We start from the raw sequence: 470,784 nt of genomic DNA, 5'->3' as shown, positions 1-470,784 counted from the left end.
GATTGAGAAGTGCTCGGTGCAGAGAGCTTCCGAAGACAGATGGTTCTGTTCGGAAATCATCATGGCAAAGAATGGTGTGTTTGAGGCAACCCAAGGGACTGAGAACAGCGGGAGGAATGCAGAGAATGTAATAACAGAAGGAACACGTGTTGGATGGAGCGCTGGTGGCAGCAAGGCCGTACCTCGGATGAGACCGCAGTGCAGATGCGGAGCAACAGCAGCATGACGCAACTTGGGCCCAGAGCTGTCTGTATTAAGAAAGAATATGAAGACTGTAAATGTCATCTGGTGTCTTCGCTGCTCAGTATGAGCCACCAAGGCATGAGAAGGATCTGATAGACAACGTTCCTTGCCTTCTGTTTCACTGTAGGCAGTCTTGACCGGACCATTTGGACACATGTCTTGGTGCTAGAGAGTATGTGAATGTGCAAGAATGAGTGGGTGAGATAAGTCTTGAAAATAAAAATCACCTTCCCTGTCTACGTGGTCCTGCATCGAGTCTTGCTAGCTTGGTTGCTACAAACCTGATGGAAGCGGTTGCTGAGTTGAGCCTCCCCGTCTGTGTTGCTAACTGTTCTGCCATGAAATCAGAGCGGCCAAGGTGATGATGGTGGAAACAATTGCTCCTCAGCCTTCTCTTTGTGTGCAACGTGTCACTTGTGAAAGGGAGAGCTGGTACAAGTCGTTCTGTGATTCTGGGGGCTCTCACAAAAATTAATAAAGGCCTCTCCGCAGCTGCACCAAAGAGCCTGGGCAATGACAATAGCTGTTCCATATGAACAGTTTACCTGTATTTGGGATGGAGAACGTACAGGTTATTATTCAGAGGAGCGGTGTAGTGCTGCACTAGTTCCAGTCTGGAGTCGGGCACTGTTTCATTGTTAGCAGAGACTTGGGTTTTGTCTATGTGGATGATCAAAGAAAGAGGGTTTTTCTTTTTCTCTTTTACTGATTGACCGCAGTAGTCAGCAGCACCACTGCATTAACATTTCCCAACAAGACAGTGTGATCGGGGCTTTTTTTAATCTCAAAGTGAAATGGTATTCAAGTAAACTCCACAGAGAATTGCCTGCTCTGTCTTATCTGTCAACCAATCGATGCCAGTATTAAATAATAATGGCAAACAGGATGTAGCTGTGCTGAACTTCCAGGCCATGTATTTACCATTAAGTCTCCCAGCTTTTCATTTGTTTCATGTTCTGTTTTTAATAGCATTTTCCAGAGATGCTTAGTTGCTTTATCAGATCTAACAAGCTTCCTTGCTGGCCCGAATCAAAGACCTGACTGAGAGTTATAAAAAGGACAGTAGCTGCCTTATTATGTTTGCCCTTCTTCTAAGAAGCCATTTCAAAAAAATGGATCAGGTGAGAAGCAAAAGGAGCAGCCCTAAAGCTGCCTTGTGTGTCCCTCGGTTGCCTTAAACAGGGACTCAAGACTGTAATAGCGAAATAAAACCTTCCTGTGAGCCACAAAAATGGGGTATACTGACAGAGGCTGTTCTCCTCTGTCATCCTGCTGTAGTAAATGTAACAAAAAAATCATTTCCCACTCGTAGATTACGTTTATGGATTTGGTGACATCAAGAACACATGCACATGTCTGGCAACAACACTTGCTTCTTTCAGCAGTGCTGGGGTGTTACAAATTTGTGATGATTTTTGTTGCAGGGCATAGGTGGGAGTTAATCCTCACTGCTTGGTTTGCTTCATCAGCTGTAATCAGAGCTTTGAAATGAGTTAACCAAGCTAAGGGATGTTACCTGGGGGTGTCCCGAGGCGCCTTTCCAAACGCCAGCGGGCTATGAGGCAGATATCTTCCTTCTGTAAAGGAAGGTGCTCGGCTAGGATCCTCCTTCCTCCTTCCCTGCCCGTCAATTCATCTTAAAATGATGAATTACAGTATGGCATTTTGAAAAGTGGTTAATTCCCTGACCTCTTTATGGGCTAAAACAGCACTGCCTTCTGCTGCGGACCCTACAAAGTCTCGCCGTCACCACCGTAGCTGTGTGCAGGGTTGCCAGCAGCCAACGCTGCCAGCCTGGTACAACTCTACTCCTATTCCCCATCGGGGAATAAGGGAAGGGGAAGTTCAACTTCGTTTTGGTGGGTCTGAGCACATCAGAACCCACACAAATGGTTTTGTCCGGCTTTAAGAAGAGCTGCTGAGTGCGTCCAACAGGATTCATCTACTGCTGACAGCAAACTGAAAACCATGGGTATGGTAAAAGGAGGCAGGAACGAGCTAATCCATCGGGAGGGCTCGGGGGTGTCTTGCAGGACCTCTGCCCAGCTGGGGACTGCAGGGGGAACCCTGGAACTTTCTGCTGAAGAACATGGCGCTCACGAACACTCGTGAGCGGGATGCTCGGGCTGTGTCACGTTGTTTGTATTGCTGCTGCTCTGTCGTGCCCGTGAGTGATGGAGATGAAGAGGTATGAGCTTGTAGTGCGGGGACGGTCATACCTGTAAAAGGGGCTTCTGCTGGTTTGGCTCCGTAAATGTGTAGGAATAGGCAACACCTACATAAAGGCACCTTTGTCTGGATGCAGCTGCATCTGAACTGGGAGGGATCCTGCTTTAATTATGCTATCTCGTAACGGGAAGGATTTAAAACAGTAAAAATATTGTGTGTCAGCATATTCCGAAGGCTAGACGAAGTCCTCAGTGGAGGTTGATGACCAAAGCGAGCGGTCTCTGTTTCTCTGACAGTCTTTTGAAAAGCAACCAAAGGTTATAAATTCGTGCTGAGGTTACTGAACCTTCATTAGGGTTCAGGGGAACCCGAAAAACTCTGTTTATTCCCCCTCCCTACACGTGTACTCCTCAGCCACGGAAGGGGCAATGACTTTGCCATAGTCATTGCCACAGTCGCTGCGTTTCCATTTTTCAGAAAACCCCCGTACTACCTGTGTGCGGTCTGGATGCTCTTGAGGGTCAGGTGAACCCCAGAATTACTTCTGTGGGACCAGCAGTAAGTCACCTGGACAATTAGCGCTCCCTGTGTTTCGTATCTTCAGCCTGCAGTGCCCTCCTATCAGCAGCAGATTTGTGCCAAGAAGGCCCCTGGAGGTTTTGGGTGCCTCCTCCAGGTTTTTGCCTACTTGCAGCGAGGGTTTGGGGCAGTTCCTAGCACTCTGTACTCTCCCATTGCAGCCACTTGACATCTAATATTTCTTGGCAGATTCTTCAATAGCAGCTGGAGTCAGGGGACTGGTGGGAAATCTAATGCATCACTTATCTCTCCTAGTGCTATTTATTTAGTGTCTATCAGCTCCTCGTGCGCAGCAATATTTTAACAAACAGGCTAGAGGGAGGGTTGCTAACTTGTGAATTATCTTGATAGTTGTTCCTCTTCGTTTTTTCTTCTCTCTCTGCGGATGTTATTGAGTTTGGAGGCAGCGAGACCCCGGAGATTACGGGGGTCGCTGTGCATCAATCTCCTGCCACCAGAACTGGCTGGGAGATGTAGACGCTCTGCTGCTGCTTAGCTGGTCACATACAGCACAGACACCCTCCCTAGGCTACCTGATTTTGGTCTCCAGTTCCTGAGGGTCCTTGCTTTCAAGGGTTTCCCCTGCAGGGAAAGAGCCGAGACCACGAGCTCAAAATAAACCAGCTTGCAGGAAGCCTGGGGTGGGATTTTGCTGGCAGCGAGGCCAAGGATGCCCACGGCAAGCAGGAAGCCAGGCACAGCGTTTTCTCACGTGGCTGCTCGGGTTGCCAAGATCAGCAGACCCCTCTCTCCGGCGGCACATTTCATCGATCAAAGTAGGAGCAGGCCGGCGATTCATGGCGTACAGCAGCCCGAAAAGCAGTGCTTTTCACCAGGCGCTGCCGTACACGGAGGCGAGATGGCCAAGCCAGCTGCTGCTGGGCCTTTGAAAGCCGGCTTCTTCCTAGGTGGTCAGCACCAGACCCTGGCTGCAGCGGCTGCAGCGCCATCCAAACCCTCCTCCGCTGGGACGACTTGCTCCGAGGCAGCGTGGATCACACGAGGAGTTACCCTTGCTATAGGACCAAAGGAAGATTATTTGCCAATGTGTCTTTCTTTGATGGATTCGTGTTTATATGAACGTGAATAGCTAAAGCTATAGCTTTTCCAGCCTCTCAATCTTTAAGCATCTTCCCAGGACATGAAAGCGTGTAAATAAATCTGCCAGCCGCAGTTTCCCCTTTCGGCCCCAACTTCTTAACAAATACCGAAAAGTCTCCATCAAGTCCATCAGGATTCGATGCTCTATCGCTAACAAACCATTTGCTTTTCTCCTGTCCTGAAAAAAAGGGATGTGATGATATAAAGGCCTCTTGACGCACTGACATGTTTTTATGGGGTCATTTATACCCTTTGTTTCAGCAACCTGTACCTCGCCGGTCCCAAGGCACACCTGATGGATCCAACTTGCTGCAACACATCAGACACTTATTCCGCAGCACCTCGTGGGCACAGGAACGTGCAGGCTTTGTAATTCTGCTTTGCAGAGCTGCACCCTCGGCAGTACTTTGCCACTACTTTTGCTGGGTTTCGTTCAAGGGTTTGCCGGGCAGGTTGGCAGATTTCTCTGCCGTTCATCCTGGTTTATCCGTGGTTTATCCGTGCGGCAGTGCGTGCTGCACGGAGCAGGGCGAAAACACACAGGGGCAATGCAATCCCAAAGGCATACCCACTGATTTTTGTTTTTTGGAGTCTTTGTTCTCCAATTGAGCTCCTTAAAGCACAAGGGTGGGAATATTTTGCAGTCTTTTGCGTGTCTCTTACTAGGAGCAACACAACCCTTTGTAGCGGGATTCAGAGCTGGACCTTGGCCAGGCAGCGACCCCCCAACGCAAATCTGATCTAGGAAGCTGTTCTCATCCCTTGTACATCTCCTTTCCAAGAGCATCTTCTCCTTTTCTTCTTTTCTACCTCCTGCTAACTTGTCGATCCCCTCGGAGACGCGGCTGGGAGTTTGGGAGCGTCGGGGCACATCGCACGGGGCTGTGCAGAGCTGCCAGCGTCCCTCCAGCCCCACCACCAGGCTCCTCCAAGGAGCAGCGACCCCCACCTTGCTCTGCTGGGACGTGGCTGGGGACGAGCTGGGATGGCTGAGTTTGGTTCTTAGGGAGCAGCCTTTACACTTGGGCATTTGTATTTGTTCCCTGTTTTACAAGTGAAGACATCAACACACCAGAGCAGTCATTTAAGCGGGTGGTGGGGTGTCGTACGACACCCCCAGTTTCCAAACCTTGTTTTGCAACTCGTTCGGGGGACTGGGGCAAAATGCAAAACGCCCCTTTTGGGCCTCAGCGGGTTATCTGCATTTACGCCTCCTCTAGCTGCACACGTGTACAATTTCCGTGCAGCCCGAGGTGTTCCCTCCGCAGGTGGTGCCGAAAGCCGCGTGCTGGAGGCAGGGGCAGCCCTCAATGGGAGCAGTGTCCCTCGTGTTTGCCTTTCACGCCTGGGTTCCCGGCCATTTCGGAAGGTGAAGGCGTGGAGTTTTTCCTCCACCCCAGCGTCCTGGCTACGTCTGAAACCTGACCCAGCCTGGCAGCTCTTGCTCTCTCCTTTAAGGAATTACCCCTTAAATCTCCGTCACAAGACACGTCTTCAGCTGGAACCAGGCTTCCAAAGAGAACTGCTTGAAAGATGCAGCTAGGGAAGGGATTTCCCCGGTGGCGTGTCCGGATGCGCATCTCCAAGCCTGCCTGGGAGCTGCTGGGGCCGGCAGTCGAGCAGCTCGGCTGAGCAGTGCCTCCGGAGGGACCAGCGCCTCGTTTCATCGGGACCATCTGCTCGCAACAGCCTCAGTCTGCCCCGAGTCCTCCAGCAAGCTGCTTTCGTTGCCGGCTGGAAATGGTGTGAAAAATCCCAGCGCTATAGCTAAACACGGGCCGAGGACATGGGATACAGCCACCGGGGAGCTCTGTCGCCAGCGGGCGTTTACAGCACGTCCCAGGGCACGGCACGGCCCCGTGTGAGGCTCAGGAGCTGGGGCGGGGTGCTGCTGGTCTGGAAACGTAGACCCATGTCAGTTTGGGGGTCATTTTTTGCTTTTACTTTTTGTCTGTTCTTTATTTTGGCTTTGGTGGGATTTATCTGAACGGCTCACACAGCTCCACGTCACATAACAAGGTGAGGCAACCGCTGACAGCTCGGTGGCCAGCTCCCATACTTTGTTCAGGAGTAAACGGAAGAGACAAACGGGGTTTAGTTATTGCGTCCTGCCTCCTGGGACGTTTTCACTAAGATTTAGTTGTAATGAGGTGGGAAACGTGGGCCTTTGCGTGCCGCGGATGTACTCCTCCTTCTCCAGACAAACTTGCCATCAGGTAGCTTCCACGGGGACGAACATCTGCTTCCCTGGAGCTCGTCAGCAGTCAGGATTCGCTAATTTCCTTCCACCACCTGCTCGGCTGATGCTACCACGCTACACACAACCGGGACGGCGGGCACGTGGCCGCACCGAGCTACCCCAACCAAAACCCCGCAGACCTGGCGCATCCCTGCCGCGGCGCGCGCTGCGGCGCCAGCCCTGGGGAGGAGATCTGCTTCTTGCTTGGAGCAGCTCGGGCATCGTTCCCCTTGCACCCGGCCCGCACCCGCCCCGCACCCTTCTTCTCACCCCACGGCAGGGTGTTTTTTCCACGGCTCGCGGCAAGGTTTTGTAATTCCCATAGAAACCTCCAAACATCGCAGCGTGGGGGAACGGCGCCGTGCTCCTGCAGCGGCTGCTTCCTCGGGACGCTTTGGGGTTTCGGTGGTGCCGTCAGCCCCGCAGAGGAGCGCGTTGGATGTCTCAGCCCCAAATATTCTTCCGATCACTGCTGTTACCGCAAAATGCAAAACCCCAGGGGGGCGGCACAGGCGGAGCAAGCTCGGCGGCCTTAAATTAGCAACGTGCCAGCGTTCGCCAGCTCCTGGGGCGCGGGGATCCCGGTGCTGCTGAAACACCGGGGGCTTGGGGAGCCTCGCGCCTTGCCCCCGTGCAGGACGCGTGCCCCGACCCCGCAGACGGCTCAGCCTCGTGGCTCCGCGACTCCTGCCTGCACGCCGGGGCCGCGGGAGGGGAAAGGGCCCCGCGATGGCCCATTTATTAGGACGGAGCTGTAGGATGAGACAGATGGCTGCGGTTTGTTGGCAGGGAACCCCGCTCGTGTTTGTTTAATTAGTCACAAGACAGACTGAGCGGGCAAACCCTTACGCAGGGTGAGCCGGACCCTTTGTGCCTGACGTCCAGGAGCACCGCGCGGAGCAGGGATCCCCCCTGGCTGCCCTTCCCGCAGCACCCACCAGCACGCAGCCACTTTTGGGGAGCGGATTTGGGGTGAGGGGGCTTGCCAAGGCTTTGCCTCAATCCCTTCGCTTCTTGCTCCCCCTGCGACTTCTGACGCCGGAGTGCTGCGCCCCTAAAGCAACAGGGATGTGGGACGGCGGCAAGGTACGGGTGTCCCTTGTCCTCAAGCTGGGCACAGATCAAGGCTCTGACATCCTTTCCCCATGACCCCAAAGAGCCGCACTCTGCGCCTTTACTGGTGCTTTGCGGGGCGCGATCCCAATTCTGCCCCACATCTGCCGGCTCCCTGCGGGCGCTTGTTTTCCTTTTTCCTCCTTCCTAGGTGTACCGGCACCACTCCTCCCATGAATGCCAAAGAGATGGAAGCTGCAGGGCAAAGCCACAGCCCCAAACCCACCCCCTGCCCCTACAACCCCCCCCCATCCACCCCCATCGCCTGCACGCAGCTGTGGGTTCACCCCCGGGCGTGCAAAGCGGCCTTAAAAAAATGTAAAAAATAAATATATGGAAAAAAAAAAACACCCTTCCTTGCGGCACGAAGCAGGGCTCCACCTCCTCCGCCCCAAACCACCGAGACCCCCCAAAAATCCCCCAAACCCCCCCCCGAAGCCGCCGTTCCCCCCGCGCTCCGCTAGGTGGAGGCTTCCTCCAGGCTCCGCGGGCAACCCGCGGCCCTCGGCGCGTGGAGGCGGGGGGGGGGGGGACGGGACACACAATCCGGCTTGGGGGGGGGGGAGGGGGGGCGACTTTGGGTTCATTTTCGATTTTTTTTAGCATTTTTTCATTTTGGGGGGGGGGGCTCGGCTCCCCCGGGGGCGCTGCGGGGGATGGGGGGGGAATTGCGCGGGAAGGGGGCAGGGAAAAGGCGCGCCCCCCGCCCCGGCCACGCCCCCTCGCTCTATGACGTCACCGGTATGCAAATGAGCGGCATGTGGGGAGCGGGGGCCCGGCGCGCCGCCGGCCTCAGTCTCGCGCCGCGGAGCCGCCGCCGCTCGCGCCCCGCGCCCCCCTCCCCCCCCCCGGCCTTCCTCCTCCTCCTCCTCCTCCTCCTCCTCCTCCTCCCCCCCCCCCTCCCCCCGCCATGGCTCGGCCCCCCCCGCGCCGCCGCCCCCCCACCCCCCCGGCCCCGGCCCCGCGCTGAGTGAGGTGAGTGCTTCGGGGGGATCGAGGGAGGGGGGGAAGGGGGGCAACTTTTTTATTAAAAATATATGATTTTTAGTAATTTGGGGGTTTGGGGGGGGCGATGTGCTTTGGTGCAATCGCCCACCCCCTAACAGCAAAGGGGGGTGATTATGGTGTGTGTCCGCCCCCCCCCCCCCGCCGTGGGGGTGCGTGGGGAGGGGGTGCTTGGGTGTCCTGGGGGGGGCACAAAATGGGGGGGGGGGGCACAAAATGGGGGGGTCCTGGGGGGGGGGGAACAAGATGGGGGGGTCCGGGGGGGGGGCACAAAATGGGGGGGGTCCTGTTGGGGAGGCACAAAATGGGATTGTCCTGGGGGGGGGGGGGGGCACAAAGCAGGGCCGGGGCTGGAGGAGCGGGAGGCTGCGGTGCCTGGGCTGCTGCGGGCCTTCCTCCTCCTCCTCCTCCTCCTCCTGCTCCTCCTCCTCTTCCCCCCCCCCCGCTGACCCCCCCCTCTCTCTTCCAGGTGCGAAGCCCCCCGCCGAAGCGCCAGCCCCGCTCCCGTGCCTTGCCCACCCTCGCCGCCCAGCCAAGGGCCACCTCCGCTCACGCAGCCTCCGCCGGCCTTCTCCTTTTTCCCTTTCTCCCCCGTTTTTGACCATTTTCACACCCCCCCCCCCCCCCAACCTCCGCCGCCTCCACGTCGCCTCGGGGGACCCCACCGCTGCTCCCGAGCCAGAAGAAGGGGACCCAGACCCCGCGCCGAGCCCCGCAGCCCCCCGCCACCAACCCACCCTCGCGCCGCAGCCGAGATTATTTTTTTTTCCTCCCCTCCGGTCCCCCCCCGCAGGCGCCACGAGACGGAGGCGAGAGCTGGAGGGCGGGGGGGGCAGAGGCTCTCCCCTTTATTTATTCTCTCCCCCCGGCCCCTCTCACCATGATGTTTCGCGACCAGGTCGGCGTGCTGGCCGGCTGGTTCAAGGGCTGGAACGAGTGCGAGCAGACTGTTGCGCTGCTCTCGCTGCTCAAGCGCGTGAGCCGGACCCAAGCCCGCTTCCTGCAGCTCTGCCTCGAGCACTCCCTGGCAGACTGCACCGAGCTGCACATCCTCGAAGGGGAGGCCAACAACCCCGGTGAGTCCTCGCTGCAAAAAAATCCCCCCCCCCCCCCTTTTTATTCCTTTTATTCTTATTTTTCCCCTTGCCGACGCTGCCTCGGTCTCCGGTCGGTGCTGTAATGCTGGCTTAAAAAAAAAAAAAGAGGTTTTGGAGCCAGGTCTCCCCACCATGACTGCACCGAGAGCTTTTTCCTCTTACGTTTTAATATTCAAACCCATGACGGCTCCTTTCGGTTGGGTTCCGCGCAGCGAACTACTCGGGTCTGTTGCGTGGTGTAACTACGGTAGCATGAATGATTGGTGGCTTTGCTTTTTCTCCGTTTTCTTTTTTTTTTTTTTTTTTCCTTTTCCTCCCCCCCTTCCTCCTTCCATGCAGTTTCCTGTGCAATAACTAAGTCAGGTCACGTAGAGTCTGGATTTTCTAGGCTTCTTTTGGCCAACGTGGCTTGCTCGGCTCCCTGCAACACGGAGCAGCAGCCCGTCGCTACCTCAGACGAACTGTTATTTTCGCAAGCTCTGGCCGGGCTGGGTTCTCCTAAATTTTAATTTCTTTTCTTTTATTTGTTGAAATGCGGCAATTTCGATTTCATCACTCAGATCCTGTTTGGACGCATTTTTTCCTGCGGCTCTGAATACCCCCTTGTGTTTGAGAAAATCCGAGGAGACTGCTGGCCGTTGCACAGAAATGTGCGTGGTTACAGAAGCGCCTTTTGGCCGCTACAAGTCGCGCATGTAAACGGGGCTGGAGCAGGGTGAAAAATCCCCTAAATTCTGCGGGTTGCTGTTGTGTTTTGGGGCGCGGGTATCCCGGGCCATCCGTGCGCCTTGGCAGCATCTGCGCCGAGATGCGAGTTGAGCAGAGTTTGTTAAACGTGGAGCGCGAGGAGGGGCGGCGAAACCTGCCTGGAAGTTGCGTGGCTTTTTCCCCCAACACCCCAAAAAAAGAAAAGGGGAAAAAAGGAAGAAAAAAAAAAAAAAAGCCTTGCTGCAAAGCATCCCCGGTGGTCAAAACCCCTTGTGGGGCCGGCAGCCCCCGTGCCGCTGCGTGCAGGGAGAAGCATGAGCAGCCGGCGGGGCGTTTTGGGGCTTTTTTAGGGCTTTTTTTGGGGCGGTGGGAGCTCGGGGTTGGCGCTGGCCCCGCTGCGTTTGATGACGAGGTCCCCGGAGGGGAGCTGGGAGCAGGAAACCACCCCGGGGCGCGGAGGGAGAGGAGCTGGAATTGGCCGCGTTGCCTTATATAGCTCTGGGGAATGAGGCAGGAATGCCGCGGGGCGCGTTGCGGGCAGTGCTGGTTTTCATAAACAGCCCAAGGGCCGGACCTCGGCCACTCGGCTGGGGACGGAGCAGCCGAGCTCCTCCGGCAGAGCCGTGCGGCGCCACCGCCGCCCTGCTGCTGCGTGCCGGGGCCGGAGCCCTCCCTGCGCCTTCCTTCTTCGTCTGCGTCGTGGTTTTTGGTTCTGTTTCGGATGGAGCCACGTCCCCTAGGTTCCCGGGGGGATGGTTTGCAGAGATCCCAAGTCTTGCTGTTGATCCTCTTGTCGGGGCTTTGCCTTTGGGAGCGGGAGCTGGGTACCCGTGAGCATCCCGCTGCTTTCCGAGCACGGTAACCCCGTGGTGGCGGAGGGCCGGGGACCCCAGCTTTTGGGCCCCACTCTTAGCACTGCCTTCTTCATAAATCCACCCGTGTGCTGTTGGATTATTTCTTTTTGAATAGCCCTTATTCGCCGCCCATTTGCGGTCTGGCGTTTGCCTCTTGGCTGGCAGTGGGACCGCACCGAGTTGTGCACCAGGCGCCGTCCTCACCTCGCCTTGTGTCACTCGCTGCTCCTGAGCCCCCCGTGCCTGCATGGGCTCCGTCCCCGCCGGGCTGGGGGCTGCGATGGCTCCCGCCGAGTTGTCCTGGGTGTTGGGGACACGGTAGCATGCCATGAGATGGGTGCAGGAGCTCATCTCCCACGGGTGCTTTGGTAAGGGGCATCACCGTGAGCCCAGAGATGCCGCTCGGAGCGCGCCGTGCAGATCTGATGTAGCAGAGCAAGCGCCCGAATTGGCTTCAAAAGTGGGTTCGGCGCGAGAAGGGAGTTGGTTTGTGCCACTGGAGAGGTACTGCTGCACGTCTGCCTTCGAGGAGAGGCGTCTTGCAGGATCCCCAAGCGTCCCCGAGATGTGGCAGCACGGTGCACGGCCACCTGAAACCCCGGTGCATTAAAATTTGGGGGGCTGCAAAGGTAAAAGGGAAGTAAGGAACGAATGCAGGAAGGGAAACGTGCAGCTTGTGGCCAGGAGGAGCCTCGCTGAGGTTTCATGGTTCACCTGGCGCACGACGCGGGTTGCTGTTAATTCGCTTTGAGTGCGAACGCCTTCCTGCTGTGCAGGGGTATGGAAACCATATTATCGATGCGCAGAAATAGGAGCCGCAGGTATTCTATAGCGCTGGTTAAAAGTCTGCTATAACTTCCTTCCTTCCTCCCTTCCAGCCTGGCTGCTGTCGGACGCCGCCACCTCCTCGGCGGCGCAGGGCACAGCCTGGTTAGGGCACGGGGGCTGCTCTTGCCCCCAAAAAACCACCTGTGGGGTTTGGGCATCGAGCACGGGACGTGCTCCTGCTGTGATAACGAAGGGTAGGACCAGGGGCTGCTCAGGGATGGTCCCACGTGCAGCCAGCCCCACTGGTGGCAGTGCTGGAGCTGCTGTGGCCTCTCGGCTCCTGCAATTCCTGCTGGAGATGCCCCAAAGCTCCCCAAAACATCCAAATTCCCGTCTGCATCCTCTGCAGCGGGGTGACAGCTTCACACCCTCGGTCGGAAGGGCGCTGAGCTTTCTTTTCACCGGCCGCTGGCTCCTCTGCATGCTAAGGCCGCAATCTTTATTTCCTTTCAGCAGCCTGTCGAGTGCCACGGTGAGAGCACCAAAATGACCCAGATTCCTTGTCCCGGCAAGGGCTGGCCGGAGGAAGAGGCAGGGGTAATGTCTTTAATTAGACCAAGTGATGCAGCTGGAAAAAATGGCCAAGCGGGAAGGTGCAGAAGCTCAAAGGAGGGCTTGTGTGGTTTATTTTTTTTCCAGCTGTACCAGCTGGTCTAATAAAAGGCATTACATGTTCCTGCAGACCTCGTGTACCTTTAGGTGGCTGCGGCTCCAGCCCTGTGGCCGCTGCTGCTGCCCCAGCTGCGGGCGCCCATCGGAGGCAAACACCGCGGTTCCTCCGCAGCAGCCCCTGCCCGTGGAAAGCCACCCCAGTGCCCAGCTTTTGGGGTTTTTTTTTGGCTTTCCTGCGATGCTGAGGTCCGGTTAGAGTGCTCTTGGGACAGGCTGGGCGGGAGCACTGCGTTGGGGATCGCTGGATGGGGTGGGAGGTGACATCTCCTGCTCCCCCCGCACGCTTGTGTCTGTGCAGGGAGGGTGTCCTTACGGATCGTGGCCTGCACTTGCAGTATTCTTTGCAATTATTTGGGTTTTGATTCTTTACCAGAAGAACCAAAACCGGTGGTCACCTGGCTGATGGTGGGTGAGCATCATGGTGCAAGCTGGAGCCCTCTTTGCTCTTCCCTCCTGCTTTTCTGCTCTCGAGTTGATGGGACCTAGAGGAGGCACTCCTGGACTCGTGCTTAACCCTTCTGCGTTTTAATCTCTTGGCTTAAAATGCCTCCCCTGGGCTGCTTGGTGCCACCCCTCATAGTCAGAATGAGGTGCAGGGAAGTGTTTTGGGCATCGTTGCAGAGCAGAGTCGGAGAATCCTGTCTGATCTCTACCCAAAAGCAGCCTCCTGCGCACGTACCTTGTGCTCGTGCTTGGAGAAGCCGTCGGGACTTGGTTCTCCCCCGAGAGGTGGGCGCAGGAGGGCGAGGAGAAGCTGTGCCGGGCATCTCCTGAGGCCTTCTGGCAGCCTTGGGTCCGTCAAGATGCGGGTGGATGGGAGATGGCTTTACATGGGGAGCTGAATAAGGACAAACTGTACAGCCATAGGTTCAAATAATCGAATTTGCAAATGCATTTATCCTCAAATGGGATTACGTGGGGGAGCGGGGAAGCCTCTCGGCCGGCGCAGCCCAGTGCCAGTGGGTGACGGTTTTCGTGGTCTTTGCCGTGTGAATGATGCTGTGCGCTGCTCTGGCCGCTCACATTGTCCATGTTTGTGCTCGGGCCACTTGTTTGTAAAATGGTCGGTGCCCCAGTCAGCCACGTAAGACCCCTTGGGACCAAACCACTGTCACGACGTACCCGTTTGGTGGAGCGCTCAGCTTTGAGACCCCAATCTCCGTGGGTGGAAAGCGAAGGTGCTGAGCTAGCAGGCGGTGACGGGATCATTGGCCTCTTTCTGTTCCAGGGTGCAACTGACCTGTCGCTGCTGCAGGAGAAGGAATTGGCTTTCCACCAGCTAGGTTATTTCTAATTTTTTTTTCCTTGCAAAGTTCTGTGCAGCGCTCCCTGAAGCGGCTGGTGATGGTTTCTGGGGACCAAGCGGATCGCGGCGTGAGTCCCCAGCTTCCTGCAGTTCCTCAGGCCCTGGCCTTTCTTCTTGTAATCTCCCTTTGAAAAAAAAAAAATACCACCATTATTAATTTAATTTGTAGCCCATGGACGCAATTTTTTCCAGGCTGGGAGTTATGTTTGCAATCAGTGTGACTCACTGAAATAGTAATTAGTGTGAACACTTGCTTTATTTTAAGATACATTCGTCAGTGCCTCAGCTCTCCGGCTTCGTGCTCGGGTCTAATGTTACGGCAGATAACCGTGCAGGAAAGGGCACCCCTCGCGCCGCCGGCGCCCCGAGCTGCAGGGCTCGGAGCCGGGAGCTCCACGGGGCTCAGCTCCACCGGGGTGCAGAAGCTGTGGGATTGCAGCGGCCACCGGGCAATATTTTGGGGTTCCCCACCCGGCCACCCCACTTCTTGCACAAGTGCAGGAGCCCACGGCTGAGCACGGCGATGTGTGAAGCCCTCGGTGCCCGCAGAAGCACGGGAGCGGGGCTCGGCACCGCGGGCTGCAGCTGGGACGAAGCCTTGCATGAATCATGTGTGCATGCGTGTGCCGCTGAGTGTGCATCGCCCCTTGTATTTTCTCGTTCTATTTTCAGTGAATAAACAAGAGCATTGCTTTGCTGTTAACCCTCGCTTTCCCGAGAGCTGCTGAAGGGCCCTGAGAGATGCTGGAACGCGGGCCCCGATGCAGGGGACACACGGCTTGCACACCCCTCGTCTCCTAAGGGCGATGCGCTTCTCTTTGCAGCGCTCTGGCCCCGAGGAGGAGACCCAGAGGCTTGCAGAGGTCACTGCTGAGCCTGAGTTTGGTAATGGCGAGCGGCCAAGCCGGTGGCTTTCCATCTTGGCCCCAGCAGTTACAGATAAAGCTCGGGTTGGAGCGAGCAGGCCCGCTCCCGGCTTTCCACCCGTGTGCTGCTTCCTCTTCCGCAGCAGATGGGTGAAGCGGAGGGGCAGGATTTCATCGAACCAGGGTCAGGTCGTTTCCCTTTTGGAGAAAGCAATGAATGACAGCTTGGTGGGTTTTTTTGTTTGTTTTTTGGTTTTTTTTGAAGGGGCTTTATGGACGGGGTGGATTGCTTTGCTGGCCCAAGGGGCTCACGAGCTCGGGGTCTTGTCCCCAAGCAGAAGGCTTGGGGTGGTGCTGCTCAGCGGGAAACAGCCCTGCGGTCCTGCCTGCTCCATTTTGGGGTGATAAACAGGAAAAGAGCCCTCTCTGGAGACAGAAAGCTGGTTGTCACAGAATCACAGAACCACAGGGTTGTAGGGGTTGGAAGGGACCTCAAGAGACCATCGGGTCCAACCCCCCTGCCAAAGCAGGTTCCCTGGAGCAGGCTGCCCAGGTAGGCGTCCAGATGGGCCTTGAATATCTCCAGAGAAGGAGACTCCACAACCTCCCTGGGCAGCCTGTCCCAGTGCCCTGTCACCCTCACCGTGAAGAAGTTCTTTCGCATGTTGGTGCGGAACTTCCTGTGCGCCATTTTGTGGCCATTGCCCCTTGTCCCGTCCCCACAAACCACTGAAAAGAGGTTGGCCAAATCCTTCTGTCTTCCACACTTAAGATATTTGTAAACATTAATAAGTTCCCCTCTCAGTCTTCTCTTCTCAAGGCTGAACAGCCCCGTGTCTCTCAGCCTTTCCTCGCAGGGGAGATGCTCCAGGCCCCGTACCATCTCTGTGGCCCTCCGCTGGACTCTTTCCAGGAGATTCCTGTCTTTTTTGTGCCCCTGTACCTGGCAGGAGCTAGCTGCCTGCCACAGGTGTGCGGGTATTTCTTACCCTTCCCATGCAAGAGGCGAACGAGCAGCTGTAAGCGAAGGGTTTATCAGCGCGGGTTTGTGTGTCAGCTGCCTGCCTCCCAGCCCTGTCCGCATGTGGCGACCCCATTGCGTGCTAGGGGTGTATCGAAGATTTTGTAGCATTGTGGTTTTTGTTTCTTTTAACCATCTTGCAAGCACGCAGCACTTCGTTTGGGTCTTCCCAGGCTCACGGCTCCCGTGTGGTGCGAGTGAAGGCTCCGCTCACCTGCGGGCCCTCAGGCCTCTGCGATCTGCCAGCGGAGCCCTGGGCGACGGCCACGGGTCTGCTATTATTAATTCTGCTGCCCTTTGCGGCCCTTTCTGGGCGTACGCGGTGCTGGAGCATGGTGCGGCTTGAGTCTGTCTTGTGTTACATACAAATAAAAATCCGCAAGGCAGAAAAAAAAACCTTGCACGTTAACGTGCTCGAACGAACTCACGGACATTTTATGTCTGAGCGAGGGACTTGCTGTTGCCGGGATGGTTCGGGTGCGTGGCACCCGAGGCCGAGCCAGCCTCTGCCGCCGTCCCTGCGAGCCTTGCCTGACATTTGCAGGAGCTGGACGCGGCCCAGCGCCTCGAGCTGGCACGCCTGGAGATGTTACTTTACGTAGAGCAATGTTCATGTTGCAGGCGTTCGGCAGCTCCGCTCCGCTCTTTGCTCTCGAGCGAGAGGCAGCCCTGGAGGGGAAGCACGGGGCGCTGCAAAGCTCTTCTGTGCCTGATCCCCACCAGTAATTGCTTCCAGATTGCTTTTGCTTTCCTTTTTTTTTTTTTTTTGGATGAAACTTATTTCAGACAAACCACAAACCTGCCTGGCTTTTAACCTGTTAGTTCTCCTGCTCCTCGCCTGTGTTGCTGCCGGATGGGACAGGGGCCAGGGTTACATTCGGTGACTTTATTATTGTAAGAAGTCTTTGACCAGGTTTAGCATGGTGAAACACTCTAAAATTCCCTTTCCGTGCTACTACATTTTTTTTTTCTTATTCCTGTGGTTGCAAAGAGAAAACCGGGACCGTCGTGGATCAGTTGTCCTCACCCTGTTTTTTGTTGTCCCTGCTCTTTTGTCCCTCTTGTGCGGCACTAACTGGGGGGGGGCGATGTAGAAGACGAAAAATCATGACTTTGGTTGTTGTGGGGAAACTTGGCTAGTCGCGCTCGTGCAAGCAGAACATAGTGTTTCTGCAGCAGCTGGACTCTACATTCGTGCGTTTCCCCGGGTTATGTAGTTTTTTTTTATGTTGGGATATTCCTTTTGCTTCTCTTGCAGTCAGTGTGTTGTGGTTTTTTTTTTTTCCTCCCTCTTTTTGCCTGTTCCCCTGTGAGCTCCGATCACCCGTGGGGTCAGCTCGTGTTTTTTTTTTTAAAATCTTGCAGTTCAAAAGAGGTGGGTTATTTTTAAAAGGAAAAAAAAAAAAAAGAAAAAAGTCCCCAGGCTGTTTCCCTCCAGATAGTGTGAGCGTGGATGCAGTGCTGGGTTATAACTACCTGAGTGACCTTTTAAGATAAGAATTGTTATTGACCGCTGGTATTATGTTAAACTGATAAGAATTCTTTTTAAAAGAAGGGGAAAAAAAAAAAAAGAAAGAAAACACCCTTCAGTAACCATAACAACGGACTCGGAGACAGAGGCGGGCGCTGGCGTCTCGAGGGTGTCTCCGTCAGGATCCCAGGGAGCTGGAAAACCTCCCCGGAGCTCCGGGTCGGTGCCGCCAGCGATACCCTCAGCTTGGGGGGCCGCTTCCATCGGTGCCGGCCCCCAAATTTTTCCCCGTCTGCAGCAAATTGGGGCCAGATTGGTGCTGGGCTCGGCCCCGTGCTGGTGAGTGCGGTGGGCACGAGGGGAGGATGCTGCGGGGAGCTGGGGGGGTGCTTTGGAGGATGCTGTTTGGGGCCCTCCCCGCAGGTGTGAGGATGGAGCCCCCATGCTTGGGGCTGCTCCGAGGGTGCTGGGAGCCGGATGGGAGCGTGCACAGACCTGAAGCCTTCCCTTGCACCCTGCTTTGTGCGTTTGCACGTGCCCATCCTGGGGGTGCTGGCAATTTTAAGGGGGATTCACGTGTTTGCCAGCAAACGTGGTTACGTTGTGTTGTCGCCGGTGGCTGCTGTGGTGGTTGGAGCAGCAGAAAACCATCTGGGAGCCATTGTTTTTTCCTGCCACCTGCTTTTCTGCCTTCCCCCATCCCCTTGCTCTTACATTGCCCATGTGCAGGTGGTGTCTGTGTGTCGTGAAGGTGTCTGTCCATCCTCGTGGCGCCCAGCTGAGGTGGAGCCAGAAGGTGAACAGGCAACCAGCAGCGAAGGGCAGAGACCCCGGAGATCTGGAAGGAGAGGGCATAGGCCCGGTATGGCAGAAAATACCCAGAATGTTTTAGAACGAGGTCTTAAAAAATATATATAAACCCACTTTGAATACGTATCAGCCAAAGAGGCAAAGGTATGCAGCTCAGCGTGCTCGGGAAATCAATTACTTAAGTCCGGTTGGTTAAAAGAGTCGTCACAGCAGCATGGGTTCGTTTAACGATAGCTCTTAGCGTGGCGTAAAGGTGTCGTCTTGGGCTGCACTCGCCAACCTTTCATCGCATTATTCCGAAGCAGCCAGTTGGAGGCTGAACGCTTTTTGTAGCCGATGTCAAATCTCGGTCAGCCGGAGAGCCTTTATAAATAAAGGTGTCTGCTGTATTCAGGCGTACGTGGATAATAGCTGCTGTAATTCAGCTGTCCGCCTCAGCCAGCCGGCTTTTATAAATGACTGATCAGAGATTCCACCGAGAAGGGGTGTTTAAAGAGGTGGAGCTGCTAAAAGTGGTCTCCGTGCTAAGGAGCGAGCGAGCCTCCCCAGCCGGGACAGGTGGCCGGCACTGCCGTCCTGCCGCTGCACCCAGGGTTTGTGGTTCAGGCAAAGCAAATGCTGCATTAATAAAACTTCTGTGCTGCAGTTTAAATGCAAGAGGCTGCATCGTTTTGTTTTTTGCAAGCTGCGCTTGAATCTTTGTTTTATTCCTTTTTTTAAAAAAAAAAAAAAAAAACAAAAACGGGAGCGGGTGAACGCTCGGAGATCTCCCTGGACGAGCCGCAGCAGCTGGAGGATACTGGTTTCTCTATGGAGCGGAGGAATTTCATCAGAGCAGCTATTGTTCGGCTGTGTTCTCAGCATTTTGGCAACTGTTCTTTAGATTAACCCTACAGAAAGGCGAGGGTGCTCTTTGCCGGGTCTGAAATAATTGCAAAAATGTGGGCAGATGCTTTTGCATTGTTAGAAGTCGATACTGGCGGCTAGCGGGCAAGCATCGTGTGGAATTAGAGAACGAAGGAGCCGAGTTCTTTAAATCCCTCCTAAAGCCCAGCTGGATGTTCGCACCGATGCTCAGTTGTTTTCTGGGGTGTTAAAATAGAAACAGCCCGTTTCTGCCCCCCTACCTCGAGCAGTCAGCGCTCTGCGGTGCGGATGCCTGCGGCGCGGCGCTGCTGGGGCCTCGGTGCCTCCTGATGTCCAAGGACCTGGGCGATCCGGCTCCCTGCTGCTATCGCGCCGTCATTTTGGTGGATTCGCTCCCACCTCAGCGGATTCTCTCCTCTCAGCCACTCTGCATTTATAGGAGCACGGGGCTGTTCTGCGCCCACCCTGGTACGAAGGTGGGTGCAAAGCCAGCCGGGTTTCCCGCTACACGTCCCCGTTTCTCTGCCGTGGCACTGGGCTGGCACCCGGTCACTGTGCCACATTGTGGGATGGACAGGGAGAGGGAGCAGGTCCTGGAGAGAGCCGGTTTTGGAAGCGGGAGGGATGCGGTCTGGTGCCCGAGCACGGCCCCGCTGGAGTCGGCGATGCTCTCGCTGGGCGCAGTCCCGGTGGGGTCTGGCTCATCCCAGATAAGTTACCTCGACCTTTTTCTTTGCGTGTTGTGCAGTTATTCTGGATATGTCCTGCGGAGTTTGCCTCCCTGGCACTGTTGGGAGACTGGGAACAACCTTGCGGATTCTGTTAGGACCGCTGCATTTGTCGGTGCTCGACTGGGCTGGGACAAAACTCTTGGTGATGCTGAGTCTCCTTTTCCACCAAGGCAAAGCACAGAATATCCCAAGTGGGAAGGGACCCCCGAGGACCATCGAGTCCAACTCCTGGCTCCACACAGAACCACCCAAACCCTGTGTCTGAGAGCAGTGTCCAAATGTTTTTCAATCTCCAGCAGGCTCGGTGCTGTGCGCACTGCCCTGGGAGCCTGTCCCAGTGCCTGGCTACCCTCTGGGTGAAAAACTTTCCCTAAATCCAACGTGCTCGAGTTAATAAGTAACTCTGCTGGCAAAAGGCTCTGGGCTCCTTGCCCCACGCCTGTGCAGCATGGCAAGGGCTCCCTCCTGGCCTGGGCACGCTGCTCGTGGGCTGTTCGTGCTCGACGCACGCGAGGAGGACGTGCAGGAGTTTGGCCCCAGCTGGATCTGTGCTGCCACCCACACCGGCTGGCATCGCCGCGGGGCACCTCAGGAGTTAAAAACCTGTGGTTTGCCTCGCCGCTGCTTCCCCTGCCTGCACCCTCAGCCCCTGGCTTCGTGCTCTGCAGAACCTCACCGAGGGGGGTTTTTAATCCGACGTGCGGATTTTGGTTCAGTTTACACAGACGCCGTTACTCCGATTCGCTTTATGACACCCGAAGAGATTACAAACGCATCTGGCGGGGAGGATTACAAACCGGTGATCTGGCTGCTAGGAGCAGGCAGCGTTGTAGGATTTCCTTTCTAGGTGTGCGGAGCCCTGTAATGTAAGCAGCTCTGATCCTTTGTTGTTGCCGTGTTCGCAGGGAGAGCTCGTTAAAGCTAGCAGGATTGTTCAAGCAAATGAGAAATGAATGAATTTAAAATATGACTAAATGCTGCCACGTTAAAGCAGCAGTCGTGATTTGTTAAGAGCCTAATTTTTTTTTCTTTTTTTTTTTTTGCATGTGAACCTGGAGTAATAGGGCTGCTTTACCTTTTAAAGGATTTAACAAGTCGCTCTCATTTTCTTTTAATGTTGCTGTGCCTCAAAATAATGCAGGGTCAGACCGAGCGTAACTAATTCCAGCTTGAAAGCGGAGGGCAGCCTGCTTCTCAATAGGCTTGCAATTAGGGAAACAATCCTGTCTCAGGGAAGGCCGTTGCAGGAAACGAGGCTGTTGGGATCTCTGTAAATAAAAATACATGCCTGGGGATTTTTTCTTTCCTTTTTTTTTTTTGGGGGGGGGGGAGAGCAGGAGGAGGAACCCTGCAAAAGCCCAGGTTACGCTTCGTTTTGCTCACTTTGTGTTTTTCACCCAGGAGGACTGGCAGCGGGGTCCCAAGAGCTTCTCCCGGTGGCTGGGCTTTTGGGGCGCGTTGCCTCGCTTTTTTGGGGCAAAATCTTGGTGCTGCATCATTAAAACTTGCTGTAGGAACTTCATAATCTTGCTCCCCAAAAACAAGCCGCCCGGCTATTTGTGCATTTGTTGCGCTGCCCATTCCGGCTGTGCTGTCCCCTGGCATTTCAGGTGCTGCCCAGGCTCAGCTCTGCCTCGCCCCCTTGAATTTTTTTGCTTCACCCCTGCTGTGCCACTGGCTGGGAGCATCCCCTTGGGGTGGGAATCCCAGCCTGAGCTCGGTGCCTGCGCGCTTTGCTTGGCAGCAAGGCCGTGCGCTGCTGCTCCCGAGGGAGACGAAGGCAGCCCCAGCTTTTGCTCGCCGTTGGCACTAATTTGGGTGGCGAGAAAGTGCCTTGGGGTTTGCTTTTAGGAATCGAGCGCGTCCTTACCGACGGCACCGGTTTTAGTCCCCAATAACTCAATAAGCTGAAGAATGCGGCAATATCTGGAATTAAATCTGTTCTTAATTGCTCGCTTATAAATGGCAGCGTTTCTCCAAATGGAATTAATTTATTATTTTTAAATTACCGAAACAAGGCTCAGCAGCACAAACTCGACAGTTAGCATTAGCGCGATAATAAGACGCTTCCAAAAGGTGCGCTTGGCATTTGTAGCGCATAATGCGATCTAACAAACCATAAACTGTGTCAAAATACTGCTAAGGTGGTAATTAAAACTTTAAAAATGCAGAATAGATGAATACCCTCCTAATTGTGACTTTTCAATGAAGCTCTTTCATAAAAAACATTGTTTCTTGCCAAAACAAATTCAAAGGCATTTTTGTAATTTCTTCTGGGGAAAGGAGGAGTGTTTACCCAGCCTTTCATGTTGGCTGGGCTTTTTGACTTGTATTAAAAAAAAAAAAAAAAAAAGAAGAAACTAGTGAAAAAAGAGGCATTTTTCTGGATATTCCTTAAAAAGCTGCACTGGCAGCTGCTGGTCGTGGATGGGGATGAGTGTGGGGTTTAGGAGGGGGCTCTGCAGTGCCCCAGGACCCGCTGGGGGCAGGAATCCCCCTGTGGGTTTGGGGACGGGATGGGGACGGGATCCCCCGCTCGCCCTGCAGAGCATCTTCAGCAGTGACAGGCACCCGGCCAGCGCACAAAGCAGAGCTGCTTGCGGTATTTATAGTTTTCCCTTCTGATTCTTATCCTTCCAATTTTGGACACGTTTTTGACAGCTTTTACCTGCTGAGTCACCATTCAACCCCTTGCACGGGAGCAGCTCCTGACATACCAGTTCCCCGAGCAGGCTTGGGCAACTGGCATTTAAAAATAAATCCTGCAAGGGAAATGGTTTTGTGTTTTTTTTTTCCCCCCCCTTTTTTAAAATTTTCAACTGCTTTTCCTGCTGCGTGCTAGCTTCCTTGTCCAAGATGGCTATTTCGTAGAAGCGATGCCTGGGAGGATGCCCTCACGATTTATCGCCGCAGCGCGGAGGAACTGGATGGTGAAACCAGATAACGGCGCGACTTGGAGCGGCGAGTGCATCTGATCCTGCAGCAAGCCCTCTGGTTTTGCTGGAGATGGATTTTTTCGGTGATAAACCACGACTCGAGCACAAACTGTATGATTCTCGTCGCTCCACTTAATAAGAACTCCCGGCGCTGGAAGCAGCCGTGGGAGAGGACCGGGCTCTCCAAGGGGAGCCTGGGTGCAGGGGTCGCAGCCTTCCTCCTGATGCTCAGGTCGAGGTGACAGGAGTGTTGACAGCTGTTTTTGCAGCGTTGCTTGGTGCTTAATCTGCGACACTTGCTCGCAGGCTGCCTGTCGGCGACCAGAACGTGGGGGCCGGCTCTCCAGAAACCGCGTGGAAATAGCTCGGATGCGTGCGGTGGCGCTCAGCTCGGGTGCCGAAATACCCGCCTTCGTTTTGCTTTGAGCGCTTTCTGCCCTGAAAAGGCATCTTGGGTTTTTTGGGGGGTGAGCGGCGGTTTTGTGCGTGGCGTGGTGACCGTCGGGGTTGGTGTCAGCCCCTTGCAAATTCACGCACGCGTTGATCCGGCGGATAGGAGGGGGAGGCGTTAGGGTGTGCACAGCTGTCATGTTCCTTATTCTGCGTGCTCACACAAATTCCCCTGTTCCCTCTCTCTGCGGAATAACCTAGAAATCAGTCATTCTGGACTTATTTTCCATGAATCCCCCAGGTAGCTGCGTTTCACTGGCACGCAACCACTAGAGGAACACTGGCTCTTGGGGAGATGCGTTCGCGCTTCATTCCGCATGCTGTCCCATGTGTCCCCAGCTTTGGGTTTTGCGGGGAGGAAAGATGGGGTGTGCTTAACGAGAGGCAACTGGGGAACAACCTCTGCCTGACATCGAAGCCGCTTTAGGAAGAGGAGGCTGGGGATGAAGGGCAGCCGGGTCGAGCGGGGCTCCCGGGCACAGTTGCTGGGAGATCATCGGGGGGAGATTTATGCGCGAGGAAGCATTGGTGGGATTCCTCGGCCCGACTTCCTTCACCGAGCGGCTCGGCGGCGGACGGGAGCTTCCTGCCTCCGCAGCAAAATGTAATTTCGGTGTGGATATATTTAGGATGCTGCGAGGCGCCACGAATAGCCCCGGGGCGCAGGGATCGGCTCCGAGGCAAAGAACCGGCGGCTCAGGCTCACGGCCAGCACTGGTTTATCGATATCTGAGTCTCATCCCCCATGTTGTCTTTCCTTTTTTCTGGGTTCTTCTGATCTTTTCCATATCTCATCGTTGAATGCCTTGGGGATATGCTGCCTCAGTCCACCAGTAAATCCACGACCCAAAATTCAGGGCAGCACGGGCCCAGCAGGAGCAGGCTTCAGGTGGGAAACCCCCGGGGTGTGTTTGCAGTCCTTCGTGCAAAGTTTGGCCCTTGCCTACACAATCCCCTCTTGTCGTTCTTGAAGACAACAAGATGTGCTCTTTTTTAAAATCTGAACGAGTAATTAAATAATAAATAGCTGTTCACTGCTTTCCCGCGAAGGAGGAACCCTGTCTTTTTAAACCCTTTCTATTAGAAATGGATAGTGAGCTAATTTCTAATTGTGCACAACTACCCAGTGCTTGAACATGAGGCTTCCCTTTCCCATTGCAAGTCTCTTTGGTGATAGCAACCTCCAGCATATGGTTTTCTGAGAATTTCACATGTAGCTCAGCCACGTGGTGACACCCTCTCCATCTTCTGGGCGCGTGCTAGTCTAAAAGTGGTCTTTTTTTAGTTTCCAGGATGCTTGTGAAGACTTAGTGCTAGGAAGGAAAACAAAAGGCCCACCAACACCAACAGTTTCTGCAAAATAAGGTTTCTAAAAATGCATCTCCTAGCGAGGAGAACACATGTGCCGGGGTTACAGCACAAAAATTGTTGACGTGTTTTGCTAAATTTTGCTAAGGGATTTTCGGCGCTGAGGATTTCTGTGTTTTAACAGTTAGAAAAAGTCTGTGGAGCTGGGGGCCACACGCAGTGCTTTTCCCTCCCGCCTCCCCCTGGTGCCACCCGGCTCTCTGGCGCTGTCCCCGCGTATAAAGGAAACATTCCCCGTTGCTTTTTGGGTGCCCCTTTGGCTGGAGGCGTGTGGCAAAGAGGAGAAAAAAAGAAGGGAAAGTCTTACTCTATCTCGCGCTGCCAGAGCAAGGAGAGGGCTGCGGAGATGTCGAGCTAGACGAAGGGGAGCGTGGGGATGGACTCCCTCCCTCCCGGCACACAGCTCCGGGTTTGGCTCTTGTTTCAAAGCTCCTCTCTGTGTTGGCTGTTTTAAATTTAGGAGCTGGAGCATGCGGGCGTCCGGGGCCAGTGGCTGTGCTGTGGAGCAGGAGCAGGACCAGGCATCTGCAACAGCAGGTGCTGCTGAGCCCGCTGCCATCCGCCACCCAAATCTGTATCACACCGGGGAAGAGAAAAGGTGCTGAGAGCTGCTCCTGCAGCGTTTTGAGGTCTGGGCACTGACATCCCTGTGTCCCATGGTGCAGATGTCCCCTAGTTGTGCTCAGCCTATAAATCATGCTCAGGGACCCGCTGGCAGCTCTGCCACCTCCTGGGGCATCCATTTGGGAGCCCGGGCAGGGACCACAGCTCCTTGCTCGAAGATGCCACCAGATCCCCTCCTTCCCTCGTGTGGGACAGCTGAACCCACCTCAGGACGGGGCACTCAGTGCTTTTGTCGCCCCTGGATGGTTTTGTCCAGACGAGGAATAAAATTGGGTCTGCAGTTTGCAAGAGGAGACTTGGGTAGCGGGATGGCTTCATCTTTGTTTCCTGATCCTCTCCTCCCTGTTCATAAGAGGCAGATAATCTACCTGGCAAGGGTGCTGGGAAGCTAAATGAATTCACGCTGAGGTCTTTAGACAGAAAGTGCTGCAGTAAGCACAAAGTGGGGGTGTGGGCACGGTGCTGTACAGCGCTTGGATGCAGCGCGCTAACGTACGCGCACAAATGTGCTGAGACCTTTCAGCAGAGCTTTAAAAATCGCCTGTGCCATCGCAAGGGTAAATAGAGGAAGAATAATGAGCCCAGCATTGCTCTTTTTGACCTCTACTTCCGAAGCAGGGCCGTTTCTTTCCCTTTGTTTCGTGCTTGTGTCCCCGCCGGGTGCTGCAGCCCCACTGGGGAAGGGCGCCTGGAGCACCTCTTATCAGCCCTGTGTGGGCAGGGGAAAATAATAAGGTGCCCACCTGAATTTCCTTTTTCTTATTTTTTTTTTTTGTAAGAATAGCTTGGAAGAAATGGTCCAAAAAATAAGTACTGAGGTGTCTGAGCAGCGTATAGGAACTTCAAGCACCGTGTGGAAGCAGGAGGCTGCAGTAGCTTTGCTGGGCCGTGGCACTTCATGAATTTGCTCTGCAGGTCAGTCACAGACTCACAGGCTGGTTTGGGTTGGCAGGGACCTCACAGCCCATCTAATCCCAGTCCTTGCCATGGGCAGGGACCCCTGCCCCCAGCCCCATCCAGCCTGGCCTTGGGCACTGCCAGGGATGGCGCAGCCACACCTTCTCTGGGCAGCCTGGGCCTGGGCCTCACCGCCGTCACTGTGAAGAATTTCTTCCTTATATCTAATGTAACACTACCTTTTCTAGTGTAAAACCAACCCCGTTTGTGCTGTCAGTATGCTCCCTGCTGAAGAGTCCCTCCTCAGCTTTCCCATAGGCCCCCTAAGCAAAGGGCAGAAGAAATGGGGACGAGTGGTTCTGCGTGGTGCTATGGCCATGCACATCATCGCCAAAAATCTCACAGGACCCCTGGCTTCTCCAGCCTGCAAGAACTATTTCTTCGCCTCGTCGGCACGTAGCCGCTGGGTGCAGGGGAAGGGGCTCCGCAGCCCCTCCGTGCCCCTGAGCTGGGCTTTCCTCCATTTCCTCCACACGATTGCGCCCCATCCTTCCCGCAGCCCAACTCCCGCGTTTTGTGGGAGCCGTGCTTTATTTCAGCATTTCCTATCAGCTCTGCAAAACGGGAATCAGCTCTCTGTGGTGGGCACCGCGCTACTCTGGCCGGGACCTCATCCTCGCCTCGCCGACGGTGCCCCTCAGCAGCACGCGGGGCTTTTATCAGCTCCGCGCCTCAGGGGATGGCAGCTCCTGCTCTGGGAGCACCACGTTGGGGCTCATCCCACCCCACCCCATCCCAGGAGAGGACGGGGACGATCACAGCACCAGCTCTCCCTGTCCCTTGGGTGCCCGGCAGCAGCAGATCCCCTCAAGGGGTGTCCCCATCCGGAGCAGGCTCACGGCAGGCCCGCCTGCTTCGGCTGGGCCCGGCGGGTTTTCTCTCGCCAGGTCGAACGATAAAGGCCCCCTTGTTAACGCGGGTTGCCTTGAGCTATGTTTCCACAGCTTTCAGTCTGTTTACAGAGTATTCAGACATGTAATTCCACCGGATCTGGCTGCTTACGGAGAAGGCTGGATTATTTGTGTTTCATAAATAAGGCCAGAAAATGCAAGGCCCGGAGCCCTGAAAATCAGCTCTGCGTCGCTCGTAATGGGGGCTTCTTTTTTGGTGCCGCTGTCCTGCCTTTTGCTCTTATTTATTTATTTTCGTTAAGTATACCTCCCCTTCTCTCTGTCCGTGCCCACCCTGTTACCACCCTCTCCCAAAACTCACCTAAGCCCTGCGAGCCAACAGTGCTGCCGTCGGCAAGAGGCGAATCTGCATCCCTGGGGAGCAGCGCCCTGGTGGCCCCCTGCTCCCAGCATTGCTGGGTCAGCCTTGGCTGGATCCTGACGGTGTTTTTTCATACATCCGAGTGTATTTTGCTAGGAGCTGAGTTTGTGTGCAATTAAACCTGGGCCTCCAGGAGGAAGGAGGATGCATCCGTGGACTGTCGCGTGTGCCATTTGGTCACCATTCACGGTCCCATCCCCTGTCACCTCTCCCATTTGTCCTCCTGGCTGTCCTCAAACCACCAAAGGGCTGAGGCTGCTTTAAAGCAGCACCTCCACGAGCTCTGGAGCCCACCGGAAGAGCGGCTTCGTACATGTAAATGAGCGGTTTGGTTAATTAGAGCTCCCTGGCCCTCTTCCAGCTGGACATGGGCACCGTGGCCCTGGAAGCACGGGGTGGCATGTCCTCGGGACGGGCACCTGGGCCAAAGCTCACACCCAGACCCTGCCGAGATGCTGAGAAATAGGCTAACCTAACACTTTTTTTTTTTTTTCCCCATGAAAGGGTCTCTAATGGTAGTTTAGTGGTTTAAAGCACCTTGTAAGGACTATTAACGTGAAAGCAGCGCTGGTACAAAAGCCATATGTGTAACTGAGCGTGGAGGTGTCAATTCAATTAGCGAAGTGCTTGGAGGGACATCTGTGAGCAGTCGGAGAGGCTTCCTTCCTTCCCTCCTGTTCCAGTTCCACCAGCACCACGAGTCCTGCCCCTGGCTGACCCCAGCCAGGCTCAGTGTTGCCATCTGTGAAATGGGAGACAGTGTCACCAGCCTGCCCAGCTTCCCAGGGTGAAAATTTCTTCATCTTTTTGAAAGAATTGCTTTGGCTGAGCTTGGGGTCTGGATTTGTGTCCTGCTGGAGCTGGCGAGCACCAAACGATGGGGGTTACTTGCCCTGCGCCCCAACGGGTGCTGCTGGCACCCTCGGGATGGAAATCCGGGAGCATAACGGGAGCTGCACCTGTGTAGGAGCATCCTGCAGCCTTCTCGGTGCTGTGTCACCCAGCCTTGATGCCACATCTGGGCTGGGGTTGTCCCTGCAGGACGGGCACGTGCCCAGCACCGCTGCTAACAGCAGTGTCGTGCCCTCAGCAGCCGCTAGTGGACACGCGGGAAGTAGTCGCAGTAGCATGGCCTGTAAAGTGATGTCTTCCTGGTGTAAGCCCTCGTTTTCCAAAAATCGGCATTTCTGGGGGAATTCTTAGGTTCCAGCCAGACCAATAGCTTGGGACACCAGCCCCGTAAGCAGAACAATAGGAAGCTGTTTGGGCGGCCTCTCTTCCAGTGGAAAATAGGCCTAAGGACTTCGGTATCTCTCTCTGGGGGAAGTCGATGAGTCCCTGGAGCTTGGCGCGCTCTCTCTGACTTTTCAGCCCAGCAGTTAAGACAGACACCCCATTTTAGAGGTATCGGTAGTGAAGAGCACCTGTGGTGTCGGGCTCGATGCCTCGCAGTGGTTGGGGTGATGCTGGCAGCACTCAGCATCTTCTGCTAACGGGGGCTGCGGTGGGCAGGGGACGGGGACGGTCGGATGGAGCGTCCACAAAGCACCCCATAGCTGTGAGCTGGTTAGCACCAGGCGTACGGACCAAACTGTGAACAGCAGGGGAGAGATGCGGACCCCAGGGCTTGCTCGCCCTCTGCCTTGATGTGCTGCTGCATCGCAGTGCAGAGGCAAGGAAACATTTGGCTCTGTGACACCTTTGATGCCAGAGGCTTGTTTTGAAGCCGTGACCCTCCCGGAGAAGCTTTGGTGCTGCTCAGCTCCCAGGTTTCCTGTCTCAATTCATCAAGAGCGACCCACGAGGTGTGCAAGCAGTGCAAACTTCAAGTGGGCTACGTCTGAGAGGCTGCGGATGCTGATAATAAATCCGATTAGACTTCCATGCTGTTGTTTTAAATGCTCCGTGTGATGTTTCCAACGGCATTCTAACTTCCTTGGTAGGACAGCGGTAGGATCTAGAAATATCCGAGGCGTTAACCGTGTCTGTCTGTCTCTGCCTTCCCGTCCAAAGATAACAAGAGCCGCAGGCGAGCCCTTCCCCCAGAGCCGCCGGGCTCGTGGTGCTTCTCAGTGCATGTTTTGGCAGCGAGAAAATAGCCTCGAAGTACGGCAAGAGACAGAAACACGCCGGAGCATCAGGAATGAAACCGGTCTCTTTGAGGACAGAGCAAGAGGACATAAAAGATTTTTTTCTTCCTTTCTAAAGGTGTTGGGAGCAAAGCCTTTTTTTTTAGGGGTGGAGGATCGCAAAGCCCTCGCCTGGACCAGAGAAGTGATTCAGGCTGGCAGATTTCAAAATGAAAACACAACTGGGGAAAAGCTGACTTTTTAAGAACGACTGCTCGCACAGGTTTAAGAAGAAAAATCGCCTTCTCTTTGCACTTTTGCTGACGTTATTCCTCAGGCTGTGCGTTAAGGACCTGAAGGCAGCGCCAACTTCTTGGCTCTGCCGTGGGTTTCCGAGCCTGTTTGGGGCCGTGCTCTCCCTCGTGTGGTCCAGCTGGGGGCCGGGGCAGGAGCTGAAGGTCGAGGCTCATTGCTGTTCTCTCTGAGAGGTTCCCCAAAACCCCAAGACCTGCTGCTGTGCCCTCGGAGGGTTTGTGTTCCCTTCTGTGCCCATCTCTATCAGAGCAGGCTCAGCCAAAGTGTGAGAGGTGATGTTAATCAGGCTGGGTCACTCAGTGATGAGCACAGGGAAGATTTAAAGAATTCTCCCTCCTAAAAAATAAAAAACAAACAACCCTACATCTTGAAGACCTGTGAGCTCAGCCCACCTTTTCCAGCCCCCAAGCCCCCTCCAGGCTGCTCACAGGGCTGCTGGCTCCAGAACGAGCTGCCAGGCACAAACCATCCGGGGGGCATCGAGGGCTTCCAAGCTCCCTGCAAAGCTGGCCGGGCTCCACCGGGTACCAGCAACGCTTCCCTGGGGGCAAACCCAAGCACAGGCAATGAATAATAAAAGATGCATCAGCACGCAAGATTGTGCTCCGTTTTTTAGTGGATATTCAGTTTTTGCTACAACTGTACCCATCGTTGTGACCCTGGAGTGGTGACAGTAAGATGCAAAGAGAGGAGGAGAGAAAAATGCCTGTTGTAGTAGTAGTAATAATAATAATAAAGCTCTGATTTAAACAAGACCTCTGTAGTTCGGAGGAGAAAAAGCCAAGAGGCAGAGAAGAACTACATGATGTGTCAGAGATGCCTTCAGCAAAAAAAAATAATAAAATTTTAAAGTGAGCTGCTCCCTCTCCACTGCCACGTCCCTGTGTGCTTTCCCAGGCAGCGCCCTGCACGCAGCGCTGCCTCTGCCATCCGGGTTTGCTGCTGGGCAGTGCCCAGCCACGTCCGTTTGTGATTTGGCCTTCTGCAGAGGGACGTTTTTGCCAATTTTGGAACCAAATCTTAGGTCTTTCAGAGGTGAGGTGGCTCGAGATGCCCGCGGGTGTTGTTGGATTCTTGGCGTAGCGCCGGTGAGCGCAGGCAAGATGCGGGATGCAAATACACAGCGGGGCAGCTGAAAATTAAAAAAAGGTGAGATCTGTTCCTCCTGAAACCTCGAGGCTCCGACCAGGAAGATCACCCGTTTAAAAATAAGAAAAAAAAATAAGAAAAAATGATAAAAGCGGGTAGTGAGCTTCACACCCCTTACTTCTTCCACACGTATTTCACGGTGCCGAAGTCACCTTGTCGTTCAGCTCTTGGGTTTCCACTTGAGCGAGGTTTATCACATCCCTGAGTGATCCCGTAGTAAATACGGTGATTCATCCTTCCTGCCGTAGTGAAAAGGGGAGGTGGGGATGCCTGTCAAGTGCCGCAAGTCCCGGAATTAAACGTGGAGGGATTTTGAATAACCTCTGGGTTCGCAAAGAGAAGCGCTAATTTTAGTGTCGAGGTGATATTTAATGGAAGAGCAGCCGAAGGGACATGCTCGTTTTTAGGCACCCAACAAAAAAAAAAAGTATAAATACAAAAATAAGTTTAAAATAAAGTAATTGGAAATTAATTGAAATTTAATTTTAATTAGGTGCCTGAAATTGGATCGTCTGGGTCCCTGGGGGTCCTATCCCTGTCTCTTCCTTTTTTTTACCTTCTGTAAGGAAAATGCCAATTAATTTTGTAAAAGTGCTTTAAATAACTTCGTGTCTGCCACCTGTTGCACGTCAATGGGACTCAAATGTTCAGGCATTTAGGATCCCACGTGCAGTCGTAGTTACAGAATAGCTGCAAAGGAGGAGAAGCAGTTGGGTCTTCGCATCTCTAAGATGCCAAGTTTTCCTTAAAAGCAAGAAAAATGGATCTTGTTCTGCGCTGGAATATCTCCCACCTGGGTTTCCCTTTGGCTGGAGCCAGGGGTCGGAGCCCTGTGAAATCTCAGTTTCAGGACCCACGTTGCTCGGGGGGTGTGCACGTGCACGTCTGTGTTTTGGGGCTGGGGGTAGCATTTTGTGGAGCAAGCCCCTGCTTCCCCCGTGTTGGGCACGTTTCAGACTTTAGCTTCTCGTGGTGAGCTCCTGAAGCCGTCGCCATTTCCTTCCACCTCTCCAAGCTCCCCAAAAGATGCGTTTTGCTCAAGAAGCCTGACCGGCGGTGTCATTTATAGAAGAATTATTTGCACCTGAATAACCTTGGCGTTTGCTTGCAGCAAGCCTGGGGATCAGCTTCCCCACACGCTGCAGCACCGCTGCCGCTGGACCTCGTGGTGTTTTCCTGGGCCGGCTCCATCCATCCCTCCCCAAAGCCCTGCCCTGCTCCTTCCAGGGGCTGTACTTGGCTGGAACTCGCTGCTGAAGGCTTGGGCTCTTCTTTTGGGTATGGCTTTATCAGCTGCTGATAATCATTGCTGGGCAAAATGAGCATCACTGGAGTGCTGGACTCGATGCTCAGCAGCCCAATGCCTTCACCCGCCTCTAACCCACCTGGAGCCTCCCTTGAAATCCCTCTCCGGTGATGTGAGATGGGGGCTTTGGGGGGTCCTGGGGCACCCCTGCTCCCTCCGGGCACAGGCACGAGGTGCGATCCCCACCGGGGATCACCCCAGCAGCAGTGCCTTTGCTCAGAAATCCACCTTGGAGGCATCTCCCCGTGCACATAGGGTAAGGCACCCACCCCGAAAAGCTGATGGAGCCCCGTGCCTCGGAGCTGCCGGCTTAAGGGAAGGCACAAGTGGCTGTTTAGCTGCATCTTACTCATGTTGCTGGTTTCCACATCTCGGCCCTGAAGTGAAATCATCCCTCAGCATTTAACTAATGGAAACTTGTTTTGGGTGCCAAGATAGGTCCTGCTGCCTCTGAAACTGTTTTTCCAAAAGTGCTGGAAACATCGTGCAGCCACAGCTACCAGACGTGAGGCGGGGTGGAAACGTTCGAACCGAGCTGGGTACCTCTGATACCGATTTTCCAGAGATAAGGTTTGAGCCCCCCGCATCGTATGGCAGCGGAGTGGGGCTTGTTTGTCGCTTTGGTCACAAGGGTTTGTTTTTCAAGCCAAATCATTTCATTTTGGCCGAGCGGAGGACCTCAGAAGATGAATGGATTTCTTCTGCCTGCTTTCCTGTGCTCTCTCTCATTGTCAGAGCAACGTAAAGGCTCCTTGGAGTAATTAGGAATCTAGCCCTTCATTTTTCTTGTCTCTTTCCTTCCTTAAATCAGGGGAGAGTGCTCGTTCCTCCTGTCCAGCTGAGACTGCACGCGAAATAAAATCCTCCTCGGTGCAGCGCAGGGCTGGGTAACGCAGTGCTTAACACTGACTTGAGCGTCTGCCTTCCCAAATGCGGGAGTCGAGAAGAAAACTGATTTCTCTTTACTTAAAACGAGGTGTGTGGCTGCTCGGGTAGGGCTTGGGAACCCTCTGGGGCTCCCGGGTGCTGCGTGTATGCGTAACCATCACACACGCTTGGCTGTTTGTCCTCGCTGCTAATTTAAAGGTCAAAGCCTCGGAGGTTTCCCAGTGTGTATCGTGTGCCGTGATTAGTTTTTCCATGCAAAAAAAAAAGTTAAATTTGCCAGTAACGTTTAATTATTTTCCAATTAATTTAAGCTCTGCTGGAGGAGTTGATGTTTGCACCGGGCAGCGGCGGGGGCATCCCCAGAGCGAGAGCCGCGCGTTCCCTGGAGCTGCCTCGGGTACAGGAGCAGGACTTTTTTTCTTCTTTTTTTTTTTGTTTTTTCCTAAAAAACAAATTGAGTCTCAAGTATGAAAGTCTGATGAGGAGAAATAATGCACCAGAAGATTTGCTTGTGGTTTTTCTCTCCCTCCCTTTCCCTGTGCGTGCCTGTAGGATAGGGCGAGCGGCGCCGCTGGGATGGGGGCAGGCAGTAGCCTGATGCGCCGGCTGCTTTTTGGGATGCTACGGGGTGGTGGGGTGGCTCAGAGGTGGGTCTGGGGGCTTCGACTTGCCACTGTGGGGATGGAAGCTCCTCAAAACGAGCAGCTTCTCGTCTGCTGGTCCCCAGCAGCTTCATGTTTGGGCCAGGTGACGGGGAGGCTGGAGGGTGGCAGCAGCTCCGGCGGGATGGTGCCATGTGCGAGTTTGCCGTGGCGAGACGAGGGGAAGGGCTGCTTATCTAATTACCCCCGAAGGCTAATTATAGCAAGGAGCAGGAGTCGAAGGAATGAACTTTCTGGGCCTGACTCATCCCCTTTGCTCCTCTCTGGCAGCTCTGAGAGCGCAGTGGGTGGGAATGTCCCCAGAGATGCTTCCCACGTCTGACGGTGTCCTTGGACGCGGGGCGACGGCTTCGCCCGAGCCATCTGCCCGGCATCCCTGGGGCTGCCTGAGGATGCTCTCGCCTTCACTCGGCGCAGGATTGCCCCATGCTCGCTGCAGCCCCGGGAAAAGCGAGGAAAAAGCCCGTTGTTCTCTTCCCACCCCCCGCAGTTTTGGTATTTTCGCTCCGAAGGGAGCCGGAGGGTTTGTCTGGCGTGACCTCTTGCATAACGCGGGGCTGGAGCCTTCCACTCGGTAATTCCTGAGTCATGTCCCGGGCGTGTTTGAATTGGGCCATGTGCACCTAATTAGGGCAGAGCCTCGTTCCAAGGGGCTCCTTTTCAATGAACGCTGCTGGAAGGTGTGCTCCTTATCCAAGGCAGCGCCGTCCGACCCCAAACCATCACCGGAGAGCCTCGAGCGAAAGATTCCCCATCGCCCGTCCGATTATTCCCAATTCCCATTTTATTCACTTTCACCTGCACTTTTCCAACCTCCCCCCGCCCCGTTAACCACCGAAGGAATTAAAACGTCGGATCGCCCCCCCAGCAGCCGATTTCCGCCGCCGTGCTGTACGAATGGCTAGCAGTGATGTACCAGTGAAGGAATGCAGCTAACCGCTGTCGGCCGGGATCTTCTCGCGTCCTACGGAAACTCCGCATTCTTCGGCCAGCTTGCGGCATGCCAGCACATTCCTGCTCCATGAGGTGGAAGCAATCCTGGTAGTGTGAGCTGTGATTTCTGTGACTGGGGTGGGGAAGCGCCGCTTTAAAAATACTCTTAATTATATTCCTTCTCGGCAACGCATCAGCGCCGTTTTTAGCCCATTACGAACGCTGCGATTTTTCTCTTAAATCACGCCTATTATCTGATTGACCTAGTTCTTATTTGATTCTTTATTTTTTTTTTTGCCATCGCGAAATGTTCTATTTTCAGGCACTTACAGCCCTTTAAGAAGGAGAAGAAGGAGGGGGGAGAAAAAACAGAGCCTAGCCCTGTGCCGTACCCATCCATTCGGCACCTAGGGGCACGGATGCAGCACCGATCCCTGTCGTGGCCACATCTCTGTGCTTCTTCTTCATCCCTGACTTCATCTCCTTCGTCTTCTCTCTCCACGTGCCACCTCTGCATCCATCCCTGCCAGCACCCATCTGCCAGAGGGGGACCAGGGCAGGGAGCAGGTCTGGGGGTGCTCACGGAGGTGGTGAGGGGGAGATGTGAGAGCCTCAGCCCAAGAAGAGCTCTTCTCCATGGGCAAGCCGTGTCGCAGCAAGCCTTCCAGCTCTTCATTTTCGTGCAGAAGGAGCCAAAACGAGCCCAGGTAGTGGCGCCGACGCTCACCCCATGGTACAGATGATGGATGCTGCATGGAGCCAAGCAAAAGACTGAAGAAGCCCAGCGGCGTCAGGCTCACCGCCCCAGCTGGTCTGGCTCTGCCACGGTACCTGGAGCACGTTTTTAGGTCTGCGGTCATGTTTGCCGTGGATCTGGTGGCCAGTCCTAGGGGTCCTTTCCCTGGAAGCCACAGCAAAAAAAAAAAAAGCCCTGCGGGGCTCCTAGCAGCCTGCTGGGTTTTTCATTGACCTGTGAAGACAAAAAATCCCATTTGTGGTGATGCAGCCCATACTGATGTATTGTAAAATACACTGCAGCACAAATGTGCTCTGGGTTTTTGATGTTTTGTATCATCCTTTCTTAGGAAACGTGTGTAATTGTCCAAATACACGTACACACACATACATGTACGTATAGTCAGTGCTGCACCGAGCTTTTTCGTGTGACCTCTTCTAGTCGTGGGGATTTTGTCTGTTTGCTCCAGCTACTTGCAGATTCCTGCCCAAAAACCCTGTTTATCAGGTAAAAATAAAATAGTCAGGCTGGTATCCCTTTCCAGCCTGTGTCCTGGAAGCAGGGGTTTTCTTTGGAAAGATGCTAACAACGGGAGCTTGGATTTCTTTCCCATTCAACACGTGGAGGCTGGGAGGACGGACGCCCTTTTCTCTCACCTGCGAGCTGCTGCCTCACCTGTGCAGGCACGAAGATGTTAAGGGAAAGGGCAGCGTGGTACAAAGCATGTCGACGGGATAGCTGCAAACCCGAATGTATCCACTCCAAGAGATGGAAAATCATTCACAAATCCCCGGGGGATAGCACATGCTCCTGAGGAGCTGCTCTAGACAGGCTTTGTGCACGGCAGACAGATAGATGGGAGCACAACGTTTGCTCGGGAATAAGAAATGGAAAAACCTCACCCCAACCTTTTAATACCGACTCCTCTGGATTACATTTTTATTGACTTGTTTAAAATACGACGCAGGCAAAATCTGTTTCTCAAGAGTGACTTATGCTGGAGTTAAAAAACAGAAAGCAAATCTTGTCTGCCAGCCAAGCAAAACTTGGATTGGCTATTAAAACCCGGGTGTTGTTGGCTAGCATTGTATCTGATTACATGGAAGTGTGGGAGCTAATGCTTTCTAAAGCTATTTTTCCAGCCTTTCAGATGTTCAGTCCTATCACCTACTGTATTTGATCAGCGAGGCTTCCCTCCCCAGCAGCCCTGTGCCTTCTAATCAAACCCGCGTGTCTCGGCGAAGCGCAGGAAAAGCACTTTTTGTTCTAAATATTTATTTTTAGGTAAACGTAGCTGTCGCTGCGGACAAAGGATCTGCAAAACGATTCTGCTGAAGTGCAAAGGAGATGGAGAAACTTGTTGATGGCAAGCATCTGACTGACTGTGCAGTTTTTACTGCCGGCGGTGAGGAACTGTCTCAGCAGGTGGAAATTACCCCGCTCCTGCTGAGCGGGCCGGAGCTGACCGTCGGGCTCAGCCAAGAGGATCTGCACATCTCTTCTCAGTGCAACAGGCTTTAGTTTTGTCCCTGCAGAAGACGCAGGTGAAAGCGTGCAGTCCTGCCCTGCTCTGCAGGGGGAAACGGGTTGATGTGTGCGGGACCCTCAGGCAGAGCAGCTGCCCCTTCCACCGCTTAATCTGGGGTTTCCTGATTGAATAATTCCCTGTCTGTGTGAAGCTACTGGAGACAACTCCTGTGTGGACTGCTGGAAGGAGCCTGGAGATGTCTGTCTGTCTTTCTGGCAGTGTTGGAGTGCCCTGGACACGTGTCTGCTCTACTCTTAATGTCTTCCCGTAAAGAAGATTCTCCAAGTTCCTTGTCCCAGTGCTTTGGTGTCCTTACTGCGGACAAATTTTCCCTAAATACACTGAAGCTCCTTCCAGCACGTTGCACCGAGTCCTCTCTGTGCCACCGGCTAACTTTCATTCCAAAACGACAGCAGATCTTTGGGACCTCGGTTTCTGGAAGACACCTGGGGCTGCGGATGGGAGAGGGACTTAACTAGCAATGGCTCCGTGGGAGCTCCCTGGGAGCGTTTTTGGTGCTTTGGACCGTGGTTGACAGAGGTGATGCCTTCCACCGCTGCTCCTCAGCGTCATGAGGAGCTCTGCTGAGAAGCGTTCGTCTTGTGACCGGCGTTATCTTTGTATCCCGTGTGATAACACACACACCACGGGGAGCTCCTGGCCGGAGCAAAGGTGTTGGTTTGCCGCAGCAGTGCAGGGACGATGACAAGGATGCCGTGGCATGGTGGAGCTTATTTGGGGGAGGTTTCCCAAATGTGCCTCTCCACCACTTGCCTACAGACCGTTCGCCCTCATCTGGCTGCTGGTGCATTGCAGGAGCTGCTCGGGTGGCTTTTTCCAGGTTGCGTTGAGTTCCCCACCGCTGTGCATAGCTGGTGGGTGGTTTAAAGCTGCTTGGGTTTTATGTCCCCGTGCATGTGTCCCACAGCTCTCGTGCTGCTGCTGAAGTCCTCGGTGCGCTCTGTAGTGTACGTTTTTGTGATAAGAATTAAGGAGATGTGGTTTATAGTCCCCTTCTTGTGACCAGACATTTTTTGCTGGATGACACCAGCATACAGCTGGTGGTAGCTGGGGAGAAGGAGCAGGGGTTGGGTTGACACAGCGAACGTGAACGTGCTGCTTCTGAGAAATTCAGTAGCAGGTTGAGCTGTTTAATTACCCTCTTTGTCCCCTGGGCTAGAGCTTGTTTATGAAAGATGGGTTTCGTCGAAGAGCTGCACCAGGCTTTGTGTGTTTTCACACAAAGCGTGTGCCTTGTTCCCTTATTCCCACCCCACCGACCTCTTGTGGGGCGGGCTTGGACGTTCCTAAAGTAATGATCTGTCCTGTCCTGTCTCCCCACATTAGTTTGTTGGGCAAAGTACTAGAAAACCAACATTTCCCGGTGTTTTTCATCATTGGGGCTCTCTGCATCAAGCAGGCAGCAAGGCTGGCTTTCCTGGTCTTGGCTCTTAGGTGAGGCCTTCTTGCCTGTTGGCGCTGAAGTGTGGAGGAAATTGGTGCCAACAGCTCGGATCTGGCTCCAGTCACATTCCCAAAGAACCCTTTTTTACCTTCAAGGCCTCACCCCGTGTGCCGTGAAGGTGCCAGGGGCATAACAGCGGCCACAAAGCTTGCACAAAGGCCAGGAGGAGATGACAGACGTGTCCTCCCCCAACGTGACGCGCTGGCTGATCAGGTGGGACTCCTTATCAGCATGGTTCTCCCCCAGCAATCCTTCAGGAGGAGGCTGAAGATATCCCCCAAAGTCAAAGGGTAGGAGACTTCTGTGAAGAAATGGCACAGAGAAGCCCCAGCTCCGCTCACCTGGAGAATCCCAGAGGGCTTCTGCTGCCCCGTAGGTTGAGCAGGAGGTGGGCCCAGCTCTCCTGTCCCCATCCTGCAGCAGCCCCGCTGCTCGTGGAGGGTGCTGCTAATGGAGAGCCATTACGAGGATGTTACGGATGAATAATGTAGAAAGTCTGAATAAGCAATATTGCTATAGGAAGCATTTGGAGAGCTGGTTCATCTTTAGAAGCGAGGATGCTTCATTAATCTCAGTGAATAACGCAAGGCCGTAAATTATGCTCATAATAGACGTATTTGCGTAATGAAAAGTAACTTTTCTTTGTCTTACACGGCCAGAGATAAGAAAAAACGGCATTTTGAGGCAGCCCATCCCACCCTTAGGAGCAGAGGATGGCAGAAGGAGGCAGCCGTGCCCCGCAGCCCTCCGTGTGCCTCCGCTGTGCCCTTCACACCGTGGCTTGTGCCTGTCCTGCCACATAGAAAATCCGAAGAAGAAGAGTTAAAGAGAACTGCCGGGGCTTGCAGGGAGCAGGCCTCGCTTTCGGCATCAGAAAATATGAAAACCAGCCCGTGCAGCGCAGACCACAACAGAACTCAGAGGCTGCGGCGCGAGTCTGCAGGAAGCTGGTCTGTATGGCGAGGCCACGTCTCTGTAACCCAGTAATCCCTCAAGCTCGGAGGGCTGGAAGCGGGTTGCATTTCAGAGCGGGGAAGCTGTTTGGCCAGGCTGGAGAAACCGACGTTTCCTTGCAAAAGCGGGGGAAGAGGGAGCTCATCTGAAGGCGAGCGTTGCACAAGACGCGGCCGCGCTGCCGGGGTTATGGGGTACCTCCGATTTCCATGGGTTTGCCCAGAAAACACCCCAAACAAAAGTAAATGGCAGAAGTGCTGTCAGTCTTCCAGTTGTGGTGTTTTTTTTCCCTTTTTTTTTCCATTTTTAACATTCACACGTTATCTTCTTTCCCTCTGCTCGTGTCCTGCGCTCTGCTTGCAGAGACACGATCAGGGCTTTGGGCATCTCAGCAGCAGCTTCCCATCACCTGTGGGAGATGCACGGCCGGATTTACCCATTGCAAAACCCCACTTTGCAGCTCTCTTGATGTACTAGGTTTCTGTGTGTTCACCACCGTGTTGCCGTGGGGCTGTGGTCGTCACTCGTGCAGAGCAGCGTGGGCTGTTTCTTTCCGTGCAGGTTTTTGCAACGCGTTGCTGCTGCCCAGGGGAGAGCAACAGGATGCCCGGGAGGCGATTTTCCTGTGCAGGAAGGTTTGTGCCTCCCTCTCCCTCCTCAAAAGCACCTGGCTCCCCTTTTGTTGGGAGTTTCTTCCCAAATGCTATGCAATTCGTTCGAGAAAATGAAAGCTGAAATCCTTCGTCTTGTGGTTTTTTGGTAGTTGAAAAAAAAAAAACCTAGGGCAGGGGAGGAGGAGGAAGGATTTCATTAACTGGAAGAAGCTTGGCAGGTTTCAGGCACTGCGAAGTGTTGAAATCTCCATCGGTAAGAGCTGGGAGAGCAGGTGCTTTTCTGTGCTTAGTCTTCAGGCTCAAAAAGTGCTTTTAAATGGAGATTTTCCCACCGTACAGAAAATCTTGCCTTGTTTCAGCAGGTGGTGAAGGACGGTCTTGGCTTTTGCTCCCAAAAGGTGTAATTAATTTACAAGGGCATCTCTGCGCCGTTGTTCATTAATTTAAATGTCCATGCTGTCCCGTGTGTGTCGTGGTGTGTTCCTGGTGTGAAGAGCACCAGGAAACCTCCTCGGGGACTCCCCTGTGACAGCGGTGCTGCCGGATCCTTGCACCCCCCCATCCCCAGACCGAGCCGCACAGCTCCGGGGATGCTCTCGTGAAACAGAAATCAAAACCGGGCGTGTGGCGGTTTTATTCCGGAGGAACAATGCTGCTCTTTGTTTTGAGGTCCTGCAGCGTTTCGTGGGTCTACAAGGAGCAGAATGTGAAAGTGCTGGGCAGGAAAGGCAAGCCGGCTGCTCGAGCGTGCCAGCCGCCAGCGGTGAGGGGCGCGTTTTCAGCCATGTCTCTACCTTGGGAGCGAAAGAAATCTGGGGAAGATCCAGGGAGCGCTGCTCCGGTACAAGCTGCTAACCGATTGTACTCAGCTCTCCCAGCCCACTTGGTTTTTTTGGCTTTCGGAGCCGTTAGTGAGGGCTGTCCAAAAACAGAGGAGCCCCATCCCTCTCCGTTAATTCCTCCTCTGCAGTAGACGCACAGATTCCTCCCCGTGTCCTCTCTGACTCAGCCCCATCTCTCCCCTCCTCTTCCACGCTGTCACTTCAGGGCATGACGGAGGGGGTGGCAGGAGGGCTGCCCCCGCCACCAGCGCCGTGACTCAGCACCGGGAGGGAAGGATGCCCACGTTGCCCAGCTCCATCTCCTCCATCTCTCAGCTGGCCTTGACTCGGCTGCCAAGCCGGCATCATTTTCCCTTCACCACCCGTGCAGAGCCCAAGCCGAACGCGCAGCTCGTTACCCAGGCAGGAAATGTTGGCGGATCTCAGATCCGATCGGATCGATGGAAGGGCAGCCTGGCCCTAATTGCTTTTTTTTCCGCCGTTCCCCGCGCAGCGGGAAGCAATGAGCAGTCGAGCCGTTTCCCCACACCTCCCGCAGGGCAGTGAAATTTACACCTCGAGCGCTGCACAGAAATGTTTTTTTTTTTTTCTTTTTCTTTTTCTTTTTTTAAACCCATGTCTGTTTTCCCTGGGGAACACCTTCGTACAGCAGAGCAGGCTCTAGCAGGGTCCCAGTCGCAGCCAGTGCGCATCAGGGCACACGCAGCACGAGGCACTCCCAGCACACCTGCATCGCATGCCACTGCTTTCCAGCAGTACAAGTAAATACACTGAGAATCAAGCCAAACCTCAGGCTGAACCGCAACCTTTCTCATCTTTTTAAACAGAAAAAAAAGAAAAAAAAGTCCGGGGAGAGCTGCGCAATCTTTGCGCAAGCAGGTTTTGCGCAAGGACTTTGTCGTAGAAGGGTCACCTGGCGGGCAGGGCCGCTTTCCCACCCGCTCCAGAAGCTTGCGAAAATGTTAACGAAGAGGGGAAAATCATTGTTTTAGTTCGGCCTGTGCCATGTGCGGTCCCCCCGGGTGGTCCCAGATGCTGGGATGGGGATGGGGACCTGGTGTCCGTCCTGAGCCCTGGCGCGGCAGGGACCCCGGGTTGGTTAGGGGTGCGTTCGCCTGCTTGGGGTGCAAGAAGCAGAGTGCCAGCAGGCGTGGGCACGGCGTGGCACAAACCTTCCCCAGATCCTGCACTCCTCTTTCCGCAGGGGACCCCTCAGGGCTGGAGGCAGCTCGGGCCCGAGGACATTGTGCAGCAATTTCGAGCAGCAGATTGCGCTGGTGCCTTCTGTTAGCAGCACTTGGGTGTGCAGGCAAGGAAAACTTGCCTTAAAACTCCTCTCCTTTTTTCTCCAGGCGTTGCGTTTCCTCTTAATACGTGGAAATTACATTATTGGCCAGCGTGGTTCCAGCTCTCGTTTTATTTTTAACATTTCCATGTCTGCTGTGCGACAGGAAGCAACAGTGGCGGCCCATAGCATCCCAAGATAGGAACCAGTTTGTTTTATCTTTCCTTTTGGCCGTGCTGAGTTCTGCTGAGCGCGTCTTGGCCAAGCTCCAGGACGCCGGACCAAGCCCACCGTATTCAGAGGGAATTGAATAATCGCTGCTTTGCGGTAATTGTAATGTGGGGAGGCACCAAAAAAAAAAAAAAAGTGTTTGCGAAACGCTTTGAAGATAATGACAGCCCGCGCTCGCTTTTGAGGAGTGCCGGCGTTGGGGAGCGCGCTGCGGATAGCTCGTTAACGCGCGGTGATTAGAGGACGGGACGAGAGAAACGCCGCTTGCAGTGGTGCCCCGTTTGGACTTCCTTTAAGAAGGGAGCGGCGAGAGGGAGGGCTCCGCCGAAAATAACCGAGCATCCCCCCGGCAGATGGTCCTATTCACAGACCTAAAATTACTCGGGACGGGGATGAAAGGAATTAGCATCTGGTGGCGAGGGTCGGGCAGCGTCCCTTGGCGTGGGGGTGACCAGATGGCCCCGGCTCCGCCGCCCGTGCGGCCCCGTGCGGGTGTTTTCAACCTTTCCCCGCTTGCGGACCTCCGGGTATTTATATATTTTTCTTCCTCCAGGGGAGGTGCGGATTCCTGCAGAGCAAATGCAGGCTCGCTGGCAGGAGGCTCGCTTCTCCCGGTTCCCTTTTATGGACCTTCATCACCCCGCTCCTCGCAGCCGCCGTGGGGCCCCCGCTGCGGGCTGGGACCTGCCGGCAGCGCCGGGTGCTTCGCTCCGGGAAAAACCCTACGGAGGCTCACACCTGGCTGCCCGGTGCACGAGCTGGGGTGCCAAATCGATATCCTGGCCAAAATGAAGCATGGGGAGGCGCAGTTTGTGGCCACGCAGGACGCTCGGGCTCTGTCCTCCTGCATCGCACGTGGACGCGCGCTGGCCGTTCCCCAGAGCAGAGTTTTGGGGTGCTTGTTTAAAGAGCTGCTTCCCCTTCTCAGCTGGAGCAGCAGAAGCCTTGAGCATCAGCAGCCCGACCTAGGTTAAAAATGACCTTTTGGAGTTTATTGCCTCCCCTTCCCACTGTTATTTTTAGCCGGATGGTCTGGTTCGTGGCACAGCCCCGCAGAGGGCTCAGGGCGCACAGCCCCATGCGCACAGCGGTGCCGGGGAGCCCCCAGCGCCCGACTCCAGGAGCACCCGTGGCAGGCATCATGCAAAAAGCAAAACGCATTGCAAAACCACGCTGCAGTGCAAGAGAACACCCAAGAGCTAGGATTTACATCCCTCTCGCCCTCCTCGTGCATGGGGGGGATGTTGGCAGGGCCTGGATCCGGCCCAGCGTTTGCGCACGTTAATTCCACGGGCTCGCCGCGCTCTGCGAAAAGGACGGGGCAGGAACCTCGGGAAGAAGCCGCTGACGAGCGGGGGGTTGCCTTCCTACGTAGCCGCACTTATTTTTATTTTCCTTTTGAGCTAGTATTCCAGGAAAGCCCATTAAAAGCTGGCAGCCGCGCGCCGGCGAGCAGCTTGCCGGAGCCCAGCGCCGGCGTTGCGATGCCGGCGGAGCCGCGCGTACGGCTGGGGATGACGGATGGCGTGAGGTGCCGGTGGAAAGGAGGGGAAAACGGGGATGTTCTCACTCCGCTGAGCTTCCTTCCTTTGTGTTTCCCATTAAGCCCGGGGAGCCGCGCTGATGCGGCTGCTTTTGCAGCCTTCCAAGCTGGAATTTAATTGCGGATGATTTCATCCCGGCCTTTTTTTTTATGTCGAAGCCAGTGGCCTGCGTCATGCAGCAGTGAATTTAGGCAGATTTTATTTGCATGTGAGTCATTGAGCTTTTCCAGCTGAATGTCACCAACTTGGAATTTTTTGTCTGATTTTGTTTTTGTCTCTTGGTGTTTTTCCACCGGGCTCTGCCGCTGCCCCTCGCTGCCTTCGCCCCCGCGCAAAAAAAAAAAAAAAAAAAAGAAAAAAAAGAGGAAAAAAAAAAAAAGGAGGAAAAGGCTAAAAGTGACTCGAGCCGGGCTTCGAGTTGGCAGTGCGAAAGGCCGGGATTATGAATGCTCGGGGGGGGTGGGAGGCAGAAAAAGGATGCTTTATGTTGCTCCCAGGGAAGGACCGAAGCCAAGTCAAATTGAGGGCTCTAATTTGGGAGTGGTGTTATTACAGGTCAGAGGGAGTCAGTTGCCGGCTAAATTGGGAGAGCTGTCACATGCAGGAGCTGCAAATGCTGCTGGTCACACGGCCGTAGCACGCAGTCGCTTGTACAACTCGCTTTGGTTTTGTTGACAATGCTGAAAAAAAAAATAATAATCTGTTTATTTTCCCTCAAAATACAGGCTCGGTAGCAGCGGCCCTCTGCCTTCGCTGCCTGCTCGCCCCGGCCCTCGCCTGCCCTTTGCACAGGGAAGTTTATAAATAGAGCAACTCCTCCATTATGTGCAGCTTCAGTCTCTTTATTTTTATACTGGAATCTGTTCAATGATTAACAGTTTCAACCATGTGCTGTATATCAATACCTTACATACCCTTCATAACTTATTTTTAGTATTATTTTTTCCCCTTCTAAATCCTTTATCCATGTTAGGCAACACAGTTATGACATTCAGATGATTTTTTTTTTCTTTTTTAGCCTTTGAAGAAACTTATCTGCATTTCAATTGAGCTTTTGCTAAAAGGCTTTTTGCAATTGAAATTCAGAAGTCAGAGGAGTATTTCCTCAGCGCGTGTGCTCGTGCCTGTAATCTCCGCAGAGAAAGCGAGGAGGAGTTGGGCTTTTCGATGGGTTAGGCTTGCAGGAGAGCTGCAGAAGTCCCACGTTTTGGTGTTGTTCGGTTGCCTTCCTGCGCCCTAGGAGATTCCAACTCAAAATCTGGACTGGAAGGGCGCGCGGCGCCACGCGAGCGGTACCACCCCAAGGCAAGGGGGAGCAGGCACCGAGCCCACCTCCCACCCCTACCCCAGCTCGCCAAAAGCACCAAAACCGGTGACATTTTGCTGCTGAGGCCCCGGAGGCGATGGTGCTCCGCAGCGCCCCGTGTCGTCGCGCCTCCAATCCTTGCCGACCCGTCCCGCCGCCACGGGCCAGGCTGCCTCTGCCCGTGAAACCTTGCACGGCAGCCAGCCAAAGGCATCTGACCCGGGCCCTCGCGGGGATATCTTTGTCCTGCGGGAGGGACGGCCGGCTCGGTATTTCTGTCTCCGCACCGCATGCGCAGGATGCGATGGATTCCCTTCCTCTCCTCCTCCTCTGACCCGCGAGCGGCAGCCAGCCCGGAGGCAGTTTTGGTGCGGTTTCTGCTGCCGTAGCTCTCTTCCCCCTTTCCCTTGCAGAAGGTCCTCTTGTTTTTCCGCTGCTTTCCTGCACCAGCGGGTCCAGGTGGATAAAATATTTCCCCGGTGGAGTCCGCAGCATTTATCCGGGGTGCAGCTAAAGGGCACTTGGTGCTTTTGCAGCTCTGCACGCTCCCCGCTGCCAGGCGGGCTCCAGGCCCTGTATTTCGGCAGTCTCAGAACACCGACCTCCCCATCCGAGGCCCGGGAGCCGGGCTGCTTGTGCTGATCCGTGTCCGCCGCCTGTCTTTTTCCCTGTGTCCCGGTCAGCATCTCGCCGCCTCCTGGGTGAGACGTCCGGAGGTGGTACCTCAGCTGGCTTCTCAGCTGGCTCCGGGCTCCCGTTTCCGACGCTGAACCCTTTTCCCACGTTTTTTCTGTCCAAGCTCGGACAGAACTTGTGGGATTTCCGCCCGTCGGTCCTGTTGCACATCCGTTGGCACCGCTTCCCTCCGCGGAGTCATTGCTCAACGAGGCCGTGCCTGCTGGACGGCGGCTGCTGAAATCGGGGACGCAAAGTCGCCCTTCCCAGGTGTCCTCCGTGCCCCTGCGTGAACCTCACCTCGAGACCGAATGCCGTCACGCACCGGCCTGGTTCAGGTCCCCGTGGCACCTGTGGGGCTTTTGATGAGGTTTCCCAGCGTGTCAGCTTTGCTCTGACTCAGTGAGATGCTCCCAGCCTCGCAAAGCTCTGCACTGAATTAAAAGGCACGTTGCTAGGGAGTGTTACGATGATACACGGTATTATGCTCCCTAGCAAAAGTGTGCAACAGATAGGGGCTAGAAAACAAACCCATAAAACTTCCCACCAGATGCATGGTATGAAAACAGAGCATGCTTCTGCTCGCTATTAAATATGTCATGGAAAAAGACTCCCGCTCCTGAATTTCCTGGAAGTCTGCTCTGGGCTGCAAGCTGTAGTGGCTGCAGCCGGTTTAGAAAAGGAAAAATCCCTGCTCTCGTTGCCGTCTGCAGAAGCACACTTAATGATTGTGCCATGCGATTCTCCAGTGCTAAAAATACATTGCCTCTGGGTTTGTACAAGCGGCCTCACAATAACGGGAGCTCTGGCAAGCTCGCTGGGTGTAGGGGGAAAATAGCGTTAAAAAAAAGCGATTTTTTTTTCCCCCTTTTACTCATTCTGCAGCACAATAGAGCCAGGCTCTTCTGTCCTTGCAGCTCCGCACGAATTAAGGGACGTTTCGTGCAGGGACCTCCCAGTTCATTCTGCTTCTGAGCAAAATAATCGGCGTTTTGCTCCCTTCTGAGCTTACGACTTGCACGGGGAGCGCTGAGCTCCCTGCCCTGCTCTGTGTCTGCTGCCGTGGTTGGGGCTTCATCGGGCTGCCGGGGGTGGCAGGACGAGAAGATCTAACGGGGGGGAGTGTTGGAGGTCACCGCAGTGCCTCGGTGTCACCTTTTGCTGACGTTGTCCCTGAGCTGCTGTGAGATCAAGGAGTGCCACCAGAGCTTGAGACACTGGAGCATCCTTTGCACCGATCTCTTTGCCCCAAGGAAGGGACCGTACGCTACGAAACGGACCCTTGGCGGGGCTGCCAAAGTTTTGGAGAGCTCGCTGGAGCTGCCAGCGCCGAACAGCTGAACGTGGTGCCCGGGGAGAGCTGCCTTCAAAAGGGCAAAGAGGGGAGCAGGGCTCGTGTCTCGTCCTCCGTAGGGTTGCTCTTTGTTTTGCTGCCGTTGCTGCTGTTGTGTTGGTTTGTTTTTTTTGTCACAAGCTGCGTGTCATATGGTCACCAGCGCCGTAGCCTGGCTTCCAACGAAGAATTGCGAGAACTTGGCTCTTTTTCAAAAGCGAAGCGCACTGGAGAAGCAGCAGCCAGCTCCGCGATGCTTCTCCGCATCCACCTCACCTCTGCGGCCGGTTACCTCTGTTTTCTGCCCTGCCCAGCCCTGGTCCCATGGGGACCTTTCCCGGAGCACACAAAGAAGGCTGACGATGGCCAGGGTGCCTTCTGCAGCCCGCCTCTGCCAGCCCCATCCCTGCAGATGGGTGCTGAAGAATTTGCCCGTTGCACCCAGGGAGTGCAGGGGCCTGTTGCTGCAACGCTATTGCTTTCGGGCAGAGTGGTTTGCAGTGGTTAAATAGACACGGTTACGTTTCGCGAGTCAAACTGTTGTTAATTTACACGGAGCCTCTTAATCTCCATCATTAAAGCTGGAGAAGAACCTCCTTCGTGCAGCCCTCTGTGCTCCCGTAAGCACCAAATCCTGGGGTATAATCAAAAACGCTTCGCTTTTTCTGTCCGTGGGACTTTGCCTTTGTTTTTCCAAGCAACTCGTGTTGCCTGCAGCGGGGACTTCCCCAGCCACCTCCATTTTAGGGCCATGCTGTGCCCATCGCTCGTTTTCGTGGCATCTCCTCTCCCTTCCCCGCATCCGCCACGGTCTGTTCACCTCCCCTCCCGCTCAGAGCTTCTCCGCAGCGATCGCTCGGGTGGAAACGAAACATTAGGGAAGAACTCAGTGTATTTTTAGCCTCCTTGAATGCGAGGTAGCTGCTGGAAACACGGAGGAGAGCTGCAGGGTACCACCGGGAGGTTTTCCGCTGGGCGCTGGTGCTCCCGGCACCGCCACGGAGCCCGGGGTGTGTGGTCCTGGCGCTGCACAAGGGATGTTGAGCACGGGATTTTCCTGGGTGGTGGTGCACATGGCCGTCTGTCTGTCCTCTCCTTACGGGTGCTGATGACAAAAGGTCCTTCTGGCCTTCCCAGAGATGATCTGCGTGGAAGCTGACAGCTGGAGAAGGGGCAGTTCAGCGATCACCTTGTTGATCTCGTTACAGGGGTGATGTGGGACCCTTGGGTTTGTAGGTGATGGGGTGGGTGCTCTGGGAAGGGAAGGGCAGTGCCCGGATGGACACGGAGAGCAGTGCACAAACCCTCCCGGTGTCCCATCCTCGTTTGAAGACCTCCTGGCTTTTCCCAGCTCCTAGCCAGCACTTGTAACGGGAAAAGATCACGGCCACTGCTTCCCAAATGTCTCCCCAAGACCTGCATGGGAAGAAGAGGGAGCGGAAAGCAAGCTGGGAGGTTTCCTTGGCTTTTCCCCTGTCAAGTTCCCCATCACCCCCTGGGATGAGCAGTCCCCAGGGCGCAGAGCTTGCTCCAGCAGGCTCGGGTGCTGCCTGGCACCTCTCCCACGTGCTTCAGACGTACAGGATGAGATCCTCCTGCTGAGCAGGCATAAATTCAACCCCCTTGGAACATAGCAGGGGGAGACTGGTGGAGGTGACACAGTGTGTCCACCAGTAAATGTGCGTGGAAACATCACCGGTGTCGTCTCACCTGTGCTAGCCGCGGTTTTGCCTCAGTTTTGGTGAGAAGAGGAGCGGGATTTGGCTCCACCAGCGCTCACGCAATAGCCACGCTCACAGCTTGCATCTGTCTGCTGCCATTGGCAAGTCTGCAAAAATCTTTGTCGTCGAGATACGTGTTTTTTAATTAGCGTCGGTTGCCATAAAGAAAAGGCACATGCTGAAATGCTTATTATTGGCCTCTCATGGAGGGGAAGGCTGCCAGTTTTTGGCGGCGGGGGTATTGATGTGTTCTGGATGGGGTACAGAGAAGGTTTCCAGCAGGGTTCTCGCTCTGTTTGCCTGAATGTTGCTCTTTTGATTGGGAGTGATTTAAGGAGAGAATGATGTAAGTTCACCCAAACAAAGTGCTGCAAAGCGGTTCTGCGTGCAGGTGCTAATTACCGCAAACGGTAATTGAAATCCCTTCCCCTGGAAGCACGCTGCACCCTCGGTCAGAGCGCGGGACCTGCATCCTCAGCGGTGCAGGAGGCCAGCAGCGGGAGGAGGAGACCTGCGGGGTGGGCGGTGTGGGCTCAGACCTCCTTGTGGACCAATAACTCCTGCCAAGTCCTTGATCGGACCGAATTTGGACTGAAACGTGGCCTTTTGTTGCTCTTTTGGTGTAACTTTGCTCCAGACTGCTCTCTGTGGGGCTGGGTACGGTCACCCCGCACCACTCGGGTTTCCAGCCAGCCAAGTAATACCTGATGGACGCGGCTGCTGGAGATCATGGAGGCAGCAGAAGTGTTGTAAGGGGCTCGGGATTAACAAACACAGAGCCACAGCCTTCCAGGGACACAACATTTAGCTTCTGCTGAAGTTATCAGAAACAGGAGTGGAAGGAGACCGGAGGAGAGCAGATTCCCGAGTGCCACCACTCGAGAAGACGCAGGACATCTTCTTAAATCAGCCTGCAATTTATCCAGAAGCTAAAACCAGATAAATTCAAGCTTAAATCACCTAAATCCCACTGGAAATCAAGGCAGACTGAAGCGTCTGGGAACAAATGGCCAGTAAGCGTAGGGGTAGGGATTGTCTCTTGGTTGGTGGCGCGTCCCTGGGGGATGACTTTTTGGCCGAGCAGAGGTTACAGGGCTGTGGCAATAGGCGGGGTGAGGTTTCTTGATCTCTTTTGCCCTGAGCTTCGTGAAGCAGGAGTCCAAGTGCTAACTTGTACGCAGAAAAGAGCGGGTGGGTGCCTCAGCTGAGCTCTGCCCCGCACCGGTGCCGGTGCCGCATCGGCAATACAGGAAGCCGCAAACAATGGGCAGCTCTTCTGGGAGCGCCGCCGAGGAAGGGCTCCCCTTCACGGGCATTTTTACCCTTCCTGCACATCCCGAAATAACCATCGCCTGCACCAGGGTGGCCGACTTCGGGCTGGCGTGAGGTTGTTGCAGTGGCATAAACAGAACGAATTTCTTCTTAGGGTTCACCACTCGCTGTAGTCCATCCCTAGCAGGACTCGGTAGCTGAACAGGAGAGCTCAGTTCCTCCTTCTAGTCCCTAACACATCCCTTGCAAGATCAGGGATCCCAGCCTCAGTTTTTGGTACAAACTCTGTTTTTTTCTCCTTGGGTACATCGGGGAGCGCCGTTGTGCAGAGGTATCTGCTTAGTCAGTGCCCTTCAGATACGAGCAGCTAACTCTTAGTCATTTCTTGCTTGAACAAATTATCTGAATGCGCTTTTGAGAACTTTTTATGGAAAATGTTGTTAAACTGAAAACAAGGGTATAATAAAACCGTAATTTAAGAGCAATTTACTGACAACTGGAGCCCTTGAATGCACTGACTTACCATTGTGGAGCGATGATACCGAGCCTGCTATTTAAACACACTCTTTGTCACTCTGAAAATCCTTGGGCAGTTTTTAAAACACTTCCAGTCTTTAATTGTTGTCCTTGTTACTCATTATAGGCTGTTGTCTGGCTGATAAATCACACATCATTCATATCACCGAAGCCCCAGCTGACACATTTGTCTACTTCACTTGTGAAATGTGCTAACTCCTGTATGACAATAGGGTAACCCAGTTTCTGCCGCAACGCTCTCCGTTCTGCTTTCAGAAGGAAAGGGTTTATCTTGGTTAGGGTGGTGGTGTTTTGTTTTTAATTTTAAGCACTTGGGAGATACCGTGCCTCTCCTTTGTTCCTTGGAGACACCTCACCTAATGAGACAGAGACAAATGCATCCCCGTGCGTGCGCTGGCAGCTCCTCTCGCCCATCCCTCTGTGCAGGGTCTCTGTTTTCGAAGTGGGAGCCAGAGGTCTGTTTGCAAAAAAATCTAAAGCGGAAAAAAAAAGCCACAAAAATAGGTGTTGACACAGCTCGAGGTTTCCAAACGCAGGCCCCTGCACCAGCGTGCTGTGCTGCCAGTGTTGGTTTCTGCACCCATCCACAGCGACTGTGGGCTGCTGGCTGTGCGTGTCTGTGCGTCTGTCCACCCAGACTGGCTTTACCCTCTGCAAACTGCGCCTGTGTCTTCCCTGCACGTCCTTAATGGCTCCGGGAGCTCCCCGGGCCTCCTTGCAGCTGAAATAACCGAGTCAGCTAGCAGGAGACAGGTTCAAAGTGAAGGAAAGCGTGGAATCCCCCGCCACGGGATGCTGAGGGCATTAGCAGCTCGCGTGCATCCAGAAGCGATGATAAGCGTGGCTGTGAAAGGGCAATCCGATGGATGCTTAGTAGGTGGAAAAACGTCACCTCTTTCTCTAGCCAGAAGCCACGTTTCTCGGGGACAGCGTGGCAGGAAACATCACAACACCCGTGTCCTGCTGTCACCCTGTGGGACCTGCCGTAGGGCACCACAAGCTTCAGCCTGGGGAGAAGGTCCCAGCGACGTCGGGTGCTGTGGTTATACGCCGGCACCCTGCGCGTGCACGGGCTGTGCTGTATGGCAAAGATATATCACATTGGCTAAGTAATGATAAATTAGAGGGCGGTTTCACATACCACCTGGTGTGGTTTCACATACCACCATATGTGGTTCGCGTTTTTAACTTTGGGGCTTCCCCTATGCTCAGATTCATTGGGCTGCTGCAAATAGTCATAGCCCTGCCATCCCTTAGAGCAGCAAAAGGTGTTTTTGTTTTGTTTTGTTCTGTTTTTGCTTTTTTTTTTTGTGTGTGACAGAGAGCATCAGGCATCCTTGAAGCAGCAACCAGAGGAATTAATAAGGCTCTTATCTCATTAGTGTCCGCACCTGCGACCCCCTGAACACCACAGGTAGTGTGCAGGGACCGTGGGAGCCAGAGGCTGGGGTGCGTCTTAGCCCCATCCGACCATGGGGGGCTGATTTTTGCAGTGAAGGGAGAGGCATCCCGATGTCTGGGCATGTGTGACAACAGGCAGGGAGCTGAAGCAGGCGATGCTGTGTTAGGGGGGAGGTCGGAGAGGGGTTCTGGGGGTCGCCAGCCCCTGTGCCCCCCACAGAGGCAGCCCCAGCTGCCCACCCCACGCTGCCCTCTCCAGATCCCCTGATTTCTGGCAGATAGGATTACGCCTGACCTTCCGCCCTGTCTCAGAGAGAGCCAAACCTCTTTCGGATCTAATTATTTTCCATTTTTGTTTAATTGTGCACATCCTGCTGCTGGCTGAAAAGGAGCACGGCTCCTGCCGGGGCCGGGAAGGACGCCCGCCCCTCGTCCACAGAGGGCTTTTGGATAAGCTCTCCATCTATTGGGGTTTGTTATTAAAACCCCTGTATCTCTCGGAGGTCCAAAGCAAGTTTCCCAGGCAGTGGTTTTGGCACTGTCTGGGGTCTCTCCAGTGGTGGCTTCAGACTCAGCCCTTGTGCAGGGAAGAGGAGCCCGGCCAGGGCCACCTTCATCCCCCCATCCTCCTCCTCCTCTGCAAGGCGTTGCACTGGGCTCTGCTTTTCCTGCAGGTTTTGCTACATCCATAGTTCCTACGCAGCGAATTCCCCTAGCAGTGCGTTGCATCCTTTTTTTAGTGATCTTTTTATTTCTCAGCTTATCCACGCTGCTGCAGAATCCCATGGACTGTGCCAAGCTGGGGGCCAGAAGTGCCTACCTAAAGGGCTGCCAAATTGACCCAACAGCAGTTAGAAATGTGGGGATGACGGGAGAGACCTGAGATCCTTCTGCAGGAGGAAGGGAGAAAACAAGCCGGGTTTTATTGCACCAGGGGCTCGCCCTGCCGCAGGTCTGAAAAGCACGTAGCATGTGCAGAAGGTGTCGTGCACAACCAGTTGCTCTTAAAAATCAAGCAGCCTGGCCAAGCAATTGCCTTTGTCCACAGTAGGTGATAAAAGGCATGGTGTCGTGCCCATGTTTGGTTTCCTGGTGCTAGCGGTGGGGGCTCGGAGGTGGTCACAGGAGGGGTGGTGAGAAGTGACTCGTGTCGAGCTGCAGCCGCTGCTGTTTGCAGTCATCCTGTCGTCCTTGCAGCACAAATCTGCCTTCGTCAGCTTTGTAAAATAATGCTTCAGACTCGTGTGGACTTATGCACACTCTGGAACCGATGGAAAAAAATAGCGAGAGCAACGAGTAATAGTAATGAGACTGGTCCGCAGCCAAGACCGAGTGCTTCAGGCGAAGGAAAGCTGCACAGGCTGCTCTCGCAGAGGAAGTTATCCCAAATTCCCACCAGCAAGGGCGGAGGGGAAAGCAGGGATGGGACCCTCCCCACTGCAAAGACGCCTGAAGGCGTTGGGTGATGCTTCTCTGCCTGCAGCCTTGCCCCTCTGCGGGACCACCATCGGTGGGCACGTGGTGGCAGGCAGGGGCGGCAGGGATGTGACAGCATGTCCTGTGGAAGGCCTGAGATGCTGCATCCCACCTAAGTGCTTCCGAAAGCAAAGGGTCTTCAGCACTAAGGCTTTCCTCTTGCTTTCCTGGCCTGTATGCGTGTTTAATTACTGTGTGAAACAGCAGAGCTGCCCCGAGGTGTTTTGAGGGTGCTCCTGTCAAAGTACCCCGTGCTCGGTGCCCAGCTCAGGGCAGGGGGGTTGTGCGTGGATCCCCCAGAGGGTGCAAGCAGGCTGAGCTCAGGACGGAGAGTTAAGACCCAAGATACAAGCTGCTTTGCATTGCCTCATAAGCTGTGTGTGTCGTGTGCCCGCAGCAGAGGGGACCTGGAGGCCCACTACACCTGTGTGTTCTTCACAAGCTCGCTTAGGTTAAGCTCACTTTTCCAAATCCGGTTCTGAGACACCAAAACAACAGCAAACGGGGTGTGAATCCGCAGCATCTCCGCAGGCACAAAGCTCTGACATCTCCGTCCTGCCACAAACGCCGCGGTTCCTTCCCTACCGAAGCTGCGTCATGGCGTTTCCCCACGGCTCGGCGTGGCGGCGGCGAGCAGCCGGGGAGGAGGCCGGGGCTGTGGAGAAGTACGCACCGACCGCCACAGAAAGTTCCAGCGGGAGCCACCGGCGCTTCCAGCAAGCCATCTAGTGGCTTGCTATTAAAACAGTTGCACGCCTCGAAACGGGAATGCGAAGTGGAGCGAGTGCCGTTCGGGGCGGGGGGGGGGGGGCAGCCTGCAGGGTTTGGCCCTGGATGTGGTAACGAAATGCGAAGTGGCGGCTTTTTTAGGGTCACGGTGTGAACGGGTGTTGGGAGTGTAGGGTTAGCTGCGGCTGCGCTTGGGTCTTCCCAGGAGAGAACCTACAGGCGGACATCCAGAGCTTCATTTCATGGGAGGGGGTTCAGTTACCTCAGAAATACATAGTCAAAGATTTAGAGCAGCTTCCTCTACCGTATGGGTAGGAGATGTCTGACAGAGGCAGAGAACGCGCAGAGGAAGGTCTGTGTTTCTGTGGTGTTTTTTTTTTTTATAGCATGAGAACTCAGGGTTTCACTTGGTAAAATTTGGGGTCAGGGTGTTTACAGGAAACAGAAGGAAATAATTTTTCAGAGACACTCTCAGGCGTGACCTGCTACAGTGACAGAAAGTGTGAGGGCTCCGCAGAGGGCTTTGGTAGGCTGCGTGAGACAGCTGTGGCTGGGAAGCATCGGCAGGGCCTTCGAGGGAGATCCTGAGCTGTCCCGGGCTGTTATTTTATAAGCTGTCCAGAAAGACCTCGGGGTGGAGATTTCACAACATCCTTAGGCGATCTCTCCCTGGGTGTCCCCATCCCTACCCGTAGGAAGTAGTTTCTTCTCATCTGACCTCATTGTCCCGTGCTGCAATTGAAACCTCTTACTAGCATCCTCAGGAGACACGGAGAGCAGCTTGTCTGCGTCGGTCTCCCACACCTCAGACAAATGACAGCCTGGCTGATGCGTTTTTTGTGCGCAACGTGGCATTTTGACTGATGTTCGCTCTGTGACGCTTCCTAACCCCAGGCTCTTCCCCGTGGGCCTGTTCTCCGGCTGCTGCAGCACAGCGGTTCCTTCCCACCTGCGTGCACAAGTTTGTACCCTACATAATGCTCTTTTTTTCCAAATTGCCTCTGGTTCTGAAGATTGTTTTGCTTCTAATCCAGTTTACTGGAGTGTTTTCATTTCTCCCAGTGCGATACCCGCGCGCTGAACGCATTTATCACATCACCCATATCACCAACGAAACGCCGGGTAGTGTCGCACCCGGGACAGGGCTCCTTGCTCAGCGCATCCTCCCCGTCTGACGATGAATCACCAGTAACGACTCTTCCCATATGGTTTTCTGATGAGTTGTGTGCCCACATTACAGTAGTTTCGTCTGAGCGTGTCTCTCTGGTTTGCTGGCGAGGAAGCCATGTGCAGCAGTGTCTAATGAATATCAAGATATATGACGCTTACTGCTCCTCCAGTTATTCACAGGCCAGTTACTCTGTCGCAGAGGGAAATTAAATTGTTCTTGACAAATCTGTGTCAGCAGTCACTTATCATCTTGTTATCTTCTGAGTACTTACAAATAGCTTGTTTCATTATTTGTTCCATCAGTTTTCCAAGAGTTCGAGTTAAGTGACCAGTTTGTAATTCCCTGGCTTCTCCCTTTGCATATTTTTAAAGCTAGATCCCGCATTTGTTTCTGCTTGTCTTCTAAAACCTCTCCTATCTGCGGTGAGCTCACAGACCAGCAACAGCTCTGCAGTTGCTACAACTGAGCCCTTCCCTGAATTCCTCTGGGGCAGGTTGTCACGCCAGGCCGGTGAGCGAACCAGCACCTTGGCTCGCTGGTCGTCCCTCTCCCGATGCCCCTGTGGGATGCCTGCTTTCTGTTAGGGCTCTTGCCCATGCCAGCTCCTTTTCTGTTTCCTAACCAGTGCTTTTAAAAGGTGAAGCTTATCATCGAAAAGGTTAGGCATAATATTTCGGTGCTTTTAAAAGGTGAAGTGTATCAATGAAAAGGTTTTGCATAATATTTTGCGTAGTCTGCAGTGATGCTGGAATTGAGCTGAATTATGGCTTGGATTAACAATAACACAACTTCACTGAGCAGCAGCAGAGCTGTGTGGCCACAGAGGTGGGTACAGGCAGTGAATTTCAGAAGTGCCCGGTAGCTCTTGGTGCCGATTTCGGCTCACCTCGCCCTTAGCTTGGTTGTCGGAGAGCGGTGACCTCCTGCCTGGGAGAGGCATGTTTGACAGAGCCTAGGAGACGTTCGTGCAGTGGCATCAAGCGTGCAGGGATCCCTTTGTCGTGTATTTACCCTGCTTGAGTCTATTTATTTATTTATTAGGTCTGTTTGCTCATTTCTCAATTCTCTCTCTCTCTCTTTTTTTTTTTATTAATTCCTTCAACAGGAATCATTAACCAATGGCAACAGGAATCCAAGGATAAAGTGATTTCCCTATTGTTAACCCACCTGCCTTTACTGAAGCCCGGAAACATCGAAGCAAAAGTCGAATACATGAAACTCTTGCCTAAAATCCTGGCCCACTCGATCGAACACAACCAACACATCGAGGAGAGCCGGCAGCTGCTGTCCTACGCCTTGATACACCCCGCCACCTCGCTGGAGGACAGGAGCGCTCTCGCCATGTGGCTCAACCACCTGGAGGACCGCACGTCGGGGAGCTTCGGCGGCCAGAGCCGGGGCCGGTCGGACTCGGTGGACTACGGGCAGACGCACTACTATCACCAAAGACAGAACTCCGACGATAAACTCAACGGATGGCAAAACTCTCGAGACTCGGGCATAAGCGTCAGCGCTTCCAGCTGGCAGGACAAAAACCTGGCGTGCGAGAACGGCCATCTGCCCCTCTACTCCTCCTCCTCCGTCCCCACGACCATCAACACCATCGGCACTAGCACAAGCACGAGTAAGTACCGACAGCAGCGCTGGTGGGAGCCGCTGGGGAGCTGGTCCCCCCCCATACCACTAGAAAACATTTCTTTGCCGTGTTTAGCAAACGGGCTAGTTTCATCCGGGCCATAGAAAACTCCCCTTTATTTTTTTTTCCCTACCTGCTTTTTTTTATTTCCTGCCTGCCTTTTTTTCCTTTTTACTTTTTTTTTTTTCTCTAATCCTGTGGGATTTTAAAAGAATTGGCAGCCGGAGAGGAGGGAAAAACAGCCAAGAAGCTGTAAGAGCAAAAACGCGTGTTATGGAAGGCGGCCCCTTTTGTTTCATGTAGCTCCAGCTAGGTTTGCAGCTCACTTTCCAAAAGTTCCCAAAGCGAGCGGGGAGCTAATGCTTCGTTTCCAGAAGTGATCTGGGGACATGAGAGCCTCCCTGGAGGGAATGGGACTGGGGCCCCGAAGCTCAGGCATCATTTTGGGAAGCGGGGCTGGGATCCGGGATCTTCAGGGCGTATCTGAAAACATCTCCCCTTATTTGCAGTGCGTAGAGGCGCGAAGCTGATGGCGATCGGTGGGTTTAGACGCACATTCCTCCACCTTTTCCAGGAGGTGGAGAGTTGGGAAGCTCTCCCCCTTCCTCTGGCCCTGCCAGGCTTTGGTGGGAGCGGTGGACGGTGCCGAGCCCATCCCCAGGTTTGGACACTTGGCGGTGCTGCAGGGTGCTGCTGTTGGAGCTTTACCGGTGGTCGTTCGCGGAGATGTGGTGCGGCCAGGACTCTTTAAAGCAGCCGTTGGTGCCTGCAAGTTGTCCTTGGGAGAGGAGGAGCAGTACATCCTCCTAGTGAGGCTCGGGAGCCCCTCTGCCCACCCGTGCTCTCTGTGGAGGACTCGAGCAGAGGCCGTTGCATCCTTCCTCACAAGGCGGTGCGGCCAGCACCCGGTGACCTCTCTTGGTTTCCATAACACGTCACTGGGTCACGCTGAGCATGGGGAAGCCAGGCCAGCTCGTTCCTCCAAAACATGTTTTTTATCCCCATTTTAGTGCAGCCTTCTCAACCCGCCCTTTCCACCTGTCCTTGGGACGACGTTGTCCCTAGCGATGCCGTAAGGGATGCAGAGAGCGCTTCGGGGAGGAGAGGCCTCTTGTGGCGAGGGCGCTGGCTTTTCTATCAGCATGTGGAAACCCACAATTGAATAGCTGGAAGCTCTAAAATGCTCACTTAAGGCTTCTGGTTTTCTTCCATTCCTGTAATCGGTGCTTTTTTTAGGTGGCATTTCAAATCGACGATATGAGATGCGGCTCTGGGTTTATTGCCGTAGCGGCCCGGTCCCTGCCTCTCTGGTCTCCACCCTTGTCACCCAGAGATTTAGCAGAAAGGTCTCAGCTTCTCCACAGGCTCCAGATGACATTCCCATCCCGTCCCCAGTGTGTATCTCTCCCAGCCCCGCGTAGGTCAGGGCATCTCTGGCAGCACGGGTGGCTTTGGAGCAGAGTCGGATGGCATCGGGCTGGCAGGCGCAGTGGTGCGAGGTTTGATTTGAAAAAATTACCTCCTGGTGATTTTTCTGGGGGGCCCTACCTCGTGGTTTTTGCATGCCTGGCAGTTCAGAGGCTTCTCGTCCCCAGGAAAGGATTAGAATAGGTGGATTCAGAAGGGATTTGGGTCCTCGTGTCGTGAGCAAAAAGCAGGGAGGACCGAGCGTAATCCGTGGACGAGGATGATGATGGGTGAAGGTGACTTCCCAGCCCTGCTGAGGAGCTGGGATTGAGCCGTGCTGACACCACCTCCGCAACAGGACGAGACCCGAGATGTCAGTGAGGTTTGGGGTGTTTACCTAAGAGGGGAAAGGCCTGAATGACGCCAAATGGGGCCTGCAGGAAAAGGGCCTGCGCCCAAACGAGCCTCGCACCGGGTGCAGCAGGTTAATCATTGATGGTGGCTGAAGCTCCGCAAGAAGCGCTGGGTCTTAAAGGACGCCTCTCAAAAATCCCTCAGTGTTTCTGTCAGCCTTTCTGTGCACAGATTCTCTCTGGGCAAAAGCAGTGACCCTCCTCCAGCCCAGTGGGTCCCCAAGCGTTGGCACCAGACAAAGCAGTGCCCAAGATGCTGCGTGGCTGAGATGTCTCCTAAATTCTCCCAGAAATGAGGTGTGCGCTGTGGGGCTGGGATAAGAGCAGCTGTGGGGCTGGCAGATGTTCAGCCCTACCCGCTACCCCGGTCCTTTTTCGGATGGCCATGTCCCTTTGCCACAGTGGTCCCGGCCATGAGCCCCTGGCACAGCGTCCCCTGCCTGGTCCAGGTCCCAGAGGTGCCACTTCCCATGGCACCAGCACAGCCCTCTGATGCAGCTGGGGGATTTACAAAGCCCACACGAAGGGAACCTTCTCAAAACACCGATTTCTAAGGCCGAGCAGGTTTGTGGACACATCCTCAGCCCGATCTAGACATTCAGCTGTAGCTTGCACAAACCACCCCATGGTTCCCCGGAACCCCAATAATGCATCAGGATGGCTTCAGCTCAGATTTTTATTCCAGCACGCAGACAAAAATACACATCAAACAGGCAAAGCAGACTGCATTTTGCACAGAGGGTTAGCAGCAGCAGCCTCCTCCAGGTAGTGTCACCCAACCAAGTGTTTTGTACCAGAGGCTGAGCCTCACAGCACCCAAAATTGCTGACACTGACGCCTTCTTTGGGTTGGAGCTCCCGCTGATGTATTTGGTGGCAGCGTGCTCAGACAACAGCCAGAGACCACGCTCCATGTGTTAGGTCGGGAGCTTCCTTAACGCAATATTTGCTTGGACGCGAGCACAGTAAGTCCACAAATAGATGCTAAAAAACAAACACGGCTGGTCAGCCTTTGTCCCAGCCCCTTGAGTCGCTCAATATGTCCGCAAATCCTTTATTCCAAAGCAAAGCCCTCAAGCCATCACTGTTTGTTTAGGTTTTCTTGCTATTATTTTTGAGCTCTCCTCTCCCTTGGAGGTGTTGATCTGGGCAGGGGCTTCACCCAGCAGCAGGTTCCAGGCGCAGCCCATTGCTGCAAAGCTTCCGACACCGAGATGGGGCGAAGCCCTTCCCAGGGGAGCCGCGTGCTGATCTTGGCCGAGGTGCTTGCGCCTGGCGTGGTGGCACAATGAGACGTAAAAATATCATGGTGAAGGGTTTAAATGTGGGTTTAAATGTGGGTAGCTGACGTTCACGTGAAAATTCGCCCTGTGCTGTCCTCTGCATCTCTGGCTCAACGTAGACCCCGGTTCGCATGGTGCAAGCAGCTCCGGCTTTCTCTGCTGGCTGCTCAGGCTTGCAGCTCGTTTCTAGCTTTCTCTGATGGCATCGACTGATGTTAGCAAAGGGGCGAGCAGGCAGAAAGCGGGCAGAAAGGCAAAACTGCCCCGGGTTCAGTGGGACGGGTGAAGCAGAGAGTCCTGGCACTGCGGCCAGCGCAGGCGGCAGTTACCAAACGCCCGGCTTGCAGAACGTCTTCGCTTGCAGCACTTTCTTAAAAACACGGTTTAGTAAGAGAGGCACGAGCCTTTGGCTCTTTGCTCAAAGATCTGTGACGAAGGGGCATGCGATGGAACCTGCAGCCCAGCGGCTCCGACCCCTTCTCTCCCCGATGTAATCGGTTCCACCTGGGGGTGATCTGGCTGCACGCCTGCTCTCCTTTGTCGAGGGGAAGCCCGGCGCTGCTTAACCCCATGCTTTCCACTCCTCTGCTCCCAACATATGACCTGGGATAACAGCGTTACTTCTTCCGGTGATTTAAGGTGAAATTTTGCTGGGTTCTCAGCCGTGGCGTAGGGCCAGGGCACTTAAACTCCGTGGAGATCCCATGGCGGCTGCTTGCTCTGAGCAAGCCCGGTGCCGGCCCCTGGACGCTGCTGTCCTGGCAAGGGCTTTCTGTCGTGTTGCTCTTCGTCAGAGGAGGGTCAATCCCAGCTGCCGCTGTACAGGTGGATCTGCAGCTACTGACCTGTGTGTTGGCGTGCCTGTGCGTGACGTTGCTTGCTGGATTTTGCCTAGATTTGCCCCAATTCTGGACTCCCTAGTGAGAGAGCAGATGAACAAGACGGTGCGGCTCTTCCCCAGGTTATCAAGCAGTTAAGGTGGAAGAAGCAGCACCAAAAAAGTCATGGACTTGTCGTGGACTGAGTGTGAGTATCCTGGCTCTCCTACGGGGTTGTGCAATAGATCATTGCCTGCCTCTGGGGAAGAACCCCTCACTGCACCCAGTATCCTCACTGAGCCCGCTAACAGGATGGGAGCTGCGTGTTTTAACCCGTAAAACACCCAGATTCCTGCTGGGTTGTTGGGCAGCTGGCAAGTACGGCGCTGTGCCATGCGTAGATTTGCCACCCCAGATGAAGGGGATTGTGTGTCATCAGTGTATGGCCAACTTACACCGTGTGGCATGTTTCTTCCCATGGGAAGTTACCAAAACCGTGAGATTACAGCAGTGAAGCAACCAAACGGGCTGTTCTTGCCATCAGGGGATCACTTTGTGTTCAGGAATTGTCTTCAGTGACTTCCCCGTCCTCTGGTTTCCCACCGGGCCGGGCCGTGCGCCAAGATGGAGCGCCCTGCTCCAACCCTGCTGCGTGGGGACACCGCGGAAAGGAAGGACAAGGCTGGGACGGCACGTGGCAGCAGCCCAACGCCGAGCCAGCGCCTTTCTGACGTTAATGGGGTGGTGCCCGAAGCACACCGTCATCTTCATCGCTGGCCCCACCAGCGACAGGGTGTCCCGGCACGCGCAGAGGCTGTAAAACCTTTGTCTGGCTCTGATGGTTGCTTCTTTTCTCTCTTTTAGTGATGGACTGAGTAAAGCTCGTTGGCCTTTGTTGCACTCGAGCCTTTCAGCTGTGGTCTTGCTGTTGCTCATGCCCTCTAGTGTTGCACGTACTGTTGGAGAACACTTTGCCAAGGTCCCTTCGCTTCGATATCCCACTAATCCTGTAGAACAAGAGTGATGGAGCTCTGGAGAACGAGAGCCGTGGCCTTTTGGGGTGTCAGCAAGGCCAGGAAGGATCTGCTGCTGCTCTTTTATGGTCGCTGCAGAGCTCTGCTTTCTAGCCAGTAGCCCTCCGTGCTGCTGAGGCCGTGCTGTTTGCTGTTCCTCACCCTCTGGTTATCAGGGAGGGCGTCCAAAATCCCAACGGAGCACGCTGTGCCCCTTCTCCGTGTGCCGGTCTGCTGAGCAGGTTGGTTTTTAGCCGATGGGCCACTTCTCAGTGCTCATCCCAGCACCAGCCCTGCTCCCTCGCCGCCCAGACGCGGTGTCCAAGCAGGGCCACCCAGCCCTGCCACCGCTGCGGCCTCAGGGGTGGGCTCTGGGGGGGCTTGGGGCAAAACGGCTCCCGCTGGGTGGGATCCAGCAGTGGTTTCGTGCGTTATCCTGTGGTCCTGTCGCCAGTGAATCACGCTTTTGACCCCGGAGCGGCACAGAAAATGCCAGCACGGCTGATTGATGCCCGCTGAGCTGTGAAGTCAGACGTCCCCGGTAATTCTTGCAGCCCCCTCGGCTGTTCCGCGTGTCGTTCGGCCCAGAGGTTTTCTTGATGGACGGACCCTCCCAGACAGGGGTGTGTTTTACCAGCCACTCTGGTGCCTGCTGGACGCCGGGACAGACGGCAGTAAGCTGTGGTTACTCACTGCATCGAGCTTGTCTCTCCCCCAAGGGAAGATTTGCTTTGCCCGATGCCCTGTGAGCTCCCTCGGTCCCAATCTTAAGTCAGCATCGCCACCAGGACCCACGGCTGTCAGCCCCATACCCAGGGATGCTCCCCAGCACCTTGACTGCTGCCTTGGGCCCTTAAAGCATCCAAGGAATAATCCCTCCAGCTGGCTGACCACAAGCAGGCCTTGCTCTTTCCACCCCACCCCTAGTTTCCAGCCCCTGTAACCAGGGGCTATTTTTGGGGTGCACAGGCAGAGGAAGGGTCTGTGCTGGCCAAGGCATGCACATTCCCCCCAAAAACCCTTTTCTGCCCCTCCACGACAGCCTCCAGACACCCCCTTTCCCCAGCCTCCCCTCGTAACATCACGTAAATCGGTTTTGTGATGCTTTCCTGAGCATCCACATGTGGCAGGGAGCCCTGGAGAGAATCACGTCCCCTTCGCTGACCGCTTGAAACCCCGAAACTCTTGGATCCGATAAAAAAAAAAGAGAAGGATCAGCCCTCCTCCCCCCTGCCAGCAAATAGCAGCTACAGAGGACTGCAGGAGAGCAGCGGTGCGTGCACACGCGTGCTGGAAGCGGGGAGGGGAAGGCTCTGGTTTGTGTTAATCTGGAGTGAATCCAGTTCCTCCCGACTGCAGCGCTGCGCTGGGACTCGCCGCGTTATCCCGACTCGGTAACATGCTGCTATTTAATTAACTTCTGACTTCTGGTTTGAAGGAGCAGCGTGCAAAATAGTTATTTACTTCATTTGGAAATTCTTTTAATCGTTCCCATAATTACAGCTTCCTGCTCTTTTTTTTTTTTGGATATTTTTCTTAGCAGGGGGAAGGGAGGGAAGGAGGGGGAATATTTGCCGTTCTCCTTGTGGTTATCACATCCTTCAAATTACTAAAAGAGGCTGGGATAATAGGTCTAGTGATTATATATAGGCACCATCTGCTCTGTGGCTGCTTCCTATCAAAGTGCAGTTAGGAGAGTGCAAGAAGGATATTTTCTCTCCAGCTATATTAAGACTCTGTTTCCATCTCGGCTCCAAAGCAAAGCTCTCTGAATGCAAATGGATCAAATGCGCTGTAATCAATGGCTCATTTTTGGCAGCCTCGAAGCTGAGCCTTTTTTTTTTTTCCCTTTTTTTTTTTTTTTTTTTTTCTCCCCTCAAATTTGCTGTTCCCATTCGTTACGCAATTCTCCCAGAGGCTGGGTGCTCGATGTTTTCTTGTAGCTGTAGTCCGCCCCGGCTGCTGAGCACTACGATCTGTGCCGTAACCCGACGGCGAGGAAATGCCTGAGGAATTGGGGATGTTTCAGTGCCTGAGGAATTGGGAATATTTCAGCGCCTGAAGAACCGGGGAAAGTTTCAGTGCCTGAGGAATTGGGAAACGTTTCGGAGGATGAGCAGGGCGGATCTGTGGCACACACGAGCAGAGGGGGCAGAAAGCTGAGCTGGGTTGATTTGGGGCAATAATGGGGAAAAGTTAGGGAAAATTAGGGAAAAAGTGTTCAGCGATGACTACCCTGTTGCTGCTGGGGCTGGTCGGGGAGCACGGCGAAGCTTGGTATTTGGGGCGGTGAGCGGAGGCGCGCTATGGCGAAGCCACCAGTCCTGTCCCTTTCAGACGAAAAACGTCTCTTCCAGGTGTGATGTATGTCACATAAGGCATAAATTGTCCTCCTGCGTTTTGTCACTCGTAAAGGCACGCTGTCGTCCGGCACAGAGTCAGCTTTACAGGTTTTTAATGAATTTTTGGGGATTATTGGATCCTTTGGAGGGCGGATCCTTTAGGGCACCAGTCCTGGGGCAATTCTAGAGGGCGATTCATTCACCTTGGCTGCCTCGGGGTCCCTCTTTTCTTACCCTACAGGCTGCGTATTGCTACACAGAGGCACGTTGCTGACTCCTCTCTTCCAGCTTGGTCTCCAGAAATGATTTAGTGGAAGGAAGGGGTTCTCCGTCTGCAGGGTAGTGTGTCATAGCAGCTCCTGCAGTCAGCGGTCTCGGCAGGCAGGTGCTTCTCAAACCGGGGACCTTGCAGCACCCAGCACAGGGCAGCAGCACCCCCACGACCTCCTGGGTGCCACTGAGGGGTGACAGAGCCAGACTGCAGAGCAGATGCCCTTGGGCATCTCTTGGAGTTCGGGGGCAGCAGAAAGGAGAGCTTCGGTGTCACACCACGGTTTACCCGGCTTGGTGAGCCAGCAGGGGAGGAATTTCCCCCTGCGAGCCCCTAGCAAAAATCGGGGAGTTCTGGGCTAACGAGCAAGGCTCGGATCGGCACAGCAGCGTTGTTATTAACAGGCCGGGATTCCCCAGGGGCGAACGCTGTTTTTCTGCGGTTTGCCTATAAATGTAGGAGAGAAACCGCGTTTCTTGGCCTGGAGATCAGGGCGTTACGTTCACCCTGGCTCAGGGCAGAGCCCGCTGCGGAGTTCCTCCACCCCAGCGCCGCTTCCCCGCTCCGGCCTCGCGCACCCTTGTGCTGCACGTTCAATCCCGGACGGATGGGCTGGGGAAAACCCCGTGCAAAAAACCTCAACAGCAGCTCCGGGCTGCTGCTCCTCGGCGGGACGAGCCGGGCTCCCCTCCAGCAATGAGAGATGGGACGGGGGAGCCGCAGCGAGCTGTATTTCCACCCGGCAGCTGTGGATGCGTGCACGCCCAGCCCGCGGCACGCAGGGGCGGGTCGCGCCGAGCATCCCGGGGCCCCGCTCCTGCTGCGAGGCGAAGGAGTGAATAATGCTCGGCCTGATTCCTGCACGCAGAGCTGTCTCCGGAGCCGGCCGCCGCTCGGCACAGACGTGTCCCCTTCCCCGGCCGAGCCTGGATGGGGCCCCGCACACACCGCTCGAAAAGAGCGGCGGCGGCACGAACAAACGGGTTATTGTTGCGCTGTCCAGTCCTCTTCTTGAACAGGAAACGGCGTTTTTAAAAGTCTTTTTTGTTTGCTTTTTAAAGTTTGCATGACGTGCTCTTTAGCAGTCCGGGCTTCTTCCTCCTTTCTCTGCTCCAGGCAGCACTGTGCTTATATTTTGGTTTTTCTCCTAATGCACAGAGCTTGCACTTAGCACCATTTCTCCCCCCATGGCTTATGTCAGCCCGGGGTTCAGAGGCAAGGACGCGGCTTGCCCGGCACTGCACGAAGCTAAACTCACAGCCACAAAATCCAAAGGGGAAAAAAATGCACAAAGGAGGGAGTCCGAGGGTCATCGTGTTGAAAAATGCTCCTTTCAGTTCTTCTTGAGACGCACTGGGGGGGTTTTTGGCTGCTGTTTAGGGGATGCTTCCCGACCCAAGTGGCAGCAGGCAGGAGGAAAGCACCCACCCGAAGCTGCCGGCTGCTTCATGAGGATTGCAGGAGCCCGACAACCTCTGCCCAGCCTCGGTGGATTAAGGACATCCGCGTTTGTACAGTGAATCTTTCAGGGTCAAGCTGCTGCTTCAGATACCCGCAGACCAGAAAACGAGTTGTACATGATCAGACGCCGCCTGGGGATGCACCGTGACAAGCTTTGCAGCCAAGAGGTGCCATTCTTAGACTAAAACCAGAAACTCATCTCCAGAGGAGCTCGATGTGCACCCTGCAGCGCTATTTTCTTTCAACAGTGACAGGGGGACGATATTCTGCTTTGCAAACCTGCTGTTTGGGCTGTACACTGGTAAAAGGGACGCGAGGCTGTTTTAAAGGTCCTCTGGGTGTCAGGGACCCGCTGGGGACCGTGCAGCAGTGAAGGGCATTGCCAGGGCAGCGTGTGGTCTGGAAAAAACCATACCCAGCGGTAGGTGTGAGGCTGCTCTCGGAGGAAACGCTCACACCAGCAGCTTGGTGTGTTGCTCCAAAGGCACTTTCGCAGCACTTTTTTTCTTCTTTTTTAAGCCAGATTTTGCTACGGGTGCACCGGGCAGAGGGAAAGCGAGTGTCCTACAGCTGTCGCACGCTGCTTAGAGGAAGGTCTGACTGCAGAGCCCAATTCCTCTGCTCTAATTACAGGAATGGGTGGCTTTTTCCTTCTGAGGCACCAGCTGAGAAATTGGCCCGAAACCCTGAGAAACCACAACACAAATGTCTGACGCTGTTCCATGTGGTCTTTGGTGAACAAAAACACTCTTGAAATTAGCCCTTGTGTACCAAAATAGGCAACACCACTTCAAAAAGGAAGAGAGAAAAAATAAACCCCGGGCTTGGCTGCCCAAGAGCCGGAGCTGGAGGGCTGCAGCCTGCCCGGGGCTGAACGGAGCCTGGTTTGTAGGGGAAACAATCCCACGCCCTGCAGCCCCAGAGTTTCTCTAAATCCCTCGTGGTGGCTTCCAGCCTGGCCAGCGTTTGGGCTGAAATAAAGGCAGCATTACCTGGGGAGGCACGGGGATAGAGCAAAGTCTCTCCTGCATCCGCAGCATCCGTGACATCCCTCCTCCTGCCGCGCTCGCTCGTAACCCTGGCTCCCTCCCTACCCCTTTATTTTTGTCCCCTGGAAATTTGAAGCTTAGCTCGGCTGGAAACCTAAGAGCACCTCGGCAGCACCTCGCGTTTCTCCGTGCTGGCTCCGGGTTATTTATTACGTTTTTCCCCAGGATGCCACACATCTCAAGCTGATCTCAGAGGACATATATTTAGCAGCGACTGCCGGGTTTTGGCCGGCCGCAGTTCGGGTGCATTTGGGTGGGCCAGGGGAGCTTTCTTTGCAGGGAAGCACGGTCTGGTATGGCTTGAGCACCCGTGGACATTCGGAGCTGGCGTCGAGGTGCAAGCAGGTGGTGCCGATCTGCACAAAAACGGGCTGCCACGTGGAGCTGGGGCTGTTCAGGTGTGGGTGGAAGGAGCCAGGCTGGGCAGCGCAGCGATCCCCAGGCAGAGGTGCTTCTCGTGGGACATCCGCTATGCACGGTGGTGATGTAGAAGAGGAGGTAAGACTTGTCGTGCCCTCCTTTGGATTTATTTGACAGCTCTCGCTTGGGTCAACGAAGGCAGAAGGAAACAAATGTGAGTGACAACGGGGCTCCGACCAAACACGCCGGCGGGTGAGAAAGGGCAGAAAATCGCGGAAGCGCTCCGGTGAGCTGGGTTTTCCGCTCTTTGCGCAGATCTGCTCGCACGTCCTTCGAATTTTCCAGTGCGGATGCGGGCGGGCAGGAAAACCCTCGCAGCCCGGCAGCGGGACGCGCTCGGGGGCTGCAGCGCTCGCGTGTGCCGGCTCGGCCCCGCGGCCGCCCCTCGGCGCGTTTCCTCTCTTTGTTCGTGGCTCGAGTTCCTCTGGCTGCACCATGGAAGCCGGTCGTGCCCTGGAAGAATATATTAGCTTGCTTTTTAAATTAGAGCTTCATATTTTCACAGGGCAGGAGAAGAGGAGGCAGGCGCTCTTGTCCCTGCTGCTGCTGAAGCGTGCATGGGGCATTTATTCCGGTAAGAGGCTGAAGGAGCAAATTGTCCCTGCTCAGCCATCAGCAGCTCTTGGCTTCACCCCGGACCATCCAAAAAGTGCTCCAAAAGCAGGGAAGGAACTGCTCTGAGCTGACACTTTGAAGATCATTAGCTGCATCTGCTGTTTAAAGGAATCGAGGGCTTGAGTGCGAGCAGCAGGATTGGTAAAGGTGCCAATAAATGGGCAGGGACACCGTGCTCTGCACCGGTCCGGAGCAGCAAGCACGTGTCACGCTCCTGGCTCGTTTAGGAAGTGATTGCCTTAAAGCATTGCCTGCAGGCTCCAGGCTCTCTTACCACCACTAAAAAGCAAGATTATAAAATGTACATCAGAGGTGCTAATAGCAACAAGTGCAGCCGGGGCGGTTTCAAAGCGCTGGTGACTTTCTGTGCCCGCAGCATCCTCAACAGAGGAATTGCCCCTACCGCATCGCTGGGAAGCTGCGTGAATTGACTCGGAGCCTAGTAAAGCTGCTTGTGGCTTAGCGAAATACAGCCTGCCAAACTCCGGCTTCACGTTATCTCAGGAAAAGAAGTGGAACTAATTCTTACAGGTTGCACCGGCTGATTTCTAATTGTTGCTGACCATCCTGCGGCGTTCATTATTTCTCCACCAGCCGACGACGGCTTCTAATTAGGGGAAGGAAAATGAAGATGGAAGAGCAGCAGTTTGCAAGGGTACTGCTGCTCAGGAAGGAATCCGGGCTGGATTGAAGCCAAAAACATCCTCTTGTTTGGAAGGTTTTGTTGGGGCCGAGGACAGCGCAGGCGCAGCAGGGTGAGAGCTGTCACGCAGCACCGACGGAGCAGCCCTACACGTCCTGCGAGTGATCCCGTAGCCACCCTACAATCGGCTCCTGTCCTGCGAGCTCGTAGGCAGTGGTACCCAGCTGCCCGTGCCCGTTTCCTGCACCTCTCCTTCACCCATAGGGCACAGATATTTCCTCACACAGAATTTCTCCCACAAGAATTTGGGGTGGCTTCAGCCCCCTGGGCGTTGCAATGCGGTGTGGCCGTGTGCCCCGGGGCACAGCAGGGACGATGCAGCTGCAGCGCTCAGCAACGGTGTTGCTTTTCAGCTCGTTTAACTAGTTTCATCCCATATTTTCCCCCCATTTTTTATTATTTTTTTAATGCTAGATATTTCTTTCCCCTGGGAGGGCGACGTGACATCTCCAGGGCCCTGTGCCGGTGCTACTTTGGGAGTGCCACCACAAAGCCAGGAGCTGCGGTGTTTGCCCTCCCAGCTGAGCTGTCAGTGCTGAAATATCTCGTCCAAGAAAACCTTAAATATATCTCTTTTCCCGGCAGGAAACGCCGCAACTTTAGGAAACTTAGCTCTGCTCTGAAAACAATTCCAGGTCCTCACTGACATCCTCTTCTCCCAAGAGGCTTCTGCAGGACATTTCTGTAGTTGTTGAATGGAAAGGGAACAATTTCTTTAGCATGAGCCGTTCCTGCTGCGCAACGTTTATGGTACGTGCCGGGAGGGGAAAGAAAGCGCTTTCAGAGGCAGGAGCGATGGAGACGTTGCAGAAATCTGCAGGGTTTCAGCCTCATCCATCAGCTGCGCGCGGCACCGGCTGCTTTTTACAGGTGCCTAATAAAAGCAAACGAGCTCTGGGGTTTTTTCTCTCCCCTCCTTTCGTAACCCGGCTACCTGCTCGTTTTCATTACGCTTTTGGGCAGCGGGGATGGCTTTGATGGTGTGTTCCCCCCCGGGCATTAGCTGGGAATTGAAACCTGGCGTAAGTTCTGCGGCACGTTACACCTGGCTGGTAGTTTTCCACCAAGACTCGTTTGCGTTAGGAAATAACGCGCGGAGCCCGCAGAGGTTTTGCTGCGCTCCTAGCAGCGGAACGAGGTGGTTAGGGAGGCGCTTCACGTTGGCGCTTTTGGGGGAAAAACAACAAGAATGATGCGTTTCCCTGAGGTTTTGTACAGATTTAAGGAAATCGGTTTTGAAGGAAAAAATTGAACAGTTTTTGCTGCAGTCCCATATGGGCTGAAATGTCATTTTAACGCCCTGTGCCCTCTGATTTCCCTGGGCCAGAAAATCTGCTTTTTCATTTCTTCCGTGTGATGAAGCTTAGGGCTGCTAATTTCGAGAAATCAGTGTCGTTCTGCAGATTTGCTCTGATCTCTAGACGTGAATCTCTTGTAACAGAACAGCACAAGATGTTTTCTGGTAGCAATCCCGATGTGAACCGCACATCTACGCCCAGGCACACTGCAGACAGCAGCAGCGCCTCGGCTCCGTGCAAAGCGATGCGGGGTGCAGGACCTGTCCCAGCAGGCAGCAAACCCTGGCTTTTTCCCCAAAGCGATCCTTTGGCAGCCTTACAGCAGATTTTCTCACTGAACGTGCAGATATGTGGCGTTTCCCCATGCTCCTTCATTCAGAAAGCTGTGCTCAGGGAGCGCACGGGCGCTCGTGCCGTCCCACCAGCGCGGTGGAGCGATGACCGAATGCAGGGATTTTTTGGTCTCGGTTATCTGGAAACAGGCCCCAGGAAGTCCAACTGATTTCATTGAGTGGAACTGCAGTAAAGCATTAAATAAGTGTTTTCTATCCTAAATCTGTACATTGAAATACATTAACTACACTTCTGGTTTAACCAGCATAAGGCAGTTTAATGACTTTGTGAACGATGGGATTTGAATTTTGCTATGCCAACAGACGGAACTTTTCCTGTATTTTTCATCGACAGGAAATAAGTAATTCGTCCATATCCATCTTTTTCTCTAAATAGCTTGCATTACCCCTGTTAAGGAACAGATCAAAGAAAAGGATGTGCAAAATCTTTGCAGAGATAACTGGAAATGAATGATGCAGCATGTAAAGGGACCAGTGAAAAATGGAGTAATGTGAAGCATAGACCATTCAGTAAAGATTGTATTTAAAAATATACTCAAATGGGAACTTTTCTACCAAGAAACGTCAGAAAATCTAATATTTTGTTTTGATGGTGGTTTAAAATGCCTAAGACATACTCATCTACTTGACTGAGAGGCAAGTAAATACCTATGTGTTGTAAATCCTTTCTCAAGAAATGATTTGAAATGACAGGAGTCAGTGCACTGCTCTTTTCCTAGTCTTGTTACAATTATTTGTTAAAACCAAGTCGAACTTGGTGGTATTAAAAGCTCAGCCGGGAAATACACACATGCATAAAAAGGGGAGGAAAAAGAAATACAAAGCCTTCCAAAGAGGATCCTGGAGGGACTCGGACGCACCTCTTTGTCGTGGCTGTGTTTGTACCATCGCTTTGCATTTTGCTTCTTCGGGGGGGTTGAAAGGCAGCGTGCAGATGAAAGCACACCTGCTGGGCTGAGGAGCGGGGATGCTCTCATTACTGACGATAGCTCGACTGCGTGCAGGAGCTCGATAGGACTCAAAAGAGGCTGAGACATTTATTCGGATAATAAGTACCTCCACGGTTACCTTAGGCTGATGAGTAAATGCTCGTGCTTCAGGGCATAAGCCAAGTCCTAACCCAGAGAGGCTTCCCCTGTGTCTGTCTGTGACGGTTTTCCCATTCTGGGAATTTCTATGCCTTTCCCAGGAAGGTTTGGTTCTGGGGCAGGATACGCGTCCGGATGATTTTAGCTGGGCGACTTTAATGAGCTCAGTGTAGCTGCTTGAAAATTCCCATTCCCCCCGAAATAACATCTGCAGCTTTCCTGCAAGACAGACGTCAGCCCCTATTTTTTTTTTTTGCTAGGGAGAAATCCATGCAACGCCCTTCCTTAGGCAACCCCAGCAAGCTCGGGTAACCCCATCCTGTTGCAGGTACGCCCGTCCCCTTCCCATCCCAGGAGGCCCAGAGAGGTCAGGGTAGGATCCGAGTAGCCCTGGGCACCGTGAAACCATCAGCACCGTGCCGAACCACCACGCATCTGATTTTTTTTTTTTAATTATTATTATTTTTTCAGGGGACTCTGCTGCATCCCGGGCCGCGAGGGGGGAATAACCTGTTTGATTTTATTTTTTTTCAGTTCTCTCAGGCCAGACACACCACAGCCCTTTGAAACGCTCTGTGTCCCTTACCCCACCCATGAATGTGCCAAACCAGCCTCTAGGACATGGATGGATGTCTCATGAGGACTTACGAGCTAGAGGACCCCAGTGCATCCCTTCCGATCATGCCCCCCTGTCTCCACAAAGCAGTGTAGCCTCTTCGGGAAGTGGTGGGAGTGAACATTTAGAAGATCAGCCTTCCGCTCGTAACACATTCCAGGAGGAAGGGAGTGGTATGAAAGGTGAGTGACAAATGAGATGCCTCCCCCCCCAACCCCCCCTTGCCCCCGCCTGGCCCCAGGACCGAGGCTTGGACGTTTTGGGCCCTTTGGGGCCGTTTTGGGGAACGCGGGCTTTGGTCGTGGTTGGAGCCTCAGGGACAGCGTTGGTCTCGCCACCGTGGTGTAGGGTGATGAGTTAGGTTTTCTTCTAGAGGTGCGTGTTCCCTCCCCGAAAAGCTGAATCTTCTCCACAGCCTGTGGATTTTAGCTGCGAGTGGTGCTCTCTTCCTCTTTTTTTTTTTTTTCTTTAATTACAGTGAAAAACAGTTAAGTTTAGCAAGGCATGGGCAATTTATCATTGTGGTGTTTGGTGTGACTAGAAACCCACCAAGTATTTGGGGAAGTTTTGGCTCAGGATGCTTGTTTGGACTGAATTTATCCTGCATATTTCAGTTGTTTTTCCCCTCATGCTTGCTTTTCACAGAGACTTTTAGCAATGGAGGTTTGTAATCCTGTTAGTAAATAAGGCAGAAATGAAACCCCATCGCTGCAGTCATGGAGGGAGAGCAAACTTGAGGCTGTAGGGGAATAAATAGATGTAACCGCACAGAATGGGCGAACGCACAGCCCCTGTGCTCTTCTGAGCACAGAAAATGACTGAAAATGGACCCCCAGCTATCAGAGACTCGTTTAAACCGCTGCTGTCAGGTGTATGGCATAACACTGCGCCAGCAGAGGCGGTTGCTTTTTATTAATGCCAAGCAACTCTATCACGTGGAGCCCGGTGATAAGGAAATCTGGTTTTTTAAATAGCCACGAGGGCTGATTTTATTCGAAATGCAGACGAATTTGGGTATGCACGGGTCTCTCTAACGCGGAGCTGTGTTTGAGCTGGCACTGGCCATCTTTGTGTGATTTGCATGGAAGAAATGCATGAAAACAATCTCACGGGTTGCCCTGCGAGGCAGATGCTTGGCGCTGAGCCCTCCGCCTGGTTGGGCTTTGCACCAGAACGTTGCCTTGGGGTAACGGCCGCGGGCTGTGGATGTGACGGGAGAGTTTTCTAACGGGCTCTGCTCGCTAACGAGCTCGTAATCAGGGAGAGCATCGTCAGGAGCCGACGGCACGGAGGGGTCTGCTTCACGTGTCCTTTCTCCAGGTTTCTGCTGGGGGAGCTGGGGAAGAGACCGCGCTGCGCTTGGCTCCGGGTGATGCAAAGCCACAGCGCTGGGACCTGGGTGGGCAGTAATTTTCCAAAGAAACGTAACAAATCCCCCCCATCCTAACCCAGATGGGGCCAAATCCGCCCCATTTCCTTGGGAGAGCCAAATGGGACACCCAAAGGCACTCTTGCCCAAGGAGCCCTCCTGCCCCAGCCCGATCTCTTGTCCCCTCCTCGCCACTGCTTGCGAACGTCGCCGCTCGATTCCCCCCGCCGCTGAGCCAGCCGCTCCGCTTTTGTCCTGCTCCCCGGGGACATGCGAAACAGATGTCCACAGCCTCTGGTTTCGTGCCTGAAGACTGTCGTGTCGTCTCCCCTCGGCTGCGTTTCCTTCAGACTGAACCAAGCCAGTTTCTCCCCAGATGCTATTTTCTAAACTCGGGGCTGTTCTTGCTTTTCTCCTCCGTTTTGTTCCCCCCACCCCCCCCAGAAAGCCTGTATCCTTTTGAAGGTGCGCTGCCCAAAACTGGACGCGGTATCGGGGATGAGCGGGGAAGACGGGGTTGCCATACAGACAGGGCTCCTGTTGCTGTGCGGCTCATCGTTCTCAAATAACACAACACCGCTGGCCGCGTGTGACCCCCTGTATCCCCAGACCTTCCCCGCACAAAGTACTGCCCGTTCCCTGCCCTCAGCTTGTGCCGTTTATTGTTCCTGCATCAATGCACAGCTTCGTGCATTTTTATTGGATTGCGTCTTATTTCATCCAGACCGCTTTCTGGGTTTGCCAAGTTCGTTCTGAATTGCAGCCACGTCTCCCCAAGCGCCTGCAGGCTCTCGCGGCGTGGTGTCATCTCATCTGCACCTTCCCCGAGCTTGCTCCCTCCGGGGTGTCCGGGGACACGGCGGGTGAAAGCAGACCCACCAGGGACCCCCGTGCGATACGGCGTAGCACATCCCTCCCATTTGTGGTCCAATTCCCGTAACGTCACGTATTTCCCTGATCTCTCTTTGTCTCCACGCCGAAGGAGACATTCCCTTCGGCTTTTTCCCGGTGGTTTCTCCACTTGCTGCAGCGAGGCGAGACCACGGGACCTCCAGGTCCCCCTCCAGTGCCTGATGAGCCTCTGGGATGAGGACCCGCGGTGTCTGTCGGTCCATCCAGCCGTTCCTTCCCGGGCACAGCTTGGGGCACACCAGGGGGAGAGTTTGGGTAGAGCTGGGGGGTTTGTGCCGCACATAGCAGGCTCAAAATGGGCTGGGATGTGGGATGCTGTAAGGGCACTTCGGAAGGCATCCATGTATATGTTGGCCGCAGGATGAATCGTTCCCCTTCAAAATTTCTTCTGAATTTCCATTCCAGCACCCAAATATGCGTGTGCTGCCCAAGCTCTGGCATTTAACGCATTTGGAGGACAGTGCCCACGAGCAGTGTGGAAATCCTCATCTTGCTGCTCGCCTCAGGCCCAGCGTTTCTGGCACTCATGCCGTGACTTAGCAATTAGGTCCCGATAATTGGTGATTAAAGAGGAGCTCCGTTTGCGGATGGCTAGCTCATGGCTCCGTGGGGATCGTTGGGAAGTTGGACTTCCACGGACCATGAAATCACCTTGAACAGCCTCACACCTCCTGACTGCCTCTTCTCTGTGGAAGGGGAATTTTCTGCTGGGTTTATGTGTGTGTGAAGTTGCTTCTCTCTTCTGAAAGTGGCCAGTTGGGCTTTCCATTGACATGGACATATGCCAAATGTCCCCAGGGGACAGACGAACAGGCAGGCTTTTAATGTCATCGCTATAATAGCACATTTCCATAAAATGAAGTTGAGATTCAAACCTGCCAGTCCCTGCTCTCCCCACCTGCACTGGGAAGGGGGCTTCCTCTTTATACCTTTAATGTTTTTAAGCAGAAATTGGTTTGAAGCTTTAGATGGTTGGTTTTGGGATGGTTACACGTTGGGACTTTTGGAAAATGGCATTCCTGAGCTTGTCTGTGCTCGGCAACTGCTATGCCCCGTGTTTGGTATGGGGTTGGTCTCCTTCAAACACAGTATTTGAGGAATTTCATTGAAACACGAATACCAACCTGTGTCAGGGGACAGAAGGCAGTGGTTTGGGTCCGTGGCCTCATGCTTCCCATGTGGAGGTCCTGAGCGACCTAGAAAACTTTGAGGTTGGCCGTGTTCCTGAAGGTTGTCCTTGTACTGGCCTTGGGGTTGTGAGCAGGGCTCTGGCACCCACAGCAGTCGAAGCGTGTATTTTGCAGACAGAAGTGCCTCCCAAAAGCCAGCAAGCCCTGGCACAGCTACACTGTCAGACCCACCGGTCCCACCAAGTGGGTGGGAGCTTTGACGTTTGCAAATGGAAGCTCACCTGGCACTCAGCTGACGTGAGCTGAGCAGGGTCTCTGTAGGGGGGGCGTGTAGGGTCTCGGTCCCACCACACAACCCAGCCCTTTTTTGGGGTGACCCTCCTTTGGCAAGTGACCGTGGGGCTCCATGGGCGCAGAGGCTCAGGGAGGGTGGGTTCCTCCTCCCACCTCGGTGAGTACATTCTGCAGGCAGACCCCAGAGAGCCAGCTTTGCCTCCAGCCCCCACTGGTGGAGATTGTCTTGTTGAGGAGGCAGGGGACAAGGACTAACAAGTATGGGGATTGCTGGGGATGCCAGCAGGGTGCATGGGGTAGGCTATGATAGGGCTGTTGTCAGGTTCAGGTGCTAAATGAAGCAGTTCCCAATTTGCCAGAACATTTGAAGCCTTTAGGATGCAGAGCGAAAGCATCATCACGCGTTGGGTGCATCCCTTGGGGGTGTTCCCATGGGTCCCCCAGGCCTGCGAGAGACCCAGCGTAGCTGCCAGCTGGCTGGAGCTACTGAAACGGGTTGTGCTGTCTTTGACAGCGCATCATTTCTCCACGCTCAGAAGTACAATGAAAACCTCTTTATTTCTCTTTAAGCGGCTGTTTAAATTTTCAGCACATACCAGCTTCCCTCACGCCATAAATCAGTGCCCGCCGTCTGCAGCACAGCCGTTTGCTCATCCCAGGCTCAGCCCCGCCAGTCGCTTCTGCGGCTCCCGTGTTCCTGACATGAGCTCGTGCTGTCTGCACGAGGAGGGTGTTGGCATCAAGGTGGCCAACCCAGCTCTTGGACACGTTTTTAAGTCATTTTATGACACCCCTCTTGATAAAGGGGGCTCAGTGTATAGCAGTAGGTCCACCAAGCTTGGTGGATGCTTGATTGGAGCAAATTTCAGTGGTTTTATCTTGGTTTAAGCAATAGTGCTTGGATCGGAGAGGTTTCAAGAGCCAGGGGGCTAAAACCCAACCTCTGAGGACATGTCCTCAACCAGGTGGTGGTCCTCCCAGCCATCAGTATCCACAGCAGTTCATCCTCCGAAGGGTCCCGCGAGGTTCAGTGAGGCCCCTGAAGGTTGGATGTGGCACCTGTGGTACTACAAGGTTTAGTGGGTGATATTGGTGGTAGGGGATGGTTGGACCAGGTGATCTTGGAGGTCTTTGCCAACCTTAATGATTCTATGACTATGAAGCATCAGCAGGATAGCAGATGGCACGGGGAACCCAGCCCCTGATAGACTCCTCCCGTCGTTATCGCGCGTCATTGAGCAGCGTCATAAACTAAACGGGAGCTCTCCTCTTGTCGTTGTGCTGCAGATGTTCCAGCCTGGCTGAAGAGTCTCCGGCTGCACAAGTACGCGGCGCTCTTCTCGCAGATGACGTACGAGGAGATGATGGCCCTCACCGAATGCCAGCTGGAGGCACAAGTACGTCTGCTGTCGGTCCTAAAGCCATCAGCCGCGGGCCCCTTCCATCGCTCCCGGGACCGCAACGCTCACCTTGGGCGCCTCTTCTTATGTCCTTGACTGGAAGGTGTTCTGCCCACGGGTGGCTGGGAAGCAAACAGAAAAAGGAAAATTGAGCCTTGGGAGGGTGAAAAAATGATGTTGTATCTGGAAAAGGTCACATCCAGGACTTCTGACTGCAGTCCCGGGGTGAAATTACCATCCTCCTCCACATCATGGGAGCTGCACTTGGGGTTTTGTCTGGTTGGGATTAAGTCTGAGCATTTCAGGGGCACAGTCTTCAGTACCTAGATCTACTTGAAGTCAGCGGGACTTTGGTGGCTGATTTCCTTGTTAACCTTTGAAAACTTTCCCTTTCTCACGTTTACCCCTGTGTTATCCTTGGGATAAAGAGGTCTGCTCAATGCCTTTGCTTTCACTATTTGAGGTATACCAGGGAAGGGGCTAGCTGGAAATCTGCATCTCTAGCAAATTCTAAGTGGTTTTCTATGCTCCCTGCAAATCGGGAATTCGATTAATTTGTAGCAGCCCTTTCCACTTAGGGGAGAAGGGCTTTGGGTTGATGCAGCTGTCCTGTGGAAGTGTTAATGCCAGGCTCTCTGCTGTTTTTGCAGAACGTTACCAAAGGCGCAAGACACAAAATAGTCATCAGTATCCAAAAGCTAAAAGAAAGACAAAACCTGCTCAAGTCTTTAGAAAGGGTAAGTAATCACAACAACTTTTATATTTCCTACTTTCCGATTGCAACAATAGCCAAGGGTTATCTCTGGGTGGGTGCAGGACTCCATGGTCACGCATGTTGCTGGGAACTTTGTGCAGAAACCTGCGGTTGCCTTGGCCATATCTGAATGCTGTCTCACACCACTTCCATACCAGATGCAGGTTTTTCTGGGGGCTGTATTTTGTCGAGTGGGCTCTAATCTGTCTCCTGCACTCATGGAGCTCTGATGGACATTACCTGCAGCTCTGCCACAAGCCCAGGTACCGCCTGGCCAGCTGCAACTGCCAGCCTGCCCTGCCTTTTCCTCTGTATTTTGGGAGGAAAGGAGCAGTCGTGCCTCCAGGTGCTCAGAAACGCCCAAACTCCAGGTGATGAAGGGCACCATCCAACATGCATCGCGGTGTCTGAACAGCACTTTGAATTTCCAAGGAGAACAAAGAGAAATTTCTTTGTCTGCTCAGCTTTTGTCAAGCTTAACCTCTGCCGAGCTGGCTGCAGAGGAGCACCAGCACAGCAGACCTGCTGGGAGCAGCTTGCTTGGCCTCTCACTATTTATTATTGCGATATTATATTATATTTAATTGCACCATCCTCAAACAGCAACTCGCACAGCCTCCCACTAGGGGCTTTTAAATACTTCTGTGGTGTGTTGCTATTTATTGGTGTTTTCGTTAGCTCACTGCTTCACTATTTATTTATAATATGGGCCTGTGCTCAGTATCGCAGGAGCTAGTAAAGCCATATTTACCCCCATATATTACTAATAACTATTAAATCCAAGAGAGAGACAGCCCACTGGATTGAGCTCGCCTCGGTGATGTGTTTTCCAGGCAATTGCACAGCCTCTTCTCCTAATTCTCCGCCTCGGTTTTGAAATATGCTATTGATTGCCCGTCTCGGTGCGGGAGCGCCAGCCCGGTCCAGCTGGCCCAGCCAGCCACACACACAGCGAGACAGGGGAGAGAAGTGCCAGGGGCTGCTTTTGGGGTGCTCGCGGCTCACGGGGGGAATTTGGGCTGGGGGCTTTCCCTGTACCACGCTGGGCTGGGGCTCAGCGCCGCCAGTGAGCTCCCGCTGTATTTGGGAGGATACGTCTCGGTTTTTCCAGGCTTTCTATCCAATTTTTTTTTCTTTCTTCTTTTTTTTTTTTTTAGAGGCTAAACAAGAGCATGTGTGTGACTTGGTTTTTTTTGGGCAGCGTCTTACTGCTAAAGATCGCTGCTTTCTTGGAAAGAGCCGCTCCACCCCTCTCCGCTGGTTAGCATAGCAGGAATTTTCCCCAGAAAATAGTGCCCAACAGACCGGCGCTGTGTCTTTGGGAGAAGGGGATCCCAGTATCTCCAAGCTGAACGTTTTTCCTACAGGGACTTCAGCTCACCTGTGGCATTTCGGTTTCCATTTCTGTGTCCAACCACATCCCGCCCAGCTCCCCCTGACCTTCTCCCACCCACCTCTGCACCCGTGCCCCCAGTTTGGCCCAGCGTAGACGGGGACATCCACCATAACAGTCGACTTCACGGGAGGTTTTCCTGGGATTAATGGTGCCGGTCTGGTTCTGAACTGATGCCCTGTTGCCACTGCAAATCCTCTTCTCCTGTCTTGAATCCGCAGGACATCCTGGAAGGCGGCAACCTGCGTGTCCCGCTGCAGGAACTACACCAAATGATCCTCACCCCCATCAAAGCCTACTGTTCCCAAACCTCGAGCCCGGAGGAGCACAGCCGGGACGCGGACTCGCATCACCCCCCGTCCCTGCTGGGCTCGGACAGCCAAGGCTCCGACTGCAAGGACTCTGCCGCGGGGGGCATGCAGCAGCACCACTTGCCGGGGTGCGAGGGCGAGTCGGGGGGGGCCCCTTTGCCCGAAGGCGACCTGCCCGGCCAGTTCACGAGAGTGATGGGGAAAGGTGAGTGGATGTGGGGTTTTGTGGGTGTCCCGAGTGCAGAGAAGCTGCATCCGAGCTCCTTTTTAAGCCCCGGTTTGGATTCAGGACACCAAAACGTGCAGGTGCCCTTCCACGCAGGGTGTAGGGTGCAGGGCATCGCGTCGAGCTTAACGCGCCGAGCAGCAACGTGAGGTAGGGAGCGGCATCGTGTGCCACATGCAAGGCTGTTGCAGAAGGTTTGTGAGGGCTCAGAGAGGCCCTACCTCCCCTCAGTGCCATCTGAGGTGTCGGTGCTGACTGCACGGAGGTGAAGGGGACAGGGACCATCCACAGGCTTGCACGGGAGACCAGGAACAGAAAGAAATTGTAGGGATTCCACGAAGGAAACATCAGCCCAGTCCCTCCTTCGGGTCCTTTTTGTAAAAAATACATGTTTTCTCTATAGGAATTTGGTGTGAAATTTCCCAGAGGATTCCTCTGCGCTTGCTTTTACAGCATGCACTCAGAAAGAGGCTGAAATCCTGCTGTCACCCCTGGGAGCCCGTTTGCAGCGGGGCAGCTTTTGGGAGCAGGAGATCTTCTTGCTGACGCTGCCTTTCGCATGTCGTAATGGGGAGAGGGGTAGGGAGGCAGGTCCTGCGCTCCTGGCTTGCCCAGGTCTAATTTTGGTGACTTACAAGGTGTCCGTCTGGACGCTCACCAGCGTAAGTGAGAACAAAATCTGACCCTAAAGATAGGACGGCACGGCAGGAATTGGGGACAGGCATTTTTTCTCATTGATGAAGGCAAATAGAGCATCTGAAGCCCTGCTCCCTGCTCAGTAGCCCCGTTACCATTTATCTCCTCTCTTTTTTGCAGTATGCACACAGCTTTTAGTTTCCCGACCCGATGAAGAGAACATAAGCTCCTATTTACAGCTTATAGACAAGTGTCTAATTCACGAGGTGAGTGGCGGCGGATCTTACCAAACTCTTCTTCTCACCGCTCAGAAACCGTTCCCGAAGTACCTGTTGATGGAAACGCTCTGGTTTCTAACACAAATATTTTTGGGGAGTATTAATAGCGATTCCGGAGCGGGCGGTGAAGCCCATACGGTGCACAGACACGCCGCTCCCCCCATGCTGGCGTGATCGCAAGGCCCTGGAGCTGGGAAATTCCTCGTCCTCCTGCTTGCCCGAGCGACTGCTGGGTGAAGGGATGAAGAACAGACCCCAGCACGAGGGTGCAGGCGGTTGGGACCCAGCACACGGACCCTGGCTTTGCAGCAGGAGCTGGGTGCACGAGGCGATTTTTGGTGCATCCTGCCAGCAGGATGTCTGGCCCCTTGAAACACGGGGTGGTGGCACCCGGTGTTTGGTTTTGGTCCCCGGCGACCCCTGGCAAGGAGGTGCAGCTGCCAGGCAGGGAGTCTCTGGGCACCTTGCATGAAATACAGAGTGGAAGAGCAGGGGTCAGCCCCATGGGGGTGGTTTTCCTGGTGCTTTGCACAGACACAGGCAAGGACAAGGAGCTGGAGGGGCGAGCGCATGGTGCTCCAACTCGTTCTCTTTTTGGAGAGCATCGGAGCCTGGAAATGGTGCCGAGACTTTTTGGACAGCCGTGCGGGGCTGTGGAAGGGGAGCGGAGGAGGAAGCAGACGCCTGGGGATGCAGAGCGAAGCCCGGGAGACGTGGGGCTGAGCAGGGGCTGGTTTCCAGCGACACCCGGCTCAGGCACAGCCACCCCATGGGCCCGGAGCAATCAAGCCAGGCGCTAATTAGCCTGCAGACTGTCCTCCGGAGACCTCTGCTGCTCTGCGCTGGTGGCGCGGAGGTGTCTAAAGTTAGCGGCGGCGGGCACGTGGGTGCCCCCGTAACCCACACCACCAGCCTGGAGCGGCAGCCGTTTTGGGACGGATCCGTCCCCTCCCCTGCCTGGGTGACCTTTGCTGGGAGCCCCAAGGGTGGGGGGCTCGCTCCAGGTGACCCCCCCGGGGGTGTCAGGGCCGGGAGCAGAGCCTGGCCCCAAGAAAGAGACGGGAACAGGGTCTAATGCAGGGGGCGGTATGGGGAGGGGACACAGTGGGGGCGTTGGGGACGCCCTGCTCTGCCTTGGGGGGGTGGCAGCTTTGACCTGAGATGGGTAAATCCCTGAGGGAGGCCAGGGTTTGCTTCTGGACCTGCTGGTGGGGCTCGGATCACACCACTGCCTGCGGCTTTTCACACGCGTACGTACACGTCCCTCCCCATTCCGTTCCGAAAAACATTCATGTGTTTCCCCGTTTTCTCTTTTTTTTTTTTCGGGCAGGCGTTTACAGAGATCCAGAAGAAACGGCTGTTGTCATGGAAACAGCAGGTGCAAAAACTCTTTCGGTCTTTCCCTCGGAAATCCCTCCTGGAGCTGTCGGGCTATCGGCAGCAGCGGAGGTACGCGGGGCGCTCGGGGCGGCTGCGGGGGGACGGAGCCTGGCCCCGTGCCCGGCTTCAAATCCCCATTTTGGGCCGGGATGCTCCAAGGGCGGCTGCTGCTTCGTGCTACCCCTGCACGGAGCATCGGCCTTGCCCCTGCCCCGGGCACCGTACGGATGAAACCCGGCCAGAAGCAGGAGGGAGGCACGACTGCACCCATTTCACAGACGTGCAGCTCAGCCGGCGAGGGGCTGAGCGAGGGGAGGGCAGCCCCGCACTGGACAGCCAGTGCTTGCCCTGCCTGCCTCCCTCCCTGTCCTTCCGCCCTTTACTCGTTAGGTCAGTGCCGGAGTTTCACCAAAAAGCCCTGAAATGGCAAAAAGATTGGAAGCCCACACAAGGCGCGGGGGTGCAGGGGCTGCGGTTAGGCGGCATGGTGCCGCGAACACCCCCTGCACTCACGTCCACGCTGAGTTTCGGGTGATCCTGGAAAGCGGCTGGGTTATTTCAAGAAAGGATATTTTTAGATCGGTTTTAACAATAATGTCAGCCTTTTGTTTCATTCTGCTGAGGATATTTAATTGTAAGCTTGTGCAAGTTCTTTCTTCTCAAAAAAACCCAAACCATTCTGGGGGTAACCGAGTGCGTTGGGACATCCAGGGACGCAACAACAACGAGTGCAGAACTGGAGTTTTCCCCAGCAGAATGAAATGAAGCATTTCGGAATGGGAAAACCAAATAATTTCAGCGTTCACAGGAGGCACAGAAGCAGAATAGACAAGAAGGAAGAAGGAAGGTTTTCACAGACCCATTTGGTCCGGGTCCTGGCATGAGTTGGAGATGCCAGCTCGAAATAGTCGCGGTCCCTTTGGCAGAGCCGCCAGGGAGATGCTCTTGAGCTGCTCTTGAGTTCCCTTGCTGCCTCTGGGTGGTGGCGGTTTGCACTTTGCGTTTCTTCCGAGCCTCCTGCTCCCGGGACGCCACGGGCGAGCAGGGCCACGCGGCCAATTCTGCTTTTCTCACGGAGCTCGTGGGCTGAATGGCAAGAGCGCTTTTTTGGCCGAGGTTTAAAGAAACTCAGCTGTGCTTCCGCCTAGCAGATTGATCCAGTTTTGGGATCCCAGCCCGCTCGTGTCTTCTGAGCGTGGTCGGAAACCCGCTGCGTGGCTTTCCGAGGATTATCCGGTCGTTTTTGTCTCGTTCCTCTCTTTGCTTTTAAACACACAAAACCACCGTGGGGAGGGATGCTGGCACAGCCGACCCTGCGGGGCTCAGGCGGTTTCGTGTCCTGAGCTCGGGGTCTGCCCGAATGGAAGGAGGAAGTTAAAACACAAGCAACGAGGCACCACAATTAAGTGTGTTATTTCAGCTTGCGTATGAAAACAGGCCCACTTTGCACGAGTAAAATAACCCTAAGAAAATAACTGTTAACCTGGGAAGTGCGGGAGGGAGACTCCCGCAAGAGGAAGGAAGGATGCTGCGGGACCGCTCTGCGGGCCGGGGTCCGCAGCGGGACCTCCTTACACCCACCACGACCTCTCACCCCTTCGCTTTGTGTCTCCGCAGCCGAGGCTTTGGCCAGTCCAACTCCTTGCCGACAGCCGGATCCGCAGGGGCAGGGCTGGGCAGGCGAAACCCCCGCCAGTTCCAGATCCCCTCCCGCAACCTCCCCACCGCCCGCCTGGGGCTGCTGGGTCCCAGCGGGCTGCTGGGCACCCCCCAGCGCAGCCCCGCCGCCAGCCCCGCCATCCTCAAGCAAGGCAGACAGGTTGGTCACAGCTTGATACAGTTTCTTTGCTTTTCCTCCTCAAATTTGTCCGGATCCCCCGTTTTTAAGCCCAAGGGTGCAGAGTTACCTGCGGGCGCTCCCCTCCCTGCAGAGGGGCAAGGAAAAGGCAGGTGGGGTGCGGACGGAGGGGAGCACACGGCCACTTGGAGGGGGAAAATGAGCCCAGGGGGGTACTGTCGTATTTGTATGGGGGTATGTGAAACTCCCAGGGCTGTATTAATAAAAATACAGGGCAGGAGGGCGAAGGGGCTCAGACCGGTGGGGTTGGCAGCATCGCTGTCCCCACGCACAGTGTCGTACATCTCACACCTTTTTACATCTCACACCTTTTTACATCTCACGCCTTTTTACATCTCACGCTGTTTCACATCTCACGCCGTTCCTTTGTTTGCACCCCGCAGAACCTCTGGTTTGCCAACCCTGGGGGCAGCAACAGCATGCCCAGCCGGAGCCACAGCTCGGTGCAAAGGACGCGCTCGCTGCCGGTGCACACCTCCCCGCAGACCATGCTGATGTTCCAGCAGCCAGGTAGGAAGCAAACGTTCGCCTTTTCGCTTTGCCACACCTTGAAGGGACGAGTGTCCGTGGCGTGGAAGCAGCCACCGGGGTGCCCTTGGTCAGAGCACGGGGACAGATCGAAGCAGGGACGGTGCCCGACCCTATAAATAGCAGCTTGGCTGTGCCAGTGCCTCGCCTCGCTCCCTTCTTGGGGGATTTGTGTCACGGGGGGACGCTGTGGCTCTGCGACCACTTTTGGGTTGCACCTGGAGCGGGGCACCCAGTGAGGAGAAGTGACCTGATGCAGTTGAGGGCAATTCTTTTTGTAATGAAGGTGAATGTTGCCTGCAGAGCTCCCTTCCCAAACACCCTGAAAACGTTCCTGTATGTAGGAGCGTCCTCTGATTCGGGGTGGGTCTTGCAGAGTGACCGTCCTTCCCATGGGGATGCGCATCCCCTTTTCTCTGTGCATCCCACCATCAGTCCTCTGAGCGTGGCTTTTCTTACCGATGCACTTTCCATAGCAGTTCATCCGCGGTGTTTGAACCGCGCCGTTTTGGCAGCAGAGGTCCTGCATGGCAAAAGCAGCGCCTGTTCTCGGGCGCCGGTCAAACCCCAGGACAAGGGCGCGTTTCTGCAGGCCCTGGGGGTGGATCAATGGGTTTCTCTTCGCGTGTTGAATGAGGGCATAGAAGGATTAGGGAGCAGCGTTGCCAAAGATGCAGACCAAGCCACGAGGAAAAGAAGCAATAACGTGACGCTGGGCTCCCAGGCACCACATGGCGTGCCACCAAGCAGCTAGAAACCTGTGACGGAGCGTTCCTGCTCCCGAGCAAGCTTTTGCAGGCAGAGGAGAGGCAGAGGGAGCCAAATGGCCCCGCTCGGGCTGCGGGCACAGCCCCAGGACGGAGCCAAACCCCTGCTGGGCTCTGGGCACCACAGGGTTTCCTTGCTGGGGTCCTGCAAACCCCGGGGCTGGGTGGGGTTGGGGGCCGAGTGCGGCCTCACACGTGTGTGCTATTTAAAGCTTGCACCGGAGCGCCGTTTGACCCACGGGCTGAAATACCGCCCGGGCTGGGGCCGCGTATCGGTTACCAACGGGGTATTTAGGGAAGGAGCGGCGCCTTTTGGCCACCGATGGGAAAGCCGAGGGGCTCAGCAGCAGCCCCCCCCCCAGCCCTCTTGTCCATCCGTCTGCTGTTGCGATACCAAATTACACCTCCTTGCTAGCAAATACGGGGGGAAAGTGACGGTTTTGGCAAACTCCTCTTGCCTGAGGTTATTGCATCGGAAAGCGAAGCGCCAAATCCAGTGACCTTGGGATGCGGGTGGGTCTTGGCTGGGGTTGGAGAAACCCAACCCAAGGGCATTTCCCAACCCCGTAAGTGCCCGCTGGGGCACGGGGCAGGGTCCCCAGCGCGTCCCCTGACCGGGTTCTCCTGTCCCTGTCTCTTTGCAGAGTTCCAGGTGCCGGTGACTGAACCTGACATCAACAACAGGCTGGAGTCCCTGTGCCTGAGCATGACGGAGCACGCGCTCAGCGGTGAGCACTCCCTCCTCCTCGGGCTCTTCCAGCACGTCCAGGCGGCCTCGGCCGAGCCCCCCGGGAGCTGCCCCGCGCCCCCCAAGGGCTGGGACAGGCTGTGGCTCTGAGGGACGGGCCGGGATGGACGCTGCTCCCGGGGAGGGGGTCTCGGCAAGCCGCGTCGGGGCAGAGGGGTAAAACCGAACGCAGGGATCGCGGCCAGCACTAGCACAGCCTGTGCTTCTTAGCCACTAGTTAGCTTGCTAACCGTAATTAGTGGTAGCTCACTAGTCCGCTGTTAGTTAGCGATAAAGCCACCTGGTTCACAGGCTTTGGAGCATTTTTACCCCTCTGCCAGCCCTGGCCCCGCTTTGCTGGGGGATCCGGGAGTCCCAAGGCACGGGGCTGGAGCCGTCCCGTTGCGGTCGCAGCGCCAGCGATGCTGGCAGCCCGGGACACCCATGGGGACGAGGTATGGGGAGGGAGGAGGGCCAGGCTGCAGCATGGGCAGGGAAGGTGGGAGAGGAGAGCCCCAGGAGGCACCGCACGCGCCCCCGACCGATGCACCGGACCTGCCAGCGCGGATGGCGCGGGAGCCCCCAGCCCAGCCCGCAAAGATGGGACGAGCTCAGCAGCCCGCGGCGCGCAGACCCTCCCGAATAACCAGCTCGTGCCTCGCGCCCTGAAAGTCGCGGACGGACGGACGGTGGAGGACGGGAGCCCGCGGGGAGGACGGGTGCCCCCGGCGCGGCTCCCTGCAGCGATGGCACGGCCCGTCCCGGGGAGAGAGAGAGAGAGAGAGACGCGGGAGAGAGGACTGTACGAGGCAGCAGGGTGCTGGCAGCACCCCTGGCCGTGAAAACAAGGACACTGCTGTTACCCGAAGCGTTCCTCCGGCGTGTGCCCAGGCGAGGCTTAACTGTGTTGTTCCTCCGCAGGGTACTGCTCCTCCGAGTTATTTTTTTCCAGGTCGCATACCCCAAGCCTCTCCAAAGCGGTTGTGCTATAAATAGCTCTGCAAAAAAAAAAAAATAATAATAATAATAAACCTTTGGGGGAAAAAAAAAAAAAAAGAGAGTAACAAACCTGTTTGTTTTCAAGTCTTAAATTCCACCCGGCCGAGCTGAAGGAGAGGCGGCAGCGGTGCTCGGGGCGGTGTAACAGGCAGCGCTCTGTTCGGGTGCCGCGGCGGGCAGCCCCGCAACAAAACCCGCTGTGTCCTGCCTCCACGTGCCCCCCCCCGAGCATAACGCAGCCCGTTCTGCATCGTGCAGGGTGGCGGAGGAGCGGGCAGCACCGCCGTGCGCCCCGGGGCTTTGGGATGGGGTCCTGGGGGGCCGCCGAGGAGCTCTTGGGCTCTGCCCTGGCTCCCACAGGGGAGCATCTCGTGTTGTGGGGAGCCGGCCCGGAGGGCTGGAAATGGGGTCGGGGTGCACTTTCTGCCCCAGTAAAAGCCCCCGGTGTGCAGGGGAGGAGGGGAGGGAGATGCTCGAGGCAGGTTCGTTTGTGCAGTTTTGGGATGGGTCGCGCATCCCGCACTGCCGGGCTCTGGGCTGCGGCTGGACGCGTCCCTGCTGGGACGGGGGCTGGGGGCTGTGGATAGCCAAAAGATCCTGCGGGTTTTTTGTTTTCTCATCCCTGCAGCACAGGCGTTGCCGGGCTGGATTAGCTGGGGAGGGGACAAGGCAGAACCCCGGGGCCAGCTCCATCCCTGTCCCCATGCGCCGGGATGGGGAGGGTCCCAAACTCTCACCCACATCGCCACAAGCCCAAGCTGCTCCTGAAAAAAGTGACCTGGGGCAGGGCAGGAACAACATCCCAGGCTGGTGGTGTTACCCTCCAGGGGTGGGACAGGGACTGGCGGGGCTGCTCTGACATGGAGCAGTGCGGGGACAAGCACCAGGGCAGCACCAGCACCCCCAAAACCCTCCCACACCCCACTGGGAGGATGGAAGGGGAAGGAATAACCCCATCTCACTGCAGGGCATCACTGGGGGGGGGGGAGCGGAGCAGTGTGAGCCCCCAGGGCCCTTCTAATTTTCCCTTCCTGCTTGCAGATGGTGTCGACCGGACCTCCACGATCTAGAGGACGGCGCAGCGGCGGCGCTGGCCAGGAGAACAACTGCTGCGGGTCCAGCGGCGAGGTCCGGGCGCGCGCGGGAGCCTCAGCGACAGCTTGCATCCTTTTCTCTCTTTCTCTCCTCTCTCTCTTTCTCTCTCTCTCTCTCTCTCCTGTTTTAATTTTGTGAATGTGTAGATTGTCCTTGTGAACATATCACTAGACTTGGAATTTGTGTTGTCATTTATTACATCCATGCTAGGGGGGAAACGGCAAAAAATAAACGGCGATGATGATGGAAAAAAAAAAAAAAAGCATGGGGAGGGTGGGGGGGATGCGGCAGGAAAGTGCTGACAGTGAGGTTTCACCAGCGCACCGTGGGCAGACCCTGTTTCTGAACCAGGCAACGACTCAATAGCACCTGCGGGTGACCAAAGCCCTTTGGGGAGGATTTGCAAGGGCCAGGGCAAGTGGAGACCCCGCGGGTGCTGCCACCTGCCCGGTCCCTGGCCTTGTCCCATCGGTGCCGTTTGCAAAAATGCCCCATGGCATCGCCGGCTCGCGTTTTGCTGAGTTCAGGGGCTGGACCAGCAGCCGAAAAAGGGCGAGCGAATTCAAAAAGAAAACAAACAAACAAAAAAAATCCAAAAAAAAAAAAAAATCCAACAAAGCTTCCTTTCAGTTTTGCGAAGAGCACCCGAAATGGCGACCTGCCTGTTGTTTACACGGCAGCGGTGTCGAAGGGCGCGCACTCCCGCTGCCGGGGGTTGTGTCCGTCTGTCCGGCCGCCCTCGCGGTGGCCGGCTGGCCAAGGGCCCGGGGATGTCGGCGAGGGGCGATGCTGTGTGTGGTGAGTGTCCGTTTCTCTGTCTTGTGGGTAGCGGGAAGGTGCTGCATCCTGGCTTTACACATCTGCCCAGCCTGCCCGAACCGCTTCTAAATCCTATTAAAACCCCGTTAAAAAGGGGCTTTTCCAGCCCTGGGACGGCCGGGGGGGGTCCTGGCCGCCAGGCGAGGGGAGGTTTGGGAGCGAGCACGTGTTCATCGTGCACAAATAACCAAGCGAGAGCGCAGCGAGCACCAAAAGGCCGCCCCGGTTTGGGGCACGAAACGCACCGGGGAGGGGATGTGGATTAGGGTGGCTCGTGCCCACCTCCTCTGACAGCCTTGGTGGCGGAAATTAATAACAACTCCAGAAATCCCGATTGCTCAAGGCAGGAGCGTGGTCTCCTGCGGGTTGGTTTTGCTGTAAGCGCGGCCGCAGCCCGGGCTGAGCTAAGCGAAGGCTGCGAGCGGGGTCACGGCGGCGCTGCCGGAATGGGCTCGGCCAAAAGCCTCGGTCGGCCGCTCTGCCGGGAGCGGGGTTTCGGTGCCAAGCCCTCGGCAGGGTCATTTCCAAAGCGGGCTGAGGGCTGAGCAGGGCTGGGGAGGGCTGGTGGCGGCTGCTGGCAGATCTGGAAACCCGCTTGCGATGCAGCATTTTTAAGTAGTTTTATATATATATATATATAAAAAAAAAAAAGTGCCAAATGTTTTATGTTTGCTATTTCTTGGTTTCCTGTTTACCGGAAGGCTTGAGGTGATGTTTACGGGAGGGAGGAGAGCGGAGGAGGAAAACCAGAGCCCAGGAGGGGCTGGGAAGTGTTGCGAGGAGCCTGAAAACGAGCGGGGCAGGGGAGGGGGCGCGGCGAGGCTGGGGGGCACCCAGCACCCACGGCAAGCGCGAGCACCGCGGCGCCAGGCTTTCGAAAGGAAGACCCGAAGCTGAGATTCTATTTATTCCTTTGCTGAATATAGAAACAGAGGTTATCTGATTGTTAGAGAGATTATTTTGGATATATTACTTGTGAACTTGCTATGGCTGGTAACCATGATAATGTCTGTTATTAACAACCACCAAATAATTCGTTGTTGTTTTTCCTTTTTTTTTTTGTTTTTTTCTTTTTTAAGCTTATTTTCCATTGACAGTGTATAGGTTAATAACTACTTAGTTGTGTTTGCTGTTCCTTGTTTTTAAGTAAAAAAAAAAAAAAAAAAAAAAGTGGCTTCAGTTACATTTTGGAAGTCCTTCCTGGCTCTGTGGGAGGCCTGTGCTGAGTGCAGGTAACAGAGCTCTGTTTAAAGATTAAAGAAAAAAAAGAAACACACAAATAAAAATCCTAAAATTAAGAAAAAAAAAATTATTTATAAAAAAATAAAACTGAAAAAAAAAAAAAAAACAGTTGCATGAATGAGGCTGTGAAGTCAAATATTTAGTAATAAAGCGGCAGTGCCTTTCTTTTTTGTATTCACCCCACGTGCAACTGTTCCCTGCGGCTCCCGGCCCGCCGGCGTTCGCCGCTTCTTGGTCTCACCCCGCGTTGGGCGCGCGGCCCCGGCGGCTCCCACTGGCTCCTGGTGCTGATGCCCGCGGCCCCAAACCCGGCACCCCGATCCGGGCCGCGACGCTGAGGAAAAGCCCTTTTCTTTTGAGGTGTCGCCGTCCTTCTCCAGGGGGGGACGAGGCCTTCGCCGAGCCAGGAGCGCGGGCGCTTGACGCGAGCCGGCGCCTTTGGGTGCTCGGCTCGTGACACGAATCGCTGGGGGGTGCCGCCGCGGCCCCGCCACGCTGCGGCTCGCGGCCCACGGGCCAGGGTTGGGTCAGCACGGGCCAGGGTTGGGTCAGCACGTAGCGCGAGGATTTCTGTTGTCACCTTTCTCCATGTCGGGGCGCGGGGACGCGCCCTCCCCCCCACCCCCGGGTTGGCTTTCTGGATGTGCCTGATGGAAAGTAGGTCCTGCAGACGTATAATTTGCACACAGCTACGATATAACACTAAAGTTGATTTTATACAAGTCATCAGAGTTTGCAAAGTGAGTTTTATTTTTTGTATTCCTTTATCTTTACTTAAAGGTGAATGTGTATTCCTCTGGGAGGAATAGGAAGAAAAAAAAAAAAAACACAAAAAACAGGAATGTTAATAATGTTAAACAGAATACTTCCTCCCTTATTAATATATAACCCTTATGTATTTATGCATATTGTAAGCTTACTTTAAAGAGCTTTGAACTCTCTTCTGTTGCATGCCGTTTCCGGGCAGACTTTTATTGTACATGCATGCATTTAGTCCTGTTTTTTCTGTACAAAGTTAGTGCACAAAGAAATATTTTTGCCTAGTTAATGTTGCCAAGCAATGCATATTTTTTAAATTTTGTCATATATGGAAATAGCATGTTTGTTACATGTAAAAGCTTCCTGATATAAAGAAATACTAATGTTTGGAGATGCTGGTCTTTGCAAGTGTACAGTTTTCAAATGTTGTTACCAGTGAAACACCCTTGTGATTTAAACTTGCTCCAATGTATTTATTACTCATTTCCTCCCATGTAACTAGGAATCATGGCTATATTTCATATCAACGTTATATTGAAAGTGAAGGGAGATGATTAATACAAGGTTTTGTAACACTGGGGTGTGTCGCCTCTTTATTTACTCTCTTTTTGGCAGGTTGGCAGATGGTCGCTTAAAAAAAAAAGACACAAAATAAATGGCCAGCCTGGTGGGGTAAAGGATGGGAGGACAGGAGTAGCTCCGCTCTGCGGGGCGGTTGTTTTAGCTTTATATAAATCCCATGGTGGGAGTTTGCTGCTTACAAATCCGCAGCATTCCCCACGCAGACTCTTTTCTGTCCCCTTGGGCTGCCCACGCGCTGGCAGCTATGCGGATACCAGATTTCTTTGGAAATCAGCGGGAATTGGGGCTCCAGGAATTGGGGCACCGGCAGCATTTCCCATTGCACGTGGGGGAAGCGGTTTCTCAGTGAGCCCCAGCATTTGGGTCATGTTGTAAGGCTGGGCTGAATCGCTGTGAGGACCACGACTTCTGATTTTTCCCATATTTTCTCGGCTTTTGTGGGGGTCTCCAAGGGCTGGCGTGTTCCCGACAGCTCTGCTCTGGGCAGAACCAAGGAAGGGAAGAAGCGGCAGCTTTTGTTTTAGCACTAAACCTATTGCTGGGCCCTAAGAGGTAGAGCTCAGTGCGTGGTATGAGCGTATCATCGTCCCACCCAGCCCCTGCTGGGCGCAGTGGCAGTATGAGCAGGATGCTTGGGACCTTGGCTGGTGGGGTTTGGGACATCTCCAGGGGTGGCATCCTCACAACCTTGCTGTGCAGCTTGTTCTGGGCTTAGACCACCCTTACAGTAAAAAAGCAGCATTTTCTGGCATGTAAATGGAATTTCCTGGACTTCAGCTTGTGCCCATCGCCTGCTGTAACTCTGAGAAGAACCCAGTTCTGCCTTTTTTACCCCCTTCAGGTGCTTACACTCATCAATAGGAACCACCTGAGTCTCCACTTCTCCAGGCTCTCAGCCCCAGCTCCTGCAGCCTCTTCCCATAAGGACAACCGCCCTGAGCCCTAAATAAGCCTCGTGGCCCATCACTGTGCTCGTGTCTCTCCTGCAGTGGGGCCACCAGCCAACCTCACCAGTGCTGAGCAAAGACCTGCAGGAGAGGGTCCTCTGAATGGCTGCTGCCAGCCTTCATTGCCATGAGGGCACATCGCTGGCTCGTGGGCCACCAGAACTCCCAGGCCCTTCTCCACAAGGCTGCTCTCCAGCTGGTCGGTGTGTGGGGCTGTCCCTCCCTGGTGGCAGGACTTGCCACATCCCTTTGCTGACCCTCTCTTGGTATTTATTTCATCAGCTTGTCCGTGAGGATGCTGTAGGAGACTGTCAGAAGCTCACTAACATCGAAATAAAACACCCATTGCTTGCCCCTCGACCACTGGGCCCGTCACCTCGTCGTTGAAGGCCGGCCAGGCCCGACGTCCCTCTGTGAGCCCCCGCTGACTGCTCCCATCACCTGCATGTCCTTTAGGTGTAGAAATGGTGCCCAGGATTAGCTCCTCCGGCACCTTCAAGCTCCCCAGCACCTCCTTCATGGGGGAAGGAGTAAGATTTGCTCTCTTCCAGGCCTCAGAAACCTCCCCGATCACCGTGACCTTTACGAGATTACCAAGAGCGGCCTCCCGCAGCACCCATGGGTGCCTTCCCTCAGGCCCCAGGACTTGTGCACAGCCACATCCCTCCCCAGACCCAACTCCAGGTGAGTTTCTGGCTTCCCAAGCCTCATCCCTGGACATTCATGCAGGGTCCCTGTCCCCCTTGGCTGCAAGCAGGAGGTGCAGCACAGCATCTCCCCTCAGCTCCTCGACCACCCGCAGCAGGAGGACGCTGTAGGTGCTCTCCAGGGACCTCCAGGATGGCTGGCACCCTGCCACGGTGTCCCTGCAGGGGACTAACATCATTCGTGAGGAAAAGACCTGCAAATATGGGCTTATTCAGGTCGTGTGAGCGCCTCATCCGCTTCTCCCTGGAAGAAACTCCCAGCAAAACCCTGCTGAGCCCGACCAGGAGGCCGAGCACCCAGCAGCATGTCCTCAAGCTCCTTCCATCTAAAGATGCTCCTGGGCAGTTCAGGAGGGGCTACCCCAGGAGGGAAAGCCTCACGGAGGTGTTGGATCCCACCCGAATTACCCTGCCCGGGAGAGCAGCACGCGGGGATCAGCACCCTCCGACCACACTGCGCCTCGCCCTCTCAAAGCGGCTAAGAAAAGCGTCACCTAAAACCCAGCGAAATGCTTTTTCCTTCCACAAACAGTCTGACTTTCCACGTACGTGCGTCTGCAGTTTGGGTTTCAAAGCACGTGTTTGTTGCGCTAATATTGAATGAAAAGGGGAAGAAAAAAAAAAAAAAAAAAAGGGTGGAAAATTGGAGCTGGACGGGCTGAAAGGGCTCCAAGGGAAGTCTGCAGCAGCCATGCGGTTAGGGAAAGTCGCAGGGCCCGCTGACGGGCTAACTGGAAACAGGCTTAAAAAAGGAAAGGCCGGGGAAGAAACGTTTCCATGCTGTCAGGAGATGTTGATGCGGATCCGTCCCAGCTTTACCAGCCTGGGCTCGGGGATTACGCCACGCTTGAGCCAATTCCAGCCAGCAAGCTGGGGCAGTCGGGCTCACACAGGCTGTGGTTTCTCACAGCCCAGCCCCTCGGAGCTGGTGGAGCAGCTGCTGGGCTGCCCCAGGCTGCGTGGTGTCCCAGGCACGTCTCACAGCAGTGTGCTGTCACCTCTGTGGGACACACAAGGCCCTCGTTCTTCTTAACAGGGTCTTTTCTGAGCCTACCCGAGAAGGCAGATGAGATGCAGCCTGCTCCTGTCCTCCCGGCGTGTCCCGAGCACAGCCTCCCCGTGCAGGTGCAAAGCGCGCCGATTTACCACCGAGGGGAACAATCAACCCATCGCAGGCGGTAGGCAGGGATTTCCCATTACAGGAACGTTTAATCTGGGTGGAGAGGGCTTTATGAGACAAAGCCCTTGAGTTGGAGGAAATAATTAATTCCCCAAGGCGACTGGCTTAATAACCGGGGGCTGCCTTCGAGCAAGGAACCCACTCCCAACGCCCACCAAATCCCTGCCCTCTCCAGCAGCACGGGGCTCGCAGCCGGGGACACGAGGGCTTTGCAAGCTCATCGTGGCCTCTGTCACCCCCTCGTGATGGGAGGGCGATGCCACTGGATGCCAAACCTCAATGGGGAAGGAACACCAGAACCGGGGGCTGCGGGGGGCCGGTTGCAGCTTTGTGCAGCCCAGCCCCATCCAGCTGTGGTGGCGGAGACGTTTGGCAGCGCTTTCAGAGCCAGGCGAGGAGCGACTTCACCAGCAGGCTCAGCAGTGTCCCCGAGCTATTTTTATTTGCCTGCCTGCCAGCCAAGGGATCTGCAAATAGCTCTGTAACGTAAGGCTGGCACCGGCACCCTCGGGCGCTGGATCTGCCCTTGGATCCCCGCGCGCACGCTGCACTTTGGGGTCCTGGCGTGGGCTGGAGCCCCAGGGCAGCCTCCCATCAGCTGCAGGACCCCGGCACCCCACGGCACACAGCTTGCAGGACTGCCAGGGGAAGATTTATGTAGGGCTTGATGCTAAAACCCAGTGCCTGACACAACAAAGGCTCTGCCATGCTTTATTACAGGTGTGTCAAGGTGCTCTGCCCCCTCCCTGGCTCCCCGCTTTCTCTTTGAAGCCTGCGCTTCCTGAGCGCCCTTCACCCCGCACCTTCACCTGCTGCTATTATCTTTCACCGCGCTGCCGACAGCTCACATACGGACTCATTTCTTTTTTTAAGTAGCTCATCCAGCCGTGTTAGGCACCTGGCTTTGCACAGAGACGGGAGCACACTGCAGAAAGCATTTGGGGTCACGCAGGCAGTGCCAGGACATGGCCTTGCGTGGCCACGGCACCACTCAAAGACCCTATAGCACCCCAGCCCTCCGACCCTGCTTTCAGCCAAAACCAAAGTCTCTGGCTGTAAGGACTGTAATGAAAGCCTGCCACATGCAAGCCTTATGGATCCATACAGCCTTAAATCCATACTATATCAGTCTCTATATCTATAGGTCTCATTAGCAGGGTCTGCAGCCTTACAAAGATGAGGCCGCTCCTCTGCGCATCCCAGCAGGGTGCCTGGTGAGCGAGGCTTACACAAGTCTATCGCGGACCCATCCCTGCCCAATTTGGGGTCAAGCATCCCTCTCCCTGCGGCGAGCAGTGGGAGATGCCCACGGCTCTGCCCCTGCTTAGGAAGGGGCTGAAAGCCAGGCGCAGGCAGAGCAGGGCCTGATGCTGCACCGGCGGGCAGCGTTTGCAGCGTGGGTGCCTGCAGGAGCAAAGCAGCATTCCCCTTCTTGCCTCTAAGAAAACATCCCACTGCGCCATCCTGTTCGGAGAACAAATTGCCCAGCTCAGCCAGAATTCCCACTTTTATACAGAGATTTTTGACCAATTTTAATAAAATGGAAGATCATCCCGGCAGCTTAGCCCCCTGCTTTTTGAGAGTCCACCGCCGCCTCCAGCCCTGCGCAGGGGCTCCCGATGCAGCATCGCCCCGCGGTGGGGCTGGGTGCCCCCATCCCACCCTTGTCCCCCTGCCTGGCTTCGGGCAAGCCCGAGGCCTCGCAGCCGCCCCAAAAATTGCTTCCAGCCCCGTGAAAGCTCTCACTCCTCTCCTGTGAGAGCTCCAGGCCGGGCTCAGCAGAGGGAGCCACAGACTGTGCGTGCCCGGCTGCGGCTGGGGCGCTGCCACCCAGCCAGGGCCTCTTGCCCTGTTGCTCCTCTTGCTCCTCGGGGTGTAAATGAGCACGGCCCGAGCATCGCCGAGCTGAAGAACAGGATCTCGGCGACCAGCTGTCGTTCCCACTGCTGCTGCTTTCCTGCAAAACCCTGCCCTGTCTGAGTTTCTTCTTTCCTCCATTCTCATTGATCCCACATGGTAGCAGTCACTGCCCCCCCAGTTTCACCTCCCCAGTGACAAGCAGTGGGGACAACCGGAGCAGGAGGGTCCCGGCCAGGTGTGCAGGGGCCTCAGCGGTGCACAGCCAGGGCTGACACCCCCACGGAGCTCGGATCCAGGTCCCCGTGGGAAGGGTTGATGCAGGGCTAAGGCTGTAACCCTGCACAGCCTGAAAAGCAAGCGGAGATCCTGCAGGCCCTAACTGCATCCCGCAGGTACATCACAACAGTGACACCAACAGGACAGGTGTTGGAGGCAATGTTTTTTTTGTCTCCTGGTAATTAGCATATCCCCGGACCACAAAACTGGTGATTTTTATGGCTAGAGCAGGAGGAGCATGCTAAGGATGAGCTCTGCCTCCTGCAGCAGGTGAAAGCCACCGGTCTTTTATATCATCGGTTTTAATATAAAGATAACACCCCGCCTCCCCAGCCTTTCCTTGACTAAAGTGTAATAGCCTTGCTAACGCTGGGTGCTGATTACATCATTTTTGCAGGAAATACAGAACCCTTTTCCCATGCATGGATCTGCTGCAGGGTGTGCTGACACCTGCACCAGGACCTCGGTCCCCAGCTCCTGCAGCTCCCAGCACTGTTCTTGTACCCTGAAAGGGGGTTGGGTGCACATGGGTGATGGAGAAATGGGGAAAGGGTTGGAAAAAAAGCCTCTGGGCAATCTCAAGTGCCTCCCTGGTGCAGAGGGGACAAAGCCAGACAGCCCCACTGCTCTGTCACTCGTGGAGACCGGGCAGAGGGAACCCCCGCAGGAATTGCTGCCTTGCTGGCATTAGGGCAGCCCAGGGAAAAGAAGTAAGACTCTGGTTTGCCTTAGCACTTTTAAAACAGTTTAATAAATAGGCCTGTGTAGCTCAATGACTCTTATGGCAGGGTTTTAACCTTTGCTTTCCTGTTGCAATTGGAGCAGCGGTGCAGAGAGGAGACGCGGTAGGTACACTCTGCCTCCCCTGCAACACTCCACCACCAAGCACGCAATAAAAGCTGTTAAAAATAATCCTTGCTATGATATCCTTCGGGTTATTTCAGCAAAATTTGTTTTGAATACTGTGCACAATGATTTGTTTGATGTCCCTCTTACCAGCCCAGACCAAGACTTATTAAAAAGGGCTTTAATCTTTTATATCCTCTTGATTACCAAACCATGACTGCAACTTTAAATACAACTGGAAGGCAAGCTTTTCATAAAGGTTATTTCCAGGAGTTCAGCAGAAGGGCTTAGCTAAAGCTCAAAGGGCAGAGCTGACTGCGGAGTCTTTCCCAACACCGATAACTCGATAGAGACAGCAGGGGCAGAAACCAGAGGCCAGGTAATGAGCAATTTGAGCTCATTAAGCAACTATGGGCTGCTGGAAGGTTGCCTGGAAGGTTGCGACGGCTACATAAAGCCTCCAGGATTATCAGGGCCCTCAACTGCAGCCTAGGAAGAGAGATTTTTGGCTAGGAAGAGCGTCTTCTGACTCCACATCTCACATCCACAGGCAGCAGGATCCCGTGTTCACCACCTGTGTGACCAACCTTGGTCACCAGCAGCTGCTGGTTGCACACAAGAGGATGCTTTGAGGAAGAAGCATTTGGACTTGTAGATTTTCTACATTCTCTTACAAAGCACAGTTGGGTTGAGAGCACAAAGGCAGCGTGAGGTCCAGCCCCATGCAGGGCTGGGCAGGAGCTGCACCGGAGCTCAGAGGATGCACCTTGCCAGGAAGCGGGGATACGTAAGGACACTGACACGACAAGGACAGGCTCCTAGCTCTTTGCTGCAGGGACTAATTGCCTCCTGGCTGAGAGAAGTTACCTGCACCAAAACACAACGTCTGCACCTGAAAGCGAAAGGCAAGGCGAGAGGACCCAGGAGCCGTGCCCAGGAGCTGGGGCGGTGAATCAGGGACAAGCGACGCTGCGTCACGTGCGGAAGAGATGACTGAAGACACTGGAAAGAAAATCAAGGTGAAAGTACAAACACAAAAGGAGCTGCTTGTATGGGTGGCAATCAAAAAACACCTGAGAAGCATCCATTTCCTGAAGGTTACCATTGAACATTATCAGGAAATGAATGCAGCCTGTGCTAAGAGATGGGATCTCCTGGGGTGGGGTAGTTTAGGGACAGGAGTTTGTCATTTTTGTAACAGAGCTTGGTTCTCCTACAGCTTTGGTTCTTAGCACTCTCATCAGGTTTTTTGAGCTGTAAACACTCCCAAGCCGAGTATTTTTTCACCTCAAAGAAAACAGATTTTTCACATGATTACAAAAGCAGGGAGGTTCCTTTCAAATCCCACACCTAAAAAAAAAAGCAGGGAATAGAAAACTTCTTGCAGAAGCATCTGTTTTGGCAGAAAGGCTGTTTCCCACCATAATCACCAGCTTTAACATACAGCCATGAGAAAAGCAGAAGCAGCTCAGCTTTACAACAAAGACAATTCATAAAAGTGCTCTGAGGCTTCCCAGGAGAGCCATGTCCAAACAGCACAGTCCGTTTAGAAAAAAATACACGAGACCAGAGGGGGCTTTCATTCATTATTCCTTGTCCATTTGTGACTGCCGTGAAGTTCACCCACACAGCATGCTGCACCCAGCACATTCCCCATCCCTGCCTGCAGCCCCAAAATTTCTCTGGCTGCCTTTTCCCCAGCCTGGCCTGTTTCATCTTGTGCTTTGATACAGAGACGTAGATAAGAGATTAGCAAAGTGACTGCTAACTTTTATACAGGCATTTCATTTCTTCTTCCTCTTATTTTCTCATCCAGGCTGCAGGTGAGGCCAAGAAGCACTCCCCTCCAGAGGGGGGGCAGCTTTTAGGACACGCTCACCTGCCGGTGCAGCCACAGCTCCAACCGCAGCAGACACCATCTCACCCCTTGAAACTGCCTGGTGACATAGAAGAGCAAGAGTTAAGCGTGAAGGGACCTCAAAAGGACGCTTGGGAGCAGCCCCTGCTTCCTCCCTTCCTTGCTCCAAGATATTTGCTGCTGCTTCCTATGACACTGAAGATGAGAACAAGAAAAGTTGCACCGTCTTGGAGAATTATTTTTTTTTGGTGCCCTGCCAGCAACCAGGGACAACTGCTGTTCCAGAAGAGCAGCTGAACACCTCATCACAGGGCTGGAGCACTTGCAAGCACAGAAACTCCCCCACCCGCTTCCTTGCGCGATGCCATCACCTTTCAGAGCCACCAAGGACGCTACCACTCCAAAGGATAATACTGTGCTTTAATGTTTTAGAGGCAACGGACACTTAACGTGATACAAGAGTAGGCTGTACGAACTATACATATATACACACTAGTTGTAGTTAAAGCTCATGTATTTGACCAATATTAACGTTCCCAAAAAATGCACCAAGTCTTACAACAAATACGTGAACAAAATCCAAGGCCACGAGTAGAGAGGTATGTTTTAAGGACTACAGGTCACATGGAAATTAAAAACAGCGGTGGTGCAATATGAACTTTATCCTGAATAGAGATAAGTGGTTAAAACACAAACTTTTCACTACCTCAGGAGTAAGAACGTGTTTTACAGAGACTCAGTTTTCAAGCAACTGAAGCGAGCAGAGGGAAACAGTTGTGTGCACCTCTTTGGTCCTCAAACTCACCTCCCAGCTGTTGAGCTAAAAAGGAGTTTTACTCTGAACTTCAGGCAAGAAGGACTTAAGGCTTTTCAGCTGAATATTTGAAACCAAGACTGAACTGAAAAGCAGCGATAACTGCTCTCAATCATTTAAGGAGAATGAGAGCCATAGAGTCAGTGTATTTTATAAGTGTGCAACACACAGCTTGTTCATGCTAGCAGACAAGCTTCTGTAGCACCTAACAGAATCCAAGATAGAGAATATTATAAAACATCTGTCCAATAACCCTGTGAAGATGGCCAAGGTAAAGCTACTATATTAAACACAGGAGGCTATTGGCAAGAAGTGAGGGTAGTTACAGTAATAAATTGGTGTGTTTGTGTTTGTTTTTTTTTTAAGCCTGTCTTATTTGTGCTCTTTAAAGTTCTTCAGGCTCAATGGAAATTTGACCTGGCTTGATTTTCATTGTTTCCCCGCAAGGGTTGTGTGACAGGCAGGAATGCATACAAGTTGGTAAGACACAGCTTGCCAGACAAGGAACTGCCTTTTAGGTTTAGCACAGAGAACATCTTGGATTCATATTCAGCATAGCTAGTGTGACTATGGGAACCTGCGCTGTGGGCATCTGACACCCTGGCTGACATTTCCTTTGTTAAGTTTTGCCTCCTGTGCTTAGTTTGAGAAGGGTGGTTTTCATTTGTGCATCATGTTTTCCCAATTAAGAGTTACAAAACTCCCATTAAAATTGTAACAAAGTAGAAGAAGTTCAGCCAAGTCCAGCTGACTGAAACTTTTTGTACCAATACTGCCACATACAGAGGTTGCCACATAGACAGAAAATTGTGGTCTAATTCATTTTCATGGGCATGGAAATGCTTTTCTCAATTGCTCTTATGAAATAAGTTGTCATCTCAGTTTACCTTGGCCTGGAATGACCTGCCAACAGGCAGAAGTACAATGTGCTGCGTTCAGGATTTCAGTGCCCACCTTTGGTCCAATGTGGAAGAGATGCAAATCTTGAAATGCTTGAAAAAAACCTTCATTTTCAGATCAGACTAGATCTAGTTTCTTAGTCTAGCTCATGGAAATCCAAGAAGGAAAACTCAAGACAAATATTAAAAAACTCTTTGGATATCATAGCTCTTTGCAGACAGACTCTGGGTTCCCCGCCCACCCCATTAAAGTTTGCTTAAAAATAGTAAGAAACCGACAGTTAAAGTGGTGAGACCTTCTGAGGCACAGAGAAAAATGTGCATAAAACCCTTAATACAGAGAGATAAGAATGTTCCAAATCACTTAGAAGGTAATTCCCTGCATGTTAAGAGGGTAGGAAAAGTGTGTTTTAAATCCTCAGACAAATTCAACAAAAAAAGGAGGGTTAATACTAGCAAGAATATAAAACACCACCAGAGGTAACATCTCAGAGAGGTAAAACATACATATCCAGATACTGAAACAGCCACTGCAAGACTTGTAATAAAGTTAGCCAGAGACAATTCAGGACCATTCTTTTCAGCAGAGATAAAAGTATTTGCAGCATGTAAGTGGTCCTACAAGGATCCACAGCCTTTCAATTGTTTCCTGTGCTGCATCGTATTTATTCTACTAACATAACTATTTCATAAATATCCATTTCACTCCCAAACCATGCTTTTCTCCTAACAGCAGTATATTCTGCACTGTAGATGGAGAAAAAGTGTTTTCAAAACCCTATTTGTAGCCTGTAATTCTGTGATATCAGCATCATCGGAAATCCAGGAGGAGCCTACCTCATCATTACAGTTTGTTTGCCATCAGAAGTCTTTTACTGAACAAAGACTATGACAACAATTCACAACAATTTAGTTTAAGAGTGAGATGTAGGAACAAGTAAGAACAGACAGTGACACTGGACAGAACAATCTCCAGAGTGCATTCAGAGAAAAACAGTTTCAGCTCCTGATGAGTGTCAAGAATTCTTCACGGGTCTTTGGATCTTCCCGGAATACCCCCAACATTGTGCTGGTTACTGTTTTACTGTTCATTTTCTGTACCCCACGCATTACCATACACATGTGCCTAGAAGAAATGAGAGGAAAGTCAGTAAGTCAGACGTACTCTAAAGAAGCAATCCCATGAAGACAGATGATTTGTACAGGGTCACGTTAAGTACGGTGGAAATAATGTCCGTATCCAGAATGGTGATTTGTCAGAATCACCAGTGGATCTCAGTTATTCTCTAGGGAAAAAAAGTTCTCAGCTCCTGAGCACTGCCTTCTCTCCTTAGATCCTAGCAAAAATCACACTTTTCCAGTGGGATCACAAGGACATGCCTGGTGCTAGACTCAAGCTCTGCTGTAGAGGGTGCATTGTAGGCAGAACATGGATCCAGTGCAACTGGGACAGCTAACCACGCTCCCACTTTTCACATCTCTATGCTGCTTAAGGCAAGCCCCCACTTCAAACAGCTCCAACCCACCAGGCCATTTCACTGAGCAGGCTAAGATCACACCTGCCTGCACTCTAAGAAGCATGGCACACAGCAGCAGCTGGAGAGCCAAAAGGCAGCACCACTGGAATCTCACCCAGCCCCTACATCACAGGGGAACAGCTCAGAGCAACTTACGTAGCTTCGATAACCACTCCAACTCCAGCGGGCTGTAAGGCTTCTGTGATGGCTATTGCGATTTGTTTGGTAAGGCGCTCCTGGACTGAAAGGAGAGCAGGGAGTTCAGAACCACTGTTAAATCTGACTAGCTTAAATGCATCATCATCATCATCTGCACGTCACAAAAAGGATGGCATCAAAATACTGCATCCTCATTTCCAAGTGTGCCTGTCCCCTCCGCTTCCTGCCCAGGCTCTGGTCTTCCTAAATTAGTTTTGTTAGCAACAAACCCTAGCTTATATTTTGTATCCTGAAACAGACCTTTTATTTGCTTGTTTATACTGGGAGTTTTCCATTACACATGTTTGCAGGAATTTGCATTACCGTGACTTGTTATAATAGGTCTTGCATTTCTCATTATGTGGTTAGAGTTTCTTGCTTTCCCCTATTTTTTTTTTTTCATTTTTTACATATTTATTCACTAGCTTTACTGCTACATTATCCATTCCCTACACACAAAATTTATTTTTGAGGAAAGGTAATTGAGGTAAAAAGAGCAAATTAAGGGAATCCATTGTCCTCCAGAGCTTTACTTCCTGGAGCTATTCCCCAGTCTCACACCCAACGGTCACTGGGACTTCTGTTGCCATGAACAGACCAAGTTTAACTGCAGGACAATGAGAGCAGGCTGAGCCTGACCCAAGGCATGAAGCAACTCCTGCAGCTTCCTCTGCTTCTCAGGGGACAGGCAACCCATAATATGGCAGCTATCGGTTCATCTCCTCAGACAAGGATTCTTGAAGGCATCTCAAATTATCTGTGGAGGAGTTCATATCCAGCAGCATCCAGCTAGTTTAGTTATTCCTGGCAGCTCTATCTTACAGCACATTTATCCTCTGAACCAATTACTGCTTCCATCCATTTTCATAGGCACGTTTTACCCCTCAAGGGAAACGCAAAGGCTAAGTACGATGACAGATCAGATGCACATTTTCAAGAACACACTTTTTCTTCACACACTTTAGAATTGGTACAGCTCTAGTCCACCTATAATTACTGGTACCTTAAGCTAGCTAGCAAAAGACTCTACTAGCAACCAAAAAAAAATCCAGATTCAGCTGTTTACCTTGTAATCTTCTACTGTATATTTCCACAATCCTAGAAGAGAAAGGAAAAAGACAATTTTAGTTATTCTTATATGACCGTGGCCTGATCTTCACAGTTACTTTGCACTATCAAACGAGATTATTATATTGATCCACAACCTTCCTGGAAGTCCAGGTGATGGTTGGCATGGCTCAAGGGCTTCCCTTACCACATCACTGTTTTTAGTGACAGGTACCCCGTATCTGCCACCTCACAAGCTACTTTAGGGGGCTATTTGAGGGGCAACCCTGTCACTCCTCTTTAGAGCTTCTTCTGCTTGGCTGTTACTTTTGTACCATCACCCACCTGGATCACACACTTGCAAGGGAATCCATACCCAAAGACTCCCTGAAAGCTAATCCTTGAAGCAGAAGGTAATCTGATCTCAGTTCAATTTAAACCAAATGTTGTTTTAAGGACAGTTCAGATACTGAGATTCCCAGAAGGCTACTAAAGCAAGAAGTGTTCTAGATTCTTGCATTTAACCACAGATTTAACAATGAGAAATGATTGTTTTTATGCAAAAGATACTCTCCACCCACAGATCACACCAGCCTTCACATTTCAGTGCAAAGGATCACCTTAGTGCTCTTCTCTAAGGTGACTTCAAATTCAAGGCATTTGTGGAGCAACTCAAGTGATGGTTTGATCATCTGTCACCGCAGTACCAAAATTCACACGTTTAAGAAAAAGTCCTATAGCCGCTCTGTAACTCAGTGGGTTATTCGTGCAGACCTCAAATGCTTAATTACACATCAAGTGGCCATGCTAAAAAGTTGCTATAGAAAGCTTCAATACCCATCTGGTCAGACTAGACAAAAAACAGATGCTGGCTGGCAGCCTGAGGCATTAGCTACAAGAAACATTTCTGACAATGAGACTTGCCTGCTGTTTTGGAGAGAGAATTATATGCAGAAACTCCCCTCCAGAAATCAAATGGTTGTGTTACAGTTATTTTAAACAAAGCAATACAATATTTAGATTAAATATATGGATAGGAAAAAGTTGATGCTGAGGTTTTTTTTTTAGATTGATATATATTAGAAGTCCCATAAGCGTGCTTGTGTAAAAACAGCATTAGTATTTTCAAGCCTGAGCTTAAACTCCAAGGAAAAGTGTTTGTTTACCGAATACAGGTCATCACAACTCCAGAAACACACCACATTAGACTAATCCTATTACGAAAGATTAGGCGCACAGTACCAACAGCCTCACAAATCTTTGTTCGAACACTAGTTGCATTATATAGGGCAAGAAAGAGAAGCACTATTTGGCCTACCAATCTCTTCATGGTAAGCACTCAAAAGCAACCACAGACTGAGAACATTTTGTTATACAAGAATCTAATCTTTTCGTTATTGTAGCGTATGGGAGTTCTACCCTAGCCTGAAAAGAGAGGCAAGATTTAACCTTTAAAGCACAATGCAGGAAGCCTTGCACATATCCAAGCATACTTCTATACTGAGAATAAATAGTGGGAAAATTGTACACTTTTAGCCCCATGTTGCCAGTTGCATTAAGAAGCATTCAAGACAGTTTTGAGCTCCTTTCTAAGCCAGCAATTGAGAGGTAATTGCAGACCAGAGCAAGCGCAAATCAACTGATGTGTATTTCAGCTGTGATCCTAAAGCCCTTCAGAAACGAAGGCACAATCTCTTTAGGAACAATGGCCACCTTCAGAAACCCAGCTTAAAAAAAATCCTTAAAAAAAACCTCACCACTTATAAAGTTGCAGCCACACAAGTACCAGCCAACACACAACACGAGCCCTGAACTGCCACACATCAGGATGCTCCTAACCGTAAGCAGCTACAAAAGGCAATCTTCCACCCAGCAGCTGCAGTGCTGACAGCTCAAATCTCATCCTACAGTGTCAGGAGACAGTTGACTGCAGTCACAGTAAACGTTTACGAAAAAATTAAGTGTTTAACTGCTTCAGACTTTTAATCAGAGCACATTCCGCTCCTGTAAGCACTGCTAGAAGATGGTCTCCCTGCCATGAGGTTACATTAACAAAGATGCGACCTGGGCCTTTCTGCTTCCAAACCAAATTCATTGCTGTGCAAACAGAGCACAGAACAGAGCTGACTGATTTCAAAGCACGCTGGTGTCATATACTGCGCATTTCTTAACCACTAAGGAAACCCAGCAGGCATGCAGATTTACAAGGCTAATTCTCATTAGCGTTATTGGAACTACAGAAAGATTAACAGATGTGTCAGGGAAAGTGTAAGTCCTATGTGGTCTTTCTGAACTACAGACAGCTTTTTTCAAGATTGATTTGTTGAAAGACACCCTTCCACTCTGCTGCCCAATCATCCATCTATTTAAGGGATCTACCATCCCCTTCCTCACCAGAGCTAGGGATTATCACTTTATAACACGATTCAGTGCAACAACTGATCTAAGGGCACTTGCTGAGGAAAAAGCTATTTTACATAACAAATGGATTTCTCAAGTGTATCTTACTCTGTTTGTAAGGCTGAGCCTTATCTATAGAATCTACCCCACAGCTTTCTCAGCAGGCCTCGAGTAAAAGAAAGAAATGTCAAATTTATCTGAAGTCAGCTAACAGATTTAGATTCAATTGCTATCCAGACAACATGTTCATTTACAGTTTGGGATTTTTGTTCTTATCAGTAAATTTACAAACAAAGAAGTAACAGCTAGAGATCCCTGCTGGTTTTGGCAGCCTGCCTTAAAACATGACCAAGATTCCCCACTTGTTCTTCCTTCTGTAGTCCCTTTAGACACCAGCGCTTTGGATGAATGCATAGAAGTTTATGGCTCCACTACAGTCAACTGTAATGTGAATTAACAGAGCTCTAATACTTGTCTGTCCTCTCCACACAAAAAACATGATGCTGAGGATTGGTCTAAATCCAAATCCAGGAGACAAAGTGTGTTGAGCTTTAGAGGGGTACCAGATTAGAAAGATTAACACAGTTAGCACAGCTTGGAATCCTTTTTACAAATTAGCATCACTTTCATTACATTAACACTTACCTAGCAAGCTTGCTGAGGCCAAGTACTTGTTTGTTAGGAAGATAGCCAATATGTACCTAGACAGAGGAGAACGAGCCATTAGCAGAACCAAAACCAGGCTTTAAAATGCACATGAAACTCATGCACAGAGAATGAGATGCACACCTGCCCCAGAACTAACTCTGGAACAGTCCAGAAGTCTTAGCATGTGGGAGGAACATGCCACCATGCAAGCCTGAAAAATTGTGGAGCTAACCAAGACTGTAAATGCCTGGTGAGGTCAGTGTCCGTGTGCAGAATAGGTTAAGGGGGGAGAAAAAAAAATCACAACTCTTCAAGAGTCAAGGCTTATGTTCCAAGTCTCAGGAATGCCCCAGAACACTATTACACTTGGGTACAAAAAGAAGGCTTTATTACTCAGCACAGAACTGTTCATCTTAAATAAACACACTTTTCTTTCAAGACCTAAAGCAGATTCAGGAGAAGGGAAGGAGACGGACTGTACTTCAGGTAAATTTTCTGATGGCAAGTACTTTGCCACCAAAATCAGGTGGCACTTACTGATTTTATTATTTTTAATGCCACCTCATGTGCTATTGGTAATACCATAGATCACTGTAAGAATAAGTTGACTTCTACTCTGCTTGAATATGGATTTACCAAACATTCATAAAAAAACATGTAACTGTACTAGTCTGAAATAAGTTACAGATCAGGAAAATGCTCAGATCTGACAGGCAAGGGAAAAGCATTTAGCTTACTGTTATTTAGAAAGCAACATGGGCTACTGAAATCAAGTGGGTTTACAATTGTAACAGATTATAAACCAGCATTTTATGTCACTGTACCAGAGACTTGAAAAATTAGCCAAGATACAGTAGGGGAGTATCAGTATAGGATTCTGTCTTAGTGCTTTGCCTAGAGGCCCCATCTCAGAATCCTGTATTGCTGTACCTGCAGTTAAAGGTACCACAGTGCACCTAATTACCTGGCTAACTTGCTCATTCCTATCACTGCTGTTGGGTAATCAACCCACTGACACCTGAAAAGACATGAAACATTTTAGATAAATTAAGAGACATAATAAGTGTTGAATCTTGTTGCCCTTATTTTTTTCTGTGAAAAACCTTGATTTTATTCAAGATAGAACTGCAAACACAAGACCTACTGCTCAGTATTTGCAGCCTGTTTGATGTGCCCAACAGGAGAATGGTTAGTCTGAGAATATTTACAGGCATACCAAGTCATTTAGCAGACCATTATACGAAGCAGGACCAATTCAGTGTTTGCAGATTTCTCCAAACCACACAGGCTAAACAGCTAGACGTAAAAAGAATGCATATATTGCCACAGAAGTAACGAAGAGAATACACACAGCATGTGTAATTGAGAATAAAAGGTGAAACAGAAAGCTTCCACAGAAAAAGAAGTTACCTTGTTCACTGGTATAAAACCAACATTGAGAAAAAGTAGATGAAGTTGAGTTGACTCAACAAAAGAAGCAGCTGGTTTCTGTTCGGGTATTTTATTTCTTGGGAGACAGTTTACTTGGAACATATGTGGTACTGATAAAATTTTACAGAAAACAAAAGCACCTGCTACTCTGCCTTGTGAGTACTTAATAGTAGAACATATGGATTAGACTAAGCTCCATCCGTCTCTGCTGATATGAGAACGAAGAGGCTAAGGCTTGCAGAAGTGACTACCAATTTTGAACTCTTCAGATTTACACATGTTAACTGAAGCTTTGTTGCTTTTGTTGTGTCATTTGTTGTTGGGAATGGCAGGGGAAGAATTAAGCTATTGGCACCACAATTTCAACACCATCTGAAACACCAGCCCCTTTCACAGGAGTCCCAACCTATGCAGTCTCCTGCTAGCCACATTAAAACAGGGCTGCTAGTCTGAATTTCGCTCTGTTCGCAGGGGCTCCCGAGATAAATGCGCACTAGATAGCTCTGAGCCAGCAGCTAAATCCGTGACAGAGACAGCGTGCAGGGTGAGCCGGTTTAATATCAAGATGTCTGCCCTCAAGGCTTGCTGCTGCTTCACGAAGAAGAGCTTTGATATGAAATGTCAGAAACCATTAGATTACTTAGACCAGGAAAGGTTGAGCATTATATTTTAGGAGCTTTAAATCCAAATAAAACTCACATTAAGGAGGTCTTACTTATTTGTATTCTCTGGAGATTAACTTCTAGAATCATAGCCATAAGCAGTAAATACTTGCAGCTTTAAAAGCTTTGTAGTTTTAGCTACAAAGTCTTTTACATGTACTTTAGGTCTTTCATCATGTATTCCCCATGTTTGCTTTGTAAGGAAGAGTTACCTTTCCAACAAATGGAACGAGGTGATGCTCACACAATGAGAACATGTCTATGTCCTTCACAATTACCATCTCATCGTGGTCTTCATCAAAGATGGCGTCGTTCAGAACATCTGAAATTAAACATTTGCATTAAAGTTATATGCACAAGCATGGAAGGCTCTTCCAGACAGTTCTGACAAAGCTTGTGGCAAGTCCATAGCTCTCTCAGAGCTACGGATTTCAGGGTTAAGACAAGGGAAGTAAGGAGTAACACCACAAGCATGCTTTGGTGTGCATACAACCACAGTGCTATATCAGACTAACCATGCGTTACGCCAGAACTCAGCCTATAATGTTTTATTTAAATAATAGTTCGTAATAGCTAGCCACCACAGTGGTTTCTTCAAACACTTCAACATCAGCATCACCCTCTTCCAGGAAGCTCTGTGCCCTGGAAGCATTTTACCCTGAAGCACACCAACAAGCAGCTGCTTAGGCGTACAGAGATCTGTAGCCACAGATCAGGGAGACATTTGCTCTCTCACACTGAAACAGGCACGCAGAAGTATATCCCATCTGAATCCCATGTCTCAGACTTAACAGAATTAATGTGGAAAAACCCATAAAGATAAGAGGAAGAGACAGCTCAGTAAGAAAAGGAGCATATAGCACGGGACTCTGCTAGTCCCAGAGCTCAGCAAAACAGACCCTTAGTTGATTTTCCGTATTTAGCAGTCCCCTGACGAGTCCCGAGGCAATCCTGATGCAGGTTAGAGCAGATTACTGCAGTCTCCACAAAAAGCTAGAGCAAGCTGGACCACATTTGGAGAACTTAAAAGCAGAAGAGCCTCAAGGTAAGAGAGGGAGCCTTTTGAAGGACGAGAGAGAACAGCTGTAAAGAAGAGATGATATGGAGAGAGAAAACAGCAAGAGAGAACTAGCTGGGCAGAAGGGCTGATATCGGCACGTGAAACTCTGCTAGGAAGTTAGCTTGAAGCCACACAGACTGCTTGGAGTTACTGCCAGGAACCAGAGTCAGATACACCATGGCCAGATGGGGTGCTCAGGGACTGCCCGGCTTCATCCAGAGTGCAGCTCAGCACCTGCAGTGATGATTATACAAATCTAATAGTTGTGTCTGCTCTCCTTGCCTTGATGCCTTCCCCCGACGTGTACGTACACCTAATGGCCACCATCTGTTGCCGATAACGTATCATCATCATGGAGCGTTTTAATTTCCTGCTTGCTATAAGCACTACACAGGTAACCCTGGAAACTGTGCGCAAGATGTTCTGCCTGCAACGCACGTCCTTTCCTGAGAAGGGCTGGCAACCTGCAAAACAACGAGGCTGAACCCCAGAAGGTTTTCGATCAGGTCAGAGAACAGGGACAGAGGGCATGAAAGGGGCCAGGAAACAACGCTGTAAAGGCACATGATTTTGTCCTTCAAGTTTTAGGGTCCAGCTTGCACCAAACACTGCTGGAGAGATTTCTGATTACGTGGGAAGCACCATGCAGTTGTATTAGTATGAATTCAGCTAGAAAGACAGAATTTGGAACAGAGCAGGACAAAAGGGAGACAGAGCAGCAATCTGGGTTCTCAGCTCCTCCACGCAGCACTCCGCAGGTGTGCCATTTCCAGAGCAGAAAGGCAAACAGTGGTTTCACAAAGCCTGCCACTATGCCCCGCATTATTAAAACAAAATCCAAACAGACCCGAGAAGCGTCCCTAGAGTGACCGCTGCTGTTATTAGACCACCAGCTTGGCTCACACCAGCACTGCCAGCAGCATATCAGAGCCCGATGCTAGGTACGGGATTACATCAGCACACTCGTGGAGCAAACTGCTCAGAAGAATCAGAAGTGGCCACGTTCTCGTTGCAAGCCACAGGAACGCGTGGCAGCATAAGGTCAAAACCTCAGCAGAAGGTATTTCAACGTGGAAGAGCCTCTTACATATACACATACATTTATACATGTGCATATACACGCTCATCTATAAAATATATACATGAATGGATCCCAACAGACTTCATCTAAGGAACCACTATCTACTACTAGGGTGCTGAAGAGGCGTGTTATATTATGGAGACAGCTGGTAGCCCTATTATAGGGCTGGGGAAAAGAAGGTTGAGACCCGTGAAGTATCCCACAAGCAACTTCAGGAACAAAATGCATCCCTCCCATGGCTGAAGCAATTAAACAGGAACACAAAGGCCACCCATCCTGCTTGCATATCCTCTTAGGCTACAGCCAAGCCATAGCAGTTTGAGTAATGTCTCCTCTCAAAAGAGGTTTTAGAGGCATGTAAGCAATTAGATCTTTGTCAAGAACAGAACCACAGAGCTGTGGGGTATTTCACACTTCCTATTTATGCACATCTTAACAATTTTGCACCCCAGATTTTTGGAATATTAGTAGCAAGTAGCAGCTAGGAGGAGGATACCTGCTCAGCTGCAAAATGTCTGCAGTTGTGCCCACAGCAAGCTGTGCTGATTTTAACAGTCAGCAGCAGTTATTGCTTGGGAAGGTGGGCCAGAGCCCATAAAGGAAGAAAGGAGCCCTCCAATACCCCCTCACAACTGCCAGGCAATACAGGGAGACAAAGACAAAATAAGGACTTGGACAGAAGGCCAATACTTGACTACATGACTTATGGTGTTAGAACAGAGCTCCAGTCACCCCTATCCTGCTCCAGTCCCTCCTGTTCACACCTTGCAAGCCTCTCCTCCTGAAAAATAAGAAGAGTACGAAGCCTCAACACAAAACCCTTTCAAATCCAAGCCTTGCATTGCCAACAGAAGAGCGAGGCAGAAGTAGCTGTGACAAGACACCGTGCTAGGTCCCACTGCAGCACTTGCCTTCAGTAATTACCTGGGAGAGACTTGTTGGCAAAGACTCAAACGCTTTGTGCAGAGAGGCAATGCCATTTTATCTAACTTGGTCTTTTATTTCTTGTAGTCATTCAATTTGCAGCAGCATCAAACAAGGCCTCAACAAGCTTAGCCCGGAGCCTGCAGCACATGTTCCAGAGAATATAACAGAGCTCACAGGGCAGAAGGGGAAACAGGGCCTCGGATTAAGCAGTGCAGAAGCAAAGCTGGGGACAAATTTGTACCTCTTTGCCTGTTCTTTCATTCTATCTAGGCCACAGCACGTACTTCAGCAGCTGGATTTCAGTTTCCTCTCAGCTTCCTCATTTGGAGCCCCCAGAAACATTTGCTCTAACCCCGGACTTTTCCTTGCCACTGAGGCCAGGACCTACGTGTCGAGTTCTCCCTCCCCAGCCCCGTCCCAGCTCACGCTGTGCAATGCGGCAGCGCTGCTGGCTGCACCTTCCAGCCCTAAAACACCCACCTGCCTTCTAATGCAGACTTCATCCATCCCAGCCCTTCTGCCTGGGGCTCCAGGTTCTTCAAAGGAAAAGTGCAGAGCGAACTGGGATTTTAGAGAGGAGGAGGGCTGGAAGCAGGAAACCAATCCAGTAATACTTAAGCAAGGCACCTGCAGCTCAGACGCGCTCCTCCTCAGCAGGCTACCTTTCCTTAAGGCAAAAAGGAAAACTTCCTCCCCTCAGGTGAAGCAACCCTTTTACTCCCTCCTAGTACTGCCTAGGTAATCCTCCGCAGCAGTAAGAGGACAGGACTCGCATCCCCTCTGCTTGCACCATTCAGAGCCTCTCGACCTCTGAGCAATGCCTCCCCTCACCCTGCTTGTATTAAACACAGCTGGGCTCGAGTGCTGCCACCAAGCCCTGCCTATAAGCTAAAGGAGCCCGCAAATGACACTGCTTGCATTCCCTACCACCCCAGGGAGCTTGCTGCTTAAGCCTAGACACACCATGTTAAGGAAATGCTAAGATCTGGGTAAAAACACATGGCTGGAAGGGAGCAAGAACAAACAAAATGTTTACTTGGGGATGATCTCTAGATTATTCCAGCTGAGGTTTCTTTCAGCCCGGAGCTCAAGTCCCGTTGCAGAAACTTCAGCGGGCTGTTAAAAACTAAACAGCCGCTTCTGCTGCAAGTTAACTCCTGAAACAGACCGGAATCAGTTTTCCCCCTTTATCTTCAAAAAGAGTCGATAAAAGCAGGACTCGGAATTGGATGAAGACAGAACGAGAAAGACCTTTCGGGATTTTGCGTCAGAGCTAAGCGAAAAGACCTGTTGCTATAGAAACTATTTGCATGGCTTTAATGTGACACAGGAAAGCAGAAGCACCTCTGGCAACCAAAGAGAGCCCACCCCGCAGCTGGCTCGGGAGGTGAAGGGAATGAGGGATGACAGCGCTCCGCAGAGCAGCGCTGCTTCAGCTTCACAGCACCTGGTGTCTGCTTCTGACTCTGAGACAAAAAAAGACTGAGATGCTCATAGGTTGTTCTCACGATGAGCTGTTTCTCTCTAGAAAAGAGGCAGATCGAGGGTTGTTCACTGTCAACAGGACGGAGGCAGTCTCACATTCACTGATACTGTCCCCTAAGCTCACCCATCCTGGCAGTGACATAAGGGAAAACCAAACTACAGGCAGAGGTCAGGCTCCTTCTGCTCTGCCAGGAGCACAAAGCAACCTGCACCAACACCCAGCGTGACCTAGGAGCAGGCAGCGAGCAGAATGGTGCTCCACAACTGCAGTGTGGTGAGCCAGAGACCAGACCAACTGCTTGCTGAGGAGGAAAAAAATCAGCTGAGGTACATGGCTGTCCTGGTTTCAGCTAGGACAGAGTTAGTTTTCCTCCTAGTAGCTGGTAGGGTGTTATGTTTTATATTTCCAAGTGATATACCAGATACCATTGGCTGGCTTGCTTGGGAAGAAGTTCCTGTTCATCCAAGGAGAGATGTAACAGAGCAGGAGACCTGAGCTAACAGCTGAGTGTGTGACAGGGAAGCCAGAAGACTACAGGATCAGAACTAAATCTGGAAGAAAACTGCTAGAAAAGCTCTCAGTTGTTGATAAATAATAAGACAGAGTCAAAACTGAAACTTTGCATTTACTTGTGTTGATCCTACAGAACTGTAGTTGGAAAAAAATTTCCAGACAAGCAATACAAGAATTATTGCAGCCTTTCTGCACCAGAAAGTTACCGGAATTTATTACACATACAGGGAGGAAACCCAGGCAACAAATATTCATACGGAGTTTATAGTCCTGCAGAAAGTTAATGGCTTCAGGTTGCTAAGAAAGGGGATGGTCTGGGTGTGCCAATTCACAACAGAATTAGCACTTGCTTCAGGAAGCCTTGAAGCACTCTAGAAAGAGGCACAGCCTAAGCTGCAGGCTGACTCTGAACAGGCAATAGAGTTCAAAAGCTGCAGAGAAAAATTAAGGAGGCATTAGCACCACGTGGCTTCCTTACCATCGTGTACCTTCCTACCAGGAAGGAAGGAACACCAGACAGAAGAAGTTACAAGTTGATGACTAATAGCTCAGATTTCATCACTGCCACACCGGAGGGCTGGAAATAGACAACCCACACCAGAAAGGAAGATTATTTTCTGCAGCAAAACTTAATTCTTCAGCTACCAGAAGTCATACATCTGGTCCAGCTCTTTTACATCTCATTTTGTAGAAGCAAATAGAGGAAATGCAGCATTGATATTCAACTAATTTTGGCCATCATCTTTACTGATTCATTTACTTTAAGACACTTTCCATGTTGCAGTGAGATTTAAGTCTATTCCTAAGAGATCAGTTATTGCGGACTCCCAGATGAAACTCAGATTAGGTTCTAGGAGTTGTCCTTCGCCAACAGATTTATCAATACACGGGAAAGCAGGGTTATGGAGATGCTCATTAAAATGCATCAGGATTTCAATAACTACTTCACTATCTCACCGTCACAGAAGGTGACAAAAGTTCCCCATCCACGCTTCTTTCTGTAATCAAAACAAATGAAAAATCAGAGAAGACAAAGAAGTGCCTTGAAAAAGCAACGTGAAAAGATCAGACGTCTTTAACAGTGTACAATCCAAGAGGTTGAGATATTTAATAAACCCTTGACAAAACCCAAACAAGCTTATCAAGTTTGGCGTTGCTTGAATATTAACGGTCAGGGAGATCATCCTGGTAAGTTCACGGCAGGCTTCACCCACACAAGGGGTCAGGGTAGAGGAAAGAAACCCCCAAGAAACTTACCATGAACAATCCCGTCTCTCCCACCCGCCAATTTGAAGAAACAAGCCACGGCCATGCTACCAATATGATATTCAAGCTACATGTTAGACCGTCACACCTATATGAAGCGAGAGAAGAGCAGCATCTTGCTTCCACGAACAGAAACGAAAGCAGCAACTCACCAGCTCTCAGCAAAGGGCAGCGCTGCTGATCAAACAGCCTTGTTTGTTTAAGGAGCTGCCTGTCTATTTTTACGTAGGGATGCTTAGCACCTCTCACCCACAGCAAACTGAGTAGGCTTAGAAAACTTGTAAGCTTATTCCATTGCTGCGCCTATGAAAATAAAACCACACAGGGAAGAAAGGTGAAGAAAAGTATTAGGGTTGCATTTATTCACCCTCCACCACAGGAGAGCACAAACTGCTGAGAGGAAGGGACACACACATTGCAGCAGGTGTTAACCTACTGGTGTTGGGCTTCAGGTGTTGTTTGCTTTAAAACAAGAAGCTGCATAGGAGCATCAGTTAGCTTTAAGGCAAATAAAACAATTTCAAACTGCACAGGTTCAGAAAGCAAAGTTATCCTCTAGTATTTCTAATTGTCATTTCCCTATTAAACGTGTTAAAGGAGAGTTGAACCTGCCAGCTTGCTTGGAAGCTAGCATAGAGACCAGTGAGGTCTTTCAGCTTTTATTCGTGTAACAACCAACATTATTTAATGCTTGTGTCATTCTGCTTCAAGGACTTAGGTATGACGAGAACAAGTTCACTTCCTTCTGCAGTCACGGGAAGCTTGCTCAGCTTTGTGCCTGTCTCCTACAGGATTGCACAATCAGAACCAACTCCCTTGGAGTTTAGTTTTTGATACTAGCATCCTTGACTTTCACTGGTTTTGGAACTTTCCATTTAGCAAGATCGAATACGAAGCCTTCAGCTTCAGGTTACAAGCTGGCACAGTCCTCAGCCTTTTATTTGCACAAATTCACTCACTGCATTTGTACACACATTTAGAGTCTCACAGACTGCACCTCCAGGTGTGACACGAAGACTTCACTGAAGGAGGGACAGATCTCCCAAGGCTTCATCTTCGTGTGGCCGGCAATTGCCTGAGAGCTGTAAGTGTTCAAGGCAACCTGCTAGTAACAGTGACTACCTTTGTTACCCAAGAGAACAGGTTACTATTTTATTATAGTTTACTCCCAGAAGTAGGAAGCTGATAAATTTGACCCTGGCTCAGGAAAAGAAGAGATGTTCTTGAATCCTGATGCAGAAGCACCGCATGAAATTGAAGAGTAAAACTTCTGGCATCCTGTAGTGATTGCTAATCTACACGTGCCCCAGTGTGAACTGCCGGCATTTTTAGATCGGCTCTCCAGGATGGGTTTTACTTTAAACCCCTAAAGGCATTCTCACACCTCCAAAGAAAGTCTGATGGTTAGTACTATAGAATGAGAATCACAGAAGGGCTGGGGTTGGAAGGGACCGTAAAGACAACCCAGATCCAACCCCCTGGCAAGGGCAGGGATGTCTCCAACTAAATCAGGTCCTCCAGGGCCTCGTCTAACCTGGTCTTGATCACCTCCAGGGATGAGGCATCCACAGCTCCTCTGGGCAATGAGATCAATACATTTGAATGCATTTTGTCAAGGAAAGAGCTAAGGGCAGAGGCCTTTTGTAAAGCCAGGATTAATAGGAGAAAGCATCTAGAAAGAACAGTAAGAGAATGATTTAGATATTTAGCAAGTAAACTCTGCTAACGGCTCTGAAATACAACACTGGCCAGCTGCAGAACACAGATAGCAAAGACGAATAAAGGTAAAGCAGGAACACTTACTCTGCGCTGTCAACACCAAGCTAGGAAGCAACACAGAGGAAGCTGGAAGGCAGAATCTGGTTCTCTGCTGCTCACAGAAATCCCAGTGGAGAGAGGGGACAGAACTCGGATGTCATCTTCCCTACAACACTAGTTTAAGTTAAGGGAAATATAAAAATACAGATGTGACCAGCTGTCACCGAAGCAGAGTGACAACACCCAGGAAGCATATTTATGCATACCCCGAATGCATTGATGTTCTCAGACACACCCTAACCAAAAAAATGGAGTTTTGTTCTTAAGAATAAATTAATACTCAGGAAGAAAACCAATACCTGTTTGCTGACTTCTGTGCAGACCACGCACTAGCTCAGCAGCTTCCCAAAGCACTCCGGGTTCCTTATATCGAATTCCCTACACGTACCATTAGTTCTCCACCTCCAAGGCCACCACAGGACAGATTGCTGCAGGGCAGGTGAGGCCATCATCCCTCACCGTACCTGAAGCTTCAGGCACCCTGACTGCACTCAAAAACCTTCAGTGACGAGCAAGAACAAGACACCACTCACGACAAACCTCTAAGAGCAGCAGGCAGCCTTCGAGGCAGTCAGGTAGCTTAGTTTTGGGACCAACCACATCACCTCTATCTTCTTACCTCCCACAAGCAAAGCTTGCAGCCAAGCTCACCGAACACTGCAGATCTGTTTTGGCATACGTTCAGCTTCACGCTGTCCAGCCTTCAAGAGATTTCAAAACTCCGGAATACATTTTCCACACAGGAACACAAAATGATGCAATAAATTAAGATGCCATCAGAAGTGAGTTGCTTTTTCCCCTTCCTACCCAGGGTAGACACCCAAGCAGACAGACTCAGGAGGCTGACTGTAAAGCCTGCAGCTGTACCAGCACTGTTCCCTTCATCTGGTTGTCGTTGCCACTCTCCTGGCTGCAGAGCCAAGCCCCGTTCACACACTTGCACAGGCTGGGAGCTCAGCTGCATATACAGGGGCGACGTACCTGTTGCAGCACACCTTGCTTCTAGCCCTTCGTTTGTGTAATTGCCACCACAGAGCTTTTATTTCAGAAATTTTGTATTAATTTCAGAAATTTTGTAGCAGTAAGTCTCTTTTTCACATCTTATCTTCTCCCTTCTGGGGAAGAGACTTGAACCCACACCTCAATATCCCACAAACCACTGTTTTAGCATATGCATAGCCAGGTAGTTCCGTGTGAGGGAACAAAATAAGCTGCAAAATGAAGCAGAGAAAAGACATTTTTTTCCCCTCTTTCCTCCTTTTACAATCCAGTTCCTGGTCCATTTCACAGCCTGGCTAGGCAGCCAGCTGTACGAGTACAACCAAGTGACAGCACACCCAGATGCTGCAGCTAAGACAAGCAGCAGGAGCTGCAGCCCCACAACCACCACCATTCCCAAAGATTTCCTAGTTTGTCCTTCAACTACAGCTCATTTTCCCTCCCCATTAGACTAATAAGAGCAGGAAGACTGGAAGCTGAGCATTGTGTAAGGAGACGAGTAGCTGACAAGTAAAAGGGTCGCCCATCTGACACAGGAAGGGATGCTAGCATCACAGCTTCCTTTGATTTCCTAGGAAAGGAACAAAAAAAGCAGTGCAGGAGTACAACACCTAGCAGTGACACTAACACTTCCTATTCTCCAGTATAACACAGCTCCCCCATAACGAGCAGTCAGGGGAGGGGACCATCCAAAACTACTCTACTCAAGGAAATGCATGAGAGACTGGGACAGATTAATCATGGTCCCAAAGTACCCACTGGAGCAGAAGGAAGAAGCTATTGGAAAATCAAGGAATCAGTTTGGTTTAGCTTTCCCTGTACATGAGACCTACGGCAGGGTTAAGAGAGGACTTTGGATAGGCAGCAAACTCTCAGCACAGTAATTCGCATTCAGAGATTATCACCAAAAAACCTCCCGACTATGACACCTCCTGTGTTTTACTGTGAAAAAGCAACAAGTGCAGTCCCCAAGCGCAGGAACTTTTTCCCCAGTAGACAGAGGATCACCCTGTGAGACCCCGACAAAGCTTCGTCTCAAACACCCCGTGCAGCAAGGCTAAACAAGAGGGGGATGAGGGACAGCACAGCCCTGAGCTGATCTCCAGACACGAGCCTGAGAACCAGGTTTGGCCGTAAAAGAAAAACAAAGGTCGAGGCAGAAGTGCTGTTCCTGGGGGGAGCTAGGGCATGACGTTGGCACAGAAATAACGCTAGCCGTGAGTAAGTCAATGCTGGAAGTTACATGCAATCGGGTTTCGGAGAAGGCAGCAATTTTGAGAAGTGAAAGAGAAAGTAAACGGGAAAGCCAGCCTCTGAGCTGAAGCACAGCGCACGCAGAAGAGGGATGGGTTAGCAGCTCAGCCCTTTCATTCAGTGCTTCTGGGGCAGGCTCGTACAGCAGCAGCACCGCTCTCGGGATGCTCAGCACCTTCCTGACCCGCGCTCAGCCCCGTGCCAGCACCAGGAACTTGCCTTTTGCCATAAGGGGAAGCAGCAGGGGGAATTCCCTGGTTTCCCAAAGCTTTTATTACAGTTCGGGCTGGGTGCAGTCCTTACTAGAAAGGGTAAAGGGAGAACAGCAACGTGAAAACGAAGACTACAAGGCAGGATTTCCCCTAGGGTGGGTCCCTGCTGAGCACCCCCCACCAGGACCCTGCCTGACCCTTGTCTCTTTGCATCTCACCCCCAAAAATCACCTGGGAGCACCTGCGGGTGCCAAGCGAGAGGCTGCCGGCCCAAAGCTGACCCCAAAAGAGTGCAAATCCCCCCACAAAAACCCACCCTCTCCCCTTCCACCCCCGGGGGACGGCGCCTACCGGAGATGGTCTCCTGGTAGCCCTTGGTGAAGAACTGCATGGCGGTGGCCGCCCTCCAGGGCGTCTTCAGCAGCCCCTGCCGCTGTGGGTCCTCGCCCAGGGAGCGCAGGATGGAGGTGTAGGCTGCCGCCAGGCCGGGCAGGCTCAGCTCGTTGTCCTCCTCGCTGCGGGGCCGCTCCCCCCGCCAGCCCTCGCCGCCGCCGCCGCCGCCGGGCAGGGGGACGCGCGGCTTGTCGGCGCCCAGCGGCGGGGAGGGCGGCCCGTCCTGCCGCGGGTACCCGTTGCAGCTCCGTGCCGCCGCCATGGGGGGACGGATCGGGCCCCGAGCGGTGCGGGCAGAGCGCTGCGGCGGGGCTCGGCACCCCCCCCCCGGGGCTCGGCACCGTCCCCTCACGCGGCGCCCCCCACACGCGCTCCCGCCCGCCCGCCGCTGCCTCAGCGTTCGGCGGCCGCCGCCTCGGCCGCCCGCTTTATACCGCCCGCGCCGCTGCCATTGGCTGGCGCCGCCGCTACGTCAGGCGCTGCCCCTGCGATGAGCCGGCCGGCCTCGGCCCGCCGCGCCCCGCCGCGGGGTCGGGATTGGGATTGGGATTGGGATTGGGATTGGGATTGGGATTGGGATTGGGATTGGGATTGGGGATGGGGATTAGGATCGGGATTGGGGATCAGGATTCGGAACGGGATCGGGACAGGGATCAGGATCGGGATTGGCATAAAGGACTGGGACCAGGATTGGAATCAGGATTGGGATCGGGATCGGGATTGGGACTGGGATCGGGATTGGGATTGGAATCAGGACTGGGACAGGGATCAGGACTGGGATCGGGACCGGGATCAGGTTTGGGATGGGGATCAAGATTGGGATAGAGATCACGACCAGGATTGGGGAATGGGATTGGGACCAGGATTGGGATTGGGATTGGGGATGGGGATGGGGATTAGGATCGGGATTGGGGATCAGGATTCGGAACGGGATCGGGACAGGGATCAGGATCGGGATTGGCATAAAGGACTGGGACCAGGATTGGAATCAGGATTGGGATCGGGATCGGGACTGGGATCGGGATTGGGATTGGAATCAGGACTGGGACAGGGATCAGGACTGGGATCGGGACCGGGATCAGGTTTGGGATGGGGATCAAGATTGGGATAGAGATCATGACCAGGATTGGGGAATGGGATTGGGATACGGATTGGGACCAGGATTGGGATCGGGATCAGGATCTGGATCCAGATCAGGACAGAGATCGGGACCAGGACAGGGACTGGGGTCAGGACCAGTATCAGGACAAGGATCAGGGCCGGGATAGGGATTAGGATGGGGATCGGGACAGGGACCAGGATCGGGATTGGGACCAGCATTGGGATCAGGATCGGGACAGGGATTGGGACCGTGATTGGGACCAGGCAGCAAGGCTGCCCTGGCGGGTGGTGGTGGGGTAAGGTTGGGTAAAAAGGGGGGAAAAACAACAGGGGATGGGGAAGGTTAGGTGGAAAAGGGGAAAACACAGCAGGATTTGGCTGGGGTGTAGGTCTGCTGTCTTCAGAAATCCTTTGGAATATATCAAACATCGTTTTTGCCGCTGTGGAAGCACGTCGTTGGCTCACAGCACGGTTAAATGCTCGTTGCTGCATGCTCGTGGTGTGAAGATGGCAGAGGGAGCCCGGCTTGGCCCGATGCGGGGTCTGAGGGTTGGCAAAAACCTACACGGGTGGGTGGTGGGAAGCCAGGTTCCCCCGCTGAGGCTCTTCTGGGGTTTTATATGGGGTGGAAAGGGAGGCTCACGGTTCAGGGGTAATCGCTACTTTCCTCATTCCTTTCAAAATAAATGCTTGAGATCCTCAGGAACGCATCACCCGGGCAGAAAGCCCTGTTCCCACATGCAGGTCCACCCAGAAGGCAGCGGGGACAAATTCTCCCTGTCGTGCACAGGAAAAAAAAAAAACAAAACCCCAGCGGCAATAAGGCACTTCACATTTACCTTTCGGCTTCCGATCACAGGTTTTACCAAAAGAGGGAAAAAATGACTCAGGTGAAATCACTGGGAAGGTGCTGGCCTGCAGGAGCAGCGGGCGGGGGGGCTGGAAGCCCCCATCCCTTCTCCTCCCCAAACAACCCCAGGGCTGCGGCTGGGCACCTCTCACCACCCCACACCCCGTCCCTGGTATCCGAATTCTCCATGTGAGCTGTGTTGGCTTCCCTGCCAGAAAAGTGCCAGAAGCAGCCTGCAAATTCGGCACGGTGACTATGCTCCTGGCTGGAGTCAGACCAAGCATGCACGGTGCAAAAGGTGGGAGCCATTTCTTAGGACCTACGAGCTGCCGAGACATAATGGGACGTATGGAAAGGGGGTTAGCAAAGGGTATCTAGGGAATGGCATTTCCTGGGCTGTGCTTCACTGATTCACTTAGAAAACCGGCAGATAAGGTATCTACAATCGGCCAAACTTTATAACGGTCTAAATTTAACAAACATGGGAGTCGGCAGGAATTTTTCCCCCGTGTGCAGGAAGAGAGGGGCAGTCACCCCTTTATTGCCGGCGTGAGCACCCCGTGGACCTGCAGACAACCAGTTTTTGGGGGTGGGTGCGAGCAGAGGTCGCACACGCAGGAGCCGAGGGCAGCAGGTTTGCTAACAGCATTTGCAAGCACAGAGTTTTCCGTTCTAGGTAATTTAGATATGGGACAGGATGTGTTACAGCTCTGTTTTGAGCCAGCCACGTCTTCCACCTCTGAAATACATGCCTGCATCAGCTGGGCGAGCAGCAGCACCAACGCTTGTTATTTATAAGTACCTTGTGCTAAGATTTTTTTAACAGTCCCCTATTAATTACACCCCATGCTTTCATACAGCCTTCCCAAATAAATTTTTCTTTGCTATATCTGAATACATCCAGAATGAGCGAAGCACAGGCTACGAAACAGGCTATATGCCACCGTTTCTGTGGCATGGTGGGCACGGCGGGGAGGGACGGCGCTCCCCAGCCTGAGAAGAGCTCCTGAAAAGAAACTTCTCCGTGCCAGGCCGGCTAAGGCTGAAGAGACCCTGGGCGGTCTGCTGCGGGTCAAATGAAGCCATCTAAAAGGTATTTTAAGGGTGATTTCTGCACTGACAGCTGTTAAAAGGCTGAGATAAATCGCACACCAAAGACGCCTACTTTTCCTCTGTTGCCCGTAAAGTGGGAGTGTTTGGGACCAGGCTCAGAGATTAAGAAATGACAAATCCCACCTTCTCAAACCATCCGCAGCGGTTTGTGTTGACCCAGCCTATCATTAGCAGCTCAGGCAGGAGAAGAGCAATGCAAATCGATACTGCTATTAACAGCACGCCCGAGCGTGATCCTCAAACAACGGCGACGCATCTACACGCATCCACACAGCGCCGCGGCCTGCTGGCATCTGTCCTGGGCCTGGTAAGCACAGCCCAGGGTTTATCAGCCGCTGGAATCACAGTGCGTCAGTTTAAGCGGTGAATCACAAGCAATTTAGTTCGGTTACTCGGAATAACGAGCAAAATTGATTACAGGCTCCTAAAATACTAACCTCTCTTACAGAGGGATTGGTTCCTCTGTGGGGACAGGGTCTGAGGTCTGAGAGGATTTCCACAGAGGGAGTCTCTTCATTTTAACCGGTCTGGTCAGGTCTCAAGGTTTAGAGCTGAAAATGGAGTGAAAAAAGCAGTTTTGCCCTGTCCCGGCTTTCCTTGAACACTTTTGGGCACAGCACGTCCCACACCCAGAGGTTCCTCCATCCTTTGCTCCCCAAAACCCACAGAGGAGATGGGCTGTGGCCACAGAAGGCAGGTTCAAGTTAAAACATAATTAACCTGTAATTAACAGCTCCGGGATGCGCCCCATTTCTTTATCCAATGACCCGGTCAGCGGGCTGAGCGACGCCCTGGGGATCTCTGGGTCCCTCCACCCCACTTCTGACCCGAGGACGGGTTTCGATTCCCGAGCAAAGTGGGACAGGAGCCGTGGCCCCGCACCTCTCCGCTCAATTGCTCCTCGGCATTATATCCCCGAGATCAATAACGCGATTTGCAGCCTGGGCTGTTCCCTGGCAACACGCGGCTTGAAACTATTCACCCAAATTTCCTGGCCCTTCACATCCGATCGAGTCCAGCATCAAGGGGCTCTTTCACAGCCCAGGTAGATATTAGCGTCTGACCTGCCTGTAAGTAAATAAATTAGCGTGGCATTTCTACGTCAGCGCTCGGGGAGGCCCCCGGCCTTTCTCTAGGCCTCTCTCAGGGCCATTTTCTCCTTGGGCTGGCCAGCAAGGCCCACGAAGCTGAGCTGCTCCACCACAGGCACTGTAATGCCCACCAGAGAGAAGCTGAGGTGAATTTCGAAGATAGAAAGTGCCTGAGAGGGAAAGCTTGTCCAAGCACAGGCCGTCCTGTGCCCAGGCACCCAGGCTGGTTGAGTTTTCTTGACTTTCCCACCCCAAAACCAGGGCTGGAGCACTACGTCCATGAAGTGACTTAGGTCAGGTTTGTGAAGGAAATTGTTGTACGAGTCCGAGTGCATTGCTCATTGCTGCCACAGCAAAGGGGGAAGGAGAAGTAACCAACAGGTACTGGCTTTCCCATGAGGGATCTACTGATGGTTTTGACTGGTTTCTAACGGGTTTCTGAGCCAGAGACAGACAAGCCAAGGGAAGTTTGCTGTAGGTGGGTGAAATCCTTGGTGACGGGTGAAGCAGGAGCCCCAGGGGGTTCTGGCTCCCAATGCCAGCAGGACAAACCCGAGGACACATCAGGTCACCAGCAGGGACTGCAGACACGGGAGCTCCATGCATCTCAGGGAGCAAAGAGGAGATGTTTCTCCTCCCTGATGGACACGAGTACCTCAGGTAGAATCGCACTGCCCAAAAATATTTGCTACCACACTCCAGCATCAAGCGCTAGAGAGAAACTTGTCCTAAATTGTGCTGCAAGTGGGCCTTGTAATCCAAACCACCACATGCACGGGATAACAAAAAGGTAAAACCCCTCGTAGAAAAGCCAGCGATGAGTTTTAGAGCACTGACTTGAAATCAGCCGCTGCTTTGTGCCTTGTCCCATGCGCAGCCGGCACCCTCAGCAGTGGCTGCTTGGTGCTGCAATTTAAACAAAATAAAAGGAAGAGGTATATTTAAGAGATATATTTGCTGAAAACTCTCCAAATCCGAAACAACACAAATTTGTGATTTAGCAAACACGGGAATAGCAGGGACGATTTTTATTTTTTTGGTCATGATTTTGGCATTATAGGCCATGAAAAAAAAAAAGGAGTAGAGCATGCAACACCTCAGTTTCTGCTCTCCTGCTGGAGCCCAGCTGCAGCACTAAAGCAAGTGGCTCTGTAAGGCCATCCTCCTCCAGGCTGAGCTCCTGCTGGCACACAGAGGCCGATTTTGTCGGGTTTTTATCGTGTGGCACTCAGGCGGCATGGCTGGGTAGTGGTGTGCAGTGGTTTTCCTTTGTAGCGGAATTGTATTACGGAGCAAGTGCTTGCAAAGCCAAAGAAAATATTCTCTAGGAGGTGAGCACACATTTTATTTATTTCTAGTACAAATGTTCTTTCTCTGATTAAATGTCTAGCTTCCTGTGAGTCCGGCACTCCCTCTGAAGTCAAACAGGATCGCAGTACTCCAGCACGCCAAGTAGTCCATTTATAGATCTTTTTCTAAGATAAAGGGCTTGACATGCTCTCTCAGCTACAGAACAAGGGAGGTGGATGCTTGCTGCTTTGAGTTATATCCCCCCGAAAGGCTAACAGACTCTACGTGTTGTTTTGGGTCTTTTTTGCTGGTTTTTAGTAGTCGCATCTTTCCAGCCAGGAGCAGCCCTGGGTTAGACACGAAATGAGGGCAGCTTGTTGCATGATTTGGCTCCACTGAAACCCAGCTGTGACCCTACAAGGCCCCAAACACAAGCTGCGATGGTAGGTTTTGGTATCGGATGAGCAGAGAGGTAGCCGGGCAATATTCACTGATGTTCTCTTCCGCAGCCTCCATCACCTGCTAGCCACTTTCATCTGCTATTTTTGGATGATTTTGTTTTCCTCTAGAAAAAGTGCACGGGACAGGGATTTTATTTAAGGTCACATTATGCAATGAAATGGAAGAATGCAACAGACGCAGAAGCAGGGAGCGAGGAAGAGAAGATGCTTTGCGCGCCTGGGGTTTGGAAAGGAGCTGCAGTAGCTGGGCAGGGGAGCCGGGCTGAGATGCAGCAGCTCTTCCCATCACACCACGGCCTCAGGGGGGGCAGCAGATGGGGACCCACCGGGAAAGGACCCACAGCAAAGGTTTGTTGTTTCTGTGGTACAACCCTGCCTCGGGGCCAGGCACACAAATATACTGGCTTTCCGAGCAAAAGGAGGAACAAATAGCAGCAGGCAGGTGCCTTGCCGTAATTCCCGGGCTGTTTTTTTCTAAATAACCTGTTTTTTAATTGAAAAGAACAAATTCAGGACCAACGGGCATTTCTGAAGATTCCAGTGCAATTGCATTAAACGTCTTCGGGGAGCATCTTTGAAGAAAAGCAGCTAGTTGAGATTTAACAGCTTTCCATTAAAATCCACTCCACGTTTTCTGGGGGGTTTAGGCTCCTGCTCAGGTGGAAGCAGAACGATGCTGAAGTCTGATGAAGTCGTAGTACCTCGGTGCTGTGAGGATGAGCGTGCCCTGCTCCATTTGGCACGGTGCAGCCGCGTGGAAGTCTCCAGGTGACGGGGGTCTATTTGCAGCCCTGCCCGCAGCTGGGTAATGGAGCAGACCACATCTGCAAGGGAAGAGAGGCAACAGCAGCCACACTGGGACATGGAGGCAGATGGGGGCTGCTGTTGGTTGTTAATTTTATTGCTGTGGACAGCAGCAACTGCTTAGTAATTAAACGTCACTGCTACAGAAGCTGCTCAGCTTGGCGTCTCTCCACCATTTTGATGTTTTGCAGAGTGGAAAAAGGGACTGTAAGAAGGGCAGCTGTCTTCATCCCAAAGGAAAAAAAAAATCATTTTATATTATTCTTTCAAGCAAGTGCCAATAGCCCCCAGCTATCTTTCACAGCATCAGAAATCCAGCAGACAAAGGACAGGGCTCCCAAGCCCCATTTTCCAACAGAGCCCAGAGCCCGGACCTGCAGCAGTGCCGAATTTAACTGGGGCTACACGGGGCTGCTCCGAGCAGAGGAGGTAACGGTGGTGACACGGAGAAGCCCTATTTCTCTCCAGCAAGAGGCACAAAGTGACCAGAGCTAAGCACAGGTGTGACAGTCACAGCTCTAAGGGGGCTGGGGGTCCCTTCTTCCAGGCTACGCTGAGCCACCACCTCCAGGCACCCAGCTCTGAGTGGGGCAGGCAGCCCCCAGAAGGAAAATTCCAGCTCAGATGTGGGAAGCAGTTTTGCTGACTCTAAGCAGCTGCGTGGACAGCAGTGAGACCCAGACTATGACCCCCAGGCCGTGGACATTAGGTCTGATGAAACCCGCAAACATTATACGGCAAAAATTCAGCCAGGAGAAAAGCAAACAGGAACTGGGGACTTGCAACTGGAGCCTGACGTCCTCCCAGTTATTGCCATGAATTCATCCACTAATTGCAAATACCCAGCTTTCTGAAACCATCCAGAAAACTCTTCTGGGAGTTGCCTTTGGACGTTCCCTCCCTCCTACAGGAGTCTAAAATGACTTGAGATGCTTTATGGGTCCAGTTGTACCCACCTGCTCCTGTTGTAGAGCGGGAGCTGCACGGGGTTTGTGTATGTAGTTCGAATGTGGGGAGTGGTGGACAGACATGGTCCCAATATCTGGATCTACAGAACAGTTTCATTCTGTTTCTCTTTCACTGGCAGCATCAGCACCTCCCTTCCTTCCCCAAAACAATGTTGCTGCATTAGAAATCAGTCAGCATCCTGCTTCAGGATAAGTGAGGTCAAAATATTTCACTTACAGGCTATAGGCCCAGAAAATCCCAGTTACCAGTCTAAATATTCTGCTTTCCAAAAAGGGACATTGATTTAAGGGACATTGATTTAAGAAGTTATTGAAGTTATTTTTTTTTAATACTAATTTGGGATAATTCAGTATATTTATTAGCCAGTTCATCTCTTTTCTTACCTACCTGATTTTTTCAGTTTACCTCCTGATCCTGCAGTACAACTGACTTCAATGTCCTGAGGCTAAGATATAAACACCTTGCTCAACTACTTTATGTAGCCTTTATATGGGAGGCGAGGAGTTACTCAGCTTATTCACTCCAGAAGGGGACTTAGTTTCTTCTTGTATTTCAGGCTGTTTAAAAGGACACCTGGCAGGTAGCTCAGCTTGAATGCTAAGAGAAGAAACCAGAAAAAAAATGGAGCTCTTCAGTCTAAGTTGTTATGCTAAGGAGTTAAATTATCTTACCTTATCACAAAAAAAGAAAAAGTTTTGAAATTTGAATTAGATTCAAATATATTTATTAGACTTACCGTCTCCTCTTCAGAGGAGGGTAAATATGACTGCCTTATGATTAGTGAGTAGAAGTCTTTTTACTTTAATTACAAAAATTGCCAAGGAAAGAAACACATTTTATTTTAAAAACAAACATTACATAAAATAATGCACACATTTTCAAGTTCTGAGAACTTTCTGGACCTCCCGAAGCACAGATTGGGAAAGCACGTTTGCACAGTCTGGAATGGTTTGTTTTTGCACACCTGACACTCCTAATTCAGCTTCGTTCCTACCTGTCCTGGTTTTCTGTCCCAGCCCATGTCAGACTGCTCAACGACAGTGCCACAGATGTTGAAGCTGCAGCTGACCAGCAGGAAGATGTTAAGCTGCCATCTTCCCCTCACTGTCATTTCTCTGAGTGCCTTTCTCTTACAAGAGTTTGCAGCAGGCAGGTACAGAAGCCACCACTTTGCTTCTGCATAACCAAAGGACGGCTTTTGTACATGGCATATGACCCCAAGATGACTAAACTGGATTTAGCATCAAATATTACAGGCATCAAGACACGTGGCTACACAAAACTGCAGAACCGTGCTTCAAGGTAACAGGTCCATTAGGATTAGTTCTGCTGTCCATCTTTACACTAGCAACTTGCAAAGACCTGGAGAGTGGATCCAACGTTTCCCTAAATACTTGATAATAAAATACTTTCTAAAAATACGTGGAGCAAGGCACTCTATTTTTGCTAGTGCACTTTGAGCACAGTGGCAAATTTCTGAAAACAGTAGACAGCTCTGCACTGAAAAAGCAGATGCTGAGAAAGTACCACATTATTTAGCTTTGCTTGAATGCAAAAGCTGATAATCTGACATTTGTAGATTGACCTGAAGTTTTTGGTTTTTTTGATAAATTCAAGTCCTCTGATTTTTGCTCCTGGTTCTTTTTCGCCTCATCTTCAGCAGCTGTGGGACGCTTTCGTTTTTTGTCTTCTGTTAAATCATTAACTGCTCTTCCTTTTGCTTTCTCAGTCCACGCCTTTGAAGAAAGTACATCATTAAATAGAAAACTACATAGCAAGCCACACAATTCACTGCTTTATTTAAGACATTTTCTTTCTTTGATTATAAGGAAGTACTGGAATAATACTTGTTAATAACTAATAGAGATTGCCAATCAAGTTGAGAACAATTTCCTCACTTTCCTTTTTCTGTAACAGCATTTCCCTTAAAAAACCGTTATTTCTTTGAACCTGTATATAAAATTGAAGATCTTAAAGGTCTTTCTGGGCAAATAAGAAAGCCAAAAGGCTTTAGAACCAAGCCCTAATTTTGTAATCTCTTCATTGATTATGTCTCTCACATGCCCCACTTCGGAAAAGCAGCTTTCTGCTTTTACTTATTATTTAGATGTCAATATGCTTTATATTTTCACACATACACATTTTATATCACGGTCCAATTCAAAACTTAAGTCCCTAAAGATGAAGAACAGTGGAATTTAAAGAAAAAAGCCCTACTTGGAAATAACCAAGGAATTTGGTGGTGGTGGTGAAAGAAAAGAAATAAATTTAAAAAAAAACAATTAGAGAATACTTTCTTACCATTCTTTCTTCTGATGACAGAACTCTAAATCGACTCATGCCTTCTTTTATAACTTCTGCTTCATTCAGGCCAGGATTATCTGTTAAAATGCTTGCTCTGTTCTCTTCTAGCCACATCTGGAATCCTGTCTTTGGTCTGAAACAAGCACAGAAAAAATGACAGTTTATGAAGTTTAGAGGAAAACCATATGCCCCAAAATAACATTTCTGAACAACACCTGAGTGGGTTTTTTGTTCTTGAAAGAAAAGTCATATAGAGTCAGCAGTTTGCTTTCCCCTACTGCAGTATTCTTGCAGAATAGACTGACAAGGCAAGACTAAGTCAAGCACTTTTATTAAATCCATGATATATATGGAGATTAACATTTCAGTTTTAGAATGACAAAGCATAATGATTCTCTTCCTTCCTGACAAGGTCTCATCAACCTAAAAATAGAGCACGCATTAGCACGTTTCAGCTAATCCTTTTCACAATTCTCCTTACCACTTGTTTTAGAAACTTACCTGTTAAGGTTAATGAAAAGAATACTAGCCCAAATGAATAATAATTGCCTTCATCTTCCTCAGTTAAATTAAGTCTAAATGGAAAGTCATTATAATAATGCAAGTTTCATGAGGACTCGGATCATGGAAAATGTCTGCTTCAGAGGAATAATATATATTACAGTCTTAGCAAGGAAGATATATACTGCTTAAGTGCTTTGAGTCTTCTGCTTTTTTTCTTTTAAAAGTAAATAAATAAATAAATACAACAAAAACCACACCCAAACCAAAATTAAGCTTTAATACTTTAACATAAAACACTTAGCTTTTAGACCTCCTCAGAGATTTGCTAGACGCGTTTAAGGATTTCCTATACTTGGAACTGGTATAACAGCATGGTTTCATTTATCGTTCAAAGGTCATTATCAGCTGCGTAAGTATTACCAAGGCAAAAATCATTTTTTACAGCCCCAAAATTAAATTATGCATTGCTTGTTTATTATTCACCTACACATTCTATGCATTTGTCTCAGGCTGACACAAAACTTCCACTTTGAATAACACTGCCATGCAGACCTGGAAAGATTTAATAAACAGGGAGTTCCGCCTGTGTTCCTTCACTGTGGTTGTAATACGATTAGTATCAAAGTGCCACAATACAAATACCAGTTTGCTAAAACTCCTGAAGTAAATTCACAAATGTGACAACTCGTGAGCTTACACTTTAATCTTGATCTTAAGCCACTTCGGCCAGTCAAGAAATAGTTTTTGGACTCGCTATTCGATCAAAATTGGAATATGGCATCAAGTGGCAAGTGCTCACTCGCCTTTTGTTTTCAGTGTTGTCCTGTGCAGTGACTTTGACTTCTGGGGACTCCCTTCCTGCTTTTTCTTGTCTTTCTTCCACAGTTTTTTCTTGTCTTTCTTCCACTGCTTTTTCACTAGAGTTTGGTGTACGAGTCTGGAAGAAGGATGCTGCTGAAGCCTACAGAAATTGAGTTTAAAAAAAAAAAAAAAGAAGGTAAGACTGTCATTCAGTACAATAGATGTTTAGTTAACCCTACTTAAAATAAAATAAAAAAAAAAAAACAGCACAGAATGCAATTTCTACAACTGAAGCAATTTTTTTTTCTTGCTCTTTTCTGTTTGTGTAAGTTTCTGCAGTATGCTTAAAAGAACCCCGCCATCTAAGACGCTTTACTCAATCAGCAGGGTTTCATACTTGATAAAAGCTGGTAAAAATCAATTTACTGTTCTTTGGTCACTGAAACAACATGGAAAGACTAGAAACATTACCTGCTTGGATTTTGGTTTGGGAATCAGAGGCTTTATAACTGGAGGGTTCTGCTTGTTTACAGCTCGACTGCTAGATGAAGTTTTCTTTGAGTATTTGCTCATATTGTCTAGAACACTCGCTGATGGGACCAGCGGGTCCTTTTTGTTAGATGACACCTAGCAAAACAGATAAACAAACATTTTACTTATTTTCTATCATAGCGCGCTCCTATGTCCCTCCGGGATTTCTCTTGTAGTTGTATTGTAACTTTACGTATAATAATCTGCTACGATTTTCAGAGCACCGCAGTCAAACCAGCTCCAAAATTTTTACCTTAAAGGGATTCACTCGTCCTTGGCTGCTTGATGCAATTACAGCTTTTGAATAGAAAAGAAAAAGAAAAGAATGTAAAATGTGTTTGTAGACAACCCCCCATGTCACAATACACACATTTCAGATGAGTAGATGAAACAACCTTAGCCTCGTTTCCAAAGAACAAGGCTAATTCCCATTTTTCATATTTTTGTGTCTGTTAGTTCAAAAATCGAAGAGGATGACTAGGTCAGAGGCATCAACTATTCCACACCAAAGGAAAGAAGTTCTTGAACCACTTCAAAGTGGTCAGATGAAGAGAAAGACACTTTATTAACCCCAAAAAGGTTATACTCAGCTATTGTTAGTCATCAGAAAAGCCACGCAGGACCAACAACTACAAATCCACAGTAACACCAATAACTTCCTCCATTCCCAAATCCATTTCCATTCCTATTGTTTTTGCTGGAGGGATGGCAAGAGGGTATTTTGCCTTGCCTGCTAAAGCAGATCCCCAGTTCCATGGTAGAGTTTTTAACCCTGCCTTGTAAGAGCAGCTAATGAACGTATCTGTGATTAGTAAAACAAACTGATTGATCACTGTTCTATTTTTCCCCTGTCCCAAAGAATGCCAGGCAGATAACCGATTCAGCACTTGACACAAGTCAGATAATCATCAGGTAATGATGTTAAAGAACATCATTAGGTAAAGATGACATCAACAGGAATAAGAAACCTCTTAAAAACACAAAAACAATCATCAGTACAAGTTACTGCTTGACAGCATTGTTACACACTGAATTTTAGTAGCAACAGTAGCACAGACGATAAAAACAGGGGCAGATATTGTGAAGTACAAAGTTCTTATCCTAGAATAAACAAAGATTTACTCACCAGGCTTTGCAGTAGTCACCTCGGCTGAAGTGACTCCTTTGGAGAAAGGATTTGGCCCTTTGGAACAAAGAAAAAGGTACATATTTAAGTGCAATAAAATGTAATAGCATAACTTGTTAAAAACCAAAACCCTAAACACACAAGCAAATCATAGTAAACCAATGCATATCTTAAAGCATGACTTTTCATTTTCAAATTGTACACACACTTTTACAAAAACATCCATCTTTTTTAACCTGGTGTAACTTAGAGTTGTATACTTGTTCCTTAAACCTAATTTTTAAATTAACAAAACCAAGTTTTTCCTGAAAGAGAGAAGCATGTTTTTTAAATAAATGTCTAACAATAAGAAATATCGAACTATAAAATGTGTAAGTGTTGTAAAACATAAATGTAGCAATACAGAAAGCAATAGTTCTGTTTTATAGGTAAAGCTATCTTTCCAGCTTTCTTTTTCTTTCCCCCCCTTCCTTTGGAGGGAAGAAGATAACACACCTTACAAACCATGAAAGATGAGAATAATCACTAAACTCGTTTTGCTTTTCTCCTCCACGCCACCACTTAAAAGCCCAAACATGAAATTTTTCAGTGTATGGAAACACACAAAAGGATGGGAAAGATGAAGAGGTGAAGGGAGACAAAGCAAAGGGAAAAAAAAAAAAAACAGCCTGCCTATGGTAATGACAGAAACATCAAAACAGTGCAGACTGCTTGACAACTCTCCTGCAAGAGGTAAAAGCCTAGCTGCTAGAGGGGAGTGCTCAGTGAACAACCTGTCTGTCTCTGCAAGATTTGAACTGAAACCAAATAACAGCTTCGCAACGCGACCCAGTCCATTAGAAATGGTATCGGCAACAAAAAACCTCCCCATGGATCCCTTTAAACAGTTAAGTACAATGCTAAAACAAGGCGTGACAGAGCAGAAGACACACACTACACTCGTTATTGTGCTGCGACGACAGGTCCGTGCTGGGCTATGGATCGGGTAGACACCACTATGCATCTCCCACAGGGAGTGCAGGGAACAGGAAGCTCGCAGGCAGGAGTTTCTGTGCCACCCTGTCATACCTGCTGCGTGTTTTTTCATACATCAAAGCCAAGACAGCTCAGAAAATACCAGACTTGTTTTAACAAGGTAGCAGAAAACCTAGTCCATGCTACAGTTGCAGATTTTCAAAACTGGGTGAAAGAAATCGTATTATTTTCTACTTAAGTAAAGGGCTTCCAAGTCAAATCTCCTGCACCTCCCCTGTAGGGCCCTTTGCCATGCGGTATGTCTGTCTTTCTTAAATTTCATGTCAAAAAATCAAAAGCATACAGGAAACTCCACTGCTTGCTTAATGCTCTATCCTGCTGAGTTACCCGAACTAAAAATTATCAGGGAATTTCCAGAATCCCTTATCACAAGTCTGTGAAAGACCCATCTAGATAACTTCCAGCCTATTCAAAGAATGTGTTTTTCTTACTCTGTTTATGCACTTCTGGCGTTTCTTCTGCTTCCTCATATTCATCAGTTTCCTCAGCATCTTCCATTTCTTCGTCCTGCTGAACGTTTCTGACTGGCAGACGACTTCGCTCTGTGCCAGAGTTGCTGTAACTAAATGGATGGAATTCATCAGAAAGGAAGTGGTGCTTTGAACTTCACCACGTTCAGACAGAAAACTGGAACAAAAGAAGGCTAACTTACTAAATTAAGAAAAAAGAACAATAATGTTTGGCATTTACTTGCATTGTACCACTGATTACACTGTGATGACTACTAAATATAAAATAAAGTTTCATTAACCACTTCAGTTCACCCCGAAATACCACACACAGCCACTTAAAGTGGTACTCAGGGAGTTTAAAGATAGACCACACGTGACTGCAAAACTACCTGAAACTCCCACCCAGCTAGAAGTGCAAGGACCATCCTTCAGACAGGTGCATTCCTCTGCGCACAAGAGCAAACCCTCCAACAGAGGCAGCAAGCTTTTGCCACCTTGTTCGGAGCGCACAACAACAATGCTAAGAACACTTTGCCACAAAGGTAAATGCAAACAGCAGACATCTTCCAGTTCCATTGAAATCTGCATACCTCCGCTATCACGAGCAATACCAGGTTACTTTTCTGCATAAACAAACACGCAGGTGATAACATGGATACAGATTTCCAGTCTGAAGTTTAAGCAGCCAGCTTCAATGCTTAATCTCATTATTCTCTAAATTCCCCAGTTGTAGCACGTACATCTCTTGCATTTCCCCCTAACCTTTGCTGATTACCAAAATGCGTGCACCTGAAAACAAAAGGTTCATTTTTCTCCACAAGAATGTCAGCGTTAGATTCATCTGGCACTAAGAACAACATAGCGTTTGCAGTGTACTTCAGCCCTCAGAGTGGAAGTTGCAATCCCATGTCTACAACTGCAGCCATTCACGATCCAGAAGAACAGGGTAGACCATTTAAAAAGGATTTTTTCTTTGTGAAACAGCACATTTAAAACTAAGGGAAAGGCTACAGATAAGTCGCTCAACTTATCACTTCCTCTTGCCTTAAAAAAGTTACAAACTTCATACATAAAATTGCTACGGGAGGACGCTGCTTCTGATAAAACAGGACATTTTTTCTGCGTTATCAGACTGGTGGTTAGCTATTGGTTTCCTTACAGCTGTACCGTCCAGATGCCTAGCAAGAACACACAACTCTTCTGTGTGATCTGTATTTAAAACAAAAATAAAGAGAAAGAAGAAGACACACATCTTCTGCCTCTTCTTGCTTTACAGACAGCACAGGCAAAGCAGATGCAGGTGAGAGAGGAAAGGTAGAGAGCACAGATACAGAGAAAAGAATCCACAGCAAACCTGTAACAGTTCAGTAGTTTGGAAGAGCTGGGATTAGAGACAGGGGAATAAGATCTGCTGGGATAAAGTGAGATGGCATATTGAAAGAGGGGAGGGCTGGAGAAAGGTAAAAGGATTTTAAGAAGGGTGTAGAAATGGAGCAGAGACAGAGTCAAAGAGAAAAAAATAGGTTGGAGACAAAAAACTAACCCAACAAAAGCAGAGCAACTTGGTATCAAGTCCACTTTGCCTCTGAAGCCATTGTACACAGACATGCAGTAAGCAAGCAGTGGAGGCACTTTGTGTCAGTACCCTCCTGATAATTTCTAATTAGTCCTCACAAGATGTCACCAAGAGCTTACCATTTTATATATACATTTTATGAGTAGAGCAGTACAAACTAGTACTTCCTAACAAACACATTACAAATTACCGTCCAGAAGAGCAAAAGTGCACCAATTGGGATAAAACATTAATAAATCAGTAAAAACATTCCCAGGTTTTTAATCTCAGAAATTTGTCTTACCCAGCATTCAGATGATTTCGGAAATCCTCTTCCTCCTCCTCTTCTTCTTCCAGTGCTGTTGCCAATTCACTTGCTTTCTCTACAGCCATTTCGCTAAGCCGCTGGGCTAAATTTAGCCTTCGAGAGCGAGAAGCATACTTGATTGCTAAATTCACAACGTTTTGTGTCATGAGGTCAGCAAGTTCCACACAACGAAATTCACGCTCCAGTTTACAAGAAAGCTGAAAGGAGAAAAGCCTTGAGAGTTACACACTTCACTTATACAGCTCTCTGATGACTCTAGGACCAGAATATTATGTGTTTTTTGTTTGTTTGTTTGTTTGTTTTATGTACTGAATGAATAAAGACAAATCACCAACAATTATGAACTGCATAGCAAAGAAAAAGACTTTTTTTTTTTTTTTTGGTAAGAACCCTTCATATTGATAAGTAATAACATTAATTGCTATCCACCTCTTATTGTAGCTGGAGAGATCCCTGATAACCAGCCACATTTCTACGAAGAGCAATCACATCTAAATTTGCATCAAATGCTATCTACTCAAAATAAAGTCTTGGGCATTCTATTTTTTAAGGTATTTGTACTTACAGCAAACAATTTCATTAGAAGCTCTTGCTGCTCTTTCACTGACTGACTTGTAGCATTTTCATCAACTTCATAGCCATTTTTTGACAGGTAATCCACGTGGTTGTGAAAAACAATGGAACGCCAGTATTGTTCCTGAAAATGGGAGAAAGATGCATGCTGGAGGTCAGAGGGAGGGTGAAAAAATACAAAGCTCTCACCTCTACACCTAATAATTTACAAAGCGTTTTATCAACTCATTCTTACACGTTTCTTTCATTTTATAATGACGGGTGAGTGCCAGACAATTCTCTTTAAACACCAATGCCTAGTGAGGAAAAATAGACCACGCTAACATACAAACCCATCCCAACAGTCATCCTCTCTTTAAATTCCATTTCTATTACAGGCTTTCAGCAGGACAAAACCTACGTGTTCACCAGATTGCTACCAGTATAAGCTGTTATAGAACAAATTGAATACTTTCTCTTATATTTTCTGTCTCAGAGTGAAATGGAAATATTCCACAATAACTCTGTAACTGCAGGAGTAACGTTTGCGAGACAGGTTGTTCAGGGAAATACTAGTAAGGCCATTAGACCAGACTAGCTCTGTGGCAAAATAACTTACTCAAAACCAATGTCTTTTCATCAGATCTATTAGGAATCACCTGTTTCTTTATAAGAACAATTTATACAAATGTACATATTCCTCTGGGTAAAATAACAGTTCCTGATTTGGAAAGGACAGGGGAAAAAAAAAAGGATAAAACAAACAAACAACATAGTCCATCAAGTAAACAAAACAAACAAAAAAACAACTTTGAAAGGAATGAGAATGAGTTCATAAAAAAGGATAAAGTATTTGTTATTGAAACCTTTTCTTCCACACTTGTATCAAGGAGAATCAATTTCAAATAGCATTAAACAGACTCTGAGGCTTATGTTAGAATTTTATGTCCTTTTCTATTTTGTACACTACAGCTGAACCCCACATTAAAAAAAATTAGACTAATAAAATTTGAAAAAGAGATAACAGCTTCCAGGATATTCTTCGCACATACATCTTCAATTAGACTCTGCCTTAAGAAAATATGAAGGCCTATGTTTTCAGAATGATTACTGGGAATACTTAAAACGTCTTTCAAAAAACATCTTCCAGAAAAATGACTGTGCCTAAAAAAAAATAAAATAGGCATCTTCAAGGGGATCTCAGACCGAATCCCCAAATCCTGCACTTCCTCAAATATTAGGCCACTTCCAACTTTTTAAACAAACAAACCAGAGAGAAACTTGATTGCTCAGAAAGAGATTATGTGTAAATACAAACCTTGTGTCAACTCTAAGGACTTTATTTTGTATTCTTCTAGAACCAGTTGGGAAGCAAACCAAACTGAACGGGCTACACCCAAATAACCCCTGAACCCAAATAACCTCCTTAGCCAGGTGCCTTACTCAGAGTTTGCACTACCCTCTTCGTAGTAGAGATGATTAATGGGAATCTTATATAATCCCTACTATGGGGATGTCTAAGACTATCAGCTGTGGACTCAACACCATTCCATACCTCCATCTGTCCCTTTTCTGTTGTAACTTGACAGTAAGGAAGCGTAAAAGGTAATATTGCTACGGCAGGACGTGGGAGCGTAGGAGGGAATCGGGCTCCTTTGCAGGGAATACACCTGTGCACAGGAAACAACAAAAAAAACACACCGTCCTCATCAGCTACAGAGTCACCAGTTGTTCTACATCTAAATCATGTCTCCTAAGAAGCGAGATACTTTAAGAGGATTTGTTCTTTAAAAAGTAGTAATTAAATTACTGACTTAAGTATAGCAATACATTAGATTGTATTATAAAGGGTTATTTTTACATTGCAACCAATAAAAGATTTTAAAACCAGCAGGCACACGCTGCTCTTGTTCACACCAGAAACTCCAAACATGGCACGTAACAGGCACAGGTCTCTATCTCACACAACACACTGTTTAACAGCAATTACAAAATGGAAATGAAGCTTATTAAATTCAGAAACTACTGAAAAACTGAAGGCCACTAGAGAAACAGCAGGCACATCTACCATTTATTCTGATGGGGGTTTTGGACTTCATGAGAACAGTGCTGCGTCCAGGCACACGGAGGGGGGAAAGCTGCACATACACATACTAAAAACAAAGTCTGTTTCATTAAACTACTACTCTGGTAACAATCACTAAAGCAAAACGTCGGGGAAGAGCTGTATTTCCAGCAGCACCAAGGAGCACCAACAAAAATGCCTCTTTTTATAGCTTTAAGCTAGTGTTTCAAACGCTAGGAAAAAAAAAACAGGAAGCATTAGTGTTCTGTGTTGATTACGGCATATGGTGTTTCTACAATAACCCTCCCCCTTCTTATCTTCAATATGCTAGTGGCTTTGAATAAAATGCTCTTTGCAATTCCGAGAGCAGTGTTTTCTTTCTTGGAGTAGAAGGGGGGGAAAAAAATCAAGATGACTGACTCACAGTTGATCATCCCATCAGTGTGACGTGTCCTGTGCATTTTTGGTGAATTTTTGAAAGGCCAACATTACTTAATATTTTGGAGGGAAAAACGGACAGTTAATTGATATTTACTTGTGATATCAAAGTATTTTCTTTCCTGCGTAAAACAGAGGATTTCAAAAAGTGTCACATGAATATAAATAAAACGCAGTCTTCCACCAACACCCAAAATTGTGCATGATTAGCAAAGTAAGAGAGCCCAAATGCCTATAAAACGTAAGCTGACAGCTTCTGAGCTGCTAGGCAAAGGACACGTATCACTGAATAAAGAAGACTACAAACAAAGCTTAGCAACTAACCTGTAACAAGCATCACAGGAGTTAAGAGGAGTAAAGTTATTTAGACATCATCATGGTCCCATTTTGAAGTAATGGCTCACTCTCGGCTAAATATTTATTTGAACACATCAGCACTTTTACAAAATTGTTCTTCATGGCCACAGCATAAATACTAATATAATATCAGATTTTTCTTATTTATCTGTGCCTAGTGATGTGGATTAGTCACAGGATTGTAGTCTTCTCAAATGGGCAGAAGGAAAAAGCATAGGTAGGAAAAAAAAAACTAGAAACTTAAGAAATACGTATATACCAACAGCAGAAGCAGCATCCTAACAGCAACTTCAAGTTTTTAGTAGCATTCTCTAGCAAAGTGCAGTCCTTTGAATCTGCCTGCATCAGAGATGTGTGATTTCATAATAAAAAGTGCTCATGCCTGTTAGCCACGGCAAGAAGCCAGTATTAGTCTGTTACACGTTACAAAACCAATGAGTTTATTCAGAACAAATTGACTAATGAAACATCCATGCAGAATTGCATTCATGAACTTGATCAATCACCATGCACATTTACTAGCTACCTGCTTTAGTAATAGTTGTTTGCAGTTTCTCCTACTATGAGGTGTTCTATAAATTACAAGCACGACAAAAGAAGCACTTCTTTTGTGGAATAGCTGACCTGAGCTGCTGGGGGTTTTCGTGGATGCCCACGACCCAATAATGATCAGATTTTCCTTTGCAATGCTCTCTTGTGTTACACACTGGAATCCAAGTATTCCCGAGTCTTCGGTTCAACATCCGCACAATTCCCTCAGAATCCACGTAACAGGGGGTACCTGTTGGGTACAAATGTAGACAACTGTTCTTGCAGGCAACTAATTATGACGCGAGTAAGTTTGAACTGGTGGATACTGCTGGGAAATGACGTTTTACATAACTCAAAGGCAACAACCCAAACAGTACAACCTAACTGGGAAAAACGAGTTTCCTTAGAAAGATGCGCCACCTTCTGACAGCCAATACCACTGCTACTGACTCACGTTCAAATTTAAGACTTTAAAACATTTTATGAACTCAAATTTCTGTTACTTGGGTAGATCCCAAAGAACGTTAGCCATTTTACAATTACTTTTTTCTAGTTATTATACAAACTCCTCCCAACCTACCAGCTTTTCTGTGGGGACTTGTGCCGAGATAGTTATGTTGAACATGCCAATTATGATGCACTTATGCAGTTTATTTCTTTTTGCTGAGCAGGGCAACTGATCGGGAAATTTAATTCTGGTAATACTCAAGTGTATTCTACTCATAGTGGAAACATATTAAAGATTTCTTATAAATATTCATAAAGAACAGAAAAACAACTTTGTTTAGCGTTGAGGAGATTTAGGGGGCGGGGAGGGGAAATCTAGGTCCCAGAATTGCCTTTACTAAGGGGGTGTTAGCTATCCAACCCCCCCTCCAAAAATCACCTAATATCTTCAATATTTCTCAATGTTATTCATACCTTCTGCTGAGAATCCAACCCACGTCAAATAGGACTTCTTTGTAAGAGAAAGAGGGTCTCCATGCAAAACTTGCTTTTTCTTTTTTCCTAGCTCCATCAGCTGTACTCCGAGGCATTGGTCCCCATCAAACCCAGTACCTAGGATGAAGTTGTTCAATGACTACATCAAAAAGCAAAGAATTGTCTTGTCTCTTGGCTAAATTTAAATAAGTTTTGAATCAATAATTAATTCTAAGGCAGCATTATTCATGAATACAACTATCAGACAAGCGACTATTTGTCATTTTGGACATACAAAGCATGCATAACAAAGTAGTTCCTTAATTTCCTGTAGTAATTCATTCTGGCGTATCTGAAATCTAAATTTAATCTATTTATGCTACTGTTACAAAATTCTCCTGTTCCCCACAAGTTAATCTAGGCATCCCAATATAAAACATAGGCTTTGATGTCAGATTCCAAAAAGTTATAGGTTGTGACAGTAAAAGTGTCATCAAGAAGACAAGAAGAAGGAAAAGTAAAACTATTCTGGTGATTATGCACAAATATGAAGTATTTGAAGTATTTGAAGCCAGTAACAGACAGGGACTGAACGAAAGCACAGTTCAAAAAAGACAGAAGGGAGAAAATACCTCTGTGATAAATAACCATCAACTGCTCTCCATGTCCTGCCATGGACACCACAGGACCTGGGAGACTGAAGATCTCTTTCTGAACTCCTCCAGCTGTGAACAGACGAACCAATAAGGCACTAGTGGCACAAGCAGCCCAGCCCTGACCTAGACAGATAGCCTCAATATCTTCGTCCTTTGGCATATCTACCGTCCACTCCTTGTTTGTATCCCATGAGCTAAAATGAATGCAGTGGAGCTTGCTAAAAAAGAGACAAAGAACAGCAGTGAAGTATCACAAGAAGAAAAACACAATATCTGAAAATATATCATGCATTTTAACTACATGAATATATTGTGTTTCTATCAGAGGCCTAGAATCTGTGCCTGTCATAGGAACTGCGTCATCCTACAGATTACGAGTGGTCGTTTGCAAAGCTGTTACGTTATTATTCAAGAACTGAAGAGCCTGCTCAGTCTCCAGCACCGCAGATTTACAGCCTCTAAAGCATGAAGCAGAGACACTTCAGAGGTCTGAGTGGCGATTTTTGGATGGAAACAGATAAGCATCTTGCTTAATTAACATTGCAAGAACTGAAAGTGTTCAGTACCCCTGACAATCAGGCCTGATTGTAAGTCTGTCACATTGTGATATCCTTCAGGAGCAAAAGATTAGGAACTTGGATTCTGCAGTCTTAATGATTGAAAATTGTCTGCAACCAATTTACAGACACCACAGCTTTTCATAGATAACTCGGATGTTTACCTCATTTAGGAAAAAAAAAAAAAAAGAAATTTTCAGAGTCAGACAACCAATACATAGAAATAATACTCCTACAGGTAAAGTTTGCTTTTCAAGTTATCATAGTGTTGTATGTGCCAGAATAGGCAGAAAGTTCTTCCTTCAACATATTTCCACAAAAAAACAAACAAAAAAACCCACACAATACCGTTCTTAAATACAAGAGCAGAGTAGTCCTGCTGCTTTAAGTTTTCTACTATAGTTTCCTGAACTTGTGTTCTTCACATGATAATTCTTCAGCTAGCTCCAAACATCTTTCCATAGCAACAGCGTGAAAAGAAGTAGCAGAGCCCTTATGATTTATCATTGATCTGAGCTGACTGAAGGACTATTGTTCATGTTTACAATTTCCTTTGAGCTAGCAATGCGTGAACTTTCTAGTATATATACTTGAAAAAAAGGATTTAGAGAAAAACCTCAGGAAACAAAATACATCCTACAATACCTTGAAGTCTACAAGTAGGTGGGTGTGAAAATTCCTCCTCAAAAGTGGTCCCATAAATAAAAAAGCAAGATCAAAAGCCAAAAATCTCCAAAAAAAGTGATAAAAGCTGAAATATATGGAACATGCTAAGTGTAATTCCATACTGTGGGTTTGACAGAGCAAAGCCCTGACTTACCTTGCAAGTTCCTCTGTGCTTTCACAGGCTAGCAAAATAGCTTCAGTGGAGAGGTCAGCCATGGTGTGATTCAGAGAGTTGGGCAGGTGTGTTGCATGGTGTACGGAGGTATCATGAAATTCGATATCTATAGCATTGTCCTGCTCATCATTGTAACAGCGAATGATGCCAACAGAATTCCAGACCTATTAAAAATAAATAAAAATCACAGTAATAAAAATCAAGCATATTGACTGCCCTAGAACAGCCTCCTATAACCTCCTCTATCAGAAACAACAATAGGTGATAGACTGGAGGAAGACTGAAGACTTGCAGAGTCAGGACTGGTAGTTTCTAAAACAGCTGAATTAGGCCCAGAATAATTTTGTTCTCATTGCTTAGCCAAATTTCTCATTGCAGAATTAATCATTAACAACTTGCAGTTATAAAGAAATAATGGGTGATGGATGGAAAAGTCCTAAAAGGACAAAAGTACCCACAAGTTCCAAGCTGAAAAGGAATTTCAAAACAGATTTGTTCAACTTCAATAACACGGGTACAAACTATATTTCTCACTTTAGTCTTGAACCAAATATTTATTTCTACAACAAAAGCAACCTAAACGTATGGCATAAAATTATGCTGTCTGCATTAGCACAAAGCTACTTTTCACCATTTAGTTCATGCTGTGAAGTATTAAAAAAACCACCAGACACATGCAGCTGGAAACGATTAGATTAAGACCCAGCAAAACCAGGACAGTGTTAACAAAACAACTACATCTATGTGGCAGCACAGCCATGAGATTTACCATGAAACGATGCATGAGATGTGCAGGAGTGGAGCCAGGCTGGAATGGCTTTTGCCTGGGGGTTGGCAACGGCCCATCATAGAAATGCTGTTGTGTAGATGATGCTGGCAAAGCTGGAAAGCCACCAGTCTGATCATCATCGTCATCATCCTTTTCAAGAAGATTGCAATTAGCTTTTATCATCCCAATATCTAAAAGTTTAAAATACAAAAATACATTTATGTATTACATCTTCCAAGTATTACGGCAGAAAATAGGTTAAAAAAACACCCACAAAACTAAACCAGTGAAGACTTGACCAGAAAAATAAGACAGAATACATTTGAGCAGAGGATGCCAAGAGAGGATGCTAAGAGTCTGTCCCAATAACAGCACTCTAGAGCTCTGGAAAATTAGTTCGTTCTGTACCTAATGAGTTGTCATCGTCATCAAGCATTGCCCGTCTTGGATGGCTTGCAGTTGGCATAAGGTCATCATCATCACCGTGATCTTCATTAGCTCCAGTGGTTGGGGAAGAGGGTGGTTCGATCGCATCTCCATTTAAATAGTCGTCATCGTCTCCATCAAAGAGATCATTGTAGTCTTTTGCCGCTGTACTGGCAACCTAGAACCATGTTAACAATTATCATTATTTTTTTTCATTTAGCATCTATCAATTATTGTTATTAATTATAATTGTTATTTAATACTGGTAATTCCTTCCAGTACCTAAAGGGGGCCTACAAGAAAGCTGGAGAGGGTCTCTTTATTGGGGAGTGTAGTGATAGGACAAGGGGTGATGGCTTTTCAAATAAAAAAAGAGAAGTTTAGAGATATGAGGAAGAAATTCTTCACGCTGAGGATGGAGAGGCCCTGGCGCAGGCTGCCCAGAGGAGCTGTGGCTGCCCCATCCCTGGCAGTGCCCAAGGCCAGGCTGGATGACTTAAATAATCACGGTAACAATCGGTACTGATTACCTTGTCATTTGGTTTCTTTCCATCACCGATATCTTCCAACAACCCCAGATTTCCTTCAGTATCTGTATAAGCTATTTGCCCATACTTGGGGTGCCATGCCAGTCCACAAATGGAGTAATTTTTCTCATGTTTTGTCCTAAAAAGAGCATGAAAATACTGGAATTTATTACGCTTCTCAGGGCAGAAGCATTACTGTAAGCAGTGGTAACACTTACTGGTATTAGAAAACAACATAATAAAATACATAACGTAAAATAATTCATAAGTTAAACTTCAGCATAAATAACTACTATAAAAAACACAGCAGGCCTTACTTTTCTATGGGGGAAATTATTTAAGCTTTAGAATCAATCAGAATCACATTCATAAAAGAGCTCCTGATAGATGTAGAAAAGACAAAGTAATTCCCCAGCAGCCGTACATTCCAGAACCATCCAGCTATAAAGCGAACACTCAGCTGCTTCTCTCACACCAAACTGATGAGTTAGTCCTCTATCTTCTCCCCGCTTTATTCTCACGAAACAACCCTGCCATGAATCATTTACACGGCCTGTCTAATTCCTAACACGTGCATTAGAGTAACAATCATGTTTCTTACTCAAGACACTCAGTCACTAAAAGCCTCCCTTCTGTTCCTCCCTTTAGCTAACCGAGCTGAAGTGCCATTTGGCCCTTTTTTTTTGCCCATAGGTGAGGACGGCTGACTCACTGACGTGTCAGTGTTCCCCACGCCCTTCAGGAGAGGCATCTTACTGCCAGCGATCCTGGCGTTTGTAACCTGAGGAAAGATTTATTTCCATCAAAACCATCCTTTAATCAATCAGAAGTAAAATATATTCCCATTGCACACAGAGAACTAGACCACAGAATTTGAACACAAGCCCATATTCACGTCCATCCCCCGTCCTATTTCTAAGGACGCAACGTTTCCAGATTCTTTTAGCTGTGCAGAAAGGAAAGCAATACATCGTATGAATCAGAACGTATTTCTGTGCGTACCAGAGACGGTGGGGGAAGGCAGAGCAATGCCACGTTTCTGCCTGACAGTTACGCTCTCCTGGCAGCCGCTTCCTGGCAGAACGCAGGAATGATGTGGCAGCCCTCGAATTCCCGTCCGCCCGCGAACTGAGGCATTAGTGTACCTCACCCAGGTTGCACAAGGCAACCTCCTCCTGCTCCCTTGGCTCGAGTCTAGACCGAACGGTGGCCCTGCGTTACAGCGTTGCCCCGACCTGCCAAACCCTTCTGATGTGCACTCGCTTGCGTTCCCTCTCCCGACGACCACCTCTGGGGCCAGCAGAGTGGGATTGCTCAGCCTGAGCTCTTAGGCGCTGTCTCCTGCAGCTCCGCCAGCCAGCGTTGGTGGTATAGTGGTGAGCATAGCTGCCTTCCAAGCAGTTGACCCGGGTTCGATTCCCGGCCAACGCAGTTATATTTTGGGCCCTGGGACCTCCGGAACCCCGAGCGCAGCCTCCCAGCCGGCTCCGGACTTTGGGGGGAGGTTTGTGGCTCCAGCTGGAGGCACCCTAACTTTATGGGGCCCGACGGGATTCATCCCGGGGCGCTCGGAGCTGGCTGAGGTCATCTCGAGATCTCTCTCGATTATTTTTCGGTGGTCTTGGCAATATTGAGAGGTCCTCGTCCACTGGAAGCTGGCAAACGTTGCCCCAGTTTTCAAGAAAGGAAAGAAAGGAGACCCTGGTAATCACAGGCTGTCAGTCTCGTTTCAGTGCCTGGTAAAATCATGGAGATTATTCTGGGATTACTGAAAAACATCTGAAAGACAACCCAGTCATTGGTCATACCCAACACGGGTCAACAAGAAGAAAGTCCTACTTAATGAACGTAATTTCACCTAGTTGACCAAGAGAAGCCAGTACACGTGATCTTTTTGGATTTTAGCAAAGCTTTCAATACTGTCTCTCATCGTACATTCTGGACAAAATGCCCAGCATACAGTTAGACAAAAACGTAATGCAATGGGTGAACAATTGGCTGATGGGTCAGGCTCAAAGGGTTAGAGCAAAAAGAGCTACATAAGGCTGGTGGCCAGTCACTAGTGGGGTAAACTATTAGGAGCTGTTGACTCCCTTGATAGTAGAGAGGCTTTGCAGAGAGATCTTGACAAATTAGAAGGCTGGGCAATCACCAGCCACGTGAAGTTTAACAAGAGCAAGTGCCGGATTCTGAGCCTGGGACAGGGCAACCCTGGCCGTACTTATAGACCGGGGGACAAGAGGCTGGAGAGCAGCCCTGTGGAAAGGGATCTGGGGATTTTGGTCAACAGCAAGCTGAATATGAGTCAGCAGCGCGCCCTAGCAGCCAAAAGAGCCAACTGTATCCTGGGGTACGTCAAGCACGACATTGGTAACTGGCTGAGGGGAGTGACTGTCCCACTCTGCTCTGTGCTAGTGTGGCTCCACCTTGAGAGCTGTGTGCAGTTTTAGGTGCCACAGCAAAAGAGGGAAATAAAGCTAGAGAAGTATCCAAAGAAGAGCTACAAAGATGGGGAAGGGTCTGGAGGACAAGATGTATGAGGAGCAGCTGAGGTCCCTTGGTTTGTTCAGCCCCGAGCAGAGCAGGCCGAGGGGAGGCCTCATGGCGGCCTGCAGCTCCCTCACGAGGGGGGCGGAGGGGCAGGCACTGAGCTCTGCTCTCTGGGGACAGCGACAGGACCCGAGGAAACGGCATGGGGCTGGGACAGGGGAGGGTCAGGCTGGGTGTGAGGGAAAGGTTCTGCACCCAGAGGGTGGTCGGGCACTGGGACAGGCTCCCCAGGGCAGTGGGCACAGCACCAACCATGCCAGAAACCAAGAAGGGTTTGTACCATGCTGTTAGAAACACGGTTTTACTTTTGGCTGGTCCTGTGTGGAGCCAGGAGCTGAACTTGATGATCTTTGTCAGTCCCTTCCAACTCAGGATATTCTATGATACTCAGTGGAACTTCAGCTAAAAGCTTACAGATTTACACTGTAAACCTCACCAAGACTTTTCAATAAATAGAGTTCTATATTTGCACAAATAAGTTTTGCAGAAGAGATAAAATTCTATTTCAAGATGCAGCATATATTTAGGGAATTATGGAACAGCACTACATACCTCTCTATGCACTCCTGGGTTTCCACCTTCCACACCACTATACTCCCATCCACACTTCCAGCTACCAGGTACTGTCCACAAGGAGACCAGGCCACAACATTCAAGGGCTAGGGAACAAGAAAATTTAGATAAAAAGAAGTATTACCAATCCATACACAGCACTCATATCCTGAAGTATAAAGCAGACACTCTGGAAGGAAAAAATCTTAATCTTTAGCAAACCACATCCAGACCACAAACCACATAATAGAGCTGGCTGCAGGTAGTTCCCAGCAAAACCATTCCTTAAAGATAGCACACCTATTTTTCTTCTAGGATATTTACCTTCTGTCACTAAAGGCTGCCATGAGGGCAAACAAAACCTAATTCTAGACATGTACACAGAAAGAGCACATTTTGCAAACTTGGCGCTGAACAAAGCTTTTTTTAAGCTTAATACAACTTCAAAAATCAAAATCAAAGACTGTGTTCTGTATCTTGATAACATTCCAGTTGTTATATATCCCAGTATACCTTCAAGTCAGTGAAAAGTATTAACACAGACTCTATACATCTAACAATTATACTAGGAACGTTTTCTTTCACCCGAAAGTTTCCAAATAGATTTTGAGGTCAAAAGCAAGAAGATGGCACAGTTAAGTCTATCGTGTAGCTAAATTTCAAGTTAATAAAATAACGTGAACAAATGGTATCTCTACTGTGTAAAGAAATACTCTTGAGATTTTCCCGAAAATACTATGCATTTAGAACAATTTGTGAAAACAGATATTCTTCAGCTTCACTCAGTGACTCACCGGTTGACTTTAGAGACCTGGTGGGTCTCTAAAATAAAATATAAAATAAAATATAAAAAATAAAATATTATAAAATAAAACAAGGAAAATAGGGGAACCAGAGCCAGGTACATGTTTGACACTCATCTGGTATCTCTTGCTTTGGTTTCCAACATAAAGCAACAGGATCAGAAACGAAAGTGTAACCAATCATTACCAAGAGGAGGGGGAATAGAGCCGTACTGTCCAGAAGATAATTTCTGACAGAATAACATTTTAACTACGGAAGATTTAATAAGCAGCTTGTTTGCGTACCTACCTGGGCAATGGAAGTATCTGATAGATCAAATCGATGATCCCAGGTTTCTCTTCTGTATAGCTTAACAACTTTATCTACAGGAATTGCCAGCAACTGTTCCAAGGAGACAAGATTTAGGCAATTTAGAACAAGTTATCTTCCAAGCAAAACATTCAAAGAACTAGCATAGCTCCTTCATTCCAAAGTATCACACTTGTGGCTGTCTAAGTATTTAACAGTTCTCTTAGCATCCTAGCAGTGCCAACTGAGAAAGAAAAGAACGCTACAGAAGTAATCTTGAATTACAAGGTTCTTCAATGCTTTCCATATGCAACACAGCAAATAATGGCTGTTGTCATTTCAATCTTCATTTCTTCCTGGCAGAAAACAGATGATAATGACAGCTGCAACATAAGGTTAAAAGTTCTTATTCATGAAACAGCTAACAAACACGCATAAATAGTTTTCAATGTTCTGAGCACAAGACTTATGTTCTTCCTTTTCCTCCCTCCCCAAACCTCTTTTGATCAGGTTACAATTTCTCTACAAATCTTACCTGAATAGCTGACTCCTGAAATACCTCATTTCATATTTCACAAACCTACACAACGTTACTGCCTGTTTACTTCTTGGGATTTGGGTGTGATTTTCTTTTTATTTGTTTGGTCTTCTGTTTTTATGATTGCTAATAACCTGCTTTATAATAGATGCAAGGCACCTTCCTACATTTCATGTGTGCACACACATACAAAGAAATAGATTATCCAAGTCAAAACTGTGAGAAAACACTGGAAAATACTCTTTAGACCCTGCACACTAGAATGTCAATAGTTTGGCAGAACCTATTCATCCTTTATTATTCCAGCCAATAGGCGAGGACAGAAGCCACAAAGCAATTTTTCCCCAGATGGCCAACTCTTGCTCAATTCCCTGCCCTTTACTTCAAGTATGGTGCAGCGTGCCTCGTGTCACCTGGGTTTGAATTTATCTGCTCCTTTCTCCTCTCCCCTTCGCGTTATCAGACGCTGCAGGGGTATTCTAGGTTACGTGATACAAAGACACCTACACAGCTATGCAAACTTCTGTCCCCCAACCTCTTTTGGTAAGTGATCTGTACATGGTGCTCTTCCGTCACAGAACGGTTTGGGTTGGAAGGGACCTTAAAGATCATCTAGTTCCCACCTCTGTGCCGTGGGCAGGGACACCTGCACTAGACCAGGAACAACTTACTACAGAGGATATATTGGCACAGCAAGATTACTGATATGACCAAATTTAAGTACAGAAAGTCAGAATCGATGCTCTGTTGTGAACAATTAGATTACCTACCTCATGTACAATCTTCTTTCCTACCCAGCACAACATGACTGTTTAACATTGTTTTGGGCTGACAGCTGGCAAACAGAGTCTGGTACTTAAACAAGTAACCATTTCCAGGTTTCTGTTTTTCCTAAAAGTGAACTTCATCCCAAATATTTTCCTTAGTCCCTGGAGCTGGAATTTGCACTTGCCTGGATTGAATTCTACTGTACTTCCAAAGAGAAATGAAGGATTAAGATGTGGCTAAAACAATCTGTCACTTACCTTCCCACTGCCAGGTTGCCAGCCAAGTCTGCATATCGATTTAGCATTTATCACATCATTACATTTCTGCAGCAGAAGCCAATTTGTCACGCATGTCTGAAAACAAAATATTCAAAAATGAGTTCTCTAGTTTCGTGAAAATCTACTGTATTTTAAAAATTCCTAAGGAAGTGTAGAAAAAGCTAAAAGGAAACAAGATGTAACATTTCTGGAACCAAAATAATCTCTTTCATCTGAATACAATGGCACCTACCCCCTTAAAAAAAAAAAAAAAGGAAAAAAAAACACTGCAAAATACTCTGCTGATGTAGACGTGAAAATATTTTAAACTACAATGCAACAACTTGTCAGAGAAATGAGACCAGAGAACAAGTGTTTTTAATGAAGTACAGAACACGAGCTCACATATATTTTGGTTATAAAGAGAGATATCTAGCCAAATGGCATTCGTCAAATCCAGATTGACTGTAGGAAGGTGACACACATCAGCCTGAATCTCACCATACCAATACAAACATGAATGAATTGCCACATTCTCATATTACAGCACAGATGATATACATTACTGCCGCAGTCCCAGGACACAGCCTAATTGCCCCAAAAGGCACCCACTGTCAGTCCGGAACACTAGATTTCACATTAGTAGTATGGTTTTGTTTTAAAAAGTAGCAATTACACGTGTGAAGTACATACCAAAGTGTATTTATAGGAGTAATTCCACATGGATTCTTATTCCAGTCAACAATGGCATTTACCAAAAATAATCCCACATACATGCAGAACTGCTTTTTTAACAGCGTTCACCTGAAACCCTCTTCTCAAGTCCCTTAGAGTGCAAGGCCAGCAGAGAGAATTATTTGCACAAATATTGCCAAGCTGAGCCCAATGACTGTATTTCTAATAAATGATGTTCTTCGAACTGTGATTTACATCCCCCTTGTGAGTAATTGTTGTGAAGTGGGTTATTTGTTGTAGTTGTTTGGTTGTGGTTTTTTTTGTTTTTTAACAAAGTAGAATAGCAAGCCCCTTATCTTTTAAAAAGCCTTTTACTCATTACAACATGGTCCCATCTCTACAAATAAAAAAGGTTGACAGGCACTAAGTCAAACTTTGATTCCTTGGAAAATTCCTTGGAAAACTAACTATGTGTGCCACAGACAGAGAGCAAGAGAGACGAAAGCAATACTGTGCACAAGAATCCCTATCAAAGAATAATGGGCATCACTTCACCAATCTTGGCATGTGAAAACCAAACCTCCTCCTAATATCAAATCAAAGTACCCATATTCATATGATCAAGACTAACTACCCAGAAGGTTTATAAAAGAAGATGCTGTGTAGCATCTCTGAACGTCATTTCACCCTCACTGGTTAGTCCCCAATCCTGAAAATTATTCAGTATTTCATAGGGAGCACAGGAAAAATAAATAAAATATATTTAGATAACTGTTTATTAGCATAAAAATTTCTTCCTTAACCCTGAAAGCAACTAGCTGAAATTCTGAAACCACGGTAGCCCTCCCCGTGGCAGGGGGCTGGAACTGGATGATCTTTAAGGTCCCTTCCAACCCAAATCATTCTACGATTCTATGAACCAAGGAATCCGATGGTAATTGCTACTTTCACATGAAGGGTTATTTTCAAATGCACCGAGGACGAAATACACAATTTTGACCAATGAAGAAACGTGAACAAAGGAAATTAGGGATACCGCAGGCAGAAATAAGAGCCCACAGCTACCCAGGCAGTATTTCACACTCAGGCTTGGAATTTCTCCCAGAAATAGATAAAAGTATTCTATAAAGTACAGTCAAACTTCTTCCTAAAAAAATGAGTTCTCCATTCACTATCTCTTCTTTCAAGACTTCCAACGCTTAGCTACCCTTTTATTTGCATATTAATTTTATACATAAACATTTTTTTGCAAATACTACCAACAGTTACTGATGACATATCAAAGAAACATTTATTCCAGCAGGATTACTTTAGTCTAGTTCTTTTTGTTGTTGTCTGTGAAATCCCTGCTTTCTTAAACAACTAAACAGCTAAAGCAACACTGAAGCTAAAACAACTAACTTGAAAGGCAGGCCTCTTACCTGATCCGCAATTTTCCATACTCTGACAGTGCCATCGCAGCTTGCTGATGCCTGTGAAAGAGTTTTGTAAATGAATTAAAGACAATGAGAAATTAACGCTACAATATAATAAAAAAAAAACCTTTAACCAATGCTACAGACATATAATACAGAAGTAGTTTTAAAAAGGAAGTCTCCCAGTTTAAACCATTTTAAGGCTTAAAGCTTTCTAATACTGTCAAATCATCTTGATAATACCACTTGACTCCAAGTGACCGTAATTACAAAAAAGGCTCAAAACTAATATTAAATTACTTTAGTGAACTACCTTTTCACCTCTAAAATAAGATCGGCATTAGATTCCAGAAGAACATAGATGGTAATTGAGTGGGAAAGCAAAGACTGAGCTCTCCTGGGAGGCAACAAATTCTCACACATTCCATCATCAGTAGTCAGCTGAAATTAAGTAGTCTGATGTGCCCACTCACTGTTGTTTTACTCCAAAAATAACTCACCCCCCATGGAGAAGGAAATTCAAAGAAGAAAGTAAACAAGTTTTTGTTTTGTTTTTTTTACCAGATAAACATCTCTGGGGTCAAAAGACAGGCTTAAAACAGGAGCGTCGTGTCCTCGGAACGTCTTCTGCTTGCTGCTGTCAGTCACCTCCACAACTTTGACCATAAAGTCACTGTAGATCACAACGGCACAGTCATAAGGTTATTAACGTTAGTATCAACGGTGACAGAACATTTGTTTACAGCAATAAAAATTAAATTGGACACTAACTATCTTTTGGGGAAGTTGTAACTCTTGACACTATGATCTAAGGGAAAATGAGAATCTCAAGGCTTACTACAAGAGGAGCAAGGTCAGATCGTCAGATCATTTTTATACAAATCAAAATTCATAACATATGGTTGCTCTCTGAAGAGGATATTACGTGCACACAGACCACATAACTGGTGTTAAACACATTAAATATAATATTCAATGAGATTCAGTGCTTAAGACCTGTGCTTAGATCTTGTTAAGTCAGCTTTCTGGTATCTATCTGGTAAATGGGACCTGTATTCATTATCATCATTCTCTTGGTCAAAAAAGATAGCACAAATATTTTATTTTTTAAAGTTTTTACCAAGATTATTAAGACCATTTATTGTATCAGATATAATAATTGCCTTTTTTTTTTCTTTTTCAACTTCACTCCCCTTTCCAAAATTACAGACATTGCTGCAGTTTAATTCAAAAAGTCAATGCTAATAATTTCTAAGTCAAAGAGCTCCCGTGACAATCTTTCAGTACTACTCCCTGTCATGCTTCACAGCAACACTTTCAAAGAGGAATTTTGGGCTCTGTAGGGTTAGTCATTACCTTACCTACACACAGAATTGCAACCTCTGTTTTGTCAAATATCTAAATGCTAGCCAAACAGTCATAAAAAGAAGTCTATAAACTCTACTGGGAGACAACTGAAGTGATGTCAGCTCTCTTAAACTAGGCAAAGCAACTTTAAAGAAAATGCAGGCAGTAAGATAGTCTTTGCTTATTTAAGAAGCCACGGAACTATTTTTCAAACAGTTTAAGTGAATTTTGGCAGCCACCTCGACATTAAACTTATACAAATCTAAGTGTACAGACTTCATGTAATAATGGAGCAATCTGTGACAAGTAAAGGCTGCGTTCTTAGCTGCATTCCCTCGTATCACAGATGTCACCTCCTTCAATGTGTTGCAGAAGACCTCATCGAGGGGTGACCTCGGTTTCACAAGCTCTTTTTCCTAACGTGAGGACCCTGGTCAGGCTGCAGAAGAACTGGCTTTCTGTAAAAGTTTTTAGAAACAGAAAGAGCGTGTTGTCTGCTTAATCTCTCTAATCAAACTCAGATCCTGGGGCAGAGCTGTTCCCTCAGAACCGAGCACTGGCAAAGAGCCCAAATCCACGATCTCTGTCGGATTTAGAGATTAGAACAGTTACTGTCCCCAGCTGTCCAGTCGCCCAGTTTTGGTGAAGCTGGCGTGTCTGCTCTGCAGCTGCCAGAATTTACAGTCCAGCATGTTGATCCAAATTGCTTTCTAGTTCAATTCATGCTTAGAGGAGGCAGGCGGCAGATGTAATGTTCTGCCATCTCTGCCGTAGGAATGCAGGACAAATTCCAGTAGAGAAGCAGGCAGGCAGTCTGGGTTAGCTAGAGTACCTAAAGAGCTCACCAAATCCAATTAAGAACCACCTGAGCCGTAAATAAATGAACAAGAATGTTGCCTGCTTGCTATTTTGCCATCTCTGTTAAAGGACTGGCATGTACTACATAATTTCTCAGGGCAGCATGTTTGCTTTTAACTAAACTATGCATTTAATCCCCCTCAGGGGAGTCTTGCAACTGTCGTTTGTTATCATTTGGCAGAAGGGTGATGATGCTGATGCCAGAGAATGACTCAAAGCTCTCGTGCAAATCACAACCCAGCTAACTTTTGTACATGCATATACATCTGCAGCACCATGACCCCAAAGAGTCAAGACATTATCCTAAGCGCACACTAACAAAATCCTTGATGCTGCAATGAGATCCATATGGGTGAACACTTACGATTATGCATTATAAGACTGAAAACCGAAAACACTCAAGGCTCCTGAAGAAAAAGAATGATTTCACAACACCACATTTCCACTTAAAACTATTTGGTGGGTCAAATATCTCTCACAGAATTTTTTCCTAACAGTCCTTTTCATTCCTTCCCCCGCCACCATTGCTCCTGGAAGGCATTTTGCATTACTTTACAACCCACAGCGGTATGCGGATTAATAATCTCATTGGCACAATTGCCATGTGAGGAAGTCGCTGGACCTTGAATGACAGCAATGTTCTTCCTTATCAAGCACAGATTACCTAGATCCAGCAGCAATTTTGGTACCATCACTGTTAAAGACGACGTGGTTTGCATTCATGGTGAAACGAGTGAGGATGCCATCAGGAGCTCCTTCAGGAAACGTATGTATCTGAACAGTATTGTTTGATACTGCTGTGATCAGTCTCCCATTCTTAAAAACAAACAAACAAAAAAACCATTTGTTAGTGAAACCATATTTATGCCCAAGGAGCCAGAAATGCCCTGTGTTCCCAATATTTGGGCAGATTAACCTTAGTAGCTCCAAAAGACATCAAGAGTAGCAGAGAAATAATCTATAACTTGTATTTCTTCCACCCAAAAATAGAGAGAAACACAGTAACTTTAATACTTTATCACTTAAACCAAACTATTAAAGGCTAAGAAAATTATTCTTTGTTTCAATACACTAGAATCTGCTAGATTTAATATCAAACCTCCAGTTGTTTTGCTAGACTTAAAATGCATGATGTTAACTACATGGTAATTTACTCCATCAAGACATTCCCCACCTGTGTATCTACTAAAATAATGAATTCTCAGAGAAGTCACTAATGAATTTCAAAGAACTGTCTGACCTTCTTCAGGTAGACAGAAAAAGGAAATCTTTTTATTTAGGCAAGAGCACTCTTAGAACAGGAGGAATCTTGCATCCTGTTTAGATTAATATGCTACATCATCAGGAGAGGGCATCCTTGGACTGATCTTGCCAGCTAAATGCCGCTAGGGAAAGATGAGAAGTTCACGAACTACAGCTTCGTCCTTTGCAGAAACAGAAGGCAGATGTCGTCTAAAAATGATTCCAGATTGAAGTGATTCCAAAACAAAAGAAAATTATCCTATGCTTAGAACTGCAGTATATCTTCTTAAAGTGACAATACTATTCCTCACTCGGATACAGCAATAAATTTTTGAAATATATAGAGAAATGCTCTATTTCATTTTTTTTTAAAAAAGAAAAGCAGTGTAAATTTACAGTAAAAATCACAAAGAAAAAGAAAGCAGCAGCCAGTAGTAAATAACCTGAGAAAGATATCAGATTTATTACTTATTACAAACCAGTGCCCCATAAAAGTGTCTTTAGTGAAGCAAGTTTTTTGAAATAAAACCTCCTGAAGCTTCAGAAAGAATTCATAATCTCATCGTTTAAAAATAAATCCCTCAAAACTATAATTCCTCTCCAGCAAGCTAAGAGCATAGGACTGTTCCTACTGCTGTCCAAAATTTAAAAACAAGAGGGCAGTTCTTCACCGTGAGGGTGACAGAGCACTGGGACAGGTTGCCCAGAGAGGTTGTGCAGTCTCCTTCTCTGGAGATATTCAAAACCTGCCTGGATGCCATCCTGCACAACGTGCCCTACGTGATCCTGCTGGGCAGGTGGGGTGGACCAGATGATCTTCAGAGGTCCCTTCCAACCTTGGACATTCTGTGATTTCTCCCTCCTGTAATAATTAATAATTTTTTACAGTTTCTGGCACTGATTTGCTAAGAGAACTCACTCAAATCACCTCATTTGGTGTGTGAAAAGATAAGTAACGTGATGATGATCAACAGCAAAACACTAAAAAGCAATGACGAAAACAGATGTTGCAGGTATTGAGCAAGATACATAAGTTATGTCAAAAGGAATATAAGAAACAGAAGAAAGATTTTATTTGAGGCAGTTGTTTTGGATATGGTTTCAAATGTTCAGTTTTAAAATAATACATCTGTATGAATTCTCATCTATTTCACCATTTATATTCCCCTCCAAAAATCACAAATAGTTAGTTGAAAAACAATTTTAAAAATATCCTTTATGACTGCAAAGTTAACTCTACCATATCTAAAGAAGAGATGTAAACTTCTGGAATTCCTCTCTTCTTCTACTATTGCCATAAAGACAACATTTTGGACCTTCTATTATTAATGTAATGTAAGAATAGTAGCACACAAAAGAATTGCTGTGAGAATTCTCAAGCTAAATACATAAATACGCATAGTAAAAAAAAGATTTGTTTTCTATTATACAAATTGACATAGGTAGATTATTTGTCTTCTTACTTACAAATAATCCCTATTTCAAGATATACCACAAGGAACCGCCTTAACATTGAAATAAACAGAGCAGGTTGTACTACAAATGCCAGAACAAGTCAGTCAGGTGACAGAGATACTTCTAATCAGCATTCTCAGAAATTATTACTAATTACTGTTAAACAAGAATCTTGTTCTCCTCTGACTTGGGGTGGGGAGCAAGGGAGGAACAAGATGTCAGAAGCACATTTTGGCCTACAAGCAATTTTGAGAGCTAAATATCAACTAATTATTTAAAAAAAAAAAAAAGTATTACCAAAGCATTACCAGGCACTGACTCCATGAAAGTAATTTTTGATTAAAATAGACTCTAATTCCTTGGGCATTAAAATAGGTCCACTCAAAACAACCTCCTGGCTTACCTATTTTCACGTAACCTTCCTCCCCCAGTTAACACCATTTCAGAGCCTCTGAGATTGGGAGGGCAAGAGTTGGAATGAGCTGCAGTTACAGGCTGTTGGTAAAATATTCATTCCCTCATCACTGAAGAACTGAGCTGTCACTGAAAAACACTTTTCCTAACACTTGATGACTACATATTATGCTGGGAAACTTTTTGCAACTAACATTGTGCAAAACCACTGAAACAGTCTACAAAGTTCACTGCATAATTAGTTTAATCTGCTGGGTTTGTTTTTCAAAAGGGAGATCAAAGTCAGAAATAAGTATAACTGACTGTGAAGCGAGAGGAGTAAGAAAAACTAGTATTATGGAATTTTAGTATAAGGAATAATTCCTCTACAAGCCCATATGGGATAAAACAAGTTGTCAGGAGTACTCATTTATATACAATGCTTAGTTAAAATATTCTATAGACACATTCAATGCAGTTTTCTGTTCGTCTAAAAGGTATTTTTTCAACACTGCTTTAACATTTTCACTTAAGACACAAAGGTAGAATGTGGACACAGGCTCAAATTTAAACAAAATCTGATTAAACACCATTCAACGTTGTTTTCCATATATTGACACAAAGGCAAGGATCTGCATATTTAACCTCCATCAGACTGAAATGTGCTATGCACAATATTATTCCTGCCTTTTTCTGTGTATTATCTCAATATATGTATAATGTTACTTATATGAGCAGTATCTTAACAACCTCAACAGTCACGTTATGTATCAACATCAGCATGACAGAACTTAACTCGAGTTCTGTTAACTACGATACCTTTAGAGCACATGAATAGGCCTTCTCTCCAACGTTAATGGACTTCGGATCGTCATCATCCAGGTTCTCCCAAATCCTAACATCTCCATCACTGCCACAAGTTACAATGCAGCTGTTCAAAGACAAGGATTTGTTAACATTCAAGTACAGAAAGGACAGCCACTCTGGCTTTCAATCCCAAAATGAAAATGTTACTGAAGCGTTTGGTTTTTTAACTGAAACACAATACATAGTACGTGATTCGCTGAATGCCATGTTTAATAAACATAGAAAAAAAATGCAGGACCATAACAGAGTACCTGAGTCTCTGATAACTGGTTAGGCCTGGCACCCATTGAACTCACCCTTACATATTTTAAGTCAATCCATTTTTTCCATGATCTAGATGATTTTTTTTCAGAGGACTTAATTAGTACCGATTTCACTTTGGGCCGGGCATTTAATTGCTTCTTAAGCTTTGAAAATTTACCTTACAGCTAATTACAAAGCTGAGGCCAAAGCAAGGGTGCTAACACACACCCTTGACTGAAGTTAACCAAGCTTAACACGTTCCAGGCCTACAGAGTTCTCAAAAATAGTTAACATAGGATTCAATTGTCAAGTCTGTTAGAGTTAGCTTTCACAACTTTAAGGCAATAAACAATAACCTGAAGTACAAAGCAAATATGTAAAAGTTTGCATAGGATTTTTAATTAAATACTTTGTGAATCTATAATCAAGCTTTGCATTCTTTCTTTTCCCCAGATGCAGTCCCCCCAAAAAATCTAAAGTATTACAAAGTCAGTAGAGAAACTGTGATGTTGCTCCTCTGGCGCTGTTCTATAAGGTCTGTACTTTGCAAGCAACACTGTGATGATACTGAAAATATTGACATTGGAGGGCCCAGCAATACTGGACCAGTGGTCTGCAGCAGAGATGTCTGTTTTATTTTGTTGTGGTGTTTTGTGTTGTGTTTTTTTTTTTTTTTAATATATCTGCATTTTGATGAAAGATACTTAAATCTTAACTCTATGCAAACAAGACTTTTTGTGGTTGGAGGGGGGGGTTGGTATCAGACTAACTCTACAGTCCTCTTTGTAACAAGCCTAATGACCTAAAGAAAGGGATAAGATAATGTGCATTTAAACCATTATCAATATGTAAGATTTAGACTGTAAATTCATTTGAGATTTCATTCAGGCTTACCATTTATTTTTAATCAAAAAAATGGGTAACGGCAAAAATTCAGTTTTTATTTATGCACGCAAGAACTAGCGTTAAGTAGAACAAGAAAGAATAGCAAGCCAGTATTGGATTTCTTCTGCTATAGTTTTAATTTCTTATTGGATATATAAACATATTTTCTCCAACATACACATGTGTATATATATAAAGTAAAAAATATATATATATATAAGTCTTATGTGCAAGTTATGTCTATTGCTTCAAAATTCAGGGCATCAAAAGACGTGTCTTAGAGTCAATTCGCAACAAAGGCAAATAAGGGGTTTGCCAGGCCATGCCAGGCCATAAATCCATCTGTCCAGTACCATAACCACCAGCAGCTGGTACAGATACTCCTGAGGAAGCGGCAGACAGAAACAAGATAATCCACCCCCCAGATTAAATTTTATCCTGCTCTCCAGGAGTTAGGTTAGTTACCTCCCGGTGTCATCGAAGCAAACATCCGTGTGGCCCTCCGTGTGGCCATAGCGCATCGGTTTCTGGGCAGAAGGCATCTTTGCTGTCACCTGAGGACAAAAAGGAGAGAAATAAGATAATTAAAATTAAAAATAGAGAAGCTGGAAGAGCTCCGCATGCCAGGGCGAGGTTAGGGGTGATGGCAACCCCCCCCCCCCCCCCCAACAGGGGCTGGAACCACGCAGAGCCCTGCCACCAACCTCCCACACGGCCTAAGCGGATCAGCCCCCACTGCACCTAAACACCCCCAGATCCGAAGATTTCGGTCAAAAACGAGCCACGGAAGAAAAAGGCGGGGGGGAAGAATTAAACGAGGAGGACCGGAGGGAGCGGGTACGCGGGGCCTGAAGTCAGAAATCCCGGCGGGAAGGGGCCGCGGGGAGCCCTCCTCGGGGTGAGGGGAAGGCTGGGGGCCGCGTTCCCCCCCTCGTCCCCCACCGCCTCCCCGCTCACCACAGCGGGCCCCGGCCGCCCTGTCGGAGCCTTCCCGCGCTGGGCTCTCGGTGCCCGCCCCGGGGGCCGGCCCGGAGCCCGTCAGGCCCGGGGCGGAGCTGGGCGCAGCGGGGGCCGGCCCGGCCCGGCCGCCACACGCAGGATGGCGGCGGCGGGCGAGGCTGGGGCCGCTCGGAGGAGGCGGCTGCGGGGCTCCGGCGGGTGAAGGACCCGGAACGGAGCCGGGTGAGGGGCGAGCACCGGGCAGGGCAGGGCCGGTGGCCGCAGGTGAGAGCCGTGCGGGGCGGGCAGGGCCCGGCTGCTGCCTGCGGGGACGCGGCGAGGTCGGGCGTGAGGGAACCGGCACCAGCGGCCTTCCTCCTCTCCTCCTCCTCATCTCCTCCTCGTCCACCTCCTCCTCCTTCTTCTCCTTCTCCTCAGATCCCCCAGGCCTTCTCTTGAGCAGCCCCGGTGGCCTCATCCTGCCTCACCCAGCTGCCTCCCACCCCTAAAAAGGGACATTTTGGCCCCAAAACGAAGCCCGGCTGGCTGAGGTGGGGTGGCAGTAAGCCGAACGCGGGGTGGTGGAAGCGTGACCCTCCTGCCATCGAAAAGCGGCTTTATCCTTTCTATTGCGCCGATAATTCGGTTTTTCAGAGGGAAATCGGTGTGCCGGGTACCCGGCTCTTCTCCATCCAAGCCGCGTGTGTGTCCATAATAAGTCCTTCAGGAGCCGTAGGAACCCACCAAGCCCTCCGTCAAGGCAGAGTCCTGCGAGGGCGAAATGTCAGCGGGTGCTCCCTGCGGGGAGCTCACCCCACGAAGGCTGCAGGACCAAACCCGCCTGGAGATCCTCCCCGGATTTAGGGAATTATTCCCTATCGACAGCTGCCGTGACGCTTGTGCCAAATGCAGTTGCGGTGAAGTAGGTAGCGAGGCATGTCAGTAAGCTTTTCGAGGCTGGAAGCTAGAAGCCAGGCAACCTTTTTTAATTATTTCTTAAAGGACAAAACATTACAGCTCGGCATACCCGAAGTAAGAAAAAAAAAAAGGGTTCTCTATTTTTCCTTAATGCAACTTTAATGTTCTGGCCCAATTTATTCCACCTTCTAAGAAAATTTGCTTCCAGGCAAAAACCTTTTATCCTCAGTTTTACTCTTCAGCGGATCTATCGGTGGTCGGGGTGAGCAGAGTGATTTATTGATGCTGGAAATGTGCTCGGGCTCTTTATACCGCTCACATTGTTGGTACTTTCATGAATGAGTAAGACAGTAGGCAGGCTTTCTTTTTTTTTTTTTTTTTTTATGAATATGCCCAGATTTCATTATTATTAAACCTTGTGGAAGCTGTGTGGAGACATGTTTTCCATGGGTGTATCCTGACATATTTCGGTAAATCGTGATTTCTGGTGAGGATAATGTGTTCTAGCACAGCGATTCGAGCTGAACCGCTTATCAGATGAGTGGGAAGAGCGAGCTATTCTTACAGCAGCCTTCCTGCAAGCTTCTGGGGCTGAGACAAATGCACGCCAACTGTATTATTATGTTGTTAATTATTTATTTTAGTTGGCAGAAAGTCTCATGCAAACCGCACCTGGAATATCTTACAATATAAAAGCTGTTACAAGTCCGAGCGTAGCGTAGCGACTGAATGCAGCCTCCGGAGGTGCTACCAAGGGAGCGCAGGCACCGTCGCTCGGTCCCGTTGGAAGCGGCAAGGCGTCGAGTGCAAGGTTATTCTTTAAATCCGGTCGGAAACTAAAGCTTCAGCTTTGTGAAGAGGTGCAGCCGGTTGAGAGGGCAGCAGCAGGGCGGGAGCCGGGAGCTGCTGGGCTCACCTCCCGGGTTTCTGGGTGGAGCGCGACGTGTCGGTCACGGGCCATAAAGCTGTTACTGATTTAGTGCTGGAGAGGCGGCTGCGCTCTGCCGAGCGCTCTGCACGCCGCTCCTGCCGCCTGCAAGCAGGGCGCCGCTACAGCGGGAGGCACGGGAGGTCCTTGGCACCTGCCTCCAAACCTCTTCCACATCCCGGGAGGGAATAAGAGAGCTCCAATTTTGGGTTAAACTGGGCATCGCTGCCCGCCCCTCTCCTCCTGGAGCTCTGGGGATATGCAGACCCTGTAAGAATCAAGTGTATTTCCAGGTGAGTACTGCAGACTGTCGTTTTTATCTTTTCAGATTACCGTTTTTAAGCTAAGACAGGGGAACGGAGCCTCAGCGTTATCCTTAACAGGTCGGGCTTTTTTCCAAAATAAGTCAATAACAGCCCGGCTTCAGTGGAAGGTCAGCTTTTAAAATGGGATCTTGTAGCCAAAATCTAATTGGGTGAAAGTAATGAAAACAGCATGTGACCGGTGAGAATTTTTTTAATGACTTCTGTGTAAGTTGAAAGGAAAAAGGACGGGTACTCCGATTTATTACAGCTTAATTCTTCCCTCTTGGGATTTTATCAGGTCTAGAAGAGTATCAACTGCTGTAACAATACCAGAATTGATTTGATTTTCTGCGCGTGAATCTCCTCTTGTTAAACAAGAGGCGTGCTGCGGTGACACTTTGGCTTTTGTGTGCTTGAACGGAAAACTTCAGGAGCGCTTCCCTCGTTAGGAGGGCCGTGCAGCAGGTTGCCCCCAGAGCTGGTGGGACCGCCACTCTTGGAGGCTTGCAGGACGTGGAAGGCTTCCAGCAGGAGGCTGGGCTGGCGGCCCTGGGCGTCCATTTCACCCAGCGCCTGGGGGCGTTATGCTATTCTGTTTCTTCTTTATACAGAAACCGAAGCAGCTTGACAGAAAGGACCTGGGGGCTCTGTGCTAGAGGCTGAGGACGAAAATATCCAGTTAAAGCAATTCGGTATTTATTGGGGGGGGGTGGGGGGTGAAGTCTGTCAACATTCGTGGTTCTGATTCTGCTCTTGGCGTTACTGGGTGTTTTGCAGCTGATTTAGATAGACAAATGGTGAGTCTTATCGCAGTTGTCGGTGGCATTTTACCTCAGGCTAGGAGGCAGTATTTTTATTGCCTCAGAATAGCTGCTAGGTACTGCTTATAGCGCAGGCTTAAAGTTTGAGCGTCCAGGCATGGGCGCTGGAAGGAAAAAGCTGCCCCATCCCCCTCCGAAGCCCGCCGCGGACGGAGCGAAGAGGCATTTCGTGCTCAGGAGCTGTGCCCGTGGTGAAAACAACAACAGAAACCACCCCGCTCCCTGCCTGTCCTCGGGGACTGTAAGCCGTGGCAGGGCTGGATAACCTTGAACTGCAAGCCGGATCCTGTGGCCTGATGTGAACTCTGTTTATCCCCGCACGCTGCTTTCGCTCTGCCATTTGTTTAGAGTTTCGAGCGTAAGGTTTTGGTCGAATCCGTCTGCTTCTGAGGCGCCTGAGGTGTCCCCGCTTAGAAGAAAGCTTTTGTAGGCAGAGGACTAATGGTATCTGTGTCGTTGCCTGCCAGCGCCTGTCTCTTCGCTTCTTTGCAGGAGGAAAGATCTCAGAACTGACGTACGTAAGCTGCGCGGTGCACGACTTCTCCATTTAGCGCTGCCTGTAGGGAAAAGTACACTCTCTGTTCCCTGGGTTTTGTTCTCCCTTTCCTCTCCTGCTCGTTGAGTTGTGTTCAGCCGTTAATGGGTGTAGGGGACGTCGTATTTTCCTTGCGGGTTTGCAGCACAAGGGAAGGTTGGTTTAGGTAGGTAGCGTGCAGTGGTGATACAGCCCCGCATGCCTTGCTGACCTTTGTGTCTTTCTACCCGAATTATTTTTGGTCCCCATGCTACAGGCAGGGCTCTGGATCACGGACCGGGCAAAGTCTGAAGGCATGACCCCCCGCTGGAGCACAGGACGCCGGGATTTGGGCACCCACCTTCCTTGTGGGTGGTGGGTGCTTTGGGACGCAGCTCGCAGCAGAGCTGGGAACCGCAGCTTTGCCTCCTTTGCGTTACACACCGATCGCTTCCCTCTTCCTTCACAATTTCAGGTTGGAACCTGCCTTCAGTAGGACAACATCCCCTTTTCTTCGTGTGCTCCGCGCTCTTTCCACGGGCGTAGCGCTGCGCCGGGCGAGCAATTACTCCCGTGACGTGGCAGGATTGGCGCCTCGCTCCCAGCAGCCTCCAAACCCCCGGGAACGGCTCTCTGTGCCGCTGGCTAATGGGGCATGTCTTGTAACATCACGTGCTACCGCGCCGCTTGGAGTTTCAGGGTTCAGATGCCGCTAATGATACGCGATGGAAGGAAGGCAGGAACGTGGCTTTACAGCTAAACACAACAGCAGCCCGGATAGAAGTGGCACCAAGCACTGAAATTCTTTCAGTTGCAAGGCCCTGCTGTCCCGCTGGGGGATACCGGGCCCTCTCAGCGCTTTGGGGGTTTGTACGTTTTGCAGTTTTTAATGAAAAGCCTGTGTTCTGCCTATTCTTACTCCTTATAAGGGCGGGATGTGCGGAAGGAGATAATTGAAGGTTTCGAAAGCAATTACAAACTGTCATACCCTAATTTTTAAGTGCTTGACTTTGCACCCTAAATGCTATCTCTCCTTCCGATTAAAAATCCCATATACATAGCTAGTGTAATTTACCACAGGCCGAATGTAGAATTTTGTTTTCGGCAGTTATTTCAGATTATCACCAGGGTGAACGAGATGGGGGTTGTTGGGGTTTTTTGGTTTTTTTAATCATTGCGGCGAAAATTCACTGCCCCAGAAGCAATTATAAGCTTCTGGATGAAAAAATGTAAATGTTTCGAAAGCAATCACCGAACCCTGGTCTAAATAAAGGAGGTTTGGGTCTCAAATGCTGCCTTTCTCTTATCAGTATTGCATCTGCAGGGTTTTCAATGAAAAGATGTGTGCAGAATCTTGGGAGAAGAAAGCAATCTTTAATATTTGATGGTTTGTAATTGCTGAATATGGACCCCGTTCCCTGACTCCACTTGGTTCCAGTGAGGTATTGCTCATCTACACGGCTCTAACACTAGCTTTTTCCACACATTTACAATGTTCTACCTCTCTTAACCCTCGTTCCACATTTTTGCATCTCTTTTCGCCACCTTTCGCTCCCTTTCCCTTCCCCCCTCAGGTTTGTGGCTTGTAAATAATGAATGCAGCGTCAAAAATTCCTTGGTGAAAGTTACATCTGGGCTGCATTTGGTCCACATATTGCATGTAAGCCCTTGGCACGGCAGGCTTATTCTTTTACTGAAAGCAGAGGCTAGACCTCAGCCTGCTCGGCCCCTCGGGGACTGCAGGGAGATTGTGTCATGCTGGCTAATCCTAATGATGAGAATGGATTGAACGGAGAGAGGAAGTGGATGCCCTTTGCTTTTCCTGCTCAGTATTTACCATGTCAATTAGTTCAAAAACAAAAACACCAGCACAAAACGGTGGAAGGCAGGAGCTGTGTGTAGTTTTGGTGCAAAAAGTGTGATGGTACGTGATGGAAAAAGCATTTCTGCCGTGCCCTGGGAGAGCGTAGCACGCGGAGCATATTGCTCTCAGTGTACCTTGAAAAAAATCCCTGCTCTACTTTCAACCGAGTAATCAAAAGAGGAATTTTTTATTTTTTTTTTCCAAAGCGCAACATTCAAAAGGAAATCTCTTATCTGTTTGAGAATTCAATACGCTTTTGGAAACAAAAGAGAATTAAATCAGCAACCGTAGGTCTCAGAGCAGCGCAGATTTTAATAATGTAAACTTTCTTCTCTAATGAGTAATAAGCAGTTCCATCTTTCATGGCCTTTTAAAATTGCTTTTAGTAAGGGACTGGATTTGTTTTAATCCTTTTCAGTATGTAAAGCCCCAGATATTTCAATCCCTTAGGGGCTCAGTATTTTCTAGCTCCGTTTTAAAAGGCAAAGGAAAACAGCTTTCAGAAATTGACAGAATCTGTGACTGATATAGTTTATTTTTTTTTTTTTACCCAGAAAGTGACCCAAAAGTGTCAGTTAAGAATAAGATCTCTGGCATCCCACCCTGTGGATTAGCAGCAAACAGGCGTATCATCTAGGTACAGTAGCTCTTTGTACTCTGACCTACTTGTTTCTGCTCCGGCTTGTTCCTTCTTGAAAGGTTATTTGGAAGAGATGCAGAACTTGCTCAATAAACAACCAAAGCGGTGCCACCTGCCACGTGAAAGGCTTCGTTTTGAAACGGACCCTAGCAAAGGAGGATTGCCAACGCCTAAAACTTTCTGCTCTACTTCGTAGTCAGAATGGGTGCTCTGAAAACGCACCGGATGGCTTGTTCTGGAGGATATTTCTCATAGGAAAGGGTTAAGAGAGCCCTGTCTGGGATCAGGGCAGTGTTTGGGGAGTGCTCTCAAGAATTCAGCTTGATCATTATTATACGTGGCTGGCAATTAATGGTTCCTGTTGTCCTGTGTACACTGGCATCGGTCTTGTGTGCATGCGAAGCTGTTAACCCCTCTGCCTTCTCTTTTTCCTCAGGTACTTTCAGGAAGCAAAGAAGCTTCCTCGTGTGGAAAACCCTACGAGAAAAACTGTGCGTTTTCTGGAAACTCGTCGAGCGAAGCTCTCAAAATGGCAGACAGTAAGGACAGTAATGTTAAAAACGCAGATGTGAGACCCAAAAGCAGCCGGAGCAGGAGCGCAGACAGAAAGGATGGTTACGTCTGGAGCGGAAAGAAGCTCTCCTGGTCCAAAAAGAGCGAGCACTGTTCTGATGCTGAAACTGCGAGTGCTGCAGGAAGGTCAGGGTCTAATTTAAAGAGCCAAGAGAGGAAATACAGCTGCTCCTCTATCGAGCTGGATCTAGATCGTTCATGTGGTCACAGGTTTTTAGGCCGGTCTCTCAAACAGAAATTGCAAGACGCCGTGGGTCAGTGCTTTCCCATAAAGAACTGCAGCAGTCGGCACGCCTCAGGACTTCAGTCGAAAAGGAAAATTCATATCAGTGAATTAATGCTGGATAAGTGTCCTTTTCCTCCGCGCTCCGAGCTTGCTTTTCGGTGGCACCTGATTAAAAGGCATACAGCCCCCATCAGCCAAAAGGCGGAAGACTGGATCATCGCCGACTTATCCCAGAACGAGGAGAAGGAGGATCACCTGCGAGACGACGAGGTAGCCAACGGGGGAACGGACTCTCCCTCCCAGTCCTGTGACCTTACTGATGGCATTTCCTCCAGGGGGGACTCGAGGTCCGAGCTGGTGCTGGGTAAGGTGGTAAGGAGCAGTAAAGAGGAGAGCGATATGGACTCCGACGATGAAGTTATTACGCTATGCACGAGCTCTAGGAAAAGAAACAAGCCCAAATGGGAAACCGACGATGAGCTGCTGCGGATGGAAACGCCTCCGAAATACCACACGCAGATCGATTATGTCCACTGCCTGGTCCCAGACCTCCTTCAGATCAACAACAACCCCTGCTACTGGGGAGTCATGGATAAATACGCCGCCGAAGCGCTGCTGGAAGGAAAGCCGGAGGGAACGTTTCTGTTACGAGATTCTGCCCAAGAAGACTATTTGTTTTCTGTGAGCTTCAGGCGCTACAGCCGGTCCCTCCACGCGCGGATAGAGCAGTGGAATCACAACTTCAGCTTCGATGCCCACGATCCGTGTGTCTTCCACTCGCCAGACATCACGGGACTCCTAGAGCACTATAAAGATCCGAGCTCCTGTATGTTCTTTGAGCCGCTTTTATCCACTCCGTTAAACAGGACCTTTCCTTTTTCTCTCCAGCATATATGTAGAACAGTTATTTGCAACTGTACGACTTACGATGGCATCGATGCACTTCCTATTCCTCCGTCAGTGAAGCTGTATTTGAAGGAATATCATTACAAATCGAAAGTTAGAGTACTCAGGATTGATGTACCAGAGCAGCAAAGCTAGAAAATATTTTTATGAAAGAGTGAAATTGTCTCTAAACAGATAAATTTGTGTTCAGTCTTTCCTCCTTTTAAGTTTCTTAATGTCATTTTGACTTTTTTTCCCTTCTTCTGCAGATTATTTACAACCCAAACTAGCCTCTGTCTAAGGCTTTTTTATCCAAACGTTCTTTGAGTCTTCCCAAGTCTCTTTTTAGAAATGGGATTCGTTGTGGGCTTTCGGTACTGTTCCCCAACTAGAGTTTTATGGAATTTCAGGTAGGCTTTCTGGTATTTCTATAGATGGATAGTCTTTAGATCTAAAAACCTTAAAAATCAGTTTTGAACTTGATCTGTCTTTTATATTGTAATTTACATATGTTGCTGACATGTTTGAAATAATGCACATTAACTAAAGATTGACTCATCTCTATTTTCTGCATTTCTTTTAAAGCGAGTGCTCCAGTCTGTGTGTGTGTGTGTGTGTGCGCGCCCATATTTAATGTAGTAAATTCATCAGTCTATTTCTAACATTACTATTCCTAGCAAAATGAAGTTTGAAAGAGGATATGATCTTTCTATAAATACATCAGGGGACTAAACGCCAGGGAGGAGAGAAACAATTCAAGCTAAGGACAACGCTCAGCACAGGAACAAACGTGTACAAACTGGTCGGGAAAGGATTTTGGTTGGAAAGGAGGAAGGCTCGTACTCGTCAGAGCAGTGGGGTTCTGGAGCAGCTTTCCATTTCTATAACAGCAGTAAAAAGCAAACTGCTCAGAAACTGGGGTTTGTTTGGTGTCTGGAAGGGGTAATGATACAGTCACTTGTGATAGATGGGGCTTGGACTTGGCAACTGTTTCTCTGTTACTGTTTCATTATGGGAAATAGCCAGTTTTCACTATAGGGGCTGCTGTTCTGCATTGATGAAGCATAGGGTGGGAGGGTGGGAAGGCAGATATTTCCTTAATCTTGTACAATTTATGCATATTAAACTATCTCAGCCTACTTGTTTGATCCTTAGGTGACGAATAGCTTTCTCACGTTGTTAGTAGGAGGGGTTATTTAGTTGTTAAGTACAGCTGGAAAAAAAAGCGTGCACATTTTTCTTGCAACCTGTAGCATTTGGGCCAAATGGCCCGCTGCCAAATCCCGTATACGGGAAAACCACGATAATGCTCCTAAAAGCACTGCTGAACGTTGCATGGACGGTCAGATCTGCTGCTGAATTATTGGTAAGATCCCAAGGAGACTCAGGGGCTCTAGGTCCAGGCAAGAAACTGGAGCATTTTCCAGGCTGGCCTCGGGTACGTGGCTCCGCGAGGAGCAGCCTGTGGTTCTGGTGCCTTCGCTCGCACGTGCTGGCAGATCACCTAATAGCGACAGCAGCCGTACTGTTTTCTTCCCCTTTGATCACAGGGAGCGTTTGTATCCTCTTGAAATGCCTTTGAAACCGGGACCCAAAGCGGGCGGAATTACAGATGTCTAACTTTATGCGTGCGTGCCGGAGGTCTTATCGAAAATTCGCAATTACCCGGATGCGTGAGGTTACATACGTGTGCAGGCTAAGAGTGGGAGCGTGCCGTGCAGTCTCCCTCCCGTATCGCAGACTAAGTGCTACAGCAGCATAAGCAGCATTTCTCTTTGAATATCTTAATTTCACCTTGTACAGCACCCTGTGAATTTGTGAATCCAATCCATCCCGGAACTCAGGAGCTACCGAGGAAGTTTGCCGTGCGACTCCAGCAGAGTCCTGCTCGCCCCTGAGCGAGAGTACCCTTTCCCCTGATCTGCTGGCGCCGTGATGTAAGCAGATTTCCAGGGACATCTGCTTAGAGACCAGCCAGTTTGTTTTCACTGTGTTTTAAATAGGTTTCGAACCAAAGTCTCCAGGGAGAAAATGCAAACACATCAATCTATCGCATCGCACATGGATGAATACGCTGCAGGACAGACTCTCAGCTGCTATAAATCAGCGTGGCTGTATTGATGCACTTATAACAGTTTATACCAGCTGAGATTCTTCCTCCTCCGTATGCAAATGATGATTGTATGACTGATGTCCAAAAAATTACCCTTTTCTTCAGGTAATGTTTTCCTTGTGCTGCTTCCATTCAACTGGCGTTACTTTTTGCATAAGCTGGGTTCCGTCGAGAACAGCTTCGGATTAGTAAATCTATTTCTTCTTTATCTACCACTGCTATTTTCCACATACAAAGTGAATGAATAGCAGGGATCATCTTTGTTCTGTGTTTTTTTTTTTTTTTCTTCTCTGTGCATGTCAATACAAAATGCTGCTGTGATACGAAACAATTGGTTTGAAATCTAACTTCATAGATGCAGGCTGCTTGATTAAAACTTCCAGAAACTGTTAGGGCAAAAAGCTCAATTTTAGATGGAGATTGCCACTATTACATTTACCGCAAGTCCACAAAATCTAGATTTTCACCAAAAGCCTTACCTGTTTTGAAACTTGGCAAAGGCCACCCTCTCTTTCAAAGCCAGCAGAGATTTTGTCCCCTCAAAATGAAAGAACCTTTTTGGGTTAGAGGTCTACGACTGGCTGTGATTTCAGTGTCGTTCCATACGCAGCCTACATTGCTTCGGCAGTCGAGTGCTGCTGATGCATCGCTTACCCCAAAACTGTCTCGAGCACTCCAATTTTAGGAGACCTATATAATGTAGCGGTTGGGGACTGGAGGTGCTGCGCATAAAAATAGTGCCTGTTGACCACGGGCCAGTGAGTTGCATCTATTTCGAGAAATCATATGTAGAAAATAGCGCTCAGCGGGCTTTGGTGGAAATTCACCCTACATTTTTCCTGTTTGTTTGTCCAAGTCATACCTGCGTGACCTCGGTATCTTCTGACAGCCTGAACTGCGTATATTTGTGCAGCCTGTGAGGGAGACATTTCCCAAAGCACGCGTGTTTTTATGAAGCATGAGAACTCAAAATCTATTTTGCTTAAGTCCATGTACTTCTTTTTTTTTTTTTTTTTTTTGAATAAGCCTTGTAGAAAATAACTGGTTTCATGATACGCAAAGATTTGTCATCCTGAGGTTCTCTTCCTGCTGTCACCACTAACAGTCTTACCGGTGCTGATCGCTCCAATAATAGTTTATACTTCCTGACATTAGCTATCTGAAGTATGTTCCAAGAACAACCAAGTCTTGAAGTTCAGTATTGAAGCCCTCTAGACTTTCCTCAGAGAGCCCCAGAAACAGGGTAAGAACTGCCATCTTCTCACCCCAGGTTCTTATGGGATAAAGTTTTCAGGTTCTTCAGGATAAAGATTAACCATGGAACAGAGAAAGGTATGGAGATGTGCAGAAAAACTAGAGCTTGAGGCTGACGAGGACGTACTCCTGAAGTGGCCCTGGCCACAGCCCCGGTGTTTCGAGGCTCCCAGCTAGCTTTACGTCGGGAGTCATGGCCGTGAAATGGTTTCTGATGTTTTGAGGGCTCAGCTACGTTGCCTTGTGGTTCTGCAGAAACACAGCGTTGCATCAGTGTGAGCTGGTAAGAAAAAGGATCTGATTTTGATGCATGATTTTGATCAGGGGGAGGGAAGTCAGGCTCTTGAGGCACGGTGGGCCAAGGACATACCCGAGCTCTTTTTACGGGACGGTTTAAAGACAAACACTCGTTCCATTAATTCTGTTCTCCGGCATTTGCTTTTGCCTGAAGTGACTTTCTGCAGCTGTGTAGGCGCAATGCCGTCAATGCAGAGCGACCTCGCTCTGCCAGACTCATTGATGGATTTGGGTGGTTCGTCTGTCCTGTAACCGGGAGCATAAATTCCTTCTTCATCCCCTATTCTCAGCAGTCGTCACGAGGAAATCTGGGGCACATTTGGAACAGGATACGTATTTCTTCAGTAGCATATTGAGCTTAAAAAACCAGTAATCTTAATTTAAACGCTTTTCTTTTAAAGATGCGGGTCTGTTTCCAATGTGGAAAAGAAATCCTTGTGTGATGCAGTCATACATGGCCTTACTGTAAAATTGACATGCTCTTAAATAATTAAAAAGGGGGATGCTTTAATTTTGAAAAAGGATGCTGTAGGAAGGAGGTTAAAGGAAGCTTTTAGTCAGCTCTAAGGTTAGATTTATTGATCTAGTGATCAATCCCTTTCTCTTTCCTGAATTTAAAGCTAATGGGAGACTGTGGTCAGAGATGAGTGGCTTTTAGTTAAGGTTTTTGACTCTTATAAATAATACAACAAATGTCCTAGTAAGTAATAAGAAATAAGATACTTGCTCATTCTTTTTAAATAGAACAAATGTGGCAAACAAGACTCAGCTGTAATTTTTGAAGTCATTTATTAGACAAATTGCTCTTCTCTACTTCTTTTACAAGAGAGACATAAACCATTATATTATTTATTCATGAATCATAGCCATTAAGATGATAAATCAAATTATCAGCTTCCTGTCTCTCTTCAGTTTTAATCATTTTTTATAGTTCATGTAATATAAAGACAGCTTCCTTCCTATGAAACAAGAGACCTTCAGAGACCTTTTTATTGTAAACGTACATTTCCTTCCCATTTTTAAGTATATCCTAGTGATTTTCTCTGTCAATTTTACCTGTAATAAAAATCCAATAAGGAACTTGTACATTGATTCGATATAGCAAAGTTAGCTATGAAGTAAGTGATTTCGGTTAACCTCTGAAGTAACGTAGTACTGGAAAATGCAGTTAAAGGATTATTATTTTTTTTCTGCCGCCCCTGACTGTGCATGGAAATACTGTACATTTGGTGGAGAAATCGGTGGAGAAATCTCAGCACGAGCTCATGCACTGATCGTAGGAGCTCTCTCGGATGGTTTGCTTGAGCTCTGCAGTGCGATCGTGGTTTTATACGAAGCTTGCTCTTTGTGCTGTGTTCACAAAGCCGCTGTTTCTGCCTCCTCCCCGATGGTGGGAGAGCCGATGTTGCCTGACAAGCTGAGATCGCTTCGTGCATCCTTGCCTCGCTCTCCGCCGGCATCTGCCTGCTTCCGCATCTAAAACGTGGATTTGCCGTGGTGGGACGAGCCGCGCGTGACGTGGTGGGGGAGGAGAAGCTGTCCATTCAGAAAGAAAAGCCCATTGATTTCCTTTCGGCGCAGTGACAGCTAGCTGATTTTTTTTAAACTCGATCGTCCATGTTAAATCCTGCTCTCAGGAAGCACGGGTGAGGTCAGGGTTACCACGAATGCGAGAGCAGCCCCCGCGCCCTTAGAAATACTCGTCTGTGCTGCAGTGTAAAAATCAATACCTGTTTACTCAACTCTATGAATAATAGAGTTTTGAATGTAAATATATAATTTATGCAGACAAAATCTATAGCACGGGGCTGAGGCGAGTCGCAGTAATTTCCCTGCTCCCTACATCCATTTCGATAACCCCCTGGGTAGCCGTGCTGCATTATCTGACCAAAACGCGTCCTCGGCCCGGCCTCCCTGCGGGCTGGCCGTGACGAGCACCTTCCTGCAGGGATCCCTGCAGGTCTCGGGGGGCGAGCAAGCGCCCCAAGGATTCCCTGGCGTGGATGCCGAAGGGGTTTTATTGCTGGGGAGAATCCCTTGAGCGGTGTGCGCGGGACCAGTCGTGGGGACGTCCGGATCGGCGACACAGCTCCTGCGGTTGCTGCGACATAACAGCGTAATTAAAAACCGTAGCAGGCTCATTAGCCCGTTAGGGAAGTCTGGCTGCTGTAGAGGGCCAAAGGCATGCCTACCCTTGTGCGGCATCTCTGCCTTTACAAGAACCAGAACCAAGCGTTTCAAATGCAACTCCTTGCCTTTGCCTCTCCCCTGCTCCCCCAGCACAGGCAGATTCAGAGCAAGCGGCTGAAGCGTGAGCACCACGAATTGCCCCGTGGAGCGAGGATTTCTCTCCCTTTCTGCAAAGAGCACGCCCTGTAAAATCCAAACCCGTTTGTCTCCCTGCCTTGCTGTTACCCATCTATCAAAATGATGCAGCAGGAAAAACCCTGGGCTCGTTACGTGCTGCCACGCACCGGCACGAAGCCATCACTGGGAAGCAGCAGCTTCAGCAAGGTCTGAATCCAGCGCAGGGCAGGAGGCCTGTTGGCTCTCTGGGAGCTCTTCCATCTTGTTGTCCTTTCTCTCTTTTTAATTCTTTGGGAAAAAAAAAATAATAATAATCATAGTCTCATTTTCATCCACTAGCTAAGAGCACCCCTGAGTTTGTTGCAGATGAGCAGGTTCATTGCCAAATTTTTTCCTCTAAGCATGTCAGTTGGAGTAGACTACAATCCATTGCTTGTGCGAAAGTGTATTATTTTCATTCTGTTCTGTTTTGTTTTTAAAGAAAAGGCCGGGTTTTGTCCTTTGGAGCAGTTCCGTGATGGTATTTTTCTAGGTCAGGTCTTTATATGTAGTCACATGAAGTTTCACTTTGGACAAAACACCCGGTAAGGGTCCTGGTGTTTGGTGCTGTTATGGTTAGAAAGTTGTCTTATCAAATTTTATTTCCAATTAAAAAAAAATTGGATGAGTTCTCAGACTGAGACCTTGGGTGTTATTTTTAGCCTCCAACTAATGAACCCCTGAAAATAGAGGGTATAATGAAAATACAGCGATCGGTTCTGCTGGGATGGTTGGGAAAATACATTAGCAGATCAGAAAGGGTAATAAATCTTCTGTCGCAACCTTCCTCATTAAGGCAGATAATTTGAAATTGCCTCTAGTGTATTAAACAGTTCATTATTTTTTAGGGGAGCAACACACAAGACAAAGGAGTAGTGTTCTTTTAATTGATATCCAACGCCTGAAAAGAATCGATCAAGCAAATTTGGTCAAGAAAAATCAAGCTGAGCACTGGGTGTATGGCCGAGCAACTTGTTCAGAGCCATCCAAAACTTTGTTGTCCTTGAACCTAGGGAAGGAGGAAGGGTCTCAAAAATATGTGGGGGGCGAGAGGGGCAAGGGGAAGGGAATAACCCTACTAAATTTGGCATAGTGTTTCTCTCCGCCAACACAGTTGCAAAATGAGATAATTTCAGGTTTGGGGATGTTTGATTATAAAAGTACAGCTCTCCCCTACAAACTTTATTTTATCTGCACCCCAGTGTTACTCCCAAGGAATTTAAAGATTCAAATAAGCAAAGGGTGCCTTCAGCCCAGGGGAAGGGGGTCTGTAGGAGCACAAAGGGTAACCTGAGTGGGGAACTGCAGCAAGAAAGGGGAATTCGGGCTGTCAGCTGAACCAGGGAAAGGAGCCGGTGCCAGGGCACAACAGAGACCTTTCCCAGTTGAGTGGGAAATCACCGCCCTCGTGTTTTTGGCAAGGAACATCACTGGCTGATCCTCAGCCGCCCCCGGAATTCCTCCCTTTTCAGGACACCTTTGACCCGGCAAGCTGCAGGCTGAGGACAAGCCGGAGGCTTTTTTTTTTTTCTCTACCTTTTCAGCAAAAAAAATCCGCTGGCACTAGGCTGGGAGATGTCTGAGATCTGGCTGCCACAATGTAACGTCGGGTTGGCGAGTGGGACATCCTGTCATTCTTAAACTCCTGTCATTATTACATGCTCAGAGCCAAATTACCTCTTGGTATAATGCTGCTGGCTCGAGCGGCCTTGTACACGAGTAGTTTTGGTCCTGTGCCCAAACCGGGGGGCAAATGTGAAGGGGAAATAGGAGAATATTTAACTTGAAGGTGGCGCTGAGTGGGAGCGGGGGGGGTTTCGGTACGCCAGCCAGATGCGCGACTTGCCCGTTGACTTTTACATCTTCTGGTGTTGATTCCCTAAAGACACGCACATTTAGTAATGAGACACACTCCCTGTTTGAGCAAATGCCTCTTCCCCAGTCCTCCTCTCCTCCAAGCAAGACCAAAAAAAAAATCAGCTCTCATCCCTTCCTTGCCAGCCCTTCTGCTGCATGAGCAATGCTCGGTTTCCGCTGGATATTCCCTTCTGACGGGATCTGCTGCTAGCACAGGTAAGCTCCGCTGGTGCAATCACCCGAGTGGGCGGCAGATTCCTGCCCAGACAAAAGACTAGCCAAGGAACAAAAGGATCCTTTCTATTGCAGGAGCCAGGGGATGCACTTAACGCTTCGGTGCTCTTCTTCCTTCAGCAGCAGAAGCACAAATAAATAGTGCTTTCTCCAAGGCGCTCCTCTGCTGTGATGCCAGGCAGGCGGGAGTTTTGAGGGAGGAAGAGAAGGGGAAGGACGGAGAAGACCTGAAGGGAAGACAGAGGCAAGTGGGGAACTGGAGTTACCTGTTCCCAGGTGCTTACCGAGCTCTTACACATCCCATCCTTCGCCCCAAATGTGTTCTTGAGTACTTTCACCCATGGGCTGTAATCTAACAGCACTCCAGAAAACACATTTTGGAACCTTAGTTGTCAAATGCTTGGCCATATGAGGGTAGAAATTATTCCAGAGGAATTTGTCTAATGCTTTGTGAGCAAAAAAAGGCGCATTTGTTATCACCCAGATAACACAGGGCATTAGCAAATTAAAGTCAATGTTGTAGCGGCTGCGATCACCTCAGTGTAGCTTCCCCACCTTAACCTGATGAGCGCAGAAGTCGAGCAAGAAGCTGTACACCTCTTTCCAGCTCGTCTTGGCTGCAGCACCACCGCACGTTTCCAATGCTCTTTCACTTCATCTGCCAGTCGCTGCCAGGAACCAGGTCCTCGGGCTTCACCCTGTCTGTCAGCCCGGTTCAGCCGCATGTACTTTCCCTGTCTCTACAGCAAAACAAACATTAGTAATGGTGAAAATATTAGCAAGGTGTTCTGAACGAGACGCTAAATGCTGGTTTTACGATCGAAATGTGTCGCTGTTTCTGGATTTCTAACAGCGGGGAGATTCGTCGCAAAGAACTGACTGCAGCTCAGTGAATGAATGGGAGTACACCGCCAAAAACGTGAACTTGATTCATTCGCCAATGGCAGTTTATTTTTCATTATGAAAATACATTTTAGCAGGCGTGCCGTATTTATTTTTGCCTACAAGAAAAGCAATTTCTAGCAGCAAAGTGCTTGTTTTTACCTCCTGCTGCTTCACGAGACCTGCGGTTCACACGGCGGGGCTGGGGGAAGGCCTCCTGTTTGGGGAGTTGCTTCTTTCTGCTATTTTGGCAGCACACCGTGTTGTTTTCTCAGGATGTGTTTAGCAGGAGGAGGGCTGAGGGAGGAGTGCGACACGCTCCAGGACAGGACTGGTTTTCTCAGGTCGCCAACCGGCCTGGACCCTGGGCTGAATCGTTACCGAGGAAGTGTTATTCCTCCTCGGTATTTGTGTCCCAACAGCAGCTCAGCGCCGACACCTCGTTGTTGGAGATGCTCAAAAATAAGCAAGGAGATGCTCCACGTCCTGAAGAACTTCAAGCCTAAGCATAAAACGGGGAAAAACAAGTGAATACGGCGGAGGTGCTGGAGGGAGGGGGCTCTGCAACGCTGGCATTACCCACGTCTGGGGCAGCAGTCACGGGATGGGGCAGCAAAGGCCGGGAATTTCCTGGAGAAGGAGGAGAAGGAGCTCCTGCCAGGCCGGGCAGCAGACTGCGAGTGCCGATTCTGCTCAGCTGCCTGCAGCACGGCCCTGGGGAGCATGAAATAACGCCGCAATCCATCCTCGGGTGCCTGTGATACTGCTCCAGTGGAGCCCAGCGTGTTTTGCAATGCACTTTCTCGCAATAGTCAGCTCCTTTTCTTTCCAAACATCTGCACGTGAGGAGTATTTCTGCTCATTAATTAGGACGCAGTCGCCCCTTGCGGGGGGAGAGGAGCTTACCGTGGGGATTCTCAACCTTCAGCCAGCATCAGGGCCGTCTGCAGGGGGATCCTTCCCCATTTCCAGGCTAACGTGAAAAGCCCCCAAATCAACGAGGGAGCTTTGACTTAAACGAACTGTGGATCGGGCTCATTCCAAACCTGCCGTTATCTCACTTCCAATTTATCACTGAAATGTCTGTAATCCTCCCGGGGGAGACTTTCTAGTATTTAAACAGCTACTGCCCTGCATAATTTCTTCCTGTTTTCATCGGAGAAAGGAGGAACTGTGAACATTATGCTAAATGCCTCAAGAGTCTGAAGAATAGAGATTTTCATGGAGTTTTCTGCATTTGTTATCATCGCTAGGGGTGTGACTGGAAAGAACCCCAAGGTTAAAAAGTTAAAAAGTTTGTGCTTTCTTTCCCTTTTAATGACTCCTGCTTGAAATTATCCTGGCTTCCATTAATTCCAGCCACATTTGCACTTTAAAGGAGCTCTGTCAGACAGATATAAAAAATATTTAAGTCACTTTTATTTATTTACAGGAATACTTCATACTCTGGTGACTATTGACTTGATAAACCCATTTGACCTAAAATATCATGGAAGCAGCATATTTGTGGTACATTTATTAGTTAAGAAGCCTGTCCCAGGCTAATCTGTTTTCTGGCTGTACTCTCCCAGCAGGCTGATGGAAAATAAGGCCCAAAGAAGGAAGTGAATTCTTAACAGTGGTCATGCAAACTGCTTTATTTTCACGGCATTTTTGCATGGCATTAGCAACTAAAAGGCACCAGTTCAGCGCGGCACTGAAGCTATTTGCTGAATCAGGGCCCGAAAGCTCAAGAGAAGGAGGAGGAGGAATGACATGGGTTTTATTCCCACGGGTTTTCTCAGAGCAGTAAATGACTGTTAGCTGATGCAACGAGATTTTAGCATATTACAGTTGCGGTGGATGAGATGTGTGCTTTTGTGTGCTAACTACACTCCTGCAGCCACACCACGCACCTGGTAAACGTCCGCCCCGGTAAATATTCATCGTGGTTCATCGCAGCAATGCTGGGGGAAAACATCCCCACTCTGAGAGATTAGGAGAGCTACTGAAGTCAGCAGGTGAGCATCAGCTTGGTCTGCATCCAGAGGAATTTGGGTCGCATGGTCGGCTTCTGCTGAGAAACACAAAGGAACTTCCATACGCGTGAGTAAAGCAGGAGTCCGCGGGAGCCAGCCTCTCTACCAAACCTTGTGCAAGCCAAAAAGGAAGGTTAGCCCACACAGCCCTGGGGCAGGTCCGGATGTAACCCTCTCCACGCGATATTTTACACTGAACACTCGTGTTAATAATTCATCCCACGCCCTTCAGGAGCACCTTTGTCATATCGCTAGCTTACAGATCCTCCACGAGCCCAAATGATCCTTACGTGCATCATTCCCTGAATTCCTACAAGCCATTTGACTGTAAATGGGTTCTTTGGCACCAATCAGCCGGATCGTTGACCTTGGCAGCCTGGCTATGCCATCGATACACATCTGGAGCAGAGACACGAGCAGCAGCGTGGTAGCGAGCAATTAATTTCACATATAGGAACGCGTACCTAAGTGGCTGTGCAAAAGCGGAGGTCTCAAAGGCCCCCAGAGGGTTTGCAGAGGACGTGCAGCACGCCAGGCCGAAAGTGCCTGAGCACAGAAGCGCCTCTCCATGAACAGGCAAGTCCCAGGTGCTCTGCACAGAGAGAGAAAATGAGGCACGAATACACGGCCATGAACGGCGTCACAGGGCAGTGGTGAAAAGCTGAGCCCATTCTTCCTGCTCAGAGCTGCTCAGGGGCTCGCAGAGATAATCAGCAGACACCTTACAGCACCTTATTCCTTCAAATAGGGCTGGCCTTGCCTCCCCTCGGTCTCCAGCCGCAGAAGACGACGACGCAGATGTGACCCCCAGGCTGCCGACTGCTGGGGGCTCGGAGGCTTGGCAGGGGGGAGGATTATTTCTTTTCTCTCTTCTTTTCCAAAGTATCTGGTTGCCCACAGCCACACGGGGCTCGATGCCAGCTGGCGCTTTGGTCTGTGCCACCGTGCTTCTCCTCAAGCTTCTCCACCAGAGGCGTGTGTGTGTGCCTGCGTCTACAACGCTGAGAGAATCTGGGCCAGGGAAAAATCGACTCTGCCCTCGCTGCCAGGCAAAACCTTCACGGATCAGTGGCCGCTCACCTCTCCCCCCCTCTCCTAAAAAAAGAGCTTCATTTACAACTGCAAGATTAGAGCAAAAAGAAGGAGAGGGGTCCTTTTATTTGCCTTCTGATCTTTCGAGTTTTAAAACAAAAAGTTTTCCAGCTTGTCTCCGCAGTAGCGAGCACTTGAGAACGTGCTGCTTCAGAGACGGGAGGGCTGTGCTTTCATATTTTCATCTGCCTGTAGGAGCCGTGGCTGTAAGCCAAGCAGCAAATGTCACAAAACTCATTGAGAGACCGAGGACTGTGACACCACACCAGGAACCTGAGTCTGCAATCGGGCAACGGGAGGAAGGGGGAAGGGGAGAACAGAGAGGGGACTGACAAAGGTTTGGGTCCACGAGGAAGGCAAAGGGAACCGTGGTTCTCTTTGGGGTCTGGGCCTCTCTGAGAGGACAGATGGTTAGGTGGGTTTCACTGGCATCACACAGTGAGGAATTTTCTAGTTCCCATCCAATAAAGAACGAGAAAAAGTGAAGATAACCCTCCCTGCTGCTGCCAGATATAATCACTAGCTCTAAAATCCGAAAACAACCTCATGCGGTAGCATGACACACGATCAAGGCTCTACACATCCACCACTGTGGAGAGAAAATGTACCCAAAAAATTCACTCCTTGTCACAGAACACCCATGTGAGAACCTAAGTGACTGTCAAAATGCCTTTAATGACAGTTCACCTGCTCATAATTTCACAACAAGCAGGCAGCAGCGCTTCCTTTCCAGTCCAATCCAGTTTATCTCATCTTCTCAATAGGGTGCATTTGCCATCCCAATGCACTTTGAACCAGTTTTATGATTTTATCTTCATGGCAACAAGCCTCTGCCTTGAGAAAGAGCACTTATTAACTAGAGACAGCGTCATTTTCAAAGTGATTTATTTTATGAGGGTTTTGAAATAAATTATCAGTCGGTGATTGGCCATAGGGGAAAAGCATATAAAAGCTTACCACATGCATTGAGCATACCATCTGGTATCCTTTAAAATCTAGCTTCAGGGTGGCTCAGCTAATTCTTCGGAGCGCATAATGTTCACAGTGTACAGTGAAGCATGAATATAAAAGCAGAGTGACACAACCCAGCCAGAACCAACACTGCGACTGAAGCTCAAGATCTTATATCTCGCTCTTCTTCAAAGACTGGCAATTTTCTTAACTAAAACTGATGTTACGTTTCATAATTTTAATCTCACTAGACAAATAAAAACAAATCCTTTCATTTTCTGGTTGGAGAGAAAAGGATGCCTCTGCTATGTCTCGGATTTCCTCCTTCTTACTAGCTGATGTAAAAGCAGGAGGTACAAGAAAGATACTATTATTGTTCCTCTGAATTTATTGTCTGTGGCATGCAGTGCCCTCTGGGTGCAATAAAATTTCCTGACTCTGATGTTTGTCACATTTCAAAATCTCTGTTATTGTCCCTGAGAAATACTAAATCTGACTTGTTGGAAAGCTACGAACTGAAATCCAGTGATAAATAAGTGAGAGTCCAACAGGAGAGATCCAAATGCTTGCTGTCTCTGCTGCTCCATTCCCAGCAAAACTAAGATCAATGCACTCATGAACGGGATGACTTTTCTTGTAACGGGATTAAAAACGTACTTGAAGTATTGTCTACTGCTCTAAAGCAGACAGGCCCAATTTTGCCTTTGAAAGCCAACAAAAAAAATGTTGACGCACTGGAGGAGGGAGCTCGCTGATATGTTTGGGGGGCTAGAGTGTGTAACGCGAAGAGAGGCTGAGGAAATTGGGATTTAGCTAGGAGAAAGGGAAGGAAGGATCTCACAGCAGTCAACAAGGTACAAACAGGGGGATCACAGAGCAGGCGGGTGCTTCTCAGAGGCACGTGGCAGAAGGACAAGCAGCAACGGTCACAAGTCACAGTGAGGGGAAGCCTGACTAGACGCAAGGCATAATGGTGGTATTCACTGTGACAGTATTTAAGGACAGGACTGAATGTCCAGAGGGGTTGTGCAATCTCCGTCTTTGGTGATACTCAAAACCCAACTGGACAAGGTGTGAAGCTAGCCCTGTTTAGAACAGGAGGCTAGGTCACAGGTTCTTTCCAATCCAAATATTTATACGATGCCAAAGGAAAAACAAAGTCGTCTGCACTGGCAACGTAGAGTCAATAGGTCCTGCAATGCGGACCTGTAATAAAGAGCTGCCTTCACACTGTGACACGAAACCGCCCCTCTGAGTAACTGAAACAACACCATAGCAGGTCCCAAAATGGAGGCACGGAAAATAATGCCTCTTACTAATTGGGAGCAAAATTTCTTTCGCACAGCTTCCATTGTCTTCCTTCAGAACTGCATGCAAGCTCTCAATTTGTATTTTCATCCTTTTTTTTTTTTCCATTGCATAATTTAGAGTGTAAAGTAATGTCTTCCAATAGGATGTGGCCAGGGCTCGGTGTTAGGCCCCCCGAGTGCTATTCCTGGCACTAAGATGGATCAATCGCACGCTAATTATGTGAAGTTGCATCTGCAGCTCTTTCCACAACCTTCAGCATACGCAGAGGAAGAGCCACATTTGCCTGAAGGAGCGGGAAGCTGTGTATACAAGCAAATATTTGCACAGAAGTGCATCATCCTTTCTGTTCTGCAGCAAGGGGGACACATTTATTGTACATCGGGTGAGCCCGACATCAAGGTCGGCGAGGCTGGCTGGTAAGGCTATTGATGGAAAGCGCTATCGCAGCCCCTGTTTGATATTTAAGGTACCATAACCATCGTTGGCCCCATGTGTGCTCGTTAATTAAGGTTTCTAACTACCAGATTGCTCAGGAAGAAGCAGCATGCTCCAGGGACTCCTGCTGTCACCGCTGGCAGTCCCGGACATGGCAGCAGCCGCCCATGACAGGGCCTCTGAGCACGGAAAAAGCGAGGGTTCGCTGAACCTCGGCACACAGCTCGCAGGAAGATGGATTTCGCTATTATTTGCTCATTTTTCCCCACGAGGCCATGCCAGAAGTGCCGTTTCTACACGATCGCCCAGCGATTGCCATCCTTGGAAAGGCAATTGTGAAAGGAGTGTGCAGTCAGCCTAAATTTTCCAGTGTTTAATTAAACTCTGAGTGAGCTGATTAACTGAGTTACCATGTCATAGTGGGACTGCCTCTGTGGTGAATATCCTTTTGGGTTAGATAGTAAAAAATCATGCAAATAAATCACTAAAAATAATGCATTTTTACGCCTGTTGCTGCTACTGTAATGCCTGTAATACTGTAATGGGGCTCGTTCCTGTTATAAATTACTCTTTATACATCACAGTTCCTGCTCCTTTTTCCCAGTCACTCCAGAAACGGCCGAATAATGACCTTGAGGAGTGCAAATAGATGCACGTGGGCAAGGGGAGTGGATGGGACATGAACAGCAATGTGGGCCCAAGACTCCACTTAATTTAACGGAGTTATCCCTGTATGCAAACGCTTGCCGGATTAGTGTCATAGCTCGGAGGGGCAGGGCAGGAAAACTCCACATTATATTTAGCAGCCCTTAACCACGAGGGCGTGAGGCATGCGGGCAAAGGTAGCGCTCGGAGACAACCCGCAGCGCCTCTGGGCGTGCCGGGGAGCATCGGGCGGGCACGAAACGTGGAAACGGGCCATTTTGTGGAAGGGCCATTTTGTGCAGAGCCCAAACACGGCCGGAGGGCAGCGGGCGGGCCGGGGGGGAGCCGTGTGGGGGCTCCTCGCCCTCAGGGGCGGCGGCCGTTGGGCGCCTCCTGTCAGGAGAGCGGCGGGAAGGCGTCACGTGACCGCGGGGCGGTGCGAAAAGGCGGGAAGAGGGGGGGAAAGGGAAGGGGGAGGGGCGCGTGAGGGGGCGTGGCCGCGCGCGCGCAGGGCGGGAGGGGGCGCGAGGGCATAAAGGAGGGCGTGGCCGAGCGCGAGGCTCTTCCGGGAGGCGGGGGCGCGTGACGCAGTTTCCGCTTCCGCCTGGGCGTGAGGGGGTGGCGGTGGTGCTGCGGGGCCGCCGCCTGCTGCCTCCGCTCCGCTCCGGCCTGCGCCGCGCCGCGCCCCGCCGGCAGGTACCGGGATGGGGGGGGCGGGCTCGGGACAGCCCCCGGCTCTGACCCGTCGGGGCCCGGGCCCCGGGGCGAGGTGGGGCTGGTGGTGCCGGGCCCTGCCTCGGGCTGCGCGGCGGGGTGGGGGGGGTCGGTCAGGGGCGGTGTGCGGGGGGGGGGCTGGGGTTTGGTTCGCGGTTCGTAAATGGGCGTGCGTGGTTCGTAAATAGCCCTTTGTGTCAAACGCTTCTCCTTAAAGAAAGTCTCGGAGTCGGTATTCCGTTGCGAGAAGTGAATTTTCGCGGGTGTTGCTGTTTTTTAAGGGGGTGACTCAGTGACTCGATGGGAGAGCCAGCGCCCGGCAGTATCGACCAGCACGTTTCCTGGAGAGGGAGCTATTCATCTGGCAGGTCTCCGCTGGGAGAGAGAGCTTGTTGTGAGGTGGATGCCTCAGGAAACGGTGATGACCTGGGGGTGTTTGTTCAGCCTTCTTGTCAGTAGGTGTAAGAAACAAGAGTGCTTCCTTTTCAGTCAAAACAAAAATGGCACGCCCTGAAGGCTCACTCCCCTAGACCAGTGAGTGATGCACAAATGAATGCTAAATGTCAAGCCAGTCCTATAAAGCACCTTAGATACTTTTGGAACTGAAGTTCATTCCAGCATGTCTTAGCAGTGCCAAGTCAGGAAGCCAAAGGTGCCAGCTGTGGAGTGAGGTTGTATCCCAAAAAGCAGTTACCTGGAGAAAAAAAAAACACTCTGTAACGGAGCAGAAAGGCGTGTGGCTTTGTCTGTCACTGGAACGTGACACGCGGGTCTGATGTTGCTTTAAAAGCAGTGCAGTTGAGGAGGATGCTTGATAGTTAGGGTCAGCCTGTCTCATCCAACCAAAATGGTGATATTTTGTGGGTAAATTGTGTTGATAGGAGGAGGGTTCAGGTGTTCCTTAAATAGCCTTTACAGGTCATTCAGGAAGCCTTCCGAAGAATTGATAACGGGAAGCTAGTAAGGCTAGAAATGAATGAAACATCCTTCTGGAATCACAAGGATTATGTGATGTAGATGGGCTGCATGGCTCCGAAGGAAGTTCAGAGGCAGCTGTGGAAGATCTGTTGTAGCTCCTGTGAGCCGCTGGACTAACATCTGCAAGGTGCCTGGGGCAGGGAGGTGCGGACAGGAGTCGTCTGTGGCAGTTCTCGGCTGGCCTCCTCCCACAGCTGGCAGGCGCGCAGCCCCCCGAGAAGCGATGCGTGTTTGCTGCTTTCAGGGCCGTCTGTGGGGTAGCGGCTGTCAGAAGCGATCAGGTCGTGTCTTGGTGGGGAGGCAGCTGGGAAAGTGAGCGGTCCATCACGGGTGGCAAACGGGACCGGATTCCAGTTCCTTACGGCCGTGTGGTGCACGGGTCCCGGCAGCTGAGGGGGCCTCTTCTGGAGAATTGCTTTCTCTGGCAGTCGGTGGCTTAGAGCGTGTGCCAGCACGCGTCGTCGTTGTTCTTGACTAAATCTGTTTTGGAAATCTGAAAACTAAAAATCCGCCTTCTGCCCTCTTCCGTCAAAGCAGACGTGGAAGAAGCAGAAATCACCACATCTAGAGGAGCTGCTAACAACTAACTGTTGTTTTTTCTCTTCAGTCTGTTCGTGAATTACGTTTATCCCCCAAATAAACCCTGTAGGGCAGAGCAAAGAGTCGCACGGTACGCAAGTGCTTCCGAAGAGGCCTTAAAGACGGGAAAGGACAGCTATAAAATGCTGATTCTTAACGCCTGAAGGTAGAAGCTGCAGAAATTTGCATATTTCCGAAAACATTCAGAAGCTGTCAAAGATTTGGCCCCTTCCATTTTATCTGTGTCGCTGTGTCGGGTGGTTAGGCTTATGTGGGCAGCGATCTCGTTGGGGATGGGGTTGTGCTGGAGGCATTAGTCATGTTACGGTGACAAAAGAGCCTCGTCGCTGGCGGAGCCGTGCCACCCAGTGGAAATGCAGCCGAGCCTGTTGCATCCAGGAGGCTTTTTTTTTTTCTGTGTTTGAAAGATGATCTTGGAGACGGGAACTAAATCTGTCACAGCGAGCCTTCGGAAAATGCCATGCGGTTGTAAAATTGGGAAAGCTTGGAAGAGACTTAGCAAGAGGAGGAAAAAGGGTTTTGGACAGCTCTGGTGGGGGCCACTGGGGACCAGCGGTGGAGAAAAGCCAGGGAGGGCGAGAGCATGGGAAAAAATGCTTCTGCATCCCTCGGCTTCGGTTGGGCTGGATGCGAGCGGGGAGGATTTATAGCCGCTAAAACATCGCGGCGCCGTTCTGTTGTGGAAGCCGAAGGATTTAGTGCGCCGCGCGGAGCATCGCGCTTCCAGGAGCGGGGTTTTCACAGACCTCTCTGAAAACCACCGCGTATTTCAGTCAGTCCTGGATGCTGGTGGTGGAATTAGCCCGCTGGGGCTGCGTTAGGGGCACTTCTCAACCGTTTTGCAGCCTAGAGCCCAACAGACTCCCTCGTCTCGCCTGCTGGTGGTTAATTCCTCCGGGAGCTCCTGCGTGCCCCAGAGGCCTCGGGCCCTGGGCTGAAGGCGTCTTCTCTGTATAGTTCCTGTGTAGGTGCAGTGGAAGTCCTCCTTGCCATGCTTCCTTTCACTCTCCAGGGTAAAGGATGAGAGAGATCCTGTGCCTCTTTGCTTTTTTTTTTTCCCCTCACTGCCTGGAGACGTTGGTCATCTCGCTTCAGCTTCCCGCTTGTGGCCATGTGTGCTCTCGGGGTGCTGCTGGCAGGCTCTGTGCCTCTGGAAGGCAGAGGATGTTTGCAGGGGCGGCGGCCTTCAGAAACAAAGGAAATCCTCTTTCTCAGCGCAGTGGACGCAAGCAGGGCTTCAGCTTTAACGCTGCCAGTTCTGTAGTCCTTCCGCGCCCTGCCAAATTACTTCAACTCCTCGAGCCCTCCTTCTATTCGCTCCTTCTTCCCCACAGCCCCGGGAAAGAATAATTTGAAATGGAGTTCAAATGCGCCAGGATAGTGATATAAAAGTATCTGCTACAAGCCCTGGCGTTCTCTGCGCACACCGGTGCTTGTGTGGTGCTCTTCCAGGAAAGCTTCAAGAGAAAACGAAAGTCCGTTTGCTAACCCCGCCAGCTCTGAAAATCTAGGCAACGAAATGTATCAGCATTTTTTTTCTGACAATCGTGAGCCCACGGGAGCTCTGAAAGGGACCACGCTGGAGGTCCTCTACCCAACAGCGTCTGATTTCTCATCGTTTGTGAGCACGGGAATGCCTCGGGCAGTGCCGCAAATAAACCTGCTCTCTCTGCGAGGCTGGGATTGCAACTGGGAGCTGTGCAACCTAACCAGAATATGGATTGTGGATTGAAGCACAGATCGGCTCGTGTGGTGCCTGAAGGGGTCCAACAGGAGCAATTCCTTATTAAATGAAGGTGGCGGCACGCAGATTAAACAGATGTTTAAAAAATGTCCCCGGAGTAGGCCGGGCTGTCTGCAGAAGGATCCTTGACATGCTTGGCACGGGCCCCGTCGTGCCAAATGTTGCCAACAAATGTTGCTCTAGCCTGCCTGCCAAAGGAAGAGAGCCACGCAGCCTCGTTACGGGCTGCGCTTAGCGGCAGGTTCGTTCCGAACAGTCATGCAGCAGAATTGTTTCCTTAATTTTCATGGCCCAGAAATATTTTGGGATTAGCAGCTGATAAATATTGGGGACGGCTGGTGTTTTGTGGGCAGGCCTCTTTCTGCTGTAGCCATCCGCCACTTTGGCTTCATTTCCTACGGACTGTCACTTCTGTCACGGGATCTTCTTCTGAGTTACCCCCTCGGTCTGTTCCCTCAGCTCCTCCTCCTCTCCCTGGCAGCACGTGCCCTGACTTTCTCTGCGGGCTATTTGCAGTCTCTTGTATGTTTTTCAGTTGGATTTACCCATCCCATCTCCTCTGCCTCAAAAAGGACGGTTCTCTTGGCCCGTCCTGGTGCTGCTTTCCGTTAACCAGCTCTTTTGCATATGAATACAAGTACGCGCACATCTTTGTTAAAAAAGTTATTTTTGTACTTGGCTCCAGATTACTGATTTTTCTGTATTTTGTGGGCTATATCAAATAGCTTCGTGTCTAGGCAAATGGAGCTACAGTGCCACTGAAAAGCGAGGATCACTTTCTGTTCGTTTGCTAGTTCTTGTAACGAACCACGGCAACATTTTTAACACGAGTGGTGTCTGTTGAAGAGAAAGGGGCTTCTTCTGGTGGGTGCCTCAAGCAGCTGAGCTCGTGAAAGGAGCAGAGCACATTTTCCTGGTGATTTTTCAGTTGGTTCCTCAACTCGAAACAAATGGCTGCTGATCTGAACCGATTAAATACAAAGATACAGGTATTTGTACGTAAGGGAGGGAGCTATTGCTGTTGTAAGCCGGTGTTAGAGCCTTAACGAGCCTTTGTTTTCCTGCAGGCAGCCACTGGCTTCCACCAGGGCAGTGACTGGAAGTAAATGCGCATTTCTTAAAAGGTTTATCGAAGTTCCTAGGTATAACCTGGGGATTTCACCGTTTCCACAGGGGTTTGGTTGTGTGGTATGATCACAAATAACTTGGGGAATGAGATGAACGGAATCTTGTTGATAGGAAGGCGTTCAAGAAAGTGAGGCTTAGGTAATAAAATGGCAGATGTAATTCAGCGTAGAGAAATGTGATATGATTCAGAGTCGACGGCTGCATTGTATTTATTCAAATATAAAACGATGGGCTGACCCTCACCGCTGAAGAATGAAGCAGTGCTGCAGAAGTCAGCTGAGCAGCGAACAAAAAGCAGATCAAGTGTTAAGAAGTATTAGAAAGGAAATAGAGGACAAACCCGAACATAATTATGGAGCTGTATAAATCAGTGCTGCTCCCACACTTTGAATTCTGTGCGGTTCTTTCTTGACATTCATCTCCGAGGATAAAAAAAGAATCGGAGAAACCTCAAAGAGAAGCAGTGAGAATAATCAAAGAGATGGAGTGGGTGCTGCACGAGGGGTCAGGGAAATGAACTACATCTCTTCCCGGAGAAGGAGCAACTAAAAGAAAATGGGGAGAAATGTACAGAATAATGAGCAGCATGGGCAGGGTGGGTGAGAATGGACTTAACGCCTTCTGAAGATACAAGACTGAAGGAGCATCACCTGAAACTGGGAGGATCCGGCTTTAGGACAGAAAAGGGAGGCGCCTCTTTGTGTAACACACAGCAGCCAGATGGAGTTTCTCCTCAAAAGATGTTGCAAGTACAAGGAGAAAGCTAAACGGGTTTGTGGAAGCGATGTTTTGAGTTTTATTCCATAGAAGCTGCCTGTAACTTAGGAAGTCTGAGCTCAGTAAGTCTGGGCTTAGAATAGCTGAAGAGTTGGGCTGTTGTGCCTGTTGTCCTTCTTCCCTTTTAGTTGCTGTTGAAGATGAAAGCAATGTGGAGAAAATGGCCCCTTGTTCAGGCCACTGCTGTCCTAAGATTAGAATATTCTCTAGATTGTAAATAAATAAATAAATACAGTTGTAGGGAAGACCCTAGTTATATGCACAAGATTTGCATTACATCATTTGAAATTTAGTGGGAATTTATAAACCCGTTCGCCAGGGGCTGTCTGTACAGACCTCAGCCCCTGAGATGGGTCAGTGGTAAAAGTCAGGTTTTCACCATCTCTAACCTATTCACAAGAATTGTTTTTTTATGGATTCAGCTAGGCAGGAGTAATTGTGCAGCCCTGGAACGGGCTGCCCGGGGAAGCGGCTGACTCACCACCCCGGGAGGTATTCAGAAGACGTGGTTGTGGCGCTTAGGGATTAGTGGTAGACTCAGCACCGCTAGGTTAACGGCTGGTCATGATGATCTTGGAGGTCTTTTCCAACCTAAACAACCCTGTGAGTCTGTATTTTGCCTTCTCCGCTTATGTTCCTGGTTCCACACCCTCCCCATAGACCTTCTGGTTGCAGTTCCACCTGCTCTTGGTCATCCTTTTAAGATTTCTTCGCCTCTAGTCGGTACCTGTCAGTCGAACCGAACGTGACATTGGATTTGTGACGGCTGCCTTTTGCTATGGCTAATAAAGATCAGCAGAGTCGGTCGGTTTTCGTCACGGTGAAGCGTTGGAAGGCTCGAGGTGAAGTTGGTGCCTTCATGATAGCACACAACTCCTTGGTCTCTATTTTCGACGCTTCCCAAGTGCTGAGAGGTTAGCAATCAGGCACACACTAACAACGCCTTCGCTGCCTCTACGTTCCGCTGAGGCTGGCTCGCTGCAGGCAGTGGAAGTAAATAGACGCATCTACTATCTTTAGTGTGTCTCAAATCCATAGATAGCTCTTCTGCTTCCGAAAATAAGGTCTGAATGGGGGTGTCATCACGGTTAATTTTAGGGGCATTGACTTCACCTGCAGGCAGCCTGCCAGAGCTTCGGAGTCCCAGTTTAGAAAATACCAGGAACACGTCACAGGCATCGCTGGGTAGGCTGCCTGGTTGGTATTGTAGAACGAATGTACGGATTCAATATTTTTTTTCTTGGCATTGTGGCCCTTTTACTTTGCGTCGGTCCCATTTTGAGCTGAGACAGGCGGAGGCTGAAGTTTTGGTTTTTCATGAGACCTGTAGCTGGTGTCTGTGTGGACCCGAGTCACTGAGATAGAGCTGTTGCTGAGAAGCGCTGCCATTGGACATCTGTTACAGTTTGAATGAGACAAATGTGGAATTTCGTAGGAACTCTTGCTTGGTGTACTTTATTTTCAAGAAATTTCACTTTGTATTACCTTACTTTTCAGCAAAATGTCTGGAACTGATGATTTTTCGGTAAGTAATGTTTTCTCCTTCCTGAAGATCTGCCAGTTTTTATTTCATTCTAAAAGTTAAGACACTTCTCCAAGAAGGAGAGCTTACAGCTGAGCTTATTTTCCTGCTATTGCAGTAATAGTGCTTTCCTCTTTAGCAGATGTAACAATCTGTGAATTTTATGTGTATAAATCTGCTGCGGGCCTCGTCTCCTCTGCTGTGGTCCTAACAAAGGAGCTGTATTTTAATGGTGTCAGAATAGCAATAATGGAACCTTAGGAAAGTCTTTTTTGGGTTTGTCCTGGAATTGCTTATTGCTGCGTGTGGCAGCTTACCTTTTATCTGTGGCTCTAGAGCTGTGGCATGTCAGAATGCCCTTCCTTCTCCTTCAATGGCAGAAGCTGCGCAGAAGGGAACGCAGCCACCTCTGCAGCACCAAGTAGCTCTTTTCTCCCGCTTTGGCAACCCAAACACGTGCATAGCGGGTGAACGTGTGCAACTGACGCGCCCGGTAGGCGCTTTGCACCCTCACTAACGCTTTATCTCTTAGTTGGCAGATGCTTTACCAGATCAGTCGCCTGCTAAAACCTCCAAAGTGAGCAGCACGAAGCCCGGCCAGCAGCCTGGTCAGCCGCCGCAGGGCTGGCCAGCGTCGAACCCCTGGAACAACCCGAGCGCTCCCCCTGCGGGGCCAGCCGGACTGCCGCCAAACACGTCCGCTTCCAGCGTGCCCTTCGGACCTCCGCCAACAGGAATGTATCCTTCAATGCCCCCTGGACCGCCTGCTCCATTTCCTCCTCCTCCTACCGGACCCTCTTGCCCTCCTCCCGGAGGTCCATATCCGCCCCCAACTGTGCCAGGTCCTGTCCCACCAGGGCAGTATCCTCCACCAAGCATGCCCTTTCCAGAGCTTCCAAGACCTTACGGTGGTCCAACAGAGCCAGCTGCACCTCCGGCTCCTGTTGGGCCCTGGGGATCCATGCCCTCTGGAGCATGGGGACCAACAATGGGAGGGCAGTATCCTGCACCTAGCATGCCATATCCACCCCCAGGGCCATATTCTGCTCCTACCCAGACTCCAGGGGCTGCGCCAACAGTACCATGGGGTACGGTCCCGCCCGGAACGTGGGGACCTTCACCGCCAGGTCCGTTTCCTCCACCCACAGGATCATACCCGGCTCCAGGACTATATCCTACGCCCCCTAATCCTTTTCAAGTGCCATCTGGTCCTGCTGGTGCTCCGTCAATGCCTGGTGGTCCCCATGTGAGTATTTAATTTTTTTTTGGCTTGAATTACGTAAACCTGTAAACTTTTAAGCATGGAAATGCAGTAGCATAAGACCTATTAATGCAGGTAAGGACTTGGAGCGTGCCTGTCTCCTCTGTGTAGTCAGAGGAATAACAGCCAGTTTTCTTCTTAAATGCTTAACTATATACGCCAGAATGGTCAAATTATATCAAGTTGGGGTGTGTCTAAGCACTACGCTGTAGCGGTCTTCCACTACTTGGAAAGCCTTCTCTAAAAGACAAAATATTGTGGAGAAGGCTTGTAATAATTTTCGGAAATAGAAAATGTACTAGTCTGTGTTCTAGAGAGATCACTTCTAGGGCACATAGCTAGGGAATAACAAATTGTAAAGATACATTCTTAGTTTAAAAACCAAATGATTGTAATTGTGGATTAACTGCTTTGTGAAAACCCTCTATTGATGATGACTTATTGTCTCTTGCAGCCTTACCGTTGAATACATTCTGGGCAACAAAGTACTGTAGCTTTCCACCTTCATCCACTACTTACAGAGATTTTTACAGTTTTTGTTTCAGTAATGTTTGGGGCTATGAAGAATACTTGCCTCTTGTATGTGCATTTGAGGTATGAAGGAGCAATTTGCATAAGTTTAACTTGCTCATATGCTAGCGTAACTGTTTGGTTTAACAAAACGAGTGTCAAAGAGCAGAAATAACAATAAATGCGTGGTTCTTACTTTGGCAAATACTCCTGGGAAAAATGGGAGTTGCCAAGTAAGGATTGTAAAGAATCAGGCCCAAGGACTTAAAAATTCCTAAATTTCCATGAACGCTTTAAGTCTTGTTGCCAGACTTGTGCTGGTTATTGAATGGATGGATAGTCATATCTTGTCAATTTTCAGGTTATTCTAAAATGTCAATAAAGAGTATTTCAAGATTTTTGTCAAGAAATCTGATTTTTGAACATGCTACAGTAATTCAAACTAAAGAGACAGAGCGTGTGAACTTGAAGGCTTTCTCAGCATTTTGTATATACTCAAAACAATTGCTCAGTCCGGGACTACGGGAGAGAAGATCCGCATTTGAAATACTTGGTCTGGCTTGTCAGCACACTGTTCATGTTCACAAACAGGCATTTATGTGCAAGCGAAATAACCTGGATGTGCAGTTAACTTTGAATCAACCAATGTGAGTTTCGTGCATGCAAATGAGGACATCATCTTGCCAATTCTCATTCTGTGGTGGTTGGAAGTTTGGCTTGGTCGATGTAAAGAGAAATCGATTCCCACTTAGGTACTTCCCCGTTTCTAACCCGGGTTCTAGTCATTTAAAATTTGCCTGCCGGGTTGTGTAAACCCAGCAGATGTTTTCAGAGTCCCTGGACACTCAACTTGAGCTTAAAGGATCAAAAAACCAGTCTGGCAATTCCCTTCCTGGCAGTTTTTGGCTTGGCATTTAGTTGTGTCAGCTACAAAGATCCTTTGTGCCATACTTATTGCCACAGCTGGGAACGAGCAGGTCTCCTGGGGGGCTCCACTGAACGTGGTAATGGAGAAAAGTCCTCTGTTCTCAGCTCGGTGTCTGCATACCTCACTGGGTAAGCGTAATCTGGGAGTGATTGAATGTCTAGAAGCCTGTGCACTGCTGTGTAGCTGCCCCTCCTCTCGAGGGGCGCTGCAGTAAGTTTTTATATTCTTGCCATATCCGTGCAAAGAGCATGCTGGGGGTTCACTGCAACGCGAGTGTAGCGTTACCAAGGCGCAGCCACGTGTCAGTGAGGAGCTCTGGGAATCTTCGTGGTACTTCATAGCCTAGATTTGACCATGGATGGTTTGTTTTCTCCCCAGCTGGGGAGATCCTAACTTAGCCTCTGTAGGTAGAATTAGGAACATATTTTGCTTAACATGGTAGCTCATTAGGGAGTCTTTGTGTCGTGGAACTGTGAAAGCAAGTTAATTCTCTTCCCATACCTTATCATGGCTTCCTGCATGCATAGGATGGACTTCTTAAAAACAAGTGGGGTGACCTGGTGGTGATGCTTGTTAGTTGTCTTAGCCTTTACGGCAAAGTTCTGCAATATTTTTTTGCAGAGGGAAGCAGTCAGCCGTGGCTGTTTTAAACTGTCATGAAAATTAATAGCAAAGGTACATGTATTTGTAAATTATTTTAGGGAGACACTACTGGAACTGAACCAAAACGCTTAACATTTCAGCTTAAAACCTAGCGTCTGTAACCCTAGGAATTGGAACCAAAAGAGCAAGGCTTTATTAACCTTAAATAAGCCCCCTTTGCCTCCCAAACAACAGGCTTGGCTTTGATCTTGGCAAGACTGATTAAAAATAAACACGGTAGAACACTGCCTACATTTGCTCAAGTGCTTTTTTTTTTTGATACCTCCAGCCTTAGGTGATAAATCGATGTAGTGAAAAAACAGTTACTCCAAACGAATGGGTGATGGTGGCAGCACTCCCTTTTAAAATTGCACTTGTCACGTGTCTGTGCAGGGAATGGGAAGAGGTAGGAAAGGATTAAGCAAATGTAGCAAGTACTGACTTTCGGAAAGGGGATTTGTGAAAGTAACTAGACTTCTAGGTTCTTCCTGAGGTAGACAGGATTTATTACTGGAACATTTAGGCTAAAATTCAGTATATATGGGATGTTTTTCAATGTATATTCGTATTTCTTGAGGTCATGAAAACCGTTTCATAACCCCTTTGTTTTTGTGAGCAAAGTTCTTTGCATAGCAGTGAAAAGGGTATACCTGTTAATCTATTGTGTAAAAACTCCAGTTGTCACTATATACCGTGTAGTAACTTTATCACATGTTATGTCAAGTGTGAGCAACTTCTGGCCTGAAGCTTTTGCAATGGAATTTGTACATTTCTATGCATCACTTGAGTTAACTTGCTGAGAAGTTTGTTTTGACTTGTGCTTTGAGATCGACATACTGCATTTGTTTACAATATGAAATATAAGCAATCACATCTTTAAAGTATAGATTATCACCTGCTGCTGTATTTTCTTTAGAGGAAACAAATATTGCTGTATGATAGTGAGAAGCTATAAATACAGGATTTGATATTTTTTTGAAAATGCCGTCACTTTTGTATAAGATTAGACATTAAACGTATTTTCAAGACTGTCGTGTTTACTGTTTTTCAATTACAGCTTTTGACATGCTTGTGTAGACGTTTGCCTTGAATGGATAGTAAAACCAGGACATCCTTGATTTGCAAAGACTGAATATAAAATCAGAATTATTTGACTTCTGTGTTTTTTCCTCTTCCTTTTGTGATTTATTTTTTTTGCAGCCTGCTCATAAAGTGCATTAAGTGTGGGTGTGAACATTGCTGTGTTGTACCACGTAGGCCTCAGTTATTGCCAGCTCATAAACCCTCTTGTTAATGGGGGGAGAAACCGATCTTGCCTGTTCTAGAGGAGTGTTCCCCCCCCCCCGCCCCCAGTGCTGGTCAATGCCTATGCTTGATTGACCACGTGGATGCGGTAAGTATCCTGCAAACCAGTGTTTTCCTATGCTCGTCAGGAGTTTAATGGGAAAGGGTGGATAAATGTCTGAGAAACTCTGAGGCTTGGCAGTGGTAACTGCGAAGTTTGGGCATAACTGCACCCACATTCTTTGTAGTGGGCTGCAGAAGAGCTCACAAGCAGCTGGCCGGCACTTCTACCTTTGCGCCTTCAGCTGTTCAGGAAGGTAAAGATGGCAGCAGTGAAAAGGGGAAACAAAAAAGCCTTAGCTTGAAGTGAATAAAGATTTGAGAACAAGTTACTCTTGGATTATGTGCACCAAATAAGGTCCTAGGACCTGTTAATAAAACAGTACAGTGCGTGGGCCAGTGCTTTGTCCTAAGTGTTCAGCTGGGGGATTGCCCACTCCGCATGATTCTTCAAATGGAAATCCTCTTCCACTGGTAGAGGTGATGATGTGAATATGCTGATCCAATTCTGTTAATTACTTATTGCCCTGTGGACCCTGAAAACTTTACTTGAATTCTGAGGGCGACATCTGACGGGTGGTACTTAACCACGTAACTCTTAGGGGCGTGTTTACATCTGCAGACACCCATGCTAACTTCTCAGAAGCGGTACGGGTGTGCATCTACCATGTAGGATGTCCTTGTTCCAGTCTGCCCTGGTGAAGCAGAAGGGTGAGCTTTCTCCAGGCAAGTTCAGACCCATTTCTGTGCACAGGCATTGATCGCTGACCAGCCTGTTTGAAAACCTCTGAACCACCAGCCTTGTGCGCAGCTGATAGGAAGGTTGTGCTTAGCCTCTGCACAGCAAGGGCTCTAACACAAAAGTTTTCATATATATTTTCATAACTGGCTTTCTTATTAAGCACAATTCCATACATTTCTTCAATTCTACATGTTTCAAACAGCCATTAGATATAAGATTACTGCTAATGTGATCTGACAAATGAAGAAGAGCAAGTTTCAACTTCTATATAAGCTTTCAACCAGTATGTGCTGCAAGATTAGCAGACGCTATTAGATGAGTGTAGTTAATGCCTATCCTTGAGACATCTGGAGAAAACACAGGCGGGCTTGGATCCAGCACTGCCCCGTGGGTGGATGCAGGTATTTGTGGTGCTGAGAGGAGTGGGGAGCTCTGTGCTTGCTGTCTGGGCTCCACCCGAGAGTCACCGATACCTGGCTGTATGACAGAGGGTGCAGTACTGAAGCTCTTGGTCTGCAGCAGGATAACGGCTACGTAGACAAGATATTTAAATATTTTCCATTTTTTCTGAACCTACTTTTCCTAATCACATTTTCAAGGTAGCTGTAATGGTAGAATCAACTGTAACCCCCTCTGCTCTCGTAATTCAGCAGAATTTGAGATGATCAGAAAATGCTTGTGCATGTGCACATGCATCCATTAGGCTGATAACAGCAAGTTTTTCCCTTTTTGGTCACTATTGTCGGGGGAATGTCTCAGACATGTGGGAAATACAGCGTTAAAACCTGCATGCGTTTAGGCAACACGCTGATGGAAGAAGTAGGTACTTTGTCTCAAGAGAGATGCTGGCTAAATTGACCCAAGTCAATACAGAAGAATTCTGCAGACGGGGTACAGAAATCTCCGTAGTTTAGTTTATGGCAAAGTTAGAAGTTACACCCAGGTAAGTGAAAAGGGGCGGTCAGTGTAATAGCACAAACAGTTCTGTAGCATCTCTTTCGGAACAGCGTACTCCCTGTTATGCGAGAGATGTGAGAGATAGAATAGAAATCCCTCTGTGTCTGTCCCCTTTCCAACTTTCTCATGGCACTCAGCAGGGACGTGCCGTGCTGAGGAGTCAGTTGGCACACCTTTGGCTTTTCAGGCCGTGGCTCTGTTGTCAGTGCAAGACTTTACCTGCTCTGGCAGACGAGTGTTCTTGTGGAGGAAAGTAGGGGAGAGGCTCGTAGCACTTAACCCTTAACTCTTGTGCCGAGCCGTGTCATCAACCGCCGCTTGTTTCTCCTGGCAGTAACGATGGCCTAAGGATGTCTTCCTACCCCTCTTCCCTCTGCCACCGCCGTGGTTTCCCTCAGGCCAGGTGACTGATACAGGCCGGCGGGGATCCCACAAGGTGCTCTGCTGGACGGGGTGGAGCAGAAGGCTGGCGTAGGCAGCGAGCGATGCGCGTGTGGCCGTGGCCTTGGACAGAGCCGTGTGAGGCCGAGTGTCGCTGGGAGCCAGCTCATCCAAAGAGGGCTGCAGCACACGTCCACCATCAGCGTTTCACTCCGTGTTCTGCCAAGGACTGGATTTCTCCGTTGAAGTAGACAGGGAGCCTAGGAAGGATGAGCTATTGAAGGTGTGATCTTGGGGGGACATGGGTGGAAGTTGGGTGCCCTGCTGTGCCTTGTCCTGTCAGGAGCTGTTTGCTAGTGACATACAGGCTGGAGCTGGGATCCTCGGTGGGAATTATTCACAGTTCAGGTTTAAGAGAAGATTCCTCCAGCTGGCGGAGAGCGCATCTTAAAGCAAGCACCAGGCAGTATTGCACGGGTAAACAGGGGCATGAGTTTAAGCAAGAGGTTCAGACCAGCAATAAGAAGACGCTTTTTCACCATGAGGCCAGTCAAGCACCGGAGTGGATTGCCCAAAGGGGCTGCGCAGTCTCCATCCTTGGGAGGTTTTTGAGGCCAGTCCAGATAAATCCCGGAGCAGTCTGGGCTGGCCTTGGAGCAGGGCCAGCTCTGAGTCTTGGGGCAGGAACCTGTCCATGTCCCTTCCCACCTGCATCCCCCCGCGACTCCCAAGAAATTCATGCTCTGCCATGTCTGAGTGAAAGCAAACATGGAATTTATCCTTAAATGCAGTGGTAACCAATGACCGCAGATTTGGGTTTGGCTAATTCATGCAGTGTGGTTCAGTGGTGGATTTATGGCTTCCCTGTAGGAACGCAGCATGTGCTAGTAAGGGGTGATCTGTCAGGATACTGCATTTTTAGTAAGCTGTTAACAGATAATGAGAAGTAAAACGGTGTTTTGAGATGCCTTTTCACAAGGATGTGCTTGATTTGCATTATGTGGCAAGCTTTACATAGTGCTTTGTACAATAGAAATTGTTCAGAGCGGTTTTGAATCCTCTACCTTCTAATTTGCCTGTATTTTCTCCGGTTGCAGGGCAGTGCCCTCCAGCACAGTGGAAGTGGAATATCCTATTTTAAGTTTGCTTAGAAGTAGGAAGAATTGATGCTTTGATATCCCAGTGCTGTTGTTGTGCTGTGCGAAACTGAGGTTTGTTGGTGCCCCTGAAGGAAACTGTGTCAGCGTTGCTCATCGTGAAAGCTTTGTCCTAGAGGCACCTCAGCAGCTTCCACTTTCCGCTTTCGTGTTTTTGTTTCAGCCTTGATGCTGTCCCCATTTTACCGCTTGGAAAGCTGAGTGCTGTCCCGTGGGCAATGCAGCACAACTCCATCGTCCTCATCTTCTCGATGCTCTCCTGTTGGCCTGCACCGCTTGGCAAAGGAAGGCGCTGCTAAAAAGGAGTGTCTGCGGGGTGACACCACGCAAAAAAAACCTCTCTTCCTACAGGCCTGCTCTAAATGGTTCAAATAAAAGCGAAATTCACCGGGTGAAGGAGCTCATGGCTGGTTTTGGCTCTCTGAGTCCTGCTGGAAGCAGCAGAGGGCAGTGCTGCTGTTTGGGAGCCCTCCTGGGTCATGTGCGTGACACATCCTCCTGACACAAGGCTGTACCTGGTGTTTATTATTTTGACATTGAACGCACAATAACTTGATAAAAATGGGGAAAAAAAATGCCACAATTTAGTGAGTGACAGCAGCGCTTGGGAGTGACCTGGGAGTAAGCGTAGCTGCCGTGTTGGATTGTGTTGGGGCAGGGCCCGGGTTTAGCTGTGCCTTCACGCAGTGCCGTTCTTTGGGCTGGGTTGCAAGATGGCATTGTAACTCTACATCTTGTCACAGCCTTGTATCAAACTGCATTTGGTTTGATTTCTACAGGGAGAAGACATGCACTGTATGAAAGATTAAAACTTTAGCCATGTTTAGGGTAAGGTTTTACACGAGAATGAATTCCTGTGCTCAGTATCAAAAGAAGTGCAGTGAAACAGCAAAGGCTACTAACCTAGCAGTGCCTCTTACAAAGCTCTTCCCATCCCTTCCGACTTCATGACCCGAGGTAAAAGCCACAAATTGTTGTAATAAAGTTATTTTAAAGTAAACGCTTCAGCCTAGTTGGCATTGCACCTGCCTTTCTCAGCACTTCCAGGGATGGGACAGCCACCGCTTCTCCAGCCTCACCAAGCTCCTATATAAGGAAGAAATTATTTAACCTAAAACTACCTCCTTGCCCTATCGCCGCACCCCCTGGCACAGAGCCCTCCCCAGCTGTCCTGCAGCCCCTTCAGGCCCTGTCAGGCCGCTGTGAGGTCTCCCCGGAGCCTTCCCTTCTCCAGGCCGAGCACCCCCAGCTCCCTCAGCCTGTCCCCACAGCAGAGGGGCTCCAGCCTCTGAGCATCCTCGGGGCCTCCTCTGGACTCCCTCCAACAGCTCCCTGTCCTTGTGCTGGGGCCCCAGAGCTGGGTGCAGGGCTCCAGGTGAGGGTCTCACGAGGGTGGAGCAGAGGGGGACAATCCCCCCCCTCCCTCACCCTGCTGGCCCTGCTGCTTTCAATGCAGCCCAGCATTGATACAGTTGGCTTCCTGGGCTGCAATGCAAGTTCTTTGTCCACCAGCACCCCCAAGTCCTTCTCTGCAGGGAGAAGGGAAGCCCCCTGGGCCGGGCTAGCTGTGGGACCCAGAGCTGTGACCCCTTCAGCTGCCTCCTTGGTCCTCTGTGGCTGCACCCAAAGAGACAGGAGTCACGCCCTGGTTTTGGTGGCATTAGGTTTGGACTGACTGAACCCATCGCTACAGCCCAGCACTAGTCCTTTCTGCTGTTTAGGCTGGATTAGCTTTCTGTGAGGCTGAATTAGCGGGCTGCACGTTTGAGTGAGCACAGGGCATGGCCAAGAAAAGCATCGGGACCTCAGGTTTTTTGATGGCAGCAAGCCAGGGGGAGGTCTTTGCCCTGTGAGCATCTGAATAGGCATTTGGGATCACTGTGGGGATTTCTCATCTGGTTACTTAGCATTGTTAGGACAAAGAACCTTCCTTCAGAGGCCAGTGTGCTGCCCAGGAGGAGTCACTGTGAAGTTCAAAGCCGGGGAGTGGTTGATGACTTCTGTGGATCTCCATTGACATAAATTGCTACAGGACTCATTTAATGCTTGGAAAGCAACTTGGTACTCGGATTGACACCACGAGTTACTGGCGTTGGCACGTCGAGCACAAAGAGCTCCTCGTTTATTCATCTTCAGTAGCATAAAAGCTTCAAACCATGGCATGCTTTTGCTCACTTACAGCATCAATGTCAGAAGCTGCGCGAAGCTCCCTGGGGGTGGAATTGCCATCCTGCTGGCATTGTTAGGGCAGGGGGAGACGTATGAGCCACCCTTTTGTGCCTGTGCTCTTGTTTTCCAGGGGAAGGCAGCCACAAAGGCAGGGGGTTTGCTTTGTGCTCTAGAGAATAAAAGGATAAGCTGTGAGAATAAAAGCTACAGGACAAGAACAGGGAGCCCAGACGTGCTCACACATGGGAGGTTGGTGCGAGCCCTCTGCAAGGCCATGCTCCACGCGAAGGACTAACATTTAAACTAGAAAAGTATAACGGGATGTCACCCCCAACCGTCTAATTAATTATGGAGCTAATCACCTAGGTCCTCGTCTGCTTCTCATGTGTCCTCTCAGGTGCACAATGATTAATTAATGGTGTGCTCACCGAAGGGCTGTTTAGGCAGGAAGGGAAGGTAGCGGGGGTTTTTCTCCGTTACAGCTATACGTCGCCATATGAAAGTTGCCCCTTCCATCACATCCTAGTAATGCTTTTAATGTCTTGCTCTTCGTGGGCCATCCTGCTATTCCCACCTGCTCAGGAGACTCCTGACCCGTGGAGCATCGCCTGGCCTTGGCTGGAGGTAGGAGACGAAGCTGCCGCCCCGGCCGTCGCTGTGCCAAAATTCCCTTACACCCGCCTGGAGTCGGTCGGCTTGTCCCACCAAACCCTGGCCCGAAGCTCATGGTGAAGGCTCTCTGCGTGTGCCTTGCGAGAGGTTTTGGGTGCTCTCATTAAGCAGTGCTCATTAAGCCCAAGCCATGAGTGCTAATTAGCTGCTAATAAAGCCCAAATTCTTGTTATGAACTAATGGCTCGGGTTACTGTAATTACTCCCGTGCTGGCGTTCCTCTATTACTTTTTTTTTTGTTTGAGGGAGGGAGGCTGACATCCTTGTTCTCCCAAACCTCCTGCCCTTTTCCACGGAGCCTCTGGATGCCAGCTCTTTTTGCCCAGCACCCTTTAAGTGCACCCTTGGAGCTTTTGCCTTCGTCCTATTTCAAACTTAGTTTAAAATCCTCTTCACCAGGGCAGCAAGAAGAAGGCTCTAGACCTTCCTGTCCTTTCTCGAATGACCTTATTCTTTTAAAAACTTCTGCTTGGTAAAACCAACGTCCCCTTCTTCTGCTAAGCAGCAGCAGTAGAAGACAAGTGCCCGAAGGAGACAAGTGCTCAGCACAGACGGTGCTGCTGACATCGACAGCCTCATCTGCTCCTTCTGCTTTCTCCATTGTCAGGTTCGGGTTCTCAAGGTTCTTCTGCACTGAGGTTTTCCCTGGAGTTAGAGCAAGGTGATGCTTGGTGGGGGTTGAGCAATTCAGCACATTGAGCTCTTGAACGAGCCACACACACCCTGCCCCAAAAAGGGGGTGCATGCCGAGGGGTTTCTAACGCACCCTTGGGGAAGGAGTGGGGCTCTTCGATTCCCTGCCGAGCTCAGAAGTGCTGGGAGGATATTGCACACGTCTGGCAGGCACGGAGGTGAGGCCGTCGGTGCTTCAGCTGTGACGACCTCGTTTATTGCTGGGAGAGGTGGAGGTTCGGAGGTGGAGATTGACTGGCACACAGGGATGAAACCGAAGTGGCACCTCGGGGAGGTGCAGCACCGGGCTCCGGGGAGGCATTTGTGGCGCTCAGAACCTTGGTCCTGCACCTGAGACGGGAGCTGACATTACCGTGCTTCCCGTCCCTGGCCAGGGAGGTTGTGTGGGGAGGAAGAAGAGGTTGTGGCCGAATGGGGCCACTTGGTTTTGCTCTGAGCACAGCCTCAGGGTGAGATCTGCAGCCCAAATATTGCACGTAGTGTTGCTGCGACCCCACACGCAAGTCAGGCCACAGAGGTCCTGTGAGTGATCAAATCGTGTGGTCGTGGTGGCACATTTGTGCTGCTCCTTGAAGGGGGGTGAGCTCTGGTGCCATTTAGTTCCTTACCCTCTAGATACACTCACTGAATCTACCTCCAATATTTTCCCTGCTACCCTACGGGCTGGAAATGCAGGTTTTTCTGAAGTAGCAGCTGAACGCTTTACGCAGATAACATCTAGAGACTTCCAGCCGTGCAGCTGAGCTCCAGAAGCCCAGGTTTTGGTGCCAGGAGCCGTGTGGGGCTGGACCCCAGCCAGCAGGACACCGGTCACACACTGCGTCCTGGCGGCCGCGTCACCCTGGGGCTGGGACCTGCTGAGGTGGGCTCTTGAGCACCCAGACGGGTTGTGCTGGAAGCCTCATCGGGGTCGGTGCCCCTGTCAGCAGCTCTCTAGGTCTAAGCCCTTTAGCGTGCATTAGGAAAGAGCCTGTGGCCCCTCCGGCCTAGTTTCTGTCCTCGACACCTCATGGTTGTCTCTCACTTGACAGCTGTAAATCTGTAATTTATTTGTTGTTTTTCTAATCGAGAAAAGGAGGCTGAGGGGAGGCCTCCTCGCTCTCTACAGCTACCTGAAAGGAGGCTGCGTTGAGGGGGGTGTCGGTCTCTTTTCTCAGGTGATGGGATGTGAGAAAGCAGCCTCAAGTTGTGCCAGAGGAGGTTTAGACTGGCCATCAGGGAGAATTTCTTCATGGAGCCCAAAACAGGCTGCCCAGGGAGGTGGTGGAGTCCCCATCCCTGGAGGTATTTAAGACACGTGGGGACGTGGCACTGAGGGACAGGGCTTAGTGTTGGGACTCGGTGGGTCACGTTGATGGCTGGGCTTGGTGATCTTGAAGGTCTTTTCCAACCTGGATGGTTCTCTGATCCTATGGCTGGCTGTATGGCTAGCTAAAAAGCAAGCAGGCGTATAAAGAGTACAAGAGATACACAGCTTTCTGACTTCACTGCCAGTAAGCAGTCTACTGGTTTAAAGTTATGTATCCTCACGCAGCCAGATCTCGCCCTGAGGTTGGGTCTGTCGCCTCTGGGGACTCTGCATCCACAAGAACAGAAGAAAGCAGCACGCAGATGCAGAAGGCATTAATTCTTGATATAAATCAGCATAAAGGCTACTGGGGTGCTCCCCAGGTGCACCCAAACGAGGAACCTCTGGTCTACACCGCCCTCTGCATTACCCTTTATTCCTGCTGAGCCTCCCTGTACCAGCCTGTTCTCGCAGCTGGGGGGCTCTTTGTGAACTGTTCTTTTGCTTTCCTTCTTCCCGGTGCCTGCAAAGGGCACGGTGCCTTTGGGTCAGTCTCCATGAATCAGTTTTTTTTAATCCACTTGGTCTTGTGCGGTTCTTCAGTTTAAGTGACTTCTTTGCCCTCTCCTCCCTTTATAACCTGAACTAACACGGTGTGTAGTTAATTAACCCAATGCTAGTCACTGGGTAAACATTGCTATAAGGCGATTGCAAGCAATCCCTTCGATAAAAAGAATTTAATAGACTGTAGCACTTTGAAACTATTGCAGAGCAGCCTGTCAAAGGTTGCTCCTAGAGGAAAACGTTTAATAATTTATGTTGCCTTATAGCGTGATGGTGCCGGAGTGTCTTGGGAAGCCGGAGTGAGGAGAGGTGGGGTGAGTAAGTTCAAGTGCTGGACCGAACCTAAGCACTTGGTGGAATTTAGCTCATTAGCTTACCTCTAGCCTTACTTCTGGGTTGCCATAAAATACACCTTGGCACTTGCTTGCTATCAGATAAATGCTGGGCATTTTAAACTGGGGAAAGCAAATCGCGTTTAGGGAATGTTTTTGGCCTCAGTGAAGGGCAAGTCAGAGGGCATATCGCTAAGAAATGGCGTGATCTGACCGGTCGAGCCGTCTGCCTGAGTCCTCCATCTCTATTCCTCGGGCTTTTTGTTGTCTGTCAACAGGCTGCTCTGCCAAATCGGGCTTTTGATGTCACGCTGTATGCAGCGGGCTTGCGTGTTATGCTGAGTCTCTAAAAGCAAGCAGGATACTTGAGAGGATATATGCCTATTTCTGCGAAATGAATGATGTTTTCATCCATGTTGGAAAAGCAGCCAGATCTGGGTGGCAAGGCAGTACCTCACAACACATTCGAGCGCTGCAAGGGCGCGATGTGATCGGTGACTTACATCTGACAGAGCTGCCACGTTCCTGCGCTGCCATTTGCTTCTGTCTGTGGTGATAAAACCAGATACTCTTTTTTTTTTTTTTTTTCTGAGAGACAAAACTTTAAATTGACAGTCGCCACACCTACGTGTCTGATGGTGCACATAGCAGGACGATGACGCAGGTGAAGCAGGGCGAAGCAAAGTGCAGGCATTTAATATATCCGCGTGCAAAGGGCTTTCCGAGCCCAGCCCATCCATGCTGCAGGGACGTTCACTCATTCTCTTCTGCGCTCCCTGGTTTAGAGAAATGAAGAAATGAACCAAAGCTCGGATTTTGATTCTTGTTTTCATTTCTGGTTAAACGTTTTTGTAACGCTGTGTTGCATAACTGGAAGCTGTAAAGCTTATGCAGTGGAACTTGGAAAAACAGGCAAGCCTCTTTTGTAAATGTTTGGAGCTTTGGAGCAAAACAGCAAAACGGGTTTTTCATGACAATATCTTTTGCCAAAGAAGTCGGGGGAAATCTTAGCAGAAAAAGGGAAAAAAAAACAGCAAAGTAACTGGTTAATAATACAACCTTATCAGGGAAGACAAAAATCACTGGTACCTGCCTAAAAACTCTCTGTGCACGTCACCATAACCTCCTGACAGAGCTGGCTCCGAAGGTCTGCAGCACTCGATTGTGGTGTGCTCAGGCAGGCCGGGTTTCGGTCAGATGCTTGCGTGAAGAGATGAGGCACTGTTGTGGAAAGCCCCGCTCTCCTCTCACCTGTGGGATATCTCAGCTGTGGATATTCCTGCAGCGTAGCAGGGATCCTTCACTGGTTTAAATCCTCTCAAGGTGCCTTTGCCCGAAAACATCCCCAAAGATACCAAGCGTGTGTTCACTGCGGCGAGCTTTGGGTGCTGTGACAGCTAAACGCCGGCGCTCCCCTTGTGCGCCCCTATGGGGCCCTCCCTGGGCAGCTCTCATCAGCCCATTTGTGCACATGCAACCTTGGTCTGAATCCCCGTTATGAGCATTATTTGGAGCTGAAGGATGCTAAAATCTGGGGTTTTGGGATCTGGGAGGAGAGAGGAGGACCCCAGAGTAGTGAGAAGGATCCCAGAGGAGAGAGGAGGGCCCTAGAGGAGCGAGGAGGCCGCCGTCTTTCAGAGCCCAGTAGTTTGGAGAAGCAGAGATGAAATGCAGAGAGTGATATTAAAATTCATTAAAAATCAAACTCAACAGATTATTGTCTTGTTTTTCAGCGTCGGCAGCAGCATTAGCAAAGCTGTTTAGTTTAGCTGCTGCCTTACAGAGTTATTTCTAGGTCTCTGATGGCACCAACAGCACTGTACAGCAGAGCAGAATCCCAGCATTTCTTTGTGTTACCACAAAACCAGCCTGAGCGAATGGGAGATGTGTCAGCCTTAGCCTGCAGAAAAAAATATTGCGTGTGGGGAAATTGTGGTTGCTGCTGGCAGCGCCCTTTCCCTGGCTGTCTTGGGGCGAAGCAGAGGCCTCTGGCTTCGTGCTCGGCCATTGCGGACGGTGTCGGGGCACCGAGGGGTCTTGAGGGTGGCAGGGGCAGCAGCGAGGTGCTTGCACATGAATTTGGTTCTTCATGAGTGCCTTGCACACGCTGGTGTTGCTGGTGGCCAGCCTCATGCCATCGAGGCCAGCCTCACGCTGGACGCCCTGGCGCCTCGCCACCCCACTGCGGCCTCCTGAGAGAGCCAGGGGGTTAAAACCTGACAGAGGGGTTAAAAACTCGTGGAAGCACCGGGGCTGGAGGCTGAGCCCCACGCCCTCAAGCCCAGCAGGGAGGCTTTTTGGAAGCTCCCGGCACTTCCTCAACGGGCCGGGGAAACGAAGCCGCCCCCCGGGGCCGGGCTCCCGGTGCCGCCCCGCCCCGAGCGGGGCCGGGACTGGGGCTGGGACGGGCAGGGCAGGGCTGGCAGGACGGACGGACGGATATACGGACAGACAGACTGACAAACGGACGGACTGACAAACAGACGGGCAGACAGCGGCCGGTCCCGCTGCTGACAGGTAAGGGGGCTGCGGAGGCAGCGGGGCGCTGAGGCCTCCCGTCCCTCAGGGAAGGGGGGGGGCCATGGCTTCGTCCCTTCCTGGCTGTCGCTTCCCCTTCAGCCCCCTCAACCCCCCCCCACCCCAAAAAAAAAAGAAATTAAGCCCGTTCCCAAATGGCTTCACAACGCCAAGGCCCAAGGCGATGCGTGGCTGAAGGCTGAGCCTCGAAAGGAGGCAGCGGCTGGGGGCCCTCGCGGAGAGCCCCCGTGTCGGAGCAGATGGAAAGTCCCCGCTGCCAGGAATAATTTCGTAGGGACGGGCGTTACGGAGCTGTAAGAGCGACTGGTGTGGCTCTGCGCCAGCCCCAGAGGCTGGGAGGTGGGTGAACGTTGAGGCCTTGGGAGGCTGGAGAGGCAGGGAAGGGGCTGTGGGCGCAGACAGGGGCGCTTCAGCTCCCCTCGAGATGGGGAGCGCCCGCGGGGCTCTGCCCGGACACCTGTGAGGGTTTCCTTCTTGCGCTGGGCAGAGCCGATGGCAGAGCCTTCACCCCGGAAAACAGGAAGCCCACAGGCTGAAAAAAAAGCCGACGGCAAATAAGAGCTGCGAGGTGTGGGCAGCGCAAACATCTGCTGCTGGATGCCGGCTGCAAGGCTGGCCCAGGAGTCACGCAGGCTCGGGGTTAGGGGCGTTTTGCAGGGAAAGGGTTCGCTGTCGTCCGTCAGAGCTTGTGCTCTGCTGCTGTTCCTGAAGCCAGGTCTGCTCTGACCGTTGTGCAACTGAACGTTTCTTCCAAAGAGAGTGTCACTCCTCTGCTTTCAATTTGGAATTTTCCTTTTTAACCTCCGTTTCTGCCTCTCCTTTTTTTTTTTTTTTTTTTTTTCCCTCTTCCTTTATGAATGCGCTCTTTGATAGGAGGAACTCAGCTCTGAGCTGCTGCAGCTGTGAACTCAAAACTCAAAAAACTTGTAAAGGGGCTTTTACCGGCTGGCCTGGCGTTGCCACCAGCATGTTCATCCCCCTGGGTGACGTGGGGACAGCGGGATGCTCGGGGGGTAAAGGCGAGCCCCCTGCGGGACCTGCCCTCCTCTCTCCATCCCAGGCCGGCTGCAGGCTGGGCTCCTGCCGCTTCTGTGGCCGCCATTCCCCGCTCTGCTCCCCCAGGGGCTTCTCTGGGTGTTTTCCCTATGTTGAAATCCTCTCCAGCATCACGCCACGGGGACGTGAGTAATGCCTGCTGCGGGCGGCGCAGGGCAAAACCGCTCCCGTGACCCGCGTGGGTGCTGGCACCGCAGTGCTCGCCCCAGCAAATCGCTCCGCTCCCTCAAGTGCCTTTGGAGAGGGCAGTGTTGTGCGGGGGCACCTTGCTCTTGGACAAGAGGCTCCGTGCGTCAGGAGCCAGGGCCGATCCTGCGCCCAGCCAGCACCCCGTGTCCCCCCTGCCTCTGTCACCCCAGCAAAGGGCTGCGGCTGCAGGGAACAGCCGGGGGCAGCGAAGGTCTGGCCGCAGAGGGGTTCTGCTGGAGGCAGAAAGAGCAGCTCCCCACGCTTTACTTTTTTTTTTCATGTTACGAAGTGTTTTGAGTCCAGAATAAATCATCCAGATCTGTGAATGCAGCAGATCTGGCACGTTTTTGTCGGTCACATGCAGAGCTCTGCTCTCGGTTTCATGTGGTGCTCGGTGGGTGTGGTGCTTCTGTGGTTTGCGACGAGCGCGGCGCTTCCCCGTGGGCAGAGAGTGAAATCCGGGGGGGGAGGCTGGAAGGAGCCGAGAGCCCCCGGGCAGAGTCGCAGCAGGACCCCGGGCTGGGCTCCCCACCTCCGGCTGACACCGGCAGCGTTGTTGTCGGGTTGATGATGGTGCTGCACTGACATCGACTGCTGCTGGTGGCCGGAGGGTGTTAGGGCTGGGTTTGGGTTGGTTTGAGCTGTTTGGTTTGGTTGTCGTTTGGGTTTGGTTTCAGCTGTTTGGTTTGGTTGTCGTTTGGGTTTGGTTTGAGCTGTTGGCACCCCTTAGCCCAGCGCAGACCTGACCGCCCCGGCCATAAGTCAGGACAGAGATGGTGCACATCACTCCCAGCACGGCTCCTGGGGCTGCCGAGGGGCTTAAAGCAGTTGCTCCCACGTGTTTTTGCCATGTAATGGTGCCCGGGCACCCCCATCACAGTGGGGACATCCCTTTCCCCAGGAAGCGATGAGCTCCTCATTCGGGAGAGCAAACCAGGCAGCGTCCACGTGGCCTGGGCAGGGACGTGCTGCTTCCAGCCCTCCGTCCACAGCTCGGGGGCACCAAGGGGTTTCCTGCCTGGACCCGGCTCCGTTTGTGCCCGTGTGCTGCCGTGCAGGTTGGTGACCCTCGTTGGGTGGTGGCCCTCGTTTGGTGGTGACCCTCATTTGGTGACCCTCATTTCTCCCGCAGGTCCTAGGCCAGATTTCGTGCTGAGGTGCCGGAGCTGTCTGCTCTGCCTGGCAGGTACGCAGGGGGATGCGCTTCCAGCGCTGTAAGCCTCCCAAACCTCCATTTTTCAGGCTGTATATGTCAAAAAAAATGACCTAAATGTCCTTTGTTTTTTTTGTTTTAGGAACATGTCAGACGGCTTCTCCGTAAGTATCGATGTCTTTTAAGACTGTGGGGCATGGCGGTGTTCCATTGTACAAAAGAGGGGACTTTTGGTGGGATTGGGACCTGGGGGAGGGGGGGGCTCCACCTGACACTGGCTGCCCCACCTCACCCTCCTCCTCTTCCTTTCCCCTCTGTCCCCAGCTCGCCGACGCCTTGTCCACCTGCAACAACCCCAACCCCAGCGCCCCCGCGCCCCAAGGCTGGCCCTCCCCTGCCTGGGGGAACCAGCCGGCGCCTGGGGCCTTCCCGCCGTACCCCGGAGCACCGGGCACCTACCCTGGGTCACCAGCGGCGCCGGGGCCGTATCCTAGAGCTCCGGGGCCGTATCCTGGAGCTCCAGGGCCATATCCTGGAGCACCAGGGTCCTATCCTGGAGCACCGGGACCATATCCTGGAGCGCCGGGATCGTATCCTGGAGCACCGGGGCCGAATCCCATAGGAGCACCAGGAATGGGACCGTATCCGGGAGCACCTGGAGCACTGGCGGGACCAGGGATGGCTCCTCCAATGGTAACGGCTCCATCATATCTTAAGGGTTTCTCTGTCCTCTGCCTGATTTTGCGTGGCCACAGGAGGGACGTGGGGCCGTGCGTCCCCAGGAGGGTGGCTCTGGGACGCTGCATGCGGAGTCGCAGTGCCAGTGGGATGTCCTGGTGTGTTGTCGCGCCAAAACCCAGCCCCTGCCTGAGCGTAAATGTCCTGTTGCCTGTTGACGTGCTGTTCTGCTAACACCGAGTCCCTGTTCTCTCCCAGAGAATCCCCTTCGAGCTGCCCCTGCCTGCAGGACTCATGCCTCGGCTGCTCATAACCATCACAGGGACGGTGAACCCAAACCCCGACAGGTACAGGAGGTGTCCAGCACCCTGGGGAGATGCGCTGCATGTGGGGGTTCCGCAGGGTTAGGGTGCTGCAGGATGGAGCAGGGGGCTGGAATTCACTTTCTGTTCCTGAATAACACCTGCAGTGCGTAAAATCAAACGTTACACAAAATAATTGTGTTAAAGATGTCAAAAACGCCCTCTCATTGCCTAATGGGGTCTGTTGGTTGTTTTTTTTTTTATGCTCACTTGCTGCTGCTTTTAGCAGGCCCTGTAACAGAGCTCAGGGCTTCTGTAGAAAAGCAGCTAATCCATTATTGCCTTTGCAGATTTTCACTGGATTTCAAGAGGGGGGAAGACGTTGCCTTCCACTTCAATCCCCGTTTCAAGGAAGATAACAGAAGAGTCATCGTCTGTAATTCAAAGTTCCATAATAACTGGGGAAAGGAAGACAGATCAGCTCCTAGATTTCCCTTTGAGCCTGGAATGCCCTTCAAGGTAACGAAAAAAAAAAATATTCAGCCTTAATGTGCAACAGCACCCACATCATGTGCTGGGAGGCTTTTATCAGGACTGTGTAACGAAACTCCCCGTAAAGACCTTGATGTTTTTGCACAAGAAATCAGGTCCTAGAGGCTGCTGCTTACGAGTAAACTGGCTGTGTGAGCAGTGATATGACCAGTGTGCTTCTCCAGCTGCACAGGGCAGCAGATCTCACGGCACCATTCCTACATTTCTCACCCCCTCCTGCTGGTCCAGGTGCCCGTGGTATAACTTGCCCCAGTCTGTCATTCCCATTTATTATGGCATCCTCCCTATTTACGCTGGCATTCTGCAGCAATCACTGGGCAGGTTTCTGTAAGGCATTCTTCCTTATAGCAGCCAAACTCTCTTCACAAGCTGTTTCTCCTGCAAAACGGGTGAACTCAGCTCTCACTGCATGAAATGTAGGATACTGCTACTTGAAAACACTGTCATAGTCATGAGACAGAGACAGTGAGCTAAAACACCAAGGAGGAAGAGTACAGCAGGGCCTTAGGAAGGCAAAGGTCAGTGGTGTTTTAGCAATCTGTGTCACCAGACTGGACTCAGCTGGTAGCGGCCCTCAGTCGGTGCTAACTCGCTTAATATTAGGGCTTAGAATTTTTTTCTAGAACAAGTCTGATGATTATTTTTGTTGCTGACTTGGCATTTTTTTAATTTCAGCTCCAGATTCTCTGCGAGATGGATCACTTCAAGGTAGCAGTCAACGACGCTCACTTGCTGCAGTACAACTTCCGTGAGAAGAGGCTGAATGAGATCACCCAGCTGTGCATTAACGGGGACATCACTCTCACCAGCGTTTTGACTACCATGATATAATTAAGAGGCTGTAATCTTATCACAAACTTAGTGCTCATAATAAGGTTGTAAGAGGTTGTAAGGTTGGTGTTATACATGAATATTTTGAGGCAATAAAATACTTTCACAAGTAAAATTGGTTTTTGACTAAGAAACTAAAAGACAATATCCTCCAGCAAGCTCAGAGTTCAAAGGTGGAAGTAGCTGAATTTTTGCTGTAGCGATTGAATCTCTTTGCCAGAGGATAATGACTATGAGCCATGTGTGATTTGTAAGGGGGAGAAGTATGTGGGAAAGCTGTCTGTAACATACAGGCAGTGGTCCTGTGAATTAGGGCAGCAATCTTTAGCCCCGTCTTATCAAAGTACCAGACAGCCTCAGTTCCTCTGCCAGGTGGAGCAGTTATTCCTTCTTCACTAAAGGAATTAAAATAGCATAGCGAAGGACTTCAGTTCTTTCCCCAGGGGAACCACAAGGGCAGGATTTGCAAGATCAAGCTGTGAAGGGGTTGGGCATGAGTCACAGCAGCGTCACGTCACTGAAGCTGCCCACTAGGCAACACTGGAAAACACTGAAAACTCAACAGCCTCTGATCTGACCAGAACAAGGTATTTTGGGAGGTCCAGAGATAAGCCTGAAGGAACCAAAATCTTCCTCCTAAGCCGTGGCTAGAAAAGTCACCCCTTTCCTTCTCTTCAAAGGAGGCTTCACTTGCATCAAAGGAAGCCATGACAATCAGCTGCTGTGAGGGTGGCCCAAATCAGCATGTCCTGGTCACACTTCTGTCTCAAGGGAGATGCATGTTGTACTTGCGTTACGTACTGCATCACACCGGTCATGAGCCTTTTGCTTCTCTCCACTCCTCACTTCTCAGTCAGTCAAGACCGGTTTCAGGGCGGGGAGGAGTTTTATTGGCAAGTTCATTACATGAGTCAGGCTGGTAATAAAGTATGTTCCCTTTGAGTCACTCTCTAGTCTTGTCTGCAAAACAAGAACAACGCAAGAGCCACTACTGAAGTTTTCAAGGATCTCTTCGATGCCTCATACCCTTTTATAACAGTCTCTTCGTTTATCCTTGGAGATACCAAGTTACAACAGTGCTCAGACGTCCAGCAGATGCAAGCGCCGAGGCCAGCACACTAACATTGGCTTAAGCATATATGTCAGATGCCAAAAATCCCTCGTTACCACTACTCATTGCAGTGTTGAAGACTGAACAGAGCACGCAAGCCAGTAAGAGCTATCTTTTTGTAGCTGTCTGTAAAAGCAGAAGTTAGTATTGAAGGAAGTTCATTCTAGCACAGTAACACCACGTCAAGTTGGCTTCCTCTATTTATTTCAGTGCAGTCAGTACACATCTTCCAGGTTAAAACTTCAGTCCAACGAGAAGCCCCCAGCTGTAATGGCAGTGCTTTCTACTGAGGGATTTGTGTTACATTTGCTCAGTTTAAAATAGAGATTAGTGGAAGAACACGTGTACTACACTAAGGTCATCACTGCAAGAAGAAGCCCAGTCAGGTATTTCTTAAAAATGTAAGAACATGAGGTACTCGTATATATACACACTTTGTATTTGCATAGCAGTAACTGGCATGCTCCTTGTGCACAAATGTATCAGTTCAGGTAAGAGGAACAAGATGCGAGAGGAGGCTGATGTTAACAGGCCAGATGTTCAAAGAAAGAGGTTAAGAGACTTTCACATGAAAAAGGGAAGAGAATGGGGTTTAGCTTGAAGGTACTTAAGGACACAATTGAGTATCTAAAAAATCAATGCCTACTTGACACACCGCAAGGAAAAGATACTATCTGACCTTGAAATGCTTGTTCTAATTTCTACTGTCGCAAAGCAAGTGCTTGTTAAACACCAGGAAGAATCCCACAGGAAAGAATAATATGAATCAAACCTTGTCCCATCTGCTGATTAAGCACAGCTGATGTGCAGAATACTGGAGCCAAAGGGTGCAATAGCACCCTCACAACACTGCCTGAATACGAAACAGTGCTTTGGGGCAGGTAACAGGTTGCGTCTCCCCCTCAGAGGTGCCCTCACACCACAAACAGGGCAGAGGTGTAGCTGCTTTCATAGGCACCTGTTACACAAATCTTATCCCAGCTCTTGTAGAAAGAACTCATGAGGTAAGAAAGGTCAAGACAGAAAAGCTTAGAGATGAACAGTTTTACAACTTGAAGTAGACAGGAAATACATGAAATTATACAAAAATAAAAGTATTTCAGGTTGGAGTCAGAATATGCAGTCACTGGATACAGCAGGAATAACCAGCAAACACCACTACTACTATACAGCAATATTTACAGTGCACTGTGACTGCACCATAACACAGTTACAAAATATTTTAACAAGTTCCACTATAAAATACTACAGGTATCACACAAAACACAGTTCATGGGTTGCAGATTATTCTAAACATCCTCTGTTTTTTACCCTTATGCAACTTACACATTTCGAATTTCAAGTCACTCATTTTTCCCCAGGGGAAGGAAGAGGAGAAAATACAATAAGGTCACTGAACGTTTCAGCTGCTGCAAGCTTCTGGGCTTTGTTCTTGACCGGAGTGAAGGGCAGCTCACCATCCAGCATCGGCTGCGAGAGAAATCAGTGTGAAGTAAGCATTCAAGCCACAGTTATCTGCTTTACAAACCAGCACCGCAAGAACACATAAGATAAGCTAACAGCGAACTCCTCTCCCTAATGGCATCTGTGAAAACAGCAGACCAACAGTAACTACTGACAGGCAACTGCTTGCTTCTGTCAGGTGCCTGCCTGCTTGGAAGGCCACACAACCATCAAAGTACAAAAACGAGCAGAAATTGCTTTTGATAAGACAGGAGAAGCACACAGTTCTCTTGCATCTCAGTCAATACCGCGGACACATCACAGGTTCAGAGCACGCGAAGCACAGATCTGCCAGGAAGATCTGAAACCCTTCCTGAAAACTACAGCAACTCAGTAGATGTAAAAATACTGAAACGTGCTTGCTTTTAGGTGGTATTTTGAACTGTGGCTCTTGCTTTGAAAAAGTAATTTACCGCTGTGAGTACCAGTGTAAGAAGTAAGGAATTCTGCAAATTTATTTCCAGACATAACATAAATGAATAGGTGGTCCACATTTTGAAGACACTCATTACTTAAAGCAGTAAGCTATGTTTTAGAGAGGATTTTTTCCATGCAAAACCAAGGAAGCTGTACAGCCAAGTTCTTTTAACAATTTGGAAGGTTTTGTACAAATGCTTTTCCCCGTGAATATTACTTCTGGCTGTGTAAGATAAAGCTGTAGAAAAGGGATGGAATAAGTCTTGAAAACTCCAGCAAGGAATTGGAAGGAAAAGGCCAGGCAGTTCATTTTATGTTAGTAAATATTTACATTTAAATATTTACAAGGAAATCCACAAGAAATGTAATTTAAACGATCAATCTAATGAGATCAGGCATTCTTTCTATGACAAGTATCTCAATTCATCCTACACTCAACATGTGTACTCAACAGCCAGTACAGGGATTCAGGAATTGTGGCCTGAATTTATCAGAATAAGTTGCGTGAACTGACTTGATAACATCATTTTCCAGGGTTTAATTTATTTCATGTAGTAACTGATTCAGCAGCAAAGGTTAACAGTACTGTAAGCAGCAGATTGTTGTAGTCAAACTTAAGGGTCAACTTACTGTATCAAAAGGATTTCTGTCAACGGACGTCAAATCACTACACAAAATATCTGAAAAAAATATTCTTAAGGTTAGTCTGATACTGCTGAAGCTGAAAAAAGTTTTGTTTTCTGTGTTTACCGAAGGAAAATCTAAATGGTCTGCACTTGCTTTTACTGCAAGCCTTTTATATCAGCTTTCTGCTTCACATACCACAGGGAAACTACGAAGAAAAACCAGGGGAACTGTTTGCTCACATGCAAAGCATGAATAAATCATACTAGCTAATGTAGGTTTTGCTACAAGCATGCCTAGATTAACCAAGCTACAATGACAGCGCTTTCCAAGCATAATATTTAGACCATCAAAACTTTAGATTAAATGTAACCACATTGACTACACTAAGCAGCATAAGGATACGCACCTGTTTGTTGTATTTTTGGTTCTCCATACTCAGATAAATTAGTCTCTGTGCAGGTGCGTTCCTTCTCTGGGCTGCCCATGACAATATCTTGTCCCTCTTGTTCTGGAGCCGATAGTTCCATCTCTTCCGTGCCATCCATTACTTTTAACTCACTGTTAGAATTTTCCAGCACCTGAAAAACATGAACTAACTGTTCCTAATCCTCCCTGAGACTAAGATGTCAGCTATATTTGCTTCCCAGAGAGCGGAAAAGAAAGCCTTAGTGAAATTAGTAGGACATAAGGCAGTTCCAATGACACAAGGAAGCCTTATTTTCTGTTTTGTCTGCTGTAAAAGACAGTTGGTCAGCTTTTGATGCAGAAAGCACAAAGGTAAAGAGGTAGCCAGGACATTCGAGGGATGTGAGCTTACAGAAAGCCGCACATCTGTGTCATGTTAAGCCAAATCCATACATCTAATCTACAGATATTATAGACAAATCAGAAGAGAGTGGGTTTGAACTCCAGTCTCTGTACAAAAGAGGCAGAACAATGCTGGTAGCTTAACACTGATTTATTTCACATGGACTATTTCCCAAACACCCTCGTAATCTCAATATCATCTTGATATCATCTTGAAGAGGGCATGAAGGAAGTTCTTCCACATGAGAAAAAGATTTGGAAGTTCAAGTGCCAAAAGCATTCTGAGGATGTTCCCTAACGAGACTTTACCTGAAGGAAAACCCTATCAGAAATACTGATTGTTAATGTTTCAGTTTCCCTACATGGTGGCATCACTAACAAGCAATTTCTCATGTGACATGGAAAGGATGAAGTAAAAGGAATAGGAGCAAATTTGTAACCAAGATTTTTAAAAAATGCAGATATGTATGCACATGCATGCGTGCATGCATATGTATGAATAAAGCCTGCTGTAGCCATGCACAGATCCACGCAGTCAAATAAAAATTAAGATCCTACATTTCCAATGAGTGGTACTGAAGGATGACTAACTCCAAAGAACTGGCCTTCACTGAGTAGCGCAGTACTGCCTAAATTATGGAGGCCCCATTCCAGTTTAAGGATTTTTTATTTTTTACTCAAAAAAGGAGTCTGCAGGCATCTCAGGTCATCCATTTCTGCACTGATACTTGTATTGCTAACAATGCTCTTGCTATACCTTTAAACAGTGGAACAGCCTAATGGTCTGTTATGGCAACATGAAGACCCAGAGAGCTAGATAATACTGTTACTTTTAGTCTGGGAACCCAAAGGCAAAAGCAGCAGCAGACCCTACTGATGCCTACACTGAGAAGGAAAAAGTAACAGCCTGAAGAATACAGAAGACTTCCTGATGAATATTGGATCTGACATCCAAATGTCCAGAGCTAATAAAAAAAACTATTAAACCATCAAACCAAGTTGGGGCACCCTTATCCTGAGAGGAAGGATATTTCCTGACAGGAGTTCAGCTCAGGACAACAGAGCAACTAATGGACAAGCTTTGAACACAGAAAGCCAAGTGTCCTCAGAGAGGCTCCAGGGGGGTTTCCTCTCGGTAGGTCTTCTCCGGTAACTCGAGCTGGCACAACAGACAGACTTGAAGCATCATGTTATGCCTCCGCTGCTGACAGGAGGCAGTAATTTGCAGTACTGATTGCAACACGCAGCTCCTCACACACATGGATCATTAATAACTAATCCTACAACGTGAACAACTTTACACAGGAGTATTATTATTTTTTTGGCTAATAGTAGAAAACTATTTAAAGCACATACGTGAACGATGCATGACTTACCTTAGATCCCTCTACTGTGCCAGCAACAGGAATGGGTTCCTCTGCATCTAGGGAAACACTGAAAGAAAAACAAAAATATTTTCATTTTTCCCAATCATTTTCAAAGATTTTTACTTACCCAAGTGATCTTAAAATTAGTTCTGCAATTATGCTTGCAGGTTTGGCACTAGCCAGCTCTATAAAATTTTCTAGGCAAAAAATAAAACTTGTACCCCAGCAATGAAATTACATTTGGACAAAAGCTCTTCACATTTGCTTGAGGGAAGGAAAAGACACAAGGACTTCACAACACCTTCATCCCTGCCAAATTGGAAGGTAACACTTAATGGGCATTAGTATTAATTTTTCCAATTAAAACTGGAAAATTACTTATACAAAGTTAAGTTAAAGCTGCCTTAACATGTCTACCTGTGTTCAAGACAACCACTAGGGAGAGTTTTTCCAGTGGTAAATTGGTGCATATTCAAATTTCGTGCTGGCTGGAAGCCTTTGAGTGCTGGTGTTGTTTGTTTTGCAGTTGTATCATCAGGGTTACAAAGAAGAGAAGAATTTCTCTGCAAAGTTCTGCTGGATGATCTTGGAGTCGCCAGATCTTCAGAAGTCTGCTGGGAAGATCGATGAGATTTCTTTGAAAGCAAGTCTGAAAAAGAGCATTTCGCGTTTCATTACACTACAGCACTTTCCAGAAGATGAAATTAACTGTTAGGATTCTAACTAGGAGCACACTAGTTTTTACGCTTAAATTGTTTTTATAAAATGTTATATTATGATCTTATATACGCTGCAAGTAGAAATTGAAAATGGTGACAAAAGCAGCTCTGTAAGTTAAAGCTACCTTCACTCCAACTAAGCCATTTGGTAATTACCATCCCTTCACAAAGCCTGGAATAACAAGATTTGCTGTTCTTATTAAGAAGTACATATGGTGAAAGGCTTTGTCATTAATTTCAATATTCCACATTAGGTAATTCTGAAAGAATTAAAGAGACAGATTCATAATTGTTTTTTATAGAATTCTGTAATTGTTCAGAGTTACTCAAAGCTTTTCAGGTCTCCTCTACTAACAGGAAGCATACTAAAAGATTACTGGTCTTGTGAAGAGAATCTACCTAAATTGGGAAATTCAGTCATCTTCTGAACTATAAATATGGGAGAAGCAGAACAGCTCTGAAAGAATCAAGGATTACTGAAGATACTAGCTTCACAGATTTATGTAAGATAGATGCTGAAAATAAGGCTGTATTTGGATTGTCTGCTCAAGAAAAGCGTTAGACTGCTTTTATGGCAGACGGGAATACATTACAACTTTGTTGAACATGAATACTGATCACAGATATATTGTATTTCATCTCTGAAGACAGTAGTGAAAGATTTACTACACAAAAATTCCAATTCACATCTTACAAATAAAGGACATCAGCCTGCATTGACTTTGATGAATGGGTTGTCAGCTAAGTCTGAAGCTCAGATTAAAACTCCATTGCTAAACACATTCTAAAGAAAAAAAACGAACCACCTGCTTTTACCTCTGAGTCTAAGCAGGGATTCCATGTTGCCATAATTGCTTAAAACAGTACAATCATATAGAACAATTTACTTTGGTTTCCTGATGTAACTAACCATTAGTTGAAACATGAATTGTGCCCAGCGCAGGAACTGTATCCAATATAAATTGCATAATTCCTTCCCAGTGAGCTTGGTTCAAACCTTTTCATTTTTTTCAGGTCACAGAAATCATGATTAAGCTCCACTTACCTGGAAAGTTTTTCACAGGGCTTTCAATTCTGAAAAATCCTGCTTCAAAAACCACTTTTTCTACCTCTGGTAGCGTATTCTGATGTGTACAATCAGCAGCTCCATCATTCTTCATTTTGTCCCTCATAGCTGCTTTTACAGCAGCAAGTCTGTTTCGGGCAGCAGTTCTTCCAGCTGCTCCCAGCTTTGGTTTGGACACCCCATTTGGAACAGTCTTTTTCTGAAATTGAAAGTCAAGGTCTCATTTGGAAGGTTCAGACAGAGGTAACTGCATATGAACATCTACACACACAGCTGCTGGCCACACAGACAGCAGCAGGCAAAAGCATTGCAGGAGACAAGATCTCTGTTCATCTCCAGAATACCACTGAGTGCTATTCAGTGGTTAAGGTCAGATTTTGATGACAATTTTAAGTATTTCTCATGCCAAGTCTGCAGTTCATTAATACTTGTAGCTTTCTTAAAACTTTTTTTTTTTTTAGCATTTCTAGTTAATGCTTTTGAGAACAGTGGGATACAGGGACTCCTAGTGGCAGGGAAATAAAGTAACTGCAAGGCAGACACACTTAACCAGAGAAGTCTCTTCTGGCATTTAATTTTTCAAGTTCTGTGTCTTGCATCATCTGTATAGTTCTGACATTTATGGTCAGTTCACACAGACCACATTTCCTCCGGTTTCATGCATCTGGAGTTTCTTATCGACCACCATCTCTTTTTTTATGATTAGTTGAGCAGTCTCAAGGAGCTGTACAGAGTTTAGGCAATGTGAATATGATTCTTGATCTTCAATCATTAGAAACAGTTACAGATTTTGAACCGAAGCCAATAAAATAGCTTACATTAAAGCTTATTTTGCAATAATCAATAACTTGTTTTGGATAGCATCAGATCCATTTATGCTTAGAGAATTAGTAGTTTAACACTACCCATGATCTTGTTTTAATGACACACAGATAAAATTCAGCACTCAGTGCTTAAAACTGTCAGGCACTGCCGAATTCCTCTGTAGCAGCTTTATCAGTTAAGTCAGTGCCAACACCAGTGGCTCAGAGGAAGTTTTACACCTGAAGGGTAATTTCTGTTCCAGATTCTTCCTAGTAAGACTAACTAGCAAAGACTCCAATGACTTCAAGAGTCCTTAATTCTTAGTTTTAATCTTACCATACAAAAGAGGCAACTAATATCACAAACACCAACTGTAAGTGCACATGGGAGACACAAGGAAAAAGGGTGCACCTTGAGATTAATTTCACTGAATAGATGTTGATGATAATGTTCAAATAAAGATGACAGATGAATAAGGCTTTAGAAGTAACTTGCATTTAAGAAGAGTACTCATTACTGCAATAGCTTACAAATGATTTTAAATATGTCAACATGCTTGCATCTTGATGCTTTAGGAGACGCACTTCAGGCTTTATTCATACCTTGACAATGTCTTTGCTTGGGACATCAAGTGGTTGCCACTCATTGTCTTGAAGCATCTTCAGATTATCAAATTTTTTATTCACATCTTCAATCTATTGGAAATCCCAGAGAAGTCCAAGTTTAATTCACCAAACTTACCAGATTTACAGAAAAATGTTTTATGAAGTTAGATAACAATTTAAGCATTGTACATTCAGGTACTTTTGATTTAAATACAGAAGCAAACTAAACCTCCAACCAATAATAAGTATGGAATGTTCTCATGCAGTTGACAGAGCGGTTATGCTAACATACACGAGATACAGGTCTCATTTCTTTAGTTTAAAGTCAGTAGCAGAAGTATCGAATGATTCAGCAAGATCTAATACATATAGTGGGAATCCTGGGGTGTATATAATGGTATTGTGGGGCTGCATTAGGCAAGGCATCGCCAGCAGGCTGGGGGAGGCAATCCTTCCCCTCTACCGTGTGCTGGTGAGGCTGCACCTTGAGTACTGCATCTATCTTAGGGCTCCCCAGTACAAGAGACATGGACATACTGGAGAGAGTCCAGGTAAGGACACAAAGATGTGGAGTGTCTCCTATGAGGAGAGAAGAGAGCTGGGACTGTCCAGCCTGGAGAAGAGGAGGCTTGGGGAAATCTGTCTTTAAATACTTGACAAGGAGGGTGCAAAGAGGATGAAGCCAGGCTCTTTTCAGTGGTGCCCAGTGCCAGGACAAGAGGCAGTGGGCACAGTGTGGAACAAACAAGGTTCCCTCTGGACATCAGGAAAAACTTTTTTCACTGGGAGGGTGACCAAGCACTGGCACAGGTTACCCAGAACAGTTCTGGAGTTTCCCTCCTTGGAGATCTTCAAAAGCTGTCTGGACATGGGATCCAGGGCAGCCTGCTCTGGGTGTCCCTACTTAAGCAGGGAGGGTGGACCAGAGCGCCTCCAGAGGTCCCTCCCAACCTCAACCGTTCTGTGATTCTGGGGGATAATGAAAGAGCTGCTTTACAACCTGCGACAGTGCTCACATTTAAGGAATGCACAAGAGTACATTGCACAGGTAGTTACACTAAACCAGCTTGAGTCTTCCGTTGTTTAGGAGATGCCTCATGCAAGCTTGTTTGCCCTTTTAAGCTGCTGGCTTGAACAGCTTCCTGATGCAGTCTGCACTTGTGACATCCAGTGGCTACAAACTAGTTCTGCAGCATTACCTTCTCCCTTACTGGTGCTCAACGCAACAGTTTCCTTCAACTTTGCAATGGAGACACCTGCCTGATTTGCTAGGAAGGCCAACACAAGGCTTGTCTATAGCAGGTCTGTCACTGAAGGAACAAGTCCTTTACATCATCCCCAAAAATGCAAAAGACAAAAATTGAATGCAAGGTAGGGCAGAGTTAGCAGCTCTGTCACTCCATGTTTATCTATGGGAAAAGGCGGGGATGCACAGGAGAAAAACTGCCCCCAGAGACACAGTAAGCACAGGAAAACCCTCTTTTTCATATTACTGGTTCTAAAAATGTTCTCCTCAGTATCTTGGATGTTCAAGAAGCAAGTCAAACCCATATGCTTCCTTGAGGGAATTCAAGATCTATGACTAGGACCCTAGCATTAAATTAAATGCAAAGATGGATTTATTATAAGTTCCTTTGGTGAATGCTGCTATACAAAAAAATGCTGAGACCTTTTGAACATTTAGAATATTATACTTCCTTCTGAAACCAGCAGAAAGAGAGATGGTTTTCTACCACCCAGCTCTCTAAAATGTTATTGTAGTTTCTGCATAATTGGCATACTGAAGAACAGAACCACTACTTTCAGGTGAGTTCCAGGAATAGCTCCCAGCTTGTGGTCCTGGTGGACACTGTGACCAACTCCTCACTCCAAACCAGAATGAGATCTGGCTACATGCCTTCATTCCAGAAAAAAAGGTCCACAGCCACAAGATGACAACAGGCAAACCAGTCCATGAATTATAAACCATAGTATAACATCAGATATTATTCACTATTAAAGAGTGTTAAACAAGGACCTGCTTTTTTTTTTTATAAATATACTGGAAAAAAACAGATTTTGGATTTTCAAATGAATAGTTTCAATCCATTGCTTGTTAATTACCCCCATCTTATTTATTTATTCTAGTAGATTAACATGAAAGTACATACCTGAAAATAAATCATATCCCAAAATCCATCCAAGTCTGTGCATGTTGTTTCTTTTTCACCCCGTTTAAATTCACAGTTATCCACCAATCCTTCAAACTGTTTAAACCTTTCTGCTATCAGCAGTCTTGTCTGACCAACTGTTGTGCGAATGAGATCTTTAGCTGATGGTAACAGAAAACAAAAGAAAGTATAAGTTGTAGTAACCCATCATTTCACAATGGAGGTAAATAAATACTTGAAGAGTTTAGGATCTATTGCTTCAACTATTTTGAAGTGTTCACACCTGCAATACAATCAGTCTGGAGCATACCTATCCACTGAACTTCTCTAGGCTTGCTTCTTTCAAAGAAACTTTACCAACCCAAAGCCTTTAAGGCAAAAAAACTGACAAGTTAACCAGTTTCTTAAACTAAGTTTTAAAGTTCATGCATTTAAATATACTTAAAGAAAAACTTGTGATAGGCACTTCAGTGTCAACTACTACCATGTCACATACTGAAGTTTTAATATTAGGAGGTGAAGCATGCCTTTTTGTCTTGAGACAGATGCAACTCGGATGCAGCTTTCACTATGGGCTGCAGGCTACTTTGCAAATATACTCAGGTACATAAACTTTCTTCTGTTACCTTCGGCTACCGTAACACCCCTTTCAGTGCCTATTACAGTTCAGTCTTACCATCCTCTGGAATGTCCAGCTCAAGTTTTCCATCCCACTGAAGGCACTGAGACATCAGCCTCTCTGTCTCAGACTGAAGAATGTTTCTAAAAATAAATAGTGAAAAATATTTTTTGGAGAATATTTGGAGAATAACCGTTGATTATTGCTGTCCTTTCACTTTCAGTGAAGCTAGGCAGTCTTTGAGCAGAACCCATTAGATTGTTTTAATTTGCTGACTAGCTGAGATTCAATTTATGTTTTACTGCTTTCAAGTTTGTATTCCCTAGGACAAGGCATTAGCCTCCAGAATTTTATATTCTTTACTTACACTAACAATACAAAAGGCAAGACAGGAATAAGTATCTACTGAGGTTGCTGATGACAGACACCAACCACTGTGAACTGTTTACAAGATGTATTACTCATGTTAAGGACCTCAGAAATGACAACAGTGAAGCAAAACAAAAAGACACAAACCTGAAGTAGGGCACATCATGCTCTTGCTCTCTTATATCATCTGACTTTGTTTCAAGTGCTCTCTCATCTGTAGAAACAGGAATTGTTTCATTTGATCTCTGCATGGAAGTCGTCTCATCTGAGTCTCTTGCTGAAAAATGTTAAAGGCACTTATTCAGAATTTGGTGAAAACTAAAAAACATTCAAGTGATAAACTAAACGTGAACTTTGTACCTCGTTCTCCTTTCAGACTTGTAGTGATCTGCTGCTCTTGAAGGTCTTTAAAAAAAGGTGAAATTTGACTGTTTGAATCAGGCTCTTGTTCCCAGAAAAATCTAGTTTTACTGGATTTTTCAGCTATATTACTGGAAACAAACAAACAGAAAAAGAGGTATGCTTAGAGTTAAGACACATTGAGAAATTGACCTCTAACATGGCCAAACACATAAAACTGAAAAATTTGGAAGACTACCTTCCATTCAACGATAGACAACACGAGCTGTTAGTATTAAAATAGACACATCTGTGCATAGATATCTACGGCACAGTCCCTCATATATGGAGCTGCTCTACTTCTAAAGCACAGGCAGGATTATGCATTATATAGCTCGCTTTGCTGGTATACTATGTCCACTTTTGATTAAGCAACAGTAGCGACCACGATCAGGTGTTTCAACATCAGAACAATTTGTTACATGTGGCATCCCCCTACAGAAAGATCATGTTTTCTGTAGCATCACAAAGTTTCACTTACATTTATAAGGCCACTTATATTTTAGGACATTTTAAGAATCTTACACTGGAGATTTTGAAAAATCCCAGAAGGCAGTAGGTGTCAAAAAGGCATTTGCTCTAGAAGGAGTCATGGGTTTAACTTTGTAGGTTGTTAATCCATCTAATGGCTGAAACACAAAGTTTTGAGGTGCAAAGGAGCGCGTTCTGGGTCTCCCTGGAGCAGAATTGTTGTTCTTTTCTTCAGATGTCTGTTCCTCTCTAAGTTCTGATGCTGAACACGTCACTGGATCCAGCTGAGCATTTTCGTTCACTTTATGTTCGAAAGGAATTACCTGCACAAATAGATAAAGCGAACACTCTATTATCAAATCAACGAGCGTGAGTATAGGAACGGGCTGAATTATAACATGACTGTTTGAAAGCCATCAGGAAGGGAACGATTTCAGGTAATTTGCTTTCTACAACAGCATGCATGTACAGAAGTCTTGATTTACCACAGGCCCAACTGGCTTTTGAAAACTGCAAATCATTTTTGCAGCAGGGGTAGCACTTGACCACGAGGAATGTAACAATCCACTGAAGGGGACAGAGTAGCAGAACACCTGGCCTACCAGAGCAGTAATTAAAATTAGCAAATGCTTGCTCCCACTGCTAAAAAAAATGCTTTAGTGTGATAAGCTCCTCAAGAGCTGAGTTACTGGCTCCAACTGAGACTAGGTCTGTTGAATAATCACAGTTTATTCACATATCCAAAGACTGAAGAACAAGCTAAAAAAAGCTGATAGCTGAGGAATGCAGTCCAAGACGACGAGAATACAAGTGCAGTTAGGACTACAGAACGTTGTTCAAAGAGGAAAAAAAGTTAATCAATAAGTTGAGTCCACGTTCCTATGAGATGAGTGACTAGACAATCATACAGAACACATTTCTGAGATACCTACACTGAGATATTGTTAGCTCAAACCAGCCAAAAGACTTCAGACTGTTTTTCAAGAAAATATGCATCTCCAATCTGTTGGAAATCTTGTTATACTTTAGATACCCTTGCTTGGAATGTAAGCTTTGAATTAAAATTTTAACAGATTTGTGACAAGATGACTGAGGTTACAGCAAGGGTTTGCAAACTGGCAGCACAAAGTAACTCCTGCTTGCAAAGAAGTACTTACTTGAACCAGGATGTAAGTGCCTTTTACCTCCTGTCAGTATTTGTACATGATTGCACCAGCTTTAAGACAATCCTAGAGCACAGCTGCAGTTGCTGAAATAGGACTGGGGATAGGAGATGTGGGGGGGACATGAGTGAGAGGGGAATTACAGTGTAAGGAAGGACAAAACACGGATGATTCTTGCACAGGACTGTGAGGGCATGAATGCATAAGCAAATTGTTTAGCAACCTGGGTTGGAGGGCTATGACGAATTCAGATACTGTGTTCTCTACACTGAGGCAAAAAAAGAGTTCAGTTCCCTTTGCCAGGGCTATAACAAAAGCAACTACCTTTAATTATAATAAATCTTTTAAGGAAAAATATTCTCAGGTATGTTCTTGGTGGTTTAAAGCCTGAAAATGCATTTAATTCTCAGCTTCTAAAGTCTTGTATTATTACTTGAGCATCAAAAGGATACATTCAGAGTATGTTACAAAAAGGAATGAATTGCACAAAATTATGCACACTAGATAATATCAGCAAATGAGCAGGCCTTTTTTTCTTTAAGTAGTTGAAATATCACATCTCAGATGTTATGTAAGACCTCTAATTTAAATTAATTGTCCAAAACTTGAGGATTAGTAAACAAGGCATCCAAACAAGCAAATCAAATTTGGTCTTAAGTTTTAAAAATAAGACAACATAAATACTTACAGCTTCTTCCCAAAATGTAGTTTATTAGTGAACTTCCAATTACCTACATGCCTGAGTACAACCACATTTAAGCAACAGTTTCACTACCATTTGTTACTCTTAAATCAGTTTTACTGCTTTTCCATTTCAAATATTAAATGACCTACCTCCATGACACCAGGTTTGACCGCTTTCTTCTCCTTTGCTACATTTGCTGTCTTTCTCTGTGACTGGTTACCTAGAGAGAGACAAAATCTAGAAGGTCAAAAGGCATCTGATTAAGGCAACTGCTCACTGATCTTTCCAGAAGATTGACATAAAAGTCTGGTGGTTAAAGACAGGGAGAGATTGTTTTGCTTCTCAAGTAAGTGGCTAGAGGACAGATGCCTAATTGCAAGAGTTCATTCAAAAGAAAACCTGAACTAGGATTGAACAGCCTGTTAAGAGATGTATCACCAGGAGAGGAAAAGGAATTCATTAAGCCATTAGTCTTTAGATGTTTTCATATACTGAAAGAGTTCACTTCATTTCCCTAAAGGCTGAAGAAATACTGTTAAGTCAGTTTGAGTTCAGATTTGGAATTTAAGTTTGGTATACAACTTCCACAGGAAGATTGAAACCAACACTATTGCAGCTGTACTTTCAGCCTTCTGTCATATATAATACAAGGGACACCGCAAAACGTTTTGGAGAATATCCTGAGGACAAGACAATATTGCTAAAAGTTTCCCCTAGTTTAGTAAACAAACATGGATGAGGGAAAATTCCTGACTTGAAGAACACAGGATCTCATCTCTTCCAGAGGCATCTGTTCCTGATCTTATTAGTCACATGTCCTTAAACAGTGATACACCAAACTGGCAAATCTTTCCCAGTTCTGTTTTTGTTCTTTCAGTCTGTAATTACCATATGCATATTGATGCTCCACACTGATGGATTTTACAGGAAACTGTCCAATGTTAGCTTCAACATCTTGATTTCAATATTGCAATAGAGTTCCAGATGAGATTTGAAGTGATAGAGTATTTAATCCTTCTCTTACATGACAATTTGGCATGATTTGCATACGGTCTATCTTTTCCAAGGAGACAGCTACACACCAGGATAGTGAGCTAAGACAGTTCAGAGCAAGCTGATATGCAACTCTGCAGCACAGAATACCATAGATAAGCAAGATCCTAAAGACAAAACTGTCTCTAGCATATCATTTGACAACATGTTTAGCAGCAGCACATAAACATAAGCGTTGCTTCCAGCGTTCACTTACACAGCACTGGGCAGGACATCTCTTTACAGCACACACTGCCAGATACTTACATATCAGCTACACAAGACGACTGTATTTACTGCCTCACTTACCAGCAGTAGCAGTAGTTTTCAGCATCTGCCTAGCTGCAGAGGCAGCTGCTCTGGTGATTCTTACGTTTGGGGCTGTCTGGACCACAGTCTGCAACACTAAGAAACATTAATTCCAGAGATAAGCTTTCTAAGGAGCTGCATTCAAGCAATATAAGTGAAAGCTTCAGTTTTGTAAAAATCGAAGTTGTACCAGCAATTATCAGTTGCATTAGTTTGCCAGAATCGTCAGGAGCGGTGTTTTTTTGGTCAGTTCCATGCAAGCAGAGCTAAACATGGACAGCCCAGCTTAGCCTTGGCATCAAGGATATTGACAGACGATGGTTTTGTTGCACAATAGTACTGCCAGGATCCTGCTAACAACAATGTACCAGTGTGCTAAATGCTACATACAAAGCTTAAGAAACCCTTCTCAGTGTTCACTGCTATCAAAGACAAATTCAACGTTTCCATTATGATGCTCATTACATGAAAGTTTTCTAAGGTGTGAATTTAATAAAGTATTCCTTAATTTGAGTCATCCCCAAATTATTTTTATTAAATAGGACTCGGATTCATATACTATATTACACATCTTCGTAATTGTCATCTGTGTTTTAGTACTGTTTCTAACTTCCTTATTTCCTTCAAAAATGATATCATTCTCTTGCACAAAAACATTAACAAGCTCTTTATTTCATTCTCTGCCTTTCTATATCTGCCTGAAATCGAGTAGCCCCACTTGGTTGCTGTTAATGGTATTTCTTTTATTTTTATTTTTTAAATGTCATTCTACTTGCCACATAATTACTGCTTGACAAGTTGGGAAGAAATTACTAGATAAATAACTATAACATCTGATTTATCCAAATGTTCACTTCCCTAACATTTTCATACTAATGTTTAAATACATATAATGCATATTCTTGCTTCAACAAAAAGCATTATCGAGTCTGGTGGATAATTTTTGAAAAAAATAAATGTTTCAATTGTTATACCAAACACTGATAATGGATTTTCTCAATATTCTCTGAAGGTGTGAATGAAATTTATTTAAGTAGACATCTGCTGCTTGCTAATTACTTTAGTGATATGAAATTCAGTTCACCCTGAATTATGGAATATCATGTGTTAACATAAGTATTCTACATGACTTAGCATTATCAACTTAAGGCATGGACATCACTGTGCAACCAGAAAGAATTTATAGTCAAAGGTATTCTATTTGCTTAAACAAACGTGGCATGTTTTTTCTCTTTTACACTGTTTTCTCCATAAAAGTATGAAATCATCACATAGAAAGTCCAACAACTAGACAGATACAGAAGGGGCTGTCGTAAAATATGAAAACATAAGATCGTACTTATCATTTACTGAAGCAGACAATCACACAGTCAGTTACATTAGTGTGTATCAAAAGTTTGGGCTCTTATCTCCTACATTATATGCTAATACGCTCTACCAGCAGGATATTCTTCTCTAGATTTTTTCCAACGTTAAATGAAACTTGCATGACTTAGAGAACAGAACCAATGGCATATCTGCTGTATAGATCCACACTTCACTCAAAATATTTACAGCTTATATAATCAACTATTTTTCAGGCTAGCCACAATAACGAAATAAAATCATATTTTAATTGTATCAAATATCCTTCACCTTTCCAGGTGAAGCCATTTGATCTTCTCTAACAGCAGCTACATGTGGTATTTTTCTTAGAGACAAACAGGAAGCTCTGCACAAGTCCAGCTGTGGAGGCAGCGAGCAGTCATACAATTCTACTTACTGATCTTTTTCTTTTCCCTTCGCTAGGCTGAATAATCAGTAACCAGAACTGCATTAAGTATCCCGCATTCCATTTCCCCTGGCCAACAGAGGCAACAAGTACATGCAATACCTAGAGCCACGCGCTCAACAGTTTATCAGCAGCTGTTCTTGTAGCTGGTAGGAATGGTCATCCTAAAAACTGTCTTATTCCCTAAACCCAAAAATGAACTGTGGATCTCTCCCAAAGATGTTCTTCGCCTCACTCCCATAACATGACAACTGACTCAGAAGAATAAAACAGCAGTGCCCTTGCAGATTCAGATGTAAGGAGCATTCTACTTCCATACCTTTCCCTTTTTCAGCCATTTTGTCTGTACTCTTCTGTTTACATCCTGCTTGCGTAGGGCGCACGCTATGCCCGTTGGCACAGACCTGCAAAAGAAGATTGCATTTTATGAAGCATCGGATTTCCAGAAATGAAATAGCCCAACTTCTATCCTCAGCTTTCTATCCTAGCCTCCAGTAAAACAAATGGCCAAGTAATTTGGCACAAAGAGCTTTAAAGAGTAAAGAGAAGTTAAAGATAACTAAAATAGCTCATTTTAGACATGTGTTAACATGTTATCCGTCTAATTAGGAATTCGCAAAAAGAATTAAGAAAATTGAAGAAACTGTTTGGTTTACTTTGAAAATAGGTGCTAATTACTGCCCCAAGTTAGTTTGTATTATGTGATTTATGTGATTTAAAAGCCGCTTTTCTGAAAGATTCAGCATTAACTCAGTTCTTCCTTCATACAGTTATGACTGGAAATCTTCCAAACGCATTCAAGTTGCATAAGACAAGATTGCTAGATTCAAATTATAGCTTTTTACAGATTACTGCAGGTGAAATTCCTCAAACTACTTTTTTTGTGCAAGTAATATCAAAAGAGACTGCCAAGATTCACAGTAAAGAGTGCCAACACTGAAGTGCTTCCAAGTTTGAGCAGTAAAGATTAATCATGAGTAATGCCTACAGTAATTGCATCTCAACAACACGCACATATATATAAGGTTTTTAGGCCTTAAAATTAAATGGAAATTTGCACAACTGCTATACGTTGTCTTTGAATGTTAGCCACTGGTTTTACTCATTTGTATTACTGACCATAGTATGGAAAACATAAAACAAAAACCATCTTACACATAAAATTATTCCCCTTAATAAAACAAACAGCTCCGTGTCCAGCTTGTTGAAAATAATGTATGCAAGACCACTATTGCTGAATTTGCTAATGTGAGATGAAATATTCTACAGATTTAAAAGCTTGAATATCATTTCGTCTTTATGAAATTAAGATGCCAAATTAGCAAAAATAAATAGAATTTAACAGTTTTGTGCACCAGATCTGTCACTGTCGCCCCCCTGAAGTCAGACTAATAGGTCTGATCGGTAACTCGATCTCTCATCTTTAATAAGTAGATAAACAAGGTGACATTACATGCAAGAATGTTTTTAGGTTGAATTTTAAAAACAAGTGTTTTTTCCTACTAGGAGAATAAAACATACAAAACTTGTAAAACGTTTTAACAATGTAGTCAATTTGCTGGGTTACCTTCAAGTTTTTGAAGCTAGAATGTGATGTAGGAAGAGAATTGACTTTTTATAATCTGCATTCATCACACATTTTCTGTATTCATGTGAGAGTCACTGGTTCTCCAAGCCAAAAAGTATTTAACTCATTACTGTCTCCATTCTTATTTGCATTCCTTGCTGACTATTTAAGTGCCTGTGCACTCAAGAGTCAAAATGGACCAAGTTTGTGATTTGAATAACAGTCAGGTGGACTAAACACCGATCAATATTTCATATGGAAAAAGGGATCCGGAAGATCAGTACACTTCCCTTTGGTTTGTACCGACCTAATCAAACTCTGTAGTTCAGTTCAACACAATGCTCAAACCAGCACAAAAAAAAAGTCTACCAGCTCACTGAAAGCTTTTCTGACCTAATTTGTCATTCTCACTGGGAAAACCTGCTTGGAGACAGCACTCCATGTCAGAATACAATTCTGAGTTATGGCCTAAAGGATAATCACATCGTTTTCTCCAAGATTCACTTAAGTTTATATAAGAGACAAACCGTAGAAGGCTTAGATGTTGTTGGTATCACAGCTTTTTCTGCTTGGTTCTTGGCCTTTGATCGAGTAATCCTCCCAGAGAAAGCAGGAGCTGCCTGGAAACATTCCCAAGGAAACAAAGAGTTAACTACTCCTTCCTCTCTCTGCCATCACTGCTAGAATGAGCAAGAAGCAACACGCCTGTACACTTAAAGAGTCAAAATGGATCAAGTCTGTGATTTGAAAAACTTAGTCAGATGGACCAAATACCAGTTACCAGTTCTAAAATAACTTGGTTATTTCATTTGCAGATGAACTGCTGTAATTTCTGACCTGAGAACATAGACCAAACCAAAAAATCAACACATCATTTATATTACTTCCTGCTTAGCTTACAAAAAGAAGGCAATTACTCCCTTATTGTTCCTTATTATAAAATATTTATAAAGTATTTATATTATAAAAGGTTTAATTCACATAACTTGCATGGTTTTGTATATAAACAGAAATTGTAATATAGTACATCAACTTAATTTAGATATTTAATATTACTCTTATTACCTTCTCCCTTGGCTTCACTGTCACAGGATCTTCAGGTACAAGTGAAAGAAATCCGGGTGCAGTAGGTCTATACAACCCAACTTTAAACACACCCTTTTTTGCTTTCTCTCTTTGCTCTCTTAATTTTCGAAGTTCCTTTTCTTCTTTATAGCGTTGAAGCATTTCCTTGCGATCATTAATCCTCTTGGTGGCTGCATCTGTAGGTTGTTCTGAAGCAAAGATGAAGGCACAGATATTACACAACATCATAGAAAGTTTTCAGCCAAGAAAAGTGAGAAAATATGTTGGAAAACTGCAAATTTCTTTTTTCCAAGTTACAAGAGGAACATACTAGGCCAGCAAGTAGAAGACTCTGAAGTACATGCCTACAATTTTCAGTTGAAGACTTATAAATACATGTGATCTATCACCTTGCTAAAAACAAATTACCTGCATTGTTTTAGCCATTCCCACAAAGAAACTAGCAACTTTAAAAATAAAATTATAATATGCATTACCCATTGCTAAGCATACTTTAGGCACATGACAGATACCAGTAATATGTAGATGAGATTATAGGTCAGGTTTATTCGCTTCTTGAACAAAGCAATCGTTAAGAGACTTCTCATTGAATATTAATAGTCAAATGCATTTCTTCTTTGTCCGCTGCAGACAAATCACAGTAAAGGCTAATTCATACCACTGGAGCCATAATGGAAGGCAAAGCTGTATTAAGACCATTTGCTTGATTGTTAGAAGAACCGACAGTCATTTCTTTTTAAATCTTAAACCATTCCCTCAAATTAAGGTGTGGACCTCAGTTTGGTTCCTGGGATAACATTACTAAATTCACTTAAATACATTTTTTAACAATTTTTGAAAAGCTTTACAACTAGGCTTTACTTACTCTGTTTCACACTGCTGTTCTCTTGAGAGCACATCTCACTTGTCTCATTTCGTTGAGAGACTCCTCTGTCTTTCGATAACTGAACATTGACATCTGCCAATCCAAACTGTCTGCCCTTCTCAAACAACTTGTGTCTGTTCTCCTTCTGAAGCACCGATTTTCTGCGAGCAACTTTTGTTCTGATGGTTTCTGTACTCAAATCCTTTTTGTATCGACTGGCGAACTGGGATGTAGCAGCCATCTTGGTTATCCTGGACAAAAAAAATCATAATGATTAGGAAAAAAAGCTGTAATGGTTTGTTTGCCCTTTTTATTAGGGTTTACATGTTATGAACAAAGAAAGCCCTGGGTTCTTCATTTCTGTATGTGTACCAGAGAAAACACAAATAATGATTTCAGCATGACTCCTCATTATTTGCTTTATGTATTTGAGGCGCTAGTTTGTTTATCAAGCTGTCAACAAATCCGACAAAATTAGTAGGGAAGGCTTTGTCACTGCCAGGGACTGGCCGGCTAGCCTGTTTCCAGCACAGATGTTTTTCATGTTAAGGAGACAAGCAAGTAAATGACAAGGTTGCAGGACAATACTTGGAAGCAACATTGCCACTGAGCGTTTAGATTATACCCTATCTGATGGCAAGGCAGTTTTGTCATGCATCAGAGCACTTGGCTCTGGTTCCCAACTGAGTTTCCAGGATGCAACTGGAGCACAATAGCATTTATTTCAAGCAGGATTTCTCCCTACTTTTTTAACCTGAGGAAGACCTGATGAAAACATCAGTTGCTCTGTACATGCTGTGCTAATAGGGACACAACAAGCTCCACTGCCTGCCTCCCAACCGAAGCCTGTCTGGCTAAGGGCTGTCATGCTTCCTGGAGGGGTCAGGCTCAGTTCCTGCAATTGGTCTTACTCTGCCGGCCCCTTCAGCCAGGGCGCTTTAGAAACCTCATCTTCCATTTGTTAAAGAAAACAGTTTTAGGGTAAGAAGGGTGATGCAGCTAAGCTAAATAACCAACAAAGGTCAGCACAGAGGCTGTCAATTTCATGACAGTGAGCTTTGGTCAAAAAAAAGGGATAGTTAGTGAACTGGACAGAAAAGATCAGCCTTGACCATGGCTATACAGGATTTCTTAGTCAAAAAATACTATTTGCTCACAGTATCTCAAGCCAAAAATGAACACCAGAGACCTAACTGAAAACCTAGTTGTCAGAAAAAACAGAATACCAAAATAAGCAGAAACAAACAACGATGTACTCTTAAATTAAATATACCTCTTGAAAAAGCATGGAGAGAATCTGAACTACCCTAAGAAGGAAAACAAAGGCTGTATTCTGGAGCTGGCAGCGGCAGCCCCTTGTGCCCAACTTCATGGCAGTATTCACGTACCGAGTAACTTGCACAGCACCAACAGCACTTCCACTGCCATCTGTAAGGGCTTGGAATAGATACTGGAGACTATGTATGAGTCACAAATCTAAATGGGTATATTTTAGTTTTTTCTCCCAATAAGCTTAGCGGTGCAGGAGAGCAAAATGGTGAGGAAGAATAAATGATCAAGTGGGGAAAAAAAGCAAAACTCAGTTTAAAGTACTCAGATCAGAAGCTGAATCTCTTCCACACAATCTTGGAAGAGCTGGTGCATTTCAATGCCACCTGATTTGTTAATATCAAGCATCTTACATCTCATCTTTCATTTTATGTTCCAACTTTCAGAGATTCATTAAAGATGCCAGATAACTAACAATGACTGCAAATGATCAGACTAACTCTGTAGCTCACAGGTCACATTTATCCCGCTTTACAGGTAAGTGGTTAAGGAAGGTTAAATGCTGAGCTTCTCCAATAATCATCTTTGGACTGATCTTGTTAGCCGTTCCCAGGGTGTTATGGAAAACCATTAAGAAATTTAGAGGCAGTATATTGCTATCTACTTCCTAGAAGAAGCAGATCTCTTAAGCCTACTAAAAGGAAATCGTTCCTAAAAGTAGCAGCTAACATCAAGCCTCTACACTCATCCTCTGTGGTGTTAAAATTAAGAAATTGAGAGATCTGGCTAAAAAGTTTATTCTAACTGAAAGAGCATTTCTTCCAAGTGAAAGTCCGCAATTGTTTCCAACTCCCCACTTCTGAGCTAAGACAATATTAGGTGTGTCACTCCTATAAGCTCCAAGAGCCATCTCTCCACCGTCACACTATTTACTGTTAGATTCCTTCTCAGAATTGTGACAACTAGCAAGCTTCTTAAGTTCATCTCTCCCAGGGATGGGCTTTGTTAAAATCAAAATGATTGTTTTTCCTCACCTCTTCCTTTAGTTTTTCTGAAGCAGTTTACAGGTCGGGTCTCTCCAATGACTAGGCAAAGAAAGGGGAGCAGAGGGGGGGATATTGTCCAAATGTTCCACGATCAGCTGACAAAGCTTCTGCCTGACCTGTTCTAAATCCTGGAGTCCCCAGATCTCCAACAACTTGTGGGACAAGTTCCCTGTGCCTGGGGCTCCTTTACGTGCTCTATACACAGCAACAGACCTAGATCGCATGCACAACGTTTAATTCAGTGCCTTGGTAAAAGTTAATATGCCTATAACCACAGAGCAGGTGGTGTTATGCATCAGGCAAGCTTACAGCAAGCTGCATTTGACTTATACTTCAATAAGCATGTTAACACTTTACCTTGTATTTTAAAGAGTATTTTTCTAGCTGTTGTAATACATGTCCACTTAATTCTTTCTGCCACGAATAAGCACCAAGTGCAAGTAATCTACTTTCGAGTAAGTAGCCCTACAGAAGAATTCATCAGAAAAGTGAGGCATAATGTAAGCAGATAGAGAAAAAAGCGCTTCCCCTTATTTGTAATGCAACGGTATCACGAATTCACAGGAGACAGAGACGGAAACCTCCTGGGAGAGGGGCCCCGGGCCTCACGGCAAGCCCCTCACAGCCCCCTCACAGCCCCCCCAAAGCCCCTCACAGCCCCCCCAAAGCCCCTCACAGCCCCCCCAAAGCCCCCCCAAAGCCCCTCACAGCCCCCCCAAAGCCCCTCACAGCCCCCCCCAGTGCCCCTCACAGCCCCCCCCAGTGCCCCTCACAGCCCCCCGGCCACACAACCCCGTTACCGGCCGCGGCCCGCGGCCCCCCTCCCGCCCTGCCCGTACCTGCCCGGCCTCAACGCCCCGCTCCCCGCCGCCTCCCCGCTCACTTTCAAATCTCACCTCCCGACGCTCATTGGCCAGCCCCGGCCCATCCGCGGGATCTCATTGGTCAGCCCCCAACGGTCAGTCGATGGGCGGAACCTAACTCGCGGAGCGAGATGTTTATTGGTGGCCGCCGGTGCTGTGCTTGGTGCTCATTGGCCGGCAGGCGGTGCTGGGAGGGGAGGCGGTGAGGGGTTGCCGCGCTCCGCTCTAAGATGGCGGCGGCCTGAGGGGGCGGTGGGTCCCGTCAGCGGGTCCCGCGCTGCCGGCACACGCCTTACTGCGGGAGGGGAGGGCCGCTGGGTGTCAGCGGGATGCGGCCGCCGTAAAAAATGAGGCCAAATCGTGGGTTGTGCTGAGTTTTGTCAGGGCAAGAATAAAGAACTGTGTGAGACTCCCAAGCACTGTAGGAATTTTCAGATGTTTCAAGGTTCACCTAACTAAGACACTTTATAAAAATGCATCCCTAGCCCATTACACATCCTCCACATTTATTGTAACCTAGTGCACACCAGCCCTCATCTCCCGTTTCCTCCTGTACTTTATGCCACAGCGACCCCAGGTTTGCTGGCGTGGCTTCTGTTCGAGGTCCTTCTCAGGTGCCAAGCAGCTTGCGAGGCGCTTGTTTATAAAAATCTGCAAAAATTAAGACGTAAAAGTGTTAATGAGGAAAGCAGCCGCTTGGTGGCGCTGCCAAAATGTAGGTTGGCAGATGAGGAACGATGAGTGCCAGACAGGAAACTGCTGAGCGCTCGGTACGGTCAATGGTGGATGACAGCCATACCTTGCAAACAGCGTAAAAATGCGGCGTCTGCGGGCAGTGTTACAGTAAACAATCGGTACACTTTTATTTAAACACGATTACAGTGAAAGAAGACAGCGATAAGTGGATTAAAGACCATTCGGTCAGAAGGCAGAGCTGCTTCCCGCAGCAGCACTCAGTCTTGCATCGCTCCAGGCTGGCTCCATGCGTCACGAAATGCAGCTGTCAAAGAAACGCCACCACACATCTCCCTGTATGAACTGCCAAGGGATGGAGCAGAGGTTCAGAAACTTTGAAAATCCCGAAGAACCCTAAAATTACTGATTTACTATAAAATAATCACAGAATCACAGGATGGTTTGGGTTGGCAGGGACCTCACAGCCCATCTAACTCCAGCCCCTGCCATGGGCAGGGCCCCCTGCCCCAGCCCCGGCTGCCCCCAGCCCCATCCAGCCTGGCCTTGGGCACTGCCAGGGATGGGGCAGCCACAGCTCCTCGGGGCAGCCTGGGCCTGGGCCTCACCGCCCTCTGAGGGAAGAATTTCTTATATCTAACCTAAATCTACCCTCTTTTAGTTGAAAGCCATTACCCCTTTCTGTAGGAGGTAATGGATTTACTTTATTATTTTTCCTATAAGCCCCTGTTAGGTATTGGATAAAAGATCAGTCTGGAGTTTATTGACTGCTGCCAGATTCCCCAATGGTATAAAAAAGATCTTATAAAACAACAGAGCAACAGGAGTTTGTATCTGTAGACTGCCAAAGAGTTCAGTCCAATGCAGTCCTAAGTGTTTGGTGCATTTTGTTACTCCCCTTTTTTTCCTGAATCATTGGAACTTGAGGGCATTCCACAGTTCTGCCTTATGGTATCATGACTGTAGCCATGTTGAACCACAGGTTTTAGGGAAAAAATTGGTTTGGGAGTGTCACCCTTCCAACTAAAAATCATTCTTTTGTACTGCGTACCAGAACCTGAAGAATATATGTTGAAACAATGGAACATCTAGACTGGCGCATTTGCAGAGTTAATTTCTACTCATGTGGGTGTTGATACTGAATTTAGGAAGTCTGACTGCACCACAGCCTGGACTTTAATCTCACTAGCTCAGATAACAACATCAATGATAACGTGGCAGTGCACACTTCAGTGCAGACTGGTAACCCAAGTACCTAACTCAGGTCCTTGGCAAGCTCAGACTCTGCCGTGCACCTTTGCTGGTTGTTACCTGAGCCGGCTAGGTTACAGCCAGAATGGGTTTCCTTCACATGCTGCAGTTACACCTTCCACTAACAATATCTAGGTCACTTTAATTGTCTATTTATATGAATAATGCCATGATTTTAAAGTATCGCAGTTGCACTTTAAGGTAAAACATGGTAATACTTTTTTTTCTCTTTTTTTTTTCCAGACAAATTCCTGATTGCTACTGATTTTATTGTGTTAAGGGAATAAACACATTACCATTTAATAGAGATAAACAAGCAATATGAATATATAAACTCATTATCCTGTACAGATATTATACATGCCTGAAAGAGTAAACGTGTCATTCTCACAGAGTCCTGATGATTTTGTGATAATATGCCTACATTTTATCCATTGAAGCTTTAAGAACCAATTTGGATTTCTCTGTTTCTTGACAATATAACTATCATTATCAGATACATTTTGTACCAAGATCATTACGTGGAAATCTGCTAACTTGTTCTTTCTACTCTTCTTGTCATTCTTTCATATGGGATATGGTGCTGTGTGAGGGTAATTCTTTCTACCCTTGCATAAATGCCCCTTATTGAAGAACTGTGTGGAGCATGTAGGAAAACCTATCCCCAAATTTAGACCAGAAATACTTAAAATTTCTGAATATATTTTTCGCGAAAGGTCAGGCAAATGCAGGTGTAAATCTCTAGTCCAAAACATCACATGCTTGCCATTCACTTGGTATCAAAGAGAAAAAGGCCACAGCAGGTGAACTCCTTTGCATGGACCATGGCACGTTGCTTCAGAGGGCACAGAGTAGTCCTCCAGACAAATTATTTGTTAGTCTCTTGGTCAAGAGCTGTGCAGCAAAGCCATCACAGTGCACTGGCTGTTGTTCTCATTTCTGGAACATATAAAGCGTTCGCTAGTTTAAAAACTGGAACAAATTCTAGCAGCAGAAAATAGAAGATTAATTCCGCCTTCTAACAACTGGGAAACAGTTACGTCTTCCACTGCATTTTCTTGCTTTGTTCTTTGAGTTTCATTTTATGCAGTAGAACATTTTTAACAGGAGTGTGAAACAGTGATCCGCCAACGCCTTAATGTCTGGGGAGTGAATAAGCTATCCTACCTGCTTGGACCAGGAAGAAGATACGTGTTTGGATTCTCACCGGGATAAGGAGAGCTTGGAGAGCACCTTCCCTTCCCTTCCCTGGGTATTTGCTCTACCATCTAGATTAGTACATGCAACAAACCACATCAGATGCAACCCCTACAGCCCACGGTGTTAAAAACAAAATGGTAACCTTGCTCTGTTCTTTCAAAGAGGGCTTATAGACTTCTAAACCCCAGCTGTGTGCACCCTCCACCCCAATCGGGCAGGAACATGCTGGCTATGCAGAGCAAGCCTAATACGTCCCTCTTTTTGATGTCTCCTGCAAGCAGGTCTCAGGAGGTGGGAGTTTCCACTCGCCCTTAAGAGGTGTCTGACGCTCCCCAGGCTATAAATAGAGAGGCGAGGTACCCGACTCGAGGTATTTTGTTGCACTCTGGCAGCCCGATAGCCTAACAGTCAGATGTCGTGGCACATTTCTAAGCTCCAATCTTCCACTGGATCAAGTCTAAAATGCAAACTAGCAATCTTATAATGTGAAGTATGGTTGGAAACAAAGTCTGGGTAGTCTTTATCTCTGCATATCTTCACATCTTCTGTTATTTACGTTGTGTTTACATAGAATGTTCCCTGCTGTTACAGATTTCAGTCAAAAACCCTACCCACTCTAGCACTACAGGTGAAAGCATCCCACAGCTGGTTTCAAGCTCCAAGGCCCAAAGCCACATTCTTAAGGAAATCACATTTGTTTCCAAACAGGCTCAGACCTTGGTTTTCCTCCATGAAAGAGGGAAGCGGGATTTAACCTAGGAACAAATGCAGGATCAACCTTAAGCCACTGCTGAGTTGAAACCAAACTTTGTGTTGTTTCCAGGGACATGTGTGGAGTGGGTTACCGTGGGTGAATTATACGTTTATCCCCTTTAGCAAAAGCAGATGAAGAAACCGCTTAGTGCAGTGGTAGATGATGTTTCAGCAGCATTAAGTACGTTTCTAATTGAGTTAGGCCATTGTGTTTTAATTTGAAAAGAGCATCCCTTTCCCAAGCTTAGACAAGACTCCAGTAATTTTTTAGCTTGGGTTAAAACCCATATGTGTTTTTTTCTCAGCATGTGTCTCCATCACCCAGAAGCATCTCATATGGAAGCTGGAAGTGACTGCTAGAGTTAAGTGTCTCACGGCTAAAACAAACACAAAGGAGATAAGGAAGAGCCTGATTTAGAGTGTACGACAATGAAAAGCTTTGTGGAATATGACCGCTAATTAAGATGGAAACTCTAGAAGAGCTGTAGAGACTTGGTTAATCCTATGTACTCTGACAGAGTTAAACTTCTCCAGGTCTCCGATAAGATAGGACTAGTTTTCTTTATCTATCGTTTTTTCGATGTTCAAGGCTACTGAAATGCAAAAGTGCCAGATGGCCATGTAAGCTAAACAATTTGCAAAATCTTTCTTATATTATCACTAAATGCCCAGGGGGGAGGCGGGTAGAGGGTGGGGGCAAGGTTATTTAACCATTAGAAGTCACTTAGCAGCAAATGGCATTCATCTGTCTTTATCAACTTACAACAAAAGATTGGGTCTGTACAGTCATGGGGCCTTTTTCTAATATGACAGGGCATATATTTCGTTCCCATTTAAGTCATCTGGAGATGTCTTGTCCTTGTATGTGTCACTGAACTGTGGTGCTGTGCTAGTAAAAAGGCTCTTTTCCACATGTGCAAAAAAATCACCGTGGTCCTATACCAAAACACATAATTTTCCCCTGGAACACGTGAAGCTACTGTGTCACCAGCAGCTAAATCCCATTATTCTGGGGTTTTGTTATGGTCCAGAGGAAAAAGTACTGGAGAGATGAGGAACTGCAGGTTCTGTTTTCAGTCCTCTCACTGATCTGGTATTTGACTCTGAGTGAATCATTTTACCTGTATGTCCCCTCCTGTGATCTCTTCATCTGTGTGTATAGCGGCTGTGGTCAACAGGGACCTCAGAGATTTTGGGACCTCAGCCATCCGAGGTGCCGTGTTAATGCGACACTGTGTCTTGGCTCTGCCCCTTAGCAGGACTATTGGAGCAAAGTGTTGTGCTGACAGAGTTACACTGCTTTTTCGCTTGAGGCTGGTCTCGAGGATCTTCTCGTAGTATTGCGTTACACGGGATAAGCCGTTTCTCCATCGCTGCCCTCCTGCAGGTTGCAAGAACCAGGCCTTTGTGGTTTGCTGGGAGCCTTGGTCCTGCTCTCACCCTGGATCATCTGTGGTCCCCTCGCAGGGACCTGCGTTGCTCCCTGTTTCTCTCTAAGCAGACATGAACTGCTGAAATCTTCTTTTGAGGAGGGGGGAGGCTTCTTATAGGAAACCCTTCGGCTCAGGCTACCATCTGGTGATTCAACTTAATTCCCCTTTTCCCAATGCCTTCCCTTTGCATTTCACTGTTCTCATTGCCCTTGGTTCTGAGGATTTCTCCGGTTCCCGTCTCTTTCTCCCTGCAGGCTGAGGGTTTCGCTGGGCAGGACGGCACAGCAGAGACAGCTGGGATGACGGTTGCATGACGAACCACTGTCCAGGGTCCGTGCCACAGTGCCTCCTGGATAGAGCCACACCAGGAAAAAGAGCTTGTTTTTCTCTGCCAAGGGCAGCAACCACACAAACGATGACGAAGTGTATTTAGTTAGTGTGCTGGGGAGGAAACACCAGTGGAACAAGCCAGCTGACAAAGCTGGTGCTGTGCTGGGGAGGCGGGTGTTCCAGTATCGGTCCCAGAACACCTCCTGAAGGATGAACCCCTTAGAAATGCTTCCAGTAAACCCAGTAACATCCCAGCAACTCCTTTTGCCCGTCAGCTGGGACTTAAGTAGATTGTAAAGCCAGAAGGTCTACCAAACAAGAACCTTCGGTCGCCAGTGGAGGCCTGTGTATTTTTTAGTCAGTTATCACTGCAGTAGAGCTATGAATCTGTCAGTGCTACGAAGCAGCTGCTTTCAGTGCCATGTTGGCGGACATCTCACAGCACCCACCACAGCGGCGTTAAACCCCAAACCTCAGCACCCCAGGGCGAACGAGGGGGCCACCTTGAAACACCCCGGGCCTCAAACCTCGGGGCACGGCGCTGGGGAGAAGCCAGCCAGGACCCCGGGCACTGCTCTGAGGCGAAGCTCCGAGGCTCTGAGGAGGGCTCGGAGGCTCTGAGGAGGGCTCGGGGGCCCCGGGGAGGGTCCCCGGCGCCCTCCCGGCGCTGCCTGGCGCGGCGGGGCGGCCGGTGCCTGGCACGGCGCGGGGGGCGGGCGGTGCTTCCCCGTCCCTCCCCGGCGAACCGAGGCCCGTCCCCGCTCCCGGTCCCCGTCCCTCCCCGCTCCGCCCCGGGCAGGGATTGGAGCTGGGCCGGCCCGGCTCCTCCCGTCGCGGCTGCTCGGTGCAAGGAGGTTGGGGGGGAGGAGGAGGAGGAGGAGAAGGAGGAGGGGGGGGGATCCGGCCGCGCCGAGCCCGGGCTGGCGGCTCCGCGCAGCTCGCCGCCGGGACGCCCCCTCCTCGTCCCCGCCGGAGCTCGGCAGCCCCGCTCCGGGTAGGCTTCTCGGGCCGGGTGGGTGGGTTGGAGGCCGGCAGGGAGGCCCCGCACGCACCGCCCAGCTCTCCCGGCCGGCCATGGCGGCTGCGGGGGCCGCCGAGGGGCCGCTGGCTGCCCGCCGGGCCGGGGCTGCGCGGCGGAGGGCGCCTCCAGGGCCGGTTCCCTCCGGGTCGAGGCGCCCTCTCGGTTTCCTCGGGGTTATTTTCTCCCTCGGGAGCCTCGCTCCGCGGCCGGGGAGGGGGGTGCTGGGTGCGCTGCCCCCTTCCCCTGGCAGCGCTCCCCGTGGCCTTCCCGCCCGCCGGCTTTGACAGGGCGGCAGCCCCGGGGTAGGGCCGCCCGTGGGCTTCGCGGGGTCGCTGCCGTTCCCCGGCCGTTTCACGGGGCTGCCCCGGCCTGGGTGGCTGCTCCACGGGTGGCCGAGACCGGCTCCTGGCTCCTCAGCCCGTGGGCAGAGCGCTGCCGCCGCCCCCGGTGCTCTCCTGCGCCCGCTGGCCCTGCGGAGAAGGGGTCGTGTCGGTCTCTCCAAATGCAGAAGTGGCCCAAAAATACGGCTTTAAGCAGCGCTAGGTGCTGCGGGTGGTGCCTCCAACAACGCCTGCACGTGGGAGTGGTGCAGGGAGCGAAGGAAAGGTTAAAAGTACAGTCGCCGTGGAAGTGATTTCTTCTCAAAATTACTTCCTCCAAGGCCTCGCTTGAAGCAGCGAGCGTAGCTTTTGACTCCTTCGCTAAACCGAGGTGGCTGACCTGCTTCCAGTTGGAATAAAAAAAAATAAAAATCACCTTGCATCAGCACAAAATGCGGGGATAGCGCCTTGTCCTGCGAGGTGCACCAGCGTCCGTAGGCATCGCCGCTCGGGAATAACCGGCGTGGATGCGGCTGGCAGCACGGCCACGGGAGCTCCGGGTTTGGCGCGGGCTGTAAAACCCGCCCGTGAAGCTGCGTAAATACCCGAGTGGTTAACCCTGCCGTGCTGCATGCTATCGGGGTTAGGCTGCTCTCGGTATCCAGTTTTGGTGGCTCTGGAGATAGGCGAGCCGGCTTTGAACTGGCGAGCTCGCGGGGGTAGGCTCGAGGAGTTGCGAGCCCTTAATGAGGGTTTGCGTAGGGCTTCGTGTTTGCTCGGATGAAAGGTTTTACATAATCGGCCTTTATGATTGTCTGTCACCCTTAGAGAAGAGCCAAAAAAAAAAAAGAAGTGGAGGTAGGCAGCTGTTTTGGAGGTCCAAAGTCGGAACCGTAAATGCCTGTAGGTTGTTAATGTTGTTAGTGCCTAATGCGGTGGCAGCAAAATGACTCACTTGGAAAAAAAAAAATTAAATAAATCTATTTCTGTGCTCCTTTTGAGCGATGTGAACAGCACAGTCGGACAAATGACATCCTGCATACGTTTGAGCAACTTGTTCTTTGGTGAGCAGTAGAATTCCTCATGCGACTCCAGCTGCACCAGAGTTGCTTTTTGCACTTGAAATCTTAACTGGAAGCCTTTTTTTTTTTTTCTTTTTTTTTACAGTGTTTTGATTCCTTTTTAATAAATGGCTAATCCCTTGCTGCAGGGGATGGGAGTGTTTTGAATGCAGCGTTTTTGGTCCTGAGGGGAGGGGAAAGGGAGTGCCCTGTATTGCTTTCCAGCAGCCGCCCGCCTTCCCTGCGCCTGAGTGAAAGAGCCTTATTGACTGGTTTTGAAGGTAATATGCCCAAATTCTCCTCTTACATGGTAAAACCATAAATTTGCTGTAGCACAGCGCCTTTGAGGGGAAGAGATGGAATGTCAGGGAGTCTGTGCTTCATCAAGAGCAGGCTGGTAACAAAGGCAGTGTCTGTTAATTGCATCGCGCTGATCAAAATCTCCCCTTTAAATGACAAGGTCCCGTTTTAATAGGTGTGAAAAGTTGTGGGATTTGATTTAATACCAGTGTCTTAAAATCATCTTGCACGCTCTGTGTGACTAAGTTGTCTCTTTCATATTTAATTGGAGAACAAGCAGAGGCTGAAGAGGAAGCTTTATATGTTCCCCTTGCTCTAAATGCTCTTCAAAATCTTCACTCCATTTAGATAAGGATCGTGAACGTGCGTGAGTGACTTGTCGAGCGCTGAGCTGCCACTAATTTTCTTACAGGCGCATAAAACACCTTTGCATGCCCCTTAAAGCTGGAAGCTCGTCCCACAGCATGCTGCAGGTGCGTACCACGGTGCTGGACTGTGAGCTCTCCGGCCCGCTCGAGTACCAGCTCACAGCCAGAGCCTGCGTGCGCAGGGACTTGCCTGTAGCTCCCGTGCCAGGAAGGTTTTGGGCTACGGAGGTGCCTGGTTGACTTCTGGTGCTGTGAAGCTCGACACGGTGTAGTAGGCCCAGGATACTACCTGCCTGCTGACCGTCTCGTGAGGTTCCAGGAATCCACGTCTTCAGCGTAATGTGTTATTTTAGTTTCTTGACACCCTGTAGCTTAACAAAACAAGGCATTCAGTGTAATCCTCAAGCATCAGTTGCTTTACTACCCTCAGATATTGTGTGTTTCAGCATTTCTGTGGTGTCTTTTCGGCTCTTCCCTTTGCCCATCAGGGCAGTGCAGGTTTGATATCTGCTTGTAGTGAAAGGGGCAGTTTTTCTTTCACCCCTTATAGCTGAACCTACAAGGAAAACACAGGACTGGTACTAAGGCTGTCATTAAAGATAACGTAGCGTTGGAAGAACATATATCTCTTGACCCAATCTCTTGCTTTTTTGTCCCTTATGGATTGTTTGGATCTAATACTAGATGTACATTTAAGCTTTGAAGGAAGTTTTAGTCCAGCGAAAGTGGCTGGTTAGAGATCTGCTGCCTGGTTTTGTAAGCTCTGCAGGGAAGGAGGCGCAGGAACGTTGCTTTGGTATATGTGACTGCTGCGTTTTTATTTGTACCACGTTTTACTGGTCTTGTTTCCTAAGCTATATTGGCTCTATTAAGTTAGTAAAGTTAGAATCTGTTCAAGTCTGTGTGACAGACTTGAAAATTTGTGTTTAATGGGTGAATATTGTTCACTTTAAAAATGTCATTCCCCCCCCCCCCCACCTCCCACCCAAGTGAATCAGGATAACTGCCCATCATGTAGATTCTGGATATAGTCGAGGAATTAGTATGGGTTTATTCCCCAAATAATGATCATAATGATATATTTTTTTCTCCCTTCTTGTAGAATATCTGCTGTATCACTTGCTAATCCTGCTGTTGCAGTCTTATGCCTGTAGCGTAACTAGAGATGCACCACGTAGGAGTGGTGGTTGGTTTTCATCTCGCCGCTTTGGGCATCAAAAGCAGTGAAAGCACAGCAGGATTGGCGTTGTTGTAGGGTGGTCTCGTGCAGCTCGCATCTGTGGTAGTTAGTTAGCCAGTACACGGTGAAACCTGGGTTTCTGCAGTGTCAGTGCAATGGGTGTCGGAGGCAGATGGATTAAATATAGCTCAAGGATGCCGAGACTCGTTGCAATTGCACCTCCTGTTGCAGTACAGAGGCAAGGTGAGTGTTTACGTGGATCGCCTTCCTACACACCCGAGGTTCAACTACCTCTTTCATAAAGGGTTGCTGCTGGGCAGCTGCGTGACTGCCTAATAATGTTCCTGGGGTAAAAATAGACTACAGAGGTACATGTAAATGGCTGTTAAGAAAATTTAATTTTTTTTAATTATTCAGCAATGGCTGACTCTTACCTTGGGGTGCAGAAAATAGTGTTCTTTTCCATACGGTTAAAAAAAAACCTGCTTCAGAAGCTGCGACGTCTGCAGTTCACAGCAGAGCACTGGCATTTCGGTAGCAGGGAGGCTGAATTTCTGCCAGTTGAAATCTTGGTGTCCTAATGTGCCATTCTTTACAGTGCTTGGGAGCTAATATACAACGTTCTTCTGCCTCGCAGCAAAAACAACTAGTGATTAAAAATTCAGCAGATGTTGTGGTTCACTTAACTACTTGTTCTTGCATCATTCAGGTCATATCACACAATTAATGTTGCTAATGTTCAATCTAGCTTTTTCAGTTTTAAGAATGGAAATTATCCAAACTACCATGGGATTTATGGAACTGTTTTGGCAGGAACTGGGCTATGCAAAGTAAATTATTCAGAAGTGTTTTTATCCTTTCCCCTAAAGTGGAGAATCTCCTCTTTATTTCTCAAATATTATTTGTTCGTGCCAGGTGGGGCTTTCACTTCTGCAGCTTTTCTCACTTTAAAAGTCGAAGTGTTTTCTTTTGATTGCTTTGAGATAAATGAGACTCCCTAGTTGAGAAGGGAGGGGGACACCCCAAAACCCACGGTAGGTGTGAGTGCTTGCTTTCTTACTTGCATGCAGTGTTGCATTTGGCCACCGAAGTGTGTTTGTGGGAGAATTCTCGCTTTGTTTCAGGCGGGGTCGCCTACTGCTTTCAGAACATAGACATTCAACGTTGCACAATTATGGTTAATAGTATGTATATCCAGTGTGTCACACGTTTGCCTTGTAAATGACTTGGATTTAGGCTTTCCTTTCTCCCCTCTGTGTCCCTTTCAACATGTGGAGCTTTGGGGTTCTTCTGGCAGCACGCAAAGGTTCTGGAAACCTATTCTGGAGCTGCAAAGCAGCGTGAATGTATCGGGACTCGTGGCGTCCTTTAGCACCGTCCTTTCCGTTCGGAAGCTGGTGCCTCTGATGCAAAACAAGAGGCTTCCCCATCACTTCTTAGAACTGCGTTTAGGGTTGACCTCGAGATGTGTCCGCTCGTCCTGGGTGCTCCTTGGCCGGGCGGCCCCCGCGCATCGCAGGGACTGCCCCCTATAAGCGCCAGGGCTCGTTCGGCCCAGCGCTGGGAAAAGTTGCTGGGTCTTTCGGTGTCTTTGAGAGGACTTGCTGTACTGGGGCAGCTGCGGGCTCGTGCGCTGGGAGAAATTAAATTGGGAATGTAGAACGCAGGTTGAGTATCTTGGTCAAGGGCACGCGCGGTTCAGCGTCCTTCGGCGCGCTGCTGCAGGGAGCTTGCGAATTGCCTGCTTAGGAGAAGGTTGTATTTAAGCTTGAAGGGACAGATCAGGAAGAACGGAAGGTCTGGATTTGTGCATTACTCTGTGTGATATGCACTGTATGACAGATATGCCTCAGAACCAGGTTTTGGAGAACTAATGGGCAAAAACTAGAGACTTTTTCTGTTCAAGCACGTTCTTTGAGCTTGCAGTTCGGATACCTCTTCGTTTGGGCTCTGTCGATTAGCATATCAAGAGGATGCATTTTTAGTCAGAGCAGACATTTTTCTTCGGAGAAACCTGTTTGGACTGTTACCAGTGATGTATTTTGCCGAGAGAGCTTGTTTCAGCTGAATTGTTGGTAGATAAACAGTTGGCTTGAAAAATGACGTCTTAAATCTGCGCTCCCCCGGCCTCTTTAGTTCCATGTCCAGAACGATGGAAAAGAAATACTCGGGTTGGTTTTTGCAGATTTCTGACACCAAGGTTTCCGATCCCATTATCGGGTGCTGTACTTGCAGCATTGATATTCAGGATAATATGTTTAATCTCCAATTGCAAAAATAACTTCACACGCAGCTAATTCCATCTGCTGGAGAAATAAGAGCGAGGCTGACTTCATCGCTTAGCTGGGACCTGCTTATTGCTGTGCTAATTACTATGGATGAACTTTGGAAATTTGCATATTTTTTTGGCAAACCGAAGTGGCAGCCATTTAACTTAGGATCTTATTAACTTTAAACATCCCTAGCAACTCCAAGCTACTTCGAGCTCATCTTGTGGTGTTTTTTTTTTTTTTGGTGTTTTACAAGCTTTGATTTAGTGAGCTCCAATATCTTTTTTTTTTTTCCTCTTTACGATGATTTACACATGTAACAGCAGCTTACTGCCATTCCCAGTAACTTTCAACCTGGGATCTAACGCAGAATTCCTGCTCTTGTTCGAGTAAAAAAAAAAAAAAAGCTGAAGTTGAATTGTCTTAAAACGAATGCTATAACAATAAAATTAAAAGGGAGGCTTCAGTCGCTGTTCTGCAGCGTGTGAAGAGCACTTGATGTGTTGTAGGTGTTGATAGGTTTTCAGAAAGTAACCTTGGGGGAATGAGGGCATCTCAGTTCTGGTCCTAAAAGCTGGTTTCCTGGTATGAATTTTGAAGCTACAAAGAGTTTGGATATAAAGCCATCGTTACAGATGGTTACTAAATGTCCTCTGTTACTAAAAGGCTGTTTTGGGCAAATTTTTCTTCTTCGCAAGGTGTTTGGCACCTTTTCTACTTGATTTGCTTTTGTTCCTGTGACTTCCTCTTTTGGTTGGTTTTGCTAGAAGCTAATTGGGGCTGCCTATAATCTGCAAAATATTAAAGTGATTGGATTTTACACTAGGAAATACTGTCAGCTTTAGTGGTCTGCTGTTACGGACTGGCTCATGTCCTCCTGGACGCACTGGACTGAATTCACTTTAAAATTCGAGTTATTCCCCCTGCACTATGGCGTTGGCCTGCTTTCTGTCCCAGGACCTCAGGAAGCTTCCCATTTCGCTACGTGAAGTTTCAGTGCCGGGTCTTTGTCCCTCTTTCCTCCTCCCTCCTGTTCTGTCGATCACTGAAGAATGCGGTTTCTTCCCTGGGATGAGCAGAGTTATATCGCTGGGCTCTTTAATTCCTCTTGAACTGGCAGAAAGCCAGAGTAAAATCTTGTTCATAAGTCGCTCTGGAGATTTCTTTGTACATGCTATTATTTTCTCTGCATGCTAACATCACTGAGAAGGTTTTTTCTTTTTCTTTTTTTTCAAGTTTAGACCCAGCATAATTTCGTTTGTGTGCGTTGTAGGCTGGGGTGTTGCTGCTGTCCAGCCCAGCAAGCGATTTGGAGGCCTTCTCGGGCGGCTTACCACTTCCGAAAGTTCTTGTAGCATCAAAGGCAAAGGAGGCAGCTACCCCTCTGCATCTGGGTAGGTGAAACAATTTTCTGTTGTAGCTAAACTTCAAAGAATAGCTTGTGGTTTGGCTTTCTGCAACGTGTCCTACTCGAGGCTATATTTTAAAAAGGGTCTGGATACTGGGTTGAACCAGGACTTGGTACGGATCGAGCGACGGTTGCTGGTGTTGAACCAGGGTTTGAGCTCCCCGGCTCGGTTGCTGCTGCTGTGTGGCCTTCTAGAGGCAACCCAGCTCCCTTTTGACTTATAAAGCTCTTAGTTCAGGTCTTTGTTCTGAGCTTTGCCTTAACTAAGTCCTTATTGCAAAGGGTAAAGATCTTTTCCATCGTGAAGTTGGAAAACTCTTGCTGTGACTGTGGTCCTTGGGTGTTTACATCTTCAAACAGGCACCTCTTGTGCTTCCTCCCCTCCTGGCTCTGAGGCTGAGAGAAGCTCCCTGGAAACACATGTACAAAGCTGCTCTTGCCCTCTTTAGCTGGCCCGTCCAGCTTTTGGTCTGCTTTCCTTCCGGTAGCTGGGATTTTCTCCTGCATTTGTCTTTGACCGCCAGCACGTGCCCCCTGCCTGGGGAAGCGCCCTGAGCTGCAGGTCCAGGCAATCCTCTGCTGACCACTGCATGTGAGCTAGTGGTAGCTCAAGGGAAACGTTAGGGAGTCAGTAAGTGAACCCTAAAAATCCTTTAAGGCAAGTCTCTACCTTGCAAGTGGGTTTCTAGACCTCTCTTCAACCATCGGGGCATCGGAGCTTACCGTGAAGTGTGGGATGGACGGTTGTTTTCTCACTTTTCTTTTTTTAAATTTAACTTCCTTCCTAAAGGAGGGTGGCACTCTCCTGTCATTTTTTTTAAAATGAGGTAGCTCCATCTTAGTATAACATGTGAATGAAGTAAAGCAAAGAGTGCTTGCTTATGCACCAGAGATCTAAGTAAATCTGCCGCCCCTTTGGAAATTCTGGCTTTTGGAGGATCACTGATAGCGCTCAATCCATCTTTGGCATTAAGGAAAAAACCAAACACGCGTGAGCATATTTCTCTTAGAGCGCTTACGCGTTTTTTTTTAGCAGCAGTCGGGCTGCAGATGTAGTCATATTAAAACGTAGAATAACTCGCTTTAAATCGGTGTCTCAGCAGAAGAAGCTGGGGACGTGGCTTTGATGTCGGTTATGGGGAGTTCTCTTTTAACACACCACTGCAGGCCTGTGAATGGGAGCCCGGAGTGGTTCGAGCGGTGAGACACGCTCCCTCGCTGATGATGCACGAGATGTCCCTGGCAGGAGACTCAACCAGTTCTCCTAATGACGGGTTTGCTGTGCCCGAACAGCTTACGCCATTGTTCAAGCAGTGTCCGGTGATACATCAGCTGTAGGCTTCAGGGTGAGTTGTAAGATAAATAGGACTAGTTTACATACCTCTGTAACTCTGCTGAATTTTGCATGCTGTTCTTACCCTAAAAGTTTGTTTCCCCTACCTTTTTCTCTTTCGAATCAGTATGTGGCCGTAGAGGAAAGGTTTGGGTATTCGTGTCGTGGAGTTAACTTAAATACAGCTTCATCCCCAGGCTGAATGAATCTGAAGAAGTGAAGGCACCGAACAGTGTCCTGTTGGGATGGTGCTTTCGTCTTCGGGGAACGTATTTCTAAGAAATTTGGAAGAACTTGTTATAAAAAAAAACGTCTAGGAGCTTAATCTGGCTGCGAAATCGTTGCATCTGTAGAGGAGCCAGACAGAGAAAGTTCACAGATGTTGCTGCTTATGCTAATATTGGTTATAAGTTTGGTTTTCTAATTATCATTATTTTAATTTTTAGGGGCGGGGGAATTCCCCATCTCTTGAGCCTTTCCTTGTGTTACTGAGGTCTGAGCACACCAGAAAGGAGTTGCTTTGTAAAAAAAAAAAACAATAGGGTAGAAGTTGGTGGTCACAGATAGGAGAACTTTGCTGGGGAGTCAAAGCCAGCTGGGGGAGGTCAGATATTTAATTAGGCCAGCTGGTATCACCGGGGTGGGGGGGAGGAGGGATGAGCTTTAGAGCATGAATAAACTTTATCAGAATTGCGGAGTGGAAGCAGAGGGTTACTGGGAGTTGCAGTTTGGCTTTGGGATGTCTGGGGCCTCTGACGTTTCCCATACATAAGCTTCAGCTGTGGAAGGAACCACCTGCAAAGGGCAGCTCTGTAAGGTAAGACACGGTGCAAATCGTTTGGGTAAAACGAGCCAGCACTTTCGGGCTGGGCTCAGTAAAGCTTCAGCAGGTTTAGCTCACCCAGGAGGGTTGGTGAGGACGCTCCAGGTTAAAGGCCGGTAGGAACAGCAGTCCTTTTTCCTTTTACCGGTGCCTTTACTGGAGCAGCAGGCACGTTAACCTTAATAAGTGTGTGGGTGCTTGAGAACACATCCCGGGAAGCAGTGCTTACTTCTGGGGAGATGCTGAGTGTGCCTTCCTTGGTCTGCTGGGGCCAAGCCTGGCTTGTGACAGCTCTCCTTTGTAGGTATTTTAAGTGGCGAGGGTAGCAGAGCTGGAGGGAGATGCGATAACGTCTGCTTGCTTGCTTGCTTGCTTTCTAGGGGGAGGGAGGAGGAGGAGATGGACCTAATTGCATACCTTCCAACTGCAGTTACCTCATTACCGAATTACCATCGGAGCAGCCCTGCAGTCTGCTCTGATAGCAGATAAGTGGTGTGGCTCGCAGCACTCTAATCTAAACAAAACTTAAGTGCTCTTTCCTTTTTCCCTGGAGTGAAACTGTAATTTCATTACGCGAATGTTAGCCAGGGCAAAGTTTTTTTTTGCAGCTGTCGCGATGCTTCTCTGGGCTTTGCGCGTTTCAGAGGCGTCCCTGCAGTGTTTTGTAGCACAAATACCCTAAAACGCTCCTCTCCTTTACCTGCCAGCTTCAACGGAGCGTTCTCCCAGAGCTGTGCCAGGTGAAGGTGTTTAGCACTGATGCTGGATGTCCCAAAGGGCTTAGATAGAGAGCATTTGGTTTATATTTGCTTTCCAGAGAGATGCCTGTTAATTAGTTTCTCCCTCTGCATTAGGTCCTGAATATCCTAGGTCCTGAAGCAACAGTCTGCTGCTCCAGGGCCGGAGCCTGAGTGGGCAGCTTGTGCCTGCATCGCCTTGGGCCAGCTCCGGGAGCAGGAGTGCCCTGAGACGCAACCCAAGTGATGCAAAAAAATTACCGGGCAAAGCTTCAGAGGGGGGCTTCTTGTCTTTGAAACAGGATAAAAGTGTGTGTGTGCGCATCAGCTTGAGTCCTGATAAAACACCTTGCCGGAACTGACGTTTCTGGGAGACGGTGATTTTGGAGAAGTTGCTTAAGGCCACGGGAGCACCGCAGACGAGCGCCTGGGTTTTGCACGGCACAGGAGTGGGCAGTGCTTAAACTCTTGTCTGGGTAACGTTTTATTTTTGGGCTGCCGCGGAGCTGTTAAATCTGATCTGTTCCTGAAGAGACAGCTGACTGTGTGCAGCCTGAGCCGGGCGCAGTTCTTGGTCTCTGATTTTTGACTCGACTGTCGCTGCCCCAAAAGGGGGTCTGTGCTTGCACGCCATGCCTGGACTCGAGGCGGAGCGCTCTTGGCTGCTCCTTGCTGTAAGCATGGGAACTCAGGGCAGGGTGATGGGAGGATGCTAACGTGCTAGGACGGATACCGGATGATGTTTGAAATGTCTCGGGAAAGGGAAATGTAATGTGCTTTTTTACATTGATAGTTTTTGTAAGTTTGGGCTGCGTTGTGCTGGTTGTAGCTCGGCTGCTGGGCTGATCTTGTAGAACAGCTCCGCACGGATCCGGGTGCAGCTCCAAGCTCAGGAATAGCAGGAGGTGAAGCGGTGGGGGGTTTCAAAGGATTACAGTCCGAGGCCCCTCAGTCAAGCCTTGCGTTTATGGAGTGGCTTTCAGGGAGAAAGACCCCCACGTGCTTTGCGAACTGGCGTGTACGCAGCGGGCTGGAGGGGATCCGTGCTTTGCTAAGAGCAATACGGGTCTCTCAGTGAGACAAACAGCATCACCTTTTTTAAGGAGGCATTTGTTTGTTTCTGTGGGGGTGGAAAAAAAGAACGTATTCCTTTGGAAATCTGTAGCTGATCACTTGTCTGCATTCACTTCGAGCCACTGGTCTTGCGGGGACACGAGTCTGGCAGGTTGCATTGGCTAAGCGAAAATGAGTTTCAGGCCTGGGGTGCTCTCTGGGAGCAGCCCGTTGGGGACGTTAGCCCAAGTTGTTCTTGGCTGTGGTTTCTTCAGGAGAAGGTTGTGGGCCACGCGAACCTTGTGTGAGAGCACGAGTGTCTGGCTGCCTTCTCGGAGGTGTCTATGGCCTTTCCTTTGTAGGGAACAGAAGCTTGAGGATGGACTGCAATGACATTTCCTCATGTTGGCCACGCTGCCCTGAGGGTAACGCAGGTAGAAAGTTGCCTTCCCCGTGCTCCGCTTCTCAAATTTTGTTCACGCTTCCAGTGGCAGCTGTCGAAGCTTGGATCTCTGCCCCTTATTTCCCTCTTTGTGGTTGAAAGGCGCTCTCAGCCTTTCCTTCCTCTCTCGTGTCCGCCTTCGGGGTGCGATTGCCCCTCCGCTGGGCAGCAGTGTAGGGTGGCTCCCACCGGCGTGCAGCTGATCTTTGTGCAGGGGGAAGGGAGAAGCTGGCCGACTTTAATCTGAATTTACTAGGTAGTTAATAAGAAGGACCTCTGCCCCGAGAAGCTCACGGAGCCGATGTTATGTTGCAGGAGCTCCATGGAGATGAAGCCTGCTGGCTTTATTTTCCTCCGAAATCCGCTTGGCTTCAGGTTGCCTCAGGAAACTCCTGCGGCCCTACAGCCTTGGAGCCGGGGCGCAAGGGCTGAGGCTGGGGTAAGCCTGGCTGCTTTGGTGGCCGAGAGATGGCACTGGCACGCGGAGCTTTCCGTTCGCAGGTCCTCGCGCCGACAGCAGCGTGCCTCTTGTCTGCTTTTTTTCCCCCTTTATAATTCGCAATTCCTTTGTTTTTTAAAAGCAAAGGAGGGATTTACGCGCTGCTTTTTCCGCAGTTGTGGTCCGCAGCAGCAATCGGCTGTCGTGGTGCTCGGCTCCGGAGCTGCCCGCGGTGGCTGGTTGCATAAGTCGGTATTGCTCAAACTAGCAGGGACCGAGTGAAGGTGTTTGCACCAGCCCTTCGGAAACTGCTCTAGCTCGGCTCTGAATCAAGCTCGGCTCTGAATCAAGCTCGGGCTCGCGCTCCGACAGGTTGTGGAATTTATTTATACAATATCACCAGGGTGTGTGGCATGGCGGAGACAAATAAACAATGGTTCCCGGCCCCGAGGCTCGTGTTTGGTGTTAGATAACACGGCATGGGGTAATTATAACCAGGGAGCTGGGCGGAGGGGTTAGGAGCGAGGCTTACGTCCGCGCCGAGAACACGCAGCAGCGTTCCCTGCGGTGCCTGCAGCTCGCTAATGGCCCTGTTAAGAAATCGTGGGTGCGTCTGGGGTTATAGGAAGGATGGAGGTCAGCTTTGCAGGAGGAAGTGTTGGGTGAGTTACCGAAGACCTGCGGATAAATAAGAGAAAGCGGAAGGAGGCGAACTGAAACCGGTCGGGTGCACGGGGAGTGGCCGCGTTTACACGCAGCCCGAGCACGCAGGAGCGAGCGGGGTGCGGGGCCTTGGGGATTGGGTGTCGGGGAAGGCTCTGGAAACCAGCACCCAGCCCCCTACACGAGGGTGCTCGATGCGAAAGGAGGAACAGGTAAAGGCAGGGGACTGGCGTGGCTGCTGCCTGCTCCTCCTTGCTATCCCTGCAGCCTGGGTCGCACGACGCCAAAGCAGCATTTTCCCAGCCTGGCGGTGGGACCTGTCCTTGCGGCAGGGCGGCCGCCTTCGACAGTCATCACTGGGCTCTTTTGGGGTGTACTGGCTCAGTCGACACCGAAGATTCCCTTGAATTGGAGGTGTTCTGGGTGTCAGCAGTGTACTGATTGTTCCCGGGTGCCCTTTGCGTGGGGTAAAGGAGCGGTGTTCCTTGGCTGGCGTTTGTTATGCATCAGGCTGGTGGATCGTTTTGGTTTCAAGGGCTGGTTAGTCGTTGTAACACCATTAACTTGTAACTAATTTCCTTTTTCCTTCCCTTTTGCTCTTCAGAAATGCCTTTCTCGTGAGTGTGCAAGGAACCTACACCACTGTAATGTCTAACACTACATGGAATAACAACTCTGTGAAGGTACCACCCTTTTTTAACTAATACACGACTTTGTTATAGGTTGGGTTAATGATGAACCGGTCTTTGCTTCGCAGCCAAAGCTCAAAACTGAGGAAGCGTGTCTTATGTAACGCCTTCTTTTCCAGAAGGGTGACAGCGCTGTGACACCGTGCTCTCGTTTCCAGAAAGACCATGCGCAACCTAGCACTTGATCAGGGTGCCAAGGGGGCCACCCCTGTTTCTCTGGCTGATCTCTCCGGGCAGCTCTGGTGTTGCCTTAGGAGCAGATGGCAGCTTCTATTCTGAGAGCTGAACTTTCCTCATACTTCGTGGCCATCCTTGGAAACACATTGCCCTTCTTTACTGATGCATCAGGGCTTGCCTCTTCGTCATGACGTTAATGACAGCCTGGGTCATCTTTCTCGACAAGAGGCTTCTAGGCCTATTTATGAATATTAAGATAAAGTGCAGGTAGACGTTAATGTTCAGGTCGTGATGTCGTAGCTGTTTGTGCCGCATTAACCAGCTCCCAGGCGTTGGCTTGATCTGCTGCCTGATCCCGCAGTGATGCCATAATACTGAATTTTGGACTGCCCTGTACATTTCCATGGCAACAGACTGATGTCACAGACTCAAGGACATGACTTCAGTGTACGATCGTGCAGAGGCACGATCAGATTTGTGAAGGAGAAAGCTGACTAATGCACATCTCAAAAGCAAACAAGGGGAACGCAGGTTACGGCTGACCAAGCGAGGTGTTTCACTATGAAAATTCCCCTCTCAGGCAGAGGAGGATCTGATCGTGTCTTTAAGACAGGAACATTCGTCGTGGTGAGCTTCTGTTTACAGTGGATAAGCAGACATCTTGCAGGTATCCTGTATCTTTTAAGCAGGTGGTGTTCTGGGGCTGGGGAACTTGCTCGTTGGTTTCAGACCTTTGAAAGGGCGACTTGTTCTGTTTTTATTTTGAAGAACTTCTCAGTAGCAGAGCCTCTTGTTAGCATACCGAGACCACTTCTTCTTGCTTAATGTTGTTCAAATAGTTTAATTGGTTTTCCAAAGCTTTTATTTTATCCATAACATTGGAAGGTGAAAGGGGAACTCTGCATCTGCATTATGGTCACATTTTCCTATATCCTATTAGCAGATTCCAAGATTGTTTAATGTGATCTCCACCCATTTCATTTGGCTGCAACCTTTGCTCCCATGAAAACAAGGCTGATTGTTCTGAATTGCTGTGTGTATGTGCTTTGGCACGGCATGAAGGTACCTATAATAACACAACCATTGTCTGGAAAAAAAAAAAAAGGCAGTTTGCAGCAATAACTACAAATAAAAGGGTGCAGTACTGGGGCAAGGACGGAGAATGGTAGCTTTCCCACCCGTTCCGTACAGCAGCTTCTCAACGTGGTCACCCCTCTGCATGGCAGTGCTGCGGGCTTCACTGCAGGATGGGAATACTGGGAATAAGGGACTGAAATACTTGCACGTCGTTCCAAGTTTCTCTTTCCTGGACACGGTTCCATTGCTCATATCTACGGACGGGGAGACTGAATGACTTTTGCACAATGCGGTATTTTATTTGCATGCTGTGAGCAGTTTAACAAGTGTATGTGCTAAATGAAGCATTCCCACTTTCAGCTAGCAGCTGACGCACCCTTAAAAAAATAAAAAGGGGGGGGGGAAAGCTGCCTTTGGGTCGAACAGTAGGGTTTTGAGGGGTGACATTGTGCTGTGTGTTGGAGCGGATGGGTGGTTGTGCCAAGCCTGAATGCTAACTCGAAACGCTGTGGGATTCAGCAAACGACCAGCTAAAACTCCTTCGGGCTGAAGTAATTTTCACTCATCTCTGCGCTTTCTGGAACAGAGGCTGTTACAGGGCAAGATTTGGAAGTAACCTAATTGTTTTGAATATTCGGTGTCACGGGAATGGAGGATATTTAACAGAACCTGGCATTTCTTACAGCAGTTTGGTTGCCTCCCAGGACAGGAAGCTGAAGAGTGTTTAAAAAAAAAAAAAAGAGGCAGGGAAGGAATTTAGCAACCATCTCTCTAAATCAGGATGCTTGGATTTGGTGCCTGGCCTTGAGCTGAAAGGGCTGGAAGCTCTGCAAGATTTAGTGGTTCACGCTGCTCGGCAGCGAACAACAAGATAATGGTGATGGACTATCAAGAAGGCAGCCTGGCTAAAAAGAGAGGCTTTGTGATACGGTAAAAGGGGAAGGAAGTCTGGAGAACTTAGAAAAGTAACAGATGTTTGTGGAGGTGGGGGAGAACTGCGCTATCCACGGAGCTTGCTCTTGCAGTGGAGCCAGCAGAACGAACTCGATACCAAACAAAAGTAGGCACACCCAGTATTGAGCACAGCGATCCTGGAAAGCTGCAGTGGTGCTTTGCTGTCCGACAGATGTTGTGTGGTGACATCTAACAGAGGCAGAAGTGAATAACACGAGCACCTGGGAGTTTGCGCAAGGGGACGTCTTAAAGTTTTGGAGGTGTTTGATACCTCTTGTCAACACAACACCGACAACAGTCCTAATGGGTGTATGAAACGAGACTCCAAGCAGGAAGCCAAGAGGGATGTCAGTCCCTGAGAGGGAAACAATGACAGAAGATGCATTAAAAAAGAGGGAGAGGTCCCTTGTAGGGTGTGTTTATGGACGGCGATGACTGGAAGCGTGATAAAACAGCTTGCTAATCCTGTGTATCAAAGTACGAGTGGCAATGGTTTTTTCAGGTTGTTGAAACTTGCATGTGAAAATTTTTTTATTTTTTTTTGCTCTTACTAATAGGTTAATCCACTGTAATTGGCTGTGAAATAAACCCAGGGGGATTTTCCTGTCTCTATGTGATGCACAGGCTCTTTGCCGTCTACTTGGCAACTGTGCCTCCAGGTAATTAAAATCTGGTTTTTAAATCCACTGCTCTGTGAACTGTTATTTTTTGCATCTTGCTGCTTCTCCGAGAGCAGTTGGTCACTCTCCTGGCTAATCTGTAAAAACCGAGATAATGGAGTATCAGGAAATGAAAACTGCAGACAAATCTTTGTACTTTGAAAAACAACCCAAGTGCTACGAGACTAGGTGAGCGTGTGAGGCACACGCCTTACTGCTGTGCTCCTAAGGATAATTTATATTTCCCAGTCCTGTATGGAAAATGTGAAGTTCGCTTTGGTTTTCTAAGCTCTCGTGTCACTTGCTCCTCTAAAATCAATAATCAAACTTCCATGGCTGCCTTCTCTGAGGAAGCACTTGTAATTACCCTGAAATTACAGGAGTTGTTCAGCACAGGGATCCTCTGGTTTCAGCACATAGTTTCATTACTCTGTAGTGTTTTGAGAGGCTGAAGGGTGGGATGCAGCTACAATGAGTTTCCAGATTCCTAACAGTGTGAGGGACTGTTTTTAATACTGATGATAAAAACAGTTATTCCCAGTTGGAGGTTAGTCAGTGGTACAATTATCAGAGCTATGAAATAGTGCAGGGATGGCTCAGAATGGAAAAAAACTAAGGCTTGTAACTTATTTTCTTGAGGGAGCTGTTTGAAACTATTTCCTGCAAGCTCACAGAAAATTAGTACGAGATGTTAAATGAAGAGAGATCAAGCTGATACAGCTTGATTATTACTTCAGTAATTCAGTTTTCAGGCTAGCAAGCTTCAGCTGGCTTTCAGGGAAGGGATTTGGTAGCAATTTGTTGACGAAAGCCAGCGCGATGAGTAGGAACTCTGGAGCTGGCATGTTTAATTTGTAAGGTTATGTTCTTCTGTTGTACGATGTGCTCACACCGGCTGCTCCGTTGGGAAGCCTAAAAATGTGCTGAGTATTTTCACAGCAAAGTAACAAACCCCAGCTCAAAATCTGGTTCACTTAAACCACCCTTTTTAAAAAACAGTTTGGGGTACTCTATTTTCTGCTTGGTTTCCTGTTGATTTGTTTCCTTATTTTCGTTCCTATTTCTAGTGTTTTATCCAAGAGGTGGAAACCCTGTGAAGACTATATTGTTTGTACTGGGGAGGGAGTACTGAGCTATAGAGTAATGCATATTTTCCCCATTTGCCTTGTTTATAAGGATGTTTTTGCACCAAAAAGTCTTAAAGTTGTGTGAAACAGAAACAGACATGATGTTTTCAGATGAGCCTGTAGGAAGTTCATACTTCAAAACCCAAAAAGAATTGCATCAAGAATTTTTGGTGTCCTGCTGTAGGTACGTGTTTCTGAATTTTGAAGATAAGGATGAAAAGTGAAAGATATGCAGCGCCCGTTCTCACAGTTAACAGAGTACTTGAACATGCGGAAGTTTAGTTGCTAAATTTTTGGCTGTCTTTTTTCTCTGAAAACTGAATTATGGCAGAATTTGTGCTATGCTTGGAATTTCTGAAAATTTAATGGTGTTAGTTGCTAGGCATAGCAAGTACAAGTCTTTGAAAAAATGCAAAACTATTTTTTGCATCAAGTAACTCTGAGTTATTAATGGCAGAAGTCTTCAAAATGTAGCCAAAAAAAGATCTAAAGATCCACAGAATTGGTAGGTTTCAAAATTAGCTTAGATTTTTCAACGGCCTTTTGAAACAGTCATACAGAAAATACTGTTTTACATGCTGGTCTCTACTGTCATTTACCTGCCAAAAAAACAAGCTTATCTGTAACTGAGTTAATTCAGCAGAAGACGTTCTGTGTATGTTCTTTCTTAAAGAATTTGTATAAAAACAAGCAGATACTTTGGCTGGGGAAAGATTTTTAGCACATGCTGTTGCCTGCCTTCTGTCTTCATCTCCAGCGCTTCAGCCTGAATGTGTCGCAGGTTGCACGCCGGTGCTTTGGAGTTTTAGATAGCCTTTCTGGTCTCTTCGGCCAGGTTCAGTGTTTTGCCGGCTGCAGAGCATTTTAGAGGTGAGGCACATCCTTGGCATCCAGACGGCGTTCCCTGGATCCTTCACTGCGTTTGTGTGGCCTCGGCTCCGCTCTCTGATGCTCTGCTCTCTCCCTGTGTGCCCTCCTGGGCAGGCTCTGCTCTGAGCAGTGCCGTGATCTGCATTGCTGTCTTATTCCTTCTATTTGTGGTTTGGATTACACCGTTATTTTGCCGGCTCTGACACCCCGCTGTCCCCTTTCAGTGCCACGCGCGTGCGTGACTTCATGTTGCAGGCCTGGGGCTGTTGGAGAGACACTAGCACAACGCACGGTGCTAGGTGAAAAATCGGCTGCTGGATTGAAATGAGGGGGGCCTGATCCTGCCTGCAGTGAGCCAACATCTCTGGCACCACAACATTAATCCTCTAATGAAGAGGGAAGATTGGCAATATCCAACATGGCGCAGCCCCGGCCTCCTCCTGCAGAGGCCTACCCCCAGCCTGCTCCTACAGAGGCCACCCCTGATGTCTCCAACCACTAAAACCCCGCCACCAGCACCGAGACAAGTAGTTAAGGAAATGATGATAATAGTGTGGAGTTGCTTTCTCTACAGACTGGTGGTTTCTCAGGTTGCTGGTCACTGGGGACAGGAGTTTTGAGGCGGTTCGAGTTCCTCGGTGAAGCACAGAGTGAAGGCCATTTGGGGAGCAGTGGGGGGGATTAACTGGTAAATAAAGGGCTAAACCTCTGCGTCCAAAATGCAGTCTGTCTTCCCTTTCAGAGCTGCTGCTTGGATGTGGACGTATGAATCATTTTAGAGTTGGATGTGGTATTCCAGGTTGCAGCTCAAATTAGATAGCTGGGAAATATGTAAGACCAGGCTTCTTTGGTAGAGTCGGTGATGGGTTTTGGTGCAAATTTTCTGAGTTTTACTGTATACGTTTTGTAGCATATGGCTGACTATACATCTGAACCAAATTTATACATCAGAACAGCATTTTCTTTTAATTAATTCATCCATAGACCACATCAGAGCCTGATGCTAATGAGTAATATTTATGTTTTTTTTTTTTTTGTCTGAGATTGTAGCCTGTTCTTTGTGGGCTTTTTTTTTATTAAGTAAGGTACCAGTGGAAAGGACAGTGAATCCAACACTTGTTGGGAGGGTATGGGTGGTGGTCTGCTTTTTGTGGATGGATTGTTTTAAAATGCTTCTAATAAATCTGTTCCGTTACAAGTTTTCTGTCCTTAACAGAAAATGTCCTGAGCTATAAAATGTTACGAGCAATATAGTTTGAGCTTCCTATTGTGTGTAATCTGTCCTGAAGTTGGGTATACTTAACTTAACAGTTTTCCTAAATTCATAAATCACAAAGATATTGTAAACGGCTCGCATAGAAATTTCAGAGTTCAGCATCTTTACGTCGTCCTGGCAAGATGAAAGATAGTTTTCTACGAAAAAAAATGAAGTTTGGGCATCAGCAGTCTCCCAGTTTAAGCAGAAATTTGAAAGGATTTTAAGATTTCATGACAAATCGTGAGACACATTGGTGTAAAAACTGTGGAAGATGCTACTATGTGGGAACAGGGTGGATGCACGAGTATATTACAGAGAATTGGGCATTTTGAAGTACAGAAATAGCACAGTTAGTTATAAAACACTTTTGTGAAAGTACCACTATCTTTAGTGTAGTGTTTCAGGTGCTGTAGCAAGGCTTCCAGTTGCTGAATATGGTTTTGGAGACCCCTAGGAAAAATCTGGATGCTTTTGAGATGCGTAGTGAATATCGTAACTTCTCAGTTCTGCAGTGGGCTGGCTGAATGAATCCACCTTTTGTCCTTTTTTTATGACTGGGATTTGTTGGGAAAGAGTCTGCAGCGGCATAGGACAGAGAAATCCACAACGTAGCTGTTTGGTTAAAGGGAAAGATTCTGCAGAAATAAACAGAAATGAGGTACAGCTTACGCTGCTGGACCTGTGCTCGGTGTATGGGACATTCTGCACGCGAAAGCAGAACTGACATCCCAAAGGCTGGTCCAAACAAGTTGGGGCTGTATTCAGCAAATTAAACATCAAAGCTGATAAATTTGGTGTTAAATACCAGCTGACCTGCTGTGGGGTTTTCCTTATTAACAAAGTGCTAAAGAAGGAACTGGATTTGTGTGTGTAGTGGCTATCTAAAGGTGAGCTGTGGGTTTTGTCTTTTACTTTAGAAGCCGTTTCATATCCCAGCAAAAGATGTGCAGAAACTATTACTACTATTCATCGTATGCCATGGTGCAGGGGGACTTCTTACCTTATGGTGTCAAGTATGAGATTTTTAGTTTCCTGCTGATGTTTGCCAGTATATACCAGTAAAACAGCCAGTCCTGCACTGGAGTACGGAGATTCAGAGGTGAGTTTGTAGTCAGAGGAGTATTGCACACCGGTTTTATTCTCACTGGGTTGTAAATGCTGTTGTTAAAGGAGACTTTAATTCCAAGAGTGGGTTGTGTTGTTGTGCTGGATCGCTAACGAACTATTACTGGCTAACCAGTGAGTAATTACTGTCAGGCAGGCCGTGTGATGGTCTGTTTGGTAGTTATTGCAGCAAGACCGAATCTAGCCGGGTGTGTGCCAAAATGAGTCAAGTGAACCTCCCCGGCCAGGGTCCCTGGCATCCAAAAGCAAAACAGGGTGATGAAATTGCTGTTGACAATCCTAATCTGCAACGTCATTGTTCTAGTAATCGGGATCTTCTTGAGCAAACTAACGCTGTGTTCTTGAGAAGGATGGGAGTCTGCTTTCTGGTTTTATCCGTCTCTGGAGTGGGACAGGTTGCTCTCTGCTGGTATCCCAGTTGATCTAGTCTGTTTGGATTTCTCTGTCTGGTGTTTGTCCTAAAACTCCCCATTTAACGTCATTTCTGCATCTTTCAGTCATTTCGAGCGTTCCCTGCACGTACATGAGCAATCCAGGGAGACTTGAGCCTTATAAAACCAGGGCACAACGTCTCCGGAGCGCTGGGAGTGCTCGCCTACTATTTTTGGAACCAGCTCTATTGCTTCTATAATAGGAAGGCTTCTGGAAGCTTTCTCCTTCCCCTCGCCCCAAGAAAGTAGCCTTTCAGCCGAGCTTCCATTAATTCACAATCTGCATAGCAAAACAAATCTGGTTTTACATGCTAAATAATTCAGACGGGGCTCACGCATCACGCGGCCCCGAATGCAGGGCATGGCAGCCTTTCCCCGGACCCTGCAACCCAGGGGCCCGGCAGCTGCAGCCCTGCTGGGGGACGTTCGGCCACCCCCTGCTTACCATTCGGGGCACGCCACACGCTCTGCGGTGACGGCAAGTGCCAAAGGAGGTGGCAGCTATCGAGAAAGCGGAGTAACGTGGGATCTCTGGGTGTTTTGTCACCAGCACCGCAGCAGCGCTGGCACGCAACGGGTTCCCTGGTTTTGTTTTCCTCTTGGATCAAGCAGAACAAATCTAATGAGCCAGTTCTCAGCTTCCCCCCCTCCCCGGTTGAGCAACAGATGATGTCCTTAACCGAATTCGGCAGGACAGCTGAAGCCTTTCAGGAATAGTTGAGCAAGGGAAACATTTTGTTGTCGTCTCCAGTACTGAAGTACAGGGTCAGCAAGGGGCAGCAGAGCTTAGCTTTTCCTTTTCTTCCCTTTTGAGATTTTCCTTTCGAGGGGAAAGGGGACGACGTTATCGTTCCAATACTCACCACACCTAAAGGGGAGAAAACGCGAGAGCTACAAATTGGAAACCTTTCGTTCTTTATTGACCTGGTCTTGGAGGGGAAGACAGGCTCTCCCTGTAGTGCTACGTTAGGACAAGCACTTCGTATGCTTATTGCTCTGGTAGGTAGTGATGTCTGGTGATGGCGAGCAGTCAGATGTTGCTTTGGAGCCCAGGCACTTGTTCCCCTCTCCCAAAACGCTCTATTTTACTTTAAAAACTTTATTTCCATTGATTGGAAAGAATATAGAAACCCTTTTGTGGCGGACGCTTCTCCCAGCATGATTCAAGGTGTGGATTTGATATGGTTGAACCCAGCCTCAGCTGCTGAGAACCTCATCCTGCTGCGCTGTGCCGGTGCCTGCTGGGCTCAGGGAGCCTGCCTCTCGGGGTTAATTTTCTCCTCGTTTAGCCCCTTGAGCTGCTTCAGATGGAAATGGGACAGTCCTGACACGAGGGAGGGCATGAAAGCGTTGGGAGGAAGAGGAGGGCGAGACCCCGGTGCGGCAGGAGTTAGGGTGAGCGAAATGGCTGTGAGGCCGTGCTGTATTCCCCAGCGCCCTGCCCAAGTTCAAATACGGGTGGGAATCTCCACATTTTGGTTAAATAACCGCTCGTTCTGGTGTAATCCGGGGAAAGGAATATGGGCAGGAGCTTGGAGGAGGGCTGGGCTGAATTTGGTGGGGAATAGACCCGAGGGCAGAGGTACTGAGAGCCTGCCGCTTGGGCTGCTCTGGCTTTTAGTAAGGGGAAGCAGTGGCAGCAGCAGGTTTTAGCGCGCAAATAGACGCAGGAGGCTGCGCCTGTTGAGCCCCCGTGGCAGCTTCGTGGCGCTGAGATCAGATAACCTCGGGTCCGTGCGGAGCCGCGGCTTTTGGCCATCGAGCAGGAAGCTGAGCACGAGGCTTCGGGAGGCAGACGCGGCGGTGGCGGCTCCTGCAGCTCTCTGCTGACGGCGAACGGCCGGTCTGCGGAGTCCGACAGGACACAGAGAATCTCATCTGGCTGCAGGTGTTAATTAACCTGTCTCGTGACGGTTCTGAGGTGGATGCAGTGCCTTTAGGAAATACCCCGTTTCATTTGAGGGTCGGTTTCCAGCTGCAGGTGGATGGAAACGCAAATGTGAGTTCACTGTAAAGCTCTTAAGGCAGTTTTAGCTAAAACATGCTTGTTTTCTCTTTGCTTGAAACCGTTCTGTTAGCTAAATAAAATCCAGCTGATGAACTTGGTGTTAAAAAGTCGTTCTTTAAAGTGCTTACAATAGGTCGGTATTACCGTGCCTTTCTCTTTAGCTGTTTTTTAATGTGGTTTTCTCCAAGCCCCCTTGTTCTTTTCAGACTTCTGCTGTGGGGTTGGGTTTCGGTGGTGTGTTTTTTTACCCCTTCCACTTTTTGCTCCGTTTTTAGCTTGCAGTGAACCAGTCTGGGAAACAAACTGGTTGAATAAGCTGCAAGAGTGGTTCTTCCTGCCCCTGCTGGAACAGCAACACTTCGGTTTGAAGTAAAATAAAACACAGCATTGAATCCACCCTGCGAAATCCTAAATCCTTGCTGTATTTGACTAGAAAGTGAAAGGGTTTGGATGCAGGGGCTGCCACGGGCTGTTTGGTAATGGCCAAACATAGCTGTGTGTTACCAGGCCTCAGCACTGGTTCAGTCCCTTCCAGTGACTGTATTTCAGTATTAATTCATCTGAGTTTCCCTCTGAAATACCTGCCTTTGCTTTCTTCTGCATCCTGGCTGGGGTGGAGGGCTCAGCCCTCGGTCCCACACCACTGGAGGGCATCCCAAAGCTGCTCCATGTCTGGGGGCATCCCAAAGCTGCTCCCTGTCCGCTCAGGCGGGCAGAGGCTGTTCCGCTTCTACCAGCAGCGGGATTTCTGCTCCTCAACCACTGCCTGCTTCCTAGACAGCAAATATTCTGAAAGGATGAGCCCATCCTTTGAGGCCGTTCCGTGAATCGCTGTCCGTCGCCGCGCGAGCGTGATGCTGCCCGCTGCCAAAATCCCAGTCCTTCCCACATCTTAGGCAGAAAGGCATATGTCTGGGGGTGGCTTCAGGAACGGAGAGCCACAAGATTAGGCTCTTATTTTCCTCTTCTGCTCTGCTCCTCTGTGCATCTGCATTTCGATTTTTCAGGCTGCGCCCAACTCTGCAAAACTAAGGAGACGACTGAAGCGCCTCCTGCTAAGGATCGGCCTCGGTTCGGAAACGCTGTGGTAGTTAAAAGGCAGTAAGTATCTCTGCGCTAGCTTGGATGCTGTTGCTTTTTTTTATTTTTTATTTTTTTTTAATTTTTATTCACAGGCACAGCTTTTTGCTGCTCACACAGTAGGAATTTGTCAGAAGATGGCTGGCATTAATAGCCCATTTCAGCTCTTGCCTGCAGACCAGCAGCTAGAGGAGGGGGGGGGAAAAAGCGTGCTTTGTGTGGAGCTGTGCTTGTGCTGCAGTGCCCGGGTGAATCTTCCTGTGTCTGTTTTGTCAGCTTCTGCTTGCCTGTAGTAGGTGCTGGTCCTTCCTTAAACGCGTGACGTCCTGCAGCGTGATGCCGGTGCTCGGACTGAGCTCGTGGCTGCCCAAACCCGAACGAGTTTGGTGGTTTTGCTTCTCAAACTTTGCTGCAAATGAGATCTTTGTTTGCCTTTTTTTTTTTTTTCTGGCTTTTTATCGCTTATTTTTCAGTTTTTCTTTTTTCATTCTGATCTGCAAACGGATAGGACTGAGACAAAACATCTGATGTTCTTAGCCAGGAATACGTTGGGAGCTTCTAGCTAGTTTGAAAGTGCCTGGCATTCCCGGAGTGGTATGGCTGCGTTTATTTGGGTGTGGATGTAATAATGTTTCTGTGATACAGTTCCTGCTGAGTCTGAAATGCTAGTGTCAGTAAAGCCAGAAGGAGAAGCCAGACAAAAGCTTGGATAAAAGTCAGGATTTTGGTGCCTCTTCCTGGTGGTGCATGGGAAAGTAATGATTTTGTGTTTAACTTTGGGTTTTTCATAAAGTTCTGTTAGTAAACATATATTTTACAGCCTACAAAACATCCCAAATGCCTGATTTTTGTGCCTAGGTTTCATTCTTGCAGGTCGGTTCCTGTTTTAGGCTCTGGGCAGCCTAACAAAGGTGGTGTTTAACTGCAAAGCTTTGAGTTTTGATGTCAGCCTGACATCTTGTCCTCCTGAATTCGTGGAGCAGGGGGCGCGCACTCGTCCTCCAGCTCTGCCAGGGCAACACCTCGGTCTGCTCGGCTCCTTTGCGTTGCGTAGAGCTCAGCAGAGACTCCTTCACAAAGACTGGAATGTGTTTATACAATATTTTATGTATTATTTTAGGCTCCCGCTTGCTCAAACATAGGCAAATGATTAACCTCTCGTTCCCCATCGCTAGAGGAATTGTGAAACTGCGTTAGCAGGCAGAAGGTCGGCTGGATATAAACCAATTTCTGTGCTCCTGCTGGGAAAGTCATCCGTAACCACTTTCTCAGCACGTGTGGCTAACAAGTTGGAGAAGGTTTCCCAGGCCAGGAGTGCTTAGTGGCAGCGCTGAGCTGTAAACCACAAGGGCCAGGCAGTAACCGAGCCGTGCACAGGTAGGTGCTCTCCTGCAGGGCAGATTTTTCTCGGGCAGATGTTGCTAAAAGGGGAGACGTGAGAGGCTCCGTCTCTGTCTCTCTGCCAGGCCGTGTCGTGGAGATGCTGCTGCAGGAGTGGGCAGCAGTAAGAGCACTGGGCAAAGCTGCTGAAAAGGAGAACCACCTGCTGCCATAAATCCCAAATACTGTGGGGTCAGAGCTCTGCAGTTAGCATCTTCAAGTGGCGTTCCTTTATTTTGGCATCGTTGCGCATGGCCCTCCGGAGGGAAGGAAGCAAGCAATCTTTAGAACAATTTACTGGCGACTCAGGCTTGAATATTTGAGTTTTTCCAGGGCTCTTGTGCTGTGTCACTTGTTCCTTTTGTGTTCCAACGTGTTGCTTGTTGTTCTTTCACCGTCAAAGGACGTTACAGTGCCGGTAATACTGGCGGTGCCAAGGACAAGGCGTAGAAGGCGGCAACCTCGTGCGAACGAGAGATACTGCAGCACAGTGGTGTTCTGGTGAAATCGGCCGTCTTATCTGCGTGTGATGCAAAGACAGGGCAGCCTCCGCGAGCTTTGGAGGCTGCATGGCGGCATGTTTTTTTGTCCCCTGTGAAATCCGCCACGCTGTTGTGATGAGGACGGTAACGTAACTCCTGGCAAGCGGCAAATCGTACCGCCGGCAGCAGTTGCCCTTCCAAAGCCTGGTGCTGTGCTAACAAGCAGGAAGATCTTGACATCTCCTGTTTGCATAGAACTGGGAAGGCAGCATGTCCCGTGGGAGGCGCCCAGGTGGGGCTGCAGTCGCATATAAGGGGAAGGAAGCACTCTGTGTGCAGGCAGGTGGTGTTGGGGGCGTTCAACCCCAGCTGCAATAACAGCGTGATGTTAAGTATAAGATGTTTAAGTTCTTTTAGATTTATATATGTGGATGTGTGTGTATTTATATGTCTATAAATGTGTGTGCACATATATATATATGTAGTATACATATATATATTTATATTTTATATCTCCCCCACACCTCCTTGGGAAAGGGTCCTTGTCCTGGACATCTGCGCCTCAAATCGCCGCTGTCCTCAAACCCAGTCTTCTTATTTCTCTCTCGTTTCTTCAGTTCCTAGGTGGGAGAGACACGGTGAGGCTCTGTGCGGGGCAAGGAGCGCCGATGAGGGGGCCTTGCATGTGAACCAGGATGGACTGGCTGTGACGGCGTGCCTTAGCTGGAGAGGTAGTTACGATGAAGAGTTCCTGCAGAGCTGGCCTCCACAGGGAACCGCTGAATTCCTCTTCTTCCACCTTCCATCAAGTCAAACGGTACGAAGAGACCAGCTGGTCCGCCTATAATTAAATATTTAGTACCAATTTGGCCTTCTGCTTACTTTCTTGCTGTCTTGTGTGTCACTTAGTTGGTCTCAGTTCTTACTTTCGGATACTCTTTAAGTGAGATGTTGTAATGGCCTAAGGGCAGAAGTGTTTTTTTGACACTTTTATTTGATGATGACAACTACAGACTAACTACAGCTGGTACGGTGCTTGGTTTGTACTTGATATTTTCTAGCAACAGCTGTAAGTTAATTTGGGAATATGGCTTTGAAGTAAAACTCAATTGGAGGATGGCCTGTCCTGGTAGGCTTTAACACATGAAGTCAGCTTAAAGCAAGTCGAAACACTGGCGATCGTTGTTGTGGTTTGTCTTACTAAGGAGTAAGTAACTGGATTAGTTTAAGCTTAAATTTTGTATCGCTCACTCTCCTGTGTCTCTTATTCAGAAGAAGTGCACGATTGATTTCAAACACTTGTGCTTATGTGACAATTAAGTGAACGCCTCTCACTGTGTCTCATTATAGGAACACCGTACAGAACAACTTGTGCTTGCTTATGCAAATGCAAGAACGTGCGAGTTTGTTTGAGTTCAGGCTACTTGGAGGAAAAAAAAAAGCATTTTTTTGAAACCAAGACTCTTCAACTTCCTCAATCTGGAGGAAGAGAGCCAAATTTCTCATTTCCAGAATTTGTGTGGTTTTAAAGTAAACTTTAACCTTTGTTCCTTGTGGTTATGTAGACAACATATACTTGCTATGTTAGTCTCACAGTAATTTAGTGCTGGAAAAGACTGCCTGGGTAGCCCAGCTCCTCGCTTTCCCAAGCAGTCTCATAATCCCTTTTGTAAACTTAGAAGTCCAGCCTAAAAACAATTACACCTCTTCTTCTCTCCTCCCATAGATGAGGCTGTTACCGAAGATGACAGTTCTAACTGTGCAGTTGCAATCCTTCTTTTGATTCCCAGGCTGAACATTCATGCCAGCTTACAGATTTGTTTGACCTTGCGTTGTCATTTTATTTTATTTTTTTTACATAAGGACCGCTTATTTTCAGTGATTTATCTCTTTTGCTGTATTCAGGGAAATGCAGCAGTATTCCCTCACGTGTGGTTTTGCAGCACAAAATGACCCCAATGGTTTCAAGGAGCTTACTGAATAGTGACTGCTGCTGTTCTCAGCCTGGGTGAGTCTCCTCTGAGTCACGGCAAAAGCTGTGTGCTGAACTCCAGAGGAGACCTTGTAGGAGGGCTTTGAAGCGATGCCTTGAATGTATCACAGATCTGCCTCGGTGCCGTAGCTGCGTCTATGGTAGCTAACGCATCGCTCTCGGTAACTCCAACACATCTTGGAGTTCTGCAGCTTTCTGCTGCATCGCCGTCTGTACCTCCGGATTCTGCCTCGCTGCTATTTCTGGGAGCTTTGTGCCTCCTCGGTGTTGGTAATGCCTTTCATTTCTGCCAGAGCACCTGTAGTGTTCTTGCTGAGGTCACTTGTAACAAACCCAAATCGTTCCCCAGGCTGATTCCTGAGGCATGGCTTTGGTTTCCAGGCTGGTATTTTATTATTCAGCGTCACCTGGGACTGTCTGCTGTTAAACCAGCTTCTTCGTCTGTTTTACCTTTTCTTGTCAATCTGTTTTAACCAGTAAATCTCCTCGTGCCCCCGCAAGTCTGTATCAGTAAACCACAGTACGTGGCATTTTTAAAGATAGATCTTTTCTGGAGAACCTTCAGGTTAGTCTTGCACATTGAACTCTTCCTTCCCCCCCCCTGTTTATCTGTGGCTTTGTAATCCTCTTTTCTTGCAGAGCACCTTTTTGTATCGAAGTCAGCCTAGCAGGCCTGGAGGTGCTGAGATCTCTCTCCCTTCTCTTTCTCCCCTGCAGCACCACCTGCGATGTGCCGCATGTTTTATTAACGCTGAACGTTGCCTTTCAAGAGGTTTATAAATCTTCTTGCCCTGCAGTTTATGGATCTGTTTTGGAATCTCAAATTGAAAGGAGCCATTCCTTGCAATCTATGTGACGCTTTTTAATCTTCCCACCCTGCCACCTCCCAGTGTTCTTGTTCAAATTAACCCCGTGCCTTGTGGCCTGGTGATCATTGTTAGCACCCCCTTGAAAAAAAAAGCAAACTCAAATTTAGTGCTTTGTGCTGTACCTGGAGTACTCTTAATCTCTGCCCTGGCCTTGCTTGCAGCCCTACTTCTCTCCCTAGCCTCTCTCACAAACTGGAGAACCTTTTACTATTTCTTTTTCTGTATGTGTGCAGGGACTAACCCTGCACCAGTTCTTAAGCTTATTCCTAGACTTTTTAGATTTCTTAAGTTTTAACTTTCCAGGTGATACTGACCTGATGATTTGTGGTTGTTTCTTGTATCCTTCTGGGAGAAGGAATGTATTCAAGTGGAGTTTCTTCAGTTCTTACTTGGGATGTGTTCTTTATAATGAAAACACCTTTTGGCTCCTGGAGAATGCCTCCTGGGCTGCTCTGTCTGCAGTGAAATCCTCTATACCGCGGCGTGGCCCCCTTCTTCAACCAGTTCCTTTAGGTCTTGAGTTTCAAAAGAACAAACCGGTGACTTGCCTTCAGATCTACTTTTGCTTATTTTGTCTTCTGAGCTCTGAGTTTCTCACTGATGGCGCAGTCCAAGGTTAATTCCTACAACCTTTCACACGTTCTCGTTGTGTGTGCACAAAAGTGAAGGCTCAATAGCATCCCTTTGTGTTTGTTTGAAGAAATTTGTTGTGCCATCATATCCAGAAAGATCTTGGTCCTGTAGCAGCAGTAAATAAGAGAACAAGTCTTACATCAAGAAAGATAATGTTTCCAGGAGGAAACATGGTTATTTCTGGAGAGTTGGGGAATGTCTGTCTGTGCTGCTCTGATCTGCCTTCAGCAGAAGCCCGAGAAAACCAGCACTTCTTTCCTTACCGTCCTTTTTCCAAATGACTCCATGTGTGTGATTCTTTCTTGTCCTTGTCTGTTGCACCGCAGGCATGCTTTCTATCCCATCATCTGAGCTAAATGTTTTCGGCCCAGCTTTGAGTGACTTTGAACACCAGATCTTTCAGTTGACTTTGTTTCCCTCTGCTTGGTCGTCCCTGTGTCATCTGTAGCATGGTTGGGCAGTAGGGAACGCGGACTTGAGCTTCTTGAGGCTCAACAGAGAATCGGTTCTACATCGCTCACATGATGGTAAGTGCTTTTAGCCGAAGACTGGCGAAGAAATGCCACTTTTTCTTGTCTATAATGTAGAAAGCAGTGGAGTACACCGTGGTTTATGTGAATGTGCTTACTGTGAAGCGTGTTCAAACCTTATCAATGGGTGGGAGCCCTCAAACTTGAGTTGCCTGCGCATCAGGCCGGGCCGTGCAATCTGTCACCCGAAACTTCTTGCTGAAGATGACATTTTTTTGCATGACTCTTATCTCGTGCACGTAGCTATATTTGAGTGTCGTCACCCCACAAGTTATTTGAACGCCTGAAGTGGTTGAACACGCTGTGGGGGACCCAAGGTTAAGAATTGGGCATTTACTTGGCATTTAGCTCATGTGCTGTCTAGGGCCAACCCCGACCCACGTGTGTGCATGCCTTGCTCCTGCTCCCTCCTGCTCCTCCTTGCTTCAGCACTCACATGCCTTCTGTCTACCTGCAAAGCCTGCAGCAATCCTTGCTTCCTCTGGCTGACGCAGGATGCAGTTAGACAGGCACGAGGGGATGCTGAGCAGTTGCTTTAGCATGAAGTTAGTGCCGCAAAGGACTGGGCTTTCTAGAAATGAAATGCTTCCACAGCTGCTGAGGTTGAACCAGCCCTGCTCTGGAGCGCTGAGCTTCCCAACCCGCCTTTTCCCGAGCTTGGACGTTCGCCACGCGCCAGAACAAGCTCCAGTGAGTAGCGGAGCATCGTCCATCCTGGCTGCTACGCTGGGACTTTCCCGCCCCGGCAGAATCCGTGGAATGCCTTTGAAGCAGCTCTCCGTCTGCTCTGCCTGCCCCAGCAGCGCGAAGGGGATGGAAACGGTACTGGAGAGTGAGCCCAGAGGACCCACGGAGCCCTTCCAGAAACAACAAGTGGTTGACCATGGTTGAACTTGCACGCGGTGCTCAGTCCTCCCTAATTGTCGGTTCTGTGCTGAGGAGCTCAGCTTTATGTCAGAAAAATGGGATGCCAGGGAGGAGACGTGCCCTGCCAGAGGTTATGCTTGGGTTTTCATTGTTGTTGGCTTTTTCTTTCTCTTATTTTTTTGGCCGATGCCTCGTGTTAGTATGTCCTGAGGGTTTTTTCAGAGTTGTAGTTGGCACGGCGCGCGCAGTTAGCAATACTAGGAACTCTTGCCTACTGCAGTTAGTGTTTACAGAAAGAAATTCACAGGAAACTTTGGGGTTTTGATGGAAATTTTCGCCTTAATAAAACCTTCCGGTGCTTTGCCCAGAAAACTCAGTGTGAACGTGCTGTTGGAGTGTATCATACTGTGGGTTTTGTTGTTCTTCTTCTTGCTGGCCAGAGGAAACCTTCTGGCTTCATGGGGCACTGTGGGAGCCCAGCCCGAGGAGCAGGATGGGACATGTAGGCTCTCTGTGATCCCAGGAAGCTGGCAAAATGGAGCCTTTTCTACCAGTTTTTCCTCCATCATTGGAGCTTCTACTAAAGGTGATATTTTATTTTTAGGCTGCTGTGAAATTACAAGATATAGAAAGGCAAAAGGATGCAGAAAGATTCTGGTCAACTTGGCGCAGCAGCTTATGGATCTTCCCTTCGGTAGGGAGAGGAGAGGTGTGTGTGCATGTGTAAAGGTGTATATATAAATATATATATATTTTTTTATATTTATATATATATATATATATTTATGGATCAGTCCAGTGTGGGAACCAGCAAGCTGTAGTGAAAATGAGCTGGAGTTACAAGTTGTAAAAACAGCGGTGTCATTCCAGAGCTGTAAGTATCCTGTTTTTCTGCGTGCCTAAGGCGCTGCTGATTAGAAATTAAAACAAAAAAGCCGTGTCCCTTTTATTCCGCTGGCTTAAGGATGGGATAACAGCGCAGAAGGCAGCGCTGCCGGTTGTTTCAGTGCTGATCATTCCTGGCAGAATTATCTCTTATCAGCGATTCAAAACGGCACGTTTGGGACTGAAAAAACCTTTTATGCTTGCTCCGTGAAGTTCTGAAGCGTCGTTGTCTCTAAAGATAAAATTAGCAAGCTTGATAACTTAAAGGGTGGAGGAAAGCAAACAGAATCGTGCTGAAGTATCAGAGGGAATTGTCAGCGGCTTCACCTTTTAACAACTATTTCTGGTGTTTTAAAATATTTAAAAACTTCACCTGCAGCAGCCACAATTATCTGCTTGCCAGCACTGAAGTGTTGTAGAAACAAGGTAGGCTGGGAGGGGGGGACTGAGCTCTGCTTCACGTTCAAAGCAATTTCTGCCGGGGATCCTTGCTCTAATTCTTGGAGCTAGAAAGGAAACGTGCTGCTGACACGCGGGGACGAAGTTCTGCTTGTTTAGAAGCTCCAACTTTTTAATGTTTGCAGCAAGGAGTGTGAGTGTTGGTGGGGGTGAGGGTTCTTTTTTTTTTCCGAGCAACGCTTTCCGGTAAGGTTTGTATACCAAAATCCCTTTTCAGGCAGCAGGGAAGAGAGTTCCCATTGTAAAACTTGGAGGCAAGCGGCACTGCCACTCAGCTGGTCAGGTGGAGGCAGCAGCCCTCCTTCTGCAGCTGTCTGAAGCTGTTAAATGTAGGTTTTCTTTAAATCTGGAGCCATTAAAACGCTGCAACGAACGCGGAATTCAAATGAGGCAATTACCCTGGCAATAAAATTTCTGACTAAGGCAGAATTTTGTTATGTAAATCGTAACTTCTAAACCTTAAATGGTGTTGTTGGCCTAGCCAGAGACTAACTGAAACGCAGGAGGAAATAGAACCTGAAACGAGCGATCCGTAGTAGGTGAGGCATAGCTCTACCCTTTGTCTTTCTCCATAGACCAGAAATAGCTTTGAGCAGCTGAACCAACTTTGCAGGCTAAACATGTCCTCTGAGCATGTTGGGGTAACCAGTTTAGTCCTGTTCCCGTTCATGTAACACCTTGATCTCACCTTCATCTGCAGCTCCTCTTAATGAAGGGTGCTGAGCTGATTTGTAATGCCGGATTCCTGAGAATGGCTCCAAGTAAAGCCTTTTTAACCCAGATTTGGGCTCATCTTTCAAACGCCCTGGCACGAGAACTCAGGAATGAAATCCGATCTTCCCTTCCTAGCTCCTGGGGTCTCGACGCGGAGGGCTGCGCGTTTAACCGTGCTCACCTCCTTTTCCCAGGGAGCTGCGGTGAGCTGCCACCGGAGCTTTTTTCCGTCTGGGAGTTTTTCCACCTGGGAAGCACCTCTCTGAGGATGGCGAAGGGCGGGCTGCAGGCCCGGCTCTGCAGCAGCTGCTTGCAGGGATTCAGCTGCCGCTCTCGGGGCTGGGCTCTGACCCAGGCACATCGGTGGCCTGACCCCGATCAGCCCTGAAGTGCAGCAGAGATGACGCAGACCCTACGGAAAACCAGGCTCCAGCAAACTCATGGCGGCCTCGAGTTCCCGTTCTCTCTTACCCATCCGGTTCAGCACCCTGAAGCTCCAGTTCTAGGGCGTCATTTCAGTTTTTAGCATCCAACTGAGAAGGAAAATAGCTCCGTTGCGTTTTGCAGAGGAGCCTAAATTGGGAAGTGCCCCAATTCCATCAGGAGGCACGGGCAGGGAACGAAGGCAGGGACCGGGTAGGTGCACCCACGGTGACGGGAGCTCTTTTGTCCCTGTAGCTGCAGTGAAGGTGGCTTTGGTGCTCTCAGCTTGCAGGGAAGAGGTGATCTGCCTGTAAAATCAGGAGGGAGACCAACCAGCACTTACTGAGTGCCTGCGCTGGCTGATACACGGGGCAGCTCTGCGTGGAAGCCTTTAATTAAGTTGGTTTTAGATGAGAAACGACCAAAAAAACCACGTTTTGGTGGTAGCTGCGAGGGGAAATGTGTTCAGTGCCCGGCTGTGTCCGTACCAGCTCCCGGTGAACGCGGCGTTGAACTCGGTGTCGTTAACCTACCCGTCACGGATCAGCCCCGTTTCCAAAAGGGCTCCTTTTAATGTAACAATTCCCAGATTGCCATAGAAACCTAACCTATAGTTAGTTCTGTGATACGCTTACACGGTGGCTCTGGGGGAAGAGCCTGAAGCCTCCTGACGATTGGATTCTACGCGGCGGTGCCCTGGGCTCCTGCGGTTTTTTTGAGCTTTGCGTTGGAGATGAAGGCGGAGGTGTGGCAGAAGGGAGGAACGGAGAGCCGGGGACTGTCACACGAGTGGTACTGCCCTAATGCCAGCAGCCTCTGGGCGTCTCCTGCACAGCTCGTAGGTTCCTGACCGTAAAGGTGCTCGCTTGAAAGGGGTTCTCTCCAGCCGTGCCTGAGGCTCCTGTCACTTTTCTGGAGCAGGCGTCTTACGAGTAGCGCAGGAACCCTGATGGGAGAGCACACCGCGTCTGCCCTTCCCGATGGACCAAAGGAACTGGTATTAGGTGGTGGTAGGAATGTGGATATCTGCCGGGCTCTGTTGGTCAATATAATTGCGCTTGCTAATTTCCCTTTCCAGCTTTAACTGCGCTTTATCTTCTGAGAAGCCTGTGCAGTGGCAGCTAAGGTCAGGACAAGCCCTTCGACCCGCAGGTGCCTTACAACTGGACCCAGAGATGAATGGACGGGAGGATTGCTCTAACTCTGTACTGAACCCCTAGCTATGTTTGCGCACCCACCGTAAGTTAAGCATTAGGATTTCTCCTTGGAGCTCCCCGGAAACAAATTTCTCAAGTGGGAAGATCTCTGCTACCCTTAAGATTGTAATCCCGTTGCGAGACGTGAGTAGAAGTTCTCCGAGGGTGAACATGGCAGCCCGGCCGCTGCCGTTCCTTTTTCATGTGGTTTCTTTTGAGGTGTGGGCTGCTTGATGTAGAGCAGGAGACATGCTGGTGCCTACTCCGGGCCTTCTTCTCTAATTCCAGGCAGGCGTATTTTGCAACTATAATTTCTTCCCTTTCTGTTTTTCTAGGGTTTCTGGTATGCACTTAAAGCCATATCTCAAGTTACAGAAGAAAGAGCGATCTCCAGAAATAAGCCAGGATTCCCTGAGAGGCCCACCTGCGAGCCATCAGAGAGCAGCACAAGAAGAAAAACACAGCAACAACTGCACCAAACGGAGCGTTTTCCCCAAACCCTCCCTCGTGGCTCCATCTCGAAAGCTTCTGGGAATTTTTTATCCAAATAATATGTGCAATATGAGTGGGAAATGCCCAGCGGATGGTCCGAGCGCCAGGGAGAAGAAGAACGCCCTGTCTGCGACCATCCACCAGGGGGAAGAAGGGGAAGGGCCTCTGGATGTCTGGGCTGTGGTGAAGCCTGGCAACACGAAGGAGAAGATCGCCTTCTTCGCAGCCCAGCAGTGCAGCGGCAACAACCGCCTGGGCTCCATGAAAATCAAGAGCACGTGGGATATCGACGGGAGGACGGCCAAGCGAAGGAAAAAATCGGTGGATCTTAAAAAAGCCAAGATCCAGCTGGAACGCGTGAGGGAGGCGAACGCCCGGTGCGCTCAGCCGGAGCCGTTCGCCTGTGGCATCGAGCACTGCTCCGTGCACTACGCCAACGACAACGGCGAGGGCGTCTTCCCGGGCCGCTCGCTGTCCGTGATAGAGATGGTCGCCTTCCTGGAGCAACGCGCGAGCGCTCTGCTGGTGGACTGCGCGAAAACTTGCGCCCCGGCTCCCGCCGCGAGGCCGAGCGCTCAGCCCAAGGGAGCGCTCCCCAGCTCGGACCCTTTCCCCGCCGCCGGGGCGTGCGAGGTACACGAGAGGGGAACTTGTGGCGAGCAGCAGGGCGAGCCGGTGCGTGTGCTGGACATGGTGGCCAGGCTGGAGTCGGAGTGCCTGCGGCGCCAGAGCGAGCGGGAGGCCGGCGGCCTGTCCCGCAACAACAGCTTCCGCAGGAACGTGGGGCGGGTGCTCCTGGCCAGCGGCACGCAGCCCGGCGGCGAGGCGGGCAGAGCCTCCTCCTCGGCCGCCCTGGGCCAGGGCGAGGGGCTGGGGGGCGCGGGGGCGGCCGAGGCTGGGTGCGGAGGTCGGTGCGAGGCCGCGGAGCCGTGGGACGGCGCCGCCTGCGCTCGGCAGCCGTTCCCTGCCGCGCTGGAGGCTCGCGTGGGGAGCGCGGGCTCGGGACTCGCTCAGGCGGTGTTGGCGATGACGGCGGGCAGGAGCGACGCCGACAGGCGGGGGGAGCCTCCCCGGCCTCTGCCGGCCGCCGCCAGGGCGCCTGCGGATGCCTTGCAGAGCAAGAGCGCGAGTGCCGAATGTACGTCGAAGGAGGCTGTGATTCTTCCAAAGCAGAGCCCGCATCCCGCCAGGAAGGAGTCCCTGTGCATCAGCATATCGGTCACCAAGACCGAGAAGGGGTGCAGGAAGGAGAAGCTCTCTCGCCCCGGCTCCGGTGAAGATCCGCTCCCGGGGAGGTTGTTTTTCCTCCAGGCCGGCCAGCCTGCCGCTCACGAGCAACAGCCGCTGCGGGAAGGCGCCCAAGAAAAGCCAGAAGTAGCCCAAAACGAGGGCGAGGATGCTTCAGGGTCTGACAGATCGTGCGTCAGGAACGGCGCCTCTCCAGAGCCGCCTGCCCTCTCTGGTCCCCCCCCAGAAGGTGCTTTGCAAGCACTCGACGCCTCCTGCCTGAAGAGGCAGGTCTCGCATGACTTTTTGGAGACCAGGTTTAAGATCCAGCAGCTTCTGGAGCCCCAGCAGTACATGGCCTTCCTGCCGCACCACATCATAGTGAAGATCTTTGGGTTGCTCCCCACCCGGAGCCTGGTCGCCCTCAAATGTACTTGCTACTACTTCAAATTCATCATCGAGTACTACAACATTCGGCCGGCGGACTCGCGCTGGGTCCGCGACCCCCGCTACAGAGAAGACCCTTGCAAGCAGTGCAAGAAGAAATATGTCAAAGGGGACGTGTCCTTGTGCCGCTGGCACCCCAAACCATACTGTCAAGCTTTACCTTACGGGCCCGGGTACTGGATGTGCTGCCACAGGTCTCAGAAGGGCATCCCGGGCTGTAAGCTGGGTCTTCACGACAATCATTGGGTTCCTGCCTGCCACAGCTTTAACCGGGCTCTCCACAAGAAGACCAGAGGCGCCGGAGCCGAAGGGGAAGAGGAATATTAGTGCACATACACTTTCCTGTGAGATTGTTTGGGGTAGGAGGAGATTCTCATGCCTTGTGCTGTTTACAGTGTATATAATTGTCGTGTTTTTCACAGGGCTATGAAACTGCACATCCTTAAACACAAGAGCCTTTACCTTTTAGATGAAAGATAGCTTTTAGTCCATCTATGTAAATAACACTATAAAAACTAATTGTACATACAGAGTCTACAGCTGGCTGAACAACGTACTCACTACAATGCAGCTACGATAGTGTTGCGGCTATAGTTGTGTGTGTTTTTAAGTGTCTCGTTTCGAAATCTGTATATCCTGTATAATATATGAATGTTTCTGAGAGGAAACTCTAAATAGGTAAAGGCCACCTTGTTTAAAGAACCTTCAAACAATTTAACTGGACAACCTTAAAAATTAGCCTAGAGCAGATCCATTATAGTAGCCTTGGCAGTGAATAAAAAGAGAGGAATATTATTGTATAGTCAGAATATAAAAAGTTCTTGATACCTTACCATGTTGTCTTTTTTTTTTGGTTTTCTTTTTTTTTTTGATTTTTTTTTTTTACTTAAATAAAACGTGCATTCTAGATCTGCCTTACCTGACTTTGTCTTGTGAAGCTTCTACGCCCAAAATAAAAATCCTGTAAAACACGAGGCAGACGCCCGGTGCTGTGAGGTAGTTCAGGCCTGCAGTGTGCTTCCTGGAGAAAAATAACCCTCTGTAAAACCAGCCACCTACATTACCTGAAGAACTCCTTGCTCTAACGTTCAGCTTCCACGTTTTTCCTCTCTCTGCTGTTAGCTTCTCCCTTTGGAGTCCCATTTCTCTGCCCTGGCACGCACTTCCCTGAGGTGGCGGCATCCTCAGCGTGAGGATGGAGCCTGGGGCCGGGGGGGCCGAAGGTGAATTACTGGGGCTTGCTGGAAGTTTGCTGCCCTCCGCCTTTTTCCTTTGCGCAAGGAATCCTCGCAGCGCTTGGCCCAGCTCGGCTGCAGCCTCTGGCTTCTTGCTTCTGGCGCCGCAGTCAGCGCTTTCAGCAGACCGGGGAAGCTTTGGGGCAGAAGCGCCGGTGAGTGGTAATGCCGTGAGCTCCTGATGGGAGCTGAGCGCGCTGTCTCGGCGTATTTCCACGAACACCTTCCTCCCGCAGCACCGTGTGCCAGCAGCAGCCGCCTCATGCCCAGCTCACTGCGGTTTTGCAGAGGTGAGCGAAGAGGCGCGTGCCTTTGCGGCGAGTCCCTCCTCTCCCTGCACACGGGGCCGTGGCCGTTTCTCTGCCCTGTCTGAGCAAGGACGGGCTCCTGGAAGCGCTCACCACGACTGCAGCAACTCCTGCCGCAGCCCGGTGTTCCCTGACCTCGTGTGCGAGACCACAAGGTGCGACGGGTGAGGAGCGCTGGCGCTGGGAGAAGTGCCCGTGTCCCCGCTTCACCTGTGCTTGCGGAGTGAATCAGCTTGTTTCAAGGGACCAGAGTTTTGTTTTTCAAGGAGTGTGCTTTTATTCTTGCCATTAGCAGTGCGTGGGGAAGAAAACTGAGCCCTTGCTGCCTGCAATGTGGTTTGGGTGAGCGCAGCGCGTTCAGGGCAGGTTACGAGGGATGCTGCTTCGCCTCCCCTCCCTGCTGTACCCACCGCCTGGCTCCCCTCCCCGGCGCCGCTCTCTGCAATGCAGCAGACGTTCTGACAACCGGCAGGAATGAAATCAGAAAGCTGGAAGGAGGGCGCGGCTGCCTCGCAAGCAGCCGGGAGAGGAAAAGCAGGATCCCCTGCTCGCTTGGGCCTTCGCTCCCTAACGGGGCGCAGGCTGCACCGGGACGAGCAGCAAAGCAACCTCCTGGAGGGAGCCGGATTGCCCAAAGCAGCAGGACCAAAGCCCTTCAGCTTCGTTTCCATTAAGGAAGGGGGGGGGAGAGGCAGCTTTCCTGCCCCCCACCCGAGACTCTGGAAAACTTGCGATAACCCGCGCGGCGCTGACAGCCGCAAGGAAAGTCCCCGCGAGGCTGAAATAGAAGCAGCAGAGGAAAATATTTTGTAACTAGATAAGGGGCGAGTGAGGTCATTTTTTTTGGAACGGGGGTGTGAGATTCTGGTCACCTTCGCTGACCAAGGCTGCCAGAGGGGAAAACGGAGCATGAAATAGTGGCACCGGGAGCTTTTTGTCCCTCATGGTTCAAGGCGGAGGACAATTTGCTGTCCTCCCCGCCCTGCCCCCAGGCTGGTTGAGTAACGTGGGCTGTTTTATACATCATTGGGTATGTTATTTGCTGAACGATCCCTGCTGCACAGCATTATGAGTAAAAAATTGCTCCGCAGAACAAACTTTAGCATCTAGCAGTGGTCTGTACTGAAGGCGCCTTTGCTTTTTAAAAAAGTTCTTAAAAGCAGCAACATCAGGGGTAGGTTTCTGGTTCTTCAGAGGCCGTTCGGGGAGCAGCCGATGTGAGATGAGCACCTCCTCCCCCCAGAAGAGGTGATATTAAAAAATGTTCAGCGTTGGCTTTAGAGGACTCAGTAGATGTCGACTTCCCTGCCCGCAGCGCTTGGAGCCGGGGCTGGCTTTGGCTTTCCAGCTCTGCCTGTGAAGAAACGTCCGTAATGCCTCTGTCGTTCCCAAGTGGTCGTCAAACTCCGGGGGACTCCGAGCACCAGCAAACTGCCCCCGGCTGAGGGCTGTGGCTGAGCTCATCCTGCCTCTTTCTGCACCTTTTCCCCTTTCCTTGCTGCGTCTCTGCTCCCCGGAGCAGGGCTCTTCGGTGCCCACCAGCTCCCCGTCACCGCTCAGCTGAGCGATTTGTGGACTCACAGGTATCCGTCCTCCCTGGAGGGTTGCTGGCCCCAAAACGGAGCAGGGCAGCTGCTTCGCCTCCCTCCTTCACCGTCAGGACAAGCGCCTGCCTTCGCACGCACACTCCCGGCCTTTCACAATGACCCCGTAGCCAGGACCGCGCTCCCTTGTGTGCAGCAATAACCTGATAACTAAAATAACAAGTAACTAAAATAACAACCAACCAAAATAACAAATAATTGAAATAACAAATTAACCCCCCACCCGCATTTGGCAACGTACAAAAAATTGGCACCCAACCCTGGAGTAGTCCAAAGCCCGGCCTACAGGCGATTTATCAGTCTACAAGTACAGAGGTGTACGTGTGCGCTTCGCAGGACTTCTCTGCCTGCCCCCCTGGAGATGCAGTTATTTTATGTAAGAGTATTTTTTTTTTATACTCACATTGCATATTTTACTGCTTTATGATGGCCCTGTAACAGGTCCAGTGCCCGGGAGGCGGTGAAGGCTGGAAATTGTTGTGTACTTCCCCAGCATGTTTAAAGACAAACCACACAGAAGTAACAATTATAAATACACAACTTAAAAAAAAAATACTGTTAAAGATTTATTGCAATAATACAATAAAATTTAGAAAAAAAAATTGTGTTTAGTTACATCTAGTTTGGAAGTTGCAGAGAGAGGCCCCGAGTTTCTGCAGGTGACGACCCAGCCCCGCACGTCCCATCCGAGACCCGCCGAAGGCACCCGATTTCAGCCGAGGGCTGGGCTCTGAATCAGGCTCTTCCTTGGCAGCTCGCGTGGGCCACGCCAGATCACTGCTCACGGACAAAAGTCACGGCCTGCACTGAAATTCCTGCACTCGTGCTACGCAAAGTGTTTTGTAAACTCTCAGCTGGCTGTCTCCAACTATCTCTAATTACAGACACTGCCTCCCTCCCTCGCCCCCCAAACAACCTGGAAAACTAATCCTGTCGATTGCACTCAAGGTTTGGACACACACACTTAATTCTTCCTTAGCTACACATGTGCAAAACACTTTAAAAAAAAAAAACAACAAAACCCACAATCTATTCTGTTACAAAAACATCTCTCGAAAGGAGCTATCTCGATGCATTTTTTACACCCTCACAGTGCCGTTGTGCACTTCCAGAGTAGGACATGGTTGGAAATAAATTATTTGGAAAACACGATGGGTACGAAGTATATGGCTTAAAAGGTTCTCGTGGTGCTGTTTTTATTTTCCCCTAAATAAGTCAAGGACAGCATACAAAGCTGAATCAGGGCCTGGCCTTTAGGGTTCCACGTAGCACAAAGGTAGCAATGAAACAGCGACTGAAATGTGTATTAAAAAAAAAAAAAAGAAAAAAAGGAGGGAAGATCTCTCTATGGTGGGGTCCAGTGCAAAATAAATGAGGATCCAAAACGGGTTGTGCAATGCTAAGAGCCCAACACACAGTACTGCTATGTGCTGGCTGCTCAGAGCTGCGACGGGTCCGGTCGCTGCGACTGTTTAATAAAGTGCTGTCAGCTGGGCAGTGACCGAAGCCTCCTCCCCCTGCCCCTGTCCTGGGCACGGTCCCAGTTCAGACCGCAGTAGCCAACGGGGTCTCGGCTGATTTCTTACCTGTTTCCCGACGCGACCCTACCTTGGGCTCAGACCAACCAAATGGCAGCACCGAGGGGGCCCTCGCCTACCGACACGCACGCTGTCAGTGCGCAGCTCAGGGTCTTTGGTTTAAAAAACCCAACAAACAGCTACCACCAGGAAAAAAAACACCACCAACGGATCCCCACTGCCAAAGAGAAAGAGCTGCTGGACGAGGGACAGGGCGGGGAGGCACAGTACTGAGGTGGTGTCCCTGCTGCGGAGCTCGCCGGGGCACAGGGGCGTTAGCACTGGTGCTGCTCTTCCACCCGCTCCTCCGTGGAGCCAGGTGGCAGTGGTGGCTGGCCTGGGGAGGACCCACGGCGTCCCAAAACTGTCCCAAAACGCCCCAAAAAACTCCACATGCTCGACAGAGAACGGGATGGCCGGGTGAGGCGGTCTGCAGCTGGGGTTTCCACCGCGCATGAGGACGCTGCCTCGGATGTGCCAGCACGCCAGGCATGTGGCTTGTGCGTCAGCCACGCCAGCAGCTGCATCGCCACGGGGGAGCGGCAGGGAAGACCGGCTGAAATCTTCCATCTCGGAGGGGTGGGAGGATGCTTCTACACGAGTTTGCCCCGCGGAGAAGTAAAACGTCCCAGCTCTATAAAATGTAAACCGTAAATCGGAAGCCTCGCCGAGCAGAGCCATCTTTAAGTCATACATACCGCGAGGCAGAGGAAGCGGGGAGCACTTGTTAGCGAACGCATCTGTCAGTATCACGCCTCCTGTGGTTTTACAAGCAGGCCAGCTGCGCTGTGAGCGTTTCTGCAGTGAAATGGAATCAACTTCTTGGCATTCAGTAAACAGGGAAGGAGCAAACCCCAGCAGAAACATAAAATACAACAGGGTTCACAACGCATGTAGTGTGGAGAACGCGTGACTTCATGAAATGAGGTTTTTCTACTATTAAAAAGTGGCAACATGGTGTAACTGATGGATATTATTGCAAACCTGTATCGGCGTCAACGTGGGTCTAGCTTAGAGAATGTCCAGTGTTTCTTTGGTGTATGATACCAGGAGTAAAGAGCCTGTGTGCTTTGGGCAGCACAACGCGAAACTTTCAGACTGCCTACCAGTGGAAACAGCATGAAACGAGCCAGTTTTCTATGGCGAAACTGGACAAAGATCCACAACCAAACCTAAAGTAAGAGCAATTTGTTGTGTGAATTCCTGCCCATGCTGATTCTTTGTATTAAAAATATGGCAACGGAGATTAGAAAACATGTTAAAAATGCATAATTTTCATGTCCTGAATGAAAAAAAATTTAGAAATACGCATTTCTGCATTATGCAAGACAGATTTAAAACACGCAAACATAAACCCTGTAAGGAGTTAAGAAAACGTGAACTGCATTTGCACCACTGTCCTGACTGAACACTGAGCAGCCTTCCCTCTGTGCTCATTCGGATCCAAACACTCCAAAATCCGTTTCTTCTTTAGCAAGTAGAGCTGGAGCCTGCTGGGTCCTCCTTCCTTGACACTCAACAATGCAGACGGAACCGAGACACGAAGTGCCCTCACAGAACCCGTCGGAAGGATGGGGCGAGCCAATTTACAAAAGGGTACCATCACAGTCATCGTGGGTAAATAAAAAGGTTCTGCGGGTTTACAAAATGTAAAGTCTGACCTTTTCTTTGTTCCAGGCACTACTTAACTGAATATGTAAGGTTTACTACAGCATTGTTGGGGAGGGATTCCTTCCTCACACCCTACGATCCTTTTCCCGTGCTCGTTAGCGATGTCCAGTGTACGCCTTAAACCACGAGGTCACTGAGGCAGCAGCAGAAGAGATCATGCCGCCAGCGCTGCTGCTGGCGATGGGCTGAGACGCCTGCGTGCTCTGGCTCTGCAGCATCTCCACCTGCTGGGAGGGGATGTCGCAGAACCTGGGGCTCGGCAGATTCTCCCAGTCTGTCCCCAGGTCCGTCTCTTCGTCGCTGACGTGCTCGTCTCCGCTCTCATCCGTCTCGCCGGCGGCGCTGGGGTCCACAAACTCCATGGAGTCTTCGAGATCAGCGCTGATTTCGAAAGGCCCAGACCTGTGAACATGGACACAACGCTGTCAGCCCTGTGGTACCGTGCAGGAGGGGGACTGTCACTGCACCGGTGCGAGTCCCAGGCGTGCCAAAGCAGCCTGCTCTGTCATGGGTACGGTACGGAATTCAAACACCTCTGTCTTTATCAGAGACAAAGAGAAAAAATTGGCAAAAAGAGAAAAAACTGGCAAACTGGCAAAGAGAAACTCGGTGGCTACAGAGAGAACTGCGCTATGACCATGGTGAAAGGACGGCGGTCAGCCAAGGGAGCGATCGCTGGGTTCCAGTCCATGGAGCAGGGACGGCGGAAGAGCTCTTTTACCTTGGCAGTGGACGGTGAAGCGCACACGCAAAAGAAAAAGCTATCGATAACAACTCACAGCTCCGCTGGTGGGAATCTCGGCTTGACGTGGAGCAGCTTTTATTTTTAGCGCTAGCTCCGGCCGGGCCAGCTCTGCCAGCCAGGGGCAGGGTGTAGGTCACAGCCCGCAGCACACAGCTGGCACAGCTCGCTAACACACTTCCCGCAGCAGCGCTTCGCCCCCAGCAAGATCTCGAGATCTTTTTTTACAGGGAGAGCAGTCAAACGCTGGCACCGGCTGCCCAGAGGGGTTGTGGAGTCTCCGTCGTCGGAGATATTCAGAACCCCGCTGGACACGGTCCTGAGCAACTTGCTCCGCCTGACCCTGCCTCGAGTGGGGCTTTGGATAAGATCTCCAGAGGTCCTGGCCAAACTCATCTCTTCTGTCACTGACTCCAAGTTCCCTGCTGCCACTGCCTGGCTGGAGAGGCAACTGCATCCTGCCCAGGCCCTCAGCCTTGCGCCAGAGGACAGGGAGACCAAATCCAAAAGATCTTTACTAAGCATCCGCTGACAGTTTCAGAGGCCTGTGAGCAGCCCCCAGAGAAAGCAAGGGGTTCACGGAGGCAGTGAAAAGCCGAGTCCCCAAGGCAAGCAGGTCCCTGTCAAACAAATTTCAGTCCAGAGCACAAAGCTTACAGATTCTCAGCGTAACACGAGCTAGAAGTTAACGTGGGTAACGGGGTTTCTCCACTGTGGTTCTCCAAGCTTATGGGGAAGCCTGATGCAGCAATTTAGCACAGAAAATTTGAATCCAAACAATCAAAGCTTGATAAAATTATATGTATTATATGTATATGTATTAAATTAATGGTAGTTCATAGAGGCTATCAGGCAACTCTAGGCCTAGAAGTCTGAAGGAAAATAAAACCAGCTGATTGCTGCAAACTTCGCAGACAGCTGAGAAACGAAAGGTAAACACTCGCTCCTCTTTCATCACACAGAAAGGAAGGAGAGCGCTGCCCTATGGCACAGCGGTTTGGTTAATAAGGCAACATAGGAAGACAGTCATCAGGTTTAGGGCCAGAAGGGTGCATTAGATCATCTCGTGTGACCCCCTCTCTAGGAAAGGTCAAGGCATTCCACCATTCCCCCTGTCCTGAGCCACAGCCCTCTCTCAATCTCCTCTCTAGAGAGATGAAAGCGTTTTATACGGACTAAGCTGTTCCCCTCAGTGCTGGCTAGCTTCTGCACTGATGTTCCCACTTTCCTGTAACCTCTCCTTTTACCATGCGGACCCAACTGATGCGAAGTGAGACCCATCTCTCTGCCCAGGCCTTTTACTTCCCATCGTAAGGAACCATCAGGTTCAGTTTTCTGTCCGCTGTGGCACTTATCCTTTACAGCAGCTGCTTTCCAGGACACAGTGCTTCACTCTCTGGGTGTTTCCTGCCCTCTCCTTGTTTTCAGACAAGCAGCAGCAAGCACATCATTTTTTCCAAACTGAGCTAAGTTGGCTCCCCACAGCTTTGGGCTGACTAAGTAGGGGTGTACTTGAACACAAGGTAAGTTTGTAGAGGCATGAATTCAGCTCCATATTGCAGGTTTTTAAATAAAACTAGTCCTGTACACTAGAACAAAGTGGAAAAGTAGATGTCAGAACATTCGTGTGTTTGAGGGGGAATAAAGCAGTAGAATAAACAAATATTTGCAGACTGTCTCGGGCACAAGCGACTGGATTATCCCAAGAGGAAATCAATGTTGACTTTCTTACACTTAAGTTGTAAAAATAAAGGAAGAGTACTGAGCCTGGCGTGCGCAGCCTACAGGAACTGATGTTCTTTTCATCACATGCTAAGTTAACAGGCAAGTTGTCTTTAATCTTAACGTACATAGAAATTATTACTATTTGAGCGTGGACTTTGGCCTAGGGTGCTCATTGACTGAAAGTATTTCGGGAAAGCCTGGGATGCGTGCTGCTGTCCTCCGGAGGGAAGGAATTCCTGCTTTTGAGCCCAGGAGAAACAAGCCCATGCAGTCAATCATAACGCCACCAGCTGAGCCTGCTCCATGCAGAACCACAGCATACAGATGTCTCTGAAATCTGATTTCCTCCTCAGAACCCCCTTTTTCTGCCTTTTCCTGCCTCCTCCTTATAACCAGCCTGATGTGCTGAGGACTCACCCATAGATACAGCAGAATAGAAGCAGAAAAAAATATATTTCCCTCATGAACAACAATGCAAACGCGTAACTCCAAAAGGGATTCACTTACAGGTGTGTTCGCAAACTGCTTTTCTTACCTGCCCAAGTTCTCAGTGTCTGGGCTCACCAGGTACATTAGGTTCCTGAGCGTATGCAGTGGGTGCAACAGATCTAAATTTACATGCTACCATGGAGAAGGTAAGAAAAAAAAAAAGACATGATCAGCTACTGGAGGAAACCTGCAGGTACAGTTAACATTTTAAAAGCTATTTAAAGAATCCATACATTCATTCCCCCTACCTGAGAGAAGCAAAGGTGAAGGATGTTGGCATTCAGCTTCTTCACTGCTCGCGTGAACCTGTGTTTGCTGAGATTCTCGCCGCAGAACTCGCTGTTGAAAGACCACACACACACGTATGCACAAAGCTACAGGCTGTGACAGGGCACCTCCTGGAGACATCAGCATTCTGTACCCCGGCTTCCTAACAGATCCTGGAGTAAGCATCTTTGCAGCGAGCACTTGTTTAAGCTGTACAACTAGCTACAGAGTGCTCAGGAGATCGCTTTTTCACCTCGTGAGACCTTTGGAATTTTATCAACGAGCACAGCTTGCCCTAATCTCACTGGTTTCAGCAGGACAGGTGATGTGAACCATACACAAACTCAAAGATCCACTGTGGCCAAGCCATTGTGGTTCTCCTTTTAAATCTTGCCTCATTTCCTGTTCCCAACCTTTTCTTCCTGCAATGACTGAGCAACCAAATAATAGCATAAAAAACTGCAGAGGCCCTACACAACGTTTGCGCCCTCACTTTGGCCACTGCTATTTTAAAAATTTATAAGAATCTCAGCAGCACAGCTGAGACCCCTGGAAGCTGAACCAAGCCCACAGCTTCCTCAGAATAACTTCTGTACGGATCCCACCTGCTCTGCGTAGACCTTAAGAACCTAACAGTGCTGTTCATCACAACTGGGGCTTATAGAAGCGCATGCTCCCAAACGTCTGAGAGCCAGCTACGTTCCCCATCAGCGTTTTAGCTCAAAGAGAATTACACTGCTCTCATGCCATATTATAAGGCCTCGTTCTACATCTCTTAATGCAGTGGAGCTATTCCGGATGACTAAGAGCTGCTGAATTGGGCTGGGAGTTTGTAAAGCACAGTAGGGTCTCATAAAATGAAAAGTGCTATTCATGCACTGTCATATTTCATTCCAGTATGAGGACGCTAAATAAATTGATTGGTAAGTTGTCATTCTGAACTGCGATGGTTGGTCTGTGCTCTCAGGACACAGAAAGAGAGGATGGGAGGGAGGATTAACTGTGGTCTAAATTCTAGACCTCCCTGTGAAATTAAATTGCACCAAAAAAAAAAGGGGGGGGGGGAGCCATCAGCTATTACCATAAAAGCTGTTCCAAATAATGACTTTGTTCAGAAAACCAAACTGAACTAAGATCGTTCAGAAGTGGTCACTGATCCGCCTTCTTAGAGGCTTGCATTTACTTGCCTGTTGCAGAGCTTCTTGGGAAGATTTACATCAAGTATGAGAGACAAAGTGTTAACAAGCTGGGTTGCATAGCACAATGCAGCACTGATGGTGTAAGCAGGGTTATTATGTTCCATATCTAAAAGAAATAAAAACATCGTGAAAGTCTCATTATAAACGAAGCCTCAGTGGGTGTGTTAATGTGTTACTGAAGTCTACTCTGGAAAATGTCATTTGTCAGTACTGAGAACTGCTCGAATCCGGCAATCATTTACAGTGAAATCTGTCAGAAGCCGGTAGAAAATAGTAATTCTTGGAATTCCTGTTAAATCGACAGCATGTGAACCATGTCAAAACTGTGAATAATTAACTTTATCTCTCTTTTACTCTGCACTGGGTCCCAACGAGCATTTCCTGCAGAAGAGGCTCTCAGTGGACTAATCCCTGTACTGGTGTTTCTTTAATTCTGCCCTGGCTCCTTACCTGGTCCTTGTGTAGTCTTCTTCTCTTCCACCCAGTTGTAATACGCTGAGTAATCTCCGTTATTCGGAAGGGTTATCCAAGGCCCTGTGATACTGATGCTGGTGTCCCCGTTGTGGTCATCACACACCCATCTCCCAGAGAGATACGTGGTTCTCCTGGCTTCTGCAAGCTTGCTCACAGTGCTAGAGGTCATAGCATTGTCGCTCTCAGAAGACACATCTGCAGGATCTCTGGAGCACGCAGAGAAGAACAGGGTGTTTTTAAAAGAAGTTCAAAAATACAATCGCCAACGTACTTGGCAGGCATTTAATCAGATTTCACTGAGAGCAAAACGCTTGTAGAAACACTCCTGCAGAACTCCTTATTCCCCAAACTGCTTTGTTCTGGGATTTTTAATGATCTTTTTTTAAGGTTAACAGTGGACACATACCTCAGATCTCTCAGTGGGGAGATGCTAACACCTCCACATTCTTCTACTCTGGACTTCTACCTTTAGGTCAGATGCTTCGCCTCTGGAAACCACCTCCTTCTCCCCACAGATGCCAAGGGAGCCAGAGTGTCTAGCTTAGACTTACATGACTCACCTCTGAGTGTTCAAAGCTAGGAAAAACGAGCCCAAAAGGACAAGCCTCCCGTACCTCATGCTTGTCTTCACTTCTTCGATGGGAAATATGACTGACGTTAGCTCCAGGATATGCGTCCGCCGAAGGTTTGCCAGATGTTCGTGCTGGGTTTTCAAGTCGTAGGTTTTCTTCTCGACCAAGTCTCCCAGTCTGCGGTTGTGCCTCTGGATCTTCTCCTTCTTCTCCTGATGCCGCTGAGCCCTGCGATAATGCTTCTGGTTCTCCTCTTTAATTCTCAGAAGCCCCTCTGCATCTGTGAAGACAGCAGCAGATGTTAGCCTTGGAAAATGAGCTGTGAGGTACTTGTAGTAAGCCCGAGAAAAGCTTGATTAATATTTATAGAAAACAAGATCTACAGCAGCTTAAAACAGAAAACCCTGCCTCACTATCAACGTTTTCCAGCTGCTAAGTGGTACAACTTCTTAATCTTTTCTGAATATCACAAAAGAGACTGAAATCGGAGTTAATCTTTCCCTATCTTTCACCCAGCTATTTTTGGATTTGGAGCAGAAAAGCCAAGATTTCACAGTTTAATTAAACTTCTGGGGTAATCACCCTGACAGAAATAGCTTGACTGTACATGCCTGCACGACGCTGGCCAAAAAGGCACGCATTGCTTGCAGCCAAAATCAAGTGCAGATAGCATCTCCATTCACAGTTTCTGGCACCACTGCTTCTATTAGCTTATGTTATCCGGGCTTTTGCTAACATACGTCCTCTTAAAGCACTTGGATCCCAGTGGCCCAGGCTTCTCCTTACCACAAGGGAAAACTCCCTTTCCAGTCACAAAATGGCAAATGTGGTTACGCTTACGAAATGCTGCAACCGCCTAAATTTCCTCCATGCATCAGGCACGCTAGGAGTTGGAAGAAAAATTCTTCAAGAGCATCTGCTGATTCTCCTATAAAATAATTCACTGCAGTAACGCTTCTGCAAACATATGGTGCTGCAGAGGGCGAGTTAACTGCCTCGGTCTTTCAAAAGCACAGGAAAATGTCTCCAAATGCACATTTAAAAACTGTAATGTACCCTAGTTTGAATAAGAGCCCCCATATACTAGTCGCTCCATTTCAGTTTTTATGGCTGAAGAGAAACAGCATTAGTCATGCTCTCTTAGAGCACAGCAGACTACTCGCTTTCCTGTAATCAAGAAATGGGCTAACTGCCCCTTGCACAGAAGGCAGGCAGTAAGCCTGACATCATTTTTCTGATGTATTTTGATTGCGAGGCACAGTTGAGACCAGAGCTACAATATCAATGCTCTGTGGCATCTGCTACTCCAAGAAGCCACGTTACAGACTATTAAAACATCAGCTTTCCCAGAAGGGAAGCACAAAAACTGAAGTTACATACGAAGAATGGGACCCAAGACTGGTTCCCACCCCCTGGTATGTGCCCAGCCATGCTCGGTCAGCACGGGACATCCCTGCTCCTCCTGGTTTTCACCTGCAGAGTTGGAACTGCACAGAGCTCCGGCTGGTCCCTGGTCTGGAAACAGGGAGCCCAGGACTGCTGAAATAGCCATTATATATTATATATTGAAATTATATATTGAAATAGCCATTATATTACTATAACAGCTTATTATAACTAATAAGTTATTTCTAATAACTTAGTAGAAGTTACTTCTACTCATCTATCTGATCAGTGTTTGGTAGGAAAGATGATCTCATACATGGGAGATGTAAAGACCCAAATCAAAGCTGGTGAGAGTGGTTTCCCCAGGCAGGTAGGAACTAATAATCCTCAGGTCCATAAAATAAGGGACCCCCTGTTGGAGGAACTGCAGGAGAATTTTTCTCTCAACAGTACCAAGAATTTCTAAGTACCAGCTTGCAATTCAGTTTCTTTTAAGCACTCCTGTAATATCAACAGAAAATCAATTAATGCCTGCATTCATATTCCCAAGCTCTCCCTCTGCACAGAGAATACGAAACAAAGAAGGAATAAAACGTCTGTTTGTTCCATTTTCATTCATGTTCTACTTGCAAGGCTACTTTTTGCAGCGAGCGAGCTCCCTTATCTGCAGGGCCAACAGCAATTATCTGAGAGGCAGGGAGAACACTGCGAACACGTTTCCTCTTTAGCAGCCCCACTGCAGAAACAACTGTCCTTTTTTCAGCGCAGCAATTCCGCTTTATGACCCAGTTTACGAGGCAATTAAAAATTTGTCCTCAGAAGTATTTCAGGACACCATCACGCCCCACGCATTCCCATCGCCTGCTAAACGCACGCACAGGCACGCTGGTCTCTGCCCAACAGAGAGCCATGCCAGGCGTTCGCAAGATCACCTCCTTGAATTGTTCTCTGCAGGCAGAAGGTAAAAAACACACACATCTAAAACCTTATTTTAAGAAGCACCAATTCTCCAAGTACCCAGGAGAGCCAGCTGAAAGAGCAGGAGCCCAATGATCTAGAAATGTTTCCTATTTCAGTAAACCCATCTACACCACATCCGAGAGAAGAGAAAGGACCTGTTCACATTTTGTAACGTGGTCTCCTCCCTAAGAGTGAACCAGGTAGAGCTCCTGATGTACTGGCTACGTAGTAAAGCTGCGGATTAGAACTATTTAAGTATTAATACATTTCATAGAATAACGGAAGAGTGGACGAGCTCCACTCCCCAGCTGGTTCTAACATTCTGCCACCTTCAGAGCTGCATTTTGAGAAAAGGTGGTTAAATTCCTCACATTGACTTCCTCTTCTCCTTTCTTCACAGCCTAAAGAGAACAATTAGTTATTATCCCCTTCATAATAATCTTCTATCTACTGAAAAAACGCTCTTCTTCACCTTCCTTTTTTTTTTTTTAAACTAAGCCAAACAGCAATTTTCTTGGCCACTCCTTGTGTTTTATTCCTAACGTTCCCTTCTGGACTTTCTCCAGTTGATTTGTATCTTACCTAAATCGCTCAAACTGGGCTCCAGACTCCCACTGGGGCAACGCCACTGCTGAGCACAGCAGGATAAGCGCTTGCTTCTTAAATACAATGCCCGTGTTAGTACAACCCTGACTGAGGTCTGAACCTTTCTGGAGCAGCACTAGATTGTTATTTGGTATTTAGTTTGCAATTCCCCAGGTCCCGTCCTGTCAAATCTTGCCAGCATTCCCCACCACAGGTTTACGTGGTTCTCTTTCCTAAACAACGTGCACTTACCTTTGTTCCTTTCAGGTGATGCAGTCAATTTACCTGCACGATTTTGAATTTGATCCTGTTCTCCGCTGAGCTCGTATCGTCATCCACCTTAGGTTCCTCCATTCCACTTTCTATTCTACCATGCAAGGCATTATGGAAAATATTAAACAGGACTGGGCCAGGAACTGCTTCCTGCCGAGCTCCACCTGCCTCACCTCCTCTGCTGGAGGAGCATCACCATGCTCTGAATGTAGCCCTACTAGCCGTCTGTGTCAGCCTGGCAGCGATTACATCCAGCACTAATTTATTTGCTTGCTCGTGAGACATCTTGGGGTAGACAGAGCCCAAAAGCAAGGTATCTTGCACCTTCTGCTTCTTCCTCCACTACACCACTTGACCCACAGAGAAGGGGTTGATCTGACATGACCTATTCTTAACAAAAAGTGTTGACTGTTTTTAATTATCTTCTAGGTACCTTAGGTACCTACAAGGTGGTCAGAGGCTTGTAAGAGGACGGCAGTGTCATCGGTGTAAGGCTCCTGCAAACAGATGCTGTTTCCACTCTGTTCCCTGGGACATCCTCTCTCCCTGATGTGTTCTCAAGTGCTCCGCTGCTGGTTCCTTAAGTTCCCTGAGGTGAATCTGATAAGGCCCTACAGACACAATCAAAATAATATTTAACTGGCTGCTTTCTTTCCTTGGCCTGAAGTCCTCTCTCAATCTCAAATTTAATCTGGCTAAACACCTGATCGCATTTCCTTTGTTAGAAGATGAAGCAAAGAAAGCACTGAATATTTCAGCCTTCTCTGCAGTTACTCACTCTCTTTCCTCTTAACTAACTGGCCTGCTTGCCTACTCCTTCATCTTTTTATTATACATTTAAAACTGTGCTATCCACCCTCCCTACTAAATGAAAATCATTTTGCACCTCAGCATTTTTGATGTTATCACTACAAGCCTGCGCTATTCCTTTATAACTACTCTCAGTTACACGCCTGTGCTTTTTGTATGGCTTTTTGTATGGCTCCTCTTGAATCTCAAGTCATTAAAACGTTCCGGATTCAGTCAATACGCTTCTGCACATGCTTCCTATCTCTCCTTTACACATAGGTTGTAAGGACTGCTGCATATTCTTTTCTGAAAAATGACTCTACAAGTCTCCTGCGTGTAAAATATTCAATGAGTTTCAAAACCGAAGCTGCTGAATGTTAGCACCGCAGCAGCCTATGCCATATTTTGGTGATGGTCTTGCTCAAACAGGACTTTTAGGATTTCTAGACAGGTGTGGGTTAAAATTCAACGCTTAGATGAAATCCGTAACAGCTGCAGAGCTGTTTGCTCCTTTTTATCAAGAGGAAGCGATCAGAAACGCTACACTGAATAAAGCCATCTCTAGGGACAAAGCCAAATTCATAGGCTGCTAAGCATTTACTTTTTAAGCTGTTGCAGAATTATCTCCATCCAGCTGAATAATGTCTACTGTTTTCTAATTAAAATGCAAGCATAAAAAGGGTAAAGTCCACTCAGTGATTTGCCTCGGAAATTCCCTATTTTTAAAAACTAACATCTACTGCGATTGACTTTTCCCTCTTTAAGGCACAGTTTGACATGTTACAAAGGCACCGGCATTACTCACGTCTTGTCATTTCATCATTTTCTTTGCAAATGGTCTGTTTCAGCTGCTCGATCCTCATCTTGCAAGACATTATTTTCCATCTCTGCAAAAGAACATTCGGCAACCGTAGGGCACAAGCCATTTCCAACACACTGACTAATGATTAACAACAAAGCCAGCAGCTTTAGTGCAAAAGGAGCAGGATGTTCTGAACTGAATCAGTCCAATAAATAAATATTTCATATACCGTTTTGTGCACAGAAGAATGCCACAAAGAAACAGAATACTTAGTATAAAGTCAACTGGTACAGTAAGTTATTGAACAAATATCTAGTAAATTAAAAATATTGACGGTTTGGAGCGCTCTGCTTGCAGAGCCCGTTTTGCTTTTGCTTACAACAGGCTTTTTAGGAAAGCAACACAATGCCCTCAAGGTAAAATGTAACTTTAAACAATACAATCTAGCAATTCAGAGAGCTCAGAAATGATAGGATGCTTTGAATAACTCACCAGCTGATCAGTTATCTCTTTGCCTTCCATGGCCTTCAAAACACTAGAGGAAAAACATGAATGAAAGTTATTTGACTTATCTCGACTACATCTGTCTCCAGCAACAGTGTGTCAGAGACATTTTTTTTTAAAAAAAGAATTCTTAGAATTAATTTTCATTCAATGGCTACAACTTACTGTTTTTGGAATTCTCTCTGTTTGGTTTTAAGATGCATCAACCTTTCTTTCTTGTCTGAGAACCTGGAAGAGATTAAACGCTTTTATTGCTATTTTGCACAAAGGTATTTTAAGCCGTCTGAAACAGTAAAAAGGCTGAAGCTTGTGGGAGTCTCTAAACCTCAACTATCTGTCTTAATTTTTGTAAGCAATAGCTCAATATACGAAACTCTTGCTGAATTCTAGAGCACCTGTCTGCCAGGAATAGCAACAGAACCTCTAAGCTGAGGAAACACCCGCATGTTGTATTACCAAACTTGTAAGCATTACCCTTAACTACCTTCTATTTCTCTAAGATTTGTAGCTTAGAAACATCAATATTTTGTGTACAAAGAAAAACATACACTGCTTGAAAAGCCTTTAATCACCGGAGAAATTAACAGTAACACAGTGAGCATAAGATGGCATTAGATGGTATTAGTGGTACTACCCACTCTGGTACAGGGACGTGCAGGTTTTTACACGCTGTGCTTTGTATTTTCTCACTTCCCACCTGGAAGGGTCTCAGACTTTACTCAGTGATGGTTCCAGACAGGACAGTACTCTCTCAAGACTTTTACATGACAATCAAATCCTTCTTATATTATTATTAGCACCCATAAGCTGCATCTTCTTCTACTTGTTTCTACCGGGCGTGTATAGGTATCACAAGTGCCCGACCCAAATGCCTGCTTGAGGTCTGCCCCAGTGGATGTGTGAGGTGTGGGATCTGCCAAAAGGCGATCAGAAGGGAGTTTTTTAGGGTTCATCATCCTGCATTTCCATCCTCTGAATATGAACAGCCACGTCCTGCCCACCTCCATGTTCCACAGCACATTGAGAAACATTTTGAAAGCAAACAGTGTATGAACAACGCATATTGAGAGATTACAGCGAAGCACGAAGTGACAAAGGTAACAGCAAGAGAGACAGCCAAGGGATGTAGACAACCTAACAACAGCAAGTGTGTGCTGTGTTCTGCCATGTATGGCCTCCCAACTTTCCTTTGTGCTTGCCGTGCCACAGCACCATCCCGATCCACCCCTCAAATGGGTGTCTTGGGGTTAAATCCATGCAAGGAAAAAGAATTCAGTATATTTTTCTCTAGAACACGTAGAATTCACTATTTCATCCTAACAGTTTCACGTACAACCCACCAAGTCCTTTATTTCAGGGCTATCTAAGCTTTATTTAGAGAGAATCATAGAGTAAGCCAGCCTTGACAGGATGGCATCTGGGGCCTCTCTCTGCTCAACCCCGTGGATTTGATTCCCCACAAAACCAAAACGCTTCATTTCTTCCCTTGAAGAGCTGGAACCCGAAAGCTCAGAGACTGGCTTCGGTTTTACGAAGTGTGTAATCGCCCTGCCAGATGACAGCAGCGTTAAAACAACAACAAAACTTCCACCTGCTGCCTTCGCAGATGACCAAAACTCTCTGTTTTCCTTCCAAGACAGCTCAATCCCAAACGCAGGTGCTGCTCTAAAAGCCAGAGGCCACGCGTGCGCCTGAGGAATGCGGTGCAACCGGAGCCCGGCTGCTCAGCATCCGTCCGTCCCGCGTGTCATCCGTCTGTCCCGCGTGTCCTCACCCACCAGTCATCGTGGAAATTGCACAAGCACGCTGCACCGACTCGTGTTTACGACGCCGTAACGCACACCTCCTGCACCTCCGACCTCGGGCGCAACCAGAACTAACTCGGCCACACCACGCAGCTGCACTCGGAAATTCGGCGATTCTTCTTTTCAAAGCTGGGTTAATTAACGGGCACGGAGGCTGATTTCCCAAATCGTGTCCGGCACACTAGTGGAAAGTTGGTCTGTCAAGAGTCTGGGACTAAATTAAGTTCTCGCTGGTGAGGGAAGACAGAAATGTTTGTGAAAGCCTGCAAGAATTACAGCTCACCACGCTCTTCAGCAACTGTGTCAAACAGCTCCTACCAACTCCTTTAGCAGGTCTCCCCTAAGCAGACGTTTCCATTTCCTTACATAGCCCCTTTTTTATTTGCATTGCATCACATAACTCATTTTTCTCTGTATATCCACAGCCCTTCAATCTGGCAAAGAAACAAAGCTCTGAACGGACTCTTACAGAAACTCCCATGATGAAATGTAAACCGAGAGAAGGGGAGAAACCTGCATCTAAAATTATCCATCAGATGCTTCTTTTTCCTCCAGGCTGGATTAACCTGAGATTTCCTGCGGTTACCTGGCTTATTTCCACATGTACAGAGTCAGAGGGGAAAAGAAAAGAGAACGAAGGACTCCCTAATCTATAGGAATTGATTAATGCTGCAGGAGCTGAGGACAGCAACAGGTACATCCACTGCTGGGCCCATTCGCTAGGAGAAAACTCCGCTGTCTCAAAAAGCCACTACTCCTAATCACAAACCACAACTCGGAGAAAGCACACGGGCTGAGATGGCACAACTGTATCGTCTTCAGCTTTTGTTACCTGCAAACACACAAAGCGAAGCAATTCAGTGCTTTGGGAACGCACTGGGAAAATGTGATCTGAGGCTTTATGTCTGTGACAGGCTGGAGTAAACTCCTGGGAGGAAGAAGAGTGTCCTGAAATGTACAAGACGCTTTGAACAACACGTTACTAATGAAAAGAAGAAGGTCGGTGATCATTTTACCGCAGGACTTCCGCACTACTCATCTTTAATTGTAGCTGTGTTTCGCTAATTAATCCTAACAGCTCCTCAGTCTGCCCCCGTCACAGGTGCAGGGTGTGATTTTTGTTAGACGTGAACGGTCCTCCTGTAGCTTTTATAGCGACTAGCACATAAAATAGTTCCATGAAAAGAAATCTGAAACAATTCTTGCTGTTAAAACTTCAAAATATTTATTGTCTTATGAAGAAAAACCCCGAGAAAAGAGTAGAACATCACTGGATACAACGGGTAACCCCCTTTGACCTCTCACAGGAGAGGTACCAACGTTTTCCTCCAGCCTGTAACACTTCCAAAAGACAACTGGGAGGCGGGGGTGTCCCCGCGCACCCCACGGCTCAATTTCTCACACCGCTCGCTCAGCAAAGCCCTTGTCATGACCCTGCCGGCCTCCTCCAGGCCCGACTGTAACACTGATCTAAAATTAACCCAGGTACTACTAGAAGGCGCAAAGTAACCGACTAAACACCGCCGCCAGTAAACACAACCTGAACTCCAGCCAGCTCTCTGCACCTGTCCCTGCACGACCGCGCCACGGCGCACGGCCGCGGTTTAAAAGGTTGCTCCCTCCCTCGCCATGCTCACACCGCAAGAAATTCACGGAAACCCCTCGCTGCTCACGGAGAGGAAACAACGAAAACTGCCCTCTGAGGTGCCGGGCTATTTCTTTCTCACTTTCCTATTAGTCACTAGAAGGATTAATCATACAATGCAGATAAAACACTTCAAGCACGCTTTCAAACTATCAGTGATTCTGTTATCTTTGGAAAAAAAAAAACAAGAAATGCAAGCTTTCCGAAGCTCTGTCCCTACGCTGAACTTTTCCTGCTGCAATCGATCACGCTGATGCTGTTCTCGTGTTGTTAGTCCATGACTTCAGGAACACGAAGTTGCTGTAGGAGGGTTTCGAGCAGCAGGAGATGCAAAGCTCAGGGAAACGCAGCGTCCGGGGGGGCTGCCCCAACAGAGGCTGGAGAACAGAAGAGAGGATTACCCAGACAGCAAGCCCAAGGTCCCGACCAAGGGGAAAAAAGGGAGGAGAAAAACAAAGGGGACTTTTCCTACAATCAAGAAACGCAGCTTAATCATTCAGAACGTTTTCTATCCAGAGATGATCGGGACAGTTAATGCATCTCGGGAGGATGCAGTGACAGCAGTCACTGATATGAGGAAGATATGAGGAACGTAAGAGATTTTTTTTAAACAAGCTGTTGCCTCCGGCGCTTTGGCTAGGACTGCTTCTTTATGGTTTCACTTTTCCAGCGCGTAGAGAAACTTCTTGAGCCTTGGTTAATACAGGATGACAGGGGCTCCGCTACAACGGATGCTGCGGTTGGATTTCTGTAATGAAGCCTGACGGTTACCCAGAATCTTCAGGCTGCAGAAAGGGCAGGAAAAAATACTTGGCTTATGTTCCTAATTCCAAACCCAATTTTTTCATGGAAACTGCAGATAACCCTGAGCAGTCACACACACACACAGGTTTTTCATCTATTTTAGGGCTAAAATACAGTTTGTGGTTCCACGACCCGGCCTCTCAGGCAAAAGAAGAAAACCCATCAAAGTGGCAGACTCAGGCCTCAATTTTGCAGGCTGATTCATGCTGCCTGCCACCTTGTGCCCACTCCCATCTACTTTTATGAAACTTGGCACGGGTTAAGGGTCCACTCCTCCAGATACAGATCCAGACGTGAGCTGGCTTTCCATACCTGGGTTATGCTTGAGAAGGTCAATTTGCTTAAATGTAAGACAAGCACATCATTGTCCAGTCATGCATTCTGTTGCGCAACCACCGACGGAAAGAGTTTATGGCAGGAAAACACCGTCCTGCCATAAAAAACTGCCTAGATTTGTTGCAAAGAACCAAGGTAGGATGAAAGACACCACTGTTTCCCTGGTTATTCTTTTATTTGGCAGACAGACGCGAAGAGTGTTTGGTGCGAGGACCCTTCCACGCAACACACCGCTCGCTGCCTTCCCAAAATGGTTCAAGAAATCACTCTCAGCAGCTGTTAATGAAGCTACAAACCAAGGACCACAAACACAGCCAAAAACTAGGGCTATTCTTGAGACGGCACTAGGCAGACTTTTTAAGAATCTGGGATGGACATGCTGGAAATGACAGCTTGTCTCGCAGCCGAAAAGGAGCTACAGAGGGGAAATGTTCACCTGAACCGCATAGTGAGGCTGTCTTGTTGACCACCACCCCTTCAGCAGCCCTCCTGCCGAGCCAACTCCTTGCAAAAAGGGGCAGGAAGGGGTGTGATTAACTTAAGTGGAATATTTCTGGATTCTATAAAGGGCCCACGATTAGGACCATTTGTATGAACAGGAACGAAAAGAAGAGGTGCTGCTTTCTTGCATGCTTTCCTGATTTTGGTTAACAATTCAGGAAACTACTGTTTTAACCGCTGTTTTGATATACTTCTGAGAACAGAGACGTTATTTCCAGTGCCCCATTGTTTTTGCCCTTAACTGTCCGGAGCTGTCTCCGGTTTGCCGGTTACACCTGTACGGACATAACCAAGGGAAAGTCGGGGTACTGCACCACCCAAACTCTTTATAATCCTTATTACTTGACACACTTTATCCCTCACCAGGCGAGCACCGCTCACGAAGCCGGCGCAGCCCCCCAGGCTGCCCCCGGCCCCCTCACCCCCTCCCGGCTCAGGGGGACAAGGACCCCCCGAGCAAACCCCGGGACCCCGTTACCGGAGGGGCCACTCCCGGCACCCCCCGGGACTCCCGGGCGAGCCCCCACCGCCCCGAGGGGGCCTCCCCCGTCCCGAGGGGGGCGTGTGAGGAGCAGCCCCGCGGCCTCCCCCGTCAAGGCCGGCGGCGGGGCAGGCCCGAGGCCCCGTCCCGGCCCCCCGGTACCTCTCCGAGTCGCGGCCGTCGAAGAAGACGAAGTCGCCGCCCCGGACGCACTTGGCGCAGGTGAGGCGGCGGCGCGTAGTGTTGCAGAGCGGGCACCGCTCCACCGCCACGTACAGGCCCTCGGCGTCTTCCTCGGGACCCCGCAGCGCCGCCGGAGCGGCCCCAGGTCCTGCCCCGGCCCCGGCGCCCCCCTGCCCGCCGGGCTGCGGCCGGCAGCCGCTGGGAGCCGCCATGTTGGGCGCCCCGGTCACGTGGGGCCGTGTTGTGGCGCCGGGCATTGTGGGAAGAGGGCGCCGAGGGCCCGGCCCTCAGGGGTGGGGGGGTTCCCCTCAGCAAGGCGCCCACTGTTAAACTCTAACTAAATAAAATATAAGGCTGTTACGTGGGTGCTTCTCTCGGTCCAGGGGTGGTGGGGGGTATACAGCCAGGCCCGCTGCAGAGGGCTGGGGAAGGAAGGGGGGCAAGTGGTCTGAAAAAGGGGGAGTAAAGGGTGTAGGTCAGCATCCACCGCAGATCTGTCACGGCACTTCCCATCTGTGCCTGGGTTCTGCTCTCTGGGGTGAAGGGGGTGCACACGTACCTCACACCCTCACTGGTCTGTACCTCAGCAGAAGCTATGGCTAACAAATATGTGATAGTATTTGGGTAATATTTCAGTACCAAGAGCCAACCTTTGCTTAAAAGAGGTCACAACTATTAATACACATCCTTAAACATGACAGGCTAGCAGATAGATGTCCTTGCCCCAGCCCCTGTATGGAGCCACAAGTCGAGATTAGTCAAGATTAAGAGGGGTACTGTCAGCCAGAATCAGACAGTGCTCTGTGGGAGGCTAGTGAGAAAACTGGGCATTCAAAGTAACAAAACCCCACATCAGGTCTTGAAGCACTACTGTCACTACAAAAAACTAAATGCCCCAGTTCAAAAGTAAAAACCCCAGCCCTTATTTTTTTCCTTCCTTGTGTATTTAAGTGCTACAAAATACTAGCATGGGCAGCACTGCATGGAAAGAACCAAGATACTTGTTTTTAAGACAAGTTACCATAGCAAACAAAGTTATCAGTAGCTCTGAAAAAGCACAGAGACCATTTCTTATCTTTAAAGCTTTATCCACACTTTTAAAGAGCATTGACTTCTCTGGTGAAATTATTCAGCTAGCTCTTAATGAAAAAGCAGATTTATTCCTTGAAGGAGGCTCACCTTAGATAAGCTTTCTCCCACCACCCCAATAAGAACAGGTTGTTGCTTTTCACTTGCAGGGATTCTGGTAATTCAAGCTTATCAGCTTTTACAGCTACAGTGCAAATAAAAGTTCAGCCCATAGCTGTGGAAAGTCCGCAGGGTTTGAAAACAAACAGAGAAGTAAGCCTCTGTTTAGAATAGATTTGAGTTTGGAAATACACAGTCTGATTGTGACAAAGAAGCTGATAACGTAGTCAAGACCAGTTTATCACAAGGAAGCGCATGAAGTTTTTCAAGCTTTCTTTCCAGAGGAGCAAAGGGACGGTTATGAAAGCACATGAGAGACATTACAGACAAGTTGAGGTCACGTCCGCACCAAGTCAGAAGTGAACTGGTGACAGCAAAACTAAGCCCGGTAAGACCGTGACGCCCTGCCCTGTATTCTGTATTACGCCGTCGCCCATAGTGTGGGTATCTATCGAGGCTGGCAGAGAGCCTTCAGCATGGGTTACGCTTAAGTCATCAAATAGCAACCTCTAGTGGCTCACGGAGCTTCCTGACAGATCTGTCCCACCTTTGGTAGAAAACAAGGGGAGGATACAAACACAAACACCAGCAGCCCTGTTCTGGAATAAAAACTTGGCTTCTTGGGAATCGTAGGAGGTACCAGAACAGTCAAGGGATCATCTTTACACTTTTCCTTGTCACGTTACCCACCTGAGCGTGACAGCTTCAGCAAAGGAAGCCTTGAATTCCCTTGGAGATGAGAGACAAAAGGAAATTACCAAATGCTTTCATGTAGTGCCATTGCCTGAGCTCAGATTAAATAACCTAGGTAATTAAGCCTTGAACATCCAAGACTTTGTTTTCTTCAAGTCCATTTTAAAAGTAGTTCCTAATTAACAAGTTTGCTTTTCAGGCCAAGCAAGCCTGAAGAGCATCTGAGAGGATTTCAGTAATGCAATTGGGTACCACTTTGTTAACCCATGTCAGACAAATTGCAGAATTGGCTTCATTCTCCCCCACCCCAGTTCCCCTTTACAGGTATGTTCCAACACTGTCAGGGTCCTTGAATGTGTTCTCTGAAAAGAGTATCAGCACCATTACATAAGTTTATCCAACCTGTGGGATTAGAGGGAGTCAGATGTCCTCTACGTTCACTGTCTTCAAAACATTGGAATCAAGTCATACTGGATTTTTAAGCTGTGTTGTAGACAAAAATATATTTTGAGTTTGAACATGAAAGTACTTCATTACAGGAGCTAACCTTCAGTACTTAAAGCTGAGAATTTTGATGTAGCTAGTTTGAAGTACATTGTTGATTCATCTGTTTAACAGGGATGAGGCACAAGGCTTCCATTACAAAATATAAGTGCAACCTTATTATGCTTTCTATTAAAAGCACATTTGTTTGGCAAATTTCTCAGCTTGACAGAAGTTGTCAGAACTCAAGTGGATTACAGACAGCAAATCTGCAAGCAAAAAAACTTTTCACAAACTATAGCAAGGCATCCGCATTTATAGCATTCAAAAAGTGTCATTTGCTTAATAGTCCACACCTGTACAATTGGGTCCAGGAATACCCTTGGCTTCTATTCCGTGCCTTGTATTACAAGCCTGTATATTACTGCTAGTTTCTTTATGGGCCGTGTTATGACGCTTTCTTGAAACCTTTTAGAATGGGATAGATGTTCTCAAATGCCTCATAGATTTCAGAACGCTCTTTTGCCCCTGTAAAGACATTCAGAAAAATAAAACCAACACATTAAAAATTAGAGCATTGAGAATAACTGAATGCACCTCAAATCTAATGATGAGATTAGAAACCATGAAGAAATGCAGCAGTTTAAATAAAAAATTCAAGAACTTTTGTCAAATACTAGTTTAAGGCAGAATTTTTATCATCTTACTTCTGCCACCTCGAAGAACAATTTATAGCTTGCTTTGCTTTAAGATTAGTTTTATGTTGTAGCACCAAAACAGCAGTCAGTTCCTCCTGACAGGTGCCAAACATTGGCTTTAAATAAAACCAGTCATAAGAATCAGTTTTATCTGCTTAACAATAACAGCTCTGCCTCTCGAGGAGTGGAAAGATGGAAACAAGAAATGAAGGGCGTTTATCCCATTCATTCACAGTTTGACAATTCCTCTCTCCCAGTTCCAAGCAGCTTTAAGGTTTGTTAGGTCACCTGTGATTTCCAAGCCATCCTTATCCACATTACCACAAGCAAATCTTTAATACCAGTGTTGCATGCCAACTGTACTGCAGCAGGGAGGAACAGTCCTTGCCAGTGATACTTGTCTACCACAAGAGTGTAATAGGCATTAACTACAAGCAAACTGCATTTAAATGAACTAACAATTGGACTAAGCTGTACCCAGGACAGATGTGTAAACTCTTCCACTTCCACGAGCACAGGACATGGTTAGACGTGACTAATTCGTCTGAGTTACCACAAGAACCTTTTGGGATTAGGGAAGAAATTCAGCTTAACAGATTCCATTTTGTCATTACAATTGGGCCCAGTGTTCACAGGCAAGGACTAGCTTTAGTCCTTCTGGGCATGCTTTGCACTCTAGGGTGTTAGTATATCCCCAGACATGTTCTGTTTGGGGGGTAGCCAGTATGTTTTCAGTGGGCCCAGAAGGAAGGTGGTGGGGCTTTAGAGGGGGAAGCATTTAAACTTCATCCTGACTGCTCTGCAGTTCAATTAGCTCCTGATCTATGATTGTGAGAAACTGTAAGGCTTCTTTTGCTGTTCACACACCTCAAAGCTCTGTCATAAATATACATGCAATGTTAGGTTCCTCTGGGAACCACAAGTACCCATTTACCTTTCTGTACAGCTGTGTAAAGGTATTTTCATAAGCTTTACAACAGAATGTGCTGGAAACATGCACTCACAGTTTAGCTTTTTTTTTGCCGTGGGATCCAAGGTACAGATATTTGCTGAGCACACTTACTCATAAGGCTTTTGCTCATGAGTTTGCCAAACTGTCTGGAACAGACTCTTACGTCTCCACCCTTTCCTCTAATAATCCTTAGTACATGTTGTCAGTGAAATGTTTTAAGAAGTTTGCTTCCTGTCCAATTTTAAATTGCCTATTGTGATATTCATATTTAAGCAACTGTGAGTGGTTACTGGCATGTCAGCCTCCTGTTGGGATTCAGTACGCTGACACAAAGCATTATGCTTTGAATAAAATAAAGATACTCAAGTTTAATGACACGGAAAGCTGAGACACTATATGAAGCAATATAAGGTTCTAGGGCAACAATACCGATATTATTATCCGCAGAAAACACAGATAAGCAGCAGTAGGCATGACAAAGATTGCTAAGTGGCTTACTGCAGCAAGATATCAGTTTAGTAATGCTCAATTTAAACACTTCCTTGGAAGATGTGGTAGCACTTGGTTACAGATAATACAGCAAGAGACCACTTACCAGTCAGTACAACTTTTCCAGACACAAAGATAAGCAACACTATCCTTGGTTTGACCATCCTATAAATAAGGCCAGGAAATAGTTCAGGTTCGTAGCTGTTTCAAAACAAGCAGGTAAGATTAGTAAAATGCAAGTACTGATTCAGTGTTGTATGCATGAAGTACTCTTTAACCATGCTGACAGCTGAGTAATTAAACCTACAGATTTTAGCTAGCTAGCCAGAGAAAGGCAGGTCAGGGTCTAAATGTCTTGGAGAAAAACCTAGTAAACCCAACTAGAGCTGGTAGTTCTCTGTGCCTACTTTTAAATGCATATGAGCCACTTCTGAATCTGATTTTCCATAGATCCAAGTAGCTTAAAAGCTGCTTCAATTAAATCTGAATTGTTTAATCTTTTTTTTTCCTATTCACAGTCTGCAGTGAATAAGTATGCTACCTATGCTTTGACATTGCACTTGGAAGTAATAGGAGACTTGTAGAACTCTGATCACCAGTACAGCTCAGATTAAACAAAAGTTCCTGGTGTACATTTCTCTGTATGTAGCTGATATGCTGCAACACAGGATTGTCAAACAATATTCATGGACAAAGAAAGCTTTCACAAAATAGATTCTCTTTGTTAACCAAAGCAGCAATTAGCTTCTTGCAATTTGTGAACCCTTCATCTTAACCGGCTCTCGTGTACCTCCCATTTACCCCGAAGTGCTCAAACGCAGGGGGTATGCTCTCTATTACGAGGTTTCCAAAGCTGCTGCTAACAGCATCCCTGCAAGGAGGAAGCAGTGAGCACCACAAGGAGGGAAGTTCTGCAGAGCCCATCCCTGTTGCATTGCACCAGTTTCAGGCACTGGAAGCTTTGCTGCCAGCTGCAGTACGTCACCGTAGCAATTAAGCAGAGGGTCATTTTGGCCTGTGCCCCACTCAGAACAGGAGTTATTGCAAAAAAAATAAGCCCTACTGTCCGTATTTTAACATATTACCTACAGCCACTTCTTTTGTCCACTGAACCAGTTTTGGTGAGCAAAATATGTGCTTGATATTCAGTACCCAGTTAATTACTGCATTATTTTGCCAGGCTTGTATGACTTCAGAAATTGAGTTTCTTTACAGCTTACAAAGACAATGCTCCAAGCTACGTGGTGCCATACCTCTCCCTCCCACGTACCTGCTGAACTGCTGGTGAGTGAGAACCAACCCCTCCAGCCGGATGGGGAACCTCACATCACAGCTCCCAACCATGTTCTGGATCTTGAAGTCCAGGAACTTGGCAGGGAAGCCCAGCTTCTGCACCACGCGCGCGTACTTCCTTGCTGCGAGCCGTGACTGCTCTTCACTGAGGGAAGAGCAGAAGGGGGAAGCAGCTGTGTTGAGTGCTTTCTTCTGCTCTGAAGCTGGAATTCAGGTTAGAGCCACCACCATGTTAATCTGTACTCCAGAAAAAGGTATGCTAATGCTCCAAATAGTAAGATTCTACCCCCAAAACCACTTCAGTGAGCTAAAAGGAATGACACACTTTGGTGTTCATTTTCCCGTGGTTTAACTGAGCACACTGGAGCATGTTACATCGCCCAGAGGTTTCCCCTGTCCAAGGATTACAGGGCAGTGTCTCATCCCTCAGACTGAAGCTGATCCAGGAGGGAGACTGCAGATACCAGTGCAGTCATCTAACTAGGTAGAGATCAGAGAATAGGCCTTCTAAGCTGTAAGTTAAGACCCTAAACTGTCAATGAGATGATGCATTGAAAAAAATATATCAAGGCAGATGCTGAACTTGAGGACAAAACCTTCAGAGTACAGAAATTTTTGCTTTTCCCCAGCTCCCATTTTCTCTAGAGGCAGATGTGTTGACTAGTGAAGCCAGACACCAAAAGAGAGACTTGACAGACACAAGTTATGTCCCAACTCACTTTAAAGTCAGTGAGAAATGCAAATAAACCCTTAACAACTCCTGGGCATTTTAGCAGCTTTTTTGCTAATGTCTGCTCAGCTCAATCTATATTCAGGGGCAGAAGCATGCGGTTCAGTAATTACTGAACTCCTGTCATGAAGAAAAATAGACATTTTCAAGACTAGTGCTTCATTTTTCTTGTAGTTAATAGCAAGCTTTTTGCTAGATAATTTAAACAAGGCTTTTGGTCAGCTGTATGACCTTAGAGGAGAGAAAAGCAAAAAAAAACAACCCACCTTTTTGCTCCTGTACAGACCATTTTTCCTGAACTGAAGATAAGGGCTGTTGTTCGTGGTTCCCTGATTCTCATGATCACCGCAGCAAATCTCTACAAATCCAAAGGAAAAGCTCGCAGTCAAGCCGAGATATTTAGCTGGTACCACGTCTATTCGTTCTCTCAAGAATTAACACTTCCACAAAGCTCAGCACATGCCTTTACTTTGCAAAAGTGTTGTTTTATGTATATTTCAGGGTGGTAAATACTTCCCTACAACCTGTGGGTTTAAGACTGCCATCATGGGACCACTGTTTGTTCCCTTACATTTTTGTTGAGCAGTCTGAAGTCACTTACAGAAATTCCCACCTATTCCCAGTGAATTTCTGCAACACAGGTCAGAAATTAACAAATTTAGAAATTAATAAAGAAATTAATATATATTAATAAATAAGGGAATAAAGCTTAGCCCTCAAGATTTACCTTTGGGTTATACTCCGCATTTCTGGCATGCAGAGCTATGTTCTTCAGATCTAGTTTGCAAGCCAAGTTTACAGTCGACACTATATTCCTAAGGAATGAGAAAGGGATTTTCTTATTGCAAAAGCAAGGCATTACAGAGCAAAACCCCAACATTATTAGCTAACGCAAAGCCACAGCCCAATTAATAGTTGCCATCAACTAATTTCCTGCCTTCCTCTTCCCCACTCTAGTACTAAGCTACTTTTGGCAGAATTTAAGTAATTCAATATCAAGATTAGTTTTTCACAGGAGGAAATATAACAAGGCACAAAATTGTTAGTCCCTGAATACTAAGTTTGTGCATCTTCCAATAACTACAACACTTTTTTTTTTTACTGCTTTGTAATACTCCATAATGGTGCAATTCAGAGTTATTACTGCACTGGTAAGGTAGGTAAGGGTACGTTAGTCTCTAGAGGTTTAAGTTCTCTATATTTGCTCTAGCCCAGACAGGATCAGATCTTTTTAAAGGCGGCCAGGGTCCCTCTCACTTCTTTTCATGTCCCTTTCCTTTGCTCAGTTCAGACTCTTCTTTCTCTCAGGAGAGCAGACAGATCTTTAAACCCTTGGAGTCTATTGTCATCCTCAGCATTCTCCTTGCTGGAAGGAAACCTTTTCAAGTGTTTTCTGTCTTGTCCTGCAGACAGAAGTAACTAGCAATGCATACTGTACAGTAAGTCATTCTACCAAATGCTTCTCCTATGGAGAGACTTCCTCTCCTGCCTCCCAGGAGAAAGTCTTCCCCCTTAAGAAGCCAGAGGCATTTCAGATGCTTACTCAACCAGCATGTTTATCAAGTCCACTCTCCTCTGTTTTGCTAAGCTGTATTGTTCCATGCCATTTCTATTTTGCATTCTTCAGCACAGTATCTAGTTGCCTTCCAATATTGTCTGTTCATTTGCTCCACCTCTCAAAGAAAAATAAACAGTGCCCACCCTTTTTCCCTTCCCTAGTTTCATGGGTGGGCTTATTTAAGACCAAACCACACTTGCTACATCCCCTAGTAAGCGAGAAGTCAGCAATACCTTGCACTTCAAGCAAAACACAGCTAATTTTCAACGAGACTGATCTTCAATGAAGATGGTGCTGTTCCTGTAACTTATATATGCTGCATAAACTTACTGTAACTGAGGAACTATGCCAGAGCTTTCTGAAGCAGGTGTCACTGGGGTCACAGGAGTCATTGGTGTCAGAGGGGGACACACACTGGACTCTTCAGGGGATGGCTGAGTTGCATCTGGGCATAAGCTGCTTTCATTCACGAAGATACCACTGTCCTGGTTTCTTGATACTGACCCATCAAGCTTCTCTTGCATTTCATGACCATCCTCAGATAGGTTTTGCTCTTTGTTATCTTGAGTAATATCTGGAAGAAAGCTGAGGTCCACAGAGGAGAAGTCTGCAGGAAGCTCCTTGAGCTGATTAAATTGAGAACCAAACGATCCATCTTCAGTTTGAATCGGAAGGTCCACATCATAAGGGCTCATGGAAGTAAACAGCTGAGGACTAGCTGAGAGGTCATCCTTGAATTGAGAAAAAGTGTGTCACTAAGGATCTTATATTAAAACATTTACTTCAACTGGGAGACTACATTAAGGTACGTTTTCTATTCAATCGAGAAGTTCCAATTATTTTTCCCCATAAGTATTATAGAGAGAACAGTCTTAAGATTTGAAAGGGTATCATTTGCTTGTCTGTCAGCATATAAAAACAGATAGCTTTTCCCCCAAATGATTTTTAGAGTGGATATGCACATTTTCCCACCGCATTTCAAAGGCGGTCTAGAATACGTCAGTAATGCCACAAATTGAGAAACCGTGCGTATACCTCCGGCAGTAATTGGAGGAACAATGCTGGCGCTTTGCCCTTCGCAGCCTTCGTCGTGCCTCAGTTACATACATAACCAACATAACTGTTAGCGAGTTTTTCCAAGGAAGACAGCTGGCATTTTCTGGCCGGCTTTCACTCTCGTTCAGTATATTGCCGTTTCCCCTCGCTGCTACCAGGGGACAGTGTGTCAGCGTTGTGTTAGATTTGTGCAATAGAGGGCAGCAGTTCACAGACGCACGAGCGAATTAAGCATTCAGCTGCAGGAGGTTACCAGAGTAATTCAAGCGAGAAGCAGTCAGCAAAGCCAGAATCCTTCCCAGATCAAGCGATTAAGGCATTCAACATATCTGCAAGCAAGTTCTTGCATACTAATGCCCTCCTTTATCAGCATCACTTAAAAAAGAATTAAAAGCGTTTTAGAGGCATTGTGGCATTGAGAAGGCAAGAGTTCAGGAATTTATTCCCTTATTCATGTGGGCACAAGCCTCTAGTCAGTGGAAAGCTTCTTCCAAGAAGGAGATTGCTGCTGCTACCCACAGCAGGTGACAGCTTGGAGTAGATGATCCGTACAAGAGGTTTTGTGTGCATTTAAGCAATTTTAGCACCGAGGACTTAAACTGAAGCACAAATCAGAACACAAAACTGCACACAAGACAGAGGCCCTCAAGTTGGCAGCGACTGCCTGAGCTCCGGAGGGAGCAGGGTTTCCAGATCAATGCTTCGCAGCCCGGAGCTAGCGCTGCTCTATGCTCTGCGCTGATCAGCTCAGCCAACAGCACGGCCGCGCGTGCTCTGCACACGAGGAGGTCTCTGCACCTAGTTCCTCTGCAGTACGTCTGCCTGGAGAAAGCACTTGCAGCTTGGAGGACTCTTGTGACAAATCTTTGCTGAGAACCCTTAGTGTAAATATGGATACAAGCAGGTCTAGCTCTGAAGTGTGAATACCTGGGGGGTTCAAAACTGTTTGTAAAGCTGGCTTCTAGATGCAGAGCCCCATATGAGATCTGGGGCAGAGCACTACTGAATGAAACCTCAGCCCCTCAGCTCTTTGGAAAACAGGACCCAAGAATTGGCAAGTCCGATCCACATCTTAAGCCACCCAAGTCAGATACAAGTTACTTTAAAACAGTAGATGGTTACTTACAAATAGCAATACATTATGGAATAAGTATTTTAAATTTTAGCTTTTTTTTTTGTTAGGAGAAGGAAAGCACAGTCTCTTTAAGACCTCCAATAGACCAAGACTTATCTATATAAGACTCAGCTAGGAAAGTTTTCTGTCAACCACAATGTGCAGAAGATGGTACAAAAAAAAGCCTTGTCACTGCAAGCCTGCAAGACTACTCACACATCAGACATCTTGAGAAATAATGGTCAAAAAAACAATTGCAAAGCAGTTTGTGGTATCGCTTAAAGAAAGAAGCTAGTAGATGAATGGTACAAGAGACAAGAAGCTTTAGACCACTGAAAAAAATAAAAAACAGGTAAACTGCTTAAAGTAGATAGAAATAGAAAGCAAATCTTTCTTTCTCAGAACAATTGCATGGAAAGTTGGAGAGAAAAAGCCCTTATAGGGTTAAGCACTGGGGAAGATTGCTCTCTTGTTAGACAGATGCTCAGGGACTTCGAAAGGGGGCACAAGACCATGTTTATCTTGGGCTGGCTGCCAAGGGTTATTACTATAGACTCCACGTTAATTAACTTCACTGAAGGCCCCATCAGCTGCATAGCTTCAGACACTTCCCAGCAGCTCCAGAAAGGAGATTTTACACACAGATCCTGCCTGAGATCACCAGGTTTGAGGGGAAACAGCCATTTTGGTTCCACTGCAGTAGTCCATGTGACCCAGGTATACATAAATCAAATCCAGCTTTTTTAGCAACAGATGTTGCTTTTTTTAATGGCACCCCATTCATCTTCTTCTATCAAATACCCCAACAAATCTGAAATAGCAAATTTAGCTGCATTTGTAAAACCCTGGTTATACTTCACCATGTTACGCAGCTTATGGGGCAAGTTCAGAGGGCTTTGCTGACTGCCACCAGTAGATCTCTGGATTTAAGCAGCTTGGATTCTACTTTCTGGGGTGTAAAATAGTTTAAGATAGGAGGTAGCAAGTCAGTGAAAAGGAGCACATGCAGATGAAGAAGTTGTGTCCCTTGGGTGAACGCAAGGCTCAGCTGAGGAGCCCAGCCCTCTCCCAGTCTCAGCCTGTTATCTCTACAACCACCTGCAGCAGTCCCTTCCACCAGGAGGGACGTTTTTAATAGATAAAAAAGATTTTTCCAACAGTTTGCCAGCCAACACCAAGAGATCAGAGCCTCCTGCCCTCTCAGGGCCTACACCTCCTGGTCCTTGTGAGCAGCGCTCCCTCAGCCTGTCCCCACAACAGAGGGGCTCTGGCCTCTGAGCATCCTGTGGATGTGCTCCAACAGCCCCACGTCCGTATAAATAAATCACTTGGGGGGTTAAAGGCATGAAAAATCCTCAGAGAAAGGAGAAAAGCCACCCTAATACCACAGGAAAACAGGGGAGGGCCTAATGGTGACGCTATACTTGGGAGGTGGGCGGGAAAAACTTCCTCAGCGCGGCGTTGGTGGTATAGTGGTGAGCATAGCTGCCTTCCAAGCAGTTGACCCGGGTTCGATTCCCGGCCAACGCAGTCATTTTTTTTTTCTAAATCACTTTATTTTTTAACTTTTCCCCCCCCTCTCCCGGCCCGGTACCTGCCCGGTGCAGTGCTCCAGGTACCTCTCCAGCGGCGAGGCGCCATCCATGGGCGCGGACCCCCACCTGCCCCTCCCGGCCCCAGCTTTAAGGCAGGGGCCGGCAGCAGGGGCCAGGTGCAGCTCGTTGGAAGCGGGGCCCGGCCCGAAACGTGTGGGTCGTGCTCCCCCCCCCCCCCGAAGGGACACAAGCAGCCTTTTGGGGTGTGCTTCACCCTGGGGAGGTGCTGGAGATATCGGGGTTCTGCTTTGTGCTCGCCATCAGCCTACAAGCAGAGCTGGTGCCTGCGCTCTCCTCCTGTAGGGCTGCAGAAAAAGCAGGGGGCTGGTGCTTTAACGGTGCAAAGATAAAGCTTGGCCTGAGCAACGGGCCCTTAATTTCTCCCACCTGCCTCATCAAGTGCAATAAACCGCAGCTGGTCCTGCGACAAGAGCTGGCTCCCCTCTGACTGTGAGAGCAGCCCCAAATTACAAACTTCAGACCGGAGGCGTTGCGGTGAAGTTGCCCATCCCCAGCTGGGCCGGGGCTGCCAACACTTCCCAAAAACTACGGAAGGGCCTAGGCGCGATGTGGCTGCCAACGCTGCTTCTCCTGGGCGCTTCTCGACGCGATGTTGGCTGCCAGGCTTGTTCCTCCTGTCCCGTCCCGTCGCTGCGTGCTGATGGATGGATGGGTTTCTGCAGAGGCACAGCGGGGGACGTGTCCTTTTCCCTGTCTGGGCTGGTGTACGCAGTGATGGCTGTTATCGATACACCTGCTGCTCTGCTTACAGGTCTGCTCGCCGGTGTGAGATTTGCTTGTGAACAGCTGGCTTGGCTGAAGGAACCCTTCAGAAGAAGATGTCAAGGTCTGCATGTGCAGAGGGTCTTCAGGAGGTGCTGCCAGGCTCTTCTCACCGCCCCAGGGGTGTGGAGGATGGGGTTTGGATCCTATATCCATAAGGCAGAGCGTACGTGGCTGACGAGCATCCCTCCCTCCTCAGCACAGCCTGCTGGGCTGGTTTCGTGGTGCTTTTGGGACTCGCCTTGCCCTGATGCTTTGCAGATGCCAAATCCTCCTGGTCCCAGAACAATTCAGCCTCAGGCAGGTTGCTCTATGTTACCCAGCCCGTCCTGCAGCGGCCAGGAAGTGAAGCAAGGAGAGGACTCTCCAAGAGGCTGCATGGGGAGTTACAGAGGCTGGTGGAGCTGGCTCAGACCAACTCACGATGGTCAGAACTAAAACGTCCCCTTTGGGGATGACTGGCGGTTGAAGTGGTTGCAGACAGCTCCGCAGGACAGTGTTTGGCACTCCCCCAGCGCGTGAGCACAATTGCTGTGCTTAAATTAGGAAACTGGAGTACTGTGGTGGCCGTGGTGTTCCCTGGTTGCACTGCAGCCATAATACTAATTCTCTAATCAGTCTATTTAGTCCTTTGACGCACGGCCAATATCAGTGTATAAGCAATATCAGGTGTATAATTAACTGCAGAAGCCCCTGGAGATACGTTCATCCTTCAGCATTGAGGTCTGACCTGTCTGCATGACGTGAAGTGGAGATGGGGATGTCAAACCACGGCATTTAAGTGATGGAGAGAGCTTACGTCAGAGGTGAACATAAAATACAAGTCGCTTAATGTCGCTGTTACTTCTCACCTGGGATAGGGGCATCTGCAGGTGGCAAGGGCACCAGTGGGAAGCGATGCCTGCTGCTGAGCCCCTGTGGTTTTGGGTAAGTCATGGGGTTTGGTGCCTCCTCTGTTCGGTGGGTTGAGGATCATTTACCCTTCCTGTAGGCGGAGGAGAAGGGAAAAGCCTGCTGTGAGATGGTGCTCTGCCTTCTACAGCAGGAGGCTCTGCCCCTGCCATGACTTGGACGGTGCTAATTTCAGATGTATCACTTGGCACTCATGAGACTCATCTGCTGGGTTTCTGATCATCCAGGTCAAACAACATCAGAAAGCGCAGCTATTTTTTTTCCCCATCTCAACTTAGAAAAGATTCCTTCCGTCTCAAGCCTCATTTATTTTACTTTTTCCCCCTCTGGGAAGCGGCAGCCACACCGAGACAGAGCCGAGGTGACTCAGGAGCAGCCGCTGCTCATTGCTCAGGAGCAGCCGCGCACCGGAGGCGACGGCTGCGTGCGGCCCCAAACGGCGCAGCCAGCTTCGGGCTGGGTGAGTCACCTGAAGCGCAGGGTTAGCGTAATGATGAGGCGTCACGAGTTCTCAGTTAGCAAATTGCTTAATTTTCCTGAGAAAGTTGGTGATTAGAGCAACAATAAGAGCTTTGCGCATCCTTTTGAACAGCGATTCGGTATCGTTCTTCCTCGGATAACCGATTGGAGAAGACTAATCCGCAGAGCTTCTACTGACTTTCCTGTATCAGTCTCTTAGCTGTTTCTGTATTGCACATTCCTGCATTATCTGGGTGCTACAATCTGGTTAGCAGACAGTACTAATCACAGGAGACTTCCAAAAGCCTGGAAGGGCCGAGGAACAGACCAGTGAGGAAGCTCTACCTGTTTTATTCATTAATGCTCCCGACAGCCGCCTTCTATTCCAGCACCCCGTAAATGCTTTGCTGCTTGCTTTGAAGTTACTTAATCTGGTTGGGCTCTATCTTATCTTTTTCAGGAGCCACTTTGGGAATTAAAAGCCCGTGGCTGGCAGCATTCTGCTACTGCTCACCTGAGCTTTATGCTAAACTTTTATAGCTGTAATTGTCCCTGAAGAGCGTGGTGTCTCTTGTATAGCTTGCATCTGCAGGAGCCCTCGCTGCCTACAGAATTAAAGCCATGCCTTTGGAGGAGATAAAAGAGCAGCTGAGAGCGGGATCACCTTCCAAGAAAAGACTCGTTTATTAAGTACAAGTTATCTCTACTTGCAGCATCTTCCAATTACCCCATTGCTCTACGCTTTCGTACCAACGGCAGAATCAGTCCGGTGGCAGAGCGGATTCCTTCTGTTTGGTTTTGCTCTGTTTTGGTCCCTGTGCCAGGGATGTAGGTGCAGGGGGGTGCTGCACAGGAGCCCAGAGGGGGTCAGGGAGGGTGGCAGGAGAGCTGCAGTGAGGTCCGTGGGCTGTGCAGGAGCTGGCAAGGCTCACCAGAGGCAGCTGCAGCCCGAAAAGGAGCTCAGAGGGAGCACATCAGTCTCTGACAAGTGCGTCCATTGCACTCTCATACCTACCTGTCCCATAATACTCCATCCTAGGCCTGGCCAACACCTGCCAGTGACAGTAGATATTAGACTTATTGCCAGGGAAGGAGAGAAAACACCATGACTGTTCAATGAGTAATAGTGAGCAATTGGACATTTAATTGTGAGTAATTAAGTGTGTCATCATGGGGCTATGCTGGTGTAAATAGGAACAGGATCAGGCCCATTAGATTTGACATCTGGTCCTGGCTTGCCCTGTGTCAATTAGGAGTGACCCTCTTACAGGGCTGTGGTCTGGATGACTTGAAATTGGGCCAGAATCCAGTTTAATTTTCCAGATTCACAGGGTGATGAGAAGAAGGGCTGTAACTTCTCCTTTATCGCCCTGTGCTATCTGTCCATCCCTGCACCAGATGACGCCGCCCAGGTCGCGCAGTGGTAAGGGCACCTCGTCTTTGTCCCAGCCAAACTGGGGCTCTCCTGTTCCCTGCCAGTGACAGCGATGGGGGATTTGGCACTCTTTGCCAACACCAGTTTACTCCCAGCGTTTGTCAGCTAAAGTGAGCATCTCCCATGCTTGCTGGTAGAGACCAACGTGAGGCCAACACGCGGTGTGCATCGACTGCTGGACCAGTGAAGAAAGCCACTTCTGCCAAACAGGAAAGGGGTAAACTGGCTGGAAGAGAGCCTTTTTTTTTTCTGGCTTCTGCAGTTCTGTGGGGCATTATGTGCAATGAAGGCACTGACTGCCCCCACGTCAGGGTTGCTGAGAACCAGACCCAGAAAGGATTGCCAAAACCTCCACTGAATGCCAGAGGAAGCAACATCAGTAAAAGCCATCTGTCTCAGCTGAGGGGCTGAATGGTGACTTTAGAACTGTACGGTTATCTTCACTTCATTTTCCTATTTGCCCAGAGCAACTGAGTGATTAAGCAGAGGCATTCGGCGCGTTGTTTGCATAGAAATCCACTTCTGGCCCAGCCGTGCTCTTAAGGATTCACGCTTGGTCTGTGGTGTGGGGGAGAGCGCTTTGCTCTATTTTAATTTTTTTTTTTCATTGTGTTGCCTTTAAAATGGCCAGGAAAGGCAGGGGAGAGCTTTAAACATTGGCTGACACCTTAATTGCTACCTAGCAATTAATGGCTACAGGCTTCCTTGGACAGCTCCCCCCCCGAGTGTCACACACACATATATCTGACAACCGGTCTCAGAAGTGCTTTTGTTAAGTCATCTTTCTAATTTTTGTGCCAAATGGTCTGTCTAGATTGAATTGCATTTAAATGAGGTGAGTGTGCAATGGATCATCTGACTGCTGATGTTTCCCTCCGAGTTTTGTGACAAATTGCTCTAATGCAAACACCACGTCTCATACCCTGAACTTACTGCTCCAATTAAATACTGATCCTTTAAGCTTTATCTGGAGCAACAACACAGTAATGGCACTCAAGTGTGTTTGCACAGAAAAGCAGAGAGGCGTGCATATGGCAGGTGTTAATAGACCTCTATTAATTTAGTTTGCAGGGGTCGCAGCAACGTTGAAGACATGAGCGATGGTGCTGGGATGCCCTGGGACCTTCAGTCCAAGCTCTCCAGGAATTAGAGCACAGCCTGTGATGCCTTCACTGCCATGTCAGCTGAGATATACCAGCACAAGAGTTTTTACTGGCTTATCATACAGGGGAGGACGGATGAACGTTGTGCAAACACCACGAGCCAAGGAAGGGTGCTAACGGGTCGCTGAAATCCCAGTAAAACTTACTTTTGTCTGACTGCTCAGCACGATGCAATGACTGACACTGGAATGAGTCCTCGGGGTGCGCAGCTCAGTCATTAGTCAGTTCTCATTACCACTTCCTCCGATTAACGGCAAGCAAATCAGCGTGCTTGAGTCAACAAGGACCTCGGGAGAAACTAAACTTCCCCAAAATGCTGCCAGATGTCAGCAGACGCTCCAGTCCCCCTGCCTTGACCTTTTCGTGCCTTAACACGTAATTAACTGTGAACACAGTGGTGTTGCTGTCTCTCTACCCCTTCTGCTGTAGCCTGCCAATGAACATTGTTAGCGGTAACGAAGCAGTACGTGCGCGGCTCGGCAGGCACGTGCCGCTGCAGAGCATCGCGTCTCCATGCTCCTTCCCCCCAAGCAGGAACCCAGCCTGAAATCACTTTGGGTTCCTCGTTTGGGTCCTCCTTGTTCCCACTTGCTGCTTCTGCAGTTTATGTTAACGGGAGCATGTTTGAATAGGTTGTGGCATTTGCCTACCGACTTCATGCTTTCTTACGCCTTAGCTTCTGTGTTCAATGTATAGAAGTGGAATATGAGTTATTTTTTCCCCTGCAATCCAATGCATTATTATGGAAAGCCTTAATATTTTTACATGTTTTGGTGTCTGCACGCTGTAGAAGCAGCTGACTGGTCACAGCGCCCTGCCTTATGAAGGTGTCATTTTTTTCCTCATTTTTTTTTCTTCAGCCCGCTAATCTGTGGCTTGTCAGAAATAATTAAATGCTCCGATTGCTTTGGCCTCCCTTCAGCGGGTATTTGCCCAAGTCAATAATACAGGAGCAGCTCTGCTGAGATCTGTTTGCACTCAGAACACTCAGCAGGGCTCAGGTAGAGCTAAGGTATGCTCGGCAGTGCTTTCAGGAAAATTGGGAACCCAGATGGGCTTATGTTGAGGAGGGTCCAAAGCCGGCTGCTTTCTAAACACAAATCATGTCAGATCCATTGGATTTTGTGTATCATCATTAAAAAGTGCTCACGTTCATCCCCAGGTGTTTGTACAGCCCCCTTACTCTCAGAGCGGTATGGGCAGCGCTGCGATCCCAAACAAACGGAGTGCACAAAGACAGATGGCTTAAACACATTCCGAACTGCAGCTGGTGTAGACCTCTCCCAGCTCTCGCCCAATTTGTTAATGGCTGCGTTTTTCCCGGTAGGACGGTAATGCTTTTCTCTGTGATTTTTTTTATAAAGGACCTTCTAGGCCTTCTTTTGCCCCCTTGGATGAAAACTGTTGAATTGGCCTCTTTTCTGGTGCCTTTCTACTTTCCCTCGAGCACCTGAGATACTTCTTAACCCTTCCTTTCCCCCAGGACTTACAAACAGTGTGATATTTGGGTGTCTGAGTCTAGACACAGCATGGCAGGATGGTGAGCTTGCTCGGGAGAAACCTGTCACCATCTAAAAGGTCAGCTATAGAGGCGAAGAGAAGAATCCACGTTCATTTTAAGCATGAGGAGCTAAAACAGCATTTCACGGTGGGATGTGCAGTGAGCTCTGGCACCGCTAGGAATTGTTGCTTGATCTCGCAGGCCATGGGTGATCCTTCTGCCGTTCACGGGCCGTCTGCTCGGACCCAGGCATTTACAAACACTTCCAGCCTCCAGCCAGCCTGGGGAGGCAGGTGCCTGTTACCACCAGTGGAGGCAACCTGGGGACCAGAGAGCAAAGTCTGCCTGCAGCGTGACACTCGTGGCACCAGGCAGATGACCACATCCCTCGGGTAGCTGCAGACAGGATATTTTAATATTAACAAACCTAAACGTGGGTTTTCTTCTTTCTTTCTTTCTTTATTTTTATTTATTTATTTTTTGTTGTTGTTGTTTTGATTTTTGTTTTCAAAGAAAAATATCTTTATTCCTTAGGTAATGATGAAGAGTATTAATTTAAAACCTATAGTTCATATATATATATATAGTTCATATATAGCTATAGTTCAGTGTGGGATGGTGTAAATAACACCTGGAAACCTGAATTTTGAACAGAAGAGATGTAAACTGTTACTGGGATACAGCACGTGAAGCGTTTTACAGCAGGAGAGGTTCTTTCTGTGTCATTTCTTCATTTGCTTTGCTTAATGATGCCCGGCTCTTAAAAAATCCTCTTCTGCTATGATGCTACCAAGAAAGAGGGAGAAAGAAGAGGAGTATTTTAAACGTGCTTTGAAACAGAACTCCCAACGTTAATTCAGAGGTTAATCTTGTGTTGCTTGGAAAGCTGCTTTTCTGCCCAGCCTCCCTGTGATCCCTTTAGCTATATCTGATACTGAAGGCTTGAAAACTCCAGATTAGAAATTAAATTCCACCTCTGTGGCCCAGCCCCGATGACCCATGGCATCACAGAAAATAGGGTTTCCTTTACAGTGAGCTCTTCCAGCGAAAGCTGTTGCTTTTTTTTTTTTCTTTTTGAAAATGAGCGGGGATTATTCAGTGAAGGCTGATTGCGGGCCCTGGTCTTGCAAGGATTTGGGCGCTTGTTTTATTTTGCTCACACGTGTTAGCACAGAGGACAGTCTGATGGGCTCCAGTGTGGCTTAAGGTGGACGAGGCGTGTCGGCTGTGTCAGGCACCAACTGCTGCTGCCGGGCTGGGTGTAGGAGCTGCGCTGCAGGAGCCAACACGCATGCTGGTCAGGTGTCTTCTATGGGAGCAGCAGCCCTGGCAGGGGAGGAAAGGGGCTTCCCAAAGGGATTTCCCATTGGGACTTCCTTTTTTTTTTTTTTTTTCCTTTGCAAATGTGAAAAAATTGAGCAGCAGAATCTTTTTATTTTTTATTATTTTTTTATTTTTATTTTTTATTTTTTTTTTAAGTGAGTTCTGAGGCAGCTTCTAACCATTCTCTTTATTAGCTGGCTTCCCTGTCATAAAAAAAGTGACCTTGGCCATCTCAGCTTCATTAAAAAAAATATATATTTATATATATACACACTGTGATAACGTGGATGATGTGGAGACTTGTATTAGCCTGGTGGATTTTGGGTCACGTACAATGCCATGTTTGAGTCTATTCTTTTTTATTAAGAGTTTTTTTTCTTACTACAGGAGTTCCCATAGTTGTTTCTTCTTCCTGCTTAGGACAGATGTATTTTTATTCCCTTACAGCTGGATTGAATCAAATGTCTTTTTCTGCATAGTTTGAATTTCTGCAGTAGGGTTATTTCTCATTTACTACTCTGAGAACAAAGTTGTAGCAATTTCTGTGACTTTCTTTAGCAGAAGTTGAAATCTTTTTGGTGCACGTGTGTGTGATATATTAATTTTCACTTCCCACCAAGTGTGGGAATTCACGCTTGTAAACAGTACAATAAAAATAATGCAAATAAGCAGAGGCAAAGAGAAAAATTTGGTCATCGTTGTTTTTCCCTAGCCAGAAAAGAGAGGCTGAATCAGTGAGGTGTTGAGACTTGCAGGGTGTTCATTTCTGGCATCGATAAGGATCTCTCATGCTCTCCTATAAAATGCTAAATTAGCAATACTCAGCCTCCCTGACTTCCAGCCCCACTGAGCGCGCAGCTTGTCGTCCTCTTGGGCCTTCCCTGAATCCACAGGTCTGAAGTATTTTCCCTGCGATCCGAGAAAGCAAAAATCCTGACAAAACTAATGACTTGGGGCTCCTGCGGCATTTCAAAACCCTTTTCTTTTTCCCCGTGAGTGGTTGCCTAATGTGGCTGGGATTTCAGCGATGATTTGCATTATTTCCTGCCTGCAGTCGGGGTATGCAGCATCGTTAGCCTCGCTGGCTGATTTGCACAGCGGTCACTCTCCAGTGAGTTTTGCCACTGGGTTTCCCAGCCTGCAGTAATCTGAACAGTTTATTGCCTTACGCGTTGGGCGATGATACACAACGTGTGATTTAAAAGCATTCTCCAGTCGGCACCACAATTGCCTGCACGTTGCTAAAAGCAGAAGAAAATCATAAAAAAAATGCACCTCCCGCAGCTGAAGCACCTGGCTCTGCGCTCTGCAACTGCAGTAGCTGCCCGAACGACGCCAAGGAGCGAGGTTTTGCCTTAAACTTGCACCTTCGCAAGCGGGCGGTGTGGATGCTGCCAAAAAGAGCGAATTTTCCTGTGCACACAGGGCCGTTTTATTCCCTGTCAGTGTTTGGGGCTGTGAGCTTGAAGGTGAGAGAAACCTGCCTCGTGAGCGCTCTGGGACTGGTATACGTGAGGGTGAAGGAAAAGCTGGGACTTTCACAAGTCAGACCCCCAAAATCCCTGTAAGGTCTACCCTGACTGCAGCCCTGACACGTCCTGGTGCGTGCCGCACGCAGGGCTGCTTCTCAGGGGATTTACACTGCAGATCCAGGCAGTTTTGAGGCAATTAAGGGAAATTTAAGGGCAGGGGGCTCACGTTGATAAAATAAACGGGAGCAAGAGGGCACAGCTGGCCTGCACGCCCATGCGTTGGCCGCTCTCCACAAGCACCAAGGCCGGAGGGTGTCAGAGCTCGGCTTCCCCTGCATCTTCCCCGCTCCGTGCCTCGCTTTCCCCATCTGTAAAATGGATGTAAAAAGCCTTTTCTGGAGCCTGCAGCCCACAAAGGGGGAGGCTGTTTTGTGCCCCACGCTGTCCCCAGCCGGGGGGTGTCTGCGTGGGGGTGTCCGTGTGGGGAAATCTCAGCGTGGGGGGGGGCTCCTCGCGGGCCCCACACGTGTGGGGGACACCCATGGGGGGAACTGGGCTGCGTTTGGGGACCCCCACGCGTGTCAGGAGAGCGGCGATGCCGCTCCTTTAACGGGAGGGGGGCCGGGAAACGCCGAGGACGTGCGGCGCCGCCTCCTCCTCCTCCTCCTCCTCCTCCTCGTTCCCCGCCCGCTCCCTTCCTGCCAGCCAGCGCCGCGCAGGCACCGGCCCCGGCTCCACCGCCCCGGCTCCACCGCCCCGGCCCCGCCGCCCGGCCCGGCCCGGCCCCGGCCTCACGGTGAGTCCGGCCCGCCCGGGGTGTGTGTCGGGGGGGAGAAGCCCGGTCCCGGCCATGTTCCCAGCCCCGAGCAGCCGGGGCCGGGCCCTGCCCGCGGCCTGCAGGGCGGGCCTAGGCCTCGGCCGGGGCGCGGGGCAGGTGCGAGGCCGGGCCGAGGCCTCACGGATCCGGGGGGGGGGGTTTGGGGGCCGCCGTCCCCAGCGTGTGGCTGCGGCAGGGCTGGGAGGGAAGGAGGAAGGGAGGGAGGCCGGCCGGCTGGCTGGCTGTCCGTCCGTCCCTCCGTCCGTCCGTCGGTGTTTACACTAAATCACTGTAACCCCCAAGGGCTGCGGGCGCAGGGCTTTGCCCCCCAAAACCCGCTCCGGGGATCGCCCCCCCCCCCAGGTCCCAGCTCCGGTGCTGGGCGCCGAAGCTGGCAGGGTGGCAGCCCTGCGGAGCCTCCCGCGCTCCCCACGCTCTGCTTGGCACGGCTATTTTCTATTACACGCCTTAAATTATCCCTGCTGCAATGGTGCTGGGGGTGCCGGTCACCTCAGGCTGTCCCCCGTGGAGCTGGGGGCACGCTGCGGTGACGGGGTGCGGGCCTCGCATCGCTGCGTCAGGCGGCGCTTGGCGAAACGCAGTCGGCGTGTCCGTGGCACAGCAGGGTGCTCGGCGTGTCCATGTCATAGTGGGGTGCTCCACGGGCTCTCCCCACCTCATACGTTGGGCCCAGCCATCGGTGGTGGGGCTGCCCCAGAGTCCTGCGCTCCCGCTTCACGGCAGCTCCGAATTCCAACCGGTTAAGTGCTTTCATTAAGTAGGTGGCTATTAAGAATAACGTCGTGTCATTCCTTTTCTGCGTTAAGGGATGGGAAACGCTACTTTCTAGCAAGGTGCTTCTATCTTGTCAGTTGAACCTTTTTTTCAAGGCTGTGCTGTTTGAGGTTACGAATGGAAAAAGCTAAGGGAAAGCATTTCTTGCTCTCTGGAAGCGAGCAGTGGGAGAGGAGTCGAGTTAATACTTCGCTGTAGTCATTTGCTGTTTAAAATCCTCTTTTTTTCCCTTTCTTTTTAGTATCTCCATTGCCGCCTCTGCCCAACAATGCCCATATGGTATTTAGCAGACATAACTGACAAGTCCTATTTAACATCTCCTCGTGTATGACAAGGCAGAAATCCCTGGCTAGAAACTCTTGAGCGCTGTGCAAGCGAAGAGGGGATTTTCGGTTCGTGCGCTCCGCGTTCTCCCACATACTTCTCTCACCCGTTCCCTGGGTGGATGGCGAGCGTCCTGGTGCCTGGTTTGGGCTGGAAGCACCTCTGTGCTGTGCGGCCCTCCTGCCCGTAACTGCGCTGTAATTTCTGTCCACGAGCAGGCTATGCAACTCGCTTTGCCACATATTTTTTCTCTTGCCTCATATGCTGATGCTGCTTTCTGCATACTGTGATTAAAATAACTTTTGTGTGTAGCTGCAGCGGGGAAACGTTGGGGTTTGGAAGGAAATGCTAATGCTCTGTTAGAGTTATTACAGAAAAACCTTTTTTGTTAGATTTTTTTTTTCCCCCCTTCCTTATCTAGCCAGTCTCAAGAAGATGCTTTCTGCTGTCAGAAATAGCAGGAGTAGGAGGATATGAAGTATACAATTAGTTTTTAATTTGATTCTTTATACCCCGCTGTCATAAAACCCTTATTTTAGGTAAATTAGCTTGCTGATGACTTTGTTTGTCAAACACCTTAAAGGAAAAGCAACGGCTTGATCAAGCCTGTGTAAAACTGTGGTGTTACTTGGTTGACTCTAGAACAGCCTTCACTTGCATCATCTGTTCTTCCTTTCTGTTTGAGGTTAGATGATTCTGGCTCATCTGGTTCAAAATTGTCTAATCATCGCTTGAACGTCGGTACTGTAAAGCAAAGGGTTAACCGAGTCCTTCAGGAACTGAAATTCCCTGCGAATTTCAGAGGCTATGGACACAGATTAAGTATGCTGTTGGCTGAGACCCTTACTCATAAGGACATGGGGGGAGAGGACATTTGTTTTATTTTAAGCACCGAGCTTGGTTGCTCCTAATCCCTTCCCCTTTTGCTGCCAAGACACCCACCTCTCGCCATCGACTGCGCTGAGAGCTTCAGCTCCCGAGTTTCGTTCCCTGGCTGTACCCAGATGATGTGCCTGGCGGGTCGAGTGCCGTCCCCCGGGGTGGTCTGGGGGAGAAGAAACGAGATAAAATCGTAGGAGGAGGGTAATCCCCACGATTTGCTCCAAAAATGGAGCCAGCAGGCAGCCGGGCGCGAAGCTGGGAGCAGAAGAAAGCCCCTGATCAAGTTTAGTTTCTGAGTTTACAGCAAACATCCGTGTTGTGAATGCCGCTCGTAACATAACTGCTTCTGAGGGGAAACGTGATCGGTTTATCCTTCGCCACCGTCGCTGCAGGAAAGCTGCTCCGGAGCCTCCTGCAGGTCTCAGAACAATCACGGTGTTTCCAGCCTAACGTAGTTTACGGCCAGTTTGTATAATTTGTGTTTGTTCTAGCATTGCCATTTGGTTTAAACAGTTGTTTTCCCTCCCTGAGGTAATTAGAGGGAGCAGTTGTATCCCCTTGTAGCCACTTGTTTTGATAGGTTAAACAAGTCAAAGTCTTTGTATCTCCTCCTGGTGTTCCCTCGATGCTCTCTCCTCGTTTACTTTTAGCATTCAAAACCTTTTTACTAGAAAAGGGAGTTTTACAAATCTTAGTTTATTTCTGAGGCTTCCTGCTCAGTTACGTTGGCAAGTCAGCAGGATTGGGCTGTTCTTAAAACTGGGTGGTTTTGGGGGGCCTGCTCCCTGTACTAACCTCTCCAAGTCTTTGACGTTCCTCAGGTGATGGCTTCAGACCGATGAGAAAGGGAGGTGCCGGGCAAAATCTGTCCCAGACAAATCACCTCTTGCTAATGACTGTGCATAAACGTACGGAGGTGATAGACTGGAGAATTACCAGATCGTGACTCTTGGGAAACTGTTTCTCCTCTCGTCGTTATACAAGATGTCCAAAAGAATAAAACACACGATGCCTTTTTTTTTTTTTAAAAAAAAAAAAAAGTATTTATTTATATTTTTAGAAACTTAAATGCTTCTTCCTGTTCACATGTCTGAACTACAGCTGGTTGCGGAGAGGTGGCTGCTTCTGAGCTTTGAAAGCTTTCCTTTTCTTGCCAGAACGAGGCCTTTAAAGTAATTCTTACAAAATGCAGACTTGTTGACGCTTTCTGAAGGTTGCCTGTGCTCTCCGGTTTGGGAACGCTTCTGTGCCTGCCAGCGCGGGCATTGTCTGGGCACGGGAGGCTTCCCCCCACGGCACTTAATTGTGGCTTTTATTTCCAATTAGTTTGGAGCAGGAGCAGCAGCGGTTGCGTTGATAAGTGCCGCGTGCTGAACCGGACTCGTGCTTCGTCCTGCGAATCGAAGAGCCGGGATTTGGCAGCCCAGGGGGCTCAGAGAGCGGATCCAGGTGTTGCCGGATGAGGTGAGGCAGGGTGCAGGCATCTGCAATTGCTCCACGAGCTTTTTTTTTTCCACACGAGAACAGAAGCAGCTCCTGCCCCAGGTTCCCTGCGTCCGAGCTTGTCCTCTCGTGGTCGCCGCTGCCGCCTGTGTGCGGGAGTGCTGCACCCTAATTAGATTATATTAGAATGAATAAGTGAATCTGAACAAATGAGCTTACGGGGGCACTGTCAGGTCAGCTTCGGCCCTAAAAATAGGTACTGAGCGCAGGACAGGCTTGGTGCAGTATCTGTCGGTACAGCAAAATTGAATGGAGATTGCCTGTGAATGCATAAATTCTGCTGCCTTGCTGTCTCTTTGGCCAGGGTGCCCCGGTGTCTTGTTGGTAGGAGAAATGTCAAAAAGCCCTGAAGTTTTGGGCGTTCTTTCGTCGAAGCTTGGTGGGATGTTGGAAGGGGAAAACAATGGCTGGGGAAACTGTAATAATCTGAGGTGCTAAAGAATGCAAATCTCATGATCCTTTTTAATGCTTCCCGTCTAACTAAAGGTGATTTTTAGTAAGGCTCTTATTCGCTGTGAAAAACAGGGAAAAAGGGAAGAGGTTTCTGCAGTAACCATGCCTGTGAAAACTCTGGAAGGTTTCTTCAAACTCTTTCTATCACAAATATGAAGGATATCGGTTCTATCTGATGCAAAAAAAAGTAGTTCAGGAATGCCAAGCCTGAAATTTTGCTGTGCAATGTGCGGGGGATGGAGGGAGGGGAGGGACGGGCACGGTGAGGTTTGGGGTTAATCACAAGTAAAATAACTACTTTTCTACAGCTCTCCCCCTTGTTTTCTGTAGCGTGCTTTGTTTTCCTTGGTGCTTTGTGTCCTGCTTATCAAAATTCACAGCTCTGCATTCCTGTTACCGAACAGAAGTAGATGAAGTAAGTCTTCTCAGGAAGAAAAGGGGAAGGAACAAATAGCAGCTTTCTCTTCAAACTCAGCCTCATCCTCAGCTCGCTCTGAGGCTGCGTTGTAACTCAGAGAAAGTATCTGTAAATTGGTGGTGGCAAGCTACTCATTTCCTTGTGCTAATCGTCCCCGTTGCCCTCTGCCAGCGTTAGCAGCTAACCGCCGCTGTCGTTGTCAGGCGTGCAGGGATTTCAGCGGTCCATGAGTTTCTGATGTAAAATTTTTCAAGAAGAATACAGGATGGGAAAAGTGCCCCGTGCTAACCCTCCGGGAGGGGACGCAGCCCGTCATCGGGCGCAGAGGCAAAGTGCTGCCTCAAAGTCCAAGCGTTCGCGGCGATCTTATCGCCCGGCGAGGCGAGGTCTCCTCCTGGAGCCGTGCACGCCCGGGTGCTGTAGGAGCTGCATGGGCTGCGGCACCCTCCCCCGTGAGACCGCTGACCCCGCGGTCTGCGCCGAGCCGCTCGGAGCCGGGCGGTCTCGCAAATCACTGCGTCGCTTGCGAACTGCTGGCACGTCCCTGCCTGCTGCCCGAAACAGCTCCGCGCCCTCTTAACGCTGTAGAACCGAGGATATGGAGCAAAACTTCTCGTTTTCTTCAGGGCGTAGCTGACTGATGAGTTGAGCGTCGAGGAAGGCTTTTTTTTTTCTTTTTTTTTTTTTTGCTGTGTCAGAGGAGGTGTCCAGCAAAACGTGAGTTCTTGTTTTCGGATTGCAGGTGTTAACCGAAGAGCTGACCTTCTCGGGCTGGCTGCTGTCTGGCTCGTTGAGCGTTTACTGAATGACCTAGGGAGAATGACGCCTGCCTTCAGGATTCCCCGGGTGTTGAAGGCTTTTAAGGGCTGGTATATTTATGCCCGTGATTCATGGGGCTTCCAAAACCGCTCCAGCTCTCATCCTGCAGAGGGGAAGTACGCGGTCCAGCGCGTAACCTCTCGCTTAGCGGTGCCACCCACCAGTACAAACTCAGCCTGGCTTATTTTGGGCTTGTTCTTTCGCTTCCAAATTCCGCCACCCCCCTCCCAAAGCATTTCGTGCAGCAGAAACGCCGGCTTAATTCTGCATTGCTGGCTGATAGCTTTTACTCCCTCCCGCGTGGACTTAGAGCGGGGTGTTTCATTTTGGGGCAGGGACAGATTTAGCGCTTTCTGCTCCTTTTGGTGATGCTCAAAGGTGTCTTTTGTCTTCCTGTGACCACGTAGGAAGGAAGCTGTTGAGCCGAAGAGATAAAAAGCATCCTCTCCTCTAGCCCCCGTCCAGCCCCGGGGAAAAAAGCATCCTCTCCTCTAGCCCCCATCCAGCCCCGGGGAAATGCTGCCTCCTCGGTGACGTGTGGTCCTGCTGCCGGCCCTCCCCGGGGGGGTGTTGCAGGGATGCTGCTGCTCGCAGGAAAATATGAGTGGACTCGTAATCCATTTGCAAGCGCGGAGCTGTCGAGGCAGATGATGACTAAGCTCTTGCACAAGGTTCAGCGCTTTGGGGAGAGTGCCAGGGTTGGACCAAATCATGACTGACTGATAAGGGAGCCTATAACGCCAGGCAGCTGATAACTTTATTATTCCTGGTATAATCTGACCACTGGCTATGACTCCCCCCCCCCCCCCCCCCCCCCCTCAGCCGGTTTGCTGGGGAGTTTCGAGTTGAAAAACCTTCATTCAGCGAGGCCAAAAAAAAAAAAAAGAAGAGACCAACCCAGTCTGTCGGAGGAAGTGAGCAGTTCCCAAGCCTCTCGCGGCGAGCGCCCGGTGGCAGAGGTATTTAAAGGCTCTGACTCAGCCCTGCTTCACGTGGGCTCTCCTCGCTTTCGGGTCGGGCGGATTTCTTCCTGCTGGGAACCCGCCCTCTGCCCCCTTCGTACCGCTGCCGGTCCTCCGGGGTGTTATCTGTGTGCCCTGGCGTGCGCGGAGGATGGAGGTGCCTCCCTTCACATTTTGCTGAAGGGAAGGCTGAGGCAGGCACCTGCTTTAAGCTTCAAGTAAGTCCCAGCGTGGCTTTTATTTAGGGATTATCTCTTTCTTAATGGCGCGAGGTGCGTAGACCTACGGACTGGTGCGTGAGCCAGCTGCGGCATCGCTTTTGCCCTTCTCGGTCCCGGCTGAGAGCAGCTCGGGGGCTGCAGCCAGCTACCCCCAGCCTCTCCAGCTCCAAATCTGAGAAATGCTCTGGTAGAAGCCTCCACCGGGGCCAGGAGGGGACTCCTCTGCCTTGTTTAACTCGACGTACGTGGGGAGGAGGACTCAGCTCGTCCTTCTCTCACACCAGGAGGTCTCTCGGTGGGTGCGATGATGGGAAGCTGGCGAAAAACAGAGTTCGTGAGCGCTCTGTCCCGTGTCACACCTACTGACCTTGGCTTGTGTGAGTACCTGCTGGGGGCAGGGGTGGCTTCAGCCGCGGTGGATTGATTTAAAGCTCTGCTGCTGCTTTGCATCACCTCCACCGCCTCGTTTCGTGTCCGCAGCAGCGGTGGCGAAGGTCCTTCTAAGCTGCGCTTCTCCGTGTTCAGGCTGGGACCGGAGAGGAGTTGTTTGCCCTAAAAAACATTTGCTGAGGAGGTGTCCTTGCCAAGCGTGGACAACGAAAAGCATTGTCCGGGTAGCATCTGGAAGTCCTGGGGACTACCGAGTTTCAGGGAGGTTTTATGGAGGGCGTGTTGGGGTTTCACGGAGTGCCGCGGGCTTTCCAGCATCAGCTGGAGGGGGGCAATTACGGCCCTCGCTTGTTACCTCCGCCTAAGGTCACTTCCACGTCTACGGCCTGCGCTGCACCGCTGCCAGGATTGGGTTGCTAAATGTAGTAAACCTCTTTACAGCTTAGTGCGTACGCAAAAATGGATTTTTTTTATTTCCAAGCAGCTCCGAATGGGTTACGGCCTGGTACGGAGCGAGGCTGGCCCGGCGCGGGCGGCAGAGCAGCGGAGCAGCCGTGGGGTGAGCAGGCACGCCTGCGCTCTCCGTGCTGGCGTACTTCAGCACGTGGATTTGGTGAGACGAGGAGCGCTGGGGGTGGGAGGGTTGCTCAGGCACGATTACGCCTCGCCTAACGCGGCCCGCAGGCTGCGCCGCGTCCTGTGGGGTGCCGGCTGATGGGCTACACATCAAAAGTCTTAAAAGCTTGTGAAGATTCTGGGGGAGGTGTTTCCGTGCCTCGACCCCCTGGCTTCCCCCTTTTTTCCCTGCTGTTTGTGGGTCAAAGGAAGAATTTCTTGGCTTCTGGTGTGCCTGTTTCGAAGTTGATTTCTTAATCCCCCCTCTCCGTTGCAGGCCACGGGAGCAAGAGAGGTGTAACCGATTGGAAGCAATCAGGCTTGCATCTGTGTGGTTGCAAGGAAATGTTTCTTAAATCCTCGCATGCCAGAGGAGGAGCAGATTGTGGGGCAGTAAAGCGAGGGGAGGGAGAACCCAGAGAAGCATGAAAGAAGTGACCTAAATTACTGCGCCTTCCTTTTGCTGAGCGTTTTCGGTGCTTTTTTTTAGAGCAACCTGCCATATTCTTAAACCTGTATTTTAATGAAAGCAGCAGTTCAAATTTGAACGTGCTGATCAGTTGTTTCAGGAGTTTTGGGGGGGGCAACTCAAGGATGTTGGGATATTGATTTGAGCTCAATACTCCGAAAACAATTAAATGTGTCTTTGAAGTCAGCATAAGAAACTCTTATGGGGCTAGCCATTCTGGCCACAAGTGGGGAAACCCAGAAAGCCCTCGGAGATGCGCTTTGCACGCATCTTTTGGGGAGTTTGTTGTCACCGAGTCCCCGATGTTACGCTGTGTGCAGGACTGGGACCAGTAGGGCTGGCCGAGGGCTGTTCAGGGTGTGCTGGGCTGCTGCTCAGAGGGATGCCAGCCAGCCTCAGCGTCGCTCACCTGGGGAACCAGCAGCTACGGGAGGGAAGTGGTTAACGAAAGCTCCTTCCCAGCACGGCCCAGGTGTAATTAAACCGCGTTAGGAAACTCTTTGCAGGAGCTGGAGCCTTTTCCCTGGTGCTGGAGGGGAGCTTGCTCTATTTGGGTCTTTAAGACCAGATGCACGGGTTGCCTTGCAGCCCGCAGGAACACCGCGCTGTGTCCTGAGCGTGTGGGACCTTGGGGACCCTGCGTGGGTGACAGCATGAGCCTGCAGTGCTGCCCTCGATAAATACCTGTCCCCCCTCCAAGGAGGATGGGGAGGGACCCTAACTCTTCACCTGTTTCAGTAGCGGAGCTACCCCAGCTCAGCAGCAGTTTTCTTAAACTTCCAGTGTGCTTTTAAATGGAGATGAAAACGCCACCAGTTTATGCTTTGGAACGTGCTGGAGTGACTTGTACGCTGCCAGCGCTCCGTGTAGGGATTGCTGCTAAAGCCTCTTCTGTTCACCAACCATCCTGAAATGTTTAGCTGACATTTCTAAGGTTATCAACAGCATTAAAGGATCTAGCCTGGCTGTGGAAGTACTTTTTTGTTTGCTGTGTAACACCTTACTTCGGGGTAAACGTGGAAGGACAGCTTCGCCACTGCCTCGTACCTGGTGTGGAAGTATTGGTGACGGGATCCTGTTCGTCCTTTGGCCAAATTTCGGCTGGATCAGAAAGTCACCAGGTCGGTGCTGTAGGAAGTCCAGCAGCTTCTGTGGTCCATGTTGTGTCCTAAACGTATCTCCACCCATCCCCTGTGTTTGAAGGGTTTTATAAATACACCGAGAACAGTGTTTTAGCCTGGCAATTGATTTTTAAATTTAATGCAGGTGTAATAAAATCCAACCCTCTTTTGCAGCTGTTGTTCTTGACAGTGTGACCAGGAATTAAAACCCACTGATTGCCACTGGCACAAGACTGGCGGAGGCCTCTTGCATCAGTCACAACGTGTTCCCTGCGATCCCAGGGCTCAGGTTTGCCCTGTAGCTGAGCGGCAGGAGCTGTGAGCAGCTGCGTGGCCAGGTGAATTCAACCACGGAGCTCTGTAGGGTGGCTGTAGGTACACCATGGCCACGCTGAGCAGCTCATTGTGTTGAGGGTTGAGTGTTTTTTTCCAACTTGCAGTCAAAAACGCATTCGTGGCCTGTTAGCACGCAGCTGTTCCCATGCCAGCATTGTCCTCTGGCTTCAACTCCACCCTGCAAGGTACGAGCTGGAGGAAGCTGATGGGCTGGGTACGGCCCCTTTTTACTGGGGTGAGGAGTTCAGAGCAGGGGAACGCCACGATAGCAAGCAGTGCCAGCTCGGGCACGGCTCCTTGGATCTTTTTTTTGTGTCTTTCTGAACCATGACTAGGGCATATAGCATCGAGGGCAAAAATAGCCGTGCTGATGGAGTGCTTACCCAGCTGTGCGGGCAGGAGCAGGGGCACCGCCGGGCTGGGGAGGCTCACAAGCCCTACTTGGTAGCTGAGCTGTGCACGTTGATGAGATCTCTATTTATGATGCCTGTGTCAACCCAGAGGAACTTTGACTTCTATACGTCAAGTCCGCATTCCTCCTCTCGTCTAGCCTAAGCTGAAGTCGCCCTTTTACAGTCCTGGGCTTGAGAACCTGCTCTACACCCTTGAGCGTCAAACTCTTGACACGTCTGAAAACTTTTTACCGTTCTGAACTTCGTTCAAGTGATGGAAACTTTTTTTCCCCCAGTTTTTTCATTATGCTGTAAGTGGTGAGAAGGGCAAAAAATCTTAGCTGCTGATTTCGTCTGTCTTTTGAGCTGAAGAGTTATCAAGACTTGAGCCGGAGATTTAGCCTGGGACTGAGGTACAGCGGTCTCTCAAATGCTGCTTTGTGATGCCCTAATTTAGCTAAATCTGTGCCACATTTACAGTAACTTTGATGCAGCAGTCACACTTGGTTTCCCTTTAGAGAAAACTGAAATCACTCAGGTGCTTAGACATAATGTGTGCCATAAATAATAATATCTTCTAACTCGAGGTAGTTAGGAGAAACCACATGAAAGCAGCTGCATCTGATATGATTCACAATCGCTTAGGAGTTTTGATTTCCCTGTATGAGTTGTTAACAGCTCTCCTGTAACTTGTTGCCTCTTTCCAAGGTAGGGCAATCAGCCTTCTCCTGCAGGAATCCCAACGGAGGGAGCATCGCTCTGCTGCTCTGCTGTCGCTTCTCTTCTCGTCCGCTGCCGTTTAACGAAGGGATCGTTGAGTCACAGAAAGGTTAACGAAGCACTCTTTATTTTTTTTGTCAGCAGTCCAGTCGCTTTGTAGAGCCGTGCGGAGCAGCAGACTGAACAGAAGTAATGGGGAAGTCTTGGTGGTGGAATGACTGGGGTTGTCATTTTGCAACGCCGGGGTAAAGACCTGCTTGAGCTTCGTGCTTCCAGCTGCCTGTAGGGTGGCTGATGGCAGAGCTCGCTGCAGGAACGTTAAATATCAGTTTCTCTGCATCTCTTGCATTGAAGTGTCGGAGCTGGGGGGATCTGAACCATTACGGTTGGTCCGACAGTGGCTTCCCATTTAGTACTTCAAATGGCTTTTATTATAATGAGCCTTTTGGGGCTTTGGCATCAGAAGAAGGGTGGATTGTAGTCCTTAATTATGAAGCGCGGGAACAAAGTGCGGTCGGGCGGACAGGCAGTGCTCCAGCAGCGTTTGTGCTGGGCCTTCCCAGTGCACAAATGATGGTCGCTGGCTGCTGCTGAGCTGATTGATTTGGGTTGCTTTAGGTGAGGGTTGGAAAGCTCTCGTTTTGAGTTCATCACAGGAGTCCTTCAGGCTCCTTGCCCGTTAACGCTGAGCAAATCTGTCCCCGTGCTTGCCCCGAAGAGCCTCAAGTGGAGGCAGGGACTGTGGGGAACGTAGCATGACGAAGAAGAAAAATAAAATCCAATCTTTCTGTATTGGGACACCAGTTTGTGTAGGTGCTGTGGCAAAATAACCACGAGGGAAGGTTTGAAGGCGGAGTGCTTTGGTGCAGCCCGGCCCCTTCTGATGGAGAGCACCAGGGCACCTTCGCCTCTGCCCTTCTCAGCACCTTCCTGCCGGGCTTTCCCTGCCCTTCCAGACAATTCGGGTATCGCCGAGGCATTTGTTGTGCAGCAGCAGGTGGGGGTATCTCGCATCGCCGTGCTCCGAGGAAGGGCCCCAGGTGGGTGTTTGAGTCGTGCAGGATGGAGTTGGGGCTGAGCAACGCGCCCGGAGCTGCGGGCTGCTGGGAGGGAGACGGAAAATACAAAACTCCTCCGCTGGCCTGAGGCTCGCTTCGTTTCTTTCCTCTTCCCCAGAGCTGCCGAGGCTACGTGGTGGCTGGCGTACGTACGGGAGCACATTCTCCTGTTGGGAATGTTAAAAATACACGCTACAATTTTCCCTTTCCACATACCAAAATATATTAATGTGCTGGTGCTTTGATTAGTCATTTCCTTTTCCTTTGTTCCTCTTGCAACAGGGTAGAGGACTGCAGGCACATGCTGAAGTGAAATCTTTGTGTGGTTAAGAAATCTTATGCGAAATAGATTCTCCTGGGCTAATACCTGTCTTGGCAGAGGATGATTTCTGCTCTCATCCATTAAACGCGCGCTTAAAAATAAGTCTGGATAAAGTTGCTTTGATGGTATTCACGCTCAAAATACCTTTGATTTAGTTTTATAGGGAAAAGAAATTCTGAGATGAACCAAGTTAATACTTTTTTCACTAAGAATGGGATTTGTTCTCGCAGGAAAACCGTGTTGGGTTGTTGCAGGAAAACTTCCAAATTCCCTCGTTTCTTCCGAGGCTCCTTGTCCGCCTCCTATCGCGTCGCCTCCCCCTCCCCACGTTGGTGCGAGACCTCCTTCACCGTGGGCTTTGCCAAAAGCCCTGGTGTGGCATCGTTAGGGTGTACGCGGCTCGACTGTGGGGCTGCTCCGGCAGTCCCCGCGCCTTCGGGGCGTGGAGGTACAAAGGTTAACCAATTCTGCCGCGCCAACCTGCGCTGGCATTGCCCCGAGCCGCCCGCCAGCCCTTCAAGGTCGGAGCCTCTCGGCTTCTCCGTTGCCCCCGCTGCTTGTGGGAGGTCCTTTCTGGCGCTCTGGCGAGGAACTTGGCGAAACGCTGTGCTGCTGGAGGTGTGCCGGACATGTGGTAGGTTTAAAACGGCATTTCTTGTGCGTCCGGAGAGATCCTAGTGAGCAGGCTGACGCATCACTGACCGAGCTGGCTACGGGCTGGGTTAGGCAGCCATTCGGGGAAGCAAGCGGCAAACGAAGGCGGTTCTTTTAGCGCAGGTACGTGCGAGCTTCAGAACCGCGTCCCCAAAACAAGCTGCTGCTGTGCAGAGCTTCCTCGTTAGCGATCCGTCGTGGTTTTCCTGTCGCTCTGCCTCCGAGGACGTCTGCTCTGCCCTCGCTTCAAACCGAAGGGCGGGTTGTGCCTCCCAGGACTGCGGGGGGAGCATGGAAGCGTAGAACGTCCTGAGTTGGAAGGGACCCCTAAGGATCACCGAGTCCAACTCCTGGCACCGCACAGCAGGCACGGGCTGCGGTGCTGTGACCGCGAGGAGCTCGTCCCGGACAGAAACCGGGGGTGCGTGAGGCTCTGCTGGGACGCGGCAGCCTGATGTGGAGGCAGATAACACGCTCGGGGCTTTTCCTCGACTGGTTGCAGCTCTCGTATATAAAAACCTGTTTTGTTTTTTAAATGAGCCTCCCAGTTCTTGGATTCCATTCATAGTTTCGCAGCAATCTGCAGAGGCAAAAAAAAAAAAAAAAAGAAAGGCTGGGCTAAGGCCTTTTCCTCTTCTGTTTCTGTCTCCTTGTCTTACATTTATTTTTTTAAAATATAAACAAGAAAATATAATTGAGAAATGTATGTTTAGATAGCCGTATTTACTGTATACACTGGAAAGGGGAAAAGCTTTTGTTCCAGCTGTTGTTCTTCGCAGGTCACTGTGAAAGCATGAGTGGAATTCGAGTACTGAGGAGCTGCTGCTTGTACCTGCTTTCCTCTGCCCTTGTGGAGGCTGAATTGTGCCTAGAGATGAAAGGGGGCGTAGCAGCCTCAAGAGAAGGTCTTAATATATATATATATTTTTTTTTACTCGGCATTTGAGCCACGTCTGTGACCAGAGGGCAGTCAGCAGCGTAACTGCTGCGTGCCGCAGAGCTTGTTTTCCTCAAGCGGAGCTCGGGGAGCCCAGGTAGGTGCAGGTGTGGGAGAACAACTGCGCTCCTGCTAGCACAGCTCAGCGCTGCGTCAGGGAAGGACTGAGCTGCGTGGCTGTGAGACCGCCCGCTGCCCGCCCGGCGGAGCATTCCCCTGCCTCGGTTTGGCAGAGCTGTGCTCCAGGGCTGTCTGGGCAGCCCAGGTGAGAGCAGGCTGGGAATACGTACTTAGACAACAGGCAGATGTCAAAAGGGCACACAATTGTTGGGGCACATGATGGCTTTAAGCATGTAAGTGGCTTTTGCGTGTAGGAAACCCGAGCTGCTGTGGACTGTCGCATCAACTTGGCTCGTACAGACCACTGCGAACTTCCCAGGTCATTAACCGCAATAAAACCAGGCGTGGCCTGGTTCTTGCCTCCCATCCAGGTGCTGGGCACACAGATTTTGGGTGCCCCTGCCTTGCTGACCCAAGTCCTGCGCCGCTGGGCGGGTCGGGGTTGCAGGGGACCCCTGGCTGTTGAGAAGCTGCTCTTCAGGCTGGTAATCCAAACTCAGCCAGCTATTAATCTGCTAGCTTTGCCTCTTATTTTTAGGATGTAATCCTGCTATGGCCTTGCGATGTGCCAGCACGGGAGAAAAGGCAACCCCAAGTCTCGGCGTTATCGCAAAGTTACGAAGGAGCGACTTGCCGGTGGCTGCCCATCGCAAGTCAGCTGAGCAGCGCTGTGGTCAGAACAGCGAGGTCCATTTTCAAGCGAATCGGTATTTTGAGGGTGTTAGAAATGCAAACTTGAGCATTTCCTAAAATGTGGTTAAAAGATGCAGCTGGTTTGTGGGGCCGAGCGGTGCGCGGGTGGCTCCTCTTGCCTTAACATCAGCAGAGCAGCTACTGCCGGTGCGCTCGTGTGGCCGGCTGTGCAGCCCTTTGGCTGTTAGGCCATACCTTCTGATGTAACGAGAGGCACAGCGGGGGATATTTTGGCTGTTCGGAGCTCCTGCGGTAGTGACCTTGGCGGCTATCGCTGCCAGCAGACCAAATCGGTGTCTGTTAATCTCCTCTTGCAGGATTCTCAGTCTGTGAAATCGCAGCGAGTGTTTTTCCTCCGTAGTTTGAGAAGTATCGCTTCCCAGTTCCCCGTACGCAGACGTGAGCAAGAAGAAGAGGAGCTGGCGAGGATCTGGTCCTGGCTTGCACGGAGAAGCAGCAGAAGGAAGCGCGTGCCCCAAAGCCCTGCCCGCTCGCTGCTGGGTGTGCGTAGCGTAGCTCGGGTGGTGGGGCAGAGCACGTCCCGGCAGGAGCTGGGGAGGGAAGGAAGCCTCAGGGACTCCCTGCAAGCAGCGATGGGAAGAGGCAGGCGGGCTGGGTGATGCCTGGAGCCTGCCCCAGTGCTCCGGGTGGAAGCCACAACCTTTGGTCCCGTACCAGAAGGGAAAGAGATCTCCGAAGGCGGAGGACAGCGCGTTAACGGGTGTGTGTGTTAGGGAGTAGTGGTTTCAGGGGAAAACCTGCGGTCTGGCGGGGGTGAGGACGCTTTGCTCTGTCCTGATGGCATTTCTCGGGGCTGTTTTTGATCCAAAATAACTTCTTCTTGCAAGAAATGTTTCATTTTCTGAAGACTCTTCAGTCCTGAGTGATACCGATATCTTTACGCTCTTGTTTCTTTGCACCAGCAGCCCTGGGAGGCTTCACCAAAGGGGTCTGTGTGGTTTTGGGATGGAGGAGGGAGGATTTATCCCCAGGTAAATGCGAGGTTGCATGCTCTGCTTTTGCTGAAGTTAATTCGGGCTCTGGGTTTTATCCCATCGGCAGCCGCTGGGTTTTATCCCATCGGCAGCCGCTGCGTTTTTCCAAGGTGTTAACTCTAAAAATGTATTTAAAAAGGGAAGAGGGGAAAAAAAATAAAAGTGAAGGCTTCTGTTGAGGCAAAGTTACTCCTTTCTGGAATATAATAAATAGCGTGTCTCTGTTAACTAACATCAAGCGGAGCCCAACAGATGGTACAAACAGCGGCACGTTTGGAATGGAAAATATTTACCTAGAGGGTATTTGCAGCGCTGAGATTGGGCTCTGCAAATGGCTTAATTGTATCAGCGTAATCAAGTGAAGAGTGGAAAGATTTATTGACAAGCCCTCGCCTCTTGCTGTTAACAGTTTAGAGGGGGTTTCGAGCACTGTTAAGCTTTCCTTGAACAGGGCTCCTTCCCAGATAAGAGTTACTTTAGCGTGTGAAAGGTTTAGCCTGTAAATTCAAGTGGCTGAGGCTTTCCTCTCTTGCCGTATAAATCGTGCTGTCAGGGTGAGTATTTAATTGCAGACCTCACTTTGCATTGCTGGTTACTGGGCTTCCCCCCCGGGTCTGAGTTTTGGGAGGACTTCTGCCAGCAGAGCGTGGAAGTGTAGCTCCAAAAGAGTCTGAAAAGCGTACAGAAACGTACAAAAAAAATGAGTTAGGCTTTGTCATCTGGGTCAAAGCTGGCAGGGCGATGGAGATCTCGGTTGTGGGTGCTCTGTGCACGCTTCTAAATTGTGTGGCTTTAACAGGGACCTGTAAGAGCATGGTGTGATCTTCCTGGGAGCTGTGCTCCTCCTGACATAGGTGAGATATGTGCGCAATATCGTATTGCTCTGTCTTAAAATGGGGTTCAGGCGTAGTCTGTCCCTCGCCGGTGTTTGCAGGGCATTCTTTTTCGGGAATGTGTGACCCTTGCACAGGAAGGTGGAGGTGGTTGGGTCGTGTCGGCTCCCTCTGTTCCCATCGCTGATTACCTGCTGAACTCGGCCAGGTGTTAACGAGCTTGGAGCAGGTTTGATGAGCTGAAATCCCTGCCCGCTGTGACAGCCCAGCTTTCACTCCCTGCCTCTCGGAAAGTCACATTGCAGAGGCTCTGCTGGCTTCAGCATCTCGTCTCGGGGCGCGAGGAACACACCTTGTGTTTTTCTGTGCCATCGTAGCACTGCTTTAAATAATGTCTTTTAATAATTAAGTTCTAATTCTGCAGACTTTGCTAATCCCTTAGCAATGCTGACATTAAATGGACTGTCTTTGGGGTTTCTGGCAGCCCTTCGTCCTAGGGCTTGAGCCCTGCAGTGCTTTAGGTCAATGCTCAGGGGTTACCAGAGCTAGTTCCAGTCCGTGCAGTGGCTGAACTTGCTGAATTTTAAAATCTGGTTGCATTTTGTTACCAAGCCCTGATTTGCCACAGGTTCCCTCGTGTAGTGCCCAAGTTGCTGGATGTCTTCTCCACCAAGAGAGCTGCAGGAAGACGAGTTTGGGAGTGAAGCTTTTCTCGAGACGATCCTCTTACGCAGCTGGCTGATAGGAGCTGTGTTGCCAACAGCGTGCGGATTAAGGGAAAAATAGTGTTAGTGTTATCTCCTTGAGAAATTTATGCAGTGCAAATATTCCTCTGAGACTTCGTGCTGTGCTCCTAGTGACTTGAACGCGAGGGGTTTTATTTAGTCCCCTTGCCAGCCAGATGCCTGCGCTGTGAGCTGGGTGTTAGGCCCAGAAAAGCCCGTGATCGCGGGGAAGGCTGTGCGGGGGCTGCCTCGGTACCTGTTTTTTTTCCACCCCATTTAATGTTATTTTATTTCAGAAGCACAAATCCCCGGAGATTACATGCATCTTGAGACCCGGGCGTTTCGAGAAGCTGTGCTTGTAACGTGCTGGGGCTAAGCTACGAGTGACTCATTAGCCAGATGGAGCCGTAATTTATTTCTGTCATCTTAAGTGAGTTAATCCCCTGGACCCAAACTGAACGAATATCCCGTGAAATGTGCTATCTGTGCCGAGTGAAACTCGAGAGGTAAATGCAGAAAGCCGGGGGTGTGTTGGGAAACCCAGGCCAGCGTTAACTAGCAGGGGAAGTCAGGCGCAGGCACTGACGCTGCGCTGGAGTTCAGAAGCAGTTTCCGTGGCACGGGCTCTGTTCGGGGGAACAAAAGTGCAATTCTTTTGTTAAAATGGTGGACTGAACGTGAACAGAGCCTGTGTGCGGACTGGGACAGATGCGGCTTGTTCCCCCATTCCCGACTGACCGGTCCTGTGTGGCATGAGAGGTGTGAGGGCATCTCGTGGGTCTGCGGCTAGCAGGAATGGGCGGAGCGGTGGAACCAAGTCCTGGCGAGCGTTTAAGCTCACGTGGGGAGGTTTTCAAGTTAATGGAGTGTTCTCTTTCTCCTGGTATAATAGGAGGAGCTTCTCTGTCCTCTTTCTTGTATGGCAGCGTATGACTTTTTCCCTATAGACTGCTTCTGTCTCTTCCTAGGTGGCTTGTCAAGGCAATACAGAAGGATAAATGGGAACGGAGAAATTCCTTGAGTAACTGCAGGTTGTCAGGGGACTGCCTTGTATGAGGCAAACCCCTGCCTGTTTGCCCCGTGGCGAGGGTGTCACTTCGCAAGGACCTCGTGGCGCAGGATGGCGCCTTCTGACACCTGCCCACAGACCCCAGTGGTGCGATGCTTAAACGCCCTTGTTCGTGCTGGCCTGGGAAACTTCAGTATTTGTACCAGGTCGCAGCTTTATCCCATCCATCCCGTACCTGATGCTCCCTTTGGGGCTGACTCAGCCATGCTAAAAACCTTTCTGTAACTTTTTCTGTTTGCGTTCAGATAATCAGAAAGATTGGAGGTTTCCCCAGCTTTGTGCACACCCCTTTGACAAACAAACCACAAGTTTTCCGGGAACAGGCTTGCTTTAATTCCATCTTCCAAAGACGTTTTGGGTTCTGGTTAAAACATAAAGACAAACACTCTTGCCTTCATTTTCTTAATGGGGTGCTGGGAGATATTTCCCGGCTTAAGCAACCGGGAACCTGAGTTTGCCGAGCGGTCGGGCTGTGATCGTGCCTGATGCCACTTCTCGTGTTTTTCTGAGTGTCAAAATGACAGTTGCTGTCTATGTCTTGATCCTGCCTTGATGGCTATCCCATCACTTGGTGCCTTCATCCTTTACAATGTGTAAAAGGGTCAGCGTACAGCCGGCTGTGTGCTCGTGTGTCAGCGGGGCAGAGGTGGGCATGTTGGGGGCTCGTTGTGGTTCGGTGTTGTAGTTGAGGCTGTAACGTGCTGTAACGATCAACTTAATCACATTTGTGAGAAATCTGCTTCGTTACATGTTTTCTTTGGGGCTTAGCTTCTCCTGTAAGCACTCAGTATTGACTTTGGCTGCGGCAAATTTTCAAGATCTGTTTCCTTCAAGTGATAACTAATATTAGATCACTTCGTGCAGGAAGCCGGTTTTATCAATCACTTTGAAAGCTCCAGCTTAGGTTCACGCATCTGTGCTTTTTCTCCCCAAAAGATGAGCTTTTCTTCCCTCGCAGCCCTTTTGAAACCCCGTGCTGGATGCAATTCCAGATGCAAGCCTTTCCAGCGCGCTGGGCACGCGGAAAATAAAACACACAAACTGGGAGGAGACTTAGCGTTAAGACAACTGATGAATAATTAGTGTATTGAAAGGTTAGCCGTTTATTTTGATAACTTAATAGTCAAATTAGAGTTCCCACTCCTTGCTCTCTGTAGTGCTCAGTGCCCTGTACAAATATATTATCACAGTAACCACTCTGTGCAGAAACTATTGCAGAGAACAGTTTTTCCGTCTGGGGCTGGAGCCAGGCTCCACACCAAGCTCTCCCCAGCGGGGCAGGATGGCAAGCCAACTTAGAGTACGTTCTAGCACGGCCATGAGATGAATTTAAGTCTGAAGTGTGATACTAGAAGGTATTTAAAGAGTAACCCTCTGCTCAGAAGCAAGAAGAACCCGTCCTTTCCCTGTGCTGCCCAACGTCTCTACCGACTGCAGTCCCTGGGCCTTCAGTGTACGCGTCTATTTTCTTCTTCTAAGCAATGATGGAAATACCCCAAGCAATATAAGGAGGAAATTCTTTGCTCTGAGGGTGGTGAGGCACTGGAGCAGGTTGCCCAGAGCAGCTGTGGCTGCCCCATCTCTGGAGGTGTTCAAGGCCAGGCTGGATGGGGCTTTGGGCAACCTGGGCTAGTGGAAGATGTCCCTGCCCATGGCGGGGGGTTGGAACTGGGTGGTCTTTAAGATCCCTTCCAACCCAAACCTTTCTACGAATATAACTTAGAAGTGTGGGGCAGTTCCCGCTGCCCTTTTTGGGGTCATCCTGCTGTGTGAAACTCTTGGTTGAGAAGCACAGAAGGGAAGCTGATTTGGCAGATTTGGGAAGAGTCGGGGACGCTGCGGTTGGGTGCTGGCTACAGGGAAGGTGACAAAGATTGTTATGGGAGATGCAACTTGGGTTACATCCCTTGCCTTTCGTTCCCAAGGGACACTTGAGTTGAAGTGTCCTCTTTGAGTAGAGGAAAATGTGGTTGAAGTGTGTGTTTTCCGTGGCAGTTTTCAAACTGAGTTGGTGAATCAGCGATTGTGTGTGCTTAATTGGAATTTTGATTGCGTTTTTCAAGGATCGATGCCTTTTTTTTTTCCTTGGAACAGTCTGGATTTGAATTCTTGCTGCAAAAATCCGGGTCTGTTCATAGTGACCAGAGTTGTGAAGTAGGGAAATCAGTCTTATCTTGGCCCCAAAACTAGTGTTTTTTAAATAAGCCTTAGTTCTGACTTTCTTTTAAACTCTGTGGTTGCTGCTTTTTACTTTATTCATTTAATGCTCTGACCTGTGCTGTTACATGCACAAAATAAGTAACAGATCTTGGTGTTTTCTTATAAACGTATGGAATTTTCATGAGTTTAAAGCTGTTCTAGACTTCAAAAAGCAGTTCTGAAAAAAAGCCCTGGTTCTTTATGGTTGACTAACATTTAGGCCTTTCTCCCTTCTCCTTGCTCTGCTTCTGAGAGTTTCATAAAACTGGGAGCAAAAGTTGAAACTTAACTCCCACTTGACAAGATAAAAAACTGAAATCATAATGTTGGATTTATGGGGGGGAAAAAAGGTTAGAAAAAGAATTACTCTATATGTATGGGTCCTTATTTCACAGCCTCTGACACTGCTGTCTCATATTTCTGATGTCAAAAGCTTTCATTTACTGAATTTCACTTCAGAAGGGAGAATGAGGAAGATGAGTAAAAGTAAGGAAAGAGAACTGCTCTCATCCGGGATCAGCCTTGCAGCTACAGTTCCTTTCTATACAGGTTAGCAGCTTTGAAGCAAATGGTGAAAGACTTCAAAGTTGTTCCGTGCTTGATATTAGTTTGGTAACTTTATTAAAAGCAATTTTAAGGCTTCTCTAGAGCAATGTCAAAGCTTTTTATCAATATTATTGGCAGGGGAAAAATGTATGAAAACCTGGTCAAAAAACTAATTCTTGTTTCTTTTTCTTTCCCCTATAGATTTTTTATAAGTATAGCTAAGAAGAAGCACAATGGAGTTTTACGAGTCTACCTACTTCATCATCCTCATTCCTTCTGTGGTTATTACGGTTATCTTCCTCTTCTTCTGGCTTTTCATGAAAGAAACATTATACGATGAAGTTCTTGCAAAACAGAAAAGGGACCTAAAGTTTCCACCTGCCAAGAGCGATAAGAAGAAAACGGAGAAGAAGAAGAACAAGAAGAAAGAAGCTCAGAATGGGAACATCCATGAATCTGACTCTGAAAGTACCCCTCGGGACTTCAAGCTCTCTGATGCCCTGGGTACGGATGAAGAGCACGTCGTTCCTGTTCCCTTGAGCGTGACCGAAGCATCTAGCGGCGTCAGAGAACGGAAGAAGAAGGAGAAGAAGCAGAAGGCAACTCAAGATGATCATGTAACTAAGGAGTCGGAAGGATCCAAGTCTTCAGGCAAGAAAGTAGAACCAGTCCCTGTTACAAAACAGCCCACTCCACCATCTGAATCAGCAGCATCTAAGAAGAAGCCTGGGCAGAAGAAGCAGAAAAATGGCATGGGTACCTTACGTTGCATATGCTTCTTGCACAGAACGCCAAAACTGTGCTCTGCTTCTTGCGAGGCCACAGAGTGTCTCCCTCAGAACTGTTCTGCCTGATCTCTGTGGGGCAAAGCTCACTTCTAACCTTTTCCTTTTTATGAGCTATTGCTTTTTTTCCCCCCCTTGTTTTCCATCTGGTGGCAATGCTCTGGTTTTCCTCCTCCCATCCTTGCTTTCTTCTATTAGAGATCATTGAGGGAAACGGAGTAGCCTGTGCCTCTGCTTTGTTCTGTGGCTTGGCTCCTTTGCTCTCAAGCTGTCAAAATTTCGATTACCTGAAAGAAGTCATTAAGTGTTTGCTGTGTGCATTCTGATGTCAAGCCATGAAAAAGTAGAGCCCTAAGAGCACTTGCTCTAATAGGGAAGGACATCTAGGGAACCCCCATAGCAGAGCGTGCAAAATAAATCAGTGCTTAAGTGCAGGCCTGTTGTATCAGAAGGTGTTTAGGGGCTGAAAGAAAGAAGCACGTACAGTTGCTTCCCGCCCGTTACACCTTTATAATGGAGTGGAACAGAAACTAAAAGCATACTGATCTAGCCATTGCAGCTGAGGCATCCAACCTAGACCAGACTGAAAATTGTAGGTAGAGCTGTTTGTAAATATGTAGATGTCCATTCGTGGAAGCTTAAAAATTCAATTTCAGAAGTAAGTGGAAGTATTTGCAGCTAATATAACGAGTAGTGTAACAGGTTTGCTATAGGGAGTGAGGAAAAAGAATGACACTGCTGCTGCTTGATGTGATTTTTTTCCTGAAAAAAGGGAGAAGGAAGACCTGCCCACTACCAGCAAAAACAGTATCAAATCTTATTTGTGGGTGCTCTCTGAAAATCTCTGTGGCATGATGAAAATGTGGTCTGCAAACGCTGTTCTGAGGGCAGCCGCAACTAACTTTTATCCTTGCTTGCATGAGCTAACACCGTAACCCTGCGTGGTGTGTCAGCTCTGACAAGCATATCGCATAGCACAAGCTGTCCCAAAAGATTAAAACCAACAAAAACCACAAAAAACCCACCCATCTCTAGAAACAACTTTTACAAAGAACAGTTCCCTAATGCAAAACACTTATTTTCTGCTTCTCACGGTCCCAGTAGCTATTGGGTGTGTGTGTGTAAAAGGCATGAGGGGGTTCATGGTGGGGATGGGGGCGGGGGAATACATCCTGCAAACGAGAACCTGACACGGGTAACACATGCTATGTGCTCTGTTGCAGTAAAACCTGCATTGGATTTGTTAAAAAGTTACTTTAATCGCCTGTGTTCTGCTTGCAGATATAAGTCCTGTCTGTCAAAACAGTAGGTGCTGTGGCCCTTCACTCTGCTAAATTTTTCTCTGGCTTTGGGGTCTCATCTGGTCTGGGAAAAGTGTGTTTGTCTGTGTCCACGTCTGTGTGTATAACTTCATGTTCTCATCTCAAATACATGATTTTTTTTTTTTTCTGGGAGTAGATCTCAGTGATTAGAGTCACTGATTTAAAAATGAGAACGTGCTCTTCTGTATGCTCTTCATTGTCTCAATTGTCTATTACAGATGATCAAGATACTAAGACTGATTCTGTTGCATCTCCTGCCAAAAAGCAAGACCCCGTCCTGCTCCACCAGGAGATAAAGCAAGAAAATGTATCAGGAAAGAAGAAAGTCTCCGCAAAGAAGCAGAAAGTTGATAATGGTGAGAATACCGAGGGTTTATTATTAGCTCAGACATGCCTGACAATTCAACCTTTTTCTTTCTTTCGCCTTCCTTTTGGGAAAGAAACCTGTAGGATAACTTTATTAATTTGAGAAAGCGGGAATTACTGATAGGAAAAATCCTGATAGGCTGTTTTTTTACTTTATGACCAACGAGTACCGCTGAACATGGGGTGCCTCTGTGAACCTTTCACCTTTCTGAGCTTTTTGGATCCAAGCATCCGCACTCGAATTGAGGAGTTATGTATTGACATAGAGTGTAAGCTGACCAGGCTCTGAGCAAGGCACGTCTCTGATGGCTGCAGTCATCTGCCCCAAACAAGACTGCAGTTTTTTTTTTTATCCAATTGCTTTTTCCTCTCTTATTGTCCTTTTGTTAGCTAGCTGTTGCTCCAACATAAACTGCTCATCTTCGCTGTCAAGGCTTTTACTGTTCGTCATCCCTCGCTCCCTGCCAAGACGCTGGTTCTCGTCTCTTGGCTCAGCCTGCCTCTGTGTTTCAGTTTTTTACAATGAGTGCTGTTGTGTTTGTGGCATTTGGGAAGAGCGTGACCACGGAGTCCTGTGAGGCCACCTCGTTAGCTTCTCAAAACTCTTCCTCGCTGGGACAGTGACGGAGAAGCTGGTGGACTGCTCCTGGAGTAGATGGTGTCGGTCGCTGGGCTTCCTGAGTGTCGCTGAGTGTCTCACAGATATTAGGCAGGCTTTTTGAGAGGAAGGGAATGAAACGAGGGGAAGATGATAAGGAGAGGAAGTAAAATAAAAAACGAGGATGCTAACTGGATTGGATTTTGGGTGTTTCTGCTAGAGGAAGCCTCTCTTCACTTCAGCGCTTGCCATGTATGTGCAGGTGTTTGCTTGCTGCGTAAGATGAGAGGCTCTGGCAGGTTACATGGCAGGTCCATCTGGCCTGTTTTCCTCCTTAAGGGCAGGCAGAATGCGGAAGCATTTTCCAACTGGCTCTCTGGCAGCCAGGAAGACGCATTTGTGTTGCACTGGTGCCTGAAATCTTGTATCCCACCCATTTCCCTCCGCTCTCCAGCCCACTGCATGGCATCTGTTCTCCATCAGCCCTTCAGCTGGGCTGGGTGGGTCAGGAGCTTCCCTGCTGCGTCGTGGCTCTGTGCAGAACATCTCGCAAGCTTCAGGCAGCGTGTGCTGGGCAAACCCCCAAATCCACCTCTGTCCCTGACTGCCTCTGTCGTCCCTGCTCTGTCGTTCTTCCTCTCCCCACCCCTGCTTTTACCTCAGCAGTGCAGACCGAGCAGTTCCTTGGGCAGAGGCTGTTTCTCACCATGTTGATTCAGTGCTGCGTGAATGGAGACTGAGGTCGGCCGGCACCTCTGGCTGTCTCTCTGAATATTAATGGAGCCTGAAGCCTGCTCTGACAGATGAGGCGTCTTTATTAAGTGCAGCTGAGTCTGCATGTGAAATAACTTGATTGCTGCCCCTACCACATGTTCTGCCGAAGTGGTTTAGGTGGCTGGTGATGTAACCTGGGTGAAAATGCTGGCAGTAAGGTACTAGCTGCTAACAGAACAGGAACAAAAGACTCTCTGTACTCGTGTTTGAGAGATGCTGCATGCATTTCATACACAGCCCGAAGTAAACCGGTCTCACCGATGCTGTATGCAACTTCAATGAAAAAGTGAAATTGAAATCAAAATGTAAAGGTTCTTCTCTGCTACTTCTTAAAATGCTAAAAGGCAGCTTTGAAAATATAAGTTTAATTGGAGCTATTAAATTCTTATGCATTAGAGACCTTTATTTAATGAATTTACCTGGAGAGCTCTAATGAGTTAAGCTTTGAAGGTTATTAATATAACTAACTACTGAGATTAGAGATGCAGTAATCCGTCTCACTAATGTGTTATGCACCTTTTCTGTATATTGAAGTTAATTATTAAAAAGCTTTAACCCACCCTGTGGACTTCTGGTTACAGTTCTGGTGGATGAACCTCTTATTCAAGCAACCACGTATATTCCTTTGATGGATAATTCCGATGCTGGCACTTTAGAAAAGAGAGAAGTGGTTGAAGCAGTGAAACAAAACATGAATGAGGGGATCCAGAAGAGCAGTGGCAAGAAAATGAAGAATGAAACTGATAAAGGTAAGAAAATGATAACGCAGTCTGCTTTGGGCATCAAACTGTGAGCAGCGAGAGTATGATGTGCGCGTGGGGAGGGGAATCTTTTCTTATTTGCTAGGAAGAAAGGATTTGAGGAGAACATTTGTGGCTGCAGGACACTGTTCTTGTCTGTGCTCACTTATGCCCTGTTTTTGGCACTGCTGAAAGGGCTTTGCTTCATCTGAATCCTTTTAGTGCTGACTGTAGGCTTTTGTGTCCGAACAGTGAGCAAACTGGTGATCACAGACCACACAGATGCATGAGAGGGTGTGCTAGAATTTCTCAGTGCTTTCCCCCCATCTCCCTGGACTATTCTTCTCTTAATTCATGTTCAACGATTTCTCTTAGGGGCTTAGTGTTTGCCAGCATTTTGTTTCCTGTTCCCTAGCTGTACAGTGGCTAGGTTAGGTATCGGTAACAGTGCTGGAATCCCAAGCACGGGCTGTTGGAGTCTGCTTGTGCCTGGGAGTGCAGCCTGCATGCTCCAGTGCTGTTCTAAAGCTGCCTTGGGCTAGCCAGCTAGCAAGTATGTGTGCAGCACGGGGTTACCTGACGGAAATTGCCCCTGGAGTTTGAGTCTGGTGGTGTCCATCAAGATGCTGAATTTTCCTTTTAATGCAGTCGGAGTTAGCTGGGAGCGGGAAGCTTCCTTCCTGCTCTCCTAAGGAAGCCTGATGTGACTCCTGAGCACCGTGTCCCAACCTGAGAGCTCAAAATAGGTCACTGACCTGCTCAAAGGATGCCAGGCCTCCTGAGCTATGGGGTGGGATCCTTCAACTTGTAGGCAGGCGGAGACAGACAAGTGACTGAGCCGCGATTCCCCTGTTCAGGTCTGTTCAGAGGGCTGGCTCTTCACACTGTCTGCTTGGTGATTCACTGCACTCCCTGTCTTGAGACTTAAATTCTAAAATGCTCACTCAAAAACTTCCTGGCAGCTCTCTGTGGTACCTATGTCGGATTCCCACTTGCCTGAGGCTTCTCTTGTGCTTCCAGCTCAACGGCTGTGTATTAATCGCTGTGGGGCATCAGAGCCTCTCGTGTGCACCCGTCCCTTCTCATTTCCTTCGCAAGCTGTAACCTTCTATGTGAGCTTCTAATTCGTCTGTGTCAGCTGGGATTTGCCCTCCCGATATAGAAATCTTCCCGTATTCGAACTGTAAGCTTCTTGGGTGCAAGGGCAAGGCTCCTGCTGTGTTCGGGGAGCGCAGGGCTCAGCCTGGTCCAAGCCAAGCAGGCTCCCAGCAAACCAGGCTCTGCTCTCAGGGTTTTGGCATATTCCTGGCGACAGTGTCACTGGTGTCAGTGCAGCAATGACGTGATCTGAAGTCTGTGGCCAAGGCTAAGTTGGATTTACGACTAGCAGAGGATGTGCTAGAATTCCTCAGGGCTTCCCCCCACCTCCCTAGACTGTTATTCAATAGTTTATGCTCAATCATTTCTCTTAGGGGCTTGGTATCACCAACATTTTGCTTCCCATTTTTTCATTCATATTTTAACCTCTGGAGAGGTTTGGGTTTGCCTTGTGGCTTGGTTTCGGTGGTACATTTAGTAGTACCTGTGGTGAGAAAGCTGGACCCTTCTCCATGCTCTGTGGGTTGTTCTCTGAACCAGGAACTATTTGTAAGCTTTTTCTGTTGCTTTTTTCCTCGCCAATCCCTTGAGAGATTTTAATGCGGTGGTGAATATTTGACAGATATTGGGTGCCTCAGTCTTGTACTTCCATTTCTTTAAGTTAGGGGGCCACCTAATGACTTGTGTGTGCATCCTGCTTGTTAATGAAAAATGATTTTGTTTCTGGAAGAGCATAATTGATTTGAAATACGCTTGCCTGCTTGTGTCTTTTCAAATACTTATGGAATCAGCGATTAAGATGGATCTTACTGATTTGTCTGCTGCTGCAGAAGTTCATTTCCAAACTTAGACTGATGGAATATTTTTCTGGTTTCCATGCATTGTAATCAGAAATGTGCCGCTTCTTAAATTCATTACGCTGTCGTCTGCATATTGCTTTTGGAGCCAGGCTGCCCTCTAAATTGGGAGCTCAGTTTGAATTACTGTCATAATACACTGGGAAGAACTCTACAAGTTCTCACATTCATGCTATTTTTTTTCCCCCCAAAATCTGTGTTATGCTTTGTCTTCTTGGTAGTGGCACTATAAATGTTACCAACTGTACAAACAAAGCAGTGGGATTCTTTTCCCAAAACTGTCAGCTGGCAGATTGTTATCAGATTTAAATCGGAGATGTTGTTTTTGCTGAATGCTCGTGACCTTTTGCTTCTTGGCATTTCAGACTGAAATTAAATATAATGCGTAATGATACCCCATCACATGCTGTTTCAAGGCAAAATAAATAATTCTGTACGGAGTCCAAAGTAAATATAGCCTCCCTTCTGTGTTGCAGAAAATGCTGAAGTAAAATTTAAAGACTTCGTAATGGCCATGAAGAACATGATCTTCACTGAAGACGAGGCCCGTTGTGTAGTAGAGGTGTTGAAGGAGAAGTCCGGTGCGATTCATGACGTCTTACAAAAGGTGAATGTCCATGGGCGCGGGGGAGAGAAAGCTGTGAAATGCCCAGAAACTGGGGAGATGCTGTGAAACTAGCTGTACTGATGTTTTGTTGCGATTTCTGCATTACGTTTTTGGAGGGCTTTTTTCCATTTGGTCTGACCTTGCTTTGCAGGTGGGAAGCGGTTGTCGGATAGCTGCGTGCTGCCATCCCATGGTCTGCCTAGCCAGGGTGGTGGCTTCTAACTGCTCCTGGAGGGTAGGCACAGCCATGAAGTACAGGGTACATAGCGTTGGGCTGCTGTTGCTGCTCACTCTTGTGTGTGTTGGCATTGGAGAAGGCTATCTGGTGACTTTACAAGTCTTTCACAAATGCATAAACAGGATAAACAATAGTAGAAATTAAGGAAAAAAAAAATGCGTGGCTGTGCGTTCTACCAGCTAATTGTGCGTTTTGTAGGACTTCATCTTGTAAGCTTTTGTATTCTAGTACTCTGACCACTCTGGATGTTTTTCATAGGACCTTAGGATGCTTCTGATTAGAAGGGACCTCACTAGGTCTGCAGTCCAGCCTTCTGCTCAAAGCAGGGCCATCCCCAAGGTCAGCCTGGGCTGCTCAGGGCTTTATCCAGTCTGGCCTTAAACCCTCAAGGACTGGGATTGAACAACTTCTCTGGGCAGCCCGTTGCAGTGCTTGGTGGTTCTTTATTTTTTGGTTTTTATCATCTCTGTATCAAAACAGAAGAAAACGGTGACCACCGATACCTTGCATATATCTGCTCCTCGCTTCCATGACACGTTCCTGTATTGTCACTTCGTGCTTGCAACACGCGGTTTGTCACACTTGGTCTTGCACTTCTGTTCTTCTGCAGATGTGGTACCAGGAGAGAAATGCAGAACTGGATGTCTCAGTTCAGTTAAGGCAATACAGTAGCATATCACACAATAACTTAGGTTGGAAGGGACTGTGGGAGGTCATGTAATCTGTCCAACCTCCGGTTCGAAACAAGATCAACACTGTATTTCTATCAAGTTCTTCAGGGGTTTGTCCAGCTAGGTCCTGGAAACCTTCAGGGATGGATGCTTTACAACTTCACAGTTTCTCTAGGCCCCTGTTTCATTGCTTGTCTGAAAATCCACTTGTAGTGGAATCACCTGTTTTATTTGGAACAGCAGACAGCTTTCTTGCTGTTCTTCTTTCCTTTAAAGAAAGGTTTGGTGTTAAAGCTAAACCTTTATGACCCAAATGGGTTCCTTGTTTTGTATAAAACCAATAAACGTTAATTTCTGTAGGTGGAAATATGAATATTTTCCTCTCTGTAGCTCATGCAAGGCACTGTCAGTGTGTTTTGTGTATGTATGCAGTGCAGAAGGCTTTTGCAGGGTTTTAGGTACCTCCTATCTAGGTTATTGCCTGACCCCTCAGACTTCATGGAAAGAAGGCGAAGTTCAGAGTTTTCCCTGTATACCGAGGAAAACACTTGACTAGCTCATGAACTAAGCTTGGATAAAATAATTTTCTCAGTATTTATTTAACCTTTCCCTTCCACCACAAGTACATAGCAGAAACAGTGTCATTAAAGGAGAGCTTCCAAGTAAATTCAGGGTGGGTTTGTGGGACTGAGGCTCCTCTCTGCTTCTTCCATGACCGGACTTTGAGTGGAGTCTGAGTGCAAACACTTGGGTTTGTCCCCCATGGCAATCAGTTCACTTTCAGGGCAGAGAACAAAAGGCAGGGCTGCAGGGATCGTTCCCCTGCTTCGGTTTCCCGCAGCATCTCTAAACTCGTCTGCAGTTCTCCCCAGCAGAGATGTGATCATGTCAACTGGAGGCTCTCCTGCTAAGAGGAAGGAGAGAGCAGATCAACATTCCCTCTTGCTTTTGTAGTGAGGCTTCAGGAGATTTTGTAGTCCTAATCCAGGTTGGATTATACCTGCTTTGAGTGTGGGTTGGACTGGGTGATCTTGAAAGTCCTTTCCGAGCTCAATTATTGAATGATTCAGCATCTCGGTGTTGTTTTCCTTTATTTCTCTTAATGGCTCTTCTTTGTTTTCCCCAGTGCCACCAAAGCGGCTGTCTTCCAACGCGGAAGCACCTTAAGAGCCCATTTATCCTCTTAATTGGTTTCAGTGCCTTGAAAAATGCATTTCCTGGTCTAATGAAATCGGTGCTGCAGGATCCATTAGCAGCAGGGTTGGGTGCCCGTGCCATGTATGCCGTACAGATGAACTGTTTGGGGGCAGGAGAGGGTGTTTCTTCCTCTCGGGCTTGTTCTGCTGCCTGCTGGGGTGCTGCGCAGGTACTCCTGGCATGTATGACCATTTGTGTGTGCTTCTGCTGCAGGCTAGCAAGGCAGAGTCGGCTGCAGCGATACATCAGCTGCAAGACAAAGAGAAAATGCTTGCTGCGGTGAAGGAGGAGGCAGCCGTCGCGAAGGAACAGTGCAAGCAGCTCACCCAGGTAAATGTGGAGAGGTTCTTGCGTACAGAGCGATGGGGTGGTAGCAGGGGCTTGGAGAACGAGCAGCAGGCAGATGCTGGCTTGCTGAGTTTAGTCTAAATTAAAAGGTAAAATCTCTGGTGTTGGGAAAACTTACCAAGACTGTTTTTATGATGCTGTTAACGTATTTGTGCAGGGTTGTCTTCCAGTAGTTTATCCAGGTAGTTCACTCTTAAGCTGAGATTATTTTTCTTCTCAAAAGATTACTAAAAGCAAACACTTCCTTCGTGAGTGTAACACGGTTTTGTGGACACAAATACAAACCACCTCTTTGCAGTGCAGCTTTTAATTTGGTACGTATTCTAGTATTTGCATGCTTGTGTACTTCTAGGCACAATAATCATCAGTTTCTTCGTGAAGGGAGCTGCAGAAAGTTTAGATTCTGCTTAGCAGAGTTGCAGCTCTGCTAATTTTAGACTTATTTACAGATGCACCACTGTCAAGACCAGTTTATGCAACTTGATTATTTTCGTTATGAAGACTTCAAAGGGAAGCAGTTACTGCAGAATGAGAGGAGAGTTGTGCAGACGCTGTAGTAAATCGGACTTGTTGGGGGAAAGATCCTTATGTTTTGGGTAGCCTGAAAGTAGGCTGGCATTAGAAGCAGGAAGGTTGTGGGACAGAAGCGGAGCACGGAAAGCTGGCTGGCTGAGAAGCAGAGGGAGTGTGAGAAGGAGCCTGGGTGTGGGAGAAGCTGATGAAGGAAGGCGGGGGGGGAGAAACCTGCAAAGTGGTGCTTGTGAAGGCAAGGCAGGACCTGCAGACAAGTAGGGAATGTTGTTAGCTTCTGCAATTGGGGTTGTGGGAGGAAAGGGAGAAGGAGAAATAAATGAGCATTCCTGGAAGCTGGGAGGAAGCAGGTAAAAGCAAAGCTGCTGCAGTGCTACATCGTGAGGGTAAACAAGGGACAAAGCTCAGCTCAAGTGACACAAAGCTCTTATTTTCTGTTCAACGTTTTTATCTGAAGGCACTGTCAAAAGCTGTGGAGGGACTTTGAGGGCAAGGTGCAGAGGTGTCCCTGAGGGGTGTTGGTACAAACGATAACTGGAGAGGATGAATGAGAGCAAGAGGTGCCTGACTTCTGCGGTATTTGGCAAAACACAAGCTAGGTGAAAGCTAATCTTGCCAGCGTCTCTGGCGCTGCCTTGGCAGGGTGCGTGGATTTCTGAGGACTGTAGATGGATGGTGGAAATTGGTGGAGAAGGAAGCTAGAAAGTGCCCGGGTGCCTTTCCTCTTGTTGCATCTTACTGGGTGCAAATATGATGATACTAAGATTTGAGAAGGCTCTTTGTCAAGCTGTTTAAGGTGTATTTTCAGAAATGACTCGAAACTTTTGGTGTGACTTAAGTTCCTAAATGCCTCTGTGAACACGAGCTTGGGAACTCATCTCACTTATTTCAGTCTGGGAGAAACAGCTTCCTGAAGCTAGTTGGCTCAAAAAAACAAAAAGCTTTTATTTAAATTAAAATATGGAAAAAGCTGTAATTACTCTGAAGAGATGGGAGGCGTTCAGGCTAACAATTTAAAGCACTTGACAGATGCATCAAGGCTCCATGTGCTGTGAGAAGAGAGGCTGACTCCTAATGCAGGCACTTTGAATCTCCTCTGGAGAAACCTCTGGCGCTGCATGGAGCTGTGCAGCTGGAGGCACCTGAAGCTTAGGTGCTGCAAATACCTCATTCAGTGGTTGGAGCTTGCTGAAAGCTGCACTTAGCGTTTTTGCTTACTACAGCAAGTGCTCCTAGATTGCAGAGCAGCAGCTCTATGAGCTTCTCAGGTGTCCAGGTTGAATTCCTGGCTAATAAATGATTAATCCAAATAGAAATGCGTGTTTTCATTTGAAAGCTGTAATGTGGCATCATGCTGGTGGGATTCGGGACTTCTGTTTGGCTGTTGCTGGGCGCTAATAGCCCATCTCCTCTGGCAAAACTGTTTCCAACGTTGCCTTTCAACCTGCTACAAAGCAATTGTGCTCTGAAACGCTTTGTGGTTTCACCGCAGCATATCTGACTTGTTCCATTTTGCTGTACTTGGGAGGAAAATCTAAGGTCTGCTCTGTGCAGTATCTCTGGCTTTAATTATTAGGACTGTGTGTGTATAAACTGGCCAAACTCACTAGATATAAGACAACAGAAGACTGCTGTTTGCATTGGAAAACCTCTTTTAATGTGAAATTATGCTGATCTGAACTCCTCATGAAGGTACTGAAAGCTTGGTCGGGGTAATGCTGTAATTTTGGAGTAAATGATGCTGACAGTGGTTTGATGTATACTTGATACATTTCTAGTAAACGTAAAATGTCTGTTGGACTCTAGAAGGGAGCAGTAGGTGACTACTTAACCTTTTCCTTCGAATTCCCACCCAAGGAGCTGGTTGCAGAAAAGGAGAGGAACGGCTTGCTTACAGCAAAAATGAGAGAACGCATCAACACGCTGGAAAAGGAGCATGGCACGTTTCAGAGTAAAATACATGTTAGCTACCAAGAATCACAGCAGATGAAGATGAAGGTAAAAGCTTTTCCAAAAGTGTTTGACTCAAAGTTCATGCCCAAGCAGATCAGTGTTGAGAAACCTTTGCTGTAGTAAAGGATACAGTGTCTGTTGTTCGCTTCCAGCTGGTAGTGTGACCCATCTACATGAGGATAGGAAAATTCATGGCAGTTTCATGGCTTAAAGGAAAGACAAGGTCTTTTTGTAGATGACTATCGTAGTCTGTGAAAGACAAGTGCTAGTCAGCCTGTCTCTGGTCCAGTTCGTTTTACTTCGTGGCATTCTGCTAAAATGTTAAGCAGTTAAGTGTGAAATCTCATTGAAATACTCAACTTCAGAGAGACGCTAATCCCCATGATCATTTAGCAGCTGATAAATCACACTTTTAAATTGTACCATAGAGAGATTAGACAAGTTAATATACAAGAAATATCATTGATTGGGAAAGTGCTTTGCCGAAAATATTTGCAGGGCATGCACTTGCATTCTTTTTGGTTTTAGACCCTTGTTACCCTCTCCTGAAGTTGCATTATAACAGAGTAACCTCACCAGAGTTTTTCACTGGATTAAAAAATTTGACTTCTTTTTTTAAGAAAAATGTCCCGTCCTATACCTACTGACAGGAGCGTAGATACGACATTCTAGTATTTTTTTCCTACATAGATGTCACAGCATCAAGCCTAGCATGTGAACTTTCCAGCCTCAATACTGTTTCTTCTGTTGCATCTCGGCACTCAGGAGAGTGCCATCTCTGCAGATTGGGAGCAGAACTACATTCTCCAGGGCAGATGCTGCTTGACGTGCATCTACACAAGAAACTGCATAGTGAGAGGGTCTCATCGCTGCCTGGGGAGGGTGAAGGAGGTCTGGGCACCAAGCTGTGACTTCTGCAGACACATCTGCAGCAGTCAAAGCTGGAGGAAGGAGGTGCAGAGGAACTGGAGTTCTGGTTCTGCTCCCCCTGCTGCTGCTTTATAGCGTTGCAGAGGAGCTGAACCTTAATTGTCAAAGCTTCCAGTTATGCAGGGCGTGTGCCCCCGCTTCTGCTGGGATCATCTCTATATGTGTTGCTTTTTTTTTAAACCCACAAAGCAAACACTAAAAAAACCTCCCAAGCCTGTAGATGCCCAAGGGACAGCTTTTCACATGTGTTGGTGCTGAACTGGATGTGGCTGCCCTACAAGGGCCTGCTGTCTCTTGCTGTGGTTGTTATGCAAACATTTGTTTGGACTTCTTTGTGTACGAGATCCTCATTGATGAGTCAGTCATGAAGAAACTAGGTCTTGGAAATGATGTCAGCTGTATCTGCAAACTGGAACTGGTAGAAGAGCAAAGTATTACATGCTATGTGTGCTTGAGGATTTTCAGAGCAGGCTGTTGGGTTTTAGGACCAGCTGTGCTGTCATCTGGATATGCAAAGTCCATTCTTTTTTCCTTTGTACTGTGTCTTTTGAGAGCGTTTGAACTGTTCTGAAGCAGCTTTAGGTCATCGGGGCTTCTCTCTGCCTCAAACTGTGCTGGAAATGCATTTGAAGCATATTGCCTAAAGATCTATTTCATAGCCTCGACTTCAGGGTATTTGATGAGGACTAGCCTTTTGCAGTTTATATGCTATAACCTGCATATTTTTAGTTATTTAAAACTTTTCTGACTTACTTAAAGATGTTGACTTCTAATGTTAATTCACAGTGGCTTTATTTCCCTCAGGAAAAGGGAAGCTGATGTCTAGTTAATGATAATATCTAAAGTTACACAGTCGAGTAATCAGTATCCGAAGTAATATTTGTGTACCATTTAAAACAAATGTTGTCGTGATACACTGGAATAAAAGGAAGCTGCTTTTATTCAACAAGAGGGGCTGATTTGCATAGTTTAATTGAGGAGTGGGCTTATGTGGAAGGAGAGGTAAAACTGTCCTTCTCCCAAAAAAACACTTGATGTTATTTACTTAAACTACTGTGTAGTTATATCTGCTGTGATAAGTTAATGTTTTTTCTCCTTCAGTGAACTGATCTTTCTTCCCTTCAGTTCCAGCAACTCCGTGAGCAGATGGAGGCAGAAATAAGCCACCTGAAGCAGGAAAATGGTATCCTGAGAGATGCTGTCAGTACTTCTACCAATCAAATGGAGAGCAAGTATGTTAGCAGCTACTTGGAGCTCTGTGTGTTTTTAAGTTTTCCCTGTAGAGTTCTGGCTTCTGCTCCTTCTGTTTCCATTTTCTTGGCTGTCTCTGAATTTGTGGTTAAACTAGGAAACACAGCTGTTTTGGACCGGGGAGGTACGTGCTTGTATTTGCGTCGAGCCAGGGCTTTCAAAACTAATCAGTGTCTCCTATCAGTTTGAAGGCAGAGCGGGTGCTGGGGTCCAACAGGAAGGACAGCACAAGTGGTCTGCCTGTTTGGTAGGGTGTCTATCCTTTTCCATGTGGGTTTAGGGGAGGAGCTGGAGCTGGGATCCTGGGAGGACAGCAGCTCTGAACTTATAAAGCAGTCACGTAATAAGAAAAAAATGTCACCGCTCTGCAGTTAATGATACGACTGGGTGACAGCTGGATTTATCCACTGGTGTTTGGAGAAACAGAAATGCATCTCAAGGTTTCATCTCTGTGAGTTTGTCCTCTGTCAGCTCAGGAAGAACCAATGTGTTGTGATAAAGGTGCCCAGTATGGGGTGTAGCCAGAGGTGAACTGCTGCTGGTGGACTCCTACCTATAGAAAGCAAAAATCACGCTTCACAGGCTCTCAGATAATTGATTTGTAACATTTGGGGACTAGAGTGTCAAAACACTGTCAGGACTTGGAAATAGCACTGTAACTTCATTTTCTGGCCGTGTTGTTCATACTAAGATGCTGCTTCTGTCTGGACCTTTGTTAACAGCTGAACTGTGGAACATAACTTGGTGGAGGCACGTTCTGCTCCCTGCCCGTGTCTTGCAATGTGGCAAGTGCTAGGAGAGGGTACCTGGCTTTAGAGGTACCCTTTTTGTAGAAATAAAGTGTCATGATCACTAAATTACCTTGAAAAATTCTTAGTTTGGGCAAATATAAAAATAAAATGCATTTTATTTGCTTATATACAAAGGGGGGCCTTTCAAAACTCTTATCTTGGGCTATACAAAAGCATCGTCTCTCCTTAAGTGGGAGAGTGCATCATATACCTTCACAAGTTGATAATGAGTCGAGTCTACAAGGTGGTATGTAATCCAAAGAGATGCATGCAATTAGCAGTCCAGAAGGAGTAGTCTCAAGTAAGTTATAGATCGATAATCCTTCATGGGAAGAGGAACAGAACGTGAATTTCAGTGAGAGACCTTTCCTTCAGCTGAACCTCCTTATATAAAGCTATCCAAACTATGCCTATCAGCTTGTATCAGTTCCTTTAAAACATTTGCTTGTGGCTTATTGCTGACCTTCATTTCCAACTCAGTGGGTTGTAGCTGCTGTGTGTGCTGGTAGCCAGTGTTTCCGACCCTCATCCTTCTCCTAGGATGAAGCAGTGTGATTAAAACCCAGTACAGCCCTCTGGCTGCAAATATGTACCTAATGCTGGTATTTGAGTAGCTGTGATTATTGCCTATGCTTCTTGGAGAGAGGAGGGGGGAGTGAAAAAAGCTGTAAAACTGTTTATTTTTAGGCAGTCGGCTGAACTGAACAAACTACGCCAGGATTATGCCAGGCTGGTGAATGAGCTGGGAGAGAAGAGCAGCAAGTTGCAGCAAGAAGAGCTCCAGAAGAAGAATGCAGAGCAGGCAGTCGCTCAGCTAAAGGTGACTTTGATTTTCTCTGCCTTGCTGAGTTGTGCTTGAGGGTTTATCTGAGCCAAGTCCTGAGACGAGCCAGATGCGAGGCATGTGGGAATCACTTTAGCAGTTCTCCTGGTCACTAAATCTCTCATTTTTCTTTGTATGTGCAAATACCTGAAAATAGGTAATTGCTGAGCCATCCTATGGGCTTACTTAACACTTCTATTCAGTACTACATATTTTCATTGGTTACAAACTGTGAAGTGAAACTTACCTTCCCAAGTAAATATATTTGTCAAAGCGTAATTGGTGGCATTGAACTTTTTCTATGGGTGTGCAATTTGAGCAGGATTAGATTCTTTTGAAACTAAGGGCTTTGGCTTCAATGAACTTCTAAATTTTTAAAGAAATGTATTTTTAAAGACTTCAAAAACCAGTCAGCCAATGTTTTCATGTATCTTTTTCATTTTCTTTGGAAGAAAAGGTCTCTGTATTCATGCTTTCTTTTTTTCAGAAGAGAAATATGGTGTTTTCAGGTGAGAACGCTGATTCAGAGCTCATTACTTCTTTTTGTATCTGCGATTAAATCTTGGCCACCAGAAGTTCTATCTGCCTCACCTGCCCTTGCAGGTGAAGAATTGGTATCTAAGGCTGAGACATCTTTTAATTAAAAGATGTGGATTTGTGTGATACATGGCTAGTCTGGCTTCCAGTGTTAATTCTGAACTTGCAGGGAAAAAATGCTACACTTTCATATTACAGAAGTCATCCTGTTAAGAGCCCGTGATGAAATTCTGTTCACAATTTGCCTTTCAAATTAATAGGATAAACTGTCCTAGGAGGAGGATTACAGGGCACTCTGTCTCTCTGATGTGCTCTAAAGGAAACAAGGAACAACTCTTCTTCCTTGCCATATGTTTTGGGAATAGCACTGAAGAGATGAACTCTGAATATTTCAAAAATAAATTAAAGGTTAGACTTCTTTTCATCAACTCTGTCTTCAATGTAAAGGTCCAGCAGCAGGAAGCAGAAAGAAGATGGGAAGAAATCCAGGCTTATCTCAGGAAAAGAACAGCAGAACACGAAGCAGCACAACAAGGCATGTATCAAACAAAATTTCCAAATAATGCTAACTGCGGTGGTCTGGCTGTTCCCATTTGTGTGTTTTTTTAAAGGCATTGTTGAATAAATGGCCCGAATAAAGCTCGAGTGAAGCCAGTACTGCTTCAGCACCTTAGGGAAGTAGTATGCTGTGATACAAGTTAGTTAAATGCTGATGAGCAGAACTTTGGCTTGCTGGAACGAGGCTTCTAATCAGCTTCCCTGTTTGCAGTAAAAGTTATTTCCCCCAGAGTTCAAATACTTACTTCTGAATTCAATTCCTGATGTTTCTGCTGCAGATGTGCAGAATAAGCTTGTGGCCAAAGACAATGAAATCCAGAGCTTGCACAGTAAACTTACTGATACAATGGTGTCAAAACAGCAGCTGGAGCAGAGGATGTTGCAGCTGATGGAGAATGAACAAAAGAGAGCTACTAAGGAGGACTCTATGCAAATGCGGGTGCAGGTATTGTTCACAAATCTTATTTTTTTTCCCCCTTTGTGTCTGTCGAAGCAGCATTTCAAGTTTTCACAAAGCTTTCCCACTGAATAAAGAATGAGGGCTGTGTGCCAGTCTGTCATCTAGCAGCTCATGAAATGAAAACTCGCATGGAGTGCTGTGAGAAGGTCTGGGGCCGTCTTGGACCCATCTTGGACCTGAGATGTAGCCTTTGCTGGCTTTAGGGAAACAAGTGGGTGTGTGGCGGCAGGGAATCCTTTTGACACAGAGCAGGCTGCTACCCTTCCCTGCAAACCACTTGATCTTAGTGGGGAGAAAAATAGCATCTCCAAGAAATGTGGCATTTAAATGTTAAACTGTTCTTACTAACATAATCACAACTAGGAGCTAATACTAGCAAAATTAACGAGCTACAGATCTCAACCTGCTTTTTTTTTTCCTGTGTTTTCTTACAAGGAACTGATAGAGCAAAATGATGCTTTGAATGCTCAGCTTCAGAAGCTTCATTCGCAAATGGCAGCCCAGGTACAGGTTGTTCTTGGCCTCTTCCATTTCTTTTGTAGTCTTGAATTGTGAACTTTCTGTAAAAAGGCAGTTTTTTTTTTCTTTGTAGTTGGATGCGAGATGTGTAATAATGAAAGTGAAGACTTGTTAGCATCCTCTTTTTGTAGTATTTCTTAACCTGGCTTAAAACTTAAGCTTCTGCTGTCTTTCTGGGGTGGAAAAAAAAATCCACCTGTCTCCTCCTGCCGTGGCTTTCATTTATAACCATGGGTGGAATACCATTTTAAATGTGTTTTTTTCCTGTAGCTTTGCATGTATATGTATTCTGTCTCCTGTGGTACTTTGGTCTTTTTGCACTCCTCATGTGAACCACCTGATCATGCCTTTCCCTCGTGCATCAGGTTAAGAAGTAGTGACTTATGGTAGTTGCTAGATAAAGCTCTGTTCAGTCCAGTGCTGGTTCCAGTGGTGGCAGAAAACAAACAAGGACAAAAAACCCCACACAGTGCACAAAGCCTCTTATTTCCCATTTTAACCTCTAAAATTTTATTTTTACTGATTTCCTTAAGAAAATGTTGTTGTAAATATGTGTAAAACTTCAGAGAGCTTGTCTTCTGAGTCACTGAAGCTGAGTTCCCTGTAGAGCTAAATCACAGAAATCAGCTCAGGAAAACTCCTGTGGGCACAACTGGACACAACCATCCCTGTTCATATGCATTTGGATGCTGACTTTATAATTATTGATGTGCTTGATGTAGTTTGAATACATTCAACATCAGGCTGAAAATGTGTTATTTGGCTTCGTTTGAAGAGCTTGGTTTTAACCTTTTGAGTGAGGACGGTAGTGAAGGAAGAGGCACTCCGGATTTACAGCTTCTTCATGACCTAGTCCCCTTATTCCAGTCCTTTTAAAGGATTTTGAAAATAAATCCCTAGGGAAATTCAACTTTTTTTTTGTCTGGGTTACCCAAGGAAGCTGTTGGAAGGAAGAACAAGCCTTTCCCCTGGTAGCCTTTCTGGCTGTGAAAACGCAGGGCTATTTTTCTCCCATGGGCAGTGTGTGTGAAAATCCTGCTTTGGGGAAATGGTGATGGACTGGATGCCGCTGTGGAAACAAGGGCTGATGAAATAGTTTAGGTCATTCAGGAGAGATCTTTTGGGACTGGAACTGTTTGTTCCCTTTTGACTGTGCGTCTGATGCTGTTCTGTGGCATGAGCTGGATGAGGCAGTGCAGGAATCCCAGTGCTGTAGGGTGCCATGGGGACAAGCTCCGTGAGATTCGGGCTTTCTGGAGAAAGGTGAGGCTGGGTAGGGATAAGCAGATGTTTGAAGCACAAATAAGCATGGAAGCTCTTCTGTAGCTGCTACCAAACTGGGCATAAAGCAGTCTGCAGAGGTTCTTAGATGCCTCTTGATAACCTGTGTGCCAGGTCTCTCCTGCCCTGTTCTGGAGCGCAGACCCAGTGTAGGGGTTGTCCAGACCACTGAGCCCACACGTGTGTGACCACACAGGAATTAGGCTCTTTCCAGAGAGGAAAAGGTGCCACTTGCTGTTCTTATGCTGCTGTTTTTATTCCTAACACAAGTCTTGATGAACTGTGCAGGGTTTTTTGCTCTTCGGTTCTTTGAGTGGTTTGACAGCAGTGTCCCATAGAGTGTTTAGTCCTTGGGAGACAAGTGCTGTTTTGATTCTGCTGAAGGGCAAAATGGCAAATAAGATGGTTCATCTTTCTCTTCCCTTGCCTTAAGCAGAAAGGGAAGGGATGTTAGTATGTGCTGAGATTCTTTCAATGTTCCTTAGCCAGGAAATCTTGAAATCTGCCTGTGCCAGTTTAAAATAACAAGGCAAATCTTAAAAAATGCTATTCCTGGCTCACTGAAAAAGATGATTCTTTGACTTGCTTTACTCAGTTGTTTTTTTTTTTTCTTCTGCAGACCTCAGCTTCAGTCCTGGCAGAAGAACTCCACAAAGTGTGAGCATTCATTTCCCCTGGTATTTGGAAGGTGTCACTGGCTTCTAACACACACCACCTTTCCTCAGCGTGTGCTCAGTGCATACGGGAGGGACTGGCCAAGGAAATGTTGTTGTCTGTGCTTCTAACTTTCTAGCTGCAAGATTCGCTTAGGAGCTGGGAAAACGCTTCTTGCGGATTTCCCTGCTGTGTCTGGCTTCTGAATTGTGTGTCCCTGCTGCATGGAAAGCAGTGACTCTTCTTGTTTGCTGCTGGCTATGTGCAGGGATCTGCAGTGAGCAGGAATGTGCGTGACCATGAGAACATTTGTATCCGGGCTGTATTGCTGTGCCAGGAGATTTCTCCCTTTGGGAGATGGGGTAGCTGTGTTTCAGAGCTAGAGAACATCCCATAAATTTTTGGCAAGCAAAAGGCATTTAAAAAGCATGGAAAAGCTTTTGGACTGAAAGTATATTGTCAGCAGGAATGAGAGTAGGAGCTGGACCGAAAGGCCAGCATGTACTTTGTGTTTAGCCTGATGCTTCATGCGGAGCTTCCATCCAAGACCTTTTAGTACTGATAAGTCATCACTTCTCATTTGTACAGGATTGCAGAAAAGGACAAACAGCTAAAGCAGATGGAGGACTCATTAGGCAACGAACATGCCAATTTAACCAGCAAGGAGGAAGAGCTCAAGGTATAATAAAAGAATGTGTAAATGCCAGCTGGTAGAGGGACGGGCTCGCTGGATGTGCATATGAAATGAAGCCTGCAAGGCTGCTGCTGTCTGGATCTAGAACCAGCTCCTTTGGCTACAAGTCTGCTGATCTTTGCTCTTCCAGGCAAGGCCAATGCATGATGCTGGAAAGTCATTCATAACAAAGGTTGAGGCTTTTCCTTGTTATTACCTCTAGACTCCTGCAAAAAGTGACCAGGGATATTTTGCACTGAAGAGTGGACATGCTTGAAAGACCATCTGTATGAAAAATGCAAGTGTTTCTTCTTCCTTCCTTCAGGTATTGCAGAATATGAACCTGTCCTTGAAATCAGAAGTACAGAAGTTACAGGCTCTGACAAATGAGCAGGTAAAATAGCTTTTGGATTCATCAAAGACTTCATTTGATTCTCTTCCCACTGTCTACTTTGTCATAAATGCAAGGGCAGATCTGCTGTTTTGAGCGAGCTGTGCTTAAGCCCATTAAGGGCGTGAGGTTACAGAATCGGGTTAATACGTGATTTCTTGGAGTTCTTGTACCTGGTTGGAGGCCTGCTTCTTGTCCTCCCTTCTTCACCAACTACATCTGTTTCTTGCTTGGACAGCGAAGTTAGGGAAGCGTTTTGCTCCTTAGGTTTATCTAGATTTGCAGGTGTGCAAAGTGCAGGATGTTGCACGGGAGCGAATGCGACTGTGGTTGAATACACAGACCTGGCAATTGCATGAAGGGCTCGTAAGCATCCATCTGAAAAAGCGAAAACCTTCCCTGACAACAAGCATTTTTAGAGCCAAACGAAATGCCTTTCCCCAGCTACTGCTGTGTGGCCTGTGCATTACGGAGGTGGAAATGCTGTGTTTAATTAGAGAAAATCCTGGCTGTTAAATGAATCCTTTTCAGATCTTCTTCCCTTTCGTAATTGCATGCTTGCCTGCTATGTATTGGTGGTGTGAAAGTGCATAACGACAAGCTTACCCCTTTCACTCTTGCTGGTGAGTCATGTGCTGAGAGGCCAAATGACTTGTTCTAGCTTTTTAATATTGTGGAATGAAAGGTTGATTGAATCATGTGATGTATCCTAAGTCTGTGTTAATCCTCTTTATATCTAGGCTGCTGCTGCACATGAGCTAGAAAGGATGCAGAAAAGGTAAATAAATAGCTCTGGCATTTGATAAACAGTTTTTATCAGCTTTTTACATTCTTTTGAATCGATGCTTTTTGTAAGATGTATTTAACTGTTCTGCTGTGTCTCAGCATTCACATCAAAGATGACAAAATAAGAACTCTTGAAGAGCAGCTTCGAGAAGAACTTGCGCAGACTGCAAACACAAAAGAAGAATTCAAGGTAAGATACAGAGTAACTACCCTTGTGCTTATTGACAGCAAGTTTTCCAGGCTTCTGAGGTTGCGGAGCAGTTCATACGATGTTGATTTGTGAAACAGAGCTGACTTTCAGGTGTTAAGCTGTGTTACAGCATTCTTTTTACAAGGCAGGAGCACTGTGGGATATCAGAGTAGTAGCAACAGACTGCAGCTGAGTGAGAGATGTAATTCAAGTCAAACGTAGTGTCTGCAGTTGTGAAGAGTGAGGTCTTAGAAATGTGGAAGAGGAGGCTGTTCAATAAAAACTATTGCATTTTTTCTGCATTCTACCTCCTAATGCAACTTCCAAGTCCTTGGTGGGAGTTTGTATTGCTTGGGTTATCGTGCTGTCAGATCTTTTTTTTTGTAATTTTTTTCTGTCAAGGTAGGTGTAAAAATGCTTATTTTCCTCCTGCCGGTTTCCAAATTGTTTCTCATAAGGTAGCAGCTAAATTGCCAAAGCTTTTAGTTCTGCCATCTGGGGTCTGCAAAGCAGAGCTGCTACTTGTTTCTAAGTGGTGTACACAAAGATCAACTTAACTCTTCCTTGCCACCGTAGGCTTTTTCTTCTGAACTTTAGCTTTAGACCTACTTTCCGTGAATGTTGATGCCTCGGTCGTCTTAACTCCTTTAAAACCCATGGTGGGTAGTGCTGTTTTTCTGCTGCTTTTGGTGAAAAAGGTCACTCAGTCTGAATCTCATCATGTTGGGAGGTTTGCTGGTGATAAACTGAGCAGATGGATAGGGGCCAAGGCAGCAAGGCTTTTCTAGGAGAAGTCATGCCTCCTGGATCTCCTAGAGGTCTTTGAAGCTGTTAGGAGGCAAGTAGTGAACTTGGTCCACATATCAAAGCTGTGTTTTTGAAGATGTTTTCACGTTAGTCCCTTGCAAGGCGTGTTGTTTCTCTAAGTCGTCGCAGAGTAAGAGAAGACTCTTTGCACAGTTAATAGCTGGTAAAAGAATAGGTAACAAAATAGGACTTTGGTTGGTTTTCACAATAAAGCAAACAAACTGAACCTTCAGGGAGGCGTTTGCTGGGTGTGTAAGCAATCTAGAAAGGGGAGTGGGAAGAAGTGGGGGGTTTATTAATAATGTTTGATTACCTTCTGTGAGCTGTTGACTCCCAGGAGTTGCAGGGGGCTTTCAAGGTGATGCAGTATTTTAAAATGGCAGGTGAAGTGCTGAAAACGAATATGATGAGGAATAATCTGAATTTTCCTAGAGTGGAAAAAGACCTGAGAGGTGTTGTGGGTGGTTATGTGCTGAAATGAGCTTGGAGCTCTGTAATGGCCAAAAATCAGCTGGCAACAATTCCGTCAGTCCATAGGAAGTGAGCAGGGAGCTGAGTGCAGATGGTCGTTGTTAGGATACTCTGGAAACCTATAGTGTACTGTGTGAATGTTTTGTGCACTTCTAAGTCTCTTCTTCTGTCATTGATCCCAAACACAAGCCTGCCCTGGATGCTTCTACCTGAGCAAGTGTTCCTTTCTTTCCAGATACACAAGAGGGGAAAAAACGAGCTCAAAACAGCAATTTGTTAACCCTCACCTTTGCTGTCCCTTCCTGCATGTGTTGTCCTTGTAAGGCTTTGGGTCTGAGCATTTCCTCTCATGAGAAGAGGGTTTTACTGCAAGCTAAACGTATTCTTCACAAGAAGGCTCCCGGTGAGAGCACTGGTACAGTGATATTAAATGGCACGACCTCTCCAGTGTTTTGTGCACTAGAGGCTGATTTTCCTTTTGGCACCTTCTGCAGTGATCAGTTGGTGCCATAGAGCGTTGCAATTCACCCGGCAGACATCACACAACTTGCTGCAGAAAGTCGTGCTCTTTCTGGGAACCCCTTTTCCCAGGAGCAGCAGTTGTACATCTGAGTTGTCAGTCTGTCTCTGCTACGGGTTGCTTCACTTGTTGTTCTGAGAGGGGATGCTGCAGGGAGGCAAGGGCTGTGGTACAGCAGCTCCTCTTCCTGAGCTCACGCTCAGACCGGAGTGTGGGAGCTGTGCAAATCTCTGCTGCTGGCCTGCCAGTTCTTTGCTGTGCATCATAAAGGTTAAGGTAGCTGAAGAGAACTAGGGAGGTGATCCTAGACCATTGGATTTGCCGGATGAGTGCTTCGTTAAAAGCAGCTATCAAATCTGGAGATGCTGCAGATGCTGCTTTAGGAGGAAAATGCAGTTTCTCTTGTCTCTTACTCTTGGTACTGTCTGATCTTCTGCCAGGGAATAAAGATGGTAACAGCTGAATTTCTTATGGGAACATAAGGACAGAAGTATTAATACAGAAAGGCAAGGAAGATGGAGGAAGGACTCTTTGTAGTCTTGTAGCTTCCAAAGAACTCACTTTAACAACTTCTGTGTTATTTAATTACCTCATTGCCATTATGAAAATGCTGTAGCTTGGGCATGCAGTTCTGAACTGATAATATGTTTAAATTTCAGGTTCTCAAGGATCAAAACAAAACTCTGCAAGCTGAAGTTCAGAAGCTGCAGACTCTCCTGTCTGAGCCTGTACAGCCAGTATATGCTGAGGTTGTATCAAATATCCTCTCTGTTCTTTTCAAGTTCTGAAGTGTTTTCTTGCTAAGCTGGCTGTAGGGTGAGCTAGTTGATGCGCAAAGACTGCGTTTTAGACATGCATGGGAAGTCCAAGTCGGACAGCTGTGGCTGTCTTCTAAATCTAATCAAGAGTAAGCAAACAAAATGAGGACTTCTTTTCTCTCCCCTGAAGAATGCTAGCTTAAAATAAGCAAGAACTTTCTGCAACCTCTCCCAGTTTTCATGTCAGTTTTATGGAATACAAAAACCCCACAAGCAACCAACCCTACTAGGAAGAAGGGTTCTTCTTGGTCTGTAGGGAGACCAGAGTAAGATCTTAACACTGTTTCTGTTCTTCCACCCCAGAATGAATTCTCAAAGTAGGAGTAACCAAAGAATGGACCCATGGAATGGAGAAAAAGCCCACACGTTGTGGGGTATTCCAACCCTTTGTCTCATCTTCCGTTTTTTTTCCCCATGGTGGCACAGCTGGTGCCAGCAGTCTGACGGGCTGGTGCAGGATGCTGCAGATGCAGAGCTGTTCTGCCCAGTCTGTTTTTTGAGTGTTGCTTGGGAGAGCTCTGAACACCCATGACTTTATACCACTGGAATGAGCTTCCTGAAACGCAGTAGGAAGACTTGCAGGACAGGGGACTCGTTTCCTTTTCAGTCCCATGCTGGTATCTGCCAGTCAGCAGGAACCTGTCTGGAGTGCTTCCCTGTCTTCTGGCAGATAACCAGATTTGCAGCCCTTATTCCCCTGGGATTGGCTGGCTTGGTGTCATGTCTGAAAGCTGATTTTTTTTTTTTTCTGGGAGCTGGTTTACATTTCTTGTGTGGTCTCTTGCAATGCATCGCTGTTGGTCTCCGAGAAGTCATGAATGCTCTGCTGGGTGAGCCCCAAGTGGAGCTTGTGACTTTGGTAAACGCTTAAAGGAGGTAGATCTTCTGGGTGCTTGTTTGGGCTGGATCTGTACCTCTCCTAAAAGACTGACATCTTTTCCAACCTCGGTATTAGACCCACATGCTATGAACATATCCTCCCCATATCTGTTTTCCCTGCTGGATTGCAGTTCAGTAACTAAACTTCTGGGGAAGTTGATACTCGTAGTTCTTTTTGCTGTTAAATTTCCAAACCAATTGGTCCAATTAGTGATCACCCTATTGTATTTTTTTGTTTAATAGGCAAACAAAGACTTGTTAGAGCAGATGGAGAGAAGGTAAGAAACTATTTTTTCTTTTGAATCAGAGGATAAAACAGGGATCCAGTTCTGTTGGCGGCAAGGTTGCTGTTGAAAGCTAAACTGCCTTTAGAGGTTAACTCTATTTTCCTAATACTCACTTTTGATTTCTCAGCATGAGAGAGAAGGATGATAAAATCAAGACAGTTGAAGAGCTGCTTGAGGCAGGACTCATACAGGTGGCTAATAAAGAAGAGGATCTGAAGGTAAAATCCCTCATATTATCTTTTTATGGGGAAATACACTTTGCACAAGAGCACTTAATCTGCATGTTTGAGCATTCATAGTGCAGTCTGAGATCATTCCCTGTGAGTAGAAGAGGAATATCCTGGAGACAAGGTTAAAACATATTTGGTAACAGAGGCTAAGCATGAGGGCTGATGGTATACATATACAGTAAGTGTTTCTCTCTTCTTAGTCTAGAGTAGACTTTACTAGTATCTTTACCTGATGTCTTTTGGAATAAAATTTGCTCTACGTCTCCAGAACAGTTCGTTTGATGTAACCTGTAACAAATCTGTCTTTAGAAAAGGGTTTTTTATAAAAACTTGGCACTGTTGGGGCTATTGCATCTTTTTACTTATTGGTAATCTGAAGGGCTAAATGAGTTGTAAACAAGTGGCAATTTGGGATGATGCTGAAGGTGTTTCCTTACTCTTCTGTTTGTAAAGAAGCTAGCGATGAGAAAGCTGGGAAGGCAGTACAAAAAAAATCCCTGTTTGTTTTCAGCAGAGTTTTGCTGGAATGCTGTGTCCTGTCTGTCTGGACATAGCAAGACAATGTTCTCTTAGCGTTCCTAAATTCCAGGTGCATTGCTGAGGCCCCTGGGAGAAGTTGCACACTAGCAAACTGTCAGGCTACTAAACAGCCAAAAACGCCCTCAACTTGCTATAGGTTGAAGTGTTCCTATAGATTGAAGAATAATTGAATAATTATTCCACTGAATAATTTGGCTCCAACTGCTGCAGAGGGGGGTCTCTTTCAGGCTTTCAAATAGTCTTTCACTTACTCCAAAATAAATTATTTTTCTGTCAAGCTTAACACTTTTTTCCCCAATAAATGAGTCTTTCATTATCTGTGTGTCTGGTTTCAAAGGCACTGCGAACAGAAAATTCATCCTTGAGAAAAGAACTTCAAAGTCTGCAAATTCAGCTATCAGAGCAGGTAGTACTTTTCATCTAAAACTTTGATTACACCTAAACTTAAATCTAAAAGGATCTTGCTGTGGGTGCAAAAGTCAAGGGAAAAAGGTGAAGATGTCTTTGAAGCCTGTTGGCAAAGCATCCTGTTTTCTTCTAGTGTTGGCCTGGAAGGTGATATTTCTGTCAAACGCTTCCTTTGCATAAGTGTCAGAAGCGTGGTGGATCCAAAAGTTCCAGTTCAGCGGCTGTTCTGGGTTGATTTTGTGCTACGTACTGAAATGGCTGTAGGCTGTGTTTTTCCAGAAGCCTAGTGCAACAAACATGGCTGGTAGGAAGCTCATGCTGTGTAGGCTTGAGTATGTAGATTTGGGCTTTCTAATGTCCATCTGTAGCTGTGTGGATGTGGCTTCTCTTTGTCTCTGTTCAGTGACTCTATCACAGTATTACATTTTTGATATGCACTCAACGCCTATCAGGAAGTGCTTTTCCTTGATGCCCAGCTGTGCTTGGACAGCTCAGGAAAGCACTTCTAGAAAATCATTTGAGAGAGGAAAAAAAAATGTATAAATGAATAGAATTACTGTAGAGGGGTGTATAGTGCCAGTATGAAAAAGTTAGCTGGTCAAGTGCTGGTCCTGAACCTCAGCCTCTCCTGGTAAGGATGGGGTGGGCGTTTTGTTTTGTTTTGCTGGAACTTGTCGCAGACCCAAAAGTATTGGCTTGCCAGATACTGGAGACCAACAGCTAATTTTGTAGGATAAAAGGTAGATAAAATCTTTTGGCTGCTACGTAATTTACCTGGTGCCAAAGAGCCCAGGATCTTCACTGTTTTATGCCTTAGCACTTGTGCATTGTTTTGCTCTCTTCAGTTTTTCTAAGTTAAAGATCTGTTTCGAACAGGTTTCCTTCCAGTCACTGGTGGAAGAACTCCAGAAAGTGTAAGTTACTGCACCAATTTACTTTCTGATCGTTACTTCTGTCTGGTTTTATTCCGTGACTGTGAGTGTTTTGCTTCCCTGAAAGAATTTACTTTTAACTGGGTGAAGTGTGCATGTATGCAACAGGAAGCATCACGACTTTGGAAACAAGTCAAGTCAGATCAATACCTTTTGAAAATCCAGTTGTTCCTCTGCTAAGCAATTAAATTCATAAGTCTAACTTAGACTAGGCAAGGGATTGCTCTGAATTGTCAGGTAATTGTTTTTCTGCAGTAGGTACTCTAAAAGGACTGAGCTTGTTTATGCTTTGTGTGTGTGCATTTGAAGTTAATAAATTGCTGGAACATCGAATGAAGGCTGAAGCCGTGTGTGTGTCATTCCAGAGATTATCAAATTTTTGTCTAAACATGCAAATTAAGGTATCTATTTAGCATATGAACTACTAGTTACATAATCTAGTATGTTCTGCACTATTTCCAGTCTTATTCCTCTTGCTTGTTTCTCCTGCTTGCTGCTTCTGGTTTTGGGACTGCAGTGAGAGATGGCAACCGCAATAGAGAGAAGTCCCACGATGGTTTCCAGAGGCTGGCAGTGTGATGTGATAGCAGAACCAAATCTAGTGTTTCTTGCTCACGTAGCGCACTTGTTCAGCCAACTTATGTTGTTCCTCTGCTCTTGTTAAGGATCCACGAGAAGGATGGAAAAATAAAGTCAGTGGAAGAACTGCTACAAGCTGAAATCCTTAAAGTAGCAAGCAAGGAGAAGACTGTTCAGGTATCTATCTCAATACCTTGCGATACCTTTCCTCCTTTCTGTGTCTATGCCATTAACTACCATTTATTCGTTACTGCATGGCATTCTGTAGTGACGAACTTGTAGCATCCATTTTTTTGGTGGTTTTGTTTCCATTGTCCAATCCTGTCTGTTTTGTCATTGAAAAGGCTTTGACACAGAAAATAGAGGCTCTGAAAGAAGAAGTAGGAAATTCCCAGCTTGAGATGGAAAAACAGGTAAAATGCCTTAGTGCCAGAAGCGTGAAACAGACTTGCCTTGGATGCACTGCTCACTCATTTCTGTTCTAGTTTTGTTTCACTGGTGAATGTCATTGGATACAGGAACTTTTTAATGTAGAGCTATACTTTCTCTTGGACATAAAGCTGTGAATATGTAGTGTAACTGCGACTGCCCTGCAGAAACCACCTTCCTATGGATGCCCAAGCTTTTTGGACTTTTATTGTGAGATTTTGCTATTCTTGCCAAATAATTGACAAATCACTTAAAACGTTGTAGCATCAGCTCTGTCTGGGTATGTTGTATACTGGATGTACTGTCCCGGCAGTAAACACGAAACCCCAGGACATCCTTTGGGGCTGAGACTTTTTAGAAGTCTCCAACATTTTCAGTGCTTCCCCTCTTGTTGGTCTTTCTCTGTTGCTAGAAGAATACTACTGACCCAAATTTTGTTTGGTTTCTAGGTAAACCTAAGCCCATTATCTTTCCAGTGTCCAAAGAAAGCCTGTCTTGGCAGAGGGAGTTTTTACTCTAGCTATCAGGAATTCAGAAATGGAGGACTACTGGCTTTTTTGGCATGCCTGCTGTCTAGCATCTGAAACAACAGGAACCCATGTTTCCTTAGGGAGTCCATTCTGCAGGCAGCTTAATCCATCGTGCTGGCAGGAAGCTTGCTTGCTTGTTTGTCTGGGGGTGCGTGGCTTTTTTGGTCTGTGCTTTTTTTTCAGTTTTTCTAGCTACATTCCAACATGTCACCCACTTTCTGTTTTCCTTAGAGTTAAAATTTTGTCCTTTTTAGGCAAAGTTTCATAGAAAGTGTTTCCGTCTTGGGCCTCTTCTTTAAGACAGATTCCCAGGAACTGGAGGAATTATTTGTGTGTTTTTTTCCTTCCCTGGAACTGCCTCAGAGCCCAAAACAAAATGCATTTTGGAGTTGCTGTTGCTGGAAAGCTTCATATAAGGGATGTCTCCTCCAGAGGTGTTATATACGCACCCCTGGGTCTTCTGTGAGCAGAACGGTGCTTTCCGGGAATGTCTAGAGCTCGTAGAAGAGGACTAAACTAAACATGCTTATTTGCACAACCCGTATCTACACAGATAGCCAGTCTCCAGCTTGTCAGGCTTTTGTACAAAATTCAGAGGGAATATTCCCACTCAATCTTGTTTCTTTGATTCACGTTCAGTCTTAAAATGGAAACCTAAAAGGGGCACCGACGTTGCAGAGTGTGTCTAAAAAGCTCTTGCTTCTATAAAGATCTAAATGACCAGAGGTGATCTCTGACTTGAGCTGCAGTTTGTAGTGAGATGGTTGCCACCAGTGTCCACATTTTCCTTTGTTGCCTGTAGTGGAACGGTGCTATGGTTGGCCTGCTTGCGTTCCCATTTGCACTGTTTTCCTTTCTGCTGTGGAATTCCTGTTTTAAATGTGATGAAAGTAAATAGTGGAGACGTTTGGCTTCTCATAATTTATTTTTCCACAAAGAATGTGTGTGTATGCTTACATTACTGCAACGAAGTGTGCCTATTTTAATAATATTTATCGTTCTTTCCCCCTATTTCTGTCTGAAGCAGTTTGTAGCATTTATGCATCTTTTTCAATGAATATTGAACTGAAGTACTGATTATTTTCTTTAGGTGTCGATTACATCACAAGTTAAAGAACTTCAGACTCTGTAAGTACAGTTGTTAACGTCTCATCTGCCCTGTGTGCACCTCTCTCTTCCCTGCTCCAGTCTATTTTAAGTTAAAATGTTCAGGAAGTGAGCCAGGCTAGTCACACCAATTTTAGTAGACATGCATCCTTAGTACATTTGCCTGATCCTGTCTGAGACAGCAAACAAGGTGAAGTATTGCGTGGCTTTGTGGGCCCAAATTAACCTACGTGGGATTAAATTCAAGTCAGGATAGAAGCATGTAGGCAAGGTACTATGGCAAGCTTACTTTAGTAATGCCTGTACTGTAGGTGGGGGGATAAATAAGAATTGAATTGCCATGGTCATCAGTCCCTCATGTCCCTTGCTGGGGAGGAGGGAAGAAGTATTTTAGGTGAGGAGAGCGCACACGAAATCCTTGCAATGTGTGTTGTCTGCTTTCCCTTAATGATCAGTACCATTGATCAGTAGCATCTCCTACCAACTAAGATTGAAGTGGAAGTCCCACATTCATTTTCAGTGGGTGAATTGTGGTTGTACCTTTGATCACGTAGGCTGCTGTTGTTTGTTACAAGCTGCAATGAGTAAAAGAGCAGGGGTTTATTCTGTGTCTGTGTGTATGTATTGGTACAGGTTGAAGGGGAAGGAAAATCAGGTGAAAACCATGGAGGCCTTATTGGAAGAGAAGGAGAAAGAGATTGTTAAGAAAGGAGAATGGCTGAAGGTAAGCTTTCTTGGTATCCTAGGGAAATAAATTCTGTTGCAGTATTTCTGCTTGGGGAAAGACTACATTTACACTTCTCACTTTTTTTGTCCAAAGGGTCAACAAGATACAATTGCACAGTTAAACAGTAAAGTTCAGGAGTTAGAACAACAGAACCTGCAACAGCTCCAACAGGTATGGCCTGCAGAGGGAATGGGATTGAGAGGGCTGTTTGGTTGAACTGGAAGATGCTTGTATTTATCCTCTACCCCTCTTAAAGAGTTTGTTTTGGCTTCAACCTACACAGCTATTTTAAATTCTACTTGACTAAACTGGTAGTCTACAGCATAGAAAGCCTAATAGTTCAACTGTGTTTATCCAAAGCAGGTGTTGCACAGTTACTGAGTTCTAAGAGCTTTTCTTTAACTCGGATGATGCTATTCCTTAAAGAGTAGCCCTGGTCTGGAGACTTTGAAGCTCATAGATGTAGTCATAGCTGTGTCCTAGGTACCTTCTTGGCACACTGAAGTAGTGTCGCTGTAGGGGTATGGGTCATGGAGGAGTTCCTGCTGTTAGTCTGTGTAGCAGCTTCCATGGAAGTGGTTAGGCTTTGCTGTCATTTCTTCCTGCCTTTGCCTGTTCCAGAAGTTGCAATTGCCTGGAATATTTTGGCTCTTGATTTTCTGCTCTGGACTTGAGAATGGTTGATTGGACATTCTTAAAGCCAGGTGTTAATGGAAAAATTCTTCCAGTAAGGTGGTATTCCCGCTCAGTTTGGATTTTGATGGTGATAAAGGGGAGAAGCTGAGCTGCACTCTTATTTTGGGTGGATGTCTAGACAGGCCTTTGTCCCAGGGGAAAGGTGGAGCAGAAAGAAACTGGCTGGTGCAAAGTTTGTGGTGCTTGGTGTAAGCTGTGCTTCTGAAATCCATGTGTTTAGATATTCTTGGAACAACGTGTGTTTTGTTATGACGCAAATTTGTTGGTATTTCCTTGGCAAGTATCTTGCAACCTGTGTGGCGCCCCTGCAAAGAGTTGCTGTTAATTCAAAGACTTCACTGGTGCTGTTTGTGCAATCAAAATGAGATTGGGAACTGCTTTGTTTTTCAGGTGCCTGCTGCATCCCACGTCCAGGACCTGGAGAGTCTGTGAGTATGCTTAGTAGCAGTTTCTCAAGCACCTATCGATAACATGCACGCAGTGCTGGTGTTTATCTTAAATTGGAATGTGTGAGGCTTTCAAGAATTTCATGAGCTTTGCTAAAATAAGCTGTTAGTGCTGATGGACACACACTAGCCAGCACGTCTGCTGCTGTGTGTAAGAGCAAGCTTCTGGCGTCCCTGCCTGGTGCGTCTAAGTGGAAATGTTCATACACTTTGTAAAAGTGAATGATTGATCAGGATTCTACTAGCCTGTGAAACTACTGCTCCTTTTTGTGTCTAGTGATAACTTCTCCTTCCGTTTAGCAAGTTTTTAAAAAGAATGCGGATTTAAGTACCTGCAGTTGAGTTGGTGAAAGCAAAGAACAGAGTTTGCTGATTTCAGTCTGAGATGCAATGACCAGCTTTCCAGCTCCTGTTTTATAAAGAAATGGTGCAAGAGTTCCCTCTGTTTTGACTCTGCTTTGCCGGGCTGCTCTAAGTTGGCACAATCACATACAAGCTCTCTCCAAAAGAGACTCTAACTTCAGAGCAGCTATTGTAAAGTACTGCCCTCCAAGCAGGGCTCCTGTACGGCCTGCACATGGTGCCTGAGGCAGCCTCACCTTTGGGAGCCTGTGCCTGGCACCTCCTTCAGAGCCAGCTGGCTTGGAGGGACTTGCCTGGGGAGTCAATTGCTCCTCTCCCACTACTGCTCTGACTGAGATCAGTCATGACTAAACCCATTTGCTGATTGACGCATGAAATGACTGGCTTGCTTCACTCTAGTTCTTAGCAGGTAAGTGTTTGCAATACACATTCCTGCAGCTAGCACGTATTTTGGATAGTTTTCTTGATTTAGAGCCATACTCTAATGGCTTCTTCTCCATGTGGCTGCTTATTATACACAGCATATGAAGCTTAGTTGTTTTCTGCTGCTGAAAACTTTGTCCCAGCTACCGTCTGTCTCTTCTTAGTATCAATTCGTATTTTAACTCTTTTTTTTCCTTTCCAAAACAACTCTGTAGGTTGAAAGAGGAAAAAGAACAAATGCAGAAGCTGAAAGCTGTACTGGAGGAAAAAGAGAGAGAAATTGCAAGCCAAGTAAAACAGTTGCAGGTAAAGTTTCAGTGGAAGTACCTTGTGTTGTAAGGGGAAGTGCATGTACTCCGTGTGCGTATAGCTATATGTATACATTTATGTAAAACATTGTGTCTCTTCTTTAAATAGGATATGCAAAAGGAAAATGAATCTTTCAAAGTTCAAATTCAAGAATTAAAACAGGAGAACTGCAAGCAGGTACAGCTTCCAATTGCATTGTTACTGAGCAAAAGCCAAAGGGGGCTGCAGTAGCCTGCGTGGGTTCATGGAAAACCAGTAGTTGCATTAACCATGCAAATCCAGGGACAACTGCAGCGTTGACTTGCAGTAAGCCAGCTTTTCTGGCTGTTGCCTATCTGTCCCTGCTTCCCTTTAATGCGTGGGTTTGCAGCCTTGTGCTGTTTCTTATGCCTCCTGTGTTCTTGTCTAGCTTTCTACCCTGTCTTTACATGCTGTAGCACAGCCAGGATTCTTCTGGCCGAAGGAGGCTGGGCAGGACTCCCTTGGAGGCCAGGAGTGCTGCTGCTTAATGCTGCAGCAATGCTTGATTAACGAGGCAGAGCATGCTCTCTGCATCACTCTTTGCTGCTGATCTGCTCCTAATGAGTTTCTGATCTGTTTGTAGGCATCTCTGGCTGTCCAGAGTGAGGAGCTTCTGCAAGTGTGAGTACTGCCAGAAGTTGAATGCAATAATTAGTGCTTCATTTCACTTATTGCTTGGAGAATTTAGAATATGAAATACGTGCCAAATATACGATAGACTTAGGCAGGAAGTGGCCAGTTAAACAAACAAAAACAAGCAAAAAATCAACTCATGTCTTCAATATCTAATAAAAATTGAACATAAAGATTCTGCTCACATTAATAATCTGCAGCTGGAGTCTTCTGCAAGCAGTGCTTGCTGTGTATGTTATGGTCACAAAGTAAGCAAGCCACAATTGATTTTAATTTTAGATGCGTGCCAACTCAGCTATATGTCTGAAGAGTTAAATGTTGGTGTTTCAAGTAAGTGACAAGCTTTTTTGTTAGACCCTCAGCCATGTAGAGGGTTCTTGTTCATATCGTGAGATCATCTGGTAGAAATTTCTTCCAAAGGAAGGTCTTGGGGTAAAAGGATGCTATAACGTCGAGATGAAGTCCATTAAAGCACTATATGGAGGCTAATACCCTGACAGCTTATACTGTGCTACACAAATTGCCACTGTCATGCGTTCTTTGCTGGCTGAATTATTTTTCTTTTAAGTTAAGTGACTTATAAATTGCAGACTAGGTGCTTGAAAAGGAATGCTTTTATTCAGCAGGCAATGCCTGTTTTGTGGCATTGTGTTAGCGTGGGCTGGCTGAGTTATCCTCGTCTAATGTGTTGCCTTTCCATGGCCTTGATAAATGCGTGCAGATGCCTGTTGTAAGCAAACAACAGGTTTACAATGGGCTTTGCTCCGACAGCCCACAGTTCACAGAGCAGTAGGAAGCAAACTGTTACCAAGTGGGGAGAGCAGTTTTTCAAAGAAGGTGTATTGCTAGAAGAGAAAGCAAGTTAGCATATGTGAAAGGGCAGCACTGCTTCACTTGAAGTGTCTGAAATGTCTCCTGACTTGATTCTTTTTTGCCAATTCAGAGTTGCAGGGAAAGAGAAGGAAATCACCAGTCTTCAAAACGAGCTCGCCTGTCAGAGAAATGCTTTTGAGCAACAGAGGAAAAAGAACAATGTAAGAAAACTCTTCCCCCCTTTCCCTTCAGAAAAGAAAACAGCAACCTTCCCCCAAACCTTCACGCACAACACTCCTCTCAATGCCTAGGGTGCTCTGCTAAGGACAAATTTCTGACAATTGTCTGCCATATTGTGTCCTCTGGACACTCCTTGTTTGTCTTGGGAGTGAATAGGCATCCCGTAGCGCTCCAAGTTTTGCCAGCTCTATGGCTTCTTGCTGCAGGATGTGTCCTCCAGCCAGTCCCCTCCCTCTCATCAATTCAGCAAGTTCTCAGCCTTGGATTCAGCCTTGTCAGCCCCGTTCAGAAACGTGTCCTTTCCCAAGGGAAGGAGAGGGGGTTAGGGGAGGGAGGGTGGGAGGATGAAAGGGCTGTGCTCTGCCCGAGTTGTGTTTGTCGTGTGGGTACAGGGGAGGAGGCACTACCTTCAGGGCTCTCAGATCTGCCTCTTCCCACTCCTGGGAGCGGCTAATCCTGCTCTTCTGTGGGAGGCAGAGGACAGTCAGCCTTCCTTTGCAGCAGCCACCGACAGTGCAATATGGGTTGGTGGGTGGAAGTAGAGATGGTATTTTCCACTACAGATCTTTGAAGTACCTCCATGTAATACATTACCTGTGGAGGGCAAGAGAATGGCGTCTTTAAATTTGATGGAAGAAAGCTGTTAAAATCCAGGGTTTTAGCTCACTTAGCTCTCTCTCCTTGAGAGCCGATAAAACCCGCTGAATACCACGCAATGTGCCTTATTGCTTAAAAGTGAGACGATACAAGGAACGCACGCAAGGAAAACATTGAGACTGTGTGTTGCTTTTGAGCAAGTAGCATTGCTACTTGCAAAAAAAGAAAGAAAGTAGGGGGAAGGTGTCTGGGTCTTAGAAAAGAGGTGAGCTGGAAAGGTAGAACTTGTGTGCTTCCTACGGGCTCTTTTCCAGAGGAGCTGCAAGGTCGCAGTGCCCTTTGTGGTGCAAGCACAAACCTGGTTACTGACAAGGGCACACCATATTTATAGGTCCCAGCTTGCCACATTGCAATCTTATCCAATTTTGGTTTTTTTTTTAGCCTGTGAAACAGCTCTTAAGACAGGCAGGCAAAATGAGGAAGTGGTTAAGAAAAGCCAGTGTAGGTATGTGCTAGGATTTGGATGCCTCTCAGAAACAGTCCTTCGCTGAAGCAGGTTGCTCTGAGGGTCTGGAGGAAGAGGAGAAAAAAAAATAAGTCCCAAGCACTGTAATCTCTGCCTGACAAGGCCCACCGTCCTTCCTAGAGAAGAGCTGTAAGGCATTTACTTTTTGTGAGAGCTCTCAGCCCTATAACCGTGATGTCTTGTGGAGTACACGTTTGATGACCTTGCCAAGAAAGACGCAGCAAGGCGCTGCCTTGCTTCCCTGCCGGCCTGCGGCCTGCTCGCTGCTGGTGAAAAAAGCCCAAAGCCTTCCAGGAGGGCACTGGTGAGCGACCCAGGGTGCTCTCTGGGCACAGCTGTGTGGGTAGGTGCTGCGAGCAGAGGCCCTGAGCTTTGTGTTCCTGCAGTCAGGCCTGGCTTAGTAGGTTCGTGCTCAGGCACCAGGATCTGTGCCGTTAGATCCGGCTGCACCGTCAGGGGCATAAATGTGTACACCTCCATGTGTATTCGGGTTCACGCTGGGTTCTGCAACGCGACATGCCTAACACTCTGTTGTGTAATCTGTGGTTTGGTGTCTGTGTTTCTCACTACTTTTGGAAACTTCCCTCTCTCTTCTTACAAGTGCAGTCAAAGTGTGGGGTCACTAGCATGGTAGCTCTGCAGCCCAGTAGCACTGGGATCAATTTTGGTTGTGGGGGCAGGTTGGGGAGAAATTGGCACTTTCTCATTTGAACTCTTTGAACATGACACTTGTTTTTTGCTAGTGTATGTCATCCTACCCAGCAAAATCATCCCGCAGTAACCAGCATTTAAATGCAAATGGTGGAGTGTGATGCAAAATATATCTCTGAAGTAAAAGTGGAAACGGTTTCAATATTGGCTGAACTGAAATCATTCTTTCTAAAAATGATTAGGACCTTCGGGAGAAAAACTGGAAAGCAATGGAGGCATTGGCATCAACTGAAAAATTGCTGCAGGACAAAGTGAACAAGACTGCCAAGGTTGTAATGTTAACTGCTAGAAACGATGCGTTAAGCTAGAAGCAGATCTGCAGCTGTTTTTTTTAATGGAATGGAGGCATTTTAACTTTTACTGCAATTTAAATACAGTCTGTTCTGAGTGATCATTCGTATACTCTCACCTCTGCTTCTCCCTGTCGTCTTCAGGTTTCTTTTATTTTTTTTATCCTTAATTTGTGGGCATGCTGACTTTTGATTTGTTTGCATAATTGTTAGAGCTGTTGTGAATCACTTTGTGAGGAGTTTTAGAATAAAAACCGCTGGTGAGCAACCTGCTTTCATCTGTTGGGCTTTCTCTGTGCTTGAATAAATTTATTGGCCCCATGTAGAATTAGAACTAGATTATTATTTAAAAACCTGGGAACTCCTCAGGAAAACTATGTCACCACGGTTGTGAATTTCCTCCTTGAAACTATTTGAAGCTTGACAGGTCCCGTCAAACCCAATGCTTGAAATGACACGGGGCATGGATTGCTCCGGAAGGAGCTTGCATTTGTTATGAGCCTGACTTTGTGCTAATTGTCACTGTGCAGAATTCACTGTGCATCAAAATAAGTTTAAAAACACAAGTCAGGTAGCCAGGAGCAGACGAGCTCTAGTTTGGGGCTGCGCGTCTGTGTTTGGGAGACGTCTCTGCTCTTTGCTCAGCCCTGTGTTCAGGGAGTTTGTGTACCTGCTTTTGCTGTGTGCTAACGCTTGCCTGCTTTCTCTTGCAGTCTGAAGACTTCATTAAGCAGCCATTTGCCACTTACTGGTGGTTTCTAAATTGCTGAAAACTAATGCACCTCGCACAACTTCACAACCTAATGTGTCTCCTGTCCGTTTTTGTCTCTGGATCCCAACCTACTAATGCCACCGATCTCTTGCAGCAGAGGAACTCAGAGCAGTAACACTGTTGTCAAAGGAAAAGAAAATCAAATACTAGCAGTGGGTGTTTGCTGAAAGCTGCCTTTGTGCAGGGGTTAGGTTTTCTGCACTTAAACTCATGCAGGAGCCTGGCTGAGCAGTGGTGTATGGCTAAATAAACCCACCTGCCACAAGCACAGCAAGCAAGTGTCCTGTGGCTGGTCTGCTCTTAATGCTAGATAAATTGCAAAGGAACAAGGGATATGTGGTGCCCCTTGGCTCTGGTTTTTTTCGTTTGCAGAGCAATGACAAAGAAAAGTGGAAGATTTTCACACAGCTCTAATAATTATTTTCCATGTCATCCAACTTGGAGGAGGAGGATGTAAGGGTCTCCCCGTTAAGCACTTAGAAGTAATATTTAGAAGATAGTCTTGCTTTCTTGGCCTGGTTCAAATGTGCGTTAACACAAAGTTTACTTTTGACTTATTAATTCTCCATTTTTTATGTGGTGATGTTAATTTATGGTGATTTGTTCCTCCTAAAATTGTTTTTAAAAGTGTGGGGTCTTTAAATGCTGATTGACCCAACTTGTTTTTGAGGTTGCTCGACCGAAGTGGAAGTGTTGGTGTGATCTGTGGATACAGTCACTCAGCACCGCGTAGTTTGTGTTCTGCTGTGAACAAGTGAATGATGGTGTAAGTGCTCTACGAGCAGGCTAGATTGGAGGAGATCTTAATGAAAAAAGCTTAAAAGCGTGAACAAATGTGAAGGCCAAATTCTGAAGCAATTTGCTGTCAATTTTGGAAGCAATTTACTGGCAATTTTAGAGCCTATAGAGCCTTTCTCAGTTCAAACCGCCTTTCTGGGTTAAACAAGTTTACTGTAGGTGTAGAAGAGGCTGTTGCCTCATCTGTGGAGCATGTTGCCCAGTTTCATGTGAGCTGTTTTCTTGCTTTAGGAGAGGCAGCAGCATCTGGAAGCTGCTGAAGTGGAGACCAGAGAACTACTCCAGAAGCTGTTCCCTAACGTCTCGCTTCCTTCTAACGTGGTAAGAGAAGTCTCTTCGTCCCATACAGCTGGGGAGCTGGGGTCCCACTGTGCTGGCAGCCTGCACTACATCCCTGTGGTCTGCTTCTCCCCAAGGGTTTTCCAGTGGGAGGCGAATGCTTTCTGCTGGTGATACCTGTAATTGCCAGCAGAAGAGAGGCAGAGCTTAACAATTTTGAGAAAAGTGCTAGTTTTTCTTTTTTTCCTCCTTTAACCTCGCTAATATCTGTTTCACCTGCCCGTGTTACTGTGTCTCTAGCTGAGATGATAAATTTTCAGGGCAGATAAAGTCTGATGCATGTTTGTTCGCTGTCTGGTGGGATGGGTATCAGTCTTACTCGCCTGCCGGGCAGATCTTTGCTGGCCCCTCTTTTCCGAGGGGCTGCGCTGCCTTGCTGCCAGCAGATACAATTCAGAAGGCTTTGTTTTGTTCCCAGAGTTCCTTTGAAAGCCCCTGACTTCCAATTTTACGCTCTCAGTGGCTTTCGGTTGTTTGCAAAAAAAAAAAAAAAGTGCAGTGGGTTTGTGTGGGTTAGACTGTGAATGATGTAAAGCAAGGTTAGAAAATGGGGTCTATGTGATTTGTAATGTCTTGAGGCTTTAAATATTCATTTTGTAAAAGTATTCTCAAATGTCCTAAAGTTAGTCTTGTGATGAACTAGAAAGTCCTTTAAAATGACTGTTTCTGTAAGGTTATAAAGCAGTCTTCATAGCGAGGTTTCCAAAATCACATGGCAAGCGTCTGTTGTAATGGTTCAGAGACTTGTGGAAAACGTTTCCTTCAGTGTTGAAATACTTATCATAGAGCCCTGACAATTGCAGGGAAACCTCAGTGACCCAGCTGGATTTTAGTGCTTCCAGGCCCCTGTGAACTCTCTCTCTCGTAACTCTGTGCTCCTGGATTGCTGCCCGTTGACTGTCTGCTGCGTACAGTAATAGCTGAACAACTGCTGTCAGGCTGCTGCTTAGCTCATGGGAACTGGGGGACTGAAACACTGCTCCGTAAGCCTGCAGCTGGGAGATAAATGTCCTTGAGATAAATTGACTGAGGTTACTTGTAGCTCTAACTGAATGCATTTCCCAACAGAGCCATAGCGAATGGATATGTGGATTTGAAAAGATGGCTAAAGAGTATTTGCGAGGGGCTTCGGGATCTGAAGATGTCAAGGTAAGCACAAACAGTGGACAATTTCCTTGTGCATGGCATCGCATGTTTTCTGGTACAAATCTCACAAATTATGCACAGGATTGTGAAGTTCAAATTGGTGAACAGGCGATAAGATAGTTGTTTTACAGCTACTTGCATAATCTATATTGGAGATACATTTGCATTTTTGAGAAGGACCTTGTGGAGTTGTGAAAGCATTAATCAAATTCAAAATGCCTGTTCCCTTTCTCAAGTAACTGGGTTGTTTTTAGGTGATATGGAGTTACAGCAGTAACTTGTGAAAGTTGTGCTTGCTTTGGGCATCCTTGTACAGGCTGGAAAGAAAGACCTGCCAGTGGGAATGCCATCAGCTTGCTATTTGAAATAAGATAAATAACAGGACTTAAATCTGTCAGCTGAGGTTCAACTCTCCTGGTCCCCTTCCTGCTTTCGCAGGCTATGGAGCAGAAGCTGAAGGAGGCTGAGGAGATGCACATACTGTTGCAGCTGGAGTGTGAGAAATACAAATCAGTTCTGGCAGAGACGGTAAGCAGAATGCCTGGTCACCTGTGCCTTGTGATGTTGTAAGCTGCCTTTATTCTGCTGTAAGCTTTCAAACCACCCTCTTTTTAGGAGGGGATTTTACAAAGGCTACAGAGGAGTGTGGAAGAGGAAGAAAGCAAATGGAAGATAAAAGTTGAAGAATCACAGAAGGAACTTAAACAGGTATTTCTGAAGATCTGCTTTTTTCAGTAGCCAGGCAGTTTCTGCTTGAAGTAGCAGAAGGTGTTTGAGAGCCACAAAGGCTGGTGTAGAACAGTGCTGGCTGCCTGGTTTGATGTGTGCATGACCAGGGGATGAAAAAGGTGAAGTCTGCAACCAATATAATGGGAACTATTCCTCCTTATAGCAGAAGAATTTTTCTGCCGCAATACTTTGTTTCATGCTAAGAGTGCCCATTAACGTGCCCTGGAATATAATTTTCTCATCCTGGCAGCTCAAATTGTATTTCTGTTAGGCATCTGTTTTTTTTCAAGTCTATTTGTGAACAGATACAGATACCTTGTATTAAGGTTTAAGTATCGTATAATCATAACCATTTTTTTGAAGCTGTTAAAATAGCACTTAATCCATTATGGTCAACTAATTACACTTGAAATTGCTTGCAAAGCTTTCCTTTTTAGGAGGGCTCTGTTGCTAGCACAAGTAACAAGAAAAAAGACTTATGTTTCTTTCCTCATCTGGAGTTAAAGTAGGTCAAACTGCTTTTCTGAAAAAAATTGTTTCTAAAGTACTCCTGCTTAGCAAATTTGATTGCTGGGGTATGAGCCTGAAGCGAACATACAGATGATTTATAAACCTCTTGTTCGAGGGTCTTATAAAAGTCTGTCAGCTCGTGAACTATAGATGTGCTACCATCTGCTGTACTTGCACAGTCTGTAATAAGGCGAAATATGCTGGGTTTAGCTACGTGTAGTTCACGAATGGAGATTGCCTTCCCTGTTAAGTGACTAGGAAATATATTTCCTACCATGACTAAAGGACAGCTGGCTTTTAGTCCTTATATTCCAAATCTTTTGGGCATCTAGGCTCTAAATATATGTCAGAGAACTTCTCATGTTGGGACAAAGTAGGAAAAGCGTTATAATGGAGACTGGGTACGTTAAATTATTTGAGTGAGCATCTTATTTTATTCGGTCACTGATTTTCATCATCCCTAATATTTTTGAATCCTAGAAGCAAGCCTGTGTATATATGGAGAGTTTGTTTTATACCAACTAAATGATGTCTTTATCTTTCTTGAAAACTGCAGATGCGCTCTTCGGTCGTTTCTTTGGAGCACGAGGTAGAGAGGTTAAGAGAAGAAATCAAAGAAGTCGAAACTGTACGTGCAGGTGTTCTTCTCTTTGAAGGTTTTTGTTATTCAAAACGTGATTTAATCTTATGCTGTGAATCTGCACTTACTGGGCCTTCTCACCTGCAAGTAGCGTAGCCTGTGTTGTAGTTTAAGCTGAACCTTTTGGCCACTGTTTTTAAGAAGCATAGATGCAGAGTACTGGAAATTATCCTGTTTTTACTTCAGTACTCGTCCATTGGATTGTTGAGTTTCTGGAAAGTGGGGCCCTTTCTTTGGGAGGAGACCAAGCAGTTTACCAACAAGCAGATAGATATATCAAATTTGGGGCTTGGTTCTTTTTTATGATTCTTTTTATTTTTATCTTTTTGAAGTCTTAACAGTTTAAATCTGTGTTGTGCAGTCACCAGGTTTGAAGAGTTCTCTAAATGTCATCTAGTATCTGATAGAAATTTATAGCTAATAATAAATAAAGAAAATGCTACTGCAAGGAAGACATTTAAAACGTCTGTTTTAACTCTGTTTTTCTGTTTCTAGCTTAAAAAAGAGAGAGAACATTTGGAAAGTGAACTAGAAAAGGCAGAAATAGAGCGATCTACTTATGTTTCAGAAGTCAGAGAGGTAAACATAATTGACCAAACTGTCCTTTTTCTTTTGTTTGGTTACCAGTTGGCTGGCAAACTAATCTAATGCTTAGCCCCCGCGGCTGAGGAGTTTATATGCTTGTGACCTTAGGGTAGAGCAACACACTAATAACTGAGCAGAAGAAAAGTGGGCATCCTAAGGAGACAAATCCTAAAACTCTAAACTTCATTTCAGCTCAAAGATCTGTTGACTGAGTTGCAGAAAAAACTTGATGATTCATATTCTGAAGCAGTAAGACAGAATGAAGAGTTAAATTTGGTAAGAAGCTTGTTCTCCGCTGGGCAAAAACTAGACTCCCAGCGTACTTACGAAGCGGAGACTTTATTCCAAATCCTGTCTGTTCTGCTAACCTCTTCAGCTTGATATTTTTGTCCATTGCAATCATTTATGTAGTCTGACTTTTACAATTTGTCTCTTTCTCTGCTCCTAACAATAGCATGTCTGGTTCTTAAGACTTTGGAAAAAGTCTTTAGGACTTTCATACCTGAAACTTCTTGAGAATCAACAGTGTAGGCGTAAGGAACTGCAAATAAAATGCCCTCGGAGCAGCGAAAGTTGTGCTCTCATCAGTTGAATTTGAGGATTATTCTCTGGTTGTTCTTTCCAAAGCTTTTGAGGATGCACTTGTGATAACCGTGCTCTGACTATGCAGAGGCTTTTCCATCCTTCTCTGTACATACAGAAATTGGTCCAAAACAATGTTAGATTAATTCAGAGTACCCAGCCATTCGGCAGCTGGCATTCTGCTGTGGCTGAAAAGCTGTTCTGGCTTGTGGCATACACCACGTGAGCGCGCTTGGCTAGAAATGCTATCCAGCCAATAATGCTCGTGGTACAGGTTTTCTCAAGAAGCAGTTGGATTAACTGAGGCCAGACCTATAGGCCCCCAAAATGCATGGTTTTCCAATTTGAGTCTTTTTCACTTCTCATTTGCTTCAGTGGCTTTTTTTCAAGGCTGCAGCAGTCAGGTCCTTCCTCTGCTTGTGCTTGAACAGTGCTTTCATTGTGCTTTTGAGCCGGAATCAGAGAAGGTTGTTTGTCACTGTGTCTTTGGGTTTTAGGGTAGTTGATGGGATAACTTGTCACCGCAGGCTGAGCTGCTGATCTCACCAGGGTACTGCCACTAATGTAACTGGGTTAAAATAGTTGATTTAAAAAAAATCAACAAAAAAAAACAACAACAACAACAAAAAAACAAACCTAACACAATCTTCTTAAGTTTAATCGTATGCTTGGCAAGTCTAGTACAGCACTGATTAGCATCCTGCCTCAGCAACCAAAGCCTCTCGTTTTGAAAGCAAGGGAAATGGGAATTGAATGCATATCTTAAAGTTAATCAGTAAACGCCAACCTCTCGAATATAAGAGGCAACAATCTATTATGCCTGTAACAACAAAAGCTTAAAGCTGAGCTCCCTGGTAGGGCAGCTTGACTCTGCAATCTGATGCTGCTGTGCTGGCTGGAGAGTGAGGAGGTGGCAAACGAGTACCTCTGTGCAAATGGCTCAGGAATGCTGTCCAGTGTATGAGGCTTTTTTTTTTTAGTAGGCAGGAGGCTGAGAGGTAGAAATTTGGGAAACATATTTTGAAATCCCATCTAATTTATGAAGTGAGCAAGGAGAGAGAAACAGATGCTGCAGAGGAGCTCAACAGTGCTTCTCCAAAGTGCAGAAAAACAGCATCCGTTAGTACAGGTGCTCCAGAAGGGGAAACCTTCCGTGCATGAGACAAATGTAATGCAGAGGTTGGGAACTAGTGAGAATTCGGTACTCTGAGTAGCCTATTGTTCACTTCTTTAATCCCCTGCTGGCTCCCAAGAAGATTGACAGCAGGAATAGTGAACATTAGCACAGTGCACTTCAGAGTCACAAATCCAACAGAATTGGCACTCAAGCTTCTTGTTAGTGTTCCTATTTGAGGCTCACGCCTTAAGTGCTGTGGCTCATTCTGTGTGCTGTGGTGAAGAGCAATCGAAATATTCTTTAAAAAAAATATGTTTATATCCTTTCTTTGGAAAGCCGTATTTTAAGGGCAGCCAGTAGAAAGTATTCGTCCCACTTGACTGAAATAGTTTCACTTCTTGGGCTGAATCTAAACACGATCGACAACTTAATATACCCCTGTCAGTGATGCATTCCTTGATGTGACATTAGCAGACTGGTTAAGTCAACAGAGTTGTAACAAGTAGTGCTTTATTAAGATGACAAGCAGAAGGGCGTTTGTTGTTGTTTTTAATTTATTTGGCAGTCAGGTGACTGTTTAGCTTGAATTAGGAAGATGACAGTCTACGTTTTGGCATATTTACCAAGAATTAAGTTGAAGTCTTGACTGACTTGTGATAGGAGTGCTTGGAGAGGCTTACATACACTCAGTATTGCTAATAGTTTTACTGGCAACATAGCCTCAAAGTTGAGACCAGTTGTAATCAAGCTGATTCCAACCATGTCTTTTCTTCTGTAGTTTCCATTCTTTACATTTGTCTTTACAGATGGAATCTCTCTTCCTTGACTGTCCTTGTAAACCTCATCATATATGTTGACTAATCCAGTATGTGCAATAATTTTTAGTAATCTCACTCCCTTTGCAGTCCGTGTGCACTGGGTTCATCCAAGGGAGACGAATTAAATTTGCGTGTGTGTAAAACTGATTCTCTTTGTTACTATTTTGCAGCTGAAAACACAGTTAAGTGAAACACTATCAAAACTCAAAGTTGATCAAAATGAGAGGCAGAAGGTGGCTGGTGACCTGCCAAAGGTAAGCAGAGATCCTTAACAGTTGTGCATCTTAAACGTTACTCAAGTCATCAGGATCTGTAGTTTTAAAATGCTGGGAAATGCAGTGGCTCGAGCTGCCTGGTGGGGTGTTCCACTGCACTCGTTGGTTCCCCAGGTAGCTGAGGCTGTGGGTATGAGACCTTTTGCAAGATACCTGTGTATCGTTTAAATGATAAAAATGCAACAAACAGCTTTGTTTCACTACCCTTCTTGAAAATGCCTCTCGTCCATGATAATTTTATGCCAGCAGGAACAAGCGGTGATTTGGGGCTGACAATTCTTTAAAGAAACCCAGCCTAATAAACATCCCATCCCACAGCCTTCCACCCACATCGCAGCCTGAAGCTTTTAAATCTGGACTGGAACGGCAGTGGTTACAAGTTGGCTAACGAACCACCTGCCCATTTGCACATGGTTACCAACTGGCTATAGCCCAGGAGATGGCAGATCTTTAACGTTAGCTCTAAGGAAGCTTCATGGGACAAGCACATGGGGTTACCTCTGCTTTTCCTCAACAGCTGCTCTTGCAAGATGGATTGGAGTGGGAAATCTTTCAGCATGTGAGGTTTCAGTGCTGTCACCCCAGAAATGGGCCTCTTGTGGGAGAATTGATATACAGAGACAAGAATAGTCTGCAGAGAAGCTGAGGTCTGGCTCCAGCAGAGAAGCTGAGGTCTGGCTCCAGCCTCTACAACACCTTGTTCCTTCAGTGAGGCTGCTTTCTCAGCCACAAGTATAACATGAAACTGGGAAGGAATCCACAAGCTTTAAATGAAGGTTGCAAGTGCTTTGGGGTTAACAGCAACTCTTGTAGGAATCTTCTACAGCTCTCCTGTCTCTTGGGTTACCCAAAGACCTGTCAGCAGTGGGCCAGTGGGATGGTTGGCGGGATCGGTGGTGTTCTTGGTGCCCTGGCAATGTCTGCTCATGCAAGCTGGGCTGTTGTCACAGGGCAGCTTGAAGAATGGCTAGTGGGACATTAAACACCTCTGTGCCATCTCCTGGTATTTGGAGATGAGAAGAGGGTGAGAAGCAGAGGATGGAGGAGAGTTTCTCCTTAAAGGTGAGAATAAGGGCCTGGAAAGAGGAGAGCACTTGGCTTGTGGTGGGAAGCAGAGGAAGAAGGCAAAACAAGGTTTGCTCTGACCAAACTGTCAAGCTAGGGGGGGATCTCTCACACAGTGCTTTGAGACATGATTCCACAAGACTAGTTTGTGTTTGTCAGAAACAACGGCTGGATGAGCAGCTGTGTAGCTCAGCAAGGGAAGAGGACAGAAAGGGAGGGCAGAGCAGATGCACAGCAAGGAAATGGGGCTGGGTTCCTGCAGGACTGGAGGGGTAGAGCTGTTGCTGGGATAGGAGGCAGGCTGTCTAATAGGACAGGGACAGATGATCACAAGCTCTGCAGGAAGTGAAGACAAAGGAGATCTGCTGTGATAGTATTCAAAACCACTTTGCTCAGGACAGTTATGCTGGATGCTGATGTATGAAGTGAGCAGTGCTCATGTTCCTGGTTCAGGGTGTACTCTGTAAATGAAGATCTGCAATCCGGCTTTTAGAGACCTGCCTGTGCTGCTGCTCTCACGTGAAAAAATTTGTGCAATTTTTTACCTAATAACTTGACACGAGACTATTAGAGCTTCCCCGTAGAATTGCTTTAAAATGCAGGCAGGCTGACGCTCAGCGTACTGATTGTAAGGAGACATGTCAATCTTGGCAAATGTGTTGGTCCCCTGAGCAAATATGGCATAAAACTCATTTCCTACTGAACAATGATTTCCTGTCTCCAGTACTGCTCCTAGAGGGGTGGGGGTTCACTTCTCAGCCTTTGCTAATTGTTGTCTCACTTGTTCTTTTTTTTTTTTCTCCCCACCCTACAGGCCCAGGAGTCCTTGGCATCTCTTGAGAGAGAAATTGGCAAAGTGGTTGGGGATGCCAATGTTATTGAAAACAGCGACGTTCGCACAGACTCGGTGAGTGTTTCTCTTGAGACCGTACTCAGGGGCAGCACAAATCTCGTGTTAAGGGTGAACTTTGGGAAGTTATGTCTTGGTTAGAAACGTGCTGCTGGTGGGAACGTTGAGGCTTGATGAAGTTTCCTGTCCTGAAGCTTGTTGGGGTAGCATCCTGGAGCTGTGTCCCAGGGATGCCGACCTCTTTCTAAGCTCTGGGAGTTTTGCTGTCATCTGGATTGCGACTTCCTTCCATGGCTCAAATTTGCAAGGAGGAGGGGGGGAGATTCTGGACATGAGATCTGCACTGCCGAGACTTCTTGGTTTGGTTTGGGCAAAAGTGGGAAGAGTTCAGGGAAGACGCCCAAACTCCTTCCTTCGAGAAAGGAGGCTAAAAATAAATCTGATTACTAACTAAGCTTAAAATATTATCTGTTGGGTTGATGTGTGTAATGCCAAAGAAAGGAGGCAGTCTAGAGTGCCATGGGAATGTCTCTTGCCAAAATGATGACCCTCCTGGTCTTCTGCAGCTGTGGACAGGAGCCTGCCGTTAGCCACGGGTAGGTGACCAAATGCAACTCAGCAGGTCCTGGCTTCTGGGAATTTGTGCTGACCTTGCTGTGGTCCTGCAGCAAGATCTCACTAGTCTGAGCATCAGTAAGCAACTCAAGCACTGCTTCGTGCTGTCCATTGGTGACTCTCCCTCTCCAAAGGTGTTTTTAGATCCTTCGGTAAAGGGGTTTTATAGGGTCTGGAACTGGGGGGACTCTTTCTAGGGTGGTTTCTTCCTCATGCTGGTGCGTCACCACCTGTCCCCGAGGGTTACTGCTTGCATGGACAATTACTGAACAGCTTCTATAGCTAGCACTCCCAGAGTGCTGGCCCTAAAAAGATGCCACCTGTACAAGCGGCTGAATCCTGGCTTCGTAGCGGGGCTTCCCCGTCTCTGGAAACAAGAGCTTTCACGTCAGCTTCAAAACAGCTTCAGAACAGCTTTGCAGAAGGCAGCTGGGAAGGCTAAAGCAGATGTCTTCCCAGCACATTTTGCACAGCTAAGTGGTGTCGATGGAACTCATTACCCGCTTCCTTCTGATGGATCGAGTGGAAGGAAACGCTGTCATTTGAGGGGGAGACGAGTGCTTGGTGGTAGGACAAATAATTTATATCGACTGCTTTAGCCACTGAAAATAAGTAGTTTCATCAGCTGGAAGAGGAAGCCAGGAGTCCTCTAAGGAGTGCTGTAGAAAAGCCTTTGCCTTTGTAGTCGTTAGCAGAAATGAAATGTCTTTCCCAGAGCGATCAGTCATGGATGCTGATCGACCTCTGTGTTGTGGGCTGACCACATCAGAGCCAGAGTTGCAGCTGGGCTTGCGAAACCGCTCATGTCCCAGCCCTGTGAGCTGGTTTCCTGGAAGGGATGGTAGGTGTTTGTGGCCAGCAGAAGGCCGGACGGTGCCAGTTGGGTGCTCTGGGTCTGTCTGCAGCAGGATGGAGAGGAAAAGCCCTCCTCACGTCAGGGGAAAACTGTTTGCCCTCTGCTCTGCCTTCCTGGTGGCCTGCCTTTGGGATTGATGCTACGGATTGACCGAGTTGCTAGAAAGGCAGGTGCAAGGTTTGGGGCAGGGTAATAATACAAGCCAACCATGAGGGAAATCCCTTGTCCTGCCCGTTCCCCGTCTTCACGGAGCTCTCCCAGCTCAGCGCAGCCTCTTCGGATGCGCGCCCACCGTAAACGAGCAGCGAGCACATCTCAGAGCTCCTCAAACATCCCTGGGCTGTCCCCCAACAACTGACACAGCTGGAAATCAACCACCAGGAGCGTGGTGTTACAGCCGTCAGCCACGGCGTTTCACGGCTGGGGGTGCTGGCAGACCCCCGGCTAGGTGCTGTTAGATGTGCCTCGCTGTGGCTGGAGCTTGTTAGTTCTGGTTTTAATCCCTTTAGCCTTGCACAACCCCTCTGGTTCATGTATTGCTCCCCTATAGCGGTGTGAGAGCCCTATCCAGGCTTCCCCCAGAATATCTATTGCTTTATTCTGGGAAATGTGGAAAAAACAGTCCTAATAAACCTGTAATTAAGCCTTCATTAGTAGAAATGTTAATTGTCTGAACAGGTAGCCATCGGCAGAGGCTGAAATTAGAACATTATCTCCTCCTCTAAACCCTTTTTGCTGCTTTTTTTAAAAAAAAGCTGTCTCCCCGGAAGCCTAAAAACCTAGCTTAAAATAGCTCGCCGATTAAAAAAGAAAGTCTTCCAGCCACTTCCACCTAGCAACAGCGCCTTTTTTTTTCCTGAAGGACCTGAAAACACATGCTCGCAAACGAGCATATTAGTTCCTTCTGGGGACTAGACCCAACCCACAAAATTCAGAAACGATGCTTGCGTAAACCCTCAGACGTTCGGTGTTTTCTTCAGATTCCTTTTCTTTCCATTTAAAAATAGACCATTTGGGTTTTCTAATCAGCTTCCTTGTCACTTGTGGGACTGGATGATGACTAAAGGCTGCCTTTTAGTGTGCTCTAAGGAAGTCGTTTATATTCAGCAGCTTTCTTCGGCAGTAAACTTACGTGGAGGATTATATGCCATCTAACGTGCTTTCTTCCCCAAATCTGTGTGAAACGCTCCGTCCTCAGAAACGGGAGATGCCGTACATGGAAAGCACGGCGGGGCTGAATCTGTCAGCTCGACGCCTGGCAGAAGGGACATGGGAATTGAGGAGAAACCCAGGAGATCTTCCAGACCCCAGGAGATCCTCCAGACCTCTGCTTATCCAGGAGATTTGAGGGGGAGCGTGTGTAAACATCAGGCAGCTTAACCAGAGAGGGCAAATGTTGCTTCAGCACTGGCCCCGTAACGCAGCCTCACAGCCCCGGGTTAACAGAAGCTGCCGTGTGTGCGCGTTTGGCCCAAATCCATCGATTGCTGGTCAGGATTGGGTCCCGGGAGGGCTGGGGACGTGCCTGTAATTCACGAGTAAACACCGACCGGTATTAGCGAAGCCACAAAATAAGAGGGGAGGAGGAGGAAGGAGCGAGGAGAGGAGGGGAGGGCTGAGGGTGAACGGAAAGGCTCCTTCATCGCTTCTGCTCGCGCTGGTTCCAGCGCTAACGCGCACACGCTCCTGTACCCAGCACCATCGGTCAGTGCCGCGACTCAGTCATTTGCTGGGATGCTAATTGTGTTTGCTTGTCCGCTTTCATCAACCTTAGGAGACTGCTAAGTGAATTCTCAGCCTCGACAGCCCTGATTTCCTACCTTAATAAGGGTGAAATGGGTAAAGCTACTCTGATACAGACTCCTAACGATTTTTAGAGCAGAAGAATGTTTGCCAGTTGCACGCGAGTGGGAGCTTTTGCGATACATCGCTTTGTTCTCCTGCCTGAGCCCGCAGTGGTCTCCGTAACGGGGCAGGTGCTTGGCTTTGATTTACTGCCCTGTGCCTCGCAGCGGCTCCAGCCGTGCTCCCAGCCAAGTGGGAGCCGGGGAAGTGGCCCTCCCTGAGCTCCCTCTAATTTCACTTACACCCCAAGGAGAGATTCGCAGCAGCGTTCTGCATCGGTCTCGTTCCGGCAGGCTGCTCTCAGCTGGCGCGGAGCGCTGGCGAAAACGTCTGTGCTCACACCGAGAGCCTGGGCGCTTCCGCGTCGCTGGCGCCGAGGCAGATCTGCTGATTTTTAGCTGGCGGATTGCGAAGGGAAGCTCTCCTGCAGGTACATCTGCACGTCCGCCCTCGGAGCGGTAATGCGTGGTTCGAACGGGGAGCTCTTTGTGCGGCTCTGGAGGAGGTAATCAATGAGGGTAATAAAGCGGGGATTAGATCAGCGTTAGCGCAGCAAGACCGGCTTTGGGGAGAAGGGCAGGCGAGAAGGGAAGAGTCTGTTTAGAGTTGTAGTACTTCCCTATTAATATTAAACCACTGAACTCCTTGTTAAAAGGAAAAAAAGCAAGCTTGGTGTCTTCATTTCCAGTCTTCTAGCTCTGGCTAGCCTGTTTTTTTGTTTCTCCATGTTGACTGGTGCATGGCCGGCTCTGCCAAGTCCTTATCCGAGCCCGGGTGCCCCTGGCGAGCAGGAATCTGCTGGGGGCTCGGAGCAGAGCAGGAACCTGTGGGAGGGCAGGGGGCAGAGCCCGCGTCCGAGGTGCTGAGCCTGAACGGGAGCGCTGGTGCTGCGGTGTGGGCAGGGGAAGGTGCGGCTCTCCAGCCACCTCCTTCAGGTGGATTTGTCAGGGCTCACAGCTGGAGCTGCCTCGTGCTCGGTTATTTTGTCCTGCTGAGGACAGGATCCCACAGAGGGCAGTAGACCTACAGATGAAAGGCTGCAGGGGCTCGTTCGGCTTCCAGCTCCTTGAAAAGGGCACGGGACAAAAAAAAAGAAGAAAATGCAGGGACGCCAGCCAGCCGTGTCTCCTGCTGACTTCAGCCAGTGATACACGCGTGTATGATGTGCCAGCCTGCTGAAATAATCACTGTCCACCTCTCCCCCGAGCTGCCTGCCTGCTTCCACCTGGTTCCCCACCCAGATTGAGCCTTTGGTGGTCTTTGGTGGTCCCACAGCCACGTTGGTACAGCTGTGGGCTCAAACCATCCTCCCCACGGGGCTGCTGCCGTGCTCAGCTACCTGCCTAATAACCCACGCGCTCTCCTCAGCCTGGGTTTGGAGCAAGGCTCGCGGGGACGCGTGGTGGTCACTTGGCAGGACGTTGAGGCTGGATGAGCTGTGGTTAGGAGCACAATTCCTGGAAGCAGTGAGTCAATGCAGTCCTAGGCAGGGCGAGAGCCGGGGATCAGCGATGCTCTTACCGGTGTACAGGTAATTCCTTGGAACAGGAAATGGCTTCTTGCCTTTGAACAATGTTCTCTTTAAATGTGGCTGTAACCCTCTGACTTACAAGAATTGTTCCCATCTGTGCAAGGAGTTGTAATTTTATATGGAGGAGCTAATTCTAGACTTTCTTGGTAATTAGATTGTAAATGAGTTTTTAATGATTTTTCTTCTTCCAGGAATTGACTGATAAAAGACTAAATGTGGCGGTGAATCTTAACCAGGATGTAGGTCATCTCAAGAAGCTGCTCGTGTCAGTAAGCCAAATGCTGTCAAAGGGACGGGAACACTACCAGCTAGTAGGTAGGTGCGGCTGGTGCCCAGGGAGGGCGCTGGTCCGTGATGGCTTTGTCCAGGTTTAACGAGCCAGGCGTTAAAACCTGGAACTGCCTACGTGCACTGCATCCAAAGCTGCTGCTACACACCAGATTTATCCCTCTTTGGATCCAGACCTCATTTAGGTGGGACTAATCTCACACTCCGTGTCCCTTTCTGGACGTGTAACTAACTCCTAATCCCTCCCTTTTCACTGCTCACCACCCCCACGCAGCAGGCTTCCCAAAGTGTTTTCCCCTACAAAACACAACGCCCGTGCCTTGTTTCCTTCTTCCCAGTTACACGAGCAAAGTGTCTGTGCTTCCATGCTCTGATTGCTTTGGGAGGAAGGATATCAAGTAACCCCACTGGGCTCCACTGAGTTAGCAGCAGTGGCTTGCTGTGGTCACGGCGATAATGAGTATCTAAAGCAGCAGCCTGGCACGAACTCTTGATCCAATTACAGGCACACGAACGAGGCTTTTATTTTAATATACAGCCAGCTTTGAAACCTGGGCCGTTGTGGTTGACCTGCATCATGCAGGTAAACTTCTGAAATGACCCCAGGTTAGCTCAGGGGAGGATAAAATTGAACTTCCTCAGGAATCTGTGAGCGAGCCCTGCGAGGAAGCCGCTCTGAAGGCGGGTTGTGAGCTACTCAACGTGGGAAGCAGCGAAGTCTTGGCAGTGAGCGTGCAAGACATGTCAGAACTCCCTCTTAAACTCCTGAGGATGGTGGCTTGCCTTTTTTTCCTAACTTAAGGATTTTTTTTTTCTGCTCCTGCCTTTGTAATACAGTGTGGGCAGCCAGTACCAGGGTGTTCACGGTGGGTGAGGCTGGTCTTGTAGGACTGTCTCGGGGTTGTGGGAGGCAGGTGCTGCCTGCGCCTTGGCTTCTGTGGGGCTGCTTTTGTTCAGCCTCCCGTCAGCGCGGCCTCCGCTGGGTCTCGTCGCTGACCAACGCTAACGAAGCTGCGGGCGTGAGCTGCTGAACTGCTGGCTGGGTGTAGACTTGCTTGAGTGCTCCCTCCGGAAAGTGCTGGGCTCACGTGGTGTTCTGTCTTTCTTTTGCAGAATGAAGTCACGGGGGAATCGCTAATTTGAGGATAGCAGAAGGCATTGTATTATATTTTGCCAAATTAAAGCCTTATTTATGTTTTCACCCTTTCTACTTCGTCAGAAACACTGAACAGAGTTTTGTCTTTTCTAATCCTTGTTAGACTACTGATTTAAAGAAAAAACCCAACTCTGTAGACACCTCCAGAGTTTAGTTTTATAATAAAAAGAAAACCTCTTTGGATAATTTGACCGTTACATTCCTGGAGAGACAGCAAACACGTAATCTTTAATCTTATTTTGCTCAATAAAACTTGTTCAGAAAACTCCAACACGGTAAAGTCACCAATGGGCTATAACATTTTAATACTGATGTTGTACACTGTTTTACTTAAATACATTTTTGGGATTAGTTGCCTCTGACTTCAACCTCAAGTAAACACTCCTCTTTTTTTTTTTTTGGTTGCTAATGTAATCAGTTTTTGTAATGGTGTCAGCAAATAAAGGGATGCTATTATTCGAGGTGTTTGTGTTCTTTTCATTGAGCTTGGAGGAAACCTTCGGTTCTGCGTGAGGTTCTTAAATAAGCAAAATGAGATGTTCGCGCTGAGTTTTGGATAACACTTGAGGATGTGATTGTCTGAGGGAAGGCAACAAAACAGTTGGGGGGGCCAAAGTGAATTAATTGTAGAGGTAGAATGGTTCAAACTGCTCACCCTGAGCTTTTCATGCTCTTGCTTTTGTGGTTTTGTTGTTCATGTTTTGTTCTTTTGGCACACAGCCCCCTTGACCAGACAGAAGGCTGAGAAGTTTCATCCTGACAAGGACTCGGTGGTTTCCTGGATGATGCAAGTCCTGTTGAGAGCTAAGAAACAGCTCAGAAGAGGGACAGAAAACTCTAAAACATGGCTTTGTACAAAAAACATGTACAAAAGCTACCTTTCTCTGACTGCAGCTGAAACTTAAGTGAACAGTCAGTTCCTTAGAGATGCCATTTCACTGAGTAAAACACAAAGGCCTTTAGCTGAACTGTTTCATGGGTGCTTTGAAGCAGTAAAAGCGTTTCTGGTGCCAGGGTCATCCCTTACAACTGCATCTAAGGAAAGCCAAAGACCTGCAGGGGCTCCACAGTTGCCCAAGGTATGGTCAGGTGCTGGTCCTTCAGCAGGCATCGGGGTGCCTGTTTTGTTGGTAAGCAGCAGCTTAATGGATCCATACAGATTTAATCTGAACCTACTTCTGGATGTATTCAAGAAGTGTCAGTGAGGTTATTTTGAGCTGGGGGTGTTGTGGTGCTTTGTTTTCTGGCTTTGCCTAGCCAGAATCCCCATGAGCACCCCAGCTAGAAAGTTCCTCCTCTTTAAAGTAGTTTCACCCGGTAAAACAAGTCACAAAGAGGCAGATGCTGGTTGGAGTGTTCGTGCAGGACAGCAGACCTGCATTTTGTGGCACTGAGGAGCTGGGAAATGCACCCACTCTGTGCTTCTCAGGGCAGTGCTGGCCTGGGGGCTGTGGTACAAATCCTTCCAGGGCAAGGAAGGAATCGGACGGGGCCTCTCCATCATGGAGCAATTGATTTGTGGCCTTGGTTATCCTCCTGGCTGTCCTGTTTGCTTTCTAGCATGCATTGGGATGGAAATCTGGGTTAGATGCTCTCCTTTGGCTGGTCTGGGTCTTGGCTTTCTTTGCTCCTCTCCTTGTGGAGAAGAGCAGTGGGCAGCAGGTAGACTTCACAAGGAGCTGTTTCCCATTGTCCTTGGGTTCACCAGATACCAGTTCACCCAATATTTATGGGTAACTGGTCAAAGGGTGTTCATGGCCTTCCTGCCTGTCTCGTTGTGTGCATTACTGGTTGGAGAGTGTGTGGGTGGGCACCGGCGCATTTCTTCCATCATGGTCTTCCCCGTATTCAGGTCAGGGCAGTTGCTTTGCAAGAGCCTGTTGGATGTGAAAAAACTGATGGTAAGTGAGAAACAGGTTGCACAGATAGCAAATGGAGCAGGGTTGATTTGCGTGCATCTATCAGGAGACAGCCTGCTCCTTCCAGCTGCTGAGCCACAAATTCAGAGCGTGTTGAGGAGCCTGGTCCTCCTCCCTCTCCCACAGCTTGGCTGGAGCTTGGCAGAGGCAACATCCCACTGAAAATGGGTCTCCAGGTGAAGTGTGGGCTCCCCTTTCTCAAAGAGCTTGTTTTGCAGATGCTTAAGGTGCCTCAGCTAAGGAAGAAATGATCCTGGAAGTGACAGTGGTGCCTGGAGGGCCTCTGGGTGCAGCATTTGAAGGAGAGAAGGTGATGCACTGGTGGAAATGGAAACCTGGTGGTGTTTCCAGGTCCTCAGTTCTGTTGGATTAAGCTGCAGAGCTTAGTTTAAAAGGGGAGAGAATAGCAGCATCATTCACTTCTCTCTTGGCAGTAATCCTCCCAGGAGAGGATGTGAGACTTTTTTTTTTTTCTTCAAATTTCAGCACAGGATTTCTTTTTTGCTTTAGGAGGTGTACAGAGGTGTTAAAGGCAGCTGAAAGCCCTGCTGAGCAAACCCTATTCCCCTCTCCGGAGGGTGAAGAGAGGCTAGGATAGCTCCCGAGGAGGGGCAGGGGATGCTGCTTCATCTGGGTGTCCTCTCCGGCCCTTGATAAGATAAAATGCAGCTGCTGGCAGTCGTCTCTCAAATTTGGAAGGCTGTAGCTTGCCTATTTGGCCACTACAGAAGCCCTCCTCCTCTACAACAATGTAAAGACTGAAAAATCGGGGGGTGTGGGGGGAGCTGATGCTTGGCCCGTGTTCCCAGCCCCCTACAAGCCCCCACCTCTCCGCAGGGCTTTGGCTGCTGGTGCCCCTGGGGCCGAGCACCCCTGGGGCTGAGCACCCCTGGCCCCGAGCAGAGCCGCTGGTCTGCGCCCGCGCTAGAGGGAGACAATAGCTAATGGATGCGGAGATGCTTTCCTTGGAAAAAGGCCAAGCATCGGGTGTTTAGATGCTGGCAAGAGATTTTTTTTTTTTTTTAATAATTGCGGCGCCGGGGCGATTCGCTCCTGGAGAAGGTCAGCTGGATTCGAGCTGGATTCGCAGCGAGCAGCATCCCTCGCTCTGCTCCTCCAAACGGAGATGAGAAAAGCGGCTCCGAGCCTTCCCCTGCCCGCTCTGGAGTTGTGCTGCCTCCTCTTCCTCCCCGAGCACGCCACCCTTGCCCAGCAGTGAGCAGCCCCCCTTTTTCTCGTAGCCGCTGCTGGCTTTTCTCGGGCCGTGACTCACTCAGCGTTTTGTCATCGCGATTAAAAAAAAAAAAAAAAGAAATCTCATGCAACTTTAGTTCAAGCCCAAATAATTTTGCTGTAACAGCAGTTTGCAGCGGCGCTGCTGTCGTCTCTCCCCAGGGCTGCTGGTGCCACGGGGGTGCTGGTGCCCCCAGGGTCCCCTGTGTCCCCCTTGCTCAGGGTATGGCCTTGAACTTCTTCTGCAGCCCTCGCGGTGCCTCTTGCAGCCAGCTGTGGATTTCCTTGAATCGTTTGCTGGTCGCTGAGGCTCTCAGCAGGTTGGTCTTAGCAGGGCTCTGCTTTTTGCATTGGGTGCTGGGGTTGTACCAGGGGCTCGTTCGCAGGTGGTGGTTGAAGCTGCGAGCGGGGAGAGCTGCTCCTGCCCGGGGGGAGCTGCTAAGGGAGCACCAAAAGGCGAGAAGCGCCCTTTCTGCCCCGCTTTGTGGGCTTGAGGATCTTGGTTAAACGTAACCGCGATGCAAAGAGCAGCTCCGCAGCAGGTGAGGACAGCATTTCCCACGTGGGATCTTCCCTTCGTCGCCTGGCCCCTTTGGTCTGCTCAGCTCGGCTTTGCTCGGTTCAGCACCGTGCAGAGGGGAAGGGAGCTCCTGGGGGAAAGGGGCTCTGAGAAACCTTCAGGAGTGTGCCCAGGGCTGGTGGGGGGGGACATCGGCCACCAGATGTCAGGGGCACCTCTGGTCTTAGCAACTGGGAAAGAAACCAGCCCTGATGCAACCTCATTTTCCCTGAAACAAGGTGTTTTTTTTTTTTTTTTTAATGGAAGAAGCAAGAGCCAAAGCCAGCACCGAGGAACTTGCCTTTGTGTTTTTTTACACCAGGATGAGGCTCTTTTTTTTTTTTTTTAAAAAAAAGTCAATTGAAAACAATAGTAAATGAAAAATGACTCTGCCAAAACAAATGAAACCGCCCCTGCCCTTCAAAAAATTGAATTCCTGCGTTTCAGTTGGAAGAGGAGGAAAAAAGTTATTGTTTTATTTTCCTCCTTCCCATCTGATGTTCTTTCTAGGAAAGAAAACAAAATACCTCCCTTCTGAAACACCTCCAACCGTGATTTATAAGAGCTTGGGACTGCAGTGAGCACTTTCCTTTCGTAAGCCCATTTCCTGGCTGGGAGAAACACCATCAGGCGTGGTCTCACCTGGAGCTGGAAAAAGGGCTTCACAATTATTTTTTATTTTTTTTTTTCAAGTGTAACCCTGTTTGGGATGCTCCCCTGGCCCCTGCTCAGAGGCCGTGTGCTTTGGTCTCCCCCTGTGCTCGGATGCTCCCAGGTTTGCTTTTTTGGCTCGTGCATCCGCAGCACAACCTGCGCGTGGGCTCCTCGCAGCCTTTCCTTGGCTTCCTGCAGGGCTGCTTCTATTTTTGGAGCCTTCGCACCTAAAAATACATTTTTAGGCTCCGGGGGAAGGCTGGCTCTGCCTTTGTGTCGATGAAGCACTAATTAAACTGGGGGGAGATGCAGGCTTTTGCACTGGGCCTGTTCCTATTGCTAAGCCTGTTTCTTTTCCCCCTTTATTGCAGTTTTTCGCTGTTGAAGTTTCAGCCCCAGCCCCAGCTGGCTGCAGCCCCCTTCCTGCTGGGGAAGGGGCTGGGGATGAAAAAGGGCATCCTATTGACTTGGGGATCTGGAGTTAATGTTCAGCTCAAATGTGCCAAGGGACCTGGTGGGCTTTTGCTTTCCAGGCTGCCCACCAGCAGTCGAAGGTGGGTCTGACTTTGTCAACACAAACAGCCACAGGTCCCCTTTATACCACTGCGGGACCAAAGCCAGGAGGTGGACGGGGACCTGGGGAGGTTCTTCAGGGACTCTGCCCTCGGGCTGCTCTCATATTGGGGTAAAACACCCATCACATCCCAAGCCAGGCTTAAAGCAGGGAGAAAGAGCAGCCTGAGACCATTTCAGTGCTCACATTCAGAGCCAGCTCCTTTTCCGTGGTATGTTCGGGCTGTTCGGGGACAGCCTCGGAGCCCTGATCTCTTGCTTAAGCAAATAGACTTGTCCTAATCTAACCCCACAGAGAACAACCGGAGCTGCGTGGGGCGCTGGGCTGTTGTTCTTTAAAATCAATAAATATTTCAGGAGCAGTGCGAGCGGCTTCGTATCAGCGACGCCAGCCCAGGCTGATCATTATTAATTCAATGGATGCAGTTGTAAATAGGCTAAGGATGCACAGCAGCCGAAACTACAAGTGCTGCTTCCCTGCAGCCTCGCTGGGATGCTTTGCAGGGGAATTGTTGGCTTTCATTTGTTGGGTGTTCCTCTTTTTCCTGCTCTCTCCAATCACCCATTGGCCCAAGGATGCTTTTCTCTGCACAGGGAGGGAGTTTGGGGAAAACTGTGGCTTTGCTGGCTCTTCAGCAAGGCTGAACGGGACCAGCAGCCTTCAGCAAGTTGCAAAAAATAGCTGGTTTGCAGGTTGTCTGCTCTTTATCCCTGGCTTTTTAAAACCTCGTGCAGCAGAATTTGACTCCTGGGCAGCAACGTGCCTCCTGTGTGGGGTTTTCCCAGCTCCCGGACTCGTGCAGCAGTGATTGCAATGGGTGAAGGAGAACAAGCAGCTGCAGAGCGCGGGCATTTTGTGGGCACCATCGTCACAATTCCCATCGGGAGGGTGGTGACGGTGGCACCTTTCAAACCACTTTTGCAACCTTATGGGGAAAACCAGCAAGATCAACTTGTTGCTGTTGCAGGGGAGAAGCCAGCTCCTTGGTTTCACGAGTGTTTGTAGGGAAATAAAAGAGCTTGAAAACGTGACTTTTGGGGAAAGTGAGCCACACAGGTGTACTTCTACGTGTGCATAGACATAAATACGTGACATGAAATCGTCCCAGAGCTTCCCTTCTTCTTGGATTCCTCTTGCTGCCAGTCGCGGCAAGTTTATCGTAAATCTTGCAGCGTTTGACAGTTTTTGGCAAGTCTCTTGGTGGAGTTGTGCAACCAGTGTCGCGGCTTCTTTCGGCAGCTGAAGGTGCAGGGACGAGTCCTGCAAGGCTGAGCCTGAAGAGAGTCCCACCGCTACGGTGTGAGGCACAGCTTGTCCCAGTGGGGGCTCTGAAATATAAATCGCACGTATACAACACATTTATATGTGTGTGCATCTATATGGGTGTGTATATACATATTTAACCCATAAGGCTACGGGCGTTAGGTTCATGCTTTGCAGTTAACGTTTCCCAAGGATGGGTAAATCAAAGCAGGAACAATGCGCTGCCATGCGAGCAATTGGCATTAATGCAAGGGCTACTTTTAATTACAGGAGCCACTGCTCATCTCTGCAGCTCTGCTGCTGACAAAAGCCAGCTCAGGAGGGGGTCTCTGGCTAATAAGCTGCGTGTGTGCCACAGCAGTGATATATTGATGTATTTTTAATAAATATTCGCTCTGAAAGGGACACATATGTATTCTGTGCTAATCCACTCATTACAAGATTGCAGGGTGGCTCGTGAGGTTCGCCAGTGCCCGCCTTGCAAAGCCATTCTTCATGTACGTGGCTGGTGTGTTAGATCTTGTACTTCCTGAAGGGGAGAGATGATTGCAGTAATAAAGACTAGCTGTGCTAATTACTGTCATCCTTGAAGTTTTGAGGGTGGAGGCGCGTCGCATCAATTAGGAAAAACGGGGAGCACTAACCCGGTAATAGGGAAATCCTGCCTTAATCTGTCCCTCTGGAGATGGGAGGCTCCTCCTCTGCGTCCCCACCAGGCAGATGCCTTCAGTGGGGAGGAACAGCAGGTAGAGAGCGGGTGACACGAGGCTCAGAGCCAGGATGGATGTGACAGTGGGGACACGGATGATGTCTACTTCGCCAGCTGGAAGGCCCGGTGGGTGTTGCTGGGGTTGCTCTCCTAGTAGACACCCAAGAGCCGTGATGGCCATCGGCCCCTGGTCAACACATCTCCTCATATTGTGCTTGTACAGTGACTTTATTCTTATTTTTCCAGCTGGAAAATCGCTGCTTCCCCCATGCGACCTTCCAGGTGCACGGCTCAGTGAGCCCAGCCCAGTACCTTGGCTGGTACCCAGCAGAGCCCCTGCGGTGGGGCTGTCAGTAGGGGTGGATAGGGCTGTCCTCAGGGACGGCATCTTTTCCCCAGGATGGCTTCTGCCTCTCCTCAACCATCCTTGGCATCGTGCCCTGCCGAGGGCTGATGCTCAGACCAACGTGGCATTGCCATCTGTGCTGGACCAGGATGAACGCTGCTCATCCCTGTAGCAGATCTCAGGTTCACGAGACAGAAAGTCGAGCTAAGCCTTCCTTTCTGGTGTTTGCCTTACTCTCCCGCTTGGGTGCGTGGACTTGAATTTTGTTTAAACCTGATTAAAATATTCCATTACCATTTGCTCACCGGCTGCATAACAAACACACTGTGTACCTTGTGAGCAGAGCAATGGGCATCTTATGAAAGCGAGACGATGGATCAGATTAAAGCAGCTAAGCTTACATGGATCAACAGCCACAGAGACTTTGAAACGCTGCACCCTGACATTATTCAGTGTTTTCCACTCATTTATTTTTCTCCCCCTTCCAGTACTTTTCTTCCACAGTAAAAAACACAGCCCCAGACTCTTTAATGTGAAACCCTGGGGTCTTTTCTTGCTGCTGCTGACTGGTGAGGATGAGGTATCCTGGAGGTAGGAAGACTAAAAATGCTTTGTTACTTGACAGAAGGCAATGTTCCTGACTCGGTGTGTGCAATTTCTCTTCCCGTGCTGGCAGACGATAGATCCCATGTGCTGGTGGCTGAAAACGCAGCAGCACGATTGCACCCTGCGTTTCCTACCCGACGAAATCTCCCGGAGCAGCAGCACCGATGCTTTGCCAAGAGCCCCTTGATTCACTTCGCTCTTGCAGCTGGAGCGCTTGCAGGTTGCATGGAGCAAAGGTGTGGCCCGTTTTGTCTATCCTCCTAATTTTAAGAGGGTTTGGAAAATTCTTTTCCTACCCCATTAAAGTTTTTTGGTCACCAGCCGTGAGCAGCGAGGGCAGCGTTGGCTCTGTAGGAGCCCCCGGTCTGCAGCCCCTGCTGCATGTTGGGAGAAGCTGGAGGGGATTTTGGGGCTGGGGCCTGCTGCCGGTCACAGGCAGGGTTGTCCCCACATCCTCTTGGTTTGGGACCCTGCTGCAGGCAGTGGGAGAAATCCTCGGCTGGGAAATCACCTCCGTGGGGTCGCTGCCTGGCTGCTGCTGTGGTCCAAGCCTGCAGCCATGGGCGATGCTGATGGGTGAGGGCGATGCTCTGAGGGTTCACCCCATCGCAACGGAGCTGCTGTGGGCCGCAGGGATGGGGCTTGGGGGCCGCAGCTCTGCATTGTGTCCTCCTGCAGGCAAAGCCGGAGCATGAAAGGGAAGAGTTGCCTCCAGTGCTCCTCTTCCGAGGGTGCTAGGCTCTGGAGGAGGAGGTGGCGATGGAAATGAGTCATCCGTCTCGCAGGTCGCTTCTGCCCTTCAGCGCTGCTCCCACGCAGGAGGGTGGTATTCCTCCTTCCTTAGCAGGGGAAGCGATAAATCTGCCGTGGCTTCTCCTTCAGCCCGAAGCCCCAGCTGCTTTGGGGGTCGCCTCCAGCACAAGCAGGTCAGGACCCTAGCCCCTTGCCACCGCACACATCTGAGCCCCAGGGAGCTTTGTAGTTCTGTGCTTCACCAAGGAGAAAAAGGCTTTTTGGGTGGCAGGGTGACATCCTGAGCCCCCAGACCCCTCACCCCACCTCCCACAACTGCCATGCAGGGCAGAGCTGAGAGGCAGGGCTGTAGCGATGCTTTCCAGCTGCCCGTGAGCTGCAGCACGGGATTTTCTGGGCTGCATGGGGTATCCGTGTGTTTAGTGACCACCCCTGAGCTTCTCCTGCCCCCCTGGATCCCATATAAATGGTGTCCTGCAGCAAGGAGCTCTGCCCATTGAGCACCTGCCCTCGTAGGGGTTCGTCGTGAAGTCCTGCACAAACGTTGGTCCTGCATTTGTAACCCCAAATGTGAACAAAGCTCTTTAAACCTGGAAGCCTTGTTCTAGAAATTCCTGGCATGTTTTAGACACAAGAGGGGTTCCCAGGAGCGGCTGTGAATGTGGCCCAGGGCAGGGGGAGCACTGCAGAGGGGACCAGGGCTGCGAGGTGGCTTTGGTGGAAATGTGAGTCACGCACGACTCCAGTAGGCCCGTTGTCTTTTTGCTCAGGATGACCTAAGAGATGCTCTTGGCTGTTGGTTTTTTTCCACGTTTTTCTCAGGTGCTGCTTCGCTGGAGCCCCAGTTACGAACCAAAAAAGTCCCGCAGGAATTTCCCCAAGTGTAAAGGTGATGTTGCGGCCCTCGGCATCGGCCTCATCTGCAGCGGGGGCCAATCCACCTGTGGCAGGCATGAGCGCAGGCCGATGTGTCTCCTGGTATCTTACAGGGCCCAGGCATGGGGTGAGGTGGGCTTGAGGGAACTGGCGGAGGGTGGGCATGAGGGGTGGGCTCGGAACTGTGGTGATGTGCCCATGGAGGGGCTGGAGCAGAGGCCCTGGGTGTCCTGGGGCCAGCGTCTGCTTTGGAGCATTGAGGTGGGCATTCAGGCCTCCTCCTGTGCCATGGGGCTGCCTTCTTCTGCTGTCAGGCCTCTGCTGCCGTCCATAAAACTGGTGAGAAAAGAGATTTTCGGGTGTGTTGGCTCCAAATGGGGGTCTCTGGTGACCGGTGGGTTTCCCAGTCCAGGGCTGCAGGAGCGGTGCCCGGCAGCATCTGGGTGGCTTTTCGGCCCCAGCGCGAGTGGGAGGCGACCTCGCCGGTGACATTTGGGAATTAAAAAGAAACTGCTCGCCCACGCTCACATAGCTGAGCCTGATCAACGCGGGGAGAGCACGGGATGCCACCGTCGTCCATCCGTCTGTCTGTCCGTGTGCTCACAGCAACTCCTCCGGCCCCGGTACCCGCTGGCCCTTAGGCTCTGCCGTGTTAGGAAAGGTCAGCGCCGATATCACTCTCTGGATTTTTTTTTTTTGGCTATTTATACAGGGTAGCCCGAACTAAAAAGCCTATTGTGGCAAATAGTAGGCTTCTTGTGTGGCATCCTTGAATAGGAGGGGTGTTATCCCGTCCCCATGACAACCAGCATTTGAATTAAGAGCCGTCTACTCAGAACAATTTGCCGTCACATGGTTCGGAGGAAACACTTTGAAACCCTTGTAGTCATTTCAATAGGCTTGATTGTTAGCAGCTCCCAAACTTAATCATTAACAGGGCTCTGCAACAGATAATTACTGTGCTTTGCATTTTTCTGCCCCGCACGTGACCGGCGCGGTCTGGGGGCACAGGACATGATGCTGCTAGCGATATCATTGACTTATAAATGGATTGGGGGTGGCTGTTCTGCTGTTGATGACTTCTGTACGGGCCAGGGTCTGGCCCAGGTGAGGGGACAGCCATTCTGCCCCCCACCAGAAGACCACCTATGGGGTGACCGTGGCAGGAACCAGATCCATTGCTCGTCACCTGTCTGCCACAGCCTCACCTGGCCAGGTGGACAGCTGCTATGAAACAAAACCTTCCTCCGGGTGGAAACAGGCTTCAAAAAACCACCTTCAGCATGTGCTGGCATGGATAAGGCATTACACTCCCTCCTTGACCAGCGATGCTCGTGCCTACAGGAGCAGCTTGGTTCCTCAGCACCCGCCTGCGCTGCCATCCATCAGGCGACGTGGCTGCATCCCCACCAGTCACGGGCTGTAATAGAAGTTATGGAGTCGCCGTAGAAGAGTGTAGAGGATTAAAAGATTTCCTGGCCTTTGGAAAAGCTCAGAAAATAGATGGGGAATAAACACAAGGCAAAGTCATCCTGCCATCTCTGGGGCGGTGGGGTGAGCGAGGATGGGGCTTAGGGGTGCTGTTACAGTATTGCTGCTGGGGGATGAGTATAGCAGCAGTTAATTGCTTAATAAGCAGAGCAGAAGTGACAGTGGTGCTCGCCCATCCCAGGCTGTACTCATCCCTGAGCATCACCTTCTCCATGGGATGGTTCACACAACAGCTCCGCTGGCCAGCACAGAGCAGGACAGCTGGATTCGACCCAGGAGGCCACAGTGATCAGAGGACCGATGTCCCCAGGAGCTTTTGGGCTTTTATCCGTTAAAGTCCTGGTCCTGCAAAAGGCTGAGCAGCCTCGATTACTGGCCAGCACTGGCTGGGGAGGATGAAGGGTTGGAGGGCATCTTGGTGGAAGCATCTCCCGTGTCTCCAAGGTGTAAAACCTCTTGGGGAAGGAGGAAAGGGAGGCTATAAACTGCTTTAAAAGCAATAAAACATTAATGGCAGAGTGCTGGCACGGAGGCAAAGATATTATTCCTTTAACAAGGGCCCAACTGCAGTTGTTTTGTGTGTTTGAGTGAAGAATAATGGGATTTTACAAGAAGGCTTCAAAAGGGAAGCAAGGGCACCACGAACTCCTGAGCAGCACAGACAGCAGCTTTTCAGATGCAGCCGCCTGATTTTACAGCTCTTTTGTTCTCTGCTCCTAAAGAGAGCTGCTGTTGCTTTTATTTTTGAATGGAATGCATGGAAGGAAGTCAGAGAAAAAAAATAATGATAATAATATAAAAAAGGCAAAGCAACTTTTCTGCAGCAGGGGTTTTGGATGGGGGCACACCCTGTGAGCCCCATGTCGTGCACAGTGGGTCGGTGTCACCCCAACCACCAGTCCCTGCTGCGGACAGGGGTGACAAGGGTCAACTCATCTTAAAAATAACCCCTGCAAAGGAAATGGGGCAGCAGCTGCCCATGGGACGGGTGGACAGGCCGTGGTGATGTCCCAGCCCTCGGCTTCCCAGCCCGATTTGCCGTTGGGTTTGTCCTTGGAGCTTGCCGAGGATAAAATCCCAAGAGCTTGAAATGGCAGATTGCTCTGCAGCCGTGGCTTCCTTAGCAGGCAGGGTGAGCTGCAAACCCTGTGACCGATGCATCTCCCCAAGGAATAACATGAATTCAAGGGGAACAAAACATTTTAGGGTTGGTGATGGACTGATGTGAGGCTCACCTGAAACAAGGTGGGCTTTAGAAATATTCTGAAATAAGGTGTTGGTTTTTTTTTAGGGACAGGAGTGAAATTTTAAATTTAACTTCAACACACGTTTTGCACCAATGTCCTCATTTGGCCAAAATGCTGAAGAACCAGTGCTGCGACACCCTTGTCCTTTATTATGACCTACTCATGCCTTACCCTAGCATTTTGTCTTTCATGGATTTTTCATATTGTACCTGTGAGTTGGCCCTGCACTCCCATGCAATAAAAATCTCCCCAAACCCTGGAAAGTGCCTGAGCTGACACTTCAAAGCCTCTTCCAGCTGGGCACCAAGCCCTGAAACAACCCAGCCCCGAGCCTTTTCTGAGTTATTAGAGCCTCAAAGCTGGCCTGGAATTATTCTGCTCTTCCTCACTTTCTGGGCACCCAAAAATTCGAACACATTTCATCACAAATAAGCCCCCTTCTCCTCTCAGCTGCTGTTTTGTGGCAGCGGGGATGTTTTTGGGTCTGCAATAAATCAGCAGGCTGCTGATGCCATGGGGAGTAGCGCACGTGAGTGCAGCATTGCTGCCGCCGGTTGAGGTGGGACGGGGTCGGCGGGGGTCAGCAGCATGTTGGTTTTATTTGCCCCAGCCTATTAGGGAAAAGGAAGGTGATATTTGTCTTCCTGCAATGTCCTCGTCACACAGGAAAATAACAAATGGAAAAAATCACATTTTTTTTGCAAAGGCACCCCTCTTTCCTGAAGCTGTGCAATAACCGCTTTGCACTCAAGAGCTGATGTTGCTCGTCTCTTTTGTTATCCACAGCACGTGTTCCGGGAATGCCCTGGCCCTGCTTTGAGACTGCCCTACAGAGGTGGTGGCAGGAGGGGGGCTAGAAGGGGAGAAAATGCTGCATGATGGCCTTGCCCTCCGTGCTGTGCCGTGCCTTCCTTCACCCCGTCTCTCCCTGTTCAAACCCCAGCCTCGAGTCAACTGCACCTTCAATTCCTTTTATATTTTTGTAGAAGGTGTCAAGTTTAATGAGATTTGTGGTATTCCCAATGTTGTTCACTGCTCCCTCTGTCTCTGAGCTTAGTGCCACCAGCCACCAGAGAAGGAAACCCTCGGGTGCCTGCGTGCAAATCCCCATCTTCAGCTCATCGCCTCGATGACAGCTGGACCCTGGGTGGTGACCTGACCCATTTTGCACCCATATCTTGGGGCAAGATGAGCTGTGTCCTGTCAGCACCTGTTTCCCCCAGATCTGGCATGGTCTTGGTGATCAAGGTTGGGTATTGGATGAGGTTAGTGCCACCTGGGTGACCAAAACTAGGTGTCCAGACTCAAGGATGCAAGCCTACCAAGATCCTGCAGCTTTCTTCCCAAAGGCAGAGCTAAAACCACGTTCAGGAGGGTACTTGGGTGCAGGCCATCGGTGCTGAGCACCCAAATTTCTCCAGAGCAACCCCTTGGAGCCTGTTTGGTAGGTGCAAAGCATGGTCCTGCCCTGGGTGCTGGGGCAAGCAGTGGCCCTGAGATGCTTCCCTGAGGGGACACAAGTAAAACGGGGGTTTTGCATTTAAAGTTTGCAGTGGTGTAGGAAAGAGAATTGAAAATTGGTGCTGATGTTGGCACACAGGGGCTGATAACGTCCCCCCAGAAGGAGGCATTGTTTCCGTTCATTTTCGTGATTAGTGGAGATCGCACACATGAAGCTGGGCTCTGTGCGCGTGCTTTGCTGGTGCCACCGGGTGGGTGACAAGGAGAGGGTGGCATCCTGGCATCCTTTGGCATCTCCTGGCCATCAGCATGTCCCTCTCCTCCATCCTCGCCTTTCCCTTGCCCCGGGGCTGTCCCCAGCCCTGCACAAGGCTGTCAGCTCTCCCATCACCAGCACTTGTATGTGCCCAGACACGAAGGGCCAAATCTCCCACAGACAACTAGCTTGTTTATGTTCATGTCCCTCCGTGGACGATGCACGTAAGCTGGTCGCAGTGAATTCACGTGAATAAGCAGGTAATTCTGCTCTGGCTGGATACGACTTCATTAAAGCACGACAATAATTTGAGCTTGCGTATTGCCTTGTCCTTTGGACCCTACCAAGGAGGATTTTTAGCACTGATTGGCTTTGTGTTTGGGGTCCCGGGGGCAGGATTCATATCCTCTTGTGCTTCTGCGCTGTAGAAACATGTTTTCCTCTTTGTTCCTCTCCATGATCAGGCTGTTAAGGTGAATAATTATTGTGGAAAGTTTCTGTCTGTCTTTAAAAGAGGTTAAACTCACTCCCAGCTGTGATAACAAACTGCTCGCTGCCTGACGAGCCTGGAAAAGCTTTCCCACTCTGCACAAAGAAGAGAGCGGGGCCCAGACATGAGCATCCACGCAGGGTGGACAAGGTGCAGGCGGGCTGGGGACAGGCTCTGGGCTCCGTGCATGCCCTCATTTTGTCCCCAGCTTGGGACAGCAGGCGTTCGGGTGCTGCCCAAACCCAGCCCTAAATCAGTGGCTTCTCCCACAGGCAGGGACCTTTCTCTCGTATTTATTCCCAAGGTCGGGTGAGACACCAGCGATTTACGTGGACACAAGCAGCATTGCACAAACAAAGCTGTAAATACTGCCTGCTTCAGAAATATTAGCAGGGGCTCATTCCAGCACAAGAAAATTCATTGCGTGGTGCACAAATTGCCCTGGTGAGCAGCGGGATGGTGGCTCTCGGCCTCGTGCCCCCAGCCCAGGCTGCCACGAGCAGGCACCGAACACCATTTAGGGGTGTTGGATGCTCAGACCCAACCTCACTCCTGTTTTCACTGGGCCCATGAGACCGTTCCCAGCAGGCGACTGCCTGGGGTTTCCCCTGGCTGTCCCACCTCACCGATGATGAAGGGCATGTCCCGGTGGTCGGGCATGTGATGGTCCAGCAGCATCACCCATCACAGCCCCTGCTGGAGCCAACTGCTTGTTGTGCCACGAGCAAAAAAGGAGAGCCAGGATCTCATGGGGACTTGGCCTCACTATGCCAGCCGCTCCTCCAGCCGTGTTCCCCATCTGCAGGGCTTGTCACAGCAAGGCTGAATCCATCCTCAGTTGCCCAGGTGTGATCTGTGCTGGCACCGGTGCCTTCAGTGCCATTTCGGTATGGCTTGGGCAGCAGGGAGGTGGTGGGGAGGTGAGGTGTAGCATGAAATTGTAGAATGACTTCCGAAGATCATCAGGTCCAACCTTTCGTGGGAAAAGGGAGCCTAGGTGAGATTATCCAGCACCCTGACCATTTACATCTTGAAAGCCTCCAGTGATGGGGATGCTACCATGTCCCTGGGGAGACTGTCGCAGTGGTTTGTTGTTCTTACAGTAAAAAATGTCTTGTATCAAGATGAAGCCTCTCCTGGTGCAGCTTGGACCCACTGCTCCGTGTCTTCTCCATCTGGCAACTCATGAAGAGAGAGCCTCCTTCCTCTTTGTAGCTGCCCATTAAATACTGAAATACTGCAATGAAGTCCCTCCTGAGCCTTTTCTTCTCCAGGGTGAAAATACCTAGCTTCTTCAGTCTTTGGACCCTCTTCAGTCAGCCTGTGAATTTTCTGACTTGTAGGGACCATAACCAGTTATTCATGGATATTGATATGTTAGGATGCCAATGGGGGCACCGATGAGGACATAAGGTTTGGGCTTGGGTTGGCCAAGCTGAGCTTCTTTCCCCACTCCCTTCCTTACATCCTCAGCCCTGTGGAGCTGGGAGAGACGGGGGTGATGGCACGGCGGTGCCGGGGGCCCAGCTCCCATCTGGGCTGCCTTATCAAGCCCCGCACAGCCTCGCGTGTCACATTGGGATGTAAATCGTATTAATTGAATTCACTTTGGCTGTGCTTTTGGGAGCAGACAACGACCGAGTCAAAATCTCATTTACATACTGATAAGACACAGTTGAAAAATGATGCCTTCTAATGAATAAAATGTGTGTAACTGGTCCAGCTTGATATTAGCATTAAAGTGTTAATCACTTTGGCATACAAGTTTATAGTGCTGAGTAAATTTGTCTTCAAAGGGTCCTGAAAGAGAAATCTATGTTGCTGGACTGCCATAGCAACATATAGACATCTTCATTGTATTTCTTGGTCAGAAAGCAGGTGCCAGCTTCTAATTAAAGCCTAATTTGCAATTTGTGTCCTATTCACTGGTTTCATGGGAACTTTGATGGCTGATACGGCGGTAACCAATAACCAGCAGCAAGACTTGAAAGCAGCGTTAGAAATTCATCCTCCCCTGGGGATGTGGGGAGATGGAGCTGGCCAGGGACGTGCCACGTCGCATGTCCCGCATCCAGGAGATGCTGGCGGCGAGGGAAGGTGGAAATCCTCGCAGGAGAGCTGATGTCAGCCTCGCAGGGGCCGGCAGCCATCCCTCGCACGCTGCTCCGGCCAGCTTGGGCAGCCCTGGCCCTCCCTCCTTGAGAACAGATGGAAAAGGCTTCTTCCAAACTCCCAATTAGAAGATCCAGATTAACGACGCCCGTGGAGGTCTCTTGTTGCAAATGTTCTCCAGCCTGCCCAGCTGACCCGCTGCCTTGCACGCTTCCCACTCTTCCCCCCTCCACCCATCCATCTCCTCCTTTTCCTTCTAATTACAGCCTTACGAGCTCTCGACAGCACTAATACCAAAGGTAATTAGCGGTGGCAGGTCGGTGATGCATGTGTCCATCGGTGCACAGACCTGTGGTGGCTGTCTGTCCTGCGGAGCTGGCTGCCCTGGCAGCAGCACATTTTGGGGCCAGCAGATCTGCGTACGAAGTGTGCGTGTGCAGGTGACGAAGCGATGCTCCCCCGGGGCTGTTCTGGTTCCCAGAGCCCTGCTTCTGCTGGGGTGGGGCTTGGAAAGGGACCTGACGGAGGCGGCGCTCAGATCCCAGCGAAATTCAATGCTGCTCCGGATTCCTTTCGATATTGCAGCCCCGGGCACTTGCTTGCGAGCTGTGATCCCAAAAAGCAGAGCCCAGAGATTGGGGAGCTGAGCAATGAGCTTTCTGAATCCAGCTGCTGATGCCAAATGCCTGCAGACCCCACCAGACCCCAGCCCAACTTCTCGTGCCACCAAAAGAGGGGTGAAGGACCCTCAATGCACCTTGCACCGTCCATCAGCCGCTTGTTGGGTTTGTCATTGCTAAAAGTTTGTGTTGCGGCAGCTTCAAGGAGCAATGGTTACAGCAGGGCTTCCTGGGGGACTGTGAGGTCCCTGCTCTGAAGCCTCATACCCTCTAGTTAAAAAGGTTTTTCCATGCTTCCCTGCTGGCTGCTCCTTCCCGTGGCAGGCTGGATTTCCTGCCCTGATAGCCCAGCCCAGCTCCACCAAAGCCCCTGCTACGCCAGCCGAGGCTCTAACTCCCAGTGCTCAACCTCCCGCCTCGCCTCTTCCTGCTGTATTAATTCTTTCCAAAGACAATGTAAGGTACACGTTCATTAAAACCCTATAATCCATCATGGAGCATTCCTGCTTTTATTACAAAAAACAAAAAAGAAGGTCATGCTTCACCCAGGCCTCCTGGTGTGTCTGTGCCGCACCAGGAGATGTTCCAAATGCATCATGTGTGTGGCCAAAGGAGGTGACAAAGTCTGATTTCTTCCACCCAAATGTTGACTCTGTGCCCTCCCGGCTCATTTCCCGACATGCAAAAAGGCAAATTGCAGCCAGCCTGTTTATCAGCTGCTAATCACCTTCCCCGGGGATCTGGGTCCTCCTGGGTGGGTGCTGCGGGTCCTGGGTGCGTGATCATCTGCTGGTGAGCACGCTCTCCTTGTTGAATACAGCTCAATTACCCCATGCACGGTCTCCTGCGTGGTGGGTCTGGTTCAGATGCTGCAGCACCTCGCAGGAGACCTGGTGGCGGACCTGGATTTATCTCCTGCAAGCCCATGGTGGTTAGGGGCTGTGCACCTGCCCCGGAGCTGCTGGTGGGGCAGACGGACCATGAGAGCAGGAGCCCGAGTGATGCTCCGTGCTCGTATCATAGCTCACAATTTTCTGTTTGATGCTGTTTCCCCCTCCTCGTGGGGCTGTGCTGGTGTCTCTGGAGCAGTCCTTTCCAGCCAGTGAGAACTTTCCGAGCAGCGTGAAAATCCTCCTGGGCTGATGCATGTGCGCAAGCAAACGTATGCACATTAAACATCCCGAAGCCAGGGCGAAACCCAATAAATAGGCGTGGTGCACTCAGATGTTTGACTAAAGGGCCTGAATCAACCAAGTAACTCCGGAATGTCGGAGAGAAATGGAAAAAAAAAAAAAAAACACAAAGAAACCCACCTAAAACTTTGTTCGCATAACAGGAAAAGCACAGCCCCGGGCTCTGTCCACCTCTGCCTATCACCGAGTGGAAAATCCTCCTCTCCGGGATCCCGCCTCGTTCCTGCCTGCACCGGGATGTAAATGCAAGTGCTGCCCGTGGGGAATATCCTGCGAACGTAACCCCGGCTTCCCCGCGGCGAGCCGCACGTTGAAACAAGCACCGCTGCCGCCTGATCGACGCCTCCTCAGAGCTGCCTGGTGGGAAGAGCCCTCCTCGGAAAATGTTGATTAATATAGAGCTTTTTGGAACGGGAGCCTGTTTGCTTCGGTCCTGGAACTGCTTTAAAAAATTTCTGGCTTTCAGCCTCCTTGACTTTGTATTGAATTGCGTGCTCAGGTCATCCGGGACATTTAAAAAGCTCTTCCCGAAGGGCTCCGTGCTGCTCTCGTCCCAGGGACTGTCCGGGGTGTGTGCAAGCGGAGGAGTGAGAGGAGCTCCTTGACTTCTGGTGTGGCTGCCAGCTGGAGTCACGGCTTGTTCTAGCCCAAACATCCCCAGCCGCATGATAAATACTATCAGCGCTATTAAAATATTATAGCAGAGCCAGAAATGTTTGAAAAACCTGTTACAGCACTAAGCTAGGTGTTTTAATGCAGCGTTAGGAACAGGCGCTCTCTGTTCCCAGCACAACCTGCATCGTTATTTTGGTCGTTAAAGCAGTCTGCAGTGGCTGGGTACGTGCCGGCTTGTACCAGGGCAGCCCTGCCGTAGGGTTGGTGGCAGCAGCAGTGGGATCCTCTGCGGGTCCTTCCCCGGTCCCACGTGGCTCAGATTTTGGGTTGGGGCCCGGATTTATGGACTGAAGGTCTGAGCATTGCTGGGAAGGAAAGGGGAGCTGCTGCTTTTTGGCATGGAGTTTTGACTTTTTTTATTTGCCACCCCAGCTCAGCTTCAGCTCATCCTCCCAAAATCTGGGGGCTGAGAACACTGCGCTGCAGCACCTGCCACGCACAGACATCCTGAAAGCCCCTGATTTCATGGAGCTGCTACTTCCCTGAGCATTTTGGTGCACGTGAAGCCTAACGCAGTGCCTGACACCTCTGGCTCTGTGCCCACAATCTCATGGCATCAACCAACGATCAGATCCAGCTCAGGCAGACTCAGCCTCTCTTCCTTCTCCGCTGCCAAACAGAGGCTGACAGTAACGAGGGCTGTGAAGACAACGGCATTTAACCCACCTAATTAACACCTTTAGCTGGAAGAAGCCTGGAGGGAGAGTGGTGGCTCTGGGGAGCTTTGCTCGTGGCCGCCCCGTGCTGGGACACAATGTGGGATTTGCAAGCAGCTCACCCTGGAGCCCTCTCCGTATGTGTGCATTTGCTCATCGAGGTCTTTTGTGTATCTGCACTCAGCAGATGTCTCCTCGTGCACAGTGAGGCTCCTTCCACAAAGGAACCAGTCTGCTGGTGCGACAAACGTAACGTTTTTGCTCGAGAGCAAATATTTGCAAAATACAGCAAAAATGGCTCAACAATGGAGTCGTGACTCACTCGGTACGTATTTAGGCTCACGAGGAATAATTGCTGTATGGTGCTGAGTTCGCGGCTCAAAAGCAGATGTCTTGGTTTTTGCTGAAGGGAGAGTATTTGGGAATGGATATATCTATACCCCATTAGTTTGTATGGGGATATTTTATGGCCTCTTTTCACTAATAACAGCAGAAATGGAGCAGAGCATCTCCTTTCTGCCTGCAAAAGCAACTGTGGGGTATCTCCCACTGCCCGGGGAAGGTTGTCCTGGTCCTTTTAGAGCAAGGACCCTCTAACACCAAAAGAGCCAAAAGAACCTCCCCAGGTGGCAACGTCAGCTGGGTCAACTCCTGCTGCTCCTCCCAGCAAACACGGCAGGACCCTGAAAAAACACATCCAATGCTTCTGAAAGTGCCTTACACCACTTTGATGCCGGGTGCCCCTCCGCCTGCCTCTGGGGGAGGTAAATTCAGCCCGTAAATCCCTGCCCAGCTCCTCCCTGCCCTCTGCTCTGTGGCTCCCCACTGCAGCAGGAGGAGGAAGCCCGGCCAGCAGAGGGGCAGCATCCCTCTGTGGGTGCAGCTTCCGCAGGGAAAGTCGTGTGGAGCCAAATTATTTTCGTTCCACGCTCACCTGCTTTTTAATTAAATGGGGAGCCCGTGTTCTCAGTCCCTTGCCGGAGAGCTTTGGGTGATGGTGGAGTAGAGGAGTGGTTTTCCAGCCTTTACGCTTGTGAGGAAGAGAGATGCGAACCTTAAAATGCGATGGAGCAAATGCACCTCCCCGTGGGCTTTGGCTTCCGCATGCAAAAGGATCGTTGGATGCGTGGGCTGGTGAAGACCGAGTATTTCCCAGCTGGAAGAGATCCGTGGGTGGCTGGGAGGGTTGGAGACACTGGTGGCTCGTAGCTCATCCTTACCGTGCCTCTGGGGTACAGAAAAGCAGGAAACCTGTCCTCTGTAGGTGGGTCTCTGCTTCTTCCTGTGATAAAGCAAAGGGAAGAGGGAGACGGGATCCTTGTGGTGAAGGCAGACCTCCGAGCACGTCGGAGCGGTGAAATCTCCTGGCTTCGGTTCTGACAGGGAGACGTTTGCTGGAAGAGCAGAACAGACCTAGCGTGCAACCACTTACAGCAGGTTAACAGGCACCGTCAGCCTTTGGCTGATTTAATCCTTCAGTCTGGCTTGGCTCATGTTTGCTAATTTGAGATGGCTTTTAAATATAGAGCTCTTTCTTCCCTGTCTGTACCAGCTGGAAACAGAGTTTTAAAAGCCAGAGGATGGGCTTGTCCCCATCTCACCCTCCGGCCCCTTGCAGGAAAGGTCCCTGGTCCTTGCACCAGGGTACGGACTGACATCATGGCAGAAAGGTCTCCCAAAATATTGGCAACGTGCTGCTGGGCTGTGGTGGTGCCCTGGATGGAGGGGATTTGGTGCTGGGCTGGGGGCTGCCCCCATGGACCTGCTGCAGGTTGACCTTAGGGCTTGTGTTTCCCTAGCAAGGAGGCCACATTTTGGGGTTAGCTCCTGTGCCAGGCTGTCCCGAAAGGCCAGGTGGGTTTGGATTTGCAGTTTACACTTGGACCGATCCCTACTTCAGGTTGAACTCCTGGTTTTAGGTCAGCTTATTCTGAAATTTGGGCAGGTATTTCTGGCTCTGGCTTATTTCCAGTTCTGGAGAAGGTCAAAGTGTTCGAGCTGATGTCCGCCGAAGTCTTTGATGAAACTTTGAAATTTCTTGATACCAAGCTGACTCGTGGATGGATGGTCTTCCAGCAGGTCCAAGCCCCGTTCTGTTCTCCTTTACACCCATGTAAAGCCAAAATCAAGCCAAGGGCAGGCCTGCGGGCACACAGCCTTCATCAGGGATGTGATTTGGCAAGCTGTGAATAGGCAGCGCATCCATCCCCTCCTGGGGAGTGAGCAATGTCGGGCTCAACATAATCCAGCTGCAGCTGCAGTTACGTTAGGCACCTCTTGCAGGCACTTACATCGTCATCTGGGTGTCTCACTTGCCACTGACAAACAAAATTTCTTCTTTCCAAGTCTTGAGGGGGGCTTTAGCTGAGGGCTAATTGACTCCACTCGAGAAAGACACTTTTACGGCACATTTTTGTTGCTATAAAGCCAGTCTAAAATAACGACAGTCGTGAAAGGATATGACCTAAACTATAAAATGCACTTATTAGAGTTGTATGATAAATCAGGGAAGGACTTGCTCACCTCCTCTGAAGGAACTGCATGCAGCTGGACAGGGAATCAAGCGGGCAGATTGATTTCTGGTGTGCTGCACGCTCCCAGCCAGGGTGAAGAATTAGCACAGGTCAAATTGCTCACAAACCTCTGTCAAGGAATATATATAAGCCTTGCCTGAATGTCAGGCTAGAGGAAAGAAAACCAGAGCTTTGTGGTCCTGCTACGTCCCAGCACGGGTGATTTCATCGGTTATATCACTCTCTTCGCTCCTGCATTTGGATGCTGCATTTTTGGCCATGCAATGGGTCTCCAGCAAGATACCCTGCCGTGGTGTTAGGTGCCCCAGCCCCAAACTGTTGAGGTCTGCAGCTTAATTTCCACCTGTACCTCCAGCATTCATGCTGGTAAATTCAGAGCTGCCTTTTCAGGGTGCTGACGGTGCTAACAGCCTTCTCGCTGCTGGAGTCAATGCACCAGCAGGAGGAGGAGGAAAAAAGGTTTTCATTATTATTTTTTTTTTTTTTGGCCCCAAATGCGTCCTCATTCTTCAAATGCTTGGGAGTCCTTTTTAACCCACTCAAATGATTTATTCTTCTGCAAAAGGTCTGGCTGGAGGGGAGGTGCAGTGATTAACTTTCAGCAGCAGTGATGGGGAGCAAAGCAAAAATGCTGCTGAGGAGCTGCGGGATGCTACAGTCCCTGCAACGCGGTGTCTGAGAGGGATGAAGCCAACGCAGTTTGTTCATGGCAGGGTTTTCCCCCAAGCCCAGTTTCCAGAATACCAAACCAGCACTTAAATGACCCCATCCATGTCCCCTCCCGGCCGAGCAGGGCTCGTGCCAGGGGGGGCTGAAGGGCAGGAGCTGCCTCTCCTCCCTTCCACGCCTCGTGGCACCGAGATGCTCAGCTCTGAGCCACCGAGTAATTTTCTTTCGGGTAATGCAATAGCGCATGGAAGAGCCTATTATTTGCCAGCAGCGAGAGACTCAGCGAGCACTAATTGGACAAACGAGGCTCCGGGGATTTACAGATGAAGCAGATGAATATGCAACTGGGGAGAAAAGGCAAACAAGGCTCTGAGCCACCCCGACGGGCACCTGGGATGGTGCCGTGCTCCTCAAAGCGCAGCGGCACGTGGAGAGCTCCCCGGCCAGAGAGCCCTGCCTCCCTGTGAGTCCTCTCCCACTGCTGCTTCCAGAGGAGCAAATTGTTTTGCATCACTGGGAAGCAGGAGGAAAGGAGGGAAAAAAGGGGAAGAGCAGGAAAGCAAAGCTGGAAAATTAAGATTCTTTTTTTTTTTTCTTTCCTTTTCGACCCCAAGCATTCCCTATAAAGACCATTCTCAGCTAAGCTTGGCTCCAGGAGGGCTTTTGGAACCTCGTCCTTGCAGCTGTGGGACATGAGCCCAGCCTGCTCTTCCTGGCCCTTGGGGAGCCCAGCCACCAATCTGTGACAAAGCCGTGCACGGGGCTGGTTTTACAGCTCAGGGGAGGCTGAAGGTGGCATCTCTTGCTCTGTGCCATAGCCTGCCCCCCTGTGATTACCAATATGCACGACACGCGGTGGTGGGATGGCTTAAAAACATTGCGTTTTGACCGCTTCCAGCCATAACTGTTTACCACTTCACTTTTTCTTCCTTTACCTAGTGCCGTTTCCAACAACCCTACACCACCATGAAAACACAGCACATCCTCCAGCCACAAAGTCTCCGGGCACAAGGTCTGTTGTTCTCCACGGCTGGGTCCAGCTCCGTGACCAGGGCACGAAGCTACTACCATAAAATGAATAATAACACGCCGCATTCAATCATCGTCGGGGGCTCAATACTCCCGCACACGGACGCAATACCACGAGTGCCCCCGCGATGAAGGCCAAGAAATGACTGATCGTGCCACGTAAGTTATTGCGAGCCCTTCTCGTAGGAAAAAGTGCTCCTTGCTGGAGTTTGGGTGATAAATCACCGCATTTTTCCTGTAGTGCATTAGCACTTGATCTCAGAGGTCGGGCCAGAGAACAACCTTCTCGCTCTAATTGACATGCAAAGCTACTGCTGTGTATTAATTTGGAGGGGGGGCTGAACTTTGAGCATCAGCCCTGAGATCAGAAAAATGGAGAGTGGTAAATCTGCAGTAAACCGCCCGGGTATTTATAGGCCCTCACATAGTGAAACGTTTATTTAAAAAATAAATGCTGCAGTCCACGGGCTGGCCTGGCTTTCTGCCAGCGGCCCGGGTCAGAAAGTGCACTGCCTCGTCTGGCAGAAGGAGGAAATATGGCATGGCTTTCGCCACCCGGAGAGCCTGCCGGGATGGGAGAGGAGGCTGCCGTCTGCGTTTTCGTGGCTTTGAAAATGAAGGGGTCGGTCTCGTTGTGAGAGCTATCAGGGAAGAGTGGAAATGCTGAGGCTGGAGCTGCGTCGGGAGGTGGATGGGTGACCCCGATGCTCTCCACTTTCCTACAGTCATAAAGCAGAAATTAGCCAGAAGAGACTGCTTCTAAAATCTGAAAAACAGCATTTAGTAGGCTCTTTTTCTTCTGTTTGAGCATCCAGTTGATGTTTTCATGCTTCTCTCTGCAGCCCTGATGGCCAGAAGCGTGCCGGGGAAGAAGACGGCCTCTGAATGGCGCAGCTCCCATGGCGTGCCACACGAGTGTCCCTGCAGTTTTGGGAAGCAACTCCTTGATTTTGGGGTCTGGCAGGGCTGAAGGTGCTGGGGACCAAAGAAAAGCACCCACATCAGCGAGAGCCTGTGTCGCTGATACCTTCTGCTTCTCACGTGGAGTAGGAGCTGCCAGTTAACCCAAAGTGCAAAACATCTAGCTAAAGGTGAGATGACTACACACAGCGCAAAGAAATGATGCAACCATCTCTTTCCTCTGGTCTGCCTTCTTTGAAATTACTTAAAGTCTTGTAAAGAAAAGCCTTCCAGGTCCTCTATGAGCCGTAAACCTCGGGAACTGTCTGGCTTCATTTCTGCATAACTGCAAGGAGCTCTACATCAGGTCTTCCAGGATAATGGGAGAAGGCAATGCGAGGAAAACATAATAGAAAAGGCTGATGTAAACATAGCTGTATCTTCTCTATAGTTAATACTCTCATTAATTATCTCAGTATCCAAGGGCTTATGAATTCAAACTATTATTTCTTCTGTGTACATTTCTTGGAAGGAGGGCAGCGACTAATTGATTCACGCTCGCAGGGGGTGAGTCCATGAGAGCAGCTATTGCAGTGAGGATGGACAGGGCAGTGACCTTCAGCACTGGGATCTGTTTCAGCCAGAAATCTGGGTCATTTTCACCTTTTTTTTTGGGAGTGGGAACATGCTAGATTTGGTTTTGAGGCAGGGATGTCATGGATCCCCCTTTAGCCTTCAGAAATGCCCTTTCCATCCAAGACATCTGCATATGTCCGAGACCTGAAGCGTGGCTGTCTGCTTGACCTATTTTTCTATTTTTGACTTATTTTGCTACTTTTCTCACCCGAGTCACGTGCCACTCTGCTCACACTGTGTGTGAGACGCATCACGAGCCACTGCACAGAGTCAGGGCTGTATCGTGCTGCAAACACCCCCGGTGTGCTTCCCCCCTGCTTCCCCCATTATAATTAAAACACGGGGCTTGATTGCATCCTGGTAACACGTGGCACTCCCGCAGCCTGCGCATGTTGGTAAACAAGACAGCTGCGGGTAGTTTTTCCTGACAGGCTGGAGAAAAAGCAGTCTGGCTGCCTCACCCTGTGGTACAGCATACACATCAGCAGGCTGCTGGATGATGACGGTGATGATGACAATGATTATTTTGATTATTGCTATTGCTATTATTACTATTGCTGTTATTGCTATTGCTATTATAGTGTTCCCGACCTCAAGACGGGGTGCAGACGGGGTAAGCCTGAAAATGGAGCACAAAGTGGCTGCAGCAGTGCTGAGCAGATGCTGGGGCTGGGGAGGACGCGTGGGGCCGTGCCTTTGCCTTTGAGCCACGGGACAGTGCCGTGCCCCAGCGTGTGATGGATGAGCCTTGGCTGCGTGGTGCTGGCCTTTGGTGATGCCCTGAGTGTGACTTTTCAGGGTGACTTGTTCCATTTTCTTATTCCGACATCTCAAAGAGGACTGACTCCTGCTCCGCCAGCCCTGTCTGCCTGTTTCCGCCCCTACAGCAAGAGGCAAAGTGCGAGTTTTCCCCCAAGCCCCCCTCTTTCCCCGTGGCTCCCCCTCAGCTGAAGGCAGATCAGCAAGCCCGGGGGCAGCACGTCCCTGCAGATCCCCCCTCACCCAGCTGGTGCACCGGGGGAACAGCTGGTGGGGGTACAAGTTTACGGGACCTGGACAGCACTGATTATCACCCATGGTGGGCGGTTCAGATGATGAATTGGCTCACATTGAAGGGAGTCTACTCCCGACTCCAGCAAGCCAGGACTTTGCCCAGAACCTCAATTAAATGGCTTGGTTGGACGGATGGCCACCCTGAACCAGTATAGAGACAAATGCACTTGTACAGGTGACCATCAGGAAGGCAGCTGTCCCCGTGTTCAGCCTTAATTTGGCCCACGTATAATTTTTTAAGGTGATGCTGCAGCAAAGGCAGGTCTTTAGATACTCCCCGATCCCAGACAACATCCACTGCCTCCAGCCATGCTCCAGTTACGGGCATTTCCTGATCCGAAATTCCAGGTTGTGGTGAACCTGCGCAGTGTGGCTCTGTCGTTGTTTGATGTGCAGGAAGAGTGAGGGCTACGAGCATTGCCTTCACGTCATGCATCCTGTCGGGACATGACGGAGCATCTCAGAAGATGCTTTTTAATTAAAACACCAGCAACTGGAATTTCTGGACAAACATCAGAGGTCCTTGTAAATAAATTCCCCCAGTATCCCATGTTTCACACTCTCAAATCTTTCGGATTTTGTTAATTTTTTTGTTTAACCTTTTGTTTAGTCCATGTAATTTTGGAGCTTATTTCATGGGAATACTTATGGGCCAAGCATGTTCGTAGTTATGACTGGCTTACTTACAAATTACCCTTTAATCAACAGATTTAATATTAATTAATAATTCATAGGCTGCTCGTAGGATAAAATTGCATAATAATGTCTTTGATGCAGCCCAAAGTGTCCATTGTAGATGGCATAAAATGTTAATTAGCAGCAAAATGCAGTTAGGAGAAAACTCTTTTAATTATGTAATAGGCCTCATTACAATGGGTAATCAACAATGCTTCCAAATTAGCCCACTGGCAGCATTTATCTATATATAGCAAATAAACTTTTGTTTGCAGAAAATGCATTTGAATAGTCGGCTTCTTAATTGCTTTCAGGCTGCTTTTAAGTCATTGCAATCCCTCCTGACAGCCTGAAAAGGACCACTCTTCTCAGCTGAATGGGCCATATGTAAAGCTTAGAGAATAATGGGGAAAATTGTTCACAAATATTTGTTCAGATATGCAAGCAAATTTCAATTTGACCTTTCGTAGGACCCTCATCTGAATACCGGAGCGTTTTGCTGACGGCAGTGCCCAGAGAAAAATGTAAAGCATCGGTGCATGAATATCCCTCAAATTTCACATTGTACATTAGGTCGCACGACTCACACTGGCTGCTTTGTTGATCAGTTGCATAAATTACCCCGCCTGGTGACTACAGACCAGGTCCTGTGGCCAATACTGAACCAAGTGCATGCATGAAAGCTGGTTGGAAGTGGCTTTTGAATCCAGTTTTCTTTGAGAGGGAAGATGGGAAGGAGCTCCAGAAGCAGGAGCCTCGGTGGTAATCGCCCTCCCCAGCTGCCTCATGTAGGTCAGAGCCCACTGAAAGGAGCCAAATCACCCAAAGTCAAAACCTCGTCTCGATCCATGCCTAGAAGCATATTGTTGTTTCCGCCTTGATTTTGAGAGGTATCCAGGCTCCTTCAGGGGGGCTGCAGTCCTCATTTCTCTCCAACCTCAGCCAAATCTAGGACGTAACTATCCTGTATATACAGATGTGCTCCAGCTGGATCCAGCTCAGACCTTTTGGGCAGGGATGATGGATTTATCACGTCGATTCCCCTGTCCAGCCCAGCCAGCCTTCATCTCTCACCACAAGTAATTAGCAGTGGTAATAAGAGCCTGCAGTCAGTTGCTAAGCAGTACTTATGGCTGCTGATCTTCCTCGGGTGGATGGCACGAATCCTTGGGATCCGACGACCTTTACTTGTTCTCTGTGGTCCTGCTTGTAATTCTCCTTTTAATGCTGTACAACACCGATAGCCCAAGTTTATCCATATTGTCGAACAGACGGACACTCTATTATTAGATTTGTTCTTGCAGACACCTAGCTATACTGGCTGAATGTAATTTATAGCCTCTAAAATCTGCGGACACAGATTTCTGCCTCCTTCAGTGTCTGGTCATTTCTATTCATTTCATCTCTGGAATCTAATGTAATAAAATTGTAAAAGGCTCTAACTCCTCAGCATTTAATCAGCTTAGTATGAGAGAATTACATCCGCAGCCCTTAGGTGTACTTTATCCTGCAAAGGAAATCTCACATTAGGAGACAATCTCATTATTTTGACTACTAAGGATTGCATGAATTTCTTAAGAGCCACCAAGAATATGGAAGAGTTTAGGTGGGCTACGGATTTATTTATAGTAAACGAAGAGCAGGAGGAGTTTGCTTTGTCAGCAAGACCAGCTGGAGGTACAGCCTGGCCCAAATCTGGCCATGGGTTGCTTAATTCCATGTGTTGGCTTGGAGAGCATCGATAGGGTCAGTCTTTACCTCCATTGGGTCTGGAGAAGCCACAAGTTTTGCTTTGTCAGCTTTTTTTGCATCCATCTGGCTTATTTTAACCTGCACAATTTAAGCATCTGGGGGATAAGGGGGGCAAAGAGCCTGTGGGTGGCTGAAGTTTGGCGAAAACAGGATTTCCGAGCTTATTTTTGGCTCACCCAGAAAGAAACTTCAAGGGAGGAGGAGGGCAAGGAGGATGCAGAAGGGAGAGAAAGAAGCTGTTCGATGTAGCAGCTGGGATTATGGCAGCTTCACTCGGGTGCATCGAGGCCAGGTCCTGTCCTCCTCCCTTGCCTTTTGTAGCCACGCTTTCACAGGACAGCATTTCTGTGTCTCTGGGCACCGGAGTTATTTTAAAAGAAAACAGCCCGCTTGTTTTCCAGCCCAAGCTGGCTTGGCCAAGCTCAGCCCCTCTAACCACAGTCTGGGCATTTATTTTTGTCCTCCAGACTTTCTGAGGCATTTCTTGGGGCTGCTTGTCTGGTTCTTGCTGGGAGTGATGGAACAGGATTAAAATAGAGAGGAGTCCCAGGCTCGGGCTCATTCCTTCACGAAATTCACAGTGAAAGCCAACACAAGGCTCAGGACACGTGGGCAGGGTCTCAGTGCCAGAACATTTCTGTCTTGGAGCTGCGCACGGGGCTATTTGGGGTGGCTTTCACTTTGCCCTTGGGTCTGACTTCAAAATATGGATTTGTTAAAATACCTAAGAAACTGTGTTTCTAGCTCCAATTCAGGATTTGGAGGCTGAACTTGGTTGTAAAATGAAGAGTGGAGCCCTCTCCATCACCGCACTGACTCCCGAACCCGGGGCTTTAATTGAAATATTAACCCTGCTGAGTGCTGCACCTGAATTTGAGGCTAGGCGACACTGATTCCCGTTCCCTTTGGCAACATCACTGTTACAGCAAAGCATCGGGCAGTCGAAGCCCAGATTTATTTTACAGCCCTGAGCTCCTTGCTGCAGCACTGAGCACCCCCAAGTCGCGCCTGGAGCCAGGTGGCTGGCATCTGGTAGGTGTGTGCCGCCTTGTCCTCCCCTCCGGGGCAGCGTGAGCAGCCGCTCGTGTGGTTTGCTCCCTGTTAATTTGAGAACGTGTTTTTTTGGCTTCCCGAGGTGAGTGGAACGGCCTCTGCACGCGATGGGGAGGTCTGTGATGGTTCCTGGGGGAGTTCATCCCCGTCGCCAACGACCCCCCCGAGAAAGCTCTGCTAATGCACAGCTGAGCTCTGCCCTCTGCACAAACACCGCTGGCTGCTGGCTGAGCTTGTTACTGGTCTGCTCAGCTGGGCTGGAGCCCGACCACGGGGTTGCTTCAAAAATAAAGCCCGTGACCCCAAATCCCCAGGGAAGAAAGCAGAGAGAGGGGAGGACAGGCCGGGATTGAGGATGTGAGCCGCAGCATCCTCAGCCCCCTGGGGTAGCCAAATTGACAATGACTGGGGCTTGGGGCTGTGCCGCAGCTGCAATTCAACCCTGGGATGGCAAAAAGCCTGCCCGAGGGCAGGTCATCGTCTGGGCAGGGTGTTTGCCCACTCAGCATTTTCTGAACATTATGGGGTGTCACCCTGGTGCCTGAGTCTGGCATCAGTGGGAAATCAGGAGCCAAGTGATGTTCTGAAAATGTCTCCTGTTTTCTTTTCTGGGCAGATGTTGAGCTTTTCTAAGTGTTCAGCCACAATCTCCTGTATTTGTGTTGTTCTGCGTTAGCAGAGAACCCACAACAGCCCCGCAGCTTTGTCAAGGGCTGACGAATGTCTTGACCTCATGGACACATCTGGGTTTGCTTGGGCTGTGTAGCACCTAGGGAAGAAGACTGATGCTGTGGCCACCGCAGCCTTTTGAGGAGCCCTGGACAGGAGAGCAGAGGCTATAGCCCACATGCATGCCCCTTGGGATTCATCGTGTCTCTTCCAAGCTGGTTGTGCCGCTTGGGAGCTCTGGAAGGAGCCTTTGGGAGGCAGGTCTGGGGCATCTCTTTGGGGTCTGAACTTCTGGGACCTCTCTTTGGGGTCTGAACTTCTGGTCCCTCGCCCTTGCTTCAGGACTGATCGTCATGCGTCTCCTCTTGCTCCTTTATAGCTCATCTTTGCAGAGCCATAATTCAAACAGCATTATTATGGTCTGCTGACTGTTGCCTCCAGCATATTTCCTCCTGGAACTCGCAGCACACCTCTGGTGCTATTATTTTTGAATGTCCTTTAAGCAGAGCTGTTCACACCTCTTGATTCAATTTGCTGAGAGTCTCTTAGCATTCCCATCGCTTATCTAAACATATCATATTTCAAGGTTTATTTTGTGGTCATAAAAATTTGCTGTTGGCATTCAAAATAAAACTCTTTGCTGGATCTTAGCCTAGTAACAAATGTGTTGGATTGGGTTAGGCTGGGGAAAAAGGAGCTTTAGGAGTTTATGAGAAATGGTGTCCAAACTGGAGCGCTCTAAGCCAGTCTCCCTGCTCTCAGACCTGTCATCTCAGACCAAGCACACAGAGCTTGCAGCAGTCTCCTGACCACCGTAGAGCAGCCTGGGGCCTCCGAGCAGCCTCTAATGAAGCCACTTGGGGCACCGATTGGAAGCCGACCTCTGCTCATCTCCAGAAAAAGGGGGATGCCAAAAGCAGGGGGATGCTGCCTGTGCTGGCCCTGAATGGATGCCATCTGCAGCATCTCGTGTGCAAGGGAATCCTCTTGGTGGGACAAGGAGCAATGGTTTTCAGCTAAAAGTGGGTAGGTTTAGGTCAGATATAAGGAAGAAATTCTTCCCTCAGAGGGCAGTGAGGCCCTGGTGCAGGCTGCCCCGAGGAGCTGTGGCTGCCCCATCCCTGGCAGTGCCCAAGGCCAGGCTGGATGGGGCTGGGGGCAACCTGGGCTAGTGGGAGGGGTCCCTGCCCATGGCAGGGGCTGGAATTAGATGGGCTGAAGGTCCCTGCCAACCCAAACCATCCCGTGATTCTGTGTTTTTATGATTTTGCTCTAAGGCACTGAACTGGTGGGACAGTGTTGCACAGGGACTGAGTGGTGCCGGGGCCAGGGAGGCCACAAGTTGTCTATGGCAAAGTTGCCCCTCTCCTGCCTCCTGGATGGCCACAGAAGGTGACCCCAGCTGGGCTGGAAAGCCTCCAGCCTTTGCATAGAAAGGGGAGGATGACAGGAAAAGGGCAATGTCAGGAGTGGGTTTGGTAGGAAAGGACCCAGCTGGGACACGTCATAGCCCCAGGTGCTGCCCGAAGGAAAGCTTTGCACAGGAGTCCCTTACCCTGCTGCTTCCTTACACGTTTTGTTGGAATGGCAAGAAAATACGGCACTCCTGGTGTCTGCGTTTATCTCCTGATGCCAATAAGTAACTGATATTAAGGGCATATTCTCTAGGAAAATGTGGAGTCTGATGGGGAGCCGACTCCTCAGGTCACCTGCTGAGTGCCTGTCCTCCCGTCTCTGCTGAAAATATATGTGGGATAAACGAGGAACAATATCCTGTAAGTGATCTTAAGTTTGCAGACATCTGGTTTGCAGAGGGACCAAGCATAGACCAGGCTTTGCATATCCAGGATTACAATTGCTTACGGCATGAGGCTGGGGCGCTGGAGATGGTGGGCTTTGGCAAATGCTGCCTGGTGGATGGTTTTCACAGCCCGGAGGTGCTGCGAGAAGTCGGAGCAATAGGGATTTGCCTGTTCTGTGGCAACAAAACAGGAAAGGCAAGGAGAAGTTTGCAAAGTTTTACATTAATGCCCCGGGGATGGGTGGAAGGAGCTCCAGGTGTGGCGAGGTGGCTGTCCTCATCCTGCGAGTGCTTCTTGGAGTGGTCTGCAAAAGATGAGCTCTGCTTGTAGCTGGACAGGAGAAAGTTGGGCACGACGGATTTGTGAGATCTGCCAACGCCGCACTGATTTACAGCTCTGGGAAACCCAGTGGGGTGGAAAACCTTGCCAGAATGAAGAAGCTGGATGAAACGGGGAAAGAGCCTCCAGAAAGGTGTTCTTAGAGCAACAAAAGACATCAGCTATGGCAAAGGCATCTCCTCCCTCTTTAATCAAAGCGCACACAAAGCTGAATATGTGCTTGGCAGACGGAATATTGCAAATTCCGGCCCAAATCCCAGTGAATTCAGACCATGCTCTTGGCAGGCAAACGTTGCCTTTGCTGCAGGTAGGCAGCAGGCGCACCCTCTGCCAAGCCGTAGATCAAATTCTCCACAGGTTTTCAAGGCAGTATCTGGGAAAATGTAGCCATTGCTCAAATAATTATGGAACAGTAGCAATGAAAGAAGCCTGCCGTGCTGGGTCAGGGCCCTGGCTTACAGCTCCAGCTCTCAGTTCCTCTTGCAAATTAATCCCTTCTTACAAAGACTTTCCTATCGGCTCAAACATCCCCGGCAGCCCTAAGGACTTTGCAATCCGGCAAGGATTCCTGGAGATGGGCTGGTCTGGGGTCTGGTTGGAGTCAATGGAAGGTGTTTCTGAACTCCAAGAGGTTTGGATCACGCCCGCCCCAGTGCTCAGGCTCACACAAAACCCTTAAATCCCTCGTTTATTCCCAAAGGTTCAGTGGCGGTGTGTCTGCAGACGGTAATTCTCCATCAGCTGGGTCTGAGGCAGGTCTCTCGGCAGGGTGTTCTTCACCCATGGACTGCTCTGTAGGTGAAACCTTTGACTTTGAGCTTGCTGGCAGAGCAGTCTGACGTCCAGCCTGCTCACCATTTAATGCATGCCTGATTTTTAAATCTCCTACTTCCCTCGCATAGCTCAGCTCTGACAGCCTGGATGCGTGCTGCACTCCTGAGCGTGAGTGCTGCACTCTGTTATGCTCCAGCCCTGTGCACCCTTCTGTCCGGTCTGTTATGTCTAAATGTCTTATTTTGTTGCCTAAATGATGCTAGTTGTGCTGCTGGTCATCTAAGCTCTTCAGCTTCATCACATCTGGCTCTGGGGCTGTTTCTGGAGCATCCTGGCTACTGGAGAAGAAGGAATGGGGTTGGAGCAGAATTGGGCAACCTGCTTCAGAAGAACAGTGTTAATATTTGCAAGCTTCTTCCTGTCCATGTGAGGCAGAGAAGCTGCCCAATTTCTGCCTCTCACGCCTGCAGGTAAGGACAAGAGGTTTGCTCTAGTCCTGGAGCAACAAACCCACGGCAGGAGCAGGAGGAGCAAGGAGAAGAGCAGTCTTCGAGGGTCTGTGCATCTCGCAAAGACAGCAATTTTCAGTTGCCCTCGTTACCTGGGAGCCTGTAAGACACTCAGGTGATTAATTTTAGATTTGCTCACATCAGCCTTTTTGTCGTCTGGGCTGTGAAAAGCAAAGCAAAGAAGTGAGAACATCTTTTGGAAGTGCATTAATGATCAGGGGTGTATTGCCCTGCTTTTACAGCCTGCCTTTAAAGCACTATGTGACAAGAGCTGCGCAAAGGAAATGTTCGAAAACAGATCGCTTTATTTTAGGACAACATCACCAGGCTTTCCCAAACGCAAGAGCACGCTGGGCAGCTCAGGCACCTGGCTTAGCACGTGGTGCACGTGTTGACTTCAGATGTTTTTGCAATAGATGAAGGCTTTGGGCTTCACACAGCCCCACCAGCAGGGAGATGTATGGGAGGAAGGGGAGGAGACAGCGTGGGCAGCCCGAGGACCTCTTCCTTGAGACATAGAATGAAGCAGGGACCAAACGGTCCTGAGCCTCAGTATCAATTGGTATGGGTTGTTTTCCAGCCAGCTGGCTGCAAGGACAGCGTGGAGAGCACTGTGGGATTCTCCTTGGATAAGAACTTGCCCTTAAATACTTTTGCCCTGGGGCTGATGGAGATGATGCTTGTTCTTCCCAGGCTTTCACCCGCTGGATGGAGCTGAGTCAGGGCAATTTGGGTACCCTTCATGTTCATCCCTGAGTGTGTAGTTTAAGTCCTGATGGTAAATAAACAGTAAATCAGAAGCAGTTGCTCTCCTCTTCCAGAAGTGAGGTTATTTTTGCAAGGCCAGCTTGGAAGGGGATTAACCCCCCCAAAATATAAAAGGGCAACTAAAATAAAAGAGCACAGGGGCGAGACTTTGCAGGGCTGGTTTAGAGGGGGAATGATGCCGGGCTTTGAGCTATGGGTGAGGATTTCCTTCTGCTTGCCCCTTCGTCTCTTGAGGCGATGGGGCTGTCATTCCTGCAGGGGTATCAGTCACAGAGCTGTACTGGGAGCTGTGCTCTGGGCTGCTGTTGGTGCTGAGCACAGTGTAATGTGTAGTAGAAAATGCACTTTTGTTGTTGGATGGGGCTGTATTTTTGTCTGAGAGTCCCTGGTGTAAACAGACAGGCACAGAGGAGGAGAGGGACCCTTTTCTGTGTCACATGAGGAGGAAGAGGAAAGCAGGAATGATGAGCCTGGGTACAGATCACAGGAACCAGCTGCCCTGGTGGTGACCCAAGGAAAGCATCTTCTCTTCCCTGCCCTGCTGGGACCCTGGAGGTGCCCATGGCTGGGGAAGGACCCGTGCCTGCACCCTAGGAGCTGTGCCATCCCCATGCAGGGTGGTGCAGGTGGATCCTCTCCATCAACCCAACAAAAAAACTACAAACTCCTCCAAAATGCCGAACCAGACCATTGCTTCTCACCCAGGGCAAAGCGTGGAGCCCTCCTGTCCAGCAGAAGACTTGCTGGCACACGAATGCTGGGTTTTGGTGGGAAGAAATAGATATCTGTGGCCACAGCTGTCCCCGAGGAGGGGCTGCGAGCAGCACGGGCTGCGCTAATTACAGCCACGCGTTCGTAATGAGAAGCACAGCGGGACAGCCAGGGGAAGGCTGATTTTTCAAGGGGGGCTGATTTGCTGATTTTTCAAGGCTTGTGGCATGGGTTATGGCCAGGCTGCCCTCTCCTGTGGGTCTGGCAGGGTGGATGGGGGAGACCCATGCCCCACATTTCTAATGAGCCTCTGAAGCTGCAGCATCTCAGCGAGCTCCCACCAGATCGTCTCATTAGCTCTATTTAAGGCTTGGGAAGTGAGATGTTTGTCCAGACACTGGGAGCAAAACACGTTCATTTTTTTTTTTTTTTTTTTTTCAGTCTGGGACGTTTTATTTTAGGTTAAGGAAACAGCAGGGAAAGGAAGAGCAAATATAACTCCTCAGGAGGCAGCAAGCCCGCTGTGAGCAGAGCTCTGTCCTGCAAGTCCATAAAGCTCAAACCCCAGGTGTCCTGCAGAGGGGTGAAGTCAACAATTATCCGTGGCCATACAACCCACATCGGGGGAAAATTCGGAGGAAGCATTAAGGGTGAGCAGGTTGCCGGGCTGCCAAGCAGGAGATCTGGTCCTGCTTCTCCAGCTCTTCTGGTCCCTCCTGCTCTTTGGATGCTTGGACCAAAAGCTCTCCTGGGCTGGCACAGGCTCTCTCAATGTGCATCCACACACTTATAGTGTAGAAACCAGCCCCTGCCATTTCCCCCTGCAGTAATGTGAGCTATGGCCAGAAAACCCTGAAGTTTCAAGAGCTGTTTCTGTCTGGCTTTTGTGGAAAAACAGGAGAAATCTGGCTTTTCTTGGGGTTAAAGTCATTAATTTTTTCATTTTTAATAAGGCTGGTGGAGAGCTCTGGGTATGGATGAGGTTGCATGGAGGCACCTTCCTCTACCCCAAATGAAGAACTTGGGTGCTTGCTCTGGAGATATGGAAAAACAGGAGTGCAAGCAGCAGGGAGAGAGAGGGACAAAGAGATACCAAGGAACAAGGAGAAGGGAAGGGCCACTTGGGCATTTTCTAGGATGGGGATGGGCATCTAGGATTTTCTAGGATGGGCATTTTCTATGGACAGGGGATGCTGTGCAGCAGGAGAGGGGAGTTGCAGCACCCAGAAAACCCTTGGCCCTGGGGAACAACGTGCCCAGCCTGCTGAAAAGGCTCGCCTGTCATGGGACCCATTCCCTGGCTGCCATCCTCATGTCTGCACAGCAGGATTTGTCCCCTGGCACCGAGGATGTGCGATGTTCCCAGCACGACTGGCTCAGAGGAAGAGGTTCGAAAAGCCTTAATGGGAGGACTGGGAATTTGTGGTTCCTCTGCTGTGCAGGGACAACTTCTGACCTGTCAAGGGCTTTCGACCAGCTTTCACTTTGTAGGATTTTCCTCTTTGCAGGTGGGAGTTTTTGCTCCATCTCACAAGCAGAAACTCCAGCAAGGGACCCTCTGCTAGGGAAGACCTCGCTTCGAGGCGGCAGCCCATCCTGACCAGGCACACAGCACAACGCGACACCCATACGGCTTCCCTCTGCCCTTGCTGCCCATTGCTTGTTGTTGTACAAGGCTGGGAATCACCCGAGGGCAGGCTCGCTGTATTTCCCTGTGTTTGTACAACCTCTGCACTAATCAGTGAGATTTCCAGGGCACTGCGGGGCTGGACTTTCAAGCACGTGGTGCTCCCTGACGTTTCGGAAGAGTTCGGCTCTCGTGTAAGCACCTAACAAGGCTCGGAGGGAAGAGGGCAATAGCACTTATAGCAGCCGCTGGAAGGATGGGCTAAAGGGGAAACATGATGGGAAAGCAAATGGAGAGGAGGAGAAGGGAAGAAACCAGCCCGAGGGCCAGAAATTGGCGGTGGGGCTTGGGAAAGAAGGGAAAGAGGCACAGGGAGAGGAGAGGCTGTGCGGTGTTCGGGTAATGGTTTAGGGGTGGGCACAGGGGCTGAATGTCTGTGTGGCCCTACAAGTCCCTGCCCTGCTACCCTACAGCCTGATCTGTGTCGGTGTATGGCACTGCCTCAGGAGAGGGGAGTTTTGGCTCAAGGACCCAAACCGGACAGAATGGGATGCTGCAGGTCCGAGGAGGCCCAGCAGCACTGTGCCTGGGCTAAACTGTCTTGGGTCCGGCCAGAATGAGGAAAATGTAGCTTTTCAGTGTCTCCCTCCATCCCCAAAAAGCCGTTTTGTTTTGATTTTTTTTTCCCCCTCCACCTTTTTCAGTCAGGGCTCGCTCAGGGCCAGCTGCCTGCAGGTTTGCTCACCATCATATACTAATAAAACTCCCCATGTGCAGTTTTTGGGTCATTTCAACCCTGCTGTTTCCCTCGTGACACCTTTACTACTGCTGGTTCGATGCGATGGGACCAGTCCTCCTTCCCAAGGGGAAGCACCCTTCCTTGACAAGGCAATGAGGAAGGGTAAATTAGGGGAAAACAACCTTCCCCTAAGCAACATCCCCCTTGCAAATGCTCCCCACTCCACATCCAGAAGCTTGCGAGGGCTGGGCGAGTCTCTGAAGTGTTTTGACCTCCTTTTCCTACCTTGCTGGCTCTGCGCGCTTCATTCTCTTCCTTCAAAATTCATCATAACAATGCAGCGGATGTTCTTGAAGAGGCAATTTCTCCCCAGGACGCAGAGAGCTGCCGTAGCCAAGCCAGATGCAGAAAATGCGTACAAACATATAGAAAGACACGAATTCAAGCCAAGCATTCAACCCAAGTGCGAGGAGCTAATGCTTTTATGGAGGAGCTGTTGTGCAACCAAAAGCCCCAGCTGTAAACAAGAGCAGTAGGCAGTGCTCTGAAAAGGTTACAGAAAACCCAAACACGGCTGTCGAAGCCTTTGAACGATCCATCAAAGAATGAAAAATAAAAATGTGCTTGTGCTCAAAATGAGGAAAGGCTGCATGGAGCGGAAAGTTGGGCGCAGAGGATTTGGAGGAGTTTCGTGAGCGGGGCAAGAGGGCAGGCAGGCGTGGAGGCTGTTGTGTGAGGGCGAGCATAATTGTGCTGGGTGTAATTAACGCCGTGAATATGGAGGTCAAAAATGGGTGACATGCAGGGAAATCTGCTGCTGTGGGGCCAGGTGGGATGCTTGGTGGAGGTGTGAGTGCAGATTTAGGGTGCTGGAGACGTTCCCCAGCTGTGGGTCTGATCCCGGGAGCATTTCCTCACCAGTGCTGCTGTGGGGACAAGGAAGAATTTGTATGGAGAGCCTGGGGAGGAATGTCCAATGTAAAATTTGCAGTATCGCCAATACCTCTGACGATTTTCACCTCTGAACTCCAGTGCAGTGGTAATTTAGTTCCTAAATTAGTAATTTAGAGAGCTGCTGTGATGGGGAGAAGCGGCCTGTCCGGCTGCAGGAACCTGTTCGAGGGGGAGCCGAATCATGCAGGTTCTCCTGGGCATCCTCCTGCTCAGCATCCCCAAGGGGACAGCTCGCTCACCTCCTTGCACACCGCTTCTGCCCTGCTCTGTGGCTGCAAACCCACGGGAGCTTTACGGATGGGTGTAGGGGATTTTTAGGTAGCATGGAGCATCGCGAAGCCGTGGCTTTACTCGGTGTGCACTGGAGGGTGCCCGAGACCAGGGCAGCTCACAGCTGTGCCAACACTCATGCAACACCAAGCACGAAGGTGTCAGGACCATGATTAGCTCTCCAAGCCACTTAATATTAATATCAAGAAATGGTGATGGCGGTAGTAATAAAACCAGCAGCGATGGCAGCGGTGCAAGGTGCAGGTCACATCTCCTGGGGGAAGGTGGAGAGGCAGCAGACAGCTGGAGAAAAATTGTTCCAAGAACATACAAACGCTGTCTTGGGGGGTTGTTTTCAGAAACGCCTCCCTTCCACTACTTCCCAGCTGATGACAGCAGAAGGGCTTAACGATATTAACTCATTAAGGCTGACAGCGCCCTGGGGGTGTAAAAGCAACGGGATGTCCTTTCATTTCCATCTCCACGGCTGTTCTTCTGAGCATCGCAGGTGATGGAGATGGGGAGAGGTGCTTTGGAGCTGTGGCTTTTCCTCCTCTCTGTTTTTCTCTTTTTCAAGACAGCCTGCGGCCCCTGCACAAGTTTCCTGTTGGTGCCGCACGTTGTGTCGCTGCAGCTCCTTGTGCACGGGAGATAAAACGCCCACCGTCTAGCAACTCATTAGCTCTCCTTCGGCAGCATTAGTGGTTAACAGCATAATTAGTTTCAGCAGTAAAAGGAGATTTTTGTGGACCCAGGAGAGAGATTGTTAATCTTCTGGCATTCCAGGCAACAGCCAAAGTGGCAAATTGCTTGTTAGAAGCAAGAGCAGAAATAGTGCACACTGTTAAGCAACTTATAACTAAAACACTGACCTGAGCTGAGGGCAGGCGGCTTCTGCTCGATAACAAAATCTCTCCCCTCTGTTTGTGGTCTCTGGATCTTGACAGCAGGTGGAGAAACATCTGAAGGCCACATCCACGCCATCAGAGACCACCTGGAAGCCATCTGAAGCGATTTCTGGTGCTCGGCCACAACCCCCAGCCCAGCTCAGCCCTCCTGGTCTTGGTCAGCAGCTGGAGACGAGGGCCGGATGCTCCAGGAAAAGCAACTTCTGCTGGTGGTGCTGCGGACGTTGCTGGATTCACGACGTGTTGGTAGTCTCACGAGGAGCACCGGCTGCTTCGCGTTTCCAGACCAAGGAAGGTCATGCAAAGTTCAGGCCAGCTTTGGGGAAACATTTGAACTTGAGGATGTTTGCATGAACCCAACCCCTGACCTCCCAAGCAGCGTGTTTTACTAATTCATCAGCACTGAGGGACCAGCCCATCTCTGTACGTGCCTGTGTGCGTTGTGGAAAGGCGACTGAATTGTTTCGGTAATGTAAAATAACAGGGATGTGAGTGCACTGTTCTGGATTGCTGTGTCCCGACACTTGGCAGCAGGAGAAGAAACGCCTTGGGTCTAGATAAAGCCTCCAGAAACGCCTCCATCCCCGAACAAAACGAGTTCTGTTACCGCCAGGACTCGAATACCTGAACCCTTTTGAGGCAATGGTCCTTGCACCCCATTTATCATTGTGTGCCTGAGTACCCCTCTGTCCCCCCGGAGCAATTTCGGCTCCACATATAACAGAGCGTGCATTATTCCCGAACACATGTGAAAGACTGGCTCATTGTTTTACGAGGGAAGGTGGATTTAACCATCACAGCAGTGAGCTGGGGATGCAGGCACCAGAATGCAAAGGTGGTCTCAGGGCTTGGCGTGGGCTCGGAGCGGTGCTTTTGGCTTTCCAAAGGTTTTGCCTCTTCTTTGCCTTTTCCTTCTGGTCTCAGGGCTGGAGTCCCCCGCAACAGAAAGCAGAATTACAGCTTTGTTAAAGGTTATCTGCTGCGTGCTGCGTGCGCCTGTGGGTGTGTGTGTCAGTGCTGACGGGCTGACGGAAACGGGGAAGGGGAGGAAAAGCAGAAAGGGGGTTGCATTTCTGCAGGATCCCTATGGGGATGCCCAGCAGCACGCGATGCTGGCGGCCAGGACGAGGAGATGCTGGGGGCTGGGCAGCCCCCGTTCAGCCTGGCACGCTGCTCCCCGCCTGGTTTCGGGGTCCTTGGCCACCGTCGCTCGCAGCTCTGCGGGGAAGCTGTGAGGCATCTGCCCCTGCAATCTGATCGCCGGGCTCTGTGGAGCATCGCTAACACGCGGCCAAATGGCCCACCCAGAAAGGGGGCACAGAGATGAGAGATGCTGAAATAAGGGAAATCAAACCCCAGTTCTGATGGGTCCCGTTTCCTGCTTTTCCACTCGAAAGTGTCGCGCGGGGAAGGGCGCAGCAGCATTTCCCGACAGCTCGCTTCTGGTAGCTATAGAAACTTCAAACACAGCCACAGGAACAAAAATACATCTCTCCTCCGGAGCTTCCTTCCCTGGCAGGCGCTGGTTTTTCCCTGACACGAGCCGCCCCAACCCTGCCAGGCCCCAGGGAGCCCGGGGTGTGCAATATTTATTTCAGGAGCGGGAACCAAGCAGTGCAAATTCATTAGGTGGAGATGGAGAGACGCGGAGACGAGGCAGGGGGTATCAGGGACCAACAGGCTCAGGGGAAAGATGCTCCCCTAAATATCACTATCCAGGAGCATTTGTGCTGTCAGCATGGCTACGGGCTTGCTAGGAAATAGATGGGGATTTGGAGGCAGTGCCAGGAGCTTTGGCAGCCTCTCTGTTAGGGATCCCCTCGGCTGCCCGGGCTTGCTCTGCAGCAGCAGGTGTGCCAGCAGCACGGGGGTTAGCACAGCACCCCGCTTTCTCCCCCGAATTTTATTCAGAGGGGGAGATTTGGTCAAAAGGGACTTTTTGGGTGGTTGGCTTGTTTGCTTCGCTAGGGCTAGCAGAAGGAAAACATTTTTTTTCCCCCATGTGAGGGAATAACAGGTGGCTTTCCCATTAGCGAGGACTCCCTGCACGTGGATGGTGCTTGGGTGGGCTCCAGAGCACACCGTGAGAGCCACCATGTGCCTACCCCATCCGAGAGCTGCTCAGGAAAGGTGTCGGGATGCCCACCCTCGCCCCCTGCCTCCCCGAAATCCTGCAGGGGTGCCCACCCTCACCCCCTTACGTCTGTTTTCTGTGGCTGCCTGCATTGCCTGTTCCCATGCATTGCTGCCCTACTGCCAGATTTATTTTTTTTCCTAATGATTTTCTTAATTAATGTCTTTCTTTGCTTTAGGTAGAGCTGATTTCCTCCCCTCGTAGCAGCAGCGGATGCGGAGAACAATAGCTACGGTGCCTGCTCCAGCCACTCTGTGCTGCGGGGACCTATCCTGCTTCCCTAGTGCTGATCCCCAGGCCTCAGCTGGGGATAAAGAGAGTTCAGGGAACCCAACCGAGGGAAAAAACACAACTCCAGAGAAGTGATTTTGAAAAGAACTTCACAAAAGTTCATGGCAAGCAGCAACAGAACGAAGAAAAAGGTCACGCAGCTGTTCCAGGAAAGGTATGGCGACATACCCGTGCCCACAGTACAGATTTAATAAAAGGAATAAAAATGAAAGAATCTCATTGCTGGCATTTCTGCAAGCTGCAGGAGTTCGGAAGCACCTGAGGGCGACCAGCGGCAGGCTTGTGACCAAGCTTGGTGCCGGATTGCTGAGAAGGGAAACCTCGGCCAGGAGCCCTCCGTGGGGCAGAGCCCCTTTTTGGGGGTCTAACCACTGACGTGAGGCTTATTGGGAAATCCGCAGCTGGACGTATCCAATTATCTATTGGGTTTTCTCTGGGCAAATTAAAACCTGAGCTTTGGTTGTTATTTTTTAATAGCAGATGGTGAACGGGTCTGCAGCCCCCAGTCCTTTAATCCGTCCCATGTGGGTTGGCCACATCTGGCTGCTCTTCAGCATCCCAGCCTGGGCCATCACCACGGCCTCAGCTTTTGTTTCAGGTTATCGGCCTCTCCAAAAGCTGCTCTCCAGCTTGGATCTGGGTGTCGCAGTTATCCATCCCAAACACAGCTCTTAGCTTCTCTGAATGTTGTCTAGCTCATTCAAAATAATCGCTCAGAATTTATTCAGATCATTTCTAGTCATCTGCCTTCCAAAAACCTTGCAGTCCTCCTAGCCCAGAGTTATCTGCGTGCTCTGTAACACGCTCTGCAGTCTGTCAGCGGGGTTGCTAATGCAAATTTTGAATGCCCAGGCACTGGTTGCTCCTCCAGAGCCCTTGCAGCCTGGCAGAGAGCATCTCAGATTGCCGGCTGAGCACAGGATTTCTCCCCTGTGTTGTGCACCATGTGTTACACGGACTTGTTCTGGCTCTGGAGGGTAACATTCCCTGGAGGCAGTGCAGCAGGAGATTTGGGAGGACCAGCCACAGAAGCGCCTGCACTTTGAGGATGCAGCAGATCCTTTCCAGGCAATGTCAGAGGTTTACTGCCTTTAGGTGTGTGTGGCATGTAGGGAGGACAAAGAAAGCATCAGGGGCCGGAGCATGTTCTCAAACGCTCCACAGCGATGTCAGGCGAGGAAGATTGACATAGGAGCTGGGACATACGGCATGCTTTATCACCGCAGTCATCTGCCAGGACGTGTGCCGTCACCTAATGGCACAGCCACGTTTTGTCTTCATCCTGCTCGCCCCGCGGAGACAGTAGGCACACGGAGCGGTGCTGCATCTTGGCGTGGTGACAGCAAGAAGGGGTTTTCCTACAGACCTCTGCTGGGTTTGGTCTCCCCTCGTGCTGGTTGGTGTCTGGGAGCCTGCAGAGGAGCTGAATTGGGGCCCTCAGCTCCCATTGCTGAGATGCAGCAGGACAGACTCCTGGGGAGATAAAAAGCCAAGGGTAAGAGCAGTCGGAGAAAATGGATGGCCATTTAACACAGTGCCACGCTTCTCCCTGGCTAGGAAAGAACAAAGTCTTTTCTGCAGCATTCCTACGTGCCTGCCTAACTTGTTCTTAAAGATTTCCGATGATTTAGTCTTTTGTTTCCCCAGCTAATCTATACTGGTGCCTAATTAGCCTCGGCATTAGAAAGGTTTCCTCGCATCTCACCCAAGCGTGCTGCACTTCAATCCGCCCATCATAGACCAGGAGAGCTGTGCCTTCCTTTCTCCAAGGGGACCTCATACCCCTGAGGACTGTCGGGAAGACCTCCCTCTGACTTCTCCCCCCGTTTCCTTCAGACCTTGCTCACCAGGTTCTGCTTTCCCTTCCTCTGATCCCCTTTCCGTCACCTCCTGGGGCTCTGCCCTCTTTGTCTCCGTCCTCCCACTGTGGTACTCTCCAGGTGAGACCTTGTTAGACGTGAGCTTCTCAGCATGCCTTACACCCAGCAGCTGTGTTAGCACATCCCATTTTGGAGGCTTCTTCAGGACAGAAAACATCAGTGACTCTCGTGGCCCCTGGGATACCCCATCTATAGCCAGGGATGGACCCTGATGTGGAGGAGACCAAGTGCCTTCCAGGTTGAGAAAATTATTTTCCAAAGTGGAAAAAAAACAAAAAAATCTTTTGCTATCCAAAGCTGTTGCAGTGGGGAGCTTGATTTTGGCAATATTTTCAGACCTGCTTTTCGGTTTTGGTTTTAGTGTGTCTTGTTTTGCAAGGATGAGAACGTTTTGTGCTGATGAAATCAGTCAGTTTAATTGCACACTAAAAGCATGTTGATGTTTATATTATGTGAGTATTAATTTTAATCTCCAATATTAATCAGTAGCAATGTAAACAATGTATTGAGCATTATCTTTGCAGGCTGTATTTGTATATAATTTAATATTTACAACAGGTGTTTAATATTTTATATTGTGTGATAATATTTCTCTGTTATTGTTCATCAGGGACAGGAAAAGAAATAAAGGTTTTAAATTGCAGCAGGGGAGTTTAAATTAAATGCCAGGAGCACTTTTTTTTTTATGGGAAGGGCAGCAAAACTCCCTTTTGTCCCCATTTTCCCCTCAGGGAAGGGAAACTCCAGAAGCAGCAGCCTGCGGGAGAAATTTCTGATAAAACAGCCCTGGAAACTCATAGATTTGATTGCCCTGAAGGAACTATTTCCTTTATTTTGCAGAAAATGAAGAAGATTAAAGGCAAAACATATACTGGCTAAATTCTGCTTTGATTAGGACGTTAGGTTCTTTATGTAGCTTATGCATGAGCTGCCCAGAAATCGCAGTCCAGTTTCTCTTGCTCCCACTCCCCTATATTTTAACCATCATCTCCCTGGTTGGACTGAAGACCATGTGTCCAAAAGTGTATGATGGCTTGTGTCTGAAGATTGAGGCTAAAAAACTGTGCATAAGAAACTTGTATTTTTGCTTCTGTAATAGGTCCTGGCTGTCTGCTGCATGCCCGGAGCACCGAGCTCCAGCACAGCATGGGAGATGTGGACATTTTCACCCAAATTTGGGAGCCAGGAGGAGCTGCTACCACTCATATTTTTATCATAACGTGGAGCTAGAAAACTTAGTGGAGGTGTCTTTTCTTCAGCATAGAAGATGCTTTGCATCCTGCAGGAACCTGATTTTTGGCTTACAAAGTGAAGTGGCCACTGGACAGGGATGGCATGGGAAGGACGTGACGGTGGCCGTGTCTGTGGAGCAAGGTGACATGTTCCCGGCCGTATGTTGTGAAAGTTATGGGAATAAACCCAGAAAAAGGGCATTTCCCAGCTCCTGTGTCTCGGTGAAGATGCGTAGCGCCAGTGGTGAACTCGTAGCATGCTTATGGACCTTGGGGACGCTGCCCTCCTGCTGCCTCTCCCCTCCCAGCACCAGGAGAGGGCTAAGGCACCCTGATGTCTCCCAAAAGTTTTCTGAGATCTCATGCACAGTGCTAAACAACATTATTTTTAACAACTGGACCTCAGAAGCTCTTTTTTTTTTTTTTTTGACATTTTTGGACTTTTAAACTAGAGATTTTTTTTATTATTACTTTTTTCCAGGAAACCCTTTAGTTAAATTATATTTTAATAGAGATTCAACAGACTTGTCTACAGGAAATAAAGTAGTCACAAGTTATGCACCTAAGCGCTGATTTGCATTAAATTTCCCCACAAAAAATATATATTCATTGTTGCTATGAAACCAGAAGTTTTGCTTAGATCAGATCATTTTGTTCTCATGTCATGGGTAAAGGAACTCAATGAACAATGCACCTCTAATGGTTTTCACTTTAAGTCTACTTAGAGAAACCTTTCACCTCCCACTCTTTCCAAATAAATAAGTTTTTTATTATTTTTTAAAGGGGTTTTGGTACGTTTAGTGCTCCTGAAAGTGCCTTCCGCAACAAGGGTGGGAGAGGCAGTGAGAGGGCTGCTGGGGCCGTGTGCTGGCTATTTGAGCTTTGCAGGGGTCTGCCCCTCATTAAGGCAAGAGCAATTTCTACTTTTCACCAGTTTTTACCCACAGGACTGAGGATCCTGTGCTCTGACGGGAGGTATTTTTGGTCGAATAATCTTTTCTGGTTGCTTTCCTGAAGAATGCCGTGGTTATGAAAGGCTCACCTGCCTCCTGGAGCTGGGTCTTTATTTGCAGAAAAAAAAAATAAAAAGGAAAAAAAGGGTAAAAAAGGTGAATTGCTGGGATAAAATTGCCTTTGGGTGTCAATGTGCCTGGGTTTTGGCATGGCCAGCAAGGCCTGTTTCTTTGTGCTGCCTGTGTATATCTATAGTGTGTATGTCTATCTATCTATATCTAGAACTATCTATAGATCTATATTTAGCTGTAGCTATACTTATATACTTATAGCTATAGCTAGATATCATCTGTATCTGTATTGATATATATACCTATATTTCTATCTATATCATCTATATATACCTATATTTCTATCTATATCATCTCTCTCTATATATCTTCATATTTGTGGGTCCCTTCTAACTTGGGATATTCTATGATTCTACATTTATATGTAGATATAGATATAGATATACATATAAATATATATGTATGCACACTGTGTATGTAAATGTGTATGCACACTGTATAGCTTTATCTTTAACAAAAGTCCCTGAATATATGAATATATACATATACATAAGCATACTGCTGTAAGAGGACATGCAAAGAGAGAGTTTCTCTTGATTTTGTCCTCATTTATTTCTAATTGTGGGTGATGGATTGCGTTTATGTGGTTTCCTATAATCTTTTTTTGTTGTTGAATACAAATATATCTCTGTTGGTGAGAATTCCTGGGACGAGCTGTGGGCAGAAAGCTAATTTAGCCCGGGCGCTGCTTGGCATTCCTGCCTCGCTGCAGGCATCACAGTGAGGGCTTGTGCAGCGCCGTGCCCGAGGAGCCCAGCTGCCTGCGGAGGAGATTTCGGGGTGTCCCCACGTCCCCACGCCCCGACTTTCCCCTTGCCGGCTGTGCCGCGGAGCAGCCTGTGAATGGGGAATGCGGCGCGGCAGCCAAAACTGGCATGAAAGTCTCTTTTTAGCTGCTGAACAGAAGATAGGAGCTAAAATATGCGAGTGCGTTATGGAGCCAGGAAAATGCGCGCTTTGTTAAAATTAACCGGTGAGGGCTGCTCTCCATCCTTCCTCCACCGCCACCGCAGTAAACACCACGGCTCCTTTCCAAACAGGGGCTTGTTTTGGGTTCGCCTTGTGCGAGCTTTGGTCCTGCTGTCCTGAACCTCGTGCTGGAGGCACTGCTAGCTGCAAAAACTCCCCAGCTACCCGTCCTGGTGTGTGTTTATAGCAATTTATTCGCAAGTCCCTAGCTGCCCTCTTTGCAAAATAAACTCTCATTCTGAAATAAAATAAAAAAAATGGGGAAAAATCAGCAGTGCTAAACCTGGAAGTTTTGGGTGTGAAGTGGTGCTAGCTGCACAATCAGAATATTTCCAGCTCTCCTTTTGCTGGCGCGGAGGGTGCAGCCGTGCCATCAATCACCTCACCTGCCACTTCGCCTGGCAGATTTACGCCGTCCATCCAGACTGAGTTTGCAGGGAGCCTGAGAGAACAGCCCCGAATATTAACCCGGTTTCTTTTGTTGCTTTAGAGAGGAGCATCATTAACCACGACTTAGCTCATTAAAGCAGGGATGAAAGGCAGGGCAGCTCGGAGCAAGGGGAATTAACCCAGCAGGGAGCAGATGGAGGGAGATGTGACATCCAGCACGGGGGGCTCTGGGAGGGGAGTGGTAAGAGGCATTTTTGGGTAATCCTTAAAATGTTGTGAAATGCTATTCTAAGCAGGGTTTTCCAGGGAGGGAGATACCTGTGAGCAACTCAGGGTAAGTGCAACGTGCCTGTGTAAACCACCAAACCAAAGGGCTCCTCACCAGCTCCAGCACTGAATCTCCGGTAGTTATACTGGTGTAACGGGTGCTCTTGCACAGACACGCAGCAGACAGCTAGGGGCAAGGCATCCCCTTTCCCTTCTGCATCCTCAAAGACAAGCCCCACAAGAAGGGTGTCCCCAGAACAGGCATGGTCTGCTTTTGGTGCCAAAAAGGAGCGAGGAGCCACGTCTCTCCCCTTGAGGCCCGTGCTCATCCCTGGCCGGTTCGGATGGGAACAGGAGGGGATTAGAGGACGCACAAGCTGCAGTGGTGGTGATCAAAGGCAGCTCTGGGGTTTGGTCTTGCCGGGGTGCAATGCACAGCGTGGCTGTCTGTACATCCACCAGGCTGAATTAGCATCGCTGGCACTTTATGAATAACTATAACCACGCTGCCTCTTAAGGAAAGAAAGCAATTGCCATATCTATTGGGCAGTGCATTAAATGGCACCGTTTAATTAAAGCCTAATTTATCCCTGAATGAAAAATATTTAAAATCCCCGCACAGTATATTATTCCATTCAATTACTGCAGATCTCCATCCCTCTGTCTTTTGGCTGCCACGGATGAGCTCGGCTGGCAAGCTGGCTGCGTGCACCAGCAAGCGCTCTGCTGCTTCTCCCCTGTGCCCGGTGACAAGCTCCAAATGCACCCAGAAGCAGACCCACTTCTGCTTGTGGTGGCCTTTCCCACATTTAGGGGGGGTAAGAAGGTTTGCAGCCACCCCCAAATAACCAGGGCTGAGCTTGGTGTTGCTGCTGCTGAGCCCTCTCGAGAAGCAGCCTTTCTGTGGGTGCCTGAGCCCGCTGGAGAACCTGTGCCAAATGGGATTCGTCCTCCTTGGAAAACCTCCCAGTGTATTTCCGTAGCAGGAGCAGCTTTGGGACTGTTATGGGAATCCCCAGTCAAGCTGATCTAGGATTCAGGAAGAGGCTGAAACCTTTTTAAGGGGTGCGAGATGATGTCCCAGCCTTGCTGAGGTCAAAGAGGGGTTTTTGGTCACGTCCCTTGGGCTAGGGTTTCTCCTGTGGCCTCTGGTGAGGTTTCCAAACTTGACCTGGAGGGGTCCCAAGATCCTACATTGTGCCCATTGTGTCTCTATTTCACAAAATTCCTTGTGTTTTCAGCCACAGCCACTCAACAAATCAAAAAAGCCCGGGGATGATTTGCCAGTTTGGCACAAATTTGGGCAGCAAGCGCTGCTGCTGGTAGCCAAGGGCAGATAATTGCCTGTCCGTGCCGCCAGCCAGTCCCAAGAAACGTGCCTGGTTTACGTGCGTGTGACTAACGGACCAGTAAAAAGGGCTTTAAAATAAATATATTAAATAGCTGTGCCTCTGGTCATGTGCCGTGCCGAGACGTGTCACCTCCCATTTGGCTGTGCCGCGTTTGAAGCCAGCGGCCGGCGGGACACCGGGACAGCAGGCTGGCCATGGCGCAGCAAAATCATCGGGGAGTTCAAGAAAGCCCTTCCTAATTCGAAGAGAGAGAAGGTTAAATTATTAAATTGAATTTATAATGCCCTTCCTGGCATGGCGTGCTGTCTGAAAAGGGCAGGCGGGGAGCTCAGGATCCGTCCGTGTGCAACCACCAGACGATGCTCCCTTCCCGAGGGCAGACGCCTGGGCTGGGGGCATACCCCCAGCTCCCACCCTGCATTAGCACAGCAGGACAGGAAAGTGCGCAGAAAGCACTTTTCCAGCATTTTTAAGAGCTGGCAGCACCGATAAGCGCCCTCGCGACACGGTGTTTGCCTTGCTGTCCTGTTTGCACAGGGCTGTGGGAAACAGGAGGGAGCGTTTCAGGGCCTGGGCGACACAAAGGGCCAACGCGAAGGGAGCGGCTCTGTTGGAAGAATAACACTTGTGTGCAGCAAACCAGAAGAAATACAGCTGCCCACTGGAATATAAATAAATTCACAATCCCCATTCAGCACACAGTCGCAGTCTTGCAAAATGCAGGGGACGAGGTGCGCTTGGGCAAGCCCAGTGCTCCCAGCTCCCACCTAAAAGCTTTAGGGCTCTCCTGTGGTTACAAGTCCATTGGGAATACACATGTGAATTTGGACCCTAGAACTAAGTAGCTCAGTCCACACTCAGAGGTACCCAGAAATAGCACAGAAATGCTCTTTTGGACCCCAAATCCCGAACAATTTCAGCAATGGAGAGGATCCTGTATGGCCCCATGGGGGCTGAGCTCTGGAATGAGCCGCTCCCTGGTTGCGAGCATATCCGAACTGCACCACTGCGTGGCTTTCCTTGCAAAGAAAAATCTGTTTTCACTGTAGGTGAAGCAGCATTCTTCCTTTTCCTTCATCCTTGCAGCTTCTTTTTCATCAGGGCTTGGAAAAGGGAACAGAAAGATATTCACATGAGAAATCTGACAGTATTCAGCTTAGTAGGGGATCTGCGGCAGTATTTTGTGCCTGGATCCGCACCACGGCTCTCATCTGTATTACAAAGGTTGACAACTGTGTTTACTTCTCTGCATGATAAACCGACCGTAGTAAGATGCTGTTCCCAGATGGAAAGGGTTAGTGTATGTGTGCAGACACATCCATGAGTAAAACAGCAGTACCCCCAACACAAACTGTCAACAGGCTGGTCAAAAATTACTCAATTTGAATGGCGAAGTGCGTTCATTCAATAAAATCATGTGAAAAGAACTCTTTAGTTAATAATTATTTCTTTAGTCTACAAGTTTCAGTTGGTCCTAGAACAGCAAGCCAAGCCAGCACAGCCAGTTCTGTTAAGGAAGAAAAAGTATTGGAAAACTGGGGAAAAAAAACCAAAGGTTGCAAAATGCTAATTAGCTTCTGGGACTGCAAAATCACGCATCCCTTTTGCTTCAGGTGCACTTAATGAGAAGAGACCCAATTGCACCGAACCTGGAGGTGAGCTGGGAATCCGTGGTGCCCTCCGCTTCCTCCCTCTTGCCGTGACTCCTGCTTCTGGCTGCGAATGTAGGAAAACACAAACCACCTTTGCATTCTGCAAAGCCTTCAACTTAAATTACGATCCGTGTATCTGGTCAGCTTTGTTGTGCCGGGGATACTTTTTCCAGTGACATTTACTGCTTTTGCAGTCCTCTTGCTTTCAAATTGCTTCCCGGCATGAACGCTGCCACAGAAATGAGCTGCATAGGGGCTGGGTGCTATACGTGGCCCAGGTGCTATATACAGTCCACATGCTGTACGTGGGCTGTGTTCTATATACGGTCTAGTTTGGATTCTAAAAGCATTTATATACAGCAATTGCTACATGCATTAGTGGTTTTTTAAGCTGTATTTGACAAGCACGGATCCATGGGCATCACGGGTGGGTCGTTAGGTGGCATACCACTGGCTCCAGGGGGGGATCGTGGAAGCTGGATCCAAGGTAACGCAGCCCAGCCTGCAACCTACAGCCTGAGCTGCTCCGTGCAAAGCTTTGCAAAGCTTTAGCAGCCCTGGAGTGATGGCTCCTGGTGTAAAACGTTGTTTCCCTGCACGTGGCCGTTGGGAACGTGATTAGCTTTCTGGCTGTCCTGGCTCTCTGCGGAGAGGCAGCTGCAGCAGCAGAATTAGGTGGTGTCTCTGAAGAGAGAAAAAAGAATTATTTGCAAAGTTGCTTTGGCCATGTGGGGTTGTTCAAAGGCTCAGCCCCGCAGGATTTAGTTCTTCATTTCAAACCCCCAGGAGCTGTGTCCTCGGCTATCTTCTCCCTCCGCAGGCACGAGCTGACCTTTTGCTCAAACGCTGTCCTGCTGCGCCCCAATTATACATTATATATGAGGCTGCCCTAAGGTCAGGTTGTCCTCATGACCTTTTTTTTTTTTTTTTTTTCCTTTTTTTCCCCCAATCCAAATTCACAATTTATTTTTCTCCTGGGATATAACAGCACCATTCTTCACCGCTCTGGAGCATCATGCTGCTTGGTGCAGAGCCTTTTCTTACCAAAAGCAATAGCTTGCAGTTGGATCAGCACCGATTATTTCTCTATCAAACACAGAGGGATTTAATCTGAGGCTGTGATAGCACTGATGAGTATGGGAAAGCAAATTTCCTAGGGGTGGAGCTGGGGTTCCCACCACCTCTCCAAGTGGAAGGTGCAGAGCAACTGCAGTAAAATACGCTTGGTCCTGGGGAAATGCTGCTCTGAGGTGCCTCGGTGGGTGAATTTGCCCCTTCCTTGGGTCAGGACCTTGTCCTGCTCTGCCCCTGCCCTCTCCTCATTGCCCACCTTCACGCCGAGGTCCTGCTGCTCTTTGGTGCTGTGCTGAGCCTCCGGGAGCTGCCGTGCCACAGAGATGCTGATGGTTTTTGCTCGAGAAGTAAGATCCATCTTTCTCTTAAATCTGCAAGGCTAATTGAGCAGAGGAATTGATTACCTTGGACATGTAAATTTTCTTCTCTCTTTAAACCCATAAATGACTCGTGCCAGGTTAGTTGGGCAGTCCTTGTGAGGTCCCTGAGATGTGCTGTGCCGGGGAGGCTGGCTGCTCGTGGGGTCCCTTCCTTGAGAAATGAGTCCCAAATATGCTGAAAGCCAAGAGATATCTTTAGTGATGGTTACTTGTCCCAGCAAAAGCCCATGGTGCTGGGTGTCTGACAGGGTGTATTTAAAAACTGTGTGAAGTTTTTGAGCTCTGGGAGGAAAACCAGGGCTCCCTGCCTCCTCGAACAAGAGGGGCCGTGCCCCATTGGAGCAGCATTGGCATTTACACTCTGCCTTCTGCTGGGCAGCTCTGCATCCTTCGCTGGCACGCGTGCATCAAGCGTCCCGCAGAGTCACAGCCACGGAGCACTACAGTCATGCAGAGCATCACAACCCGTGGCGTGCTCCAAGGGCTGCAGGGTTGTTTTTTTTTTCCCTAGTTGCAAACCCCTACCAGTGCTTCCATGCCAGCCTTTCCGTGTTTGCGACAAATCCTGTGCCATCAGCCGTTGCTTCAGTTTATTTTTTTCCACTGGGATATTAACAGCAGCCTGAGTGGATGCTTTCTGCGTTTTTTTATTTTATTTTATTTTTATTTATTTATTTTTTAATTTATTTTTTATGTATCCTTCTTTGTGGGCAGAAACACGAAACGAGCAATCTGTATGCTCAAAACAAGCTAACACGATGATACCGCAGACCCCCTGCTCGGCTGGAGATTGCTGGATAATGTATGGTGTTCTGGTGAGATAATAACCTGAAACGGAGGGAGTATGCCCCCCTGCAGCGCCCGCATCAAACACTTAAGGTAGCCCTTTGTGGACAGAGGAGTTGGAGGTGGCATCATCTGCCTGGAGAGTGGCAAAGACTTGAGAAGGGGGAACAAGAGCCAGCCATGAGCCAGAGATGATTTTTTTTTTCTTGAGTTCATAAGGTAGGATGAAAGGGGACAGAGGGAATAATTGGTGATATAAACTGTGGGCAGCAAAGCTAGGTGCTGGGTGAGTTACTGAGCTATAGGGAAATTAAAGCCCTGGCTCAAGAGTCTCGTATGGAAACGTTCATGCTGGTGGTGCTCCCTGCTCCCCAAACATCGGGAAATCCCTTTGGGAATGTGCCCTGGAGGCCTGCTCTGTGCTCCCCGAAAGAAGAGTTTAAATCGCAGCAGGTGCAGCACAGGGAGGCTGGGAAGGGCAGGGAAAGGGGGTTATTCTGGGAGAGGGCGTGAAGAGTGCCGTCTGTGTTTGGCCAGGGAGGCTGGGAGAGGATGCGACGCCTGCCTATAAATACGGCAGGAACGTAAACACCGGGGAGGGGGGCAAACAGACTGAAGGCAAAGGGCGATGTCAGCAGAAAAACCAGCAGCTCCGAACTGGGAGAGACAAATGCAGGAGGAGCTGAGCCTGCCTCTGGGGTCCTGGGGCACCGGAGCTCCGGGGAGAGCTGGGGTGAGCGGCCACAAAGCTGATTTCCAGGCAGCGCCGCTAAACGGATGACGGATCCGACGGGAGAGCCAAAGCTGAGCTGGGAAATCCCTTTCTGTGCGAATTACCGGGAGATCCCGGCCTTTGCACCCGCCGTGTCCCGGTGACCCCGAGCGTATGGGAGTGCTAGTGGTGACTGCTCACAGCACTGCATGGTTTCTGACTTTTTTTTTCCATCTATCACATGCTATTTGCAAAAAAATCTGCCTGGGAGAAGGATGCACGGGTGAGCAAAACTGCTCTGAGCTGCTGTGGTCGTCCTGTTATGGATCCGCAATGTTGCATTAGTGCTTCATAAACCGAGGGTGCTCAGCAGCCCAGAAATTGGCAAAAACGACTTTTTCCCCTTCCAGTTACTCCGAATGTCTGAATACCCTGCAGGCTGGGAGTCCCCAGGCTGATGAATAACTGAGCCCTCTTGGTGCTTTTTGGAAAAGGTCCTCGCTGGGAGGTTTGCCACATGTAGGATTTTGGAAAGGGTCATGTGAGGGAAGCAGGAGAGGTTTCCCCGGGTGGAAGTGGTGTTGTTCTGCAGCAGAAATAGAACTAGGAATGATTTCCCCATTTTTTTTTTTCCCTAGGCATTTCGGTTTTGCTAATCAGACGAAGCTTGCGGATCTGTTAATGCATTGGACTGGAATACGCCTAACCTTGTGATGGGGATGCTTGGATAAAGCATTTGTGAGGTTGTGCTGTTTGGACACAAAAGGGGTTTGATAAAGCTTCTGTGGGGTCACTGTGACCTAATTATGGTTTAAGGGAAGTGCTGTTTTTGTAAATGGGTTGGTTTTCAGATAAAGGAATAAAGTACCTGGAAGGGTCTCTAAGACGCATGCTTGCATACAGCGTTAAATGACCATGTAAATTAGATGGCTCTTATTATAAAAGGGCAAATCTGATGAACAGATCCCGAGAGCTTTCTCCAGAACGACGCCTTTCTCTTCTGCTGCTCATCTTATCAGGGCAGGAGAAGGAGGCCGGGCGGCCGGGAGGGATAATGAACCGCTGATAGCGCTGCGCTGCGTGCACCCGCAGCTTTGATGCCGGCAATGAGCAGCCATCATTTCACCCAGAGCCAGTAAATCTGTGTGTAATTGCAAAGTTTAGGACAGCTGCATGGCAAAACCCACCCCCGGGCCCTGGGGGGTGATTACTTGAGTCGAGGTCAATGTGGAGATCGTGGAGATTTTTGTCAGGGCTTGTGCGTCGTGTCCTGCCAGAGCTGCCCTGGGCAGGCGGGTCTCACCTGGGCTTATTTACGGTTCAAAGTAATAATTACGTGGGAATGTAATTCCCACATTTGCATGGGAGACCTTCTCCAGCGCCCCCAAAATTACTCCCAGAATCACCCCAGTGCTCAGAGCTGCCACGAGCTGAGGTGGAGAACAAGTCAAGAGCCATCTCCTTGAGCCTGGCCAAGTCCCCGGAGTGAAACTGCGCTGCCTTTTTCCTGCCTAGAATAATCTTGCCTATTAAACGCCAGCCCTGGACCTTCTTGGCCTGATGGTATCACTTCAGAGGCAGCAGACGATTCCCCTTGAGCTTTCTGCTTGCTGGAACAAACTGTGTTTCAGCTCAGCCTGTGCGTGCCGGCTGCTGTGCTCCAGCCTAGCTGAGGTGCAAAGGCTCTGGATGTAGGCAAAATCCCATTTATCTTTTCCGAACGCCGGAGGTTGGGAGGGATATTAAAACAACCAGCATGTCCGTCCCATTTAGAAGCAGGTTAGAGCACTTCTCGCATGCAGGGGACAGATTTCTCTGAAGATGTTTTTCGTTAGCAGTCCCCAGAGTGAAGACGCCTGCTTCTCATCGGCTGGATTTCTAGCTCCGGTGTGCGCCCCCTTTGATTTATCAGAAATACTTCAGCAGATAGGAAGGAGGAGAGCCCTGGAGCCTGACAGAGCGGGACTGTCCTCATGGCACCTGTGCTGCATTCCCCGTGTGAAGCTGAAAAGGGCACCAGGGACTGAGACAAGTCTCCAGCAGGTGTCTTCCCCCAGATGATGCGGACGGTTGTGGGTCTCCTGGATGAGTTTTTTTCTGGGATGAGCAAAAGGATGCCCTGAGCATCTGTGGGCACATCAGACCCCAAATATTTTCCTTTTGGACCCCAAAACTGCCCTGTGCAAGGTTAGTGAAGGTTTAGGCAATGAGGTCCTGGTGCTAATTACATCCCAATCAAAATTCCCTTAAGCAGGAAACTGCACGAATAAACCTTGCAGTTTGACCCTACACTGCAGACCTTAACGGCCCTGTAGCTGTCACTGGACTTGTAGGGGACTTGCAAAACCGTGAGCCATGCCAGAAAGATAACTTAATCCCTCCTGGGATGCCACTTTTGGGGGCTGAGCGTGGGATCTGCTCTAGTTGCAGTGGCAGGGGACCATCCCCTGTGCTGCTGCCCCCCGACGCGTTATGGGGCGCGAGCAGCCCGGCTAAGGGCTGCAGGTTCGTCTGCCAAACCCCTCCAAAAAAACGAGCCTGGCAAAATCCCTCCTCCCGTGCCTTTCTTTGTTAAACGCTTTGTGTCGGTACATGTTGTTCTCCGTGTTCCCCGGTACGGTCTGAAGTGGGAGAGCTGCTAATGATTCACTCTGTTCTGCCCAGCAGCTCCGAGCAGCAACCGGGGAGTCTGCGAAACAGGCATCCAGCCCGGAATATTGTGTGCACCATCTCAGTGCAGCACTGTAATTAAAAGACATGCTTGAAATAAATGACAGAGGGCTTGGTGTATTTTTTCCTTTTTTTTTTTTTTTTTTTTTTTTTATTTTCCCCCGAAGTGGGGGGAAAGGGGGCAAAGTCGCATCGGAATATCAAAAGGCACAACAAGCTTAATTGCACAAATAGTATCAAACAATGTGGGGCCAACGCAATCGCTTTAAAATGCTAGATGCTCAGTTATCACCCAGGGAACTTTCTGTCTGATTAAAAATAATTATTGCTGGCATTAAATCTGTTTAGAATTGCTCTGTGCAATTCATCTCCTATCGCCTGCTACCACCATATGCCTGGTTTGTTGAGTGGAAAAATGTCTCTTTCGTTCGGATAAATAATGCTTTGTAAATATTTAGAGATGAATGTTCTGGATCAGTGAACGGCTATTTTTTTTCTTACGATAAATATGTGCAAATGAGCTTGGTTTTGGCGGCAGCTCGGATGAGGCAGGCGCTATACGGGGCCAGATTAATCCCATGTAGTGGCCATGCCAGGAGGACTTAGTGCAGGGGCAGCCCAAGGGTCACTTCTGTTGCTGAGAAAGCGGGGTGAAAACAAATCTTTTAACATTTTAAGTCCTTAGAGCAATGCTGTAAGGCCAGCTGTGGTTGCAGGTACCTGAAAAATTGGCAAATGTTATGAAATTGTGTAATTTAGCTGCAATATCAGGTACATGGTGGTGACTAAGGAGCTCCTGCGAAGAAGGGGTGCGATGACTGATGTTCTGGGGCTTGCACAAGAACACGTTTCCCTTTGGCAAGAGGCGTCCTTGCAATGGGCTTGTGGCCCCTCTGGAGTTTCCTTGCTGCCATGGCCAAAGTCCTGGGGTCTGCGGGACCCCTGAGCTGCAGGGGGACACCAGAGCTGGCTCCAGACCCAGAGGTATCAGGGGCTGAGTGTGGTGGGGGACACAGGGCTCTGGGCACGTCCCAGCTGGATGTCCCATGGGTTATTGTTCGTGAAACCGCTCGTAGCCGTGCAACAGAGAGGGAGCTGATGCTCTGCATCTTTCCCCTTTTGCACATCCAACGTGCTGTGAAGAAACGTCCCCGCTCGCTGCCAGACAGCATATTTACTGAGCACGTGTAAGCAGCAGCACAGCTGCCCTGGCTGGGCTGTGGTGATTCACAGAAAGGGAAGGCTGTCAGAGGGCGCAGAAATGGCTTAAAGAAATAGAGTTCTGGCACACAGTGCTTTGTCTGGGTGCTTTTGATGGGATGAAACCTCTCCCACCGGAGGGACGAGGGGTTCGAGAGGGTGGGAGCACATCCAGACACCTTCCCTCCCTGCTAGGAATTGGTGGTCTTGGATGAGATGCTCAGGAGAGGAATTTCTTTCCCTTGGGATATGCAAGGAGGGGAGATGTAAGTCCCTGAACTGCTGGTCGTCTTCACCCAGACCCAGCTCCACTTTCATCCCGGGGGTTAAAATAAATCCCATGGGAGATCCTTGTCCGGCCCGGCTGGGGCTGCCCGGCTGAACGCACGCTGCTTGGATGTGTTTGCTTTGCTTTCCACTAAAACATGAAGGCACACAATGGGCGTTAATGAATTTGTTTGTTTATGATGACAACACTTTTTCGAGTCCTCCGATTGATTTGCCGAGCAAGCTGATAGAAAGAGCAAACCTTGCATTATTTACAACGCCGAGTCTAAGTGTAACATCTGAACCAACAGAGCCTGCTTGCATTTTAAAATTCAAATGAGGACAACAATAACCTCATTTCCAGGGGCTGGCCCTCCTCTGCGGCAGAGGGGCTTTACCCTCATCTCTCAAAAAGGTGTCCTGGCTTGAGGTGGACCTGGAGGACTTGGTGACACCTTCTCGCAGGGGCTCGAAGGTCTGCACTTACATCCACGGGGAAAGGCCCAGAGTCAAGTTGCAGAAACTCAAAAAATCAGGGCAAAAAGGGGACCGCAGGGTCTTTTAACAGCCAGCTGAGTCATCAGCTCAGCGCAGTTAATTATGCATAGTTCCTAATTAAAGTCATTATTTACCATGGAAAGCAGGGAGCTCCAGCTCTCAGCGACTAGACCGTGGTGTGGCGGGCAGCAGGACGGAGGAGCAGAGGCACTCGGCCCCTCTGGCTGCCTGGAGGGAGAGGGGGACAAAAAGAAGAAAGAGAGGCCACTGGGGGACCGGTGTCACCTCTGGGGCTCCGTGGGTCCTGCTGGGGTCTTCCCACGGACAGACGGACATGGGGACGTGGGAGCCTCGCTGGAAGTCCTTGGGTTGGATCGAAAGCGTGGTGCAAGACAAGGAAAAGCAAGGAGGCCAGCGCGAAAGCAAGTCAGGGCCCTGATTTAAAACAGCTTGGTTAAATATTTTTGCGCTCCCTGTGGTTGGATTCCAGACTTTTACTATGTGATTACTTTAGCCTGTTTAAAAAAAAAAAAAAAAAAAAAAAAGCAACGCCGCGGAGGGCATGAAGAAAGGCCTGATTCATTGATGAGAACACGCCGTGGCTGCAAACAGGGTGCTACAGTTTCCCCAGGAATGCTTTTGGGTCATAAAACGTCCTGCAGTAAATAAAAGCAAGGAAGGATTGCCTTGGGGCTGGGGGGATCACTTGGTGAGGCCCTGACCTAAGCCTTTTTGTCACCATCATCGGTCACACGCGCTGTGTTTTCTGTCGGCTGCAGGACCCTGGAGGGACTTCGTGTGTCCCTGTCCCCCTCCTTGTGTGCCCGTGGCGAGGGGACAGGAGGATGTTTTGGGACACTGGCTGTGCGTCTCCCCAGTGCCTGCTGTAGGGTTTCTCCCTCTGCTTTGTCCTGCAGCCAAGGATGTGCTTGCAGAAACCCATTAAAAAGCCACAAACCGATGTCCAGGACTATGGGATGTCCCCCACACTGTATCTGATGGGCACTCACGTCCTTGTCCCCTTTCACTGGTGACACCATGCCTGGCTAAATGCACGGCCACAAGCATCCCTCCAGGGCTGTGGACCAGACAGAGCACCGATGGTTTTTGCAGAAGTCAGTTTTCAGGAGGAGTGCAGCAGCTGACGAAGGCTTGAGCTATTCCCAAACAAAGATAAACAAGGGCGCCCCAAATAACTCCCTTCGTGCTGGCAAGGGGTATTTTTAACTAGCAATGTGACACAAAAACAACAGAGACGGCTGGAAAAAACAGGAGCGGCTGTTTTGCTGGGAGAGGGGTTTTGCTGCATCTCATGGGGAAAGCTAGAAGCATCTCTTCTAACAGCCATGCCACCCCCAGGAGGTGCTACCCACGGTGTTTGCATGACCATCGTGGATGTTTTTAAATGGCTGCTATAAAGTAATCAAGGCTGCAGGGTCAGGCCGGGGGAAAAACAGATCCCATGAGCCTGTTGTCATGCTCTGGCCAAGCCCCCCTCCAAGAAAGAAGTGGTTGTTTGTTTGGGCCCATTTGTCTGGAGATACCTTGGACATCTGGATGCTGAGCCCACCCTGGCAGGCAGAGGGGTCTGGCATTTCTGTTAGGGTGACTGGAGGTTTATGGCTGTGATGAGAGTTAATGGCTTTTTTAAATTTACGTGCATGCCTGTTGGCCAGCTTTTCCATTAATAAAGTGCAGAATGTGTGAGCAGGAGTCAGGATGGGATGTGCAGTTTGTGGGGTTGCTTTGGGAAGAGGCTTAGACCAGGCACCCCTAGGCTACGTGAGGCACTCGAGGCTGCCAGAGGTGAGTATTGGGGTGTAAAAGCAGCTGTACCCCCACAAAGGAGCACGCACACAGGGAATCAAGCCTCTTCTGTGCTCATCTGCTTTGTGGTCCCTCTGCAGCAAGGCGTGCTGTGCAGGACGTGCACCCAGCGGATGGACTGGAAGCATGGCATGAAGGCGCAGCAAGCGGGTATGACTTCGCCTAAGACACGTTTTGGAAAAACTTCCTGCATCTGTCACAGCTCTGTTGTTTCCTAGGTTTCCTGCTTTTTTTTTTCCCCCTTGTTGCAATGGGGAGGAACCAGAGGGAACCTCTCCCAGGAGTTCAGGTTTAAGGGGGTTTGGCGTTCGAGCAGGTCCCCTCTTATCATGTCCTCGCTGGCTCTGCAAGAGCATCTCTACTGTGAAAGGTGAGGGATGTGCATCTTGCAAATACCTGCAAAGGGCTTCTTGTTATGGCAGAAAAACTCAAACCAAACCTTTAAAATTCAGGGCTAGGACCAAGGCTTCTTAGTGTCTGGTGTGTCACTGCACAGATAATCACACTCTTTAACAGCTCTGCTTGTAGATCGAAGCAGCGTAACCAAGGGGGTAATCTGGTCCCTCTTGCTTTTTTGTTAATTTGCTGTTATCCTGGTACTTCCCAGGTCATTTATCCAGGAGCAGAGCTTCATGTGGTAAGGCCAGTCCTGAAAAAGAGCAGTTGTGGAGGAAAATCACAGCCTGTGCTCATACAGCAGCCCTGGGCCAGGGGGAAAATCAGGACTCCGGTCTCGCCGGCCGCGCGTTGCCGCGATGTGAGTCAGCTGCTTCCCCCCGCCTGCCCCCGGGATGAGTGATTCAGCCGTGATAACCTTTAACGAGTCTCAGACACTGTCGCAGCTTCATATTCAAACACAGCCGTATGTTTTATTAGCAGCACCCGGGATGGAGCTGAAGCACCATTGTAGGGAGCGTGGAGGTGGATCTGGGGGGGTCAAAGGATCTCCCCAAGAGGCACATCCAGCCTCTACAGCAGCATCTGTGTGTGTTGGGGAGGAAGCCCGTGTCCAGGCAAATCCCTGTGACTCAGCCAAATGTGATTCATGTTTTAATGCTTAAACCCTTGGCCTCGATGCTGGAGCTACGGGGCCGTGGCTGTGAGGGGAGGCCCCCCAGGGCAATGCGGGGATGGCAGCAGCTCCTGCACTGAAACGAAACCACAGAATCCCAGACTGGTCGAGCTGGAGGCACCTCTGAGTGCCACTGGCCCAACCCCAGCCCCAGCAGGGCTCTCCGAGCAGGGTGCCCACTTCTAGACGGGTTTTGAAGCTCGCCAAGGAGAAGCCCCCAGCCCCTCTGGGCAGCCTGTTCCTGAGAGGCACGGGGAGCCGCCGGGGCTCTACGCTAGGCCCGGGGCCTCTGGGTCTGGCCCTGGGCACCTCATGGCTCTGTGTCCAACTCAAAACACACAGGTCTGACCCAAAACAGGCCCCTTGTTTTGCAGGACAGCTGGCCTTTTGGTTGCTTCCATTTGTACAGCAGCTCAGAGAGGTGAGCCCTGGCCCACTTTGGGGTTCTGGGGTGCAGATATTGACCCCAAGCCCAACGGGCTGAGCGGTGTGAGGCTTCTCCGAGCAGACCTTTGAACTTCTCTGTGGGGATTCCTGGGAAGGACCACATCTCCTCCCTGGACGGCGGCGAAATCACAGGGGTGGTGGCCAGCAGGGCTGTGTGTGCCTGGGGGAGGTGACTTTTGGAGGCCAGGATGAAAGGAGCCATTGAGTGCACCCAGCATGGGCTAGGCTGGGCACCCAACAGGGCTCATTTCCCCAGCGGGGTAAGATCACAGCCACAGATGGGCTGTTTTAAAACCTCCCCTGCTCCTAGCTGGCCTGCACGTGCTGGCTGTGCTTTGCCTCTCTCATGCTACAGACACCCCAAGGGACTGTCCCCAGAGATGATGGGTACAATGAGCTGTGTTGCTCACCCAGCAGCTGGGTGGCTCCAGGCTTCTCCTTGGCACCTTCTGCTGCCCATGAGCTGTCCTGGTTGGAGACACTAAAGCTGGTGCTGCTGAGATGTCAAAATATAAAACTCCTTTTGGGTACCTGTGCAGGTTCTTGTCTAACCTGGTTCCTCCACCACCTTCAGAACAGCTCTGTGAATCAGAGAACCATCCAGGCTGGAAAAGACCTTCAAGGTCACCAAGTCCAACCATCAGCAAGACCTACTGAGCCGCAACACTAAGCCCTGTCCCTCAGTGTCACATCCCCACATCTCTTAAATACCTCCAGGGATGGGGACTCCACCACCTCCCTGGGCAGCTAGTTCTGGTGCTTGACCACACTTTCCATGAAGAAATTCTTCCCGACGTACAGTCTAAACCTCTCTTTGTGCAAGTTGAGGCCATTACAGAGGGTGAAGGGTGTTGTGTCTGAGGAGAGACAGGAAAACACCCAGCAGGAGGCAGGGCTGGAGTCAGAGCTCCGACCCACCACGGCCCATGATTTCCCTTCACAGCAGCACTCACATTTGTGGAGGAGGAGGAATTGCAGTGGAAATCAGCTTCTCTGTCGTGAGGATGGTTTCTAGACTCACAGCGCGGCCAGCCGCCGCATTGCTCATCTTTTACAAAGCACTGAATCCCAGCTGCATGTGCTATTTAAATGGAAAGTTCATTTTTCATGTGTGCTGAGCAGTTTCAAAATATGAAGTTTTAAAAAACCTCTGTCAAATAAAAATAAAGAGAGTGCTTTCTGGAATCTGCTAATTTTTCAGTGTCAGCCTCAAGATTTTGAGGGTCTGGGCTACACTTGAAAAATCGCAGTGGGTGTCTCCCTCCCAAGAAAGGTTATGTGTGCATCTGTTTGAGAGCACAAGAAACCAGGAGATTGTACATGCTTTTGAACACAGCAAGTCATGGAGAGTCTGTCTCCTCGCTGGAGCAGCCCTCAAAACCCATGGTTTTGGGTAAAGAGTTGGGAACAATTGGGATCAAAAGGGGTCAGGTTAGTCATGCCCAGTTTGGCAGCTGATGCTCCAGCCATGATTTCTCCTCTGGAGATTTCTCCTGGGCTTTTCCTCCTGCTGCTTCCCTGGTGGTCTGCTGGGCTCCTTGAGAAGGAGCAGGAAGAGAAGGAAGAGGAAGAGGAGGAGGAAGAAGAGGAGGAAGAGGGCTGTCACACAGTGCTTGCTCTTCTGGGGGTTGTACAGCACCCCTGCCTGCTCCCAGAGCTTCTGACCATGATCTTCTCCTCTGTGGCAGGATCTCACTCTCCATACTACTATCTGGTCTCCCTTTTCCCCTGTGGCTCCTAGCTCACCCTTTGAAGAGATGCCCTCTGTCTCCTACAGCTTTAATTCATCCACCTCTCACTGCACAGGACACAGGAGCACCGTTAAGCATGTGCACGTGCCTCTGCTAATTTATGGCCCAGCTTGGGAACCCCTCGGATTCTGGATGTTGCCGGGTGGTTTTGCAAGCAAAATAAATATCACCCCTCCTGGATTCAGGCTGATAGCTTTATTTTAGGCATTTTTTTATCCCCAAGGGGGAAATATTGAACGTACCCTTTAATTCTTTGCTGATATGTGTTCCTTGTGAAAAATGTTGCTCAGCTGAGTCATGGGGAAAAGAAATATGTCTCACTGCAGAGTTAGTTCCCACCACTTGGGATTTATGTCATGGACAGCGTCATTCCATCAGGACATAGCTGCCGCGGGCATGTTTCCAGCGAGATGGGAAGTTGCATTTATCCTGTTGTGTGCATGCAGAATAGGTATTTTTTTGGTGATAAATCCAGTGCCAGTGCCTCACTGGAGGATTTCATTTCTGTGGTAGGAGGAATCTCATTAACACGAGCTTCAGAGGAATCCGGCACTGCCAGCCAGAAGACAAATGCAGCAGTGCTGTCGTCATTTATCAAATGGAGAATGACCTTTGCTATCCATTAGGATGAAATGAAAAGCTTTGGGCTTTAACTTTGTTAAAATGCACATAGCTGTCTTTTTAGATCTCTGAGTTGGTGCATTGCTGAGATTAATCAAATTGTGCATTTTGCTAGTGCTTAAACAATATTGTTATATAATTCAATCTCCGCGTGTTTTCAAGACAGCAAGCAGAAGAATTACACTGAGCCCGGCTGCAAAACCATCCTGCTGTGTACAGTGGCTTAGGAGGCAGAAGGGGTTTGGAGCCAGGTGCCAGCCTGGTGTTTTTAGATGGTATCTCTCAGATTCAAGTTACTTTTGGTTACAATTAGATATGTGTGCCTATTAATATGTGTGCATATGCATGTGTGTCCTTGGGAGAGCTCAGCTGAAGGAGGCGGGTGTTCCTCCCTCTGGTCTGCACCAAACCTCCCCATGGAAAGAGGGTGTGAGATGTTGTTTTTTTTTTTCTTTTTCTTTTTTCCTTGTTTTTCACTTTGAAAGATGCTGATTCTCTTTCCTCTTTTCACCAGCTGTTTAAGAAGGAGGACTCAGGACGTGGGTCCCTCCTCTGCTCACACCTTGTCTCCAACAATCATCCACCAGCACAAATTTGTCTATTCCCTACGTGGATGTCTCCCAGATCCTCCTCAGCTCCTTGGCCACCACGGCATGTAGCCTGCACCCCGCATCTCCTTGTGGCTGTCTGGCAGCTGTTCCGCTCCCTGTCCTCACACAAGCTCTTCCCTGCTCTTTTCTGGTCACAGTGAAGCCCACCTCCATCCTGCTGATCATGTGGGCCGATAACTTGGGATCATCCATGGCCTGGACAACTCTTGGTGTCCTCACACCAAAACCAAATCTATTTTTCTGCCTAACCCCTCCAGCACGTCTGTTTTCCTGTTGATCCGTAAGGTGAGGACACTTCTACAGAGCAACACAGGCAGGGCACTGAGATGGTGTCTGGAACCTCCACCCAGGAGCTGTGCTCACCTCTGCACCCCTGTTTTTTGGCAACTTCTGCTCCCCAAGGAAGTCAGCTCCTGCCGTGCAGCCAAGTCCCATTCCCGGCTGATTTGGGCAAAGGCAGAACAGGCTCAGGGCACGCAAAACAAACCCAAAAGGTCCATGTGGCTGTGTGCATGAGGTCTGGTAACTCCATCTGCTGTCACACCTTACAGGTTCTCCATGTGGAACTGAAAAATTACGATTGGGTCTAAGGCTGGAAAAACCGCCAAGTTCATGGGTTGTTACCCAACCCGTGTTTGTTTCAGCACAAGTCTGCGTGGGTGCTTTATGTGAAACTAAGAAGAAACTAAGAACTGTTTTTTTCCTTCTTATTGTATCTGCTTATTTACAAACGTAAATTAAATCTAGTTAGAGTATGTGATTTAAGAGGGGCTTCCATTAAAATAATGACAAGTGGTGCTTTGTATTCCAGCGGGTGTAGCTCAGCTTGCTGAAAAGCCAATAATACCTTTGCATATAGACAAGCCAATAATACCTTTGTGTATAGAAGCAAACCTAAGTACGTATATTGTGGCTTTACTGCAAAAAGCAAGAAAAAGCAATGACCATGAGTGTTGGAAACTTGTACATCAACCGAGTCCCATCGGCTGGTCTGACAATTGTGGACGAAGAGCAGCCGATACCTCAGTGGAAATCAATCCATTAACGGATAGGTTTCCTTGACTCTTCCTGGAACTAGCGCAAGGATCTGCAAGACAGAGGATCTGAAGCAATTAGCTGGAAACACACTCTTGTTTGAGAAGGGTCTTTGGGAAACGTCTCCGTATCTGAAGTTATGTGAACTTCCATCTGCTGGTGCCATCGGTGCTAAAGGTGGGCACCATCCCAGACCTCTGTAACACCAAATACCATTGATATCAGCGCACGGGATGTGGCTTGTAGTAAGGGTGCTTGTAGTAAGGAGGTTTGGCTCGCTCGGTTACAAATCCAAGTGCAAAAGTCATGCCAAGGGTGGACTGTGAGTACCTGGAGGAGTGGTGGGGCACAGATCCAGTATCTCGCCCCTGCCCCGCTCTCCCTTGGGAAAGGCTCTGCTCTGAGAAACCAAGCTCGGAGGCTTGAACGGGGAACAAGTGACTAAATATTGACTCAGAAAAAAACAAAGATCCCATTTAGATGTAAATTGGAAGGGGGGGGGGGGGGGAGGGAGGGAGGAAGGAAACAGAAATACATAAAATAAGAGTCTACAAGCAGAATTATCTCGTTGCAGAATCCATTTTCCAGACTTCCCATAGTGAGTTATCGGCAACACTCCGCATATTTGTGCAGCCGAATAGCTGCGAGGCACAAGTACATTCTCCAGTAGCAAATAATTCCCTTCCCTGATAACATCTCCAGCAGGGCTTGGCTGCACTGTGCAGGCACGGATCTCGCACTGGAGGTGGGGGACCCGGTGTGCTGTTTGTCGGGCGGCTCGCATCAAAGCGATAGCAATATCTGCACCCAGGAGGGGAGGCTTTCGAAGGCGCCTAGGTTCTCCTGCAGGATCTGAGTATGTCAGGTTCACCCCTTTTCCACAGTCTGTATTCAAACCTTAACCCAGAGGTGATGGGAGCGTTTCGGTCCTCAGCAGGATGGTGCCCAGATACCAGCTCCAGACAGAGCAAAGGTTTGGGTGTGGAGAGGACTGGCGAAGAGGCACAGGGCAGGAAAATGCATTTTTTCCATCTTGCCTCCAAGCCATATTGCGGACCTGGGCTGCTCATGGGTTCCTCCAGCAACTCCAGCCTTTGGAGCTGAGCTGTGCAGGGTTTGGTGCTGCTAGGGCCAGGCATGGACATTGGTCTTGGCCATGGCCACCGAGGAGCCCCAGCCTCGTGTGCTCACCTCGGCCAGCCTCTGCAGCCTCTCCATCGCTAATGTGGGTTATCTGCAATTAAATGAATGCACCTCACCGCAGATCTGATTACAGATTTCAGTGTCGGGCTTGTTTTGTGTTACAGCAATTGGAAGATCCGACTGGGAAACCCTGCAAATTTAATGGAGTGGTTCCTTTTTGCCAGTAATGCAGGACGTACCCTGGCGTGAAGTGTTAGCACCTCAACACCTCCAAACCAGGGCCTGCCAGACCTCCCTGCACCAGCGCTTCTGCTCATACGTGGTGAGGCCATGCAACCCCACGGGGAGGCCTGGGTGGCCCTGGCCTTGGCCCAGCTCCTCTGTGGCTTCCCTGTCTTTGAGACACAGCTTGTCCACCAGTGCCATCCATTCGCCTTGCTTTGCTTGGGCACTTTCCAGCCCTAGCCTGCAGGTGAGGCTGCAGCAAGCTGGAGTAGATCCCATCTGAAAAGGAGATTACTGCAAGAATCTCCATGGCCAAGTGAACGAGCGCTTGGGATGTTTCAAATTAGGTTAAAACCATGTAATGCCCACTGGTTTAGGTTTTTATTTCTCTCTGTTGGTGTCACCAACTGACCAAGGGAGGTACGTTGAGAGAAGGGCAGCTGTGTGCTCTCAAGGTCAAAGCCTTTCTGAGCTCTGGTGAGATAAGAGATTGGGCATTAGGAAAAACTTCTTCACGGAGTGGTTGGGCTCAGGAACAGGCTGCCCAGGGAGGTGGTGGAGTCCTCATCCTGGAGGTGTTTAAGAGACATGGGGACATGATGCTTAGGGGCATGGTTAGTGGTGGGCTTGGCAGCATTAGGCTGATGGTCGGACTTGGTGATCTTAAGGGTCTTTTCTGGCCTAAATGAGTTGGTGATTCTATGATCCTATAAAACATGAAGGAACAAAAATCAAGCCTGCTACAAAGCCCTGAGCCCACGGTGCAAAACCCTGCAACCAGCAGGAGTTCCCTGGCCGTTGCTCACACATGTGAGAGCCCAGCCAAGGGCCCCTGCTCCGTCAGCGCTCCCAGCAAGTGCTGCATATTCCCATCATGAATTTTCCTGCCGATGAAGAGCATGAAGAGACACAACCCAGAGCCGTGCTTGCAAATTGAATTCCTGAGCCCTGCACCCTTGCTGGGAAGCAACGTATCGGCAGTGAGCGCTCGCAGCGCGATGTTTCACCCGGGCGCATCGGCAGGGGCTTCGCTGCTTGCAAAGCTCTCGCTCCATGGTGGGGGAAAATGTGATTTTCCTGTTTTTCTTTATTTTATTTTATTTTTTAGTGGAAGGCTTTACAGGCTGGGAGTTGGAAGCTTTCCCAGTTTTTGCAAATAAAACTGCGAGCCTGTCTGCGGAGCGTTGGAAGAGGAATCTCAGGAACGTGGGAGCTCTCCCTGGAGCCGCTCTGGAGTTTCTCCTGGTGCTGCCTTTAAATGCTCTTAAGGCAGTGGCTGTTCTGCACATCCCTGCATGCTGCAAACAAAGGGAAAGAGGGACACAACAGCTGTTTTGTTCAAAATAAAAAAATAAAAAAGAAAGAAAATTGGGCCCTGCAGTTGCAGAACGAAAAGAGGGAAATATCAAGCTCGTATTTTGCATAGCGAGTGTGGGGAAAAATTAACACCAGCAGCAGTCCCTGCTTCAGTCACTGCAGTTTGCAAAAAAACCTCTGCATCTGTGTGCCCTGTTGGCTGTCACCACGCGCTGGAGGCTGACTGCAGGGGCAGGGAAGCAGATTCCTGACTCTGGCGGGCCTTGAGCAAGCAAAGAGATGTGCCACAAGCTGAGATGAAAGGATAGGGCTGCCTCCCAGGCTGTGTGCATTGAAACGTGTCGATGCAGCAAGAGATGTTCCTTTCTTGCCATTTCCCATGGACGTGAAGGATATGATGACTAATCATCAGGTTTTACCAAACAAAAGCTAATGGGCATTGCATTTCCTCTTTTGCAGGAGCTGTGGCCAGGTCAGGAATGTGGCGAGCCCTGGGAAGAAGGAGTTTTATCTGCTTCGCCTGGGGCTGGAGCCGCGTGGTGCCACCGCCGGGATAATCCATTTCCTCCAGGCTGCTGCCTTAAAGATGTCAAGAAGTTAAAGGGATTTGAGTAAAAATAGAAAAGAGAGAAAGGACATCCTGCATGAAGGGGAAGCCGGGGAAGCAGGAAGGCACAAGCAAAGCCCGTCACTGACGAAGAAACCCTGTAAAAGACAAAAATCCTCCTTCCCAGCCCTTCTCCCAGGAGGGACACGGGGTTATTGCTGCTTGTCCTTGCAACCCTGGCATGCACGTAGGGCCACAACGAGATGGGGACCGGGGGTTCAGGGCATCCTGGTGACCCCAGGATGGAGACACGGGGCTGACACGGGCTGCACAGTGGCTTTTTTCCAGGGCTGGGTGCTGAAATATCGTCTCGGTATAATTGAGCGAAGAAGGCTCGGTCTGTCCTCTAACAGCAAATTAAACACAACTTTGTGGGTTTGGTGGTTTGCTGCCAAGTGCCAGCACAGCTCCACATTAATAGCTTATGACAGGATTATTCTCCCTGTTTTTTGGCAGGAAGGAGCTCCTCAGCCTTAATCCTGCTTGTGGCTAAGGGAAAAGCCCTGCACAGGCCCTGCACAGCCCATATTTACCAACAGCGCCCGTGGGTGCCTGTCCTCGCCACGCAGCTGCGCCTTGCAGGGGTTTGTACAAGCTGCTGGGCTGCTAAATCAAGGGATCTTTAAAAAGCTGCGTATACCTGTGTAAACCTCTAGTTTAAATGTCTGAAAGGGGGAAAAAATCAGCATAGGGCTGGAAAGAGAAAAGCAAAAGGGATTTGAAGGTTTAAGAGGGCACACGACCGGGTCTGAACCTCTTTTGGGGCATCTGGATGAAGGCTCCCACATCATTAATCCTTGTCAAAAGTCACGAACTCCAGCCAAGGGACCTCATGGCCATGGATTATGTATTTAAATGAAAATCTCCAAATCACACACGTTAAGTAGTTTCCTGGGAAACCCAGAATCTCACCCTTTGCAGTGCTCACAGCAAGGAGAGGCTTCAAGGGATGGACTGGGGGAAAAACTGAGTTGCCAGCGCTCCCAGCTAAAGTTCTGAACTGGTAGCATCGCTGGAAGCAGCAGTAAGGTTTTTCTCCAGGAAGGAATGTTCAGAATTTCTCCCTAATTGTCCTCGCTTCGATTGTGTATATCAAAATTTGCTATTTTCTGGGTGGGCGGTGGGGCTGGTCTGGCTCCGGAGGCTTTCGGACAAGGCAGCGTTGGGGTGGGGGAACAACAAAGATACGTGTGTGTGCGAGAACACCGAAACCTCCAGGAAAAAAGAGGACAGCCTTGAATTTTTATAAGGAGGTCGGCACAGCCACCGCTTTGTGCTTCCCACGGGCTGCCTGACAATGTCCCCTCTCACTGCTGCACATTCACGAAGAGGAGGAGAAGGAAGAGCAGGAGGAGGAGGAGGCAAAAGTGTACAACATTTTCTCCTTCACCCTGCCTGTGCCAGCCGTGTCCCACGGGCACAGGGGAGGCGACGGGGTGGTCGCGGTGGAGGTGACACCCTGCAGCACCCATCCTCTGCGGGTGGTACGCACAGAGCCCATGTGGATTTTGGGAGGCAGAAGCATTTATCTCAGCTTTGTGCTGGAAACTGTGCAGTGTACCAGGGCTCAAGGCATCAGCACAGTAAGCACGGGGAGAAAAGATGCCCCAAGCCCCCGGGATGCTTTAAAGTTCTCACGTGGTGCCAAGCAGGGACATCTGCGCTTGTTCCGTGCTCCCTTATCTGACCCCAGACACTGCTGCGACTCAGAGGAGCTCCTGCCTGCACGCACACACACACACACAGACATTTCGGAGAGGATCCAGCACGCGCTGAAATATTTAAATGTCTCGCCGTGCTCAGCCCCTGACCTCTGCATAGTGAGGGACTCTTTCTGTTCCTGATCCTGGAAATCGCCCGCGGCTTCTGCCTTTGTTCCGCTCGCTCCAGCCTCCATATGCTCCGTTCACAC

The 470,784-nt window shown here is 48.7% G+C and overlaps 11 protein-coding genes and 2 long non-coding RNA genes across 50 annotated transcripts; 8 read left to right on the top strand and 5 right to left on the bottom strand.

Moving 5' to 3' along the window:
* Positions 1–8,179: 8,179 nt before the first annotated feature.
* SAMD4A (sterile alpha motif domain containing 4A) lies at positions 8,180–91,666 on the top strand. Of its 5 annotated transcripts, XM_080594427.1 has the most exons (13): positions 8,180–8,419; positions 8,919–9,525; positions 56,535–57,053; positions 72,133–72,396; positions 77,207–77,316; positions 77,970–78,056; positions 79,688–79,982; positions 80,820–80,905; positions 82,248–82,366; positions 83,915–84,116; positions 84,539–84,665; positions 86,095–86,178; positions 88,218–91,666. In XM_080594427.1, the coding sequence occupies exons 2-13, from the start codon at positions 9,330–9,332 to the stop codon at positions 88,244–88,246; spliced, it is 2,118 nt and encodes a 705-aa protein (XP_080450553.1). In that variant the 5' UTR covers positions 8,180–8,419; positions 8,919–9,329; the 3' UTR covers positions 88,247–91,666. The 5 variants fall into 5 exon arrangements, with proteins under 5 accessions (XP_080450553.1, XP_080450552.1, XP_080450556.1 ...); XM_080594426.1 differs by lacking the exon at positions 88,218–91,666 and having other exon boundaries at positions 8,189–8,419; positions 86,095–87,245; XM_080594430.1 differs by lacking the exon at positions 72,133–72,396 and having other exon boundaries at positions 8,253–8,419.
* GCH1 (GTP cyclohydrolase 1) lies at positions 90,221–120,377 on the bottom strand. The gene is made up of 6 exons (XM_080594441.1): positions 119,931–120,377; positions 109,176–109,285; positions 106,868–106,923; positions 103,842–103,873; positions 102,734–102,818; positions 90,221–102,186 (listed from the first exon to the last, which is right to left on the bottom strand). The coding sequence occupies exons 1-6, from the start codon at positions 120,232–120,234 to the stop codon at positions 102,060–102,062; spliced, it is 714 nt and encodes a 237-aa protein (XP_080450567.1). The 5' UTR covers positions 120,235–120,377; the 3' UTR covers positions 90,221–102,059.
* An 8,088-nt stretch (positions 120,378–128,465) lies between these two features.
* On the bottom strand, positions 128,466–161,154 carry WDHD1 (WD repeat and HMG-box DNA binding protein 1). Of its 3 annotated transcripts, none has more exons than XM_080594101.1 (26): positions 161,022–161,154; positions 160,530–160,618; positions 158,889–159,000; positions 155,644–155,795; positions 153,336–153,447; positions 152,781–152,831; positions 150,685–150,780; positions 149,122–149,214; positions 148,030–148,136; positions 144,931–145,066; positions 144,383–144,578; positions 143,975–144,165; positions 143,185–143,369; positions 141,784–142,025; positions 141,152–141,289; positions 140,324–140,480; positions 138,395–138,509; positions 136,853–136,984; positions 136,264–136,484; positions 134,384–134,514; positions 132,918–132,974; positions 132,045–132,088; positions 131,732–131,887; positions 131,263–131,420; positions 129,953–130,088; positions 128,466–129,387 (listed from the first exon to the last, which is right to left on the bottom strand). In XM_080594101.1, the coding sequence occupies exons 2-26, from the start codon at positions 160,604–160,606 to the stop codon at positions 129,187–129,189; spliced, it is 3,396 nt and encodes a 1,131-aa protein (XP_080450227.1). In that variant the 5' UTR covers positions 160,607–160,618; positions 161,022–161,154; the 3' UTR covers positions 128,466–129,186. The 3 variants fall into 3 exon arrangements, with proteins under 3 accessions (XP_080450227.1, XP_080450228.1, XP_080450229.1); XM_080594102.1 differs by lacking the exon at positions 161,022–161,154 and adding an exon at positions 160,806–161,008; XM_080594103.1 differs by lacking the exon at positions 161,022–161,154 and adding an exon at positions 160,890–160,913.
* SOCS4 (suppressor of cytokine signaling 4) lies at positions 161,126–169,241 on the top strand. 5 transcript variants are annotated; one of them, XM_080594107.1, is made up of 3 exons: positions 161,148–161,288; positions 166,908–166,990; positions 167,430–169,241. In XM_080594107.1, the coding sequence occupies exon 3, from the start codon at positions 167,523–167,525 to the stop codon at positions 168,831–168,833; it is 1,311 nt and encodes a 436-aa protein (XP_080450233.1). In that variant the 5' UTR covers positions 161,148–161,288; positions 166,908–166,990; positions 167,430–167,522; the 3' UTR covers positions 168,834–169,241. The 5 variants fall into 5 exon arrangements, with proteins under 5 accessions (XP_080450232.1, XP_080450233.1, XP_080450230.1 ...); XM_080594104.1 differs by having other exon boundaries at positions 166,908–167,005; positions 167,440–169,241; XM_080594105.1 differs by lacking the exon at positions 161,148–161,288 and adding an exon at positions 165,391–165,931 and having other exon boundaries at positions 166,908–167,005; positions 167,440–169,241.
* Positions 169,242–169,751: 510 nt separating this feature from the next.
* On the top strand, positions 169,752–182,163 carry LOC308195898. Its single transcript, XR_013951909.1, has 2 exons — positions 169,752–176,760; positions 176,854–182,163. It is a non-coding gene; the product is annotated as an uncharacterized lncRNA (long non-coding RNA).
* Positions 182,164–184,677: 2,514 nt separating this feature from the next.
* On the top strand, positions 184,678–195,945 carry MAPK1IP1L (mitogen-activated protein kinase 1 interacting protein 1 like). Of its 2 annotated transcripts, none has more exons than XM_080593824.1 (4): positions 184,678–184,808; positions 191,551–191,578; positions 192,108–192,821; positions 193,291–195,945. In XM_080593824.1, the coding sequence occupies exons 2-4, from the start codon at positions 191,555–191,557 to the stop codon at positions 193,300–193,302; spliced, it is 750 nt and encodes a 249-aa protein (XP_080449950.1). In that variant the 5' UTR covers positions 184,678–184,808; positions 191,551–191,554; the 3' UTR covers positions 193,303–195,945. The 2 variants fall into 2 exon arrangements, with proteins under 2 accessions (XP_080449950.1, XP_080449951.1); XM_080593825.1 differs by having other exon boundaries at positions 184,686–184,804.
* An 11,616-nt stretch (positions 195,946–207,561) lies between these two features.
* LGALS3 (galectin 3) lies at positions 207,562–212,628 on the top strand. 4 transcript variants are annotated; one of them, XM_080593821.1, is made up of 7 exons: positions 207,562–207,731; positions 210,130–210,179; positions 210,293–210,314; positions 210,475–210,843; positions 211,087–211,175; positions 211,481–211,649; positions 212,358–212,628. In XM_080593821.1, exons 3-7 carry the CDS (start codon positions 210,297–210,299, stop codon positions 212,511–212,513), a joined length of 801 nt encoding a protein of 266 aa, XP_080449947.1. In that variant the 5' UTR covers positions 207,562–207,731; positions 210,130–210,179; positions 210,293–210,296; the 3' UTR covers positions 212,514–212,628. The 4 variants fall into 4 exon arrangements, with proteins under 4 accessions (XP_080449947.1, XP_080449946.1, XP_080449949.1 ...); XM_080593820.1 differs by having other exon boundaries at positions 210,130–210,183; XM_080593823.1 differs by lacking the exon at positions 207,562–207,731 and adding an exon at positions 207,884–208,091.
* Positions 212,629–213,806: 1,178 nt separating this feature from the next.
* DLGAP5 (DLG associated protein 5) lies at positions 213,807–237,292 on the bottom strand. Of its 5 annotated transcripts, XM_080593798.1 has the most exons (20): positions 237,180–237,197; positions 236,698–236,805; positions 234,026–234,276; positions 233,140–233,348; positions 232,602–232,694; positions 230,827–230,911; positions 228,737–228,832; positions 227,545–227,615; positions 225,602–225,870; positions 225,038–225,168; positions 224,825–224,954; positions 224,366–224,451; positions 223,690–223,850; positions 221,537–221,629; positions 220,110–220,329; positions 218,763–218,994; positions 218,355–218,412; positions 216,578–216,749; positions 216,175–216,224; positions 213,807–215,094 (listed from the first exon to the last, which is right to left on the bottom strand). In XM_080593798.1, the coding sequence occupies exons 3-20, from the start codon at positions 234,264–234,266 to the stop codon at positions 214,972–214,974; spliced, it is 2,520 nt and encodes an 839-aa protein (XP_080449924.1). In that variant the 5' UTR covers positions 234,267–234,276; positions 236,698–236,805; positions 237,180–237,197; the 3' UTR covers positions 213,807–214,971. The 5 variants fall into 5 exon arrangements, with proteins under 5 accessions (XP_080449924.1, XP_080449922.1, XP_080449925.1 ...); XM_080593796.1 differs by lacking the exons at positions 236,698–236,805; positions 237,180–237,197 and adding an exon at positions 237,237–237,292; XM_080593799.1 differs by lacking the exon at positions 236,698–236,805 and having other exon boundaries at positions 237,180–237,230.
* Positions 237,293–243,666: 6,374 nt separating this feature from the next.
* Positions 243,667–281,251, top strand: FBXO34 (F-box protein 34). 9 transcript variants are annotated; one of them, XM_080593803.1, is made up of 5 exons: positions 243,667–243,857; positions 256,886–256,964; positions 267,664–267,757; positions 270,216–270,415; positions 278,503–281,251. In XM_080593803.1, the coding sequence occupies exons 4-5, from the start codon at positions 270,339–270,341 to the stop codon at positions 280,658–280,660; spliced, it is 2,235 nt and encodes a 744-aa protein (XP_080449929.1). In that variant the 5' UTR covers positions 243,667–243,857; positions 256,886–256,964; positions 267,664–267,757; positions 270,216–270,338; the 3' UTR covers positions 280,661–281,251. The 9 variants fall into 9 exon arrangements, with proteins under 9 accessions (XP_080449929.1, XP_080449930.1, XP_080449936.1 ...); XM_080593810.1 differs by lacking the exon at positions 267,664–267,757 and adding an exon at positions 274,218–275,801 and having other exon boundaries at positions 243,715–243,857; XM_080593806.1 differs by lacking the exon at positions 267,664–267,757 and adding an exon at positions 259,736–259,837 and having other exon boundaries at positions 243,715–243,857.
* A 2,782-nt stretch (positions 281,252–284,033) lies between these two features.
* On the bottom strand, positions 284,034–303,508 carry ATG14 (autophagy related 14). Its single transcript, XM_080593811.1, has 10 exons — positions 303,230–303,508; positions 297,661–297,723; positions 297,484–297,526; positions 296,995–297,076; positions 292,239–292,476; positions 291,601–291,830; positions 291,135–291,256; positions 289,933–290,019; positions 289,731–289,816; positions 284,034–287,130 (listed from the first exon to the last, which is right to left on the bottom strand). The coding sequence occupies exons 1-10, from the start codon at positions 303,505–303,507 to the stop codon at positions 286,824–286,826; spliced, it is 1,536 nt and encodes a 511-aa protein (XP_080449937.1). The 5' UTR covers position 303,508; the 3' UTR covers positions 284,034–286,823.
* Positions 303,509–303,864: 356 nt separating this feature from the next.
* Positions 303,865–315,291, bottom strand: TBPL2 (TATA-box binding protein like 2). Of its 3 annotated transcripts, none has more exons than XM_080593812.1 (7): positions 315,099–315,291; positions 311,665–312,065; positions 310,504–310,591; positions 310,043–310,134; positions 309,024–309,191; positions 307,860–307,954; positions 303,865–306,142 (listed from the first exon to the last, which is right to left on the bottom strand). In XM_080593812.1, the coding sequence occupies exons 1-7, from the start codon at positions 315,147–315,149 to the stop codon at positions 306,063–306,065; spliced, it is 975 nt and encodes a 324-aa protein (XP_080449938.1). In that variant the 5' UTR covers positions 315,150–315,291; the 3' UTR covers positions 303,865–306,062. The 3 variants fall into 3 exon arrangements, with proteins under 3 accessions (XP_080449938.1, XP_080449939.1, XP_080449940.1); XM_080593813.1 differs by having other exon boundaries at positions 307,860–307,918; XM_080593814.1 differs by having other exon boundaries at positions 315,103–315,227.
* A 9,483-nt stretch (positions 315,292–324,774) lies between these two features.
* KTN1 (kinectin 1) lies at positions 324,775–399,774 on the top strand. 10 transcript variants are annotated; one of them, XM_080593788.1, is made up of 45 exons: positions 330,007–330,622; positions 330,665–331,117; positions 345,737–346,291; positions 347,861–347,998; positions 349,962–350,129; positions 352,552–352,682; positions 355,002–355,118; positions 357,525–357,665; positions 359,676–359,782; positions 361,280–361,412; positions 362,400–362,487; positions 362,789–362,955; positions 363,406–363,474; positions 365,390–365,427; positions 366,013–366,103; positions 366,423–366,491; positions 367,229–367,266; positions 367,374–367,464; positions 369,922–370,011; positions 371,203–371,237; positions 371,374–371,464; positions 372,354–372,422; positions 373,301–373,338; positions 374,022–374,112; positions 374,280–374,348; positions 375,985–376,022; positions 376,635–376,725; positions 376,822–376,899; positions 377,815–377,852; positions 378,872–378,962; positions 379,074–379,142; positions 379,570–379,607; positions 380,563–380,653; positions 382,689–382,775; positions 384,598–384,687; positions 385,774–385,854; positions 386,290–386,379; positions 386,467–386,559; positions 387,647–387,718; positions 388,226–388,309; positions 388,508–388,591; positions 391,003–391,086; positions 392,987–393,079; positions 398,061–398,184; positions 399,271–399,774. In XM_080593788.1, the coding sequence occupies exons 3-45, from the start codon at positions 345,769–345,771 to the stop codon at positions 399,273–399,275; spliced, it is 4,113 nt and encodes a 1,370-aa protein (XP_080449914.1). In that variant the 5' UTR covers positions 330,007–330,622; positions 330,665–331,117; positions 345,737–345,768; the 3' UTR covers positions 399,276–399,774. The 10 variants fall into 10 exon arrangements, with proteins under 10 accessions (XP_080449920.1, XP_080449915.1, XP_080449912.1 ...); XM_080593794.1 differs by lacking the exons at positions 330,007–330,622; positions 330,665–331,117 and adding an exon at positions 324,775–324,943 and having other exon boundaries at positions 345,737–346,186; XM_080593789.1 differs by lacking the exons at positions 330,007–330,622; positions 330,665–331,117 and adding an exon at positions 324,775–324,943 and having other exon boundaries at positions 345,737–346,285.
* Positions 399,775–438,922: 39,148 nt separating this feature from the next.
* Positions 438,923–444,647, top strand: LOC308195669. Its single transcript, XR_013951712.1, has 3 exons — positions 438,923–439,800; positions 441,690–441,956; positions 442,041–444,647. It is a non-coding gene; the product is annotated as an uncharacterized lncRNA (long non-coding RNA).
* Positions 444,648–470,784: the final 26,137 nt, after the last annotated feature.

The sequence above is a fragment of the Anser brachyrhynchus genome, assembly GCF_964034855.1.
Source record: "Anser brachyrhynchus genome assembly, chromosome: 5".
NCBI classification, from domain to species: Eukaryota; Metazoa; Chordata; class Aves; order Anseriformes; family Anatidae; genus Anser; species Anser brachyrhynchus.
Note: the sequence above shows the minus strand (reverse complement) of the source record. Positions and strands in the feature narration are given on the sequence as shown.

Excerpts from the sequence above, each read along its gene's own strand:
- SAMD4A (XM_080594426.1), top strand. The coding sequence starts at position 9,330 with ATGATGTTTCGCGACCAGGTCGGCGTGCTGGCCGGCTGGTTCAAGGGC. Across the intron at positions 79,983-80,819 it reads CACGAGAGTGATGGGGAAAG|TATGCACACAGCTTTTAGTT; the intron begins GTGAGTGGATGT and ends TCTTTTTTGCAG. Across the intron at positions 82,367-83,914 it reads GGCTATCGGCAGCAGCGGAG|CCGAGGCTTTGGCCAGTCCA; the intron begins GTACGCGGGGCG and ends GTGTCTCCGCAG.
- SOCS4 (XM_080594106.1), top strand. The coding sequence starts at position 167,523 with ATGGCAGACAGTAAGGACAGTAATGTTAAAAACGCAGATGTGAGACCC.
- MAPK1IP1L (XM_080593824.1), top strand. The coding sequence starts at position 191,555 with ATGTCTGGAACTGATGATTTTTCG. Across the intron at positions 191,579-192,107 it reads CTGGAACTGATGATTTTTCG|TTGGCAGATGCTTTACCAGA; the intron begins GTAAGTAATGTT and ends TTTATCTCTTAG.
- WDHD1 (XM_080594101.1), bottom strand. The coding sequence starts at position 160,606 with ATGCCTTCTGCCCAGAAACCGATGCGCTATGGCCACACGGAGGGCCAC. Across the intron at positions 145,067-148,029 it reads ACCCAGGAGTGCATAGAGAG|GACAAAACATGAGAAAAATT; the intron begins GTATGTAGTGCT and ends TGCTCTTTTTAG. Across the intron at positions 142,026-143,184 it reads AGCACAGAGGAACTTGCAAG|CAAGCTCCACTGCATTCATT; the intron begins GTAAGTCAGGGC and ends TCTCTTTTTTAG.
- DLGAP5 (XM_080593796.1), bottom strand. The coding sequence starts at position 237,268 with ATGGGCCGGGGCTGGCCAATGAGCGTCGGGAG. Across the intron at positions 224,955-225,037 it reads AAGTCTGAAAGGAGAACGAG|CAAGAGACTCAGATGAGACG; the intron begins GTACAAAGTTCA and ends AACATTTTTCAG. Across the intron at positions 224,452-224,824 it reads CATGATGTGCCCTACTTCAG|AAACATTCTTCAGTCTGAGA; the intron begins GTTTGTGTCTTT and ends ATTTATTTTTAG.
- LGALS3 (XM_080593821.1), top strand. Across the intron at positions 210,844-211,086 it reads CAGGGATGGCTCCTCCAATG|AGAATCCCCTTCGAGCTGCC; the intron begins GTAACGGCTCCA and ends GTTCTCTCCCAG. Across the intron at positions 211,650-212,357 it reads AGCCTGGAATGCCCTTCAAG|CTCCAGATTCTCTGCGAGAT; the intron begins GTAACGAAAAAA and ends TTTTAATTTCAG.
- TBPL2 (XM_080593812.1), bottom strand. The coding sequence starts at position 315,149 with ATGGATGGCGCCTCGCCGCTGGAGAGGTACCTGGAGCACTGCACCGGG. Across the intron at positions 312,066-315,098 it reads TGGAGCACTGCACCGGGCAG|GATGACCTCTCAGCTAGTCC; the intron begins GTACCGGGCCGG and ends TCTCAATTCAAG. Across the intron at positions 310,135-310,503 it reads ATGCGGAGTATAACCCAAAG|AGATTTGCTGCGGTGATCAT; the intron begins GTAAATCTTGAG and ends TTGGATTTGTAG.
- FBXO34 (XM_080593803.1), top strand. The coding sequence starts at position 270,339 with ATGAAGAGTTCCTGCAGAGCTGGCCTCCACAGGGAACCGCTGAATTCC. Across the intron at positions 270,416-278,502 it reads ACCTTCCATCAAGTCAAACG|GGTTTCTGGTATGCACTTAA; the intron begins GTACGAAGAGAC and ends CTGTTTTTCTAG.
- GCH1 (XM_080594441.1), bottom strand. The coding sequence starts at position 120,234 with ATGGCGGCGGCACGGAGCTGCAACGGGTACCCGCGGCAGGACGGGCCG. Across the intron at positions 109,286-119,930 it reads CTACCAGGAGACCATCTCCG|ATGTTCTGAACGACGCCATC; the intron begins GTAGGCGCCGTC and ends GTTTAATTTCAG. Across the intron at positions 102,819-103,841 it reads ATACAGTAGAAGATTACAAG|TCCAGGAGCGCCTTACCAAA; the intron begins GTAAACAGCTGA and ends CTCTCCTTTCAG.
- ATG14 (XM_080593811.1), bottom strand. The coding sequence starts at position 303,507 with ATGCCCGGCGCCACAACACGGCCCCACGTGACCGGGGCGCCCAACATG. Across the intron at positions 292,477-296,994 it reads AAATGATGAAATGACAAGAC|ATGCAGAGGGGCTTCTGAGA; the intron begins GTGAGTAATGCC and ends CTGTCTTCACAG. Across the intron at positions 290,020-291,134 it reads AGAAGCTCTGCAACAGGCAA|TTCTGCGGCGAGAATCTCAG; the intron begins GTAAATGCAAGC and ends TTCAACAGCGAG.
- KTN1 (XM_080593786.1), top strand. The coding sequence starts at position 345,769 with ATGGAGTTTTACGAGTCTACCTACTTCATCATCCTCATTCCTTCTGTG. Across the intron at positions 373,339-374,021 it reads GTGGAAGAACTCCAGAAAGT|GATCCACGAGAAGGATGGAA; the intron begins GTAAGTTACTGC and ends GCTCTTGTTAAG. Across the intron at positions 386,560-387,646 it reads CACAGAAGGAACTTAAACAG|ATGCGCTCTTCGGTCGTTTC; the intron begins GTATTTCTGAAG and ends TGAAAACTGCAG.